At 39.0% G+C, this 553355-nt stretch overlaps 3 protein-coding genes and 1 pseudogene across 18 annotated transcripts; 3 read left to right on the forward strand and 1 right to left on the reverse strand.

Annotated features, from left to right (window-relative positions):
* The first annotated feature begins 98843 nt into the window (after window positions 1-98843).
* Window positions 98844-487274, forward strand: TANC2 (tetratricopeptide repeat, ankyrin repeat and coiled-coil containing 2). Of its 9 annotated transcripts, XM_046676045.1 has the most exons (29): window positions 98844-99412; window positions 110689-110765; window positions 168302-168395; window positions 217194-217265; window positions 260346-260528; window positions 307246-307356; window positions 335927-336075; window positions 342132-342318; window positions 358811-359074; window positions 372983-373108; window positions 398744-399025; window positions 403203-403336; window positions 412874-413105; window positions 416672-416838; window positions 420450-421057; window positions 437500-437608; window positions 448687-448809; window positions 449353-449589; window positions 460826-461011; window positions 463025-463118; window positions 469570-469703; window positions 470635-470758; window positions 474904-475079; window positions 475393-475525; window positions 476089-476118; window positions 476954-477045; window positions 478990-479136; window positions 481577-481677; window positions 483265-487274. In XM_046676045.1, exons 3-29 carry the CDS (start codon window positions 168329-168331, stop codon window positions 485222-485224), a joined length of 6228 nt encoding a protein of 2075 aa, XP_046532001.1. In that variant the 5' UTR covers window positions 98844-99412; window positions 110689-110765; window positions 168302-168328; the 3' UTR covers window positions 485225-487274. The 9 variants fall into 9 exon arrangements, with proteins under 9 accessions (XP_046532001.1, XP_046532000.1, XP_046532007.1 ...); XM_046676044.1 differs by lacking the exon at window positions 110689-110765; XM_046676051.1 differs by lacking the exon at window positions 110689-110765 and having other exon boundaries at window positions 260346-260417.
* A 7041-nt stretch (window positions 487275-494315) lies between these two features.
* Window positions 494316-508464, reverse strand: LOC124246299 (transmembrane ascorbate-dependent reductase CYB561). Of its 5 annotated transcripts, none has more exons than XM_046674287.1 (6): window positions 508439-508464; window positions 498859-499076; window positions 497648-497746; window positions 497275-497378; window positions 496636-496793; window positions 494316-496416 (listed from the first exon to the last, which is right to left on the reverse strand). In XM_046674287.1, the coding sequence occupies exons 1-6, from the start codon at window positions 508447-508449 to the stop codon at window positions 496224-496226; spliced, it is 783 nt and encodes a 260-aa protein (XP_046530243.1). In that variant the 5' UTR covers window positions 508450-508464; the 3' UTR covers window positions 494316-496223. The 5 variants fall into 5 exon arrangements, with proteins under 5 accessions (XP_046530243.1, XP_046530245.1, XP_046530246.1 ...); XM_046674289.1 differs by lacking the exon at window positions 508439-508464 and adding an exon at window positions 507474-507606; XM_046674290.1 differs by lacking the exon at window positions 508439-508464 and adding an exon at window positions 507416-507540.
* A 9969-nt stretch (window positions 508465-518433) lies between these two features.
* LOC124246300 (60S ribosomal protein L21-like) lies at window positions 518434-518906 on the forward strand (annotated as a pseudogene).
* Window positions 518907-528632: 9726 nt separating this feature from the next.
* On the forward strand, window positions 528633-550368 carry LOC124246298 (angiotensin-converting enzyme). Of its 4 annotated transcripts, none has more exons than XM_046674282.1 (25): window positions 528633-529331; window positions 529957-530124; window positions 530739-530832; window positions 531519-531662; window positions 532127-532318; window positions 532896-532993; window positions 533393-533565; window positions 533905-534128; window positions 534474-534618; window positions 534921-535019; window positions 535310-535432; window positions 535797-536008; window positions 536680-536816; window positions 537897-538055; window positions 538334-538421; window positions 540530-540673; window positions 540824-541015; window positions 542730-542827; window positions 543029-543201; window positions 545131-545354; window positions 545666-545810; window positions 546145-546243; window positions 548195-548317; window positions 548672-548859; window positions 549035-550368. In XM_046674282.1, exons 1-25 carry the CDS (start codon window positions 529062-529064, stop codon window positions 549262-549264), a joined length of 3942 nt encoding a protein of 1313 aa, XP_046530238.1. In that variant the 5' UTR covers window positions 528633-529061; the 3' UTR covers window positions 549265-550368. The 4 variants fall into 4 exon arrangements, with proteins under 4 accessions (XP_046530238.1, XP_046530239.1, XP_046530240.1 ...); XM_046674285.1 differs by having other exon boundaries at window positions 528865-529331; window positions 529908-530124; XM_046674283.1 differs by lacking the exon at window positions 546145-546243 and having other exon boundaries at window positions 528634-529331.
* Window positions 550369-553355: the final 2987 nt, after the last annotated feature.

Here is a 553355-nt window from a genome sequence, read left to right on the forward strand (position 1 = left end):
GGCAGGGGCCAACTGCACACACTAATCACCCGGAGGGAGGGTTAAAAATGCCACCACTTGAGGGCCATCCTCAGAGATCCAGAACACAGCTCATCTGGAGTAAAGGCACCCTGATGGTTCCGACATCCAGGTGATGGGGCCTGGTACACAGGCTCGGTTTGAGTCTCCTATTTTTCCCATATCCAGTCTGGTGTGAAGTTATGGCTTAGAGATAGATACTGAAGTTTTTACAGATGGGACAGTTTACGCAGAGTGTTGAATTCCATGCCAAGGAGTTTGGTTTATATTTTGAAGGCAAGGGGCACCTATAGAAGGATTTTAAGAAGTGGTTACAAGATCAGAGTTGTAATTTTGAAAGGTCATTGGGATTTGTCCCAAGAATGTCCTTTGTAGCAAAAGAAAGTCCCGAATCACAGGTTGCATTCTGTTGTCACATCTCTTTAGTCACCTTTAATCTGAAATACTTCCTCAGTGCTTTTATTGCCTTTCATGAACTTGACATTTTTGAAAGTTCTGGCCATTTATTTCGTAGAATATCTCTCGATTTGGGCTTGTCTGATGTTTCCTCATGATTATAGTCAGGCTATGCATTTTGAAAGAAATACTCCAGAAGTAATGCTGTCTCCTTCTTAGTGCATCATATCAGATGATGTCAATAGGTCCCATTAATTGTGGTGCAGATTTAAATTATTTGGTTAAGGTAGTGCCTGTCAAGGAGCTTTATTGGAAAACTACCAATTTTCCCTTTGTAATTTATATCATTATCTCGTGTGGAGAGATTTTGAGACAATTATAAATATGCTCTTACTCAAGTTTTTACCCTCTAGTTTTAGTAAAAATTAATGATTCTTGCTTGAATCAATTATTACTATGACGGTTGCCAAATGGCAATTTTCTACTTCCGTCATTCCTTTCATGTTTATCTGTTGGCTTTCTTCTGTAAGGCAGGAATTTCCCTTCCCCTCCATTTATTTACTTACAGACACACACATATGAACTCATGTATTCTTATTTTATTCAATGAATCCCTTGACTTTTAATCTTTCTGCATCATGTTTTAGGTGTTTCTCTTATAAATGGCATATAGCTAGACTTTTTTCCCCCAGAATGACTTTCTAACCTTTAAACAGTGTGTTTTATTCATTTATATGAAAATGTGAATATAGTATACATAGATTTATTTCTACAAAAAAATTATGCAGATATACATGTACTGATGTAAAAAAATGTCTAAGATGTAGTCTTAAGGAAAAAAACAAATTGCAGAAAAGTATGTATATTAGGAGCCCATCTGTTAGGGGAAAGCATATATGCACATATATTTCCAGTCATAAAAATTTCTGGACGGTTACACAAGAAGCAGGTTAACATTTGTTACTTCTAAGGAGCTGGACTAGGGGTAGGGGTCTACTCTACTTATACAGTCATTAAAAATTATAATATATGTGTACAGCACCAAAATAGTGCCAGCATTAATATTCCATATATTTTTGAAGAATGAGTAGGTGTTAAGTAAGGGAAGAAGGATGGCCAAGAGGGGAAGGCCGTAGTTCAGAGGAATAGCATGTGGTTTACTGGGCCCAACCTTTTGGTGCTGGCCTGGGGGAGTGGAGGGCAACACAGGACAGCTTATGAGAACACTGAATTCCATGCTAAGGACTTTGGTTTGTATTTTGAAGGCAAGGGGCATCTATTGACGGATTTTAAGTAGAAATGGTTAAAAGGTCAGATTTGTAATTTTGAAAGGTCATTGGCAACAGACTAGGGGGAGAGAGGCTAAAAGTGGAATTAGGAAGGCCAATTAGATTGTTACAGTAATCCAGAAGGAAGATGAAGAAGACCTGAACTAAAGTGCTTAGCTATGAAGGTGGGGAAATCATTAAGACCTTCACACCTATTGGATGTGAGAGTCAAGAAGAAGGAAGAAGTCAAAATTTCTTTGTCTTAAGCACTGTGTGTCTGGTGGTGAGTGCACGTAGATAAGTAGAGGAGTAGATCTGGAAGAAAGAAGAGTCCAGCTTTAGGAATGTTGAGTTTAAGGTGTCTTTGGGACATCTAAGTGGTGATTTAGTAAGCCATTGGATATGTGAGGCTTGAACTCAGAAGGAAAATTCTAGGCTGGAATTAAACTTTCCTTTGTTAGTGCAAGAGAGGATGGATGGCCAGAAAGGCAATGATTATTTTGGGTAATGATCAAGCGTGATAGGGTATGGACTTGGTGGATTACTTCGTGTTAAGGTTCTAACTAAAAGGCTAATTAAAAGTTTCAGTGTCAGCAGCTATCAAGGCCTAAGGGAGTAAGACAGGTTTAAGGATGATACCAGGAGACTATTGCTATTAAAATAACCAAATAATTTTGGATGTCTGCAGCAAAAACCTCAGTTGTTTGTGCTTCCAAGGGGAGCTGTCAATGACAACTATTGGAACACATTTGGCAAGAGGTGGACTTTACTTGAAACTGACAATTACATTATTTCTTCTGATTAGAGATCCAAAGATATGGATTGGAGAGTAGTCAATAGAGGTTATTAAATCAGATGAGGATCCTGAGTAAAATATTTGAAAGCACATGTTCAAAACTTTGGATGTGATTCATAGCATCCATGTGAGGAGCATTAGGTAAAATGATCAGAGAAATATTAAAGAAAAATCAAGAATCCAGATTTTTGCCTTCACAGCAGGCATCCTATGTCATGGATGGGGTAACCTAAGGTCAGTGCTGTGGGTTGATGCCTTCCCATGGTGTGTTCCAACCTGGGTCCCTAGGTGAAGGACTTCACACCACAGAGCCCTATAGATTGTTTGCAAAGTATTAGGTAAATATGTGTATGTGTGCATTTTCTGGGAAAAATGGCCCCCAAACCATTACTGCAGCAGCTGATCTTTTTCTTTCTCTGACGTCCCTCTCCTTTCTTTTTCCTTTTTTGTATTTCCAACTTTCTTTTCTTTCTTGTCTATGCCTTTGGCTTAACAGGCCATGGAAGAAATTTTCTTACCCCATTGTCTAGCCCTGTTCATCTCACATGTAGTTAAAATGACTACTGACCCTTGGTCTAGAACAGTGATTCGAAGTCCCCTCCTTCTTTTAAGAAATAAATATATAATAGGCCCTCCACCAATCTTTTTGTTTTACCAAACAAAATCTTGCATGGAGACCAGTTTAGAAAAACTGATTTTAAAAATAAAGAGTATAATATCAAAGTTGAGGAAGCCTGGTTCCCACCCACCAGGCCATCCCATAGACATATATTTTCAAACCACTGGTCTAAGCAGGGCCTTGGGGTGGAGATCAAGAGAGAAACTCCAGTAGCATCCTTACAGGGGAACAGCATTAACCAAAGTGCCAAGCATGGGATAAGTGTATTTCTGATCTGCTAGGCTTAAAAGATTATCCCGATGGGGTGGCTCTTGAGAAGGGAAAGTAAGCAAACTCTGGCTATCTGGTTAGTTTAGTTGTGGAGTGTAATGTGAGTGAAACTGATGTTGCAGGACTGATATCTTCATCAGTTGGATCAGCTCTATTTCATGCCTACAAGGCACACTGTAGGTTGCAGCTAAACTTCTCTCCAGAGTGGGCTATTTGTGAGAGATTTGGAGTGGGAGAGTTGATAGGGCTACATGCAAATCCATCTCGAATGCTCAAGAAAAACCCACTCAAACTGCGAAACAGTGCATATGATTTGTCAATTATGAAAAGAGGACCTTTTTGAATATATGTATCTTTAGATGGCTACTGGATATTTAAGAAATCGTGTCAGATGAAGTCATTAGTCCCTGTTCCATCTCAACCCCTTATTGACTGTCCATAATGAGTACATAGTTATCCTTAGGCTTCTTCATCATCTTGGGCCAAAGGAGGGGCCAACCAGTCTTGAAGGTTTTTAAGTAGTTGTGGTTGCTCCTACCAGCAGTAGAAGTGCCAGATACTTCCGTGGCACCATGAAGCCATGCTGCCCAGCCACTTCCTTCTCTAGCCCTAGATGAGGCCACATCAGCTCTCCACCTCCTAACAGCCAGATTGTTTTGGGTAACCTGGATATTTCTGTTCTCCTGGGCTTTGGTGCCCTGGTTGCAGACCTAGTTCCTGCACTTTCTCATCCACTTTTTGGATGGATTCTTACACACTTGGCCAAGGTTCTCCAACCATCTGGGCTCAATTCTTCTGACACTGCCCTCATTTGATGCCTCTTTCCCCACTAAGAGCTTCACTCCCTCCTCTATCCAGGGATTTGATCACCTGTCTGCACTTGCACTGGGCTTGGTCCACCTAGTTTTCTGCCATGCCTGCTTCCTCCCTGCCACCTTGCTGCTGTCCCTGGGCAGGATGTCTTTATTCCCTTGTAGGAGCATAGATTGCAGAATGAGTCACTTGGAAAGGCCAGGCCTTTCTTCCAGTGATGATGTCATTGCCCAATAATTTATTTGTAACTCTTCTCTTAAAGCCTGTATCACATTATTTTGAATATCTTCAGTGACTATATCTCAGGGGTTGACTTTTTTTCAAATGGCCAGACATTATTTAGGGTCATGCACAATAATGAAGACTGTGATCAAACACGACACCACTATTTGTATCACTAAACTAATAAGATTGATTTTCTTTTGTAACTTGTAATCTGGGCTCCAAAAGAAATTCCGTTAGACTATAAGCAGGGGTCTGGGCTGTTTGCTCTGCTCATCACTTTATGCTCAGCTTGGAAAATTGTAGGTGCTTAATAAATATTTGTTGAATGAATGAGTAGGAGGACTTCCAAGAATGTCTGGAGCAAAAGCAGCAGCATTTGAACAAGCAGATGACCTCTCAAGGTGTCAGCCGTTAGAGGACCCCCACTGGCTTAGCACAGAAATCCTGATATGCGTGTTCCTCTCTCCTCATTCCTTTATGCTCATGTGGAAATATACTGCTGACAAGTTGCATGCCCAGAGCGTTAGTAACAATTAAATCAGGAATGTAAACCTTGGGACCATCTCCATGTTGAAACCATGTGTGCAGATGTTGTTCCCAAGGGAACTGCTGCAGTGGCTGATGGTCAGTACCTCTTGTCTAAGTCTTTCCACTGTAAATTATTCATACCAGAAATGTAAAAAAAATGTTTTCAAGTACAGCTCAGTGCTTTAGATAGATTTGTTTTTCTCTTCATGTGGTAGAATCACATCTGGACATTAGTTAGATATATTTCATCTAAAAATAGCATTTATCCAATTTACTGTCACTTGAGGAGAGAGATGTGTTTTTTTGAGGCAGACTCCACTTATAATTCTCTGCGGTCTTTCATGGCCCACTGCCACTTAATATATAAAAAATAAAAGTATCAGGTTGTGTGTGTGTGTGTGTATGGAAGTACAATCAAATCTTATTTTTACAGACTGAAAAAAATAACTGCCTTGTCATTCTCCTGTTCTCCATTTTTCCTTTAAAGTCGTTGCTGATCTTCCTGGTCATGTTAAGCCCTAAACTCAGCATCAGAATGACCTCCATCAGACTCTCCTTAGTAATTACTTCAGGCCACAGTACATGAATTTGGGGATTTTTGTTGGTCTTCTTTCAGACTGTCGTCTTTTTTGCTGTCATTGATTATTGTGTCCTCTCATCTATCATTTGGGGTGTAGAAAGAAAGGAGGAGAGAAATGGAAACTCAAGAATAAGAGATAAAGGAGAGAGGGCAGCAGGATTAGAGCACCAGGCTCATGAAACCCTCTAGAGCAGTCTGCACACATTTAAAGGCAGAAACTGGAATTAAATCTGACTAAAGAGAAACCAGCATGCCGCTCCTCCTACCTAAGGCGCTGACAGTAATTTAAGTAAATCAGAGCTGGCTCTGGAAGGGACTGATTGTAAATAAGGAAGCTCTTACTAGTCAATCCCAATTTCCCATTTGTCAGGGTCCTTGGTAGTTCTGGAAATACTCATCTTCAGGGACAGGACTTGGACCTTTCTTGCTTGTGACCCTTGTACTGTCTCCCTAAAGAGAACTCTGGCTTTTGCCCTTTTTCTCTGAAGCCACATCCCCCATACCCCCTAGCAATGGGATCATAATTGTCAGCAGTGTGATGTGGATAATTTCTGTTTTCCTTTTCTACACACCTTCCAACCAGAGTTGATGGGTCTGACCTGTCATTGCTATAATGCGTTGTCCCTCGCATGTCAAAATGCCTTCCCTGGCTCTCAGTTAGTAGAGCTTATGGAGTTCCTTTCCATGCTGTGGGGCATAGTTTGCCTGACTCCACCCACATCCTCTACCCTTCTCATTTGTGACCTTCCATGGGGTGTGCAAAATGTGAAATGGCAGAGAAGTGTGAGGGCTACAGCCTGAGCTCTGGAATTGAGCAATACTGGCTGAGCTATATGGCCATTCAATCCAGGGCCTTGGTATCATCAGGACTGTGCTTTAAGCAAGTGTGCTAATGTCTGATCTGCCCATTGGGATGAGCTTAAACACATCTGCTCAGAAGAGTCTTCCAATCCATTAACACAGGGGCCTTCCAATTCCTAAGCATATCCAGCCTGTCAAAACATTTGCAACATCAACCCTGAGATTGGACCTATTGAACCCTTTTCATTTTGTGACATATTTTTATAGATTTTCCTTCGGATACATCTTGGTATAAATGAAACAACAGACTTAACATTATAAGAGGAGACTCTCATTTGACTTCAGTTATTTGCTATCTTCCCTTCTCAAGGATAAAAATTTAACAGATATGTATCATGGGTGGAATGAAATTAATTTTTACCACCCACAATAGTTCATTAGTGAAATAAGGAAAGTATTTAATGGATTTGTCCTTGGTGTGCCTAAAATTATTTCACCATAATGAAAGGTCTTGAAAGACTAAGGAAAAGTGTGATGACAATTAAATTGCCTATCTGAACAGTATTACTGTATGGAAGGAAAACAGTCTTAAAATAGCTCAGTGTAGAACTGAAAAAGATGGAGAAATCCACAAAGGAAGCACAAAGGTGTTGCAAATGGAAGGAAAATCTTTTTTAAAATACCAACACAGTACTTGTTCTTTGCTTGCAGAGTCCCAGATTTTCATGACCTTGCTTCCATTTCACTTTTGTGGAGGTGCGACTTCCTTCAGTTAGACTCCTAAGCAAGCTCTATTTCTTTGCTCTAAAAGGTAAACTTTCATTCTTCCCAAATGTACAGTAAAGCTTTGTCTTCTTCATGTTTTGAAACCTACTAATTAAGAAGTTGACACTCTCTATGAAAAAAGGCCACCTGGCAGAAAGACAGCAGGAGAGAATGTTTAACAAACAAACTTTGCCCCAGGCCTTGACTAGCGCCCATCCTGTGTCATGTCAGAGGTAGAAGGGTTCTTAGCGGCCGTCTAGTCCCACACCCTCTTCTACAAATGAAGACAATGAAGCAGAGAGAGTGTAAGTGATTTGCTCCAGAGCACACAGCCAGTTAGTGGCCAAATAAAAAGAGAATGCAGTCTAGTGCCTTCCCTCACTATGGCACCTGAACACCAGTGATCGCCCATTGACTTGAGAAAGGCTTGCCAGGCCTTCAGCATGAATCCATTTTTATAGCTATTAGTCTTTATTAATGTATCTAATTGAAGGAAGGAAAATTCCTTTGAAAAGTCCTCTAATGGAGACATTTCACAGATAAGTTATTTCAGTACTCCGTCCTTTGCTCTCCCTCCTGAGCCCAGGTTAGTGCGATTTGAAGACATGCTCCTTCAGATCCTGCAACAAGCCTGGGGGTAACCAGCAGCCCTTGGTTTGTTAGGTCAAGGAATGGTGACCCTCCTCAGAGTGCAGAGGTTCTCGAATCCTCTTGGTCTTATGAGGCCTATTTGTCTAAGTCTTACCTGCCTCTGCTCCTTTTGACTCTGAAAGGCAAAAGCGAGGAATGAAACCCAAATTTCCTTTTCATCATCCGGTAACACTGTGCCAAAACAACTGTTTTACTTTGCTGGTTTCCCAGCTGTGTTTTTATTGTCTGAACTTTAAAAAGTTATTTTAATGATAAGTAGTGTCTTCTGCAAGGTCAAGAGAAGGGTGAGTGTGAAATCTAGAATCTGGTGTGTGTCCTACCGTTTCGTTCTAACAATTCAGTGCTTAACTCTGCACTGGGCATTTGTTGTGTGGAGGCTGAGATTAAAAAAACAACAAAAAAACCCCAGAGGGTCCCCAGACTCAAAATTATGAGTCTGGGGAAACAAAACAAACACAACAAAAACAACTAGAAATTATAGGTGGTGACAGATAATAAAATTATCCATCCGTCCATCAAACCACTATGGCTGGCTCTAGGTAACTTTGTAAAATGGGTGGCATTTAGTCTCTTCTCTCTGCCTGTCTGTGGCAGTCCCTTCTTCGTTCATCTTGCAGCTCACCCAGATGTAGAGAGGTGCTAACAGGGCTGGGACCAGCATGAAATGAGACACTTGCTTTGGGCACACAATTTAAGGGGCCACCAAAAATTCAGCAATCAAGATTAATATTTTAATGCACTATTTTAAAAATCCAAATTAATGCAACAAATTCATGATGAACAAAATATCCATATTTTAAATAAAAGAGGACCAGTATTACTGATTTTTTCCTTTTGCCTCAGCCTCTAATATGGCTCAGCATGGCATTCAGAGTTAATATCCAGAAATAAAACAGAATAAGAGTGTGTGTGTGTGTAAGAGAGAGAGAGATGAATCATAAAGCTGGAAGAAATCTTAGGCCCAAATGTTTAGTCCAATCAATTTTACAGGTGAGGAAACTGAGAAGTTAAATGTTTTGCCTCAAGTCAATCACAGATATCTTTAAAAATACTAAAGCTCAGGTCTCTTGACTACCAGGCCTGTGGCTACTTACACAATAGTGGCTTCCAAGGCAGAGGAGACTCGCATCCCCCAAAAGGATGCAAGCTCCAATGAATTGGTCAAATCAGGACATTTTAATGGGCTACAGACATAGAGCTTTTGAAATAGGTAAAGGTCCCAAAGCACATGCATAGTCTGTTTAGATACTGTGCCTGTAAGGTTTCCAGGAAAATAAAGCACAGTAAAGCATAATAAAGACCCAGGCACTCTCTCTTTTTGGATGCCAGTGCTTCCAGAGGGTTGTGGGCTGGGAGGGGTCTGTGATGTCTGGCTTAACAGGTATTCCCCGACGCCCTGGCCAGGAGATGCACCTGGCTTTGGTCATTGGGCTGAATACTCTCTTGCGCGTGTGTCTCATCCTTTTTCTTCAGCCCTGCTCATTGGTGGCTTTCCTGGCTTGGCTGTTCCTCCCGTTGGAGTGGTTTGACCTGAGGTTCGGATTTGTGCTTTGGTTCTGAGTCAGCCAGAGCGAGCCCTTTCAGTGACCTAGGCCAGGTCACTGGAGTTTGACGATAGGGCTTGGGGCCAAAGCACCAGCTAGAAAAACTGTCCCTTTGCCTGACTTTGTCCTCAGGGAGTATAGATTCCCTCACGACCTTGCAGGAAGGAGTGGATGATGGAAGGAAGGTTTCGATGTTCCAGGTCCCTGGCCCAATTCTGTACTAGTCATACATTTCTCAACCTACAAATAACTATCAACATTCCATTTTGGAAGGGACTTAGAATACTGTCCAGGCATGTGGGGATGACAATCCCTGTTCCTCCTCTCTCCTTCCCTTGCCAAGTCTAGGAGGACGAAGACTACCCTATGTCTACGAGGGTTCTGAACAGAGTGAGAGTCCTAAACAAGGCAAAGAACAGCGGGGCCTCGGTTGTTCCAGATCCAGCTCTTTCTTTGTCCTTCCACCATGGATTTTGGCTGAGTTGTACATCGTGTGGATGCTGAGGAGCTGGTCTAAGAGGACAAGGATCAGTTCTGGTTAAAGTGATCAACTCATCCCGGATTGCTTGGGACTTCCCCGGTTTTAGCATTGAACATCCCAAGTCCCAGGAGACCTCTCAGTCCCAGGCAAAGTGTCACAGTTGGTCAGCCTTGCTCCAGTGACCAGCAGCCAGTGGTCACTAGGCCACACAGTGATCTCTAGAGTCATTATGGAGGCGGAGTGTTTGGCCTTTTCTCAAGAATAAGATGGAACCCCATGTTTGCAGAGTAAAGGGGCAGATGAACTTGCTTTTCAAGTTTGGGCATAGAAACTCCAGCAAAACCTGTCCTTCAGCCTCTGATAAGAATCAGACGCTTTTGGCCAGGGTCTGTGCTGAAGGCTGCACTTACAAAGCAGTAAGAGTTTATTACTACCCCCACGGCACTTGGGCTGCCGGCCAGAGGTGTCTCATGAGGACCCTTGGGTAATAGGCAAGCACTCATATTGGCAACAGGCAGACTGGAAAATCCTGGGCATTTGATCCCTACCACCACTGTAATCAAGGCTGAGGGAATGAAGGCAGGAGCTGTCACACCCAAACCTCTAGGGACAGCTTTCCAGAAGGATAAACTGACCCGTAAGGCCAACCACAGAGTATCTTCAGTCACCAGGCCAAACTTGTCCTTAGTGCTCAGCCTCCCTCCAAGGACAGGGCTGATGGAGATGTGTGAGCCCATCAATACCTGTGTGGTGTGTGGCATTCTCTCACCTGGATTTTGAGAGGCAGCTGTGGACAGAAAGGCAAGAGAAGGAATGAGGGTTGGTAAGACCAGCAGAGTTAACCTTTTCCCTCTGGTATACACACACACACACACACATGCTTTCTCTCTCTCCCCATCCCCCTCTCTCCAGGCTGATAAAAGCATGGAGAACTCATATGAGAGAACTAAAAGTGTGAAGTTCCAAATGAGTCCAGAAATGAGAGCAGAATAAGTGTCTGAGTGGTGAAAGGGGTCCTGGTGCCCAGCAGCTCAGGCAAATTTTCACAGTGTTCAGGGTCTCCCTGAGAGACTTTCACCAAGCCGGTCAACTCAGGGCATCTTAAAGGCACCACTTAGCCTCCTGTAATAACTTCCATCATATTGGAATAAACAAAGCCTGCAGAGGTTCCAAAGAGATCACATGCTATGCAAGGATCTGCCAAGACTGTATGGTTAGGGAATGAGTAGCATGAAAGGATGGGTAGGATTTAGATAGAAAGAGATTGGGGTGGGGGTGGGGGCAGCCCCATTGCGTAATGGTTAAGCTTGGCACATTCTGCTTTGGTGGTCCAGGTTTGTGGGTTCAGATCCTGGGCATGGACCTAAACTACTCATCAGGCACATTGTGGCAGCGACCCACATATAAAGTAGAAGAGGATTGGCACAGATGTCAGCTCAGGGCTAATCTTCCTCAGCAAAAAAAAAAAAAAAAAAAAAGAGAGAGAGAGAGAGAGAGAGATTAGGGGGAGGTAGAACACATGAGGGTTAGCCAAAGGCTCCAACCAGAGAGCTGGGAGAGGTTTAAAGACGACCTGCATTGAAGCAGATAATAGTCACTGTTGCCTTATAGTTACTGGTATGTATGTCTAATTGTGTCTGAATTCCCCTTCCACTCACTTCCTCCACTTTCAGATTACAAGATCCATAAAGACAGGGCTATGTCTCTTCAACTCTATCCATATAAGTGTTTAGCACAGTGCTTTTAACATCATACGTATTCAGGAAACATTTCTGATAAAAATTGAAATGGAACGTAAGTACTGACTTATAAAAGTTTAAGGTATATATCTTGGGATAAAGAATGGCCACCATATGTGTGAAAATAAACCTGGAGAAGCAAACTGAAGCCCACGTCAGTTGTGGCAGGAAACATCAGAGCGCCCAAAATACAATCGTGGATTATTTCTATTATACATATAAGTCAAGTTATTAAAGCTTTAAAACTCAAGTATAAAAAGTACATGGACTTCACCAAGATCATGCACATCCTTTCAATTAATACAACTTTATCTCCTTAAAAATCGTCCGTAAAATCAGACCATAAGTCACGTAAATGAGAATGACCAACTAGGGTAAACTGGAAGGGCTTTGTACGTGTGACCTCTCAGGTCACGCAGGCTTGCTCTACATCAGGGAGGCCAAACTCCAGTGCCGGTGAGCTGCTGACTGCTGGCTGAGGTGTCTGTTAGCTGACATTTCATCACTCCTCAGCTTATGCCTATCTTCCTTTTCTCTTTGCTTCCTATTGTTTTACTTCTTACTCCACCTTCTACTCCTCTTTATGTTCCTTTTCGTCTTCCTATATATTAAAGAGACTAATTGCCTGAATGCCCACTCCCTTCTCGGGGCATCTGTCCCTGCACACAGCTCCGCCTGCCCTTTCTCTACCACCTCACTCCCCTACTGCAACTGCTGCTGGTTCCTTCGCTTCCTGAGTCCTGATTGCTCAGCTTTTCATTTGGGTCCATGAGATCTTACAACCATCCCTCTCTTACTTGAGCTTGTCTAAGTCAATTTCTGTTCCTGCAACTAAGTGTCTCAAGCCCCTCTCCCCTCCCCCTTCCCTCCTCTGTTGTAGGTAAACCTGCCAGTGGCACCCAGAGGAATTGTTCAGCCTCCATGGTGTCACCCAGGACATAAAAGGGATATGGCCCAATCTGCATGCTATGAAGCGTCCGAATGCTTGGAAATGGGTAGACAGTTGGTTGAAGTTTCTAATTTTTATTGGAGCATTTCAGCATCTTGTGGACAAGGCTCTGAAATGGTCATGGGTGCAGATCCTGGGTGCTGACCTACACGACTCATCAGCCATGCTCTGGCAGAGACCCACATATAAAGTGGAGGAAGATTAGCACTGATGTTAGCTCAAGGCTAATCTTCCTCAAGCAAAAAAAGAGGAGGGCCTCTATACCTAAGCTGCATTTAAGCACCTTGTTGAGACCATTAAATGAATCTTGTTGTGCAAAACAAGGAAGATTTGCACTGATATTGCCACTAAGCCCTGCCCACGTGGGAGGTTTAGCTGGATATAGGTGGTCAGAGATTTCTTTCTTTTTTTTTTAAGAATGACAAACATTTAAAATTGGGAAATAAAGTGGACTTTATCTCCCTAAAAGGAATGGTTGTAGAACAGCAAAATCTTTTTCTATCTCCAGAAGGGAATTGTGGTAAGAGAATACAAGACTTATGGGGAATTACTGGTATTATCAGAGGCTTTTCAAAATAGACTTGAAATGAATAGCTGTGTGCTGGTTTTATTGCTGCTTTGTAAGTTTACACTTTGTTTTCGTATGGCATTTTTCTCCCCTCTATGAGATGGTGGCTAGGGCTTGAGAGCAAATAACCTTTATTGTGTTGAATTTGGGACTGAGCATAATGATCTTATAATTTGGGTTCATAGTGCCATTTTTGACAGTTATATTATGAGCTTTTTGAGGCAAATTGAGCCCACATGCTGTAAGCTGCTTCCTATTCAGTTGCCCTTCAAGTTACGATGTCTCTGCCCCCACACCCCCATTCCTCTGGGCTTGGTCAGCCTCAGAACCAGATGTTCCTAGAGGCAAACCAGATGATCCAGTATGGGCACTGCAAAGCTCCAGCATTGCCTCCTCTAAAAAGACCCTTGTCCCAAGTCAGCATGTTTTTCCAGATGCCTCCATGGACGTGAGTCTCAAGGGATGCTGTAACAGTTATCACTACAGGCACGCTGCATTTTTCCTAACAGAGGAAAGTCAGGAGTAAACAGAAGTTTTGCAAATCGAGTCAATGTTTCTAGTAACCTCCATGACCATTTCAGAGATGCTGCATCTTCATTTCTGACTGGTCTTCAGTTGGCAGCACTTCTTACCTAATCTATCCCACAGCATTTCTGTAAAGGAAGGGAGTGAGCTATAAATAAACTCTTAAATGCACCATGGGAGCACATTGCTTACAGAAATCCTTGTTTTAAATGACAATAATTTTCTCTGTTCCTTCCTATTGCCCTAGCAGAAGTGGGTTCCCCCAGAAGCAGACCTTGAGATAGGGGTTTAAAGTACAAATGCTTTATTAGGGACATAATGCCAGGAAACACCAGAAGGGGAGTGGGAAGTGATGCAGAGAAGGAAAGGAAGTCAATAAAAGATATGTCATGGAGCAGGTTAGTACTGTAGGCAGGTGGGGCTCAGTCCTACAGGGGATCTCTGGGAGACAGTGTCGAAGATGCTCAGATTTGGACCACCTGAGGGTGAGGTGTAGTCATTGGTTGAAGGCTGCTTCCAGGGACAGGGTGGAGGTTAATGTCTCAGCACCTCTACCTTCTACATGGGCAGGGACTACCGAAATCCCAGAAAACTCTTGGATTGTAAGTGCTGGAGGTTGGAAGCCAAGGCAAATGTAAATGGATGAAATGTAAATGCTTATGGGCAGGACACCAGCATGTCTGCCACGTTTAGCTTCTTGGAATATATGTAAGGAAGTAGAATCTCCATTGCTCCTGAGAGTCACTAAACAACCACTCTTTATTGGTAAGTGTCTCCTGTATGCATTTTCTACAAATCAAAAAAAGGTTTTTAGAGACTTATTAGAAAAGTGAAATATTTCCTTAAATATTTTCTTTATGCAGAATACTAGGAAAAGGTACCAGTGGCTTCGAACAATAGATTAATATCAAGCCTTTTCAAAATGCTCTCACCCAGGGGCCAGCCCCATGGTGTAGTGGCTGGGTTTGTCATGCTCTGCTTTGGTGGCCTGGGCTCATGAGTTCAGATCCTGGGTGCAGACCTACACCACTCATCAGACATGCTGTGGTGGTGACCCACATATAAAGTAGAGGAAGACTGGCACAGATGTTAGCTCGGGGCTAATCTTCCTCAGCAAAAAACAAAACAAAACAAAACAAAAAATGCTCTCATCCATCATTTTCAGTGGATGGAGAATATAGAAGTAAATATATACAGGCTTTATTCTCAAGCTGGTCTTTAATCCACCAACAGTGGACTTCCAAAATTAGCATATGCTTGCCTTTTAGATGTTTTTCAAAAGTGCTTGCGTATCCCTGGGTACCTTGCAGACCGTGGTGTGGCAGGCAGACTATCTATAACTTGCCCAAGTGGGTAGGGGCCAAACAAAGATATGTGACACTGTTTTTTATTCCTAGGTACCAGCTCCAAACACTGACAACCAAAAAGCATGATTAAACCCAGTCCTCTTAATTCCCACAACATCTTGTGGGTGTCCTGAACCCTCTTGTCCCCAGTGAGTCCTGCTGCACTCTTTATCCCTAATGACTCTTTGGCAGCTGAACCAATCACCTCCCAGTTGATTTCCTATTGTTTTGAGGGTCTATGTGTCTAAATTCCTAACATAGTGTCATAGAGGGATGTTGGTGACGAGGAGAATTAAGCTCGTGGAGTCCATTGTCATAGATGCCACAAAACAGTGGAGCCGAACTTGCCTTGAGAGGCACATTGATGGACTGGCCTCTCAGCAAAACAGAATCCAGAACACTTCTATATCAAGTCTGCCTAAGTGGCAGCCCATTCCTGTATCAGATCTATCGACCACGTCTACTTTGACTCCTAATTCTAGTCCCTGATATGTAATTCATGAAACTTTAGAGCTAGAAAAGACTTTAAAGATCATCTAGTCAACCTGTCTATTTTACTGATAAGGACACCGAATTCCAGTGTGGTTAAGTAATTTACCCAGAGTCTAACAGCTAGTGAAGAGCTGGGCCAAGGGGAGGGAGCTGGTCTCTTCTCACTTGGCTATGAAGCTAATAAGTTAAAATAGCAGAATTTTTCATTGGATTCAGTGGAAGTAAATGTTTAGTTCCACAATTTTTTAAATTCCTGCTCAAGGTAGTACAAGGCACTGTGGGGATTTGAAGAACAAGACAGAGTACCCTCATGGCTGTTAGAAATGCAAATGTGAACACAGTCTAGCAGAAGAATTGATAAACTGAGGCACTTACCCTGGACCTCCTGTTCTGATGAGCCTACTGCTGCCAGCAAGGAATCCAGCCTTCCAAATCTGTGCTAGGATGTGGGGTTCTAGGGGGTGGCGGAAGAGACAGGAACTGACATCCATGGACATTAGGATAAGGGAGGAAACTCCCCACCCCTTAGCTCCCTTCCGTCTTGACCAAGATTACTGAGGGTTGGGACTGGTTGCCTAGCAAGAAGATGCCCTGCTTCCAACTACCTACAGTCACTTCCTGACTGTACAGCCTTGGGCAGGTACTTCATCCTCCTAAGATCCAATTTCTTTATTTCTGAAATGCTATCAACAGCAGCACTCAATAACTCTTTACTGTTATTGTCATTGTTATTTTCCCCAGTCGCTGCCTTCTGTCCCAGCCCCATAATACCTCCCCATTTCTCTATCTCTTCTGTAGAGTTTTCCGACCATCACTTTTTCCCCCAACTCGCCTCTCACTAACACTTTATCCTCTGTTCTCTTGCACTGTCTGCTTAAGCTCTTTGCTCCTTGCTTCCAGCTCTCTGCCCCTCCTATTTCCTCTCCCCTCTCCCTGGTCTTTATTCCTTCTGACACTTCCAATTCATGCCCCATCCTCCACCCTATTTTCTCTATTTTCTTACAATTTATGCTCTTCATTCCAACTCCCCAATTCCTTTCACCTACCCTATCCCTGTTCCTACTCTACCAGGTTCTCTTTCCCTTCATTGTTACTATTTTTCTCCTCCTATTTATCTATCATCTCCTCTTCTCCCTTCAGCTTCCCCGGCTGCCCCTTCACAGGCCCACTTGCTCTCCCCTCTCTCATCTCCTATGCCCAGTTAGGAGCTCCATCCCCACACCAATCTCTCTCACTCACAGTTTGGATCCTGGAAGCATACTTGGTTATTGTGGTAGGCAGCGTCTGAGAGGGCTACCAATGGTCCCTACCTCCTGATATCATGCGCTCATGGAATTTCCTCCCTTTCCATGTGGGCTGGACCTAGTAACTCGATTCTAATGAATAAGTTATGACAAAAATGATGGGAAATCATTTCTGAGCTTAGGTTAATAAAGACTGTGGCTTCCATCTCAGGCACTTTTTGGCTGTGAGGAAGCCAGCTGCCATGTTGTAAACTGCCCTATTGAGAGGCCCCTGTAGCAAGGAACTGAAGGCTCCAGCCAACAGCCAGTGAGGACCTGAGGTCTGCCGACAGCCACAGGAGTGATCCTTCCCTACCTGAGCCTCGAGACAACTGCAGCCCATGAGAGATCCCAGGTCTGAGGCACCCAGCTAAGATGCTTCTGTATTCCTGACCCACAGAACCTGTAAGTGTTTATTGTTTTAAGCTGCTAAATTTGGGGGTAATTTGTTATGCAGCAATATTAAAAATGCAGAGTTGTCCTTTACAGGCCACCATTCAGAAATGTTTGTCTTCTATAACCTTGAGCAAATCACTGCCACTCTTTGGGCCTCAGTCTCCTCATCTGTGACCCTAGGGGGTTAGAGACTAGTGTCCTATTCACCTGTCCCTGAGGATGTAGTCTATGAGGTTATAACAAGGCCTATCTGTCCTACCGTTTAGCCTGGAAAGCCCAGTTAAACCTGCTCATCTCTGTATGTTAAGCTCCACATCTTTATATTTGCCTCACATTTTTCACTCCTATTATCTGAAGTCTGTTTCTAATTTCTGATAGAATTGCAGTGGCCTATTGTGTGCTTTGCTCTGCATGACATGCCAATTTCATTTTGGAGTCACGGCTATTGTCTTTTTCTCTGCTAATCTCTCTTGTTTTGCAAAATTCCAATAGAACGTGTGAACATAGAGAGTTGCCCTTGTGCCTGATCTTGGCGCTGTGTGGCCCCCCAACAGGGGTGGATGATAGACAGACAGACAGACAGCCTGTCTGCCACCCGAGGCATCTTTTCTTGCTTAAAAATTTGCTTTCCAGATTGCAGACTCCCTTCCAACTTGAGCAAAGACTGGAACATATTAAATAAAGGCAGAGCTGAAATTAGATGGAATGTCTCAGCCACTTAGATTCAGACCTCTCTTTCGGGGGAACACGTGAGAAGGGGGCCGGGATGTGCCTGCATGGATAACGTAGGGGAAGACGGCTTCCATACCTTTCTCATACCATTCAAGCCTTAAGCAGGGGCAACATATTTTTTCTTAAGCAGGGCCTGTAACCCAGGATCCATCACTTCTGTATGGTGTCCATGGCAACCAGGCAATGGTATGGGATCCCTTCTCACTGGGGAATTCCTTTTATGGCTCATTTCCGAAACCAGCATGGCCAGTACAGGAGTCTGCAGTTTCCCAGTTGCTTAGCAACCAGCTCCTATGCTCTAGTCACTAGGAAAAGCAGACAGTTGGGTTTTTTTTAAGTGTTTGTCGTCAGAATCATATGTTACATTCTCTCTACTTTGTCTCTTTAGAATAAAATAATTAATGTGTGATAAGGATGCGGGAAAGGGCAACCACTCCCCGTTGTTAATGCCTCCACTGCTCCAGGCAGGCTGTTGCAGGCAGGGAGAGGGAGGAAAATGTTAGCATGCTTTCGGCTGGTAATTAAGCAGCACAAGCCATCTGCACATTGAAAGCTCTACATTTTTCACATCTCGTGGGGGTATCAAGTAAGTACAGGGCTCGCAATCTGTATGCTGCGTTCCCACCCCCAAACCAGAAAAGCCAGACTCCACCCACAGGTGTCACCGGACTGCCTCTCCTTGGCTTACATTTGGCGGGGGGCGAGGGGGAGTGATTTGGTTTGTTGGGGTTTTGGTAGAAAGGCAAGGAGACCATGCAGTGGTTCTCAACTCGGGCTGATTTTGCCCCCAGGTGACATTTGGCAAGGTCTGCAGACATTTTTGGTTGTCATAACTGGTGAAGGAGAGGGATGCTATGGATATCTAGTGAGTAGAGACCAGGGATGTTGCTAAACGTCCAACAATGCAAAGGACAGCCCCCAAAAACAAAGAAGTATCCTGCCCACAATGTCAATATGCTGAGGTTGAGAAACCCTGAGTTAGAGGAATCAGAATATCCAGCTGTCTTGTTAGTAGCTGACTAGGAAAAATGTTGACAAAGTAAAGGGTGGGACTGATAAAAATACCTTCAACAGACACAATTCCAGTGAGACTTTCTGTATGGCATGGAAGTCCTCCGCTCCTGCCAGAAGTGGACTGAGCAGAGGTGTAGAGCAGACAGCCCTCTGGAGTTGGTGGCCGTGGAGGTAACCCCTGAGGTTGTCTTCCTATAAGGAAAGAGGACAGAGACGGAATGTCTCTCCCCCTTCCAGGCAGGCAGCTTTGGCGTTAGATTTGGTGTCACTGCTGGGTCTACTGCCCGTGCGCTGTGGACTCTTAGGCACTTTACATAATTGCTCTGAGACGCCATCTTCTCAGCTCAAAAATGGAAATTAAAATGGGTGTCATGAGAATTCCATGGGACAGCATGTAAAATGCCTGACCCCTCTTAGGCCTCCCAGTCCTCTCTTGTCTCAGCCCCAGGACCCTAATTGTCCCCTCTCTCCGGCTGCGTACTTTGAACTTTAGAGGAATATGAATAAATGCACTCAATGGTCCTACGATGACGGAGGTCATTTTTTTAAGCAATGAGCAAAGGACAAAAGCACCATTTTTGGAATTTTGGCTGGTAGTCTTAGACTAAATTTAGGTATGAAGGACAGAAAAACAAACAGGTGAGATGAGAAGCAGTATTGCCATTAAGAATACACCTGGGCTTTAGGTCCCAGCTCCTCCGTTTACTGGCTGTGTGACCTTGAATAGTTACTTAAACTATCTGAGCAGCTTCTCATCCATGAAATGGGGATAATTATTATTCTTGTGGTATTATTGTAAGAATTAAGGATAATGTATGTAAAAGTACCTAGCCAGGTGCCTAATAATAGGTAGGCACCTAATAATATGACAATATACACATTCGTATAGGCAATCTTCCCTTTTTTTTTTTTAAGTAAGATTGGCACGTGTAGTCTAAGCCATGATCTTTTCCACTGAGGCTATAAGGCTGTGTGTTAGGAAGATGCAGTCGGCCTCCCTGTTATCTGCAACAATCAGATTTCCCTCAGTAACCTATAATAGTTCCAGCGACCACGCATTATGTAAGCAGTTTTGAAGCTATTTCTATTTTCAGCCTAGGCTACCTCTTGGAGGGTAATGAGTTCCATACATTTAGCAACCATTTTTCACTTGCTTGAAATTTTGAGACTATCTCAGGATACCTCCTACTTCTAATAAGTGAGTTTCAGTCGGGTCAATGTTCACATTATTTGTACCTTTCCTAATTTTCTAGACTGTAGCATATCCCGTCAGCTTCCAGCCTCCGCTCTGGCCTCGTACAGAAGCACCTCCAGTCCCTTGATCACTTGAAATTTCTTTCTGGTAATACATCAACCAGAACAGCACATTCCTTATAAACAGTAAGGTAATATTTTCTTTGTATTTTTGTTCCTTATTCTTCCTAACGATTTCTAAAAATTGGTAGGTCTTTGGGGGCCTGTCTTTGCTGCACACTCTTGCAATGAATCCCAAGTCCTTTTTCTGGGTCACAAGAGCTGATTCATAATGGCGGCATCTCATCTTCCGTAGTTTGTACTTTTCCTCCCTGTCATCCTCTTATTCCCACAAAGTTTATCTGCCAAGGCTTTGCCCACTCACCTAGCCTCATTTAATCTCACCACAGTTCGCTTCCTGTTGAACACCCAACAGGGGCCAGTGATCTCTAAAAACTTAAGAGATTTCACTCCCTCTTCTAGATTGTTCTGTGATCCCACCTAATTTTGCCCAATCAACTGAAGCTTCTTGGAAGTGCAGCTCTAAACATGTCACTGCTAAGATTTTCCCCCTCCACAGGGGATAATTAAATGATGTTAAATTTAGAGGCTGCTTGCTCATCCCTCCCAAGCAGAATTATGGAATCTCACCTGGAAGCCACTACAAGTGTTCCCACTTGAGGCAGAAGCATGTAGAAGCCCAGCTCCCCAAAACGCAGCACACAGGTGCCTCATCTCTGAGCAACTGGCAGGAGCCAGAGCCACAGTCACAGTCCCCCCAGAGCTGTGAGCAGCTGGGGACAGGACATCTCGAGATTTACCAGGAGGACCAGAAGCACTCAAAGTATGTGGAGGTCAGAGCAGTGGCAAAGAAAGAGTCCAGGAGGTCTGGAGAGGGGTCAAGGGGCATCAGGCAGCCGAGGGCAAGGCAGGCAGCACGTCTGGGATCCGGGATGACAGATGGGAGATTCAAAACAGGACTCCATTTGAGCCCTGAAACAAGGCAAATTTTTATCAGGGCGGGAACTGAGCTCCAGGAAAGAGAGCAGTGCAACTGGGCCTGGCTGAAAAAGCTCGGCAGATCCTTATAATAATAAAGCGGAGGGGGAAACAGAGAGGGAAGGGGGCTCATGCCTTCTTTGGGGCAAATAATTTTCTCCCTATTCCTGCAACAATAGTGCAGGTTCCTAGAAGATCAGCCGGTCGGTCTATTAGCAGGTAATGTTAAGTGTGTCCCCTGTGGGTATTGCCCCTCTCTATGGCTTTCATAAAGCTCCTGCAGAATGCCAATCTCATGAGAAGCTCCAAGAAAAACATGTTTATGATCATGAAGTTTGGGGTTTTTGCAAACTACAGGTCCCTCGTGGAAATTCAGTGTACATTAGCATTTTCAAAGCTCTGAAAACTGTGATATAGAAATCTTTGTTTTTAATTCAATGTTTCTCCAGCATAGTTGATGAGATCCCTTGTTACGTAAAAACTATGAACATCCTGTGGACACACCTTGAGACATTGTTCTAGAACATTCCTAATCTGGTGTTCCCAGGCCCTTCACAACCTGGACCTGCCCTTGTTTCCCAACTTTCCTTCCTTTATTTTCCTACATTCCAGCCACACTGACTCCTCCCTTCTACATGCCTCTGTTTCACATTTCCTTTTTCTTTTACAGCAGGTGATTCATCTGCCCAAAAATGGAGAAAAAGCTGAGCCTTCCTCACTTCACCCCCACTCTCCATTTCTACCTATCCTTTAAGACCCATCTCAAAAAGGACCTTTGATCCATCTCAGCCCCAGCCTTCCTGTTACTACAGATCCCTTCTCTCCTCTGATCCCATATGTCACACTATCTATTACTTTTAGGGCACTTAACACTTTTTTTTAAAAATTCTTTCTTTATTGCAGTAACAGTAGTTTATAACGTTATATAAATTTCAAATGTACATCATTATAAATTTCAATTTCTGTGCAGATTACAACATATTCACCACCCAAAGACTAATTACCATCCATTACCACACACGTGTGCCGTGCCTAAACACCCCTTTCACCCTTCTCCCTCCCTCCTTCCCCTCTGGTAACCACCAATCCAATCTCTACTTCTATGTGTTTGTTTGTCATTATTTTTATCTTCTACTTATGAGTGATTTCATACAGTATTTGACTTTCTCTCTCTGACTTATTTCACTTAGCATAATACCCTCAAGTTCCATCCATGTTGTCACAAATGGCCGGATTTCATCATTTCTTATGGCTGAGTAGTAATCCATTGTGTATACACCACATCTTCTTTATCCATTCATCCCTTGATGGGCATCTAGGTTGCGTCCAAGTCTTGGCTATTGTGAATAATGCTGCGATGAACTTGGGGGTGCATGTATCTTTATGCATGTGTGTATTCATGTTCTTTGGATAAATACCCAGCAGTGGAATAGCTGGATCATATGGTAGATCTATTCTTAATTTTTTGAGGAATCTCCATACTATTTTCCATAGTGGCTATACCAGTTCACTTAGCACTTTTTAATTTGTGTATGGCCATTTATGCCTTTCTTATTAGGAGACAGAATCCATGTCAGATTCATTTTCATATTCCTGCCCCAGAACACAGTATGTCTGTAGGATTGTCAGAGGGAGCAGAAAGTATGATGCTATGACCTCCAAGGCTCAAGGAAGTTTCTCAAAATTCAGGCCGCAGATGGCAAATATCTGGCTGCCAACCCACACTCTCTCACTGGTGGCAAACGGGCACATCAATCACAATGTGATCCCCCTGGGACCCAGATGACCCCCCCCCCCCCCCCGAATGCTTCTCAACTCAGAGCTCCAACAGTTATAATCAATGGGTTAGGGTTGGCACAATGGAGGACATCTAATTGTCATTCCTGATTTGGACTTTTCCACGAAATGAAAGTTAAGAAAATTTAGCAAGCTGAATATTGGAGCTGTTAATACTTCAGATCAGGGACTGTCCGTAACAGAAAAGAACACTTAGCAAAACTATTCATTATAATTTCATGTTCATGTCTAGTCTCAAGGCTAATTATTTGTATAATTAACATGTTACAAAATGCAAATAATTGATGAGCCTGACTTCTTGCAATGAAACATGAGTCTTGTGAAATGTAAATAGCTGTAAATTACTAACAGCTTTTCTTTACTTAGGCTTTCTAATAGGGCACCACCTGTAACTTAAAGAAACGATGTAAGTATAATCCCGCTTATGTGAAAAAAAATAACACCAACAAAATAAGACAATATGAAGTGTATTTAAATGCATAGAAAAAGCACGTTTTAATTCTCACTCAATCACTTTCTACTTGTGTGACCCTGGGCAAATTACTTAATCTCAATTTACTCATGTTATTTATAAATCTTGGTTTCTGCATTTATAAAATGGGTATAACAGCAGCCCCTAGGTTACAGGGTTGTTATGAAAATTAAATGAGTGTTAAGTCATTTGTAAAGAGTACACAATAAATGTTAGCCATTGTTTTCATTATTGCACTTTTATACTGCTTGGATTTTTTTTACAGTGAGTATGTAAGAAACATTAGAGGGAAAAGGAACGTATACAGATGTCTCTGTTATAACACCATCTCCGTGTTCCTGAAAAGCTCCCATGGTTTACAAAATAGTCCACAGAAAGTAACTGCACTGCTGGGGAGAAAAATAGGTGTGGGGCAGACCACTCAATCTATGCAACTTTATAACATTGTTTTGCACTAACCAAAACAACATCAAAATTAACAAAATATTAGCCCTACTAAATCTCAACTTGCACAAACATTTGCATGCTGCATCCCAGCCTTGAACCCTGGGGCTCCTGGTGCTTCTTTTGAGAGAAAAATCTGCGTGGCATTTCTTCCTAATAGGGACCAGTTTCATTCAAAATTAAATATTTAAGGAGTAGTGTTCTTCACTAATCTGTCCTTCTTGTTTTCTTTTGTTTTTTTAAAAGATTGACACCTGAGCTAACATCTGTTGCCAATCTTCTTTTTTTTTTCTCCTCCCCAAAGTCCCCCAGTACATAGTTGTATATTCTACTTGTAGGTCCTTCTGGTTGTGCTATGTGGGATGCCACCTCAGCATGGCCTGATGAGTGGTGCCATTACTGTGCCCAGGATCCAAACCGGCAAAACCCTGGGCCACTGAAGCAGAGCACGTGAACTTAACTACTCAGCCATGGGGCCAGCCCTGTCCTTCTCATTTAATGGGAAATCGTCTTTGCATCTTCTTCATCACCCTGAGTTTCTCCAGAAAGCTTGACATGAGGATAACACAGTGATTCTTCAAATCACTAAATCAGTCACTTTCTGCAGCTAAACAAGGCAGCTCTGTGTATTCTCAGCTTTTCCTTAAGGCTTTCATAGAGTGCTCTTATTAAAGAGGTAGTTACTGTGAGAAGGCTTGCCTCTGGTTGCTTCAAAATATTAACGTGCTAGAAAAAAATTGCATAGGAACCAACGTGACTTCCATGTTACACCAATTCCCCTTTTGCCAATGGCATGCGAGGTCATTCACATTTAAGCAAAACAGTTGTATGAATATCTCTTACCAGTTGCTGTAGTAGGAGGTAAATATAAACCATGTGACTTAATCTGCACATTTATCTAATGTGATAGGTATTCTTATCTGTGAGGCTCAGGAACATTGACTAACTTGCCTAAGATCACAAGTTTTTAAGTAGCAAAGCCAGGATTCCTAGCTAGAGTCAAAATGACTCTCAAACTCCTGTCTTTAAGACCACACTACCAACTTAAGAGTGGATGGAGGCAGGAAAGAAGACAGACATCTCTGGCTGTGTTGATGAGTGAAAGCCCAGGTACTAACATTTTATCCTCACAACAATCCTGTTACTTCGGTAATCTTACCACCACTTTATTGATGAGGAAACTGAAGCTCAGAGGAGTATAACTGGCTGGTAGTGGAGCCAGGATTCAAACCCAGGCCTACCCGGTTCCTAAACTGAGGTGTTTCTCCCACATCCTATTTATGTTTAAAGACACCATTCCCTGAACTCCTTGGTGAGTCTGCCTGCTAGTTTTCAAAAAAGCTAAGTGAGCTGGACACCCACATTCTCATATTATCTCATGTGGCAAATTTCACTGTGCATGTGTGCACACACACAACTGGCAATCCTTATAGGTGCAGGTTATCAAGCATATTTCATAGCACAGTCATAAAGTAATAGCCTTTTCTTTCTTTCAGTGTTTTTGAATTTTTTCTTTTTACAATTTAAATATCCCAGAAGAGAATTTGTAGTTAGGAAAATATTACCTACTTAGGGTCCATGAAGAGGAATTTATTAGGTAGAATATCATTTATTGACTCTGTTAATATATTTTTGACTGTAATTATTTAACAAATACTAAAAAGGGAATATTAGTTTATTTTTAAAGAACTGACAGTGTATTTGATCATTACCAAACTATAATTATAAAATTTATTTGCCATGATAATGCTTTTCTTCATATGGAAATAGGATATCAATCTACTGATTAGAGAACTAAATGAAATTAGGAAAACAATGCACAAACAAAACGAAAAATTCAAAGAAATAGAAACCATCAAAAAAAAATCCCAAAGCTGAAAAATACAATGACTGAGCAATTCAACAAAGAACTTCAAAAACAGACTTGACCATGCAGAAGAAAGAATCAGTGACCTAGAAGACGGGGCATTTGAAATTATGCAGTCAGGGCAGCAAAAGAAAAAAGAGTGAAGAGTGAAGAAAGCCTATGGGACTTAGGGAACACAATCAAAAGAAACAATATCCACATTATAAGAATTCCAGAAAGAGAAGAGAAAGGAATAGAAAGTATATTTAAAGCAGTAATGGCTGAAAACTTACCATACCTATGGACAAAAATGGACACCTAGAGCCATGAGGCCCAAAGGACCCCAAATAGGTTGAGCCTCAATAGGGTTACACTGAGACACATTATAATTAAATTGTCAAAAGTCAAAGACAAACAATTTTGAAATTAGCAAGAGAAAAGAGAGAAGTTACATGCAAGGGTTCTTTCATAAGTCTATGGGCAGACTTCTCAACAGAGACTTTTTAGACCAGCAGAGAGTGGGATGTTATATTCAAAATAATGAAAGAAAAAAATTGTCAACCAAGAATTCTATACCCAGCAAAGTTGTCCTTCAGAAATGAAGAGATAAAGACTTTCCTGAACAAACAAAAGCTGAGGGAGTTCATCACCACTAGATCAGCCTTACAAAAATGCTGAAGGAAGTTCTTTGGGTGGAAGTAAAAGGATGCTAATTTACATCATGAAAACATAAGAAGGTAGTGTAAAATTCACTGGTAATGATAAATATATAGTTAAAGTTAGATTCTGTAATATGGTAATCATGATGTGTAATTTACTTACAACTCTAGTTTAAAAGTTAAAACAAATGTAGTAAAAATAACCATAACTACAATAACCTGTTACTGGTTGCACAATATAAAAAATATGTAAACTGTAACATCCATAACAATATAACTGTAACAATAAAATGTGAGGGGGAGAAGTAAAAGTGTAAAACTTAGGAATGCTATTGAAGTTATCTTTTTTTTGGGGGGGGGGAAGATTAGCCCTGAGTAACATCCGCTGCCAATCTTCCTCTTTTTGCTGAGGAAGACAGGCCCTGAGCTAACATCCATGCCCATCTTCCTCTACTTTATATGTGGGATGCCTGCCACAGCATGGCTTGCCAAGCAGTGCCAAGTCTGCACCTGGGATCTGAACTGGTGGACCCCGGGCCACCAAAGTGGAACGTGCACATTTAACCACTGTGCCACCAGGCTGGCCCAAAAATTATCATTTTAAAATAGGGTATTGTAATTTTAAGATATTTTATGTAAGCCTCACAGTAACAAGGGGAAAATCTGTACTAATTACACAAAAGAACATAAGTCAAAGCATACTGACACCAAGACATCAAAACACAAAAAAGACAACAGGATAAGAAACAAGGAACAATGGATCTACAAAAGCCAGAAAATAATTAACAAAACGGCAATAATAAGTCCTGACCCATTAATGATTACTTTAAATGTAAACAGATGAAATTCTCCAATCAAAAGACATAGAATGGCTGAGTAGATTAAAAAAACAAGATACAATAATATGCTGCGTACGAGGGACTCACTTTAACCTTAAAGACAAACAGACTGAGAATGAAGGGATGGAAAAAAAGATATTTCAAGTTAATGGTAACCAAAAAAAAGGGCAAGGGTAGCTACACTTAGACAAAATAGACTTTAAAAATGGTAAAAAGAGACAAAGAAGGTCATTATATAATGATATAGAGATCAGTCCATCAAGAAGATATGACAGTTGTAAATATTTATGCACCCAACATCGAAGCACCTACATATATAAAGCAAAAATTAACAGAGCTAAAAGGAGAAATAAACAGCAATATAATAATAGTTGGGGACTTTCAAACCCCACTCTCAATAATAGCTAAGATCGTCTACACAGAGAATCAATAAGGAAACAACGGATTTGAACAACACTGTAGACCAAAGGACCTAACAGACATATACAGAACACTCTGACAACAGCAGAATACACATTCGTCTCAAGCACACATGGAACATTTTCTATGATAGAGCATATATTAGGCCACAAACCAAGTCTTAAATTCAAGATGATTGAAATCATACCAAGTATCTTCTCCAACAATAATGATATAAAACTAGAAATTGAATGACAGGAGGAAAACTGAAAAACTCACAAATACATGGAAACTAAACAACACTCTCCTGAACAATCAATAGATCAAAGAAGAAATTAAAAGGAAAATAAAGTATCTTGAGAAAACAAAAAATGGAAACACAATATACCAAAACTTATGGGAGGTAGCAAAAGCAGTGCTAAGAGGAACGTTCTTAGCAATAAACACCTACATTAAGAAAGATCTCAAATAAACAACCTAACTCTACACCTTAGTGAACTAGAAAAAGAACAAACTGAGCCCAAAGTTAGTAGAAGGAAGGCAATAATAAAGATTAGAGCATAAATAAATGAAATAGAGAACAGGAAAACAATAGAAAATATTAACAAAACTCAGAATTGGTTCTTTGAAAGATAAAATTGACAAACTTTTAGCTAGACTAAGCAAAGGAAAAAAAGAGGACCCAAATCAACAAAATTATAATTGAAAAAGGATATATTACAATTGATACCACAGAAATACAAAGGATCATAGGAGGCTACTATGAACAAGTATATACCTACAAACCGGACAACCTAGAAGAAATTGAAAACTTCTTAGAATCATACCACCTACCAAGACTGAATCAGGAAGAAATAGAAAATCTGAACAAACTAATTACTATTAAGGAGATTGAATCAGTAATCAAAAGTCTCCCAATAAAGAAAAGTCAACGACCGGATGGCTTCACTGGTGAATTTTACCAAACATTTAAGGGAGAATTAATGCCAATCTTTCTCAAACTCAGCCAAAAATTGAAGAAGAGGGAATACTCCCAAACTTACTTTATGAGGCCAGCCTTACCCTGATACCAAAGCCAGAAAAGGACACTACAAGAAATGAAAATGACAGGTCAAAATCCCTGATGAATATAAATACAAAAATTCTCGATAAAATACTAGCAAGTCAAATTCAGTAGCGTATTAAAGGGATCATTTACCATGATCAAGTGGGATTCATCTCTGGGATGCAAGGATGGTTCAACATATACAAATCAATCAATGTGATATATCACATTAGAATGAAAGAGAAAAATATTATCATCTCAATAGATGCTGAAAAAAATATTTGATAAAATTCAATATTCATTCATGATAAAAACCTTTAACAAATGAGATATAGAAGGAATTTACCTCAACATAATAAAGGCCATATAGGACAAGCCTACAGCTAACATCATACTCAGTGATGAAAAGTTGAAAGCTTTTCCTCTAAAATCAGGAACAAGACAAGGGTGCCTACTCTCACCACTCCTATTCAACATGGTACTGGAAGTCTTAGCCAGAGCAGTTAGCCAGGAAAAATAAATAAATAAATAAAAAGAAAAAAGGAGAAAAAATCTGAATTGGAAAGGAAGAAGTAAAATTGTTTTTATTTACAGATGAAATGATTTTATACAGAAAGTCCTAAAAACTCCACCCAAAAACTGTTAGATCTAAAATACATAGGAATAAATTTAATTAAGGAGGTAAAAGATTTCTACATTGAAAAACTGCAAGACATTGGTGAAAGAAATTAAAGAAGACACAAATAAGTAAAAAGGTATCCCTGTTCATGGATTGGAAGAATATTGTTAAAATGTCCATACTACCCAAAACTGTCTATAGGTTAAATGCAATCCCTGTTAAGAATCCAGTAGCATTTTTTTTTTACAGAAGTTAGAAAAAAGGAATCCTAAAATTTATATGGGACCACAAAAGACCCTGAATAGTTAAGGCAATCTGGAGAAAGAACAACAAAGCAGGAGGCATCACACTGCCTGATTTCAAGCTATATTATAAAGCTGTAGTAATCAAACAGTATGGTACTGGCATAGAAACAGACACATAGACCAATGGAACAGAATTGAGAGCCCAGGAATAAACCCATGCATATATGGTCAACTAATATTTGACAGAGCCAAGAATACTCAATGGAGAAATAACAATCTCTTCAATAAATGATGCAGGGAAAATTGGATGTTCACATGTAAAAGAATGAAACTAGACCCCTATCTTAGACTACTCACAAATATCAACTCGAAATGCATTAATGACTTAAATGTAAGACCAAAACCCATAAAACTCCTAGAAGAAAACTTAGGAAAAAAACTACTTGACATGGGTCTTGGCAATAATTTCTTGGATGACACCTAAAGCACAATCAACAAAATCAAAGATAAACAAATGTGTCTATTTCAAACCAAAAACTTTCTGCAGAGCAGAAGAAACTGTCAACAGGGGCCAGCCCCGTGACCGAGTGGTTAAGTTTGTGCACTCCGCTTCAGTGGCCCAGGGTTTTGCCAGTTCAGAGCCTGGGCACGGACATGGCACCGCTCATTAGGCCATGCTGAGGTGGCTTCCCACATGCTACAACTAGAAGGACCCGCAACTAAAATATACAACTATGTACTAGGGGGAATTGGGGAGAAAAAGCAGAAAAAAATAAAATAAAATAAAGAAACCATCAACAAAGTGAAAAGATAACCTATGGAATGGGAAAAAATTATTTGCAAAACATTTATGTGATAAGGGGTTAATATCCAAAATATATAAAGAACTCATACATCTCAATAGCAAGAAAACAAATAATCCAATTAAAGAATAGACATTTTTCCAAAGAAGATATATGAATGGCCAACAGATCCATGAAAAGGTGCTCAACATCACTAATCATAAGATATCACCTCATGCCTGTTAGAATGCCTATCCTCAAAAAGACAAGAGATAACAAATGCTGGTGAGGATGTGGAGAAAAGGGAATCCTTGTGCACTGTTGGTGCAATTGTAAATTGGTACGGCTACTATGGAAAACAGTATGGAGTTTCCTTAAGTTAAAAATAGAACTACCATATGGTCTAGCAATTCTGGTTCTGAGAATACACATGAAGAAAATGAAAACACTATGTCAAAAAGATATCTGCACCCCCATGTTCACAGCAGCATTATTTACAATAGCCAAGACATGGGAACAACCTAAGTGTCCATCAATGGGTGAGAGGATAAAGAAGATGTGGTATAGATCGATCAATCTATCTATATATACACAATGGAATATTATTTGGTCATAAAAAAAGAAAGAAACCTACCATTTGCAACAACATGGATGGACCTTGAGGGCATTATGCTAAGTGAAATAAGTCAGACAGAGAAAGACAAATACTGTATGATCTCACTTATATGTGTAATATATATATATATAATATATATATAAGTTTCCAACTTATTCTCAAGTTGCTCAGAAAATGCGCGTATGCACACGTGTGCGCACACACACACATAGAGAGAGAGAGACTGATAAAGCAAATGGGGTGAAATGTATTTGGCAAAAACAGGAGTATAAACTAGTTCCTTGCATTATTCTTGCAACTTTTTTGTAGGTTTGAAATTGTATCAAAATAAAAAGTAACCAAAAAATATCGGGAAAGGTGCTGGGAGACAGTTCTCCATGGGTCCCCTATGTTTCTACCTGTCTTGTGAACAGAGGCACTGATAGCTTTTGTCCTAGACTATCTTTTCAAGGATATTTGTACAGTTGTAGACCCTTAGAATAGAGGAATTAGATCCCCTTCTGGAACAAAGGACAGGTTTGTTTACTGTCAGGTATAATAATATAATGTTTCCCTCCAGGGCAAAGTTTGGGCAGGTTTGCTTGTAGTCCACTATAAAAGATTCAGATTCCCTAAACTCAAGGTTCCTCAGCTTTGAAGCAAAGCTACTGTGTGCACAGCATCCACCAGGACACCTCCGTGTCACTTTTTGGGACTTAGGGGCAAGAGGAACCAATGCAATCATGAAGCTCGTGCTGCTTGATGTGCTGTGAGTCATAAAGTCTTTTTCTCTCTAACCCAGGAGTCTTATGTCTTCTGCCAGCATCCATGAAACTGTCACAGGCTACCTTCTTAACTCGCAAGTAGGGGGAAATCTCAGACCCTTCACAGTTCTTGGCAAAAGGAAATACAAAAACAAGCACTGTCAACCAATTTGACAAATGTTGACATGTGTTGTTCTATATTAGCAGACACCTAATGGAAGGCTTGGGAGCTATATATGTTTGAGGAAAGTGTGGCTAGAGGAGTCTGGAAGAAGTAGAGGGAACTGATGTCAAAGAACAGGGAAATGAGGAGGGAACAAAGGGGCAGGACAATCGCGGGAGCAATGACTGAGATGAGAATTCTGAGATATGCATAATAGAAGCAAGTGTACCACATCAATAACACAAGTGGAAAATTTATTTTAGGGGGGACTTGGGATTGTTTAGTTCTCATCACTCACATACACATAAAAGCGACACCCAAGAGAAATTCTTCATTTGGGTCTTTAAGCTAACTGGAGTCAGAGAGTGTGATTTATGTTTCTTTATTTTGCCCCTAGTAGCACATAACTCAGTGGTTGGCCCAATAAATGCCTTTTAGTTGATTGATTCTACATGAAGTCACCCTATTTTTTGTGCTGGTAGTAGAAGTAGAAAGAAAACAAGTTTTCATGAATCCCCCTCATAGTATTTCAAAAAGCTTTTTAATCCTCATTATAAAAGTTTATTGTAATAAACATAGAAAACTATAAACAAACAAATCTAGATCACCCTCATTCCACTATCCAGAAAAAAAATCACTGTTAATATTGTAGCTTATTTTTACTTTGTAGAATATTGAAATTCAATTGTATATAATTTTATATCTTATCTTTTTAACCTAATGTTATGTTGAAATATTTTACATCATTACACATTACACACGAAGAAATTAACTTTTCTTTGAAAGCATGACTTTAATGACTCCATAATATTATTTAATGAATCTACCACTTTTTTTGGTTTTGGTAATTTGTATTATTTCCAATTTTTTGCTTTTATGTGATAAACTCTGATTATTTGTTTAGGATTAATTTCCATGGTTGGGATTACTGGATGAAGTCATTGTCAATGAGTTTTCTAGAAAAGTTCTGCCACTTTGCCATTTCATATATAAACATACTGGTATGCATGTATTGTCTGGCAAAATCTTAACTAAATTTAAGTTAAAAATGTGTTTTAATTTGTGATTATCAATTATTTTTTAAATTTTAAATTTTTTTAATTGCAGTAACACTGGATTATAACAATATATAGCTTTCAGATGTACATCATAATATATTTCGAATTCTGTGTAGATTACATCATGTTCACCACCCAAAAACTAGTTATAGTCCATCCCCTCACATGTGAGCCTAATCACCCCTTTTGCCCTACCCCCTCCTTCCTCTATGGTAACCACCAATCCAATCTTCTTTGCTATGTGTTTGTCATTGTTTTTATCTTCTACTTATGAGTGAGATCATACAGTATTTGACTTTCTCCCTCTGATTAATTTCACTCAGCATAATACCCTCAAGGTCCATCCATGTTGTCGCAAATGGCCGGATTTCATCATTTCTTATGGCTGCATAGTATTCCATTGTGTATATATATCACATCTTCTTTATCCATTCGTCCCTTGATGGGCATCTAGGTTGCTTCCAAGACTTGGCTACTGTATATAATGCTGCAGTGAACATAGGGGTGTGTGTATCTTTATGCCTTTGTGTTTTCAAGTTCTTTGGATAAATACCCAGCAGTGGGATAGCTGGATCATATGGTAGATCTATTCTTAATTTTCTGAGGAAACTCCATACTGCTTTCCATAGTGGCTGCACCAGTTTGCACTCCCACCAGCAGTGTACGAGGGTTCCCTTCTCTCCACATCCTCTCCAACATTTGTTGTTTCCTGTCTTGTTAATTATAGCCATTCTGACCAGAGTGAGGTGATACCTCATTGTAGTTTTGATTTGCATTTCCCTGATAGCTAATGATGTTGAGCATCTTTTCCTATGCCTGTTGGCCATCCGTATATCTTCTTTGGAGAAATCTCTGTTCACATCTTTTGCCCATTTTTTTTTTTAAAGATTTTATTTTTCCTTTTTCTCCCCAAAGCCCCCCGGTACGTAGTTGTGCATTTTTTTAGTTGTGGGTCCTTCCAGTTGTGGCATGTGGGACGCCGCCTCAGCATGGCCTGATGAGCAGTGCCATGTCCGTGCCCAGGATCCGAACCAGCAAAACCCTGGGCTGTTGAAGCAGAGCAGGAGAACTTAACCACTCAGCCAGGGGGCTGGCCCCTTTTGCCCATTTTTTAATTGGGTCCTTGTTTTTTTTGTTGTTGAGATGTATTAGTTCTTCGTATATTTTGGATATTAACCCCTTATCTGATATATGGTTTGCAAATATCTTCTCCCAATTGTTAGGTTGTCTTTTTGTTTTGTTGATGGTTTCCTTTGCTGTGCAGAAGCTTTTTAGTTTGATGTAGTCCCATTTGTTCATTTTTTCTTTTGTTTCCTTTGCCCGATCAGACATGGGACTTAAAAATATGCTGCTCAGACTGATGTCAAAGAGCATACTGCCTATGTTTTCTTCTAGAAGTTTCATGGTTTCAGGGTTTACATTCAAGTCTTTAATCCATTTTGAGTTGATTTTTGTGCATGGTGTAAGGGAATGGTCTACTTTCATTCTTTTGCATGTGGCTGTCCAGTTTTCCCAACACCATTTATTGAAGAGACTCTCCTTTCTCCAAAGTATGCTCTTGGCTCCCTTGTCAAATATTAGCTGTCCATAAATGTGTGGGTTTATTTCTGGGCTCTCGATTCTGTTCCATTGATCTGTGTGTCTGTTTTTGTGCCAGTATGTGATTATCAATTATTAATGAGGTTTATATTTTAAAATAAGATGATTAATCAAAACAATAGGGTATTGGCATAAAAACAGACACATAGATCAACGGAACAGAATCGAGAGCCCAGAAATAAACCCATGGATATATGGTCAATTAATTTACAACAAAGAAACCAAGAATACACAGTGGAGAAAGAACAGTATCGTCAATAAATGGTGTTGGGAAAACTGGACAGCCACAAATTAAAGAATGAAACTGGACCACTATCTTACACTATACACAAAAATTCAAAATGGACTAAAGACTTAAACGTAAGACCTGAAACCATAAAACTCTTAGAAGAAAACAGGCAGTAAGCTCCTTGACATCGGTCTTGGTGATGGATTTTGGATTTGACACCAAAAGAAAAGGAAGGAAAAGCAAAATCAACAAGTGAGACTACATCAAAATAAAAAGCTTCTGCACAGCAAAGGAAACCATCAACAAAATGAAAAGGCAACTTACCGAAAGAGAGAAAATATTATATATCTGGTCATATATGTGATAAGGGGTTAATATTCAAATATTAATGTGTAAAGGACTCACAGTGCTATAGTAGAAGTATAACACCCTGGTGCTATAGTTAATACTGTATTGCATATTTGAAAATTGTTAAGAGAATAGATGTTACAAGTTTTCATCACAAGAAGAAAATAATTTTTTGTAACTGTATGGCAATAGATGTTAACTAGATTTATTGTGATCATTTTGCAATGTATACAAATATCAAATTATTATGTTATACACCTGAAATTAATATAATGTTATATGTCAATTATAGCTCATAAATATTTAAATATAACATAGTAAAGAATACAATTCACATTGAGTATTTTTCTTTGAAAAGTAATTTCTAAGGGAAATATGACATCCTTCTCCCTAATCTTTGTTGTCAAAGCTTACATTAACTTACTTAAGTTTACTCTAACCTTGTTCTTATTTTTAAAAATTATGATTATCGGCATTTGTGTTTGTTCACGACTTATCTGTTCATGTCCTCTGCCCAGTTTTTTTACTGAGACATTAGCGATCATGTCATTGACAGGTAAGAATGTTTTAAATATTGAGGTTGTTAAACTTTTCTCTGTCATAATCATCACAAACTGTTCTATGTAATTTCTCATTGCCTTTTAAAGGTTTTTTGTGTTTTTTTAAAGATTTTCTATTTTTTTCCTTTTTCTCCCCAAGACCCCCAGTACATAGTTGTATATTCTAGTTGTGAGTGCCTCTGGTTGTGCTATGTGGGACACCACATCAGCATGGCCTGATGAGCAGTGCCATGTCCACACCCAGGATTTGAACCGGGGAACACGGGGCCACCACAGCAAAGCGCACGAACTCACTCGGCCACCGGGCCGGCCCCTTTTTTGTGTTTTTTTTTAATATATAGAAGTTTAAATTTTTATGTAATCAAATTTATCTTTTCTGTAGTGTGTTTTTATATTATTTTAAAACCTTCTGGGATGTATGTGGTACATATTCTGATGGGAAGCTCTAACATACATTTTTTTCCCAAAATAATTACTCGTTTCCCTCATTATGGATTGTTGAATATTCTAGACTTTGTTCCATTAATTTGAAATAGACTTTCAATCATATACTAAATTCTTATATATTCTGGGGAAGTGGTTCTTAGTATTTTTTCTATCTCCACAAAATTCAAACTCACAACACTGCAATGATTTACAACTGGAGTTTTGTAAAGGGAGGCATACTACACTTTCCAGGGGATGGCATGCACAGTTTGAAAAAGCCCCTCTTTTTGAAAATCACTATATTAGGAGCCATAAAATCTATTTTGTTGCTCTAGTTATAAATTCTAGTGTTTCATTTATTGTAGCTTTATAGCATGCTTTCATTTCTGATATAGTTAGCCTCCCTTCATTTATCTTTTTTCTTTCAAAATTTTATTGATTTGCTTGTTTATTCTTTTATATGAGCTTTAAAATTTCTTTTCCAAGCTCCTCCTTACTAGGACAGTAATTCAATTACATGGCATTAATTTGTAAAGCAGTGACATTTCCTCCATATTTAGACATCATCTTTTTATGTCTCCCAGTAAAATTGTATGTTTTTCTCCATTTAGGTTATTACTTGAAATTTTATCCTGTTGGATATTAGTTTATTTTTGTCATAATTCAACTTTCACTTACTTTTGCCTTTCATTCGCTCTCCGTTCTTGCCAGGTTCAGTCAATTTTCTTAATTTAATGTGAGGCAGCATCGTACAGACCAGTGGTTCTTAAACTTTAGTGTGCATCAAAATCACCTGAAGAGCTTGTTAAAACACAGATCTTCTGATTTAGTTCCAGGATTGAGCCCAAGAATTTGCATTTCTAAAGTCCTCAAGTGATGCTGACGCTGCTGGTCCAGACTCAAACTTTAATGTACATGCAGATTTCGCAAGCATCTTGTTAAATGCAGATTCTGACTTAGCAGATCTTCACCAGAGCCTGAGACTCTGCACTTGGAGTAAGACCCCAGGTAACTCTGCTGCTGGTTCACACACCACATTTTGAGTAACAAGAGGATAGAATGAAGAGTGTAGGCTTTGAAGTCTGGCAGGACTGAGTTTGAATCCCTGTCTACACTTGCTAATTGGTGACCTTGAACAAAGAAGTTATATACTCTTTCTTAGCCCCCATTTCTTATTAATAAAATGCTTTATAGTAAATCAAGAATAATAAAACCTATTTTAAGAAGTAATATTCGGCTGGCCCTGTGGCATAATGGTTGAGTTCCACATGCTCTGCCTTGGCAGCCCAGGTTTGCAGGTTTGGATCCCTGGCACAGACCTACACCACTCATTAGCCATGCTGTGGTGGCGTCCCACATACAAAATAGAGGAAGATTGGCACAGATGTTAGCTCAGGGTGAATCTTCCTCAATAACAATAACAACAAGAAATAATACTGCCTGGCACATAGCAAGTACTTATATATTTGTTCTCTGCCTCGTAACTCAGAATTATATCTGCCCTACAGAATACTGACTCAGTACCAGGGTCAAGCCAAAGCTCTAGAGCTTTTGTTTACAGTCTAATTGCAGACATCTTAACTTGAATCTCTAAGGTAGCACTTCTGAAACTATGTTCCATAGAGATGTTCTTTATATTCTGTGATAAAATAAGCTTGGGAAACAGTTCCATAGTTCATTTCCCTGTTAGAGAATCATAATGCACATGAACATATTTTAAAACTCTGAATTAAAGAAATCTGTGTAATTTTCTTTAAGATAATATATTTTTCAGTTCTAGAATTTCCTTTTTTTTTTTCTTCAGGAAGATTAGCCCTGAGCTAACATCCACTACCAATCCTCCTCTTTTTGCTGAGGAAGATTGGCTCTGAGCTAACATCCATGTCCATCTTCCTCTACTTTATATGTGAGACGCCTGCCACAGCATGGCTTGATAAGTGGTGCATAGGCCTGCATCCAGGATCTGAACCGGTGAACCCCAGGCCGCCAAAGCAGAGCATGTGAACTTAACTGCAATGCCACTGGGCTGGCCCCTAGAATTTCCATTTTTATAGTGTCTGTTTTTCTCTGAGATTTCATCTTTTCATTCATTGTGAGCGTATTTTCTTTTATATCATTGAGCATATTATAATGGCTACTTTAAAATTCTTGTCTCCTAATTCCATTGTCTGAGTCATCTAGGGGTTGGTCTCTGTTAGATTATCTGCTCTTGAGTAGGAGTCACACCTTCCTCTCTCTTTGTATTTTGAGTAACTTTGGATTGCATCCTTGACATTGTAAATGATATGTTGTAGAAACTCTAAATTCTATTATGTTCCTTTTAAAGAGTTTTCCGTTTTCATTTTGGCAGAAAGTTAATATGGCCAAGCTCAAACTGCAAACTCTATCTTCCCTGAAAGGGCATCAACTAAAATCTCAGGTTATTTCTCTTTTGTGTGTGTGTGAGGAAGATTAACCCTGATCTAACATCCATGCCAATCTTCCTCCATTTTTTGTATGTGGAATGCCTCCACAGCATGGCTGACAAGTGAAGCAGGTCTGTGCCTGGGATGTGAACCTGTGAACCTGGGCACCGAAGCAGAGCAGACAGAACTTTAACTACTCGGCCGCAGGGCTGGCCCCTCAGACTTTTTCTTTTAGTGTTAGGTGGGCTACTTGGAGTCTTCCCTTGCGTGTGTGGTTCAGATATCAGACAGAGATTTGGGCAGAGTTTATACATAAAATGTGGGCCTCCCTCTTTCTGGTTCTCTCCTTTCTGAAACATTTTCGAGCTGCTGTGGTCACCCATAATTGTGTCTGCTAGTCTTAAAGTCTTGAGTTTCTTTTTGCATTCTAGCCATTCTGCCTGGCACAGCTCTCCATAGAGGCCTGCTCTACAAAAACGTCAAAAGCTGTAAAAGTGGGAAGTTCATCTAATGCCATTCCCTTCTTCATAGTATTGGCTCACATTCAGTATCTGCCTGCTTTTGATCATTCTCCAGTGATTTCAAATAGTTGTTTAGATTTTTCAACAATTATATTTTCTCAAGAATTTAGTTTTTATCTGCAGAAGGGTTGGTCTAATATGAGCTACCATGCCATTACCAGAAGTGCAACCTGTGTAATTTTCTTTCTTTCTTTTTTTTTTTTGTTAGGAAGATTGGCCCTGAGCTAACTTCTGTTGCTAATCTACCTCTTTTTTTTTTTTGCTTGAGGAAGACTGTTGCTGAGTTAATATCTGTGCCAGTCTTCCTCTATTTATGTGGGATGCTGCCACAGCATGGCTTGACAAGTGGTACTAGGTCTGCGCCCAGGATCTGAACCTGTAAATCCTGGGCTGCTGAAGCAGAGTGTACAAACTTAACCACTACACCACCATGCTGGACCCTGTGTGTCATTTTCTTTAATCTAATATTCCCTAAAGGGATTCTTCATTTGGTAGAACCTTATTAGTTCAGTCATGTGTCACTTAACTGTGGGGATACATTGTGAGAAATGCATTGTTAGGTGATTGTCACTGTGCCAACATCATAGCATATACTTACACAAACCTAGATGGTATAGTCTACTGTACACTTAGGCTGTGTGGTATTAATCTTATTGGACCACTGTCATATATGTGGTCCATTGTTGACTGAAGCATCATTATGTGGCACTTAGCTATATATCACAGACCTTAGTATTTCATAGAATTCATTTTGGGAAATGCTATTCTAAGATTTTCATCCTGGGAGACTTAAAAAATGGTGATAAAATTAACAGATCAGAGAGTTAAAAAGCAAAAAGAGTTTTGAGAGAAAGATGATGGAAATAAACTTGAGAAATGCATTAAAAATGCAATCGTTCTCTTAACACTCTTCAAGCAACATTCTATGGGGAAGACTAATGGTCTTCCATGACATTGCTCTCAGAAAGTAGGGATGTACCTCCAAATTCCTTAATTCCTTTTAATCTTAGGAATTAAAATTAGGAATCTTTCTAATTAGGCAGCTGAGATCCACAAATTTTTATGAACCCTTCTTGATCCTGTTTATATTGTCAACTATTATTTAAGTTCACAGTTAAATAGAAAACAAAATGTTTGTTTGGGAGAATTAAGGCCCATAATTTTGTTTCCCTTAAAGTCCTCAGGCCAAAAGATTGAGAACAGGCTATAATGGGTCCAGACAAGGAAGTAAATAATACCAAATACTATACAGAATCCACAGAACTAAAAGCCTCAAATAATGAGTTTTTTCTGCTCTCTCATTTTATTATAAAAGGCAATGAAATAAATAATTTGATATTAGAATATGATATAAGCTCAGTATAGATTTAGCCTAACCTACACCTGTTTTATTTCTAACTACAATGGATGTAAAAGTAATAAGATAAAACTGAGCCATGATAGTTGTTGTTTAGAAAGATAAAACTTGAGGTAAATTGCCTTTTTGATCACAATAGATGATTGAATTATTTTCATTATGGTTTTACTGTCAAGTAAATTTTACTGTATTCTCTTTCTCTGAAAATTGGCAAAGTGTGTGCCGTAACGGAATACAGAGGGAGGTGCTCAAGCTTAGGAGCCAGACACCTTGGGGTTTAATAATTCTTCAGTGTTTTGAAGATTAAATTAGACAACATTTGTGAAATATACACTGTCTTTAAAGTACCTAGCATAATGTCTGACACTCAGTAAATGTTGGTTTTCTTCTCCTATCTGATTTTCTGGGACTGTAAAAATTCTTTGATAGCAAACACGGATGGGAACATTTTACTATTATCTTTTAGCTTCAGACAGGCAAAAGAATGAAAGAAATGTGCCTTTCTGTTGACAGACTGACTGCCCAGATCCCAACTAAACCAGAATTTAGGTGAACCTGATTTTGTAACATTTTTAATCCCATTTTCTACATGCTTCATAAGAATTGTTTTTCAGTTACTTATACCTTTATTGTCAAACTGTCAAAATAGCAACTTCCTACTTAGGTTATATTTATACAAGCATATAAAGAGCTTTTTATTACATTTACTTTTGGTTGAATTAGATGGGATCTTTTAGAGGAAATAAATCGTTCTTATAACAGTGAAAAAGTTGACCTTATGGGCACCTTCCAGAGAATAATGTTTCATTAGTGCTGGATCAGCTTTTGGTAGCTGCAAGACGATCTGAAGTCTGGAGACTCCAAGCAGTATCTCTCATATCCACACTCATCAGGCTTTCTGCCTGGGTCCTAACTCACCTCAACAGTGAGTTCATTCTTTGTCTCTGTTATATAGACCAGTGCATTTGAGACAAAACCAATAAGAAGGCAGGAGCCAGGAGCTGTCTCCAATCTAAGCATCCCACATAGGTCAAGCCTTTAAAGATGGAAATGAAAACGAAGCTGTCCACTGTGGTCCATTGTGAAAGAGGTCATTTGGCACTCATCTCACAAATGGAGCAGAATAAAAAATGGGAGGAGTGGAGTGAGATGGGGGAGGGGGATGCTGATATGCAGAAATTACTAGGCAAGAGGTTAGGTCCTTGGTTTCTCAGCCCACAAATCCTGGCTATGATTAGATTTGAGCCCCACGAATTTTCCAAAGATTGCTGGAGAAGAAATCACCTGCTGGCTGCATTCTGCTGGTTGGATATGAAAGGAATAGGCTTTACCCAAGACCTCATTTTTTATTGCAGTTACATGTGCCAGCACCAGAGGAAATTGATGGTAACCAATTGTCTATGGGCTTTTGTTAGCACCTCTTTTCTGCTGTGCTGGCGACACAATTACAGGAGCCCTTGAGAATGCTTATTGTCAATGGGAGTAATTTCACATCCCATCCAGTTAGTGAAAAGATGTGAAAATTGATCTTGGCTCTTCCAGTAAGACTGGAACCAGAGTGCAGGTTACAAATGCCTTGGAAATAAATACGTGCCCATTATTTTCATTAGGTGTTGCTGTAGCCCAGCCTCTAGGGAAATGAATTCTAGTCCAGCTGTCTTTCTGTAGAAGTTCAGATGTGTTCCCAATCTGGTGAAGTAGACTGTCAGTTTCATTTATTGTTAAATTTTTGTAGTGGTTGTAAGTAAGGGGTTGGCAGCCTGGAAGGGCACGATTCTCTGTTTTATCCACAGACAGGGGACAATGTAACTTGACACTTACTGCCAAGGAGGAACTCGTCCTTCCAATTCAGCTTATTGTCTTCTTTTTTCCTTATGGGCTTTTTTTTTTTTTATGGTTTCAAAAGTCTCTTCAAAAAAGGCAGCAAAATTAGTCTTAAATAGTATTTCTCAGATTGCTTTTCAATGGCAATAAGGCCAAAGCTTCTAGTCTTAATAGAAATGGTTTCTTTACAACTTGTTTTTATCTTGCCAGAATAAGCAAGAAACTTAAAAACGTATTTTTGTTATGGCTAAAGACCATGTTTTAGCTGATATCTCCTCCAAGTAGAGAACAATCTGCACACTTGTTTATTATGTCTGTCTTTAGCTTTCTGCTCCAAGGCAAAAAGTAGATCTGTTTGTTTGTTTGTTTGTTTGTATTTTATAGAGGACTTCTGGTTCAATTAGCACATTTACCATATCAACAAGAATTTGTATTGCCATAAGTCCTGCATTTCATTGCAATGAATCAGACTTTTAAAATGAGTTCATTTACCAAGAGCTGTAATCAAGATGGAAATCTTTATCTTAAAAATTAACCTTGGAAATAGAAGCCTAAGTAAAAGCATAATGCAAACTATTTTCTAAGTCCTTTTCCCTTGCAGGTGACATTAGCCCGACTTTGATCTACAGACATGATATCATCTACAGGGCGTGCCCAGTGCCAAAATGCAACATTCTTTTGACCAAAACAGTGGTTTTGCGCAGCCTTACAGATGAAGGCTAAATAGTTCAGAATTGGCCTGTGTCTTCGCAGACAAACAGGTCAGAGCAGATTTGAATTACACAACTCCGGCAGACAGAGCCTCTTCCCCATGGCCAGCTGGAGAGCTTACATTTGTCAATTACTTCCTTCAAGGCCTGGCTCAAGATTCATTTCCTCCACGACTCCCCCTTTCAAGAACTCACCTCACTCAGCCATTCCCTCTACCACATCTGCCTATTACTCATCTAATTCTCTTTGTTCTGCTCTGCCACGCACTCAGTTTTTGTCTCATGATCATTCTCTAAATTTTTACTTTATCCTTCAGCTAAATTAAAATTGCCTTGAAAGTAGGGCCTGTCTACTACTTCTTTTGTGTGCCCCTGTAGCGCTTAAATAGAGTGCCACACGTACAATAGTTTCCTAATAAGAGAGGAATGTTTTGTGGTTGTTGTGTTGGGGTTGGGGTCCTGCCTCTCCCTTCTGTTCCTGAAAACCAGACTCACTGCTTCAACATCAAGGGGTTTTTCCAGTCTGCTCTGACGATTGCATGCTACCCTGGCATATTCCTCTCTTCTCTGACCACAGAAATCTGTCACGACTTTCTCTCCTAACCTCTCCTGGATTTGATTTTTCAAAGGTTAGATTGTCTGCCGTCAGGAAGGTAGGGGTGGGGAGGCAAGCAAGAGTGATGTCTGTGCACAGAGTGAGATTAAGTGGATAGCAGAGGATCCAAGGAGGCACGGGAGCAAACTGTAAGTGCTAGAGGGGACAAGTAGCTGGGGATATGACACAGCAAAGGGCTTAAACTCTTCACAGGTGGCTTAGGTGGGGGAGGGGCTGAGGAAATCTAGAGTAATAGTGTTCAGAATCAATGGGGATTTGAAGAAGTCAGAAGTACAGTTAAAGCATCTCTGAAATAAAGATATAAGGCCTCACACATTCCTAAGGGATACATGACAATGTCCTGGGAAGTATGAAGCCACAGGATAAACAAAGCACTTTTTCTGGAATGTCTATTTTACTAAATAGTTTAGGAATCTTTCAATTGCAAACACACTAGCTTAAGCAAACCCACCCCTTTTTTTTGGAGGGGCTCACTTGACTGGGAAGCCCATGAAGCATCAGGTATGGCTGGATACAGGTGCTCCAATGATGTCAGAACTCTAGTTCTCTTTCCATCTTTCTGCTCTGCTTGGCCTCATTCTGTGTGCAGGCTTTCTCCAAGTTGCAGTTAAGATGATTACTGGCAACTCCAGATCTTTATTTACCTTACTTAGCCATCCACAAGAAGAAAATGAACTTCTTTCCCCTCATATCTTTACACCTATTTAAAAAAGACACTGCAGCTGGGCCTTGCTTGAGATACATGTCACTGGAGTGCCATGATTGGCCTATCCCATGTCAGCAGCCCAGCCTGTGACCAGGGATCAGAACCATTATGGAAAGGATGCAGTGGAAGGACTGATTTCCACCAAAGGAAAGGATGCTGGCAGACAAAAACATCATGTCCATACTACTCAATGTTAAATAATTTAAAACACTTATATTATCCAAATAAACCCACTTTGGGCTACCAGCAGGGTTGGGGTACATGGTTTACTTTTTTCTGCTGATATTGGAACTTTGATGAAAAAAATTTGAGGAGCACCAATCAATATACACAGCTCTTTAAACCCACAGCTACTGTGTGTTAGGTGTGACTGTACTTATCACACAAGATGGTTGTGTTTTTTTCAGAAGGAAATCTGATACTGTGTTTTCAGATGCTATAAAATTGCAGGGCCTGCATTTCCAATTTCATGGACAGCATCAATCTCCTTGCTCCATGGGCCAGACAAACCTGAATTGTCAGACTTGTAGGCAGCTTCAGTAAGAGCCAGTCATAGGTGTTGTCACCCATCTTCACCCCAGTGGAATGGACACTCTAGAAAGTGATATCAGAGTATGAGAAAGGACTGGAGAAGTCAAGGAAATTGTACTTAAATATAAAAGAAAATTGGCACAGAGGAGCACATTGCTTTGGTCAGCACACATAGTATCACACTACACCAATCTGACCTGCACATGCTTGACCTCCCTAGCACCCAGCCTAACATGGTTTCATGCCCTCCAAATCGAGGTAAAACCACAACAGAGGAGTAGCAGATGCTGTCAATGCCCCACCCATATCTCTTAGCTTTACCACTTTTGGGGCAAGACTACCAAACTTCCAATGACCAGCATCTACATTTCCTTCACTGAGGGTGTTCTCTGGCCACTGCTAGTGTGGCTGGCTGGAAGTGCCTAGATATTTTCCCACTGTGGCAGCCCTTAGCCAGTGACTGACTGGCAGGAGCTGAAGAAATACCCCAGCTCAACACCCCTTAGATGGGATTACTCTGAGGCATGTTCTCCGTTGGCTCTCAGACTTGCCCAGTGAGATTAAGCTCCAGTTGCTCAGAGTAGCTGGCTTGGTAACACATCCCTTATTGTCTGCTTTTCTGTCCTTGTATCACCCGCTCCATACTTACAATGGTTAAATAAACTACTTGCATTTGAATCTTTATCTTAGCATCAACTTGTGGAGGAACCCAAGCCAAGATAGAGCTTTCCGATGAGGTCTCAGGATCTTTCCTCAGACGAGGGAAGACTTTCTGTGGTTTGGGATAGAAATGGTGGGCCCATTACGCAAATATCCACTAACGTCTTTGTAGATTCATTTGGTTACTACCCCTTCCGTTAACACTATTCTGAGGCTATGGAACCACCTGGGGAGCCGATATGATCCCATAACACCTCTACTGGTTAGTTATTGTTGCATAACAATAGTAATCTACCATAATAATAATAATCCCTTATTATTACAGTTCACACATCTAGGGATTGGTTGCGTTTGGCTGATCTAGACGGGGCTCGCTCATGCATGGGCATTCAGCTGGGCTGTCTTGTAGGCTGAGCTTAGCAGGGCAACTCTGCTCCATGTGTTTCCTCCCCTCCTGGGACCAGCCAGCCAGCCTGGGCACATTCTTCTCTTGGCAATGGCAGAGGTGGAAAAGCAGCATATCCAATTGAGCAAGTGCTTTTTTAAGCCTCTATTTGCATCATATATGTGAATATTCCTTTGGCCCAACTAAATCAGATGGTCAAACTCAGAGTCAAAGGGTAGAAAATCTACTTTTCCCTTTGTGGGGAAGATCTGCAGTCCTTTCTCATACCCTGATATCACACGGCAAGGGGCACAGAGAGAGGGCCCTAAACATTTATCACCTAAACATTTATCCTCCTAAGTCTCCACCTTTCTACTTGTCTGTCCCCTGGGAGAGTTCTGCAGGAAACACTTGGCTGTCATCAACTTTTGTAACTTTCGTAAACTACATTCTGACTTGACTCTTTTTCTTAGGAAGGACTTTTATATTTTTTCTCTTATCTAATAAAAAACCTGTTTCTAATATTTAAAATGGATTCAATTAAGGTGCCTATCTGAACTTGCCTTAGTACCAAACAAATGAATTTGAAGTGAAATGTATATTTCAATAGCTGAAGCATGAAGGGAATAACCAATTAGCAACCAGGAGCACTGCTTCAAGACAACATACAAACTTCCAGAAGTGTTTAATTGGAGGATTCCTTTTCATATGATTCAGACAGCCTTACCCAAACGTGACACAGACCATCCTCAGGCCTTCCCCAGACGTGCTGAAATGGCAGTGAAATGGAAACACCTATCATCAGTATTCATGCTAGTCCTTTTTTATATTCTCTGTCCATCAGAGGAGTGTAAAACAAAAAAGGAAGTTGTATGATTCACTGTTTTTTAAGGATGCTGCTTCCTCTGCAATTTTTCAAGTTGTTTTTGGATAAGATTTTCTCCTTGTTTATAGACTACCCACTGAAGTTCTTTTTATATTCCAGGTTTGTATGTTTACATACAAACTTTATAATACTAACACTTTATAATACTAATACTAATGTAATACTAATTTCTGCCCCTCAGCTGTCTTTGGTGCTTTGAAATTGACTTGATATTCAAGAGAGAAAGAAAATGTACCTAGATTCAGCCAGTGCCATTGAAAACAATCATATTGCTTGACCCGTCCCTCTGATGATAACCTTTTATGAGGGTTCTGTTTCCTTAGATCTGCTTTTTGGGATCGCCTTTGGGCCGTTTCTGAAGTGGTAGGTTTCTGGGGCTCTCTAGGGAATTGTCCCATTATCTGTGGGAGCACAGGAAGGAATTTTACAGTAATTCTGCTACAGTGAAACATTTGCCTTGAGGCTGGAATCAAAAATAGCAGCTGGAAGGACATTTGGAAAGGGGGGTGGAGGGGGTTGTGGGAGTGCAAAAGAGGTAGAGAGGGAGAGCTTTTCAAATTTGGACAAAAACACTAGCTACAAGGCAAAACTGAGACAGGGCTGGCATCTTCTCCCCTTGAAACTGTCCCAAACTCAATTCTCCACAGGCTTGGCTCCCAAAGCCAGTGATTTTATTGCCGAGAGTGCTGGCTGGGGTCAGTGCACTGCTCTCAGCAATGAACAGTGAGCACCAAGATTCCTGGATGTCAACCAGCAGCACTGGCCTCTCTTTCATCACACCAAGAGGCGCAGAAAGACTGCTGCTCCTCCCACAATAAGTTAGCATCCAAAATGTAGACCAGTTTCCTGGAGTCACTAGAAACCCAATGCCTACTTTCAGCCCTCTGAAGACTTGGGGAAGAGATGCTCCAATAAGTGTCATTGCAATAAAGGATAGAAATTATAGAAGGTTTGGGCAAGAACTTAAGAGAAATAAACAAAGGAATGTAAACTAGGAATAGAAACATCTGCATAATCATGATATAAGAGATGGTGGCAGCTAGTCTGCAAAGATGGCCCCCAGCAAACCATGCCTCTCAGTACTTGTATTTATGCCCTTGTGAAATTTTCTCCCTTGAATCTGGGCTACCTTGTGACTTACTTGTGCTGCTAGAATATAGTTTAAATGACACTGTCTGACTTGTGAAACTAGGTCACAAGAAGCCTGACAGCTTCTGCCTGGGTCTCATAGACACAGTGAGATACTCCCTTGGCACCTCCCTCTTAGACCCAGCCACCAAGCTATGAAAAGCCGAAGTCACATGGAAAGTCCTTGTGTAGGCACTCTAGTTGACAGCCCAGCTGTGCTCTCCATTGATAGCCAGCATCAACTGTCACTTCAGGTGACTCCAGCTCCAGCTGCCATTTGACTGCAACCACATGAGCTATCCCAAGAATAACTGCCCAATTGAGACCACTGAACACATAGTGCATGAGAGATAATGTTAAGCTGTTGTTTAAGCCATTAACTTCAGTGGTCTGTAATCCAGCAATAGGTAACCAGAACAGAAATTATATATTTACACACATGGACATAACACTTATGGATGGATCCATCAGTTGATGGGATCAGTTGAGAGGCTTTCTATTTATTCATTCGTTTGCTCAACAAATAACTATTGAACATGCATGTGCCAGGCACTGTGCTAGTCTCTAGGATTACACCAGTAAAAAGATTAATTATAGTCCCTGCCTCCAAGGAGCTTACAGTCTAGTGGAGGGAGATGACAGCAAACAAGCAAACACATATATTGTAAAATTATAAATTATGTCAAGTTTTATGACAAAAAAGAACATGGTACCATGCCAGAATAAGAGAGGGAGACCCAAACTAGCCTGGGTGATCAGGAAACGCCCCTCTGAGGTGGTTTTTAAGTGGATATCTGAAATATGAGAAGGAGTCAGCCATGTTAGGGGTGAGGAATACAAAGAGCTTTCTAGAATAGGGAAACAATAAGGACCCTAAAGTAGGAAGGATCTTGCGGTATTGGAAGAACTGAGAGAAAGTCAGCGTGGTTGGACTGGAGGAATTAGGGGGGAGAGGCCAGAAAGGGAGACCTGGGTCACAATGAGCAGGCATGTAGGCCATGGTGAAGAGTTTGGATTTTCTACTAAATGCGATGGGAAACAGTTAAAGGCATTTAAACAGAGGAGTGACAAGATCCAATGTGCATCTTAAAAAGGTCACACATGCACGCAGCCTGGTGGATAACAGATTGGAAGGGGGCAAGAGGGGAATCAGGAAAGCCGTCACCTGGGTGAGATGACAGAGGACTATGACACTCTAGTTCCTGCTTCCCGCTGTGTCACTGGGGCCACTGCTCCTCAAACAGCCCCAGCAGCATTTGTTCTAAGGCAGGTGCTTTATCGAATATACTTCTGATTGATGACAAATGCCACAGGCCCAGAAATTCACATCCAGAGAATCTCTAAATTATTTCAACAATGTAAACACTACCCTTTTCTGGCTTGATAGATGAACAACGCTTAAAGCTAACCCACCCCAGTGAGGGTATGTGTCAAGGAGTGCTCAATGAGCCTGCTCCCCTCACCCACCTCTCTCCAGCATACTCTCTCAGGAACATCACCTCCCTCTACCCCAACCCCTGAGCCAATAGCAAATTCTGCACCTTGGGACACTTGATATCTGAAGTGCCAATCCATCTGGTTGACCAGATTTACTGCCTGGTTGAAGCTGTCTTTCCTGACCAAGTTAGCTGTTATTAACAGCAGATAGTGGGTCCTTGTGCTGTTGTTAAATTAGTTGTGAATAAAAGGGAAACAGAGTAACTAAAGCCTGCAGTCCCCATAGTCTAGAGAAAACCTGTCAATAGTAATTATTCCCTAGGATTGTCATTACAAAGATATTTAGCTCTGCATGTTCAGCTTGCCTCTGACTTTCTCAGGATTTATAGATTGTACTTTCATAGAAGCTGCCAGCCACATTTCTGACAAAGAAATATCTGCATATACGTAGCCCAGTGTGTGTGGTAGGTGTTGAACTGAGCCTTCTGGGGAACAGATCGTGTCACTTATTCCCAACCCTCCTTTCAAATCTGCTTCCTCCAGGTCTCCCACCACCCCCAGCACCATCTACCCACTGCCTGCCATAACTCTGGGAGTCAGCCTTGACCCGCTCCCTCCCTCTTTCTCCCTACTACCACTCACTGAACCTCTTTCCAAACCACTCACTTTTCTCGCTCTGCCCACTCCTACCCTAGTTCAGGATGCCTACAGCAGCAACCTGTCCAGTCTCTGCATCCAGATTTCTCCCATCTACTTTCTGCAGCCTTTTTCTTTACTCCCCAGACTCCTCACTCCCTGCCCCCACCTCATCCTCTATGCAGCAGCCAGTTGATCAGTCCCTCAGATATGCTTTCTCCCAGCTCTGGGCCTTCCCCTATACCAAGGAGTTGGCAAACTAGGATCTGCCGGCCAGTTGCCTGTTTTGTAAATAACGTTCTACTGGAATACATCCACACCCATTCATTTATGTGTTGTCTACAATACATACAACACACGATACTTAACAGCAGAGTTGGGTAGTTACAGCAGAGACTGTATGGCCTGCAAAGCCTCAAATATTTACTATCTGGCCTTTTATAGAAAACATTGCTTCCCCTGCCATAAACTGTTCTTTCTGTCTGGAACTCTCCTCTTCTTTTGTCCTTTCTCCACTTCCACCCCTTCCCTCCCTTCATCTGATTAACACTTACTTATCTTTCAGCTCTTAGCCTGGAAATATCTTCCTCCAGGAAGTCCTCCCTGACCACACCCCAACCCTGTGTGTGTTTCCACAGCACTCTATTGTTGTATCACAATAATTACAATGACCTACTTATTTGTATCCCCTACTAGATTGTAAGATCTTTGAGGACAGAGACTGGTCTATCTTACAGGCCTGCTTCTCCATTTGTGGGCTCTGGGGCAAGAGAATAAGGAAAGCCCCATATATCTTTCATTTCAATATTTAAGCATTATAAACCACATTATAAATTACAAGTTAACAAACAGTTAAATAAAATACCTTTATACTCTTACCCTGACAAGTATTTCTTTGTATGTAGTGAAAAATACGTGTAAAGCTATGATTCTGATGTGATTAAAAGTTGGCAAAATATTAAAGACGATTTAATTGTTATTGTGAATATCTGAGTGTTCTGCTAATAGACCAATGATGTTTAGACAAATAAAGAAAATGACACAGAATATAAGAACTATTGTATATTTTATAAAATTTATTATTCTTGTCTTCATTTTGGCAAAACCACTGTTATTATAATCTAGATTTTTACATAATGTATGTTCAACTGCTCATGATAATCTAAAGGATTAAAATAATATTTTATTAAAGTACACAAAATTTGGATTATTTTCATCAAAAAAGTAAAAATAAGAAAGCAAACATGAATATTTTATGTTATTTTTCTTCTAAATTATTCAAAACCATACTAAAATTAAGGCAAAATAGAAAGTATAATTAAATGTTAACTTAAAATCAAAATTGTTTAAAGCTAAATTTTAAATTTAATTGTGAAAACATAATTAAGCCTTATTAAATATATGCATAAATAAAAGGATTTCAATTCTAGTGTGCAATGTCTATTATTTGACAATGTAAAGAATTGGTATCACTCTTCATGTGTTATATGTAGACCTACATATGCACAGATATAATGTGAATTGTTTAGTATAGCTATCATCATACTATTTCATAAGTACCCTCAGAACTACAAATTGAAAGAATATTAAGAGAAGAAAATGGCTGTCAGCCCCACTGGAAAATCCTACTTCGTTTTGCAACAATCTATTGCATTCGTGCTGAAAGGAAGGATTTGACAACTTATTTGCCTTTTCTCTTACCTAAGCCTTTCCATTGCTCAAAACCTCCCTGCATGCCAAAGCAGCATCTTCCTCCAACATCAGTGGCAGCACAACCCACAAACCTTTGTGGCACTCTGACACAGTCATCTTTACTTCCAGGGACATACTGCCAGGGACACAGAGAAGCATTTTCCTGGGGCCTTAATGGTGTGACCTGCAAGAGTAGTTGTTTAGAGTTTCAGGTCATGCTGTGCCAATGCTGAGCATGAGGGTCCAAGCAACCGAGGCACCACGTGTTCTTTGATTTATTTGTGTATTTGTAGTATGCATAGCCCTCTACAGCCATAGCCCTACAGTGGGGGCCCTTTGTGCTGGAGTGTAAGGGCAATACAGCTCTCCTGTCCATTGGTGCATCCCTGCTTCTTACCAAAGAGTCTGGCACATGGCAGGTGCTCAGTAAATACCAGCTTGGGTAAACTGTGAAGGATTTTTATTCTTTTGGACCAGTGAGGCACTAATACATAAATGACTGGTTTCTGGCCTGACCATCATTAGAAGGCAGCCATCTACTAAAGCAGGGGGCAGCAAACCTTTTCTGGTAAAGGGCTGGATAGTAAAGAGTTTGGGCTTTGTGGGCTATATGGTCTCTGCTGCAAATACTCAACTCTTGCTGTTGTAGTGCAAAAGCAGCCCTAGACAATAAAACAGTGTGATTGTGCTCCAATAAAACTTTATTTAAAAAAATAGGGGGCAAGCCAGATTTGGCCCGTGGGTGGTAGTTTGCGAACCTCCATGCTAGAGCATAGGAGGACAGGGACAATGCTGATGGAGAGGAGGTGGCAGAGTTGAAAAATATTTAGGTGAGATTATCAGAAGCTGATGACTACTAAAGGCACGGCCACCCGACTCTGATCCCCTTAACTACTCAGGCATGCCAGTGGAAGCCTGAGCTGAAACTGTGTCAACAGATGCTAAAACCATCCTCGAGGATGGCATTCCTTCATCTAGGTTGCTCCTCCTTCTTGGCTTCCCTGGTTTGTCATCTGTTTATCTTTCTATAGGTGTCTCCAGTTTTCTGTCTAGCTCAGTGCTTCTCCAGTCTGGCTGTGTATTAGCATCACCCAGGGAGTTTATAAAAAATATCAGTGCCTGGCCTCTCTCCCAGGTGTATTACTCAGCTTGGGCTGCCATAACAAACCACCACAGACAGAGTGGCTTAAACAACAGAAATTTATTTTCTTATAGTTCTGGAGGGTGGAAGTCCCAGATCAAGGTGCTGCCAGGGTTGGTTTCTGGTGCAGCCTCTCTCCTTGGTTTACAAATGGCTACCTTCTTGCTGTGTCCTCACATGGCCTTTTCTCTGTGCAGTCGCGGGAGGTGGGGGGGGGGGGGGGGGGGGCTCTGGTGTTTCTCTTCTTGTAAAGATCCCAGTCCTATCAGATTAGGGCCCCACCCTTATGGCCTCTTTAACCTCCTTAAAGGCCTTATCTCCAAATATAGTCATATCAAGACTTAGGGCTTCAACATAAAAATTTGGGGAGAATACAATTCAGTCCTGTAATATTGTTATTTATAATAAGAAATGTATATTTGGTCTTCATCCACTGTTCCTGGCAGAGAGCTCCTAAAACCCTTGTAATTTCTTATTAAGAGCCATAGGGAATCTTTTGTTATAATATTTAGTTTTATCCTCAGTTCCTGAAATAGCTTCGGAGCATAAAGGTGAAATGAGTGTCTTTTGTTATTCATAACAAGCCTCTTTCAACCACACTGAGTTTATGTTAATGAGGTGACTTTTGGAATGCCCTTAAGGATGGGGGCAGGTTGCCACGGGAACCAACCTGGCACTTTCAGTCCACACCCCCACCCCCCACCTCTGGGGAGGGGAAAGAGTCTGTGAACAAAAATGCATCATGTACTAGGGTGGTGTACCCCAAACTCCACAGGGACATAAACTCCTGTGCTTGTGACCCTTCTGGATCTCACCCTCTCAAGTTCTTCATCTTGCTGTTCATCTGTATTCTTTATTGTCCTTTGTAATAAGCTGGTAATCTAGTAAGTAAACTGGTTTGCTGAGTTCTGTGAGCCACTCTAGTAAATTAATTGAACCCAAAGAGGGGGTCATGGGAACCTCTAATTTACAGCTGGTCTGTCAGAAGCACAAGTAACAACCTGGACTTGCTATAGCGTCTATATGGGAGTGATGTGTTTGGCTTAGTCATGCTGACTTTGAGATGCCTATGAGACAGTCACATGTCATTATCAAAAATAAGTGTGGAATTGAAATGAGAGGGCTTAGGTGGAAATAAAGATTTTAGTCTTCATCAGCAAAATGTTGGGAGCTAAGTGCATGGGAGTGAATGAGTGGGAAAAGAGGGTCAGAAATAGAGACCTAGAGAATTCTAACACTTGAGAGGGGTCAACAAAGAGATTCCAGTGACTAAGACTAGCAAGGAGTCATTTGAGTTAGTTGGAAAACTGGAAGAGGGCATACAAAGGAGAAGAAGTCAACTGTAAAACGAAACCAAGAAACTAAGTCTAAAAAAAATCTCAAGCATCTCCTGGATTTGACATTAGCAGGCACTGGTAAACTTCATGAGATGTGGTGGGGCCTGTGGATACCTTCCTTTGTGCCTGCTCTGAGCCCTAGGATGCTGACCTGCATAGGTAGCATCGGCAGATTTCCTGGCCCTCCGGCTTCAGGCTGGGTTTAGCCAACGGAGAATATTGACAGGAAATCAGAGGGAGGGAGGAGTGTCGAAGTATCTCTTCTCTTCAGCTCCCTTGAGGTGGCTCATCATGGGCTGCTGCATTCCTCGATGAAGGCCACCACTCCTGTTGGGTGGCCCTCTCCACACAGTACTCTCTCAGGCCCTGCTCCTGTAAAGGCTCCTTCCCCTTTCCCTGCAGGCCTAGGATAGTGACGGCTCCCTGCTCTTACCAGCCCCTGGGGGGCTGCACTGTATTTTTGGCTTCCTTGTATCCTGTCAGCATCTTTGTAAATACTTCCTATATTAAACTCTCCTCAAGTTACCCAGTTTGAGTGCACCCTTTGTTTCCTGCTGGGATCCTGACTGATGCAGGACATAATCCAGATGCCGTGGTTGAGAAATGAGTGGGAGATTAGGGAATTTATTATTTTAAGAAGTACCATAGAAAAGTACAGATAATAAAACTGTATCTACTACCAGAATGAAAAAAAGATATTTTATTTTGCTTCATATTTTTAAAAAAAGAAATAGAATAAAGATGAAATTTCTTTTGTTTTCCATCCCAATCCCTATCTCCTCTATCTCTTAATAGAGGCCACTGCTCTCATGAGTTAGGTATGAACCCTTCTATCCCTTTTTTAATACTTTATTATCAGTTTGCGTGTTTTAGAATTTACCTAAATGCTGCCATGCTGTATATATCACCCAGCAGCTCCTGTTCTCAAAAATACATTTTTGAGGACTAACCGTTTTGATATTTATAGAGCTAGGCCATTTGTTTTAACTGCTGCATAGTATTTCTGAAGCTGGGTACCTGAGGGTTACTGTAGATATTCAGTAAATTTTCTCATTTAACATGAGGGGTACTCAGTGGTTGAGAGGTTTTGTGAGCTTATTTTGCAGAAGAGAATGCCTTAGGGAGGTACCAGGCCCCAGCTGCCAATGCCCAGAAGTCAGACTGCCCCAAGGGCTTCTCTGGAGTGCAAGATTACCCCTTTGTTCCTCTGAAACTCCTCCTGCCAAGCCCGTTAGCTCTATGAAACCCCCTTGCTTCCTTCTCTTGTTAAGGCAGATTTGACAGAACCCATGCTCCCACCTTCTGTTTTGATCAATTCAATAAACCTTTCTCCATCTCCAAGCACCACGTCTCAGTGATTGTTTTACTGCTCCTCAGGCACAAGAACTTGAGATTAAGAGATTTGGTAGCTGGGCTGGCCCCATGGCCAGGTGGTTAAGTTCATGCGCTCTGCTTCAGCCCAGGGTTTCACTGGTTCAGATCGAGGGCACGGACACGGCACCGCTCATCAAGGTAGGCTGAGGTGGTATCCCACATGCCACAACTAGAAGGACCCACAACTGAAAATACGCAACTATGTACCGGAGGGCTTTGGGGAGGGGAAAAAAAAAAAAAAGGAGAAATAAAATCTTTAAAAAAATAATTAAAAAATTTTAAAAAAGAAAGATTTAGTAGTATTTCATTTTTTATGTCGATATATTCCCCTATGAATGGAAATTTTTATGATTCCAGTTTTTCTACTATTATAAACAATACTGTAATGAACGTCTTTGTCCTTTTCTCCTGATGTATGAGTGTTTCTCCAGGGTATATACATAGAAGGGGAATTGCTGATGGTCAAGTTTCTGCACTTTTAACTTTATTAGACATTAGCAAAATGACACCTTTCCCAACCTCCTGCAGGTAGTTCTACAAACTCCTGTAAGCAGTGGGTACAAGTTACGTTTCTTCATTTCATGGTCAACATTTTATGTTGTCAGAGTTTGTGATTTTTAAAAATCTGATGATTGTAAAATCAGCACACAAAAAACAGTATACAACTGTTGCTAATAAACATAAATAGTAGTATGTTTTTGGAGTAGATAATACATGCACATGGTATAAAATTCAGAAGAGCATATCCAGTGGAAAGTAAATCTTTCCCCACCCCCTGTCCCTTAGCCACCTAGCTCTCTGCCTTGTTATCTGTTTCTTGTGTGTTCTTCAGATACATTCTATGCAGTTAAATATATGCAGTAAAAGATTAAAATAATTTATTATATCTCACTCCTTTTGTCTCAGTAGATTCTATATGGCTTTATAAATTCAATTGTTTTTATTTTACCATAAACCCTGTTTCTTCAGATCCCGCAAGCAGAGGTTTGGGTGACAACTTAAAGAGCTCCCAATTCCCAGAGTCAGGACCCATCACAACTGCTCTGAGGGGCGTAGGGAACCTCTATATCAAGTTCTATTCTCCTAGGTTTTCCACTGGAGCTTGTGGACTAGGTCCTATTTTCTGTCACGGTACAGTCAGGAAAAGTCAGCACTCAGTATTTCAAACAGGAAGGAGTTTAACACAGGGAATTAGAGGCTTTCACAATGCTAGGAAAGCTGCAGGAGGGACGTTAGTTAGGATGTCTTTCAGGATATCTGGAAATGCAGGGATCACAACGGAGCCACTGCCATTGATCTCTGCTGCCAGTAAAACCAATGAGAAGATTCTCAGAACCCCAAAAGGCAAAATCCCACTCCAGCCATCCCATCTGTGGCTGCCCATACTTCTGCTCATAGTATCTCCCAGAAACAATGGTTTCTCCTCTTCCCCTACCAGATCTGTGCGAGTGCCTTTCATCAGTGGAGTCTAAGCAGAACATGTTCTCCTGTGGAGGAAGACTGAGCACCCAGAAAGGCAGATATGATACAGAGTATCCACAAATGGTACCTGGCAGAGTTCCCAATAAACGCCCCTCCCTCTACACATAGGTAATTTTATTACCCAATTTTGTAATATTATATTCTGTCCCTATTAGAGGCAGACACCGTGAGAATTGGCGGGATAGCTTTAAGTTATGTCATAGATTTTATATAGGTCAACAATAATTAAGCACCTATTTTACCCCCCAAATCACCTAGTACGTGAGAAAGGCTTTGGGAAGCGTAACAGAAAAGGATGGAAAAGACCCATTCCAGTTCTCAAGAAAAGCAAGCGTCATTCATTCAATAAACTTTGACTGAGAACTACTATGTGCTCACATCAGAAACCCTAGGAAAGCAGAACTTGATATGGATTCATACATATGCAATCAAGGGATAAAAATCTGCATAGGAATAATAAAGACAAAATTCGAGATAGAGATTACTTATGGGGAGGGTGGGGACACAGGCAGCTACAAGTGTGCCAGTGATATTTTAAACTGGATAGAATGTACACATTTGTGTATTTTACTTTTACTTCCCTTTTTTCATCTGGCTGAAATATTTCATAATAAAACTTTTATTATTTTTTTAAAAGGAAAACTAGGCAGGGTCTCTGTCCTTGGGGAGCTTCCATTTTAACTGGGGAGGTCACAGACAGACAGATACACACACACACACACACACACACACACACAGGTGAAATGGACTAAGAATGTCCAAAATTGATGTGCAGCTGAGCTGCTCTCTTGGGTAGAAAAGCTTTTTAGGAACCAATCTATGTGGAATTAGCTAGATCAAGAACAGAAATTATATATGACGTCTGGGACAAAAAGTAAATGTAGTGTTGGTATAAACGTTCGTTTTTCATCAAGGTGATCATTAAAATCTTTCTTGCTTTGAGAGGGAAGACAGAATATAGCTAAAGCCACACCTCATGCTGACTCTCTATGATTCTACATCCAACAGAACACTCTATAGACCAAAAACGTAAGTATGAAGGGCCATGAGGTAAGGTGGGGAGCAGGAAGAGGTGGAAGGCAGGTGAGTTTTGAAGCTGGCTTTGGTGGACAGGAAGCTGGAAATAACAAGTAGGGTTTAGCACAGCAAAAACGGGGTAGAAAAGGAGGGAAAAAAGAAGGGAAGCATTCAAAATTCACTTACAGTTAAGACTATGTATTAGGTGCCATAGAAAGTTAAAAAATAGTAAGACATTCCCTGGCCTCAAGCAACTTCAAGCAGCACTTGCCCAAAGGCTTGGACTATCTAGAATGATGCCAGCTGTGCCATGTGCTTTACAAGGATGGTCTCATTTAATTCACACACTAACCCCATGAGGTAAGCACCGCTAAGCTCAATTTCAGGTGAGGAAACTGAGGCACAGAGCAGTTCCATAACTTGCTCCCCTCTAGCATGAAGTGGAGCCAGGAGTTTATGTGAGCACCTTTCTTAACTGATGATGTCTCCTAGAAAAATTTGTCTCTAGAAGGTAGAAGCGTAACTCATTCATTCCTCAGCCCCCTCTAAGTCCCACAGATACATTTTCTGACTCTGTACAATTTTTTAAATCATATTTCCTTCTTCTCCTACTCTCCCTAATCCCCTTTTCTCCATGCTTATCTTCTCCTTCTGTACTGCCCCTCTTTCAAAGCCTACAATACACATATCCCAGATAGTAAGCTATGCTTTTAGTTTTCCAAATTGTCTTCTTGGGTCTATGTTTAGAGGCGATTGAATAGATGACCCATAAAGATCCTCCTCAGACTGTAATTTTTCTCTCTGTCCTGCATCATTCCCATCAGCTTACAAACATAGTTTACTACCCTGTCTTTAAAAAAAAAAAAAAATTGTAACTATTTTTTTAAAACCTTTTCTTGACCCCACATGCTCCCGCAACCCTATTTCTCTATTCCCCATGTACAGTATTGCCTTATAAAAAGTTGTCTGTAGCCACTGTCTTCATTTCTTACCTCTCATTCTCTTTAACCCACTTCATTGGCTCTTGTCCTACTCTCTATGCTGATGTCTCCCAAATTTATATTTCCAGCCCCAACTTTCCTTCTTAACCAGCTGTCTACTTCACATATAATTTGGATGTTTAATTTCCAAATTAAAATGCCCTAAGGCAAACCCTTGTTTCTCTAGCCTGATCTACTCCTCTCCCAGCTTTCCTTATCTGGCAAATACCTCCAATAGGAGCCCAAGCTAGGGGTCTGGGGATCATCCAGTTCCTTAGTCCCCACATTGAATCCACCAACGAGTGCTATTTACTCTACTCTACCTCCAGAATATCCCAAATCTGTCTGCTTCTCTCCATCTTTATCCTTGTCCAAGCTACCAGCATCTCTTACTGGAGTTACTGTCACAGCTACTTTATATAACCTGTTCTGCACATGGTAGCTCTAGTAACATTTTAAAATGCAGATCAGATAATATCACTCCCCTGTTAAAACCCTTCAGTGTCTTTCCATCTCATGCAGCATAAAATCTGGCTTTCAAAGCTCTACATGATCAGGTTTCTTGTCCTCTTTCTAACCAGATCACCCCCTCCCCTGCTCACCAAGCATATTGCTCAACAAATATTTGCTCAACAAATTAGTGCAAGATAAGATCCTTGAAATCTGGAACCATTATGACTCATAAACTTCTACATAACTTTTCCCAACCGCCTAATGACACTGCTACATATCTTATGAGCTCTCAAGCCCCCAGCCATACTTGCTATCTTTCTGTTCCTTGAGCATGTTAAGTTTTGGAGCTTCTGTACTATTTTCTCCCTCTCCCTAGAATATGAATTCCCTTGATCTTCCATCGTTGACTTCTTCCCAGTACTTGATTCTCAATTCAAATGTCACCTTCTCTGACTGGCCTTTGCTTACCACCCAATTTAAGACATTCTCTCATATACTCTCTATTACCCTGTCCTTTTTTATTTGCATATTAGCACTTATTACTACCTGATATCCTATTGCTTTGGAATTATTATAGTCTTTGGAAAAATTACAGTCTGAGGAAGATCTGTAGGGGTCACCTATTCCATCTTCTCCAAACATGGACCCAAAGAAGGCAATTTGGAAAACTAAATGCATAGTGTACTATTTGTTCCATTTGGGTCTATCCACATTAGAATGCAAGTTCTGTGAGAAGAATGCAAGTTCTAGAACCTTGTCTTTCTTGTGTTTTGTTGCCATATGCCCAGCACCTAGTATGGTGCCTAGCACATAGTGGGCACTCAATAAATATTTGCTCAACAAATTAGTGCAAGATAAGATCCTTGAAATCTGGAACCATTATGACTCATAAACTTCTACATAACTTTTCCCAACTGCCTAATGACACTGCTACATATCTTATGAACTCTCAAAATATGATTCATGATGATGAAGCATAGACAACAAGTTTACCTTTAAAATTCTGGCAAGACAAAGGGAAAGAGAAGATCTTACTGCATGCTTTCATTTTAATGAAAACTTCTGATGAAAATCTGTTGTGATAAACCTAACAATTATACCAACGGCAATCTCCTGAATATGGGAACTTTTCCTAGATTTGGGGTCCAAACCTTTGAACCAATAAATGATTTACAGGTACCAAAGCAAAGCATTCCCCAAACCCCTAGTCTGTCACCTTTGTCCTCCTTTTCCCTTCTACTCTGAACTATAGGAGCAATGAGTATTTAATTGTTTTGAGATTTCTTCTCTTCCTTCAAGAAACAGTGTCAGTAATTCCACGCCCTGAAGAATTTTCCAGGGTTTCAGAGTCTATATTATGAAACACTTTTTAAAAGTGGGTTATAGGCACTTTTCTATCTACTCTGTATAACTCTAATAGATTGTGTAATGCCTCATGAAGGGCCTGGATGCTCACCACCCACATCTCCGGTCTAAAACTAGGTTATGAGTAAAACGAAAACTCTGCAAAAAAAAAAAAAAAAGAAAGAAAGAAAGAAAAAAATTCCTCTGCTTCTCATAAAATCCTCAGCTCAATTCATATCTCACAGGCATGGAAATCCAGATCGCGTAAAGAGGCCAAGAACCTAAATAATTATCCAGCTAGTAATGAACAGTAACAGACACTCCCTTTGAAATTATGGAAATTCTCATTTCCACACTAACGCCAAGAGAACACAGCCATGACGTCAGCAGGCAAGGAGACCGAAAGGGTACTTTCCTTATTTACCTGATAGCTCCTGCCCTACTTCATCCTGAACAAAGCAAGCCTGACACACCTAGGGTTCAGGGAACTTTAGGGTGGAGGACGGGGAGGATGGAATGGAGAGGCTTTATCTAGTCGTAACTATGCATAGTCTGGGAAGGCACCCAAGTGAAAACAATTGAATACCAAATCATTTTCCCACAAGGCTGGCAGAGTTCTGTGTGGACTGTGAAGCTTCAACTGCTCTGTAAACTCTATGAAGACATCTTTAAGGCCCTACCTTTCCCCTCCTCCTCTGGGGAAATGTCTCCACTCGGAGAGGTTAGCCTGGAAAGATATCATTATCTTCAAACCACAACAACAAAGCCCCCAGTTCCCCCAGAGTGAAATTCCTGTGCTCCACCCTAATTGAGTTTAGGAAACCGATAAGACAGCTGTGAAAATAGAGTGTAAAACATTCTCTCCCATTCAAATCAGCTGGCACAGTTTGCACTTTTTAAAAAGGGGCCAGGAGGTTATTTTCCATTTTTAAAAAGGGTTATGGACCAAAACACAACAAAGCAAGCACGCTTATATTGCAAAGTGAAGTTGTCCACCCATTAGCTCATATGTAGCTTGTATGTATATATGTATTCATCTAAACCTTTCGATTATCAATATTTTAAAATATCCGCAAAAGTAGAATACAATGAACCCCACGTACTCAATACCCAGCTTCAATAATTATCCATATAAATCAATTCCATTTTAACCTTCTTACAATAAAACACAAAATTTTACTGTGAGACTGCGCCCATGAGTCTTATAGGCTATAACATTTCACTTGTTATGATACACAATAACTTCTTTATAGTTTTTGGGCAAAAGAGTAAAACTTCACAAATCATGACTAATTGGCTACAACTCTGTCCAAGCTATCAAAAAAGTTGCTTTAGGGGCCAGCCTGGTGGCGTAGAGGTTAAGTTCATACACTCCACTTCAGCTTCCTGGGGTTCACAGGTTCAGATCCTGGGCACGGACCTACACACTGCTCATCAAGCCATGTTGTGGTGGCATCCCACATAAAAATAGAGGAAGATTGGCACAGATGTTAGCTCAGGGCCAATCTCCCTCACCAAAAAAAAAAAAGTTGCATCATATAATTTTTTTAAAGGCAGTTTTATCATTTCCAAGTTAAAAATTATCATAAAACCATTGCCAAGGAGAAGTCCTATAAGTTTTGCTTTAATGAACACACACACGAATGGTAGCTGTAAAATTATTAATTATCTTTTCACGCAAATAGGTGCTTCTAAAGTAACAAAAGATGTATTAATCAGCTCAGGCTGCCATAACAAAACACCATAGACTGGGTGGCTTAAACAACAAAAATTAATTTTCCTCACATTTCTGGAGGCTGGAAGGCTGAGATCAGGGTGCCAGCACAGTCAGGTTCTGGAGAGTTCTCTTCCTGGCTTGCAGGCAGCCACCTCTTGCTGTCTCATCACAGAGAGAGTGCAAGCAAGGCTCTGGTTTCTTCTGATAAGAGCACTAATCCCATCATGAAGGCCCCACCATAGTGACCTCATCTAAACCTGATTATCTCCCAAAGGTCCCACCTCCAAATACTATCACCTTGGAGGTTGGGGTTTCAACATATGAAGTTTGGAGAAATACAATTCAGTCCATAATAAAAGACATGTTTTTTTCCTTCAGGTTTAACATCTTCTTCTCTTTACACATTACAACTATGTAAACATTATTTATTTGCCTAGCAAACCCTTTTTATTCAGGGTGCAAATCCAAACTTTAGACCAGTTCACAACAAACATCACAAACTCCATATTAGATAAATTTTATTGAATAGGTTTTACAGCATATGAAATAACTCTCCAGTCAGTACCTGCCAGACTGCAACTCTTCTCTTTGGGGATACATTTTCCCCTAAGCAAACAAAAAAGGGACAAGAAGCAGGTAGGGTAGGGTAGGTAGGCTTTCTGAGTCTGCCCTCGGGCCTGCAGGTGGGGGCAGGGTGGGGAGAGCATAGCTTGCTTTCACAACAAACAGGCTAGTTTAGGATTTGTAGAGTTAATTATCAAAGCTTACCTAATAATACTTAAAATAAATTCTAAGATTTTCTAAAAGTAACCTGGATTTAAACTTTGCTTGTGTTTTTCTAAAGATCAGTAATTTTTTATTAACTGAAATTAGGATGCTTAGGAAGAGACCTCGAAAAAACCCAGGCCTTCAAAATTCCCCTTGAATTTTCAAGTGGGTAATTCATTATTTCGCTCCTGTCCCATGGATGCCCAGCTGTTGGTGGCTGAACTCTTCTGCAAAGGTGAGCCCACTGCAGAAGTGAAGTCGTGATTGCAGAGCGCTGTTGAGAGCTCACCTTGGGATGAAAAAGAGCATCTCTTCTCTTCATAAGGACTCTCTGACTAGAGATGAAAGTGCTTTGGGGACTCAGGGCCAAACCTTCTGAACTAAGAGTGAAAAAAAGGTATTTGTGAAGGGTATTTGAGTTGCCAACACCCTGAGATGTAACTTAAGAATGATCTGTAACTGACCAAAGTGAAATTTTGTCTTGACATTTTCCTGTAAGTTGGAAGTAAATATTGAAAATCAGAATGCTTAGGTTGAGAAGTAGCAGCAAATTAACTGGAATATAGCTCATTAATATATACCTTTATTATACTTAATACACTGTATTATTGCTTATGAGGTTAAGAGTATGGGCTTGGGAGTTCAGGAAGTTCTGAATTCAAATCCTGACTCCAACATTTAGGAGCTATGTGACCTCAGGCTACTTTCTAAGCCTCCTTCTTTTCTTGTCTTTGTTTTTTAAACCTGTAAAATAGAGACAATACTACTCTAAGTGGGTGTAAAGAATAAATAAATTAATATATGTAAATAGCTTGATATAGTATCTGGTATAGAATAAGAGCCAAATAAATGGTGACTACTATTATTAGTTTAGCATGATTGAACTTTAACAATTATAATTAACTACACTTGCAAAATCTGAGTAAAAGATAGCTTTACTTATCTCAGCAACCAAAAACACCTTCTCAAGCGGAGGGAGGTGGATTTTTAAAACTCTTTTCAGTTTTAGTTTGCATATCTTTGGGGTATTTTAAAAGGTGGCAAGCACTTTTTTTAGCACTTATAGTATCCTTCTGGTTGGTAGGATTTGGTAGCTTATTTGCCACTTACGTAAGAAGCTGTGTCTTCTTTAAGTGTCACATTGCAGGAAATAGTGGGAATATTTACCAAGCACTTTTCAGAAATAAGAGGAAGTAAGAAATTCAGTCAAGGTTCTGGGGATACACGTACAGTGCAACAACATAAATAAGAGGTCTCAATGTAATATACAATAGTACTAAAATAGTAGTTTACTTCCCTAGTGACGTAGAAGTTGCCTGAATGGGCTTCTCTGACTGTTGCAATCACAGTGAAAAGACCAGCTTGAGCTGACTGTAGCCCTAGGGTGCATCCAATGAGATAGCCCAGCCAAGATATGCCTCTGTTTCTCACTTATGGTGAGGAAAGCAGTGCTTGTCCCAGAGTGTGAAATTCATCTGCAGATTTCAAGGAGAAAGCTGGAGGCCAAAGATTAAGTGAGAAGACACGAAATCTTTCAGTAAAACATTGTGAAGTGATAATATGAAAATGACGCTCTTGAGTCCTATTTCCTATCAGTGAGGTGCTTGAGAATAGTTGATCTGATTAAGACAGAGAAAAAATATTCACGTGCCAGAAGATGAAAAGTCTAAGTCTTGCTTTATGGTGTCCTTGCTCACTACAAACATTTCCTGCGTATTAAGAGCTATGAAGTGGTGGTGGAAAATTCTGTATTTATGAATAGTATAAATCAAGCTTTACTAATTGAATTCTAAAACAGGGGGGTGATTAGAAAATTGTGGAGTGAAATGCTTCGTCAGTGTGAAGCCTTGCCAGCTGCTACAGTTAGTATCATAATATATCCTGGGGTAGAATTATGGCACACTGGTGCCAGGAGTGCTGTAGTTAATCTGGATTTGATAGAATACTGACAATCACGTGAGCTCAGTGGGCCTGGGACTGTGTGTTACAGGTGATGTGTTCAGACTCCTTCACTCTAAAGGCTTCACAGTGTTTCTCAATCTTGGGTAATATAACGACCCCTTCTCAAGAGGAATGAAAATTCTCCACTGATCCTTACATTTACTTAAATTATCTTCAGTATAATGTTCTCTTAAAATGTACAAAAGTAAAATTAGGTGCAAACTCCTAATATTTATAGTTCTTATAGACCAAAGGCTTTTTTTTTTCAGATTAAGTTTAAACAAAACTATGGAGCCAATGATATTTAAATTGACAATATTAATTTAATGAGATGGATGATGTTATTTTGCTGAAACTATATAACTAATTACAAAGCAAACATGGTACTGATTGCCGCAGGGGAGGTTCTTTTGATTTTGGTGCATTTATAATGCCATTTTTCTTTATTTGAACTATTAGATTACCTTTATTAATACAGTGGTAATGCATCATAGCCATACTAAGGCCAATTCTATTCTTTCCTCGTTTGCCTGGGACAATTGCAGAATGCTAGGTTGTGCCAATTTGAGCACAAACACAAAGTAAACGTGAGCAAAATCATGAGGCAGTACTCAGTTATAAAGTGATCATCTTACTCTTAATGAAAATATTCTACATCTGCACTGCCCAATATGGCAGCCCCTAGCCACATGTGGCTATTGAGCACTTAAAAGGGACTAGTATAACCCAGGAACAACATTTTTAATTAATTTCCATTTAAAAAGTCACATGTGGCCAGCTGCTACTGTGTCGGACAGTACAAAATGCTAGGTCATGCATTTATTATGGTTTTTCAGATTATCATTAAAATGAAGTCACTAGCTGTGTGAGTAGGGCAATGTTTTTAACCTTTCTAAACCTCATTGCCTTCATCTATAAATTGGGGATAATTAGATGTAACGCATTTAATCACTTAGCACAGTGCCTGGAACAGAAACAACACTCAACCCCTAGGGATGTGAATGGGTGATAGGCCCGGAGGTGGGTTTGCCCCTTTTCATCATCTTCATCACTGTCCCCTCAAGGGTACCCCTGGATGTGCTTATTCTTTGAAATATATAATTGACATTTTCTCCATTTTATGTGAAGTGCCAATAAAGGCATTTTTAGACAACATTGCTATTTTTATTAATCTATAACAGGCAAAGTAAATAAAATTAAGTAAAAACAGCCTTACAAATGTAGCTTTGATTAGTCACCGCCTTCCAGTGAGATTTTCTCTCTGAGCCCCTCCTATATTGAAATTCTGGAGCTGCCAGTGATCTTGAATAACTGTTATATATGCATCAAATTGCCAAGGTGTTTAGACCTAATTTTTATTTTTCTGGAAAACAGGAAGCCTAAACCACTTTCAGGTTGTAGTGGAACATTAGGAAACTGCTTATGTCACACTGCTTACTGCCTCTGTGACTGCTCCTTCAGGGGATGCTCTTCCATTCTTCAGGCCCAACTTATACCAGACTTGCACTTGGCAAACATTCAGCATCATTTTCCAGAATCTGCTCAAGCTTCACCTCCTCTTAGAACCTTTCCTGACAATCCCAGGTAAAACTTATCTCCACTGTCCTTGCCCTCAGCCTGTACTTTACACAGACTTCCATCATAGCAACTATACATTTTCACATTTATTCTTACCTTATGTTATGGACTGCATTGTATCTCCTCAAACACATATGTTGAATTCCTAACTCCGAGAACCTCAGAATGTGACCTTATTTGGAAATAGGGTCTTTGCAGATATAATTAGTTAAGTGAAGATGAGGTCATACTGGAGTAGGATGGGCCCTGAATCTATTACGACTGGTGTCCTTATAAGAAGAGAAAAAGAGGCAGAGACACAGACACACATGCCATGTGACAACAGAGGCAGAAATTGAAGAGCTGCAGCTATAAGCCAAGGAATGCCAAGGATTGCAGGCAAACCACCAGAAGCAAGTAATAGGCAAGGAAGGATTCTCTTCCACAGGCTTCAGAGGGATATGGCCCTGCTGACACTTTGATTTCAGACTTCTAGCCTCCAGAATTGTGAGACAATAAATTTCTGGTTTTTTAAGCCACTCAGTTTGTGATACTTTGTTACAGCAGACCTAGAAAAACTAATACACCTTACTAAACCATAAGCTCCTTGAGGACAAAGACCTCGTTTGATTTATTTGTGTGTCCTTGGCAGTTGTCAGAGTCTGAACTGATATGTTGGATGGATAAATGAATGAACACATTACTTATTCCTTTACCTTACTCTGGTCTCAAATTGGAACTGCAGAAAAATCACTTTAAATACATTCGGAGCTGCTGCATATGGCCACACAGGCTACGTACTGCATGATTCCAGAGCTATGTGATGTGGTGACCTTCAATTATTTATTATTGTATAACTTAATCTACAGAAGGAAAGTCAGTAGAATAGTGAATCTCCATGCCATCTGTTAGAGAAACCACTACTATTATGAGATTCAGCTCTTATCCTGCCAAACAGCAGAAACCATAAATAATTATCCCCTAGATCAGGGATTGGTAAACTATAGCCTTGGGCCAAGTCCAACCTGCTGCCTGCTTTTGCAAATAAAGTTTTTACGGGAACACAGCCACACTCATTGATTTACATATTGTCTCTGGCTGCTTTAGTCCTATAATGAGAGAGTTGAGTGGTTGTGATGGACAGTGATTGTGATATAGTCTGCAAAGCCTACAATAGTCACTATCTGGCCCCTTCCAGAAAAAGTTTGTGGAGGCCTGCTCTAGATAATATAAATTGGTAGACATTGCCAGAGTGTTTTATATTAAGTGGTAAAAATCCCACCTTGAAACTGAAACCATTCGTTTTATCATACTTTGGAAGATTCTACACAACTACTATGAATGTTGGCATGCTAGAAAGAAAATTATGTGTAGAAAATAATTTATTTCTTCCTCAAAATGGGAGCCAAAGGTTTAAAAAAAAAAGTGTATGAGCTTATTTATATGTGTATGTGAATTGGGGGTGCAGGTGGAGTAAATTTCAAGCAAATATAACACACGCAACTTACATGGTTAAGTGCTCTATATAGAGAATTTTTTGAATTGTGTCCAGCTCCCCAAATTGGAGAGAAGTGAGAATTGGAGAAATAGATGGAGATCTATTATGAAGTCCAGGGGGAGAAATGCTATTCCAATGTTTATGAGAAAAGTTCTGCCTGCAGTTTTATTCCTTCTGGAAAGTATTGTGGAAAGTCTTAGACCTTTCTGGAAGGTCTCTTATGCATCAAGTACATGCCTGCCATGTGATCCCATCACCCTGGCTTCAGCTGACTGGGCCAAGGCTGGATGCCTGATCCAAAGGTCAAAGGCCTAGGTAATGGTCTGGTATTAGGGCTTTGCCCAATAGGGGTGAATACTGGCCACTCTAACCACATGCTCTCTCTTGAGGAGTTTAGAGACTTATGGAGACAGCAAATCTACATATCAAAATTAGCAAAAACAGAAACAGAGAGTACTTGTCACCACAACAACAGGGAAATTGTTACCTAAGAGATAAGAAGAAAACCTGATCACAAAAGTAACACTGCATCCTAAGTGATGTTGCCATTTCCAGAGGTCTGACTGTGTCACTGGGGCTGTGTCAACCACGGCCCAGGTTGTTCCATTTCTGAGTTACTGTTCAAGGATGGTTTTGCTCCATGGTCTGCTCAGTTTCTGTATTTGATCACTTCATCCACTCTCTTCCCATCCTCTGTTCCCTTAACCTCATTGTCCTTTATCTGCAACTGACTTGCAAACTCTAACCCTCCACCCACCCAATCATGTATGTCTCTACTCCTATACATTGGCAGGTTAGGGCTTACCCAGCCCTAAATACATTACCCAGCCACTGTGATGGTGGCATTATAAGTGCCTGGTTTCCAACCTCAGCTTATCTATTTGGGAGTCCTTTTATGTGTCTATATTTGACTCACTCTTCTATTCCTCACGGCTGATGTTGCAAAGCTTCAACACCTACCAGGCTTCTAGCTCCATTGCTCACCTCGCATCCTACCTTAGAGAAAATAAAGTTTTCCAGCCTCAATTTCCAGACTCTCCCCAACAACTCTTATAAACCTGCATCCTTTCTTTCCTGCTTTCCTGTTCCTAATGAAGAGGTGAAGGTTCTCTAATTAAAGCTAATCCCTCTACCTGTGCTCCAAATACCAAGATCTTCCCTTCTTGATTCTAGCCTTGCTCCTATGCAATTATTTCCTCTCATTCCCGTGTCTGCCATTTCTCCCTTGGCCATGATTTCTTTCCTTGAGCATACGTATATGCTCATGTATCCCCTCTTTAAAAGCCCTTTCCTGACTCTTCATAACCTACTAGCTATCCTCTTATTGAACTCATTCATTTTAAGGCTATTCATCTTAAAATGCATAGGACATTCTGGCTAATATGGAGAACTGAGGTAATTTAAGAGAAACCCATACCCAAGTTTAAGCATACAGAAATGCTGCTTAAAATATAATAAACTATTTTTTTTTCCTAAATAAATGATCTCAAATTGAGTAAAAGTTACCTCCAGGTTCTAGAAATGGAGAAGGGTCTGAAAATAAGAATGATAAAAGGAAACAAAAAGTGAATGGCTGCTGGGATGTTAGAACCTGAAATAATCCTTAATGGATAGGAGTGATGTTCCAAGCGCAGCATGAGTTGTGGAGTGCAGGTTGCAGGACCCATGCTGAGAGGGATTGGGCCTCAGCTACCTGTATCCAGCCCCAAATCACAAAGGTATGCACCATTCGTGAAATGGAAGCTACAAAAATTCCTCTCACCAGCCTCTGGAAGTGTTAGCAATGCTGGATATCTACCCAAGGTAATGTGTGGCCAAGACATTACCCATGATAAAGCAGAACCCAAGGCCTCACCACCTGCGAGTGGAATGTTGGGTTGAACTCACACCTCCCATGTGGTTCTGTGATCCTTGCCAAGGCTTTAACATGAGAATTTGTCCCGATCCAGTGATACTCATAGGGCCTTTGTGGAGGCAAATGTGAAACTGCCCTGTAGGAACATTTCTATAACCCAGGAAATATGAGACTATCCTCACTGAAGTTGAGCTCATAATAAAAATTTATAAACGAGGCAAGAAAACAAATCATCACAAAAGTCAGCAGACATAATTGACAAGAGGATTTGCACTCCTAAAACTAGAAATATTAGGTCAATCTGAAAGAAACTTAATGTTTACAAGTATAAAGGAAGGAATGGAATCCTTAGGCAAAAAAGGGACAGTATAAAAAAAAAAAGCCAGTAGATTTGAAAAAAATTCTAGAAACGAAAAGTGTAGTTTTTAAAAATTGAGGGCCGGCCCTGTGGCCAAGTGGTTAAGTTCATGCACTCTGCTTCGGCGGCCCAGGGTTTTGCAAGTTTGGATCCTGGACGTAGATGTGGCACCACTCATCAAGCCATGCTGAGGTGGCGTCCCACATGCCACAACTAGAAGGACCCACAACTACAAATACACAACTATGTACCAGAGGGCTTTGGGAGAAAAAGGAAAAATAAAACCTTAAAAAAAAAAATTGAAACTCATTGGTTGAGTGAATATTTGTCTAGATATAACTGAAGAGATAATTCATGAATTATCTAAAGAAATGCAGCTCAGAAAGAGATAAAGGGATAATGAGAAAGAGGAGTTAAGAGACATGGAAGATAGAATGAGCAAATCAAACATACATCCAATAGAGTCCCAGAAGGAGAGCATGGTAGTCATTATGGCTGATTTCCAAATATTTTTTGTTTTTCTCCTGGACACATGCAATAATTCCACTTCCCCATTGCCTGGAAGTTAGATGTGGCCATGTGACTTACTTTAGTCAATGCAACATGAGTGGATGTGATACATGTCTTTTCTGGGAAGATGATTTAAGACTTAATACACAATTCATCACACTCTTTTTTTCTCTCTTCTGCCAAGGCAACCAGCAACATTCCAGGTGTTGACTGTTTTATCAATCAGGTCTCAATGGACCACCCGTCAATTCTCAATGGACATGTAGAAGGTATGAGATATAAACTTTGTTGTTTTAAGCTCCAGAGCTATTCCGATTGTTTGTTCTACAGCATAACATAGCCCATCCTGACTGATATTGAGAAAACAGCAAGCAGAGGCAAGAGACATCATTCAAAGAGCTAATTAAAAAGAATTTTCCAGAATTGAAAATAGATGAGTCTTCAAGATAAAACGAGAATATTGTCTCAAGAAAGACAAAAAACAAATCCAAAATCAGACACATATAATGAAACTGCAGAACATAAAAGCATATTTCATCTAGTTGAATCCTCACAGCAATCCTATTACATAGTATCATTATTCCTCTTTTATATGTGAAAGAGCCAAATCTCAATCTTATGTCTACAGAGCAAGTAAGGTACAGAACTGGAATTCAAACACAAATTTATTTTCCAAAGCCCATCCTTTTTCAAACTTCATTTGAAATCTCATTTTCACTTTACAATATTTTCATTTTTCCCACTATGTAGGTAAGAAAACTGAGGCTCATCCATGTGAGATGACTTGTCCAAGCCCAGAAAGCTAGTAAATGGCAGGCTCAGATTTGAACTCAAGTCATGCTGGCTTTAAAGCCTAGAATCTTTTTCCCATATCATACTGCCTCTCATAATTTCTATGAAATTTGTCTTACATATTTTTAATATTAAGTTTTACACACTTTCTCTCCAACCACAGTGGCCTTCCTGCTGCTCCCCGAATACGTCAGGTATGTTCCAGCCTTAGGGTCTTTGCATTTGCTGTTCCTTCTGCCTGGAATGCTCTTTCCCCAGATAGCATAATGACCCTTGTGTTTCAGTTCAAATTCTATATTGGGAGGCCTTCCCTAACCACACTCATCCCTAATGTTCTATCTCCTTACTCTGCTTTATTTTCTTCTCAGTATGACAGTTGTCTGGCATTAGAAATCAACATGTTTGTTGTCTGTCTCCCCCTCTCTAACGAAAGCTCTGTGAGAGTGAGTTCTTTACTTTCTTCTCTCTATTTCCTCAGTGCCTGGCACACACTAGTTGTTCAATAAATATTTGTTGACTGAATGAACAAATGAATCACAGAATGTATATACTTAGCACCATCGAACCTCATAAGAATAACATGAAACAAGTACCCTGGGACACACGGGGGAGCCCATCTCATCACAGAGCAGGGCAGGGTATGAGGCAGCCTAGAGGCAAATGCAAGGCATTCACTACATCCCTGCCTTTGAATTCAAAGAACATCAAATGCTTTTTACTTTCAATTGACCCACACAGGATCATGGGAAGAGTTTGCTCACCCACCTTTGACCACACAGCCTGACACCTTACCCTTGTACCCTAATATTCACTCATTGGGTCAGAAGTGCTTCCTCCTATGAAAGGACAAGTCTACAGAGCCCATCTATCAGTCTCCACAATGTGTGCTCCTTTCTTTTCTTCTTTTCTACTTTTCCATGTGGCAACAACCCGGTGAGGTAGGTATTATGCTTCCCCCACCACTCCACTTCATAGATGAGGAAACCACAGCTCAGAGAGGCTAAGTGACATACTCAAGATCACACAGCTAATAAGTGCGTGAGCTTGGATTTGAACTCAGATAGGATGGATGGTGTTATAGGTTGAACTGTGTCTCCCCAGAAAAAACACGTTGAAGTGCTAACCCCCCAGTACCTTATTTGGAAACAAGGTCATTGCAGATGTAATTAGTTAAGATCAGGTCATACTGAAGTAGAATGGGCCTCTAATCTAATATGACTAGTGTCCTCATAAGAAGAATGCCATGTGAAGAGACACAGGGAGAACTCCATGTGATAATGCAGGACCGAAGTAATGTGTCTACAAGCCAAGGAACACTAAAGATTGCAGACAAACCACCAGAAGCTAGGACTAGGCAAGCAAGGATTCACCAACAGGTTTCAGAGGAAGTATGATTTCAGACTTCTGGCCTCCAGAACTGTGAGACAATAAATTTCTGTTGTTCTAAGCCATGCAGTTGGTGATTCTTTTTTGCAGTAACTAACTAGGGAACTAACGCAGATGGCAAAGTGATCTCTCGTCTCTGCCACACCATCTTAGATATTTAGGGCAGGGTTGGCTTATATGGGATGAGCAGAGAATGTGTGCTTAAATGATCTGGAGTCTTCACTTCATGTGAAATCTCAAAAATAGAACTAGAAAGTATCTAAACCATTTTATTCACATTATGATATCCACGAATGTGAAGACGTCAGTCCCCCAGTTGACCAAACACCACTTAGTTCGCTATGAAGAGTACACCAGGGAAAATTAGATGTTCCCCGGGGCACTGCCTACCTCTTCCCACCCAAATTCATGGCGGTACCTAAGGACCTCCCTAATTATACACAAGATGCTTCCCTCTTCTGTTCTTTTTTCTCCTCCCCACTCCCTACCCCAACAATCCTTTTTTTTTCTTCAGCTTACCCTGGTTTTGCTGTAAATCTGGCAATGGCCTCCAAAAGCATTTCTTTAATCCCTCTGGAATAAAACAGAGTACCAAAATATCTAATCCCTGCCCTACCACTTCAATCCACATGTATCCCTTTGAATAATGTTCTAACTCTCCCTGGTGCTGCTGTCAAGATAGGGAGTTGGGGGTGGGGAAGGCAGAGAGAAACAGGATCTGTGCAGCCAGAGGAGGAATAGAGAGGGTAAAAAGGAACATGAAAGTAAACAGGGAGATGAGTGACTAAGGGTCACCAGCCTTTCTTCCTGGAGTGGATGTTCTGAAGCCTCTTGACTCCTGGGAAATAAGCATTTCCCAATGCTTCCTTGCCTTCTGCTCTGAATCTCCGGTATTCTGATTTTTAGAAGTGAAAAAAATATTTTGATTTAAGCCATATGGCCTTGTTCTCCTTACACTGGGGTTGTAGAAAACTCAGAGGGGCAGGTACAGAAAGCAGTGGCAGCAGAGTGGGTGGGTACATAGGGTCTGTGTGTCTATAGCGTGTGCAGTTCTGTAGCTATGGCAACTGTGTGCAATGCCACCCGCATAGCATCATAACATGGCCCCAGAGTCACCCCTGCTTCTCAACTATTCCTCTTCAGTGCACTATCTGTGCTGCTGTTTCCTAGCTACCATAGCTCGGTTATATTTTTTTGAAGTTGTGCTTAAGTACTGTTTCTATCTGCTGTGCTGATTGTCACTACACTTTAGTTCACCTGATAGCAAAACTAGATAGCAAAAGCAAAAACCCGTTTCTTATAGATATTGTTAATTTTTAATTGTTAATTGTCTGTACTTAAACACATCGAGTTAGAGAGATTCTTGAGGCTGTGGTCTGAACCAGACGACCACTTGAGACTTTTTCTAGTTCTAAAGGTCCATGCTGGATTCTGTTAGAGCTAATTACAGTATCAATTGACTGCCTGCCCAATGAAAATCAATCCTTTTTGCCAGTTGTTACAATTTCCCAACTACAAGAGTAATAAAATTAAAATAAAATTTACAACAATATGTGCAAATATATTACATCCAATGGAGCTTGTACACAAGTAACTTATGCATATATACCCCATAAAAGAAAGCTGCATTGTGTTAATTCTGACAACATATACACAAATGGTTTCTTTTATTTATTGTTAAAAACAACCCCCAATCCTCAGAAATATTTCTGCTGTAATTAAATTTAAATGTTTTTTTTTAAATTCGTGTAAGTTGGCAATTTACTATGTTCACATTTTACTTCCTTATGTTTGGCCATTAATTGCGGTATCATAAACAGCTAAGATTTAAAGCCCTTAACCTTCCCAGGCCCAAGTAGAAGCAAGATGTCAACACCCATAAGTTATGAGCAGTCTCCCAAAGGGACTGTAATACAAAATACACTTATAATTGAATTAACTCAGGAGAGGATTCTGGGAAGATGACAGCATCAGTAGCATAGTTTTTCATTCTCTCTGAATCCTTACATAAACATAGAGAGAATAACTGAATAGCAAAACCTAAAACCTTTGAACAACGTTTATAAGAAAATTAGGTGATACTATTTGCAGATGACATGATTTTATATATAGAAAACATTAAAGAATCCACCAAAAAACTTTTAGAAATGATAAATGAATACGGTAAAGTTGCAGGATACAAAATCAACATACAAGTCAGTTGCATTTCTGCACACTAACAACAAAGTAGCAGAAAGAGAAATTAAGAATACAATCCCATTTACAATTGCAACAAAAAGAATAAAATACCTAGGAATAAATTTAACCAAGAGGTGACAGACCTGTACACTGGAAACTATAAAACATTGTTGAAAGAAATTGAAGAAGATACAAAGAAATGAAAAGATATTTCGTGCTCTGGGATTGAAATAATTAACATAGTTAAAATGTCCATACTTCCTAAAGCAATCTACAGATTCAGTGCAATCCCTATCAAAGTTCCAATGACATTTTTCACAGAAACAGAACAAAGAATCCTAAAATTTATATGAAACAACAAAAGACCCCGAATAGCCAAAGGAATCCTGAGAAAAAAGAACAAAGCTGGAGGTATCACACTCCCTGATTTCAAAATATACTACAAAGCTATAGTAATCAAAATAGCATGGTACTGGCACAAAAACAGACACACAGATCAATGGAACAGAATTGAGAGCCCAGAAACAAAACCACACATCTATGGACAGTTAATCTTCAACAAAGGAGCCAAGAACATAAAACGGAGAAAGGAAAATATCTTCAATAAATGGTGCTGAGAAAACTGGATGGTCACGTGCAAAAGAATGAAAGTAGACCATTGTCTTACATCATACACAGAAATTAACTCAAAAGGGATTGAAGACTTGAATGTAAGACCAGAAACCATAAAACTTCTAGAAGAAAACACAGGCAGTACATTCTTCAACATCAGTCTTAGCAGCATATTTTCAAATACCTTGTCTGACCAGGCAAGGTAAAAATAGGAAAAATAAACAAATGGGACTAGGTCAAACTAAAAAGCTTCTGCACAGCAAAGGAAACCATTAACAAAATGAAGAAACAACCTAATGATTAGGAGAAGATATTTGCAAACCATTTATCTTATAAGGGGTTCATATCCAAAATATATAAAGAACTCATTCATCTAAACAACCAAAAAACTAACAACCCATTTAAAAAATGGGCAAAAGATCTGAACAGACATTTTTCCAATGAAGGCATACAGATGGCCAACAGGCACATGAAAAGATGTTCAACATCACTAATTATTAGGGAAATCTAAGTTGAAAATACAATGAGATGTCACCTCATGCCTGTTAGAATAGCTGTAATTAACAAGACAAGAAATAACAAGTGTTGGAGAGGCTGTGGAGAAAAGGGATCTCTCATACACTGATGGTGGGAATGCAAACTGGTGCAGCCACTATGGAAAACAGTATGGAGACTCCTAAAAAAATTGAGAATAGAACTACCATACAATCCAGCTATTCCACTGCTGGGTATTTACCCAAAGATCATGAAAACATGAATGTGTAAAGATATATGCACGCCTATGTTCAGTGCAGCATTATTCACAATAGCCAAGACTTGGAAACAACCTGAGTGCCCATGAAGGGATGAATAGATAAAGAAGATGTGGTGTGTACACAATGGAATACTACTCAGCCATAAAAAAGATGAAATCTTGCCATTTGCAACAACATAGATAGACCTCAAGGGTATTATGCTAAGCGAAATAAGTCAGAGGGAGAAAGTCAAGTATCGTATGATCTCACTCATAAATAGAAGATAAAAACAAGAAAAACAACAAACAAACATACAGATACAGAGATTAGATTAGTGGTTACCAGAGGGGGAGTGGGGAGGGAGAAAGGGGTGACTAGGCACATGTGCATGGTGATGGATGGTAATTAGTCTTTGGGTGGTGAACATGATGCAGTCTACATGGAAATTGAAATATAATCATATACACCTGAAATTTATATAATGTTATAAACCAATGTTACATCAATTAAAAAAAAGAAAACTAGGTGACAAGATCCTCACAAACTCCAAAATACAAGTGGGAGAGTATAAACCACCAACAGCCACAAGACCTTATTATAGGAGTTGGATCAAGCAGTTATGGAAGCCAAGAAGTTCCATGATCTGCCATCTGCAAGCTGGAGAACAGGAAAGCCAGTGGTATAATTTAGTCCAAGTCTGAAGGCCTGAGAATCAGGAAAACTGATAGTGTAACTCCCAGTCTGAGGCTGGAGGCCTTAGAATGGGGACCCACTGGTGTAAGGCTCAGAGTCTACAGGCCTGAGAACCTGAAGCACCAATGTCCCAGGACAGGAGAAGACGGATGCCCTAGCTCAAGAAGAGAGAGAAAATTCACCCTTCCTCTACCTTTTTATTTTATGTAGGCCCTCAACAAATTGCATGATGCTTGCCCACATTGGTGTTGGCAATCTTTGTTACTCAGTCTACTGATTTAAATGCTAATCTCTTCCAGAAACATCCTCATGGACACCTCTAGAAATAATGTTTTACCAGCTATCTGGGCATCCCCTAGGCCAGTCAAGTTGGCACATAAAATTAACCATCACAGTGTCCACCAAGGAGAAAAGACCCTGATAAACAAACAAGGTATTTAATTAAGAGTCTGGAAAGGGCTATGCCTTAGAATTAGGGAAAGCTAGTCTTACCTAGATAAAAATGTTGTTCCTGAAGTCCATCTCACTGCCTGCTGCAGGGAATAATACCATCATCCAGAGTCTTATAATTTTTCATATAAAAGTCTAGTATTCAATTAAAAAAAAACCCAATAATGCCAGGAAACAGGGCCAAATGACTGAAAATCAAGAGACAAAACAGACCACAGAAACAAACCTACAGGGGACAAACATACTTGTGTTATTTATTTAGTCACAATTAAACAAAAAATAATTGTGGTTATTATGTTTAAGGAATTAGACAAAAAGAGAATTACACCAGAGAATTGGTATTAATAAAAAAGGAGTTCATTGTAAATCCTAAAATTGAAAACTAACTGAAGTTAAAAATCCAACAGATAGATTAAACAGTATTAGACCCAGCAGAGGAGATTAGTAAACTGGAGGACAGGTCAGTAGAAAATATGCAGATTGGAGCACAGAGAAAAAAATATGGAATATAGAGAAAATAATAGAAGAAACATATGGGACATGATGAAATATCTTATTATTATGATTGTCAGCGGAGTCCCAGAAGTAATGGAGGCAAGCAATGTGGAAGGAGCCATATTTGAAGAGACACTAGCCAAGAATTTCCCCAAGCTAAAAAAAGACATTAAGCCATGGAATCAAGAAGCTCTATGAATCTGAAGCATAATAAATACAAGGAAAACCATACCTAGTAAAACCACTGAAAACTAAATGCTAATATAAAAACATTAAAATTAGCCAGAGTGAAACAAGGCACATTGTCTTCAAATGAGTAACAGTAAAACTGACAGCTAACTTTTCCAACAGAAATTATGGAAACCAGAAGACAATGGAACGACATCTTTTAAAGAGTGGAAAAAGAGGCTGGCTGGGTGGCACAGTGATTAAGTTCACACGCTCAGCTTCAGTGGCCTGGGGTTCACTGGTTCACATCCCGGGTGCAGACCTACACACCGCTTGTCAAGCTATGCTGTGGCAGGTGTCCCACATATAAAGCAGAGGAAGATGGGCACAGATGTTAGCTCAGGGCCAGTCTTCTTCAGCAAAAAAAGAGGAGGATTGGCAGCAGATAGCAGCTCAGGGGTATATCTTCCTCCAAAAAAATAAATAAATAAAACATAAAGAGTGGAAAAAAGTTACAGCACACTTAAAATTCTATACCTAGAGAAAATATTCTTCAAAAATTTAGGTTAGGGGCCAGCCCTGTGGCTGACTGGTTAAGTTCGCGCACTCCGCTGTAGGCGGCCCAGTGTTTTGTTGGTTCGAATCCTGGGCACGGACATGGCACCACTCATCGAGCCATGCTGAGGTGGCATCCCACATGCCACAACTAGAAGGACCCACAACTAAGAATATACAACTATGTACCGGGAGCCTTTGGGGAGAAAAAGGAAAAAAATAAAATCTTTAAAAAAAAAAAAGGGGCCAGCTCCGTGGCCGAGTGGTTGAGTTCGCGCGCTCCACTTCAGCGGCCCAGGGTTCGGATCCTGGGCGCAGACATGGCACCACTTGTCAGGCCACGTTGAGGCGGTGTCCCACATCCCACAACTAGAAGGACCTGCAACATGCAACTGTGCACAGGGTGGGGTTGGGGAGATAAAGCAGAAAAAAAAAAAAAAAGATTGGCAACACTTGTTAGCCCAGGTGCCAATCTTTAAGGAAAACAAAAAAGTGTAAAACATGACAGAAACGAGAAAAAAATGCATCATTTAAAAAAAATTTAGGTTAAACAGATATTTTCATAAAAATAAGAACCTACAGAGCTCATTGTCAGCAGACATGCACTAAAAGAAATAATAAAAGGAATTCTTCAAATAGAAGTCAAAAGAATCCTAGCTAGAAGCCTAGAAATGCAGGAAGGAACAAATAGCACCAGAAAGAGGATATCTAAACTAGTATCGATTGTTTAAAACAATAATAATAATGATGTGCCTTGCAGTGTTTAAATGGCTTTTCATGTACCCTTTCATACGGATGGACCAAACACCCATTGTCACTCAAACACAGCATGTCCCTTCTCGTCTTTGTGCCTTTGGTCTCTCCCTTGCCCATCTTTTGAGGCCAAATTTACATCACAACATCTTCAGGAAGAGTTCACGGGCCACTTTCATTGATGTCTCCTCTCCCACCCCTCCTACTCAGTGCCATGTTGTGTGGGTCACTTATTCAGAACTTAAACTGAGACAACTTTTTGTTCTATTTTTTGTTTTTATTTCACCTTACGTTTCTGGATTTCTCAAATAGAATGTAAACTTAATGTCCTTTCAAAGTGTCTACTGTATGTTATCTACATAGTGTGTGCTCAGTAAATGTTTGTTAAGTAATTAAATTTGTTGAAGAATAAATTGGTAACGAGTGGGCTGACCTTATTGTTTTCTAGAACAGAATCTTCCATCCATTAGTTAATAAATTGTTATCCTGAGATTTGACAAAGGCAACTACAGGCAGACCTCATTTTATTGCACTTTGCTTTATTGCACTGCACAGCTACTGTGTTTTTTACAAGACCTTCCACCAGCAAAAAGATTATGACTTGCTAAAGGCTCAGATGATGATTAGCATTTTTTTAGCAATAAAGTATTTTTTAATTAAGGTATTTACATTGTTTTTTTAGACATCATGCTATTGCATACTTAATAGACTACAGTATAGTGTAAACATAATTTTTATGTGCACTGAGAATCCAAAATATTTGTGTGACTCACTTTATTGCGAGATTCACTTTATTGCAGTGGTCTGGAAGTGAACCTGCAATATCTCCAAGGTATGCCTGTACTATGAACATATCCGAGAAAAGTTTTAATAATTGCTTGGATGAAAGATCCATGAGGGACAGAGTGGCTGTCACATTACATCTTTAATCTCTTGAAATTGATTTGATGCCTGTTTAATAAAATCTTTCTTGGTATCACTGTCAAATGTGTAAGGCTGGTTGGAGTGTATCACAGGTACGGCATTTATTTCATTTTAATGTGAGTCCATGTACTATTCCTGGATGCTAAAGAAATAAAAGGCACAGCTCTTGAGCTCTCCACACAATGTAAAATCTAACTGGAAGCTAAACCATACGCACACAAAATAACTTGAGATGAAATCCAAAGAAATATTTTAATAACTGCAAGAAAATATGGTATAGTGCAATAGATAAGGAAACTAAAAATAATAAATGATCACACTCAGGATGTGATTATTAGGGAAGGCGTGTGAAAAGAGGTATGTTCTGATATTGACAAGGAGATCTGATCGGTGGTTACCAGGGAAAAGGGGGGATGGGGGGAGGGCACAAAGGGGGAAGAGGTGTACCCACAACATGACTAACAATAATGTACAACTGAAATCTCAAAAAAAAAGAGAGGTATGTTCTGGTTTTGAATTTTGGATGAAAATGTATGGAAGAGAAAGGGCATACATTTTTCTAAGCAGGAAGAAGAACATGCAAAGCACAGAGGCATAATAGTAAGTCATGTTCAGGCAACTATATACAGACAGGCTTGAGTAATGCAGGGAATACGTGAAGCCAGAGAGAGGCAGAAGGGCAGTTGATAGAAGACATCAAAGATATTTATTTTTGAAATAGTGTAGAATTCTCTTTCTCTTTTCAATAGAAGTAACCTTCACTGTCAACAGCACAGTCAGACCCCTTAGCTGATATAATGACGATCCCAGCTTCCTAGGCTATTATTTGCAATAATTTCTGCCATATGAGTGTAATGGGAAAAACACATTGCAAAGTGAATTACTTTTGAAATGTATTGCATGCTGACATTCGCGAAATTAGATCCTGAACACAATGCATTCTGATTATTTGAGGTACCTTCCCATCATGAAAAGATAAATTCAGCCCAACAATTAAAAAAAAATCTGCATGTTAAGTTAATTTAAAGTTCTGTCCTTTGGCAAGGTTTTTCTCAAAACTGGTCACTATTCAGATGAATGATCATGGACAGGGATTATTGATGCCTGTACAACCTATGTAGGTCTGAGGAGTCCAGAAATGCCCTCATTCAAACATATTTTCGGCTAGCCCCTGGCAGTGACTGCCAGCCTAGCCCCATCTTGTGAAGAATTTTGGTGTTCTATGTACCCACATGTGTCAGTGCTAGAGATGACCAGGTTCAGCTGGCTTCCTTTCCATTTTCTGGGAAAAAACACAGCCACACTCTCTTACGAAGAACTCATGCCTCTTCACTTCTCCATTCTCACTCTGCAAATTCCTCTGGCACCATGGCCCATCTTGTCATGAATATACATTTCCTTTGGCCCTTCCTCCTCCTCCAATAAGTTTTTGTGTTGATGGGCTACCAGGCTGAGCCAAAGAAAGTTCAGCAGTCCTGAATCCAGGAGCACAGATAAAGAATGAGTTTGAGGGGCCAGCCCAGCGGCATAGTGGTTAATTTCACGTGCTCTGCTACAGTGGCGCGGGGTTCACAAGTTCAGATCCAGGGGTGGACCTACATGCTGCTCATCAAGCTATGCTGTAGCAGCATCCCACATATAAAACAGAGGAAGATTGGCAACCGATGTTAGCTCAGGGCCAATCTTTCTCACCAAGAAAAAGTATGAGTTTGAGAAAGGGCCTTCTGAGGGATACCATAAACGTTGCTATTTCAAGGCAAAGCCTCTTGTTTACCAAACATATCCAATTTCTGTGTTGAATAGAAAAATGTGATGAGAGGATAGGAAGATGGACAGAAAGAAAATGGGACCTCACATGAATATGAGAGAGTGAATCTGGAAATTAACTGGGAATGCTAAAGAATAATAAGGATATAAAGGCAATAGTGAAGGGTCAATAATTTCCACATAAATCAGACCACATTGTTATTTTGATCATTAAATTATCTAAGTATGCATATAACCATGGCTTTACATGTAAAACAATAGTTGTTGGTCACGAACTTCTACTTTGAAGTCGGAGAGACCTGGGTTTGAGTCCTGACTTTACTGCTTACTAGATTAATGATCTTGGTTCTATTATTTAATCTCTTTAAGCCTTCATTTCTTTATTTATAAAATGAGAATGCTAATAGTATCTACCTCAATAGGATTATTGTGAAGATAAAAAAAGATAGTACTTATAAAGAGCTTAGCACTTTGCCTAGCATGCAGCAAGCACAAAATAAATGTTAGGTTTTATTATTTTTGAAATTTATCTAAGTTTAATTTTTCTAAGGCAAATTGGTTTATATTCACTGGAGGAATTCCTAATTAAAAGAAGCTTATATTATGTCTTTGTGGGCAACTCTGACTGATCTTTTTGGTGCATCTGTGTTTTCACTGAGTTGGTTTAAATGAAGTTGCACCTGTAAATGTAAATATGCCCTTGATACTACTGAGTAAGTTTTCTTAAAGCTAGGCACACATTTAATAAAACGTTAACAGAGTATGCAATTTCCCCAAAGGAGGTTGGGTGAATACCCCTAATACCCAAATTCTGAGATATATTTATATATATAATTATCAGTCTTCGTTACAATGTTGCTACTTTATAGATCAGGAAACTGCATCAGAGGGAGATTAAAGCTCCATTGCCTGCTGGACACATCCACTTGATCATTTTCCAAGTGTCTTGTGCCTAAGTATTGTACAAAACTAAACATTATTTCAGCCCACAAACTTGCTCTTCTTCTGCTCCTTGTCTCAGTTAATGGCTCTGCCATCCACCCAGTGACCCAAGCCAGAAATCTGTGAGTTATCCCAGACTTCTCCCTCTCCCTCACTTGTCATTACACCGAGTCCCACAGAGTTTTGCTTATCAAATATTTTTTGAACCTGACCTCCTTTTCTCCATTATTACCATCACTGATTTCATTCAACCTTCCACCATTTCTCACTCAAACTACTACGATTGTCTCCTACTGATCTCTCTGATACTAGCCACGCTGCCTTCAAGTCAGTCTTCTACATAGCTGCCAGGATGATATGTCTAAAACACAAAACTGATCATGTTAATCCCTAGCTTAAAAACTTTCAGTAGTTCCCTGCTGCCTCTAGAATGAAGCCCAGCTTTCTTACTATGGACCTCATGATCCCAAAGCACACCTCTATCTTAGTCCTAACCAAGTTCAACTAAAATCAAGTGCATATGTGATAGTCTCCCCTTTTAGACTCTGGGCTCTTTAAAAGTAGAGGCAAAGTCTTCATCTTTATATCTCAGGATCTAGCAGTGTCAGTAAAAAACTGTTAAACTCAAATGAAATGGTGACATCAGGTTTGAAGTCAGGTGGATCAGCTCACACTTTTTATTTACTAATTTATTTATTGCTGAGGAAGATTTGCCCTGAGCTAACATCTACTGCCAATTCTTCTCTATTTTTTTGTATGTGGGACACTTCCACAGTGTGGCTAGTGAGTGGAGTAGGTCTGTGCCCAGGATCCAAACCCATGAACCAGGGTTGCCAAAATGGAGTGTGCAGAACTTTAACCATTTGACCATGGGGCTGGGCCCCAGTTCACACTTTGTAAACTGGTTTTTATACTTTAAAAAAATTGAGGGGCCAGCCCCATGGCCAAGTGGTTAAGTTCACGCATTCTGCTTCGGCGACCCAGGGTTTGGATCCTGGGCGCGGACATGGCCATGTTGAGGTGGTGTCCCACATGCCACAACTAGAAGGACCCACAACTAAAGTATACAACTATGTATGGGGGGGATTTGGGGAGGAAAAAAAGCAGGAAAAGAAAAAGAAGATTGGCAACAGTTGTTAGCTCAGGTGCCAATCTTTAAAAAAAAAAATTGAGATATAATTCATGTACCATAAAATCCACCATTTTAGTACACCCAGTGGATTTTAGTATATTCACAGTTGTACAACCATTGCCACTATCTAATTCCAGGATACTTCTGTCACCTGAAAAAGAAACTCATTACTCATTAACAGTCACTCTGTATTATCCCCTCTTCCTCTATGCTATTGAGAACGTGAGAAGATAATTCACAGAATGGGAGAAAATATTTTCAAACCATATGTCTGGTAAGGGACTACTATCCAGAACATACAAAGAATTCCTACAACTCAACAATAAAAAGACAAGCAACCTGATTAAAGAATGGGCAAGGATTTGAATAGCTATTTCTCCAAAAGAAATATACAAATGACCAATAAACACATGAAAATATGTTCATCATTAGTCATTAGGGAAATGCAAATCAAAATCACAATGAAATATCACTTTAACTCCCAGTGAAATAGCCATAATCAAAAGGACAGAAAATATCTAATGTTGGCAAGGATATGGAGAAATTGAAACCTGCATCATTGCTGGTGAGAACGTAAAATGGTGCTGCTGCTTTGGAAAACAGTTTAGCAGTTTCTCAAAAAGTTAAACATGGAGTTACCATGTGACCCAGCAATTCTACTCCTAGGTACCTTCCCAAGAAAACTGAAAATGTATATCCACATAAAAACAAGTACATGAATGTTCACAGCAGCATTATTCATAATAGCGGAAAGTAGAAACAACTCAAATATCCATAAACTGATGAATGGATAAATAAAATGTGATATAGCCACGCAATGGAATATTATTCAGCCTTAAAAAGAAATGGAGTACTGACACATGCTACAACATGAATGAACCTCAAAAACAGTATGCTAAGTAAAAGAAGCCACACACAAAAGACCATATATTGAATGATTTCATTTGTATGAAATGTCCAGAACAGGCAAATCTATAGAGACAGGAAGTAGATTAGTGGTTGCCTAGGGCTAGAAGAGTTGAGAGGAAATGGGGGGTGATTGTTAATGGGTAAAGAGTTTCTTTTGGGGGTGATAAAATGTTCTAAAATCTACTGTGGTGATGGTTGCACAACTCTATGGATATACTAAAAACCACTGAATTATGTACTTTAAATGATGAATTTGCTGGCATGTGAATTACAACTCAATAAAATATTGTATTAAAAAAGGCCAAAAAAAACCCCAAAAAGAAAGCAACTTAAATACTAAACTGGCCATTTACACCTAAAAAGGAAAAAAAAAAAAAAACATAGTTAGCCTGCCTTTACTGTCTTAAATAGGGCTAAACTGACAATTTGATCAGGTTGGCAGGAATTATCACCAGGATAAATTGCTTGGAACAAGAGAAAAGAGGGAGAATTTAAATATCCTTCAAATAAGAGACAACAGGGGTCAAGGAGGTAAAGGAGGAATTTTATATTTTCAGGTTCACCCCCAAACTCTGGTTTGAATTTGGGCTGCTAAGCTACTCTTGGAAACAGCTATCTAGTCCTGCCTAGTCTGATTAAGTTCTTGAAAGCATAACTGAAAAGTGCTGGCACAGTTTATCCCAGTCCAGGGCCTGACTTCGATGCCAAATTTAGCCTTTGGCATCTTCTTTCTGTTGAGAGTCCCTGGGGACATGTTTGACCTCCTTTTGGAGAGCTGCAAGGGAACTCACTTCTGGACGGTGGCCCCGCAAGCAGGGAGTGGCTCAGCAGGCTGCCTAATCCTCTGTTAAGTTAACGATAAAATGTACCTGGGCACAGTCCACTGGAAGGCCACCTCCCTATATATGGGGTTCATACCAGGAATTTTCCAGATAGCCAAAGGTAATCCCAAGCATTAAACATTATAATCATCTTGAAAGGAAATCTTTCAGTGTATTGTATACATTCCTGCCTTTTTATACTTAGGCTTTTTTCAACTGATAATGAAAGTATCACATGGCCACTATGGAAAACTTGAAAACTGTAATACTATTCTCCTTACCTAGAGTTACATGTCGCTAATAGTTTGGTGTGTGTTCCTTCAGACCATTTTTTATTTGTTTGTAAGCATAGGTACACATGCACACACACACTCTCTCAGACTCATAGCAGATTTTTTTTAACATGAATGGGATGATACTCTGCCCCTTGGTCTATCACTCACTTTTCCATTTAGCAATGTATGTTGGAGAGCTTTCCCAGTCAGTACATAAACATCTACCCTATTCTTCTTTATGCCTGCACATCGTTTCATGGTATGGATATACTATGATTTATTTAACCATTCCCTATTGATGCATATTTCTTATATTTCTAATTTTTCTTTATGATGAAGAATGATGAAATAAGAACTCTTATACACATACAACATCTTTGTGTATATATAGGAGTATTTTTGGGGATTGATTCCAAGAAGTAGAATTATTTAGATTTTTGATACATCTGGAAATTATTTCTAAAACTTTATTTTGAAATAATTTCAAACTTACAGAAAAGTTGCAAGGGTAGCATAATGAACTCCCATATCCTCTTCACCTTGATTCCCCAACTGTTATCATTTCATTACACTTGCTTCATCTCTTGTCTCTCTCCCCCACCCCACACATGTGTTATACACATACAATATTTTTTAGGATCCACTTGAGACATCTGATCCATTGTGGGCATGAAGCCCTTAACTCTAAATACTTCAGTGTATTTACTAAAAATAAAGGCATGCTTCTATATAACCTTAGCATAAGCATCCAAATCAGGACATCGAGATGTAAAGCTTTGAGTTCACACCAATTTCTCCAATCCAACATCAGAGTTCATTTTAGGTTTCTCACTTTCCTATCTGTAACTCTCTTCCCCCACATAGAGAAACCTGCTCTCACCATCCTTCATATAAATCCTCATTTGCCCAATACCCCTATATATAACAGATCTTACTGCCATGCTGGCTGTTTCCTCAGTCCCACACCTGCTGCCTGCTGCCTACTTGGCTCCAGCTATGCTAGTCCCAGCCATGTTGGTCTCCACCATGCTGACTGCTGCCTTTTCAGGCCTTGGCCCTGACCATACCAGTTGCTGGGAAGGGGAAGTTAATTAATTAATTTTTGAATGGTGAGATGTAAGAGATATATCTTTTTTTTTAATTGATAACCAATTGTCCCAACACTTATTCTCAATTATTTGAAATGTTTCCACATGTTTGTCTCAGTAGCTGATGATCTATTCTCTTTCATTAATCTATTTTTCTATTTGTGAGCCATTATCACACTTTAATCACTGTGATTGTATAACGTGTTTTGATATGTGGTAGAAAGAGGCCCTTTTTAAAAAATGTCTAGAGCCAGCCCTGATGGCCTAGTGGTTAAAGTTCAGCACGCTCCACTTTGGCAGTCTGGGTTCGGTTCCTAGGCATGGAACCACCGTGCTGGTCTGTCAGTAGCCATGCTGTGCTGGTGGCTCACATAGAAGAAGTAGAAGGACTTACAACTAGAATATGCAACTATGTACTGGGGATTTGGGAGAAAAAAAAATAGAGGAAGATTGGCAACAGATGTTAGCTCAGAGCAACTCTTTCCCAGGAAAAAAAATTTCTAGCTATTCTTAAGTATGTACTCTTCCAGATGAATTTCAGAATTAGTGTGTCAATTTTGCTAAAAATCCTATTGTAATTTTGATCTGAATTACATTCAATTTGTAAATTATTTGGATAAAATGACATCTTTACAATATTGAGTCTTCCCACCAGGGAACATGGTATGCCTTCTCATTTATGCAGTTTTTTAAATTTCCTTTAGTGAATACTCATAGTTTTCTTTGTGTGGATATTGCACATAGGGTGTTTTCCTAAATTCAAGAGAAATTTTTTTGTAGACATTATTAATGAGACCTTTTCATCTCATCTTCTATGTATTTTGTACATTGTTGAGATTATGCTGTGTATATAATTCTGTATCCTGTTTTTAACTTAATATTATGCCATATAAATTTCCTGACTAATAAAAATATAGTTTTATGGGGTGTTTTTGGTGAGGAGGATTGGCCCTGAGTTAACATCTGTTACCAATCCTCCTCTCTTTGCTTGAGGAAGATTGTTGCTGAGCTAACATCTGTGCCAATCTTCCTCTATTTTGTATGTGGGATGCCACCACAGCATGGCTTTGTGAGCAGTATGTAGGTCCACACCCAGGATCCGAAACTGCCATAGCGGAGCATGTGAACTTAACCACTACACCACTGGGCTGGCACCCCAAAATACAGTTTTTATGGTTGCATAATTGTCCATTAGATATTTGTGTGCCATATTTATTTAACTGTTCTTTAAGGTTGGTAATTAGATTACTTTCAATTTTTAAAATGCTAAATACTACTGTGATGAACATCTTTGTGCATAAATCTTTGTTCAATTTTGGATTATTCCTTAAAATATATTCCTATAAGTGATATTTCTCTATCATATGCATAATAAAGATATTCTCTGCAAGGTCTAGGATAACACAAAATTAGGGTAAGTTGAAATATCTTCACAGTTGTTTAAAGTTTTAATATTTGTATTTTTTTTAATTTATGTACTCTTACAAGCTGGTCCTGCATTCTTCCTATCACTTAGCCATTTTTTGTTTTATTTAATTAATTAATTTTGTTTTTGAGGAAGATTAGCCCTGAGCTAACTGCTGCCAATCCTCTTTTTGCTGAGGAAGACTGGCCCTGAGCTAACATCTGTGCCTATCTTCCTCTACTTTATATGTGGGACGCCTGCCACAGCATGGCTTGCCAAGCAGTGCCATGTCCGCACCTGGGATTGGAACCGGCGAACCCCGGGACCCCGAAGCAGAACGTGTGCGCTTAACTGCTGCACCACCAGGCCAGCCCTTCACTTAACCACTTTTGGACATAATTAGAAAGTAAGAAAATGGGGAATTAACAAATAGCATTGTCATAACACAAGCTGATACAGTGAGAATCTGCATGGGAACAAAAGCCACACAAGACTGACCATGGCGGGCCATTATCTCCTTGTACTTGCAACTTCTGTCCTTGCATACTTACTTTGTGGTGTTCATTTGTACCCTTGACTTCTTTACATTTCTCAATGTGATATAAAATCTCTCAACATCTTCAAAATTTTATTACATGCCTTATGGAACTATTTACACAAAGTTGAGTGATGCATAACTCAGGCGATGTCTTTACACTGAATGTAATTTAATTTTCTTGATTATTCAGGGTTATTATGTAGCCAGTTTTTAACATTTCTTCCCCAAGGCCTACAGAGGTATGTAGGACTGTTTCCGCCTATGTTAAAGGCACTACATTGCTGTGCTTTTTGATCATTAAGTCACTGTTTACGCCTTTTTTCATCTCTACCCTGCTTACAGACTCCCAGCTTTCTTTTCCCACTATGTGATAGTAGATAGCCTGCATGTGATAGTTTCTCCTCTCTCTTCTAGTTTACTGCTTTTAATTTTTTATGAGTTTGGAAACCAGATTGCCAGGTCTTTAAAATCGAATCCAAGTAAAAATTAATAGCCTCTGAGAAACGGCTTCGATGAATCTTTAGGAGTAATGGGCATGATCTTTGAGGCATGGACTTTGGTGATCTCTATTTTGTTTCTGCAGAGGTCTTTTTCCATCTCCTTATTTCCCTGGTTCTTTGCTGTGCTTCCGGTAGATAAGATTGTCAGATAGCCTAGTTCCACATAAATGAAGTTTCATTACAATTATTAGGTTGGTAACATAACATTAAAATGACCCTTTTTCCTCTTCCTCTACTGAATTCTGATTCTTTACTTTCTTTTGTTCCTTTCACTCTGTGTGTCAGGCTGGATTGGCTAAACCTAGAGAAATTGTTAATTGGGCTTCAGATGGGTGAGATAGGGTCCAGATGAAATCTTTGTTTCCCCTACCTTTTCCTCCTCCTGCCTCTTTTTAATATTAAAACCTCTGTACATTTCAGATTAACAAAGCTATAATTCTCTTATATTTTAAAAAATCCATTTCTTGTCTAAAGCCTCTTTCAATTAAAAAGAAATTGTATTCGCACAACTCTACTGTATTCTTACCTTTACTTTTACTCATGGCTAATTGACAAGGACTGTGGTACTAAACCATGATTGTGTGGTCATTCTCTGTAAAAGCCAATCATTCTCCCTTTGCTGCTGATTGCCCCTCCTAATATTTATTAACTATCTTGTAACTACCTAGGTGCTTTGAGTGAGGGGATATGGCAGGTTCAATAAAACCCCTACAATACTGGGGAATCAACTCAAACTTCATGTCTTATTAGTGGTGGGTCAGCATCCTCATAGTACTTACATCAATAAATACCCTTGATGATGACAGTGTTATAATTTCTTTAGCATGTTGTCCTTGAAAAAAAAAGTGTCAACTATGGGTGCAAAATAGGTGGTCATCAATATTTATGATTTCAACTTTAGATGAACTCAAACTTTCTTATTCAATGCCATTCCTCAGTCATTTTTAATACATTGAGTTGTGACATTCATGCATTTGCTTATAAGTGAACATTTTAAGCTCTTACACAGTGGCATAGCCTACCAGTCAAGAATTCATTTTCAGCAGCATCACCATTTTTGGTATTTCTTTATGCAATTATTTAAATACTTTATTACATTTTTTACCACTATTTATAAATACAAGTAGAAAATGGAGAATTGAAAATGCTGATACTAGTAATAAGAAGGATAGGTTTCCTAAACTTAATACAATTGGGCAGAGATGGAGTCATCAGCTATACACAAAGCAGTGACTCTAGCCTCGGTCAGGTAGATATTAATGAGGACAAAATTTAGAATATATAATACGTGCTAGAAATACTTATCAAAGATTGTATCTTAAAGGTGAATTGTAATTAGGAATTGAGTACTATTTTTCAGCTCTCTGGGGAAAAATGCTCTTGTAATATGCAGTGCACTTAATTTTTTTCATAATCAACTTTTGCATATGTTACCAGGAATGTATTAAGAAACTGGGTAGGAAATAAACTAAGGGTCCACTTGTAGGGAGTTCCAAATGGAAATACCTTTCTTTTCCAGTCCCAATGTCTTTTATAGAATTTACATTCAATACTAAATACCTTCAAATTCTGTAGAGACGTGAAGAAGAGGTCTGTGCCTAAAGCAGTACCAGACATACAGATGTGCTTTCTGCCTGTTGCTTCTGTCTCCTTTGCTGACTCCTCCTTTCCCCCAAATAAAGGTGTTTCTCAAGGTTCAGCCCATAAACTAGGATGTCTGATTTTCAGTGGTTAATGAATGTATTTTCACCGTTTCAAGTTGTTCTGAATTGAAAGAGCATGACAATAAGGTGAAGGTTCTTCGAGGGAGGTTGGTTGAAAGGTCAACTTTGTTTAGAGTCTTGTCCTCAGTTTTACAGGTCCACAAATTCTAGCCTGTCCATAACCTAGGCTTGATTGGACTCTGGAAGGATGGTTCACAGTCACTGAAATCTTGAGAAATTATTATATTTTCTGAAAGACCAATTTTTAATCTTACAATGGAAAAGTATACATGGATTAGAATGCTTATGTTGGTATTGAACAATCTTGCCATCCTCTTTTTTACAGATCTATTTGATTATTTAATAAATTCAATTCACATCTAGATGAAATAGATGCTGAATATATATATGCTATATATATCTGCCAGATATATGTGAGAGATATAGCTGTGAACAAGGCAGACATGTTCCCTGTTTTCATGGAGTTTAAGATCTGGTCGATCTAAATTCAGTAGCAGGAATCCAAGTAGGTTGTATGATTTAAATGTTTAATGCCATTAAACTATGTTAGCTAGATATATCCAGCTCTGTAATAGGTATATGCCCACCACGGACTGGGCAGGTTGAGTCCAAAGTCCAGGGCACTCGCAACTCCTCTGGCTAGTGATGCTACTGTTTTACTCTCTGACTCTCATTTTCTATATTTTAGGGTTATCACCCCCCCTTATTTTGATACATAATTCTTAGGATAGGTAGTATGCTTTACAAATTGTAGTGAAAATCTTCGTCTTCATTTTCTATTCAAATATTCTAGATCTGCATTTTAATTCAGACTTTGTCTCTTACTGTGGGACATGGGGCAAATTATTTTGAGCCTCAGTGTTTTCATCTGGTAAAATGGGAATAATAATTTCAATCCTATAAAGTTTTTATGAGGATTAGATTAAATAATATAAAATATGTGAAATGTGTAGGCATAGGCCTATTATATTAAATGATAATAGTCCATAGAGACTTGCTGTGGCCAGGCACTTCCATTTGTACTAACTTAATCCTCACATCAACCCTATAAGGTAGGTATAGTTTCTAATCCCCAATTCACAGATGAGTATCCTGAGATCTAGAAATTTAGAATAACTTGCTTGAGGTCACACATTTGGTAAATAGTTGAATTAGGATTTGAGTGCTTTCTGTCTGGGTCCAGGGTTCTACCTCTTAAGCAACCGTGCTATATTCTCTTTCCTTAAGTATTCATTTTTTTCCCTTTCTCACCTAAATTCTATCTGTCTACTGGCTATTCCCACTTGAATGACTTTCCATTATCTTGAATCAGGAGTTCTTACCTGGAGCTCATGAGTGGGTTTCAATTAATATCTTTAACCTGTGAATTAATCAGGGCTTTCATATATATAAATGGCAGAAATGTGGCTCAAACAAATTTAACCATGGAGGAATTTCAATAAAGATATCTCCTGGAATCCAAGGAGAGGAATGTGATGGATCCATGGTCTCAAATGCCATCAAGACATGGTCTCTCTCTCATTTCTGACTTCTTTTTTCTCTGTCAGACTCTCTCTCTCCTCTCATTCTGCATTTGAGTATTCTCTGTTTCTCAGGCTCATGTGTTAGGAAAGATATCAGCTAATAGTATCCATACCTTTAGCTACCAGGGAAAGATTGACTTGATTCTTTGAATATAAAGTAAAAATATGCAGAAAGGGCTCTGATGGGCCCAGCTTGGGTCAAGAACTCTCTGGCAGTCAATTCCGTAAGTGTCCATTACAAATTGTGTAACATATATAAATCTGAATACTTTTTTTTTTTTTCTGAAGCGAGGATCCTTTGGTTCCATCAGGTTCTCGAAGGAAGTGATTTGTAACTCAGAAGCAGTAAAGAACTACAGACACAAAATATGTCAAAACCGTCTCTTTCCCTCTTCTCTTTCAAACCTGTCTTCTGATTCCCCTGCTTCTGTCACAGGTACCACAGTCTTCTAAACAGTTAGTCTTGTCAGCTTGTTGTATTTTGATTTCTCACTGTTCTTTACCTCCTGCATTCAGTTATTCAGAAAGTTCTGTTAATTCTTCCCATGCAATGGCTGTTGAAAGTATTCCTTTCTATTTCTACTGCCACAATTCCTGATTATCAGCTGTCATCTTCTTTAGCTCATTAAATAGTAATATCTTTCTTTTTTTAAAAAGATTTTATTTTTTCCTTCTCCCCAAAGCCCTCTGGCACATAGCTGTATATTCTTAGTTGTGGGTCCCTCTAAGTGCAGCACGTGGGACGCCGCCTCAGCATGGCCAAACGAGTGGTGCCAGGTCTGTGCCCAGGATCTGAACTGGTGAAACCCTGGGGCCACTGAAGCAGAGCACGCGAACCCACCCACTTGGCCATGGGGCCAGCTCCTAATATCTTCTTAACCAGATCCTTATCACTTGTCCCTTCTTGCTCAAATCCACATTAGACAAATGTTTTAAATGCTGTCACCTGCCATTCTCCTCAAAGATGCTATAGTGTCTCCTTTCCTGGGCAAGACCCTCTGCAGTTTGGTCCTGACCTACCTTCCAAGCTCTTACCAAATTATGTTTTAAAGATTTTTCTTTTCCTTTTTCTCCCCAAAGCCCCCTGGGTACATAGTTGTATAGTCTCAGTTATGGGTCTTTCTAGTTGTGGCATGTGGGATGCCACCTCAGCATGGCTTGATGAGTGGTGCCATGCCTGTGCCTGGGATTCAAACCAGCAAAATCCTGGGCCGCCGCAGCAGAGTGCACGAACTTAACCACTCAGCAACGGGGCCGGCCCCCCAAATTATGTTTTATCTCCTGATTAGTAAATATTCTTCTATTCACTACACTTGTTGCTCATCGGTCTGGTTTTTAGATTTGCAACATGTCTATTTGTAGTTCACACCAATGCTTGTCTTTGTTGAGAAAGCAACTCACTTCCAAAAGGTGTTCATTCTTTGACCTAAGAGTTGTTATACTCATTCCCTGCTCTTAAGGCTTTTTTGATTCTCTAGGGCCCTCTCTGGAATAGTCCTTCCTTCTCTCCATCTACATATTTTTCCTATTCTTCTTTCCTCAAGAAGCGGTCCCATACCATCCCAGTCAAACTTCTGTCTCTCCCGCTTAGGAATTATTACTACAGAACTTACTGTTTTACTCACGTTGACACTTAATTCTGTAATATGCTGTATTGATATTTAAATGTTTTAAGCATTTTGTTTCCCAAATATATTATGAGGTTCTAGTAGGCAAGACTTCTATCAAATTAGTTAAATATGCCCTGTGGTACTTAACCACGGTTATATACATACAGTAGGCACAAATATTTGTCAAGCATTTATAAATGTCAATGTAAAAATATACAGAGTTTTGCCTATTCACATTATACAAAAAATTATCAGTTTCCAAAAAAAAGCAGATTTATTAGAAACTTCTTTTAAGTAGAAGCTCCACTATATGGAGATGCTTTTAAGTATTAGTCTAGAAATTATTAAATATTCATCAAAAGGCTGAGGTGAGAGTTGGTAGGGAAAATGTTGGAGCTATTAAGTTAGAGGTCATCAATTGCAGACAAAAGTAAATGAGATTATGAAAAATAATGAATGAGAAATATCTCTTTTACCTCAACTTTTCAGAAATACTTTCAGGGGCCAGCCTGGTGGCTCAGTGGTTAAGTTCACACAGTCGCTTTGCTAGCCCAGGGTTCGCTAGTTTGGATCCCAGGTGTGGGCCTATGCACTACTTATCAAGCCATGCTGTAGCAGGCATCCCACATTATAAAACAGAGGAAGATGGGCACAAATGTTAGCTCAGAGCCAATCTTCCTCAGCAAAAAGAGGAGGATTGGCAGTAGATGTTAGCTCAGGGCTATCTTCCTCAAAAAAAAAAAAAAAAGGAAATACTTTCATTGTGTAACATGGTTCACATTTTTATAAAGATGTATTCTGTGTTCTCATTTATATCTTATACAGCATTATTCTGAAGGTAACTGATAGAGGATAAACTTTATGTTTTGGTTTAGATTGTGGCTCTGCTTGCCATTCAACATGACCTTGACCTGGTCATTTAACCTCTCAGAGCCTCTTTTTTTCTCCCCTCATCTAGAAAATTGTAATAATAATACTTACCTGATAGGATGTTGTGAGAATTAAATGAGGTAGTATATATAAGGCATTTAGTAGAGTATTTGCAGCCAGTAGGCAATCAATCAATGGTGGATGCTATTACACTTTATTCAACAGGGAGAGAGTTGAGGGAAAAGAGTAGAAAAAGATGGGCCCGGTGGTTTACTCAGGAGACTTAGAGGTGCCAGGGGAAAACATATGCAGAGGTGAGTGATTGTGGAGAGTTGATAGACCAAAAATGGGCATTTTGAATGGTACAGACGGCACAGAAAAGTTGGGTAAGGTAAGGTCAGGCTACTTTATGGACAGTTATTTTCATGTTTCTCTTACATGTCATGTGTAATGTTTCCAAGTTTAAGTTAGAGACTAAATTATCATCTTAACTAGCGTGGATTTTTAGTAGGTAAAAAAGTTAGCATTCTCAGGATTTCAGGTGTTAGTGGCAGAAAAGGAAATCAGGGAGAGGAGTTGAGAACAAAGGTGGCTTCTCTCTACAATGTTGCCCTCCATCCCTGCTGAATCCCACCCTTCCTCTATCAGGGACAGACTTTCCTCCATGAAGTTAGAGTGTGGCAGCAAACTGCAAGACTTAACAGCAGAAGTATGTGGAAGGGAACTGGCTGAGTAGAATCATGCTGGATGATCAAAACAGCGAAGCAATGAGTTCATTCCAGTGGGCACTGGCACTGCCCAGTGTGAACATGGGATTTGGGAAAGGTCCGCCGAAAGAAATGGAGACTGATCTTTGGAAGTATGATGAAAACAGCAAGTCGGAGCTACTCACTTCATCAGAGCGAGAGACCCTGTGGGTCATGGCTATTAGAGCTTACTGTGGGAAAATCCAACAAAGAGCTCAGCTGCTAAAATTGAACAATTACAGTGTTTTTCTAATTTCCAGGAAAAATGGATTTAAAGGTTTTCATTTTGTGAATTGTTATTAAACTTGCAGTGCTTTCTACCTTCTGAAAAGTTGCAAACAAATTTTAAAGGAAAAACAGACATATTATTTCTTAAAAATACATTATTTTTTTAATATGTGGGAGAGCTGCATAAACATAATATAGCCATATTTACTGCTAGTAAAATTGTATCAAGTCCATATGGCAGAATTAAATCTATCAGTATTTCATGGTGTTCCACAATGAGGACTATAATTTCTAAGTGCAGCCACTTGAACTAGTTTGAAAACTAACACATTACACCCCTGACCGCCTCTTGTTATTTCTTGGGGGAAGGAATGTTATTAGCTTCAGCGAAACTCAGAGGCAAAGGCTTAGATACAAAGTAATCTTTAAAATAAATTAAAAAGACCAAAGGAGAATTAAATAGGGTAAATTTGAGAGCAAGAAGAATAACATAATAACTACTGTTTCCTGAGCACTTGTTATATAGTAGGCTCTAAGAATTTTTCAAATATAATTTCATTTAATCCTTACAACCATCCCTGTGAGGTATCACGACCCACATTAGACAGATGAAGAAGACTCAGAGACTTGTTCAAGGTCATATAGATGGTAAGTGATGGGTGACGCTGAGATGCAAACCCAGGTTTCCCTGCTCCAATCATGACAACATTGTAATTCTTCTTTGTATGCAGCAATTTTTAAAAACTTTAAAATTGAGATACAGTAAAGCACACACATTTTTGCACATATATTAACCCTTGTAATCATTAATTAGATCAAGATATTGAACATTTCCAGCAACCTAGAAGGCTCCCTCCTGCCCCCTCTCAGTCAATTCTGCCATAAGTAATCACTACTCAGTCTCTATCATCATCATAGAGAGGTTTTAGTTAGAGTAATGTGACTTTTTGGAATTATCACCAAAAGATTCCATACACCAATTCCTCACTTTGCCATTTTAGCTGTAGTATTCAAAGCTGCTCTAGCTCTAATTTTTCAAGCACTCACCGTGGAAACTAGCTGTTGGAAATGGCTTCATATTTCAATTTCTTGTATTATCTTGAAATTAATACTAATTTTTAAAAAAACAAAGAAACTCCTGGATGAAGTAGATTGAAAGGATTGTTATCAAACAGACCTCTCTTAGAAACACCACAGACAGAGGTTCCTTGACTGAAGTAATTTGGTGCATCTATTTCCAATCATTAGGAATGAATGACCACAAAAGGTCGTCTCAGTTTATGGAAGGGAAGACGAGCCAGGCAGAGCATGTAATAGTGATTGTTTTGCATCATCTTATGGCACACGAAAACATTTACGTCCAGATCGACTTCCACAGTTGTCTAGCTGTTGTACGATGCAAGGGAAAGGAGAGTAAAGGAGAAGAAGATCTAAGTGGAGGGAGTGGGGGAAATAGGACCTTCAAGGAGCCTTTAATGAGGTGGCTTTCCGTGCCTTGCAGACTAGGTCTTAAAAACTAGCACATTACTTCTGGCAGCGACAGAAGCAGTATCACAACTTCACCTCAGGCTCTCAAGCCGTAGTTGGTGGATTTTCAGCTATTATTCTACAGAACATAGTCTCCCTTCTCTCTCCCCCCTCCCCACTATTCGTCCCCACCCCTCATCCACCCATTGCTGGTTTTGCACCTCCTTCTGATTCCCACCACAGCCAACTGTGGCATTCTGAAGCAGTCTACAGATTACAATTGAGCATCAGGGGAATATAATAATTGACATTCGTACGGTCTGAGGACTTGAGGAGTGATACGTGCGTAAGGTGACTCAAGGTGGGGAAATCTAGACTAACATTCCGGCCATCAAAGCGGGAGGACAGGCCCAGAAGTGGGCGCACGTGACAGCAGCAGCACCTCGAGAGTGACATCACCTCTGGGGGCGGAGCCTAACTATCCAGGGCCTTGTTGGCTATAGAGCTCCCTCCCCCCTTCCCCACTAAATGCCACCGACCCCACCAGGCAAAGCCCCCTGAGGAAACGAGAAATGCCCAGACCTCACGGAGCGGCAGACCCTGCGCCCAACCTCTGTGCGCAGAGAAGCATTCATTCTTCCCTCTCTCTCCCGGCCCCTCCCCACCCCCAAACTGTGGAGGGGGCGGGGGCGCGCGCGCCCCACCACGCACGCGCCCCCACGCACGCGCTCTCCCTCCGCGCTCGCGCTCCTCCCAACCCCGGCCCGAGGGGGCGGGGCTGCGGGCGGCCTCGCAGGGTGCGACGCCCCCGGCGCGGCGGCGGCGCTAGCGAGCGGCCGGCCGGGCGCGGGTTGCTGGGCGCGCTGCTCCGGCGGGGCCCGCTCGCTGGCACAGCCGCCCTGCGCTAGCCGCCCGCCCGGCGGGGCAAGCTGTGAGCGCTCCGAGCGCCGGGCCCCGGGCCTCCGGCGCTGCCCTGCCTTCGCCGCCGCCGCCGCCGCCGCCGCCGCCCTCCGCGCCTCCTCCGGGCGGTCCCGCCCCCGTTCCCATCCCCCTCACGCTCACCTCCCGGCTGTGCCGCGCGCTAGGCGGAGCGAGGCGCCCGCCGCCGCCGCCGTCGCCGCCGTCGCCGCCGCCGCCGCCGCAGCGCTGAGGGGCGAGAGCCTGCACCCGCGTCGCCGCTGACAGGAGGACCGCCGCGGGCTGCGCTCCCCGGCCGCGAGGCCCCGCTGCTCCTTTCCCGGGCGCAGACCCACCGCAGGCATCGGAGCGCGGCGAGGTCTGTGGAGATCGCGGGCGGCGCCGGCGGGCGGCGCGGTCCTCACAGGAGACCCCGGGGACTGGGGCTAGACCCCGAGGTGCAGCGAGCCCCTCGGAGCGGCAGGTAAGAGCCCGGGGGAGCCAGGGAGGAAGGGTCGCTCCAGTGACAGAGGCTTTCGTCTCCAACGCCTCGGCTCCAGGGAGAGGGGCGGGGGCGAGCGGGGGGACAGCGAAATGGGCAGCGAAGTGCCTCCGCTGGCCAAGGCGTGGGGAAGGTTGGCTCCAAATGGGCGCTCACGGTGGCTTCAGATGGGTCTGGGGTCGGTCACTTGGGTGTCACCGAAGGTGTCATGGAATTTGGTCCCGAGAGAGTCTCCGGATGACGGGGACCAGGATGAGATGTGAGGCAGATTGCTAAACGTGGCAGGGAATGTGGTGCAGAACGAGTTGCAGAATGTGCCCCCAGAATGCAGCATAAAAGTAGTTGTGAAATGTGCCAGGTAAGGCTCAGGGTGGGTTGGCCTATGTGGTATTGAAATTCATGGTGGAAGTGTTATTAGTGATGCTAATAATTCTTCTGGGAAAGGAGGTGTAGTATAAGAAAAGGTTAATAAGGCTCATTGCTAGATATTTTATCACAGGAAATCGAGAGGAGCTATGATATGCTATTTTTGAGACAGAGGGAGTACCCACGTGAAAGAAAAAAATTGTGTCTTGTTGGGAGAGGGGAAAGAATAAATAGGGCTAAAATAATTCCAGGTTTTGCTGTCGTGTAGGGCACTGATACAGTTGTATCCTGTCTTCTGTTCCAGGTGTGGAATGTTTAAAATGGTTTTCATAAAACGTAAACAATGATAATTAACATTAGGAAGAAGATTTGGTGTTAGGGTGTCTTTCACTCTCTTATTTTGCTCCTCTCCAGGAAAAGAAAAAAAACCCCAAACCCACATCTTGACCATAATTCTGAGTTCAAGATAATTAGGCAAAGGGAATTTTTTTTTTGTATATGCCCCTTTCTTTATTCTTACACAGGTGAAAATATCTGGAATGAGGAAAGCAAAACAATATGGTGAACAAAAGGGATAAATTTTCAGGCATTTTGAGGGGTTGGAGCCAAAAGCTATTGCAATGGTTACTTACAATGAGTGACAGTAGTGATCTATTCTTGCACGTTCTTGGTGTTGGGGTGGCAAAATAGGGGGGAAAACTGAGTACAGTAAATGTGGCATAAAAAGCAACAACGTGGATACTGTCAGTGGAGTGCTTCTTGCAGCATCTCCCAGGTTGGTCATCTTAGGAATGTGAGCAAGATAAAATGTTAAATATTCCCTTTCTCTCTGTCTCTATGAAATTACTCACATCCTGCAAAACACAGAAGAAGAACATCTGTATTTTGAGAGGATTGTCAGAACATAGCTGGAATTTCAGAAGTAACAAAAGAAAGCTCGATGAGCTATTTAATGTAACTTAGATGTATACATTCAATGAGTGTCTGTACTATGAAACAAGCAGAAATATCTGGATGTGTTCATTAGGATATAGTTAATTATTGCTGAGATTTTAGTGTTTTTTGTTCTAATTCTTGTAGAGAAATTGAATTACTTACCTGAATGTTGTTCTTATAATAAGAACAGTAAGTAATTTGCCAGATAATCTGAAAATACATACTGATTGGCTTCCCCCTGGATCCAAACTCAGCCACTGAGGGGTCATTTGCTTCAAAGACAAAGCTGAGTTTTCCTTGGTGATTAATTTTGGGTTTTAGTCTTTTCTATAGATATGTCCCTCACCTTGAGGCTATGTTGGGGCTAAAGCAGAGAGGAGAGGGCAGAGGAGAATAAAGAGCAGTGCTGTTGAGTCTTCCTGTTTTGTTCTGACTGTAAGCCATATGTACTGCCACCCCCTACTGTCTGTAGGAAGAGGTGTTGCAGAGCCCCATTCTTTTCTTGTTATCACTGCCCCCTTGTGTAAGGGAAGAAATTGATAGCTGCACATCGGTTAGCCACTCTTCTCAGATTATTCTTGATAGAGTGGTTATGTAGATTTATTAATCCCCTATTCTCTTCAGAGTTGCAGGGCTTTAAACTTACTGTTAGTCAGGCTTCAGGTATAATATCTATTTTTTAATAGTATCTAATTTTAATCAATAATTCAAATAGCTAAGAATGTTTTCAGTATGTTTGGGAAGATGGAGTAGTACTATTACTAGTAATAATACTAGTAGTACTTGCTCACCTTTATAGAGTGTCTACTCTGTGCCAGTCCTGTTATACATGTTTTAATCAGTTTCAGCACCCCAGGAGGTACGTTCTGGTATATCCATTTTACAGATGAGAAATTGAAACACAGAGATGTTAGATAACTTGCCCAAGATAATTTAGCCAGCAAGTGGAAGAGCTGAGTTTCAATTCAGGAACTCTGGCTCCACGTTCTGTGCTCTTCACCAGTATGCTGTATTGCCTTCTCAATCAAATTTGTGTTAACACACATCATTAAAATGCAGGTGCCCATCATAAAGCAAATACTATAGACGTGAATAGTGGATACTATGGATACTTACTACTAAGTAAGTAGTAAGACACACAAATGTCAAGCCTATAAATACACCAAAAATACAGTTACTTACAGTATGAACATGATATTAGTATCACTTTTAAAGCACCAGTAAACCTTTACTGCAAATTTTTTCTAGGAAGATTAAGGAGAAATGATCTATTTTTCCTACCTACTTACATTTTTATGATCTCTATTTTATTTATTTTAAAAAGTAATTAATAAAAATGGATTGGATGCATATGTACATTTTACCTTTTCCATCAACAATTGTTTGCTTGGATTTTTCCCACACTTAAACATTGTTTTATAGATATTGATTGCATCTGAAATAATATGTAAAAGTGTGTAAAAGTATGGAGAATAACAATGCAGCCAACACTCATATACCTACAGTTTAGGAAATGGAATATTACCTCCTATACTTATAAGAATTATTTTCTTCTCTTAGCCAAACTTTCTGCCATTTTGTGAAACACATATCTCATATAATCAAACACTTCCTTCATTTTTATACACATTTGTTGATAAGGGAATTCAGTATAATGTGATTATGGCTAAGGCTTATTCAGGATGTATGTTTATATAATTTAGTATAATGAATTGTCATAGACTCAGATCATGCTCTCTAGTTATATTGGTTGATAGTTCATTTTAGCATACTTCACTCATAAAAGCTAATTTGGTGTTTGTGTCTTTATTGTAAAGTTTTACTAAGATCGTTAAACATTAATAGATTATTTCCATCTTCCATTATTGATTCTTGACTGTCCACTGCTAGCTCTCTAGCTTTTTCCTCCTAGTCCCCATAAATGCCATTGCTCTTGTAGTGTTTTCTGAATGACTCTGTGTGCATTATTTTGCATGGAGAAGGAAATAGGCCTAGAAAAAATATATATACGAAACCAGTAATTCCAAAAGGAGAATATTAGGGTAGTTGATATTGGTTAGATAGAATATAGAACAAGTGTATATAAAAGAAATGCATCAACATTCTCTCCTTTTTATATTTCTTCCTCTTACAATAGAATTAAAATTGAATTTCTCAGACACACTGATTGGGCGTAGTGGTTGAATTGTATTGGATTATGCTTAAGAGAATCACCAGTGTTAGCTGGAATATTTTTATCGATGGTACTCAGATTTTATTTCAAGGAGCTACAACAAGCTGTTGCAGATGGCTACTTACTTTTGCACTAGTCTGATCAAGGTAACAAATATTATAAAATAGTTTGGAATCTTGTTTAATTATATGGACTTTTTTTTTTCCTATGTGAGTGAATTGAAACTCAGCATTTTCATATCTATTGAATGCCTGTAGTCATCAAATACTATTATTGTTTGGAGAGAAGGCACTGTATAAATAAATAGTTTGGTCTTTCTTATAATAATTCTGTGAAAACCATCACTTGGTTTATTTGAATAGCGTCTTTTGCAGTAACTTGTATTAGATGAAGATTGTTAACAATTAAAAAAACGGTGAGTTGAGGAGATGTGTATATGGTGATGGAGAGTACATACCCTGATGAATCTCTTTAAAACTCCATGGAGAGATAGGTTAAAAGACTTACAGCTATAGTTTCCCACCCAATGGTCCTTTTTCCTTCTTTTAGAGGATATTTTACCTTAGTATTTAAGATTCAAGGTAATAGTAAATGGAGAACAAAAAATCTGGGCCTGAGTTTTAGAAGGCTAAAGCAGGTTGAGGATGCGATAAGTGAAAAAAGTTTCCGGTAGGGATCTTTCTTATTCCAGAAAGCTCTAAGTAAGTAATTATAATACCATAATTTTTTTCTGGAAACAAATTTCTTTTATTAGGTCAGTTTATTTTATTTAAAATATTCTTTGTAAATCATTTGAAAACTGTGTTTGTGGGTGTTATTATCAGATAAGTTGCTTTTTGTGTGTGTGTGTGAACATGATTGGCCCTGAGCTAACATCTCTGGCCAATCTTCCTCTTTTTGCTTGAGGAGGATTGCTGCTGAGCTAATGTCTGTGCCAATCTTCCTCGATTTTTTGGATGTGGGCTACCGCCACAGTGTGGCTTGACGAGCGGTGCTAGGTCTGCACCAGGGAGCTGAACCTGCGAATCCTGGGCCACTGGAAGTGGAGCGCACCAACCCAACCACTACGCCACCAGGACAGCCCCCAAGTTGCTTTTTAATGGGCCACACATTGCAAAAATATCTTATGTTCAGCTTCTGTTTGTTCTTGAGTAGTTGAAGGTAAATATGACTAAGTTTCAGAGGCAAAAGAATTAAGTTGGCATTAGTCTTTTTAAATTTAATTTAATTTTTAAAAAATTTTAAATTTTTTACTCTTTTGAGGAAGATTAGCCCTGAGCTAACATCTGCTGCCACTCCTCCTTTTTGCTGAGGAAAACTGGCCCTGAGCTAACATCCATGCCCATTTTCCTCTACTTTATTTTTTTTTTTAAAGATTTTATTTTTCCTTTTTCTCCCCAAAGCCCCCCGGTACATAGTTGTATATTCCTCGTTGTGGGTCCTTCTAGTTGTGGCATGTGGGATGCTGCCTCAGCGTGGCCCGATGAGCAGTGCCATGTCCGCGCCCAGGATTCGAACCAACGAAACACTGGGCTGTCTGCAGCGGAGCGCGCGAACTTAACCACTCGGCCACGGGGCCAGCCCCCCATTTTCCTCTACTTTAGATGTGGGATGCCTGCCACAGTGTGGCTTGCCAAGCAGTGTGTAGGTCTGCACCCAGGATCCGAACCAGTGAACCCTGGGCCACTGAAGCAGAACATGCGAACTTAACCACTGTGCCACTGGGCTGGCCCCAAGTTGATGTTAGTCTTAATCACGCCCCTTCTTTACTTTTTTCTTCTCCATAGAATCAATTTCTGCCTTTGTTTATACATGGTATATATCCTGCCTCTCAAACTCCTTTCATTTGGTCAGAACGTGAGAGATTCTGATGTCAGTCATTTGAACTGAGTAGTGCATTAGTAAATAATCTCACTGGTGTGCTTTTTAAAAATCCAGTTGCCCAGCAGACAGACATCTTTACCATTTACGTGAAATTTATGTACCTTACTTTCATAGGTACTTTGCTGCCATAGTGATCTTTCTAGCATGGTCATCTGATCATGTCACTCTTTTCTTCAGAGTCTTGCTGTGTCTCCTCATTGTTTAATGGATAAAATGGAAACTTCGTAGAAAACCATGTAAGGTTCTTCATGATCTGATTCCTGCTTGCTCTTTAGACTCATTGCCTGCCACATTCTTCTTCAGAGTTATGTTTCAGCAATACTGAACCACTTGTGGTCCCTTCAATATGTAATATTCTTGTACCTTTCTGTGCCTTTATGTATGAAATTCTCTCTGTATGGACAACTACTCTCCTCTCTTTGATTCTCTGGGCATACTGCTCCTCAGCCTTCATGTTTTGGCTGACCCGAATAGTATCTTCTGGGTGAAGATTATTTTCCTTACTCTCCTGAGTGGCCTTGAGCATGCCATTTTCTATCTATTCTTCCATTGCATCTGTGAAATATGAACATTATGGTGGTTATTACATCATCTTTTAATTAATTATATGTCTGTCTTATCACTCCTCTGTGAGGTTCTTGAGAGTGGGCACTATGAGTTTTCATCTTTTATTCTCAGCATCAGCTTAGTTAGTACATAGTGGGTGCTCACTATCTTCTTATTGAATAAAGATTGTTGATAGTTATCTGAGTTATGCCTTTGAAACCTCATTTCTTATTGTGGAGTTGGAGGAAATTCTGGGCATCAGGAGGTATGTGTAGAGAAATATACATACATACTCACACCATCTAGGATATGATTCAGAGTAACTCCTGGAATCTAGTTAAAACTAACTCTAAAGATAAACAAAATTTGATTTTTTAAAAATATTTTCTAGGGTGGAGGGAGGAAGATTAGAAGATCCTCTGTGTGAATTTTAGCTGAATTATTTTCTTTGTATATTACAGAGATTGGCAAACTACAGCCCATGGGCCAAATGCAGCCCAACATCTGTTTTTGTATGGTCTGCAAGCTAAGAATGGTTTTATATTTTTAAGTGGTTGAAAAAATATATAAAGAAGAGTAATGCTTTGTGACATGTGAAAAGTATGGGCAGTTTAAATTTCAGTGGCCATAAAGAAAGTTTTATTGGAATATAGCCATACTCATTCATTTACACATTAGCGATGGCTGTTTTCTGAGTAGAACAGCAGAGATGGGTAGTTGCGAGAGAGACCATGTGGCTCACAAAGCCTAAATATTTACTCTCTAGCCCTTTGCAGATGAAGTTTACCAGTCCTTGATCTATTTTATAGTTTATGCCCATTAAATGTTCATTGAATGTCATGAGTTGGAGGTACACCAAGCATGTCTGTTGAAGGTCTCTGCGGGGCATAATTGCTTTTGTCTATATACTAAGAAAAGATTGGCCACTCTGCCTTGGTACTGATTTATCTGACAGGCTTCTATTGTACCTCCTTATGACGCCTGTATTATGTCTAGCTCTAAAGAAGGTTCCGACAAAGTGTATTATTTGATTCTATTCCATTTTCTTAGAAGAGGTATCCCAAGTGGAGAGGTTTGGGGCATAGCATATAAAAGAACATTTTTCTTTGTTTGCTTCGGTCCCAGTTTCTTATATACATATTTTGAATAAAAAAAGATTATTGTTATATGAAAAAAACCCTTGATTTTGTATATGTTTGCTATACACCCATTGTCTTTAAGGTATGTGAGTAGAGTTAGATTAGTTATGTTGGAAAAATTGGGGGATTTTTATGCAGTGTATTAACACATTAAATCATTCACCTAAATATTTATTGACTATCTGCTATGTATAAGTAGTCCTTTTATTACTGTAGTCCTTCAGTTGAAGGTGGAAATTTCATATTCTTCCTTAATTAGAAGCTAAAATTATAATTCAGAATTCTGTGTCCTAGATATTTATTCTACCTCTGGGAAGAATATAGTTTTTTAAAAAATAATGTATTAATGTTTGTCACTTCGCTAAAGTTTCAGTGGCCAATGTTGATAAGTTTTACTGTTTTCTTTAGGTGGCAAAGGTATTATGAAAAGGAAAACAGTGGTTTATATATTCCTTTTTAAACATATCAGCAAGTATTGCAGACATAAAATTCACAAAAAGTATACAGTATAAGCAATAATAGTGGAAAACTTTTGTTATTCCAATCACATATCTTTGGGCCAGGTAGCTGTGCTTATTTCCTTGTCTGTAATACTCTGTTTGCATTATTGTATCTGATTATATCACATGATTTGTCTGATTGCTATAGAGACTGACAACCTGAAGAAATATGGCACCAGTTTTCTACTGCTGTGAAAACCCTCTTTTCCTACTTATGGATCCAGCCTTATAAGTAGATTAGTTTGTTATTAAACTTAGAGGTGAGGGTGGGTATGTAGGTATTGTAATTTAATCATTTTAGGCATGGAGAATCTGCCTCAGATTTCAGTAAACTCCCTCTGCCTAAGTGAAGGAAGTCTCTTTTCGCTTTTTGTTCCTAATCTTGTGTTCTGGGGTCCCACAATTTCTAGCTCTAGTTGCTGAAATTTGATAAGGCAAAGCTAGTCAGGCTATGGATGGGTATTTGTTGATGTCTATTGATGGGTATTTGTTGTAGTCTAGAATTCTATTTCTGTTCAAATTCCATGGAATCCCGTATGGTTCTGTAGGATTGTGAAATGGGTGAAAAAAGGTAATTTGCTTTAGTAGACATGTGGGATGGAGACTCACTGTGTACCCAAATGCTGCATCAGAGAATCTTAGCTCTTTTTTTTAGGACTTTGAAGAGGAAGAGAGACTTCCTTTGGAAGGTGTTATTCAGATATTCCTGTATTATAGGATGACAATATGTTGTTCAGTTGTGAGAATCTTTTGAAATTCTGTAATCATGAGAGCCATATTATAGTAGGAAGAACATGAATATGTGAGTTTTTGAGTCATGAAAACAGGTTCAAATTATTGCTCTGTCAGTTACTAGCTGTATGAGGGGTTAAAACTGCCTTGCAGGGTTTTGATGATGATGAAATGAAATAATGTTAGTCAAAACCTTAGGACAATATCTAGTACTTAATCAATGGTAATTTTTGTTAGGCTTTGGAAGGTGTCCTGGATTTCTCTTTTTTGATATGTGCTTCACACAGCTCAGCCCCACAGTTTTTTACTAGCATCGTCAGCACAGCTTTTCTTGTTATCTTGTCTTGCTCTCCTGTCAGCCTTGTAAGGCATTTAAAAAACCCATGGTAATTCAGCTACTGGTTTATTTTATTTGTGTCGGGAAATTTTCTTTTATGAAGGATTTGATGAGAGCTAAGAAAAAGTTCTTGAATAACTGTAAACTTAAAAATAAGAACTCTTAGGAGAGAGATTCAGTTCAGCAGACTCCTAGTATGCATTTCTTTTTGGGCTGTTTCCCTTTAAGCACCACAAACTTGACAAAAAAATTAATTTTTAATCTCCTCTATAAAATAGCAAACCATAGCCTTTCTTGAGACAGTGAACCCGTTGACAAGTTTTTTTTTTTCAGTTTGATCATATAAATGTTTTCAGCTTTTACAAACATTTCTCACTTTTGTGAATAACTGGAGCTTTATGTATGATAACTTTATTTGCCTCCCCAAGCCCCCCATCTCCCCAGCTCAATGTTGATAGTTTTTTGGAATTTTTCTTTTTTAAACATTTGTATGTGACAGTCGGTCAAGGTGGTTGGTTTTCTTTTGTGATCTACTTAATAAAAAGGACTTCTCTATTTACAGTATAAAATAATCACTAGAACAAGTGATTGCCCCTCTTTCTTTAGTATAGATAACAAGGTAACTATTCAAGATGTTTTTTCCCCAAGCTTCAATTATTTCTGTAACATTTTGCCCATTTCTGCTAATTTGTGTATCATCTGTACAATTATTCATTAAATATTTTTCTTTAAATGGATCTGATTCACTTTCTTTAGTTTTATCTTTAGTTGTCATAATATCCGTGAACTGACAAGATTGTGCTGGTTACAAGGTAAAAACTAGTTCATCCTGAAGACATCTTGCTTAATGCACTTGGGAAAGACTGCTTACGTGCAACTTTGGTTTCAGATTGGATTTTTGTTTTTTTTGTTTTCTTGTGAGGAAGATTGTCGCTGAGCTGACATCCGTGCCAGTCTTCCTCTATTTTATGTGGGATGCTGCCTGGGATCTGAACCTGCGAACCCCAGGCCGCTGAAGCTGAGCGTGCAAACTTAACCACTATACCACCAGGCCAGCTCCTGTTTTGTATTTTTAAATAAATAAACTTCATAATGATTCCTCTCCTTGCTTTAGATAATTTAATTCTTTTTTTATCTTTGTGTTAAAGGTAGCCATTTATGGTCAACAAATGTAAACTATCTTATAATGTTACTTATAATAGATAACTGCTGTCTCTCGGTGGCCCGCACCCCCCCAGCTTTTTAAAAAAGTTACAAAAGTAATACTCTGCTTGCAACTACTAAAATAAACAAACCAGCGGTGAATAAAGAAAAAGTTAGTATTTTCCTCTTCCCTCAGATCTCTCCTTTCTCCACTTTTACTCCTTAGGATGGTCAACATTAACCAACACTTTTGAGTGTTTTTCAACATCTTTCTTTTTGCTCAAAAACATTTAAGCATAAATACACAGGCTTTTTGTAACTTCCTTTATTTTGCTCAAAAACATTAAGCATATATACAGGCTCTTTATAATTTGTTTTATTCATTTAAGAATATATCATGGCTATGTCTCCAGTGTAGTAAATGGAACTCTAATTAATTTTAAAAAGCTGAATAACATTCCATTGTATCTACAATGTAATTTATTTGGTTGTTCCCTTGCTAATGATCATTAAGATTGTTTTCTTTTTTTTTTTTTTTTTTTTGCTATTATAAACATTAGTCTACTCTTACTCATGACTAGGGAAGCAAACATTCTAAATAAAATATTAGCAAAATAAATTCAGCAGTGTATTTAAAAGACAATACATCATGATCAAGTGGAGTTTATTCCAGGAAGGCAGGGATGGTTAATATTAACATAATTTATTAACAAATTACAAGATAAAAACCATATGATTCTCTTCCTCTTTGGGGGTGAGTAGGGGACTTTGTGTTGCTTTTACACAAAATAGCATAGGAAGATGCCTGCCCATGGGGACTGTAGTCCAAGTTTTGTACAATTCTTTGATCGTTAAAGTTGATAGACAAAAGCCTTTTTTTCTGAAATCTTTGGGGGAGACTTTGTGGGGTCTGGGACTTGGCTTTGACCTTGGCCTCACTACTGGCTTTGGTTGCCAAAGCCTGGTACCCTTGGCAGTATGGAAATAAGTATACTTCCAGAGGCTAGGGGGATGATATGGGTGAGCCTGTCCAGTTTAGGGCTGGCACCTTTTAAAATCTTGTATTTGATTACTTTGGGCTTAATGGGCACCTACTTGGCCTCTGCACAGGTGCTCATTGCCTTGGAAACATTGGCCTGAATCTTTTTGAGGCCTTTCTTGTGCTTGTTGGCAAAATATGCGTTCCTTAGGATTTAAGTTTCTTGAAGCCATTTCTGCGATTGGTCATATATGATATTGTTCTTGGCTTGGCCATATCTGTAGTGCCAGCTGCAGCTCTAGGAGTGGTAGAGACTGGAAAGAAGAGACCCATAACTATCTTAATAGATACCAGAAAAGCATTTGATAAACTATTGAAGTAATTTCCGTAGAGTATATGTGGCATAATTTCTGAATTTGTATTTGAATGAAGATGCCTTTCTTCTATCTTGATCAATGAATGATAACGTGGCCCGATATAGTGTTCTTGGATCATAATCCCTTTTTTTTTTTTCCCTGTATAGCACATATACCTTATACCCCTATCTTCAAGCTTCTGTGCAAAAGATAAGCCTGATGCCAGTCTGATTCTCCTTCCTTTGTAAGTAACTGGTTCTTTATCTCCTACACAAACCTTGCCACCCTTAAGTACCCTGAGATTATCAGGTCTAATCTCATTATGTACTCTTATCCCTTTTAGAAGCCCAATACTGCCAGTTTGTCTCTGATTTCCTGTACTCTGATTTCTCTCCATGTAGTTCTGTCTTTCCCAATTTCTGATCCCAGTTTTTCTTTTCTTTTTCTTGTTCTTTAATGTTTAGATTTACTAGTAATGGTAAAATCATTTTGGCCATTCTGAGTTGATATTCTCAGGTACACGTTGTGCTCTTTCAGAATGTAATTTCAAATATTTTTTTATTTCAGGAAAGTTTCTTTGAATTATTGTTTTTACTATTTGTTCTGTTTTTTTTTTAAATTAAGATTTTTTTTAAAGATTTTATTTTATTTTATTTTTCCCCTTTTTCTCCCCAAAGCTCCCCAGTACATAGTTGTATATTCTTCGTTGTGGGTCCTTCTAGTTGTGGCATGTGGGACGCTGCCTCAGTGTGGTTTGATGAGCAGTGCCATGTCTGCGCCCAGGATTCAAACCAACGAAACACTGGGCCGCCTGCAGTGGAGTGTGCGAACTTAACCACTCGGCCACGGGGCCAGCCCCTTGTTCTGTTTCTTGCTTTGATTTTCTTCTTCAGGGGTTCCTATCATCTGTATGGTCAATCTTCTTTGCCTATCTTCAATATTTGTCACTTTCTCTCAAATCCTTTTTATCTATCTCTTTTAGATTTTTAAAATTTTCCTTTTTTTTTAAACTTCTATTTTTCTTAAGGGATTATCTGTTTTTATTCACTCTTGTCTTCATTTCTGGAATGATCCTTTCCTTTTATTTTTAATTCTTTCCTGAATTATGTCATCTCGTTTTGAGTTTTTATCATTCTTTTATCTGTTTTTCTTTCATGTCTTGTGTCATTTTCGTAAGGTCTTTTAGCTCATTTTGAAATAGCATGTTACAGTTTTGATCTGTTATGTGGGCATGTCTTTCTGGCATGCTTTCATTATCTGTAGGGATCTTATTCTTCTTAGTCTCTCTTTTTTAATAATAACTTTTATATTGGATTGACCTTGATACTTTTCTGTGACTCATTTTTATTTGAAATTAATTTTAAAAACTCTTTTAGAATGTACCTGGGTTCAGGAAAACTTTTTCTAACTTCACAGAGCTTTTTCTTCTGTTGCTTTTGTGTAGTGTTTAAAAATATGGCAGCTTGCTTTCTGGGATTTCCTGGCCTTATTCTCTGCCGTTAGTTTTGTCTGGACCATCTCTTTCCTTCATCACTCTTGCTTCATCCCAATTTTCATCCCTTTATGATCATGAAACCCTCCTTGTGCCTTATGGAGCTTACTGACAGTCATCTGCAAAACTCCCTTTATCCATAACCTCTTCTCTAAACATTACTACCTTCTTGTTCTAACTGAAATTTAGCTTTACCCTGAGGGCACTGCTTCCCCTGAGGAGTTCTTAAATGGTGGCTCCTCCTAGTGAGGTGGGTTAAATGTTCTTTTTGATTTCTCATAGCTGCTTCTGGATTTCTTCTGGGCTCACTGCTACTCTCCTACTAATCCACTTGTAATTATTGGTGATTTCAGTATCTGTACAGGTGATCCTTTGGGTATTCTGGCCTCTTAACTTCCTCTCCGTTACTGATCTTGTCGTCTACCTCAGCCACTCACTTCTATGGCATATACTATGCAGATGTTTTTAAATCCTCAGTGCATCCATATTAACTGGAGAGCTTTGAAAAACCATAGATGCTAGGACTCACTCCTAGAGATTCTGATTGGTTAGTCCGAGGTGTGGCTTGGGATGTTATTTTTAACAATTTTCCAAGGTGACTTTAATGTGCAGCCAGAATTGAGAGTCAGTGCCCTAGAACTTGTTATTACCCATAACTGCAACTTTCTATAGTATAATTTCTGGCATTTTATTCTCCAACTACCACCTCCAATTTTTCTGGCTCACTTCTTCTAGGACCCAACAACCTTAATTCTTTGACTTACTGGGACCTTTTAATTTACCACCTTTTCACTGTTACTGAATGCATTCATGTCCTCATTTCCTTTTCTAGCTAGAGGCATCATTACAGTCACTCTCCTGCATCTACCCTCAATCCGCTTGACTTCTCTCCCTTGTTTGTTCTTGCCTGGCAAAACCCTACTCTGGTTAAAACCAAGTGTACCTATTTTACACCTGTACACTTGTAGTTGAATATGGCTGGTGCAGAGCAACTATGTTGACTTTAAATTCTTGGCTAGTACCCAGTGACTTTAAATTTATTGCTGAGTGCTGCCAAGCTATCCTACTGTATTATTCTAGTTCTTCCACACTCCCATTTGCTTAGATGTTTATATCTTTCCCTTGCACTCAGATCTTCAACATTTCCCTTTCCATCCTCTGTTTCAGCTGGTGACCTTGCTAAGAAAATAGAAACAATCTTCCCACCACCTGCATCTATACCAGTTATTGTGAATTAACTCTCTTTTCCTCTGTTGAAGGCCATTCCCACCAATTGTCCATTAGAGCCCACCCTTCTCGCTTTCTCAAGGATATTCTTCCTGGAATTCTTCTTGTTGCTCCTTTTCTGGATTGCTCTCAACAGCATAAAAACATAATTTCTTTCATCTTACACCCTATCTTGACCTTACTTCTCCTTCCAGCTACCACCCATTTCTTTTCTCATTTATACCAGACTCGGCAAAACAGTTATCTTTACCTTATCCAGCTCTCTCTTTTTTCAGCTTTATTGAGGTATAATTTACATATCACATAATTCACCATTGTAAGAGTACAATTTAATGATTATTGGTGAATTTATAGAGTTGTATAGTCATCACCACAATCCAGTTTTACAATATTTCTATCACCTCAAGAAATTCCCTTGAGCTTATTTGCATTCAGTCTCCATTCCCAACCCCAGCCCTAGGCAACCACTGGTCTGCTTTCTGTTTCTATAAATTGGCCTTTCAACACCTATATAAATGGAATCATATAATATATAGTGTTGTTTTGCTTTATAATATGCAGTCTTTTGCTTCTGTCTTCTTTCACTTAGTTAGTATTTTTGAGGTTGACCTGTGTTGAGTGTCTATCAGTATTTCATTCCTTTTTATTGTTGACTATTATTCCATTGTGTTCCTATGCCACATTTTGCTTATCCATTCACCAGATAATGGACATTTGAATTGTTTCTAGTTTTTGGCTTTTATGAATAATGCTGCTAGAAACATTCATGTACAAGCCTTGGTGTGAATATATGTTTTAATTTCTTTTGGATATCTTCCTAGGAGTGGAATTGCTGGGTTTGTGATCCATTTCCAGTTAATTTTTATATAAGGTGTGAGGTAAGGATCTAAGTTTCTTTTTCTGCATATGGATATCCAGTTGCCTCAATACCACTTGTTGAACAGATTATCCTTACTTCCGTTGAATTGTCTTGGTGCAATAAAAAATCAATACCTGGAGTATGAGGAGGGATTATCAATCTCCTATGACTGTCTCACCACCTGGAACTTCCTTTTAAATCCTGAGATAGTCCATTAGTATATTGCTTACAACCTCTATAGGACTACAACCTCAGGCTAGTGGAGATGCTGGTCCTCACTGTTCACTTGCCCACTGAGATGGCTACTTTAATTGGTAGTGCTACAAATTGAGTCCTGTTCGGCGGTGACAGCAGAACCACTGGTTTTCATGGCCTGCCCCACTATGGTTGAACTACTGCTTGTTGGGAGCAGGACTGGGGAGAATGAGAGTAGCCCCTGGGAAACTTACCACAGACTTGTGTCCTTCTTACCCAAAGTTAAGTAGTTTGCTTGAATAAACACCTCTTAGTTTGTTGTATGCCTTTAGTTGATTTCCTGAGTCCTGATAAGTCAGATCTCTATTCTCTTTTGAACTCATTCCAACCGGTCTTCCTCTCCCACCATTTCACCAAAACTGCTTTTTGTAATTATTAGTGGCTTTCACATTGCTCAATCCAGTGGTTGTTTCTTAGTCTCTGTTTTACTTGACCTACCAGCACCATTTGATACAATTGATTACTGTCTTCTCCTTGAAGTCTTTGGCTTCCAAGATACCACTGTCTGTTGATTGTTCTGTCACTGGATGCTCCATTTTAGTGAATTTCTTTCACTGATTCATCCTCATCTTCACAACCTATAAAATTTGTAATGCCCTAGGAATTTTCTCTCTCCTGTGGATATTACTTCCTCTTCTGCCCTCTCAAGTGATGCTCCCTCCCTTTTTCCTTCCCATAACCCTCATACCACTGGACCTGGAGATAGAGTAGATATCCTCTTTGTTCCCCTTTTCTGCGTTCAAATTGCTTTCCTCCTCTCTTACCTAAAATTCTCTAGCTTTGAATATCATGTCATCAGATTCTATTTACTACAACCCCTTATTATTATTGTTGACTGTATCTCCTGGTTCATTGCCTACAATGACTTTTGATGCTTACTACATGGAGTTAGGCCAAATTTCACAAGTTAAGGGCACAGTCCTCCACAAGACTACTCTCACTTCAAACTCCAACTGCAAGCTTGGGGGTTCCTAGAGTCACCCTCACTTCTGACCAACTGGCTACAAATTTAGGGGTTCCCACTACTCCCTCAGGTTTGATAATTCACTAGAACTTCTCATAGAATTCAGGAAAGTGCTATACTTAACAATTACAATTTTATTGTAGCAAAAAGGATACAAAACAGAACTAGCTAAAAGAAGGAGAACGTAGTACAAGGTCTAGGAGGCTCTCAGATGGGAAGCTTCTGGTGTCCTCTCCCTCAAGAATCAAGACATGTCACCCTCCTGGTATATAATTGTGTAGTAGTACATAGAGTATTGCCAACAAGGAAGCACGCCTAAACTTTGGTGTCCAGAGCTTTTATTGGGGTTACATTATGTAAGTGTAATTGATTGAATCATTGGCTGCTGATTAAGCTTGATCTCCAGTTCCTCTCTTCTCCCTGAGGTCAGGCCGATATTATGGTGGCTCAAAGCCCCAACCCTCTAATCACATGATTGGTCTTTTTGGGTGTAGCCAGCCCCCATCATGAGTCATTTCATTAGCACAGACTATTTAGAGGCCCATCATGAGTCACCTTGGCAGCATAAAATATCAGGGCCCACCATGAATAACAAAGACACTCCTGTCACTCAGAAAATTACCAGGATTTAGAGTTTACATCCCAGGAAGTGGGAACGAAAGCCAACCAAATTCTTTATTACACGAGATTCTTCCTTCTTTCCCCCCTTTTTTAAAGTTCTTCCTCTCTCTCACCAATACTATTTCTGATCTTAATTCTTTGTAATTTTAGTCTTGTAGATATTTTTTCAACATTAAGATCTTTCAGTTCTTTGAATTTGTTCTTTGAATCTCCTTCAGTGATCTTGTCTCCTATCCTACCTAAGTCATTCATTACCGAAGTCATAATCTAGATCTTGACGACTAATTGCAATTTCTCCATAATTTCAATTTCATGATCCCACTTCCGGCCACCAGTTACTGTCTTTACATCTTTCTCCCTCTAGTACCCTGACTCCAATGATCCTTTATCCCCACTAGGACCTCTGATCCATTGATTCTACCACTATTTCTCTCTCACCCTCTTGATATACTTTTTTCCTTCCTTACTCAGCTTAAATCAGTCATAATCATAATTCTTCCTTCACATAGCTTTGACACCGTTTTCTCTTTCTCGATTCATTGTTTGCTGTGCCCAAACCACATTTTTTAGTTAAATCCAACCTCCTGCCTATTCCATACCTGTGCCCATGAAGCTGAATGTAGTTGGTGAAAACCACACAACCTTACTGACTGATTTCACTTTAAATTTGTGACTACAAATTTAAAAATTTCAAATGGAACCCTAATGTTTCCAGGTAAACATGCTATATATCCTTAGTCTAGGAGTTGGGAGAATGAATGGATGATTATTTCACAATTTTTCTTCTCATCTCACACATCTAATACTTCTTTCCATTTGTTTTCTCAGCTAATGATGTTTCTTCCTACTTTATTGAAAAAGTTGAAAACTTTCATAGAATCCCATAGTCACATCTACTCGTCTACCAACATTTGCATCCACTAGAATCCAACTGTATTCTGACAGTTACCATAGAACTGTGCATACATCTGTCTAACGGCAATTCTTCCATCTGTGCACTAGTTCGTATCCATTCTTGCCTACTCAAGAACATTGCTTCAATGATTCTTTCCTCTTTTATTTTTTTCTTCTCTGATTTATTCCCAGCAGCGTTCAAAGATGTTATTTCTTCCATATTAAAAAAAAAATTTCTTGACCTCACTTTCCCCTTCATCTTCTACCTAATTTCTCTGCTCCATTTTGTAGCAAACCCTTCAAGTTGTGTCTCCAGTTTTCCTCCTCTTATTCTTTTTATTTTGAAATGGAAACATACAGGAAAGTTGGAAGAATGATACAAAAAATTTCCTTCATGTAGATTAACCAGTCATTAACATGTGCATTATTATTCTGCCTATGTACTTATATATTTTTTCTGAATAATTTGAGTGTAGGTTGCAGTCATCATGTGTTTACATCTTAATATTACAGTGTTTGTTTCCTAAGAACAAGGACATTCTCATATGTCTCATATAATGATCAAAGTCAGAAAATTTAACATTAGTATAATACTAATATCTATTCCACGGTCCATGTTCAAATTTTGTCTTTTTTCCCAATATATCCTTATAGCACTCCTTCCACCTCCCCCAGGATTCATTCCAGTATCATGCATTGCTTTTTTTTTTTTTTTTAGGAAGATTGGCCCTGAGCTACATCTGTGCCCATCTTTCTCTATTTTATTTGTGGGACACCTGCCACAGCATGGTTTGATAAGCAGTGCCTAGGTCTGTGCCTGGGATTCAAACTGGTGAACCCCGGGCCACCAAAGTAGAGTGCACGAACTTAACCACTGCACCACTGGGCTGGCCCCCATGCATTGCATTTTGTTGTGGATTTAGTCTTTAATCTGGAGCAGTTCCTCAGCCTCTCTTGTGTTTTCTTGGCATTGACACTTTTGAAGAGTACAGCCAGTTATTTTGTAGAGTATACCTTATCTTGGTTTGTCTGTTTCCTTAGGTTATACATTTTTTGGGCAGGAATGCTAAGTAAGTGATGTATGTCTTTTTCAGTGCATCCTATCAGGTGGCACATAATTCTGATTTTACCCATTATAGGTACTGTTAACTTTGATCACTTAGTTAAGGTGATGTCTACTGTGTTTCTCCACTATAAAGTTACTATTTTCTTTTTGTAGTATATAAGTAATTTCTTGGAATATATTTTGAAATATATGTAAATCTCTTGTTGCTCATCAAACTTTTACCCACCAGTTTTAGCATCGTTAATTTTCATTGGAGTTAATTATTACTAGGATGGTTGCAAAATGATGATTCTCTAACTCAGCCATTTTTTCTCTACTTGTTAGTCGATATTCTACTATGGAAGAGCCAGCTAAACCTCCCTGCCTCCATTCCTTAATTAACAATATGAATGCATGGGTTCCTACTTTGTTTAGTGGGTTATGATCTATTTCTACCATTTATTTTGATGCTCAAATTGTTCCTGGTTTCCTCAGTGGGAGCATCTTCAGGCTGGCTTCTTGTTACATGCCCTGATCATTATTTTGAGTACTTCATTACTTTTTGGAATAACATAATATTCCAGGCTCGTATTTTGCTTTCCTACCCCAGCAGTAGAGTCAGACATTTCTCCATGGAGCTGTGGATTCCTCTTTTTTTTTCCTCCCCTCTTAATTGAGGTATGATTTATACAGAATCAAATCAAAGGTATTTTTCAGTTTAATGAGTTTTGACAGTTGTATACATCTGTGTAAGTATTACCACAAACAAGATATAGAACATTTCTATCATCTAAGAAAATTTACTCATGCCTCTTTCTATCCAGTCCTCCTCCTTCCCCCCAACCAAGAGGCAACTCTTTTTTAAACTTCTACTACCATAAATTAGTTTTGCTTGTTCTACTTTATATACATAGAATCAGACATTAAGTATTTTTTGGCTTAACTTCTATATCAGTCTGAATCCAATCATGAGAGGGAAACTATGTAGTAATTTGAACAGCAAACATTTAATATAATTATTAACTATAAGAGGGAAATGGAGTAATGGGGGATTGGCTACTAAGAAGTAGTTCTATATCATATAATAGATATATGGAGAAGCCATTATTCCTAGACTGACATAGAATGTCCAAGAAAGAGTGCTCTCCCCAGCCCCCAGCTGACATTCAGACTTTCTTGGAAAGAGCATGTCTATGACTCACCAAATGGCAGAGAAATTGCTGTGATGCCATACTGGCAGAACTTTCTGGAAATCTGCCCTCCAGAACTTGTTGGAAATCCACCCTTCCAAGGAAATCTGTGCAAGGGGAAGTGTCTCACCAAAGGTACTCCACTATAAAACCACCAGAGGAAGGATGCAGGGGGAAGGTGCTAGCTGCTGGATACTCCTGGGCACCATGCAGTCCAGGAGCAGGACACTGAAGAAGCTGTACATGCTGTAGTAGCTTGATGCTGGGGAAGCTGCCTGTGCTGCAGGAACCAGGTGCTGGAGAAACCGTGCACACTGTAGGAGCCTGCTGAACAAGCACACTGGAATCCAGAAACAAAAACTCTTTCCTCCTGCAAAGTCTCTCCACTGACTTCTACTGACAAAGCTTAACATTGTGCCAGCTAGCAAAGGAACAAATATTTAAAGGGTTCAGATCCATTTTCACAGAGCAGGCAAAAAGGGATGAATTTGGAGCTCAGAGGCAAAAAGTTGATTATTAGTGCAGGTCACATTTTCTTACTTCTTTGGAATCTCCTAATTTTTGATCATATGCTAGGCATTCTGTATAAAAGAACAGTAGAGACTGAGGTAAATACTGTTTACCTCCAGAGAAGGGCATACTGCTTCTTCTATCTAGTAACTAGAGTGGGAGGCTGAGTCAATCTGATTTATCTTTGACCTGTGACTGGCCTTTGTTGTTGTGTAGTTCATTTCAGTTCACCATTGGCTTCAAAAGTATTGAGGGTGGTGTCAAGAGGGCTTGGTATCTTAGCACTGGCAAGTTTTCAGAGATCTCATTGTGTTTTACAGCTTGAGCCTTCAGCTTTCTGAGATGAGAAAGATTTCTCTCTACTTTACAGCCTGGCTGCCAAATGTTTTTGAATTGTCCTTTCCGTGTTTATTCTTCTTAAAAATTAGCATATACATGCATATTTTCTTATTTCCTCTTTTTTACAGAAAAGATAGCATACTATAATACTCTTTGACATTTTGCTTTTTTTACTTAACATATCATGAAAATAATTTTATATTGGTTTATAGAGATCTTTATCCTTTTTTTTTTTTTTTTTTACAGTTGTATATAGTACTCCATGGTTTATTTAGTCAATCTCCTGTGTTTGAACATTTATGTGGTTTCCCGTCTCTTGCAATAAAAAATAATAGTGTGAGGCTGGCCCCATGGGCTATTGGTTAAGTTCAACGTGCTCCACTTTGGTGGCCTGAGTTTGGTTCCTGGACATGGGCCTTCACCTCTCATCAACAGCCATGCTGTGGCTGCGACCCACATGAAAAATAGAGGAAGATTGGCACAGCTGTTTGCTCAGGATGAATAGTCCTCAAGCAAAAAGTGGGAGATTGGCAACAGATGTCAGCTCAGGGCAAATCTTTCTCAGCAAAATAGTACTACCACTACTACTACTAGTACTGTAATGAATAATCTTTTGTGTATGTATTTTCGTATCATTGGAGTACATTCTCTCTCGAACCTTTTCCAAACAGAATTTTGCCTTCACTATTCCAGTGAAACTGCTCCTATCAAGGACTTTAGTTACCTCCATGTTGCTGTACCAGTTCTGAGTCCTCATCTCATATGGACTCAGTGTGAACTCACTTCCTTGATAGTCTCATTAAGTTTTATCTCTTTATTTACTGTCTGTGTGTTGATAACTCCTAGATGTATGTATCCAATCCAGATGTCTTTCCCAAATTTCAGACTCATATATTCAGCAGCTTACTTGACATTTCTACTTGGATATCTAATAGACATCTCAAGCATATTTGCCCACAATTGAACTTCTCACTATTCCTTTCCCCTCTCCCCTCATCTATTCTACCTGCAGTTTTTTCCATCTGGTTGATGGCAGTCCATCCTTCCACTTGTTCAGAATGTTAGAGTCATCCTTGGTTTCTCTCTTTCACTCCGCATGTCCAATCTATCAAGAGATCTGTTGGCTGTACCTTCATAGCATACCTAGAATCTGACCACGTCCAACCAGGTCTGAGCTACTAATGTTACTTACCTGGATTACTGGATTGGCAGCCTCCAAACTGATTTGCCTCTACAGTTTCTTTTCAACTCAACAGCCACAGTGATCTTTTTAAAATATGTCATTCCTCTTCTTAATATCTGCCCCATGACTTCCCATCTTACTCAGAATAAAAGCTAAAATACTTACAAGAGCTAATAAGGCCCTACACATTGTGGCTCATGTCTCTGATTTCATCTACTTCCCTAACCCCTCTCTTCTGCCCCCGATCCACTGTGCTCTAGCTACACAGACCTTCTTGCTGTTCTTCAAACGAGCTGAGTGTGCTTCTGTCTTATGATCTTTGCATTTATTGTTTGCTCTCCCTGGAATTTTCTTTCCCCAGGTATCTGCATAGCTTACTTTATCATCTTTTTTAGGTTTTTGTTTATCCTGTTTACCGTTGCAACTCTCTAACCTCCCTTTCCCTCAACCCCCAATATTCCTGTCTCCCTTCCCTGCTTTTTTTTTCCCGTGTAGAGTTTATCACTTTCTGACATTCTTACTTATTTATATAAATATGTCTTTAGACTCTAAGCTCACTACAGGCAGGGATTGTTGACTGGTTTCTTGCTGTATTCTCAGTACCTAAAATAGTGTTTGGCACATAGTAAATAATCAATAATTACTTGTTGAGTGAGTTGAATGAATTAATTAGTCCAATCTGGAACTCAGAGCTCTTTAATAAAATCTATTTTTTTCCCCTGAGGAAGATTTGCCCTGAGCTAACATCTGCTGCCAATCTTCCTCTTTTTGTATGTGAGCCGCTGCCACAACATGGCCACTGACAAATGAGTGATGCAGGTGTGTGCCTGGGAACCGAACCCAGGCCGCTGAAGTGGAGCACACTGAACTTAACCACTAGGCCACCAGGGTTGGCCCAGAGCTCTTTAAATCTTAAGGCTTAAATCTTTTTTTCAGTTTAGGTTCTCAAACTTCAGCATGCCTCATAATCAGAAAAAGGAAAATCTAAAATTTCTTTTACAGTAGAAGTACATCTAGAACAGTTGTTTAAATATTATGAATACATGTGAAGATGATCAGAAAAATCAGTAGAAAAAAATAGGATTTTAATCTTGTGGGATTCACAAGGAGAAGAAAAGGGATAATATTAAGGAGGAGGACTGGGGTAATTTATAGAGGAAAAGATTTAAAGGTGATAATAAGTTTGCTTAGGTGGCAGGAAGGGATCTGTCAGGGTGTAGGTGAGTGGGCTTTAAAGTTGTAAGTGGGTTAACTTCAACTTTGTCCTTAAAGCTTTATCTCTTTTTTTATGCTTACTTTTATTTTCTGACTCTGTCTTGGTCTATCCTCACCCTTTCTCTGCCCCTTTCTCTCATTATTGTATTACCTATCTATTATGATGACTTTGCTTCATATTACCCTCTATACTCTTCTGTATTCTGATTCAGAAAATTAGCTTGGTTGTATTCTGTTTTGACTGTGATTTTGTAATTTATTTCATTATTATTATTGTTATTTTTAAAGATTGGCCGTGAGCTAACATCTGTTGCCAATCTTTTTTTTTTCTTTCTTCTCCCCAAAGCCTCCCAGTACATAGTTGTATATTCTAGTTGTAGGTCCTTCTAGTTCTTCTATGTAGTATCCTATAGTGTAGGATGCTGCCTCAGCATGGCCTAGTGAGTGGTGCTGGGTTCACGCCCAGGATCCAAACCGGTGAAACCCTGGGCTGCTGAAGTGGAGTGTGCAAACTTAACCACTCGGCCACAGGGCCAGCCCTGTTTCATTATTTTAAGGTAAGAGTTTGACTCTTGTTTAAAAAGACAACTGAACTTTTCCTTTTCTTTATCTGTCATTAACTCCCTACTTAAAGTTTTATTTTATCCAAAATAGAATCCTTAGTTCTAGTTGTGTTTACTTCCCACTCCCTCCCTCTTACTTGGACCTTTATTTTCCATATAATTTCTAATAGTTGTCTCAAATTCATATAGTTCATTCTATAGCATATAGGACTTGCACATTGTTGTGTGAGTTTGCCTTAAATATTACTGAATAAACTTATAAGCTATAATAGAATTTTCACCCAATTGCATTTTTTTTTCCTTTCTACCTCATCAAGGAGACCTTTTTTGATTAAAGCTATGCATTCTTTGATCCTCTACTGGTAGAATTTTTATCTTAATAAATACATTTTAATACCCCATTTTTAAATAACTGGCTTGGGTGTGTGTTATTGTGTGACATGCCACTGTTTCATTGCTTTACTGATGAATAATTTAACACTACTTTGCTGATGAATAATTTAACACATTCTGTTAAATGAGAAGTTTTGTGGAATAATTGCCTTTACTGATCTTCTGGGTGTTAGATTCTTTTTCTCAGTGCTTTTACATACTGTGTTAGGATTGTGTTCAGCTGCATGTAACAGAAACTCAAGTACAGCAGCTTAATCAAATAGGATTTTTTTCTTCAGGTAACAGGAAATATGGATATAGGCAGTCCAGGGTTTATGGCAGTTTCACAATGCCATCAGGGACACAGACTCCTTCTATGTTTCTTCTCTGCTATCCTTGAAGGGTGGCTTTTGCCTTATGAATTGTAAGATTGCTGTTTCCTCCTCAGACGTCTTAGCCTTTTATCAACTAAACAGTGGTTTTCCTTCAATCCTTGTTCGTAAGTCTATGCTTTCATCTCGTTGGTTACAACTGGGTCACATGGCTACCATAGGATGCAAAGGAGTCTGGGAAGTTGGCATTTTCGGCACATTACTGCCTTATCCAAAATTAGTGTTCTGTTAGTGAGGAAGAGAATAAGAATTTGGGGTAGGCAACGTTAGCAGTTGGTAGCTGATGTGCAGTCATACATCTCTTTTCCTTAAAACAATCTTGCAAGCTTGATGGTGTCATATTTGTTGCAGGGGAGAAACTGTAGGTCAGAGAGGTTAAGTAACTTGTACAGAGTCATACAGATAGTAATTATTAGAGCCAGGATGTGAACACAGGTAAATCTCTGTCCAAAGACCATACTCTTTCTTATATTACACGATCCCTTTCTATTGTCCACTTAGCAGTCTGATCTAAGTAAAGATTTTGTATGAATAGCATTTAAGATATTTTCATGAAATGTGATGCTCCTTTGGGCTAGTTTCTTGGTATTTAAAAAATTATAGTAAGTGCTAGGGGTTCCCGATGCTTGATCTTTTGGATATGTAAACATGATGAGACTCTTATAGTATCAGAATCAAGATAAACTGTGAATGCTGTGAATAACTTTGTTGAGAGATGTTCAGATAGAGGATTATCACAAGCATCTTATAGGGACTGTGGCTGACTCTTCAAATTAAACTAGGTATAATAATGTTTAATAACCTGGGGATTGTCAGAAAGCAGATCATTTCAGGTTTCTTTTACTGAGTTCACTATTATTCTGTGATTTATAATCATCACATGTCTAAATACTAATATTCATCCACATGTCTGACCAAAAAACCTAATGTGTCAAATCATAAAGTGTCACCAATCTGATATTTTGATAAACATATTTTGCTAAATGTTTTTAAGAATAAATTTATCCTCAAATTGGCAAAATAGTCCTCATTTTGCTTTATCTCCTTTTAATATTTTATTTGCAATAGTACTTCATATACTAGTACTTCATATGCTTGTTTTGGCCACATTTTTTTCTTTGTAGTCTTACTGATAACCATTGAAACGTGTTTGTATAGCTTACTTATAAGCATATCAAAGATCTTATAATAAGATATGTATAGGTGAGGATATTATAACAAGTAGGAATTATTGTTTACATTGGGCCGAATCCTAAGTTCTCTTCTCCTTCTCCTCCTCCTTTTTCCACTGCTAGGGTTCAAGTCATGTGGATCCCAGTGATCACAGTTTGGTTGGGGAAGAAGGTTGGCGTGAAGGAATAGTCGGAATTCCCTCATCTCTCCTGGTGGGGGACTTTGAATGCGTAATAATTAAACTAAACTTATCATCCTTTCAGAAAATATTTATTGAATTTATACATGCCAGATAATGAGCTACATGCTAAAGATATAAAGATGAATTTAAAGAAGAAGATTATCTCATAGTATATAGGGAGGAAGTAATTACAAGCATTGGTTTTAGAGTCTGACAGATCACATTCTGACTTCTTTTGTTTGCTGGCTGTGTGATTTGTGGCAACTTATTTAACCCCGTGAAGCCTCAGTTTTCTCATCTGTAAAAGACTCATTTCATAGGATTTTTAGGTTAAATGAGTGAATGCACCTAAAGTGCTCGCATAGTTTCTGGCATATAGTAAGCATTTCAATAACTATCTGCTACTGTGATGATGATGAAGATACAGTAGGGAGGTAAATACAGTGCACAATCTAGTGGAAAGAAAGTGAGTTTTTGGTGAAGGGGGCAGGAGACTTAAAGGTAGAAATAAGAGAAGTAACACGATATAAAAAGCATGTTAGGAAGATTGATATCCTCCATAGTCAATATAGTAAGTCCCTATTAAACACAATCTTTTGATTCACCTGTGATTTTTGCTTGGTGAGAGCATTAATTTTTCTTGCAAGATAAGGGACAAGTATCTGGGAAATCAGATTACTTTGTTCTCAGGATATCTCAGACTGGATCTGCTTTCTTGCTCTAATTACTTTTTTGTAGATATTCTGCTAATTGCTTACAAAATTATGATGAGTTTATTGACAGTTTTTGTTTGGTTTTAGGTTATTGCAGTGTCTGAGACTATCCAGTCATTGCTTTCTAAGAATGTCATTAGAAAACAGTAAATTATTTTCCATCCTCAACACTTGAAGAATTGAAATTTGAATATTTTCTCTCTTTTTTGTATTTTGGTGGACGTAAGCACTTATATAGTCGTTTCTGCTATCCTGCTTGTTTTGAAAATATGAATTTATTCTAATGCGTACGCATGGTTTGCTCTGTGAGAAACACTAGGTAAATGCAGAAAACTCCACCCACTGGAACAGGTTGCATAGCAATACACAAAACGCACACACCTCAAACATCTACCAGCTCCCTCAGTTCACCACGTGTTAGGAGTTATGCTCATCCACATTTGGTGTTACAACTTTCTGTGTGGCCTCTGATAACCTTCTTTCCACTGCTTCACAACAGCTCACAAGTTAAAACCTTTCTGACACTCCCTTCCACAAGCAAATCTCTTTCAAGATAAAGTGCTGTAATTCTGTAGTGTTTATTTCTTAGCCATTTAATATGTGTAAAATTATGCTACCTTTTTTTTTAAGGTTCTTACCAGTTTTTGTTTTTTAATGGATTACTGATGTAGATTTGAGTGTTGTGCTCCTACTCCTATTTTTTCATAAGCCCTCTGGTTTTTATTATGTGATTTTGCATAGAATTTTAGGATGGGTTTTTCTATTCTGCAAGTCTACTATTTTTATAACTTACGTTTTCAATATTTTATGTCTATATTTTTAATAAATCTAGAATTTATTTTTGTGTATGTAAAAGTAGGAATCCATTTACATGGAATACATTTACATTAAACTGGCAGAATAATTTTATTTTAATTCACTAGGATTATTTTCACCGACTATCTAAAGGTGAGTAGATAAGCATGTGTAGTTTTCTTGTACTATCTGGCATTTTTTGTGAATACCTCTGTCACCCAATTTTACAAATTTTATAAATTTCTCATTTGTAAGGTCTCTAAGTTTCTTGAGGGTAGGACAATATTGCTCTCTTTAGTATCCAGCATGCTGGGTGCATATAGACACTTAAGAAATGTTTGTTTACTTAGACCTGTAAGTAATCTCTCCCATTGGTAAACTCCCATTACATTTTGTGTTTTTCTTGTGGTACCTAGTACTTACTTTTTTTTTGAGGAAGATTAGCCCTGAGCTAACATCTGCTGCCAATGCTCCTCTTTTTGCTGAGGAAGACTGGCTCTGAGCTAACATCCATGTCCATCTTCCTCTACTTTATATGTGGGATGCCTGCCATAGCATGGCTTGATAAGCAGTGCCACGTCCGCACCCTGGATCTGAACCGGCGAACCCTGGGCCGCCAAAGTGGAACGTGCACACTTAACCGCTGCGCCACCACGCCAGCCCCATAGTACTTTCTATCTTGAATTGTTCTTGGGTTCACTTTTCCTTAACTCATTACCAGACTGGATGTTTCTTTTAGGGAGGAAATGTTATTAACCTTTTAAAAATTTCCTCTAGTACCTGCTCAAGGCCTTATACTTAGTTCGTTCATAATAAACATTGAATAAACAGAACATCAGAAGACGTTTTATTTTTATTTTTTATTATTTTACTAAGGTCATAGTAGTTTATAACATTGTGAAATTTTAGTTGTACATTATTATTTGTTAGTCACATATATATGTGCCCCTTTACCCCTTATGCCCACTGTCCTAGTGCCCTTCCCCTCTGGTAACCACTAATCTGTTTTCTTTGTCCATGTGTTTATCTTCCACATATGAGTGAAATAATGGGGTTTTTGTCTTTTTCTGTCTGCCTTATTTCACTTAACAGAATACCCTCAAGATCCATCCATGTTGTTGCCAATTGGATGATTTTGTCTTTTTTTATGGCTGAGTAGTATTCCATTGTGTGTGTGTGTGTATGTATATATATATATCTTTTGTTTTGGTAACTATAGCCATTCTAACAGGTGTAAGGTGATACCTCATTGTAGTTTTGATTTACATTTCCCTGATGATTAGTGATGTTGAACATCTTTTCATGTGCCTGTTAGCCATCTCTCTATATTTTTTGGGAAACTGTCTGTTCATATCCTCTGCCCGTTTTTTGATCAGGTTGTTTTTTTGTTGTTGAGTTGTGTGAGTTCTTTATATATTTTGGAGATTAACCCTTTGTTGGATATATGTTTGCAAATATTTTCTGCAGTAGGTGGGTTGTCTTTTTGTTTTGTTCCTAGTTTCCTTTGCCTTGGAGAAGTTCTCAGTTTGATGAAGTCCCACTTGTTTAGTTTTTCTTTGGTTTCTCTTACCTGAGGAGACATGATATTCGAAAAGATCCTTCTAAGACTGTTGTCAAAGAGTGTACTGCCTATGTTTTCTTCTAGGAGTTTTATGGTTTCAGGTCTTACCTTCAAATCTTTCATCCGTTTTGAGTTAATTTTTCTGTATGGCATAAGATAATGGTCTGCTTTCATTGTTTTGCATGTGGCTGTCCAGTTTTCCTAACACCATTTATTGAAAGGATTTTTCCTTTCTTGATTGTATGTTCTTGGCTCTTTTGTCTAAGATTAGCTGTCCATAGATGGGTGGTTTTTTTTTTTTCCGGTTTCTTTTTTTTCCATTGCGTTGATAGGTAACAATCTTGTGTGATTTCAGTTGTACATTAATATTTGCCATTTGTGTTGTAGGTGCACGACTTCACCCTTTGTGCCCACCCCCCACCCCACCTTTCCCCTGGTAGCCACTAATCTGTTCTCTTTGTCCACATTTTTAAATTCCTCATATGAGTGGAGTCATAGAGAGATTATCCTTCTCTAACTGGCTTGTTTCACTTAACGTAATTCCCTCAAGGTCCATCCATGTTGTTGCAAATGGAATGATTTTGTTCTGTTTTGCACCTGAGTAGTATTCCATTGTATATATATACCACAACTTCTTTATCTATTCATCTGTTGATGAGCACTTAGGTTGCTTCCATGTCTTGGCTATTGTAAATAATGCTGCAATGAACATTGGGGTGCATAGGACTTTTGGAATTGCTGACTTCACGCTCTTTGGATAGATACCCAGTAGTGGAATGGCTGGATCGTATGGTAGTTCTATTTTTAATTTTTTGAGGAATCTCCATACTGTTTTCCATAGTGGCTGCACCAGTTTGCATTCCCACCAGCAGTGTATGAGGGTTCCATTCTCTCCACAACCTCTCCAACATTTGTTGCTATTAGATTTAGATATTTTTGTCATTCTAATGGGTGTAAGGTGATATCTTAGTGTAGTTTTGATTTGCATTTCCCTGATGATCAGTGATGATGAGCATCTTTTCATGTGCCTATTGGCCATCCGTATATCTTCTTTGGAGAAATGTGTGTTCATGTCTCCAGCCCATTTTTTGATTGGGTTGTTTGATTTTTTGATTGGGTTGTTTGATTTTTTGTTGTTGAGTTGCGAGAGTTCTTTATATATTATGGATATTAAGCCTTTGTCAGATGTATGACTTGCAAATATTTTTTCCCAGTTAGTGGGTTGTTTTTTTGTTTCAATCCTGTTTTCATTTGCCTTGAAGAAGCTCTTTAGTCTGATGAAGTCCCATTTGTTTATTCTTTCTATTGTTTCCCTTCTCTGAGAAGACATGGTGTCCGAAAAGGTCCTTTTAATACTGATGTGAAAGAGTGTACTGCCTACGTTTTCTTCTAGAAGCCTTATGGTTTCAGGTCTCACCTTTAGGTCTTTGATCCATTTTGAGTTTATTTTGGTGGATGGTGAAAAAGAATGGTCAATTTTCATTCTTTTACATGTGGCTTTCCAGTTTTCCCAGCACCATTTGTTGAAAAGACTTTCTTTTCTCCATTGTATGCTCTCAGCTCCTTTGTTGAAGATAAGCTGTCCATAGATGTGTGGTTTTATTTCTGGGCTTTCAATTCTGTTCCATTGATCTGTGCACCTGTTTTTGTACCAGTACCATGCTGTTTTGATTACTGTAGCTTTGTAGTAAGTTTTGAAGTCAGGGATTGTGATGCCTCCCGTTTTGTTCTTTTTTCTCAGGATTCCTTTAGCAATTCAGGGTCTTTTGTTGTCCCATATAAATTTTAGGATTCTTTGTTCTAATTCTATAAAGAATGTCATTGGGATTCTGATTGGAATAGCGTTGAATCTGTAGATTGCTTTAGGTATAACGGACATTTTAACTATGTTTATTTTTCCAATCCATGTACATGGAATGTCTTTCCATCTCCTTATGTTGTCATCCAATTCTCTCAGAAAGGCCTTGTAATTTTCATTATATAGGTCCTTCACTTCCTTACTTAAATTTACCCCAAGGTATTTTATTCTTTTTGTTGCGATTGTGAATGGTATTGTGTTCTTGAGTTGTTTTTCTGTTAGTTCGTTATTAGAATATAGAAATGCTACTGATTTATGCAAATTGATTTTACACCCTGCAACTTTGCTGTAGTTGTTGATTACTTCTAAGAGTTTTCCAATGGATTCTTTGGGGTTTTCTATATATAAGATCATGTCGTCTGCAAACAGCGAGAGTTTCACTTCTTCCCTCCCTATTTGTATTCCTTTTATTCCTTTTTCTTGCCTGATTGCTCTGGCCAGGACCTCCAGTACTATGTTAAATAAGAGAAGTGATAGAGGGCATTCTTGTCTTGTTCCTGTTTTCAGGGGGATGGTGCTCAGTTTTTTGCCCATTGAGTATGATGTTGGCTATGGGTTTGTCATATATGGCCTTTATTATGTTGAGGTAGTTCCCTTCTATGCCCATTTCGTTCAGAGTTTTTATCATAAATGACTGTTGGATCTTGTCAAATGCTTTCTCTGCATCTATTGAGATGATCCTGTGGTTTTTATTCCTCAGTTTGTTGATGTGGTGTATCACGTTGATTGATTTGCAGATGTTGAACCATCCCTGTGTCCCTGGTATGAATCCCACCTGATCATGATGTATGATCCTTTTGATGAATTGCTGAATTGTGGTGGCCAAAATTTTGTTTAGAAATTTTGCATCTATGTTCATCAGTGATATTGGCCTGTAGTTCTCTTTTTTCATGGTGTCCTTGTCAGGCTTTGGTCTCAGTGTGATGTTGGCTTCATAGAATGTGTTAGGAAGTGTTCCATCCTCCCTAATTTTTCGGAATAGCTTGAAAAGGATAGGTATTAAATCCTCTCTGAAAGTTTGGTAGAATTCCCCATGGAAGCCATCTGGTCCTGGGGTTTTATTCTTTGGGATGTTTTTGATTGCTGTTTCAATCTCTTTCCTTGTGATTGCTCTGTTAAAATTGTCTGCTTCTTCTGGAGTGAGCTTTGGGAGATTGTAGGAGTCCAAGAATTTATCCATTTCCTCTAGGTTATCCATTCTGTTAGCATAGAGTTTTTCGTATTATTCTCTTATAATCCGTTGTATTTCTGCAGAGTCTGTTGTTATTTCTCCTCTGTCATTTCTGATTTTGTTTATTTGAGCTCTCTCCCTTTTTTTCTTTGTAAATCTGGCTAGGGGTTTGTCAATTTTATTTATCTTCTCAAAGAACCAGCTCTTTGTTTCATTGATCCTTTCTACCGCCTTTTTCATTTCAATAGTATTTATTCCTGCTCTGATTTTTATTATTTCTCTCCTTCTGCTGACTTTGGGCTTTATTTGTTCTTCTTTCTCTAGTTCAGTTAGGTGTAGTTTAAGATTGCTTATTTGGGATTTTTCTTGTTTGTTAAGATGTGCCTGTATTGTGATGAATTTTCCTCTTAATACAGCTTTTGCTGTATCCCATATGAGTTGTTATGGCATGTTATCATTTTCATTTGTTTCCAGGTATTTTTTGATTTCTTCTTTAATTTCTTCAATGATCCATTGCTTGTTCAGTAATGTATTGTTTAGTCTCCATATCTTTGTGCCTTTCTCAGCTTTTTTCTTGTAATTAAATTCTAGCCTTATAGCATTATGATCAATGAAGATACTTGTTATTATTTCAATTTTTTTAAATTTGTAGAGGCTTGCCTTGTTTCCCAACATATGGTCTGTCCTTGAGAATGTTCCATGTGCACTTGAGAAGAATATGTATTCTGCTTTTTTAGGATGAAGTGATCTATATATGTCTATTAAGTCCAATTGCTTTAGTTTTTCGTTTAGCTCCACTATTTCTTTGTTGATTTTCTGTCTGGATGATCTGTCCATTGATGTGAGTGGGGTGTTGAGGTCCCCTACTATTATTGTGTTGTTTTTAGCATCTTCCTTTAGGTCTGTTAATAGTTGCTTTATGAACCTTGGTGCTCCTATGTTGGGTGCATAGATATTTATAAGTGTTATTTCTTCTTGATGAAGTGTCCCTTTGATCATTATATATTGTCCCTCTGTGTCTCTCTTTACCTGTCTTATTTTGAAATCCACTTTGTCTGATATAAGAATTGCAACACCTGCTTTTTTTCCCTTGCTATTAGCTTGAAGTATTGTCCTCCACCCCTTCACTCTGAGCCTGTGTTTGTCCTTGGGGCTGAGGTGTGTTTCCTGGAGGCAACAAATTGTTAGATCTTGTTCTTTAATCCATTTTGCCACTCTGCTTTTTATTGGAGAGTTCAGTCTGTTTACATTGAGAGTGATTATTGATGGATGTGGACTTAAACCTGTCAATCTGTTGCTCGTTATCTGGCTTTCCTGCTTTTCTCTTCCTGTGTGCTTTATGCTACCCATTTGATACTGCAATTTCTTATGCTGGGTTTCTTAGATTTTTCCTTATTTATCTTTTGTGGCTCTGTTCTACTTTTTAGTTTAGTGGCTACTCTGAAGTTTGTATTTAGAATCTCGTGTATAATATAATCTATTCTCTGGTGGTCTCTTACTTACTTGGCCTAGACTAATTTAGTCCCTTTGCTCTTCCCCTCCTAAATTATTATTTTCATCTCTTGTTCCAACTTGTGTTATGAGTTTGTAGTTAGAGTGATAAGATTTTCTTTGCTTTGGTAGTTTCCTTACCTTTATCCTAATGCTATAGTTGAATATTTGCTATCCTATTCTGGTTCTATTTATCTGTCTCCCTACTCTGTGGTTTGGGACCCCTTTCTCCCTTTTTTTTTTTTTTTTCAGGTATGAGAACCTTCTTGAGGATTTCTTGTAGTGGAGGACTTTTGGTTACAAATTCCCTTAACTTTTGTTTGTCTGGAAAAGATTTAATTTCTCTCTCATATCTGAAGGATATTCTTGCTGTATAGAGTATTCTTGGCTGAAGATTTTTATCTTTTAAAGCTTTGAATATGTCACTCCATTCTCTCCTAGCTTGTCAGGTTTCTGCAGAGAAATTCGCTGAAAGTCTGATAGGAGCTCCTTTGTAGATTATTCTCTTTTGTCTTGCAGCCCTGAGTATTCTTTCTTTGTCATTCATTTTTGCCATTTGTACTACTATATGCCTTGCAGTAGGTCTTTTTACATTGACAAATCTAGGAGATCTGAAAGCTTCCTCTACACACATTTCTCCGTCAATCCCTAGATTTGGGAAGTTCTCTTCTATAATTTCATTAAGCACACTTTCTGCTCCATTTTCCTTTTCCATGTTCTTGGGAATTCCTATGATCCTTAAATTCTTTCTCCTCATTGAATCTGCTAGCTCTCTAATACTTTCCTCATTCCTTTTAATCCTTAGTTCTCTTTCTTCCTCTCTCTGGAGCCATTCAGCCTGTCTATCTTCGATTATGCTAATCTGTTCTTCTATGGAGTCTACCCAGGCATTCAGGGAATCCGTGTTCTGTTTTATCTGGTCCATTGTGTTTTTCATCTCTAGTAATTCTGTTTGATTCTTCTTTATAATTTCAATCTCTTTGTGAAGTAACTCCAGAACTCGGCTTGTTTCTCTATCTTTCTCTCTACCTCATTGAGTTTTTTGATTATAGCTGCTCTGAACTCATTTTCACTTAGTTTTCCTAATGCCAAGTCCTCAGGACTTAATTTTATGTTTTTATTGTTTTCCTTCTGGTCTGGGGCTTTTATAATTTTCTGGATGGTAGAGGAGCGGTTTTTTCACATGGTGGTAGAATTCGGTTGCAGTTACAGCCTGTCGCCACTAGATGGGGGTCGAGTGTTGCGTGTTCTGAGCTCTCCGCCTTTGGGCAAGATGGCGGCGCCCAGTGCGCTTTGCCAGGGCGGGAGTGGTTTCTCTCGCACACCGATCTGGATTCGATCAGTTCTGTTCTCTGGTCTCCCGTGGCCCTGGGTTTATGGGGTCCCTGCGCACGGAAGCTTTCCCCTGTCAGTGGGTTTCCACTGTACCAGTGGTGGGAGTCCTAGATGATCACCTGGTCACGTGTTCCCTCCCCCGCTCCTTCCCGGACCCACGTGGCAATCCTAGTTTCTAGGGGAGGGAGCGATGTTCTCTCCTACCCTGTTCCAGCTCCTCCGAGGTGGGCAGCAGGGGCTCCGTCCTCTGTGTTTTGATACTGTAGGTCTCTGAGTCCTGGCATTAGGTTCATTAGCTGAAATTCAGGGTTTTTTTCCAGTCCTTTGTTGTACTTTGGAGGGGAGAGAGTCCTGGGTCAGCTCACCCCGCCGTTTTCCTCTGCCTCCTTCCCAGATCTTATATAGATGTGTGGTTGTATTTCTGGGCCTTCAGTTCTGTTCCATTGATCTGTGTGCCTGTTTTTGTACCAGTACCATGCTGTTTTGGTTACTGTAGCTTTGTAGTATATTTTGAAGTCAAGGATTGTGATGCCTCCAGCTTTGTTCCTTTTTCTTGGGATTACTTTAGATATTTGGGGTCTTTTGTTGCCCCATATGAATTTTAGGATCCTTTGTCCTATTTCCCTGAAGAATGTCATGGGGTTCTCTGATTGGGATTACGCTGAATCTGTAGATTGCTTTAGGTAGTATGGACATTTTTAGTATGTTCATTCTTCCAATCCATGTGCGTGGAATATCATTCCATTTCTTTATGTCATCATTGATTTTGTTCAATAATATCCTATAGTTTTCATTGTATAGGTCCTTCACCTCCTTGGTTGAATTTATTCCTAGATATTTTATTCTTTTTGTTGTGATTGTAAGTGGAATTGTACCCTTGAGTTCTCTTTCTGTTAGTTTGTTATTAGAGTGTAGAAATGGAACTGATTTTTGTAAATTGATTTTGTACCCTGCCACTTTGCTGTAGTTGTTGATTATTTCTAATAGTCTTCTGATGGATTCTTTAGGGTTTTCTATATGTAGAATCATGTCCTCTGCAAACAGAGTTTCACTTCTTCCTTACCAATTTGGATACCTTTTATTTATTCTTTTTCTTGCCTCATTGCTCTGGCCAAACCCCCAGTACTATGTTGAATAAGAGTGGTGAGACTGGGCACCCTTGTCTTCTTCCTGTTCTCAGAGGGATGGCTTTTAATTTTTGCCCATTGCATATGATCTTGTCTGTGGGTTTGTCATATATGGCCTTTGTTATGTTGAGGTGCTTTCCTTCTATACTGATGTTATTGAGCATTTTTATCATAACTGGATGTTGGATCTTCTCAAATGCTTTCTCTGCATCTATTTAGATGATTTTGTGATGTTTATTCTTCATTTTGTTAATGTGATGTATCACGTTGATTGATTTGCAGGTGTTGAACCATCCCTGCATCCATGGTATAAATCCCACACAATCACAGTGTATGATCCTTTTAATGTATTGCTGTATTCACTTTGCCAATATTTTGTTGAGGATTTTTGCATCTATGTTCATTAGCAATTTTGTAATTTTCCTGCTTTGTGTTGTCCTTGTCTGGTTTTGTTATTAGGGTGATGTAGGCCTCATAGAATGAGTTAGAAAGCATTCCATCATCTTCACTTTGTTTTTCTTTTTCTCCCCAAAGCCCCTGGTACATAGTTGTATATTTTACTTGTGGGTCCTTCTATTTGTGGCATGTGGGATGCTGTCTCAACGTGGCTTGACGAGCGGTGGCATGTCTATGCCCAGGATCCAAACTGGTGAAACCCTGGGCTGCCAAAGCAGAGTGCATGAGCTTAACTACTTGGCCACAGGGCTGGCCCCCATCATCTTCACTTTTTTGAAATAGTTTGAGAAGTCTAGGTATTAAATTTTCTTTGAACGTTTGGTGGAATTCTCCAGAGAAGCCATCTGGTCCTGGACTTTTATTTCTGGGCAGGTTTTTGATTAATGTTTCAATCTCTTTACTTGTGACTGGTTTATTCAGATTCTCTGTTTCTTCTTGACTCAGTTTTGGGAGGTTGTATGAGTCTAAGAATTTATCCACTTAGAAGACATTTTATTTTTAAAATTTATTTGTAGGTTAATACTAGAGAAAGATTTGAGGCAGCCTTGCCATCTCTATTGTATGTATTTTAGAAGTAGAGAAGCATTCTGTAGCCCAAGAATATAATTTGTAAAGAATTTTAGCTAATATATGTTACTAAAATAAAGTTTTTGTGTGTGTATGTGTTTTGGTTGTTAATGTTACTTATAAGAATGCTTAGTGCCTGAACTTAGTCTTCTAAAATAGCAGTTTAATTTTAACTTCACAGGCATGCTGGACTGGTTCATTATATGGTTTGGAGAAACCAAGGGAAAGCAAATGATGCAGGAAGTGGTAGTGGTAGTTCTGTAAATACTCCTCTTTTTGTTTGACCTTTCACTGAACTGGTCACAAAACAGTTCTATAATGTAACTTTAAAATATTTTATTAGAAAATGGATATATTGAAAAGGATCTAAACTTTCAAACTTTTTTTTTCATGATTTTGGATTTTTTTGATGTATTTGCCACTGGGTGTGCCTTGAGACATTGTAGGTTGGTGGAATAATTCTTTGAAGAGGCAGTCAACTTGAAAGGCAAAGATTTTCTAGAGTGCTCTCTCATCCTTCACCCTTTGAGAGCTTACTTGCTTTGTGGGGATTCACAGAAAATTTATACTGAGTTAGTGAATAATTAAAAAATTTATACTGACATCAATAATGAATAAATTTAGAGTGATAAAAATGTTTTGGAACTAGACAGAGATGGTGAGTGTACTACATGCAACACTGAATTTTATTTACTATTAGTTTTTTAAAAATTATAAATGTATATTTAATAAAAATGTCACCTTTATCTCCCTTTCAGTGCTGTACTCATCTCCTGTGGGAACCGTGTAAAGTTTGTGTGCATTCTGCTACAAGTTTTATTCCACAGTTCTAAATATATCTGTAATACAAGTCAATAAACACATAGTTTTTAAAATTATAATAAGACCATACTGTGCATATTGTTCTATGACATCCTTTTTTTTCATTTAAGGGTAAAGCTTGGAGAATTTTTCATCTTAGAATAGATATACTGCATACGGTTTAAATCGTACGTAGTATTCCATAGTTCATAGTATTTCATATACCAAAAACTTAATAATTTCCCTATTAATGAGTCCTCCGTTCTTTTTTCCTTCCCTCCCTCCTTCTCTTCCTTCTTTCCTTCTATTTTTAAAGAAATTAATAAGCTTTATTTTTTAGAGCAGTTTTAGACTCATAGCAAAATTGAACAGAAAGCCACAAAGAGTTCCCATGTGCCCCCTGTCCCCACACACATAAAGCCTTCCCCATGATCAGCATCCCACACTACAGTGGTACATTTGTTAAAATCGATGAACCTACATTGATACATCATTATCACCCAAAGTCCATGGTTTACATTAGGGTTCACTCTTGATGGTATACATGCTATGGGTTTTGACAAATATGTAATGGTGTGTATCTACCATCGTAGTATCATATGGAATAGTTTCACTGCTCTAAAAATCCTCTGCTCTGCCTGTTCATTCCTCCCTCCCCACTAACCCCTAGCTACCACTAATCTTTTTTACTATTGCTAGAGTTTTGCCTTTTCCAGAATGTCATATAGCTGGAATCATATAGTATGTCTTTTCAAATTGGTTTCTTTCACTTAATAATATACATTTAAGTTTCCTCTATGTCTTTTCATGGCTTGATAGCTCATTTCTTTTTAGTGTTGAATAATATTCCATTGTCTGGATACTACAGTTTATCTATCTACTCACCTCCTGAAGGACATCTTGGTTGCTTCCAAGTTTTGGCGATTATGAATAAAGCTGCTGTAAACATCTGTGCCTGCCTTCATTTTTCATGAATGAGCATCTTGCTACTACTACTACTAGAATGAACATCCTTGAGCAGGCATTACGGTGAGATGATTGAGAGTAAAGACTGTCTGGAATTTACTGGGACCACAATCCCTAGATTTACTGGGTCTGACGTTTATCCAAACTGTGGCCTACTAACAGGACTATTGTGAGTTTTAAATAAATTAATATATGTAAAGTCCTTAACAGTGTTGGACACACAGTAAGTACACATACACACACACCTTTGTGTAGCCATTTGAATGTAGATTTCAAAAGTGAAGTTTGGGCTGGCCTGGTGGCCTGGTGGTTAAGTTTGCATTTGGCAGCCCAGGGTTCATGCTTTCGGATCCCAGGTGCGGACCTACACACCACCCATCAAGGCATGCTGTAGCAGTATCCCATATACAAAATAGAGGAAGATTGGCATAGATGTTAGCTCAGGGACAATCTTCCTCAAGTAAAAAGAGGAAGATTGGCAACAGATGTTAGCTTGGGGCCAACCTTCCACACCCCCCCCACCCCCCCAAAATGGGGGAAATAAAATAACTCTATTTAAAAGTGAAATTGCTGGATTGAAAGTATATATATTCCACATTTTTATAGATATTGTCAAATTTCCTACCAAAAGGTTTTCCTAACTTATGTTGTCTCCAATATTATGAGAGCACCCATTTCCCTGGAACTGTGCTATCACTTGGTATTTTTAATCTTAAAATTTTGCCTACTTTGTGGGTGTATAAGAGTCTTGTTCTTTTAGTCTTCGTCTTCCGGATTACCATCCTTCAAAAATATTGTGGACCATTTATATTTCTCCAGTGGATTATCTGTTTATATAATTTGGCCTGAAACAATACTCCAACTTCCTGGAGTTATAAGTAGGAAGTGCTGCTTACTTAAGGCAGCGAGAAGTGGCAGAGCCACTGGCATCATTCTGAGAAGATCATGGTCAGACATAGAGTCAGTAATTTCACCATCCGTGTGGGGGACTGGTGGAGAAATATACAGAGATAAATAGAAAATATGAAAGAGAAATTCAGACAGAAGACAGATTGAGAAACTCCAACGTATATCCATGGGGAATTGAGAAGGTGAGAATAGAGACCACATACACACAAATTCACAAAACACAGGAAAATAAACTGCCGTGAGTTAAGAATAATCAGAAACAACAAAACCAGACCTACAAAACCTTCAGATAGTGGTATTAATGCAAACAATATAAAAAAGTTACATTGATAAAGTCTATGATCCTTATATATTTATTCATATTCATATATATAATATTAAAATGTTTAATGAGAAAATCGAAAGGGAAAAGAGGAAGAAACTATAAAAAATGATCAAGTGAACTTGAAAAATACCAAATAGAACTCCTAGAAGTGAAAAACGTAATTAGGATTTGGAACATGAGAAATATGCTAACATCATTCAGAAAAATAATATACTTCAAAATGATACATGGTAAAGAGAATGGAATAATACATGGAATATTTGTATTATGAAAGATGCAATAATTTGTTAGCTGTTATAACATCTGTTTTCTTGTAGCATCATATGCAATACAGCGTACAAGGGGGGAAATACTCAATGGAGGAGTTAAATTAGCAAAATAGGAATGGCTGAAGGGAGAATTAGTGATTTGAAGATGATAGATTTTTAATGCAGATAGATAAAAAGATGGAAAATATGAAAGAGTGATTAAGAGAGAAGGGCCTTCCCATTCTCTAGTAAACACTGTTGGTTCCTGCCCATATTCCTTTAAGCCCATTTTAATATTTAGATGAAATAGATGGCTTAAAAAATATTTTACAAAAATTGACTCAAGAAATAGAAAACCTGAATAGACCAATAACCATTAAACAACTTGAATCAGTAGAGATGGATGGGTAGACATAGGTGAGAAGACTCAGTCCTATTATTCTCTTCTAATTGAATCTTATGACTTTAAAAAAAAAATTTTTTTTTTTTAAAGATTAGCACCTGAGCTAACAACTATTGCCAATTTTTTTTTTCCTGCTTTTATCTCCCCAAATCCCCCCAGTACATAGTTGTATATTTTTTTAGTTGTGGATCCTTCTAGTTGTGGTATGTGGGATGCTGCCTCAGTGTGGCCTGATGAGCGGTGCCATGTCCATGCCCAGGATCTGAACCAGCGAAAACCCGGGCCGCCGAAGCAGAGCACTCGAACTTAACTGCTTAGCCACGGAGGCTGGCCCTTGTGACTTCTTATAAAAGGGAATACTTGTCCTTCCTCCTTTACTCAGTAGAGTGTGTGCCCCACAGGCACTACTCTGTGACATTGTCATCCACATAGAAAGTGCCCTTTCTGGACACCGTTAATTCATGATAGTCCAGAATTTTGGTTGGATTCCCTGGTCCAGAGGAAGTGTTGCCTTTCTGCTACTGAACTGAGATTTCTCCCCATCCTTTACCCATCCTTCTGCAGTTCTGATCCCATTCTCATATTCTTTCCCTAGATATATCACAGGCACAATCCACAGTCTGAGGCTTGTACGTTAAAGTCTGTGGAAGGGAAGTCATTGCGTTCATGTGTGGTACTGGGAGATGTCTTACTTTTCTTTGAGAAGTAACTGAGGACCCTGAGGCATTGTGTATTCCTTCCCTCTCCTTATGATCACTGTGTCCTGGTCACTCATGGAATGGTGATATGTATTAAACGTGGTCAGTGAATGAGGCTCTTATCCGCTTTCACTTGGATCACCACTGGGTAATCTATGTTTATTAGTGTCAGTTGGCAGGGATGGCTCCCCTCCCTTCTTCTCCCTGCCAGTTCTGGTCCTGGTTTGGTTGTACTATATAAGCTGTCAAGTATCTATTTGCATCATTGGACAGTACTTCTGAAATAGTATACAGCTGTTTCCAAAACCCATTTACTGGAGCATTGTAGTACCGTATAGGATATCCCATTAATTAGTGATCAGTTCTGCCGTTCCTGGAATACAAAACATTATTACCTTTAGTTTCTCCTATCAGAAGGGTTCACTGTTCACTTTCTCCCCTTTACTGCTGTAAGACGCTATAGATCTTCCCACTTTATAACAATAGCCACTCTCATTTGGGAGCAATGGCTGAGGTTTTAAGGTTATGTAAATCAAATCTGCTCCAGATACATATACAGAAACCAGATGACCTGCTTCCTCTTAGATATTGCCTCAGTGGTTTAGGGGTGGAGGCTGTTGATTATGCACTGCCAGTAATGAATACTGAGATTGTAGTTTAAGGGTTACTATTGCTGCCCTGTGATACTCAATTTAATGGCTGGTAGGGACATGTATAAGATTTTTATCAATCTTTATTTGTAAGGGTACCTCTATACGTACTCCTTACATTTTTGGATAGTAATTTACCTCAGTGGGATAAAACTCAAATTTATTAATAGTATATTAGTCTTCCTGTTGGATGGTTTCTGAATTGGGAATGCAACATATTTTCTCTGAGTCATCTTGATACAGCATTGCCCTGTAAATCATCCAAGGTGGATATATAAAAGGTTATTGTGCAAAGGCTTGTTGGGCTCGTAAAAAGTCATTACAGGGGCATTGACTTATCCACTATTGTTAAAAATTGCTACTTGCAGGCCTTCCCCATCTCTCCCCAAAACTAGTCCATAGATTAAGTACCTGCCTCTCAAGTACACACAGTTGCCCCTACTATTTTCTTGCTGATATGAGATGCTAAGGCCTGCCAGGTTCTCTCTGGTTAAGTTGGCAAGGGGCTTAGTGAGATCCATGAAATCTTTCTGTAATATCTGCTTAACTTCTCAAATATCGTTTCTGTAGAGTTGGTGCAATAAGGCCCTTGAATGAGGCAAAATGTTCTGTCTATTCCTTGTTTGAGAAATTATGTGTCTGTCTCATAGCTTCTTTTACTGAGTCATGGTAGAACTGAGACTCATCCAAGTGATGGTTTTAACTTTCTCCTTTAGGCAATATAGCACTGTGGTGGACATTTCTTGCTTGTCTCCTCAGCTTACATTCTCCTTTCCCTTTGATTAAGAGCCTCAATTTTAGTATGAGATGCCATTCCTCGATACTCCATTCACCTACCCTGAGTAGGCCACATCCCCATCCCTAGAGGTTGAGGACATGACGTAGGCCTTATTCAATCAGTATGTTACATTGCTTTGGTTCAGTGGTACGTACTGACCTAAACCATCAAATCAGAGTGACTCTCAGAACAAAAGACCCTTGTTCTCTTCTGCTGGACTGGGTATGCTGATAATGTGAGTTTGAAGTTGTTGGGGACCACAGTGCAGAGGCTGGCAATAGATCCAATGTAGGTAAAGCAAAGCCAGGAGTTGGATCCTGGTGGTATCATTGAGCCTTGGTTGCAGCAGAGCTCAGCTTTATCTTTGGATTATTCTCTAAAATGAACAATAAATTCTCTATTTTCTTTAAGCCAATGAGCACTGAGTTTGTTTCCTTTTTACAGAGAGTCTTTAACTGATGGGAGTACTTTAAAGAATTGCTTCTCCTATTCTCTGTAGGTCCTTCCAGACAGTTATGTCTCCACTAGATGTTTGGATGTTTGTATAGACTACAAGACTTGTTTGTCGTGCCAGCTTTTAATAGAAACTTATTATGGTCCCTTAAATAATTGACTTGTGACAGAGCTATCTTTTGAAAATGTGCTCTAAAATTCCTGGGAGTTCTGTAACTCTAACTACTGTTGTCTTTTTACACAAAATATGTTTCCATTCATGGAAGTGGGAGTGGGAATACATTACTCCTGTCTCATAGCTGCTGCTTTAATCCCCTTCCCCCTTTTTATTTTGGAAAGTTGCTGAAATAAAAACTGTGTATTACCATCCTTTGGAAATTGCCAGCTAAGATATATAGGTGGTGGTCCCCTGGGTCCTCATAGCTTCTGATTGCTTAAAATTAGTATACACAGCATATATTGAGAAGTTGGCCAGATATTGCACCCCATTCAGTAACCAACAATATGGGGCTAATACCTGAAAGAAATTGCAGTTGGTCAGTCCAATGTGTGTTTTTTCCAATACTATCAAGCAGTTAACTTGATTCTTACACTGTCTGCCTGGAAGCAGCATCAGATCCCACAAGTGAAGGGCTCAGTGCTAGAAGACTGCGTTCCTCCCCACAGCCCCTTCTGATGCCAATTGCAAGTGCAGTTGTCAAATGTGCTTCTGAGCTACTGGCTTTAGATCAGAGGTTCCCAAGACCCCCTCCTTGGATTTGATTAATTTGCTAGAGTGGCTCACAGAATTCAGAGAAAGATTTTACCATGTGATTACTGATTTATTATAAAAAGGTGTAACTCAGGAACAGCCAGATGGAAGAGATGCGTAGGGCAAGATACGTGGAAAGGGGCACAGAGCTTCCATGCCCTCTAGGTGCACCACTCTCCCCAAACCAACCTTGTGGAAATTCTCTAAACCCCATCCTTTTGGGTTTTTATGGAGGTTTCATTACATAGGCATGGTTGATTAAATCATTGGCCATTGGTGATTGGTTCAACTTCCAGCTCTTTCCTTTCTCCCTGGAGGTCAGGGAGGTGAGACTGAAACTTCCAATCTTCTAATCAGGTGATTGATACCCTTGGCAACCAGCCCCCATCCTTAGGTTACCTAGGGACTTTCCAGAAGTCATTTCATTAATGTAAAAAAGATACCTTTATAGCTCTCTTAGGAAATTCCAAAGGTTTTAGGAGCTATGTGCCAGGAACAGTATTTGAAGACCAAATATATATTTATTATAAAATCACAGTATCACAGTTGGTATCAAATAGTACATCAGTGGTGGTCAGTCTTGGAGGGTCTGAGCATACTGTTGAAGTGGTGACTTCTACTTCCTTAACCCTAAATTTCTTTTAGAGATTCCAGGCTTTCTGCTATGTAGCTCGCTAGAGCCCTAGTCTGTTCAGATTGTGTGTGTGTGTGTGTGTGTGTGTGTGTGTGTGTGTGTGGAGTGTCTGAGAGCCAGGTGCCGCAAATAGACCAATTGAAAAATGGTTGTGGCTTGAGTATCATAATGAATTAGATGTTGTTCTTGTTCTCATTGAAACCTTCACTTACTGACCCACCAGCCTCAGGGAAGGTAGGAGATACTTGAAGCAGCACTATGGGGTTGAGTCTAAGGTAGTAAGTATGGAGTCTGAGTAGTTCCAGTTTGGGCTTCAAAAGTTCTTTCTTTCTTTTTTTTTTGAGCAAGATTAGCCCTGAGCTAACATCCATGCCCACCTTCTCTACTTTATATGTGGGATGCCTGCTACAGCATGGCTTGATGAGCCGTGCCTAGGTCTGCACCTGGAATCCAAATCAGTTAACCTGGGCCCCAAAGCAGAGTGCATGAACTTAACCGCTACACCCCCTCAAAGGTTATTTCTTGATCTGTTCCTTTTCCAACAAATGGGAGGGATTCTTGGGATGGGTATAATCTGTCAGGACATGCTGTATTAGACAGCAGGGTAACAGAAACTAGGATACCTTTACCAAGGAGGCCTCCTGAATGCTTCCCACCTTCCAGAAGCTGAGACTTAAAAAGTCACTTTTCACTGTATTTATTATGATTGTCAACACAGTAATGTGTCTCTCTGAAGCCACTTCTGTCTCTCCCACTAAAAAGGGTGTTTTTGTCAAGGGGTCCTTGAAGTCCTGCAAGTAGCTAGTTCAGTCTCAGAATGATATATTAACAAGATAAACCAATCTTTATCTTGCTAATATCAATTGCCTTCTCACTCTGGTAAATTATTAAACTGATAGTCTCTATATGCTGGCTTTGTATGGATCAGGATCTTGGTGTGATGTGACGTGTGTGTGTGTGTGTGTGTGTGTGTGTGTGTGTATTGGTAATTGCTTGGGAGGGGATGGACTGGGGAGAGATGTTGTCTTTGCAACTTATTCCCCCTGTTAATACAGTTACTTCTGTATCGGTTTATGTCTTCATTTTGCAATTATTTTTTGAGCGCCTTTTATGTGTTAGAGACAAAAGGTACAAAGATAGTTTAGTTCTTTCCTTCATAGAGCTGATAGGCTAGTAGAAGAGACAGTTAAGAAAGCAATTATGATAGAATATCACAAGTCTTTTGTAAGGGAAGGACAAAGGAGGGGCAGGTAACTAGAACTTGGCAGGGAGTGGTCATGGGAGTCTTCTGGGAAGATGTCTGAGCTGAAAATTGAAGGATGAGTAGGAGTTAAAGGTGAGACAGAAGGATATTTGTCTGATTTCCATAAATCTCTTCATTTTGTTAGATCTCAATAATAAAATAATTATACAACATAAGGGTTTGAAGCCTCCTAAAATAATCATGACCAATAGTTAATAGACTTACTGTAAAAAATAATATATAACAGGCTTTTTTTATAAGCCAGGCACTATGCTAAGTTTTTACATGAATTATCCAATTTCACAGCCATCTGTAAACTATAGAGTTTAAGTGACTTGCCCAATATAACATAACTAGGAAGTGGTAGGGCAGTGATTTTATACTTTTAATCACTGTGGTACACTGCTTTTTCATCGGGTTCCTCTAGTATGGTTCTTCCCTTCTTATGCTTGAATACCTTTTATCATACTCCTGCCTATAAACAAAGAATATACATTTAAAAAGCAATAAAACTTTTATGAAAACTAAGCATCTACTAGGCCACAAAGAAAATCTCATTTTCCAAAGCAGAAATCAAAGAAGCACATTCTCTGACCACTAAATAATAAAAGTAGATCCTGACTGCAAAAGGAAAAGCGAAAGCAGAACAAAAACATCTAAACACTTGGGAAATTTTAAAACTCTGTGTTAAAATTACCACTGGGTTAAAAGAAAATCAGAAGTGAAAAGATAGATTATATAGAAATGATCATCTGCGAGGACCCATGGGAAATATCAAAGTGGTATTTGAAGAAAACTTTGCAGTTTTAAAATGAATGTTATTAAAGACCACAACGTATAAATGAATTAAACTCTGAACCCAAGAAACTGGATAAAAGCAACAAAATGAACAAAAAAGCAAAAGAGAGGAATTTAAAAACCTGAAAGCAAAAGTCAATGAAAGAGAACATTGAAGACAGGCTTCAAAAATACACCCCAAATCTGGTTCTTTGAAAAGAACAATAAAATAGGTAAATCCCTGACCAAGAAAAAGGAGAAAATATTTATAAACATCAATAATCTCTTTGCCTCATGCCTCACACCCACAGTATCAGCAAATCCTAACTTCTACCTTTAAAATAGGTAGTTCTGACCAGTTCTGAGCAGTTAGCATGTCATTTCTGTCATCTTAGAGGTAGTTCTTATCATTTCTTACTTGGGCTACTCCAGAAACTTCCTAATTGGTCTTCCTGCAGTCTATTCTTCACAGAGCAGCCTTTCATCAAAATTCTCTAGTGGTTTGCCATCATTCTGAGAATCAAATTCAAAGTCTTTATCAGAATTTATAATACCCTTTATAATCTGAATTCTGGCTGCCTTTGTGACCTTGTCTGCCATTCCTTCTTACTCTTCTCTAGCCACATTGGCTGCCTTGTTGTTCCTTGAACATTCCAAGTTCATTTCTGTCTCAATATTTTTGCAATTGCCTTTTTCTCTGGCTTGGATCTTCAAACACATTCTGAAAGATTGCCTCCTCCCTTCATTCAAATCTTTGCAAATGTCATCCCCTCAAACAAACCTTCCCTGATCTTATTTGTGTAAAATAGCACCCTATCTCACTCTCCAATCATCACCCTCCTTTATTTTTCTTCATAGCATTTTTCACTACTTGAAATTAGATCATGTATACATTCGTTTACTTATTTATTGTCTTTTTCCCTTCTAAATTGGGGAGCAAAAATCTTGTCTGGCGTTTTTTTTTAAAGCTTTATATCTCCAACACCTAGAATATTGCCTCATTTATAGCAGAAAATGATAACTCTTAGCTGAAGCAGGAGAGAAAGAGAGATCCAACCACAGATATAGTGGAGATTAAGAATAGTAGAATATTGCATGTAGGTTTTGGCTAAAAGATTGAAAAATTAGATAAAATGACTTTTCCAAGAAAAATGTAAACTACAACATTTTGAAATAAGTGGAAATCTATTTTTATGAAATATCCAGAATAGATAAATCCGTAGGAACAGAAAGCAGATTACTGTTTACCAAGGGCTAGTTTCTGAATTCTGGGAAATTATATCAAGCTTTCCTCCTGCACTGTGAATTGATTAATTTTTCACAGTATCAGCTCTTCATATATCTCAACTGTGGGTTTTAATTGTGCATGTGTATGTGTGTGTGTTAGCTTTTAGGTAAACCTTCCTTATGTTGCTTAAAGTCTTTTAATTTCAGTTTTTTAAAAAAAATGATTATTTTCTGTCCCTATTTTTTAGAGGCCATATCTTATTGTATTGTCTTTTGGATTTGAATTAGCTCCTTTTAAAGGGCATCCCTTTCCTTTGATTAGCTAGATTATAAACTCCATAAGGGAAGGGACAACTGTTTTGTTCATTACTCTATTATTAGCACCTAGGACAGTGCCTGGTGCATGGTAGCACCCAAGTAAATGTTTGCTGAATAAATGAATGGATATGTGCTCCCTTTATCCTGTAGTATTTTTAGAAGATATGCCTCATATTGATTTATGATATTTCTCTATGTTTATCACCAGATATACTGTTCAGCTTGGCCTTGGCTTTGCCATTCATTATTTATTTATTGACCCTCTAGTGTGTGCCAGTCAGTGTGCAGGTACAAGGATGGCAATGAACGTGACAGACATGGTCCATTGCCTCATGGAGTTTACGTATGTTTATTTTGGAAGTCAAACATTGTAATTTATTACTGTTATAAAAGGTCAAGAACAAGGTGTCTAATTACTGGCAGTTATAATTGCTGGAACTAATCCAGCCTGGGGCTTGAGTAAAGGTATATGCTGTCTGGTTAGAAAAGTTAGGTGAGTGAGAAAGAATAAAGGATGATTGAACAACTTAGTGACAATTACCAATTTACGGGACTAGAAAATACTAGCTAGAAAATACTAGAGGAGAGTTGTTCAGAAAAGAGGCCTGGAGTGATATTTGATTATCCGGATAATAAGTTACAGAGTAACGGCAATGGATGAACTAGAGAGGGAGGGCATTGAGAGAGAATTTTTATTTTTTAAAGATGAGAGGATCTTGAGCATAGTGAAATACTTATGGAAAGAGGCATTAAACGAAGTTCAAAGTACAGAAGTCAAAATATAAAAGGTCCCAGGAAGAATGGCAGTGGGTAGGATACAGAACAAAGGTAGAGAATTTGACAGGAATACATTTATTTTAATAGGTAGAATGGGCTTAAGTTTATGGGTGTGTTGGTAGGTAGTTGAAGGAGTTCTTTCTGATAATTTTGATGGCCTATATTTTTCTTGGTGTTATAGTAGCCAAAAGCATTGGCTGAGAGTTATGGGGAGAAATGTGAGGTCAAAGAATGTTCAGAGAGAGTTGACTAGAGAAAAACAGTAGATTTCTGAACAGTGAACAGGGTCAGTTGAAATTTGCAACCATAAATTTCTAGTGTATCAGTAATTAACAATGTGACTTTTTCCAGTATAGCTTAGCAGCCTTGGTATAGTTGGAATCAGCTTGAATTTTGATTTTGTGTGGTTTGTGGAACCAGAGAACAAAAGGGCAAGGGATTTTGGTATTTTGGTGGGAGAGTGACTGAAATGATAGATCAAGAATTCTTATTTGGAGAGGGAGGAAACTAAAGACCAGAGGAGACTGATATCTGGGACTCTAAAGCCTTAATTTTTGTGGCCACATTTGTTGAAACTACTTCCGAAAATGCTTTTTTTTTAGGTTTTCTGTATAGGGAATTATGCTATCTTTTAGATATTTTAAAAATATGCATTTTAAGAATCAAGGATATGTATTTAACTGCTTAGCATCTCTTTCATTAAAACCATGTATTATAAAATGATATTGCCACCTTTTTCAAACATTTCCCATCATATCAGCATTGTTAATCAATGTATCCTTACCTGTAATGTTTAAAAGTTTCTTTGAGATGTTTAGTAAATGTGTGTGTCTGTGTTTTGTTCCTTTGCAAAAATTCTAATAGGAAGCTCTAGGTTTATACATGCTCAAAAATGGATAGCTTTTACTTTAAAGATATGTAGTTTACTTTCTGTAGTTACGCCAACAGGTTTGTTTTCAAGGAGACTATGAAGCCAGTATTCAAATTAATATTGTGGAGAGAATCATAGCAGGAGATTTTTTTGGTTGCCTTGGTAAAGAAAGATAATAATTAATCTTTTGGATCAGTATACATTCTTGTTTTATAATTAGAGTTCTACAGACAATATCTTAGTTAATTACTTTTCCTTATTTTTTATTTTCTTACTATTTGAAACATTTTCTTCAGACCCTATAGGACTTTAAAAGTACTTTAATGGTATAATTTATCCATTGGGCATAGTTCTACTGTCAAGAAACTTGTTTCTAGAATTGGAAAACAAAGAAAAAATAAGCCAATCAACCACAAAACCAAAAATGAGAATAAAAAATAATACCAAACCACTCAAAATGGAAATGGATATAGAAAAAGAGATTTTTTTTTTAAAAAAAGCTGACTAATAAAATGGAAAATGTCCTCTGTGGAAAAGTTAAGGGAAAACTGAGATTATTTAGTCTGAATAGTGCAGAAGTGCTTAATAGTTAATTTTATCACATTGTTATAAACATTTTTTTATGAAGGGAGGATATTGTGCTGCTTTTTTGAATAACAGGGTAAGAAAAGAGCTTTAAATATGCAGGAAGATGAACATTGAACATGAAAATTGATTGCCCACTAATAAAATAGCGCAAGAAGATACTGAGATAAGATATTGAATCTGCAGCCTTGGTGGACTGTTAAGAGGAGAGGAGTCAGTCCTTTTCCTGAATGGTTTAGACCAGCTGTCACAAACATAAATGCTTAGGGGCCACGTAGATAACATAGTGTTCAAATCAGTTAAGTGTAAGACAATTAGAAATGATTGGGGACCTGTGAATGGCTTGTTTGTTATCCTCCTGCAGGAGATTCACTTGCCAGGAATTTAGTTGATGATTTCTCCTGAGAGAGTAACATTTTAAAATTTGGAAAAATAGGATGAAATTTAGCCATATATTGCTGTCATAAATCCAATTAGATCAAACTGCCGTTTCCCACTTAGCTTCAATTTTGTGGTGTTTCTGTGTTAATATTTTATTGCCGTACATTGTCTAGTGGTGTGTTAACTTGAATAAGAAAGTCATTTTATTAAAATGTAACTGAAATGGATAATTAGCTTTAAATAAGTATTTTATGTTTCATTTCCTTCTTTATACATTTCAGTCAATGTTTATAAAATGGTTTAGGATTAGCAAAGAAAAAAATTGTATACTTCAGAAAGTGATCATCATCATAATCAATTTATCTCATCTATCATCATTTTTTAATTAAGTTAACTTTAAAATGTTATTTTGGTTTACTTTTTGATGTGAGATTTTTATTCTCTTTTGACTCCTAGTCTTAGTAAATTTTAAATAATTTGTCATTCTTCTAATAAGAATCTGTGCTTACACATCTTTTTCCTTTTGAAACTTTGAAGAACTGTACATATATATTAGTAAGGTCTGAGTTAGGCAAAAGTTCTAAGTTTGACTAGAATTTTCGTGGTTTTTCATCAGATAAAAATTTGAACTTGCCTAAAATTTCTATGCCTTTCCCTGACTATACCTGGTGCACTGTCACCTTAGTTAGTCCCTGTTGTTCTAGTTAATTCATAACCTGTTCTTGTCTATTGAAACTAACTTATATTGTGGCCACTTACCTCTTTATCAGGTTAATAATCTGATGAATAAGTCTTTGCTCAATTATTCATTTATTTATTTACTCTTTCAAGAAGTGTTGTTGAGAGCTTACCGTGAGCTAGACATTGAGGATAAAAAGAGTAAGATGGAGTTTCTCTACAAGGGATTTGATTTGGACAGTGATATACAGACTGAAGAAATACAATTGGTTAATTCAATGAATATTTATTTGGCACCTACTGTTTACCAGACATTACTCTCCAGTTACGGGCTTGCAGCAGTGAATAAAACAAGCAACTTCCATGCCCTTGTGGGGCTTATGTTCTAGTGGAAGAACTGACAATAAACAGACAAGTGTAAAATATGTCATTTAGAGATAAGTGTCTGAAGAAAGATACAGCATAGGAAGAACTGGGTGAGGGCTTTGGAGCATAAATCATACCACGAAAGTTGTCTCCCCTTGAGTTAAAGGAGTTGGTACTTAGGAGTCTTGGTGGTGGCTCTAGGCAGCCTAGAGCAGTTCTCTGGAGAAGGAAGCAGTTCAGAACCTTTAACACCTGGGGGATGGGTGCACTGATCCTGTAATGGGGATCTGGGTGGGACATCGTAGTGTCCACTAAAGCAGGATATCTTTTTCTCCCCCCTCTCCCTACAATGACTTTTGTCATAATTTTTTTGGGTGCTTTTGCAAAGACTAATGCCACCTTATAATAGCACTTCTTTTTTTAACTCACTAGATCAAGATAAAATGAGTTAAAGTATGTGATAGGGCCACAAAAAAGAAAAAGCATCATACATATTTTAAAAACAAGAACCAGATGGAATAATACTTCTGAAATTTTTAATTTGGATCACTAAGATTTAGAAACTTCGTAGTTTCAGTTCATGTTTTAAATAGATTTATTAAGTGTTTGCCATTTAAGAATAGGCACTGAGGAGGAGGACAAAGAGCATTGGTTCAGGTACGGCCTTAAGCATTTATTAGCTGGCAACTGGCCATGCTGTTTCACTTTTCTTTACTTCAGCTTCATCATCTTTAAAATGAAGTGAATATCACCTATCTTAAGGGGGTTTTGATGAGGACTAAGTGAGATCATATGTGTAGAATATTTTACATATATGCATTTTTCTCGCTTGTATACACACAGAGAATCTAATACATAAGAAAATAGTTGTTGATTCTCTTCTAAGAAAATACAAATTGAAGAGTTATAAGATTTACTGTTTAAATTTCATGGTATATTTTAAAACATGAAGTATATTTCTTCTACATCCTTACATATAACATAATTTTTTCAAATCTTTCAAATATTAGTGAAGTAAGTACTTGTCAAACTTGGAATTTCTACTCAGTCTCTTAAAAATAAGACTGGGGCGGGGCTGGCCCCGTGGCCAAGTGGGTGGGTTCGTCATGCTCTCTGCTTTGGTGGCCCAGGGTTTCGGTTGTTTGGATCCTGGGCGCAGACATGGCACCCCTCATCAGGCCGTACTGAGGTGGCGTCCCACATAGCACAACCAGAGGCACTCACAACTAGAATGTACAACTGTATACTGGGGGGCTTTGGGGAGAAAAAGAAGAAGAAGAAAAAAGGAGATTGGCAACAGATATTAGCTGAGGTGCCAATCTTAAAAAAAAAAAAAAGACTAGGGGGAGAAAAACTTACGAACAGCTCTCAAGATGATTAATGATTATATATAAGGCATATTTCATAAATACTTGAAATATTCTTTTTAGTATTTGTCACTATATCTCCGCTGATAAAAAAGATAAGTTATTTTTTGGTGTTTACCTTATGTCTTTATGTTTTGCATTGTATCTAATGACCTTGCTAAATTCACTTATTCTAATAGTTTATAAATTCTTGTAAGTTTTCAGAGTAAATAATCATATTGTCTTTGAAAGTGACATTTTTATTTCTTTCTTCCCGTTCTTTATGCTTTCTATGTCATGTTCTTACCTTTTTGTACTAGCTAAGACCTCCCGGACCACGTGGAGTGCGAGTGGTGATGAGAGGTCACATTCTTCAAGAGGAATATTTTCAGTCATTCACTGTTAAATATGATGTTTACTTTCGGTTTTTTAAAAGATACACTTTTATAATATTAAGGAACTTCTCCTGTATGTCTAGTTTTTTACAAGTTTTTAAAAAAATCGTGAATGAGTGTTAAATTCAATCAATTGCTTTTGCTTCATCTGATGATTTATTTCTCTTGTTAATGTGGTATATTATATTGATTTTTGTGTGTTAAATCATTTTCACATTTCTGGATTAAACCCCCACTTGGTCCTGATTTATATATTGGTAGATTTGATTTTGCCAATATTTTGTTTAGAATTTTCGTATCTATGTCAAAAGAGAAGTCTGTAATATTTCTTTCTTGTAACAACCTTGTTGACTTTTTTTATCAAGCTTATGCTGTCTTTAGAAAACCAAGATTAGAAATGTTTCCTATTTTTTTCTGGAACAGTTTGTGTAAGATTGGTATTATTTCCTTAAATGCTGGTAGAATGCATTGTTGGTCATCTGGGCCTGGAGTTTCCTTTGTGGGAGTATATTTTTTACCTTATCTAAAAATTTTCAAACATATAGAAAATTTAACATAATTTTTTGTTAACACTTGTATATCCACTACTTAGAATCTACTGTTAACACTTTGCCATAATTGCTTTGTTACATATCTGCCTTCCTAGCCCTCTATCCATCCTTCATTTTATCTTTTTAAGTAGGTACTTCTTTGCTCGTTTTTTAAAGATTGGTGCCTGAGCTGACAACTGTTGCCCATCTTCTTTTATTTTTTTCTGTATACTTATCCCCACACCCCCCCAGTACATCATTGTAGATTCTAGTTGTGAGTGTCTGTGCTATGTGGGATGCCGCCTCAGCATGGTCTGATGAGTGGTGCCATGTCCGCGCCCAGGATCTGAACTGGTGAAACCCTGGTCCGCCCAAGCGGAGCACGCAAACTTAACCACTCGGCCACGGTGCTGGCCCTTGTCTTATTTATTTATTTTTTTTTTATTAATGTTATGATAGATTACAACCTTGTGAGATTTCAGTTGTACATTTTTGTTAGTCATGTTGTGGGTACACCACTTCCCCCTCTGTGCCCTCCCCCCACCCCCCTTTTCCCTGGTAACCACCGATCAGATCTCCTTATCAATATACTAAATTCCACCTATGAGTGGAGTCATATAGAGTTCGTCTTTCTCTGACTGGCTTATTTCGCTTAACATAATACCCTCGAGGTCCATCCACGTTGTTGTGAATGTGCCAATTTTGTCTTTTTTTATGGCTGAGTAGTATTCCATTGTGTATATATACCACATCTTCTTTATCCAATCATCAGTTTCTGGGCATGTAGGCTGGTTCCACGTCTTGGCTATTGTAAATAATGCTGCGATGAACATAGGGGTGCAACGGACTCTTGAGATTTCTGATATCAGGTTCTTAGGATAGATACCCAGTAATGGGATGGCTGGGTCATAGGGTATTTCTATTTTTAACTTTTTGAGAAATCTCCATACTGTTTTCCATAGTGGCTGTACCAGTTTGCATTCCCACCAACAGTGTATGAGGGTTCCTTTTTCTCCACAACCTCTCCAACATTTGTCACTCTTGGTTTTGGATGTTTTTGCCAATCTAACGGGTGTAAGGTGATATCTTAGTGTAGTTTTGATTTGCATTTCCCTGATGATTAGCGATGATGAACATCTTTTCATGTGTCTATTGGCCATATTCATATCTTCTTTTGAGAAATGTCTGTTCATGTCCTCTGCCCATTTTTTGATCGGGTTGTTTGTTTTTTTGTTGTTAAGCCGTGTGAGTTCTTTGTATATTATGGAGATTAACCCTTTGTCGGATAAGTGGCTTGTGAATATTTTTTCCCAATTAGTGAGCTGTTTTTTTGTTTCAATCCTGTTTTCCCTTGCCTTGAAGAAGCTCTTTAGTCTGATGAAGTCCCATTTGTTTATTCTTTCTATTGTTTCCCTCAACTGAGGAGTTACAGTGTCCGAAAAGATTCTTTTGAAACTGATGTCAAAGAGTGTACTGCCTATATTCTCTTCCAAAAGACTTATTGTCTCAGGCCTAATCTTTAGGTCTTTGATCCATTTTGAGTTTATTTTGGTGTGTGGTGAAAAAGACTGGTCAATTTTCAATCTTTTGCATGTGGCTGTCCAGTTTACCCAGCACCATTTGTTGAAGAGACTTTCTTTTCTCCATTGTAGGCCCTCTGCTCCTTTGTCGAAGATTAGCTGTCCTTAGATGTGTGGTTTTATCTCTGGGCTTTCAATTCTGTTCCATTGATCTGTGGACCTGTTTTTGTACCAGTACCATGCTGTTTTGATCACTGTAGCTTTGTAGTATGTTTTGAAATCGGGGATTGTGATTCCGCCGGCTTTGTTTTTCTTGCTCAGGATTGCTTTAGCAATTCGCGGTCTTTTGTTGTCCCATATGAATTTTAGAATTGTTTGTTCAATATCTGTGAAGAATGTTCTTGGGATTCTGATTGGGATAGCATTGAATCTGTATATTGCTTTAGGTAGTATGGACATTTTAACGATGTTTATTCTTCCAATCCATGTGCAAGGAATGTCTTTCCATCTCTTTATGTCATCGTCAATTTCTTTCAAGAAAGTCTTGTAGTTTTCATTGTATAGATCCTTCACTTCCTTGGTTAAATTTATCCCAAGGTATTTTATTCTTTTCGTTGTGATTGTGAATGGGATTGAGTTCTTGAGTTCTTTTTCTGTTAGTTCATTGTTAGAGTATAGAAATGCTACTGATTTATGCACGTTAATTTTATACCCTGCTACTTTGCTGTAGTTGTTGATTATTTCTAATAGTTTTTCTGTGGATTCTTTGGGGTTTTCTATATGTAAGATCATGTCGTCTACAAACAACGAGAGTTTTACTTCTTCGTTACCTATTTGGATTCCTTTTATTTCTTTTTCCTGCCGAATTGCTCTGGCCAGCACCTCCAGTACTATGTTGAATAGGAGTGGTGAAAGTGGGCACCCTTGTCTTGTTCCTGTCCTCAGAGGGATGGCTTTCAGTTTTTGTCCATTGAGTATGATGTTGGCTGTGGGTCTATCATATATGGCCTTTATTATGTTGAGGTACTTTCCTTCTATACCCATTTTACTGAGGGTTTTTATCATAAATGGGTGTTGGATCTTGTCGAATGCTTTCTCTGCATCTATTGAGATGATCATGTGGTTTTTGTTTTTCATTTTGTTGATGTAGTGTATCACGTTGATTGACTTGCGGATGTTGAACCATCCCTGTGTCCCTGGTATAAATCCCACTTGATCATGGTGTATAATCTTTTTGATGTATTGCTGTAATCGGTTTGCCAAAATTTTGTTGAGGATTTTTGCATCTATGTTCATCAGTGATATCGGCCTGTAGTTCTCCTTCTTTGTGTTGTCCTTGTCAGGTTTGGGGATCAGGGTGATGTTGGCTTCATAGAATGTGTTAGGGAGTTCTCCATCTTTCTCAATTTTCTGGAACAGTTTGAGGAGAATAGGTATTAAGTCTTCTTTGAATGTTTGGTAGAATTCTCCAGAGAAGCCGTCTGGTCCTGGACTCTTGTATTTGGGGAGGTTTTTGATTACCGTTTCTATTTCCTTACTTGTGATTGGCCTATTCAGATTCTCCATTTCTTCCTGATTCAGTTTGGGGAGATTGTAGGAGTCTAGGAATTTGTCCATTTCTTCCAGGTTGTTCAATTTGTTGGCATATAGTTTTTCATAGTATTCTCTTATGATCTCTTGTATTTCATTGGTATCTGTTGTGATTTCTCCTCTGTCATTCCTAATTTTATTAATTTGCGATTTCTCTCTTCTTTTCTTGGTGAGTCTGGCTAGGGGTTTGTCAATTTTGTTAATTCTTTCGAAGAACCAACTCTTTGTTTCATTGATCCTTTCTATTGTCTTTTTTGTTTCAATATCGTTTATTTCTGCTCTTATTTTTATTATTTCCCTCCTTCTACTGACTCTGGGCTTTGTTTGTTCTTCTTTTTCTAGTTCTGTTAGGTGTCGTTTGAGGTTGCTTATGTGAGCTTTTTCTTGTTTAGTGAGGTGGGCCTGTATTGCGATGAATTTCCCTCTTAGGACTGCTTTTGCTGCATCCCAAATGTTTTGGTATGTCGTGTTCTCATTTTCATTAGTCTCCAGATAAAATATGATTTCTTCTTTAATTTCTTCAATGATCCATTGTTTGTTGAGAAGCGTGTTGTTTAGTCTCCAGATTTTTGCACCTTTCTCTGCTTTTTTCTTGTAGTTGATTTCTAGTTTAATAGCATTATGATCAGAAAAGATGCTTGATATTATTTCAACTCTCTTGTATTTATTGATGTTTGCTTTGGTTCCCAAAATATGGTCAATCCTTGAGAATGTTCCATGTGCACTTGAGAAGAATGTGTAACCTGCTGTTTTTGGATGAAGTGTTCTATATATATCTATTAAGTCCATCTGGTCTAATTTTTCATTTAATTCTATTATTTCCTTGTTGATTTTCTGTCTGGATGATCTGTCCATTGGTGTTAATGGTGTGTTGAGGTCCCCTACTATTATTGTATTGTTGTTGATGTCTTCTTTTAGTTCTATTAAGAGTTGCTTTACAAATTTTGGTGCTCCTGTGTTTGGTGCATATATATTTATAAGTGTTATGTCTTCTTGGTGGAGAGTCCCTTTTATTATTATATACTGTCCCTCTTTATCTTTCTTTATCTGTTTTGCTTTGAAATCTACCTTGTCTGATATTAGTATAGCGACACCTGCTTTCTTTTGTTCATTATTAGCTTGGAGTATTGTTCTCCATCCCTTCACTCTGAGTCTGTGTTTGTCTTTGGGGCTGAGGCGTGTTTCCTGGAGGCAGCATATTGTTGGATCTTGTTCTTTGATCCATCCTGCCACTCTGTGTCTTTTGATTGGGGAGTTCAATCCATTTACATTTAGAGTGATTATTGAGATGTGGGGGCCTACCACTACCATTTTGTGTCTTGTTTTCCGGTTTTCTTCAGTTTCCTTTGTTTCTCGTCCCATGGTTTAATCTGTTCTGATGTAGAGCTGCTACTCTCTGTTGTTGTCCTTCTACTTATCTCCTCTGCTCTTGGTTTTGTAGCCCCTTTCCTTTTTTGGATTTTTCAGGAATGAGGGTTTTCCTGAGGATTTCCTGAAGAGGAGGTTTTGTGGCAATGAACTCCCTTAATTTTTGTCTATCTGCGAAAGTTTTTATTTCTCCATCGTATTTGAAGGATATTTTCACTGGGTAGAGAATTCTCGGCTGTAGATTTTTGTCCTTCAGATATTTGAATATATCATTCCACTCTCTTCTAGCCTGTAAAGTTTCTGCTGAGAAATCTGCTGATAGCCTGATGGGGGTTCCTTTGTAGGTTAGTTTCTTTTGCCTGGCTGTCCTTAGTATTTTCTCCTTGTCGTTGACTTTTGCTAGCTTCACTACTATATGCTGTGGAGTTGGTCTTCTTGCATTGATAAAGTTTGGAGATCTATTGGCTTCTGTCACCTGAAGATCCATCTCCCTCACCAGATTTGGGAAGTTCTCAGCCATTATTTCTTTGAATAGGCTTTCTGCCCCTTTCTCCTTCTCTTCTCCCTCTAGTATACCTATAATCCTTATGTTGCGTCTCCTAATTGTATCTGATAATTCTCGGAGAGTTTCTTCATTTCTTTTTAGTCTTGCTTCTCTCTCCTCCTCTGCCTGCAGCAATTCTATATTGCCATCTTCCAAATTGCTAATTCTTTCCTCCATATTATCGGCCCTACTGTTCAGAGCATCTAGATTTTTCTTAATCTCCTCTATTGTGTTCTTCATTTCCAATATTTCTGTTTGGTTCTTCTTTATCGTATCAAACTCTTTTGTGACATAGCTCCTGAACTCGTTGAGTTGTTGGTCAGAACTCTCTCTTAACTCATTGAGAATTTTAATGATGGCTGTTTTGAAGTCATCATCATTTAGGTTATATATCTCATTTCTTTGGGATTGTTTTCTGTGTATTTGTTGCTTTCTTTCTGTTCTGGAGATTTAATGTATTTTTTCATATTGCTTGATGTTGTTGATTTGTGCCTCCGCATGGAGATAGAGTTTAGTTGCTCCTTTCACTTGTTTCAGCTGCTGCGGTGGGGGAGCAGCTGTTTATACTGCACCAACCAGGAACCCTGTCCGCAGTTGCTAACTGGGCCTGGGCCCCTCCTCGTAGCCACAGTGGCCTTTTGGATTCCCTCCTCTGCTGTGGGGGCCGTCACAGGGGGGCTTCAGGCTGCTGGTGCCTACTGTTGCAGCCCACCTAGATGTGCTGTCTCCGTGGGGTCTGCAATGGTGTTATGGGCTTTTCCAGCGGCCAGGGGTGGGATCACTTATATTTGTCGCTCCGTTGCTGTCGGCACCCACAAAATCTCACTTGTCCTCTATGGGTCGCAGGAGAGCTATTGGCATCTTCTACAGTCTGTGGTTAGTTCACCTAGCTATGCTGCTTTTGCCCTGGGGTCTTCCAGCCTTGTGGCTGGTGGCTGGGTGCCTTCTACTGGTGCTGTGCAGAGGCTTTCCCTAAGGCTGCTGTGAGCCTGTAGGGTTTCCCCCAGGCTACGAAGCTGGGTCTCTGGAACTCCCCCCAGCCCCAGTCCTCTCCGAGATCTCCGGCTATCCCTAGTCCCACGGGGCGGGCAACGGCAGCTGCGGGTCGCCCCGCCCTCTGGGATTCTCTCCGGGCCTCTCCCGGAGCCGTGAATGCTCGGCGTGGCCCCTCTGCTAATGGCAGACAGTTTTGGCTGCTGCCCGGGCGGAACTCCCGCTCTTCCCCTCCGGGTCGCAGAACCGGCCTTTGAAAGTTCCCCCAGCCCTGGTCCTCTCTGAGATCTCCGGCAATCCCTAGTCCCACGGGGCGGGCAACGGCAGCTGGGAGACCTCCGTACCCTCAGCGACTCTCTCTGGGTCCCTCCGGGCACCGCGAACACCAGGCGGGGTCTCCCCGCTGATGGCGGGGAGAGACTCTCCCTGCGGGCTCAGGTGTGCAACTCCAAAGTTTCCCTCTGCGTTTAGGAGTAATTGCGGGGGGTTTAGGTAGGGTTCTGGTCACCTGTTTCCACCATCGCTCCTCTGTTGTGTGCTCGCTCCTGCCCTAGATGTGTGTAGATCCTCTGGGGGCGTCCGTTGGAAGAAAGCCGCTTGCGGGTACTAGGCTGCTCGTCGGGGTCGGAGAGTTTTCACCTATTTCCACATCCTCCCGGAGGAAAGTCCGTCCGCCTTCCGATGTATAGTCGCGTGGGTCTCTCAGACGTCCTGAGATGCTGTCTGGATATCCTTTGTCAAGCGATAAGTGTCCAAATAATTGTAGACTCGAAGGGGGAGAGACAAAGAGGACTACTCACGGCACCATCTTGGATCTTCTCCCCCCTTGTCTTATTTTTTAATGCATTTCAAAGTAATTGGAGACATCAGTATGCTTTCCTCTAAATATTTAAGCATGAATATCATTAAGTAGAGTTCAATATTTATGTACATTTTTTCTTTTGAGGTAAAATTTCTGTGTATATGATGCATAAATCTGATGTGAACATTTGCTGAGGTTTGATAAATGTATACATCTGTATAGCCCAAGCTCCCTCAAGATACAGAGTATTACCATCATCCTGTAAAGTTTCCTCATGCTTTTTTTCAATAAATCCTCATATCTACCCCTAAGAGACAACCATTATTCTGATTTTTTTCTACCATAGATGACTGCATACACTTTTAGGTAAGATTCTTTCACTCAGCATATTATATTTTGAGATTTATCTATGTTGTTATTCTATGAATATATGAATAGTTTATACCTTTTTATTGCTGAGTAGTATTCCACTGTATGAAAATCCCACAGTTTATCCATTTTCCTAGTGATGGATACCTGGGCTAGTTTTTGACTGTTATGAATAAAGCTGCTATAAAAATTGTAGTAGTCTTTGTATGCACATATGTTTTAATTTCTCCTATGTAAATATGTAAGAGGTGGAGTCATACATTAGGTATTTGCTTAGGCTTTTTTTCTTTTCGAGGAAGATTAGCCCTGAGCTAACATCTGCTGCCAGTCCTCCTCTTTTTGCTGAGGAAGACTGGCCTTGAGCTAACATACATGCCTATCTTCCTCTACTTTATATGTGGGACACTTACCACAGCATGGCTTGACAGGTGGTGCCATGTCCGCACCCGGGATCCAAACTGGCAAACCCTGGGCTGCTGAAGCGGAACATGTGAACTTAACTGGGCTGGCCCTACGCTTAGTTTTATAATAAACTTCTAGACTACTCTCCAAAGCATTGTACCGTTATACTCCTAAAACAATGTATTGCTCTTTCTTTCCTTCTTCTTTCTTTAGATTTGATTTGTTGTTTGATTTTGAACTTTTTCAGATAGAAGCTTAGATATTGACTTTCAGCCTTCTCTTCTAATACATGCATTTAAAGGTATACATTTATTTAAATATATTGCTTTAGATCCATCCTTTATGTTTCTATAAGTCATATTTTCATTATGATTCATCGAAAATATTTAAAATTTCCATTGTGATTTATTTACTCTTTTGACCCATGGGTTATTTAGAAGTGCTTCAGTTAATTTCTGAGTAATAGGAGATTTTCTTGATTTTTAAAAATGATTCACTTCTAGTTTAATTGCATTATAGTCAGAGAATATGCTATTGAAGATTTCAGTCCTTTGAAATTTGTTGAGACTTGCTTTATGACCCAGCATATGGTCCGTTTGGTGTGTGTTTTGTGTATAGTTTGTACATTGTTTTTATTTGGACCTGTGTACTATGTATATTTATTAAGTCTAGTTGGTTAATCACATAGTTCAAATCTTCTATATCTTAGTAAATTTTGTCTGCTTGATCTTGTAGCTATTGACAAAGGTGTGTTAATCTCCAATGTGATTATGTATTTGTCCGTATCATCTATTAGTCTTGTATATTTTTGCTTTATATATTATTAAGTTTTCTTATTGGGTCCATTCAGATTTAGAATTACAATAAATTCTCTTTGGTATGACTTTCTAATTGTTAAGAAATGTCTTTCTTTATCTTTAGTAGTGCTTATTGCCTTAAGTCTACTTTGTCTGATATTGGCATAGCTATACCAGCTTCCTTTTTATTGGTTTTTTGGATGGTATATCTTTTCCCATCATTTTATTTTCAGTCTTTCTATGTCCATAAATAGTCTTTTAGTAGAGTGAGTATTTAACATAATAACAGATATAATTTGAGTTTAAAGCTACCATCTTACTATTTGTTTTATATTTTACCCACATGTAGTATGCTTTTTCTCTTCTTACGTCTTACCTTCTTTGGTTCAATCAAATATTTTAATTATTCTTTTTCTCACCTCAATTTTAATGGCTGTCCTAGAAATTAGTATATGAATTTTGAGTTATTGCAGTGTAATGTAAATTTTTACTTCTGCCACTTCCTGTACAATGCAGATATCTTAGAAAATTTACCTTCCCCTTTTAGTATTTCTTTTACTGATAAGTTCTTTGTTTTTGTTTTCCTAAAATCACCTTTATTTCATTTTTTGAACATTTTGACTGTGAATAGGTTTCTTGGTTGGCACTTATTGTCTTTCAGAATTTTTAAGAAGTCATTCTATTGTCTTCTGCCATTCATCCTTTCTCTTGAAAGTCCTCTTTCAGTATTGATTGTTGCTTCTTTAAATATGTTTGTTTTTTCCTCTAGCTGTTTAAAGATGTGGCTTTATGTCTCGTTAGTGTTAGAAAATTCTTGGTTGTTATCACTTCAGATATTGCTTCTTTCTTGTTTTCTCTGTCCTTTCTTCTAGGATTTCAATGTATGTATGTTAGAACCTTTCAGTAGATTCCATATGCCTCTTACACTCTTTTCTATATTTTTCGACCTTTATCTCTCTGTGCTTTCGTTTGGATATTTTCTGTTAACTTCTGTTCTAGTTCATGGTTGCTCTGCTGGAGGCAGCAAGTACAGACAACACTTTTGGGAAATTTTGCTGTGAAGAGCAAGGATATAGAAGCAGTAATTGAACCATGTGGGAATAAAGAGAGGGTTTTGCTTATTTGCTTTTGGTTGGGACATACTAATATGTTTACATTATGATTTGAATGATTAAGTCTGTGTGAAAGAGAAAAAGATGATGATTTTTGGATAAAAGTCCTTGAGAAGGTAAGACAAAACATAATCTAAAACACAATAGGAAGGATTTTGCTTTGATACAAGTGAGACATAAAGAGGATAGGCACTGATTTATGTATATCAATGGTCTTGTGTGATGGAATTCTGGCTTGACCAATGGAAAATATGCAGCTGCTTTAAGTTTCTAGACTCTTAAATTTTAGGTATATGTGTTGGGCATATGGGAAATTTGTCCAAGAAATGGAGAGTCATGTGAAAGGGTAGACCGTTGTTACAGGTAACTAATTCTGTTTTCTATTTCAGTGTATCCTCAGTGATAATCTACCTTTATCTTTATCTCTCAGGGTACTCCAAGTATTATAGTATACATTTAAGGAAATATTTAATTAATTCATTAATTAAATTTTTTGTCATATAGTTAATATTTCTGTGCTACATAGTTATAGTTAATTTCTTATAGTGCATTTAAAATTAATTCTCTTTTTAAAAATTATTTTGTTGAAGTCATATTCGTTTACAACATTGTGTAATTTCAGGTGTACATTATTATATATCAGTTTCTCTATAGACTACATCGTGCTCACCACCAATAGTCCAATTTTTATCCATCACCATACATATGTGCCCCTTTACCCCTTTTTCCCACGCCCCCGACCCCCTTCATCTCTGGTAACCACTAATCTGTTCTCTTTATCCCTGTGTTTGTTTATCATCCACATATGAGTGAAATCATATGGTGTTTGTCTTTCTCTGTCTGGCTTATTTTGCTTAACATTGTACCCTCAAGATCTATCCATGTTGTTGCAAATGGGACAATTTTGTCTTTTTTTTATGGCTGAATAGTATTCTATTGTATTTGTATATACCACATCTTCTTTATCTATTCATCAGTTGATGGACACTTGGGTTGCTTCCATGTCTTGGCTATTGTGAATAATGCTGCACTGAACATAGGGATACATAATTCTCTTTGAATTGTTGATTTCATGTTCTTTGGGTAAAAATCAAGTAGTGGGATAGCTGGATCATATGGTATTTCTATTTTTAATTTTTTGAGAACTCTCCATTACTGTTTTCCATAGTGGCTGCACCAGTTTGCATTCCCACCAGCAGTCTTTGAGAATTCTCTTTTCTCCACAACCTCTCCAACATTTGCTATTTTTTGTCTTGGTAACTATAGCCATTCTAACAGGTTAAGATGATATCTTGTTGTAATTTTAATTTGCATTTCCCTAATAATTAGTGATGCTGAACATCTTTTCATGTGCCTGTTGGCCATCTGTATATCTTCTTTGGAAAAATGACTGTTCATATCCTCTGCCCCCCCCTTTTTTTTTTTAAGAAAGATTAGCCCTGAACTAGCATCTGCTGCCAATGCTCCTCTTTTTTGCTGAGGAAGACTGGCCCTGAGCTAACATCCGTGCCCATCTTCCTCTACTTTATACGTGGGACACCTACCATAGCATGGCTTGACAAGTGGTGCTGCATAGGTCTGCACTCAGGATCTGAATTGGCGAACCCTGTACCCCCAAGTTGGAGTGTGTGAACTTAACCTCTGCACCACCAGGCCAGCCCCTCCTCTGCCTGTTTTTTGATCTTTTGTTTATTTTTTGTTGAATTGTGTAAGTTCTTTATATATTTTGGAAATTAACCCCTTGTTGGATATATGATGTAGGTTTTCTTTTCATTTTGTTCATGGTTTCCTTTGCCTTGCAGAAGCTTTTTAGTCTGATGTAGTCCCATTTGTTTATTTTTTCTTTTGTTTCTCTTGCCTGAGTAGACATGGTATTTGAAAAGATCCTTCTAAGACTGATGGCAAAGAGTGTACTACCTATATTTTCTTCTAGGATTTTATGGTTTCAGGTCTTATATTCAAGTCTTTAACCCATTTTGGGTTAATTTTTGTGTATGGTATAAGATAATGGTCTACTTTCATTCTTTTGCATGTGGGTATCCAGTTTTTCCAACACCATTTATTAAAGAGACTTTCCTTTCTCCATTGTATGTTCTTCACTCCTTTGTCAAAGATTAACTGCCCATAGATGTGTGGGTTTATTTCTGGGCTCTCGATTCTGTTCCATTGATGTGTGTTTGTTTTTGTGCCAGTACCATGCTGTTTTGATTACTATAGTTTTGTAGTATATTGTGATGCCTCCAGCTTTGTTCTTTCTTTTCAGGGTTGCTTTAGCTATTTGGGGTCTTATGCTATTCCATATAAATTTTAGGATTCTTTGTTCTATTTCTGTGAAGAATGTCATTGGGCTTCTGATTGGGATTGCGTTGAATCTGCAGATTGCTTTTGGTAATATGGACATTTTAACTATGTTTGTTCTTCAGTCCCTCGGCATGGAATATCTTTCCAGTTCTTTATGTCTTCTTCAGTTTCTTTCAATAATGTCTTAAAGTTTTCAGTGTATAGGTCTTTCACCTCCTTGGTTTAATTTGTTCCTAGATATTTTCTTCTTTCTGTTGTGATTGCAAATGGGATTGTATTCTTGACTGTCTTTGTGTTAATTCTTTATTAGTGTGTAGAAATGCAACTAATTTTTTTTTCCTGCACAAGATTCGCCCTGAGCCAAGATCCATTGCCAATCTTCCTTTTTGTCCTTGAGGAAGATTTGCCCTGAGCTAACATCTGTGCCAGTCTTTCTCTATTTTGTATGTGGGTTGCCGCCACAGCACGGCCACTGCCAAGTGGTATGAGTCAGTGACTGGGAACAGAAGTCAGGCCAGTGAAGCAGAGCATATTGAACTTAACCACTAGGCCATGGGGCTAGCCCAAATTTTGTAAGTTGATTTTGTACCTTGCCACTTTGCTGTAGTTGTTGATTATTTCTAATAGTTTTCTAGTGGATTCTTTAGGGTTTTCTATAGATAGAATCATGTCATCTGCAAATAGAGTTTCACTTCTTCCATTCCAATTTGGATACTTTTTATTTCTTTTTCTTGCCTAATTGCTCTGGCCAAAACCTCCAGTAGGATGTTGAATAAGAGTGGCAAGGCGCCGGCACCATGGCCGAGTGGTTAAGTTTGCATGCTCCACTTTGGCGGCCCAGGGTTTGCCTGTTTGGATTCTGGATGTGGACCTACGCACTGCTGATCAAACCATAATGCAGGGGCATCCTACATAGAACTAGAATGACTTGCAACTAGGATACACAGTGATGTACTGGGGCTTTGAGGAGGGGAAAAAAAAAAAAGAGGAAATTGGCAACAGATGTTAGCTCAGAGCCAATCTTGTAAAAAAAAAACAAAAAACAAAAAAGAGAGTGGTGAGGGTGGGCATGCTTGTCTTGTTCCTGTTCTCAGAGGGATGGCTTTTAGTTTTTCAACGTTAAGTATGATGTTGGCTGTGGGTTTGTCATATATGGCCTTTATTATGTTGAGGTACTTCCTCTGTACCCATTTTATTGAGAGTTCTCATAAATGAATGTTGGATCTTGTGAAATGCTTTCTCTGCATCTCTTTAGATGATCTTGCGATTTTTATTCTTCATTTTCTTAATGTGATGTATCACATTGATTGATTTGCAGGTGTTGAACCATCCCTGCATCCCTGGTATAAATCCCACATGATCATAGTGTATGATCCTTTTAATGTATTGCTGTATTCAATTTGCCAATATTTTGTTGAGGATTTTTGCATCTATGTTCATTAGTGATATTGGCCTGTAATTTTCCTTCTTTGTGTTGTCCTTATCTGGTTTTGGTATTGGGGTGATGTTGACCTCATAGAATGCATTAGAAAGCATTCCATCCTCTTCACTATTTTGGAATAGTTTGAGAAGTCTAGGTATTAAATCTTCTTTGAATGTTTCGTGGAATTCTCCAGAGAAGCCATCTGGTCCTGGACTTTTGGTTTTTGGGCAATTTTTGATTACTGTTTCAATATCCTTACTTGTGATTGGTCTATTCAGATTTTCTGTTTGTTCTTGGTTCAGTTTTGGGAGGTTGTATGAGTCCAAGAATTTATCCATTTCTTCTAGGTTATCCAATTTGTGGGCATATAGTTTTTCATACTATCCTTTGTATTTCTGTGGTTTCCATTGTATTTTCTCCTCTTTCATTTCTAATTTTATTTATTTGGGCTTTCTCTCTTTTTTTCTTAGTGAGTCTGGCTAAGGGTTTGTCAGTTTTGTTTGTCTTCTTGAAGAACCAGCTCTTAGTTCATTGATCTTTTCTACTGTTTTTTTTTTTTTAGTCTTTATTTCATTTTATTTCTGCTCTGGTTTTTAGTATTTCCCTCCTTCTGCTGACCTTGAGCTTTGTTCTTTTTCTACTTCTGTTAGGTTTGGTTAAGATTCCTTATTTGAAATTTTTCTTATTTGTTGAGGTGGGCCTGTATTGCTATGAATTTCTCTTAGGACCACTTTTGCTGCATCCCATAAGAGTTACTATGTTATATTTTCATTTTTATTTGTCTCCAGGTATTTTTTAATTTCCCCTTTGATTTCTTCATTGATCCAATGGTTGTTCAGTAGCATGTTGTTTAGTCTCCGCATATTTGTGACTTTCCCAGCGTTTTTCTTGTAGTTGATTTCTACTTTTATAACATTGTGGTTGAAGAAGATGCTTGATGTGATTTCAGTCTTCTTAAATTTGTTGAGACTTGCTTTTTTTCCCAACATGAAGTCTGTCTTTGAGAATATTCCATGTACGCTTGAGAAGAATGTGTATTCTGCTTATTTTGAATTGAGTGTTCTCTATATATCTATTAAGTCCATCTGGTCTAGTGTTTCATTTGTTTCCTTGTTGTTCACTGTTTCCTTGTTGTTCACTGTTTCCTTGTTGACTTTCTGTCTGGATGATCTATCCATTTATGTAAGAGGTATATTGAGGTTCCATGTTATTATTGGGTTGCTGGAAATTTCTCCATTTAGGTCTGTTAGTACTTGCTTTATATGTTTTGGTGCTCTTGCAGGCTGGGCTACAACTCTCAATGAGTTTGCACAGGCTGCGCTGTCCTTGCCTCCTCTTATAGTCACGTCAGTTGTTGTTTGAATATCTGTGACCTGGCTCACTGCTGCAGGGGAGAGGATGGGTACATTCACCTAGTTCCACTGCCTCCCAGAGATCCAGTCCATCCCTCTTCAGATACACAGTTGCATGGGTCTCTCAGATGTCCTGTTGTGCTGTGCAAGGAATCCTCTGCTTGTTAGTGAATGTCCATTTAGTGTAACTTAAGGGGAAGAGACAAAGGGAACAACTCACTCCACCTTGATGCTGACATCACTCTGTCTAAAATTAATTTTTAATAATATTTTGATGGGGCTGGCCCCGTGGCCAAGTGCTTAAGCTCGCACGCTCTGCTTTGGCACCCCAGGGTTTTGCTGGTTCGGATCCTGGGTGCAGACATGGCATTGCTCGTCAGGCCATGCTGAGATGGTGTCCCACATGCCACAGCTAGAAGGACCCACAACCAAAAATACACAGCTCTGTACTGGGGGCTTTGAGGGAAAAAAGGAAAGGTAAAATCTTAAAAAATACATATAATATTTTGAATAGAAAATCAACTTTTCTAACATATTTTCTTTTACAGTTTTGTGAGTACTTGAATAACACAACCATGTTTCGGAATAGTCTCAAGATGCTTCTTACTGGAGGGAAATCAAGTCGTAAAAACAGAGCAAGTGGTAAGTGACTGTGCTACATTTATTCTGTGTGACGTTTTGGAAAAGGATGTTCTTTTAGGGATCTAAATTAATGCTACAATACTTTATATATTTATTTATTAAATGGTTTATTTAATTTGGGAAAAAAAAGTTTACATTCCTGTAGAGTGTCATACTCTTTAGTAAGAGGTGGGAGCACTTGAATACTTATCAGGAACAGTCAGGTAAAGTTTGTGAAGGAAAAATATTTATTTCTAATATATGAGAGAGTAATGCTTCTGTCCACTATTATTAAAAACCTTCTAGACCTAAATTTACTTTTTGACTTATCATGCAGTTATTTCAGTCTTAACTACTCTTTGGGGAATGAGACTGTAAAAATAGGTTCCTATTTTCTATAACCTCAAAGGGTTACGGAAAGTAAAATATAAATTGAAGATTTTTACAGTCATTAACATAAATCTTATAAAGATTTTTTTTTAAGAACAAGGGGATAATTCTTAGGCTTTTAAGGTAAAAACAAACCAAAACTATGCATACGTTTTTGGGAGAAATTTTGAAGAGAAATCTACTAAATGTTTGTTTTCTTTTATGGTTTGTAGATATTTATTATATTCTTTTAATCTTTTCAATTTTCTCCTTTTTCTACATTTTACAAGTTTACGTTGGTAATGTATTCATTATCATTCCCTTCAAAATGTTTTTTAACTCCAGTTGTGATTTCTGCTTGACCCATAGATATTTAAAGTATAATTGTTAATTTCCAAACAGTTGATTTCCTGGTTATCTTTTTATTAACTTACCTTAATTGTGCTGTTATCAGAGAACCTATCCTGTATTATTCTTTTGATATTTATTGAGATTTGCGTTACAGCTTAGCATATGATCAATTTTGGTAAATGTTATGAATGCCACCTGAAAATAATGTGGCTTCTTGAGTTATTGGGTGTATCATAGGTCAGTTTTGTTAATGGTGGTCCTTAAATATTTTTTATCTTTACTTATTTAAAAAAAATTATTTATTGATATGATAAATGTGTGATTAAATTTCACACTATGATTGTGGAATTGTCTATTTCTCCTTCTATTTCCTGACAGTTTTTGTCTTGGAGTCTTATATATTTGGAACCTGTCTTATTAGTTACATTGAAATTTAGAATTGCTATATCTTCCTGGTGAATTGACTGTTTTAACGTAATGAAATGTCCCTCTTTATTTCTAATAATGCCTTTTGTTTGAAAATTGACTTTGTCTAATATTAGTATATCTATCCCAGCTTTCTTTTGAGTAGTGTTTGCAAGGTGTGCTTTGTTCCACTCTTTTACTTTCAGCATTGCTATATTGTTATACTGTTGGTAACATATAGTTGTTTTCTTTTTTATTCATGCAGACCAGTTTTTTCTCTCATGGGGAACATTGGTTTGTCTACATGAATTCAATTGGTGATACATTTGGGGTTAAATATAGCGTATTACTATGTGCTTTCTACTTGTCCTGCCTGTTCTATGCTTTTTCTCTCTCCTTTCTTGCTTTATTTTGAATTGATCAAAAGATTTTTTATTATTTTATATCTCCCCCCCCTTGACTTGGCAATTATGTGCTTTTATAATTCTTTCAGTGGTTGCCTTGGAGATTAAAACATCAAAGTTGTATTTCAGTTGGTACTTTTACGCTCTTCTTGGACAATGCAAGAGCCTTAGATTCTTTTTACCCATATGTATTTTAACCTTCATAAGACATTGTTATCGTTGTTTTGTGTAGTCAGAGTTATGTATTTTTACCCACATGTTTGACCTTTTCATTGATTTTCATTTCTTCCTGCATCCCTCACTTTCTAGATGGGATCACCTTTCTTTTTGTCTTGAGAAGACCTTTATAATTTCCTTTAGTTGGGATCTTCATATGGCAAGTTTACTTTGCTTTTGTTTATCTGAAAATATCTTTTTTTGCCTTTGTATTTTGCAGGATATTTTTGCTGGGAGTAGAATTCTATGTTGGCAGTTATTTTATTTCAGCACTTTCAAATGTTGTCCATTGTCTTCTGGCTTCTTGAATTACTTCTGATGAGAAATCAACTCTCAGTCTAATTGCTGCTTCTTTAAAGATGACCTTTTTTCTCTTTATTTTTAGTTTTATAGATTTACATTATTGTGCCCAGGAGTGTTTTTATTTTTATCTATGTGTGTTTATTTTCTATTTATTTATGTATATAGGGTTTCGTGAATGTGTGGCTTGATGTGTTTCATCAGTAGGGGAAAGCTATTACCTGTTATCTTTTCAAATTTTAATTTTTTTTTTTGCCATTTTCTCTCTCTCTGTTCTTTCTAGGGCTCTAGTTATGCATTTGGTAGACCACAGGCATATCATCTATATCTCTTCCATTCTCTATCTATCCTTTCGTCTCTATATGCCTTATGCTGGATATTTTCTTTTGATCTTACAGTTCAGTAATTCACTCTTCATTGGTATATAATCTACTCTTAACTGTATTCAGTTCTTAATTTTAGTTTTTGTATATTTCGTTTCTACAACTTCCATTTGCTGTATTTTTTTTTTAATTTGGAAATAATTTTAAGCTTACTGAAAGGTTGCAACAATAGTACTAAGAACTTCCCATACTCTTCCACAGATTCGCAAATTAACTTTTTTCTGTATTTTTGCTTTATCATTCTCTTTATATACATACATACGCTCTGTCTCCCTCTCTCCCCAACTCTACCCTCTCTCTCTTAATCACGTTTTTTTAAAGTCACTTGAGGCTAAGTTAAATACATCATGCCCCTTTACTCCTAAATTTTTCAGTGTGTATGCCTTTTTTTTTAACTTTTTATTAAGATTATGATAGTTTATAATCCTGTGAAATTTCAGTTGTTCATTATTGTTAGTCATGTTGTAGGTGCACCACTTCATCCTTTGTGCCCTCCCCTCACCCCCTCAGTGTGTATTTCTTAAGCACAAGGAGATTCTTTTACATAACCACAGTACTGTTATCATCCTCGGGCAATTTAACATTGATACAATACTTTTATTGAATCTACTGTGTATTTTCCAAATTTTGTCAAGTTACCCAGTAATTTTCTTCGTAGAATTTCCCCTCTTCCTTTCCAAGATTCAGTCCAAGATAACGTATTGCATTACTTGTCATGTCTTTTTACTCTCATTTAATTTGAAACAGTTTCTCAGCCTTTCTTAACGTTTTTGGAGAATAAAAGCTTGCTTTCTTTTTAAAAAACTAGAGCACTTCTATTTTTTTTTTTATTGTTAGAATCGGGTTATGTCTCTGTGGTCTGAATGTTGCATAAAATATCACACCTGAATGTACACAATATCCATCTGTCACTCATAAGTGATTTTGATGACCAAATCAAAGTGCCCTCTAGTTTCTCTGCTATATGGATACTAATTTTCCCCTTTCAACTTAAAAACAATCTGCAGGTAGACACCATTTGTCTCTTTTTATTGTTTTCAGTTCTTTGCCAATATTCTCAATCTTGTCTCTTACCTCCCTGAACATAGTAAGTCTATATATCTATATTTATTTACCTTAAAAATCTCTGTCTGATAACTTTAAAAGTGTCTGTTTCTATTGTCTGTTTCTTTTGGTTTTTACTAATGTTATTTTATTTCCTCTTGTGCCTAGTTATTTTTTTAAAATAAGCTTTTCATTTTGGATTAATGTTAGATTTATAGGAAAGTTACAAAGATGGTACAGAGAACTCCTATATATGCCTTACCCAGTTTCCCCATTGTTACATCTTATATTACCATGGTGCATTTGTCAAAACTAAGAAACCAGCATTGGTACATTACTATTAACTAACCTCCAGACTTTTATTTGGATTTCATTAGTTTTTCCATTAATGTCCTCATTCTGTTCCAGAATCCAATCCGGAGAACTATGTTGCATTTAATTATTGTGTCTCCCCAACATTGATTGGGTTTGGCAGAAGACAGATTTTAATTTTCATCACCCACTACTCACTCTTTGATTTTATATTTACACACACACACATCCCACTGGTCACTCTTTGATTCTATGTTTATCCCCCCCGCCTCGAGATCCAAGCTGCCTCCAGATTTGATGTTTAAAAAAATGATTTATTCAAAATTTGCTTTCTGGCCTAGAATCATGATTTTCTTAGCCGCCTTCAGTTGTTCCCTGTTGACAGCAGCGCTAGCATTTTCTATCACTTCACAACAATTGCTTCATACAAGATAAATAGTAGAAAACAATAAAGCCACATTAAGATGCAGATGCTGGATAGTCTCTTTGACCTGAAGCTGGAAGTGACTCATTTCCACATGCTATCCTTATTAGAGGTAGGCATCGAATTTGTGCTTTAACAAAATTACAAATTATTGTATCATAGACTTTTGAGTAACTACTGCTTTAGTAGAGATGATACTAATAAATCCATACATGTCAAGGTTCTACTGTAGTATTCAAGCTAATTTCTTTGATTTACTACGTGTTTAATTTGTGAGTAATGATTTTGGGGGGTCTTATTCTAGTATTTATTCTTCTTGGTGGTTTTTCATGTAAAAGTTTTATAATTTAGAGTAGTTATAAGTTAGAGTAGTTATAAGAATAGTGACTTGCATTCTGTATGGAAGGAACTCTTTTTGTAGAGAAGCAGTACATTTTTTTCAAATGTACTCCAAAGCAAGAATAAATTTTATATCAAAAGAAAAAGTATATTTGTGGAATGACATTAGGTTTTTCATCATTGCAGTTTTTTCTTTAATTGTTAATGAATAATTGGGTAGCTACTTTATTCTTTACATTAACTTTGGTTCATGGCTTATTTTTAAGATTAATAAGGTAAGTTTTCTCATAGGCATAATCATTTGTATTGTTTTAGGAACCCAACTTAGTATTTACTTTAAAAAGGATTTGTAATAAAAGGAAATTGCCTGTTCTAATTTGTCTTTTAAATAGTTGATCTGAACTTTTCTGAAGGACTAGATAAATATTTCACAGAAATAGATTTATATCAAGTAATAACAATGAATTTTCTCAGGCAAAATTTTCCCCCTAAGGACATGTGAATATCAGCTTTGAATTTTTAAACTTCATTCAGATTTATGAAGTAAAAATTGTTTCTGATGCATGTGGAACTAGGTATTCCTAAGTTTTGTGAAAAGACAACTGTGTGGCTCCTTTGAATTATGAGTTATAACAAAAATATTTATATTTCTGTTTTCTAAAAGTTAAATGTTTATATATATTTTCTTAACTTCTGTCTTAACTTTATTATTTAAAATCCTGCTAGTAATTAATAAAAATTCAAGTATACTTCTTTCATGTAAGTAATGCCATTGTTAGGTATCATTGTGTCATTGTTTTGGTAAATCATCATTCAAGCATGACGGGGAAAAATACTGTCAATTTCAGATACTCAAGAACTCCGAAAATATAGTATTCTAAGTATAACACAGCCATTGGGAGAAATAAAATTGCTCGAGGCTATCTCCCAGCCAAATAAAAAATAAATGTGAGGAAGGGTGGAGATGCCGAAAGAAAAGCAAGCAAAGTAAGTAAAACTTATAGTTAAATATAAATAATTGCTGATAATGTACTACAACAAGTAGAATTTATTCCAGAAATGCAAAGATACTTCTGTATCAGAAAATCAACAGAAGTTTTTAACTTAAAAAAAATTAAAAGCCACATTATTTTATCATTATATTTTGAAAAAGCATTTTAGAAAACTGAGCAGCCATTAAAAATGTCATTAAAAGAGAAAAAAGATACTTTAAATATAATAAAGACTATTTACCAAAGCCAACAGCTAAACATCATACTAAACAAAGAAATGTAGCGGCCATTTCCATTAAAACAGAAACGTGATAGAGATTTCTCTTATTACCACTCTTTCAAAATTGTTTGGGAGGTTCTAGTGTACAGTAAAGACAAGAAAATAAAATTACTAGTATAAATATTGGAAAAGAAAAGACAGTGTTTTTCAATGAGGTGAAAACCCCAGAGAATCCATTAAATATTTCCTGGAAATATTAATATAATTTGGCAAGGTGGTTGGCAGTCTTAGCTCTACCAGTATTTACTGCTTAGAAATGTAAATGAGAAAAAATTTACATTCTCAATGATAATAATTGCCAAATTCTCAGGAATAGATTTAACAAGAAACTTTATTGAGGTATGTAAGACTTGGACAAATGGAAAGACATATCATGTTTCTGGATTTACACATAAATTTATTGCAGTTCCGTTTAGGAAAACAGCAGGTTCATTTTCAATTTAGTAAAATAACTTTAAAGTTCTGTTGAAGAATAAATGAGAATAACCAAGGATGAAAAAATAATAATTGATTTTAGTGGGGTATAAAGGTATTAAAATTAAATACATACTTACATAGTTAGACAAATATGCTAGATATGTCTAGGACAGAGAGCAAGGAAAACCATGATATTAATGAGGCAAGAGCATACTTCGTTTTGTGGAACTGTCCAGCGTATTGTAGGACACACTGCCGTTATGACCAAAAGATGCTTTCTAAATTTTCAAACAATCATAGTCTGCCCTTGATTGAGATCTTAGCTAGAGCTAAATGGAGGTGTTAGATGTTATTATTATTTTGTCATTATATTACCTTCAATTCTTGGGGCTCTGATTCTTCTGTTATATTTTATGACTTGTTCATGATGGATCATTTCCTCTTGTGTTTTCTAAGGTTTGTTTATAAGCTCACCTTAGTTAGGAATTGTTTTCTGTGGGGATCCCGTGCTGTTGACTGTCGAAATGCCTCTTCTGCTAGGCACTGCTCGGGTATCATAGGCGAGTTTTTAAAGTTTTTTATTGTGATAAAATATATTAAACATAAAGTTTGCCATTTTAATCATTTTTAATTGTACAATTTCGTGGCATTAAATACATTCACAGTGTTGTGCAACCATCACCACTATCTATTCTCCAAAATTTTTCATCACCCCGAACCATACTTTGTACCCATTAATCAGTAACTCCCCATTTACCCCACTCCCTCCAGCCCCTCATAACCTCTAATGAATTTGCCTTTTCTAGATATTTCACATAAGTGCAATCATACTATTTTGTCCTTTTGTGTCTAGCTTATTTCACCTGACATAATGTTTTCAGGGTTCATTTCTGTTGTAGCATGTATCAGAACTTCATTCTTTTTTATGATTGAATAATATTCCTTTGTATGTGTATGCCACATTTTGTTTATCCATTCATCCATTAATAGACACTTGGGTTATTTCTATTTTTTAACTCTTGTGAATAATGCTGCTATGAACATTGTTACACAAGTATCTGTTTGAGTTTCTGTTTTCGGTCCCTTTGGGATTATATCTAGGGATGGAATTGCTGGTCATATAGGGAAATGTACAAAGTTTCCTGTGAACCTATGTTTTCATTTCTTTGGGTTAAATGTCCAGGAATGCAATTGCCAGGAGGTATTTTAGTTGCAAAAGTGCCAACTCTTTTCCAGAGTGGCTATACCATTTTACATTCTTACCAGTAATGTGTAAGTGATCCAGTTTCTCCTCATCTTTGCCAGCATTTGGTATTGTTGTTTTTATTTTAGCTATTTTGATAGGTGTGTACTGGTATCTCATAGTGGCTTTAATTTGTGTTTTCCTAGTTGCTAATGATACTGAGCCTCTTTTTGTATGCTTATTTGCCATCTGTGTGTCGTCTTTGGTGAGATATCTTTCAATGTCTTTTGACTATCTTCTAATTGGATTGTTTGTTTTGGTGTGTGTTGAGTTTTGAGAGTTCTTTATGTAGTCTATCCTTTGTCAGATAGATACGTGGTTTGCAAATATTTTTCCCAGTCTATTGTCATTTTGTCCGAACAGGATCTTTGTGGAACAAAAGTTTTTAATATTGATGAAGTCCAGTTTATCAAGTTTTACTTTTATAGATCATGATTTTGGTTTCTGTTAACAGGTGTTATTCATTAGTCTCTAAGTACTAGGTAGAGTACTGGTTGCTTGGTATTTGAGTTTGAGTTAAATTCTCTTATCCTCTGAGCAAAAATCAGTTCATCTATGAAAATAGGACACTTTGTTAGAAGCATTTGTTGCTGGTGGTGGTGTTTTTTGTCCATTGGGGATTGAAATTAATTAAAATTTTTATTGGTCTCTAAATAATAAGTGTTCATAATAAAACTATAAAGGAATATGTACAGTAGTATTTAATGCAAATACATTTTTACTGTAAAAATATCTTTTTCCTTCTAGGGACAGTAAGATTTTTTTCACTAATAAATCATCAAATTACAACATAAGCTTTTCAAGGGTTTTTACCTTTTCTGTAACCTGTTCTAACACATTAGAAAATGCTCTCCTCTTTAATGTGGGGAAAGGATTTTGCTTATTTAGTGATAGAGCTGCAAAATCTTTTGTAATAAAACCCAAACCTGTCATATTTTTATTGACTGCTGTTTCCTTTTCTGTTTCTCTGCCCATCAATTTGCCCAATTTGTGGTTGGCTGTTGAAATATTTACTCCTTTAGAAATTCATTTGTCCTTGCCAGTTAAGATAGACTGTCATGGAACTTAAAGTGAAAAGTTATTAGAGGAAGTAACAGAATGTGGCTGTATAAAAGAGAATAAGAATCCTTATTTGGTGTTAAAGGACAGTGGGCTGTAAAAGTAAATGTGACTGGAGAGTGAAAAAAGTGGCAAGAACCTTGAAGTTGCATTTTGAAACAAATCTGTTTTGACTGGTTTGGTTATATTTCAGATATTTGTAACAGTTCAGCAATTAAACTAATAGCACTTCTCATCAGATAGACATATACACTTACACTCACATTTTCACATTTATTTCCATCTTATTTTTTCAGAGTTGTTTTAGAGTTATGCTACCTTCACAAGATGAATTATCATGAATTTTGTCTTTTACTGTGCTTTATGTATCATATAATTTTTTTTTTGAGGGGGATTAGCCCTGAGCTAACATCTGCTGCTAATCCTCCTCTTTTTTTTGCTGAGGAAGACTGGCTCTGAGCTAACATCTGTGCCCATATTCATCTACTTTATATGTGGGATGCCTGCCACAGCATGGTTTGACAAGTAGTGTGTAGGTCTGCACCTGGGATCCGAACCAGTGAACCCTGGGCCGCTGAAGCAGAATGTGCGAACTTAACTGCTGAGCCACTGGGCTGGCCCATCATATAAATTATTTATTCCTTGAAAATTTAGTACTACTCAGACATAAAAATGACTGGCCTGGACTTGTTGGGGCTTTTTGGGGTAGTTTTTGACGGTATTTTCTATTTTATTGTTGTTGATCTAATTAGGTTTCCTTTAGGCAATTTGGAATAATTTATTATTTTCTTAGAAAATTGGCCATTTAATTTAGATTTTAAAATTTATTTGCATGTAGTTATACATATTGTATTCACGTTTAATTCGGTTTTGCCTAATACTGAATATTTTTATATTTCCTGTTTCTTAGCTTTGTCTGAAGCTTATCTGTTTTATTAGCTTTTTCAGAAGATCCAACTCTTGAATTTACTAATTTTATTTTCTTCTCATTTACACTATGAATTTTTCTATGATATAGCTTTTGCTGTATTCTATAAATTTTAATATGTAATAGTCTCATTATTAACTTTTTAAATAGTCTGTAATTGCAGTTGACTTTCTTTTTGACCTGAGTAATTTAATCAGCTTAAAATTTTCCAAGGGGTTGATTTTCTTTTTGGTTAACCCTTTGTTATAATTTTATAATTTAATGCACTGTGGTTATAAAATGTGGCTTGTTTATTTGCTTCTCTTTAAAGGAGTGATTGGTGAACTACCTTCTTTAGGCAAGCCACCTGTATTTGTAAATAAAGTTTTATTGGAACATAGCCACAAGCCTTTGTGATAGAGACTGTATGGCCCACAATCCTGAAATATTTATGATTTGGCTCTGTAAGAAAAAGTTTGCTAACCCTTTCTTTGAAGTAGTGAGATTTAATTTTCTTGGCTGGGTTTTGATCAGATTTTATACTATCTAATGGTTGCAGGAAAACAAAACATTTTCTATTGATGGGACAAAGTTTACTGTACTGACTGAGTAAATGTTACTAATTTTTTAGCTCCTGCATGTTAATTGTTCGCTTAGTGGAGCTTCCAATACTTTTGCCTTTAATCTGTCTGTATTTTCTATTTAAGTTGTATCTCTTGTATATATCATGTAATTTTGTCTTGTTATTGTTAAATCCAATCTGATTTTCTAATTTCAAATGGTATATTTAGTTCATTTACATTGACTGTATAACTGTTGATATGATTTGGTTTAAATCTCTCATCTTGCTCTTTGTTTCTTTTTTTTTTCATTCCATATGTTTCTTGTTCCTCTTTTTTTCCCCCTGCTCCCTGTCTTCTTTAGGATTTATCAAATATTTTTAATTCATTTTCTTGTCTTTTAGCTATACCAAGTCTTGGAATTTATTTTAAAGAGATTATGCAAGGGAATGTAATATGCGTCTTTAACTTTTTATAGTTTAACTTGATTTTCATTTTAGTGTTTTATGAGCACTGTAAAGACCTTATGATATTTAATTCTATTTATGTCCTATTCTTTGTTGTCTTATATTTTACTTCCACTAAGTATATCCATACATACAATGCATTGTATTACTGTTGCTTTAAGTAGTCAGTAGTCTGGAAGATGTTTTTTAAATGTCTTTTTACCCATATGTTTCTCCCTTCTAGTATTCTTTATTCCTTCTTGCAAAATGGCGTTTTACCTGGGATAATTCTTTTCTTGAAGCATGTGTCTGCTGGCAATGAATTATCTCAGCCTTTGTCTTCCCATGTTTTCATTTTGTCTTCATTTTTAAAGGATATTTTCTCTAGGTATAAAATCCTAGATTTGCAGTTCTTTTCTTTCAATACTTTGAAGATGCTATTCTGTTATCTTTTGACTCATATTGTTTCTGATGGAAAGTCAGCCATCATTCTCATTGTTTTTTCCTTGGAATGTAGTGTGACCTATTATTTATTTAATTTGGTCTGGGTGCTTTAAATTTTTTTTCTTTATCTTGGCTTTTCGCATTTGGCTCTGATATGCTTAGGTGTATGATTTTCTTTGTATTATCTTGTTTGGATTTTGGTGAGCTTCTTGAGTCTATGTGTTTATGTCTTTCATCAATTGTGGAAAACCTTAGCCATTATTTCTTAAAGTAGTTCTTCTATCCTATTTTTCAGTTATTTTTTTCCCTTTAGTTAATTTATGTTGGCCTGTCTTCAGGTTTATTGATACTTTGTTCTGTTGTGTCCAGTCAGCTTTTAAGCCCAGTCACTTAATTCTTAATTTAGATAGTGTTTTTCAGTTGTAGAATATTCATTTGGTTCTTTTAAAGATATTCCATTTCTCTGTTGAAATTTTCAATCTTTTCATCCATTTTTTTCTCTCTTTTTTCTTAACTTATATATAATAGCTAAAAATAATAGTTTAATAGCTGATGTGTCTGCTGAGTCTAACATTGAAGTCATATGTACATCTGCTTCTATTAATTATTGTGCCACTTGATTACGGATCATATTTTCCTGCTTCTTCACACATCTCAACATTTTTCTCTTGTTTACCAGACATTGTGTTTAAAAGAACTGTGGAGGCTGGAATAAATAATATTTTTCGCTAGAGAGGGAAAGCCTTTTCTTATGTAAGACAGCTATGATGAGATTTGGTGTCTTGGATTTGATAGAGTGTTGAAGTGGATAAGGCCTAGGTTGCAGTTTAGATTGTTTAGTTCACATGTATTTCAGTTGTCTAGGGTGAGGTCTGTTCTGTGCCTGTGCCTGTATGTCAGACTTTTCCCTTTAGGAAGATTCATCTGATTATGAAATCTTGCTCAACTTTATTGTCAAGCTTCCAGTCCCCCAGATTGTTGCCACCATGAACTTGGTAGAAGTACTGTGTAGACAATCAGTGGGCAGGGAGATCTAGCTTTGAATTTGGGGTTCTTTCACCTTGTCTGCCAGGAGTTGGCAAACTGTGGCCTGCAGGCTAAATCTGGCCTACCACCTGTTTTTTTAATATAAAATTTTATTGAGACATAGCCATACTCATTTGTTTATGTATTGTCTATGTCTTATTTTGTGCTACAAGAGCAGGAGTCTATAGTTGGGACAAAGAAAATATTTACTGTCTGGCCCATTACAGAAAAATTTCGTGACCCCTATTCTATACTGTCAAGCCTAGACTTGTTCACAAAGTTGTTAAAAATTTTGTTGATTTCTCTTTATCTCAGTGGATTCTTTGCCTATGGCAGACCAATCTTCCTCCTACTATCCATGCTTTGACTTAGTAAATCACCATAGTGATCTTAAATAAACTTCGTCAGATCATATCAATCTTAATGTTAGAACTCTATAAAAGATTTTTAAAATAGAGTTCAAAGTCTTTCACTGAGCTTACAGAGCCCATGATAATATAAACACTGCCTGCCTTCCCAACCTTCTTCTTCTTCTTATTTTTTAATAGGCTATTTTTTTAGAATACTTTTAGGTTCATGGCAAAATTAAGGGGAAGGTACAGAGATTTCCCATGTACCCTCTGCCCTCAAACGTGTATAAAACCTTCTTTTTTTTTTTTTTTAACACTCACTGGCCTTTCTTCTCAATCTCCTCACTGATTTTCCTTCTCAGCTCCCACCATATTCAAACTCCATCCAATTATACCTTTCCTATCCTTATAGTACATATATCACTCTTTGAGATATTTTCCTTGTTTACTTGGTTTGTGTTATTGTTTGCCTTCCCCAGTAAATGTAAGCCCTACGAGTTCAGTGACTGTCTTATTCCCAGCATCTAGAATAGTGCCTGGATATTAATAGATCAATAAATATTTGTTGAATAAATATACTGTTTTCTCTGACTCACCATCATCTGCTTTCACTCTCATCCTGCTGCTGTGTTAGTTTTCCTAAGGTATTAATTAGAAAATTCTTAGCTTGATAGGACCTGACCTCACCTGACTTCTCTAGCCTTATTCCTTGCAACTCTTATTCAGAAACTTTCCACTTTATTCAAGCCAGTCTTCTTAATGCTTTATATTTTCTGTACTCCTTTGATCATGACATTCACCTTGTCTGGAATAAACTTGCTATTTAAACTTGAGTCACCTCTTTATCTCCTACTCAGTCAATCATTAAAGTCCAGCTTCTGTCTCATTCTGGCTCACAGTGATCACTTGTTTGCCTCACATATTGTAGTGCTTATTGCCTGTATTCCTAATGTGAAACTTAATAATGTAATGCTTTGTATTGCTTATAAACTTTCTAGAAATGCTTCCCCAATATAGTTTAACATCCTAAGGGTAAGGAGTGTACACTTCCTTTTATCCCTCCGTCAGTTCATCCTGTCGCTATATTTACATTTGTATATCTACATTTCATTGAAAGAGAACGTAAGAGGTTGTGTAAACTTCTTGTCTTTGATGAAGCATGTGTTGAGTAACAGTTACCTTACATTTGCATGTGTCTATATTTCACAAAGGAAAAGGACTTTAACATGTACTGTCTCATTTAATCTGTATAGCAAATGCCACTCCATTTTATAGATAAGAGATGAAAAGATTTGCCCAAGGTAAAAAGACTTTTCCAAGTGTCTACAGTTAGTCAACAGCCATTGGAATAGAAACTATTGAATTCTCACTCTTCATTTGTTGCTGTCACTGAATAAATGAGACTTTGTATTGGAATTATGTCTCAACTGAGATCTGAAAACTATATGTTTTTTCTTTGAAGTAACAAGTCAGATGTTAAGAGATCTTAAATTGCTAAGGATTATATCAAAACAACAGGTAGCCAAGAGTTTAGTAGCTTCTTGTGGTAGTTGAGAAAGATTTTATTTTTATTTTTTTTTGGTTGTGTGCATTTTTGCTCTGTGATGTTTTCCCCCTTGTTTTTCATGGAAATGTTACATATGGGTGCCGTTTATACATTGTGAGTGGATTTGTCAGTTTCTTCTATGTTTATTTGAAAAATCACCTTAAATGCAAACTAATTAACATTAGCATCTCTCCATGGCTTTCTCAATTATTAGATTTATGTGAGTACAGTTGATGTTAATTTTTTTGAAAATTTGCATGCAGTAGAACATTGGTCTCAGTCATTTTTCCGTCCATAAATTTCTACAGTATTTCTGAAAATATTAGGGATTCTCAACTAGAGGGGCAAATAGAAACATTAGAATTGGAGAAATTAAGTTAGATAATGCCTCTCTTTTGGTTGTAGATGTCTTCTCCTCCATTCTTACTGGCTTAACGCAGAGTATTTGGGGATGGGCAAGTGGGGAAGGAGGGTTGGCAGGCAAAATGGAATGACAAGTAGTGAAGGCCATAGTGAGAAATTTCAGCAATGAAGTGCTCAGTACTATTTTAGAGACTGCCGTAAGTTGATTAGAAGCCTGTGTCCTTCCATGAGTCTGTAACATCTGTTCCTGATTACCTTTGCCTTCATTTCCTATAACTGTACCTCTTGTTCTTGCTCACTTCTTTTTAGCTACATTAGCTTTCTCCCGCTTTCGAAGTGTTATGCTTGTTGTTCCCTTTGCCTGGAACGTTAGCTCCCTTACTTCACTGGGGACTTGGTTTAGAAGTCGCCTTCTCATTGAAGTCTTTCCTGGCTACCAGATTTAAGACTAACCTCTTCATGTCCCCTTTTTTATTTTGTCCAACATTTTATGTTTTGTTTCTGTTGAAATTATCACTATTTTTCTTATTATATATCTTATTTTTCTATTTTATCTGTCTTTCCTACTGGAATACAGGTTTCATGACAACTTCATTCTCCTTTCCACCGCTGTGTCCTTAACACCGGCCTGGCACGTAGTAAGCATTCAGTAATATTTGTTTTATGAATCAATAACATTTTAAGCAAGATAACCCTTAAAGATGAATAACTTTGAGGAAGATAAAATATACATTTTATTCGGTATATAAAATGGACTGCAGTGAGGAGATATTAGTTATGATGAAAGGCTAATGAAGTGAGAGTAGAAATAAACAGACAGGATACACAAAGAAGACATTTGTGAGGTAAAATAGAAAGGATTTGCTTACTAGGGTAGCTGGGAAAGGAAAAAAATGGGAGGAAATCATTTGTTCTGAAATTTCTTGCTAGAGATACTGACTAACTGGTGACATCACTTTATTCCAAGCCCTTAGTAGGTACACAATAATTGTATTTTGAATGAATAACTGCAGAGATAAATTGTTACCTTTTGCACTAAATTTTGCTTTTGAATTTAATTTATTTCACTCCATGGTTTGTTTCCATTCTTCTGGGTTCCCTTCTAATTTACCCTTATTTGAGCTTTGGGAATATGTTTCCCCTGGACTTTAGGACAATTTAATGTTACATCCATGATTGTCTGCTTTCATAGTTCAGTGCTCTCATAGTTTACTGTTTCCATTATTGTTGCTGAAGAAGGAAGCCAGAGAAAGCTATGTGGGATTTATGCTGTCACTACAAGCCCTTTTGTGACTAATTCTTTCCAATTTTAAAAGAAGTAAATTTTCATTCTTTTATTTAGTTTTCTACCTATCCGCAATTTGAACAAGATGCTTGAAATTTAAAATAGTGTTTTCTTAGTATTGATGGAAGTTCCCCTGATAAAAATGTCTTCGATTATTAACCCAAGCTTATCATATTTTAAACAACAAATTTTTTAAAAAGATTAAACTCGTTTACTTTGGACCATTGTTCTACAGATCAATTACTTTTAAAATCCAAATATATATCAGATGTGCCACTTATAATTCTGTATTCATAAATCTGAGAGTGTGCCCTGAAGACAAATATCTAGGAAATAGATTCTAATTTTTAATTTAAAAAGAATTTAAATAGTTAAAATATATAATTTTTAGTGCCTTATTTTTCATACAGCATATTTAGAAATATAGTAATGCTTTCACCAAGTTAAATTAAGTTATTTTAACAATGTCAAATTTTTCATTGGAATATATATAGTTTTTTGTTTTCTTTGTTTTTTTTTTTGAGGACGATTAACCCTAAGATAAAATCCACTGGCAATCTTCCTCGTTTTGCTGAAGAAGATGGGCCTTGAGCTAACATCCGTGCCCATCTTTCTCTACTTTATACGTGGGACACCTGCCACAGTATGGCTTAATAAGCGATGTGCAAGTCTATACCCAGGATCCGAACCAGCGAACCCTGGGCTGCTGAAGCGGAGTGCGCGAACTTGACCACTACGCCACAGGGCCAGCCCCAGTTTTTTATTTTCTTACAAAATTTAAATATTTCAAATAAAGAAAACTCTAGGCTATAGATTTGTGCTTTTGCAAATTTGTAGTATTCTATACCATCCCATCATCTCCTCCTATATTATATAATCATGCTTACTTCTGTTTTCTTATGACAGATGAGAATTTTAATAAAAATATGTACATGTACTCATGATAGTAAAGGTTAACTATAGAGCCGAGAAATGAGTGAGATGCTAAAAGGAGATTATCTTTTGAAAATTGCTATGGTGCAGCATTCATAGACTTGTTCTCAAGGATCTCTAGAATACATTTCTATAAATGGGAAGCATCTTCAGTACAGGTATAAGTTATATGTCATTCCTTAAAGAAACTTAATAACCAAAAATTTAACCTTAAAAACAAGCTTTGGCCCCCCCCCCCAACTCCATTTTCATAGATTTCTTGTATTCAGATTTTATTTGACTTCGTGGAGAAAATAGATTAACTTTTTTTTTTTTCAGATTTAGAGTGTTCTGACCTGGAGTCATGATTTTTCTTTCTTTTGTTCCTAAGTATCTTGCCATCAAAAATCCTGGTTCTGAGCTAGCCCTGATGGTCTACTGGTTAAAGCTCGGCACTCTCACTGCTTTGGTAGCCCAGGTTCGTTTCCCACTCGTGGAACCACACTATCCGTTTTGTCTGTCAGTTACCTGCTGTGGAGGCACATAGAGCTCACATAGAAGAATTAGAAGGACTTACAGCTAGGATATACAACCATGCACTCGGGCTTTGGAGAGGGGGAAAAAAAGGAGGAAGATTGGCAACAGATGTTAGCTCAGGACAAGTCTTTCCCTGCAGAAAAAGAAAAAAAGTAATCCTGGTTCTTTAAGAGGCGCTCCAAAGAGATCTTTAATGCCTTACCAAGATATAAAGTAAACTAGTCGTGTTTCTAAACGAAGGGTGAAGCAGCTAGGTTTTGTTTTGTTTTGTTTTTTCCTAAGCCACCATTAATCTTTTACTTTTAGAAAATTGGAAGGAGCAAGTAACATTGAAAATGTCATCTTTACTATTAGAATGAGACTGAAAGTCTTGCATGGTAACTCCATAGTTGAACAATTTTCAAATGAAATGTCTTTGGTAAAATTATTTCATGTAATCAATAGGATATATCAGTGAAGTACTATTAATAAAAAGATATATGATACAGATATAACTATGACACTAATTCTCTTTCTATAACACAAGATATTGAAATATCCTTTTTGTATGTATATAAAGATATAAAACTTGGAAAAATGTATTGTTCATCTCTGCATACAGTTGATTCAGATTCAGCATCTATCTATTGAATATTTATTATGTGCCTTGCACTATATTAAGTAATTTAACCAAAATTATACTCATATATTACTTAGTCTACATTAACTTGAAATATGTATAAAATTTGAAAATTGTGGGATAATTTCTTTTTTGCTCACTAAAGATTTTATTTTAGGGAGTCTATAGTTTTGATTAGGAAAGAACTTGGTAAATATCATTTATGGTTATTGTAAAACGTTTAGCTCTTTGCTCAGATGAAGAATGTTATTGAGAACAGAGGCATCTTTTATCCATTTAGTATCCTTGGTCCCTGTTTCTTAAGAAATATTTGTCACGTGGCATGAATTTTCTGAAAAAGTCATACCATTATTTTGTCTTTTGTTTTGTTTTTAAAACAGATAAAACTAGTTTTGAATCATTTTAAGATAACTTAGTCATCCTATAAAATAGTGCTGTTCAATAGAATTTCTGTGATGATGGATATAGTTTATAAACCTGCATCATCTAATCCTTTAATGGAAAGAACTTATGACTGTCCCCAAATGTGGTTCATTAAATCACTCCACAAAGATTTTTTAGCGCTTACTGTGTATCAAGCATTGTGATACATGCTGGGGATAGTTCCTATTCTCAGGGAGCTCAAAGTCTAGTTAGAGGAGAGAGATTCCTAAACCAACAGTGACAATACAGCTGGAGGATAGGGAGGGAGGAGAGGAGAATGCAAGTTGAGCTTCGAAGGATAAATATGTGTTAGGGGTCCGCATAGAAAAAGTGGCATTTGCCGGTAGATGAAGATAGGAGACTATATGGTGCATTCTGGCAACTGCAAGATTTCTCTATTCCTGGAACCTAAGGTGAGGTAAAAAGTTGCTAAAAAGAATGGACAGTTAATCACTCGTCAATTAACAAAGTGTTTTGTATGCCGTGCTAAAGAGTTTGGATTATATCCTTAAAGCCACAAGGGAGCCATTGCAGGGTTATAAACTGGTGAGTAAAAAAGATATTAACATTTGAACTCAATATCCTTGCCCACAGATTTATTGGATTTGAAATTTCTAGAGGAAATAAGAATTTTATGTTAAAATTTAAATTTGATTAGATCCTATATAGTCTTTTCCCTGGTTGGGTTTATGTGCTGTTTGTAGCAGTTAGAATGGTTAGAATTATACCAAAGATCTAATTTAAAATGATTGAGATATGAAGGAAATTTATAAGTTGACATAATAAAGAATTTTGGAGGTATGGTGATTACAAATAAGTTAATTCTGAAGTTCAGCAGCATAATCATGGACTCAATTTCTTTCCATCTTTCTGTTCTGCTGTTTTCAGTGTATTGGTTATTTTTCTGAGGCTTGTCCTTACATAACTGCAAGAGGACTGCGATATCTTCAGCTTTTATATCTGCACACAGTATTGTTCAAAGACTGGTAGAACAACTGGCCCTTTCTTATGTTCATTTTTAGATTAAAGAAGACTTTCCTGAAAGCCATCTCTCTCCTTCCCCCATTAGCTTCACATCCCGTTGGTCAAATCATAGAACACAACCTTTCTTAAACCAATTAATGGAATTGCAATGGTTGTTATTAAGATTATTTGCTAGTTAAGGTTTGCCTCCTGAGGCTAAGGAGAGAACCAATCTCCCTTGAAGCAAATACCTAAAATAAAATCAGAGTTCTGTTAGTGTGAAAGAAGGGATTAGGTAGGCAATCAGTGGAGTCTGCCACTTGTTTTACTAGCCTAGCAATGGGGTTTGTTTGTTTATTTTTAAAATTAGTGGTCTTTCCCATCCCAAGAGTTAGAAGGAGAAGCCCATATTTGTCCCCAGATAGTTTGCTGGTGATATAGAGCTATTATGGTATGAATCAATCTCTTTGAGTCTTATCCACTTTGAAAATCTTGGTTTCTGACCTGCAAAGCTGAAGACTGGGCCCTGAACCACAGGGTTTTACTGTATAAGAGGCCTTGCCTGGGAAACAAACCAACCCCTCATCCCAGAAGATATATTTCTATGATTGTTCTTGACCAGGGGAATTCTTTTGTAGTCTGGAGGAAGAATGAATGGGAGATTTGCTCTTACTTAATTTGTTTCCTGAATATTTTTTTTAATGATATGAATCCTTTCTGTGTCTGTAAGGGGCCAGGTTTTTCAAACTCAAATATTCAGAAATGATCTGTCTGCATTTTGCTGTCACCTCACATCCTAACCACAAAAGACTTGGCTGCTTGAAAAGGGGATGCTTGTGGCAGAAAGACAATATTGAAGAAAAAAATTAATTTTTTCAAAATAATGCCTGGCTGTACTTTTTTGCTCTAAAAATTTACCTCATGTCTTATTCCATCACCTCTGATGTTATTCATATACTGGTTGGTTAGTGTAGACATTTCTTTAGTCAGAATATTGTGTTACTTTGCCGTTCTTCTTTCTTCTCATCTTGAAGATGCATGGCCAGACTACTAGTAAATCTCCTTTCTGTTAATCTTCCAATCATTTCATACTCTGAAGCTAAAGTACTATTAGATACTATTTAGATAATTCTTATCTCCTTCTGTCTCTGTGTTTTGTCTTTTCGTCCCTGATTATATAGTGAGCATGTACTATGGGCTGGGTAGAGTACTGAGGGATACAGTTTAATTAGAGGTATAAGACAAGGCCCCTACCAGATTATACTCTTGGGTATAAGTGTTACAATACTATTAAAATGTAGTTTGAGAAGTATTATGATAAAGTTGTGCACAGGATACTATATTGGCGTACAGAAGAACAACTCCATCTCAGACTGGAGGGAAATGGAACAATTCTTGGAGGAGGTAGTGACTATCATGGAATCTAAATAGTAGTTTAGCAAATTTGAGAAATGGGGAAAAATAAATTTCAGGCAGAGGATACAGCAAGTATAAAGGCATGATGTTATGAGAGAGCTTGACACATTTAGTGAACTACATACAGGTTGCTTGATACTTTGGTTCCCATTTCTTATATCTGCTTCTTTCTGCACGTCTCATTCATTCTTTTCTAACCTTAAGCATTAGTTTCCTCTGCTCTTCAGTTCAGATAGTGGAACATAGCTACCAACAACACTTGACTTTTACATCTTACAATTCAGGCACCCAGAGGAGTATACTGAATGAATTATTTTGTTTTTAAGTCCATATGCCCATGGGGAGGTTAACTCTAACTTAGGTCTGGTACCCACGCCTGGAGAAATCAGTTATACTTTGGACTAGGATTTGGGTAGGGTTTGTGATCATCTCAGCTTGGCTTAGGTACCTTACCCCGGTGGAAATCAACTGTGGAAGAAGGATGGAGTAAATTAGTAGATGGAGTAAGGGTGGTAAAGTGAAGTTCCCAGAAAGGGGTATGAGATGGTGGGCGGGCAAAACAACAGGTCATCTTTAGGAGTGATTGCAGCAGCATCCTGATGAGAGATAATGAGAACCTGAAATAAGAGGGTGGCAATGGGGATGGAGAGATGTCAAGAAAGAATCAACCGAACTTCATTGATTGGATGTGGGTCAAATGAAGGAGGAGCTCTAGTCCTATGTATTTGTTTGTTCATTCAATCAACAAAAATATTTACTGAGTGCTTGCTATGTGCCAGATACAGTTAGAGTTTCTGGAGGTGCAAGAGTGCTATAGATCAAGTTACTGTGTTAGTTATGTAGTAACTCAAAAAACTTTTTCAAAATGACACCCACAGTTCTGGCTTTGATGACTGGTTGATTGGTGGGTGCCATTCATATGAGGTTTGAGGGGAAATGTAATGAATTCATTTTTGGCGTTATTAAGTTTGAGATAAGGATGGGATATCCAGGGTAAGTTAGATGTATGGGTTAGGGATCCAGAGGAGAGAGCAGAATGTATAGTTGGAAGTCGTGACCACACAGTAGTTGTTGAAGTTATAAAAATTTATTATAAGGTAAAATTTATTGTGTGTGTGTGTGTGTGTGTGTACAGTTCAGTGAATTTTCTCATACATATTGATGTGTGTAGCTGCCACCACATTTAGTATACATGATGTTACAGGTTACATCATGATACCCCTTTCTAGTTACATCCCTCCCTCACCCCTGATCTTGGAAACCAAAGAGCTGTTTATTTTCTATCTCTGTGGTGGTGGTGGTTTTTTTTTTTTCAAATGGAAAATGGAATAGTGTAGCCTTTTAAGACTGTCTTCTTTCATTTGGCGTAAGGCCTTTGAGATTCATTGAAGTTGTTGTGTCCAGCAATAGTTCCTTTTTATTGCTGAGCGGTATGCCATCGTATGGCTATATCACAGTTTGTTTATTCACTCACCTGCTGAAGAACATTTGGGTTGTTTCCAGTTTTTGGCAATTATGAATAGAGTTACTATAAACCTTTATGTGCAGGTTTTTGTGTGAACATAAGTTTTCATTTCTCTAGGGTCAATCTTTAGGAGTGGGATTGTTGCATTATATGGTAGGTGTATGTTTAACTTTATGAGAAGCTGCCAAACTGTTTTCCAGGGTACCCATGCCATTTTCATTCCCACCAGCAATGTATGAATTCTCATTGTTCCACTTCCTTGCTTGACTTGATATTGTTAATATATATTTTATTTTGGCCATCCTATTAAATGTGTAGTGGAATCTCATTGTAGTTTTAATTTGCATTTCTCTAATGGCTAATGATGTTAAACATCTTTTCATGTGCTTATTTGCCTTTCATATATCCTCTGTGGTGAAATGTCTGTTCAGATCTTTTGCCCATTTTTTAATTAGGTTGTTTGTTTTCTTCTTTTGAGTTTTGAGAGTTCATTGTATTTTCTAGATACAGGACCTTTGTTGGATATGTGGTTTGCTTGTTTTGTTTATTCTTATAACAGTGATTTTTGAGGAGCAAAAGTTTTAAATTTTGGTGAAGTCCAATTTATCTTTTTTTAAATGGATCATGCTTTTGGTATCATATCTAAAAGCTCTGCCTAACCTGGGTCATAAAGATATCTTCTATTTTTTTTCCTAAAAGTTTTATAGTTTTATATTTAGATTTAAGATCCATTTTGAGTGATTTTTTATATAACATGTGAGGTTAAGGTTGATGTGTGTGTTTTTTGCATATGTATGTGCATTTGTTCCAACACTGTTGAAAAGACTGTCCTTTCTCCTTTGTATTGCTTTTGCACCATTGTAAAAAATCAGTTGGCCATATTCATTTGAGTCTATTTCTGTACCACCTATTCTGTTCCACTGATCTGTTTCTATTTACCAATACCACACTGTCTTGATTACTGTAGCTTTAGAGTAAGTCTTAAAACAGGGTAGTGTGATTCCTGCAACTTTGCTGTTCTTTTTCAAACTTGTTTTCAGTATTTTAGATCATTTGCCTTCCCTTGTACATTTTAGAATCTGTATCTATGACAAAAATCCTTCTGGGATATTGGTTGAAATTGCATTAAATCTATAGATCATTTGGAGTAGAATTGAAATCTTTACTATGTGCAGTCTTCCAGTCCGTGAACATGATATGTTTTTCCGTTTATTGGGCTTAGTTAATGTCTTTCATCAGCATTTTGTAGTTTCTAGAATATAGATCCTGTATTTGTTTTGTTAGATTTATACCTAAGTATTTTTCTTTTTTCTTTTTTTAGCTATTGTTAGTGGTATTGTTTTTAAAAATTCAGTTTCTAATTGTACATTGTTAATATATAAAAGTATATATAAATATTCATGTATATATGATTGATTTTTGTTTTTTGACTTTGTAGTGTGACCTTGCTAAACTCACTTCTTAGTTCTAAGAGGTACTTTTTGTTTGTTTGTTTTTGGTAGATTCCTTTGAATTTTTTAAGTGAGCAATGTCGTCTTCTGAGAATAGGGACAGCTTTTTTTTTCCTTCCTTTCCAGTCTGTATGCACTGACTGGTACTTCTAGTATGATGGTGGCTGAGTGGTAAGAATGGCTGTTCTTGCACTGTTTCTGATCTTAGGGGGGAAGCATTCAGTCTTTGACCATTGAGCATGATGTTGGCTGTAGGTTTTTTGTAGATACTCTTTATCAAGTTGAGGAAATTCCCCCTCTATTCCTAGTTTTCTAGTTTTTATGATTGGATGTTATTAAATGCTTTATCTGCATCAAGTGATATGATTTTTCCTCTGTGAATCATTAATATGCTGGATTACATTGAGTGATTTCCACATATTAAACTAACCTAGCATTCCCGGTCTTGGTCATAGTGTTGTTATTTTTTAATACATTACTAGATTTGATTTGCTAATATTTTGTTGAGGATTTTTGTTTCTATGGTCATGAGGGATATTAGTCTATAGTTTTCTCTCTTTTGTTTAATGTTTTTATTTGCTTTGATAGTAGAGTAATTTTGTCCTCAAAAAATGGGTTGAAGGGCCGGCCTGGTGGTGTACTGGTTAAGTTCACATAGTCGGCTTTGCTGGCTTGGGGTTCGCTGGTTCAGATCCTGGGTGCAGACCTACATATGCTTACCAAGCCATGCTGTGGCAGGCGTCCCACATATAAAATGGAGGAGGACAGGCACAGATGTTAGCTTAGGGCTGATCTTCCTCAGCAAAAAGAGGAAGATTGGCAGCGAATGTTAGCTCAGGACCAATCTTCCTCCAAAAAAAAGAGTTGAGTGTTTCCTTGTCTTCTGTTTTCTGGAAGAGATTGTATAGAATTCGTGTTATTTCTTTAAATCTTTGGTAGAATTCACCTGTGAAACCATCTGGGCCTGGAGATTTCTTTTTTGTAAAGGTCTTTTTAACCACAAACTTGATTTAATAGTTACAGGAGTATTCAGGTTACTGTTTAATCTTGGGTGAGTTTCAGTAGTTATTAATTATTTGTTAAAAGATGTGTTTAGAAGACCAAGTTTCTACTTACAGGCTGTGTGACCTTTGGAAAGGTACTTTAGCCTTAACTTCTCTGGTCCTTAATTTGTTCATCCAAAAAATTAAAGAGTTAGAAATATTTGTCTTCTTTAAGATTTCTCCCAGTTTTAAAATTCTGTAATCCTGATAGGATAAGAGTGTATGTGTTTGAAGTTTATGTGAAAGGATTGTGAGCCTCTGTTTCTTGTTTCATCTGTGAGTTTTTGAACATTGGTTTATTTAGATTCACTTTGCCTTTAACAGGTAAGTTCTGTATTTTCTTTTTATCAATGGATTATTTGTTGATGAAAAGGTATGTTAGAGGCAGATGTCTTTATGCATTTATACATGATATACTTATGTGAAAAATAACTTTCGTAAGCTATTTGTGTAAGAAGATGTAAGACACATCATATGTTAGTTTTTAATGTTATACTTTCTTGAAAAATGTAAATTATCAGTTTAAAATTTATGAAATGTTAGAAATGCATTTCTCTTTTGGTGATTATCCTTCTGATTTAAAAAGTCGCTCATTTTTGGCTACTTAATAGAGACAATGTCTATATAAGTATTTTATATAGAATTCATTTTTAAAAGGTGCACAGTGTTGTGCATGCTGTCCATTTATTGGGTTAAAGCAAAGTGAAAGTAGAATACAGATCTGCTGCTGAAGGAAACATTAAGTTGCAGGCTGCAGCTGGAGGATTTTACGTAGGCACCTGTGGGTTTGAGTGCGTTCAATATACAGACTGCAGTAGGAGGCTGGCACTGCCTCTGCTGACTCCAGTACACTGCTTCACTGCTGTTTTGCTGATTTCTCCACTGTCCAGAAGACAAACAAAATGGTGCAGCACGTAGAGGGCGTGGGAAATAAATAACCGTCAGTATGATCCAAAGGTGGGTTTGCTACACTGAACAGCAGAGAAAATTGTTTAACAAGATTAAAAGCTTGGATATAGTTCAGTATGTTGATATCCTTAGCTGTCTTAATATTTAACTATGGCCATTTAAGAATGAAAATGTATAGGTCTGAAATCTGCATGCCCTCTTATATATAGAGGTTTCAGGTATATTGCATGTGTAACATCAGTAAATGCATGAATAGTAACTTATGAATGGATTTATGTTTGTACTAAATATGTGTAATGTGTGTATACACACACGCACACACACACACACACACATATACGTGAAGGGTTTTTTTCCTATCAATATTATGTTTTTTAAAAAGTAAGCACTTAGAGGTTTTATATTTTCTCTATTGCACATTTGTCGCAGCTCCTACCAATGTCTCTTTCCTTATATTGTTCATTTTATAATAGTAGAGAGCATTAGTAGAGCATTCTCTGGTGAGATGGAAAATAAGTAAAAGGAAACTGGAGTTGGCACTTCATATTTTATTGATGACTGTAATGCAGTGTGAGTTCGCATTGCACATAGTCATGATTTAAATGATTACTTCTTTTATGAAAGCAAAATGTTTGTAAGAACGGCCATGTTGTAGACAGAGAGTATAAAATAAGGAGAGAAGTAGGGCAAGTGAAATTGCTCTGTCCTTGGTTTCTTGAGCAATGCTCAGCAGTGTCATTTTAGAAGTACAGTATAGAAACAATTGAACATCAAGCATAGAAAAAAACATGGAGGTTTAGTTTCCCACCCACTCCCGGAAGCACTTTACTTATGTACTCATGTATTTTGGGTTTTGGTGGCTACATGTTACTGGGGAGCTGTCCAGTTGAGACAAGATATATTTACTTAAGCCACACCCAACAGATTCAGCTTTTTTGTGCATTTGGGCACTATTTTAATCCTGTGCTGATTTGTAACTATCATATGTGGGATGCCTTTGAGTTGTAAAAAGAAAGAAAATACCAGATTCACAGGTTCCAGCTTAATGTGTTCTTGGATATCTGAGTTGTTATATTAATAGCACAGAAGAGCAGTGTTTAAGTTATGCAGCATTATCTCTAGCTGAGAGAGAGAGAGAGAGAGAATATTTGTATGAGAGAGAGAGAGAATATTTGTATGGTTCTAGTACAAGTATACTGCAAGTATTCTGATCGTATAGGTAACAGTGCTGCTGGTATACTATTTTTTGTTAGTATTGTGGATGTTATATTGGGGTATGACATTTAGAGTTCACATTTTCTTGTTTGAGAAAATATTTGTCTAGGCATTTTAAATACTTAGTTTTTCTATGCTTTCAATAGTGCAAAAGATTAAGTCTGAGTGTAAAATCTACTTATAATATTTTATACTAACGACATTTTGTATGTGATAAGAATTAACAATTGTATGGCTGTTTGCCACTGTATTGGATTACCTCACCGACTTTACCATAGACAGAAATAAGAATCAGCGTTAATCTTAGTACTCTGAAGAGTGTTCATTTTCTGTATTTTCAAAAACTGTTTCTTTTAGACAAATTCACTGTCTTCTCCCCAGAAAGAAAAAAAACCACTCTCATCTGTACTGTATATCCCTTTGATTTTATTGAATAAAACAGAATAATAATATGGGATTTTTGTGTGTCAAATTTAGTGACAGTATACAGCTAGCTATAGATTGAAATATACTATATTATTCGAATGTTTCATGTATCTAAAATTGTTATATAACCCTGATGGAATGTTGCAGATGAAACAAAGAAATCTGATTGGTTCCTCACAAGACACCCCAGCCTTGAAATGCATTCTAACTGGAGGCTTCTACAGCAGCCTGGATGATTGGTTAGCGTCAGAGTAAAAACATAAAAATGCCTTGGAGACGGGGAGGGGTTCGGAAGAGAAAATGAAGTTGTTAAAGTACTTCAGTAATCCTTATTTTTAAGCATTTTAATTTCCTTGCAGGTTTTTTTCCCCTTCAGCCTCCTTTTTTTTGCTTTGCTTATTGTTACTTCAAGGGAGCGTATTCTATTAAATAGTTAGCAAACTTTCTAAATATTATTTAATGAACTAGAAGAGTCTGAAAAAGAGTTTTACGTTGTGAAAGGGTTAATGAATAATATAATTTCAGAACATTTATTAAATATGGATGAGTGGGACTTGTTGGGGGAAGGGGGTGGTTGTGGTGGAAAAGAGTTCTGAAGAATAGGACACTAATAGGAACTCTTTGGCCCTACCCTTCCCTGTCATATTAAAATTGCATTAGGTAATTTGTCATCTAAGGCTTCAGTGATGCTTCTTGAGGACACATTGTTATTGACATTCAAGCAGCAGGCTATTGCAAGTCAAAACAGGTGGAGAATTGTTTGCTGTCTGCTGGCTATTAGAAATACCCTTGAGATGTGAGAACAGTATATGTTGTTGGCTTTTATGTATTTATTATTCTTGGCCAGTTGGTCTGCTGGAATATAGTTGTAAATTACAGTACCAAATAATTCAACCCTTTTATCCTTTTACAGAAAATATTTAAAATACACTTGTAGCTTTTCTATTAAAATTTGAAAATTCCTACATTTAAACAATAATAGATCAACCTCATTTATGGGATCTGGGGAGGGAAAAATTACTGTGAGCAAGAATGAGCATTTAAATTAAGAAAATAAATTATATTGAATGGAAGCAGGGAAGCATCGTAAAATAAGCATGTTTAAAGAGTAACATCTAATGTATAGATATATTCTGATAAAAACTATGTCTTTTAGGTTCCATTTCTGTGCTTATTTTCTAAATTATCCAATATGCTAATAAAGTTAGGCTAAAGGCAGCTGACTGCTAGTGTTACAAGCTGAAAACAAAATGGCTGGCAAGGATTAGTACTGTAAATTTGCGATAGAGAGCTGGATGCAATTAAAATATCTTTTGTTGAAGGAGAATGTTACAAAGTAAGTTGATGAGGGAATGACTATTGTACCAGATGCTTTTAACAATAAAGAAACATTGTTTTATTAAAGAAAATGTACGAATACTCTATTACAGCATAAAAACAAAAGATTTTACGCTATAAATAGAGAGTAATTCATTTTCAACTAAGCAATAAAAAACTCTTGTTAATATTCACTTAACCATCATTGTCTTTGTAATTCTAAGATCCAGGTGGTTTCTAAGGGTATTATTTATGAATTTTTCTGATTAACAGTGTGATTAAGGGTAAAAGAAATTAAGAAATGAATACATTCTTAGAGAATTATGGGAGTATATTTATGAATTTTTAAGATTAGCATTAGATTTATTTACTGATGAATCTTTTAGTTTAGAATCTTTTAGGATAGAAGAAATAGAATAATGAGAAAATTTAAAGATTGAAAATATAGGTTAGAAAATGGCAACATCCATAGATGTGTATATTAGGAAATATTTTTCTCTGTATAACTGTAACTTTTCCATTGCTTTTTAGCATTTGTTGAAAGATTAAATGACATTAAAAGTGTTGATAGGCTTGGATAGATTGAGAAATAGCTTCAGGGATTGTTAATTACTTAGGTTGAAGACAGCACATTAACTCACATGTCTGTCTCTCACAATGTAATGGCTATGTACTGTAAGCAGGCAAACAATGTAAATTTGTCATCTCCACTTCTCCAGCACATAGTGCAATGCCTCCAGTACTTAGTGAATGCCTAGTAATTGATGAATGAATAATAATAGCAAACACTTCTGTGTGTGCATACATAGATGCACATACATACGTAAATACATACATAATTTTACTCACTTAATTTTCACAACCGTATAGGATAAATTCTATTATTTTACTTTACTCATTTAACAAATGAAGAAACAGGGAGAGAAAAAGAAGTTAAGTGACTTGACCAAAGTCATACAGTAAGTGTTGTAGTCAGGATTTGTACTTTTGTGGTCCGGAAGGCTTTCATCGTCTCTTCCTCCAGTAACTGAAGACTGAGATGTGTTAGTATTCAACAGTATCCTTAGCCCTCAGGAGCCTACACTGTGTATGTAGTCTGACAGAAACTGCAGAGCAGAGAAAACCTTTCTGCTACATTGCTTTCAAAATTACTTTAACTGATACTTTGTTTTCTAAAATCCTTTTTCTATCACTTAGCTATAGCTGATGGTGCATTATTATCATCAGCTAATGTAGATGTCCCTTCTAAAAGCTATTTAAAAGCCCATAGCAAGTAAAACATAAACATACAGGAAGCAGTTGGAAAATACGTGAAGCTTCTTACACTCCCCAAAATGGCTGCCATCGTCTAATCACTCAAGTCCAGTTGATTAAAACTTCTGAATGTTTCTCACCTTTGTCTTTTCTTTTCCTTTTCCATTCTCACATCCTTATTTAGGATTTCCTCTTTTCTCACTTAAATCACTATGTTTCCAGTCTCAGTACCCTTTATTCCATTCTCTGTTTTGCTGTAAAAATGAATTTTGATAAATGTAGATCCTCATAACTTTCAAAGGAAAATATGGCATGGCTTTTCACTAGTTCTCATTGCTATAACCACATCCTAAAACAGATACACATAGACATAGATAATACACAAACTTAGATTTAGAATTTAAAAAAAAATGGTATTTGAATCTCCTTTATCAGAAATGAAAAATCCCAATATAAACTATCCGTGAAGAATTTTTAGTTTAGTATTGTGTGTGTGTTTTAAAATTTACTAAATGGTATCATTCTTGCTGTATTGTTCTACCTCTTGCTTATTTTGCTCTTGTTGGTGTATATGGACTTGTTTTATTTCTTTTATGTATTGTATAGTATTCAGGTTTTTTTTAAAACTTTTTATTAAGATTATGATAGTTTACAACCTTGTGAAATTTCAATTGTACATTATTGTTAGTCATGTTGTAGGTGCACCACTTCGCCCTTTGTGCCCTCCCCCTACCCCCCGTTTCCCCTGGTAACCACCAATCAGTTCTCTTTGTCTATATGTTTAAATTCCACCTATGAGTGGAGTCATACAGAGTTCGTCTTTCTCTATCTGGTTTATTTCACTTAACCTAATACCCTCAAGGCCCATCCATGTTGTTGTGAAGGGGACGATTTTATCCTTTTTTATGGTTGAGTAGTATTCCATTGTATATATAGACCATATCTTCTTTATCCAATTATCAGTTAATGGGCACTTAGGTTACTTCCACATCTTGGCTATTGTAAATAATGCTGCAATGAACATAGGGGTGCATGGGACTTTTGGAATTGCGGATTTCAAGTTCTTTTGATAGATACCCAGTAGTGGGATGGCTGGGTCATAAGGTATTTCTATTTCTAATTTTTTGAGAAATCTCCATACTGTTTTCCATAGTGGCTGCACCAGTTTGCACTCCCACCAACAGTGTATGAGGGTTCCTTTTTTTCCACAACCTCTCCAACATTTGTCACTTTTTATAGTATTCAGTTTTATGAGCACATTTCTTTTATCCATTTCTCTCCTAATAGATATTTGAGTTTATTTCATTGTTTATTTTGTGTTATTACAAATAATGCTGCAGTGAATACCCTTACACAAGTCTGAGTTTTTCTAAGGGCTATACCTGGAAGTGGAATTGCCAGAATGTACGTTATTTGCATTTTCATTTTTAGTAGATAATTTCTCTCCTATGTCACTGTACCAGTTTACACTCTTCTCAGAAGTGTTTAAGACTTTCTGTTTTGCCATATCCTTGCCAACATTCATAAGGTCAGACTTCTTCATTTTACTCAATCTGATAGGTGAAAGTAATATCCTACTGATTTAATTTCTCTTTCCCTAATTTCTAGTAAGGCCGAATATCCTTTCATTTGTTTATTGGTCTTTCAAGTTTCCTCTTTTGTTAATAGCCTCCTCATATCCTTTATTCATTTTCCTCTTGGATTCTTTATCTTTTTCATATTGATTTATGGGTATTCTAGACAGAGTTCAGCAAATGATAGTCCAGATGTCAAATCCAGCCCACCACCTGTTTTTGTGTGGCCTATGAGCAAAGGATAGTTTTCACATTTATTTTAGATGATCCAGAAAAAGAAGTTGAAGAAAAAAAGTCATAACGTGAAAATTATATGAAATTCAAATTTCAGTGTGTGTAAATAAAGTTTTGTTGGAATACAGCCACACTCATGTATTTACTGTCTGTGGCTGCTTTTGCGCTACAATGGTGCAATTTAGTAGCGGCAACAGAGAGCGTATGGTCTGCAAAGCCTAAAATATTTATTCTCTTTACAGAAGTTTGTAGACCCCTGTTCTAGATTGATCCTTAGTCTGTGACATTTGTTGTAGATATCTTCTCTCAGTCTCTGTCCTGTTTTAAAACCTTGCTTTTCATTATAAAACTGGTACTAAACTTGTTGAACAGAAGTTTAGATTTTTAATTTATTCTTTTTTTCCTCATATTGTTTCAGAAATCTTTTCTTAGAGATCATGAATATATTCTCCTATATTTTCTTAAAAGGGTTAAAGTTTTGTTTTTCATGTTCAGATTTTTAGTACATTTTGATGTGTCTTTAAAAATTCCCCCCCCCCCCCTTAATTTCTTGGTGCTGGGACTATGATGTGAGAAGGGGATCTAATTGCTTTTTCTCATATAGAGAAAGGCAATTTTCTCACTTTATTTGTTGTTGAATAGCCTTTTCTTTGTCTGATGTTTCATAATGTTACTTTCTCATGTATGAAGTTCCTTTGTTTATGTACAAGTCTGTTTTCTGGGTTCTTTATTCAGTTGTTTCCTTATTCTTTGATTAAATATTTCTATTTGATCCTAATAATTCCTATTATTCAACCATTGTTGTTTTCACGTTTCTTAGTTCCTTAGGAGAAAAATACAAAATGGTAGTACTCTAGTAAGAACCTTACTAATGACAAGTTTAGGGAAAGGAATATTGTTTTTGAATTTGGTATATTACATTTACCAAGGTCATGTTGTTAGCTTTAATAGTGTTTTTTCCTTAAAACATTTTGCTTTCAGATTTCTATTTTCATTGCCATCATTATAACAATCAAGTAATACAGTAAAGATTAGTACCACAGTACCTGGTATTATGCTAAATACTTTAACAAACATATTTGTTTATAAATATAAACCAGTAACAACGAAGTATTATTTAGGCATATAGGATAAAGTATAACGTATTTGAAAAAAATTTGAAGCATATGTAGATAATACGTGATTTTTTTGATTTTTTTATCTTGGTTTTTCAATGAGTGTCAGTACATTTAAACATACTTATTAGTCAAAAGAGAAAGATGTGCTTTTTCTTGGGAGTGAAGTGTGGAGGAGGAGATTTGATTTTTTTGTTTTATTGAGGTCATAGTAGTTTATAACATTGTGAAATTTCAGTTGTACATTATTATTTGTCAGTCACCATATAAATGTGCCCCTTCACCTGTTGTGTCTATCCCCCAGCCCCCACCTCCCTTCCCCCTGGTAACCACTAAACATTTCTCTTTGTCCTTGTGTTTGTTTATCTTCTATGTATGAGTGAAATCATACGGAGTTTGTCTCTCTCTCTCTGGCTTATTTTGCTTAACATAATACCCTCAAGGTCCATCCATGTTGTTGTGAATGGAACAATTTTGTCTTTTTTTAATGGCTGAGTAGTATTCCATTGTGTGTGTGTGTGTGTGTGTGTGTGTGTGTGTGTATAGACACCACATCTTCTCTATCCAGTCATCAGTCAGTGGGACTTGGGTTGCTTCCACATCTTGGTTATAGTGAATAATGCTGCACTGAACATAGGGGTGCATAAGTCTCTTTAAATAGGTGACTTCAAGTTCTTTGGATAAATACCCGGTAGTGGGATAGCTGGGTCAGATAGTATTTTTATTTTAATTTTTTGAGAAATCTTCGTACTGTTTTCCACAGTGGCTGCATTAGTTTGCGTTCCCCCCTGCAGTATATAAGGGTTCCCTTTTCTCCACACCCTCCCCCGCTTTATCTCCCCAAATCCCCCCTGGTACATAGTTGTATATCTTAGTTGCAGGTTCTTCTAGTTGTGGCATGTGGGACGCCACCTCAACGTGGCCTGATGAGCGGTGCCATGTCCACGCCCAGGATCCAAACCAGTGAAACCCTGGGCCACCTCAGCAGAGTGTGCGAACTTAACCACTCAGCCACGGGGCCAGCCTCTAACCAGCTCTTAGTTTCAGTGATCTTTTCTACTGTCATTTGTTTTAATTTCATTTATTTCTGCTCTGATTTTTATTATTTCCCTCCTTCTGCTGACTTTGGGCTTCGTTTGGTCCTTTCCTAATTCTGTTAGGTTTGGTTGAAGACTGCTTATTTTAGATTTTTCTTGTTTGTTGTGGTGGGCTTTGAATTTCCTTCTTAGGACCACTTTTGCTGCATCCCATGAGTTGGTATGGTGTATTTTCATTTTCATTTGTCTCCAGAAATTTTTTGATTTCTCCTTTAATTTCTTCAATGATTCATTGGTTGCTCAGTAGCATGTTGTAAAATGTTTCCACATCTGTGTCCCTTTCCTAGCTTTTTTCTTGTAGTTGATTTCTAGTTTCATAGCATTATGATTGAAAAAAAGATGCTTGATGTGATTTCAGTCTTCTGAAATTTATTGAGGCTTGCCTTGTTTCCCAGCATAGGGTCTATCCTTGAGAATGTTCCATGTGCGCTTGAGAAGAATGTGTATTCTGCTGTTTTGGATGGAGTGTTCTATATATATCTATCAAGTCCATCTAGTCTAGTTTTTCGTTTAAGTCTAATATTTCCTTGTTAACTTTCTGTCTGGATGTTCTATCTCTTGGTGTAAGTAGAGTATTAAGGTCCCTTGCTATTATTGTGTTGTTGTTAATATGTCCTTTTAGGTTTGTTAATAGTTGCTTTATGTACTTTGGTGCTCCTTTGTTGGCTGCATATATATTTATGTGTTATGTCTTCTTGGTGGAGTGTCCCTTTTGTCATTATATATTGCCCCCCTTTGTCTCTCATTACCTGTTTTATCTTGAATTCTACTTTGTCTGATAAAGTATGGCAACACCTGCTTTCTTTTGTTTGCCATTATTTTGGAGTATTGTCTTCCATCCATTCTCTCTGTGCCTGTGTTTGTGTTTGGAGCTGAGATGTGTTTCCTGGAGGTAGCATGTTATTGGGTCTTGTGTTTTAATCCATCCCATCTTTTGATTGGAGAATTCAATCCATTTATATTTAGAGTGATTATTGATATATGAGGGCTTAATGCTGCTATTTTATCACTGGTTTTCTAGTTCTTTTGAATTTCCTTTGTTTCTTGTCCTGTGTATTTTGGATGGCCAATTCAGTTAGATTCTTTTCTATGATGGTTTTCTTAGTTTTCTCTTTACTTATCATTTGTGTCTCTGTTCTGATCAGTTAGGCTCTTTTCTATGATGGTTTTCTTAGTTTTCTCTTTATTTATCATTTGTGTCTCTCTTCTGATTATTTGTTTAGTGGTTACCATGAGGTTTGTATAAAAAATCTCATAGATAAGATAGTCCGTTTTCTGATAGCCTCTTATTTCCTTAAACTAAACCAATTCCATCCCCTGCCTCTTCCTCTTCTAAGTTATTATTGTCCCACCTGTTTCCATCTTGTGTTGTGAGTTTGTGGTTAAAATGATGAGATTATATTTACTTTTGTTGTTTTCCTTCCTTTTATCTTTAATGTTATAATTAAGTGTTAGCTAACCTGTTCTGATAGAAAGCTGCAGTTTTCTGATTTTGTTTACCTATGTATCTCCTTGCTCAAGGCTTTGTAGCCCCCCATCTTTTTTTGGGGGGGGAGTTATGAGGGACTTCTTGAGCATATCTTATAGGGAGATGTCTTGTGGTGATGAACTCCCTTAGCTTTTGTTTATATGGGAAAGTTTTTATTTCTACATCGTATCTAAAGGGTATTTTCACTGGATAGAGTATTCTTGGCTGAAAGTTTTTGTGTTTCAGAATTTTGAATATATCATTCCACTCTCTCCTATCCTGTAAGGTTTCTGCTGAGGAATCTGTTGAAAGCCTGGTAAGGGTTCCTTTGTATGTTATTTTTTTCTGCCTTGCTGTCCTTAATGTTTTTTCTTTGTCATTGACTTTTTCCAGCTTTACTACTATATGCCTTGGAGAAAGTCTTTTTACACTGATATAGTTAGGAGATCTATTGGCTTCTTTCCCTTGTATTTCCAGCTCCTTCCCCAGGTTTGGGGAGTTCTCAGCTGTTATTTCTTTGAACAAGTTTTCTGTTCCATTATCCTCTTCTCCCTCTTGAATACCTATAATTCTTATGTTGCATCTCCTAATGAAGTCACATATTTCTCAGAGAATTTCTTCATTTATTTTTAGTCTTAGTTCTCTCTCCTCCATCTGAAGCATTTCTATTATATTATATTATATTTTTGTCTTCTAGACTGCTGATTCATTCTTCCATAATATCAGCTCTGTTATTTAGAGATTCAGATTCTTCATCTCATGCATTGTGTTTTTAATCTCCAACATTTCTGATTTGTTCTTCTTTACAGTTTTAGTCTCTTTTGTGAAGAAGTTCCTGATTTCTTTGAACTGTCTGTATTTTCTTGTAACTGGAGTTTTTTTATGATAGGTATTTTGAATTCTCTGTCATTTAGTTGATAAATTTCTGTGCCTTCAGGATTGATTTCTCAGTGCTTGTCATTTTCCTTCTGTTCTAGAGAATTAATATATTTTTTCATACTGTTTCTGTGGATTTGTGCCTCCACATAGTGATAGTATCTGGTCACAGCTTCCACCTGCCACCAATGGGTGATGGTCAAGAGCTATGTATTCTGAGCCCACTGTGATCTGTGGGTTTCTCGCTCCAGCCACTGGCTGCTTTTCTATCTGTGCAGTGCTCTGGCCCACTGGCTGAGCTGGATTGCTGGGTGGGGGGAGGGGCACTTTTTTTTGCCTGCATGACCACGGGGGTGTTCTCACTCTGCCCTCACTATCTGCTTTTCCGAGGTGCTAGTGTGATGAAGACACCCCTGCAATAGCTTAGTCACCTCTGTGTGGGGCTTGCCCATGGACTGTGAAAGAACTTGGAGAGTGATGGTATTCCTGTGGAGGGCTGCCCTCCCTCCCCCCTACCCCCTGAGCCACATGGTCCAGAGCCCAGAGTCACTGCCACTGGAGGAAGGACAGAAGCTCCCCTTGCTTTCTTCCACTTACTCTGGGGGGTCCAGCACCTCCACCTTCAGCCGTCTGGCTTCGTGGGTCTCTCAGACGTCTTTTGTGTTGTGTGAATGTCTTCTCTTGCTTTATGAATGTCCTTTTTGTTGTATTTTAGGGAGGAGAGTCTGATGGGAGAGCTCACTCTGCTATGATGCTGATGTCACTCCAAGATTTGATTTTTAGTTTATCAGTAGCTATCATTCTATCTTTTTAGGGAGTAAGAGGAATGAATATAGGGGTTAATTTTATTGTGAACTATGTGGCATAAAACAGAAATTCTCTGTTACTGGTGTCTTTGAAACTTACTTATCTTCATATATGAAAGCAAGAATTTTGGATGAAAACCATTTTATCCTGATTGCCCAGGTACATAGTAGTTGTTTCTCAGGTTTCTGCTCTAGATATCCTGAGGGTAGAGATCAGAAACTGAAAGAAAGGCAATGTTAGGGAAACAAAGGGAGATCTAATTAGAAGCTAGAGAAGTAGAACCTTAGAGACCATGTTAAGAATTTTTATCTATTCTGATGGGAGATCATTTAAACATTTTAGTGTATGTGCTGTGGAAGTGAGCACTGTTTAAACATTTTGAACATTAAATGGGATAATGATTAGATTTGTATTTCTCAGTCATTACTCGGCTACTTTGTGGATAAGTGTTTAGAAGAGAATGGTTATAGGAACGGATGCAGGTTGAAGATGGAGACAGGTGGATGGATTCAAGAGACACTTAGGAAGGAAAATCAACAATATTTGGTGATGAATTCATTGAGATGGGAGCTCTGATAGAGTACCAGGTTTGAAGGCATGAGAGGAAGATTAGAATGTAATATTTGGATATTTAGAGTGTGAGGTATATTTGAGACATTCAAATAGAGATTTCAAAAAGTCAGTTGTTAAATATGTTCCTTTCCAGTTTTCACACAAATAGATGAATAAGGAGCTCCCTAGTAGAATAATGGATTTAAATGTAAAACATAAATGTTTGAGTTGAGAGTGGAGAATCATTACAGAACTCTTGTTTGAGAATGACTCACTTGGTTTTCAAAAAAAATCAAGGGATTAAATAATTTCACTTCTAGCTGTTCGTGTTTCCCTCCATCTAGTTCTAGATCTAGAATTGATGACCATCTAATTCTAGATCTAAAATTGATGAGGTGCAAAGTACAGGTAAAGATTACATCAAATTTTAAGTCAAATGCTCGGTTAAAGTGGCTTATTATTTCTCCTTCCCATCACCTGTCTTCTGTTCTCTGTCTTGGTTAATGACATTATAATCATTCCAATGAAATTCCCAAATCAAGAATTCTGACATTCAGAATTCCCTTTCACTCATTTCACTTATGCAAATTAATTAATTCAACAGCTATTGTTTGAGCACCTACTATGTATCAGATACTGTTCTAGGCTCGGGGGATAGAACAGTGGATATGAAATTATTTGCCTCTATGGAACTTACATTCTATTGGGAAGGATGGCCAAAATTAAAATAAATAAGTAAAATATAGAATACGTTAATGATAACTACCAAGGAGAAAAATGAAGCAGTGAAGGGAGAAAAAAGTATGCCCGTGTAATTGTGCTGCATGTGGGAGCATGATTTTAGGTAGGGTGGTAAGGGAAGGCATTGTTGAGGAGACATTTAAGTACATACTTGAAGGAGGGGAAGAAACAATCCATACTGATATCTGAGAGAAAAGTATTTCAGGCAGAGGCTTTGATATGGTTACATTCTTGGAATCTTTAAAGTGTGAGGGTAATCAATATGCTTCAGTGAAGTCAGAGAGATAAGAGTAGTAGATGAAGTCAGAGAGGTAATGGGGGCCAGGTTATGTAGCATCTTGATCTAAGCACTTTGACTTTTACTCTTATTAAGATGGGAAATCTTTGAAGTGTTTTGAGGAGAGGAGTATCATGATTGATTTGTGTTTTAACAGAACAATTGTGATTGCTGTGTTGAGAATAGATGGAAGCCAGGCTGCAGCAGATGCAGAGAAACCAGGTTATAGAAGAAGGTGGCTTGGACTAGGGTGGAAGTAGCAAAGGGTGAAAAGTAGTTTGGATATATTACGAAGGTCCAGCTGACAGGATTTACTGTTGGATTGTGTGTGTAGTGTGAGAGAAATAGAGGGGTTAAGGATGACTCCAAGGTTTTTGACTTGAGCAGCTAAATGAATGGAGTTGCTATGTACAGAGATGAGGAAGATTGTGAGAGGAACAGGTTTATGGGGGAATATTAGGACATGTTAAATTTTGAGATGCCTGTTTGATATTCAAAGTAGAGATGTAGGGTAGGCAGCTTCATGAGTATTGAGTTCATGGATGAGATCCAGGCTAGAGGAATCATCAACATATAGATGAAACATAAAACCATGAATCTGTTTTGGATAACCAAGGGAATGTACTTGGCAAAGAGTATAGACTAGAAAAGTGAGCCCTGGGGCACTAACATTAAAAGATTGAGGGTGTCGGCCCTGTGGCCAAGTGGTTAAGTTTGTGCGCTCTGCTTTGGCAGCCCGGGGTTTCGCTGATTCTTATCCTGGGCACAGACCTAGCACCACTCATCAAGCCATGCTGAGGCAGCGTCCCACATAGCAGAGCCAGGAGGACCTACAACTAGAATACATAACTATGTACTGGGGAGCTTTGGAGAGAAAAAGAAGAAGAAGAAGAAAAAAAGATTGGCAACAGATGTTAGCTCAGGTGCCAGTCTTTAAAAAAAAAAAAGAGATTGGGGCGATGTGAAAGAACAAACCAGGGAGACTGAGAAGAAGATGGAGCCACAGAGGTAGTAAACTGTATTATATTGGAAGTTAAGTGAAGAGAAAGCTTTTAGGAAAAGAGAATGATTAACTGTATTAAATGTTGTTGATAAATCAAAAAAATAAGAAAAGTGAAAACTGACCATTGGATTTAACAATGGACTTTATAGGAGATCTTGGTAAGTGTGAATTTTCTGGAGTGGTGTGGGCAAAAGCCTGATGGGAATATATTCAGTGAAGAAAGGGAAAAGAAAATTGTAGATAGTGATTAGACACAATTCTTTTAAATGGCTACAAAGTCTTTGCAATTCTCCATCCCACATATTCCATGAACCTACTCTTTCCTCTTTATTCTCAATGTTAGTGCATTTATTCAGGCTTTCCTTTCCTCTGGGCTCATTGCAGTGATCTTGCCTTTAGTCTATGACCTCATAGTGCCAACTTATATACACTTGCCAAATTTGTCTTTCGAGAACACTAGTCAGATCATGCTACTCCCTGCTTAATGCCTTTCATTTTCTTCTGCACGCTTACAGAATAAAGTTCAAATTGATCATCATGAATAATTATGCCTCTTGTGATTATATGTCTGCCAACTTTTCTACTTTGTATCCTGCTTCTTCCTCATCCTTTCTGTGCTCCAGCCATACCAAACTCTTTAATTTCCCTAAGTGCACCATAGTCTTTTATTCCTATCTGTCTTTGCAAATAAAATCTGGTACTGTTCCCGAACATCCCTTCTCTTACTTAGAAGTTATAGCTTTCCTGAGATCCAGGTTAATGTGAAGAAGCAGAGGCTATTCTCATTTTTAGGAAACTTTACATCTAGATGACATCATCATCTTGGTAGTATAACTTCTCAAGCCCAGCTCAAAGGAGTAAATTTAGACTAGTTAACTATAGGTTAAGCCCTTTTCCACATTACACAGTGTTATCCCAGTTTAGTCTACAAACCCTCAAAGTCACCAAAATAAAGAATGATTAGTAATAAACAGAAAAAAAGAGATCAGAGAGAGAACCTATGAATGTAATCTTTGCCCTCAATTTGTCATATTCATCTGTGCAATTAGTATCTTTTACCTCTAGCATCTGTCTGATAGCACTAGAAAATTTCAAATGGGTCCAGTTCATCACTATATCACAGCACCACACTTAATCTCTACTAGCATTTCTCAGCTTTGGCTGCACATTGTAATCATCCAGGGAGTTTTAAAGAAATATTTGTGCCTAGATCTAACTCTCAGAGATTCTTACTTAATTGATCTGTGGGGTAGCTTGAACGTAAGGATTTGTAAAAATCCCTGGATTCCTAGATCAGTCTAACGTGCAGCCAAGATTGAGACTCATATTTATCCTCTTCAGCATCCAGTTTCAACAGAGAACACCAAAAATTAAGTATGTTTGTATTTTACACTTCTTGTTGACATTCACTTATATTTTTAACTGTTATAAGTTTCTATGCTGGACTTCTTTTCAAAACTCCAGTTTCACAGAACATTTAAAAAGTATACATTAACAAAAACAAAGAAACGCAAAATTCCTTCTATCTCTATCATTCTTTGAATCTAAGAAGTGCTTATATCTAGAGATATCTATGCTTACTAAGAAACTCCATGTAGAGAAAACTGTTAAATTAAGCTCAAGCATTTAAGTGAGTTATACTGAGTACCCAGTTGGAAGGGAAAAAGTTTGAAATCAGAGATTATTTCAAATTTACCTTGGAATTTTTCATCTTTTTGTGGTCTCCTACAACTGTACTGTTAGAGCTCCCTAACATGTCATGAGATATGAAAATAAACTATATTCCCTTTTGCAAGGAGGTGACATAGAATGGTGGAGAAGAGAACAGGCTTTAGAATCAGGCCTAGTTTCAAATCCTGGATCCTGCACTTACTCTGTAACTATGGTCAAGTTTGCTTAAAGTCTCAACTCCTGTTTCCTCATCTATTAAAAAGAAAATATTTATTTCATAAGGTTTTATTGAAAGTTGAATGAAATAAATTTGTAAAACTTAGCATAGTGCCTGGTACATAGTAAAGACCAAATAGCTAATGGCTATTTTCATTAACATTGGCACAGTCTAAGAAGCTAGAGCTTCACTTTTCAGTTATGTAGCATATGTATGTATACATATTCATATACTTAGTTTCATTCTATTGGTGGTATGTACAGTCATGTGTTACTTAACAATGGGGATATATTCTGAGAGATGCATCATTAGTTGATTTTGTCATTGTGCAAATATCATAGAGTGCACTTACACAAACCTAGATGGTATAGTTTACTACACACCTAGGTTATATGGTACTAACCTTATGGGACCACCATCATGTATGCAGTCCATTGTTGACCGAAACGTCATTATGAGGCACATGACTATACTCTTGAAATGATATGATGAGAATGGCAATTTGCCTCTGTGGTCTTCCTCCTGAAAACCTATAACCCCAGTCTAATCATGAGAAAAACATCAGACAAACCCCAAATGAGATTCTACAAAATTCCTGACCAGTACTCCTCAAAACTGTCAAGGTCACCAAAAACAAAGAAAGTCTGAAAAACTGCCACAGTCTAAGGAGCCCAAGGAGACAGCATGACTAAATGTAATGTGGCATCATAGAATGGAAAAAAGGCATTAGATAAAAACTAAGGAGGGGCTGGCCTGGTGGCCGAGTGGTTAAGTTTGCGTGCTCCACTTCGGCAGCCCTGGGTTTTGCTGGTTTGGATCCTGGGCACGGACACGGCACCACTTGCCAGGCCGCGCTGAGGCAGCATCCCACATGCCACAACTAGAAGGACCCACAACTAAAATATACAAATATATGTACTGGGGGTACTTGGGGAGAAAAAGCAGAAAAAAAAAAAAGAAGATTGGCAACAATTGTTAGCTCAGGAAATCTAAGTAAAGTGTGGACTTTAGGTAATAATAATATATCAATATTGATTCATTAGTTTTGACAAATGACTACACTATTCTAAGATGGAAAGCCAGGTGTAGAGTTTATGGGATGCCCCTGTACTACCTTAGCAACTTTTCTGTAAATCTAAAACTATTGTAAAATAAAAAGCTTATTTAAAAGAAAACAAGCGAAAAAAAAATACATTGTAAGACACCTTTATTTTTAACAGAGTTACTCTGTTAATTTAATTCAGTGTTGGGCTTGACATTTTGTATATTTATTGTGCACCTTGAAAGCACAGTCATCAACTTTTAGAATACTGGCATTATTGCTGGTGATTTCTCCACTTACAATTAGCTAGTCTGCTTTGTTTCCCTGTTATTAGTCATCATCATTGATGCATAGCTACATCGTGAGAATCAAAACATTCTGTGTTTAGCAGAACTTTTCTTGAGCTTGAATAGACTTTCTTGGACATTTTATATGCCTTAGGCAAATATAGATTAATAACTTCATAGGAAAAGTTATTTTTCTTTTTTAAATTTAGAGTATACAACCTAGGTCTGTGAAAACCTGTGAACTTGCCACTTTTATATTCTGCCAAGCTTTGAAAATATTTTGTAGTGTACTTTTGAAAAATATTAGCTATAGTATCAATGGCATTATGTTAATCAGTGTATTTTAGTTAGTGTAGAATGCTTTCTTTTTAGAGGAAGAGACACAGTAGATGTTTTCTTAAGAACCAAATCACTTTTAGGTAGGTCTGGGCTTACCTATGAAAATTCTTATTGGTAAATGAAGATCATCGAGATTGATATGGAAATAAGGTCAGAGTGCTTTGGAATACTGTTGCTCATCTTTTCTTTTTATATTTATAGTTTAGATAAGAAAAGGAAAACACTAAACTCAAACTGTATCTCAAACTATATCAATACCACATATTGTTTTTTTTCTTGAACTTGATTTTATATACATTAATTTTAGAGCTGGCCTTTGACAAAATTAGTTCCACAATTTGTTTTGTTAAGAAAACCCACTCCATACCAGACTCCAAGTTGGTGCTGAAAATAGCAACATGAAAAAGTCTTTCAGAGGCACACTTTGAACATTTTACAGTCCAGAGATAGTCATATGAATAATTAACTATTATACAGTGTATCTGTATAATGTGCTATGGAAGCACGGAAGAGGGAACACTTAATTCCTCCTGGTAGGCATTCAGAAAGTCTTTATAGAGAAGATAGGAAATGACATTTAAGCCATCTTTTGGTAAAAGGACGATGTTGTTGATCTTGATAATGATAGATAAAGATTCCAGTTATCATTTAATAAGTGTTTACTTAGTGCCAGACGGCCTGATGTATTTTATGTACATTACTACATTTGTTTCTCACCACAACTCTGTAGGAGATTACTATATCAACTTCACAGATAAGGAAACTGAGATTCAGAGAATTTAATTAATTTTCGTAAGGTCATATAAATAATAGTAGTTCGAAGGTTGAATCCAACTCAGCTCTGCTAGATGCAAGGCACCATTAATTCATGTTGAATACAATTTCATTATATGGTCAAGTAGAGGTAACTGCATTTTAGGCAGAGGAAACAGTATGAATAAATTGATGGAGACCTTGTAATGCATTTCCTCTTTGAATATCATCAAGTAGTTTGGTGCTGCCAAAGTATAGAGAAGTGGGTTATTTAGGATTTTATGGTGGCAAGTAGCAGAAAGTTTGACTCAGAATTGCTTATAGCAGGAATTAGCAAACTTTTTTCTGTGAAGGGACAATAGTAAATATTTTAGGCTTTGCAGGCCATATAGTTGCTGTTGCAGCTACTGAACTCTGTCATTGTAGTGCAAAAGCAGCCATAGACTGTATGTAAATGAGTGATCTTGAGTGTGTGCTAATGAAACTTTATTTGTAGACACTGAAACTTGAATTTCATGTAATTTTTGTGTGTCACAAAATAATTATTCTTTTAACTTTTTTCCTATCATTTAAAAATGTAAAAACCATTCTTAGCCCACTAGCAGTCCAAAAATAGGTGGCAGGCCTGATTAGATTTGTGGGCTAGTTTACTGACCTCTGGTTTATAAAATGAAGGGAATTTATTGGATTATAAATTATCCAGAGATATTATAATTGGATTATAAAACTACCCAGAGATAGTGTAGTTTTCTTCAGTAAGTCAGTGTCCAAAAAGGACTTTGGTGTCTTCCATCTCCCTACACTAATTTTTGTAGAGTTAACTTTATCCTATGGTTTATTCCCCTTGTGTTTACAAGATGGCAGCCAGAATATACAGATTCTCCATGGGGCATCTTCTATGTCTAGGGAGAGATGAGATCTCTTCCAGGAACTCTTTCTCTTTCTTGGACTTAATCCCATCAGGTTTCACCCCACCCACTCCATAGGAACCATGCTAAATCATCTACATTGACTAAATTTAATGATCAATTCTTAGTCTTCATATTACTTGACCTATCTACATTTGATCTTGTCCCTTCCATAAAACCCTTTCTTTACTTGACTTCTGTTCTTTTCTAGTTTTGTTCCTATTCTCTGGCCACTACTTCTTATTGTCTGCTGGTTTCTCCTCCTATCCCCAGCCTGCCCATGTTGGTTTCAGTCCCAAGGCTTAGTCCTCTGATCTTTTCTGTCTCTCTGTCTCATCTATACCCCCTTCCTTGAGGATGTCATACAGTTTAAATATGTACTGATGGCATATGTATATCCATCTCTCCTTACTTATCCGATAGGCATCTCAAACTTCGTATATCTAAAACTGAGCTCCAAATACTTGTCTCATCACCAAACCTATTCTCATAGACTTTTCTATCTCAGTAAATTGCAGAGCTGTTGTTTGGACCAAAAATATTGGAATTACTCTTGACTTCTTTTTTCATCTTTCTCTTCTGACAGCGGATTCTCTCCTCTGCACCTTCAGAGTATATCCAGAATCTGACCTCTTCTCACCTTGGGCTACTCACTTAGTCCAAGTGTTCATCGTTCTTCTGGATTTTTGCAGTAACTTCTTCACTGGTCTTTGTCTGCTTCTGCTCTCCTTTCCCCTCAGTACCCCTCTGACCACCAGCTTAATGATTTCTTTGTTATAGTAGAGGGCAGTGGAGAGTCTTGAAAAAACACAGATTTTGAAGCCAGATAATTTTAATTTTAAGATTGCTACTTACTAGCAATGTGATTTTGGGAAAATCACTTTACTTCTCTGAATCTCAATCTTACATTTAAAATGAGTGTAATACTTGTTTCATAGAATTATTATTATTATTAAATGAGATAATATTGTAAAGACCCTACTGGCACTGTTGCCAGGAGAACAGATACTGAACAAGTTCTGATTCCTTTTCTCTTTTCTACCGCAAACAGATGAGCTGCTTTTCATCTCTATGGTTGTCAGAGTGCTTATGTTGCCAGGGAACATCTTATGTATGTACCTCTTTGTAAGTGACCTTTGGCTAATAAATAAATCTGGTTTGTGTTCCTGATCCTTCCTTTTGCATTCCTTTAAATTTCACTCGTGCCCTCCAATTCATGTCTTCCCCTGTTGGCATTAAGTGTATACAATTCTTGCAGATTCATAGCTGGATAGTAAAAGGGACCAGAGATCATACCTGAATAGTAAGATTGTAATCTATATGTATTGTATTCCATCCAGTTTTAATACCATCCACCTCTTCTTTTAGGGTCATATATTTAAGTTTCTAAAGGAGAATTAAAGATAACCAATTTCAAAATTATAATTCATAAAATCTAATCTAATATTTATTCTAGCACATTATTTGGCTGAGAACACTAAAGATGAGCTTGAGTACCAAATTCAAAATCACTTGTTTATCTTTCAACTGTAACATTTTGATCCTGGATTGAGAAGAATAATCATTTAAAGTATCCTCTTCTTGCAGGAAAGAAAATATTTTTCTTGAAATTGTTCACACGCTTTTTTATTAGACTTTCTCTAACTTAAATCCCTTCATAGGAAATCACTGAATACTGAATATCCCTACAGAGATAGTTGGTATTTCTTTACTAGGACTAGTTTAGTGCTTTAATACACCTGAGTTGAAAACTGTCTACCCTCTGAGGTAAATTCTCCTTATGACATTTTCAACTTTGAAGTAATGGGAATAGGAAATCTATTAACAATGTTTCTCATTATTTAAGGTAATTTGTTTTATATTACTTGCTGGGTTTAACTCATTATGCTGATAAAAAACAAATGTTCTCTGATGATTATTTCAAATCCAGGAAATCTAAGCTCTGATTTTAAAAGCTAGCACTTGAATTGGAGGGCTAGGTCTTTTCTTTTTTATTTCTGTACCTGTTACATTGGTGGGTTCTCCTCTGAAAAGTTCATAGTATATTTGAAGTAAGTCTTTAACTCAAGTTAGGTGAGTAAATTCTAACTTCACAGACACGGCCCTGTCCTACCTTCTACACTACAGGGTGAGGTAATCAGTATTATGCAAATAACTTGACTGAAGGTCTTCTGTTTTGTCCATAAATGTAGATGTAAGTATTATGTGTGGGAGGTCTTATCTGTACTGAAGAAATTGTGTGTTAAGCAAAGCAAAAACATTCAAGTACTGTGTATCATTGCAGTCTTGCTATTTTGGATAATAGTTTCATTGGTTCCATAAGCATACCGTAACAAACACTTTTAAAGAGTTTGAAAGTTTTTTATACACCATCTTGGGGCAGTGGTGAGTTTATTATTTCAAAAACAATCTTTAACTATTTACCTTTACCTGAGAAGTAATCTCAACTTTTATGATTAGTCTCCACTGGGGTAAGATATGGTTAAGGCTTCAGTGTTAGAGGAGTGAATTGTTGAAGTTTACTGCAATGTATTTCTGTTTTAATTTGTAAAATTCAGGCAGTTAAGACATTTTAGATTATGCTGGTGTCAAAATTGGTGACTTTTTGTCTTGTCATTGGCTTGCTGACTGAAAACTATTTCTTAAACCATTTCTTGCCTACATTTTTCCTGTGAGTTGTTTTATTGCTACCCTTACACTGCAGATGCTGCAAATTTAATACTATTTGAAGTTTATTTTTGGTTATTTTTCTCCTATTATTGTTTAGGAAGACAGTGCTGGTGAGGGGAGATGTTTACGTTTTATTCATATTACTTCTCATACTTCAAGGATATGTTTTGATGTTAAAACAGAGAATGTGATGCATATATTTAATTTTATCCATATAGAAAAATCAGAAAAATGAAAATTTAAGACATAGCTGAATATGAGTGTTGCTCATTGTAACTGATTCCCAAGTAAAGGAGAAGAAGGATACTTGCATGACAAAATTAAGTGATCACTAAGAAGGAAAATAGACTAGAACTATATTTACACATCCTATTACCTGACATAAGATGCCATAGATTTCTGGGTATAGTTTTCTGTCTTTCTTTTTTTTTTTTTTTTTTTTTTTGGTGAGAAAGATTGTCCCTGAGCTAACATCTGTTGCCAATCTTCCTCTTTTTGCTTGGGGGAGATTGTCACTGAGCTAATATCTGTGCCAGTCTTCCTCTGTTTTGTCTGTGGGATGCTGCCACATCATGGCTTGATGAGCGGCTTGTAGGTCCATGCCCTGGATCTGAACCTGCAAACCCTGGGCCACTGATCAGAGCACGTGAACTTAATCACTATGCCACCTGGCTGGCCCTTGGGTATAGTTTTCTATTTTGATAAAGTGAATCTTTATTCCATGATAGTTTAACTCTTCATAATACCTTTTTTTCTTTATCTGTTGAAAGACCTGCATTGTTTGACCTTTAGAATTTCTCACAGTCTGAATTTCATTGATTGTATGCTTGGGAACACTTTAACATTTTCTTCAGTCCTTTGATTTCCCTGAAAACAAGTAGATTCAGAGGTTTGCCCAGACTCAAGTTTGACTGCTTTGGCAAAACTGTGGTTGTTGTGTTCCTTTCATGAAAGGGCATATTATGTTTGGTTTTTACTCTTTTTCGATGTTATTAGCCATAGATGCTGGTACCTGTAGAGCTATTAATTCATTGCAAGTTGTAAAATGGTGATATTCTATCTTTTGTTTCTCATTTATTATCTGGAATAATTTTATAAGGAGATCTCTCTTACATACTCTTTGGCTACTAGTAGTTTATGTAGGAAATATAGGATGAATTGCTTAATTCTTTAACAAATTTCCTTTTTACCTTCTATTTCTTTTAAGATCTTGTGTTATGGTTTTTTGTGCTTGCACTTCTTAATCTTTATTACTGAAATTATTTTTATTTCTAATTTTTTCTTGGTTTCTGTCTCCTCATCTCTGAGTTTTTCTGATTCTGATTTACATTCTTCTTTCCTCTATTATATAATTTCCTTATATCTCAAAAATATGTAAATATGATTTTTATTATGATAAAACATACAGCCCCAGGGATTATTTGATGTACCTTAGATAAAAAAGTGGCTGTAATTAATTTAGACATTGCTTTGAATCAAGGCTTCTAAACTGGAATTCTGTGAATAATGAGGCAGAAGAGAGTGTATATGCGGGTAGGGAAAGAACACTTTCACTTTCTTTAGATCTTCAGAGGGGAGTATAAAACAACTCCACAAAATAAGGGTAAGAACTTTGGTTTATGTAGGAAAAATCCTCAAATATTTTAATGATTGAGATTATAAGAAACAAAAACAAATGATAGATTTAGTAGTTTTAAGATGTAGATGGCACCAGAGAAGACATTACATCAGTTTCATTGTCTATTTGCTTATGCTCTTTCTGATTTTATGCAGATGGAGGGAGCGAGGAGCCACCGGATCGAAGACAGTCGAGTGTAGACTCTCGCCAGAGCCGCTCTGGGCAAGGTAAATTTTCATTAAATTTATTATTAAATTTAAAAGAAAAGGTGTCAGCCATTCCTTTCTAGTACTTAATCTAAAGACTAGAGTTTCTGCTGGGTCTAGTTTATATATTCTAATTTCTCATTTAGGGCTTTAAATGTTACAGTCTAAAAGGTCTGGGGCTGGCCCTGTGGCCGGCTGGTTAAAGTTCCACATGCTCCACTTTGGCAGCCCGGGTTCGCAGTTTGGGATCCCAGGCATAGACCTACTTCACTCGTCACCTGTGCTGTGGAGGCATCCCATATACAAAGTAGAGGAAGATTGGCACCAATGTTAGCTCAGGGCTAATCTTCCTCAAGCAAAAAAAAAAGGAAGATTGGCAACAGATGTTAGCTCAGAGTGAATCTTCCTCACCAAAAAAACAAAGAAAACCAAAAAAGATAAAATAAAATTTCTATATGATATCATTTATTCAAGATAAAAGAAAATGAAAAATGGTCTCATGTCATTTTAAAAAGATATTAAGCCTTTAAGTAATTTTGGAGCATTGTGGTATATGGCTGGATGTCACTTGTGGAATATAACCAAAAGTAAATTTTTAGCAGTAACATTTGTTGGAGTATTATCACACTGGCTTTTGAAAATTTTATCGGTGCAATATTTGTTGCCTTAGCTCTGTCAGAACAAATGGTTTTTGTTTGTAATTGCTGTGTTAAACTAGAGTCTTCTTATTTTCCTTTTCTGTTTAAAACTTATCATAGGCTTTTTACTGTTTTTTTTGGTTAAGATTTTTTTATATTTTTCCTTTTTCTTCCCAAAGTCCCCCGGTACATAATTGCATATTTTTAGTTATGGGTCCTTCTAGTTGTGGCATGTGGGATGCTGCCTCAGCATGGCCTGATGAGCGGTGCCATGTCTGCACCCAGGATCCGAACCGGTGAAACCCTGGGCCGCCTCAGCAGAGCGTGCAACGGGCCCACCCCTTTACTGGTTTTTTGAAGTGACAACTTCCAAACTGAGTAAAAATATTCTGTATCAGTGAAATCTTCACATAGGTGTTTCCTAACTAACTTGTTTAAAATTGCCTGACTAGCCCCTCCACATTCCTTTTTCTTCATTGTACTTATCATCTTTTTATTTATTTTCTTTTCTCTGTCCAAACTAGTATGAATGTTCCATGATTGCAGAGATTTTTATCTGTTTTAGTCATTGCTGTATCCCCAGTGCCAAGAACAAATACCCAGTATATAGTAATTACTGAATACATATTGTTGAATGAATGAAGTGATCTCAGAGAGAATGAGAATGGAGAACCTGAACTGTTAAATATATTACAAAATTTCAGGCAGTCATTGCTGAGTTTGGTTTTTAGAGAATCTTTACTTAAAAATAAAATAATGCTTAGATTTACATATGTGCTGTATTTTAATCCTGTAAAAGCTCCTGGTTCATTTACTCCATAATTGTTCCCTTTTTTCTTCAACTTTGCTTTTTCCAAATGTTAGAGTTGTACTATTTTTATAAAATTATTTGTTGCAGAATAAAAAGAGGAATAATGTATACAGGCAGATTTGGAAATTTTAACTTATACTAGTACTTAATTGTTCTTAAATGATATGCATGTATTATAAATGTGTCAAGAATTTGATTTTTCACTTTTTTCCCCTTTAGATATATTTTGATATAAAAAAGAAATTAAGAAAGAAAATGAATTGTAATATATAAGTATATCAAATCGACACATTGTACATGTGTTGTACAACATAATTAAACTTACAGAATGTTATATGTCAATAAACCTGGGCGAGAAAAAAAGAAAATGAACTCATGTATGTAAAACTCTAGAAAGGAAATTAGTACAAATTAATAGAAAGAAATTATACTAATTTTTATTAAATGTCTTAATTTTTATTAAATGTCACAGATATAGATGTGGGAGATTATTAATTTATCTTATGCCCTCTGAGCTGTGTCAGTTAAAATATTTTTCAAATCAATGTGTGTAATCGGATTTTAATAACAAAAACTGAACTTAATAACAACAAAACCAGTGCTTTCCATGATCTTGGGCATGACTACCTGATCTCAATAGAAGTCACCAGAAATTGTATCGTTATCAGAGTTAACTGATAGTAAAAGCATGTTTCTTACCTTCTTGGAGATTTTGTTTATAATATCACTTTATTCAAAAGAAAGAAAAAATACAAAGGTATCTATAATGAGTTGAAATGACTGAGAATCCATATTAGCAGGAGTAAAGAGATGGAATGAACACACACTTTGACTTTTGCTCCTTCCGGAAACCCACTAAAAGATCAGTAAAGGGGGATTGGAGAAGAGCCAATGTGAGCACAGTTTTAGAAACTGGAAACTAGATGAATAATTGAAAACTGAACTCTAAACTCAGTAGCAGAGAAAATCAAGAAAACAACCTGACTTACCCTCCAGATGCCTCAAAAAACTCAAGAGTGTCAGCATGGCAAAGTGGGGTTGAAAGGAGGATTGGTTGAAAGGCAGTTGAAGAGGCACTTGGTTTCTGGGACCTCCTCCTCAAAATTAACTAACCAGTCAGTTGGGCAAGTTCCTCACTCCCGATCCCTAACCTTGGCAAAGTCCCGAAATTTATTCTGTGGAGAGGGGAAAAATAGAGACTCTATAAACTGGGAGACGCCAGGTGTAGTTGAGGGCAGGAGTCCTATACTGAAAATAGGGGAATTGGACGCCAGCTGTCTTTATCTTGTGGGCTACCAGGATGCTGGCAGTTAGGCCTTCACATTCCAGGCTGGAGGTTGGAAGAGTCTTTTCTGACCATACACAATGTAGTCATCAGAGATTCCTTAAATAAACAGCCCAGCTAGATCACTCTATGTGTCAAAGCTTTCAATCAGCCTTATGGTCCTTTTCTCTGAAACATGAGCAGCTAACCAAGGATTACCAGATATTTTAGGAAACCCTCTAATGTGTGAAAGATAGAGTATAAAACAGAATAAAGCAACTTGGAGAAAACAAATTTCGCACAGGAAAAATTTAATAGAACCATTATTAAGATCCTCAGGGAAATAAGAGAAAATAATATAGTCTTGAAACAAGAACGAGATACTATAAAAGGGTAATATTCTGATTTTTAAAAGAGGCTCTTAGATGTTAAAATTCTGATAGCAGAAATCAGAAGCCTTGTAGAAGTATTAGAAAATTAATGTTGAAAAAAAAATCTCTGAAAAAGTTGAGCAAAAGGAGCAAAAAAAAGCAAAAAGTTGAGCAAAGTATAATCAAAAAGATTATAGAAAAGAAGTGAGGAGTGTTAAGAAACTTACAGGACTGGTTCAGGAATTTCAGTACATTCAGGTGTCACTTAATGACAGGGATATATGTTCTAAGAATTGCGTCAGGTGATATTGTTGTGTGCACATCATAGAGTGCACTTACACAAACCTATCTGTTATAGCCTACTACACACCTAGGCTATATACTAATCTTTTTTTTTTTAAATTGACATCACATTGGTTTACAACATTATATAAATTTCAGGTGTACATCATTATATTTTGACTTCTGTGTAGATTTCATTATCTTCATCACCAAAAGTCCAGTTTCTATCCATCACCATCCACACGTGCCCCTTTATCCCCTTCACCCTTCCCCCACCTTCTTCCCCTCTTATAACCATCAATCTGTTCTCCGTATCTACGTATTTGTTTATCTTCCACATATGAGTGAAGTCATGTGACTTATTTTGCTTAGTGTAATACCCTCAAGGTCCATCCAGCTTGTCCCAAATGGCACTATTTCATCTTTTTCTATGGTTGAGTAGTATTCCATTTGTATGTATATACCACATCTTCTTCATCCATTTATCCATTGATAGGCAATTACATTGCTTCTAAGTCTTGGCTATTGTGAATAATGATGCAGTAAACATAGGGATGCATGTATCTTTTCAAATTACTGTTTTCACGTGCTTTAGATAAATACCCAGAAGTGGAATAGTTGGATCCTATGGTGTTTCTATTTTTAATTTTTTGAGACATCTTCATACTGTTTTACATAATGTCTACATCAATTTACATTCCCACTAGCAGTGTATGAGGATTCTTTTTTCTCTATATCTTCTTAACACTTGCTATTTCTTGTCTTTTTCATAGTAGTCATTCTGATGGATGTGAGCTGTTACCTCACTGTAGTTTTGATTTGCATTTCCCTAGTAATTAGTGATGTTGAACGTCTTTTCATCTGTGTGTTGGCCATCTATATATCTTCTTTGGAAAAATATCTGTTCATATCCTCTGCCCATTTTTTGATTGGGTTCATTTTTTTCTTGGATTATATGAGTTCTTTGTATATTTTGGATATTACCCAAATGATTTGTACTATTTGTAATGATTTGTAAATATTTTCTCCGCGTTGGTGGGTCATCTTTTCTTTGCTGTGCAGAGGCTTTTTAGTTTGATGTAGTCTCATTTGTTTATTTTTTCTTCATGAGATTCAAAAAGGTATTGCTAAGACCGATGTCAAAGAGTATACTGCCTGTGTTTTCCTCTAGGAGTTTTATGATTTCAGGTCTTAACATGCAAGTCTTTAATCCCTTTTGAGTTAATTTTTGTGTATGGTGTAAGATAATGGTGTACTTTCATTCTTTTGCATTTGGCTGTCCAGTTTTCCCAGCTCCATTTGTTGATGAGACTTTCCTTTCTCCGTTGTATATCCTTGGCTCCTGTGTCGAAAATTAGTTATTCATAGACATGTGGTTTTATTTCTGGGCTCTCATTTCTGTTCCATTGATCTATGTGTCTGTTTTTGTGACAGCAACATGCTGTTTTGATTACTATTGCTTTGTAGTGTGTTTTGAAATCAGGGAGTGTGATACCTCCAGCTTTGTTCTTTTCTCTTAGGATTGCTTTGGCTATTCAGGGTCTTTTGTCCTTCCATATAAATTTTAGGATTCTTTGTTCTATTTCCATGAAAAATATCATTGGGATTCTGATTGGGATTGCATTGAATCTGTAGATTGCTTTAGATAATATGGACATTTTAACTATGTTAATTCTGCCAATCTGTGAGCACAGAATATCTTTTTATTTCTTTATGTTGTCTTCAGTTTTTTTTTTTAACTTTTTATTTAGATTATGATAGTTTACAACCTTGTGAAATTTCAGTTGTATGTTATTGTTTGTCAGTTGTGTTGTAAGCACACCACTTCACTCTTTGTGCCCACCTCCCACCCCCTGTTTCCCCTGGTAGCCACTAATCTGTTCTCTTTGTCTACATGTTTAACTTCCACCTATGAGTGGAGTCATACAGAGATTGTCTTTCTCTGTCTGGCTTATTTCACTTAACATAATACCCTCTAGGTCCATCAATGTTGTTGCAAATGGGGTGATTTTGTCTATTTTATGGCTGAGTAGTATTCCGTTGTGTGTGTGTATATATATATATATATATATATATATATATATATATATACACACCATATCTTCTTTATCAAATCATCAGTTGTTGGGCACTTAGGTTGCTTCCATGTCTTGGCTATTGTAAATAATATTGCAGTGTACATAGGGGTGCAGGGACTTTTGGAATTGCTGATTTCAAGTTCTTTGGATAGATACCCAGTAGTGGGATGGCTGGGTCATGTGGTATTTCTATTTTTAATTTTTTGAGAAATCTCCATACTGTTTTCCATAGTGGCTGCACCAGTTTGCATTCCCACCAGCAGTGTATGAGGGTTCCTTTTTCTCCACAACCTCTCCAACATTTGTTACTTTTTGTTTTAGTTATTTTTGCCATTCTAATGAGTGTAAGGTGATAGTGTAGTTTTGATTTGCATTTTCCTGATGATCAGTGATGAGCATCTTTTCATGTGCCTATTGGCCATCTGTATATCTTCTTTGGAGAAATGTCTGTTCATGTCCCCTGCCAATTTTTTTTTTTTAAGGTTTTATTTCTTCCTTTTTCTCCCCAAAGCCCCCTGGTACATAGTTGTATATTCTTCATTGTGGGTCCTTCTAGTTGTGGCATGTGGGACGCTGCCTCAGCATGGTTTGATGAGCAGTGCCATGTTCGCGCCCAGGATTCGAACCAACGAAACACTGGGCCGCCTGCAGCGGAGTGTGTGAACTTAACCACTCAGCCATGGGGCCAGACCCCCTGCCCATTTTTTTATCGGGTTGTTTGGATTTTTGTTGTTGAGTTGTGTGAGTTCTTTATATATCATGGAGATTAACCCTTTGTCGGATATATGACTTGCAAATATTTTTTCCCAATTGGTGAGTTGTTTTTTTGTTTCAATCCTGTTTTCCCTTGCCTTGAAGAAGCTGTTTAGTCTTATGAAGTCCCGTTTGTTTATTCTTTCTACTGTTTCCCTTGTCTGAGAAGACATGGTGTCCGAAAAGGTCCTTTGAGTACTGATGTCAAAGAGTGTCCTGCCTATATTTTCTTCTAGAAGCTTTATGGTTTCAGGTCTTTGATCCATTTTGAGTGTATTTCTGTGAATGGTGAAAAAGAATGGTCAATTTTCATTCTTTTACATGTGACTGTCCAGTTTTCCCAGCACCATTTGTTGAAGAGACTTTCTTTTCTCCATTGTATGCCCTTAGCTCCTTTGTCGAAGATTAGCTGTCTATAGATGTGTGGTTTTATTTCTGGGCTTTCAATTCTGTTCCATTGATCTGTACACTTGTTTTTGTACCAGTAGCATGCTGTTTTGATTACCGTAGCTTTGGTAGTATGTTTTAAAGTCAGGGATTGTGATGCCTCTAGCTTTGGTCTTTTTTCTCAGGATTGCTTTAGCAATTCGGGGTCTTTTGCCCCATGTGAATTTTAGGATTCTTTGTTCTATTTCTGTAAAGAATGTCATTGGGATTCTGATTCAGATTGCACTGAATCTGTAGATTGCTTTAGGTAGAACGGACATTTTAACTATGTTTATTCTTCCAATCCATGTACATGGAATGTCTTTCCATCTCTTTATGTCATCATCAGTTTCTTTCAGGAAAGTCTTGTAGTTTTCATTGTATAGGTCTTTCACTTCCTTAGTTAAATTCACCCTGTGGTATTTTATTCTTTTGTTGAGATTGTGAATGGTATTGTATTCTTGAGTTGTTTTTCTGTTAGTTTGTTATTAGAGTATAGAAATGCTACGGATTTATTTAAGTTGATTTTATACCCTGCAACTTTGCTGTAGTTGTTGATTATTTCTAATAGTTTCCCAGTGGATTCTTTGGAGTTTTCTATATATAAGATCATGTCGTCTGCAAACAGTGAGAGTTTCACTTCTTCACTCCCTATTTGGACTCCTTTTATTTCTTTTTCTTGTCTAATTGCTCTGGCCAAAACCTCCAGTACTGTGTTGAATAAGAGTGGTGATAGAGGGCATCCTTGTCTCGTTCCTGTTCTCAGGGGGATGGTGCTCAGTTTTTGCCCATTGAGTATGATGTTGGCTGTGGGTTTGTCATATATGGCCTTTATTATGTTGAGGTAATTTCCTTCTATCCCCATTCTGTTAAGAGTTTTTATCATAAATGGCTGTTGGATCTTTTCAAATGCTTTCTCTGCATCTGTTAAGATGATCATGTGGTTTTTATTCCTCAATTTGTTGATGTGATCTATCATGTTGATTGATTTGCAGATGTTGAGCCATCCCTGTGTCCCTGCTATGAATCCCACTTGATCGTGATGTATGATCCTTTTGATGTATTGCTGAATTCAGGTTGCCAAAATTTTGTTGAGAATTTTTGCATCTATGTTCATCAGCGATATTGGCCTGTAGTTCTCCTTTTTTGTGCTGTCCTTGTCAGGCTTTGGTATCAGAGTGATGTTGGCCTCGTAGAATGTGTTAGGAAGTGTTCCATCCTCCCTAATTTTTTGGAATAGCTTGAAAAGAATAGGTATTAAATCCTCTCTGGAAGTTTAGTAGAATTCCCCAGGAAAGCCATCTGGTCCTGGGGTTTTATTCTTTGGGATGCTTTTGATTGCTGTTTCAATCTCTTTCCTTGTGATTGGTCTGTTCAGATTGTTTCTTCTTGACTTAGCTTTGGGAGGTTGTAAGAGTCAAAGAATTTATCTGTTTCCTCTAGGTTATCCATTTTGTTGGCATATAGTTTTTCATAGTATTCTCTTATAATCTGTTGTATTTCTTTGGAGTCTGTTGATATTTCTCCTCTTCCATTTCTGATTTTATTTATTTGAGCCTTCTCTCTTTTTTTCTTTGTAAATTTGGCTAGGGCTTTGTCAATTTTATTTATCTTCTCAAAGAACTAGCTCTTTGTTTCATTGATCCTTTCTACTGCCTTTTTTTTGTTTCAATAGCATTTGTTTCTGCTCTGATTTTTATTATTATTTCTCCACCTGCTGACTTTGGGCTTTCTATGTTCTTTTTCTAATTCAGTTAAATGTTATTTAAGATTGCTTATTTGGGATTTTTCTTGTTTAAGTGTGCCTGTATTGCGATGAATTTCCCTCTTAATACAGCGTTTGCTGTATCCCATATGAATTGGTATGGCATGTTATCATTTTCGTTTGTCTCCAGGTATTTTTTTATTTCTTCTTTGATTTCTTCAATGATCCATTGTTGTTCAATAGCATATTGTTTAGTCTCCACGTCTTTGTCCCTTTCTCAGCTTTTTTCTTGTAATTAATTTCTAGCTTTATAGCATTATGATCGGAAAAGATACTCGTTGTTATTTCAATTTTTTTTAATTTATAGAGGCTTGCCGTGTTTCCCAACATATGGTCTGTCCTTGAGAATGTTCCATGCGTGCTTGAGAAGAATGTGTATTCTGCTTTTTTTGGATGGAGTGTTCTGTATATGTCTATTAAGTCCAACTGTTTTAGCTTTTCATTTAACTCCACTGTTTCCTTGTTGCTTTTCTCTCTGGATGATCTGCCCCATGATGTGAGTGGGGTGTTGAGGTCCCCTACTATTATTGTGTTATTTTTGATATCTTCATTTAGGTTTGTTGATAGTTGCCTTATGAACTTTGGTGCTCCTGTGCTAGGTGCATAGATATTTATAAGCGTTCTTTCTTCTTGATGTAGTCTCCCTTTGATCATTATATATTGCCCCTCTTTGTCTTTCTTTACCTGCCTTATCTTGAAATATACTTTGTCTGATATAAGTATTGTGACACCTGCTTTCTTTTGTTTGCCGTTAGCTTGGAGTATCGTCTTCTACTCCTTCTCTCTGAGCCTGTATTTATCTTTGGAGCTGAGATGTGTTTCCTGGAGGCAACAAATTGTTGGATCTTATTCTTTAATCTATCTTGCCACTCTGTGTATTTTTATTGCAGAGTTCAATCCATTTACATTGAGGGTGATTAGTGATGTATGAGGTCTTAATGCTGTCATTCTGTCATTTGTTTTCCGGTTTTCCTCCATTTCCTTTGTTTCTCATCCTGTGTGTTTTGGTCTACCCATTGACTTTGCAGTTTCTTATGCTGTGTTTCTTAGTTTTTTCCTTATTTATGTTTTGTGTCTCTGTTCTGCTTTTTAGTTTAGTGGCTACCCTGAAGTTTGTATTCAGAATCTCGTCCATAACATCGTCCATTTTCTGATGGCCTCTTATTTCCTTAGTCTAAACTGATTCAGTCCCTTTCCTCCTCCCCTTCTAAGTTATTATTCTATATTTTATACCAACTTGTGAGTTTGTGGTTAAAGTGACAAGATTGTCTTTCTTTTTGGTGTTTTCCTTCCATTTATACTAAGGTTACAGTTAAATATTTGCTATCCTATTCTGAGTCTATCTGTCTCTTTACTCTGTGTTTTGTGACCTCTTTCTCCCTTTTTTTCTTTTTTCAGGTATGAGAGCTTTCTTGAGGATTTCTTGGGGGGGGGGGGTGTCTTGTGGTTATGAACTCCCTTGGCTTTTGTTTGGGAAAGGTTTAATTTCTCCCTCATATCTGAAGGATATTTTTGCTGGATAGAGTATTCTGAAAATTTTTGTCTTTCAAAGATTTGAATATGTCATTCCATTCTCTCCTAGCTTGTAAGGTTTCTGCAGAGAAATCTGCTGAAAGCCTGATAGGGCTTCCTTTGTAGGTTATTTTCTTCTGCCTTGCTGCTCTGAGTATTCTTTCTTTGTCATTCATTTTTGCCGGTTTTATTACTATATGCCTTGCAGTAGGTCTTTTTACATTGACAAATCTAGGAGATCTGAAAGCTTCCTCCACACACATTTCCCTCTCATTCCCTAGATTTGGCAAGTTCTCTGCTTTTATTGCTTTGAACACACTTTCTGCTCCATTCTCCTTCTCTTCACCTTCTTGGATACCTATAATTCTTATGTTGCATTTCCTCATTGAGTTGGATATTTCTTGGAGACTTTTCTTCATTTCTTTTTAGTCTCAGTTCTCTCTCCTCCTCTGTCTGGAGCATTTCAACATGTCTATCTTCGATTATGCTGATTCACTCCTTTATGGTGTCCACACGAGCATTCAGGGAATCCGTATTTTGTTTTATCTGTTCCATGGTGTCTTTCATCTCTAGTATTTCTGATTGATTCTTCTTTATAGTTTCCATCTCTTTTGTGAAGTAGCTCTTGAACTCGTTGAATTGTTTCTCTATATTCTCTTTTACCTCATTGAGTTTTTTGGCAATAGCTATTCTGAATTCCTTGTCATTTAGTTTGCTTATTTCTGAGTCCTAAGGACATAACTCTGGGTATTTATTGTTTTCCCTCTGGTCTGGAGTTTTGATGAATTGCCTGATGCTGGAACTATGGGGTTTTCCCATTGTGATATTATTCGGTTGCAGCTACAGCCTATCGCCACCGGGTGGGGGTCTAGAGCCACGTATTCTGAGCCCTCCACCTTCAGCCAAGATGGCGTGGCCCAGTGCAGGTGGCGGGGGGTGGTTTTCTCTAGTGCACAGTCCCCAGTTTCCTGATGGGCTCTCACTATCTGGTTTCCTGGGGTCTTGACTTGATGAGGTCAACCCACAGGAAAGCTTTTGCCCCGTTAGAGGGCTTCCCTCTAGGCTGCAAGGCCGCTAGGGAGTCCTGTGTGATCCTGTGGCCACGTGACCCCTCCCCCACTCCTTCCCTCACAGAGCCTCCTGCAGCAGTGATCCCAGTCTTTAGGGGAGGAGGCGAAGTCCTCTCTTACCCCATTCCAGCTCCTCTGAGGGGGACGCCATCCTCTCCACCCTCTATCATGTGGCTGCTGTGACTCTCCGCGGATTCCTGTGCTATTAGGATATTTTCTGTTGGAATATGGTTATTCCTTTTTGTTGTGTGTTGGAGGGGAGAGAGTCCCAGGCAAGCTCACTCTGCCATGACGGTGACATCATTCCTTCTTCGTTTTTTTTTTATAGTATGTCTTATAGTTTTCAGTGTATAGATAGGTCTGTCACCTCTTGGTTAAATTTACTCGTGGGTATTTTGTTCTTTTTGTTGCACTTGTAAATGGGATTCTATTCTTTATTATTAATATCTTCTTTTAGGTTTGTTAATAGTTCCTTTATGAACTTTGGTGCTCCTGTGTTGGGTGCATAGATATTTGTAAGTGTTATTTCTTCTTGATGTAGTGTCCCTTTGATCATTATATACTGCCCCTCTGTGTCTCCCTTTGTCTGTCTTATCTTGAGGTCTACTTTGTCTGATAGAAGTGTTGTGACACCTGCTTTCTTTTGTTTGCCATTAGCTTGGAGTATTGTCTTTGATCCCTTCACTCTGAGCCTGTATTTCTCGTTGGAGCTGAGATGTGTTTCCTGGAGGCAGCATATTTTTGGTCTTCTTCTTTAATCTATCTCACCACTCTGTGTCTTTTTTTGGAGAATTCAGTCCATTTACTTTTAAGGTGATCATTGATATGTGAGGGCTTAATGTTGTCATTTTATCACTCATTTTCTGGTTCTCCCACATTTCCTTTGTTTCTTGTCCTGTGTTTGGTCTACCCATTGAGGTGTGTAGTTTTAATGATGTGTTTCTTTGTTTTCTCCTTGTTTATTATTTATGTCTCTCTTCTCCTTTTTTGTTTAGTGGTTACTATGAGGTTTGTATCCAGAATCTTGTGTATAAGATAATCCATTGATTTCCTTAGTCTAAAACGATTCAGTCCATTTCCTCCTCCCCTCCTAAGTTTTCTCGGGTATGAGGGCCTTCTTGAGGGTTTCTTGTATGGGGGGAAGTGGTGTCTCATGGCTGCAAACTCCCTTAGCTTTTGTTTGTCTGGGAAAGTTTTTATTTCTCCATCATATCTGAAGGATATTTTTGCTGGATAGAGTATTCTTGGCAGAGAAATATGCTGAAAGCCTGATAGGGGTTCCTTTGTAGGTTATTTTCTTCTGCCTTACTGCCCTGAGTATTCTTTCTTTGTCGTTCGTTTTTGCCAGTTTTACTAATATATGGCTTGCAGGAGGTCTTTTTACACTGACATATCTAAGAGATCTGGAAGCCTCTTCCACAGGGATTTCCATCTCTTTCCCTACGTTTGGGAAGTTCTCTGCTGTTATTTCTTTGAACACACTTTCTGGTCCATTCTCCTTTTCTCCTTCTTGAATACCTATAATTCTTTTTGTTTTGTTTTGTTTTTTCTCCCCAAATACCCCCAGTACATAGTTGTATACTTTAGTTGTGGGTGCTTCTAGTTGTGGCATGTGGGACGCCGCCTCAGCATGGCCTAACAAGTGGTGCCATGTCCACGCCCAGGATCTGAACCGGCAAAACCCTGGGCTGCCAAAGTGGAGGGTGCGAACTTAACCACTCGTCCACGGGGCTGGCCCATGGATTACCTGTAATTCTTATGTTGCATTTCCTCATTGAGTCAGATATTTCTCAGAGACTTTCTTCATTTCTTTTTAGTCACAGTTGTCTCTCCTCTTTTGTCTGGAGCATTTCAACATGTCGATCTTCTATTAGCTGATACACTCCTCTGTGATGATGTCCACTCAAGTGTTCAGGAAATCCGTATTTTTTTTGTCTCTTCCATTGTGACTTTCATTTCTAATATTTCTGATTGATTCTTCTTTATAGTATCAATCTCTTTTGTGAAGTAGCTCCTGAACTCAGTGAATTGTTTCTCTACATTCTCTTTTACCTCATTGAGTTTTCTGATAGCTATTTTGAATTCTTTGTCATTTAGATTGTATATTTCTGTTTCCTCAGGACTGAATTCTGGTACTTGTCATTTTCTCTCTGGTCTGGAGATTTGATATAATATTTGATATTGCTAGAGGGGTGGCTCTGGTCTTAGACATCCTGATTATTTGGTTTCAGTCACCGCCTGTCACCACTGGGTGGGGGTCATAGGCCATGTATTCTGAGCCTTCTGCCTTCAACTGAGATCCCCAGCAGTGGAGTCGCACTAGGTGGGTAGGGGGATGGGCACTTTTCTTGTGTGCTCTTGGGACTTTCTCGCTCTGCTCTCACTATCTGCTCTCCTGGGGTGTTGGCTTGATGAGGTCACCCCCCGTGAAGGCTCCCACTCTGGTAGAGGTCATTGCTCTAGGCTGCACGGGCCCTTGGGAGTCCTTGTTCCCTCTGTTCCTTTCCTCTTGGATGCCTCCTTTGGTCACGGATCACAGTATATTAGGGCAGGGAGTGAAGTTTTCTCTTACCCCATTCCACCTCTTCCAAGGGGTGCTCCAGCCTCTCCACCCTCCATCGTATGGCTGTGTGTGTCTCTCCAACATTTTTGTGTTGTGTTAGGATGTCCTCTATTGGGGTATGAATGTCCGTATTTGTTGTATGTTGGAGGGGAGAGAATCCTGGGCAAGTTCACTTTGCCATGATGCTGACGTCACTCTGGGATTGTATTCTTGATTTCTCTTTTTGCTAGTTTGTTGTTAATGTATACAAATGTGACAGACTCTTGTATGTTGATTTCATACCCTGCAACTTTACTGTATTCATTATTTCTAATTTTTTTTTGTGAGTTCTTTAGGATTTTCTATGTATAGAATCATGTCATCTGCAAATAGTGATAGTTTTACTTCTTCTTTTCCAATTTGGATACATTTTCTTTCTTTTTCTTATCTAATTGCTCTGGCTAGGACTTCCAATACTCTGTTAAATAAGAGTGACAAGAGTGGGCATCCTTGTCTTGTTCCTGTTCTTAGAGGAATAGCTTTCACTTTTTCACTGCTGAGGATGATATTGGCTGTGGGTTTGTCATATATGGCCTTTATTATGTTGAGGTACTTTCCTTCTATAACCATTTCATTGAGAGTTTTTGTTACAAATGGATGCTGTATCTCGTCAAATGCTTTCTCTGCATGTATTGAGATGATTATGTGATTTTTAGTCTTCATTTTGTTAACGTGGTGTATCACATTGATTAATTTGTGGATATTGAACCATCCCTGTGTCCCTGGAATAAATCCCACTTGACTGTGGTGTATGATCCTTTTAATGTATTGTTATATTCGACTTGCTAATATTTTGTTGAGAATTTTTGCATCTGTGTTTATCAGCAATATTGGCCTGTAAGTTTCCTTTTTTGTGTTGTCCTTGTGTGATTTTGGTATCAAGGTAATGTTGGCTTTGTAAAATGAATTAGGAGGCATCCCATCCTTTTCAATTTCTTGGAAGAGTTTGAGAAGGGTAAGTATTAAATCATCTTTGAATGTTTGGTAAAATTCACGAGAGAAGCAATCTGGTCTTGCACTTTTGTTTTTTTGGGAGGTTTTTGATTACTGTTTCAGTCTCTTTACTTGTGATTAGTCTATTCAGATTCTCTGTTTCTCAGTTCAGTTTTGGGGGTTGTATGATTCCAAGAATTTATCCGTTTCTTCTAGGTTATCTAATTTGTTGGTGTATAGCTTTTCATAGTATTGTCTTATAATCCTTCATATTTCTGTGTTATCCATTGTAATTTCTCCTCTCATTTCTGATTTTATTTATTTGAGCCTTCTCTCTTTTTTCTTAGTGGGTCTAGCTAAGGGTTTGTCAATCTTGTTTGTCTTTTCAAAGTAGCTCTTACTTTCATTGACCCCTTCTATTGTCTTTTTCGTTTCTATTTCATTTACTTCCTCTTTGATTTTTATTATGTCCTTCTTTCTACTGACTTTGGGCTTCGTTCTTCTTTTTCTAGTTCTTTTAGGTATAGTGTTAGAATGTTTCTTTGAGATTTTTCTTGTTTCTTGAGGTAGGCCTGTTATCATATACTTCTCTCTTTGTACCACTTTTACTGCATCCCCTAAGTTTGGTATGTTGTGTTTTCATCTTCATTTGTATCCAGGTATTTTGTAATTTCTTCATTGATCCAGTAGTTGTTCAGTAGCATATTGTTTAGTCTCTACATATTTGTGACTTTTCCAGCTTTCTTCTTGTAGTTGATTTCTAGTTTCATGCCATTGTGGTTAGGAAAGATGCTTGATATGATATCCTTCTTCTTAAATTTATTGAGGCTTGTTTTGTTTCCTAATATACGGTCTATCTTTGAGAATGCTCTGTGTGCACTTGGGAAGAAGATGTATTCTGTTGCTTTTGGATGGAATGTTCTATATATCTATTAAGTCCATCTGGCCTAGTGTTTCATTTAAGGCCAATGTTTCCTTGTTGACTTTCTGTCTGGATGATCTTTCCATTGATATAAGTGGGATGTTAAAGTCCCCTACTCTTATTGTGTCACTGTCGATTTCTCCCTTCATGTCTGTTAATAGTTGCTTTATGTACTTTGGTGCTCCTGTGTTAGGTTCATATATATTAATAAGTGTTAAGTCTTCTTGGTGAAATGTCCCTTTTATGATTATATAATGTCCATCTTTGTCATTTATCTTTTGTGTCTTGAAATTATTTTGTGTGAGATAAATATGACCACACTCACCGTCTTTTGGTTGCCATTTTCTTGTAGTATCATCTTCCGTCCTTTCACTCTGAGCCTGTTTGTCTTTTTTTTTTTTTTTTTTAAAGTACAATTTTAAAGATTTTATTTTTTCCTTTTTCTCCCCAAAGCCCCCCGGTACATAGTTGTGTATTCTTCGTTGTGGGTTCTTCTGGTTGTGGCATGTGGGACGCTGCCTCAGCGTGGTCTGATGAGCAGTGCCAGGTCCGCGCCCAGGATTTGAACTAACGAAACACTGGGCCGCCTGCAGCGGAGCGCGCGAACTTAACCACTCGGCCACGGGGCCAGCCCCTGAGCCTGTTTGTCTTTAGAGATGAAATGTGTCTCTTGTAGGCAGCATATTGTTTGGTCTTGTTTTTTAATCCATCTAGCGATTCTATGTCTTTTGATTGGTAAATTCAGTCCGTTTACATTTAGAGTGATTATTGATGTTTGAGGGCTTAATACTTCCAGTTTGTCTTTTCTTTTCTGGTTGTTCTATGTTTCCATTGTTTCTTTTTCCTTGTATTTCTGTCTGCCATTTCAACTTGGTGATTTTTGTGATGTGTTTCTCAGTTTCCTCTTCTTTTTATGTTTTCTGACTCTGCCCTGGTTTTCTATTTTGTGGGTCCCATGAGGTTTGTATCAAAGATCTCATAGATGAGATAGTCCTTTTTCTGCCAATAGCATCTTATGTCCATTAGCTTATGCAGGATCCATCCTTTTCCTCTTCCCCTCCTGTTGTCACAGATTATCCTTTTTTGTATTGGGAATTTGCTACCAAATTGAAGTGGCTATGTTTATTTTTGATGGTTTCTTTCCCTTTAGCCTTTATGTTATAATCTTGTGTTTACTAACTTCCTCTGATACAGAGTTGCAGTTTTTTAATTTTGTCTATTTATCGCCTTGCCCAAAACTTTGTATTTCTGTCTTTGAGCTTGCTAACCATCTTCCTTGTGGTCTGCTCTATTTCCAATGCTTTCTATTTTATTTTTCATCTCATTAATTGTGTTCTTCAACTCCAGAATTTCTGTTTGGTTTTTTTTTAGAGTTTCAATCTCTGATGAGTATTCCTGTGCATTAGTTTTATTCCTGAGCACATTGAGCTGGGTTTTTTCTGAGTTTTCTTATAACTCATTGAGTTTCTTCATAATGTCTATTTTGAATTCTCTATCAGTTAGATTGCAATCTTCTGTGACTTCAAGTTTGGTTTCTAGAGAGTTGTCATTTTCTTTCTGTGCTGCTGTGTTACTGTAGTTCTTCATGATGCTTGATGAGTTGTTCCTATGCTGGTGCATTTGTGGTACATAAACACTTCTTTTATTTGGGTAAGGCTTTGGTTACTTTGATTCTGAACTGCTTCTGGTTTTATTTGAAAGCCTGTACTCGTGCCTTTCAAACATGCCTTTGCCAGAGGCATCATCAGTGACCACCTTGTGCTACTTGAGCCTCTGAGGTTGCTGGTACCTTGCTGCTTATGATGTTGCTGCAGTTGTGGGTGTTGCCACTGGGGTCACCAGGCTGCGAGCTTGGTATTTCGCCTGGGTGTTGTGTTCCCCCACTGGCTGTCTTCAGTCTCACCACAGGCTTGGGTGCTGCTGCCATGTGCACCACCTATGCTACTGCTCCCAGGTATCGGGGGTTGCTGGCAGCACCACTCCTAGGGGTGCTGGGTTCATGGGTGTCGCTGCCACTGCCAGGGGCCCAGGGTCTTGTATTCAGCCCCTGTTGCTGGTAGGGCCAGTGTTTGGGGTACTGCCACTCAGGGCTGGGTTACAGGTACTGCTGTGTTTCCTGAAGCCTCAGGTCACTGGCACCCTCTGCCACTGCTGGGGGAAGGGTAGGGACTGAGACATGAGGGTCACTGCTGCTCCTGCTCCCTCTTGTCTCTGGCTCCAGTGCACTTTTTGAAACCTCAGGTCAATGCAACCACCACCTCTGCTGGGAGTATCTGCGTTTTGGATACAGCCCTCACTCCTGGGAGTACCAGGGTCAGAGTCATGCTGCTGGGGGAGGGGCTGGGGGCTGGGTGACCAGCACTGCTGGGTTTCCTGAAACATCAGGTCGAGGTCACCACCCACAACTGCTGGGAGAGGGGCAGGGGCTTTACCTTGAGTGCCACTGATGTTCCTGCAGCCTCTGGTCTCCAGTGCAGGTGCACTTTTTGAAACCTCAGGTTAGGGCACCACCTCCACTGCCAAGGGTGCCTGTGTTTTGGAGCACCACTGCCAGGGGAGGAGAAGGGGGCCGATCCCCTAGTTCCACCACCTCCCAGAGATCCAGTCCACCCACCTTCAGATGTATAGATGTATGGCTCTTTCAGGTGTTGTGGTGTGCTTTGCAAGGAGTCCTTTGTTTGTTAATGAATGTCTTACTGGTTGTAACTTAGAAGGGAGAGACAAAGAGAACAACTCACTCCGCCATGATGCTGATGTCACTCTATATGGTACTAATCTTATGGCACCACCATCATATATGAGGTCCATCATTGACCAAAATGTTATGTGACATGTGGCTATTCAAATAATAGCAGTTCTCAAAAGAGAAAGAAAATGAGAAAGAAATCATCAACAAAATGATTCAAGAGAATTTTCTTGAACTAAAGAACATGAAGTTCCTGTTTGAAAAGGCTTACTAAAAGCAATCAGTGTAATGGAAGCATACAAACCCAAGCTTAAGACACGTTGTGGTGAAATTTCAGGTCACTGGACCAAGCAGATCTGTCCTGCTTCCAGAGAGGAAAAAACTGGTAATATACAAAGTAACAAGAATCATTTACCTTTGGACTTCTCACTGGTAGCATTGGAAACTGAATGAGAAATGGAGCATCACCTTCAAAATAATTTCAGCCTTTGTTTTCCATATGCATTGAAACTATTAATCAGATATAAGAATAAAAGTAAGATGTTTTAAGACATGTACTTTTTTTTTTTTTTGCCTGCCTTATACCCTTTCTTAGGACTCTGTTGGAGATTGTGATTCATCAAAATGAGAAAGTCTGCCAAATAAAAGAAAGAAATGGGTTACAGGAAATAGGGAATTCAACAAGGGAGAAAGGTAAAGAAATCTTCAGGATGGCAGTGAAAAGACAGGGATGGAGAGCAACCAGACCAAATTTGAGTAATTTAGAAGCCTCCAGGAGAGTTCTCTTCAGGAAAATGAGATTGATAGAAACGTGTTGCATTTAATTATCTTTTGGACAGTTGACAAAAGGCTCAGGGTTGAATTTATGATACATACATAAAATAAGTGGAAAAAGTTCTAAACTTAAGAGAAAACAAATAATGTGTAGGAAAGGAGCTATTAGAATGAGTCTTCAGTCCTTGAGGCAGGGTGTGAGATAGCTGAGGTCCATAACAGTCACCTCCAGGTAAACTTTATCAGTTTTCTCCAGTGTGGTACAAATATTTTCATTATTTAATTTGGACCATTATGATTGGGAAGCTGTGCTCTAAAGTAGGGTGAGCAAAACTGGCCTGGGTGGCCTATTTTTGTCAAGTGAGAGATTTGATTTGACTTGCTAAGAATATTTTAATTACATTTGCATCTATGTTCATATGGGATATTAACTTTTAGTTTTCTTGTCTTATAATGTCTTTATTTGATTTTGGTATCAGGGTAATGCTGTCCATCTAGAATAAGTTGAAAGTTGAGAAGCATTTCCCTCTCTTCAATTTCCTGAAATATTTTGCATAGAATTGGTATTATTTTATTCTTAAATGTTTGATAGACTTTCCCAGGGAAGCCAACTGGGCCTGGAGTTTTCTTTATGGGAAAGTTTTAGAATACAAACTAAATTTCTTTAATAAATGTAGTATGATTCAAATTATTTATTTCTTCCTGATTAAACTTTAAAAATCTGTAGGATCTGTAGTGATTTCACCTCTCTCATTCCTGATAGTGGTAATTTGGGTATTCTTTTTCTTTGTCTGGATTCTTCTGGATAGAGATATCTCAATTTTATGACCCAAGGAATCAATTTCAGTTTTTATTCATTATCTGTATTGCTTTCCTATTTTCAATCACTGATTTCTGCTTTGTTTTTTCTTGTTTCCTTCTGCCTGCTTTGGGTTTAATTTTCTCTTATTTTTCTAGTTTCTTAAGGTAGAAGCTGAGCTTATTGATATTGGAACTTTCTTTTCTAATAATAGGAATTTTAGTGCTATAAATTTCCCTCTATGTACTGCTTTAGCTGCATTTCACAGACTTTGATGAGTAGTGTTTTCATTTTCACTTAGTTCAAAATACTGTCTAATTTCTCTTTTGATTCTTTTCTTTAACTTACATGTTATTTAGAAAGATGTGGGGGCCAGCCTGGTCATGCAGTGGTTAAGTTTGCAAATTCCGCTTCAGTGGCCTGGGGTTCGCCGGTTTGGATCCTCAGTGCAGACCTACGCACTGCTTGTTGAGCCATGCTGTGGCAGGCATCCCTCATAAAATAGAGGAGGATAGGCATGGATGTTAGCTCAGGGCCAATCTTCCTCAGCAAAAAGAGAAGGATTGGCAGCAGATTAGCTCAGAGCTAATCTTCCTCAAACAAACAAACAAACAAACAAACAAACAAACAAAAGATGTGGATGTAGTTTCCAAACATTTGAGAATTTTCTGAATTTGTTTCTCTTATTGATTCCTAATTTAACTTCACTGTGGTGAAAGAGCACACTTTCTATGAGTTGAATCACATGTTATTGAGATTTGTTTTATGGTCTAGGAAATGATCTATTTTAAATGTTCTGTAGCATTTTAAAAGAAAGTGTATTTTTCTCCTTTGGGATGGAAGATTCTATAAATGTCAGTCTGGTCAAGCTGATTGATAATGTTCAAGTCTTCTGTATCCTTGCTGATTTTCTGTATGCTTGTTCTGTCAGTTATTAGGAGGGGAATATTGAAATCTCAGACAATAAGTGTAGATTTATTTATTTCTCCTGGAAGTTCTGTCATACTCCTCATACCACTGGTCCTCTGGTTAGAAGGGATTCCCCTACCTCAGAAATTTATGTAGCCCCTTGGCTACAGCTGTGGTTAGTGAAATAGCCTTGCCTGGGGGCAGAGTTTGAAGAGAAAGGTAAAAGAGAAAAAAGCCAGGGGATTTACCCTACTAGCTCAGTCCCATATAGTGCCTGCCTCTTCCTATTTGTTTTCTTTAAGCAGAAAGAGAAGATTTCTCTTGTATCTTTCTGTTTATCCTTACTGTGCTGTATCAGGATTTGGATTTCCATTGAGTTCAGTCTGGGAGTTTGGGGAGAGAAAAAACAACAGGAAATGCACCACTGAGTTGGTTGTCCTTTGAATTCTGGTTTCCTTCCACAATTTGCCTGCTACTTTCCAAGTCCTCAGATTGCTGCTCCATCATTCTTTCCAGGGTTTTCAGTTACATTCAGGGGTTTTAGTTACATTCAGTTAAGGTAGAGTGTAGTTACTCCAACTTAACCCGGAACCAGAGCCCTTCCATTTTGTTAAGTTTTGTGCTTGCCTGTCTGGAGGGATGATAGTCAAAATATTTAATAATTAGTATGCCATAAGTATCAACCAACCAGAGCAGATGCCAGGCTATTCAGAACAAACACTAACTTTAAATAACTAATAAGCTTATATAGGTGCATAATGCCTGATAATCTGCCCTGCCTGATTGTGGATATGGTTTCTATTTAATATCTCTTCTCCAGCGATACTAGCAGACATGTAAGGTAAGGTGTCTGGTGAAGTGTCTTATCCCTTGGGCATGAGGGCTCTCTCCTGTGTCTCCTCAGGCATACCCACACTCACTGTTCCAGTTTAGGGGCAGAGACCTCTGAAGTCTTTTGCTTATCACATGTAGGAGATGAGAGATGGCCTGACTATTTGCAGTGACTCAGATCCCACCATACTCACTCAGATTGCTGCCCTGGGCACTTTGTGCTCCTTGCATCTCTTGCTTCTGTTCTTAAAAAAGACCTGACAATGCTCTCATTTTTCACTTATCCTCCTACACATGCTGTGGGTAATAATTTCCTCAATCCAATTGTATGTAGTTTCTGTCTTCCTTGGATTTCTAACATTTCTCCTCCATTATTGGCTTTTTGTTTTGTTTAATAATTTGTTCTCTTTAAAATACATTTTCTATCATTTCCACACCACCTGTATTGTTGCCGTTTTAGTCTGAATTACCATCATTTCTTTCCTTTACTACTATAATAGTGTCCTAACATTATTTCCATTCTTGCTGACATATAGTCGATTGTCCATTTGATAGCTAAGTCCTCTTATTAAAACAAATCATGTATTTCCCCAAACTTGAAAAAGTTCTTCAATGGCTTCTTATCACACTCAGAATAAACTCCATAGTCCCTGTCATTCCCCACATGACCCTGCCTGTGTTTCGCTTTTCCTACGTCTCTAATTCTGTGTCCTGCCACTCCCTCCATTATGTACATTGTTCCTTCTATGCTGGCTATTTTTCTTAAACATGTTATGAGTGTTTTCTTTGCAAGGCTGGTACTCTTGCTCTTTCTTGACTAAAGGGCTATTAGATTTCTGCTTATGTCAAAGAGGCCTTCTCTAATCATCCTACCTAAACACCCAGCCCTAACCTTCAAAGTACTTATCATTACCTAAAATTAATCATTTTTTAATTTACTTGTTTATTGTCTCAACTACTAGAAAATAGGTTTAATTTGAGCAGAGACTTTGTCTTGTTCACCACTCTAGCCCTTAGAACACTTGCATATAGAAATTTGTCAGTATTTGTTGAATGAAAGAATGAACAAATATCTAGCAGTTAGTGTCTTTGGGAAAGTATGTGGATGTGCCCAGGCCACATGTTGCTCTGTTAGTCACTTCTATTACTTACCTAACTGAAAAAATAAAGCAGCATGAGAAATTTGTTGAATGTAGGTAGTTTGTCAGAGTATCTGATTTGTAAAACGAGGCTTTTGAAATATGGCTATAAAACTGATTGTGCCAATTTAACCCCAGTATGACCTTCTAAGGTTACTTCTGTTTTCTAATATAGCATATGGTATATAATTGGATTATATTATTTACTATATTTGGTCTTATCTGTTTGTTGGATCTCTATTTTTCCTGGTGAGGTAGGAGTTCATTAATGGTAGGACTTTTGCATCTAGCACAGTGCCAATGTCTTGCTTTTAGGCCATCAAATTGATGGAGGAAGCTTATCAATTCTAGGAATTCTGGTTCTGTATTTCAGGAATCACGGGCTACTTAATCAGAATTGTTTTTTGTTGTACTACCTCCATTTTCTGCATTAAATGGTTTTTCATTACAGGTCATCTATACATAAACTGAACTTATTTGGTTCTAGATATTAATTAAGTTCATGAGCCAATATGATATGGTTGAACCCCAATTTTTATTCACTTTTGCAAAGATAGCACTATGCAGATATTAGGCTCTGATATACAAGGTGTATATTGATATAATAATGATAATCCATAACTGATCTGTAAATGAAAATTTGGGGGAGTTTATTCTGAGCTGAAATCTGAGGACCGTGGCCTGGGGCCTTTCTTCCCAAAGGAAGAAAGGGCACCGAAGAAGTGGGGTACACAGAGTGGTTATATACCTCCAAACAGGGTGTTTCGCATATGATTGAAATGTCCCTCCCACAGTAGTCACAAGATTGCCCTGTTAGCACAGCACTTGATGGACACAGCAGGTAGTGGGTCTGCTATCTTGGTGGGTGTAGCAGGAGGCAAGTCTATTGTCTCGAGCTGGGTGGTCACAGGTGAGTGCAGCAATCAGTTTCTAGCCAAAGGAAAGATGCTTAATCCTTAAGGAGACGCCTTAAGGCGTTGGAGGGGCAGGGAAGTTGCATCTTTACCTCAAGGGCCTTTGTTCTTGCCATAGGGAAAATCTAAAGCAGATATACAATGCGTGCTCAACGGCCTTGGTCAGACCCTTTTGGAAAGACAAGGTCAGGCCGAATTAGGTTTATACCAAATGACTTCCTCATATTCTCCAATATATCCTATTGCTTGCCATTTTTATTTGTCAATGTCCATGACCAGCTTATGCTGGAAGACTGGGAAACTTGTACAGTGTAGAGTGTTTAGCTTTCCATGATTCCTGTTATTTCTAGCCAGTTTTATTTGATTAGTACATGCTGGTGTGTCGCTAGTAGTGTACTAAATTGTCAAATATGCTATCTTCTGATTCTTTTTCTTTCCTTGCAAATATGTAAAATATTTAGTAGAAATGAGATATTTATGCTCTTGAAACATACACAATGTATTCTTCAGTGTGGTAAGTTACAATGATTTGTTTATTAAATCAATAGTGTTTTATTATATAGAATGATAAGGAAAATTATTTCAGTATTCAGTGTATCATTTCTTTATCTCAGTGTAAGAATATATATGGTATAATGACATCACTAATGAACAGGATTATTGTGTTGTTTTAATAGTTTATCATTCTGATAAAATCATTTAGCTTTCAACATAAATTGCTTTAGGAATAGCTTTAGGAATAAAGAAAATAAACTTAACATTTAATAGTACGTATGTGTTAGGCCCTGGGCTAGGTGCTTTCATATAATCCTCGTTTAATTCTCAGAATAATGCTGTGAAGTAGGTATTATTTTCAATAGGAAAATACTTCAGGCTTTATACTTAGCTACAGCAAAAGTTTCAAATCAGTATTGTTGGTAGTATGTGTTTAGAACCTTTCCATTCTGTTGTTTAAAATACACATTTGTTTGTCGGGCATTGGATAAGACTTGGAAGAAAAGATCTGACCTTAAATGATAAATCCCTCTGAATTATCTGTTTCTAGTCCTATATTTCTTCTGAGATTTAACTTCTTATTGATTATTCTTTGTGTAATACTTTTTCCATAAAATTTAACTTGAAATTGGCCCTCCAGCCAACAATTTCTAATTTTCTTGAGGTACTACAGATGTGTCAGAATGTAATTTATATATTTTAGTCATACTTTGTATTTTTTAATGTGAGTTATAATAATTTTATTAATTAAAAAAATTGTTTTTTACCAAACAATGTAGACATTTAAAAAGGATATGTTAGGGCTTCTTCCTCTTCCACTCCCCTAAAGTAACCAATATTAACTACATTCAGTCTGTGTCCTTGGATGTTTTTCCCTGAGCTCATACTGGCATATGCAAGGATGTATATTTATGTATGTGTGTGTGTATTAGTTTGAAGATTTTTAAAAGTAAAATGCAGTTTTAGTTCTCTTCTCCCCCAGGTAACAGTAAAGCATGGCCATCCCTCCCGAAACCTACTTAAATTCTAATTTCTTAATATTTAACTTATTATTAATGAATAATATATTAATGTATTAATATTTTATTATAATTAATTATTAATATTATTTATGTTAATATTAACTTTCCTGCTTAGCATTAGGATGATTTACCTAGTTAACACTAGAAGACTTGTAGAAGCCACTGTTTGCTTATCTATATTTATGAAAGAAAAGGAATAAAAGCATGGCAACAAAAAATGTAGGAAAAGGTATGTTGGACATTTATAAAGATTTTGATTTAAGATATTCTTATTTGAATTTTTCTGGCAAGAGATAACCTCTTTGAGAAACTTTATAAATTTTAATGAAGGGTCTTAAACAGTTGGATAACAAAGGATGAGGAAGGAATCTATTAGTAAAGCCTGGGGTAAAGTCATTACCAAATAAATACATTTTCCGTTTTGTTTTGTTTCATTTGAGGAGCAGATTGGATTTAGTAAGTTTTATTCCTAGTGAGAGGTTGAAGAGCTGGTTCCCACAAGGGGGCAGAGTAAGACAACCTGAAAACCTTTACGCGATAAACAATATATATTTTAAATTCATAGTTGATTTTTAAGAAGGAAAGGGAAATCACCAGAGGCTAGGGATGAATAGAGAGATAACTAACTGGCTGACCATCCTATGAGTGGTACAGTAGGTTGGGGGCATCCACCCACCTCTTCCCCAGTGCATGCATGGTCTGTTGGCAGGTTGGACACTCAGCTGTGGCTATTGTCAGATTGGCCTTGGTGAGTGGAAGTACATATTGCCAAGCCCGTATATAAATTTCATCCCTGCCACCATGGCCTCTTTGTTAATGAGCCCTTGAGCCAGGATAGAGTGGCTGGATAAAGAGACTGGTTGAGTCCCCCAAACAGGTCATCTTATCAACTAGGTTACTAAGTAGCGTCTCTGCACAGTTTGCTCTTTGGTAAGCATTCACAGGGGACATAAATTGCTTCATACCCTGTGCCCTTTCAAAGAGGTCTATCATTATACCTCATCCCCAGATTTCCTTGTCACCAGTTTTCTAAGCATTCTTTCCAAATCCCTGAATATCCAGTCATACCATTCAACACTGTCCATGAGTTAGCATAGAATAGTACTCTGTCATCTCTCTTTCCAGGCAAAATGAACAACTAAGTACTCTGTTCAGATTTCTGCCACTGGAATGGTTTCTCTTCACCACTGTCCTTCAGGACTACCCAAGAGTGAGGCTGTAGTATTCTTGTCACCCGCATGTTATAACACAGAGCTATCAGTAAACAAGCCTGATTTTTTTTTTTCCCCTCAGTGAAAGGTTGTAGAGAATTCTCCATGGGATCAAATATATCCAGATTAAGAGAAAAGAAGCAATATAGCAGTAGCAGGAAGTGTGGGCACCTGGGCCACTTGCTCATGCAAATTATTTATGCCTTCAGGATGTGCTCAAACCTGATCTCATGTGTACCCTTTCCTGTAGATAATTAAGTGTTTCAATACACACCCAACCATATTGCTTTGTTGGTTCAACAATACTTAATTCATGGTGTACTGCTCAGGTCACATGGTAGCCCATGGTCAGGCATTCATTCTAAGGCCCTGTGGTAAGCCAAAAGCTGTTTTTCAAAAAAGGATAATAGTTATTTGCACAGGATGGCATAGCTTTTTTACAAAATACTAGAGGTCTACCTTTGAGATGCATCTAAAGCTCTGTAGTAATCACCATACAAGATCCCAACTGCCATGGATACTTCAGGCAACGTTGGATCTTGGTGGCTGATACACCCCAAGGGGCAAAGCAGCTTTCACAGCAGCCCATGTTTGTTGCAGAGCTTTTTCCTCTTCTGGGCCTCTCTCGCTTCCAGCAATGTTGGTAAATTGTTCATGGTAGCGTACCTAAGTCAAGTATGAGTTTCATCAAAAATCCAAGAAGGTCTACTAGGCATTGTACTTCTTTCTCAGTAGTAAGTGAGAGTAGGTGCAGCAACTTATTCACGTTGGAAGGGATATCTTGAATTGCTTAAGACCATGGGGCTCACAGAAATTTCACCAGTGTGGAAGATCTCTGAGTATTTGTGGGATTTATTTCCCACCCTCTGGCATACTTGTGTTTTACCACAGTATCTAGATCAGTTGCTGTTTCCTGTTCACCAAGTCTGATCAGCATGAAATTATCAGTGTAGTAGAGCAGCATGGTGCCCTATGGATTAGATTATTACCTAGAGCAGGAGAATTAATAGGAGATAGGACAGTGAAAATGTACAGCTGACCCTGACAGCTCAATGTGTAGTGCTTATGATGATCTCATTCTCAGGTCAATAGCTGTAAACCAGGTGCCAGAGATATGTTAATTTGCTTTAGCAGCAAAACCACATTTAAAACAGTAGCAGCAGTGGGAGTCACAACCTGAATAAATTACAAAAATTCACTGTCATTCTCCAAGATTGGTCTGTCTTCTGCAGAGCCCATGTAGACGAGTTGAATAAGGATGTGGTAAGAGTTATCACTGTTGGATCTTTCCAGTGTTTAGTGACTGGATCACTCTTTTTACCATATACTCTAAAGACTGATTGAACTTGATTGTGGATATAGGGCTAGAACTTCACTGTGCAGTACAGTGACCACATATGGCTGTTGAGTACTTAAAATGTGGCTAGTCCAAAGGGATGTGTTGTATATGTAAAATACACAGCAGATTTTGAGACTTTCCATCTTTCTGTTCATTTCAAAAATGTTTGCCTTATTGAAGCGTTGTTGTAATAGTTGCTTTAAGGTCTTTGGTTTTTAATTCTAACATCTGTGTAATCTCAGGAATGACATCAGTTTATTGACTTTTCCTTCTCATGTTGAGATTTTCCTGTTTCTTCATATGCCATATAATTTCGCATTATATCTTGGACTATTATGATGTGAGACCTTGGGTTTTATTTAAATCCTAAGGAAAATGTTGATTTGTTTGTGTCAGTGACCAGTCGACCTGATTATATTCAGGACACAAATTCCTACTTGCTTTCTGGGGGCTGCAGTTCCAATGTCAGTTCAGTTTTCTAAGCATTTGCAGTACTATTTAGATCAGTCCCATGTATGTGACCCAGTGACCGTTCTGGGCCCAGAGGGGTGGTATATCTTGTTGCACTGTTCTCAAAGCATATGGTATGCTGTTTAGGGTTAGATCCATGCACGCAGAGCTCAGAGGTGAGCCCAGAAGTTCATACACAACTTGATGGGATTGTTTTCTTGGTATCTTGCCTCAGCCCAGTTTCACCAACACGTTCCAGCTCCTCAGGCCCCCCTTTCCCAGTACTCTAGCTAAAAAACAAGCACTCTAATTTTCCTGTTTGCTGTTCAATTACTGCAGCTGTATCTGTATCCAGATCAGGTGATAAGAGGACAGAAAAAAAAAAAGCAATGAGGATTTGCCTTACACTCTTGGGTCACAATTCCTGGGGTCAGAGAAAAGGGTTCCCTTCTCCCGGAGTTTAGGTGTCACCCCAGTCGCTACTACCAGCTCTTTGCTGCTATTGCCATAGAATTGCCTGGAGACTGGGATAGAAGAGAAGGGAAAAAAGAGGGATTTCTCCTCATCTCTCAGACCAATAAGGGCACCCTTTCCTGCTCCCCACCAGAAAGGGAGGAATTTTCTTGGAGCCTTTTCTTGCTCAGTGTACGCTTCTCAGTTTTGGGCTGCCTTTGAGTCCAGGCCAGGTGATACCTGAGGAAAAAACATGGTAAACTCACCACCACTTCAGTGGAGCTTCACATTCTGTGCTCCTTTCCCAATCTGCCTGCTACTGTTTATCTTCAGAGTCCTCAGATAGCTACTCTAGGCATTCTTTTCTGGTTTGTTTCTTGTGTTTTATAGTTAAATTTTTTAAAAATAGATTTTACATTTTAGAGTAGTTTTAGGTTCACAGCCAAATTAAGTGGAAAGTATCAAGAGTTCTTATATACCTCTTGTACCCATACACCCACAGCCTCCCCTACTTATTAACATCTCACACCAGAGTGGTACATTTGTCACAGTGGATGAACCTATATTGACACGTCATTATCACCCAAAGTCCATAGTTTATATTAGGGTTCACTTTTGGTATTGTACCTTTTATGGGGTTTGACAAATGTGTAATGACATGTATCCATCATTATGGCATCATAATGAATAGTTTCACTGCCCTAAAAATCCCCTATACTCTGAGTGTTCTTCTCTCCCTCTCCCCAATCCCTGGAAACCACTGATCTTTTTACTGTTTCCATAGTTTTGCCTTTTCCAGAATATCATACAGTTGGAATCAACTGGCTTCTTTCACTAAGTAATATGCATTTAAGTTTCCTCCATGTCTTCTATGGCTTGATAGCTCATTTCTTTTTAGTGCTGAATAATATTCCATTGTCTAGATGTACCAGTTTATTGATTCACCTACTAAAGGGAATCTTGGTTGCTTTCAAGTTTAGACAATTTTGAATAAAATTACTATAAACATCCACATGCAGGTTTTTGTGTGGATATAAGTATCTTGGATAAGTGTCAAGGAGCATGATTACTGAACTGTAAGGTAAGAGTATGTTTAGTTTTGTAAGAAACTGCCACTGTCTTCCAAAGTGGTTGTATCAGTTTGCATTCTCACCAGCAGTGAATGAGAATTCCTGTTGCTCCATATCCTTGCCAGCATTTGCTTGTCAGTGTTTTGGATTTTGGCCATTCTAATAGGTGTGTAGTGGTATCTCCTTGTTGCTTTAATTTGCAAATCTCTAAGGACATACGATGTGAACATCTTTTCATATGCTTGTTTGCCATCTGTATATATTCTTTAGTGAGGTGTCCAGATCTTTTGCCCATTTTCAAAATTATTATATAAGTTTCAGATGTACAACATTATAATTCGACTTCTTTATACACTACAAAGTGATCACCCGCAGAAGTCTCCTTGCCATCCCTTGCACTACAGTTGATCACCTCTACTCCTTTCACCTACCTTCCAACACCCTTCCTCTATGATAATCACTTATCTGTTCTCTGTATCTATGAGTTTATTTTTGTCTTGTTGGTTTTTTTTTTTAAAGATTCCACGTGATTGAAATCATACAGTATTTGTCTTTTTCCTTCTGACTTATTTCACTTAGCATAATACCATCAGGATCCATTCATGTTGTTGCAAGTGGCAAGATTTCATTCTTTTTATGGCTGAGTAGTATTCCATTGTGTGTATGTATATATATGTATATGTGTGTGTGTATACATATACACACATACCCCACATCTTCTTTATCCATTCATCCATCAATGGACACTTAGGTTGTTTCCATTTCTTGGCTGCTGTAAATTTAGCTGCATAGTTGCTGCACCAATTTACAATCTCACCAGTGTACAAGGGTTCCCTCTTCTCCACATCCTCTCTAACACTTGTTTTGCCTATGTTTTAATCATGTTTTTCATTTTCTTGTTACTGAGTTTGTGTATTTTGTATAACAGCCCTTTCTCAGATGTGTCTTTTGCATATGTTTTCTCTCAGTCTGAGGCTTGTCTTCTCATTCTCTTGACAGCATCTTTCACAGAGCAGAAGCTTTAAACTTTAATCAAGTCTAGCTTTTATTCTTTCTTTCATGGATGATGCCTTTGGGTTGTATGTAAAAAGTCACTGTCAGAGGCTGGCCCCATGGCTGAGTGGTTAAGTTCACAGGCTCTGCTTTGGCGGTCCAGGGTTTGCCAGTTCGGATTCTGGGCCTGGACCTACACACTGCTCTTCAGGCCGTGCTGTGGCAGCATCCCACATAGAAGAACTAGAGAGACTTACAACTAGGATATACAACTAGGTATTGGGGCTTTAGGGAGGAAAAAAAAAGAGAAGATTGACAACAGATGTTAGCTCAGGGCAAATCTTCCTCACCAAAAAATAAATAAATAAATAAGCTTCATATTTAAAAAAAAAGTCATTGTCACACCCAAGGTCATCTAGATTATCTTCTAGGAGTTTTATAGTTTTGCATATTACATTTGGGTGTATGATCCATGTTGAGTTATTTTTTTGTGAAGAGTATATGGTCTGTCTAGATTTATTTTTTTGAATGTGGATGTGTAGTTGTCCCAGCACATTTGTTGAAAAGACTATCTTCTCTCCAATGTATTGCCTTTGCTCTTTGTCAAAAGATCAGTTGACTGTATTTATGTGGATCTGTTTCTGGGCTTTCTCTTCTGTTCCATTGATCTACTTGTCTTATTCTTTCACTAGTATCACACTGCCTTGATTACTGTAGCTTTATAGTAAGTCTTGAAGTTCGATAGTGTCAGGCCTCCATCTTTGTTCTTCCATCTTAAATATTGAATTGGCTATTCTGGGTCTTTTGCTTCTCCATATAAACTTCAGAATCAGTTGGTCAATATCAACAAAATAACTTCCTGGGATTTGATTGAGATTGCATTGGATTTAGTAGATCAATTTGGGAAGAACTGACATTTTGACAATATTGATCCTTTTTGTGAACATGGAATTTCTCTCTGTCAATTTAGATCTTTGATTTCTTTAATCAGAGTTTTGTAGTTTTCCTCATATAGATCTTGTACATATTTTGTTAGAATTATACCTAGATATTTCATTTTTTAAATTCAGTCTGATAAGTCCAACCTCCCTGCCATATCTGGGTCTGGTTCTGATGCATGTTCTGTCTCTTCAAAATGTTTTTTGCCTTTTAGTATGCTTTGTAAGTTTCTGCTGAAAGGTGGACATGATGTACTGGGTAAAATGAACTATGGTGAGTAATGATAAGGTGTTGAGGAAGTGAAGCTTTCTATAGTCCTATGATTAGATCTCAGACTTTTGGTAAGTCTGTGCCCCTGGGCTGTGAACTTCACCAGTGCTTCTCAGTTTTCTTTTATTTTTTTCCTTCCCTATTAGGAAACTGGAGGTGAGCTCTGTGCATCCTTTCAAGGGTTCATAGTTGCATTCAAGGGGAGAGTCAAAGTGGAGTATGCTTATTTCATCTTTCCTGAAACTGGAACCTAATCCTGTTTTTCAAATATATATCCTTACTGATATTTGTAAAACACTTATATGATTTGTTTCTTTGTATTAATTCTCTTACATAGAACAAGGGAATATTTTGGGCTGAAGTCTTTCCCACGTGGTATATATTCATAGGGTTTCTCTCTAGTATGAATTCTCATATGTCTGTGAAGACAACAGGGATCATTGAAACCTTTCCCAAATTCATTACACATAGAAGGTTTCTCTTCTGTGTATGTGCTTACATTTTTCCCATGGGATGAGTGACTTCCGAAAACTTTCCCACAGTCATTGCATTCATAGACTTTTTTCTCAGGATGTACTCATATGTGTTCAGTAAGGTTAAAGTTCCAGTTGAAAACTTTTATGAATTCATTATAGTCACAGTGTTTCTCCCCTGTGTGTATTCATATAGGCGTAGTGAGCTAAATGTTCCTAGTGAAGGCTTTTTCTCAGTCATTGCATTTGTAGAGTTTTTCCCCAGTGTGGATGCTTTGGTAAGAAGTAAAATGAGTTATCCTGCTGAAGGCTTTCCTGACGTCTTTTTGTTCATAGAATTTCTGCCCAGTGTATTTGCTATTGCGTACCACAAGACTAGAGATATTTCTAAAGAATTTTCCACACTGATTACATTAATAAAGTTTGTTTCCTCTCTGCGATCTCATGTATATTTTGGGGGTGACTATAGACCAAATACTCTCCTACTCTGAAATTATTTGAAGCGTTTCTCTTCGTTTTGCATTCTCCCATCTCTGAAGGGAAAAATGGTTACTGAAGACTTTCCTAGAATCCTTGCATTCATGATTTGTCTCTCCTCTATGATTCCTCTCCTGTGTAATAAGATTAGTGCTCCTTCTGAAGCCTTTTCCAAACGGATTACATTCATAGAATTTATCTCACTAAGGTTCCCTTGTTTTTGCATCTCATTCATGCGTAGAGTATAGTGAAAAGCTGAACGTTTTCCCTCCCTGATGCCCGCTGTCACTACTTTTCTTCAACTGTGTCTGGAGATTCTACCCAATGTATTAAAGCCTCTGTAAGGAAAGATGTTCTTTCTGTGCTGAGACTGGGATTGTGAGAAGAAAACACCAGCAGGAAACCCTAGGGCAGAGCATCCCAGTCAGATGGAAGGGCCAAAGTTAGGCTCCCACAGAACACTGGAGGCCTAGTCAACTGTGCCACCCCTGCCCCACCAGAGGCTACCAAATCTTCCCAGGTCTTAATCAGGCCGAGGGGCATGAACAATAAACAAGGCAGAGAAAATCCCTACTGTTATGATGCTTTTATTCTAGAGGAGTGAGATAAATAAAAAAACCAGGTAACTTCAGGTCATGATAAATACTATCAAGAAAATAAAATAAGGTTATGTAATAGCGAATAAGAGGTGGGGAAAAGAGTAGATGGTAACTTGAGATTAGTCCTGATAGGCCTTTCTGAGGAGGTGACATTTGAGCTAGGACCTTTTAAAGACAAAGGAGAGCCAGCTTTGCAAAGATACTGGGACTAAGTGTTTTAGGCAGAAAAAAGAGGCAAAGTCCATAAGTTGAGAACAAATTTGCCCAGATGAAAGAACTGAAAGGCTGGTATGACTGAAGTTTGTGAATTGAGGGGGAAAGTGGGAAATGATGAAGTCAGACAAGTTCAGAGGTGTGATGAGGTCAGAGAATTAATTAGGCTGGGCCAGATTGTGTAGGGACTCATAGACTATGGTAAGGATTTTGGGTTCTAACTGTCTTCTGCTGCTAATTGACTATGTGATCCTGTATTAGTTATTAAACTTTCTCATCTCATTTTTGATTAATACATGAACTTGTGAGAATATTGCAGACTCAGTGGTATAAACCTTGCCTTGAAAGGACATTGGGAATAATTCAGGCCAAATCCCTCTGTTTCAGAAGTATGAGGGGCTGGCCCCATGGCCAAGTGGTTAAGTTCTTGTACTCTGCTTCGGTGGGTCAGTGTTTTGCTGGTTCGGATCCTGGGTGCGGAACTAGCACCGCTCATCAAGCAATGCTGAGGCAGCATCCCACATAGCGGAACTAGAAGAATCTGCAACTAGAATATACAACTATGTACTGGGGGGCTTTGGAGAGAAGAAGAAAAAAAGTATGAAAACCCTTTGACAAATTATGCATTGTTATTACGTGTATTATGTTTGACGTGCCCTACATTTGTTTTAGGGGCCACTTTATCACCTGTGCTATTATTTTTTTCTGTGTATTTTTGTTTTTTAAAGATTTTATTTTTTTCCTTTTTCTCCCCAAAGCCCCGCGGTACATAGTTGTATATTCTTCGTTGCGGGTCGTTCTAGTTGTGGCATGTGGGACGCTGCCTCAGCGTGGTTTGATGAGCAGTGCCATGTCCGTGCCCAGGATCCGAACCAACGAAACACTGGGCCACCTGCAGCAGAGCATGTGAACTTAACCACTCGGCCACGGGGCCAGCCCCTTCTGTGTATTTTTTGAAAGTAGACTTTCATCGAAATAAAACACGCAATCAGAAAAGTTTGCAAATCATAAGAGTACAGTTAAAATATTGTCACAAAGAACTGTAGGGTTTTTTAAAAGCCCAGGTTTATTGAAGTTTAATTTATATACAGTAAAACCTGCCACTCTTAAGTATGTAGTACTATGAAGTTTTACAAACACATATGGTCATGTGATTACCACTAAAATCAGGTATGCTTACTTCCATCATCATATAAAGTTACATCATGCCCTTTTGTAGTCAATCTTTCTCTCTCGTCCCTAATCTTTGGCAAGTACTGATCTGTTTTCTGTTCTAATTTACTGTTTTCTGTTGTGTATTTTTCAGAATATTCTTTACGTGAAACCATACAGTATGTAGCCTTTTCACTCTGGCTTCTTGTGCCGTAATGCTTTTGAGATTCATCCATCTTTTGGATTTTTTTCTTACATATATCCGTAGTTTATTCTGTTTTATTGCTGAATAATATTCCATTGTATGTATATCCCACAATTTGTTTATCCATTCACCAGTTGATTCACATTTGGGTAGTTTCCAGTTTTTAGAGATTATGAATGTCTGCTATTTGAATGTGTTGGCGGGGGGGACGTGTGTCTTCGTTTCCTTTGGGTAAATGTCTGGGTATTGAATTTCTGGGTCATATGGTAAGTTTATATTTAAACTGCCAAACAGTATCCCAAAGTTGTATACCATTTTGTATTCTTACCAACAATATGTAAGAGTTCTACTTCAATCTTCTCAGCACTTGGTTTTGTCAGCATTTTGTTTTTTAATTTTAGACATTTCACTCAGTTTGTAGTAACATCTCCTAATTTGCATTTCCCTAATGATTAATGATGTTGAACATCTTTTCATGTGCTTATCTGATTTCCATATTTCTTAGTTGGTGAATGTGTCTGTTCAGATCTTTTGCCTATTTTTAAAATTGGGGTAATTTTTTGTTGTTGAGTTTAAAGAGTTCTTATATTCTAAAACCAATTGTTTATCAGATATGTGTTTTGCAAATATATTCTCTCAATCAGTACCGATTTTTCATTTTTTAACAGTATCTTTGAAAGAGTAGAAATTTTTCTTTTTTATGACTTCCAAATTATCAGTTTTTCTTATGTGGTTTATCTGTTTTGGGCTCATTGTAAAAAACCTTTCCTGACACGAGGTCACACAGATTTTCTTCTACATTTTCTTCTAGAAGTTTTTTAGTTTTAGTTTTACCTTAAGGTGTATGATCCATTTCAATTTGATTTTAATAGGTCAAAGTTTATATTTTTGCATATGGATGTCCAGTTGTTTCAGATATGTTTTTTGAAAAAGATTAACCTTTCAATTTTGAATTGCCCTTGTACCTTAGTCAAAAATTAGTTGACTATATTTGTTGGGGTCTTTTTTTGGACTCTTGTAGTCTGTTCCATTGATTTTGTGTCCATTCTTTTGCAAATACCACATACTCGCTGGATTACTGTAACTTTACATGTAGTCTTGAAATTAGGTACTGTGGCACTCCAAACTTTGTTTTTCCTTGTTCAAAATTATTTAGTCTATCCTAGTTCCTTTGTTTTTACATATAGAGTTTACAATCAGCTGGTTGATTTCTACGAAAAAACTAGCTGCTGGATTTTCATTAGAATTGGTTTAAACTCATAGATCTCTTTGAGAATTGACATCATAATGATAGGGAATCTTCAGATCCACAAACATAGTATCTCTCTCCATTTAGGCCTTTGATTTCTTTCATCAGTGTTTTGTAGTTTTCAGCATACAAATATTGTGCTATTGTACATATTTTATTAGGTTTATTCCTATTTATTTAATGTTTTTAGTGGTGCTATTTTAATGTGACTGTTTTTTAAATTTTTTATTTTCCAGGTGTTCATTGCTGGTATATAGAAGGACATTTGATTCTTGCATGTTGACTCTGTAACCTTTGGTTTGCCTAACTCATTTTTTCTAGCAGCTTTTTTTGTAGATTCCTTATGATTTTCTACATAGACAGTCATGCTGTCTGACTACATGATCCTGCACTAGTTATTACACTTATCTTGACCTGTTTTCTGCCTAATGTATGGACTTGTCATGAGAATATTACAGAGTCACAGAATGATATAAGCCTTGCATTAAAAGAATGTTTGGAATAATTTAGACAAAACCTCTTTGTTTCTGAAATATGTAAAAGCACTTTGACTTTAGGGGCTAGTTTATCACCATGTTATGTTTTGTTTTTCTGTGTACTTTTTAGAAATAAACTTTTAATAGCATGTAAAATGAAATAGTCACAAATTATGTGTACAGGTCAATGAATTATCATGCTGGAGGTTTTTTTGTTTTCATTTTTGTTTTGGTGAGGAAAATTGGCCCTGAGTTAACATCTGTTGCCAATCCTCCTCTTTTTGCTTGAGGAAGATTGTCACTGAGCTAACACCTGTGCCCATCTTCCTCTATGTTATATATGGGACGCCGCCACAGCATGGCTTGATGAGCGGTGTGTAGGTCTGCACCCGGGATCCAAACCCACAAATCCTGAGCTGCCAAAGTGGAGTGCACACTTAACTATTATGCCACTGGACCAGCTCCAGGTTTTTAACTTATGTAACTTAAAAATTGAGAAGACGGTTCTCTAGAATAGATGTTGCCTTAAGCTAGGAAATTTCTTTATTAACTTGAACTTTTATATCTAGTAATCATTTGTATTAAATATAAGATTTAGTGATGACTGAAATTTTTATTGAATCATAATTACTTCTAACATTTATTTAGTGTCCATATGCTTGATATCTCTGTGCTTTCTTAGTTCAGTTTTTGAATGTCTCATTAGCAGGTTTCCAGCATAACTGATTTTTTTCTGTCAGATTAGCAGTTTATTTTATTCTGCTGTATCTCCATCACATTATTTCAGTAACTTTGCTTTGGTTGATCAAAGCAGGAAAAGCGGTAGGAGGGAAAGAAGGTACAAAAGGAAGATTGAGTAATTTGGAATATTTGTAAATATTGTCTTACATGCTTGGTAAATTGGATTCCCAATTTTTCACTTCCTTCCTGTTACAGTATTTTACATCCACTCCTTTTGCTGTGTATCTTTTCAGTAGTTCCCACTGAAGTGGGCCAAGTGGAACTTTAGTGAATAGTGGTCTTAAATATGCTCCTCTGATTTGACTTGGCCTCTTGCACCCCTGTGATCTACCATGAGAAGAGCGTGCCCCACATATTCAGTGCCCTTCCAGTGACTGGGTCCAATATCAAAGACACGTTGGAGTGGTTCTGAGCCCAGTAGCCCAACCTAGATCAGCTGACCCACAGTCAATCTGCAGACTCCTGAGCATAAAAGAAAATGTTGTTATAGACTACTGAGATTTTGTGGTTGCTAGTTACCCAAGAAAAACTAACTAATACAGTTAAATTCTGTGAATGCCTACCAGTACTTTTCTTTACATGAAACATGTATTTTTAGTTTTTTTCTCTATAGCTACAATGAGTTCAAGCACAATTTATGGGACAGGGAAGATGGAGGAAAATATTTTTTAAGCAGAAAAGTAAACTAGGACATCCAGACTGGACTAATTGCAGTATTACTCCTTAAGGAGTATTATTAGATTCTAAAATTATCTGCTAAGTTTTAACACTGGAACATTTCAAGTGAAAAGAGGTGCTTCACTAAATCAAATGCATTCTTCTAGATACGTTGCTTTAAAAAAATCTAATGCTGATTGTTCTCAATAAAAGGATTCTTCAGTTAGGGAATTACACTAATGGCATGGCTCTCTGTTTATAAGCCTGTAAAATACTATAATTCCATGTTAATAAGTCTCAAGTCTATTCATGAAAGCCCAGAAATTAGAAATCTATGAGAGAAGGAGACTTGAAAAATAGGTCTAAGAGATACAATATCCTTCTGATAGTAGTCCCAGAGAGTGATAAAACAACAATTGGAAGAGAAGAATTAGTCAACAAAGTAAAAGAAAGGATACAGAGACTAGTGAGAAGAAAAAAGTTAAGATGTATCCTGGTAAAATTTCTAAAATCCCAGGAGAAGGAATAAATCCTAGATTTCTACCAACAGAAGTTTGAGGGAAAGATAATTGTGATCTGGACCTTAGCAGTGGTTGGAGAAATGGAGAGAACATGGCAGATTTGTAATCTATTTTAGGTTGAATTTGCAAAACTGCTAATGCATTTGTTGTAAAGGGGTGTGTCAGGAAGAAATTAATGATTACTAGGCTTCTGGTTTTATGAAATATGTGAGTAGATGGTAAATTTCTACATAAATTTTTTTGTTGAGGTAAAATTCACCATTTTAACCATTTTAAGGTATACAATTCAGTGGCTTTTAGTACATTTACAGTGTTGTGCAACAATCACTGATCCATCACCCCAAAAGGAAACCCTGTACCTATTAAGCAATCATTCCCCATTCCTCCCTCCTGGTTGGTAGTCTCTGGAAGCCACTATTCTATTTTCTCTCTGGATTTGCCTGTTCTGAACAATGGAATCTTTCTTACAACATGTGGCCTTTTGTGTCTGGCTTCTTTATGTAGCATAATGTTTTCAAAGTTTACCAATATTTTAGCAAGAATCAGGCCTTCATTCTTTTTATTACTAAATAATATTCCATTGTATAGATATATTACATTTTGTTTATCCCTTCACCAGTTAATGGCATTTGAATTCTTCCCACTTTTGGCTGTTATGAATAATTCTTCACATCCTCACCAACACTTTTTTGTTGTCCATTTTTTGTTTTGTTTTGTTTTAATAGCCATCCTACTGGGTATGAAGTAGTATCTCATTTTAGCTTTGACTTGCATTTTTGTAATGACTGATGATATGGAATATCTTTTCGTGTGCTTATTGTCCATTTGTATATCTTCTTTGGAGAAGTGTCTATTCAGGCCTTTGCCTATTTTAAATTCTGTTGTTTGTCTTTTTATTGTTGAGTTGTAGGAGCTTTTTATATATTCTGGATTCTAGACTCTTATCAGATACATGATTTGCAAATATTTTCTCCCATTCTCAGGGTTGTCTTTTCACTCTTGATAAAATGTTTTAGCTTCCAGTTTACTAATTCTCTCTTCATCTGTGTCTAATCTATTTTTCAATCCATCTCTTGAGTTTTTATTTTGTAATTTTAATTCATTGCTGAAATTCTAAACTTTTATTTTCTTCAAGTATTAAGCATGCTGCTTCTTTTTTCTTTTTTTGCATACAACATGACACAGGCTTTTAATACAGCATTTGGTCAGTATTTCTCAATAGAAACTCTCAGCACTTTTGACCCAGTGATTCTATATCTAGGATCTACGGAAATGCTGCAGAAAGAACTGCATAAGTGGCCATTAACAAGAGACTGGTTAAATTGTAATACATGACATACTACAGCAGTTTTTTAAATGAATTAGAATTACATATGGTGAAATTACAACTGTAAGACCATTGGAAACCTTAAGTGAGATGCTTGATTTAATCTTACTTCTCAGTTCAGACCACATTATCGTCACTTCATGTAGGATTATGTGCTTATTTTTTTTAATTTCTGGCTCTTCCCCAGCTTTATTGAGATATGATTGACAAATACAAATTATATTTATTTAAGGTATACAATATGATGTTTTGATAAATGTATACATTGTGAAATGATTTCCACAATCAACCTAATTAAGAGAGCCATTGCTTCACACAGTTCCCTTTTTTTTTAAAGTGAGAACACTTGAGATCTACTCTCTTAGCAGATTTCAAGTATACAATATATTATTAGCTGTAGTCACAATGCTGTACATTAGGTCCCTAGAACTTGTTCATCTAATAACTGAAAGTTTGTACCCTTTGACCAACATCTCCCTTTTTCCCCCATCTCCAGTCTCCAACCCCTGGAAACCACTATTCTCCTCTGTTACTATGAGTTCAACCTTACTTTTTAGATTCCACAAAGAAGTGAGATTATGTAGTATTTGTCTTTCTGTGTCTGGCTTATTTCACTTAGCATAATGTCCTTCAGGCTCATCCATGTTGTTGCAAGTAGCAAGATTTCCTTCTTTGTTAAGGCTGAATAACATTCCTGTGTGTGTGTATGTGTGTGTGTCTGTATAAAATCACATTTTCTTTATCCATCTGTTGGCAGACACTGATGTTGTTTCCATATCTTGGCTACTGTGAATAGTGCTGCAATGAACATTTGAGATAGTAATTTTATTTCCTTTTGATACATACTTAGAGTTAGGATTGCTGGATCATATGGTAGTTCTAATTTTAACTTTTTGAAGAAGCACCATACTGTTTTCCATAATGGCTGTACCAATTTACATTCGCATCAACAATGTACAAAGGTTTCCTTTTCTCCACATCATCGCCAACACTTGTTATCTTTTGACTTTTTGATAATAGCTGTCTTAAATAGGTGTGACATGATATCTCATTGTGGTTTTGATTTGCATTTCCGTAATGATTGGTGATGTTGAACATCTTTTCACGTACCTTTTGGCCATTTGTATGTCTTCTTTGGAAAAATGTTTGTTCAGGTCCTTCACTCATTTTTTAATTACGTTGTTTTTGTTTGTTTTGCTATTGAGTATGTGTCTTTATATATTTTGGATTTTGACCTCTTATCTAACAAATAGTCTGCAGATATTTTCTCCCATTCCGTAGTTGCGTTTTCATTTTGTTGATGACTTCCTTTGCTGTGCAGAAACTTTTTAGTTTGATGTACTCTCATTTATTTTTGCTTTTTTTGCTTGTGGTTTTGATGTCAAATCCAAAACAGCATCACCAAGACCAATTTCAAGCAGCTTTTCCCCTATGTTTTCTTCTAGGAGTTTTATGGTTTCAGATCTTATGTTTAAGTCTTTAAGCCATTTTCAGTTGATTTTTATATATGATATAAGATAAGGACCCAATTCCATTTTTTTTACATATGGCTATCCAGTTTTCCCATCACTGTTTGTTGAATCAACTATCCTTTTCTCATTGTGTATTCTTGGTGCCCTTGTTGAAGATAAGTTGGCCAGATATGTGTGGCTTTATTTCTAGGCTCTCTATTCTCTTCCATTGGTCTATGTGTCTACTTTTTATACTTGTACCAAATTGTTTTCATTTCTATAGCTTTGTAATATAACTTGAAATCTGGAAGTGTGATGCCTCCAGCTTTGTTCTTCTTGCTCAAGGTTACTTCATTACTTTAGGTATTCAGGGTCTTTTGTGGTTCCACACAAATTCTAGGATTGTTTTTCTATTTCTGTGAAAACTACCATTGGAATTTTGGTAGGGATTTCTGTTGAGTCTGCGCATCACTTTGGTTAGTATGGACATTTTGACAATATTAATTCTTTCAGTCCCTAAATATGGGATATCTTTGCATTTATTTGTGTTGTCTGTAATTTCTTTCATCAGTGTCTTATAGTGTTCAGTGTATAGATCTTTTACCTCTTTGGTTAAATTTATTCCTAAGTATTTTAATCTTTTAATGTTAAGCAAGCTACTTAAATTCTGTGCCTCGATATTCCATAATCTGTATCCCCTGTGAAACTATTTCTTCTGCCTGATCTTTCTGATTTACTTTTTTTAGGTTATCTTATCTCTTTGTTATTGTTAAAGACAAGATATTGTGTATCAAAAATTGTGGAAATAATTTGAGACCTATGATGATGTTATCTTCCTCAGAGAAGATTTATGTTTGTTTTTGGCAGGCACTAGCAATCCAATTAATTAATTAAATTTTGTGGTAGACTTTTGGAACTGAGCTTCAGTCCTGTAAAGGCCAGTCTAGTTTCGCTTCATATTTACTGCTAGAGTGTAGCCCTTTGTGCTTCCAAACAAAAGTGTTGCAGTTTTACCAGCTCCCCCTTCACAACTTGGTTCTCCCAGCATTCCAGTATTTGTCTTCCCAGCTCTGTTAACTGTCAGTAGCTCCTTAATCTCTCAGATGCCACTAAGTAAAAAGTAGCCCCAAATGCCAGGCTTCAGTCTTTTCCTTACAATTCTTCATAATGCTATTAACTCTCCAGTGCCTTCAGGAAGATTTTAAAGATATATATAATTCTAATTTGTTTTAGGGAAACGTTGGTCTGAAGTGTGTAATCTGCCATTACCAGAAGTAGAAGTCAACAGTATATAAGTGGAAGCAAACAGCATATAATTTACTCTTTTTAAAATGTTAGTACAGATTCAAAGATCACTATATAATGTCAGTCGTGCTCACTTGTATTTTCACGTACTTTCTTGGAGAAGGCAGGTAAGAAATAGAGTTACAAGATCCTACTAGCAATTGCACATACTGGATTGTCAAGCAGGTGAATATCTTCTTTCATGTTTGTTTTATCAGGGGAAGAAAAGTTGCAGACCGTTGTTCTAACTGTAACACTTACTGCATTGTACTATAATTATTTTTTTTAATATGACTGCATCATTCATGAGATAGTGAGCCCCTTACAAGGAGGAACCCTTTTTACCCATTTCAGATTTTCTAGGGCTAGACCTGGAGTTAAGTACTCAGTAAGTATAGAAATGATTATATGTGTGGAAAATACCTCATTTGACTTTTCACAGTGAAAACCAATATCACTATATGCTATTCTGAATCATCCTAAAAGATAAATTTTAATAGAGAAGAAAGAATCTTTTCTTACCCTCTTTTTTGTTCTGTCTTCTTCTTCTAACAGGTGGCGTCTCCACAGAAAGCGACTGTGCTTTTGAGCCAGACTACGCCGTCCCACCACTTCCAGTGAGTGAAGGTATGCAGCACATTCGGATTATGGAGGGCATGTCTCGCTCTCTTCCATCCTCCCCCTTACTCACACATCAGTCTATCAGTGTTCGGCTCCAACCTGTGAAGAAGTTAACTGGTAAGGACTTTACCTAAATTTAGTATGTTTAACAGGAAACCTAACAGTATGACACTTTAGGTCATATCAGATATGTTTATGTGCATCTTTAGGTTTTTCCTTTTTGGCTTTCCTAATGTCACAGACTCTTAGAAAGTGGAGCTTCTACTGATTTTAATTTGGGGAATTAGGATAGTACTCGGTTTGACAGATTGATGTATTTATTTTCTAAATGATCCATCTGTTGGGGACATGTTTTTCTAGGCTTTCAGGAAATTTATAGTTTTGCCAGAATACACTGTTGTTCTGATTTCATTTATCAGCTTGTCCATGTCAGATTAACAGATGGAGATATTGTAATTTTAGGATAATAAGAGCTTCATAGTTCAGCAAAGGTACATCAGTCATATTTCTGTTTGAAATCCTGATTCGCATATTTCATATCTATTTATTATTATTGTTATTATTATTATCGTTGTTATTTTTGGTGAGGAAGATTGGCCCTGAGCTAAATTCTGTTGCCAATCTTCCTCTTTTTGCTTGAGGAACATTGTCCCTGAGCTAACATCTGTGCCAGTCTACCTCTATTTTGTATGTGGGATGTCACCACAGCATGACTTGATGAGCAGTATGTAGGTCCATGCCTGGGATCTGAATCCACAAACCTCAGGCTGCCAAAGCAGAGCGTGCAAACTTAACCACTATGCCACTAGGCCAGCCCCTCATATCTATTTTTAAAAGCTGATTTAGATATTTTTCTCCCCATTGTATGTTCTTCCAACTTCTTGGAACATTTACTGTAGTTCATAAGTTGTGGATTGCCTCAACTTTAGTATGATTTCACAAGATGTATTGCCCATTCAGAGCAAGTTCTTAGGTGCGAAACTGTGTGTTTATTAAATGTCTTTTGTCCTTTTAAGCTTTTTCAAGGAAGAAATTTTAATAGTTGATTGATATTTATCAATACTTGTGTGAAAATTTGTAAGACTGGGTCACTTTGTTAGGTTTCTTTTAACATTATCAGTGTATATCTGATGTCAGTAAGTTGACTGGTATTTATATGTTATATGCGTGGAGGCAAGAAATTAAGTCATTCCCAAAGAATATATTGTCTACTTCCTGTGTGTCTGGCATTGAGCTGGACAGTAGGGAGGTTTGATTATCATACGACAATTCAAAAGAAAATAAGAGAGAGGGTAAAGTGGAATTTTTAGACTCTTCAATCTATTTTGAATGAAACTTTTACAGTGTTTATAATTTTCATTAAAATAATAGTATTTCTTTATTCTGTAGTTCCACAAAGCATAAGTCATGCCTCTTATATTGTTTATTGATTTTTTGGCATCTTCAAATAATTGAGTCACATTGTACTTTGATTCTTGGGTCATTAGATAAAAATCAGTAAAATAGGTTAGTGGCATTTTACTAAAATACTTATTCCCTTCTGATATCTAAAAATAGGATAAATTTTATGTGACTGGGCTTGAATAAAGTTTCAGTGCCCCATTTTCTTGCAATTTAAGGTATTATGGATTACTGAAAATACAAACAACCAAATCTGATGGCTGTCAAGTGATGTGCTTCATTTTACCACACACATTGGAAGAAATAGCAAGAAAAATTCACTTTCCTTGTAGAAGAGAGATCATTTTCCTGTCCCATTTGGCTATCCCAGTTTGAACTTCAATTTCTATAGGCAACCTTTATTAAAAGATTAATACATTTAATAACAAAATCAATAACATTCCTAATATCACAGAGGTGAAATGGGGAAGCAGAAATAAGAGGTATACTTGGTTAATTACATGTATGAACTATTCAGTTTTAATTTAACAGTGTTTGAAGTATATGTATCCTCTCGAATAGTTTTATTTGCTGAAGAGATTATGAAGGGCTGTAGGATAGTGGAGAATTTAAAGATTGAAAATGCATTAATTTTCTGAATGAAAGAAATCTGTTTCCTGAAAGAGGATACCATGAAAGTTTTCCTGTGGCCAATTTTCTGCCAAGTGAAGCAGATAAGAATTTTCTGGTTTAACCTGGAGTGAAATTACTTGAAAATTTAAATTAAAAATCTTAGTAAATTATTCAGCAGTTATTGTTCCTTTCCTAATTATATTTTGTTATAAATAAGTAAAAACAAAGTTGAATGGAGAAAGATTAGCTGACCATAAGGAAATGTCCTCCAGAGAATGGTTCTTAACAAAATGCATTAATTGAATCTGGCCATTAGGGCTACACTTGCTAATTCTTCCATTTCCGTGCATTTAACCTTCCAAGTGCCTTATATTCCTGTATCCATATCACCAATAAAACTGAATAAGTAAGGCCAGAATAGTCATCTTATTCTGTTTTCCTTCTGACTTTCTAATATTTAGTCCCCTGTTTCTGCTCTAGTCAAGATAGTTTGCTTATTATTCTTCTGTGCTTTTTACTCAATCACTCAACATGTATTTGTTTAGGGTCTACAGTATGCCAGGCACTGCTCTAAGACACACTTAATAGAGTAGTGAAATAGGTAATTAAGGCCCCTGCCTTCCAGGTATTTATATTCCAGTTGGAAGGGAGACTGATAATAACCATATAACCAATAAATAAATACTTTAATTGTAGATGATAACAAGTACTATGATGATAATAAAATAGGATATGGGATAGAGAGAGACTGGGATAGAGGTAGGGTTTCTCTCTGTGGAGTGCTCAGGGAGAATGAGAGGAGGAGATGTTTGAATTGAGGTCTGAATAACAAAAAGAAGCCAACCATGAGAAGATTTGGGATCACAGCATTCCAGGCAGAGAACACAGCCAGAACAAAAATCCTAAAGCAGAAAGCAGCATTGATGTGTTCAAGGAATAAAGAAGGCAAGTGTGGCTTCAGCAGAATAAATCAGAGGGGAGGGTAGCAGAAAACAGTTGAAGAGGTAGGCAGAGACAGTTTTTAGGGTCATGGTGAGGAGCCTACTCTGTAGGATTTTAAGCAGAGCTGGAATTGGAAGTAGTATGATCTGATTTACCTTTCACTTGAATTTTGGTGGTAAGTGTGTAAAGAACAAAGTATGAGGGACTAGAATATGCCATGTTCGTTAACCTTATATTTAACCTTGATCTTTAAATAGTCATTGTCTCGGCTTCTAACAAGTTAATGGAGTGGTGAAAAAAAGTCTTTTTTTTGTTTTATCTTATAAGATATAATGAAAGAGTGACCTTTTGTATCATTGTTATTATATAACCTTTGTATTCTTAACATACTTAGCTTAGTCTTTCACACAGGTGTGTATGAAGACCCATTTGCAGAAATTGGCATTCTATTTCCAAATACTTTCGCTTATCTTTAGTCTTCAGGGAGTGAGAATGGGGAAAGACCTGCTCAAGAATAAAGACATATAATTTGGAGCTTGAAAACTAATTTTTAAACATATCTGTATGTATATGTGTATACACCTTATTTATTCAGTACCAAAACAAGTTAAATACAGTAAAAGTAGTTGAGAGAGAAACAGGCTCTGTGGTCATACTGTTTGTTTATATTCCAGCTCTGAGAAAGTCACTTCACTACTGTGTGCTTCTGTTTCTTTGTCTGTAAAAGAAGAAAATCAATACGTCCTACCTCATGGGTAGTCATGCCTACCCATGAATGGTGATCACCTTGCTTAATACTTGCCTAAAACTGTGTTTGGTAAATATTAAGTGCTTTAGAATGTGTTAGCTGTTATTGTTAACATATTTTTTTTTCAATTTGGTGAGAAGTTTTTAAAAATTGATTTTAACATTAGATACCAATTTGAAACTTTAAAACTTTGCATGTTTTAAAAGTCATACTTTTTAATGAGTAATAATAATAATGATAGTTCTCATTTAAATGCCTACTGTGTGACATATATGTATTGGTTCATAAATTCTTCACATGTATCTCCATTTTAGAAATGAATAAATTAAGTGTTACAGAGGTAAAATGTCCTGCTCAAAGTAATACAGCTAGGAAACTTTCAGAGCCAAGATTGATATCCAGGCCCTCAAACTCCAAAATTTGTCTCGTTATACCAATGAAAAAAAATGAGGTTTAGGGAAGTTAACTGACTCACCCAAGGCATCTAGTATATCATTTAAGGCTTTTTTATTTCAAGTAACAGAAGATATAGCCAAATGGTTTAAGCAATAAAGGGAAGCTAGAAGACCTAGAGGTTGGGCAAGCCGGTTTAGTTGGATATTGCTATGCATTGAGGAAAGTATGGAAGCAAGTGTCCAGACACACTGTTGGCCCCAATTATCTGTGGTAAGGGAATTGTCACAGTTCTCTAGATTTTTATTCAGTGCTCTTTTCAAGATGTTTTTGTTCATAATATCATAAAGCCCCTCAGTATACTCCTTAAAGTATAGATAATTAGGAGTACCAATAGTTCACTTATTCAACACTTACTAAATTTATACTGTTTGCCTATTATGTACACTGTAAATTTAGTAAAAGTTGAATTTTGAGTATTCACACTATTGGTAGGGGTGTAAATTGGTACAACCTTTTTGAGGGGAGTTTGACAATATGTATCACAATTGTAATGTGCATAGTCCTTGACACAGCAATTTTATTGCTAAGAATTTATTTTACAAATAAATTTGAATAAGTTTGAAATGTATACGTATGTGTGTGTGTATATATATATGTAGTATGGCTTATATAGTAAAAATAAAATTCTAAATATCAGTAATAGTAATCCAGTTTGATTTTAAATTATAAATACAAACATACACACATGCATGCATTTGGTGGTAATGTGGAGATACAATAACACTAACTCAAAAATGGGAGAGGGATGACATAAATTTTGTTATATACCCTTCTATAGAGTTTGTATTTTTTACCATGTGCAAATTCCAAAATGTCACGAGGCATTCTAACAAAATGGACTATGATTGTCATTTCCTAACTGTGTAAACTTGAACAAATTTGCTAAAAGTCTCTGTACTTTAGTTTCTTTGTTTCTAAAATAGGGATAATAATAGTATCTACCTCGTAGGACTATTAAGAGAATTGGATGAGTTGGTAGGTGTAATTCTCATAAGATAGTGTTTGACATAGAGTAAGCGGTCAGTAAATGTTAGCAACAATTATTATAATTTTAAAAGAGATTTGAATGACTTTCTGCCAGCTATATCAAATAAGAGTTTCGAGCCTTTGGAAGGTGACTTTCAGGTAATTTATTTAATTGCCGTGTCAGTCCCTCTGCTTTTTTGAGGAGTAATCTTTATACTCTGATGTCAAATGGATTATTATCCAATCTCTGGGAAGAAATTTTTTGGCTTGATTTTACAAGTATTTGCTACCAATAGATTGGAATGACTGTGTGGCAGTCCACTTTAGATGGGAAATAAGTCACAATAAACAATCTAATCATGCTGCAACCTGGTTATTTTAGATGTCAGCCATGGCCAAAATATTTTTTTCATCATGGATCAAATGAAATCATTGACTTATTTCTGAGACATCTTGGAAAATCGTTTAAAGCTATTTTGACATTAAAAAAGAGCCTATACGTAATGTTAATCTAGGTAGTCTGATATATTTTAGTATACTTATTTTCTTCACATAAGAATAATTTTTGGAATTATTCTTGGAATTCTCACCAGAATTCAAGATGTGCTTTAGTGAATTTTATTATTAGAAAAAGTATGGTGTTGTGTGAAGATTAAATGAGATTTCTTAAACATACAAATTAGCATATAATAAACATTGAATAAGTGTCACTTCTCATTTTTATCTTGGATAAAATGGAAATATAGTCTTGAGAAAATTATTGAAAAGCCAATTTGAAAATTTAAAGGATGTAGAAATTATGTTAGTCCATAGTCTGATTTATTTCAGCATACTCATGATACTGTAGTATGAGTAAATATCTTGCAATTTAGGAAAAAAATTAGAATTCAATGTGTATTATAGTGAATTTTATTAGGTTACAAATATAGTAGACGTGCAGTAGTCTAAGCTCCGTCAGTGCTAATGTTATATATTTCTATTTTAATTTCCATATGGATAAAGTATCTTACCAAAGATTTTTTTAAGGTTAAATGAGAAAATGTATACGAAGACTTCAAAGGTCTTTGGAATAATAATACTAATTAAACTAGGTCTGGACCTCATTCAAGTACTGTCTCTAATTCCGACTTCTACTCTTGTGGGTTAAAGATTATACTGTTGTAAACTCAAGGTTTATTCAGTGATAGGATTGGAGAAAAGTGGGTTCTTACTCCCATTCTTGTTTAGTCTTAGAAGACTAAACCAAAAGTAGAGAATGTTAGGGGTTTATTACTTAATTCAATTTAGATAATTTCAGTATCGTGAGTCAGAAAATCAGAGCTTGACAGTAGTTAAAGTGGTAAAAAAGAGATTTAAAGAACTTAGTATAGAACTAGGCTCAATTCTGAATACATTAAAAACCGCTAAGGATTTATAACCATGGAGCCACATGGGGAGGGTGGCTGTGGATGGAAAATTACTAAGAGGAGACATCAAGGGTAGAGAGATTCTTGCTAAAACCAATTTAATAGGATTCTTGCTGAAGACGAGGTGATCAGGTATCAGGGGTGAGGGGATCCTCGCTAAACTGACTTAGCAGCATTCTTGCTGCAACTGGGCTAGGCTTCAGGTTTGAGGATAAGGCCCAAGGATGGGGTGTAGTAGAAAAGAGGTCCCAGAGAAGCCTGATAAAGTTTAGTCAAGGAAAGAGTCTTTGTCAGTATGTATATTTTGAGCACCTAAATGTCAACATATATTATCAAATGAATCCTTTTGTGATGTTTGTACACACTGGATTTGCAAATAATTAAATCTGTTCTTTTTAGATTTTATAAGAAGATAACCAGGAGTTTGTATACAAGAAAATGATTTTTTAGTCTATCAATTTTTTTCATATTTGAATGGAAGTCACTCATACAGAGTGGAAATATTATTTATAGTATTGTGATATTTATTTACAGCAGAATTGTAGCACCTTTAGTATTGCCATGTATATTCCATTAAAATATAGAGGTCTTGTCTTCCTACCTTTTATTCAACCACTACTACGGAAAGTTTGCAAAAATAGCAACATGTCCCTTAATGGAGAAAGGGCCAAAATAGTAAATCATTTATATTTTTCTTATGAATGGTTTCATTTCTGTCCTAGATGGGACTTTCTCACACACACAAAAATTATGCCTTATTATACAAAAAGCAAATGATTTTCACACTTGGAAGAGAAGTATATTAGTACGTTTGGCTTCAACTAACAAAATGCACAAACAAAATGGCTTTTTGTAGGATTGAGACAAAGATGAAGAACCCAAAGTCCCACCTGTGAGCCTCCTCATCCATTTCTCAAGTGTGAGAACCAAAAGTATAGCGGAAATAAATGGGCTTTGCTGTTAAACGAGGTTGAATCCCAACATTGCCTCTTACTGTTGTGTTATATGAAGCAAGTTAGTTAAAGTTAATTTCTGCTTTCTTTAGTTTCCTCCAATACAAAGAAATGGTAATAACTTACCTTCACACAATTGCTATGAAAATTAAGTGAGATGCCTACATACACAGCCTGGCACACAGACATTGAATAATTGATACTTTTCTTTGAATTTTATACACTCTCTCCAAAACATACACACACACACGAAAAAGAAAAAAGGGGGAGATCAAATTTGTGACTTTTACTATAGTAAAAATCTTCACCTATGTAAAATGCTCATGGACAGTGTTTTTCACTGTGTCTTCTCTAGACCACTTGCGTTAGAAATGCCAGGAATACTTCTTTAAAAATGCAAATTCCTGAGTATCCAGATTTACCTAATCAATCCCACTTCAGAGATTCTGTCTCATTAAATGTGGAGCCTAAGAATCTATACTTTTAGCAATCTGTTTTGCTCATTAAAGTTTGAGAATCACTGCTCTGAAGAGTTACTTTAGGTAAATTGTTTTACTCTACTATTAAGCATTTGTCTCTTTAAATAATTTAAAAAAACACTGTGAAAGAGCATGTTTTAAAAATGTGTCTATTTACTTCTATGCTGAACTTAATCTAACCTTTTCTTGATGATTTAGAGTTGTTATTGTGAACATGAAAAACTGAACGAGACTATAATATATCTTAGGTGACCTAATCAAGATATGGCAGTTTGCTCCTACACTTAGCGTGCCCAAACCATTACAGTTTTTCTCTTTTCTCCTTTAATCACAGACTCTCATGTGTCAGTTTTCACTACCCTGTTTTTACCCGTCTATTACAGTTCTTCATCCTCTTCTATTTTGGACTTGATGTGGATTTAGAAATCACATCACTAACCTGTCAACCTGGTTGTGGAATTTACCAGGATGTTCTTTTTATATGCTGCTCTGGTGAGGATCAGCAGTGTAAAGGAATTTCTGGACTCAGATACTCACGTTTTAGCGTCTAATTTGACTTAGCTCAGTATATGCAAGATTTTAAGAAACAACGATAGTACTTTTCAGTAGAACTGTGCTTTGTCGCTACTGACTTACAAGAAGTCTTTGTAAACTTGTGCTCAGTTTCCCATCTCATTGTATCTCTAAATGGTCATTAGTACCTACAATGTATTCTTCTTCATTTGAGGACTAATATCATCTAGAGGAAAGTAGAGTCTTCGTAGGAAAATTATAGCATATGCTACAAATGAAGATAATTCCCAGGAAGACATTTCTATAATTTTCTTGTAAAGCTGTTGTTATTATTAGGCTTCATCTGTGGGAAAAAAAAGATTCCTAGTATGTGTTCTTTTTGATGTACAATTTAAGTGGTAAGCTAATAAGCTGACACACTAGTTGCTTTTTCTTAGTAGTTGTTTGGTTAGGATCTCAATCGTAGAAAACAGAGTTGTCCAGCTAGTCTAAACAGAGACATTTAGTAAAGGGTTATGATAGCTTTCAGAATCTCCAGGAGGGCCTGAACAATGCAGCCGGAAACTCCTACCACCCTACAATCCTAGAGGAACACTGCTCCCTCTGTCACAGCTGTCCCAGAGGAACCACATGCCTCCATCTTAGTGTTTGCCACAAGATCTGATCTCCCCACATATGGCATTCTCTCACTTCCTCGTTGAAGTCGTGGGAGGGTACATCTGATTAGTAAAAACTTAGGTCTCACGTGTGTACCTTAACTCAGGGAATCTGAAAAATATAGATTTTTGGTTTTCCAGTCCAGTGTTATAGGAGTGGAAGTTAGAAGAGGTTGAGAAAAGAGCTTTATAGTGTTTGCCACAGTAGTCTTCACATAGCTCTTGGGCTTAATATATTGTTTCATACTTTCTACTCTGATAATAACACATTCAATCAGAGTGATAGTCAGAAAAAAAGACTTAACTTAGTGAATATTTGTGAGCTGTGTAAATACATCAGTGGTGACTTAGTCTATTTACATAGCAAGTCTTCTAATATTTCCTATAGGCCTTCTCAGTAATGTCAGTAATGTTAACTAATAACTGACAATATATTCTTTTATATTATTCTTTTTGTGCTTTTTACTGCTACTTTGGTGCTTGGGGATTAATAACTGGCCTATTGGTGATTTGAAGTATTTCGTAATTTAAAAGTTGATGCAATTTTTACAACTCTAATTAGCACAAATATTATTATAGTTTTGTAGGTGATTTTTACTTTATAATTCACATAACTTTGACATAAACTACTTATCACAGTATAAGATCTTTTTAGCCATTATGTTATAATGACTTGTTCGGAAAGTGGTAAAGTAAGTGTTGAAATGAATTCCTTCAAAAGTAACCCTTTTAGTAACTTGAAATCACCCCAGTTCCTAAAGGTAATGTTAACATTTTTCTACTTCTACATTTGCCTTAGTTCATCAATTGCAGGTACATTTTATTTTTTCTATTAAATATTTTATAATATTTTTATATTGATACTATAGTTCTATCAATACCAGTATAACATTAATGGCAATTACTTCATATTGTTTTTAATTATCAGAATGTTCTAATTATTATAGTTGAAATAAAACATAGCTTATATCTTCAGGAGATTTTACGCATATGTATAATTGATTTATTCCTTTTTCCAGTGTGCATATATATATGTTGTATGTATGTTTGAATGCTTTTATCAGAAAACAAATACTGAATGTAAATTTACTAATCTTTTAACTCAAGGAGATGGAAGAACAAGTAAGCATAAAAGATGTGATCAATAAAATTAAAAGAAGAAATGAGTAAAACTAAAAAAAAAGAATTCTTGATCAATGAAACCATAAACAAGTTTGTTGAAAATGCTAAGAGAATAGAAAAATCTTTGACAGGAAAATGAAAAAGTGAGGAGAAAGAAAAGATATATAGTATATGCAACACATAGAACAAGAAATGAAATAACCACTGATAATGTTTTTTATTATAAGAGAATATAGTATGCAGTTTTATAGCAAAAAAAAACATAAAAAACTAGATGAAATGGAAGAAAACCAACTGTAAAATTGACTCAAGTAAACGTAAAAATATGATGAACCCAGTGACCATAGAAATCAAAATCCCTAAGATTCAGCAGGCTCAGATGATTTTACAGGCAACTCTTACTAAATTTTTAAGTAATGATAATACTACTAATAAATAATTTTTATTGAACTGTTTCTATGTTCCAAACAGTATTAAATGCTTTACGTATGTGGGAAAATTTAATTTTCCCAGCAATGTAAGTGGATAGTCAATGGCTTCTTTGTGAAAACTTTCAATAATGGCAAGCTTTCTGCTTTATAACATAGACTAGTCCTTTCTGGAATGGTTTTAAGCATCAGTTTTCTAATTTACATTAAGTAGAAATCTCCTCTATTGCTCCCACCTGTTAGTCCCAGTTCTGCCTTTTAGAGCTATGTGACATAAATGAACCTCCTCTTTCACATGTCAATCCTTTTTATCCTGGAAAGCCACCATCATGTCTACTTTTCTCTAGCTTAAGAGACTTCATTTAAGACCTGTCCAATATCAGGAGGATACTATATCTGTGTTATTTCCCTTATCTTCTAGTCTAGTAACCGTATCAAAATGGACGTGAGATTATTTTGGAATTACTTTTCTTTGTGACCCTTTATTGACTCTTAGTGAGTGTTTTTCCTTTTGTAAAGATTTTATGTAAACTATTTGATATCCATATTTTGCCAGCCTCTAATCTTATAGCCCTCCTAATTTCCCACATGGTTTTGCAAAGACTGCTATTAGTAGCTTCATGTTCCTGTCTTCATGTTCTCTTGGAACTCAGATGTAAATTGTGTGGGCCCGGATTTTGAGTCTGTTTTTAACTCATAACTTAGACTTCAGCGACTTCTTAACAGCGTTTATTCTACCCTTTTTAGTTTAAATGTAATTTTCCTTAATGGAGAAGATTAAAGGAAAATAAGGGTTGAGTAATTGTTTTATTTCTCTTGCTTGGAGGCAGGATGTTGTTAAGCATGGCAAACTTTGGAGTCGATTATACTTGGGTTCAAGCCCTGACTCTGCCATTTATTAGCTGTATGACCTTGATCAAGTCACTCAAAAACTCTAAGCATTCTTGTCTGTATTATAATATTATCATTGTTGTTATTTCTGCCTCATAGGGCATTGTATGGATTAAATCAGATATTGTGTATGTCTAGAAGTTAGTACAGAGTTTAGCTCATAGCTCGTAAATGGAAGCTTATAACAAAATCGTTACTTTTATTATCTTTCCCATGCACTGGATCCATCTTTTTATTCTAAAAATATCCCAGCAATCCTTTTTGCTATCTTAAAAACATAGCTCTTCTCATCTGGGGCTCTCTTCTTTCTTGACAATATAATTAGAGGATTTTCCACTCTTTATCTTTGATTGTGTCCTTCTTTCTTTGTATATTTCCTTTTTGGACGCAAATCCATCTCCATCAGAAAATTCCTGGTGTGGCCATATTTATTTCTTTATAGTCTTTCATACATTTGTGATTGTATAAATTACTTTTTAATGTTTAATCTATGCTTTCAAGTATAGATTCCTTGAGAGTATAGGAATCTCTGTATTCCTTTTAGAATTACTGACTTTGGCTCATATCGTCTTTATTCTGCATTTTTTTTTTTTAGAAATCTGCTTGCCTAAAATTTGAAGTGTAGATTTTACTTTATCCAGCATTCCTGTTAGAGTGGTGGCCCAATGAAAGGTCAAACCTGGGACTCCTAGCATCTGAGGTGGAGAAGGCAATTTAATAAGATACAATCTAGTACCAATTATTAAGTGGAGGCCTAAACAGACCCTAAACATTAGGGTGATCAGCCATAGGTAATTGTTGTGTGTCACAGGAAGTGGGTGAAACCTGTTAATCCAAGGGAATCTAGGAGCAGACAGCAGGCAGAGTTCCATGGAGGCAAGTGGTCAACATCAAGAAAAATGTTTGGCAGTGAGAACACATCCAGTTAAATGACTTACCCAGGGTTATGTCTAGTAAGGAACTCAGCCATTATTACAACTATAATCAGAAGACTAGTCAAGTGCATGTCCTTCCTACTACATTGCAGTGCTTTTTATTCATATTTTACTGAGGTTATCATCATTTATGGAGATTAATACATCATAACTCCATAACTGACATATATAATTATACCAGAATTATTATTACAGTGTCGGTGCTGCCTACATAGGACAATGTAATAAATAAATTTACCTCATTATTTTGTTTTACTTTGTATCTGAACATTTCATTAAATATGTGGTAATAGGAAAGAAGCATGCATTGATGTGATATAGAACAATTTTGTATAGAATTGCCCTATCTAAATAGATTAATAGTACCAGTGGACCATGCATCAAAAGCCTAATGAAAGGTCTTTTTCTGTACAAGTCAGTTCGGAGCCATGTCTAGAATACTGCAGAGAGAGTACCATTACCACTGCTAAATCCATGCATTCACACTTTCCCTAGCTCTCCTTTCTCCCATGATTCTTTTTTGAAGCTATCCTGTTGTCCACTGGAGGGGAAGGGACTCTTCTGGATTCTTGGAAGGTAAGGAGAAACTATGACAAGATTCTCCAGACCCGGTAGGGACAGGCTTCAGACGCATAGGATGGAACAGTAACCCTGTCTCACCAGTGATTGACACAAGGAATTTCCTTGATCATGAGTGAAGGCTATGAGTATTTTCAGAGGAGTTAGTGTCTTTTGAACCTTTCTATATCGAGAAGGAATACAGGAGGTAGTATGCCTCTCTTTGAAATTGATATCATTGCTACTGTTTTAGTCAGTCAGTTGATGGTTCTGCAGTTTTGGTGTATCTGATGCTACCACCTGAATGAAAGGCATTTATTCAGGTTTTTAATATCTCTAAGTATTTCAAAACAAATTTTCTGCTATCTCATGTTCTGGATAGTTCCTGACTTATCACTATGTAATTTTACCAGTTAACCAAATAAATTATCAAGATACCGTAGGTACAATAGTATTAGTTTGCTAAAGTATTATTAATCTTTCTAGTTACCTCAACATGCAGTTTTTTCTTAGTGTCTACTTAGTTACTGTATTTTGCAGTATTCACACAGCTCAGATTTAGGAGTCCAAAAGAGTAAAATCTGAGGAGGAGTAAGCAAGAGAGAAGTTTATAGCTTTAAGGCATGAGCAGCTTACAGCTTTTTAATATAAATTGTTCCCAGAATCCATGTCACAGCTCCTTATATGGCGCTGCTTTTTTGCTCTCCGTTGCTATGACGACAGCAGCACTGCACCATTCATCAGCTCTGGACCTGGGCTGCATTGCTAGCCTTCTGTGTTACTCCTGAATGTTAAGAACATCCGTGAATCATTCACTATGTTAACTCTGCACCATTAGAAACCTAAGAACAACTTCTTCCATCAATTTGCTCTAACAGACAGGTGAACTAAACTGCGCCAGAGAGAAAAATTGTATGAAAATATTTTTTTCCTAAGGGAATCATACAATCCGTATTTGCTGCAGTGTTCTGAAAGGATAAGCTTATGCCAAGCAATCTAATGAAAAGAACTCGTCTTTGTAATCTTTCTTGAAATCATTAGCTGTTCAAAACAAATACCATATTGCATCTCTGGATACAAAAAGCAGCAGGTGATGTTGTTAGGGATTCTGAACTCCTTTGGGAGCATCACTTGTGCTTTGGGATCAAAATCAGCATCTGCTAATAAGAAATATCACCTGTAACTCGCAGTAAGTTCTGGACAGTGTGAAGAGCTGGCTGGAGAAGATTAAAGTGTGGATCGTTACTGACGTGTCAGATCTGATAACAACATGACCAGAGAATAAGAAGCCTTTCAGGTTTTCAGGAGAAAAGACTATATAGTATTGACTAATGAGGAAGAAAAACTAAAGCCTGTGAGTATGATGGGTGGAGTATTTGTGTGTTACATGGATTTCTGAGCTATAAGGCCGACTTGGAGCTTTGTAGAAAAAGATTTGACACTTAGTTTTCAGGGTAGCCATTAAGAAATGTCATTAGGCACATTAATTTTTAATTGTATGTTCTTTTACTTTGTGTGTGTGTCTGTATGAATCTTTTTAAATAGTTTCATATTTTAAAAATTAATATTTCATTGTGAAGAAAGCTGTTAACTCAATTTTTTAATGTAAATGTCAAATTGCTTTTTTTTGTTTTGTGATTCCAGAGTAGATTTCTACTTCCTACTGCAATATCCTTCTAAGTAAAATACTTAAAAAATATAATAACAGTCTGGAAACATAGAATTTTGTAAGCATGCTTCCTGAATACATCACATCTTTCTTATTTCATTAACTGGAGTGCTTACAAATAGATGTTCTTGCATAGTTTAAGGATTTTTTTTAACTTGACATCATTTGCTAGTTATGTTAATTTATAGTGTTTATTTTCCCAGCTGAGAAAGGTGAAATAGAGATTTGCCATTCTCACTTGTATTTTTAGACCATTTGGTAATTAACAATTTAAGATAAATTGAATTTGTAGATTGAATTTTCTCAAAAGACTCTGTCCATTTTCTGACTTTTGATTATTTTCTCTTTTTAGTTCTTCAGCTAACCATGGTAACTTAGAAATATACTAAAAGTAGGAACTTAGTTTTTCAAAATTGGAATATTTAGATGGATCTTCAGCCACTTAACAAAAGAAAAAGGCATTTCATCTGGGCTTATTCTTTCAGTTATTTGTCTTCCTAAATTGCTCTTCTTAAATGCATGTTGTTCAGAGGAGCTATACTTTAGGGACATAACTAGGTTCCTTTAATTTACATAATTAGGAGAAAAAAAGATTTTGTTATTTTGTCATTACTACATTTTGATTTATATTTCTTCTTCCATTTTTGAGATTTTTACCTAGATCTATATGTATGACTTTGCCCAATGTTTAAGAAACCTTTAAATAGGGAGAATTAATATATTAAAGGATAATGAAAGTATTATTCACTTATACTTACCATCGTATCTGTCATTAGTAAAAAGATTCTACTTTTATTTGAAAGCCTGTAACTAATAGATTAAATAAACTGAATATTCGCGTTGTAACTGTTGCCATGGGAGAAAATAAGAATTTTAAAATTTATGTATATTTAATAACTGTGTATCTTGTAAGTAAATACTCCTTATGATTAATTTATCCTCACAAATGTATCTATACAAAGAATTTTATATCCCATTATCTCTCAAACCATGATTCTTATTAATAGTAACAAAGATTGATTTGGGCACTTTTTAATAAGGATAGTATTTTTAATAACAGATTTATTAATTTTAAAGCAATCTTCCTTGGAACATCCTGTGATTTTTTTTTTATGTTTGAGGCCTTGCCCCCAATGGATATATTCCTGAAGGGTTGTATATATGCATATTTGTTGGTTTGGGTCTAAATTGTCTAATTTAAAATCTAGTGAAGCTCCCTATTTTGAGAAATTCTGTAGTAAGTTGATTTGGTGAATCTATATATCTTAAACTAAGTTTTCTTAAAGTAGAGCCATCTGGTTTATTTCAGTATATAAAGATTCAAGTTGCAGATTTAACTGGGCATTCTGTGAAAAAATTAACCCTTATAATTTAACCCCTCAACTGCAAAATAGTTTGACATCTCCAGGTTTTCTTGCTGAAATCCTTTGAAGTCTTTTCAATATTTTTCATGTAACAGATAGCTGGGTAAAATTTTAGTTGATAGTAGGCATTGCTGTTATTTGGGAGGAAATGTGCTAGTGAATAAATAATATGTAAAATTTCTAAATATAAAAGGCTTAATTTTCTTCCCTAGTTTCCACTAACTAAAGCTTAAACATGTCATCCTAATAACACTTCTGAATATCTGGAAATTCGTTGGTACCACTAATAAGCCTTAACTAGGAAATAGAACACCTCATTTCTGTCAAGATCTACAGTAAGACTGAAAGTCTCACATTGCCGATAAATTTTGAAAGAGTGACTCCTAGTTATTTTTTTTCTCATGGGAATCATTCATATTTCTATAATAAATGTGTCTTTTTTTTATCACTCCAACATTTTACAGTAGAACATTTTAACTACTTGTAAGCTTTGAAGCTTAGGATATGTTAACCTCTCTGAAGTTTCTCTTCTTTAAAATTAGTGAAATAATACCTTTTTGTAGTGTCATTATAGGCATTAATAAAGATAATATATGTAAAGGATCTAGTATAGTACTTAGCACAAAGGAAACACTCTCTAGGTAATAATTCTCTACCCTTTCTCTGCATTGGCCTACTTCATGGTTCTTGACTTTTCCTTGGGATTACCTTTAGGACGGAGGAATTTGAATGCATACCAGAGGAGTGTGGGATGTAGCCTAGAAAGTTATCCAAAAGCAAACCTGGAAACTTCTTGAAAGTGTCATATTTTTTCTTTTAAAATAGTCTACATTCTACATGTTTTTAATCATAAAAATATTTTCCAAAAAATTCTTTAAGTAAAACTCACTCTGCACGTATATGTCACATTTTCTCCCATAAATTTGTCTACCCCAATATATTACTACCTATCTGTATGAATTCCAAAGTTCTGGGTACCATTTTTACTAAATAAAGATCCTGAAATAAAAGAAGCATGTATTTCTCTGGAGAAATAGATTGAGAATCAAGAGGCAGGGATGAAAATTGAATCTGATTAAAGCTGGAAAGCTTACTTAGTTCAAAAGAGTGAGTAGTGGTATAGAGCTGGGTGAAGCTGTAGTGAGATGAGAAAGGAATACTAACAGTTTAGGATTTTTAAAGCTGTAAGAAGTACTGCAGTAAAGGAACCTACTTAACTGTTTAATCTAGCATCTCTAAAACTTATTTGACAACAGGCCCTTTTCTTTCTGTTACACAACTCTTACAAAATCATCTACAACAAGTAAGTGTTCCTACGAACACACTTAGGGAAATAAGTGACTAAAGGAAGTTATGTCATTTAGAAGGAAAGAAAATGGATAACTCTGCAGGACAAAGTATGACAGCAGTTATTTTGGCACTCCAGAAGATTGTGGAAAAATTACATTTTACTCAAATTCTCCAGATAAATTGTGCTTTACTATTTTGAAGAATAGTATGTTTTTTTTTTAAATGGGATAAAAGATTATATTTATCATGTGGATTAGAAAGTGAAATGATTGAGTAAAAACTTCAAGCAGTAGTGTACAGGATGCATTAAAATGGTAAATACATCAGTTTGTCTGGAACAGAGGTTTCATAAAGGATGCTACGGAAGAGAAAACCGGAACTGGATTGTGGAGGCCTTTGGGGCAATGGTAAACTAAGATGGTAGCAGTAGAAAAGGTACAAAGAGAAAAAGATTTTGAGGAATAAGCAGATTGATGACTGATCAGTTGTGGAATCCGGGAATATGGAAGATCTGTCAAAAATGATTCTGAGAGGGGCTGGCCCCGTGGCCGAGCGGTTAAGTTCGCGCGCTCCGCTGCAGGCGGCCCAGTGTTTCGTTGGTTCGAATCCTGGGCGCGGACATGACACTGCTCATCAAATCACGCTGAGGCAGCGTCCCACATGCCACAACTAGAAGGACCCACATTGAAGAATATACAACTATGTACCGGGGGGCTTTGGGGAGAAAAAGGAAAAAATAAAATCTTTAAAAAAAAAAAAATGATTCTGAGACTTTAAGAATGGGAATTGCTGGCCTCATTAATAGGAACGGAGAGATTAGGACAGCTGGTTTGAGAGAATGAGGCACAGCGTGTTCAAGGTGATAGCAGGATATTAGAATAGAAATGTGGTTTTAACACTTTAAAAAGAAGTGAGATTTTAAGATATAAATTTAGAAGTTATACCCATAGAGAGTAGTTAAAACTTTGAGTAGGTAAAGATATCTTAAGAATGAGAATGGAACAAATAAACAGAAAAGATGAGAAATGAGTATTTCATGAGCATTTACCAAGCATTTTTACTTTAACTCATTTGATCTTTTCAGTGGCAATTTGAAAAGTTGATCTTATAGATGAAGAAAACAAGACCTGATCAGATTAACCATTACACAATTTAGGCATAAGAGATCAGGATTCCAACTTAGGTCTTTCTCAACTTCAGTACCTACTCTCATGGGTCAAGAAGTAAACCTTAAGGAATATCCACTTAAGGGACCAAAAGAGCAAAACTAATGTTAAAAGACAGATGAAATAAATAAGGAGCAGTCTGAAAGATATTGGGAGAACCAAGGTGGTATAAGTCTTGGGAAAGCTGAGGTTTGAGGGGGTTTCAGGGAATATTTTATCGCTATTTTCAAGTTCACATAGAGGTCAAGAATACAAATTCATATGGGACCATGAATCTGTTGTTTTTATGTGATTCTGGTTTTTGTTTTTTTGAACCGTAGTCCAAACTCTGAGTTGCGGTGGTCTGCGTTAGGCAAATAATTGTATTCTTTTTCTTTAAAGAGGAGAAAGGGAGAGAGACTACATAAAATAGGTAGGAATGGAGATGGAAGAAGGAAGCATCTAATGAGAAATTCACAGCCAAATATGCTTTGTAGAGTTCTAGTTGGGTTTTTTGGGTGTCTATAATATACAGTTACATACAGAACTCAAGACTTTTGAAGATAAAATGTTTCTCTCCATTTAACATCATCACCCCAATAAATTGCCCATTTTTATTTTAATATAGTTGAAGCTATCCCTAAAGCAAGATGACTGCTTTACATTATGCCTGTGATATGGTATAGTAGTTCAGATTCTGCTACTTACTAGCTTTGTGATATTGGATATGTTATACAAACTCTCTGTGTTTCAGTTTCCTCATCTATGAAATAGGTGTAATAAGTCCCATGGGGTTTGTAAGGATTAAATGAATTTTTACAGGTAAAATGCTTACAACAACCTCTAGAACAAGTTAAGTACTCAATAATAATCATTGATGATGATGTCGTTTGTTCACAATTGCTAGACCCTGTTTATCTTTTTCTGTACTTTCTTTTCCAATTTTTCTTCTGGTGAGAAAGGAAATTGTTTTTGCTTTTACTCTGATCAGAAGGTTTAAAGCATGCTTGGATTTTAGAAACATCTTATTGTCAACAGCAATGGTACTGGTGTGGACTTCTCTTTGTAAGACTAGTACAGCAATCATTAATGTTCAGAGTATTTCAATATGAATTTATTGTACTTCCAGCAGAAACTGGTTTCATATTCAAACTAAAACAATTAATAAATTTATAATTTCACCTCGTTTGAAAGAACTCCCTTTTGAAAGAAGTGTGAATAAATAGGTATATTGTCATTATGATATGATGAGAAGCTTAGAATTATGGTAAAGTTATACATTTAGTGCGCAATGGCCTTTTCCATTTAAATATAAGTTTTAAATTATTTAGCAATATAGCATACAGGCCATATGACATAGTTTGTGGACTCTAGAGCCAGACTACTTGGATTGGGATCCTGACTGACATGCGCTAATTCTGTGTCCTTGGGTAAGTAATTTAACTGCTCTGTACCTCAGTTTCCTCATCTATGAAAAGCAGGTAATAATAGTATCTACTTCATAAGAGTTGTGAAGATTAAATGAGTAAAATACTTTGAACAGTTTCAGATCATAATTGCTCAATCCTTGTTAACTTTCATTATTATTTTGTATGTGCGTAACTTATGTCTTGTCTCCTTCAAGGCAGAAACAGTATTTATCCTCTGTATTATTATATCCTCGGTCTTTAGCACAATGCCTGGCATATAGTAGATAATTGTAGTAGATGTTCAATAAACATTTGTTGAATAAATCAATAAAACACTAGGGCTTCAATAATATTCTTAACTTGACTGCCTTCAGCTAAGCAGGCCAAGACAGATAACCCTCATATAATGTTAGGAGCCTTTGCTCACTAAGGTTTTTTTTTTTAAGTGAAATCTCGCAAATTCCTGACTCTCTATTTTATTTATTGATCAGACTCGTGGTGGTTAAACATTTTTAAACTGAGGCTAGTAGGTATAACAAATGAGTCAGGTTCCTCCTCCCCTCACTGATTCCTAGGATTCTCAGAAGATATTGTGGTGCCTAGAAAAGGAAGAAATAGCTTTCTGCATGCCAATTTTGACCTGATGTAAGAACTTCTTACTGAAAAATTGCTGTGATGTATGAGGTCAGCTTACCTGAAGCCGAGGCTGGGGACATACCTCAGTTATGACTAAGTTTCTCATTTTTAAATACCAAAAAAGGTCATATTTAGTTTGGCAAAACTGAAAAATTTGTAAGAATTAAAACAGCAAAACTTAAAATTTGTAGGGCCGGCCCTGTAGCCCAGTGGTTAAGTTCCCACGCTCCGCTTTGGCGGCCCAGGGTTTCACCCGTTCGAATCGTGGGCGCAGACATGGCACCACTCATCAAGCCATGCTGAGGTGGCGTCCCACATGCCACAACTAGAAGGAACCACAACTGAAAAAAAATACACAACTATGTACTGAGGGACTTTGGGAGAAAAAGGAAAAATAAAATTAAAAAAAAAAAAACTTAAAATTTGCTGTTATTTTCTTGTTGTCACCACTAGATCGTCTCTATTGTGTTGTGAAATTCTCTTCATATCTGTATACCAAATGTCTAATATTTTCTACCTTCCCCTGTTCTGGGGAAAAATAACTGTTTTAATGAGCATTTTTTATAGATATGTTAATATCCAGTCTATTTAGTTTAGATTATTTTAAACAATATTTCATTTGTCTATGCAATATGTCATTGAACTATGAGCTACCTCTTCTACTTCTAACTTAATTCTAATTATATAATTTTTCCTAGATGGTCTTGGATTTTCAAACGCATTTTTTATCAATGTTTATCTGTCTGAAATGGTTTTGTTTTATGTTTCTAGCATTGCTTTTGACACTTTACTTCTCAAATAGTTTATTGTTGAGAAAATAGTATAATGTCACAAAAATAGTATGGTTTTAGAGAATGAAGTGTGACACAGTGTAAATAACTCCCTCTTATGGAAGTCTCTTCATGCTTTAATTTCCCATTCCGTCACTGTTTAGGTAATCACTGTCCTTGTAAGTATGGACATTGGCTCTCATCTGTCACTATAGGGGATTGGCAGGATTTTATACTCTGTGTTTTATTTCCAAATGTAAATTTTGATAGTTTGTGCCTTACAGGCATAGTAACATCTGAAGATGTGCAGTTAGGCTTCTGAGTTCAATCTTTTGCTCTCTGGACAAGGTGGATATTAGAGGCCAGTTGGCTACTTTCTTATATACCCAGGTACTTCTGTTGTCTGTGTGGTGGCATGTGCTTACTGAGTTAAATTAATGCCCATTTTACTTATTATGGTAATATAATTAAATTATATAAATATTAACTAATTAAATATGAATGCAAGAAAGAGAGCATTTATAAAAGTTATTGTTTCTAGGAAAACTATGGTAAAAGCTTTGGAAAAAATCATTTAAAATAATTTGCTGAAAAAAGTATATAATGAATTAGAGTGAAAACATTATGGGGGAGATAAGATTGATGGTGTTTAAGGGTACAAGCTTGGAACAAGTAGTTAATAAGCTGTAGAGAACTAATGTACAGTATAACGAATATAAACAATAATATTTTACTATAATTATGTAATATAAGTATTTCTACATTGGCAATCATATTACAATGTATAAATGTATCAAAGTAACATGCTGTACACCTTAAACTTGTACAATGTTACATGTCAAATTTATTCAATTAAAAAAACACTTAAAAATCCATTTATACGTAAGTCGTCTAGATTTTTCTTTTATTTTAAAGAAAATGAGTAGACTATATATTTTAGTGCAGTTTATGACAGACATAAAGAAAAACTGGAACTCATATTCAAACAAAAAGGCCTTTGACTTATATCAAAGGTTTGGTAAGTAAACGTACATTTGTATTTTAAGTTAAAAGAGTTTCATACATATATCATATTTGTCTTCCTCCCTTCTTCTAGCATTTTTGATAAACTGATCAACTACTAGTCCCTGTAAGTGTAGGATAAAAGGACTTCTAGTATATATTACCATCATATTTTTTGATAGCCCTTAGCGAGTTTGGGAGAATCATGAGAAGAACTATAGGTTAGTATGGACTAGATCTGTGAATTCTGGTCTTATCTGTGTATGACTTAGGTCCAGGCCCCTTAACTGTGAGTGGAGATTTGTGTTTAGTAACATGGCACCTCCTATCCATTGAGTCTAAATGCCCTCTATCAAACTAGGGAGCTGTGTATAAAGAATCTGCTGATCCTTTGGCTGTAAATGCATTCTTTAAGACAGTTTACAGAAGTAGTTAAGTTCCTAGACTTTCTAGTCAGACATGAAAAGTTCAGGTTCCAGCATTGCCACTTACGAGTTGTATGACTTTTGCAAGTTATTCGTACTCTCCCAGTTTCAATTTCCTCATTTATAAGATGTGTGTAATAAGAGTAGCTGCCTCGTAAGAAGTTATGAGGATAAGCAAACCATGTATGACAAGTGCTTAGCAGTGCATGGCATATAGTGAGCCTTGAAGGTTACCTGTGCCTATACCACTAGTATATGCTCACAGTAGACATATAAAACTTTTAAGTCATCTTTATTACTAACAGTGTAAATAATTGTGAAAGCTCATATAGAATTTGTGATAGAGCTGGTAAATCTAAAATACACCTGTGCACAGAAACACACAACAACTAAGAACAAGAGAGTTAACATTGTATCTACAATACTCTACCTGTTGTTATGAGTCCAGTTAAAGTGAAAAAATAAATTATAGTCACCACTTTCTACACAATTATAAAATAGGAAATAAAATTGGGAAAACTATTTTATATTTCTCCTTCAGTATTTAATTGTTTCTCTCATCTTAACCAATTTTTTTTTCTCCTTTAGGTAGCACAGTAAAAGATTTACAGTCTTTTGTTTGTTGCTTATTAATTTCTTTCTTAAAAGAGTCAGTGTTGACAATAACTTTATGAATCTCTTAATTTACTGTCTGTTTACATTTCAGAGGACGTGGTCTGATCTAACATATTATAATGAAATCTATACAATAATAAAATATTTTATTATGGATATTATTTCCAAACAATTCTTCATATCCTTTGTTAATGGCAAAATAGTTTCTTCTGCTTTGAGACTCTCCTAAGAATGTAAAGCTCTGATTTACTACAGTTGGAATCGTGTATAAAACACCAAATTCAGAAATATTTGTAATATACATACCTCACTGCAGCTTACATTGATATGTAAAAACTCCACTAAAATGAGTAATTAATAATCAGCTTATTTTTCAGGAATCTAAAAACAAAACGTATTAACTTTTTATTCCTTCAAAGTTGGGAAAATGAATTTAGCAAAGTTTGCAAGAGTCAGACAGCATCAATAAAGAGTAAGCTTCAGGGAGTTGAAATTGAGAAACATGGAGCAGATCAGAAGATCCAAAATAGTGACTAGAATTTAAAAACCCAGGAAAGGTTTTTCAAGAACTGTGACTAAACAGAATTTACTTTAGAGAAAATAGCTCTAACCAAATTGCTGTGGAAAATGTTATATTATAACAGTAGGAATATAAGACTGATTCTCCACTATGTTTTTTTAAGCTCATAGAACAGTTTGGTAAAGTAAAATGTGTAAAAGCAAGAAGAATGCAGTTACTGCTCTATCAATGTGTTGACTGAAATAAAACTGATCATAGTAGAAATCTAGACTAAAAAATTTGCCGTGTAGAAGGTCCATGGCTATAATGGCTGAAGATAGATAAAATAAAAGCTGTCTGGGAAAAGGAAAAGGTCAGGATCATTTGCTGATTGGTTATATGTTTTGGTTTTTCTTTCTGAACAATCCCTTTCCCACCCCATGAAAAAAGGGAAAGAGAAGATAAATATGTATCTCTTACCAAATATCTCATCATTATTACTTTAAAAAAAATTTCGTTTTGTTTTTTTCTATTTTACACCAATTTCTTGGGGTTTTATGTGAATTTGATTTCATCACAGGACTGTTAAAATATCGAGCATTAGTGGATGTTCAAATAAAATGTAAACAACTTACTTTCGAGACTTTTTTAATAGTATTATTTTATAGCTTTCAAATTTTAAAGGAACTTTGGAGATCTTTTAGATTGGTGACTGTTAAAATGTGGTCCACAGACCAGCACCAACAGCATCAGTATCACCTGGAAGCTTTTTGGAGTGCAAACTCTTGGACCCCACACCAGAACTACTGTATCAGAAACTCTTGAGAGTGAAGCCCACCAAACTGTGTTTTAACAAGCCTGATAAGTGATTCTGATGCATGCCAGAATTTGAGATTCACTTATCTAGACAACACAACCTCTCAGGAAGGTATGTTTCATCATAGTGCTTCAAGTAGAATTATACACTATGTACTTTACTTTGAGGTCAATTGGAAAGGGATGTTTTCTTCCCACGCAGTAGATACCTTTGTATTGTATCTAGAACAAAATGGCTGTCCTGTGTGTGTTAGGCTGCCTGGCTGTTCTCTCTGTAGTTGAACAGACTGGATATAAAGTTTTTGGGACATCAAACAAATTAGTCTTTGGCCAGGGTTGCATATCAGCTTGGCTATAAGATAGACTTGCCTTGTAGGGAAAAACTGCAAAGCTGTTAATTGCTTAAGCCTGCTTTACTAAAGAATTGGTGGGGAATAGCTGGGTTGCCCAGACTTCCCATAGAAAAGAAACAAAGAGAGATATCAGTATTCACATGGCAGTAATGGAGACTTAGATAACATTACCACCACCATTTATTAGACTCTAATAAGCCTCCTGAAGCTGAAAGTTTGGCAGTTCTTGGTGAATGCCTCATGATAGCTTCTTATCAGTGTAGCTGATTTTATTCTTTCTTGTGTGAACAAAGGGAAGAGAACTAAATATTAGAAGCTAAAAAAAAGTTGACTTTGTTGAAAGTAACATGTTTGTTTTTCCATCTTTTTCATTTTCTCTGTACCATAAACATTTTTTCAGTTATCCAGAGATTAATATAACTTTTTAAGTGAATATGTATTCCATTTTAGTACATCTAGTAATACAGATTGTGTGATGAAAATGTTACTATAACTTGCTATATAAAGGTTCTGCTACTTGAATAAATGAGAATAAGATAAAATTGACTTTCTGGTAATGCTTACTATTAATAGTCATACTCAAACTAGATTGACTGTTTATGACAGAGATCAGCAAACTTTTTCATAAAGGAACAGAGAGTAAATAGTTTATGCTTTGCCTACTAACAGGCACAGTCAAAGATATTATCTAGGTATTTATATAACCAGTTAAAATGTAACTGAAAATGTGAAGGCCAATCTTAGCTCACAGGTCATAAAAGACAGGGAGATGGTCAAATTTGACCCACACGCCATGTTTACCAACCCTTGGTTTATGATATATAGAGGATTCTTAGATATTTACCCTTCAAAATATGAAGGGTGTAAATCAATGATTATATTATATATTAATTATGTATTTTCACATAATGTTGACACAATAAATTTGATTAATGAATTATTTTTCTCTAGACTATTTCAAAAATATGAACGTTACTCTCTCTTCAAATAAATTACTAAACATTCTAAATTATAGAGTTTAATTTCATGATATTTTACATTAATGAGAAATCAGGAACATGGATTCTTGGAGGCTCTTCAAGATAACTTTTGAATACTTCAAAAGCATGATAGACACAAATGAAAATTTACATCAATTCACGAATAAGAAACTTGAGAAATTTGCTAGTGAGAGAAGAGGAAAAAAAGGAAATTCATGATATCAAGAGAAACTAGTTGTGTCTTATGAATATTTTAAAAATTCAGAAGAGTTTGGAATCATAGACTATTCAGAATTTCAAAGCTGAAACTACAATATCTTATTGCATAGGAGGAGAGAGATTTGGGGTACTATTCCTTATATTTTGGAAAAATAACCCAGCATGATCCATGTACTATAGCAGACAGGATAGGGACAAAATATGCATGGATAGGAAGCTGGGACTAGACCTAACCATAAGTTGTTAACGGAAGTCAGGTGACTTGAGAAGAAAGTGGTACTGGAAGATCTCTGTGTCTGCCTGTTCTGTCTTCTAGGTGATCTACTACATTTCCGTGACTTCAAAATATCATCCATATGCTGATAGCAAGAACTCAGAACTCTCTTATGAGCTCCCAACTATTACTAATAAATCCAGCTTTGTCGACAGCTCTGTATAGATCATGTAAAGGACTAGATATTGAGGAAAAGAAAAAGCAGATTTTGGTGCCTATCATAGTGTCTTGCATGTTATGGTTACCCGATAAATACTTACTGGTTTCAGAATTTTCAGTTCCCTAATAGTTTTGTGTGTATTTGTTTTAATGAAGGTATATATACACATGACTTTTTAAAAAGTGCAATTGTACACAAGGGCTTGAAGTGAAAAGCAGTAGACCCCAGCCCCATCCTTACTCGTTCCTAATTCTGCTCCCCTGGGGGACAGTCACTTAAATGCTTTTGCCTTTTTCTTCTGGTAGTTTCCTCCATATCTCTAAATTATTATGTTTCTGCTCAAATTTCTTGACCAATCAGTTTTAAATATGTCTAATGAAACATTAAGCTTATTTGCACTGCTCCCACCTTTCCTCCTGACATAATTATGTTTTATTGGTTATAGCCATAAATACTTTATTTTTTATTTCTATATTTCTTGTTCCATCAGGTGTAAGACACTATTCTTGATTTCCGCTTTGTGAGAAGATGATGTGAGCACCCCTGCCCTTCCATTTCTGATGTTAGACATTAGATGTCATTCAAATTCTTGGCCCTTGTATGTAATAAGCTGTTTTTCTCTGGCTGCTTTCACGATTTTCTCCTTTTCTTTGGTTTTCAGCATTTGGGTTATGACAAGCCTAATGTGGTTACGTTCATATTTATCCTGCATAGGGTTTCTGGACTTCTTGATTATGAAAATCTGTCTTTTGTAGATTTGTGATGTTTAACCTGTATTTCTTCAAATATTTTTTCTGCTCCATTTTCTCTACTTCTGAGACTCTAATTATATGGATGTTAGACCTTTGGATATCATCTCACAGGTCCTGAGGTCTTTTGTTTTCTTTTTTTTAAAACTTTGTTCTCTGTAGTCTTCAGGTTGAATAATTTCCATTTACTATCTTCAAAGTCACTGACTCTTCTGTCATTTTAAACTATTTTTGATTTACTATATGCTATATAGGTGTATGTACATACATATATACGTAAACATATACACACACTATATAGTGTCATTTAAATTGTCGTGTTTTAAACATTTAAATATTCTCTTAAAGCCATTCAGTGACTTTTTATTTCAGCTATTATGTTTTTTTCGGTTCTAGAATTTCCATTTGGTTGTTTTTAATAGTTTCTATTTCTCTGCTGAGATTTCTTCTCTTTTTTTAAGAGAATATATTCTTTTACCTTGCTGAAAACAGTTGTAGTAGCTGCTTTAAATTCCACATCTGCTAATTACAATATCTGGAATGTTTCAAGGTTGGTCTCCATCTTTTCTCTTGGTAATTGATCATATTTTCATGGTTAATCATGTATTGAGTAATTTTATATTATATTCTGGACATTTTATTTAGTGGATACTCTAGATTTTGGAATATTCCTTCAAAGACTGTTAATATTTTTCTTTTAGCAGGCAATTAACTTGGTTTGACTCAATAGAAAACTCTATCTCTTGGGCATCAGTTCACTTCAGTTCAGTTGTTTTATCCTTAGCCAGTCTGCCCCATGCATGCCTGGTTCAGGAATCAGCCAGAGTTTTGAGCAGAGTTTATACACACAGAATCTAGGCTCTGCCTCCTGTGGCTCTCACTCTCTCTTTTCTGGAAATCCTCTTCCCCTCACTTTTCAGTGACTGTTGTTGCCACAAACTCTGTCTTTTGATACTTCAGACTAGAAAAACTATAGGTTTTCTGTTGGATTTTTAATGGCCCCATGCAGTGGTGACTGTGGTCTGCTTACAGGCCAAAAGTCAAAAAAATGAGAAATTCATCCCAATCTGGTCTTTTTTTTTTTTTTTTTTTTTGCAATTGACAGCTGTCCTCCAGAATCCATCTGTTGTGTTCAATCTCCAGGGCCTTGAGGTAGTTGTTTTTTGTATTTGTCCAGATTTTTTAGTTGTTAGCTGTGAGAGGGTCCACCTGGTAGAGAAGCTTATTTGGTTATACAGAAGCAGAACCTCCCCAATAGCATTTGAGATTTTTTGTCTTTCATAAATACTGATACTTTCTAAAGTTATTTATTTGTAACCATAGGAATATTAATGCATTGAGGAGCTGACATTTACCTTTAGTGCCAAATTTGATAGAAACTTTCATTTTAGTGTTTTTCCTTACCATTTGTTGTTCCATACTTAATGTGTTTTCTCTTTTCCGTACATCCAGTGAGGTACATTATTAAAATGACAGAAATCATAAGAAAAATTTATAAACTTTAATTTGAGATTTACTTTTTGGCTTCCATTCCTGTTTACTGTATTATGTAACCCTGCTTCTACCTCTATCCTACTATCGGGATATTTTTCAAATTTAAGGAAAGTAATATGGCGAATAGAATAATACATTTTATTAGTTTAAAAAGCAGGAGTGGAAGGAAACTGATGAAAACCCTAAGAAAGACCTCTAAGCTAAATCAGTGTCTATTTTTGCATATTTATAGACCATCCTTCTTACTAACATACAACCAAGAAGAATAAAACAAACAGTATTTCATGCCCTTGTTTATTTTAAGGGAAGCCAGAATAAAAATCCCTGTTTCTTCTACTAAATCCAGGCCTTGCGTGGTAGGACAATAGTTCTGTGCCTCCAGTTAACCCTCTTTAAGATTTCATGGTTTACCTTCTGTCAGAGTAGGCAGTTCATCTTTCCATACTGTGTTCTTCTCAGGAATTAATCATCACCTTATTTTCTTCCCTATTTCTTCTTAGTCAGATGATCCCAAGGTTTCAGGGAGATTTAAAGCAACTTGTATTGTTACAAAGACTAGGAATTCTGACAGATATTCTAAGGTTAGAGAAATGTTCTTTACTGACAGTGGGTAGTGACGTGTTCTCTGTTGTGCATTCCTTACTATAAAATTAGTAGCAACTGCACGTTTCCAAAACAAGCCAGAAATTGGTCCTCACGCTATCTTTGAAAATGTCTTCATAGTCATTTTTGTCCATGGGACAAAGACTTAATTTGTTGTTATCTATCCTTGCAGAATTTTATTACAGTCTGGCTCAGTGTTTATGTTTATGCAGATAGCAGCAGTTTTCTGCCTCCCACATTGACTCCCTAGGATCTTCTTCAGTTTACTTTCCTGAAGTTTTGAAAAAGAAAAAAAATGGTTTAATTTCCTTTCCTAATTGTAAACTTTTTGCTTTCTTTGTTAAACCTAGACCCTTTGGAGAAATCAATTTGGAGTTGTCGGTAGATGACACCTGATCATTATTTACATGCTAACTATCCAAGTCTATTTCTCTCTCAGTTCTTAAGTATTTATAAAACTATTTTTTTCAAAGAATTTTATGTTACTGTAGTTGATCAGCATATTTTCACCCATTATTGGTAGCTGTTGCAAAATGGAAAACAGCAGTGTGATGGCATTACATGTCATTCTCAAAACACTATTCTGAGATTATTATTCTACAGTCTCTGGCTTCAATGAGTTTATAATCTGGTGGGGTTTGACAATTCAAACACAAATAATAGAGGGGAGATGGAATGTATACTTCAAATTTATAATACCGGAATTCTGGATCCAATGTCATATGACAACATACTTTTAAATCGTAGTTTATAAAACATTCAAAAAGAAGCTAGCTACTGTTTTCTTATAAACACCTCTTCTTCAACATACTGTCCTTTCCCCATCATATGTACAAGAGGACTTGTACGAGTACTCTTTTTATAATATGTATTCCACTAAAGAGAGTAAGTTCATCCATTAAATAACAGCTATCCTTTTGGTTGCAGGGAGATAGGGAGACAGAACTGAGACAAGAAGATTAGACAAGTAGATTCATACTTGCAGTTTGACATCATAAATCATCCCTTCTAGATGCCAAACATTCTGATCAGCATCTTAAAATTTGCTTTGTACATCTCCATGTTCCTCCATTACCTATCACCACATCATCATCATCATATACTAATAACAACATCATCTAGTATTGAGCACATTCTATGCATAAGACAGTATACTAATTGCTTTACAAAGATGAGTTCATTTAAATCTTTACAATAACCTTGAAAGGTAAGTGGCATATTATTATGATGATTGCATAGGCCACTTAGTTTAGAGATGTACAGAGCATCTATTGTGTGCATTGTGGTTGATCCAGGAATCCCGGATCTATGTTTTAGTTTCTCTTCCAGCAGTAGCTCAGTCTGTGGCCCTGAGTAGCACATTATGCTTCAGCTGCATATTTCCACAGAATAATAAATATTAATATCTTCTTTTTTAGCCTTGTCTACACCTTACTCTTTAAATTTAATCCTCATAACAACTCTGAGGGAGAGATTATGGCTCACATTTTAAAGATATGGAATTCAAGGTTGGAAAAATTAAGTAATTTGTTGAAGACCATATTATATAGGCCATATTAGAGAAGTTTCACTTTAAAGTCCTTTCTTTTAATCACTCTGTTCTTCTCTCTCTCCTACTATTTCTTTCCCCTTACTTTCTCATAGATGTATAATGAGAAGATATGGATTATAGATACCGTATTTCTGTCTTAAAAGGTGCTGGAGAAGATATATTGTTTCCTCTAATTTGGGAGAAATGGAGACATATTAACTAATTTTTAGAATATTTACAGGTACATCTAGCCTCATGCCTTACAGTCATACCACATGTCTGCTGTGTATCATTGCATAAATTACATATATAAGTGTGTCATGTATTTATAAGTTACATATATAAAATTTGAGACATTTTATATTGTGAGGAAAGAGTCATTTAACGAGGAAAAACTTGTGACTAATATTCGCATTCTAATATTAGTGATGCATTCTTCTCAGGCATCATGCTGTTTTACTTCATGTAAAATGTTGCTCCGTGACTTCACTTGCTACTTTTAGGATCTAAGTATTTCTTTCAAAAATCGTATATTAAAAAGAGAAGTCATCAGTCATTTTTAAGTGCTTTTGTTGGCATTAATATTTTATGTAAAATAATAGGAAAGACCATATGCTCTGAAACTAGCAGAGGTAGGATTCTGATAATTTTTAGTTGCATTATTTTTACTTCTTTTGTTTCTAATTTTCCTATGATGAAACATGTTTATGTACTATTTTAATTTTTGTGTGTGAGTGAGGAAGATCAGTCCTGAGCTAACGTCTGTTGCCAATCTTCCTCTTTTTTGCTTGAGGAAAATTATTGCTGAGCTAACATCTGTGTCAGTCTTTCTCTATTTTATGTGGGATACCACCACAGCATGGCCTGACAAGTGGTGCTAGGTCTGTGCCCAGAATCCAAACTTGCGAACCCTAGACTGCTGAGGCAGAGCACATAAACTTAACCACTACACCACTGTGCCCGCTCCTGTACTATTTTAAATTTTAAAGTAGTTGTATAACATAGCTACTTTAAAACTCAGAAGTTGGCCTGACAAATATATAGAATTGCTTATATCAGTAAACCACTAATCACACATAAGCCAACATATCCAAAATTTTGAAATTTGGAGCTCCTTCTCATATAATCAAAAACCTAGCGCTTCTTCAGATGTAGGAAAATGAAACCTAATACTGTTTAACTAATTAATATTTGAATATTGTGTTAGCATATTTAAAACACTTTTCTGAACTCAAATTTATTAATTTGTATATGCAAAGATATTGAAATAATAATCGAAATCTGCACTGCCTTATTTTATCTCATACACCCTGAGTTTTGCCATTCTCTGCTGTAAAGAGAGGATGTTTATGACAATGAGTTGTAGGCTACATAGTTTGCCTTTTCCTTTGTAATAATATGTATGGTAAACAAAGATTAAAATCCTAATTTCATCTTGAAATGAGAATTCACAATTCCATTGAAGTAGTGTCTTGTAGGAAGTACTTAAAAGTTATTGTGATCATTTTTGGAGTAACTTTCTTTGGAGCACCATGTTTATTGTATTGTATTTATCCATATTTATTGCTTGTGTGGTCTATCTATATATCAGTGTGTCTAGTATATTCTTTTGTGTAGCACAGCATAATTGCATGAAAATAGAACTTGTGTGGGAGGAACAGAGTTACTCTTGAGTTACCTTGGATATAACTTAGAATCAAATTTTCTTAGGCCTTAATCAGAAAATGGGTGAAGGACATAAACGGATCATTTATACCTCGAAAAATATATAGATAAACATAAATAGTTAATTAATTCACTTAACAAATAATACTGCTTGCTCTGTGCCCCACACTATTATAAGCATTACTAAGACTACAGCAGTATATAAGACAGACAAAGGTTCTGCCTTTTTTCAGCCATATTGTGAGTAATAAACATCTGGAAAATGCAAATTAAAATACCATGAGAGACTTCTTCCCATTGTGGTGGAGTAATCAGTACTGGACTTATCTTCCCACTAGGAACAGCTGTTTTCCGACACTGGACAATTGACAGCATGGTAATGTGATCCCTGAGAGAAAGCATGGGGAAGGAAACTAGGTGAACCCTGGCTTTTTGCCCAAAGGTATTCTCGTGATGATGGAGAACTCAAACAGAGCATGACAGTCTTGCTGAACTGAGGAAGCAGAGATCAGAAATTGGGGAAGCCAAGGCCTCTAGAATTTACAGAGTACTGAAGAATAGTGAGCTAAGCAGAAACAGAACTACGTAGGGGTTTTTCAGTCTTTAACTTAAAAAGGAGTTGCACTTGGAGGGAGAGCAATGAGACTCTGTGAAGCTGGAGAAAGAGTAAATACCAGGGAGCTATAAACTGCACACTTCTTAGAATTCCCCCAAGAATGGGAGATTTTTTTCATTCTGACCAGCCAGAGTGTAGAGATTTTGTTAAAAACAGGGAGCATTCAGTAGAGATCTAAGAAAGGACACACTTTGGTAGTAGGGCTAAATTAGCCTTAAAGTAAAAAGGTACTCCAGACCTGCCTAAACAAAGCTTTAAATAAAAGGCTCAAATGGATCAGACTGATCCACTAGCACTTATATGCTTTGAAGGGTCAGAAAGAAGCTGCTTAGCTTTCCTGGTGAAAGTCAAGAATAAAGAGGATGTTGACTTCCTTTGTTAATGCATCCTTCAAATATCCCTGGATGTGAAAGAGCTTAGACACAGCCAAAGTGTCTTTTCTTGTTTTTCTCTTTTAACTCAAATATGTTCTTAGCATATTTTGGAGATATATATTATAATATATTATATATTTTGTATGTGTGTGTGTGAGGAAGATTAGCTCTGAGCTAACATCTGTTGCCAATCTTCCTCTTTTTCCCCGCCCCCCCACAGCCCCGGTATATAGTTGTGTATCCTAGTTGTAAGTCATTCTAATTCTTCTATGTGGGATGCCACCACAGCATGGCTTGATGAGCAGTGTGTAGGTTTGCGCCCAGGATCTGAACCAGCAAACCCCGAGCTGCCAAAGCAGAGCATGGGAACTTAACCACTTGGCCACGGGGCCAGTTCTGTTGGATATTTTTTATGGAAAATAATCCAGTCATTAAAGCTAGAAATTAAATGGTTGTAGCCTAATTATTATGATGATGATTTATACAATGTTTGTTTTATGAAAGTCTGAGTCTCTTGGTGAGATGATTTATTGTGTGATTAAAGTTTATATTATCCATGAGTGCTTTTAAAACATTTGCCGTATTAAAACTCTTATTTGTAATGCCTGTCTTTGCTTTGATTTTCTTCTTTATACTATTTATTTGGCGAATAATTATTAACCAACTACCATATGCCAGACACTATTCTAGGCACCATAATCTAACGCATTATATTTGAATGAAAAAAAATGTATAGATTTAGGCTGATCCTAATTTTTGATGATGTATGTTCAGCCCACTTAAAAGAAAGAGGGCTAACTTTATACAGAATTTGCTGCTTTGTTCATTAGTTCTGCATCTAACTTTTGTGAATTTCTAAGCTATTATGTAGAATATAGCAAAGAATACTATGTGTTCAAATAACAGAGATTGGATTGGTGGTTACCAGAGGGGAAGAGAGGAGGGAAGAGGGAGAAAGGGAGGACTAGGCACATGTGTGTGGTGTGATGGATTGTAATTAGTCTTTGGGTGGTGAACATGATGTAATCTACACAGAAAACAAAATATATAAAGAGGTACACCTGAAATTTATATAATGTTATAAACTGTTACCACAATAAAAAAGAAAGAATGCTATGTGTTCACTAAAATCTATTCCCTTTTTCCACCTGGGCACACAGGTAAACTATATATCCCAGCCTTCCTTACAGATAAATGTGACTGCAGATTCATGTGACTGAAGTTTGAATAATATGAGTGGAAATAATGTATGCCAATTCCAGACTGTGCTATAAAACTTTTATATATATTCAGATCTTCGCTTTTCCCCCCTCGTCTTTAGCTTGATGAAGAGAATCCACCAGGGAACTCTGAGGCTCTAAGATAAGGAGCTTCCTACTGAACACCTGTATTGAGAACTCTGTTCTGTTGTCTTAAGTGTCTGAGATTTTAGGGTTATTTGTTTTAGCTCTTGGCCTATCCTAATACAAGGAGGAAACATGATTATACTGTAACTGGTGATATGTCTATGGGAGAGGACCATAATTTTTGCAAATACATAAGTCTAAAAGTGAGCTTAAGAGACTTCAGTCTTTTTCACCCGGTTTGTATGTACACCAGTTCCTTAAGATGAAAACACTGCTGTCTTCCTTTTGGCTCTGGTGCTAGCTCTTGTTCTGCTTGAAGTATCTATGTACTCCCACATCCTGTCCCTGGCTCCCTGTTAATCTGTATCCTTCCGTCCATCTCCCTGAAAGGAAATACTTTCTCTTCTTCTCCATCTTATCTATCTTTCCCCTTCTCTTTCTTGATGACTAGAGGCTAATTTTCCAAAGGTTTTTCCTTCTGTGCCAAGTTTGGTGAGTGAGCAGTTGAGATCCTTCACATATTTTCAAGTGTGGTAGCGCAATTTAGAAACTATGAGTATTAGAACCCACTAATCACCAATTCACATCTAAGAACGACCTCCTGATTTACTCTCAATTTAACAAAATAACTAAAGCTTTTCTATACTGACATACCACCCATGTCTAAGGATGCCACATTATAACCCTGTTTGTAGGTTCTTCAAGATTGTGTGCTGTATGTACAACTGATTCACTCTTTGCTTCCTCTTCCCCCACTTTTGACCTCTGACTGTGCCATCAGTGACTATTATAAGTATGTAGAACTGGATTGGCCTTTCCAAAAAGATGCAAAAATATTTTAATAGGAGATTGCTCTCATTACCTAATCAAATGACTAGATTGCTCAAATGACCTATTCATATGAAATAGGTCATATGAATAGATTGTTCAAATGGTCTATTCATATGAAAGTCTTTTTTTTAAAACTTACTAATTTATTTTCTCCATTTTCACCTGTTATCTCCTGATTTTCTTATTATGTTTAATGCCTATCCAATATCCCAATCATGACTATAATAGATTATTCTTATTATCTAAAAATATTTATCAGTTCTATCCCTTCATACTGGATACAAATTTAGATGCAGTTGCTTAAATATTTTGCCCACAACTGAAGACAGAAAGGACAGAAAATAGAGAATTAAATCAAGAGCTAACCTATCAAGATACAGTTTGGTACAGGCATTGTTTCTGAAGTTTTATTCATTTGCATAGCATCTTCATGATTTTTGTCATACTTCTTATAACCATACCTTTTTTTACCTGATATTTTCTTTGAATTTCATGTTTTTATTTAAATAAATTTACTTTAAAAGAAACTTTATATTACTAGTCAAACTGAAAAATCAGTATCACATGCTATAACTATAAGATTGACTAGATATTAATTCTGACTAAATACCTTCAAATGGCTCTGAAGCGAAACTCTTCTCCCTCTTTGTTAAAAAGGATTAGCTAGTATTAGCACCACATTAAAATTTTCTTCTTGACATATTCAGAAGGATTGAAAGATAGCTGAAAAGGGAATAACATTGTAGCTATTTCATTAGTCAGAATAGGCTAGATTATGCTATCATAACAACCAACCTTAAAAATCTCAGTGGTTTAACACAACAAAGGTCTTTTTCTAGTTTAACCAGCAAGCCTGGGCAACTCTCCAGGACAGCTGTCCATTAAGCAGTAACACAGCAACCCAGGCTGCTTCAATCTTGGTCTCCACTATCCCAACATGAGACCTTCTCGGTGATTTTTGTGCCAGAGAAAGAGACAGACCGTAGAATCACGCAGGAGCTGTGTCACCTCTGCTCGTATTTCATAAGGCAGAATTAGTCACATGGATCCTTCCTGAACTTCATAGGAGCTGGCAATTGTAGTTACCCCTGTGCCTAAAAAAGAGTGGAGGCCAAGATATTGGTAGGCACCAATAAAGTCTACCATACTATGTAATTCAGTGCTATTTACTGCCATTTTTATAGGTCGTCTAAAATCCTCTCTTCCTAAAATGAGTCCCACACCTTGAAGAACAGTATTATAAATGAAACAGTTTAATATTCTAAATCAAAAGACCTGTATATGAGTCTGTAATCTGCCACTTAAATACTGTAATCTTGGGCAAGAGATCTTGTGATTCTGTTTTCCCATCTGCAAAGCAGAGTTAATATGTTCCTCATAGAAAATTATGAAGGTCGAATGAATTTAGGTAAAAACATAAATATGTGTAAAATAAACTGTTACTCAAATGTTAGCTGTTAAATTTAATTGATTGTTGCATAGCTTTTTTGAAAGTGAGATATTTGTTTTTACAGCGATTGTGTACCTAGTATTAGAATTGGGCTCTAGCAAGAAGTTAGTTTCACAAACTAACAAAAGAGGCTGTACAAGTCCCAGACAGAATTACCCCTTCCTACTGATCTAAAACAAAGTTTAAGCATATTTCTTGACTATTGAAATGCTCTTTTTACAAGATCTTCTTATATTTCATTCTGCTTTGAATTACCAAATAAGAGAAAAATTATAATATTTTTATAAAGCTTTATAAGAAAACTATCATCAATAGATGTAATGTTGGAACAAGCTTAGTTTAGAAACTTTTATTTGATGAAACTTAAATGGTATCATATTAACTAATTTTTAAAGCAAGGCAAAGTGTGATGATATTTATTTAAATGATTAAACTAAATAAGAATAAACTAAATTCATAAATAAATATCACTACAGATTTCTTACAGACTATTAATATAAAATCTAGCTACATGTACCTAATGTAACCTGTTTTTCTAGGTCACTTGCTCCTGTCCGAACTTCATCTCTAATTTTCTGCTATTTCTTCTTTAAGTAGTGGATAGAATTCACCAGTTAAGACTGGGCTTTTCTTTTGGGAAAGATGTTTAGTTACTAATTCAATTTCCTTTTATGTTAGAGATCTATTCAGATTTTCCATTTCTTAGTGAATCACTTTTGATTATTTGTATCTTTTTAGGAATTTGTCCATTTCATCTAAGCTGTCTAATTTGTTGGCATAAAGTTGTTCATAACATTCCCTTATAATATTTTTCATTTCTGTAGAGTTGACAGTGATGTCCCCTCTTTCATTTGTAATTTTGGTAATTTGTGTCTGTGCTGTTTTTCTTAGTCAGTCTAGTTTAAGACTTTTCAATTTTGTTCATCTTTTCAAAGAATTAAATTCTGGATTTCATTGTCATCCTCAATTTTTTATTTACTGTTTTATTGCTTTCTGCTCTAATCTTTATTTTTTCCCTTTTCTGCTTGATTTTAGGTTTAGTTTACTCTTTTTCACCTTTTTAAAAGCATAAGCTGAGCAAATTTTTTCTAGTAACTTTTCGACTGTTGTAACCATAATATTCTTAGTCGAACCTTTAAAAAAAGGTAAAATAGCAAGATTAGTAATTAATTCTCTTAAAACTATCTTATTAAAATTTTGTAATTTTGATTTTAATATGAAATTAATTAACATTTATTAAACTTTGTACTGAGTTGGGAGGCATTCTGAAGTACGTTTTTCTCTTCTTTAAACGTTATAGCCCCTGTTTTGTACCTTTCTCATGGCACTTAGGTTTCTCAGCTTTGTATCATAGCTGTTCTTGTTCTGTCTTATCCCCATCATTGAGTTCCTTCAGGTCAGAGACTGCCTTAATCATGTTTTAATCCCCCAAAGGATCTAGTACCGCGCTCTGCTCATGGTAGGAATGCAATAGCATTTATTGAGTTGAATGGAAGAGCTCTCATGCATTTTATGGAATTGGTTTTCAAAGGTTATATGCAGTTTTCTAACCAAATAATTCTCAATTTAAAGATATTAGTCTTTATGTGTGAAAATTTCATTTGGCGTTAAATTTATATTTTGAGTAAATATGAATTTTCATATTAGTGAAGTATCCTAATACTGTCAAATGATTATGATAATCCCTAAACTGTATCCTGTTGCCTTTATTTTTGTTTTTAAATATTAGCATCTCTAGTGGAAGGGCATCCTTTCTTATATTGTGTTTTTTCACAGGATTATTTAAATAAGGGGATACTTTAAAGATGAAAAATTAAATAGGAATAAGTTAGAGTCATAATTATATTAGAGTTTTCAGCAATATGTGTCTGTATATAAATTTATACCTCACAACTATAACTTCTGAAGAAGAAAGTACAGTGTTTAGCCCTGATATTGCAACCTCTTTATTTTGGTCAGTAGACAACTTGATGAATATATTTATGATAACCTATTGCCTTAAAGTTTTTACTTGCAAATCAACAAGTATGCCTGTATACCTTCTGAAATTCCTTTTTTCTTGTTATTTGTCTGTAGCAGTTTGCTGTGTCAATGTTAGTGAACAGTTCCATCCTTTATTAAATTATTTATGAATTTAAAATTACTAATGGCATTTCAGTTATTTAGGTTTTGTTACTTTAGAGTATTTTGTTTTCATTGCTAGGAAGTTAGTATTAAAGTCTTTAAGTAGTAGGTGCTTTCTTTAAAAGAACTTACTTTGATATTCAAATCGCTATTTTCAATAGACTGAAAGAGAGAATATTTTCTCTACGCTTGGATAACTTCTGTATTCTTTTGCATTATGTTCAAGTGAGCCCCTTCTTTTCAGTGGGACTATAGTGCCATAAGTTGATGCTGATCAGCTACCTTTCGATTTTTTTTAAAAAATGGATATAGTTGCTGTTAGTCTTGGAAATGGTAAAACTATGTAATCTTGCTTCTTTTGCTCAGATAAAACAAATTCTGATTTCCTCCTTTGTAAAACTATTCACTGTGATAAAGATAGGGAAGGTTCATGTGAGAGCCCGTCATGGATAACCAGTGGCTGCACGCGAACTGATGTTTGTAGTATTGGTGAACATAGTTGACTTGACTTTACCACACTCTACACATTTTATATTTTACTTATATTTGTATAGGTTTCAAAGAAATAAGACCTCTAATAGTCTGTTGTCAAGAATATATGTGCATACTGTATTTCTAGCTATACTAATGTATCTTTATTCAGATTTAAAATAAACATGTTCCAATTATTTGATACTTCACAGCATAATATGGGTGTAAAACAACATACAACAACAGTTAAGAGTTGGGAGAGTGGGGAGACTAAGGAAGATAACACATGGTATTTGGGGAAGATGCAGGGAAAAGGGAAGTTTATAAGACATATACTTCATTTTTCACACTTTCATAGAAGAATCAGAAGAAAGAACTGGAAAGATTCTTTGCAGCTATATATTAATTTTGTAATTCATTTTAGAGCAGTAAAGTTTTATTTTTCATTATAATATGTCAGAAACTATTTCTACAGTAGACTAGCCTTTATTTGATAAAGATTGTCATATCGAATTTTGATTTCTTCTTTCTGCATTGTATCTGAGGTGTTTGTTTTATATGTTTCTTCTTTTCCAAAGATAGATACTTTCTCCTTGCAAAAAAACAAGGAACTACTTCTCCCTTATATCTATCCTATGTCAAATTGTCAAATTCTTTTGGTTTTTCTTTCTCTCTTTCTTTTTTTAACTTTGTTTTTGATCTCTCTGCTTTGAGAGAGGTACATAACTAAAAAGGAAAAGCTCCTTGGCATTCCTTCTTTCTTCAAGGTGTGGTTTATGTCACCATTAAGCACAGTCACAAGAAGGAATTAATCAGAACATTGGATAGATTGGAAGCATGCTGTTCTCACCTATTTCCAGATTTTGAATCCACCAGATTCAATTTTGAAACTTTTGAATTTTGAATTTTGAGTTGGGGGTTAAGAAGGAGGAAATACAGTGTCACAAATAATCTCTCTCCTTCTACGCTTCTTTCCCACCCCCATTCCAGGAAATTCATGGTACCCAAAGGTTTATTTTCTAATAAATGTTTAGGAACTAAAATGTTGCAAATATTTTAAGATTCTGCCTGTGAAAGGTTTGTTAAAACTTTTAAAAATATAGTTTTCTCTTTCCAGGTAATTTTTTTGCTGTTTCTCTCTACTTCCTTGACATTTCTATAGTTCAAATCTTTTTTCCTATGTTTTCTTCTAAGAGTTTTATAACTTTAACTCTTACATTTAGGTCTTTGATCCATTTTGAATTCATTTTTGTATATGGTGTAAAATGAGTTCAACTTCATTCTTTTGCGTGTAGATATCCAATTTTCCCAACACCATTTATTGAAAAGACTATCCTTTCTCCATTAAATGATCTTGGTACATTTGTCCAATCATTTGGCCATAGGATTTTTTTCTGGAATCTTTATTCTATTTTATTGGTCTGTATGTCTGTCATTATGCCAGTACCACACTGTTTTGTTTACTGTAGCTTTATAGTAAGTTTTGAAATTGTGAAGTGTAAGACTGCCAACTTTGTTCTTTTTTTTTGTTTTTTTTTTTTAAAGATTTTTATTTTTTTCCTTTTTCTCCCCAAAGCCCCCCGGTACATAGTTGTATATTCTTTGTTGTGGGTCCTTCTAGTTGTGGCATGTGGGACGCTGCCTCAGCGTGGTTTGATGAGCAGTGCCATGTCTGTGCCCAGGATTCGAACCAACGAAACACTGGGCCGCCTGCAGCGGAGCACGCGAACTTAACCACTTGGCCACGGGGCCAGCCCCCCAACTTTGTTCTTTTTAAGGTTGTCTTGGCTATTCAGGATTCCTCGAGATTCCATATGAATTTTAGGATGAATTTTTCTATTTTTGCAAAAAAAAATATTATTTGGATTTTGATAAGAATTGCATTGAATCTATAGATCCTTTGAATGTTATTGCCATTTGAAAAATACTGTCTTCCAACTGGTGAACAAGGGATTGTCTTTCCATTTATTTCTGTTTTTTAAAATTTCTTTCAGGAACATTTTGTAGTTTTCAGTGTTCAAGTCTTTAACCTCCTTGATTAAGTTTATTCCTAAGTATTCTTTTTCTTGCTGTTTTAAATTGAATTGTTTTCTTAATTTCTTTTTGGGATTGTTCATTGTTAGTGTATTTTTGTGTACTGATTTTATATCCTGCAACTTTGCTGAACTCATTTATTAGTTCTGACAGTTTTCTGATGGACTCTTTAAGATTTTCTGCATTTAAGATTATGTCGTCTGTGAACAGAGATAATTTTACTTCTTCCTTTCTAATTTGAATGCCTTGTATTTCCTTTCCTTGCCTATAGCTAAAATGTTTTTATCCTCCTTTCACATTTGACAGTTTGTCTTTAGGTTAACCTTACTGAATATGCTTTTTATCTCAAAGCCAACTTTGTGAAAGTACTTTCTTGGTGCTTTATGTTGTTCTGCTCATCTTTCTATTTATCCTTCAGTTCTCATTTTCCTGATCTTTGCTTTATTTGATCTGCCTTCATACCATTCTCCCATGATTATCGAGTCTTGTGCTGGTTTCCTTCTAAAAATTCCCCTCTGCTATAACCTTTATCAAAGACAAAAATACTTCAGCAGTCATTAGAAATTTGTGTTTTAATGCCTGTGTATTTGCTTGGAATAGGTATAATTCAACATCATCTACAGCATCCCAGTTTACAAAGGAGCCTCTGTAGGTGGATTATCTCTTTCACTGTTAACATTCCTGTGTGATATATCTGGTGCTCTTATTTCTCATCCCCCTTCCAGTGATCTTGGGAAGAATTAGTGAGTATAGACTTTATTGGTCTCTCTTTGAAATAGGTCCCAAATGATGGATACTTTATAACTTGGGACTCTTTTTTTAAAAACCTAACACAAGAGTTATGTTGCTTAAAAGAATGACTCAAAAGAAGTCCTAACTTTTACCATAGACATTAATACTCTCAGAGATAAGGCCTTGATTTGTATTTTATTACAGCTTTTTTCTTAGGAAAGTCCTCTTAGTGATCTGCTATGCACGTGGTATTTATAGAAGTCTTTCTCTAAGAGTATTCACAAACTTTAGCATGCATCAGAATCACTTGAAGGGCTTGTGAAACACAGATTGCTGGGCCCCCACCCTTCAGAGTTTTTGATTAAGCTGATCTGAGGTAGGGCCTGATCATTTGCATTTTTTAACAAATTCCCAGGTGATGCTATGCTGCTGGTCCAGACACCCTATTTTAAGAACCAACACTCTAAATCATGCTGGTTAACTTTCTTTCTGTACCACATTTTTCTTATCGTCTAACCTAGACCATTTTGGTTTGAGTATTCTACCACCTTCATAGTCATAACATGTTTTCTTTGACATTTTTTCCTTCTCAGTTTTTTTTTTTCCTTGAGGAAAATTCACCCTGAGCTAACTTAATGTCCATGCCAATCTTCCTCTATTTTTTAGTATGTGGGCTGCCAGCACAGTGTGGCCACTAACAGAGTGGTGTAGTTCCATGTCTGGGAACCAAACCCAGGCCACCAAAGTAGAGTTTGCTGAATTTGACCAGTAGACCACTGGGGCTGGCCCCTCCTCCTCAATTTTTAAAAAATTACTGGTGATATCACTGTTCTTGTCATCCACCATGGCATCTTAGATTTCTTTGTTTTACCCCTGCCCTCTGCCCTAGCATACAATTCAGACTTTCCAAATCATGCTGAATCTGTTGATAATGTCAACAACAACAAAAATACTAACAGCTACCATTTACAGAGGATTTATGCTGTGCTAGGTACTGTTCTGAGCATTTTATTTGAATTAATTAGTGTAATCTTCACACCTCCCCCATATGTATAGGTGCTGTTATTAACCTCAAATAACCAGTGAGGAAGCTTAGGCACAGAAAGGTTCTCACAGCTAGGAAGAAGTGGAAAAAGTAGGAATCTGACTTAGACTTTCTGATTTCAGAGCCCAGACCCTTAATCCCTATGCTATCCAACCCCTCACTACTATGCTACCGTGTTATACTGCCTCTCCATACACTGTCTTGAAACCACTTGCTTACTTTATTTTCCATGGCCATAGCTCTCCCTGCTCTATGTCTTAATATACTCATAGATGAGCTATATCACCATATCTAAGCACTGTGCTAAGTACTTTACATGCTTGGAATTAGTTAAGCCTTGTAACAATCCTATGACTTTGTGAGAAAACTGAGGCTTAGTAAGGCTAAGTAACTTGCCAAGTTTCTTCGTACTAATAAATACTAGAGCTAAGACCTAAATCTTTGAAATGTGTAAGCCTATGTACTCTTAACCAATCTGCATCCTTCCTCTCAACCTCTGCCAGATTCCCAAACTCAAGTTTCTTACAGCATAAGAATCACGTTCCCAGTGTTGGTGTAGATCACTTCTTAGAGCAGTGGTTTCCTGTTACCTCTTTCATCACAATAAAATACCTGGTTTGGTTTTAGAGTCCTTCTACCCATCTCATTTCAACCACTTTTCTGTGTTTTTTACTATGTGGTAAACCCTTTCGACATAGAATTCTCTTATCCATCTGAATCATCTTATATACCATTTTCTTACAATGAAGTATATTAAAACTCTAGGCTTCCAAGCAAAATATCGTGTTCCATCTTCCAAGTTGACTTTGTGTGTTCTCCACCAAGCAGTATTAAGACTATTGGACAAACTGTCATACCTGTGATTGTACCTCCCCTGTTTGATTGACTTAGAGATAACACTAGTTTTCTGTTACTTGGATGAGAGCAATATTATAATCTACCTTAAAAAATAATTCCAATTCATTATTAGACATTTGCAGTATCCCATGGATGAGGGAGAAATGAAGGTAGAAAAAAGAATTAAATGTCCTCTATGAGCTATAAGGATAACCTTAGTTGGAATTCCCTGAGAAGGGAAAATAGAGAAGTCTGTATGACATTGACCTTCACAGATCTTTAGGATCCTGATTTTTCCCCTTGACTTTATCTCATAATTCTTGTACATTCCTCAGTTCTCCCTCAATTCTCCTGCTATCCTTCAGTTCCTTCCTTACATATCTACCCTAAGTTGCTGGTTTCCATCCGTCTAATAACTCAAATTTCATCATAAAAATTGTTATTAAGATTTTTTAGATATCTGGAGTCCCTTGAGTGGGGACCAGTGCTGTCTTTGTCAGAACTCAGCAGGTAAAATAGATATTCTGTTGCCATGACAATGTATTAATAAAATTCTAGTGAAGGACCTAAGAGCTTTCAGAATTAAATTATAATAATTTCTCCTATACTAAGCAATATTGGATAAATGTTTCATTATTTTTTAATTGATTGGTGGGATTATAATGAAAGAGATTCTAATATTGGCTATTAGTAGCCAGCAGATAGGCATATAAATCACTTGAAATCTTCATTTCTGATAGTGATTTTAAAAAACAGACTCAAATATTACACTTTTAGCAGAGGTAAGAGTTCTCCTATTCCGCAGCTTACTTTTGACGGAAAGCCATTCTGTTAACACCCTTAAGCCTTTGTTGCCATGGAGGTAGTAATGGGCTTTATTTCGTTTTTTTAATACACATTTAAAATATAAATATACACCCTAAAATTTAAATTGTGATTTAGCTGTCCTTAGGTTTTGACTCTTGGCGCATTTCAAACATATTTTCTGTATTTTTCAAATACTTTGCTATTTTTATCCTCCAAAGAAAGTAGAGGAGAATTCTGGTCATTATAATGGCAAAGTTTTATATTATGTTTTACAAGCTCTTTTAGGAATAACTTAGAATTCCTTGTGATTCAGTAATAGATGGGGATTTTGAAGAACATGCAGAAACTTTTGAAAAAAGTACTGTGATTTAAGTACTCACATGTCTTGGACACATATGGTTATGACACAATGTATAGTGTATACAAATCAATTTCAGACTCAGCTGCTACTTTGATGCTATGCTAAGCATTTTAACTCTATTATAGTTTATTTAATAGAACTTAGTTTGAAAGTACCAAAGCAGTCTTCATAATTTTAACTTTTAATATATTTAATCGATTATTTAAATGTATTTCAATAGTGTTCCTTAACTTTCCCCTAAAAATCAGTGAATAAAATTTATATGAGCTTTCAATAAGTAAAACTTTCAATTTGTGAATTATACTTTATATTTCAGTCCTTACAAGAATGAATGGATTCCATGGCATGGAATATTACTATTCCATAGACCTCATGATTATATTTGTAACTAAATCACACATCTGTTTAGCATCCAGTGTCAAACTGGCATGACCTAGTTAATATCTTAGTCCAGCAGCAGTTTTGACTTCTTACCTCAATAGCTGAACAGTCAAGTGATTGATTCCTTTGTTAAGCTAGGTAGATTAATCCTAGTTATGGTATTTAATCACAACTGAGTGTTATGGTTTGTTTCTGGATAAAGAAAACCTTTGACTACAATAATTATAAACAAAATCTTAAGACTTAGTTCTATACTTTCCTCAGTTAATACCTGCATTTAATGGCAAAGGAAGACAAAATAAGACAGCTCTTCGTTTTATAAAGAGAGAGAAAATAGCTATAGGTAATAGACAATTGCAACTTATGCTCATAGTTTTGAATATTAGATTTTAACTTTTCCAGTTTGCAGTGACTTTTTAACAAGGCCCATCTCCTCTATGAAGAATGCAGTTTATTTTTTTTCTGGCGCAAAAAATAGGGTAACCTGATCTGAGTCTGACAGAGTGTGTCGTTCATTTAAGTGCTTCCATCTGTTGCCTGCTGTTCCCCTTACTCATGACCCCTCTGTGTTTCTCTCTTTCCCTTTCCCCTTCTCCTTCCCTCTGTTTTTCTTTCCTTTTTCTTTCTTTTCTATTTTCTCTCTCTTTTATTTCCCCCCTCTCCCTCTCTCTGCCTCTTTTTTTGTCCTTAGCCCCTCTGAGGAAGGCAAAGTTTGTTGAGAGCCCACGAATTCCAGAATCCGAGCTTGGCTCACCAACCCTCACTTCAGCTCAGAAACTGGACGTGGATGAATACTGCCCTGGTAAGCATGCATGCAAAGTGTGTGCTTTGAAAGAGGGAGATTTGGATGAGGTCCGTCCAGCAGAGCAGTATTTTGCATGTATACTATTCATAAAAACATATCCGTTACCTCTTTTGCAATTGATCACATATTTTTCCTTATTAGAACATAATTTTTACTGAACATCCTATTTGACTCGCTATAATAATGAGAGTAAGTATTGAAAACAGTTTCAAAGATAATTTTCAAAAGAGTTAAAATAGTTTTGGTAGATAAATAGATTTCAGGGTGATTTTCATGATTTGAGATACTTGAAGAAATTTTGCTTTCGCCATGTGCAAACAGGAATGTTAAAGATATGAATAAAAATGTTAATTCAATACTAGCCTTAACACGTGACCTATTTTGCTTAATGCCTATTGGATTTCTGGACAGTTATAGAAAATTGTTGTGATGTTGGAAACATCAAACTTGAATTTGAAAAAAATCATTATAGGTTCCTGATTTGGACTCCTGGACACTCACTTTTAGAAATACCTCTTCTCATGAATGGCCTGTAAGGCACATGTGGGAGTTTGCTAAAACCCTTCTTGTGTGGGAGCCAGACTGACAGAGACTCATTATCAATGCTTAGATTCTTCCAAACTTAGATGAGTTGCCTGGCAACATCCTTTACACTTACTCTACAGTGAGTCTATAGAACTGTGTCAGAAATGTTCACAGCTCTAGTTGAATATACAGGTCAGAGGTTTAGTAAAGGGCCTTAGAAGACTTGGTTTTAGGACTTTTGTTTATTTCTGCTCATTAAAATTGATGTTAAACCACAGCAAATGCAACCGCTACGTATTTACATCATTAGGGGTCAGCAGAATAAAATGATTTTTAGTTCTAGGGAAGATATCAATAGCTCTAATCTGAACTATCAGGATAATATATCTCTGAAGCTAGCTAAGACATGTTTAAAAAAAATCAAAACCATAGACAAAAACTTCGGCCAAATCTAATCAGAGACATTTGATTTTATGAATGAGTTTTGAATATTGAAAGACCTGGAGGATTTCACTTTCAGGGTGCAGAACCCTGGGCTTCATCTGCTGTTGTAGATGACTGTTCATTTTTAAGACAATCACAGTTACGTATTAGGAACCAGCTTTTCTATTTCTAAAAGGAACTAAATAGCTCTTTAAATGCCACTGAAGCACATTGTTCGAAGAATCTTTTTCATGTTTTGAGGTATTGTCACACTTCTTGAGCAATGGAATAGTGTGCTTTGCGTTTCTTCATGCAAATTTTCTAGTAATAAAGTAAAATAAATAAATGCACTAATTCCCTATTCCTGCATTGAGTTTTGAAAGAGAAACCCTATCAGAGGCCTTTATGTTTTCTTCCAGATTTGTAAATCAGAATGAATGTGGGAAGACTAATCTTTCACTTCCTGTTTGCCCATCTAACGACCTTGATCTAATCTAGCTATTGTAATTGTCAAGAAGCAAGGTAGCTGCTGTTTATTGGAATGCCATTGCTGAATCACTATGAAAAATCTTATCCATGTTATTATTTACATATATTTTCCACAAACATGAATTCTTTGCTGGATTGGAATTGAACAAAACTAAACCTCAGTTAAGATTTTCAGAAAACCAGGAAGAAACTAAAACATGTTGCCAAAACGTTAATTCCCGTACTCTGCAGTCTCTCCTTTTCTTTTCTGAAACAGGTTTAAAGCACAGTGATTTGCTCTTTTATAATGAAGTTATTAAACTCTGAAAATAAATTTCTACTGAGATGAGAGTAGTGACCTGAGGGATGAAGCTATTTTCTTCTACATAGTACCAAAAATTAACGGTAACCAAATGTATTCAGTAAACTCATAAAGCAAACGAATAACAGTCCGTTCTTTTTTAAGTTCTCTTACATAGGCTATAGTAACAGAACAATGATCATATTTTCTTGTATACTCATATGTTCTGTTGCAGTTAAAGCTAGTGTTCTGATATCTTGTCCACCTGCTTTATTATCATATGAAAATTTAGGAAAATAGTATATCTCACAGAGGCAATAATCATAAGCTAAAGGTTAATGCAGTGATTCTCAAATTTTAGCATGCTTTAGGATTACCTAGAGGACTTGTTCAAATGCAGATTGCTGGGCTCACCCTACAATTTCTGATTCATTAAGCCAGTTTTTCTAACAAATTCCTAGGTAATCCTGAAGCTGCTGGTTGAAGTTAGAGAACCAACTGGATTACAAGGCTGCTGCAGGCTGCTTATAAGTAGTCCAATAAACAATGCTGGAAATCTATAGGATTCATTTTTGCTGTTGACTTCTGAGGAGTAATTGAGGATGTTGTTTCTGTATTATCTAAACTTAAACCCTTTGATGCCTATATTTTAGGTTGGAAGAATAAAGCTTTTGTGTCTCAGAAGTGGACTTATATTTTTCTTGGTTTGTCTTTTTGTACCTGGTATCTGTGTACCCATGTCTAGTTTTCAATGTTGTCCTACATGTAAAAGGAAATCATGGATCAAACCAGAGCAAGTCATTGATATTTGGTCTGCAAAGTCTAGAGAAAGCTATTCTGGGGTATAGCCGTTGATCCAAAATATTTGTCTAATAAATTGAGAGATTGAGTCTACATAGAATTCGATTCCAGAGTACCTAATTTAGGTTTTACTATTCCTCAAATAGGATTTGTTGTTTGCAGAAAATGTGATAAAAATACAAGTAAATAGTATGTTTTGGTTCTGCAACTAAAACCATGGAGTTGATTGATACATAACTTGTTACTTAACTGAACTACCAGAGTAGGGAAAATAAAGTGAATTGTGTTTGATAATTGTCTTACAGTGGGGAAATCCACACCCAGAGAATTTAAGTGATTTGTTTAGGGTCAAGAGCAGGATTTATTATTGAACTCTTGAAGGGGACACAATGTAGTCCAGAAATAGATTCCTTTAATTCTATTACTGTGTAAAGTCCATAAATACCCCTTGAGTACCCTTAAATTAAAAAGCAGAAAATTCAGTTTTTAAGTATTACACAGGGCTATATTCTACTTTTAGGGTAACCAGCTGATATTGGTGATTTCAATAAAACAATTCCAAAAATAAGAGAACAGATTCATCCTACACTCTAACTTTTCTTCCTACATCATTACTTACTAGCTATGTGATTTTAGGCAAGTCACTTAACCTTTCTTAAGCCTCAATTTCCTCATCTGTAAAAATGGGGATGATAATCTTAAATCAGATTAATAAAGATAAAGCACTTAGCAGACTGCTTGGTTCATAGTAAATGTTCACAAATGTTACCTAGTTTTGTTATTATTACAGTGATGATCCCAAGGTATAGCATAGGATTTTAAAGTGTTTTCTAAATAATCAGGAAAAAAAAGATATAAAGGTTTAGGGTCATTTTTAGTTAAATGTGTCTTACTGTGTTTCAATTCTGATTTTCCCCTTATTAGTCTTGTCATCTTGAACATGTCTTATATATCTGTGCCTCAGTTTCCTGTCACTGCAGCATTATATATAACATGACATTATTTCCATACTTTGGCAAATTAAATATGTATTTGTATAGATACATGAATACACATTCACAGGTGAAAATGTCTGGAAGAATATACCAAACTAACATTGGTTGCCTAAAGAGGGAGAGAAGTGGGGTTCTTGGGAAGTCAGTGGAGAGAGTGGGATTGGTGGGATACTGCTCATGTTAGCAGTGGTTGTATCTGGTTGGTGGGATTACAGATGGTTTTAATTTTCTTTCTTGGGCAGCATGTATTAGTGAATGAGAGCTCAGGTTCTGGAGTTAGATCTAGGTTTAATTTCTGAATCTGTCACCTACTAGCTGTGCGACTACATGTAACTTTCATAGCCTTAAATTCTTTGTCTGTAAAATTGTGATAAAAATAAAGTCTTTTTTTTTAACAATAGATCTGTCTCATAGGGTTATTAAGATTAAATAAAATAATGTATAGCCAAATGCTTAGATCAGGCAAAATAAACAGTAAGAGGTTTTAGCATTCTTCCTGTTATTGTTCATCATTATCATTATACTTCCTTTTGTAAAATTTCTGCAATGAATTTGTATTGAAATTTTTCAGTAATCAGATGGCACTAAAGGATGGTGATACTCTTCATTTATATCTTAGTTTCTTAAGTTTTTATGTTGCACATTATAATAATACATAATTTCAAGTGTGTAGAACCTTGACACAGATGGCAGGCCAAGTTGACAGTTTTATAGGACTTGTGACTACATGTGCAAGGTTAAGGGCCAAAGTCCAGACCAGTGTTCTGAAAATAGGCAGGCTTTTATCCACACCAAATATTTTCAGAGAAATTTGAGATTAATCTTTTTATAATAGATCCTTTTAAATCTCTTTAAAAATGGCACTGCCCTTCAAAGGACAATGTTATTTAAGGTGACAACAAAATTAGGATGTATTTGAAACTCAAGAATGGGAGAGAATTTTATGATAGTTATTTGGCACATATTCATATTTATATTTTTTTGAATTTGTAAAGGACTTTTCATTTGGATTTCTTATCAGCATTGTACTTAACAGCTCAAGAACAAGCCACCGTAGATAAAAAATGTTTTATATAAAGTGAGTAGTTCCTTGAACCCTCTTTCCCAACTGCTATATAGTTGTAGTCATTCCATTTAAAAGAAAAGGATGATTTTGTTTTCTCATTTTCTTCCATTTTTTTTTTCCTGAAAACATTATCAAATCTTATCTTTATTCCAAATAGTTAGGCTTTCTTCATATCTTTTGCTATGAATTTTGTACTTATGAATAAAACCCTCTATATGATTTTTGATTGACGTATGGGTACCAGGAGACTTTTTCTTGTAATTCACCTCTTCTGTTATGTTGTGTTTGTATTCCTTATTCCTCATGTCTTGTATTGTCTATATTGTAAACACTTTAAATGTAAAGCAGGATTTTTAACCTGGGTTAAACTGGTGAGCTTCAGGGGGCTCTAAACTCCTAAAATTATGTGCAAACACTGTTCTCCATATTACATATGTTCTTCTTTCTTTAACACATTCTCAAAGCAGTCTGTGACACATACTTTCTCCACCCAAAAAAAGGAAAAAATAAATATTGTTGTAAAGGTTGAAATGAAACAAAGGTTGTGAATGGTACAAATATTAGAATGAAAAACATTGCTGAAAGTTGGATAGTACACAGACTTGTAAGTCGAATAAAGGGAATATTTGAACTGCAGTGCTGCCCCAATCAGGATATGAAAGTCAGTATAGAAAGTAGAGATCAAAAACAGAGAGCTAAACAGAAATAATTTCAGTATATTTTAAGTTTGAGAGATACTGCCTGATTACTGGCATTGAAAATAAGTATAACATCAAGGAACTAGAATATGGAGAGGATAGCTTTTCTTCCCCACATATCCTTATCTACCAATAAGTTCTTAACATGTTAGAAAGTTATTTTAGTGGACAGATACTTTGTTGAATAAAACTTTTCACTTGGAACGTTTTTAGTTGTTTTCCTGATTTATATTTTATTGTTGTTTAAAAGATAGTCTCATCACACTAACTTTTAGGTTAACTTCTCAAGGTGTTCTGTGTCACAAATTCTAAAGACTTGGCCTATGAATGTGATACTTAGATCCATAATTTAGTTAGATTTCCAAATGGATGGTTTTCCCATTAACTCTGAAAACCATTTTAACTTTTGGTTTTTGAGGCAGAAAAATGTTGAGAGTAAATGCATTAGTTTAGGCTACAGACAGTGGAGCTAGACTGCCTGTGTTCAAATATTACTCTGCCACTTAATAGTTGTGTCACCTTGGGCAAATTACTTAAACATAAGAATGATTAATTTCCTTATCTGTAAAATAGGGATTATAATATTACCTATACCATAGGAATGCTGTGAAGATGTAATAAATTAAAATATGTAAGATAATAAAAACAATGATGTGGTCCATAATTAGTGCTATGTAAATCTTATCTACAGTTGTTATGTTTTACAGCCTTTATTGCCTTTTATCTAAGAATACTGTGGGTAAAGGTATCATATCTTTTTTGTGAGTGCTTCTCAAAGAGGATAAAATTACACCTATAACCTGTAGTCATTGGCCTGTTTTCACAAACAGTCTGTGTATAGATACGAAGTTGTGTGGGGTTTGGTTATTTTTTTAATGGAGGCCGTTTTTCATAGTGGTAAATAGCTCAAGGTCTAGGATCAGACAAGCTTGGATTTAATTCTAGCTGTTGCACTTATTGGCTATGTAACTTTTATTACCTAATCTTTCTAATCCTCTGCTTCCTCATCTGTAAAATGAAGATAGTAATATTGCTTACTCCATAGGGTGTTTTTAATGATTAAATAAGATAATACACATAATTTACTCAGCACAATGTTTAGAGCATCAGTTATTATGACTAATAACATCTCTCACATATATACATTATTGCAAATTTATTTCTGGAAAAAAATGAAGTTTTCTGTTATTCTTTTCCTAAGCAGTACATATGTTCCTCCAGCTCAGTGTTCATCAAAAATTCTCAATGTTCATTCCCAAAAATGGGAACAGGAAGGGACAGAAAGGTATTCTTGACTTCTGTTTTAATACCCAAGAACCTAGAGATTTATGAATTCTGTATCTGATGTTGCCACTATCATTCTTGATCTCTAAGTCACTTAAAATCCTCTTTTTGTTTTTCCTTATCTAGAAGTTATTTGTTACAACATATAAATTTATAAGACTTGTGGGGAGTGTTGGTTAACTTCTATTCATTATTATTGAGTACCCTTGTGAATAGGTCCTTGTAGTAATCATCTATTGCTATATAACAAATTACCATAAAACTTAATAGCTTAAAACAGCATTTGTTATCTCTCAGTTTCTGTGGGTCAGAAATCTAGATGCAACTTAGCTGCACTCTGTGGCTCAAGGTCTCTCACAGGGTGCAATCAAGATAACGGCCTGGGCTGTAGTCATCTCAAGGCTCCACTGGGGAGGGATCCTCTTTCAAGTTTATACACTTGGTTATTGGAAGGATTCAGTTCCTTATGGGCTGTTAAATTGAGGGTCTCAGTTCCTCATGAGCTTTTGGCTAGAGGCCACCCTCAATTCCTTGCCGTGTGGGTCTCTCCATAAGGCACCTCACAATGTGGCAACTTGCTTTGTGAGAGCAAGCAAGCAAGAGGCAGAGAGTGTAAGCAAGATGAAAGTGGCAGTCTTTTATAACATAGTCTCAAAAGTGACAGCCTATCACTTTTTACCATATTCTGTTTGTTAGAAGCAAATCACCAGGTCCAACCCACAGTCAAGGGAGTAAGAAAGTTGTTTCAATGGAACAATGAATTTTCCTTGTTTTTCCTACATATTTGATATGTGTCATTCCATGGCCTGGAAGCATAAATCCTTCTTATCCTTGCCTTTCAATAAAAAAGTTCCAGGGCCAGCACCGGTGGCCTAGTGGTTAAGTTCAGTGCCCTCCACTTTGGCAGCCTGGGTTCAGTTCCCAGGCGTGTACCTACATTGCTCTGTTAGTTGTTATGCTGTGCTGGGCAGCCCACATACTGAAAAGTAGAGGAAGATTGGCACGGATGTTAGCTCACAGCAAATCTTCCTCAGCAAAAAAATAAATAAAATCCATAGTATTCCAGGTATCCCACCCTTTTTATATTCAAAACTTCCCTGCTGCTGTACCTTCTTATAACTATCTGTAGGTCTTTCCTCTTGCTTAATCTGTACAGATTATTTACAGATTACAAATTTTTAGATTAATCTCTGCTGACTATTAAGCAATTTGTAATCACTGCTATTATATACTCAGTGTTACTGTGCCTTTAAATTTACTTTTATGGGCTTTGACTTATATAAAAATGTATATTCACTGAAAATAAGTAATGTAATTTATACCACTTTCATGAGGCTTGGAAAAATCTGTCCCATGGTGCCATATTTAAGGCTCTGGTGTTGCAATTAACATTTGCTGATTTATCTTTTAGTACTTATTTTTTTTTCTTGATCAACATGGAAGGGAAGAATAAAGAAAAAAATAACTTACCCCGACTTTGTACTGTACCTTTGTCTCATACCACTATTCAAAAAAATTTTTTTCAAAGTATAACATTGTTTCCCCTTAATAATATGTGATCAATCTTTAAACAGTCATGCTGAAAAAAAATACATGAACCATATACATTATAGGAAATTACTATATCCAGTTACCACCTTAGACTATATTTACCACATTAGAACAGATAGCCTTACTTAGAATAGGATTTCCTAAATTGTGATCCATGGAACTGAGATGTTAGTATATGCTAAATGAACTATGCTGAACTATTCTAAACTATAAGATCTATAAACATGGAACTTGTTCAACTTTTTAATCTCCGTATCCCTAGTCCTCAGACCAGTGTCTGCTATATAGTGGTCAACAAATACTAAATGAATAAATGCTCTCAATTGTGAAATAATAGCAGCTACTAAAAATTGAAACATTTTTCAAACAACAAAAATATCAGAATAAAAGGATGAAGTAAATGTTAGATATATTTAATAGTAGATATTAAGGATAGAAAAATGAATCAGGAGTATATGAAACACTCAAATTCTCATAAAAGCTGACCCAGGAAAGTCAATTCTGGACCATTCTCCTACTTTCTTCCCTAACATTTCAGCTTTAAATCTCACATCATCAAACTGTACCAATCACTACCCTTCCTTATTGCAGTTTCTCAGGACTCTGAGGTCATACCGCTTACTCTTTGAAGATCTTAGCTCCTGGTTCGCCAGAATTCCTGGTCCCACCTTTTTTAAAACTCCCCAGCTACCCTTATAACTGTAGGTCGTTTCCCCTGCCTAGTCTGCACTGACTAGTACAATACAGTGAAATACTTCTTCCTAGAATGATGTTTTTCTCTTTAAGCCTGGGTAATTATATCACATTATTTAAGCGTACAGTTTCTAGAATAAATCCCAGGTTTGGAAGCCAACAGAGAATAAATTTGCTATTTAGACAAACACGACTTCTGAGGATAATACTTTTCTTACTGTGACCAGTATACAAATGCCTTGCTTTCCGCATTAGGATAAATTGTGCTATGGGTGAGGAAGTCCAGACCAATAAGGGAATAATACAGAAATACTATATTGCAGAAGTAGTGCATCTTTACCATATTTTGTATCTCAAACGTATATCTACTCAAAGCAGATGTTAGAAACCTCAGTTTAAGACCCAAAGGAACATTGTGAGAATCATCAGTCTTAGAGATTTCAGTGAAGCATTTAAGGTTCTTGAGCTTGTCAAATATTGCTTTTCATTTCAGTCAAATAGTCATCATCATACATCAATGTGCACGTGTTACTTCTGGTACATTGAGGGCAATTATGTAGGTAGGGAAACACTAGTGTAAGTGTTACCAAGCAATGAGTACTTTCTCTCTATATATTCTGTCTCTGCAGTGATTCCCACTTCCAATGGGAGAGAAACAAAATAGTGGGAAGTTGTAATGGAAGATTATAAGCATTTAAAAGTCTGTTCTCTTAGCTAAGTGCCAAACTAATAGGTTTTAAAAAATACTGAGAATCCCTAATCTTATAAAAGCAAAAGGGAGAACCACTGTGTGTGTATGTGTGTGTGTTTGGAGGACGTTTTCTCCAGTTATTTGTGTATGTCTCAGTTATTAGTTAAAAGAGTATAGAATTATTTGAATAAGTAGATAAATTTACTTATTGTTTTTTAGACAGCATAATTTTTTCCAGCTTTATTGAGATATAATTGACATATAACGTTGTGTAAGTTTAAGGTGTACAACATGATGATTTGATATATGTATTCCAAAATGATTACTGATGAAATTTATGGGCACCCTCTCCAGAAAATTGTGCCTACATTCAAAATTGTGCATATTGTCTGGGTTTTCAAAAAAATTAATAAAACATTTAGATTTATTTGCCCTGCGTAATAGTTTTATCTGAAAACTAATCTGAACAAACCAAAATTACTAAGACTCAAAGACGAGAATGTTTGAACGAAGTTGTGTTATTGCTATACTCCCATTTCATACCCTAAAGTTAGGCATCTAAGTACTCCCCTTTGCAACTAGAGAGATTCCCTATAAGTTGATTCTTTGGCTTAGGTCCTGGGGGAGTTAATTTAAAGAAGGCGGTAATTTAGTAAGGAAGGAGGGAAAAAGAAGGGTGAGTAGGAGAGATTGAAACACTTTCACTTTCAAGAGAAGGGGATCCTATGATTAAAGGTTCCTTAGATTTTTGTGCACCTGCCCAAAACTTAGGCAGTTTTTCTCCATCTCAGTTGAGAATTGACAGTGGCCGGTGTCATTGAGAGCCGAACCTGGATCTAGTTTTCCTAACTACCTCCAGGAACCATTCTTCCCTTCTTTTCTGCCCTCTGGACCCTTCCATATTGAGAGGTGGTTCTTGGAACTATGGAAAACATCTCAGACCACCATCTTAACCTCCAGCTTATATTTAACTTTAAAACAGTAGACAAGTTTTTCTAGAGACAGTATCAAAAAACTTTTTAGCGAGCACATTTTAAAAAATTAGAATTAGAATGCCTTCTGGCTGGCTGATACTCTGTAATTCAACATACACTTAATCATTTCCTACTACCATTATCCCTAGCCATGCCAGATATGTTAAAACTGCTTGTATCCGGAAGGTATTTGAGTTTGCTACCCCTGCTATGGGTTACTGGGAGTGGTTAATTTTTTTAGGAGGTGGCAAAGAAGAACTGGAAGATGGAAGAATGAACATTTCCCTTACTCTCTCCCTATTAAAACAAAGTTTCAGGGGATGTACAGACTTCCAAAAAAGCATGTATCAGAGGACCTCAGATCAAGAGTTCCTGATTTAGATCCTCCATTAGTTTACATATGCTACTGTTTAGAATATGATTTGTTGTTAGCTGCTATGGTTTAGCTACACCAGGAGGAAGTATTATGCATGACTGAACAATTGAAATATGAAGTTACTTTGAAAAGAAAAGAACTAAGGGAGAATTTCCTCAACCAATAACCTCTACTGGTGTTAGGGAAATACCGTCTTCAACACTATTGTAATCGTCAAATGACTCTTAGTCTTGTAACTCTTCCCCTGCTCTCTCCTTCCTCCATTTCCACCACTCATCTTCCCAGAGACTCTAGCTCTTTTCTACCACATTTTTACAACATCAAGAATTATCTTAAGAGATTAATTACAGTACTCCAACCCCATCACCTTTACAACTTTTCTTTTGCCTATTATTTCTGCTAATTCTCTTGTCTTTTATACACCTAATTATTTTTTTTGTGCTGTATTTAATATTTGAAAAGATTCATAAAAGTAATCTGAAGGTAAGATGATTTTTTTTTTTCTCTAGAGAGAATTTTCATTTGCTTCTGCCTCTGGGACCAATTCAATCCAAGTTCAGGGTTTGAGGTTTTTCAGGCTAATAAGGTAACACAAATGAGGACTGCAAGACCTGCTTTACTTCTGGTTCATCTTTACTCCTAGAGTGTAACTCTTAAAGGTTTCAAGCCCAAAGTGTGGAGTGTTTTACTAGAGTTCCCACTCTTGGTGGATCCTAGACACTAGTTTTGTTCCCCTGACCTTTTGAGACAGCCAAAAGCACAGCTCAGCTTCTCAGTCATTTCCCCATTAGATGCCCCCAGTGCTAAAGTAGCCCTCCATGCTGGGCAAGATCTCCATTCTGGATTTCCATCTTCTCCCTGTTCTTGTCTTGATTTACCACTATCTTGGTAGGTCTTTAATGTTTTTTAAAAGATTTTTCAAATATGTTTTGCCCAGTTTTTGTTAGTTGTCATCAGCTGGAAGGTCTCCAATTACTGAAGGTCCCTGCCGCCATTATTTCCTTTGGGGGGAAAAATTATAGCATTTATATTTTTAGATTGCATACACATCCTAAAGTGTATAAAAGGAATGTCTTTATTTTTCCATTCTCTGCTCCCCATGAAGCTACATGGGAACAGACTATACACTAAAACAGTCTTAGAGAACACTGCCTTTTTGGACAAACCAGTTCCCTTAAATTCTGGGAGCTATATAATAAGAAATTGAAAATGGTATTATTAGCCAGTTGATTACTTGAAATATAAGGAAGTTCTCTTTTCAGACAGACTTTTGGAGTTGGTTCATGGTCCATCTCTTTGAGCAAGTTGTCTCCTATTTGGACATAGAAGCCAAATCTCAAAGAAATTAGTATTTTACATAAAAATGTTGACAAATTTTGCCCATTGTGGTTATGATATTACACATGATACTGAATTGTTGAAAAACTTGCTTTTCTGCTCCTGATCTCCATCTGGCGTTATTTGACCTGTTACTATTAGATTGGGGAGGAAAATGTCTGCTTCATCCAGCTACAAATCCCAAATGTATTTCATAGATCATTGAGGTAAGTTCAGCATTTATGTTTTCTGCTTATCTTACTTTCTACAATAGCCATAATAGTTAAGTTATAATTGTGAGTAGATAAAGCTGATGTTTATATTGCTGCCAGAGAAAACAAATTTAAAAGGAGAGTAGGAGTCAACATCCAAAATGATTGGAGAATTTCTTTTAATGTTTGCAGAGGATAATGAGACACAAGCTTACTATAGTTTGGCTTTCTATTGCTTGGCTCTGTTGCAAACCAATTTTAAGAGGAATGTTCTTATCTGCTGATTAATGTTTTATTAAAACATTGAGTATCAAAAGCCACATAATACTTTTTTTTTTTTTTACATTTTTGTATTTACCACAAAATGCCTAAACTTACTCTTCTATTAAACACTTACTCTTCTGTTAATCCATGTAAATCATCTTTGGTACTGTAGAACAGAAGGCTACCCTTAGTATCTAAAGGTATTATTTATTTTATATAAATAATTTTTTTATTTGTAAGTCTTAAAGTGAGAGAACACTGGTTAGAATTCATTTGTGTACAAGTAAAACTTCCATTACAGTCAAGGGCATAAAATATGGATGCTATTTTCTGGTACCTCATCAGAGCAATGATGCTTATTTTCTCAGTTAAAATTTATTTTATACAACAAATTCTCTAGTACAACAAATGCCTTATCTGGTCCCTAACCAAGTAACATTTTTTATAAAGACTTGGATGATATGCTCTTTGCCCTAGAGAGAAGAAAGAAAGAATTAAACTATAGCTGAATCATCACAGCGTTTTTCTAATGAAAACACTTTTGAATAACACTTTCTTTTGAATAACACTTATCCCTCAATCACTTCTTCTCAAATATCCAAACAACGAGAAAATAAACGCTAAAATTATCAAAAAACACCCATCTGGACAATTTGCTTATGCTTACCACTATATCCACAGTGCTCAGTATAGTGACTAATACATAGTAGATGTTCATTGTGTGTGTGTTGAATGAAATGAATCCAAAAAGTCGGAGGAAGGCAAAATAAAAAAATTTAGTATGTTATAAACATATGTAAATGACATAGTTTTCTCTCTACTAAGAATATGTCTTTTGACTTTCTGATTTACTACAAAGGGGCTTGTAAGCTTGAACAGCTGGAACCATGATTTCTTAATCTGTGTTTATAATGTGATTTTACTATGGTATTGGGAAAGGGGGAGTGGTATTTCTTTAGTGGTTTTTGATTTGTTGTATCTTATTTGTTTTAAATTCTTACTAAACTTTCTCCTTCCATGGGATGAAGGGTATACACAGGGCCAATGTGACTAGCATGGGAAGGGGCATAAAGCTTCACAGGATCAGAATTCTGCCACGGCAGCCAACTGAGATCAGTCAGCTATGAGCGAATTGTAGTACATGTAGAGAACATAATCAATAAGTATGAAACCAAGAATGAAGATTTTAGGAAAATAGTATCTGCTAGCCAAATGTGACACATTTATCCTCAATGATAGGAAAAAGAAATATGTGAATAAACCTAACACTATCGTTTGAAAAACTGAATATATATACAATAGCCAGACCATATATCAAAATAGAACTCTGACCCCAATCTGCAGTGACCAGCCCAGGAGCCAACCTACTATCTACAAGTCAGACCTGTAAGAAGTCAGACTACTGTCTCTGGCAACCAGTCCAGGAAGGCAAGAATAACTCCTATAACACTCGGAGCAAAATGATGGGCGCTTGATTATTAACTGACAGCTTCTCTAGTTTTTGCCCTCACTTTTAACTTAGGACCAACCAGAGAGAGTTAAGTATGCACACCCAACCAATCACATAGGATGCATCTGCTTCTAGTTAGCCTGCTTCAGCTTCTCCATGCCAAGTACCTCCAGTCAGGGCATATCTGAAACCTTTCCCTTTATTCCCCACTGTAAAGGTTTCCCACTCCTCTGCCTGCCTTTGAGTCTCTGCCAAGTGCAAGTGATGGTGGCTGACTCCCTTGCTATATCAAGCTCTGAATAAATAGCCTTTGCTTATTCTTATTTGAGTGGTTTTCATTTATTTCCATACCTTTTTTCACATAACATAATTACAGTAGTCTAACATAGAACATATATGACTTCCATGCTTCAACGTAAACAAACATACATACAAAAGAAATGCTTTTTTGATAGGACTCAGACGTATGCACATAGAATGTAAAGTTTTGGAACTGGATTCCTTACACTTCATGAGGACAATTGCATACCACTTGTGGTTGCAAAATGACAAGAACACTGTTTCACCTGGAACAACATAGTTGCTATAATCCCCTTCTGTGAGTTATTTGTTTTCCTGGCCTGGGCGGGTTACACCTTTACCTTATCATCCTCTGCAGCCACTTGTACCATTCTCTCTTATCTGCACTTTGTGACCTTCATGACAGCTGCCAGGCTGTCACACCCAATGACAAAGGTAGATCTGGACATGACTTTGGCATTATTAATGCCTTGGTGATATATCACTTTCCACGTTAATTGATGTCTACTTAGTCATCTCATGGCACTAAAGCTGTGCTGGGTGACGGAAATCCCTTTTCCCGTATACCAGTATTACAGCTCTTCTCAGACTTCTAAATTAGAATTAACTTGCCCTTTTGGTTCTTTACAGTACCCCTAGTTTTACAGCTCTTTTAATAGTCTCATTTTCTTATAACCTTACAGTACCTCCACTCTCCCTGCCTTTATCCCCAGCTAGAATAACTCAGAATCAGATTCCTGGAGTTAAGTTTGAAAACATTATAAGTGACATCTCAGTGTCCCACACCAAATTGTTGCCCCTAGGAACACTAAAGAAAGTTTCTATATATATATTTAGGGACATGCCTGAGGAATTCAGGAGGTAGTCTTTGTCCATCTCCCTTTCCTGTTTAAGAATCCTAACGCCAGATCTGGTTAATTCCAGGGTGTCTCATCATTGTTTCTTCCAAATTTGGTGTAAAGAAGCCCCTGATAACCTGCTTTGATATGTCAGTGTTCCACATTGAATGCGGAGATTACCCTCCCCAACTCTTAATTACCTTTATATTATGTAAAATGTTTATATATTAGCAGAACAATACACAAACATAAGCCAATACTTGCAACGTTTCCAATTACATTTATATAAATGTGTTTATGTAAGTTGAAAAAAGGAGGACAGCAAGGTCCTTATATAAAAATCAGTAGTATTTCTAAATTCTAGCAAAGAACAATTAGAAATTAAATCTAAAAGCAATATCATTTACAATAGCATCCAAAATCATGAAATATTTAGGGATAAATTTAACAAAACACGTACACTAAAAATTATAAATAAAACATTGCTGAGACAAATTAAAGATCCAGATAAATGCTCTGTGTCATATTTATGGATTAGAAGATTCAGTATTGTTAAAATAGTAATTTTCCTCAAATTGATGCAACACAAACCCAAGAAAAAAATGTTTGTAGAGATTTACATGATTCTAAATTAGAAGTTTACGTGATTCTAAATTTATATGGAAATGCAAATGACCTAGAATGGCCTAAGCAGTTTTTCAAAGAATTACAAAGTTAAAGGACTTCCATTATTCTTCAGTAAAGGTCCCAGGGAAATTCAATGGAGAAATAAACATTGACCCTTACCTCATACCATGCGTAAAAGTTAAAATGTAGACTTAAATGTAAGAGCTAGAAGCAAATCTTTATAACTTTGGGTAGGCAAAGATTTCTTGGATAGGACATAACTATGAGCTATAAAAGAAAAAAATTTAAAAGTTGAACTTATCTATCTAAACTTAAAAACCTTTGCTCTTCAAAAAACACTGTTAAGAAAAGGGAAAGGCAAACCATAGAATGGGATAAAATACTAGCATACATACGTCTGACAGATATCCAAAATAAAGAACTCTTACAACTAATTAACAAGAAGAGAACCTAATTTTTTAAATGGTACAAAAGATTTGAAGAGACATTCACAAAAGAAGATATAAAATGGCCAATAAACACATGAAAAGATGCTCAACATCATTAGTCATTAAAGAAATGCAAATTAAAACCATGTGATACCACTGTGCACTCATTAGTATGGCTAAAATCAGAACAGCTCATAGTACCACATATTGAAGATACTAGAACTCTTATACACTGCTTGTGATAGTGTAAACTGAACAATCTCTTTGGAAACTGGCAATTTCTTATAAAGTCAAATTTTTACATTTTTAAACTTTATAACCTGGCCATTACACACCTATGTATTTGTCCAAGAGAAATTAAAATATATGTCCACATAAAAACTTTTACATAGCACCTTTATATGTGATAGCCAAAAACTGGAAACAATCCAGTGTCCATCAACAGAAAACAAGTAAAATATGGTGCATCCAGACAAAGGAATACTACTCAGCTATAAAAAAGAACAAACTATTGAAAGACTCAGCAACATGTATGGACTTCAAGAACATTATGCTGAATGAAAGAAGCCAGACAAAAAAGAATAAATACTGTTTAATTCTATTTATATAAAATTATAGAATATACGAACTAATCTAAGATAGCAGAAAACAGGTCAGTGGTTGCCTGTGGCTAAGGGTTGAGGGAGGGTTTGACTTCAAAGCCACACAGGGAAGGTTCTGGGGATGATAGAAATGTTCTGTATCCTGATTTTGGTGGTTGTTTCACAGATGTCTATATCTGTCAAATTTTATAGAATTGTATCCTTTGTAGGAATATAATTTATTGTATATATATTATATCTTTAAAAAGAGAAGATCAATAGATGAGTAAGAAATAGAATAGAATCTGGACTAAGGTGGCAACTAGAAGTAAGTGGATATGAAAGTAAGTGCTTATATTGAACAGAAAATAATACATGGTAGGAAAAACCACCAGAAATTCATTATGATCTGCTAATTAAGTTATGGTTGTATTTTAGTCAAATTAGATATCTAAAAATTAAATGTTCACAATAATCCTATGTAACAAACCATCCTAAAACTTCTTGCCACCAAAAATAAGCAATTTTTTTCTTACTCAAGGATTTGCAAGTATTGTTTGGAATGGCTCTGTTTCAGGCTGCACCTTGGCTGAGGCAGCTCTAAAGTTCGAGCTGGGCTCAGGTCTTTGTGTATCCATTCTGGAGCCCAGGCTGAATGGGCATCAGCTGGAGAGAAGTTGTTCTCCTGCTGGATCACCAGAGCACAAGAACAGAAGCCCAACTGCACAGGCACATTTCAATTCTCTGTTCATAACATTCCAAGGTCCAAATAAAGTCACGTGGCCAAGCCAAAAAAACTTTTATGTAAAGTTTTAAAAATATTCAAAAATCCTTCCATGTACCCATCCCACAGTTTCGACAGTTGTTTCATCTGTTTCCTCCCGTCTTCTTGAAATATGCCCCAGGGAACTAAGTGTCGCAAATGCTTTAAAGTGAGCCACTATGAGTGGAGATGAGCTATTGGTGGTTGCTTTGATTCTTGATTGCTGGTAGGCAGTGATTCTCACATTCGGGAGCTCAGTTTTGGGAGGTTGTGGAAGAGCTCCCATGCCGGCTTCAGCAGTTACTGTGACAAATAGCAGCCCCTGCTTTTAGCAGTCAAACATTTTCCAATATTCATCAGAAAAGGAAAAATTTAGGTAGTCATTTAAGAACTAAGAAATGAAAGTATAACCAGGTTTGCTTTGGCAATTGGGCCAAGCTAATGATAGGTTTTGTGACTCTGTTGGAGAGGAAACGTGGGTTTCTGTATTTGATTAAATGTGGTACAAATTTCTGAGTCTTGAAATAGATGAAAACAAGCAGTTTATAATTAACAGATCATAAAGGAAAATGTAAACAGCCCGATGTGAAAATGCTAAGAGAATGCTGAGAATTAAGAGTTTCTGGAACTAGACTATGTGTAACCTGCCGTGTTAGGAATACAGATTAGGGATTTGGATACATTAGCTTTTAGACGTTCATTTCTTGGCACAGTTTTAAACATTGTTTAATCCCTCTGCAGTTTGGCTGCTTTAAGTAGAAGGCACTTTTGCAAATTTTGTAAGGCATAAACCATCTCTGAAAGGAGAATTGATGTCATCAAATAAATACCAAAATGGTCTGAAATATTCAGCACTTGCTTTTTTACAACATCCTATTTCTTGCCTGCATTATATTTCTCACAAATTTTAATTTACTATGAGTTAATTAAATTATTTATTTTCTATTTTCCCCCATTAGACTATAAGCTCCTTAAGGATAGGGACTATGCCCATTGTTCTTAAATGAATATCTTAACACCTAACACAGTACTGAACACACAGAAAGTACTCAGTAAATATTTATTGAATTAATGAATGCTTTCCTATATTGTCTATCATCAGATAATCCTGCTGGATGTTGTTAAAGGTAAAAATAAATAGCCATATAAACAGTTTATACTCAATAATCACATATTTCCTGGCAAAATAATAAAGTGGTTAAGAACACAGGCTCAGGAGCCAGACAGCCTGGACTTCAATATTGACTCTGTCACTTACCTAATTCTGTAACCATGGGCAAGCAAGAACTTAATCTTTGTGTGCCTCATTTCTACTGTCTATAAGGTTCGGAATGTTGTGAAGATTCGATGATTTAATACATGTAAAGCACTTAGAAAGGTACCAAACAGTAATATCTCAATGAGTATTAGTTATTATTATTACTACTAGCACTACTATCAATATTATTACTCCAGAAATAAACTTAAAACACTTTTAAAACAACATTAAATAGGCGCCAGCCCAGTGGCCTCGTGGTTAAGTTCGCACACTCCACTTCTGCGGCCTGGGGTTCGCAGGTTCAGATCCCGGGCACAGACCTAGCACCCCTTGTCAAGCCATGCTGTGCTGGTATCCCCATAAAATAGAGGAAACTAGGCACAGATGGCAGCTCAGTGACGGTCTTCCTCAAGCAAGCAAAACGAGGAAGATTGGCAACAATTGTTAGCTCAGGGCCAATCTTCCTCACACACAAACATTAAATATGCTACATTTAATCAGTTTTGATCTTAAGAGTTCTGTGTTTCACTTGAACTGATAAGTCATACAGAATTTGAATCTGAAAATTGTTCTCTCTGTTCTTCTTCCCTAATTCTACTGTTGAAAAATCAAACTCAACCATTACAAGAATTTTTAGTATGGCCTCCTCCAAGAGCCTTCTTCCCTCTTTTTCCTCCCTCCACCCTTCCAAGACAAGTTTGTTTCTTTCTCTGCACTTTCTAGCACTTTCTTTAACTTAGAAAATATTTCTTATATACATTAGCTTCTCTCTATCTTTATGTCATTGCTCCATTTTAAGTTGTTAACTGGTACAAGAGGAGTGGTCAAGTAATTTTTTATTTTATACTAAATTTTTAAATAATATAGCACTATTTCTTTTTTCATAACTCTAGACTTCTTTCTTGGAGGGAAAAAAACCCCAGGTATTGTGAATATTTTTGCATTCTCAAACCCAGTGTCCTGTGTCCTTACTATGTTTTCTGTAGTTTTTTAAAATTAAAATATAAATACAGAAAGGTACACAAATCATAATTATGCAGCTGTATGAAATTTCATAAATTGGACACATCTATATAATCACTACCTAAATCAAGCTATAGAGCATTACCAGCACTTCAAAAGCTTTGCTCATGCTTCTGCATCGCTGTCCACTCCCTACAAGCATAACCACTGTTCTGACTGTCATTATCAATTATTTCTTTTACCAATTTTCAAACGTTGTATAAATGAAATCATTTAGTATGTACTCTTTTGAGTCTCTCTCCTTTTGGTCAGTAATGTGTTTGTAAGATTCTCTTTTATTACTGTCATATTTCGTTGTAAGTCTGCTGTTGATGGACAATTTCAATTTTGGTTATTATGAATAATTCTTCTATGAATGTTTGTTACATATATTTTGATGCACCTATGCGTGTTTTTTCTTTTGGCATATACCTAGTAGTGTACTTGCTGGGTCATAGGGTTTCAGGATGTTCAGCCTAAAAATTCTTCGAAATTTAATGCTACCAATTTACATTCCCACCAGTACAGTTTAAGTGTTCTTTACCCCATATTGTCAGATGTTTTGTTTGTTTTCTGTGCTATTCTGCACTGCACTTATGTAGGGTATCTCATTGTGGTTTTTATTTGCATTTCCCAGTAATGTTGAACAGCTTTTCATATGCTTATTGATTATTTGAATATCCTCTTTTGTAAATTCCTGTGTAGATTTTTTGTCCATCTTTTATTTGGATTGTCTTTATTTTTCTTATTGATTTGTGAGGGTTCTTTATATATTCTGGATACAAGTCCTTTGTTAGATCATATGAACTACAGATATCTTTCCCCACTCTACAGCTTGCCTTTTTACCCTCTTAGTGATGTCTTTGGTGAACAGAAGTTTTTCCTATTAATAAACTTCACTTTATCCATTTTTTCTTTTTTGGTTAGTCCCTTTTGTATGCTGTTCAAGAAATCTTTGCGTAGTCCTAGGTCATGAAGATATTCTATTAGGTAATCTTCTAGAAACTTTATTGTTTTACCTTTCACATTTGGGTCTATAGTGCATCTGGAATTGGTTTTTGTATATGATATGAGGTAGGGACAGGATTCATTTTTATTCATATCATATTAATCCATCACCAATATTGAAACTACCATCCTGTTACTAAAATATTGCAGTGGTGCCTTTGTCCTAAATAAAATGATTATATATGTATAGATATGCTTCTGGATTCTGGATTCTGTTTCATTGGTCTTTTTATCTATGTTTCTGTCAACCGTACCCTGTCTTAATTACTTTAGCATTATATTAAGTCTTGATATTAATAGAAGTCATTCTTCTTTAAGTTTTCTTTACTGTTCTTGAACCTTTCCATTTTCATGTAAATTTTAGTTTTTATGGTGCTGTATTCTTCATTCAGTATTCTGGGAGCAAAGCCTATTGCATAAGCACACTTTTCCCAAATAGCCAAAGTGAAACCAAGAGCTATAAATTTAAATAATTTTAATCAGCATAAAGTGTGAATGCTGTATGATTTATTTTGTGTATAATAGTGTCACAGTGATTATTTTCCAACAACCTACCAGCCATCATTTTTGTTTATCATACTCCAAATTCATGATTATTAAAGAAGTCACAGTAGAATTCCACTCAAGGAAAGTACTATCATTGTTTAGGGACATACTTCAACTGAGTGTGTTTGGTTATGAAGATGACACCCTCTTCACATCACCTGGTTAGTTATGGATGAGACAAAAAGATAGGTAAAATATTTAGTATGAGGATTTAAGAGGAATTTTGAGAGTTTTGAGCAAATACCTGGGCAGAAGGGAGGCAAGAAGTGATGCCCAGCAACATGGTAAGAGACTGGAATTGGGGATGGCAGTAAGTTTCAGGTTTAAGAGCTTGAGTTTTAGATCCAGATTGCCTGGTTTAGCCACTTACTAGCCACGTGAATTTGGGTAAGTTACTTATCCCTTCTGTGCTTCACTTTCTTTATTCATAAAATGAGGATAACAGTGTCTACCTCACAGGGCCGTTGTGGTAATTAAATGAGTTAATTTATGTAAAATACTTAGAAACAGTACTTGGCATATAGTTAATCCCCATATATGCTTGCTGTTATTATAATTAATAATAGATAATCTGTGAAAAATATGAGATATATCATATTTTTAATTTTAAGTTGTTCTGTGCCTTGGTATAATCCCCTACCCTTGACACACACAGTGTAACCCCCGTAAAGTCCTGCCTATTCATCACCATAAGACTAAGGTCCGTTGAAGACTGAAAAGATTATAGCAGAATCCAGTACTGCAGAAAACATACCTCACACTCAGAATGGAAACAGCCCAGAGACTAAAAACTCACCGTAAGCCAGAAATTGAAGTAACTCTAAGAATACTCAGAAATAACAGGTTGGAGACTTGTCTGCGTACTGACTGTGTATTGAGAGTTCATCCAGTTTGACAAATTTTAAAGGATAACATCATTCTAGCTGTTTTACGGTTTCCCAACCTCAATACTATTGACTTTTGGGGCTAGATAATCCTTCATTATGAGAACTCTCTTGTGTATTGTAGGATGTTTAGTAGAATTTCTGGCCTCTACCTACCAGGTGCCAGTAGTAACACCTCTCCCCCAAGTTGTGACATCCAGAAATATCTCCAGACATTGCCAAATGTTCCCTGGAGGCAAAATTGTCCCCAGTTGAGAACCGCTGAGTTATTCAAAAGAAACTTCTTTGCCTAGTTTTTTCCCCCAAATTCCAAATATTCATAGAAGTAGAAAATAGAATAATGAACTACTATGTACTCATTTCCCAGCTTCAATAATTTTGACCACTTTGTTTTAGCTATATCTTCCCCATTTTTTTCTGTAGTAATTTCAGCAAAACTCAATCATTATATCATTTCTCTCATAAATACTTCAATGTATATAAAATATGTGAACTTGTGGACTTCTTAAAGATAATAAATATTAGTTTCTTTTCGACCTCTATCAGGGCCATAGAAGAAAAGCAGGTAAGAGAATAGAGTGATACAGTAATAATAAGAGTGACATGAGGATAAGAACCTAGAAGAAAAAGGAAGAGTTTGGTTTGTTTTCCTCTACTCTCTTTCTTAATTGAGTAACGTGGACTTTTGTGAACAATGCATGAAATTATAATGTGATATATGCTGTGATAATAAAGCACAGGAAAGGCCTTTTCCATTTCCTTCAAATCATCTCACTCTCTCTCACCCCACTTCCCTTGTTTTCTTGATTTACCACTCCTTCATTTTCCCATATAGCTTCTTGCCTGCCATTTGTGTGTAGTGTAATAAGTGTTGTGAAATCTAAAAAGGTCAGGGACTTTTAAATTTTATTATAGATATCTTCAGAATAACATTTAGAATTTTAATCAGAAACTGTTGCCATTTGCAACAACATGGTTCTTGCCATTTGCAGCAACGTGGACATGGATGGACCTTGAGGGCATTATGCTAAGTGAAATAAGTCAGACTGAGATAGACAAATATTGGATGATCTCACTTATATGTGGAATCTAAAAATAGCCAAGCTCATAGATACAGAGAACAGATTAGTTTATACCATGTATAACACAGCTTTTTCCTGAGATTTTATGTTAGAGTACCTTAGTTAGGCAGAGGTAGGGAAATGAGGAACTGTTGGATATTATAGAGCCCCTTAGAGTTGTCTGTTGGTGGTGCCACCAGCATCGCACACATTCTATGCTATGATTAAAGATAAAATTTTATTATGAGGAAACACATAAAACTTTTTGGTTAATATAGAAGACCTAATTTATTTATTCAGTCAGTAAAGATTTATTTGTGTATTATATGCCAGGTAGTACACTATATACTATGGCTAAAACAGTGAAAGGGACAAACAGGATCCGTCTGTTTGTTGAGCTTATATTCTAGTTGGGCAAACAGGCAATAAAACGAGTCAACTAATAAATGAGATGATTGTAGATCATGGTAAGTGCTGTAAAGAAATTAGCTGGATTATATAAAGATTAAACAAAGCTCTAAAGGATGAGAAGGAAGACAGGAAAACAAATGCAAAGTTCTAGAAACATTATACGTGCATATGTGCGTGTGTATATATATATATATATATATATAAAGAATATTTACAGGATTACAAAAACATCCAGCAGCACCCAAGTGAAAAATGCATAATGCCTGGCATCCAATCAAAAAAGTTACCAGGCATGCAAAGAAGCTGGAAAACACTTCCTATAAGGAGGAGTAAATTCAGTCAGTCAAAGTCAACCTCCGAATTAGCCAGGCGATAGAATTAGTAGACAGAAGCAATAAGACAGTTGTAACTTTATTCTGTATTTTCACAAAGAGAGGAAATAGTATGTTAGAAATGTGAAAACATAAAAATGACCTAATATGAACTTCTAGAGATAAAAATTACCATATTAGAGATTTAAATGAAAAATACAATAGGTGGAGTTAACACCCAATTAGATATTGCAGAAGAAAAGATGAGTGAACTTGAAGACATAACAATAGAAACTATTGAAAGTGAAACACTTAAGGAAAAAAGACTGAAAAAGTGGACTGTGGGACCACTTCAAGAAGCCTAATAAGGGCCAGCCCTGGTGGCCTAGTGGTTAAGTTAGCGTGCTCCACTTTGGCACCCCGGGTTTGGTTCATAGGCACAGACCTACACTGCTCTATTAGTGGCCATGCTGTGCTGGCAGCCCACACACTGAAAAATAGAGGAAAATTGGCACAGATGTTAGCTCAGGGTAAATCTTCCTCGGCAAAAAAAAAAAAAAGCAGCCTAATAAGTGTGTAATCAGAGTCCCAGAAGGATGAGAGGAGAGGAGGGAGAGCATAACCAAACTATATATATATATATATATAATATATTATGCTATAACACATAACATATTTATAATATATAAATATAATAGAACATATAATATATAATAAATAGATTATATATATATTTGAAGGAAAAATAGCCAGAAGTTTTCTAAATTTCATGAAAACTCTAAATCCACAGATCTAAGAAGCTCGGTAAATCCCAAGCACAAGAACCTGAAGATTATACTGAGAAACAACATTATAAAACTGCTTAAAACTAATAATAAACAGAACACTCAAAGTTAGTCAGAGAAAGCACACAAAATTACATACAGAGAAAGAAAGACAAGGATAACAACCCACTTCTTGGAAAAACATTCAAGCTAGAAGACAGTAGAACAAAATCTTTAAAGTTCTGACACTGTATATATATCAAACTAGAATTCTATAACCTGAAAAGATATCTTTCAATAATAATGGCAAAATAAAGACTTCTTTCAACACATTAAAACACAGAATTTATCACCAGCTGACCCATACTACAAGAATTCCTCAAGATGTCATAGTACCTAGTGTTAACATGCACTTTAGAAAATATTTGGTGATTATCAGGATGACTTTCTAGAAGAAAGTGAAATGGAGCCCAAGAACATCTAGAGGTCAGGAATATATGCCGAGAAGAATTTGGAAAAACTTAACTAGTTTAATGTATAGAAGAGAAAGGGTAATTTATGAATTTGAGTATGGCACATACCTTTTTCTTTTATCAAGGAGTAGGAAGCTTTCAATTATTCTTTGGGAGAAAATACTAAATCTAAATATTTGTAATGTAAAAATAATCCTACTGATTTTCTTTCTTCTGTTCTGTGGTAAAGAAATCTATTTATGTTGCCTTTTGGAGGGAAAGTAGGGAAGGGAAAATAGAACCTGTTTTTCTATGCTGACTAAATTCAGTAAGAGTTCTATATCAATTTTCCCCACAGGTGGAATGCTTGAATGCAAGCAATAATAGCATACAGAAATACACATACAGTTTTTTCCTCTGACCCCCTGCTGCGGCTTTAGCACAGAAGTTTAGATAAATGTTAGACTGAATAATAATATAAATCTCACTTTCTCGCCATTTGGATTGGTTTAGTGCAATACTGAATAGCCTAAAAAATTAAGAAGCTATTGTATTTTTGGTGTCAAACCATATGATACTATAGCTAATGCTTGCTATGCTAAAAGGACATATCTGACTAAAAAGAAAAGATTTTTATAATGTCCTATAGGATCTATGCTATTGTGGATTGTTATGAGGTTAGACTAAATGCGTCTGAATGTAAAACAAAACCTGAAAAAAATGTTTACAATGAATCAAGTTAATGTAAATAGATATTCAGTTTAGGTAAATTATTTCTGCATCATGTTTAGAATAGATCATTTTGAGTTCCTGGCTTCTTTTTATGTGACTTCTATAAATTCTCTATTTGGAAATTTATCTGGACAGTGAGTCTGAGGAAGAACCTCATGTTGACTTTGTTTAGCATCCCTTAGTGAAAAGATTTGAAAAAGAATAATTCCTATGGTTGGTAACCACAGAAAAATAGCCTAAATAGAAAGAGAACCTAAAAAGCTAGTTATGTGGAAAGAATGTAACAGTTTGGAAGCAGAAGATTAAAATGAATGCCAGAGATCAGGAATTTTAGGGTCTAAATTTCAGGGCAAAAATGAACTTGAATGGGCTTTCTTTTTGGAGTGATGGAAATGTTCTAGAATTAGAGAGTGGTGATGGTTGCATAACCTTATGAATATTTAAAAGACACTGAATTGTACATTTTAAGGGGATAAAGTTTATGGCATGCGAATTATATATCAATTTTTTTAAATGATGCTGACTGTGGGGGAAGTAGTAGCTGAGGCCTAGCCAGCATGAGGTAGGAACCCAGCCAGGATGAGGAGAGCATCTGTGTGCAGGGTGGCAATGAGCAGTAGTGAAATTTGCTACGTGTAGGGGGAATAGATTAAATAAGTAAGGATAATGAGAGCCAGGTTTCTCACTATTGGAGAACAAAGTTACAACTTTGGAAAAGAAAAAAACTAGAATTTATCCTATGGTACTGAATTGGAATTAGAGGCATCACTGTGAGCTTCTGGAGTGTGTGTTTGTATATGGATTTACAAATAAAAATGAATGTAAATATTTCAGTGAGTTCATACAAATGGATGGATGGATGGGGAAAAGAAATTAACCTGTAGAAAAAGTAATGGATTTTTAAAAAATCACTATTTGGCAATCATGATAGTAATCAAGAAATATTAAGGATACTGAAAGTAGTGGGCAAAAGTTTGTTGTGGAGAGATTCAGACTGATACTTGTACACCAGTGTTCGTACTATCATTATTCATAATACCCAAAAGGTGGAAACAACCCAAGTGTCCAGCATCAGATGAATGGATAAACTAAATGTGATATATACATACAATGGAATATTATTCAGTCATAAAAAGGAATGAAATTCTGATACATGCTACAACATGGAAAACATTATGCAAACTAAGATAAGGTAGACATAAAAGGACAATATTGTATGTTCTACTAATATGAGGTACCTAGAATAAACAAATTCATAGAGACAAAAGTAGAATGGAGGTTACTAGGGGCTAGAAAGAGTGGGGAATGGCAAGTTATCATTTAATGGGCACAGAGTTTCTTTTGGAGATGAAAAAGTTCTGGACATGTGTAGTGGCAGTGGTTACACCACATTGTGACTGTACTTAATGTCACTGAATTGTTCACTTAAAAATGGTTAGGATGGCAAATTTTGTTATATATATTTTACCACAAAAATATTTTTTAAAGTTTAAAAGTTTGTTGAAGAATGGGATATTTACATGGTCTCAAAGTATGCCCCCCACAAAATACTTATTAATTACAAAGATAAAAAGTATAATTTTAGAGTGGAAATATCTGGCAGACACTACCATAACCAAGTGATCAAAGTTAACACAGCATTACTTTTATGATATTCCTGCCAAAAATGCATAACCTAAATCAAATCATGAAATAACATGAGATAAATTAAAATTGAAAGACATCATGCAAAACAACTGGCCTATAACTTCAAAAGTGTCAAGGTCATGAAAGTTAAGAAAAGGCTGAAGAACTGTTCCAGTTTAAAGGGAGAAAAGAAAACTGTGAACTAAATGCATTGCATAATCCTGAATTGGATTGTTTCTCTAGAAAGGACATTACTGGGACAAATGTGAAAACTTAAATGGGACCTGTGAAGAAGATTGTCATAATATACAATGTTGTTTTCCCGATTTCTGTGCTGGTACTGTGGTTATGTGAAAGAATGCCTTCGTTTATAGGAAATACATACTATCTAGGGATGATGGTTCATTATGTCTGTACTTTCAAATGGTTAAGGAAAAAATATTCTTTGTACTATTTTTGAAATTTTTTTGTATATTTGAATTGATTTCAAAATAATAAAAGAATATTTACACAAACAGTAGGGAAAAAAAGGATAAAAGAACCTGAATGAAGGTGGTGATTGTGGCTGGAAACTAGATCCCAAGACTAGGACTGTATTTTGAAAGGCTAACTGTCAAAGAAGTGGGAAACTTTTTCTGTTCAGTAAATTACAAAAACATTCTCTCAAACTCAAGTGTTCAAAAGATGAGTTGAGGATAATCCAAGTAGACTATATATCAATTATATTATGTAAAAGTAGGAAAATCAACTTCTAGAAAAGGACCTTGTAATTTTGGATTTAGAATATGAGAACAAAGGAAATGACCCAACTAAATGGAAGAACAGTGCAGAACTAGCCCATTTTATTTTGAAAGATTCATGTGTTTCAATGTCTTCCTGTTACAGGTGATGCTGAACAGGAGCTTGGCCCCCCTCCATCTGTAGATGAGGCAGCAAACACACTCATGACTCGTCTGGGTTTCCTCCTTGGAGAGAAAGTCACAGAAGTTCAGCCAGGTGACCAATACAACATGGAAGTACAGGACGAAAATCAGGTAAACTGCTTGCTGTCAACTTTGTGATACATGGGACGAATCAGCCTGTTATACTAGGAAAGGAGCAATGTTGCAGGGGAATGTGTATGTGTCTGTTCTGAGAAGAATAATCCCAATTGTTGAAGGCCTTTTGAGGCCTGGGGATACAACTTAATTTTCCCTAATCACTGTATTTTTTCAGTTTATGAAACATCTTTTAGTTTCATTCTTAGGTTTAAAAAGCCACCTTAAGGTTTTAATTCATTTATTGAATGAATGAGGAAATAAGTAAATAAGTCAACAAAATTGACATATATATGAACACTGCACCCAGAAATTGCAGAATACACATTGTTTTCAGGAGCATATGGATTATTTACCAGATGATGATATGGTGATACATAGAGCAGATCTCAGGAGATTTCAAAAGATTCGAATTACTGTGACCAAAGTAGAATTAATCAATTACAAAATGATAACTTAGAAAATGATGGCTAAAAGTTAGCTTAGAAAATCCCCCAAATGTTTGACTAATATTAGACTTCTAAATAGCCTTTGAGTCAAAGAAGAAATTAGAAAATATTTTAAACTGAAATAATAAAAACAAACTATAACCAAACTTGTAGTATATAGTTAAAGATATGTATAAAAATAAACTTTAGTTTTGAATACATATATTACAATAGTAGAAAATCTGAAAAATGAATGATCTAAATATTCATCTCAGAAATTTTAAAATGTCAGCAGTTTGAAAAAAATTATTTCATAGATTTTTTTCTTTTGGCTATTTCCATTCTTTTCTGTTTAAATGTATCAAAGGAAGTACTAGATTCAGATTCATTTGTGTGGTCTTAATCTTTAAAATGATTGTCTTGCAGTGAATCATTTTATTCAGAAGATGACAAATCAATTTCAAATTGCATATCCTTTATAAATATTGATAAAGATTCTATGTCCTATGTTAGTGTTGTCATAAAATAATAAAGTAATAAAAGATTATTTGAATATACTGGTAGATGATGTTCAGGTGTTCCAGAGCCCTCTCCTCAGACTTCTTTAGTATTTATATTGTCCCTCCTTGGGTCATTGGTTTTGCTGGCTGCACATTATAATCACCTGGGCAGTTTTTATAAAGTTCAGATGCCCAGAGATTCTAATCATAATGAAACTCCCCCATTCTTATTTGTTTAAATGCTATCTTAACTCCTGAATTATCTCAAGCCCTGCCTTTCCCCTTCACTCTAGATCTGTATACCTAGCTGCCTACTACCTTTTCTACCTGTATGTCCAAGATACATCTCAAACTTAGGTTAGGAACTGAACCCTTGCATTTTTTCCCAGCTCTGTCTGCAGTGTTTCCTATCTGAGTAGGTGCTATCACCTATATACGTAGGCCAAAAACATTGGAACCATTGTTGATTTTTCTCTGTCATATTCCACAGTCACTCTTTGTGCAAATCATGTAGACTTTGTCTTCAAAATGTATGCTAAATCTAATCCCTTCTCATTACTGCCACTGCTACATCTAAGTCCACGTCACTGTCATCTCTTGTCATAGCTACTGTGATAGCTGCTAGAATGTAAGGCTAGAAGGCCTGAAACTTTTGCCTGTTCTATTTACTGCCATATCTTCTGCACCTCGAACAGTGTCTGCCATTAGTAGGTGCTCAATAAATGTTTACTGTATGAATAAAAGCCTCCTAATAGATCTCTGTTTCCAATCTTGCCTCTCTATAGTCTGTTCACACAATAGTCAGAGTGATCCTTGTAAAATGTGAATCTGATCCTTTAACTTCTCTGCTCTAAATCTTCTACTGTATTCCCATCACAGTTAGAATTAAACCTAAAATATTTACCATGGCCAGACAAGCACTTCCTGATCTTACCCCTTGCTACCTCCCGTGCATCATCTCCTACTCCTCTCCCTTTCACCTGCAGCTCCCCAGCAACACTGGCCTTCTTCTCATTCCTCAAACACATAAAACATTTGTTTATTCTGGAATGCTCTTCCCACTTAACTCGCTTCATTCAGTGCTCTGTTCAAATGTCACCTCCTCATAGAGGCCTCCCTTAATTATTTTATCTATTAGCACCTGCCCATCACTATATCCCCTTATCCTGCTACTTTATTTTCTTCATAGTTCTTATCATTAATTCATTCCATTACATGTTTAGTTGTGGGAATTTTTTGTCTGTATCTCATACAAGAATGTAAGCTTCCTGCTGGCAGGAATGATGATTGTTTTTTATCAGTTTACATTGAAATAACCATGTCAGTATGCTCTGCTCTATGCATAAAAAGTGGGAATAATATATATTTAGGGCTTTCTTAATATTGGTATAAACAAAACACCTATTTTACTTTTTATTTCTTTATATTCATTGCAAGTTAAAATGTGACTGTTCTAATAATAACCAAGTAACATGATGTTATAGTCTGAGTATTTGCAAAGGATCCTGTTGTTTCTAAAAAACTATATTTCTTCAGGTGCTAAAATTTATACTTGATTGTTTTTGAGATGCTTCATGTCACAGTATGGCACAGTGATTTCTGAATAAAGTCACCAGTCCGTGGAGTATGCCTTGTGCATTCACTGAATAAAATAGTCCTAAAATAAGTAAATAAGTAGGATCATTGATTAAATGTAATTAAAGTGATATAGTGTAATAGAAAAGTCGCTGAACCAAGAGGTAAGAAATTTGTGTTCTGGTTCCACCTCTACCACTTACCATTTTTTAAATTTGGACATGTCACTTAACTTCTCTGAGCTTTAGGTGTTTCATGTGTAGTAATAACTGACATTTCTTAAATGCTTATTGTGTACCAACCATTGTACTAATTGCTTTATTTGCCCTATTTTATTTAAACTTCCTTACAACCTAATGTGGTAGGATCCATTTATATTCCAATTTTCAGATAAAAAAATGGAAATACTCTGCCAGAAAGTTATGGAATAGTATTCAAATTCAGACAGTCTGCTGTTACAACCTGTTCTTAACAGCTACACTCTACTGTTCCAGCATAATATAGAATAATAACACCTGTCAGGATTGTTGTGAGAATCAAGTTAAGTCATGAATATGAAAACACTTTTTAAGCTATAAAATGCCATGTTAATAAAAGGTATAAAATAATATTCAATATAATTAGTATATAAATATATGCAGGAGCTGTATGATTTGGGGAAATTACTTCATTGCTTTCGTACTTAAAGCAGTTTCATTTTCACTTCTCTTAAGTGGGAGAAATAATATTCATTATGCCTCAAACTTGGTTGATATTGAATAAATGAAATAATATATTAAATTTTTTTACACTGTAAACCATTAAACAGATATAAAATATTAATAATGAGACTAAATGATAGCCTTCTTGGAATATAATATACCATGAAATTACCTTGGAACCACAGAAGAAAGTGGGTAAATTGATCATTGAAATATCTAGTCTTAGGAAGATTATTAAGAACTAGGAGGTCATGTTCATTTGGTGACGTTCTTCTGAGCAAAACAGCATACTAACAAAGATAGATTGCTTTGTTTAGGAAGACCGTATGGTAATGGTGTCCTCAAAATAGTACTAGTAGTGACAGAATCCAGCACAGGCAAGTCAGCATATACCATTTTTCTGCAAAAGACAAAGTATTGGAATTGATATTAAACTGACCACTATATTTTCTTCTCTCAGTGGTTTCTGGGGTATTCCCTAGAACATATTCCCTTATGAATTCCATCATTAGGTTCTTATCTTGAGTATTTGTAGAACCTTTAAGAGATCCAGATTGGGCATTTTGGATCCTTCTGAAGAGCACTAAGGATAATGGGAAAACCACTGAAAGGTTTTGGAAGTGGAGTGGCTTGATTAGATGTCCATTTTAGCCTACAGCATGAAGAGTAGATGATGTTATCTTTCTGTGCCTAGAAGAGATTTCTGTATCTCATTAACGAGCCTCCTTAAATAAACACAAAAGCCCACCTTTTAATTCATAAGCCATAAGCAATTTTCTACTTTCTAAACAGCTTGATCTTTAAGCTTTGTTTTTACAGTTAAAGCTTTTAAATCATACATTCTTTGATATGTGCTTTATTTTGCAGAAAATAACTTACAGTAAAAATAAGTGTCATTTAGGGGCTTAACCTCCATAATGGCTATCTTATGCATATAATACAGTTTCCTGTCTCAAGGAACAGACTGAGAATCTTGTCTAAAAACGGAAATGAGTTGCTGTAGAAGTAATAGATCCATACGAAATTGAAACTTTTTCAATATGGGATGAGTACAGATGTATCTAATGTAGAACACCCGAAAAAAGTTCATTTCATCTACCCACATATTTCTTAAACTGACAATGAGGAGGTTAAAAATTGCAATGCCAGATTCTAACTAGGGAGGATTCTAATTCAGTAAGTCTGGAGTAGGGCTCAGTATCTGCCAGTTTTGTAGGGGAGTTTGTTTTATACGTTCCACAGGTGATTCTACTGCATCCCTAGTTAAAAATCATTGCTCCATTTTTATTTGTTTATTTTATACATTATCATTTTATAAAAATAGGGGAGATTACAAAGAAATTGAAACTCCTTCCTCCTCTGGAGAAAAATGATATAGTAGAAGAGAAATGGCATAGATTTGAGGGCTTATTTTGTTATTAAGAAAAATCAGTTCCTGAGGCTGGCCCAGTAGTGTAGTGGTTAAGTTCACACACTCCACTTCAGTGGCCCCTGGGTTCATGTGTGCGGATCCCAGGCGTGGACCCACACACTGCTCATCAAGTCGTGCTGTAGCAGCATCTCACATATAAAAAATAGAGGAAGATTGGCACAGATGTTAATTCAGGGCCAATCTTCCTCACCCCCTCCCTCCCAAAAAAAGCAAGAGAAAAATTACTTTCTAATATTATTGATAGGATTGAAAAGATTTACTTGGTTGCAGGGTTCTGAGAATATCACTTGTGCTTGGTTGAGTGTAATGTGTCTTTTATGACCTGGTTGTAGCATTTAAATTAAAATTAAAACCTGGATTCAACACGGATAATTAAATACAAGGGATTGCATCTGAAAATAATTTTAGGATGAGTCAAAGACCCATAATATTTCATATCTAGTGATGAACACATTTGTCAGTCAAGTTATTAAATATAAATATTCAGTTTTAGCAGAGAGAATATAAAGACTCTATATGTGAAGAAGTTGAAAGACTTCTTTTAAAGTAAACATTTAAAGATGTCAAATTTATCATTAGTGCTCCTTCAAGTAATTTTGTCACTGATCACTTACCATTTTGAAAAGGATAAAATTTCTTTAGTATTTGAAAAAATACTTTTATTCATTATTTCAGTAATGTATTTGGGTTGAAAGAGCTAAAGAAAAGTGAATTATCAGTAAATTAGGTAAACCAGAATGTATTAGCACCAGTCTTTTTGGTGATTATTCATTCCTTCCTGTCCAAAACTTAAAAAAGAGTTAACTTCAGGTGTAAGAATCATTCAGGATACAAAGTGATTCAGTCTATAATCAGTTTCTACAGAGAAATTCTGTAGTTTTGTGTTACATTAATATTGTTTAGTCTGTTTTGTTAGGCTTTTAGAATAAGCCATTTTGTCTGCATTCATTTATTGTCTCTAGGCAGCCACCTATGTATCAAAAGAACACTTATTTGCGTTAAGAGCCTTATTTTTATTTCTTCTCAGCTACAGAAATATTGATTTTTTTCTATCCAAAGAAAATTATTAACAAAGTTCCAAGCCTTCAGAAAAGTTTTATTGATTGGAAATAGCAAGGGCTACTTGTGCTTAATAAAAAATTCCTCTATTAATTCATGTCAGTAATAGAGAATACTTGTCACTGCACATTTCCTAGGAAGAAAAACTGGACACAGTCTCTGCTCATGTTAAATTGATCAAGTTTGACATTAATTGTAGAATGCAGAATCTCTTATCCTGGAAATAGAATCTAATAGATACAAAAGCTGTGCATGTAGATTTCCTTCTTTTTCTCATCCAAAGCATATGTTTTACCATAAGATACATTTTACTTTAACAACTGATCGGTTTAAATTATTTTTCATTCCAACTTTTCAGACCTCAGCAATCACCCAGCGGATAAGTCCCTGTTCCACCTTGACTAGCAGCACTGCCTCTCCACCAGCCAGTAGCCCCTGCTCCACCCTCCCTCCAGTCAGTACAAATGCAACTGCCAAGGATTGCAGCTATGGGGCTGTCACTAGTCCAACTTCCACCCTTGAAAGCAGAGATAGTGGTATCATTGGTGAGTTAAAGTTTTTATATTAATCATTTTGTGTCCTTTTTTTCTTTTTAAAATAATTAAACAAGCTTAAGGTTTTCAAAAATTCTGCTTTTGTGTTGTTGAGATGTATATATAAAATGTATCCTTCTCTTTTTAATGATGCTGGAGAGAGAAATAAAGGTAAACGAAATGAAATGTATCCCTCCCTGCTTAACTACTCCTTTAAAGATATTACCTGATAAAAGAAGGGGTGGATAGAAAAAGTCCTTTCTACTTATTCCTGTAAATTCACATACTTCATCCATCTACCAACAGAAGTGGTTCAGAAAAAGTTTATTCCTCACTGAACTAGTAGAGTTTCATGGAGGTTCTCAGTTCTTCATATACTTATTGCCTATTATATACTTATTAAGGGAAGTTAGTTAAATGGAAATGAATGAAGTTTTGGGAAATAAAGAATCTGAACAAAAGAAATGCAAAGAGAAGAAAACAGGACTGAGCACAGAATCCTAGGGCACATTGAAATTGAGCAGGGAATTGAACGTGGGAGAATGAGCCGGTGGATACCAAAACAGGAGCACTCGGACAAATATCAAAATTGGGACAGTGTAATGTTACTGAAGCCAAGGAATATAAAAGTTTTAAGGAAGGAGTGAGGAGAAGCTGGTCAACAAATGACAAAAGTTGAAGAGGCCAGAAAATGGGAACAGTTAAGGAATAAAGGAAATAAAATATTTCTTTCTCATTTGGCTTCCTTCTAAAGGTTATCAAATCAATATATTTATTTGTTTAGATGTAATGGCAGATATTAATGTTATGGCAACTAAGTATATCTCCACTACTTAAATGAATATATGTCAGTATATGAATTTATTCATTTTAACTAAATATTGAGTAGATAAAAAGAATATTTTTATGGCAGTGTTACAGTATACAAAATCACCACACAAAAACACATTGTATTTCTATACCCTAACAATGAACAATCCAAAAAGAAAATTAAGAAGACACTTCCATTACAGTAGCATCAAAAAGAATAAAACACTCAGGAAGAAATTTAACCAAGCAGGCAAAAGACTTGTACACTAAACACTATAAAACATTGCTGAAGTAATTTAAAAAGACTTTTAAAAAATGTAAGTTGGAGGACTTACATTTCCTGATTTCAAAACTTATTACAAATCTTCTCAAAGGCAGAATTTATAATTTTTATATACCCTCATAATTTAGCATAATAAATTTCTAATTTGTGATTTACTTATATGAGAAGTCTTTATGAAGACATAATCATTAAATAAGTATTTTAACTAAATAAGTGAAGGGAAGGAAGAAGATACCCCATGCAAATGGTAATGAAAAGAAAGCTGGGGTAGCAATACTTATGTCTCACGAAATAGGCTTTAAAACAAAAACTGTAACAAGAGACAAAGGTACTACATAATGATAAAGGGAACACTCCAACAAGAGGATATAACACTTCTAAATATCTATGCACTCAACATAAAAGCACCTAAATATATAAAGCAATTATTAACAGACATAAAAGGAGAAATAGACAGCAACACAATAATAGTAGGGGACTTTAACTTTCCACTTACATAAATGGATAAATCATCCAAACAGAAGATCAATAAGGAAACATTGTCCTTAAATGACACCTTAGACCAGATGGACTTAGTAGATATATACAGAACATTCCATCCAAAAACTGTGGAATACAGATACTTTTCAAGTGCACATGGAACATTCTGCAGGATAGATCACATATTAAACCACAAAACAAGTCTCAATAAATTTAAGAAGATTGAAATAGTACTAAGCATCTTTTCTGACCACAATGGTGTGAAACTAGAAATCAATTATAGGAGGAAAATCAGAAAAGCCACAGATATGTGGAGATTAGACAAAATGCTACTGAACAACAGTTGAGTCAATGGAGAAATCAAAGGAGAAATCAAAAAATACCTTGAGACAAATAAAAGTGAAAATACGACATGCCGAAATCTATGGGATACAGCAAAAGTGGTCCTAAGAGAGACGTTTATAGCAATATAGGCCTACCTCAATAAGCAAGAAAAATCTCAAGTAAACAGTCTAACAGTGCCCCTAAAGGAACTAGGAAAAGAAGAACAAAGCCCAAAATCAGTAGAAGGAATGAAATAACAAAAATCAGAGCAGAAATAAATGAAACAGAGACTAAAAAGTAATAGAAAAAGATCAATGAAACTAAGAGCTGGTTCTTTGAAAAGATAAACAAAATTGACAAACCTTTAGCTAGACTCACCAAGAAAAAAGAAAAGGCTCAAATAAATAAAATCAGAAATGAAAGAAGAGAAATTACAATGGACACCTCAGAAATACAAAAGATTATAAGAGAATACTACAAAAAGCTATATACCAACAAATTGGATAATCTAGAATGGATAAATTCTTCTAATCATATGACCTTCCAAAACTGAATCAAGAATAAATAGAGAATTTGAATAGACCAATCACCAGTAAGGAGATCAAAATGGTAATCAAAGACCTCCCAAAAAATAAAAGTTCAGGACCAAGTGGCTTCCCTGGTGAATTCTATCAAACATTCAAAGAAGACTTAATACCTATACTTCTCAAAATCTTCCAAAAATTGGAGAGGAAGGGGAGCTCCTAACTGATTCTATGAAGCCAACATTCACCTAATACCAAAACCAGACAAGGACAACACAAAAAAGGAAAATTACAGGTCAGTATCACTGATGAACATTGATGCAAAAATCCTCAACAAAATACTAGCAAATCGAATACAACAATACATTAAAAGCATCATCTACCATGATCAAGTGGGATTTATTCCAGGGATGCAGCGATGGTTCAACATCTGCAAGTCAATCAATGTGATATACCACAATAACAAAGTGAAGAATAAAAATCACATGATCATCTCAATAGATGCAGAGAAAGCATTTGACAAGATACAGCGTCCATTTATGATAAAAACTCTGAATAAAATGGGTATAGAAGAAAAGTACCTCAACACAGTAAAGGTATGACAACCCCACAGCTAATATCATACTCAGTGGAGAAAAACTGAAAGCTGTCCCTCTAAGAACAGGAACCAAAGATGCCCCCTTTCACCACTCTTATTTAACGTAGTGTTCATAGTCCTAGCCAGAGCAATCAGGCAAGAAAAAGAAATAAGAGGGATCCAAATTGGAAAGGAAGAAGTGAAACTGTCATTATTTGCAGGTGACATGATTTTACATATAGAAAACCCTAAAGAATCCATCAGAAAATGTTTAGAAATAATAAATGAATACAGTAAAGTTGCAGGATACAAAATCAACATACAGTTGTGTTTCTATACACTAACAAAGTACCAGAAAGAGAAATCAAGAATATAATCCCATTTATAATTGCAAGAAAAAGCATAAAATACCTAGGAATAAATTTAACTAAAGAGGTAAAAGACCTGTACACTGAAAATTATAAAACATTGTTGAAAGAAATTGAAGAAGACACAAAGAAATGGAAAGATATTCCATGCTGCTGGATTGGAAGAATTAATGTAGTTAAAATGTCTATACTTCCTAAAGCAATCTACAGATTCAATGCAATCCGTGTTAAAGTTCCAGCAACATTTTTCGCAAACAGAACAAATAATCCTAAAGTTTAATGAAACAACAAAAGACCCAAAATAGCCAAAGCAATACTAAGAAAAAAAAAAATAAAAGCTGGAGGCATCACAATCTCTGACTTCAAAATATACGACAAAGCTATAGTAATCAAAACAGCATGGTAGTGGCACAAAAACAGACACAGACCAATGGAACAAAATTGAAAGCCCAGAAATAAAACCACACATCTGTGAACAGTTAATCTTCGACAAAAGAGCCAAGAATGTACAATAGAGAAAGGAAAGTCTTCAATAAAGGGCGTTGGGAAAACTGGACAGCCACATGGGAAAAAATGAAAGTAGACCATTATCTTGCACCATACACAAAAATTAACTCAAAATGGATTAAAGACTTGAATGTAAGATGTGAACCCATGAAACTTCTAGAAGAAATCATAGACAGTACGCTCTTCAGCATCAGTCTTAGCAGCATATTTTTAAGTACCGTGTCTGACTGGGCAAGGGAAACAATAGAAAAAATAAACAGGGCTGCATCACACTGAAAAGCTTCTGCACAGCAAAGGAAACCATTAACAAAATAAAAAGGCAACCTAACAACTTGGAGAAGATATTTGCAAACCATATATTTGATAAGGGGTTAATTTCCAAAATATATAAAGAACTCATACATCTCAACAATAAAAAAACTAACAACTCAATTAAAAAATGGGAAAAGATCTGAACAGACATTTTTCCAAAGAAGATATACAGATGGCTAACAGGCACATGAAAAGATGGTCAACATCACTAATTATTAGGGAAATGCAGCTCAAAACTACAGTGAGCTGTTACCTCATGCCTGTCAGAATGGCTATAATTAAGACAAGAAATAACAAGTGTTGGAGAGGATGTGGAGAAAAGGGAACTCTCGTACAGTGCTGGTGGGAGTGCAAACTAGTGCAACCACTATGGAAAACAGTATGGAGAGTCCTCAGAAAATTGAGATAGAACTACCATATGATCCAGCTATTCCACTTCTGGGTATTTATCCAAAGAACATGAAAATACTAAAGATATATATACCGCTATGTTCAGTGTGGTGTTATTCACAATAGCCAAGACTTGGAAGCAACCTAGGTGCCCATCAAGGGAAGAATGGATAAAGAAGATGTGGTATATATGCACAATGGAATACTACTCAGCCATAAGAAAGGATGAAATCTTGCCAATTGTAACAACATGGGTGGACCTTGAGAGTATTATGCTAAGCGAAATAAGTCAGAGAGAAAAAGTCAAATAGTGTGTGATCTCACTCATAAATAGAAGATAAAAACAATAACAAACAAACACAAAAAGACAGAGAGGGGATTAGTGTTTACTAGAGGGGAAGTGGGGAGGAATGAGGGCGAAAGATTTTTAAACTACCATTTCAATGTATTTAGTGCTATTGGACTTTTTTTCTCTTTCTTTTTGAATTAGTTTTTCTTAGTTATGCTTTTTATCTTTTTCAAATTGATTGGCATAAAGTTGTCCAAAATATTCTCTTATAGTGACATCACTACTTACCCAGGAACCCAACTTAGAAAACCGAGAGGAGTTCTTGCCACCTACCTGCTCCTTCTATTTCTCATCCCTACATTTTATTTTCATTTTTCCTAGTATTGCCTTGATAGTCCTCTTTATCTTATACAAATCTAACTGTTCTCTGTGCTTTTCCTCATGTTCTTTCTGTTCTCTTTTTCACACAGCCACCAAAGTGAATTAACTGAAAATCAGTTACTCCTTTGATTCTTTTGCCTATAAGATGAAGTGAACTACCTGCAAATCAAATCTGATCATATTACTCCTTTGGTTCCCGTTTAGCTATAGATAAAGCCCAGGCCCTCCTGATCTGACAATGGCCCATTTCTCCAGCCTTCTCTCCCACTACTTCTATATTTGTATATATTGTTCTGGCAACATTAGCCTTTCTTGTTACCTGACACATTCCAGTTTCATCATCTCTATGCTTTTGCTCATATTGATCCTTCTGCCTATAATTTCCTCTCTCACTCTTATATTTGACTAAACCCCTCATATTTTTTAAGATTCAACTTCTGTCACCCACTACTACCACCACCTCTCTTCAGTTCTTTATCCCAATACATATTATTACTCCATGTTCCCAGTAATGCCTGTACATATCTGTGTCATGCATTTAACACATGGTATTATAATTACTTTTTGAGCAGCTTTTCCACCATTAGACTAAGTTCCAGTTAGCAGAAACTGTGCCTCATTCATCTGTATCTGTAGCACATAGTCCAATGACTGGCATGTGATAACAGTAGGTGCTCAGTAAATGTTTATAAAAGAAAAGAAAGCCTAAGAGTGGAAGGGGAGGGGACGAAGGACTGACCTGGAACTTCCAGTTAGTTTTTTAACAGTGCTTAGAGTGACCGTTGGGTACCACATGGAACTTTCTTAGATGTTTTTTAAGATTTTTTTTTTTATTTTTTTGGTGAGGAAGACTGGTCTTGAGCTAACATCTGTTGCCAATCTTCCTCTTTTTGCTTGAGGAAGATTGTCCCTGAGCTAACATCTGTACCAGTCTTCCTTTATTTTGTATGTGGGACGCCACCACAGCATCGCTTGAGGTGCAGTGTGTAGGTCCAAGCCCTGGATCCAAACCCATGAACCGTGGGCCCCTGAAATGAAACACATGAACTTAACCACTATGCCACTGGGCCAGCCCCCATATTAGATTTTGAATAAATAGTAGAGATTAGAATTTTCATTGACTAATTTTATTCTCAAGTTTTCTTTTTTAATTTTGGCAAAAGGACTTTTAGAATGCCTAGTCAAGCCTCTTCCTTGGTTCTTCTCTTGATATTCTTAGAGTTCTATAACTGCATATGATCTGGATTGCCATACAGAAAAAATAGTTTTGGAAATATATTCATCCAAGCAGAAGGGATAGTGCTGACTAATCAGACAAAATCTGTTTACAAGTACTTACCTTTCAGAGGGGAAGCTTAACATGTCAGTGAGTGGTCAGAGTAAGTGTTCATATGTTGTGAAAATTAAAAATGGGATCCTAGGGTCTGGCCCCATGGCGGAGTGGTTAAGTTCACACACTCTGCTTCGGTGGCCCAGGGTTTCGCTGGTTCGGTTCCTAGGTGCGGACATGGTACCGCTCATCAGGCCATGCTTGGCGGAGTCCCACATAGCACAACCAGAAGGATTTGCAGCTATAATATACAGCTATGTACTGGGGGGCTTTTGGGGAGAAGAAGAAAAAAAAGAAGATTGGCAACAGATGTTAGCTCAGGTGCCCATCTTAAAAAAAAAAAAAAGAAGAAGAAATGGGATCCTGATTTGACTTATAGCAGACAACATTCCTCTTTTTTTCCTGATTAATTTCCAAAACTGTGTTCCTTGTAAAAATGAGTGCCTTTGTGCATGATAGATCTAATTTGAAAAATGATGAACTTCCATTCTTTAATGTGTATAAATACTGAAACAGATTTGCTTGCAAAACTATGTGAGGGAAAAGAGAATAATATCTGGTCATAAAATTACTTCGACTGTAGAATAGTTTCCAAATTATATATAAGCAGTTATCTCAAGAAATGAATTGTTTCTCTTTTGGTTTTATTTTTTTTTTAAATGCAATTTGAGCTGTAAGAAACTTGTATATGGTGTAAGTAATAATAGTCAAAGATATTGTTATTACCTTGGAAATCTCAAGGCTGGCCTACCTTAACTGTTAAATATGCTTTGTTTAAGTATTTTCCCCTCTAATTATAAAAACATCTGCTTTTCCAAATTACATATTGCTTACATTATTTCAAACAAAAACTTCTAAGATGGTCTATTGTTTATTAGCACTCCATATTTAAATTCTACCCCATCAGCAAAAAGCACAGAAGTTATTAAATATATTCATTTAAATTATCTGTTTTAAATCCCTTTATAGTCAGTCAGTTTAGTGTGATCCCTTTTGATGCATTCCATTTTGCAAATAGCTGTCAGAATTTTAGCCATTTATGTCCCTGACTGTATCACTTCTAAAGCAAGCCAAAGTATGTAGAATGCTAGTTATGAGAATCAGGATACTAGAAATGCAGACTTCCTGAATTTTTAAGTATTCTAAATGTAAGAAGTTCCTCTCTAAAAGGTTTTAAATGACTGTTCTTTGATTCTACATGGTCTGGATTCACTCCTGATGTGATTTAATTTCTACCACAGAAAGCTTTCTCTGCTCCAATTATAGCTTCCCTGTCCTCAAATGCACAACCTTTCTTAAATATGTGGTGAAATATCACCGACATAGTTGTCAGGTATTTGCAAGGTAATTTTATATTTGTGACTCTTTTATTTTATTGGTATAACTTTATTAGTATAATGGTCTTATATATATGCCTAGTTAGATACCACTAACTGCATATAATCTATCAGGTTATATATATTGCTTCAAGCAAAAATCTTGATAATTGTAACCTCTGAGGCATACATCATTTTTCTGTCCTATTCCTTTTTCATGTTAAGTTTTAATAATGATTCTTTTTGGTATGGTTGTATAGCAAAGTGAATTTAAGCATGGATCCATTTTGTTTCTGACTTTTATTTATCTGGAGATCACAGTGCCTTCCAGAAGAGTATAATTCTTGAATTCCATCTTTTAATCAAATCTCAGGGGTTTTTTTTCTTTATTGCTAAATTTGATCTTATATCCTATAGCCTTCTATCACTTAACACCTACAAAAAGGAGGTGTCTGTGGCAATGCCCGTTGTTCAGTGATTATAGTTTTCCTAATGTTTTACATTAGCTACTATAAAACAAAATCAGAAGCTCCTAATCAAAGTCCCTTGTTCCTTTAGTAATATATATTCCAGCAGGGTGTTATGTGTTCTTTCTTTGATCCAAATTGTCACATTTAAAATGTCACCCCTCTGGGTCATAAACTGAACATTAGATAATTTATTTTTTCATGTTTTCTCCAACCTGTTTTCAGAAATGCACAGGTTTATCTTCACCACTTTTTCCAGTTATTGTGCTAGTGACTCTGTCATCCTTCCCATCTCTTTAATTGCTGAGCACTAAGCAAAGTCTTGGTAGTTATAGGGTTGTATTTATATTGCATGGCGTGTTTGTTAAAGAAGTCTGGACACTTAAAGTCTGCCCATTAAAATGATCAAGGTAATCAAACAGAGCATTTCTCTTGCGTAATTGACCTAATATAATAACAATAACCACCATTTTTTGAGTACAACCTATGGGCCAGGTACCATTATTTAATCTTTATAATCATCTTATAAGAAGATAGTTGTAAACATTTCACAGGATCAGATAATTGAAAGGATGTGTAAGACTCCACAGAGCATACTTAGAGAAAGCTTTTAGTAAAGATACAGTACAGCAAGCAAAAGAGAATAGAGGCAAGCACCAAGGACCCAAGACACTTCCAGGTGCCACTCTCCAGGTCCTTTCTTAATCAGATAGGATGTGCTCTGTTTCCAAAATATAAACCGCCAAGATTTGTACAAGGAATCTTGATTTCAAGGGAACTCCCCAAAAGTTTACAGTGAAGATTTTTATGCCCTTCTGGTCACGTAGCCAAGCCAGACTAAGTCCTCCAGGTGTAAGCTGTTAATAAACAACTAATTCTGGATGCTGCCAGGGGAGTTTCAAACTTTAAACAGCGAATTATAAATCATTAGTTATCCCAGTTGACCTTAGCTTGGCTAAGAGTCAGTACCAGACTTCCAGGCATCCCCAGAGATAAGCATAGGGCCGGCCCAGCCTACCTGTAAAATAATTCTATCTTACATAATAGTATAATCTTTCTTAGACTTAGAAAACTGAGATTCAAAAATAATTGGTCCCAGGTCGCGTAGATAATAAGAGGCAAAGCTGAGATTCAAGTTCAGGTCTGTAGGACTTCAAAACCCATGGTCCTAATTATTACAAAACAGTGCATAGTTCTAAAATAACTCTGTCTCAGGATGGATGACCTAAGATTATTATCTGGCATTAAAAATTTAGTCTTTATCAACAAAATTAGAGTAGTGAATCACTATAAAAATTATTACTGTCAGCTTTAAAATATAGAAGACAAACAAACCAATTTTTAAGTGTGCAAAAGATTTGAGTAGACATTTCACCAAACAGGATATATGACTGCCTAATAAGCACACAAAAAGATGCCAATGTCATCAGTCATTAGAGAAGTGCACATTAAAACCACAATGAGATACTACTACACAGCCAATAGAATGGTTGTTACAAAAGAAAAAATAGTACCAAGTGTTGGCAAAGACATAGAAAAACTAGAACCATCAACATTACCAGTAGGAATTTAAAATGGTACAGCCACTTTGGAAAACAATTTGGCATTTTCTTACAAAGTAAACATAAACTTACCATACAACCTGGTGATTCTACTCTTAGGAATCAATCCAAGAGAAATGAAAATCTAAGTCCAAAGAAAGAAACATTGTTCATAAAAGCCAAAAACTGGAAACAATTCAAATAGCCATCAACTGGTAGATGGATATACAAAATGTGGAATGTCCGTACAGTAGAATACTATTCAGCAATAAAAAGGAAGAAACTATTAATAAAGGCTGTAGAATGAATTGACCTCAGAAACATTGTTAAGTGAAAGGAGCCAGACATAAAAACTACATATTGGATGATTCTGTTTATATTCAATTCCAGAAATGGCAAATTTATAGAGATAGAAGAAAATCAGCAGTTGCCTAGGACTAGGATGAGAACAGAGATTAACTGCAAACAGGCACTACGGAGCTTTTTGGGGTTATGGGAACGTTCTAAAACTGAATTGTAGTGATGATTACACCGATCTATAAATTTCCTAAAAATCATTGAATTGTACATTTATAACGGGTGCGTTTTATGGTGGGTAAATTATAGTACCTCAATAAAACTGTTTTAAAATACGTGGAGTTAATTTTATTCACAATAAGCCTGTTTGTAAGCCTGTAATTCCTACTTCCTCACACTGTCTCCTCCTGGCTTATGTGGCAATATAAACAGACGTCATGTAAGCAGTTTTCAATACTGAGGTAGCAATTTTTTTCTATATCAAGGAAGGAAAATGGAAAAAATGTCAGAAAAATCTCTTTAATTACTTGAAATTCATTATTTCCCCACTATTCTTTGTTCCACCTGGGAATGATTAGGTCTAGAGAAATAGAAATAGAGATAGATTAGGTGTAGTGGAAAACGAATATGTATATTTTTCAATGAGGAGCCGTGTCTTCCTCTTCAACTCCATTCATAGAAACTTTGCAAATATGAGTGTTTAATTCCTGTAGGCCAGCTTATTTGGCATATAGACTGCATAGGTTTTGGACTTTTGAAACTTTTAGTAACTACATGAATCAAATATCAGTGTATGCTCTGATACTTCAGTCACCTTGCTGACCTTAAATTATGTCGTAAGGTCTCACCATAGAGGAATGGTTGAGTAAAATAGGATACGTCCATAAAAATGGTTAGTATGCAGAAATTAGCATGTTGTTATTAAAAATAGCATTCCATTTTGTGATTCTTCATTTTTTCTATGTCTGGCCTCTTTTCCCACAGAATTGTTCTTCTTCTGGGATTAAAGACTTAGGAATTATCTTGTTCACCACTGTATCCTGACACATACTAGTTGCTCAATAAAAATTTATTGGCTAGCTAGGTGAACAGAATTAACTAAAAGTCACCAAGTTCTGTGAAAAGCATCAATGGAGCAAAAATGCACAAAATTCCTAAATGAGAATGTTTACCCAGAGAATTTTACTTCTAGTATTTTATGTGAGTTGTCTGTTTACACTCCTTCTGTGCCCCAGAAAGATTCTGGACTGTTGAGCATTCAATAAAACTAATTTATTCATTCTTTCAACAGATATTTATTGAGCATATACTATGTGCCAGGGACTAGGTACATTTCTCTCTAGTAAAGAAGGGCAAAGAATACTCTGGGCTTCATTTTTTAAAAACAAGTGAACTGTGTAATAACACATTTGGTTTATGCAAATAGTACAATAGTAGTGCAAAATGACGTCTGCTCTTCTCACATTGGGAAAACTAGATGTCTTCTTTATCATTGCTTTTAAATACCATGACCATAAAAGCTCTTCCTCATTAAAAAATTTGGCATTTAAATAATAAAACAGCACCCACAGGCCACTGAATAATTGTCTTTGTGCCACAAAATAACTCAAAGTTTCTCACAGTTTTCCACCACCAATCAAGACTTTCATAATTTTTGTTGATAGATCCCATATTTTTGAAAAAAATCTTCAGCATCACTCTATTCATTATTCAGTAGTTTCTCATTTTTAATTTATCAAACATTTCTGCCAAAACCTCTAATCAAAGTGAGATTACTTATGTTCTCCCCCTTCAGGTAATTCTAGCTAAGTTTACAGAAACTTGCTGTTTTAGTTAACTAGTCACCAGTAAACATATTATTTATCAGTTATTTGAAATATTGTAGATAGTGAAACCCATTACCACCTTCTCAGACCTTTAAAGGTGTAGTGTTCCAGTCTTTGAAGCCTACTGATTGTGCTCATGGTTTATCTGGAGAAAAGGGATATATTTCTAGTATATACACCAGGTAAAATCACACAGACACAAGTACATCTTAGCCAACTCTAATTTGGGACCTAATGATAAAAACTTTTGTTGGGACACAACACAAAAACCCCCAAAGGGCAAGGGGTTAAATAACAGACATTTTACAGGTGGACAAGTCCTCTGAGAAACGGGAGTCCTCATTCCCTAGCTTTCAGTATACTGATCCTAGCAGCTATGTGAACTCCAAGCATCTAGCTAAGAATTATAAAGCCAGCTGAATCATCACATCTTTATACCAAGTGAAATTACATTTCAAATTTTACTGAAAGAAAAGTGTTTAAATATATTTTAAAGTAATGAGACAGTTTCTAGAAATTAGGATAAGAAGCATATATGTTTAAAAACAACAAACACAGACATATACACACATAAGACAAATATATACCTATATACTATCACTAAACACATTTAGAACTTATAATTATAAAATATGCTGTGGAATCCATAAAAATCTCACTGGAGAGGCTGCACTATTGTGTTTGGTGGCAAAAAGGTTAGGAACCATTGAGCTATTTATGACTGAAAGACTGAATATATTAAATGAATTTTCAAATTAAAGTGCATAGTTTTGACCACATACCAAAATGATATAATAACTTAATATGACTTGAACGTTTGAATTAGCTTTAAGAATATCTAGCCCATGGTTCCCAACATTTTTACCAGCAGTACTGCCTTAGCCCAGGTTCCTTAGAAAATAGAGCCTGAGAGACAAAAGGTTATATGCTAACATTTTATTAAGGGAGTACAATTCAGGGAAGCAAGAGTCAAGGAAAGGAGGTGTGAGACAGGAAAGGAAGGAGAGCAAATATAAGGAATGACAGAGCTGGCAGAGGTGATTGTTTGGTCCTGCTGAAAGCCTTCAGAGAGACCATATATTTCTGAACTGTGGAAGGAGTAATTAGAAGGGGATTTTTCTGCTAGTTCCTTTCTCACATTGGTGTGTTAGCCCTAATAAGATGTTATTTCCCCCACTCTTCCTGTTGCACAAATCCAGTAGCCCTACTGCTTCTCATGTCTCAGTGGCGAGAAGGAAATCCAAAGATAGAGGAGAGAGGCTATACAGCAACATGCAGGGCATTGGTTGACTTGTACCTATGTCAACACAAAGGACTAGGAGCAGCCACTGTAGCCAATCTCTCAGTCTGGAGCAGGGGTGTTAATAACAGGACCCAGCTCCAACCCATGGGAATAGTTCACACCACTGCGTGGGCAACTATAACCACACAACAGGCAGGTGAGTATATCTAGGGTGGCAAATCAAATACAGTCCAACTCTTGGCACTATGTAGATCCAATAGTACTCTCTTTTGGCATCTGGTCTCACCTGGGAACATGATGATATGATATACTCAATTCTTTTCTGAGGGGAGAGGTCCAAATCCAATCCTTCAAAGAGGGGTAGCCAGTTGCAGTCTCCCAAAAAGACATAGAAAGGATTAGTAAATGAAAATTAAGTCCCTGCTTGTTCCTACTAGTCCTGGAACCCATAATGTATGCTCATCATCTCCCTCCTCCACCCATTTCGGAATGAAGAATATCAAAATAGATTTCAGAACAAAGAATGATAACATATAAAGGAAGCTCATTTCATAATGATAAATGAGTCATTTCATCAAGAGGAAATAACAATCCTGAATGTTTATGCACCTAATATTAGAGCTTAAAAATGGAAGAAATCCACAAACATAGTTAGAGATTTCAGCACTTATCTCTCAGTAGTTGATATAGAATGAGTAGGAAATCAATTAGCATATAGAAGACCTGAACAATTCTATCAACCAACTTGACCTAATTGTTATTTATAGGACAGTCTACCCGACAAGAACAGAGTACATATTATTTTTAGATGCACACAGAAGATTCACCAAGATAAACCATATTCTAGTCCATAAAACAAGTCTCAATAAATTTAAATGGACTCAAACCATCAAAATGTGTTCTCTGACCACAATGTGATTAAATTAGAAACCAATAATAGAAAAATAGGAAATTTCACAAATACTTATAGAAATCCATTTCTAAATAACAGAAGCACAAGGGAAATTATAAAATATTTTTAATTGGATGATACTGAAAACAAAAGATCAAAATCTGTGGAACACAGCTAAAGAAGTCCTTATAAGGAAATTTATCGCATTACATGCTTATTTTAGAAAAGAAGAAAGTTATTGTATCAGGAACTGTATTTTCACTTGAAGAAATTCAAACCAAAGTAAACAGAAAGTAAACAAAAACAATAAAGAGCAGAAATAAATGAAATAGAAAATGGTAGAGAAAATCAGTGAAACTGAAGGCTGGTTCTTTGAGAAAATCAATAACATTGATAAACCTCTAGCCATATTAATCATGAAGAAAAGAAGATAGAAATTACCAATATCAGGAATGAGAAAGGGACATCACTACAGACCCCACAGACATTAAAAGGATGATAAAGGAATGTCATGAACAACTTTATGCCAATACATTTGACAAGTTAGATGAAGTGGACAAATTCCTCAAAATAACAAACTACCAAAGCTCATTTGAAAACAAAGAGATAACCTGAACATCTTTCTTTTTTTTAATTTTTTTTTTTTAAGATTGGCACCTGAGTTAACATCTCTTGCCAATCTTCTTTTTTTTCTTCTTCTCCTCCCCCACAAAGCCCCCCAGTACATAGTTGTATATTCTAGTTGTGGATCCTTTTGGTTGTGCTATGTGGGATGCCACCTCAGCATGGCCTGATGAGTGGTGCCATGTCCGTGCCCAGGATCCAAACAAGTGAAACCCTGGACCACCAAAGCAGAGCACGCAACTTAACCACTTGGCCACAAGGCCAGCCCCTACCTGAAGATCCTTACAGCTGTGAAATATAAATTGAATTTGTTGTTTAAAACCTTACCACAAGGAAAACTTAGTCCAGATGCCTTGATAGGTAAATTCTACCAAACATTGAAGGAAGTAATAATACTATTTCTGCACAAACTGCTCCAGAAAGTTGAAGTGAAAGGAACACTTCATGAGGCCGACATCACCCTAAGACCAAACCAGACAGAGACATTACATGAAAAGTAAACTACAGACCAGTGTCTCTCATGAACATAGACATAAAAGTCCTTAACAAAATTCTAACAAATTGAATCCAGCAATATATAAAAAGGATAGCTCATCGCTAAGTGGGAGTGGAGAGCACTGGCATCTTTGAGAAGCCTAATGCTGCCTGCGCTCTCTGATGAAGTTGTTGGCAACAACAGGGAGATGATGCCATGGAACTGGGCTCCCTAATATCAGTGAGGATACAGAAACCAGTTGGCAGCACTTAATTCTCAGATGCAAGGAGCACATTTTATAGTAAAGACCAGCAAGGCTGGAAGGCAACCAGGATGTCTTTCTTTGTAATTCATCATCTTCCCTTGTTACTACAAAGTCCAGAACACCATTTAAATTTCCAAAGAGAAAACCTCACTAAAAAGAATCATGGAAATTACTTCATGAACTTAGGTCTCTTCTTTTTTAACAGTAGGTACATTTAAAATGTAAGGAGAATATGAACTAACATAAAAACTCTTCCGGCATGATATCTTTTGTTCTTGTTTTATAATTATTGCAAAGATTTTTATAATCTAGATTTTAATGTTTTTAGTCCTTCCGTTTCTAGGGTTGGTGAAAATTTTCCTGTTTAAAATTAGTCGTAAGACTGGATAAAATTCTAATGCCTTTTCAGTTTTTGTTTGATTTCATTAAGAGATTCAACGTATATAGGGTTAGAGCTACAAAGGGTAGCTGTACAAGATGGCCCTGTATTGTGTCCTTATGTGGATAGATTCTTTCTCCTGTAGTACCTTCTGCTTAGGGACTGTTTATTTTTGCTAATTCTTTGTTATATATAAAGGGCCAGGGAATAAATTTAAATGAGGGAAAATACAGGATAAAAAGAGTATATAGATCTTTTTGAGACCTCTGGAGCTCTCCAGCAATCCATGAAAATTATATAAATTCCCTTTTGATGAAATTCTGAAATTTTTAGCATTGATCGGCCTCAGTTGTAGGTACTTTAGCAACGATGTATGAATTTGTTTAGTTCATTTAAATAAAGTTGTTAAAGTAAATATGTGAGAGAGAGGTATTTTTTGGTTTCAATTATTTAAACTTTATGGTGGAGATGAAATTATCATCAAGTAATTTTTTTTAAATAATGTTTCTAATATTCTAATCTAGTCACAAATTTGTACAGTAGTAAACAGATTAGTCAACAGGTTTTTTGTGTTTTTTAAAATTCTTTTCACTCTTTTTTTCAGCTACGTTGACAAGCTATTCTGAAAACGTGGAACGCACAAAATATGTTGGGGAAAGCAGTAAAGAATTAGGATCTGGAGGAAACCTAAAGCCTTGGCAGTCTCAAAAATCCAGCATGGATTCCTGTTTGTATCGAGTAGATGAAAACATGACGGCTTCCACCTATAGTCTGAATAAGATCCCAGACAGGAATTTGGAAACAGTTTTATCTCAATCGGTACAGTCTATTCCTCTGTATCTTATGCCACGGCCAAATTCAGTAGCAGGTAAGGTTTCTCAAAGAATGATCATTTTACCAGCATATACATTGAAATGAAAATAAATTCTACTCTAATAGTATTTAAATTTTCCATTCATTTCCTTTGACTAAGCTACTCTTTTGTGTTTGGGTGTTATACATGGGCATATCTTTTTAACCTAGGGGAAGGCTCGAGTTCCTCAAGTGATCGTTTAGTTCTGCTCCCCAAAAATATAAAAGCACACATAAAATCAGAAACAGAAGCTATAAAGCATATTGTCAAGCTGCTAAAAAAGTCTTTTTTTCTCACATCAGAAGTCTTTGAAAGGATTTCACTTGGAGATTTTAGTTTTTAAAAACTTTAGTTTTAAAAAACATTATTAAATTGAAGCATTATTTCAGTAGAATTTGTATTAGCAGAAATCATCATCCATAGTTTGAAGGAGTGGCAGGCAGGCAACAATTCAACGTCCCTATTCCAAGAGCTCAATATTTTCACAGTATCCTGGCTATCTTATCGTAGAAGGATCACCAGGTCCCTACACTGCTAAAGAACAACTCAGACAACCTCTAGCAGTTTTAGTCATAAAGAAATGATACAGAAAGTTAAGTGGCTGGAGGATGGAGCCATTATTCTTTAGCAGCTGTTCAGAATTGATGTCAAGGGATATTTTTTATACAGCTAAGTTGCTATTTAATAATTCAGACCAGGAGCTTTGGGAGAATAGTTGAGCATTCTCACATTTTCAAAATGTATCATCATCTGGACTTCATCCATACTACAAAATCAAAGTTATGTTTGTCTTTCTTACTTGCCTGGTGAATAGTTTTGTTCATGCATAGGTTTATCTCACTGATGCAAGATAAGAAAGTTCTTATTGTAGTCAAGAGCACTTATTTCCCAGATGTAACTATTTATGTTATGCAGATAATAGTGTGATGCTTCTTGCCTTTCCCATTTTCCTTTTGTACCTTTTCTAAACCATTAATCTTTTTCTGTCTTCTGGGAGATCATCAGCATCTGTCATCAGATGTGATTATGGAGAGAATGGCTCATCTGGAAGATCAGTAACTGCATAAGATTTTAGTATTAATTTTTCAAGATTATTCACTTTCATAGAGTGACAGAAAATTTTCTCTCCTAGTTTCTGTTAAATATGTTGATCCCTAACCATGATGTCATATTTGAATCCTAGAATGCTATAACTTATGAGAAAGTGCTAGGCAAATTCAGTCTTTCCAGAAGAGAAGCATTTAAATCCTTGCCTATATAAAAATGGGGAAATATAGCTACCAGCTTTAATGGTACATCCCAATTTACTTGCTAACTGAGCTGCAGTGATTTCTAAGAAAATTCTGGCTCTATTATTTGAAAAGGGAGGTGAGCACTTAGTAGGAGATAGAGGTATGAGGTTCTCTTGTCTTTTTGCTGAGGAGATTATAAAATACTGTGCCGTTCTTGAGCATAAATGTCTATAGGGATTTATTATTTTACACTATGCAAATACTAACCTTAGGGTTTACAAAGAGTTCTCCAGGACTAATTAGCCAGATATGATTCTTCCCTCACTGTCTCTAAAGCTTTCTAACACTATTGTTTTCCAGAAATTGGTATAAGGCCAATTCTGAAAGTATCAATGTCATCAATTATTTCTCTAACCAATATATATTGAATAAATTGTGTAATTCTACTGCAGAGAATAGAACGCAGGTTTCTATGTCAGGTATTTTAATCACCAGATAAAAATATCATTGGAAATATGTTAAAAAACAATTTTACTAAGCAAGCAACATTTTATCAGGTGAAGAGTACATTCTTCCATTACATGGATTGTAAGATTTCAGTTTATTTAGAATTCTATCTTGTAAGAGCTGATATTCTAGTTATTTAATAACATCTTTTAAATTGTAATCAACTTTCAGGGAATTGTCATCCAGTTTGTGAATTTTTTGAGCTTCTAAACTACCTCTCATGGTGTCTTTTTTGCTAACTGCCATTTAACAACTTTACTACTTATAGGCATCAACATAATTGTGGCTACAGTTGTACCTCAGTAAGTTTTTGCATATCAATTGGAACAGTCACTGAAGCAAATATTAAGATAAGAATTTTATCTAGAATTACAAGAGGGAATTTTAATTGACATCCATTGTTGTTTTTGTAACATACTCAGCTACGATGTGGTAAATGCTATAATACAGTAATTTATAAATTTCCATAGGAACACAGAATAGGAAGCATCTGAGTGCAAAGGGTGAGAGTAGAGAGGAATAAAAGACATCATAGAGAAGGATGAATAAGAATTCACCAGAAGGACTAATAGAAAAAAGAGGAAGGAGGCACCAAGAAGTTAAAGAACTTGGCACATTATTGGTATTTCTGCATGACTAGAACCTGGGGTACAAGAAAGGAATGGTAGAAAATGATGTTGAAAGGTGATACCAAGGACCTTATGTACTCTGATGATGAGTGTTGGGTTTATTTTGTGGATAGAAAGCAGAATAAGCAGGAGCCACATTATCAAATTTTCAGTTTAGAAAAATGACTGTAGAGGCCAGCCCGGTGGGGTAGTGGTTAAGTTTGTGTGCTCACTTTGGTGGCCCGGCGTTCGCAGGTTCAGATCCCAGGCACAGACCTAGCAGCATTCACTGAGCCACCCTATGGTGGCATCCCACATAAAGTAGAGGAAAATTGGCACAGATGTTAGCTCAGCGACAATCTTCCTCCCCAAAAAAAGAAGAAAAGAGAAGAAAAATGACTGATGTGTATTCATAGGGGATAGACTGAAGGAGGAAAGGCTGGAGTTAGAGAAAATAGTTAAAAGCTTCTGGTATTGTGCAAAATTATAGGGGATGAATTGCCAGGTCAAAGGCTGTATTAATAGAGTTGAAAGAGTGGCTTAAGAGACTTTTCTTGTTTTTACCTTAAAAAATAACTTTTATCAGTTTTTTTTAAATACAGGGAGATACAAAGAAGAAAACAAACGAAAAGAATGAGCTATAATCTCCTTGCCCAGCAATTCCTGCTGACATATTCTAGAAATTAAAGATTGATATATATTACATAATATATAAAGCAAATAAAAATTCAAATTCAAACAAAAAATACAAAAACAAAAGGAAAAGCCGCTCTCCCCTCTCTGCCTAATGCCTATCTCCAGAGGTTAATATTACTTATGATTTTTTTAAATAGATCTATTATACATATAATATCCATATTATATGTGTAATATATAATATACGTTATATGACTATAATGTATGTTAGAAACATGTAAGGTCAAAAATCGATAGGATTTATACAAGAGAAATGAAAACATGTTCTTGGAGCAGTTAAGTTCGCACGCTCTGCTTCGGCGGCCCAGGGTTTCCCCGGTTCGGATCCTGGGCATGGACATGGCACTGCTCATCAAGCCATGCTGAGGCGGCATCCCACGTGCCATAACTAGAAGGACCCACAACTAAAAATATGCAGCTATGTATCGGGGGGCTTTGGGGAGAAAAAGGAAAAATAAAATCTTTAAAAATACGTATGTTCTTACAAAGATGTGCACGAATCATCATAGCAGCTTTATTTGTAATAGCCAAAAATTGTGAACATCCCAAATGCCCATCAACAGGTGAGTGGATAAACAAATGATAGTCTGTCCTTACAATGGATACTACCCAGCGATAAAAAGAAATGAACTGTTGGTACTGCAACAACATATATGAATCTCAGGATAGTTATGCTGAGTGAAAGAAGCCAGATAAAAAAAGAGTACATACTATATGATTCCATTTATATAAAATCCTAGAAATGCAAACTAATCTATCGGCAGAGTGCCTCTCTTGTAATGCAGCCATCTCCATGTGCAGGTATCACCAACCCTTTTTGTATTGCCCTATGGGAGTTGGGGCTCAGAGAACTGGCACAAATGTTGATACTCTGGCTACTGCTATTCCTCTGAGAAATAAACTGTCTTTCATCTCTGACCTAGATGTCTAATTTCTTCTTCCAGCATCCAGGCGTGTTAGCTTAGAAGTAGGATAAAATATTGGATCCTTGACAGTTCTTGACAATGAGATACTACTATACCCATACCCACAAATAAAAGTTAAAATGGGAATTCTGAGTATTAGTGAGGATGTGATGCAGTTGAAATTGTCATATGGTGCCGATGGGTGTATATTAATAAATTGGTACTATCACTTTGTAAAGCTGCTTGTTGAGATCTATTAAAGGTGTATAAAGCTGTATGCATGTTACCTACAAAACCAAGCAATTAGACTCCTGTGTAGGACGACCTTCAAAAGTAAGTCCTTATGTTCATTAAAAGAGAAATATAAGAATGTTCATATGAGTTTTATTCATAATACCTGAAAGCTGAAAATCATCCAAATACCCATCAACAGTAGAGTCAGATAAATAAATTGTATACAACGATGAAAAAATTGTCTGTACTACTCTTACACCATGGAGAGTACATATCGTATGAAGTATGTATATTTATATAAAGCTCAGAAAAAACAGACAAAACTATGGCACTTCTATGGTGATAGAACTGAAGTAGTGGTTACCTTTGGCAGGAATATCACTTAAGGAAGCCTACTGTATCTTGATCTGAATGGTGGTTGTCTGGGTATATACATATATAAAAATTTATTGAGCTATACACTTAAGATTTATATACTTTATGTAGGTAAATCACACCTCACTTTAAAAAAATGTATAAGCTCCTGTCTTTCTAGAAGGATTTTTCCTTGTTTTTGATTTAGAAATAGCAGTCCTAAGCAACGTAACTAGATCTTTGAAGAAATACCTGTTTTTAGTGTAGATTAAAAATAACCTAATAACTTCAACAAATAGATAATTTACTTAAAGTGTTCCATTTATTGAGAGCATAAACCTAGGGTAAGTACCCAAAATGGCCAGAAATGATTCTAATTGCCACCTTAGTTTAGTGGTAGCCTAGATAAAGTCCCAAAGCAAAAGTTTTTGTGTATTTTCTTGATCCTTTTTTTTAAAACCAGTATATTGAGTCATATTTTACATGTCATAAAATTCACCCAAGTAACTCACCCAATTCAGTAATCTTTAGTATATTTACCAAGTTATGCAACCTTCAGCATAAATCAGTTTTAGAAAATTTTCATCATCCCCGTAAGATTCCTCATGTCAATTTAATGTTAATTTCATTCCCACCCCAGCCCAGGCAACCACTAATCATACTTTCTATCTCTATAGATTTACCTTTTCTGGACATTTCATATAAATGGAGTCATACAATATGTGGTCTCTCATGTCTGGCTTCTTTGCTTAGCATGTATCTGAAATTTGTTCCTTTTTATTACAAATAGTGTTCTGTTGTGTGGCTGTACCACACTTTATCTATCCGTTCACCAGTTGATGGACATTTAGGTTTTCTCCAATTTTTGGCTATTGTGAATAGTGCTGCTATGAACATTCCTGTGCAAGTCTTTGGGTGGGCATACGTTTTCATTTCTCTTGAATAGATATCTGGGAGTGGAATTACTAGATCATAGGGTAAATTTATGTTTAACTTTTTAAGAAATTCCCAAACTGTTTTCCAAAATGGCTACACCATTTAACCTTCCCACCTGCAATGTATGGAGATTCCTGTTTCTCCACATCCTCTCTACCATTTGTCTTATCTCTTATTATAGTTATTTTAGCAGGTGTGAAATGTTATCTTGTTGTGGCTTTAATTTGCATTCTCCTAATGACTAATGATATTGACCTTATTTTGTGTGCTTATTAGCTATTCATATCTTCTTTGGTGAAATATCTGTTCAAACCTTTTGCACATTTTTTTATTGGGTTGTTTGTCTTCTTATTGAGTTGTAAGACTTTGTTGTATATTCAGGATACAAACCTTGTTGTCAGAGATGTGTTTGCAAAATATTTTCTCCCAGTGTGTTGCTTATCTTTTACTTTTCTTATTAATATATTTTGAAGCACAAAATTTTTGATGACATCAATTTATCAAATTTTTCTTTTATGGACCATGCTTTTTCTTATCTTTTTGATAGAAAATATGCTGTTTATGTCAAGTATTATAAAACAGTGGTTTTTCTTTGTTACTGGAGTTTGTTCTAATTCAAGTATTGGAAAATATTTCCTGTACACACTTTAATACTTTCTCCCCTCTTCTTTTCCCTCTCCTGCCCCTCCCCCATGTTAAAAAATATAAAAGAGATAATATTAGCCTAAATTGTTGTACCTGTAGACGTTAATTGTTGATTATTTTTTCACGTATCACAGTGGTCATCTCCTAACACTGGCGTTTCTGGCTAAAAGAGATTTTCAGATTCTTAAGCAGTCCTGATCATGCTTCCTCAAAGGAAGGGTAAAAGGTAAATGCATAGTCAGAAGCCAGATAGATTTGTGCTGGAGAATAGGATTTTGTCAGTCATAGGTCAGAGAATAGTTTGTATTGGGTTGTTTTCTGTATCTGGAAACCATGGTTTCAGTATCCTCACAAAAAGGCAGGAAAGTGAGCTATAAACCAAATGACTCAATTGTTTTCAAAATTTAATAGATTATAGGTTGAAAATGTTTCCAGGATGTAGAGAAATAAAATTACTCTTCACAGAGAATTACCCTGCTAACTGTATAATGTGTGTAAACATTTGATCAGATCACAGCCTCTGGTAGCTTTATAATTAGAAATCTAAATCATTTTTTAAAATAAATTTTCTTAGCTCAGGAGGGTCCTCTCTTCTCATTTTAGCTGTAGATGTACGTATTTTCCTTTACTTTCTAAGGTGTACATAGAAGTGGTTCCCCAAACTTGGGGAAGATCAAATACTCAGATCTCCTTGGTGAACAGGAATTGAGAATTTCAAATATGAGATGAGCTTGAAATAGGGGGGAAAAAATCCAGTATATTTATATTTATTAAATTGTTCTAGGCATATAAACACTTGGGGGGATGATGAATGCCAATAATAAAAGGCCTCCTCAAATAGGTTTTAAATTTCTCTTTTTTAACTTTAGCTCAGTATGAGTAACGTAAGTATTTATTTTAGAGACTAAATAATGTTGAATAATGATGTGAAAGTACCATTTGCATCACTTAAAAAAAAAAACCTGTGAGAATAATTGTTTAAATGGTCCTTGCTGTGTTATAGACTTCTCCCCACTTGGAAAAGAGAAGTGCCCTCTTTCACCCAAGCTCATTGGCATCTTTATAGGGCCACATCTAGCAGGACCAGGAAATTATCAAGGAATTATTTAAAATCCTTGAGGCTGCTGCTGGATTGAATAAAACTGTTTATGTTATTCCATAAAACCCTTGATTTTAAAAAGAATGGAAAGGACACATGGCTTTTGTAACATTTTTACTTGTAGGGAATGAAGTCAGCACATATGCAGAGGCTTATGGTCGTTTATTTTATAAAAAATTTTTCTGTGCTTTTAACTCAGGCACAACATAAATGGAAGAAATATATGTAATGAAATTTTTGAAACATGCTTTTTATTAACTATTAAAATAGAAGTCTGATTAATTTAAGTGTCAATATATTGGTCAATTAGATTTAGCTGTATACTTTTAAAAACATAAAGACTCAAACAAGTCAAGTCTGTAGTTAGATGTACCAGTTAAAAGCTCCATATTCCACATACAAAGATAGTTCTATTTACTGAAAACATAAAAACTTCTAACTCAAGTAATGAAGTGATTAAAGGTGAGTTTTGACAGTCTGTAGCATCAAGGCTTGGGTTTTCCTGGAGTAGCTCATTTTTCTGAATAGAAATTTAGATGTTTATACACCTTTAAAGTTCTAAAATATGAAAAAATAAGAGCTATGTCTTTTATTGTTTTCAAAAGGTAAATCACTGTTGCATATTTATTTTTGAAGTTATTGTGTTGGAAGGAAGTAGAGAACCCTTGTGGACTTGCAGTTGCATGGCAGAAATTACCAGAGTAGGCTGTCTATGGTCACCCTTGATGTCTTAAAATGAGATTGGCAATGAATTGAAGGGAAGTGGGAAGCAGGAAATGTTCGCTTGCAACAGCTGTCCTCAGTGCTTTGTGTGAAAATGAAGAGTCTGTCAGGGAAACATACAAACAACACAAGTCAGAATGTAAACTCTCATCATCTACTTGTTAATGTTTGGAGCTGCACATTTTCCTAAGACAAGGATCTTAAGAAACAGGTAAATGCGAAATGGGAATCTTGGGGGATTTAAACGAATCCAAACAGAATGAGAATTTTACAGAAAATCAAAACTGGGCTGTTCACCAGGCAGAATCTTGGCTTTATGAATCAAGGGTGTTTAAGGACAACAGAGTGGCTTCTTGCCCAGGCTGTAGCAAACATGAAGTGTCGTTCCAGGCTCCCTGCTCAGGTCAGCCAGAATGACAATTGTGCTACTAAACTCTGTTTGCATTAGTGACAACTGATAGAAGAAGAAACAACTCAAACTGGTTCCAAACTCAATATAGAATTGCCTCTGGAATGTTTTGTACCAAATGTTGTCTGCTGGATTTTTTTCTGCTCACTTGTGTATTAAGTTATTTTGACTTTAAAAAGGTATGTCAGTTAAATGTTCTATACGTGAGTCAGCTGTTCCAATCTGATGAGATGTCAAAAAATAGATACTCCCTTCTCCACTTCCTTCATTCTCTGAAAACAAGACTTTTTAATGACACAGATTTTATGGGTTTCCTTTTTAAAACATTTTCTTTTCACATAAAATTTTTTATATATGTTTCTCCTATTTCTTCAATTCAGTTCAACTTACCTAATAATCTCTTATACTTGTATCCGGAACATATTCATTAAATATTATAGTATTAATTTAACTTGATGGACTTATCTCAAAAAAATTGCCAGTACAGTTTCACAGTAAAAGTAGCAATATGAGGTAGGAATATGTCTGTCCCTATAGATTTATCATTGGTGTTTTATGGGATGATGATATATAAGGCATTGTTGCTATAGCCACCTCCTTTATCCTTAGCTTTCAAATAACCCAGTAAGACAAACCTAATTTATTATTCATTGATTGTTTAAATATAGCCAAACGCAAAGTGTATGTTAAATATAATTATTCAGTCATTAGACAAGCATTTATTGAGCATGTGCTATATACGCCAGGCATTGTTCAAAACACTTAAGAATTATCAGTAAATAAAACAAAGATTCCCACCCTCATGGAGCTTACATTCTAGCTAGAGAAAGTAAAATAAATGTGATAAATAAGTAATGTGTATGCTATGATAGAAAGTGATATGAGTGATATGTGTTATAGAAAAAAGTAATATAGGGATCAGCAGCAGCTGAAGGAAGATTATGTGAACATCATTGGAGCCAAGCGTATTTCCATAGTGATGTCTGTTAAGCATTCAGCAGAGCGGTGAGGAGGGTTAGGACAGAGCCAGATGTCTAAGTAGGACTAGTCTGGAGTTCAATTCCATATTGGGCATTATGTGCAGGGCAGTCTGATTTACTCTAAAGGAATCAGGTTATCAAAGATAAATCAGACATTGTTTCTTGCCCTCAAGAACCTACTGTAATCTAGAAAGGGACGACAGACGTGTGAACAACTAGCTGAATAACACAAATTCTAATTAGCAATATATGTATGTGGTTGCTGAAAGGGAGAAACAATTAATTCTGACTGGGGGATCAGTCAGGGAAGCAGAGAAAGTGCAGCCTGAGCAAATTTTGACGGAGTGAGATGTTTCACCAAGTATGACAAAGACTTTTTCTCAGAAAGTGGTTTCCAAATGGAAAAGATGCAAGTGACTATGAGGAGAGTACAATTACATACAATTAGTAGAACAAACAGAATTTTAGGTCCCTGACTGATCTTTCCAATATTTGTCTCATATGCCTTTAAATAACGTACTTGAAGGGACAAAAATTTTGAAAATGATGAAGCAGAGGGAAACTGAAAATAGGATTAAGGAAAATAATGATTTAATAAGGAACAAAGGCAGTAAAAAATTATTTTGAATTATTTGATAAATAATGATAGATTCAGAGATATTAATTGCTAAAATAAGAAAAAGAATGAATGTTTTAGTAGACTTAGGTAACACTAACCATAATTTAATTGCAGTCTGTGTTAAAGCAATAGTTCCCCATTGGCTGATTTCAGATCTGTCTAAGCCCTGAATCAGGACTTCAGAGCTACTGCAATTGATACTGAATATCACTGCTTTTCCTTAGTTCAGTTTGCCTGTAAGTATTTGGATTTGTGAAGGAATGAACTATTCATTTAGCTCAGTGATCACAGTATTTGTCTTCTCTTCTAATGTCTTCTGTCCAAAATTGAGAAATGAGCTCATTCCAAAATATATTTGCTGTATTTCTCAGTTTTGTGAAATAAGGCAATAGAACAATTGTTCATTTTCCTGGGAATTACTGTGGTAAATTCGGTTTAGTAAAATTTAAAGTTCACACTGAACATTTATGTTTTACGAAAGCTGCCAACAGCTCTTCATCGAATATAAGAAGTTGAACATGTGAGACTAAGGTTGTGGCTGTGCCAGAGATTTTTTAATACAAAGAAATTAAAATAGGTTATATAACTGCTACTTAATTTAAATCTGTACTCAAATTATAGATCTCCCTTAGTTTAATCTTTAAAAGATTCATGGATGGATATAATGTATAAAAAAAGAAAGACTCTAGGCTATTTTTCTCTTTTCCTTCTTCAAAACAGCTTTTTGCTTCACTCCATGTTGTATATTTCTATACTATTCTGCCTATTAATGAAATATACATTCTCCTTTTATTAAAACATATCAAACCATTTTAGTGTTGGCACATAGAACCATTATAATTTAAAAAACTCTGCTAGAACCTTGCTTTAAAATTATATAATTGTGCCATTAGTATTGTCATAATGGTAACCAAAAATGTCTATCACTCATCCAGCTGTTAAACTTTCATTCAAATTTTGTTTTAATGTAAATAAAACATTCTCATTGCCATTGATCTTCTTTTCATATTACTCTTCAGTTTATCCGCTTAAAAAGTACCTCATGAGTATTTTTCTTATTAAAAAAATTAGAAATTTGAGGCTTTTGTTTGTTCTTTTCTTTTGTTTCTTACTGTGGAAAATATTTGAAGTGCAGAGATGTATTAGTCTATGACATTCAGGGCACCTATACTTTGCATTAGCATGGGCTCTATCGCCCAAGTTTGATTACTGCTCTTTGAAGCTATAAAAAACAGAGAATTGTGGGAAAGTGATAAAGATGAACAAGACATGGAAAAATAAGCCTTTTAAGAAGGAATTAAATCTTTTTAGCTTTAAAAGGGAAAGAAGGAGGGGCTGGCCCCATGGCTGAGTGGTTAAGTTCATTCACCCCACTTCTGCGGCCCAGGGTTTCGCCTGGTTTGGATCCTGGGTGCAGACCTGGCACCACTCATCAAGCCATGCTGAGGCAGTGTCCCACATAGCAGAACTAGAAGGACCTACAACTAGAATATACAACTATATCCTGGGGGGGGCTTTGGGGAGATGAAGAAGAAAAAACAGAAAAGTTCATTTACAAAAATAGGCAGCAAGGGGCTGGACCAGTGGCGTAATGGTTAAGTTCGTGCTCTCTGCTTTCGCGGCCTGGGGTTCGTAGGTTCACATCCTGGGCCCAGACCTAGCACTGCTCATCAAGCCATGCTGTGGTGGCATCCCACATAAAGTAGAGGAAGATTGGCACAGATGTTAGCTCAGCAACAATCCTCCTCAAGCAAAAAGAGGAGGATTGGCAACAGATGTTAGCTCAGGGCCAATCTTCCTCACACACACACATACAAAAATATCTATCTATTAAAAAAAAAAAACTAGGCAGCAAGCCGCATTTCATCCTCAGGCCTTAGTTTGCTGACCTTTGGACTAGATGACCTTTAAGATTCCTTTCACATCTGCATTCTGTAATATTGCTTTATTATCAATGTCACCTATTGAAGGAGATTGTTGTTCAGTTGTTTTCTATCCTCTTATCAGTCAGGGGCTAACCAAGAGAGAGAAACCAAAGTTATTTTAACAGAAAATTTGATATATTAAGAATCGTTAACTAGGTTTTAAAGGACTGAAAAGGTAAAAAGAGAACACTGAGGTATCGTGGACTTCACAACTGTAGGAAGCAACTACCACCTCTGAGCCTGTGGGACAAAGAGAAGAGGTTGCAATTATTAAGCCGTCGAAGGTTGGAGGAAAAGCTGAAACTCAGATCTCTGTGAAGGGGCTGTGCTCAGCCGATACTAATATTTCTAAGCTCCAAGGAGGGCTATATGGGGACGGGACCTCTGGTGGATCCTTCTTTTGTTTGGTAGTTACACACATATGGATAAAGAACCAAACAGTAGAAAATAGACTTTGGTTAGAGCAGGAGAGATTATATTAAACATAAGAAAGAACTAATTCACAGAACTACATTAGAATACCAGTGGAAATGGTGTAAGAGTCATTGTCCCACTGTTTTTAAATAAAAGATTAGATAGTTATCTGTTCTGGATAGTTTAATTTCAGAATGTGGAAATCAAGATTATTTTTTATTCCTCTGATATTCTCTTCCTCTCTCTGGTTTGTAATGTGGCACTTGACTTCCTTTTCTTGGTTTAAGCTTCCTAGACTAGCTTTCAAAGACTTTTATTTCCTTATAGAAACTGTATCTATAATTTGGATGAATTTCTTTTGTCTGGGTTTCCAATAGACCCAAGTAACTAAGACAGTTGCAATAATTGGAGGATATGGGGAACATAGATCTCTTGTACTTCTTTTCTCTTATTCTCTCTTCCTCTCTCTCTCTCTCTCCTGTGTTCTCCATCTTTTCTCCCTCTTTTTCAGCTCCTAGAGCACTTCATGACATTGTTTGTGCCACTTAGCATAATCCCCCTTATTTTATTGTTGCTTGTATCTTATCTTGACTGGGGATATGGCCAGTGCTTCATTGGAGCTCAGCAGTCGAGAAACAGTGATCTCACTTTACTTCCTCTCATCCACTCAAAACAGTCACCAGAGGGAAAAGGCAACTAAGCCAGGGAGGGCACCAAGAGCAGTGCCCAGCACATAGTTGGCTCTCATAGTAACTGTCATTGAATGATGGAACTAACCCCCAGCACAGGATCTTACATAGTTGGCAACAAATTGAATTAATTGTTTAATTAATAATTTATAAGCTCTAGGTAACCATTTTCTGACAGAAGTTTGGGATTTTTTTTTCTTTTTTGTTAAAAACTATTTTGTCTTCAGTACTTCCTGATTCTTGATTTCTTCACTTTTTGGTTCGTTGTTGAGTGGACACAACAGCTTTCAATATACAGCAGAGTCAGTACCCATTTTCCCCCCCATCTTCTGCCATTTTCTCTCTCCCCTTTGTGCTTGGGTTAGGGGTTAAAGGATTTCTAGATGCAGTGGGAGGCTGTTATTACTTAATTATCTTCAGAGAGCAACAAAATGTTCTTTGGAATTCATGGACTTTGGCAGTTCCCTAAATGGTGTTTGTCAGTTCCCAGGTGCCCACCTTTCCAATATATACATATACACACACAAAAAATTGTTTTCGGATTTCATTTTTTACCACAAAGGGAAGTGCTTTATGTTCTTCTTACAGCTCAGTATAATTTGAGACAGATTTCTCTACTAATGATGTTTATATCTTGTTCTACAAATGGATTTGCGACCCAAAAGAAGCAAAAACTAATAATCTTTGTTGTCAGGTACTAATGTGTTTGCCAACTTGTTGCTATACTCTCCGTAAGCTCAGGTAGTTGTTAGTGATGAAGGAGCTGAAGATAACTCTCGACATGTTTCCCTAGCATATGTTCTAGACATGGATGATGACTTTGAGTTCAACAGACTCTTGGTAAATATATCTGCTGGAGTAACCTGTGATTCCAAAGTTTGAGAGATACAGACTAACTGAAAGCTTTCTAAACTTGCATATTGTGACTAAACTCTTCTGTCTTGTCAGCCACAAGCTCTGCCCACTTGGAGGACCTTGCTTACCTGGATGAGCAGAGACATACACCTCTGAGAACTTCTCTTCGAATGCCAAGACAGAGCATGGGTGGTGCTCGCGCGCAACAGGATTTAAGAGGTTAGAACCACAGGAGGGCTCCTGGGAATGCCCAAGGGCAAATGGAAATGAGCAATAGGCAAAAAGTTCCTTTGTTTCCAATTTCCACACTTATTTAAGCCTCCTTAAAAGTGAGCATGGGGGCCGGCCCGGTGACGCAGTAATGAAGTTCGCATGTTCCGCTTCAGTGGCCCGGGCACCGGTTTGCATCCTGGGTGCAGACATGGCACAGCATGGCAAGCCTGGTAGGCGTCCCACATATAAAGAAGAGGAAGATGGGCATGAATGAAGATGGCTCAGGGCCAGTCTTCCTCAGCAAGAAGAGGAGGATTGGCAGCAGATGTTAGCTCAGGGCTAATCTTCCTCAAAAAAAAAAAAAAGAAGTGAGCATGTAACCATAGAAGAGACAGATAAACACAAATACATTGTACTCATCATAGAAAGACATTGTAGTTACCAACAGTTGGAGGCACTGATTCCTTGAAATCTGAAAGAAAACAAATATAAAATGTTGGTTGATGTGATGGGGGAAATAGCCTTTTTAAGGTCTTGGATTTCAGAAGTGATTTTTGACCAACTTTAGCCCTGGTCATATTGCAGGTGAAATTGGTGCTGATAATCATGTGTTTTGCTAAAGAATTTATTTCATTTTCATTCCAGTAGCCATTTCTAGTGACATGCAGTACTCTAATTTTCTTGGAGTTTTAGACAGTGCTTCTAGTCCTATCCTGGCAACTTATCCTTTATCCTTTTCCCACTCAGGTACCTGTTTCTTTACACTCTTTGTGCATGCTACATGCTTCTACAATCAGGAACCTGATCTTTACAAAGATTGTCATTTTGTTGTAACCCAGTCTAGTTGAGAGACCAGTTATTGGTATCTCTGCTTGTGCCTCTTATTTACTCAAGATGAACCAAACTCTCTGATAGCCTTAACAAGTAGTCTGCTTTCTCTAGTATCTAGTAACCATAGCTCCACTTCATCAAGTGCATTTTTTATTTTATCTTATAGATAATTTTCATCTTTCCTTTGCTCTCCTCCTCACCCCTTGTCCTGTGTCCTCCTCTAATCTGTGTAGTGCCACATGTATAACTCACACAAGAAGGGATTCATACATTCCTGCTGTCAATTCTGAAAGTCATTATGCTGACAGTTTTTTCAATGGTGGCTAGGCAACTAGGAGCATAAAATAATTGATTGTGTTGCTACAATTACCATACCTCTCATCAACAATAGTGACTGGATGGTCTCAGTCATAGTTTTAGTTCCCAATCCTATCCATCCTACTTGCTGTTTCTTCAGTTAGCCATATACTAGTTGCTTAGTATATGCAGTCATGTATTTCTAGCCCAGAAAGTGGAAATATACCAAGCAATACTTTAGTGCTGGTAGATTGATTATATCCAAAGCCCGAATAAATTTAGTCAAAAGACCAAATAAATGATTTGTGCTGAGACCAGAATGCATAGCCATAATGAGGAAGATTGGACACAGCTATTGATCTACATAGACCTTCAGATTTGGTTGAAAATCTGCCACATTGGCATCACCTTGCATCTCATTACTGAAAAACATACTGACATTGTTGATTTTATTTTCTGCATTGCTAGTCATTGAATAATGAATTTTATTCTGCATACAAAAGAAAATTAATTGACAGATTTCAGCTGTGTGTTTTTGAGAACTCCACTTTGGGTTCTGTTGGTACTGGATGGCACATGTCTGCTTCTAGTATCTAAAGATTTGGTAAGATCTTCAACAAATGCATTCTGGTGAGCTTGATGTTTACATACATGTATCAGTTGTATCTAGAATACAACAAAAATCTTTTCCATTGCATTGAACTTCAGCTTAAACAGTCAGTAAAACCAAAGTACATCCAAAGATCTTTCTGAAGCATACCTAAATCTTCAGGAAACTCTCTGCCTGAATAATGCATTCCTAACAAAACTAATTTCATATCCCTTGCAGATAGTGTCTCAACTTATTGTTTACATTAATATTTAAAGATAGAGTTTTTCCATGGATAAAGGTGGTATGATATTAGTGCTTCCATTCCTTAAAGTTATCTTTTCTTTCAAGAGCTTTTCTTTTAGCAGTCTAAATGGTTAGAACATGCCATCCAGATGAGTGCATTAATCCATAAGGGACTGAGTGTTTACTAAGCAGTATGTTGCCTTCTAAAATTAGCATACTTTAATTTAGAACTTTGAGGCCCTGGACAATAATCTTCCCTCAAAAAGTAACGTGTTATCTTGATTACTGTTTACAAATGAACTCTATGGCTTATGATATGACTTAAAACACATTAATAAGAAAGGAAAGCAAACTTGGACAGATTTTCCTTCTGTTTCTATAAACCTGCTTGTCAAGCATTTATGATTTGTATATTATATCTAAAACATTGCCGTTTGTTGTAGAAATAGAATCATATTGTTTTCTTGGCATAATTTTTAAAAAACATGTCACATCGTGCTTCCTAATTTTATTTAAAGGAACATACAAATTGCAGTCATATTTCAGTTTTATATCATTTTCTTCTTCTGGTTATAGTTGAAGTAAAATAATTTTACCTAAAAAAGTAATAAAGTAATTGAAAACCTTTTTTAGTATACATTAGAGATATCTTTCTACATTAGAGGTATATCTTTCTATATTTTAAAATATTACTCAAACAAGTCCTATGAAATAGTTTTTTGTTTTTGGGAGTTTTTTTGGCTGAGGAAGATTCTCCCTGAGCTAACTTCTGTTGCCAGTCTTCCTCTTTTTTGTCTGTGAGCCGCTGCCACAGCATGGCCACTGACAAGTGGTGTAAATCCACACCCAGGAAGTGAACTCGGGCAGCTGAAGCAGAGCACACCAAACTTAACCACTAGGCCACCAGGGCTGGCCCTGAAATAGTTTTTTAATAACAATTTGGTTTTAAATGATCCTGGATCTTCAGAGAAGGTAGTTAATGGTCATGTACTCTGTAGTCTATCCAGTGTATCTAAATTTATGGACTGATTCCAAGTATAGAGATTGTCTGAAATAATATCCCTTGAATATATGTCTAAAGAGTTGGCAAGCGTTTATTGGGTACTACATACAGACAGTCTTGCACTATTCTGTTTAGAGCAGTGGTTCTCAAACTTTTTTGTCCCAAGACCCCTTTATACACTTAAATAATTATTGAGGACCCTGAAAACCTTGTATTTATATGAGTTATAGTTATTGTAACTTTTTACCATATTAGAAATTAAAACTGAGAAATTGTTAAAATATCTGTTCATTTTTTTAAAAATATAGTAGATCCATTATGTATTAACATCATGTAAGCTCTGAAAAATTCCACTTTATACTTGTGAGAGAATGAGAGTGGAAAAAGACAAATAACCTCTTAGTATTAGGAAAACAGTTTTCACTTTGTGGACCCCCTGAAAGTGTCTTGAGAACCCCGAGGGCTCCCCAAATCACATTTTAAGAACCACTGGTTTAGAGGATACTGTTGTAATTGAAGTTAAGTTTTATGCCATTACAGTCTGCTTCCCAAAATGCAAAAAAAGTATAGTTTGAGAATTGGTTATAAGTTGTTCTTGAACATGGTTTAAGAGTACAGGCATAGTTCTTTTAACAGTTACCACCTTAATAGTAACTTCAGTTGTTTGATCATAATGGTAGTCTTATGACTACTGAAGCCAAAGTTGCTGGGGTGATATCTGAGCTAGAATTTGGATCTTCAAGTGGGATATTAACATTAACATTTGCTTCCTTAGTAAAAAGCTTTTTTTTTTACTTTTCAAGACAGCTGTTTTGAACAGCTGTTATACCAAAATTGATGTTTCCAGAGACCCAGCCCAACAATGGGTAGGTCACATAAGTGCACTGACCAGGATCCCATTGCAGCAAGTTAGTAGATTCCTAGCTATCAACCATCCAAGAGCTTGAGCTCTAATGATGAAATAGTTAGAGAATATTGTGTACTAGTGCAGAACATAGAGCTGGCTAACCTACCACAAGTGCCTTGTCTAGTCCCAAAGCCTTATGTCCTTGACAGATATTAATTTGAAACCTTATTAAAGTTTTTAACTCAAGTTTTTAAAATTATTTTGGGATCCATTTTTTAAAATTTAATAACCATTATGTTAATGTGGAGTTTTGCTAGAAATTATCCACCTGAAACCTCTCACTCTTTCTGACTGTCTCAATGGAATCTCTTATCCCACAGAGACAGAAACTAAGTTTGCTGCCTAGCAAAAGGAAAGAAGAAGTTGTTGATTTTTATGAATAAATGTAATAAATCTTAGGATGGAATCCATAAAGAGAACCAGGGGGAGCTAAAATACACAAAGAAAACTGTAGCATAATGACTTCAAATAGTAGCTACTTGGGGTAAATTAACAACAAATTATTAGTGATAAGACTAACTTGCCTGATGTCAAATCGTAATCACACGGTTCTGCTTAAAGAGATTACACATTCCTAATTAGAACTTATTTCTCAAGGGCCAGCCCTCATGGCCCGGTGGTTAAAGTTTGGAACCCTCCGCTTCTGTGGCCCGGGTTCAGTTCCTGGGTGTGAAACCACACCACTCATCTGTCAGTAGCCATGTTGTGGTGGCAGCTCACATAAAAAGAGGAAGATTGGCAACAGATGTTAGCTCAGGGCAAATCTTTCCCAGAAAAAAGAAACAAACTTATTTCTCAATATATGCTGATTTCCTTAGGACTTTTACTAAATCCCGTTACATAGATGGCCAGTCACAGGCATTGGGTTTAGTTAATAGCTGCTTTAATAGATAGTAGGTTGGAGGATGTATGTGCAAATGATAGTTTGACTCATTGGCAGAATTTACATGAAATTGACCCTGCCACAGTTAACTTGGCTTTGTCAAAGCATAGAATTGAATTTTTATCAAATAAAATAAGTGCTTTACACCATTTGTGAGTCCCTTACTTTTCCAAAACAATAAATCCTTTATGAAGATGACTAAGATGCATGTCATGAAGCTAATACTCTTTCATTAGCCCACTGAGTCACACATCCCTGAGGTTGCTTAGTCATCTTGATCTTTGCCTGGCTGGCTCTCACATTTACGAGGGAATATTTCCATTGTTCTCTTCTATCTCATTGTTTTTCGTTTTATTTTTACAAGATTAAATTTCTTTCTTTTTAGGTAAATTCAAAATCCAGACTTAAGGTTGCATGCACATAACTGCCTAGATAAACATATTAGACGGGAGATTGTAGGCTTTAGTTGTATGAGGTTGAGCTGCTCGCCCTCAGCCAGCTCTTTTGCAGAGTACCCTAATATTTGAAATGTGGTGCTCAAACTGGATGTCTTTGAATGTGTGCTGGAAGCTAGTTTATGCTTTTTGGAGTGGTCTGGCTGTGACTTTTTTAAGCAGTTCACTACTTATTAAAGTGGCTTCAGGTAGGTGCACAGATCTAGTTTTTATATAAGCAGATTTATTTGGTAAATTCCATCTTAAAGTTTGAAAACCCAAACAATAGCTAATATACAACAAAGTTCCCACCATAAGACCTGCAAGGGAGAAATAACCTTTGAGAAAAGAAAGAGTCTATAAACCACATAATCTTCTAACAGGCACATACTGACCTCTTACATTAAATAACACACTAGGCTGTGGAGTAACATGGAGTAACATGAAAGAAGTTCTAATCATAATAGCTAATTCTGCAAGAATAAATCACTGAAAATATTTTTAAATGGCTTAAGTGCAATAAAGAAAAACAGCTAACCATTAAGCCATTTTGATGTTTTGATCTAAATTAGAATTAAAGAATCAGCTTCCCAGTTAATCTTTCTATCGTTTTCTCCAAAAATGAATAATCTTATTAAAATAAGAATAATGCCAATAAATTTACTTAGGTAACACCTGGCAAACTTTTTTTGATTCAGCAAAATGATCTAAGCTTTCCAATTTTGTAGTATAAAAGAGATTTTTTTTTATGGAATAACTTCCACAGATACTGATAAAATACAGAACTGGAGAATTTCCTTTGTAAGGCTATAGCTGTTTCATCACTGAGAGTTCACTTAAAAATGTTTAATCTTAAATTTCAAGTAATTAGCCAGTTTTGTTGCTCCAGTAAAAATAAATCTTATGTCTCATCTTCAAGGTCACCAATCTAATAGCACATAACTATGTTGACATAGTTATATAATTTTATCAAGTGCTTCACATTTTAAAAGTTTTACTGTTTTTATATTTTCCTACATTTTGAGGTATTAAATGCAAGGAAACATAAAAAGTGGCAACATTTGAGATAGTTGGGTTTTCACTATTTCTTTTACTGTTTTCTGAAGATCATTGTGCCCTTCCTGAAAAATTCACTCAGCAGTGACTCCAGACTTTTCTCAACAAATGTTTTCCTGTAAGACCAATGTTAGAAAGCTGAAATTCAATATACAAGTTATTCAAAGACTCAAAAGTATTATTTTCCAGAGTAAAATAAGTCTTGTCTCCTTTTTTATCCCCCCATTAATAGAATACAATCAACTTCTTAAAACACTAAGACAAATGGTGAGAATGGCACACTTTTTAATAGATATAAAAATGATAGCTTACATTTACTGGAGTTTTTATTCTTTATAGACACAGTGCTCAGAGCTTTAAACATGTTCATATTTAAGCCTCACAACTCTTTGATGTAAGTAGTGGTAGTAAGGAAACTGGGACTTCAAGAGGTAAATAATTTACTTAAGGTTACATATCTACTAAGGCAGTGCCAGGATTCATTTCATATTTGGCGGACTCCAGAACCTGTGCTCTTAACCACCATGCTATAGTATGTCATAGACAATATAATATAAAAAATGATACATAATATAATAATAGCAATACAAAGACTTATTGTAGCTATTCAGTACTCTAGAGTGTTAGAGATGGGAAATAGAGTGGCGTATGGATACTATTTGCCATATGGCTGTCCTTTCTAGGGTGGCCTATCATCAGAGAAGGCACCACCATGATTCATTAGCCACACCGGCTCCTACTTCCTTATTTCTATTAATAGTGCCTCAATTTTCCTCTCACTCAGGGTTTAAATCCCAAGGCAACTTTGAATCACCATTTTCAGTATCTCCTATATCCAGTCAGTTATAACGCTCTGAGGGTTCTACTTTCACAGAGTTTCTCACATTCTTCTCATGTTCTCCGTTCTCAATACAGCTAATTAGCTTGTCTCCCTCCTCTGGTCTTTCCATATTCTAATCAAGCTAATGCCTGGTTGCCAAATTAATCTTTCTAAAATGCAGCTCAGATAATGTCATTTCCCTGTCTTATAGTTATCATTGCTATCATCCCTGTCTAGTACAGAAACTAGAAAAATTAAAAAGCAGTTTTGGAGAAGACAAGTTTATGGTTTGTTATTACCTTTAAAATTAACTCTCTTGAGGAGCCAGCCCCATGTCCTAGTGGTTAAGTTCGCACCCTCCACTTCAGCAGCCCAAGGTCTCACCAGTTCAGATCCTGGGTGCGGACATGGCACTGCTCATCAAGCCATGCTGAGGTGGTCTCCCACATAGCACAACCAGAGGCACTCACAGCTAGAATATACAACTGTGTACTGGGGGGCTTTGGGGAGAAGAAGAAGGAAAAAAAAAATAACTCTGTTGATACTTAAAAAAAGCTAAAGAATTGTTTTTTCAATTGGACAAGGCCAGACGGACCGTGAAATAGAATGTGTGACAGACAAAGAGTAAAGGAGCAAATATGCTGAGATAATATATGAGAAAATACTTAATGAATTTTATTAATTCATTCAGAAACAGAGACTAAAATCACTTCTATGCCAGTTGAGAATTAACCCAATAAAATGTATAGTAAGACCCTTTTCCATATGGAGTCACTGGCAGTAACTAACTGTTTTTAGTTGTGTTGACTGAACCATAACAGGAGAGACAAGTAGAATAATTAAGAAAGAATAAATAGAGAAATAAACGTATTTTAAATCACATTCAAGATAAGGGAGAAAAGTTGAATTCTAATGTGAAACATATCTAGAACCCATAAGTAAAGGAATTATAATTCAAAGAAATTACTTTGGCATCTGTATTTTAAAGTGCTTAAAAAGGCAGCCTGCAGAATGAGAGAAAATATTTACAGACCATGTAACTAATAAGGGGTTAATATCCAAAATATATAAGGAACTCCTGAATCGCAATAGCAAAAAAAACAAATAACCTGATATAAAAATGGGCAAAGGACTTGAATACACATTTCTCCAAAGAAAACATACAAATGGCCAACAGGTCTATGAAAAGATGTTCAACATCACTAATCATCAGAGAAATGCAAATGAAAACTACAATGAGATGTCACCTCACGCATGTTAGAATGGCCATTATCAAAAGAACAGAAAATAGCAAGTGTTGATGAGGATATGGAGAAATTGGAACACTGTTGTTAGGAATGTAAATTGGTGCAACTGCTATGGAAAACAGTGTGGTGCTTCCTTTAAAAATTAAAAATAAAGCTACTGTATGATTCAGCAATCCAACTTCTAAGTATTTATCCAAAATAATTGAAATCAGGGTCAGCACTCCCGTGTTCACTGCAGCATAATTCACAGTAGTGAAGAGATGGAAACAACCTAAATGTCCATCAGTGGATGAATGGATAAAGAAAATGTGGCATATACATACACTGGAATATTATTCAGCCATAAAAAAGAAGGAAATACAGGCCTACCCTGTGGCTTGGTGGTGAAGTTCACGCACTCCACTTTGGTGGCCCAGGGATTGTGGGTTTGGATCCCAGGTGCAGACCTAGCACCGCTCATCAAGTCACACAAAACAGAGAAAGATCTGGCACAGATGTGCTCAGCAACAGTCTTCCCCAAGCAAAAAGAGGAAGATTGGCAACAGATGTTAGCTCAGAGCCAATCTTCCTCAAAAAATAAATAAATAAAAATAAAGGAGGAAATAATGTCATATGCTACAACATGGATGAACCTTGAGGACATTATCCTAAATGAAATAAGCCAATCACAGGACAAATACTGCACAATTCCACTTATGTAAGGTATCTAAAGTAGTCACACTCATCAAAGCACAAAGTAGAATGGTGGTTGCCAGGGTCCATGGGGAAGGAAAACAGGGAGTTACTATTCAGTGGCTGTAAAGTTTCAGTCATAAAAGATGAAAAAGTTTTAGATATCTGCTTTATAACGTTGTGTTTATCATTGATCATTTTACATTCTTATGTGCCATCAAATATCTTCTTCGGTGAAGTGTGTATTCACATATTTTGTCCACTTTTTTATTGGGTTGTTTCTTTTCTTGTTACTGAGTTTTCATAGTTCGTTATATAGTTTGGATACAAGCCCTTTATCAGATATGTACTTTAGAAAAATTTTTTCCCAGTTTATGGCTTGTTTTTTCATTCTCTTAATGGTGTCTTTTGAAGAACAGACGTTTTTAGAAGTCCAATTTATGAATAATTCTTTGATCATTCTTTTGGTGGTGTATATAAGATTTCTTTGACTAATCAAAGGTCACAAATATTTTCTCCTATATTTTCATCTAGAAATTTTACAGTTTTAGGTTTTACGTTTAGGTCTATGATTGATTTTGAGTTAATTTTGTATATGGTGCATAATATATATCAAAGTGGGGGGTTGGGGACATACAAATATACAATTGTTCCAACACCATTTGTTGTAAAGACTATTCTTCCTCCACTGAATTCCTTTTGCACCTTTGTCAAAAGTCAGTCATCTGTACACGTATGGATCTGTTTCTGTTCCGTCCTGTTTGTCCATCTTGCTGCTAATCCACGCCTTTTTAATTACTTTAGTTTTATAATAAATCTTGAAATCAGGTATTGTTAACCTTCCAATGTTCTTGTTCAAGAGTTGTTTTGGCTATTCTAAGTTCTTTGCCTTTCCATATGAAACCTTGTAAAATTCTATGAAAAGCCTGCTGGAATTTTGATGGGAATTGCATTGGATCTATCAATTAATTTGGGGAAAGTTGACTTCTTCCAATCTCAATATTGAATCTTCCAGTACATAAACTTAATACATCTCTCCATTCATTTAGATCTTCCTTAATTTCTCTCAGCACTGTTTTGTAGTTTTCAATGTACAGATGTTGAAAATATTTTGGCATATTTATCCTTCAGTATTTCATATCTCTTATACTATTATAAATAGTATTGTTTTCATCTTAATTTCTAGTTGTCCATTACTAGTATATAGAAGTACAATTGATTTTTGTATTTAGACCATTTGCATTTATTTGATTTTTTATTTGGGTAGGTTTAAATCTGTCATTATGGTAGATCTATCATTATTTGCTTTCTATTTCTCCTATCTATTCCTTTTTCTCTTTTCCCCCTTTTTCCTATTTTTCTCCCATTTTTTGGATTGAGTATTTTATGAGTCTACATTATGTCCTTAGTTAATTAGCTATACTCTTGGTTTTTTGTGGGGGTACTTTATTATTTTTAGTATATATGTTTAATTTATTACAGTGTACCCTCAAGTGGTATGATACCATTTCATGTATACTTTACAATTCTTGTGTCAGGAGTGCCCCCCAGGTTCAGTGATTCACTAGGAGGATTCACAGTACTCAGCATTAGTCATTCCTGTAGCTGTGCTTTGTTCCAATGAAAGGATACAAAACAAAATCAGCAAAAGGAAAAGGCACATGGGACAAAGTTCGTAGGAAACCAGACACAAGCTTTCGAGTGTCCTCTCTCAGTGAAGTCACACAGAATGCACGTAATTCCTCCAGCAATGAGTGGTGATCACAGGTGTGAAATGTTGTCTGCTAGGAAAGCTCTTTAGAGATTCACTGTCCAAGATTTTTACTAGGGTCTGGTCACATAGACCTCCTTGCCTAAAACATGCCAAAATTTCAGACTCCCAGAAGAAAAGCCGGTGTTCAGTTTAAACCATATTGTTTATAGAAACAATTTAGGCACAGTGAGCCACTCTTAATTCCAGAAATGGTGGGAATTCTCTCAAAATCTGTGTTCTCAGACTTCAGGTAAGGGCCAGTCTTGCAACCAGGCTTTCTAAGGGGAGCAGTCTCAGGGCTATTATGTTAACTGTTTTCTGCATAATAGTCTATTTCCATTTCTCTCCTTTCAGCCTTTTTGTTATTGTTGTCAGACATTTTACTTATATAAATGTTATAAACCCCACCATATAAAAGTCAGTTATCTTTTAAAGAGTTTTAGAAATTAAGAAAAAATCTTATATATGAATCTATATAGTTACCATTTCTGTTGCTCTTCATTTCTTTGTATTAATCCATATTTCTATCTGATGCCATTTTTCTTCTGCCTGACGGACTTCTTTTAACATTTCTTGTATTTCTGCTGGTGATTCAATTTTTTCAGCTTTTGTATGTCTGAAAAAGTCTTTATTTTACCATTATTTTTGAAAGATATTTTCACTGGGTGCAGAATTCTAGGTCGACAGGGTTGTTTTTTATTTTATCGTTTTAACCAAATTTGATTATGATGTGCCTTAGTGTCATTTTCTTCATATTTTTTGTGCTTGGAACTCATTGAGCTTCTTGGATCAGTGACTTTATAGTTTTCTTCACATTTGGAAATTTTGTAGCCATTATTTCTTTAAATATATCTTCTCTCGCCCTCTTTCAGGGACTCTAATTACACCTATATTTGGCCACTTGGAGTTGTCCCACAGTTCACTGATGCTGTTTTTCTTTTAGAGGATTCTTTTTTCTCTGTGTGTTTCATTTTGGATAGTTTTTATTACTATGTATTCAAGGTCACTCATATTTTCTTCTGTAATGTCAAATCTGTCACTAATTCCATCTAGTGTGTTTTTTCATTTCTGATGTTGTAGATTTTTTTTTTAGAAGTTCTATTTGGGTCTTTTATATTTTCCACGTCCCTACCTTTTGAACATAGAGAATATAGTTATAATAACTATTTAATATCTTTCTCTTCTAATTCTAACATCTGTCGGTGCTGGGTCAGTTTCAATTGATTGATTTTTCTCCTAATTATGGTTCATATTTTCCTGCTTCTTTGCATGCCTGATAATCTTAGTTTGGATGCCAGACGTTGTGAAGTTTACCTTATTGGGTGTTGGACATTTTTGTATTCTTATAAATATTCAACTTTTTTCTGAAATGTGATTAAATTATTTGGAAACAGTATGATCAATTTTGAGTCATACCTTTAAGATTTGTCGGGCAGGACCAGAAGAATATTTATTACACTCATTATTCTATACTACTGAGACAAGACTTTTCTGAATAGTCTACCCAATTGTGAGGTTTTCCATTCTGGCCAATAGGAATAGGCACTATTCCTGACCTTGTGTAAGCAGCAGGCACTTTTCTCTCTAATTCTCTGATGGGTCTTTCCCCAGTCTTGGGTACTTTCCTCAAATACATGTGCCAATCAGTACTCTGCTGACTGCTCAAGGGTTACTCCCCACAGATCTCCAGGATTATTTCTATACGGCTCTCTCCTTCCCAGTACTCTGTCCTTTGAGCAGTCACTGTCTTGGTCTCTCTGGATTCTCACCTCCATCTACTCAACTAACAGAGTCTGCCAGAATCTGATTGGCCTCTCCCTCCCTACATCATGGCCTGAAAATTCTCTCAACTCAGTAGGTGGACATAGGGTTTTCCTCATTTGTTTTCCATCTCTCAGGGATCACAATTTTTCATTGCCTATGTCTAGTGTCTTGAAAATCATTGCTTCATATATTTTGTCTAGAGGTTTGTTTGTTTTGGGGGTTTTTTTTAGGGAGGGTAAATCTAGTCTTTGTTACTCTATCTTGGCCAGAAGTGAAAATTCATGTTAAATTTTTAAAAAGAAAGTTAAAGATGAAGAGGACCAGAGCATAAACCCATCTCATCAGAAAGTGACTTGCTTGGTAGTTAGAATTGGGTTCTCTGTAAACTTAAAATACATATTTTACCTATAATACAGAAGAATTAAGTATAGTCATTATTTGCACAATAAATCTCACGTGTAGCATTAGCAAGACCTTAGTTTCTAGATGGATGTGTGTGGATCCAGCCTTCTCAGTAACTTTTTTAAAATAAAGGAAAAATAGTCTTTGAAAAAATGTATCCTGTCCTCTTTGGACACTAACTCTAAGGCACATTTTCTCCCTTCCCCCAGCTTCCTGTAGGAATGTTATTCTTTGATTGTCAGTATCTTGGCCAACATCCAGACTTTGCCTGTGATATGCACAGAGCTTGGAAAATAAAAGTTTTTCTTCCCTGCCTTGTTATTTAATGGCCCTCTTGTTTATGACAGTAGCATTTAAACAGAAATGTATCCCTGAAAGTGGCAAACAAATGTTTCATTTCTTTTTATTATTATGGTACAGAGCTGTGATTTTCAAGGACCTGGGTTTGCAACCTCTAACTGTCTTCCTCTAGCCTTCCTGTTCTACCAAAACTGAGTCTATGCGCATTTCCCTGCAGTTGAGAATGGAAAATTCATATTCACAGTTTTCATTCTTGAATTCATTTATTAAATGTTATTGAATATACATACCCTATGACAAGAATTTTACTATTAATAAGGACTTAGTAGGTTGGGTGATTGTGGTAGGGTAAGTTAATGAGATACGAGGGTAAAAGTTTAGGGGTTCACATGATCATGTCAGATATATTTGGTGGCTATATTCAGAAGGGATGTGTAGGATGCAAGGTTTCATTAAAAGCTCGTTTAAGTACATAGTTAAAAGCAAAACATGTTGAGAACCTCAACTATATGCTTATCGTTCATTGAGGATTAACTAGGTTCTGAGGTAAGAACTTTATGTACATTTTCTCATTTAACCTTTCAAGGTAGATGTTCTTATTCTCATTTTGTAGGTGACAAGACTGAGGTTTAGCATGATCCAGCAACTCCTTCAAGTTTATATCACTATAAGTAGCAGAGGAATGGGAAAAGAAACAAGGAATTATATCTGAGAGGTATTTCTCAAGAGTAATTGATAGGACCTGTGGCAAATTAGATGTAAAGATTAAGGAAGAAAAAATCCTGGTGAGTCCCAAGTTTCTATCTTGGAAAACCAGGCAGATGGTGATATTTCATTAACTGAGATAACAAATGGAAGAGAAAGAATAGGTTACGGTGAGTGAGAAAATAAGTTTAGTTTTACACATCTTAAGTTTGAGATTTCTGTGGGAATCCAAATAGATAGCTCTTGTAAGTTGTTGGAAATGTTGTACAGGAATTTAGGAATGAGGTCTGGAATAGAAATATAAACCATCACCACTTGTGAAAGCCATTAGTCTCTTCCTTTGAGATTACCCAGGGAGCTCACGAAGAAGAAAAAACAATAAAACTTAAATACCTAGGATTGGCAATATTTTAAGGATGGGCAGAAGAGGAGGAATCATTAAAGATATATCAGGAAGAGAGGGCAAAAAAACAAGAACTAGAAGAAAGTGTTGTCATGGTAAACCCAAGAAGGGAATGTATTTCAAAAAGTGGGGTTTAGGGGCTTGCCCGGTGGCGCAACAGTTAAGTTTGCACATTCCGCTTTGGTGGCCTGGGGGTTCACCGATTCGGATCCCGAGTGCAGCCATGGCCCTGCTTGGCAAGCCATGCTGTGGTAGGCGTCCCACATATAAAGTAGAGGAAGATGGGCACAGATGTTAGCTCAGGGCCAGTCTTCCTCAGCAAAAAGAGGAGGATTGACAGCAGTTTAGCTCAGGGCTAATCTTCCTCAAAAAAAAAAGTCGGGTTTAGGTAAAAGTGTTAAATACTGAGGAGTGGTTAAGAAGCATAAAGACTTAACTAACAGTTAAGTCTAACTTAACAATTAGAAAGTCTGTAGTGATCGTAACCAAAACAATATCAGCAGAGTAATATGGGAGGAAGCCAGGCTAGCGTGGGTTATTGCTATGGAAGGGAAGATAGCAAGCATGGCTATTTCAAAATGTCGGGTAGTGAGAGGAAGAAGGAAGCTAAGTCAGAAAACTCAAAAGGGAAGAGGGCTCAAAGCGAGTCAGTATTCTCAATTTCCTTTTTTGTTAGGTTTTGACGTAAGTAAATGTGTGGTGGAGGGAGGTGATTATGGTTACACTGGATGTTGTTTTTGGCTTGATGATGTGTGGATAGTGGTAGCACCTAACACAGTTAACAACCAGACACCATCCTAGGCACATTACGTGTATTAACTCATTTAATCCTCACAGTATCATTGTTATCCCTCTTTTAAAGATGAGGAGAACAAACATATCAAGAGCATAAGTAACTATCCTAATGTCGCACAGCTAGTAACTAATAGAGACAAGATACAAACAGAGGCATCTGGCTCTGAGTCCACAGTTTTACCTACTCTGCTGTATGTTTCCCTGCTGACCCAAAAAGTGATTCTGCTTTATTTAATCCTTTTTTTTTTAAAGAGAAGTTACCTGGAATGAACATTTCTCAGACTGTTATCTTTAGATTGTCATTTAGGACCTGCTTCAAATTGCTTTACATTCTCCAAAAACTCATTTCCTGGCATACGATTAGCTGCCCACTGAAGTCCTTTTCCCGGGCACCAAGAATTAAACAACAGACCTTAAACAGATTTGACTCTTGTATATCATAAAGTGAGTCTTCTAGGAACTCAGTAGACAAATGAGCCCCTACCTTGGTTTAATAAGTGTTTCTTGAGAAAAAATGTGGTTTTTTTGACTTATGTTTGGTGCTAATATGATACCAGGTTTTGTCTGAAGCACATGTGTTTTTCCTTTGCTCTGTGTAGAGAATAACATGCATGGCATGAACCCTAAGAATAAGCCTGAAATCTTTTGTTCTGAGGAACAGAGGTGCTTCCAGGCTAGACTTTACAGTCATTATGAAAGAATGTGAGGAAATACAGCTCTGCTCCTGTTTGCACGAGCCCTTGGCTATGTTACACACACCCTTTCTTCTGCCAGTCCTGTGACTGACTTCTTTTAAGATGATTCATGGTTGTTTTCAATGAGTAAATATGTTTTAGTTTAAATCCAGTTAGAGCATTTTTGCCTCCATTTCCCCTTCCCCTTGTCCCCTTGCTGCAGCTGTTTGTATTTGCATTTGGGCAAGCTAATCTGTTAGCCTTAATGCACTTTCATTTGTTTTTTAAATATTTACTCTTTGCCTTAGTTAAAGAAAGGTTAGTTTTCTCTATAAGCCAAGATATGTAATTATATTTATTGATGGTCTCACAGAGACTGTTTCCTAGAGAGAATTCATTTGTCTGCCTCAAAACTAATTTGCGTTGAAGAGATGCACACACTGATCTGAATCTGGAGTGGTTATTAAGTCCCTTTAAAAAACTGCTTTCTATAGCTTGTCTCATTTGTGTGCCCTATTGCAATGTTTTTCCTTTGTGTTTTTTCCTTCAACATTTTATTAAGAAAATTTTCATATATACAAAAAAATGAATTTTACAATAAACACTCATATAACCGACCACCTTGATTATATGACTAACATTTTACTATCTTATTTTATCACATATCCATCAATCTACCCATCTTTTTATCCACAAATCGTTTGTTATGAATTTTGAAGTAAATTACAGATATCAGTATACTTTATTGGAATGTTTTGAGAAGAATAGGATGGTCTTCCTGCTCTGTTGCCACCCTGGGACTGCCACCTGTTGGGTTCAGAGGGTAAGAAAGCCACATCTGTTACTAAATGGTATTGCTTAGCTCATCTTTTTCCCTTAGCTCAGCTATGGTTGCATTGGTAATTTTTCACTGGATTATTTCAGTGGTTTCTGCCTTATTAAAATGTCTTGAAAGCCAGCTAATATCTCAGACAAGGAAACGTTTATTTAGGAATATGAACTCCACAAAGAATATTCATTACTTCCATGTCCCACAGTGCAAGCCAAAGTGCTTTCTTGTTTATATGCCCTAAATTTATTATCAGTATGTCGGAAGTGTGGCTTTCTATTATCATATTGATCTGACAAAAGCCTTAGATTCTGAGTTACAGAAATTGTTTCTAGGCTGTTCTTGGTGTCTACAGTTGTTTTACCATATGGCACCGGGCTAATTTTGTCTGTTCTTCCCTTGAGGCTTTTGTGAATTGATTACATTTTTAGAAAAATTTTTAAATAACTTTTGAAAATGTCAAAGCTTTCTCAGTAGAATAAAATATGATGAGAGATTACATCAACATTAGAACAAGTTATCTTAATAGAATTTTTCTCAAAAACTTAAGTATTTAAATTGTCTATACTTATTCCATATTACAAATTAGCATTGGTCGTATTCATGAAAGCTGCTTTTGATACAAAATGTAAAGTAATCTTGGACCTGAAGGGAAAAATCTGTTAGTTTAGAGAGCTACTGAGAGAGATACTGAGTATCTCAGTAGCTCTTCTCTCTCTGGAAAGGTCATCCCTGGCCAAGCACACAATTCCTAACAGGAAGAACAGGAGAGGTAAAGGAGAAAGAAAATAGCCTGGCCAGTCAGCTAAGCCTAATCATTTCTTGTCATCAGTAGGATAACTCGTGTCACTTTCAGATTTAACAGTGACATCCAAAGAGCAGTTACAACATAATACAATAAAAGAAACCTGGATTTTGGAGTCAGAATTAGGTTTTTATTCTAGTTCTGAAAACAGCTGTGTGACCTTAGGTTTTTCCAGGCCTAATTAGACTCACTTAAGTCAACTGATCTTCTCTTTTCTGCTTCCTCCCTGGGAGTCCTGTCACTGCTCAGCCAGAGCTCAGCATGTTGTCTTGAGTGTCTGCCCACCAAGGATACTCAGATACTCAAGAAAGCCCCTACATGGTTAGCAGTCCCCTATTATCAAGTGACATCATGGAAAATGGTGGAGTAAGGAGCTCCAAGAATCAGTCCCTCTGCTGAAGCAACCATTAAGCTGGCAAGTCTGACAGAATCAACTTTTTCAGAACTCTGGAATCTAGTAAAAAACTTAAAGCATCCAGGGGAGTACTTAATGATGAAAGAGACTGCTAAATTTCAGCATTTAATGAAATCTCTGTCAGATGAAAGGCTGACTGCTGAGATGACAGAGACTTGAGTGACCACACACAACAAGGAATAGAGTCTTTGTAAAGATAGTTCAGAAAAGTCCCTAAACAAAGGGACAACTGCAGCCCTCAGCAAACAACAAGAGCCAACCCTGGGGGATGGGGAGAATCTGATTTACAGAGTTCCCATATTATAGTATTCAAAATGTACAACTTTAACAAATTACAAGGCATACAAAGAAAACAAGAAAGTATGGCCTATTCAGCTAAAATAACTAAATTGACAGACACCATCCCTGAGGAAGCCAAGACATTGGACTTAATAGACAAAGACTTTAAATTAGCTGTCTTTTTTATTTTTTTAAAGATTGGCACCCGAGCTAACAACTGTTACCAATCTTTTTTTTTTCTTCTTCTCCCCAAAGTACCCCAGTAAGTTGTATATTCTAGTTGTGAGTGCTTCTGGTTGTGCTGTGTGGGACACCACTTCAGCATGGCCTGATGAGCAGTGCCATGTTCATTCCCAGGATCCAAACCGGCGAAACCCTGAGCTGCTGAAGTGGAGCACACAAAGTTGACCACTCAGCCCCAGAGCAGACCCCTCAATTAGCTGTCTTAAATTTGCTCAAATGGCTAAAGGAAACCATGGGCAAAAAACTAAAGGATACCAAGAGAACAATATATGCATGAATAGAGTATACCAACAAAGAGAGAAATTATAAAAAGGAACCAAATAGAAATTCTGGAGCTGAAAAGTACAATAGCTAAAATAAAAACTTCACCAGAGGAGTTAATACCATATTTGAGCAAGCAGAAGAAATAATCAGTAAATTTGAAGATAGGACTGTTAAAATTATCCAATCTGAGAAGGAGAAAGAAAAAAGAATATAGGAAAATTAACAGAGCCTAAAAGACCTGTGGAACATCATTAAGTTTACCAACACACACAGTATACAAGTGCCAGAGGAGAAGAAAAAGAGAGAGAACAAATTCAGCAAAGTTGCAGAGTATGATATTAGCCCCCCAAAATCAGTTGTATTGCTGTACACCATCTATATTATTGCTGAATATTGTTAAGATGTCAATACTACCCAAAGCATTCTCTAGGTTCAGCACAATCCCAGTCAAAATTCCAGCAGCCTTTTTAGCAGAAATGGAAAAGCCAATTCTTAAATTCATATAGAATTACAAGGGGTCCTGAATAACCAAAACAATCTTGAAAAAGAAGAAAATATTGGAAGATTCACACTTCCTGATTTCAAAACTTACCACAAAGCTACAGTAATCAGAGCACTGTGATACTAGCATAAGAATATACATATAGACTAATATAATACAATTGAGAGTTCGGAAATAAACCCATACATCTATGGCTCTTTGCTTTCAACAAGAGCGCCAAGTCAATTCAGTGGAGAAAGAATAGTCTTTTCAACAAATGATACTGGGAGAACTGGATATCTACATGCAAAAGAATAAAGTTGAACCCCTACCTCACACTATATACAAAACTTAACTCAAAATGGATCACTACCTAACCTAAATATAAGAGCTAAAAGTGTAAGACTCTTTGAAGAAAACATAGAAATCCTCATGACCTTGGATTGGACAAGGGATCTTAGATATGATACCAAAAGCTACAAGCAATACCAACAATTAAATTAGGTAATTTGGACTTAATCAAAATTAAAAACTTTTGTGCATCAAAGTACATTATCAAGAAAGTGAAAAAACATCTACAGAATGAAAGAAAATTTGCAAATATGCGTATCTAGTGAGAGTCTAGTATCCAGAACATATAAAGAACTACAACTCAACAACAAAAAGACAACCCAATTAAAAAATGAGTGAAGGACTTGAACAGGCATTTTTCCAAAGAAGATGGACAAATGGCCAACAAGCACATGAAAATATATTCAACATCATTAGTCATTAGGGAATGCAAATTAAAACCACAATGAGATACCATTTCACAACCATTAGGATGGCTATAATAAAAACAAAAACAAAAAATAGCAAGTGTTGGTGAGGATGTAGAGAAATAGGAACTTTTGTGTATTGCTCATGGGAATGTAAAATGGTGCAGCAACTATGGAAAACAGTTTAGTGCTTCCTTAAAAGGTTAAACATAGGGGCCAGCCCTGTGGCCGAGTGGTTAAGTTCACGTGCTCCGCTGCAGTGGCCCAGGGTTTTGCTGGTTTGGAGCCAGGGTGCAGACATGGCACCACTCGTCAGGCCACACTGAGGCAGCGTCCCACATGCCACAACTACAAGGACCCACAACTAAAATATACAACTATGTCCTGGGGGGATTTGGGGAGAAAAAAGCAGAAAGGAAGAAAAAAAGAAGAAGATTGGCAACAGTTGTTAGCTCAGGTGCCAATCTTTAAAAAAAAGAAAAAAAGTTAAACATAGAATTGCTGTATGACATAGAAATTCCATTCCTAAGTGTATACCCAAAAGGATTGAAAGCAAGTCCTCAAATACTTGTACACAAATACTTGTAGCAGCACCATTCAGAATAGCCAAAATGTGGAAACAACCCAAATGTCTATCAATGGATGAATGGATAAGCAAATTGTGATATATACATGCAGTGTGTGTTATTCAGCCATAAAAAGGAATGAAGTACTGATACAAGCTACAACATCGACTAACCTTGAAATATGCTAGGGAAGAGAAGTCAGATACAAAATGCCACATATTGTATGTGAAATATTCAAATAAGTAAATCTATAGAGACAGAAAGCAGATTGTTGTTTGTCAGGGATTGGGGGAGAGAGGAGTGGCGAATGACTTGATTAGTGAGTATAGAGTTTTCTTTTTTTTTTTTTTAAAGATTTTATTTTTCCTTTTTCTCCCCAAAGCCCCCGGCTACATAGTTGTGTATTTTTAGTTGTGGGTGCTTCTAGTTGTGGCATGTGGGATGCCACCTCAGCATAGCCTGGTGAGTGGTGCCATGTCCTCCCCCAGGATCCAAACCGGCGGAACCCTGGGCCGCTAAAGTGGAGCTGGGGAACTTAACCACTCAGCCACGGGGCCAGCCCCTAGAGTTTTCTTTTGAAGTCATGAAAATGTTTTGGAACTAGATAGAGATGGTGGTTGCACAACAGTGTGAGTGTACTAAATGCCACTAAATTGTACACTTTAAAATGCTTAATTTTATGTTGTGTGAATTTCACCTCAATAAAAACAAAGAATTTTTGTGAGAATTTCTATAAAAACCTACACCATGCCAGAAACATAGAAGGTACTCAATAATATGATTTTCCTTCTTTCTCACCCCTAGCCTATGCTTTAAAATGTGGTAGACATTATCCTTCCCTTCAAAGAATTTATGATCTGGTTGAAAAAATAAGATTTAAAATGTTAATGAACAGTATAAATCAGCATATAACTAAGCACTAAATTGTACAGTATGAACTTAGTTTTGGAACAGGAAAATGAATGAGGACTCAATTAGGGAGGATATTGTAGAGAATATGAAAATTAACCTGGATCATGACGCGTAGACGGGGTTTGAATAGAAGAAAAGAGGCATTTCAGGTAAGAAGGACAACCTGCCCTAAGGCACAAGGAATAGAGGAGAGTTTATCAAGGTTCTCTGAGGAGACTGACTAGTCTACCTCAGATGGCATTCCAAGGTGAGTTGTGAGGAACGGAGATGATAGAGTTGAATTATGTTACAGAGAACCTTGAAAATCTGCTGAGCAACTCAGATCTGAAACAGCAGAAAACTTGGCCGTTGGAGATTTTAAAAGGGAAACGACATGATGCAATCTTAGTAATAAAGAATTGGTCTGATAAAATATGTTAAATGGAGGATCTGAGGCAGGAGGTGAAGTTAGGGAAGCAAGATAGGAAGTCAGAAGGATAACAGAAGAAGCCTGCGCTAGGATGGAAGCATTTGGGAGTCAGCAAAGGCCACTGATCAGAGATCTTTCTAAGAACAAAATTCACAAGACTTGGAGACAGACTGGGATTGCTAAGGCAGGTAATTTTTGACTAAATAGCAGGAACTTTCATTTTAATTATAATCTTGAGATGTATGTGGGCTCTGATAAAATGACAAAACACTTCTTTCACTTTTCCCCTCTCCTAAATCATAAAAGTTCTTTTAATAAAACTCTTATTTCCTTCCATAATAGTCATTCATTCAACAAGTATTTATTGAGCCTTTCCTATCCCAGACGGTATGCTGGTGATACAGTGATGGTTTCTGCCTTCATAGAGTTCTAGTTAAGGAGACAAGAATAAACAAGAAAAAAAAAAGAATAAATAACGTTGTGCCAGAATGTGCTGTGTGAGAAGAAAATAAATACAGGAATTACTATTTTTGATAAATTCTCTGAGAGAAACAAATAGCCCACTAAAAAGAAATAATGGGGGATAAGGAAACCAACTTTAAAAGATCAGGGAAGTCTCTCTGAGAAAATAATATTTAAGCTGAAACCTAATAATGAGAAAGAGACTCCCATGTGAACAGGCAAGGAAAGAGCATCACAATTAGTCAAAATAGCAGGTGGGGGGCCAGCCCCGTGGCTGAGTGGTTGAGTTGGCACACTCAGCTTTGGCAGCCCAGGGTTTCACTGGATCAGATCCTGGGCACAGACATGGCACCGCTCATCAAGCCATGCTGAGGCGGCATCCCACATGCCACAACTAGAAGGACCCACAACTAAAAATATGCAACTATGTACCAGGGGGCTTTGAGGAGAAAAAGGCAAAATAAAATCTTTAAAAAAAAAATAGCAGTTGGGAAAGAAATGAAAAGACCAGCATAGCTGGGGCATAGAGTGACAGGGAAGTGATACAAGATGAGGAAGCAGTGGTAATCAGGGACCAGATCATCCAGAGCCTAGAGGGCCGTGGACAGCAGTTTTGATTTTATTTTAATACAGTGGGGAACTACTGGAGGGTTATTTTTTTTTTTTTTTTTGAGCCCTCAGCTAACATCTGCTGCCAAATCTCCTCTTTTTGCTGAGGAAGACTGGCCCTGAGCTAACATCTGTGCCCATCTTCCTCTCCTTTATATGTGGGACACCTACCACAGCATGGCTTGGCAAGTGGTGTCATGTCCACACCTGGGATGCAAACCGGCGAACCCCAGGCCGCCGAAGTGGAACATGCACACTTAACCGCTGAGCCACCTGGCTGGCCCTGGAGAATTTGTTGTAAAGGTGTGTTACAGTGGCCCTTTCTGTCATCAGACAGACAGGCACTGGTCATTCCATTCTAAGCGAGGGCTACCATAGGAATAGTAGGTGAAAAGATAGGTCCCTTTCTTTTTTACTACCTCTGCTTTGTTAGTGCTTATCTTGTGAGCTCCTTACTCCTCTCAGGTGACTGCCCTTTCCTGTGTGAGGATGTGCTTAGAGAAACTCGTATAAGTTTCTTTGTTCTTTATCTAATGTAAAAATAATTATCAGCCAACTTGTCTAGGACATTCAGACATCTATTCTACACATATTCCTCATCTCAGTTGCCTACATAAAACATAGGAAACAGGAGATTTCTGTCCAGTTTTGATGCTCTATAGAATTCAAAGCCGGAGTTGAGGCCTTGAATGAGTATAGAACAGTCGCTTTCCTGATCTGGAGAAAATTAAATCGTTCATATGATCACAGGAGAATATTGGTATGGCTCTTTGACTTTTGTATAGAAATTAACTGAGTGGATCATTTTGTTTGCCTCAGTTGAAATTTAAGTTTGAGCATACCTCTGATGTATCCAAAAATTTAATCCTTTGCCTCCAGATGTTGGGGCTTTGTCCCTAATTCCTATTTGGGGGGAAGCCTACAGAAAGAAAGCAGGAAAACTGTTTCTGTCCAACAGTAAATCTCTTCTTGATGTATTGAGATTTCATTGCTCCTCAGCTCCTTAATACCTTAGACTTGAAACTTTGGAAAAATCTTGGACTCCTTCCTGTCGCTATCCCACCACATCTAATCTTTTGACAGGTCTCGTACATACCTCCACTCTTTCCGTTCTCCCTGGTTCAGGCTTTCATCACATCTTGCCAGCACCGTTGCGGTGAGGAGTCTCCTAGGTGTCACCAGTCTGACTCTTCCTTCTCCAGTGATCCTACACTAGCATTAGATCCACTGAAATGGGTCAGCAAAGGAAGTGCAAACCACCTGCTCAGCCTGGCATTCAGACTGTCCTGACAGAAGTAGCCTATTTCATATATGTTTTATATATTTTTTCAATCATTCTATGATAGCTAAAATAATTTAAATTCTAAACTAAATATACTTTTCTTTATTTTTAAAAAATGTATGCACAATAATTGTGGGGAAAAAAATACTGAGAATATAGATGTTTGTTTCAGTTAACTGATGTAGTTTAGTTAATTGTTGGGTTGGACAGTGATTATTCCATGAGAGAAGAATCAGTGATCTTGATGAAATATTTTCTTCTTTTGTCTTTGGGTAAAATAAACAATTTATTTTTAAGTTTTTTGATATAGCTAAAATTCATATTGAAAAATCCTTTTAAATGATTGTAATTAAAAATATCACCAATCATGTCATCTCTTCACTTTTATTTTTGCATATTACCTTCTATATGCATATACTTTAAGTTGTAATCATAATATACATTCTGTTTTGTGTCTTATTTTGTTAAATTTAATATCATAAATATTTCCGTATTTCCATGATTCTGCAAAATCTTCAATATTTTGTATTTTAATGGCCATAAAATCTTTGGTAGGTGTGCCTTAGTATATTAAATCATCCTCACTAACACTATACATGCTGCAAATAACTTTGTGTGTGTATGTATGTTTGTTTCTTTTGAATTATTTCCTTAGAATAAATTCTCAGAAGTGAGATTTTGAAGTAAAAGTGGCATTGCTAAATTTTACTGTTTATTTCCCTAAAAGTTGGGCATATATGTATAAGCCAAATATCTTTGTTTTGTTTGATTTTACAAGCAGTACAGGTACAAAGACATTAGGTGAAAGTTTGGTTTCTGCTTCCTTGGCTGCTTAACATGTTGAAGACCCTTTAAACCATCAGAGCTCGTAGAGGCTTTACTTCCCCTAATAATATACCTACTAGATAAGAGAAAAATACCATCATGAACTTAAAGAAATTACTGTTTTCATTGATATTGTCAAACAGACAAGTCCTCTTTGCTTTCTAAAGGACTGCTTTTCAACTGATATGTACTAGTATGGCCATGTTGGTTGTTAAATGTTGAAGTACATCCTTAATGGTTGGTAAAGAGCTCATGCTGTAAGCAATCTGGATACCCCACCACAGCCTGGTCTCTCTCCCAGGAACTCTAACCCTACATCTCCCCACAATCCAACAGTTAAAAAGTGATCCCCAGGCATGGAAGGAGGCTTTAAAGACCTTATTTCTTTACTACTTTCCATTCATCCTGATTACTGGTGCCCAGGCCATGCCCGTTGTTTAATAACTTTGACTATCACCCTGACTTTCTGACTGTTCCATAAATCATTACTATTTTAACAGTGTTTGTGTCCTGCCAACTAGAGTATCAAATGACTCTAGCTCACCTGCCATTGTTTATCTGTGTAGAACCAAAATTTAGAGGTTTGTTATTTTCTGAATAACCCAGAATACCATCATACTGTAACTCTAATAGTCTCCTAAACCACACTGCTTTTTTTCTTTGTTTCTCTCGATGTTGATGGTTTGGTCTAAGCTCTGTGTTCTCTCATTATTCCTTCCAGTTCGCTTTGCGCCTTACAGGCCTCCAGATATCTCCCTGAAGCCTCTGCTCTTTGAAGTGCCCAGCATCACTACAGAGTCAGTGTTTGTTGGCCGGGATTGGGTTTTCCACGAAATAGATGCTCAACTTCAAAGTTCCAATGCCAGCGTGAACCAAGGAGTAGTGATTGTGGGAAACATTGGGTTCGGCAAAACTGCCATCATCTCCAGACTGGTGGCCCTCAGCTGCCATGGTACCCGGATGAGACAGATTGCCTCAGACAGCCCCCATGCCTCCCCAAAACGTACGTATTCCTTTTTGAAGAACTCCCTGCTTCGTTGCTCTGAAATTTCTTCTGTTGTATTTATGTTAAGTTTCATGTCCTTTTATTTCCTTATCTACAAAACTTGACTTGCATGTGAGGACCATTAATTCAGAGTTGAGGGAAAGAATGTAATACTCTGTTTATATTTAACGCACATATCCAACAATCACGTAAGTGTAACTGAAAAAACCTTTCTCTCAGAATAAATTTATTCCTCTTTCCTACTGGCTGACTGTCTAGTCTGTCTTTTGGATAATGACTACTACAGTTGCTTATAAAAGCTGTTTGCATCCATCACTGTTAGCTTTTGCTCAGTCTGTACCCATGTCTTCTTGTTACATGCCATCACAGTCTGTTTGCGGCCTTCATTTCCTTGCTATTGATGTCAGTATTGTACTGCTTAGGCTTGAACTTCATTGTGTCCTTGAAGGGTTTCTCCTGATTCCTTGTAAAAAAGATCCTGAGATTTCATATATATTCGTGCTTCTTTCATCACTGGCAGGGCACAGCTTAATGATCACCACCAGGACCTTGTTTATATATTTTTAAAATACTCATGGTCCTTAGTACCAGGCAATCTCTAAAAGCTTAGCAAACATTAATTTATCCAATCCTCTTGTCAACTCAGTGAGGTAGTTCCCTTTATCTTCATTTCACAAATAAGTGATCTGAGGCCCAGAAAGGTTAAGTAAGCCCCCCAAGTTTCATAGTCAGTAAAGGGTGAAACTTGAATTTGAGCCTACGCAGTCTGGCTTTAGAGGCCATTCTCTTATCCATTGTGCTATACTGCCTCTCCTTATTGGAAAAACTCACTTGAGTAAAGAGATAAAAGGAACTGTATAGATGTTCTTCCTATGTGCACTATGTATAAAACCAGTCTACCTGGCTTGTGTTAGTTATAAGAAAACAAAAAAACAGAAACTATTGCTCTGCTAGTCCAAATAAGTAATCCAGCTCACCACACATTTTCAGATAGCACCCACTAGAAATGAGTTGTTTGAGATCATAGTAGTTACAGAGTTCAGCACAGTGCTAGAAACTCAACAGAAACTCAGTGAACACCCTGGCTTCTTGTTGAAATTAATTGGTAATCTCATGTCATTAGGTAGGCAGACTGCTTCTGGTAAACGTATGCATATATAACATGTAGAAGAAGAATTAGTATCTAGAAAGAAAATTGGTTGAATCAAGAGTCCCTGTTTATCAGGATATGGTAAGAATTGGTATGAAAGAATTCTTTTCTTAAGAGCAGTATCATGCTTAGTTTCTACATGAAGCTTTTCAGAAGTATATTGGCATAGTGTTATGGGAGTCGAGAGCCCAGAGTTTGAGCCCCAACACTCAAACTAACTATACTTTGTAACCTTGAGAATTTTACATTGTCTTTAAACCTCTTTTCTCATCTGTAAAATGAGGAAGTGGGACTAGATGATCTTTAAAATTTGTTTCTGTGCTTAAAATTCTATGATTCTAAGAACACCTTCATGGTTGAAAGTAATTTTCTACACCTATTCCAGTATTTTCCTTTGAGTGCTTATATATCACACCAAACTACTTCTTATCTGAGTAATCCAAGAGGTTAACTATTTGAGTGTGTCAGAAAGAAAACCAGATAGCTATTAGTCTCTCTGGCTTGTCTGTATATCACTGTTGCAGACAACAGAATGGTAGAATCATGCATGACAGAGGATAAATCCCAAGGGTAAGAAGAACTGCTTTCTCAGAAAGCAAAGGTACCTAGAGGCCCCCCCTCTGAGCCTGGGAGAACAACAGTTAATAGAAAACAGCCCATGTGCTCTCCAAAGCACAGGGTTTTTTGAAGGTATTTCATTAAGTTATTCTCTAACATACATTGCCTTTTATCTCCAGAGAAACTCTGAAAATACCTAGATACTCTCATTCGTGAGGTAAACGTCCATATGTTGAGACTGTAGATTTGGCCTGATAGTTAACTTTCAAAACTTGAAAAGGTGTCAGAGGAGCTAGAGTGTGTAGTTATGCACTTATCAGAATTACAGAGAACCAGCAGTTGCCTTGGACAAAATAACGTTTTGTTGTAATCTGTTGAGGTCCAAATTACAGTCTACCTCTGCCATCTTTACCAAACCACTAGTCCTTAAAAAGGGTCAAGAATAAGTGACTGATATAGTGCAAGTTATTTTTCAGCATAGCTCTGTCACTATATGAGCCAGCACTGGAAATGTTACTAGCAGTAGCAGGATTTTTTTCATTAATGAGTAAGAATGATGTCTGTATAGAGAATTGGCTTAATTTTTTACAGAATTTAGTTTACGTTAAGCTTGAATAGGTTTATTTAGAATTTCACTGGCTTTCCTAACCCTGAGTCAGTGATACCAAGGATGTAGTTGTAGTAATAATGAAAACAAGTGGAAAATTATTAGAGCTCCCAATTTCCATGTCTGTATCACGTGTCGTTCTTTCTCCTGCCCCTGCCTCCTCCCTGCTGAGCAGCACTGCTGTGGAAGATGTGAGCAGTTTAGCCTGCAGTACTGCATTGCCTGGTTCTGTCCTTCCTCCACAGACATTCAGCCCCCAGTCCGCCCCCTCCTTGTCATTTCCCAGGGAAAGTGCAGAAGAGCTGTCAAGGCAGGCACTAGTCTGTCATCCTGCTTTCCACCTAAACCCTTCCCAAACCTGACTCCCACGTCAGTCTCCACCACCACCATCGTCACCCACCCCGCGACACACACACACACAAAGAACAAAAACATTTTGTGAAAATAGACCTGTTGTGTAATTCAGGCATTATTACATTAACTATAAGTGTACTCAGTGCGGTAGTTAGGGAAGCTCTGTTTAGTAGAAGACTATATTTTCCTATCACTAAAAGTCTCAGTGTAGTTATTATTTGAATTTGACATTTGCCAACAGCTGCCAAACCCTTAAACAGCTGTTAAGTAAGTAACCCCTACCCTACTCGTTTCGGAAGTCTGTTTTGCCAGTTTGCTATGCACACTGACTGCTGCCTGCCTATTAACTTTTATTTCTCCTGTTCTCTGAATGCCAAACAGAAAGTAAAGATATCCAAACAAAAAAGAAGGCATCTCTAAAAGAAAATGGCTAGAACACAGAGGGAAATCAGACAATAATTACCCACAAAATCAAATACCAGATAAAGGGGAATGGAGTGGGGAGAAGGAGTGAACAACAGAAATGAAACGGTGACACACAGTGACTGAACTTTACTGCAACTCACACATTTCTTCAGGTTTTTTCACTGCCATAGCCTGCACTTACTCTCCTACAATTATTCAGAACTCTATCCAGTGACCAGGGAATTTACTCTACCAGTTGGATGGAAGAAGTCTCAGTTCAGTCCTACTGATAGAGAGTTAAGTGGGGGCCACCTTCCCCTATTCCCCCACCCCTTTAATAGCTATTGTCCATCAAACAACAGTCTGTTTATTTTGGTACCCATTTTTAAAGTATGGTCTGTGTTCATAAATATAGTCTATAATTTCTAGTAGTAGGAAAGACATTTTCTAAATTACAAGAAAAAATGGAACTTTTTAAAAACTGCTTTAAACTACAATTCACATTCCATAAACTTCACTCATTTAAATTTTCAATTCAGTGTTTTTTAGTATATTTACAATTGTGCAGCAGTCACCATAATCAAATATTAGAACATTTTCGTTCCCCCTAAAAGAAATCCCATGCCCATTAGCAGTCAATCTCTGTTCTCCTCCTAATTCCCTACTTCCACCTGTAGGTAACCACTAATTTACCTTTTGTCCCTAAGGATTTTCCTATTTGGGGCATTTCATATAAACAGAATCATAGGTGGCTTCTTTGGGTGAGTCTAATATTCTCAAGGGTTATTTATATTATAGCATATATTGACATCTCATTTCTTTCTTTTGTCGAGTAGTATTTCATTGTATGGGTATACCACATTTTGTCCATTCATCAGTTGATGGTCATTTGGGTTGTTTCTGCTTTTTGGTTATTATGAATTTTGCTTCTCTGAACATTTGTGTACAAGTTTTTGTATAGATATATGTTTTTATTTCTCTTGGGTACATACCTAGGAGTAGAATTGCTGGATCGTAGAACAAATGAAATGTAACCAATCTTTCTTTGATTCAGAGTTTTACGATTATTTGACGCAAACTGTCTCATCTTTTTAATCCAGATGTGGATGCCAACAGAGAGCTGCCACTCACACAGCCACCTTCAGCCCACTCATCCATCACCAGTGGAAGCTGCCCAGGAACTCCAGAAATGCGCAGGCGGCAGGAGGAGGCTATGCGGAGACTAGCCTCTCAGGTACAATAGGATTCTCAGGTTGCAGGCATGCTAGTTCCATTTTAACATCAAGGGGGCAAAGGTAGGGAGACCCCTGGCAAAGTGAACAAAAATGTGTACAGATATACCATGAGAACCTGGAGAAAAGTTTCTTTCTTTGCTGTTCCTAGAAAAATACTTTATTATTATGGCATCTGAACCTTATTGTTGGAAAGGCCCTTAGAAATAACCAGAGTCCCATAATAAATAGATAAGGAAGTTGAGACTCAAAGAAGTTATACAGTTTACCCAAGATCACAGTATAAGTAATCAACAGTTTTTTGTTTTCATTCTTAGCTCAAAACTCTTCCTGTTATATTACACTGTGATTTTTTTTTTTATCTGTTTGGGTTTTAAATCTCTGTTTTTATCAAAGTAACATATGCATATAGTTTAGAAAATGAAATAATGCTCAAAGACTTATAATAAAAACCAGCAATTCGCTTGCTCTCCTCAACCCACTCTCTTCCCAAAGGCAGTCACTTCAACTCTTAGGGCTGTTTCTCTGATTTTTACCTCCATGTTCCTAAACAATACTCATATACTGCTATAACTTTTCTCATCTGTTTTACACATTATCTATTGCTTCTTATTATGGATGGTGAGAATTTTAGCTCTTCATCTTCCTTCCTTCCTCTAATATCTCAGTACAGTTATATCATGATTTTTGTCTGAATCTATATTGTAGTATTTTCAGCATTGATACTATATGCAAACACTGCAGAACCAAGGATAGCATTTCCTTCTTGAGCAATTTTGTTTTCCCTGGGGTTATGAAATGCCTCATTTTAAAATTTGCTCATTTTTCTTCACACCTATGGCTGTCATTCCATAACTCTTAATAGCCTTGTAAAATTCTTCTCAGTACAATTTTCCATCAGTTACATTGTTCCCCCCGGAGACATTCATCCTAGTACCCTCCATTGAGCTCAGTCTGGACCTAGGATGCTCTCTCAAGGCTTGCCACCTGGTTGTTATCCAGGAAACCCGTGTTCTCTTCTGTGTTTGATCCCATGTCATCTTCTTTCTTGATTTTATTCCTCATTTTGGTGAAGCACATCCTTCACTAGCTTCCTAAGAAATAGTACATAGGAGATAAGTTTTTCGAGACCTAGTGTTTCTAGAAGCATCTTTATTCTATTCTCATAGGTTACCATTTGTTCAACATAATATAATTCTAGGTTAAAAATTATTTTCCCTCAGACTTTTGAAGGCATTGCTCCATTGTCTTGAGCTTTCAATATTGCTATTAAATAATGTGGTACTATTCTTATTCCTAATTATTTATATATATCTTTTTTCTCTCCGGAAGCTTTTAGAATCTTCTTCCTTCCTTTCTTTCTTTCTTTCTTTCTTTTTTTTTTTGGTGAGGAAGATTGTCCCTGAGCTAAGATCTGTTGCCAGTCTTCCTCTTTTTTTTTTGTTTGGCTTGAGGAAGATTGTCCCTAAGCTAACATCTGTGCCAATCTTCCTCCATTTTGTATGTGGGACATTGCCACAGTATGGCTTGATGAGCAGTGTATAGGTCTGTGCCCGGGATCCAAATCTGTGAACCCCGGCTGCCAAAGGGGAGCACCTGAATTTAACCACTATGCCCTTGGGCCAACCCCTAGGATCTTCTTTTTATCACTATTGTTTTGGGGTCTTTTTTCATTTATTCTGTTGGTACCTAGCAAGCCCTGGAGATGTTCTTTGATTCTGGGAAATGCTTTTGTATTGTTTATTGATAATTCCCTCACCACTATTTCCTCTCTTCTCTTCTTCTACAACTTCTTTTAATCAAAAATTAGGTTTGCTGTACTGACACTCTAGTTTTCTTAACTTTTCTCTCCTGTTTTCTTTACTTTTGTTTGTCTATTTTGGTTTTTAATCCACCCTTAAGAATTTCCTTAATATTACTTCCCAGTCCTTTCACAAAAAAATTTTTGTGCCTGTCATAGTCTTAATTTCTAATAGCTGTTTCTTTTCCCCAGTTGTCCCCTTCTTTTCTGTAGCATCCTGTTCAATATGGATGCAGTATATTCTCTTATCTCTTACTTCATAGTTAGGTACTGAAAAACTCATGGGAAGCTTGTGTGTATAGAGAGCTTAACTATAGAGCATTAAGACAACCCACCATCTTTGTTGGAAATAGTCAAAAGTCAGGGTCCATAAGGTTTTTTTCTTGTGCTCTTCATCTTCTCTAGCAAAGAATCCACCAATCTCCTCCCTGGAGGGTCTCTGTTCTGGGTACCAGCATTCTGGAGCTAGGCAGGAGAAAGGGGCAGTTTCCACCGTTCACTATGCAGACTTTGACTTAAGTCCCTTGTTTCAGTCCTGCATCTGATCCCTACCTACTCTGTGTCTGGTGTCCCTAAGTCTAGATTCTCTCTAGTTTACTTTGTCTAGTGAATATAATTATTTTTCCTGTGGGTGCTGGGGAAGGTAGTCACCTGGCTGGGCAGGGTGGAGATAGATATCTAGGGATCTAACTACTCCTTATATAAACTTTGAATAATTTCTGTGTTGTCAGCTCTCTTCCTCACCCCCACCCTCCACAGAGCCTGGTGCTTCTAACTCCTACACTTCTCTGAGGTTTTACAGATGATTTGGCTTCTCCTGCTTTGTTACTACCTCCAGCAGGTGTTTGTTTCACCTTCTTCTGTTAAGTCATTTATGAATCCTACATTCACCTCCCATCTTTATATATTATAATCGGAGATTATAGCTAGATATCCTTATAGATGGATTTTGAATTCCTGTTTCTTTTTCTCCTTTTATTTTTGAGGATTTTCCAGAGAAGAATAGAGTGTAAAATGTCTGTCTCCAGTATTTAAAGAAGTCTCTTGTCATGGTTAATTAGTATTGAGAAACAGGGAGTCATCTAAAATATTATCAGCTTCTAATTTCTTTATCAAAATTGAGTTCAGCTCAGAGCCAGAAGCAGCATATTTCCCCGAACTACGTTTTTGATTGTCCCCACTCATTGGTGCACACTCATTTATCAGTGGGCTTCTGAAAACAGTCTGAGATTCCCCTCGTCTTCTTTGCTCAGTGCAACTTTAAAAGACGTCTCTGTTTTTTCCTAAATAATCCTCTGTAAACTGGCTGCATCCTCCTCCTTAGATAGAACAATCAGAATATATTACCTTAGAAATACACAAATGCTGAAGAGCTTGCATCATCACAGTCATTCATTTAAAACATATGTTTGGAATGCCTGGAGTACAAGACTGCAGTTAAAGCAGTGAACAAAACAGACACAACCCCTGCTGTTATGTAGCCATGTTCTCATGGTGGGAGAAGGCCAGTAAACAAATTATATAACATGTCACGCGGTAATGAATGCTGAAAAGAGCTTAGAGAATTAAGTCTCCCCGCATTGTCACTTCTCAGTCTGTCTCTTATTGAGAGAAAAAGTCCCAAGATGTTTATGTTTAATATTTTAAAAGTATTTCATATGTTGTTAGTAGGAAATTAGTGACTACACTTATATTTTAAATTCCATGATTGTATCTTCCTTAGGCAAAATATAAATATTTTTTGTACCTAGACATTGGATATTTTTAAGTTTGTATTAAACATTGTATAAGAAATGGCCCTTTAGATTAAAATTGATGTGTATGTTCAATATTTGGAAAAATGTTAAATACTGGAAGTAGGAAATTAGTGATTATTTACACTTAAGGAACATATTTTAAATTTTATGATTATTTCTTCCTTAAGTAAAGTATAATTAACATCTGTTTGCATCTAGAGATGGGATATTTTTAAATTGGTACTAAACATTGTATAAGAAATGATGTTCTTAGATTAAAATTGAATATTATCCAAGTAATCGTGCCACATATTGCAGTTTAGGTATACAGTTTGTGCTGTAGAAGCATAGAGCAGCAGCAGCCAGCAATCTTGTTTCTCATCTATAACAAATCAGTAAGCAGAAATTCTCTTCTCAGTAAGGTTTTCAAATCAGTACTTTGATGAAGTAAGCTAATACATGAGAATTAAAAGTGTCCTTGAAAAACCTCTTAATCTGATAGACAAAGTTCTTAGTGTCAATTCTTATATAACAGTGATTATCATTGGTATTTCATAGTATTCCTGCTGCTTCCTGTGCTGCTACTTAGTTGAGAACACTGAAGAGTTTTTGTCACCGCTTTAGAACAATTTTAGTTATTCAAGAAACACTTTCCACTTGAAGTAACAGATTTTGCTAGGTTGGCGTCCCTTACATATATTCCCAGTTAATATTACATATTTCTTCTGAAGTATAATCACAGGAGAGGGGCACAGAGATCTCATTAAGGGCCTTTCCTAGATACGTGAGTTTAACTCTAGCTTTTCCAGGCTTCGAATCTGTTACTACCAAGTGGTTATACATGCAGAATTCACCAGACAAGAAGAAGCCAGCTTCCATTTACTGAGGGCTTAATGTGTGTTGATTTCAGCACTATTTATATTTATTGTTTCGTTTCTTCATTCTTACCTTAACCCTGTGAGGTGGTCATTATTATCCCCATTTTACAGATAAGTAAACTGCTTCAATGATTAGTTTTTTCAGGGTCACGCTATTAGTAAATGGCAGATCTAGGATTCAGAGCTGGTATTCACCCCTCTGAGGTGAGTCCTGTTATTTTCCCCATTTTACAGATAAGAAAACAGAGGCTCTGAGGTGAAATAACTTGCTGAGATAAATAGTACATAAACAAACTGAGATTTAAACTGAGTCAGGCAGGTTCCAGAGCCCATGCTTTTAATCACTATACTATGCTGCCCCTCTAGTGTGACGGGAAGGATTTTTGTTTAGTATTCTTTTGGAAAATCTATCAATAATTGAATGTGGCTTTAAAGCAAGAAAATTATAATAAAGGAGCACCTTTCAGTCATTCTTTTTCAGAAAAGGGCTTCATGCAGCTAGAAGCTCCTGTCGCATTAGATAAGTTTTCACTGGCTTAGTCCTTAGACTAAGAAGCTAATATATCTGAAATAAGCTAATTAGAGAAACCAGCTAATTTTAACAAGTGACACAGAGATACAAAAAGCAAAGTTTTTTTTTCTCTAAGGAAATCTATGTAAGAAAAAGAAATGTCATCCTTGCCAAGAGACTAGTTCTGTACTAAATCAGGGGGATGTCAAATGATCATGGTTCCTGAAATTATTGCTGCTGCTGTTAAACCTGTCAGCCCCAAAGTAACCATTTCAGCAATCCTGTAATAGGAGCGCATTGAGCATGATATGGAGCCTTAAGAGACCCACACCCGCACATATACACAGAGGAAAAAAACAAAAAAACAACAGCAATGAAGTCTAAGATTTGATTTATGCTGCACTTGGCTATTTTTGAAAATATTTACATTTTAGGAGAAATGGGATCCTAACTAAATAACAACGTGTAGATGATGTTTTATAAAATTTGTGTAGGACATTTTTCCTCTAAAAATTAATACTGAAATTTTATAGTCAGACTCAAATTTCATCTACATTCAGGATGCTGAATATGGGAAACAACCTTGTTTGTTTGTCAATTTCAGTGTTTTTTTAATCTGTCTCTTCCACGAAAATGGGTCAGTGTTTAAATTGTTGTTCACCATTGTATCCCTCACTCTTAGCACAATGCCTGGTACATAAGTATTTGTTAAATGAATGAATAAACTGTAGTCTATTCTTTATACTGAAGCGTGAGTAATCTTTCTAAATCATATATTATTTTTTGCTACTTAAAACCTGTAAATGCTCCTCATTCTCTTGAATGAAATTCAAACTCCCTTCTTAGAACATCACATAAACTGTAATAAAAAGGCCTTTACTTTTTAAATCTAGCCCAGGGTTTCTCAGCCTCAGCACTATTGACATTTTGAGCCAGATAATTCTTTGTTTGTGTGGCTGTCCTGTTTATTGTAGGATGTTTAGAAGCATCCTTGGTCTCTACTCACTACCCAGTAGCACTCCTCCAACCCATAGTTGTGATGACCAAAAATGCCTCCAGACATTGCCACATGTCCCCTGGGGATCAAAGCCACCCCCAGTTGAAAACCACTGTTCTGTCTTAGCTCCCACCATTCTCCACTCACTCACACTCTAGCCACAGTAAAATTAATTTCAATTCCTTGAAAGCGTAAAGCTGTATCTTGCCTGAGGGCCTTTGTATGCACTGTTTTCCTCTGCCTGGAACACTACCATCCTCAGTTCACTCCTCCTCAACCTTCAGATCTCAGCTTAAATATTACTTCTTCTAAGAAGCCTTCTCTGGCTCTCCTAAGTTACTTACTTAGATGACCCATCTGTAGGTTGTCCCAGCACCTTATATTTCCTCCCTCATAGTGCTTTTTTTCCAGTTTCATTGAGACGTAGTTGACATATAACATTATATTAAAGATGTACAATGTAATGGCTTGGTATGTGTATATATTGTGAAATGATTACCACAGTAAGTTTAGTTAACATACATCACCTCACGTAGTTAGGAAATTTTTTCTTATGATGAGAACTTCTAAGATCTACTTAGCCACTTTCAAATATACAATAGTTTGTTGTTAACTATAGACACTGTGACATTACATCCCCAGAACTTATCTTATAACTGGCAGTTTCTACCTTTGGGCCACCTTCACCCATTTCTTCCACCCTTCAACCCCCTCAACTTTGACAACCACCAATCTTTTCTTTGATTCTATGAGTTCAGTTTCTTTAGATTCCAGATATAAGTAAGGTCATACAGTATTTGTCTTTCTCTATCTGACTTATTTCATTTAGCATAATGCCCTCAAGGTCCATCCATGCTGTCACAAATGGCAAGATTTCCTTCTATTTATGGCTGAATAGTATTCCATTGTGTATATGTACCACATTTTCTTTATCCATTCATCCATTGATGGACACATTGGAATTTAACTGATACAAATGCCAGTCATTATGTAAATTAAATTTTTGTGTCCAAATGAATTTCAGATATTCAAAGCTGCCCTTTTTTTTTGTGACATTAGCTTAATCCTGTCACAGACTATTCATTTGAGGTAGAAAATGATCTTTGGAGAGTGCAGGCCTTAGACTTTTAATACAAGCCTGACAGATTTGCTGCCAGCCAGTCATTTGATTAGGGCCTTTGATGAGAATTATCCTTAGTTTTATCATTTCTTGTGTACAGCATTAATTCAAAAGCTTTTTATACCCAAGGCTATACTGACCTCTACTCTTCTTTTGTCGGTATAGCCTACAAACCTGCTCTTTTCACAGAAGTAATCTGAAATTTACTCACTGTCTTCTTCAAAGAATTAATACAGTTCTGATCACATCAAACATATTTTGGATAAAATTGTTTTAATAAAGAGTTTAAGCATTTAACGTAAGAAAAACTTGAGATGGAAAAAAATTACTAATATAAGAAAGACATAGCTGAAAATGAAATTTCAGCAAGTCATTTTGAGAGACAAGCATTCACCAAGGATAAAGGTTTTATCTGCTGATTTATTGGGGGTGGACTAATTCTGAACCATTTCCAAGAAGTTGGAATAATAATGACTAAGTATGGGTGGCCATGATGACTTCCTCAGAGCTGTAGAGAGTGATCTAATATCTATCACTGAACACTGGTACATTGAGAGACTCGAAGAAAAAGCTACATTCCCAGGCTTAGTTCCTATTTTTATACATAGGGAAAGTTGTAGATAATGTCAACAGACACTTTGAGGAAAGTACAAAATGTTTTTGACAGATTGTATGTAATATACATTTATAACTTCTATATAACACATATATTATATAAGTACTTTGAAATGTCTAGTAAATACCTCTTATGAGCCACAGTGCTAATGTCATGAAGAAGTTGAATGGTCTTTCTGCCTAATTTCTGTAAAAGAATTGAGACTTTATTTTGAAATACCAAAGAAATACCTAAAAGAAAGAAAGGCAGCTACAGAAGGGGCAACTTTAGCATTGACCTTTGTTAGATAAAACCTCATTCAGCCAAGAGCACAAATGATTTTTAATGAAATCAGTGAAAGAACCTTCTTTCTAAATTTCAGAATATTTATCTTCAAACTTATATCCCATTACTTTAGATAAAGGGTAAGCTATAGCTGATTTATTCAGCAGTGCTTCGCCTCGATATGTGAAATCGATTGAGGTAAAATATGAAAATTCACATTGATTCAGAGGTTTGCTGTTTGCTCTTTTTAAATTGGAGATTTATATCCATGTGGACATAACCACTGACATTCACTGTTCATTGAGAGGACAGATCAATTGCTGCCAAGTTTTCTCTTTGGGTTCCTTACACTGTGCTTAAGATAGGTAATAAAGCAATGACCAATCTATCTAAAGAAAAGAATGGAGATTTTTTAAACACAGTTTCTCATTTCCAGTTCCATATTATACTCTGACACCATTGCTTCACTCACAAGCAACGTGAGTTACATGTGTACTATCCTCAGCTTTGTATGTATACTAACATTTCCTGTATCATTCAATTTTTTTTATGTTTAATGAGAAAGATTTCAGGTGTTTAAAAAAAAGTGACATTTCCAGCATTTGTTAAAGAGCTAGGATGACCATACCTGTAGAGTAGGAGTCTTTTCAAAAGGGTATTCAGAAAATAATTAATGATAATTCTTAAATCTGAATTATTTCATTTTTTATCGTGCTGCTTATAAAACAATTATAATTTAAAAAGTGATGACTTGGAACCAGTCCTATACCCCAGTGGTTAAGGTTCTGTACACTCTACTTCAGCAGCCCAGGTTTCAGGGTTCAGATCCTGGGCGCGGACCTCCTCTACTCATTAGCCATGCTGTGGAGGCATCACATATACAAACAATAGAGGGAGATTGGCACAGATATTAGCTCAGGGCAAATCTTCCTCACCAAAAAAAAGTGATGACTTGAGGCCAGCATGTTGGTGTAGTGGTCTGCTTGGGCGTCCTGGGGTTTGTGGTATCAGATCCCAAGCGTGAACCTACACACCACTCATCAAGCCATGCTGTGGCAGCATCCCACATGCAAAATAGAGGAAGATTAGCACAGATGTTGGCTCAGGGACAATCTTTCTCAGGCAAAAAAGAGGAAGATTGGCAATAGATGTTAGCTCAGGACCAATCTTCCTCACCAAAAAAAGGAGGGGGATGACTTATAAAAAGCATATGTGTTTGTTGTGACTAACATGTTTTTTCTCTGATTATTTTATTCCTAATGCTTTGTTATAAGATCAGACTTTCTATACTGCTCCATGCTGAATAAATATTAGAGAGATTAATGTAAATCTTTATTCTCAGACTTGCTTCCTATTTTTTATAATCCAGAGAGAAAACTCAATTTGTATTTATAAATTTTAACTGTGAATTTTGATATGGTATGTATATAATAGAAATATTGTATCAAATTTCTGATCTTAGTTCGGGCAGTTTCTGAGTTAGCACCTTTTATTTTTGCTTGAAAAAGTTGAGGAATGGGGAGACAGAAGACAATGTTAGAGAATGATTATATAATAACATGGCTATTGTTCTTGCTACTGATAAACCTGTCTGCATTCTCATCTTTCTTTTGAAGGTGGTTGCCTATCACTATTGCCAAGCGGATAATGCCTACACCTGCCTGGTACCAGAATTTGTCCACAACGTTGCTGCCCTGCTCTGCCGCTCGCCTCAGCTGGCAGCCTATCGGGAGCAGCTTCTTCGGGAGCCTCACCTACAAAGCATGCTGAGCCTTCGGTCCTGTGTTCAAGACCCCATGGCCTCCTTCCGGAGGGGAGTCCTGGAGCCCCTGGAGAATCTCCACAAAGGTACAGATGAGGTGCAAAGAAAGTGAAAGGTGGAGGCTTTGGAGCCCAGGTTCACCTGGGGCATGCTATAGAAATGATTATTTTTATCACATTGCCGAAACTAAATGTTCCATAGCTGATGTCCTACAGGATACAGTAACAGATAAAAGATTTTACTTGAAAAATAAAAATTTCAGCAGGAATAGCCACTTCCTCCTTTTATTATAAAAATTCTCACTCTCATTTCCAGATATAATGCATTTTTCTTGTACTGAAGATAGTAGAGCTTCCAGTCCTTTCTGTAGAGTTCGAATAAATCAGTAAAACCATAGCTCTAACTCAGTGTTGTGTAGTTTCTATGTGTAGAATCAGTCTTTGTGTTTGATTTTTTTTTCTGCTTTTTCTCCCCAAATCCCCGCAGTATATATAGTTGTATTTTTTTTAGTTGTGGGTCCTTCCAGTTGTGGCATGTGGGACGCCGCCTCAACATGGCCTGATGAGCGGTGCCATGTCCGCGCCCAGGATCCGAACCATACGTTTGATATTTTTTATTACTCCACAGTTTAGGTAAAATGAAACGGCATCTGTAGTTGTACAACTCTGTGTATATACTAAAAATCATTTAATTGTCCACTAAAAGGTATTTAAAAGGTATAAAGATATTTTTTTTAAGTGGGGAAAAAGTGAAATTGAATCCACCTCCCTCTCATGCTCATACCTTTTCTCCCTTTTTTCCTCTGGAACTCTGGTGTTGGCTGTGCCCTCAGTACAACCGTCTCCTCCTTCACCCATCTCTGCCCCATCCTTTTAGTAATGTTTTGTCAATGCTGGAAGCCAAAGAAAAGGATTTGAGTAAGCGTGAGATTCCTGAGCAACCCTGTTTATTCCTGAGAGACTTATATACCTTTCTCAAGGGTTTCAGAGGTACTCATAAGAAAAGATGATTATAATTTCTATTCTCCTGGCCACCGTCTTCTGTTATTTCAAGCTCCGTGCTAGTTAATTGGATGTCAAAGTTTCTCTTCTCAACTCTGATGACCTCTGTCTATACCTCTCCCACATATTAGCTTTACCTTACCCTAGACTTTTTTAAACCTTGGAATTTCTCCACACCTCATATATCACTTATATTAATAGATGACTTCTAAGTAATTCCTTCAAAGGAAAAGAATCTCAAAAACAAAGCCAAGATTTAGAACAATATAATTATCTTGATTAAGTGGGGCAAATATTCCTTTTTTTAATAAAAAAGAAATATATTGTCTACTCATGGGATGAATAGTATAATCTACTGGGAATTTATGCAAATGAAAATTTAATTTTATTAGCAAATGAATTATTCATTAAAGTGTCTAGATCATAACTTAAAGGATGTTCTTCATCTTTAGTTTTGAGAATGTTTTTCCCAAAGAAAATCTCAACAGATGCATTATCATCAGCCTTTTCTCCACTTGAAAATCTCACTTTATTATGAAGGAGCCTGGGTGAAGTTAAAGGAGGTACAACTGAAATGCTGGAGACAGTGGTGTGCTGGTACATTTTTAACAGCCAGCTGGGGGAGGAGGGCTGATTTGTAATATTTGCAGGTTTCCGTTGTGTGAATAAATATTCCCACCTTGGCCAAGTTCAAGCTGCCAGTTGCTTAACAACCAACCAGCTCTTGAAAATATTGTGCTGGGCTCTCCTGAACCAGTACAGGACAGCTCCAGCACACCACTGGGTGAGGCTAGGTAATGGTACTTAGTAGCAACAGATAGGTCTATTATATCTGCCAAGCAGAGTGCAATTAGAAGATTTCTCTAGGGAGGGGCTGGCCCCGTGGCACATCGGTTAAGTGCACACGTTCTGCTTCAGTGGCCTGGGGTTCACCGGTTGGGATCCCGGCTGCGGACATGGCACGGCTTGTCGAGCCATGCTGTGGTGGGTATCCCACATATAATATAGAGGAAGATGGGCACAGATGTTAGCTCAGGGCCAGTCTTCCTCAGCAAAAAGAAGAGGATTGGTAGCAGATGTTAGCTCAGGGCTAATCTTCCTCAAAAATAAATAAATAAATAAAGTAAAAAAAAAAAAGGAAAAAATTTCTCTAGGGAAATTAAAGACACTATTAAGCTTAAAGGAGCCAGGGTCCTCAAAATCAAGAACAGAAGAGCTCCAAGATGTTTGCATAAATCCCAGTTAGTTCCAAGCAACTCCTCTCGCTTCCTTTATTCTTTGACTCCCTGAAGAAATAATGTGTTTTCTTAGTGCTACATCATCTAGAATGCCATTTCATTAATAATCATTGTTAATAGTTAGAGCTGTAATCCATAATTCCTTTCTATTCCTAAATAGTCGCCAGATGAAAACAACAGTTAAAACTCTTCATAATATGAGAACTGACTTAGAGTACTTAGAATTGAAATTAAATTCCTTTATATAAAGCTTGAACTTTAGGGGAAGAATAGAAAGGCTTATTAATCATGCAAAAATATCTGTGTATTTTCACATGTGAAACTAAAATAGGTAGAGTTTCAGTTGCTCTTGATTCTTTTAAAGACTAAAAAAGCTAATCTCTTGCTGAAGTCCACAGACTTTTCCTTCTGTCCCCAGCTGCATCTTCTTTTTCCTCCTCAGATATAATCTATTTCCCACTTCAGGCACTCATAACTTCTTGGCCTCTTCCCCCTGCTTTCTTTCAGAACCTATAAAATCCTAGTAACTTCTACTTGTTACTCACAATTCATTTATACTACAATGTTCATTCAACCTGAGGATTTTTAAATTTCTGATTGTTCGATGTACTCAAGAATCAATAAGCATTTAATGAGAGTGAAAGCCTGAAATCTCACCAAGCCTGCTTCTTCAGCCTAGCCCTAAAGATAAACTGGTTTTGTCAATTTAGGATAGTGTAGAGTCCAGGAGGAAAGTAAACACAAAAGTAGCAGATATTTGTCCTTCTCACATGGCTCCTTCTCCCCTGGGAAGATTACATAAGTGTCTGGTCTGATTGAAGCTGCTTTAGGAATAATCTAGGAGGCTTCTACTTCTGTAAGATCTTGTGATCCAGGCTGCCTGGTTCAGAGCTGTCTGTTGGCTGGGATTCCTTTTCTCTTTTCCTCCAACCCTTCTTTCCCACTACACATTCACTTGTAGTCCCACATAATGCTCTTGACTTCAAATTAAACCTTTTTCTGTAAATTCCCAAAGGAACATGTGATACTGTTCTCTTTACTGCTATCAGATAGAAGAAAACAGAACACAGTTCTTTCAAATATGAGAGAAAAATGAATTTCCATGTGCAAATTCTCGTAACTGCAATGCTCAGGCTGTCTCACAACTGATAACATGGGGGAAACGATGATGATACATACACTCCATATATTATATATGTGACAAAAGCTTTCACACCTGCTGAGAAACAAAATGAATTCACTACATGAATTATTTTGTCTTTTTAATAAATTATATATACCCTGAGCATTCGGTAAACACACAAGAGACCTTTTCTAATATTTTTTTTCCAAACAGATACATAATCAAAGACCCCAAAAGAACTCACTTATCCATTTGGTAATTATTAAGTAATTTGTTTCTTTCTATCTCAGAGAGAAAAATCCCAGATGAAGATTTCATCATCTTAATTGATGGATTAAATGAAGCAGAATTTCACAAACCGGATTATGGGGATACAATTGTATCATTTCTGAGTAAAATGATTGGAAAATTTCCTTCCTGGCTCAAACTAATTGTAACAGTTAGGACCAGTTTACAGGTATGTGTTTGCTTGCTTTTGGACTGTAAATTATTTCCCTTGGAGAGTGCTTAAACTGAAAAAGTTCTAGGTCTGTGTTCCCTTAGTGATAACTCTTTCTAAACCTCTACCATGTCCTACAGCACTAGCAAGAGTAGTTCCCAAAGAGCCTGTTTTGAGAGTAAGAAATATGTCCTAGAGAGAATGTTCTCCGTACGTGGCCCTCTTAGCTCAGATTCCCATTCCCATTGCTGTGGACAAGTTTTGATAAAGTGTCCCTCAAAATAGCATGAAAAGAAGTCCATTTTTCTAGACTTTGTCCTGAGGACAGCAACGCAAATAGAGTCCCTAACACTAATTTACTGTTTGGCTTTTGTTTTACATTTTTTATCGTTTAATGTCGTGCAGAATTCAGTTCAATCTACAGTCAAGAGTCCAATTTTCTAGTTCTTCCCTCTGGTTCTGCTTGAACAACTTTTCTATAGCATGAAGGTGGACTTTCTTCTGTGTATGCCTTCCTCTAAGAATATTGGCAATGTTAGGGATTTAGAATAAATTTACTAAACCTGTGAGATAAGATTTTTTTTTTAATTACCTTCTCTGCTCACTCATTGATCACTTAGTGACCTGGAAGAAGAAGCAGGAATGTGGAACTGAGCCTGTAAAGATATATGGGCTACTTAGCCCATAAAGGACATAGCCCATAAAGGACAAATGACTTTACCTCCTCTACCATTTTCATTTTAGCTGAATTGATATCTCCCGTTCTTTACATAGTCACACTTGGTTTGGAACAGGGTTCCTCAACCCTTTTTTCCCTAAACCATCACCTCTTTTGATGAACATTAATATCTCACACATTATATACCCATACCACTATTTTGATGCAGCCCCCTCATAACAATTGCTAATATACAGGAAATAGTCTTAGCTCCCTCCTTTTCCACTCTCCCAGGTACTTAGTATCATTCCTATGTATTGAGCAATTAGCTTTACTGCCTTCTTTGATCAGAAACTGTATTTCTGATCCTGGTCACCACTTTGCAGATGTTTGTTATTATCTCAAAGTAATTTGAGTTAAAGAGTGTGACTGAATTAACATAAATGCATCTTTACAACTAAAAATTATATGATCTACCATTATTAGTCAGTAGCTTGATTGTTAAAGATGAAGGATAAAGAGAAGGAACTTCTAAGAACACAATCTCTGACTAGTTTTACTAAATGCATGTTTAGGAGACATTCTCATTCATATTTTCACATAATGCCATGTACAATCTCAAAAGATTTTTTTTCTGCTTTTTCTCCCCAAATCCCACCAGTACATAGTTGCATATTTTAGTTGTGGGTCCTTCTAGTTGTGCCATGTGGGACGCCGCCTCAACATGGCCCAGTGAGCGGTACCATGTCCGCGCCCAGGATCCGAACCTGCGAAACCCTGTGCCGCTGAAGCGGAGCACACGGACTTAACCACTCAGCCATGGGGCCGGCCCCTCAAAAGATATTTTAAGTATGACTTGGTAGAGCAAATGACTAATTTTTCAGTTATGCCAAAAAAACAGGAAAAGTACTATACATATTAATCTACAAAGTCCAAATTTCAGTGTCTTCATAAATCAAGACCTGCAATAAACTCTCAGATACTTCACTTACTTTGACCAAGAATTTTTGAATGTTATTTTCATTCAGCTTTGACAATTAAATAACTCATAGGTCTTAAAAAATGAACCCTCATATTTGATCATTCATTATTTCCACAAACATTTCTTAAGTCCTTAAGTGTGTCACGTACTTTCTAGGAGCTTGAGGATATGGCAATGAATAAGACAGACAATTTCCCTTCACTCATAAAGCATATAGTCTAGTGAGGAACATAAAGTGTAAGTAAGTAAAAAATTAAACATATTAAAATTTTAGGTAGTGTTAGTGCTATGAGGACATAAAGTAGGTTAAAGGAATAAATGGGGATAATAGTTACTTTAGACAGGGTGGATAGGAAAGTCCTCTCCAAGGAGGCTTGTAAAGTGTTGAGATCTGATTTACCTTTTTAAAAGATTTCTTTGGCTGATGGCTGTGTAGGGAATCGATCAAAGAAGCAAAAGTACAGGTGAAAGATAATGGTGGCTTAGACTAGAGTGTTAAACGTGGAGACCCTGTGAAGTGGTCACACTTGGACTGTATTTTGAAGGAGAGTCAAAAGGACTTGGTGATGGGCTGAATGTGGGTGTGAGCGAGAAAGAAAATGCAAGAATGAATCATAAGATTTTGGTGAGCAGTTGGGTAAATGCTGGTTTGAGGAAAAGATAGTTCATACGATTTGGTGGTAGGGTCAATGGTAATGCCATTTATTGACATGGGAAGGTTTTTTGGTAGGCAGAATTCAGTAGTTCTGATTTGGTCACATTAAGTTTGTCTATGAAACATCCAAGTGTAAATGTTGAGTAGACAGATATAAGATGAGAGCTCAGGGAGATGACTAAGCTGGAAACATAAAGTTAAGCATCATCTGCATATATACATAATATTTAGAACCATGGGACCAAAGAAGCTGTTCTAGGGAATGAGAGTGGCTAGATAAGAGAAAAGAATGGAGACCTGAGCTGCAGATGCCTGAGAAATGAAAAAGGAGCAGCAAAAAAGGCTGGGTAGGAGTGGCCAGTGTGCTAAGCAGAAAATCTGGGAAGCATGCTATGGAACAAGCTTCAGAAAGTGACTCGGAAAGAAAGGTGTGATCAACTTTGTCAAATACTGCTGAGAGGTTGAGGAAGATGAGAACTGAAATTTGATTATTGAGTTTGGCAAGGTGAAGATTACTGATAACCTTGACAAAAACCATTTCAGTGAAGTGGTGGAGTTGAATCCTGATTGCAAAAGTGGAGGAGAGAATGAGAAGGGAGGAATTAGAGATAGTAAGTAGAGAAAACCTTTCTGTGAAGTTTTGCAAAAAATAGGAACAGGGATATAGCATGGGACGAAAATGGGGTCGTTCATATGATCCAGTAGAGAAGAAGAAATTAATACAGGAGAGAGGGTGGATAATTACAGGAGCAAAGTCTGTATGCAGATAAGAAAAGATGGAATCCAGAGCTTGAGTCACCACAAAGTCCTATCACCTTCCCCCAATATAATTTTCAAGCAGATCACCAAGGTACCAAGCTTCCCATTCTTAGAAGTAGTTTTTTGGGCTAAGGCATCTCCAAAACGCCTACATTAAATGCAGTCATTTTATTAGGAGGGTTAGAGAACAACATTTTTATATGGCATTCTTTGAGTCCTTATACATTTCTCTTAGTGAATTGTATTTTGATATTGTGCCATGGTTTATATTGAGAAAAATTTTGTGGCATTCCATTTTAGGAGTGTTATTTGGCATATTGACTATTAAGTCAGTCCTAAAGTACCCTTTATGAAGACCCATAAAAATTATTTTGTCTCAATATTAGGAAAAGTTGTGTCCCTCCTATGCAACTAATATATTTTAATCTATGGACACTAATATTTGATCATATTTCCCTCTTTTCTTTGGCCACTCAGAAGTTCAGAATAAATTTGTAGACCTCATAGCTTATCATAAGAGTTAGGGGAAACTGAAGGTCTTTCTGTCTCTCTCTCTCTCTCTCCATCTGTTTTAGGAAATTACCAAGCTGCTGCCTTTCCATAGGATATTTTTGGATCGACTAGAAGAGAATGAAGCCATAGACCAGGACCTGCAGGCTTACATCCTGCACCGGATACACAGCAGCTCAGAGATCCAGAATAACATTTCACTTAATGGCAAAATGGACAATACTACATTTGGCAAACTCAGTTCTCATCTCAAGACCCTCAGTCAAGGGTCCTATCTATACCTGAAACTCACATTTGACCTCATAGAGAAAGGCTATCTAGTGTTAAAGAGCTCTAGCTACAAAGTAGTTCCTGTTTCGCTCTCTGAGGTTTATTTACTCCAGTGCAATATGAAGTTCCCCACCCAGTCTTCCTTTGACCGGGTGATGCCTCTCCTGAATGTGGCAGTGGCCTCTCTCCACCCACTGACTGATGAACATATCTTCCAGGCCATCAATGCTGGTAGCATTGAAGGCACACTAGAATGGGAGGATTTTCAGCAGAGAATGGAGAACCTCTCCATGTTCCTAATCAAGCGCAGAGACATGACTCGTATGTTTGTACATCCTTCTTTTCGAGAATGGCTTATCTGGAGAGAAGAAGGAGAGAAAACCAAATTTCTCTGTGATCCCAGGTAAGCCATAGACCTGTAATAAGCAATTATGAGTCTATTTTGTATTTATTGCATGGAGCATGGGTATTGAAAGCAGTGAGAAGTGTTCTTCATTGAACATTTCACATAAACAAAACATCATCTCTATTTCTTCTCAAGACAAGGCTATAATGAAGGTAACTAACTTATTTTCTCACAATGTTATTTCCTTAAGACTCAAAATCTGCATATTTAAAATGCATCCCTACATTCCTGTATTTTCCTAAGTAATTTTCTCTGATCCCCCTAGGGATCCCAGGCTATAATTAATTTAGCCATTTAACAGGCTTCCTGTGTTCTTCACATATGAAGAAAGAGTTGATATACTGTTCACCTCTTTGACTGAAAACAGAATCATTTAAAAATTGTCATTGCCCTTTTAAAAGCCATACCATTGTTAAAGTCACCATGACTAACCCCATTAAGCCCAGCTGATGCTAAAATTTACACTGGAAAATGGTATCTTAAACCTCAAAGCTGAAAAAGACTTGAAGAGATCAGCTGGTATAGCCACTCTACCTTTAGATAAATAAGGTGTCATTATTCCCATTTTACTATAAAGGCCTTAAGATGCTGAATCACTTGCCCTAAGTCATAAAGTTAATAGGCGGGAGAAAGGAGGAGGGATAGAATAGGGATGGCAGATATATGGTATGTACCACCACTCCCGCACCCTGCACCCATGACAGACATCACTGATTTACCCCAGCACTCTTTCCTGATGAGCTTGACCCTGACTTAAGAATCTTTCTCAGCTCAACAAACCAGACTAGATATGAAACTTTCCCATTCTCCTGGGTAGAACCTACATCTGTAGCATCCCTGTGGGGTGTGCTTTCCACTCCTCCACACCACATTTTTAAAATAATTATTCCTTTAATAAAGTTGGTGTTTTCAGAAGCAGGTATATTCCTGATTTCCTGGAAACAGAGAAGACACCAACAACATAGCTGGCAAATGTAGAGCTTATTCTGCCTCAGAAAGAAGATAGGCTAATTTTGCCTATGTCTCCCACTGTGACTCATCAGAGAGACTAAACCTCTCTGACCAAGCTGGGGTTTTCTTACTCTTGTGGCCTGTTCTTCACCAGGCCTTATTAGAGACAACTGTGCTTGTGGGCATGCTGCTCAGCCTGCTTCATGCCAATGCATTACAAAATTAGTTCCAGATTCTGATGATGATGTTAAGCCAGGCAGTAGATTTTGTGGTTATTTTCTCCGAGAGGGAAACTTTTTTTAAAAGAAACATGCTGTAGTGGAAAGAACATGAACTTTTGAGTCAGATTACCTGCATATAAATCCTACCTTTTCTAAGAATTGTGACCTTCTAAAGTTACATAATGTTTCTGAGACAATTTTCTTATCTACATAAAAGGAGTAATAATTCCTAGAGTTTTTGAGAATTAAGTGAGATAATGCCTAGAATAGTACAGAGTACAAAGAAAGTGTTGGGGTATGTTCTTTTTCCTCGCCTCTCTTTGCAGTAATAGACCCTTCAGGTGTTATACCTTAACTACGTCCTGTGGCTAGTTGAATAGGCAGCAACAGTCTTCTGCTGTTAGCATTTTGGGGCACAAGATTTAAAAAAAACAAAACAAAACCAAGTCTGAGTCTCTCCTATGAATTGTATGGCATTCCCAAAAGGATTTTATTATAAACCCCACTAGTACCCACTGCTGATGCTTAATGCATAGAATTGGCAACCACGTATTTAAGAAAAAGACCAATCTAGAATTACTTAATAGACACTTTGAAATCAGTTTCCAAAGAAACTTTGCTAGCTGATCTGCTCTCTCATCTTGGAACATCTCAGAGGATTGAAAGCTGAGGTCCAAGGCAGCCACACTACTACTGAATTAACAGTATCCTTAGAATGGATGAAACCCTCAGGGGCTCCCAAAGGAGAAAATAGGTATTTATGCAGCCATAGTGTGGCTCTACAGGTTTACCCGTCTCAACATTGTTTATTTACTGGGAGTATTTCGGCAACAGGCTGATGCACTGGGACAAGAAGAGCAAACACTTCTAACTTCAAATGCTGTGTAGGCTGTTCCCTAGTGATTGAATAACATTCAGGGCTGCTCAGGGATCATCATATATCGCCTAATGGCAATGAGTAAAGTAGTAAACAGGACGAGGAGTTCTCAAAAAAGCTTCCTAACATTTCATTTTAGCTTGAATTTAGCCTTCTACTCAGCACTGTCTGGCACCAGCTTTGTTACTAAAGTATTGATCTCAGAGCTTGAGGCCCCCTGGGTCAATGAGATGGAAATTCACTAAGAGTTTAATGATATTGGCAAAGCCCAAGCTGGCCTTTCAAAGAAACCTGCTGTAATTGCTTTCCATTTCAGGCAAGTCTGATTAGCAGGACTCTCTCCAGGCAGGGTTTGTCTTTGTGGCCTTTAACCTCTACTTCCTGTACATTGTTTCCCACTCTGTTCTCCACATTTTCTCCAGCTTCTCTCTAGAGCATGTAACATATTTCACTAGACCAGGGGAGACCAACTCAATGCCTCCAAAATCACAGTAGGTAGGCCAGTACCTGACATGCATATCTCTGTATAAGGTGGGCTCTCAGAAGCGGCAGAACTGGTCTGTCTCTTCTAGTCCATTTTCCTGGGCTTTCAACACTCAGTTGTTCATCCTGAACTTGTTGACCTTATTAGGGAATTAGACACAGATGAAAATATTCTACTGAAGCCAAAAAGTAGTTGATCTTCATCAGAAGTAGGCCACCCAGAGAGATAGCATCTGCTAAGATGAAGAGAGTCAGTAATCTGAGGATGGTGCTGGAAAGAGGAAATAGCAGAGCCAGAGGTGATTGCTACAGCTAAAATAGAGTTTTCTTTATTTTAAATATCAGACTGCCTGTTGTCCCAGAATCAGGGCAGAGAATTGACATCCCAGAGAGAATGACCTAATGTTGCATAGACATATAACTGTCATAGAAAGAAAGGAGTTATAGATGTCTTTTCTTGGCTTAGTAACCAAGGGGGGAAGAGGGGGTGTCAAACTAAGTGAAATATCACTGAAAAATCTATCACATCAAAAATTCTAAGATTTTAGATTTACGTTCTAAATAAAAGCATGCCTCTTGAAGCACTCACAAACCTTAGACCTCACCACCTTATTCTGCTTTATATTTCCCATTATTCATCACTGTCATACTTTTGTCGTACTCAGAAATTAATCTGTCCTATATTTTATTCCCTCGGGCAGTGAGAAATCAGATTAGCTCACTAATCTAATAAACTAATCTCTGCTATTATGCTAATAAGATGGAGGTAGAAAACCCATTGGAAGCAACTTGTGCATTTAAAGTAAGGCGCTTGAGAGAAGTCACCAGCCTTTGTTATCCAATCTATTAATGACTTTGATAGTTGAAATTTGAGGCTGATAGAGTAGACAGTTGGGGGCTGCCAACCTTATAGTGCTGCTCAATTACTGCTTAATATTTCCACACAGCTTTAAGTTAGCCTTGAATAAATCCCCACTCTTTTCTGTTTCCTTTCCTCATTATCTCTCTTTTCATGGTATCTGGCCTCTCCTTCCCTAGAAACAGCTCACGGATCAACATTTTGACATATGCATATGCCGCATTTTAATATAGAGATTAGAAGACTCAGCTGCCTTATTTTTAACTGTTTGAATAAAATACAGGAAGCTTGTTGTGAACTTTATTTAATGAGTATGGAGCTGATACAACCAAATGAGGTTGTGATTTGGAAGCCTAATTTGGGTTGATGTAGAAGCAAACTTTATGGCAGGTAGGAAAGAGAGAAGGCTATACAAGTCGTGCATATACCTGTGGGGATGGTTGAGTGCTTACTTGATTCTTTGTGACCAAAGTAATTGCTTATAATAAATGGTCGGTTGAGATTTTTCCTAATTATTTGTCCATGTTAGTCAGTGAATTACACATTGGAGACCTGATGTTCCAAAACTCATGCCACAAAGCAGAGTGTCAGAGAAGAACCAGTTTGTCCAAGGGAAAAAAGAGGGCATTTTCCCTGTAAAGGAAAACTAACTCCGTGCCAGGGACCTGTACAGCCTGGCCTCTTATAGAATACATGGGTCTAAAATGGCCACACACTAGTGATTTGCAGGGTTGTGGTGATTTTGTTTATTTGGTTTCTTAATCCAAACATGAGCCTCCAGGCAAGATGGCATTTAACCTTGCCCTCACTGAAGCGCAAACTCGAGGTTACTGCTCCTGATAGCCATTGCAGGCTCCCACAACAAATCCTTAAATTGGGGGGTGGGTTCTGCTTTCTAAAAACATTAGGAAAGAGTTCAGCACAGTCATGGATCATGGGAGAAAAAAGGGCTCCTGGAACTCAATCAGCCTTTAGGAGGTTTGGAAGAATTAAAGAGGGGCCAGCCCCGTGGCTGAGTGGTTAAGTTCGCGTGCCCCGCTTCGGTGGCCCAGGGTTTCGGCAGTTCGGATCCTGGGCACGGATATGGAGGCGGCATCCTTCATGTCCACATGCCACAACTAGAAGGACCCACAACTGAAATATGTAATTATGTTCTGGGGGAATTGAGGGAGAAAAAGCAGGGGGAAAAAAAGAAGATTGGCAACAGTTGTTAGCTCAGGTGCCAATGTTTAAAAAATAACAATTTAAAAAGAGAATTAAAGAGAAGGGAGGAGTAGCGAACATCTTTTACTAGCAGTTGACTATTAGTAGATGATCTTACCTGCCTGGAAATATTAGCTCTCTAATCTCTGTTCTGTATCTAAATCTGCTTCCCTTCTAAATCTTTTCTACCACTAAGAGGAAGTCAGTCTTCTGATTTCATGATTTGCATTTGTAATTTCCAGGGAAAGATTTCATTGATCTATAATATTATTGGAGATTTGTCTAATTTGCCAATAAATAGTTTTTCCTTATTATCCAATCCAGTTTCCGACTCCCTATTGGCATCAAGAATAAATTTGAGACTCAAATTGGCAATATTACCTTAGTGACCCAGGATCATGGCCTTAGGGTATAATTCAAGGGAGAAATTATGTGAAATCTAAGGTATATCTTGAAGTATGTCTGGTTTGCCAATGCGCGAATGTCTTTCAACCTTATAAACTTGTTTTTTTCAGCACAAATAGTGGGACTCACATCTATCAGTCAAATAGGCAAGCTGTTCCCATCTTTAAAACTTTCAAAGATGAGCAGCAATAACATTTTTTTTTTCCTTTTCTAAATACAAAATTAAGTTTGGAAAAATCTGGTAATCGGAATTCTTCTCCAAACCCATTTAAAATTGATGACTGTTTATTCTTACTGTCATAAAAACTCATGCGAAGTTTGCTAAATAAGTTTACAGAGAAATAGCTCTGCTTATGATAAAATGGGGAAAGAGCATCATTTTATGACTTGGCAGACATGCAGAAGAGTTGACTAATGAAAACAAAAGACTTGTGCTCTCCTATATTGTTTAATTTTGCTACAAGAAATTAATATTTCTTTATGTGTTTAAAAACACATGTATAGCTTTTTTTTTAGGTGGGTATGACTGGTATAGCAAATACTGGTTAAAACAACTTCACCTAAAAATCTGAAGTGGGGAGGAAGTAGAGCAGATGACTCAGGGAAATTTTTGGTACTGAAAGTAGCATAGGAAATTTGTCCATTAATGAGTCTCTGAAGCAACACTGGCTGAATGAAAAACTGGAAATCCCACAGGCTTTCCTGGGTTGTCAAACCAAGATTAATGGCACAGCAGTCAGAAGGAGTTATCGCCAGCTTAGTGGGATATGACAGCACATTTTCTTTTTTCGAAGTAGAGCAATTTACCCAGCTGTCTCTAGAGACTTTCTTTTTTTTTTTTCTTATTTATTTTTTTTTATTGCAGTAACATTGGTTTATAACATTATATAAATTTCAGGTATACATCATTATATATTTCGTTTTCTATGTAGATTACATCATGTTCACAACCCAAAGACTAATTACAATCCATCACTAATTACCCCTTTCTCCCTCCTCCCTCCCCCCTTCCCCTCTGGTAACCACCAATCCAATCTCTGCTTTCTGTGTCTGTTTGTCATTGTCTTTATCTTCTGCTTATGAGTGAGATCATATGGTGTTTGACTTTCTCCCTCTGACTTATTTCACTTTGCATAATACCCTCAAGGTCCATCCATCTTGTCACAAATGACCAGATTTCATCATTTCTTACGGCTGAGTAGTAGTCCAATGTGTACATACCACATCTTTATCCATTTGTCCCTTTATGGACACCTAGATTGCTTCCAAGTCTTGGCTATTGTGAATAATGCTGCAGTGAACAGAGGGGTGCATGTATCTTTATGCATTCTTGTTTTCATGTTCTTTGGATAAATACCTAGCAGTGGAATAGCTGGATCATATGGTAGATCTATTTTTAATTTTTTAAGGAATCTCTGTAATGTTTTCCATAGTGGCTGCACCAGATTACACTCCCACCAGCAGTGTATGAGGGTTCCCTTCTCTCCACATCCTCTCCAACACTTATTGTTTCCTGTCTTATTAATTATAGCCATTCTGATGGGATTGAGGAGATATCTCATTGTAGTTTTGATTTGCATTTCCCTGATAGTTAATAATGTTGAACATCTTTTCATGTGCCTGTTGCCCACCTGTATATCTTCTTTAGAGAAATATCTGTTCAGATCTTTTGCCCATTTTTTAATTGGGTGGTTAGTTTTTTTCTTGTTGAGATGTATGCGTTATTTGTATATTTTGGATATTAACCCCTTATCAGATATATGGTTTGCAAATATCTTCTCCAAATTGTTAGGTTGTCTTTTCATTTTGTTGATGGTTCCCTTTGCTTTGCAGAAGCTTTAGTTTGATAGAGTCCCATTTATTTTTTCTACTGTTTCCCTCGCCCAGTCAGAATGGTACTTGAAAATATGCTACTAAGACCAATATCGAAGAGAATACTGCCAGTGTTTTCTTCTAGAAGTTTCATGGTTCCGAGTCTCACATTCAAGTCTTTAATCCATTTTGAGTTAATTTTTGTATGTGGTGTAAGATAATGGTCTACTTTCATTCTTTTGCATGTGGCTGTCCATTTTTCCCAACACCATTTATTGAAGAGACTTTCCTTTCTCCATTGTATCTTCTTGGCTCACTTGTCAAAAATTAGCTGTCCATAGATGTGTGGGTTAGAGACTTTCAAAAGCAGATAGATCTCCACATTTGGTAAAATCAACACTAACAGCCTTCTATCCTCTCAATCATAAGAACCCACAGCTGTGAGACACGTATTTACAGTACCCATCAGCATACCCAGTTGGTTCTACTACGGAAATTTTACATGTAAGTATCCACTTATTTCCATTTCTGCTGACTACACCCTAGGCTCTCATGTGGACTACATTAGCCTCCTATTTGGTCTCCTCTTCAATCCCTTCTCCATCAGCAACCAAAGTGATTTTTAAAAAACGCAAATCAGGCCATGTAACCTCCTCCTGAAAATCCTTCAGTGGCTTCTTATTGTGGTTAGAATAAAATCAAAGCCAGATTCTTCAAAGCCCTGTATTACAAAGATAGCTTCTGCCTGCCTCTCTTAAGTTGAGCTCATTCATTCTCCCTCTTATTCACAATTTTCTGGTCATAATAAGTCATCTACCAGTTCCTAGAACTTGCTAAGCTCTTTCCCACCTCTGGGCCTTTACACTTAATAATTCCCTCCATCTGAATCTCACTTTTCCTCGCTCCTCTTTCAGATCTTAGCTTAAGCCACCTCCTCAGAGAGACTTCAACTTGTCACCTTATCTAAGTCAGTCCCTCTTGGTTTTCTTTATCATGGCAACCTTTATACTTTCTAACACTTATCACAATTTATTATTAATTTGTTGTATGTGAATACTTGTTTCTTGTCCACTTTCCCCTCTAGAATGTGAGTGAGCTCAATGAAGACAGGAACCTTTTCTATCATGCTCACCTTGGTCCTCCTAATGATTAATAGAGAGCCTGGCGTGCAGTAAATACTCAGTAAATATTTTCTTAAATGATGAATTAATGAGTGAACAGAAGAATGACAAGGGGTGCTAATTTTAAGCTTACAACTGAAAATAAGTGAGAAACTCTTCTCACAGTTCAATAGACAGTGTCCTTTGTTCATCTTTTACCATGCATCAGGAGTAAGCGAAGATACGCATTTCAGCAAGCATTCAATGAACATTTATTAAGTAATATATTCAAGGCTCTGTGTTAAGCACTGCAGGGGATACAAATGTAAGTAAGATAGATCTGTCTACCAGGACTTAGAGGTTAGTGGTTTTAACAGACACATTTATAACTAGCTATAATTCAAAGCAGAGTGCTGTACTAGAGGTATAAACAAAGAGCTGAGGAACACAGAGGAGGAAGAGAGAAGTGATAAATCTTCTGTGCCTACTGTTGATGTTTCAAACTGTGACAATTCAATGGAGTCATAGCTCTTCTGCCTCAGGAAGCCCTGCCAACTGCCTGAAGACTTCATCATCAGGGGAGAGAGGTGGCCATTTTCCTAGGGCCAGTGATGCTTTAACAGAACAGAAGGGCAGTAGGAAACTGTGAGGCAAAGAAGGAGAAATCAGAAAATTCCTATCCAAAGTCTGTATTTAAAAAGAAATAATGCTGCTCCACCCATTTCTGCGAAGGTACATCTTGGGCATACTTTACGTATGGTCTGCTACTTATAGTTTACTTTCGTCAGGCTGTTTCTTTTCCGTATGGAATATGAAACCGTAAGACAGGCTGACTAGAAGTATATTTTATATTCAGGTTCCATTAGAAAGCCATGAAAAGAACATGCCAAAGCAGTTACTGACTGATAAGCTAAAGATGGAGGAAAGAATTTTTGCAAGGATGTGTGGGCGTCATTTGCTGAGAATTGATAGCAACAAGCAGACTGTAAGGCAGCAGCCATCAAAGTTTAACTGCAGGCAGAATTTTTAAGATGAGAGGTGAAAAAAATAAGGATTGTCAATCTATTCTCAATATTTGAGTCATAGTCACAGTCATTTCACAGTCAAACAGTGGCAACAGAGATGCCTGCAAATGCAAGGCTAGGGTGGTGAATTGCAAAGTGGATCTGGAAGTCCTTGTGTTGCTCTTCCTTGAACTCATCTACCTAGCATTTATTTTTTCATGAAACATTTATTGAACTTCTACTCCACACCACGCACTGTGCTATAGACTGGAGAAACTTAGGTGAATAAGACACCCCCTGGCACTATAGCCGTTACCCTCTAAAGTGAAGTCAGACACAGAGCAACCAACAAAAGTGCCATAGTGCAAAGTTCCATCAGAACCTAGACAAAGAGGAAATACTTTGCAGAAGAGGTGACATTCAAGTTCAGTCTTGAAGGATGAGTTGATTCCATTATGCAGCACTGGAGTGGGAGAGCACTGTAGGCAGGCAAGAAAAGGCGGGAGCAGAAGTAAATGGCAATGTGAAGATATGAAGTCCCTTTGGGGAACTGTGAGAAAGTGTGAATAGAGAATAAGATATATGTTCACAAAGAGTGATAAGAAGTGTCACTCAGAAAAAAACCTTGAATGCTATGTTTAAGACTTTACAATTTATTCTGTAGATAACAAGGAGTCTCTATAACTTTTTGAGAAAGAAGAGAAACAATGATCGGATAACTGATGATGTAAAAAGTAGCTCTGGCAAGTGGTGTAGGGAAGATGGGTTGATGAAGAGGAGAGACTGAAGGTAGGGATACTAGTTGTGATGTTTATAGCAATAGTCTAGGTGAGAAATGCCAAGACCTAAATTGTGACAATAGAGAGCAAGGTATATGTGGGAAAGGCATTTTGAAGATACTCTGAAGCACTTGTTTTTTTGTGTGTGGAAGGTAAGGGTGGAGGGATAAAAATTGACTCGAAACTTATCTGGCATGTTGGAGGATAGTGAAGGTACTGCCCAACATAGAACATTCTGAATAGAGGAGGAGTTCTAGCATGAGCAAAGGTAGGAGGAAGAACAGGCTTATAGGGAGAAGGTGAGTCCTATTTTGGACATGTTTATAATGAATTGCCTCCAAGGGAAGATGCACAAATATATTTAGAAACGTAACTTTGGAAAATATGAAAAGAGAAAGCTCAAGGCACAGGGTTATGGATTTGGGGAGTTATCAATGAATAACTGACAGTAGAAGCCATAGGGACTAAACAAGATCACCTAAGAGTATAAAACAGGAAGTTTAGAAGATTGAGGACAGAATTGTTACGTGTAAATGCTAGAAGAAAATGATGAGCCGTGAGCCAAATAATAATTACAAGGGTAATATTAGAGTTAGAAGGAGAAAGAAGAGAAAGTAAGGTTGTGGAAGTCAAAGGAGAAGATTCTTTTGGGCCAGGTCTGAAGTGATGAATACAATTTCTGCCTATATTCCATTAGCCAGAACTCAGTCACATGATTACATTTGAATGTGAATGCAAGGTCCCTAGCAAAGGAGCCACTTCCCAACAACAGCTTTTTACTGTGGAAGGGAGCACAAATCTTTTGTAGGCAGCTATCAATCTCTGCCACATAATTCTAATCCGAGTAGGTCTCCCTAAATAATTCCCCATATTTACCTAAATAATATAAAGACATTCCACAGCGGCACACAGTATTTCAGCCCAAATTATAAAATAGGCTTTAGATTGTAAACAATTCCTTCACAGCTAGTTCTGACTGTACCCCTTTATCACATCCGAGCACCACACAGGAGAATATCAAACCACCTAGGTGTTGTTTCTCTGAAACACTGAAATGTTGTATATTGTTTGTCATCACAAGAGCTAATGAAATCTGTGTGACTACACGTTAGTGACTATGACAAGGACAATGGAGAAAACGTCCATGCTAGAATTATGAGTCCATTTGTTACCATGTTTCAGTACTACAGATAGAAACTTTAAGATTAGCTATCTCCCTGAGGTGCTAAATGAAAATCTATTAGAAAAACAAACATAGTGTCATTGTATATTTTGTGTAAAACAGCTGTTATCCAACTTCCAAACTGTTAAATGGGTGGAGGGAAGGAAGGGTGATTCTTGCTTTAGAAAGTGTTTTTTCTCTAAAAGACTCCGTAGTTCTGAACTCCTGAGTTATAGGGCAACAGTGTAAGGGTAGGGTAGCTCCTCACTGCTTTATAATCCATAGTTGGCCAAGGGTGAGTATCACTTGTCTCCAATAATCCATTATCGAGGGGCTGCTGATGCCTGCAAACGAGAATGGAGGTAGAATTAACCCTCTACTATTCTGAATACTGCCTTCTCTGCATTTCGTCAGAGCACATATATCCAGGATAGGGGTGAGGGAACAGTGCTGGGGAAGGAATCTTCAACACTGACCTGTGATTGATTCTCTCTTAAAATATGTAATATCAAATATACCTTGAATGTAGGGCTTAATATCCTCCTGAAAACCTCTGATCTACATGGGAAATTTATATTGCTCCTGTTAACTTTTACCTTATTTCTTAGGGACCAGTGAGCTCTGTTCTTATTCCCTCTCTCTGCCTGAAGTTACGTTACCAAGTTTTCCTGCAGTGACTAACAGTGAATGACATCCATACCCAATGATTTTTCCCTGATCCTTGAATTTGCCTTTTGGCTGTAAAGGTAGTGGGGCAAAGTGTGGAGAGGTAAGGATTGGGGTGACAATAGGGTATCACATTTCACCCTACTGCACACCTTAAAGATTAAAGTTCTATTAACTTTAACACTCATTCTCCAATATGTTTAAAAGTCGTTTCTGGTTAATGTTCATTCCTTTAGTATAGCACTATGTTAGTTACTATGGAGGATACAAAAGAAATATAAAATACATTTCACTTAATATATCTCACTTAATTCCCACCGCAGTCCTGAGAGATAGGTACTACTGTCACTGTCTTACAGAGAAGTTAAACAGCTCGTCCTAGCTTGTAAAGTTTGTAAGTGACAGAACTAGGATTTGAGCCAGAGGTCTATTTGATTTTGTTTCAGAGATGAAGAGGCAGCAGTGTGAATGCAGGCAGGGAAATCTGCAGGATTACTTTGAATCACAAAGTGATCTCATTATATAAGCTATGTGGAAATAATAATTCTGCCCCTCACCATTGGTCTTTATAACCACATGTGAACCCACATTAAAGTTGATTTTGATTACCATCATCTTTAATTATAGAGGGAGAACATAGTTGTGTTCAGTCATGCCTAAAACAAGTCACACTGACTAGGGCTGTGTCTTTCTTAAATCCTCTCTCCCAAAATGCCAATCAAAAAATATCAAAATTAATAGTTGCTGATTTTAATTATGTTAAGAATTCAGAGTTTATGCTCTGCAAATAAATATATTGTTCTTTACATCGGTCCTTTTTCACACAAATCTGCCCAAAAATAAGAACCAAGTTGCACATCTTGTCACTGTGGTAATGGAACTAGGTTTCAGTGGAACTAGGTTTCCGAAGACCATAGGTTCTCATCCCGTCTCTTTTACATCCTAGTCCTGTGAGCTGGGGTCTGTCCTTCAGTCTTGCTAAGTCTCAGTCAATCTTCCACCATAATATTAGGAGTAATGTTTACTCCTATGCCTATAGTATAGGTGTTTGTGAGGATCTAAAATAATGTTAAAGTATTTTGAAAACCATAAGGTAGTGTTCAAATGTAAGTTATTAATAGTTATTCATTCATTCTGCAAATATGTACTCTTATTACCTAGAAGTACATATGTGAAAAAACATAGGTTCTATCCTCAATACAGTCTAGTGGGAAGACTGACATGTAAACACAGTGTGCTGCAGTAGGTGCTGTAATGGAGATGTGTACCACATGCAACTAGAACCTAAAGGAAACCCCCCGACTCCATCTGGGGAGCCAGGGAAGGCTTCACAGAGGAGATGGTGTGAACTGAGGCTTGAAGAATGAGCAATAGTTTGCCTAGTGAAATAAACGGGGAAGAGAATTCCAGGAAGAAGGAAAGCATGTTTGCAACCCTGAAATAATTTACTCTGTCTCAAATTAGAAGTACAAGGTAAGGAGGTAAAGACAGACAAATAGACAAGGGGAAAATTATGGAGAACCTTTGAATACAATGCTATGGAGTTTAGATTATGTATAGGAGGAAATATAAAGCCATTGAAGAATTTTGAGCAGAATTTGATCAGGTTTCTGCAGAGTATTGGCATGAGCCCAGGTGCAGGCAGTGGAGAGAATGAGGCTCTTGTAATTATCCAAGAGAGAAAGTGTAAAGGGAGGAGAAAAACAACTGCTGGTTCTTATGCCTGAGCTACTGGCAATATTTTTAAAAATAAAGAACTCTTAGGGAATTTGGTTTTGAGGGAAAGCTTCAACTTTAAACAGTGTCATATGACAGGTCATTTGAATTGTTGTTTGAAGGTAGAGGGCTCCAACAGGCAGAGAAGCAAAAACAATATCTGAGTACAAGAGATGTCACCATGGGAGCCATTCACATTGAGGTGAGAGTTGAAGCCAGGAGACTAGAGGAGAGCTACCTGAGAAAGAAGAATAAATCACCTACATAAATCACCCTTACATCGCTAAAGGAAATGGGAGAGAAAGTACCAGGGTAGTGTCACAGATGTCAAGAAAAGAGAGTTACAAGGGAGATAGTCAGTAGGGCCTAATGCAGGAAGGAGAAAACAAAAAGAAAATAAATCAAAGGCTAAAAGAGAACTGATTAAGAGGCTACTGGTGATCTTAGAGAACAGTGAGGCTAGGAGTCAAAAGGAGTAAGGTTCAGGAGTGAGCAAATGACAAGAAAAATAGAAATAAATATAGACAAGTATCATATAACACATTCAGACCACAGGTTAGCCAGGGGCACCATATTTTATTGGAACAGTAAGGTACAAATGGAAATGACAGCATGTAATGTAAATTGCTGTTACCCTTTGTGTCCTGAACGCCATAAGCTTTGAGTCCATTGAACTCATCAGAATCATTCTTTTATGAATAATGTGATATGCTTGTATCCAAAAGGAAATGAACTATAGTTGTCACCTTCATCTTTTCATTGACCTGTATTGCTTGCTGTTTCTCCTCAGTGCCTAATCAACAACAAAAAAGCAAGCACTATCATTTATAGCTAGCTGAAGTGCATGCTACAAAAATGCAAACATTTTACCAGGATTTCTTAGTTATGGTAGTAAAATGAAAGCATTAGGGAAAAGTCAATCCTGTGTCTAACTGAAAATTCGTTTCCTTCTCAGACATGCACTTTTTACCTTAATCCTGATAGGCATGGATTCTCATTAATGGTCTGAAGCATAGGTAGTGGCTCAGAGGTCTGTATTCAGGAGTTCTAGTCACTGTGTACAGCCATGGATGAGTCACTTAAAGTAGTAATTCTTACACCAGGGAGGCTACAATCATTTCACTGTTAATAACTGGATAAGATTTTGAGAACTTGAAAGGGCACTTTATAAATGCTTCTCATTTTCTTCTAACTTATCTATGCTTTCTTAAAATAGCCTACCAACTAAATTAGGCTTTCAAGGGATAAATAAGTGTTCAGTAGCAATTTCCAGATTTTGTGAGTGTGAAACAACCCTAGCCTCATACCTTCAGATGATACTGATGATTCCATGCAGGCTACACTTGTCTGAGACAGTCTCTCGATTAAATAACTTCCTTTCCATTATGGCTAATCTTATCCAATCAAATAAGGTGGCATGGTATCCACTAGAATTAAGAAGTTCTGTGAAGCTCAAGGTTAGAAAATGGTAGAATTTCTTTTTAATGTCTTATTGGAATGAAACTTCTCTAAGATGATTCCTATGTAGGATGGGAGCTGTCCTGTTCCCTATTCTCCAGCTTCTTTATTCAACTTTAAAAAAAAAAAGAAAGAACATGTTTGTTTTTCAGACTTCAGTGTGAAGTATCTTCAAATGTTAAACCTGGCAGAGTAGCCAATGTTCAGTATGAGAGAAAATCATCCAGTAGGCATTTGGGCCTCCTTTCAGGGACGTGTTACCAATGAAAATTCCATTGCTACTTTCCTTCTGTTTGATTTATTCATTAGACTTGAAACTGAGATAATGGTTTCATTTCCCTCTTCCATGACACTCCACGTAAAAGGAGCAGGAGGGTTGTGTTACCAGTGGCTTACAGAACTCTGCTGACCACTAACCTAGTGGGGAGTAGAGAGACAGTTCTAAGTGTCCACAGTTCCTACAGCCTAGAGCACATGTGGAAAGAAGCACATCTCGAAGGTGATCCAGTGTCCTTTCTTTAATGCCCAGTTTTCTCTTGCCTCTGAAAAATTTCATTGAGAATTCTTATATGCAATACTCTGTTAGGCACTCTGGAGAATATAAACTCAGAAGGTAAATAAAAATACACAAAACCGTATTATACACACATATCTTACATACATACACACATATACATACATACATTCACACTTAAAGGAGTATATCATTAGGATGCTTTTAGCTGGAAGAAAAAACTCCAACTCAAATGGGTTAAATAATAAAGAAACTTATTATTTCATGTAACAGTAAGTCTAAAATTAGGGCAGCCTCTGATGCTGTAGAGTCAGAGTTCAGGCTCTAATTTTCTGCACTTCTCTTAGCTTAGCCCTCCTGTTGGCTCTGTCTTCAGACCAGCTGACCACATGGTTACAGCAGGGCTGCGGCAGCTCTGGGCATCATGGACGGATAAAACAACATCCAGAGACAGAAAAAAGCGTTTTCTTTCATAAGAGATCAGGGATCTGTTAGCAAGGAGATGGGGGGAATGGATGCCATCAGAAAACCTACAGTCTAGTAGAGGAGAGAGCATGTAATAGTGTGGTAGATACTGTACTAGAGGTATATACAATCTATAATGGTAGTACAAAAGAGAAAGTACTCCCCTTTCTCGACTGCAGGGAAAGGTAGAGGCTGATCAGAGAAGACTTCACTTGGGGAAGAGATAGTTAATCTGGTTTGGGACATGTTGAGTTTGAGGTACTATGGAACTGCCAGGTGGAGAGATCCAATACATAGTTGGATGTTTATTGGTCTAAGGCTGAGAAGTCTAGATAGAGAAAAGATACAGGATATAGGTGGTGGTGAAGGCTCTGAGGATGGATGAGCTGATGGAGAGAGAGGACAGACTAGGACCAAAAATGAGATCCTGAGGAACAGTGACATTTAAAGCATGGGTGAAATAAGAGGAGTTAACAAAGACAGAAAATAAAAGTGAAAATCTTTTCATGCCATCTGTGTGTGGGTGGTTGTAAGCCAACTAGAAATGACATTTTGTGATATTCACACATGTGATTTGGGTAAAGGACTGGTAAAAGCTAGGAACATTGCAATACCCGTTATTTACTCAGTGGCAGGTGCCCTTCCCTAAGAAACTGGTTGAATGAGACAGTTTTGCTGGAGGTATGGCTAAACCTGAACAGTCCCCCACCCAAAGCAGAATTGGGGCATTAAAATTTCTAAAATCAGTCTCTTTTTCTTTGCAGGAGTGGACACACATTACTTGCCTTCTGGTTTTCCCGCCAAGAGGGAAAACTAAACCGACAGCAGACTATTGAACTGGGACATCACATCCTCAAAGCACACATTTTTAAGGTAATTAGAGAAGTTGAAAGCTTTTTTCTTTTCACCTCCATCAGTCTTTCCTTAATACTGTGTGTATGAAGCTACTGTTACCTCAGTGTAGTCTCTGCTTTCTAAAATTATTTTGTTGCAGAGTTGGTCTGTCTCCTAAAATTTATAGCCAGTTCCTCCTTAGGGCTTTGGAAAGAGAACCACATTTGTCACCTCCCAGTTTAGCAAATTGCTAGGCTTTCCAGGAAATGTACGTGTATAATCATTTAGGTAAGAAGCATATACATATATACATGTGTACTCCGTATGTGACCTACCATCTCCTGATGTAGTAGTCATGTTGTAGTAGTCAGTTGCAGGTTTTCACAATGTCAAAAAAAATCACTTACAGCAGTTACTCTTTCAATGTTCTTATTATTGCTTTACAAAGATTTTAATATTCCTGGTGATATGATTTTCAAGCTATTTATCTGGAACCAACTGTAACCTTCCTTTGAGCCACTTTCCTCATTCTCTGTTCAAATTATGATCCCAGTTTTTCTCCCAGTAGTTTCAAAACTTTTAAGAACTCTACAGCATCATCTTCCCTCTCTCAACATTCCCATGGCGAGAATGAAGGAGCCAGAGGAGGGCACATAATCCATCTGTTTGTGCATGTATGCATTCATATTGTTTATTCACTGCTTACTGAGGCATTGTACTAGGGATACAAAAACAAAAAAGATACAGTCCCTAATCTCAAGGAATTTATAGTCTAGATAACAGTTTTGGGGTAAAGCATAAACATCGAGGAAGAAATTTGTTCTTCTGGTTTTTCTAGCCCACAGTTTGCTATTGCGTCTGCTACCTACAATCCCTACCATCTCTTCAGAGTGCTTTGAAATCCTGCCTCAGGATTGAGAAATACAGGTATTCTTCCCCCAAGGGATGCTATTAGAGATAAAACCGTTTTCTTCAGAGAGAAAGATGGCATTAAGGGCACCTCCAAGAAACTAGCAAATTCTTCCCAGTATATAAGCACACAGCCAGAGAAGCCTGTCATCAGACAGAAGTAAAACCCACAGTCCTTTATCTGAATCATAATTGTCTTATCTAACAAATCACTGTACCAAAAATGACCTTACCCAGTGACCTTAATGGGAGCAGAGTGCGACTAAAATAACAGCAAAGTGTCTCATTCCAATTTCAAGTGGACCGAAAAGTATCTGCTACTTCTACAAACTCTAAGATCATTATCCTTCAGTTAGATAGGAATGTAACTTAAGTATTAAGCATCACTGCTTCAAACACTTAGGCTTTTAGCATTGCTGTCTGCCTAGGATCAGACGCAAAGAAGTTGATGCCTGTCTTTTCTGCACCATAAACTAAACACCACTTTAACAGATAAATGATATGAAGTTTCAAGTTTCATTTGACTCAGTATGACTTTATCCAATACATGGAAACCTACATTTAAGCCATACATTCCTGTCATTGACGCACTTTTGTCTTAGGTTGCTGCAGACAACATGGTTGCCTGAGATAAGACTGGCTCCCTGTGTGATTCAGGCCATAAATACTTGGGTGTATAGCATATGGTGATGACACGATTGAGAACTGAAGAATGTAGACTTGGACTATGGTTTTCCTGATGGTGCACTTTTCGGGATCCTTTAACTGTGAAGTGCTCCCTGTTGCTAGGCTTTAGCTTCTCCCAGACTGCTGGAATTCTCAGTCCCCATCAGCTGAGGGTTGTGAAAAGGCAAAAACAGACTCTATGGTAATAAACAGTACAACTTACAACTTCCAGTCAGCAGTTACATATAGTCAAATTTATATTTCTTTTCACTTATTTTTCCCTTATTTTATCTATGTTCATGAAAAAATTGCATATAATGTCATTACTCACCTTTAAAATATGAGATCGAGGGTCTATAATTCTGGATATTTAGCTGGCTGTGGAACCCTTTTCGTTCTTTTTGTTTTTAACAGCTATATTAAGGTACAAATTTATATACCATAAAATTCACCCCTTTTAAGTGTTTGAGTCAATGACTTTTAGTATATTTACAGAGTTGTGGAATTATCACCACTGATAGTACATTTTCATCACCCTAAAAATAAACCTGGTTCCCATTTGAAATCACTCCCCATTCTTCCCCCAATCCCTGGCAACCACTAATCTATTTTCCGTCTCTATAGATTTGACTTTTCTGGACATTTCATGTAAATGAAATCATACCATGTGTGGTCTTCAGTGTCTGGTTTCTTTCACTTAGCATAATGTTTTCAGGGTTCATCCATGTTGTAGCATGTATCAGTACTTGATTCCTTTTTATTGCCAAATAATATTCTATTTTGTAGATATATCACATTTTGTTTATCCAGTCGCCAGTTGGACATTTGGGTTATTTCCACTTTCTGGCTCTTGTTAATAATACTGCTATGAACATTAGCATACAGATTTTTCCCTTTTTTAATTTTTAAGAATAAAATTAGACATTTTAAAGTGAACAGCTCAGTAGCATGTAGTCCATTCATAGTGTTAGTGTTCAGGTTTTATGTGGACATGTCTTCAGTTCTCTTGGTTATATACCTTAGAGTGGAATTACTAGGACCTGTAGTAACTCTGCTTAACATTTTGAGGAATTGCCAATCTCTTTTTCAAAGTGGCTGCACCATTTTACAGTCCCACCAGCAATGTATGAGGGTTCCAGTTTTTTCAAACCCTTGCCAATACTTGTTAGGCATTGTCTGTCTTTCTTATTTTAGTGGGTGTGAAGTCATATCTCATTGTGGTTTTAATTTGCATTTCCCTAATGAGCAATGATATTGAGCACCTATAATTCTTTTGTAATCCTCTAATTGCCATTTAGATTTCTTTTTAATCTACGGAAAGAAACAGGATATTTGTGAATTGTGACCAAACATATTTCAATCTAGTTTATAATGCAGGGTATTTCATTGGATTGAGTCTAGTTACTGGAAGGATTTCAGAGTGCTCTTGTGATCAGCTCCTTAAATGCTGCCATCTTAAATGTTTCTTTGATTGGTCAATCCTGTAACATTTCTTACCAGAACAGAACTATTGGCCAGGGGAAAAAAGTGCTGTAAGTAGGCATCTGGAGGTAGAAGAAAGAAGCAAGATCCTTTTGGTCAATCAAAAGGCATGATTTCAAGTACAGACTCTGCCATTTAAGTAGTTTCAATTTTCTCATCTTTAAATTGTAACAATATTTAACTCTCAGGATTGTTATAAGGATCATAGATATGATATATAGAAAAAGGTACATTTACAAAATGTAAAGTACTAGTCATACATCTAATAGACGGTTTTGTGACCAAAATTATTAGTAATAATCTCTTTCCTGATAAGTAAGACTTAATAACAAGCATAAATTCCAGATAGTAGTATCACTCTTTCACTTCAGAGGTTACCTAACATCCTCTACAGCAGTGATTGGTAAATATGGCTTTGCAGTCCATATAGTCTCTTTTGAAACCACCTATCCATTGTAGCTCAGAAGCAGCCAGAGACAATACAGAAGTGAATGGGTATGACCGTATTCCAGTAAAACAGGATTTATAAAAACTGGTGGAGGGGCCAGCCCAGTGGCACAGCAGTTAAGTTCACGTGTTCTGCTTCTCGGCAGCCTGGGGTTTGCTGGTTTGGATCCTGGGTGTGGACATGGCACCACTTGGCAAAAGCTATGCTGTGGTAGGTGTCCCATGTATAAAGTAGAGCAAGATGGGCATGGATGTTAGCTCAGGGGCAGTCTTCCTCAGCAAAAAATGGAGGATTGGCAGTAGTTAGCTCAGGGCTAATCTTCCTTAAAAAAAAAAAAAAAACTGGTGGAAGAGCCGGCCCGGTGGAGTGGTGGTTAAGTTCACACGCTCCACTTCAGTGACCCGGGATTCGCAGGTTTAGATCCTGAGCATGGACCTGTACACTGCTCATCAAGCGATGCTGTGGTGGCGTCCCACATACAAAGTAGAGGAAGATTGGCATGCATGTTAGCTCAGGGCCAATCTTCCTCACCAAAAACAAATGAACAAAAAAACTGATAGAAGGCTGGATTTGGCCTTGGACCATTGTTTACCAGCTCCTTCTCCACAGTGAAAAGCACCATTGCCTTTATTTACCAGTATCCTTTTATTATAACCAAACTTGGCCATGTGGATAATCAGATAAGAACAGTAGTAATTCATTTGAGACTCTTGGATATCTACCAGTGGATTGCTGATGATATATCTGTAAATAATTTACCTTAAAGAAATTTATTGGTTGGGGCTGGCCCAGTGGCACAGTGGTTAAGTGCCCATGTTCCACTTTGGTGACCCAGGGTTCACCTGTTCAGATCCCGGGTACAGACATGGCACCGCTTGGCAAGCCATGCTGTGGTAGGCGTCCCACATATAAAGTAGAGGAAGATGGGCATGGATGTTAGCTCAGGGCCAGTCTTCCTGAGCAAAAAGAGGAGGATTAGCAGCAGATGTTAGCTCAGGGCTAATCTTCCTCAAAAAAAAGAAAAGAAAAGAAACTTATTGGGTAAGTCCTAGGGTTAGTTTTTGCCATGATCTTAAGATCCTGAGCCATAGCTAAGATCCTTTAGATGAGATTCCTCTTCCTGCTTTTCCTTTTTTCTTGAAATATTCAAAAATACTGAGCAAGCTTTCTACAGGCTGGTAAGCAGTGTTATAAATTTCAGTTCTAACAAATATTTAAGGAAGGACTTCATCACCATTTATCTCTGACAAGAAGAGATCCCTTCTTGCCTAAGCAATAGTTCCAGATACTGAAGAGACACTTTTTCTAGTTCTCTGAACCTAAAGTTCTCACCATCGGCTCAGAATTTCACTATGGATTATTTTTGGCTCCATCCTGCCTGGCAGTGGGATCCTACCTGTCACCTTTGTTGAGCTGAGTGTATCTAAACTGAAACTCTTTCCTCTCATACTTCATAGGAACAAAGGTTCAACCCCACCAAGCAGAAGAAATCAGTAGAGTAAGTCCATGGTACAAGTAAAGTTAATACTCCAAATCCTAGAGTCTAGCTCTATATTTCAGGCTTTTATTTCCTGTGTATTTACTTCAACCTCACTTGGACTCTCAGTGCTGCTTCGTGGTCCATTTACTGGACTATTTAATTGAAGTTCATTTACCAAAGTCTATTCTTACTCAGCTCCTTTTCTCATTTCTTTTTCCTCTAACTCTTAACCAACTCAACTCACTCATCAAACAGCCTGACTTGTGAGTCACTGAAAAAATCAAAGCCATTGACTGTGACTTCCCTTAACTACTCTTCTCCTCTCACCTATAAATCACTCTCTATTATCATCAGTTCTTACATCTCTTTTTCTTACCTCAGAGGAAGAGCTGTCCCTATTCCTTTTTTTACAATTTTATTATGAAATATTTCAACCAAGTAGGAAAACACAGATAACTAAAGAATTAAATATTGTCTACCAGATTTAACAGATGTTAAAGAGTTTTTCAAGTTTGCTTCGAATCTTTTTCTGTTTTTTAAGAAATGAAAATGTAACACATACAGTAGAAACGCCCTTTGCATCCCTCTCTTGCCCAATTTCTCTCCCTTCTTGAGATAATTTCTACCCTAAAGTAAGCATGTGTTCTTCTCATCCAGATTTTTTACTTTTCCAACATAGGTCTGTATTCATAAACAATATACAGAATTATTTTATGTTTTTTAAACGACACAAATAGTATCATACTCTTCATATAATTATATAACTGTTTTCACTCAACTTTGCATATTTGAGATTTATCTATAGCTCTGGATCAGTGGTTTTCAACTTTGGCTATATATTGGATTCTCCTGAGGAGCTTTGGAAAACACACACACATATTTCTGAGCCTTACTCCCAGAGATTATCATTCATTGTTCTGGAGTAGAACCCAAGCTTTTTTTTTTTTAACTAATAGACTTTATTTCTTAGAGAAATTTTAGGTTTATAGAAAATACAGAGAGTTTCCATGTACTCACTCCTCCCACCACAGTTTCCCCTATTATTAACGTCTTGCGCTGGTGTGGTAAATTTGCTGTAATTGATGAACCTATATTGATACATTGTTATTAACTGAAGTCCATAGTTTACATTAGGGTTCATTGTGTTGGACAGTTCTGTGAATTTTGCCAAATGCATAGTGTCCTATATCCACCAGTACAGTATCATACAGAATAGTTTCACTGCCCTAAAAATACCGAATCTATCGAAAGTACTCCTCACTGGGGCCAGCCCAGGGGTGCAGCAGTTAAGTTTGCACGTTCCACTTCAGCGGCCCAGCATTCATCCAGTTCAGATCCCAGGTGCAGACCTATGCACTGCTTGTCAAGGCATGCTGTGGCAGGCATCCCCCATATAAAGTAGAGGAAGATGGGCACAGATGTTAGCTCAGGGCCAGTCTTCCTCAGCAAAAAGAGGAGGATTGGCTGCAGATGTTAGCTCAGGGTTAATCTTCCCAAAAAAAAAAAAAGTGCTCCTAGCTAACTCTTCAGAATTGGCAAACACACCCTGGGGGAAAGCAGCTCTATAAACTGCTCTCCTGGGCCCCATCCTATCCCAGATCCTGGCCCAGTAATTCTTTTCCAACTTGTTAGTCCTCCCATGTCTTCGGGGAGGATGTTTTTTAAATTTTGTTCAGCTTTTCCTAGTTGTCCTTAGCAGGAATGTTTGTCCAAACTAGATCCACTATTACCAGAAATGTAAGTCCTCCCAAGTCTCCTTGAGCAAAAATTATGGCTCGACATTCTGGGAACATCCAGCCTTTCTCTATAAGCATCTTAGGCTTTCTCATCTAAGATTACTTTGGTACCCCTGAATGACTGAAACTGTCCTGGGTATCACCCAGGAAAAAGAGGCAATTTACATTCAAGAAAACTAAATCTAAACTTGTAGGGCCTGAGCAGAGGAATGAGTTGCTACATCTTTCAGAGAAGCTAAATACATCATTTTTGAATTCCCTGTGATGCCAGAGACTTTGAGCAAAAGGAGAATTGCCATGTGACTTTAATAAAGACTGATCCTGCATTATTCTTCTGTAAGATATAATATTCATAATAATTCTTGGGATTAAGTGAACATATCCAAGAAATCCCACTTAAGTCAATGCTTAAGAGAAAGTTGACTATTGCAGGTCATAGTAATAGTTGTACTTTAAATTTCGTAGTTGAAAAAGAAGCAAATAATGCTTAGTTGAAATCATAAGAGTAAAGCCATAGGAGTAGATCAGATTGTCTGGGATAAAAAAGGACAATTTTGGGGGCCAGTCCAGTGGCATAGTGGTTAAGTTCATATGCTCTGCTTCGGTGGCCCAGGGTTCACAGGTTCAGATCCCAGGTGCAGAGCTATGCACCACTCATCAAGCCATGCAGTGGTGGCATCCCACATACGAAATAGAGGAAGATTGGCACAGATGTTAGCCCAGGGACAATCTTCCTCACCAAAAAAAAGGGGGGACAATTTCAGAGAAGAGGCCCAAGGATGGAGAATGGTTTGGATTAAAAAGTAAAGGGAGGGGGCTGGCCCGGTGGCCGAGTGGTTAAGTTCGCGCGCTCCGCTGCAGGCGGCCCAGTGTTTCGTTAGTTCGAATCCTGGGCGCGGACATGGCACTGCTCATCAGACCACGCTGAGGCAGCGTCCCACATGCCACAACTAGAAGAACCCACAACGAAGAATACACAACTATGTACCGGGGGGCTTTGGGGAGAAAAAGGAAAAAATAAAAAATCTTATAAAAAAAAAAAAAAGTAAAGGGAGAAGCCAGGAATCAGCTGCTTTGCCTATTCTAGTTGCTACTTTTCCAGCTAAGAATTCAGAATTGATGTCCCAACTCAGGTACATCTGCTTTTTTTAACTTGGTATAATGAAAAGAACATGAACTTTAGAGTAAAAAAAGACTTGGCTTCTAATTCCAGCTCTATTTTTTTTCTTTAAATGAGTTTATTTATTTACTTTTTGGTGGGGAAGAGTGCCCCTGAGCTAACATCTGTTGCCAATCTTCCTCTTTTTGCTTGAGGAAGATTGTCCCTGAGCTAACATCTGTGCCAATCTTCCTCCATTTTGTATGTGGGACGCCACCACAGCATGGCTTGATGAGCAGTATGTAAGTCTGCACTCAGCATCTGAACTTTTGAACCCTGGGCTGCAGAAGTGGAGCATGCAAACTTAATCACTACTCCACCAAGCCAGCTCCCTCCAGCTCTACTTTTTAATAGCTGTGTGACTTAGGAAAAATTACTTAACCCTCTCTAGTTGGTTCCTCCTATATAAAAATAGTGATAAATTCTACTGCATAGTACTGTCATGGAGATTAGATTAAATTAAAGGAGTGAACATATGAAAAGGCCCCAGTACAGAATCTGACACACAGAGGATACTGAATAAATGTTAGATTTCCTTCCTTTTTTTCCTTCAATCATAATATATAAAGCATGTCTTCCGTTGCTGAAAGTTCTCTATTGGACTATGGATATTAGTTTCTTTCTAGTGGTTTTTCTGTCTAAGTGGTTAATATAGTTTTTCATTGCTCAAATGGTCTTGATGAGGCCCACACATAATCTAAATTAGGAGACTGAGGCCCAAATGGGGAGTTGGAGATAAGTTTCCTGGTTTTCCAGGATCTACGGTGGAGGTGAGCTCTAGAACCTAACTTGTCTAGACTCCAACCCTGAGGGAGTAGCACCTGGAATTCTTCCAAAAAGAACTGGAAATATTCAATCTCATGTGTCAGAATAAACAATCATAACTGTTTAACAATGAATTTACTTCAGTTTTTGTATTTGTTTGCATATGAGTTGATTAGCCAAATGAGAGAGTTTACGATCCATGTCCCTGTTATTAGCACAAAGAAAAAGAAGTTCTGAAGTAATAATGAGCAATCAGAAAATGTGGTGTGTTATTCTGATTCTTATCAGTGCACCCAGCTCTTGATGCCTAGATGGATACTCTAACAGACAGTCACAGCAGAGCTCAGCCTCCTTAAGGCCAGAGAAAATAAGGATAATGTAGAAGTGTAGTAGCCATTTTCAATCATAGAGCAGGATAAAAGTAGGAATAATCTCCTTGGACTGTAAGGGACTAAAACCAGATTTTGTTTCAACCTCCCAGCATGGGATTGTGTTCTGGTAACCCAGAGATCTGCTGCATCAGGACTTGGCCCAGTCTTTTTGGCTCACCTCGTGTCCATCATTTATAAGTGGGATAGGAAGGAACGAGAGGAAGAGTAGACATAATTAGCATCATGCTTCCTCATTTTGTCAAGTTTGCATGTTGTCAAGGATTGCATGTTGGGAATGTTTAGACACAGGCAGCCACACTGACAAAGCCATGTCAAAATGGCACAAAATACAAAAGCATCCACTTCTAGAGACATATCCTATGGGTATACTTGCACAAGTGTAAAAAGGTATATGTACAAGGATGACTATGGAAACGTAGTTATAATAATGAGAAAAAACAACAGAACTACCTAAATAGCCAACTCTGGGGACCTGACTTAATTAAATTCTGATTTGGAGGCATCCACATAATGGACTACTACATCTCTCTTGAAATAGAATGAGACAAAAATATGTGTACAAGTATGGAATATGTCCACAATATTTTGTCTAAAAAATTAATAGAAGAATATCTACTTTTCCTTTACATTCATAAAGTGTTTTTAAACCAATTATAGTATATGAACCTTATGTGGATCCCAATTCAAACCAAAAAAATTATTTCTTTTTTTGATAAAATCAAGGAAATTCGAACACTGTCTAGGTATTTGATATTATAGAATCCTTGTTAATTATATGTATGATAATGATGTTGGACTGTGTTTTTAAACCAGCCATTATCTTTTAGAGACACTTACTGAAATAGTTACATGTTATCTGATAAAATGTCTGGGATTTGCTTCAAAATAATCCAGTCATGGGGGAAGAACACTGTGGGCAGGAGTGTAATAAAACAAGGTTGGCCATGTTGCTGGTTTGGACGAAAGGATGTATTCTAGGCAAGAATGACCTTCATTTCAGGGAACAAGACAAACAGAAGTAACTTAAGTTTTTAAAAAGAATACCTCCCCAGATCCGCTTATTATGTCCCAGATTTCATTGTTAAATCTTCCTGCCCTCAGGATTTCCTGCTTTAACTCACTTGACCCAAATATAGGCAGAATAGTATGAGGATTGCCAGAGAGTCTTGCCCTAACAGCAGGAAATTTAAAAAACAAATTATTCTAACTTCCTTTTAGAGAAGCCCAAGTGAAAGGGGCAAACGTTAGTAGATGCAGTGGGACCTCTTCCAGTCATACTGGAGAAAATTTGTTGCTGATCGTGATCAAACCTATGGTGTTGTTTTCCTGAGGATGAACAGACTTGAGATCATTTTAGGGATGTTAGTCAGGGTGAGAAATGCCAGCTGCTATAACAAACCTGCAAAATCTCAATGACTTAATAAAGGTTTATTTCTCACTTACTTTGCAATCCAGTACAGATCATTGGGCAGGCTTGCTCCATGTAGTAGTTCTGAAATCGCCTAGGGCCTCAGAATCCTCCACTGGATCCTCTGCATCTGGCCTGCCATCAAGTGAAACAATAGGAAGTGTGGAGAAATGCACAGGGGGTTTGGGGCCAAGCCTGGACATGACATATGACTTCTGCCCAAAATTTAGTCACATGGCCCACTTAACTGTAAAGGAGGGTAGGAAATATAATTTTCCCAAATGCCCAGGAAGAAAATGAGATGGAGATCAATGATCACATTGCTTTATCTCTATCACAGTGTATATTTTAGTAACTTGAATTCAAGAGATTGATTCAAGAAGGCTAATTGAAACGATGTGGGAGGAAAATTACATCCAGGTAAAGCATAAAAGAGAGATATTAAGTAGATTTGTTGCCAGAAACTGCTGAGATAGAGACAATTTAAGTTAACTTGTTCCTACAGGACTAATCTTTGTCCCTATTTTTGGATTGGTTTTGCTGGGCATGGATGTTGTTAGGGCAAGACACCACTCTCATTTGTTAGTACCATAAACCTGGAGGTCACTAACTTACTACTGATGGTACTTTTTAACTGGGCTAATAATTGACATGTTTATATTTCTTTTTCAGGGTTTGAGTAAAAAAGTTGGTGTATCATCCTCAATCCTCCAAGGTCTCTGGATCTCCTATAGCACAGAAGGTCTTTCCATGGCGTTGGCATCTTTACGAAATCTCTACACTCCAAATATAAAGGTAAATGCATATAAATTACAGACAGATTAAAGAATTAACTGAAAAATGAAATTAGAAGGACATTTAAGTGGCTATTTAATTGATTTTTTCTTACCTTAGACTGTCTCCTATTAGTTAGCCTTTTATTGATAATTTAATGTATTTTGTTACAATTTATTCTGTGAATTGAAGACCAAACCTACTGACCTTCTGTAAGCTGACTCTCGTTTATAGGGTCAGTCCTGTTGCGTCCTGAGTACATGGACCTCAGATAGCCTTGTTTTGGTCCGAGCTTTTCTGACTATCAGGCCAGCGTTCAGCATTACAGTAGGGCTGGCTTTTGTTACGGTTTCTGAGCAGTTTATATAAGGGAGACATTGTGCATTCCTTTCCAAAGACAAAGTACTGAAAAAGGAACAAATAAAGATTATAAAATAAATCAGTTACTAAATGTTCCTAGATACTATTGTGGGGTCCTTAATAAAGGTACTTAATAAAGGCTGATTAATAGGATGTGACTGATATTTGTCTGAATATTACTTCTATTTATTTACTTATTTCTAGGTCAGCCGACTGCTGATTTTGGGAGGTGCCAACATTAATTACCGGACAGAGGTTTTAAATAATGCTCCAATTCTATGTGTACAGTCTCATCTTGGTTACACAGAAATGGTGGCCCTGCTGTTGGAGTTTGGGGCCAATGTGGACGCATCTTCTGAAAGCGGTCTGACTCCTCTGGGCTATGCCGCAGCGGCAGGCTACCTGAGCATCGTTGTGCTGTTGTGCAAGAAACGAGCCAAGGTAGTGGCTGCCTGACTGCCGGTTTTTTCTTCCCTTTTTCTCTCTTCTGCTGTAGTCTTCCTTATCTGCTGTGTCACCCCACGCGTCTAGGTATTATGGAACAGATCAAAGGGAGTGCTAGCTCTGCATACATCCCAGTGTTTGCCCACTTGCCATTGCCAGTTCCACGCTGCATCTGGACACAGTCCTAAACCTTTGACAGGCACTTAGGAAGCTTCATTTATCAGAAGCCACGAGAAGTCCCTACCTAACAACCAAGAAATCCTCTACTGAGCTCAGAGTGAGGAAGGAGAAGTGGAGGAATAGGGAGACTGTAGTGGGAAGTCTGAACTGAATGGTGCCTGCAGACACAAAGCCTTTCATGTGTAGAGAAGAAAGGTTAGCCATGGAGACAAGAACAGAGCCCAGACTCCCTCATCCTATCCTTGAAGACTCCACCACAGAGGTTGGGGAGAAGATGATTCTCCTTATTTATACTCAGACTGACCAGAGGCAATCAGAAGTGTTTCTGTTAGTATATTTTAAATCTCTGAAAACATTTCTAAAAACTGTGTTTGCTTTATAATATCTCAAGAGCCACTGATATAAAAGAACTCAATTTCAAAATATTGGTGAAAAGAAAAATGCTGGTTTCGGGCCGGCCCCGTGGCACAGTGGTTAAGTTCACACATTCCACTTCTCGGCAGCCTGGGGTTCGCTGGTTCAGATCCCAAGTGTGGACGTGGCACCACTTGGCACGCCATGCTGTGGTAGGCATCCCACGTATAAAGTAGAGGAAGATGGACACGGATGTTAGCTCAGGGCCAGGCTTCCTCAGCAAAAAGAGGAGGACTGGCAGTAGTTAGCTCAAGGCTAATCTTCCTCAAAAAAAAAAAAAAAATGCTGGTCTCAAAAATATAGACCTCTGGGAAAAATTGTAGTTTCCTGGTATTTTGTTTCAGTCCTGAAAACAAACTGTGGATTTTGGTGGTTTTGCAGTAAAATATCAGTAAAATGTATGACCTCACTCTGAGGTGTTTGATTTTTTTACCAGTGAGGAAAGTAGGACTCCTGAGATTTTTTTTGGAAACTGGAGCTGAAACTCTCAGTGAAATCCCAAAGCCTTAAATGTTTACTTTGACACAATCATGGTCCGCCTATAATGTCCCAGTCGTTTGAATGAACACCTCTAGAAACAGAATGACAACTGGACCTTATTACTGTTGCTGTAAATTCATATTCTAATTTCCACCGGTCTTTTCTGCTGCTCAGTTATCATTTTATTCATTTCTCATTTTCCCCAGAGCAGATATGTAAATCATTTGTACTCTTCTCAAGAACCTATCAATCCTGTTTTGCCCTCCTACATTACTGAGATTGAGTTCATCTCAATGTACCTTTATGTCAGAATTCTCTTAATCTTTTCTACACTCATCTTTACTTCTGCCTCAAAGAAGGAAGTGTTTACCTTCCTTTCCACAGTAATTGCCTCCACTTATATTTTTATCTCAGTTATGTTGCTCATTCTCTCACTTTTCATTTCATTCTTTTCCTAAATTCACACTACCTTTTTTCTCGATTTCTACAAACCTATGAATCTCTTCTGACCTGAAAGAGAAACTTCCCTCTCTGCCTGCTAACCAGAAGCTATCATCCATCCCCTCTCTTCCCTTCAGAGTCCACCAGATCTGTCCTAAGAGTCATCTCTGCTTCCTTACCTTGCTTCCTTACTCCTCCCTAACCACTTGTAGTCTGATTCCCATGAGAGAAAGAGGAGGCAAGTCATTAAAATCATAAACTTCGGAATCAAACTAAACTTTTTCAAAGCCCACACTCACACTTACTCTTTATAAGGGCTTGCACAAATCAATTAACCTCTCTGTCTCACTTTCTTCCATCTATAAAAAGGATTATTAGGGTCAGTGTGAGAATTAACAGTGATAAAGCTTTTTTATTTATTTATTTTGTTTTTGGTGAAGAAGATTTGCTCTGAGCTAGCATCTGTGGCCAGTCTTCCTCTTTTTTTGCTTGAGGGAGATTCTCTCTGAGCTAACATTTTTTGCCAATATTCCTCTTTTTTTACTTGAGGAAGATGGTTGCTGGGCTAACATCTGTGCCAGTCTTCCTCTGTTTTATGTGGAATGCTCCACAGCATGGCTTGACAAGCAGTGCTAGGTCCATGCCCAGGATGCGAACCTGTGAACCTGGGCTGCCGAAGCAGAGCACGCTGGACTTAATCACTATGCCACAGGGCCAGCCCCCAATAAAGCCTTTTTTAAAAGGCTTTGTAATTAAGAATTATGTTTTAGGGAGATGTTTGAAACTAGGCAGATATCTTGTTTCTCATGTTTTTGTCCACTAATTTTAGGATTCATCAATGATTCCTGCTGCAATAATTATTGTTATGGTGTTTGCCTAATGGTGATAGCTATTTCTCTCATTCTTTCAACATTTATTAATTATATTCCTAATGTAAGGAAGAGCTGTCCCTTCTCCTCCATGTATTTATTTATTCAATTATTTATTTATAACACCATTTATTTATGGATTCCTAGATATTTATTTTATACTACGATCTATAACCCATTGCAATTATTATTTATTTCGTTGCTCACATTGTCCCAGATTTGGCCACTGGGAGCTCCATCAAGTTGATTCCTGTGTCCTTTCAACTTCCTCTCATTATTTTATGAGCACTTCTCTACTGTCTGGCACTGAAAGATGTTCCAGACTCATCTTTTACTGTTACTCCCCCAGCCCTGGGATCCACCACTTCACCAAGGAGCCAAGATTCCTTTTATTCATCCCCTTAGTTTTTTTTTTCCCCCAGTAATTTTATTGAGATCATAATTGTTTATTTATAACGTTGTGTAATTTGGGGTGTACCTTATTATTTATCAATTTCAGAATAGACTTCTTTGTGCTTACCACCAGTAGTCTAATTTTTGTCCGTCACCATACATGTGTGCCCCTTTACCCCTTTCACCCACCTCCCAACCCCCATCCCCTCTGGTAACCACTAATCTGTTCTCTTTATCCATGTTTTTGTTATCTTCCACATATGAGTAAAATCATGCAATATTTCTCTTTCTCTGTCTGGCTTATTTCACTTAACATCATACCCTCAAGGTCCATCCATGTTGTTGCAAATGGGGCGATTTTGTCTTTTTTATGGCTGAGTAGTATTCCATTGTATATATTTATATACAACATCTTCTTTATTCATTCATCCATAGGAGGGCACATGGGTTGCTTCTACATCTTGGCTATTGTGAATAATGTTGCAGAGGACATAGAGGTGCATAAATCTCTTTGGATCATTGATTTCAAGTTCTTTGGATAAATAGCCAGTAATAGGATAGCTGGATCATATGATATTTCTAGTTGTAATTTTTTGAGAACTCTCCATACTGTTTTCCATAGTGGCTGCACCAGTTTGCATTTCCATTAGCACTGTATGAGCCTTCCCTTTTCTCCACATCCTCTCCAACATTTGTTGTTTTTGGACTTGGTAATTATAGCCATTCTGACCAGTGTAAGGTGATATCTCATTGTAGTTTTGATTTGCATTTCCCCAATAATTAGTGATGTTGAACATCGTTTCATGTATTTGTTGTCCCTCTGTGTATCTCCTTTGGAATAATGTCTGTTCATATCCTCTGCCCATCTTTTGTTTGGGTTGTGTTTTTGTTGTTGAGTTGTATGAGATCTTTATATATTTTGCAGATCAACCCTTTGTCAGATAAATGATTTGCAAATATTTTCTCCCAGTTGGTGGGTTGTCTTTTCATTTTGTTCATGGTTTCCTATGCTGTGAAGAAGCTTTTTAGTCTGGTGTAGTCCCATTTGTTAACTTTTTCTTTCATTTCCCTTGCCCAAGGAGACATGGTATTTGAAAAGATGCTGCTAAGTACCAGTGTCAAATAGTGTACTGCCTATGTTTTCTTCTAGGAGTTTCATGGTTTCAGGTCTTACATTCAAGTCTTTAATCCATTTTGAGTTAATTTTTGTGTATGATGCAAGATAATGGTCTACTTTTATTTTTTCCCATGTGGCTGTCCAGGTTTCCCCACACCATTTTTTTTTTTTAAAAAAAAAAGATTAGCCGTGAGCTAACATCTGCTGCCAATCCTCCTCTTTTTGCTGAGGAAGACTGGCCCTGAGCTAACATCCGTGCCTATATTCCTCTACTTTATATGTGGGATGCCGGCCACAGCATGGCTTGCTGAGCATTGCCATGTCCACACCAGGATCCAAACTGGCAAACCCCAGGCCGCTAAAGCGGAATATGTGCACTTAACTGCTGTGCCACTGGGCCAGCCCCCCACACCATTTATTGAAGAGACTTTCCTTTCTCCATTGTATGTTCTTGGCTCCTTCATCGAAGATTAACTGTCCATAGATGTGTGGTTTTATTCCTGGATTGCCGATTCTGTTCCATTGATCTGTGTGTCTGTTTTTGTGCCAATACCATGCTGTTTTGATTACTATGGCTTTGTAGTTTATTTTGAAGTCAGGGATTGTGATGCCTCCAGCGTTTTTGTGTTTTTTTCACTCAGGATTGCTTTGGCTATTTGGAGTCTTTTGTTGTTCCATGTAAATTTTAGGATTCTTTGTTCTATTTCCATGAAGAATGTCATTGGGATTCTAATTGGGATTGCATTGAATCTGTAAATTGCTTTTGGTAGTATGGACAATTTAACTATATTTATTCTTCCTACCCATGAGCATGGAATATCTTTCCACTTATTTATGTCTTCTTCAATTTCTTTCAATAATGTCTTATAGTTTTCAGTGTACAGGTCTTTCACCTCTTTGGTTAAGTTTATTTCTAAATATTTTATTCTTTTTGTTGCGATTATACATGGGATTTTATTCTTGATTTCTCTTTCTGCTAGTTTGTTGTTAGTGTGTAGAAATGTAACTGATTGTTTTTCATTGATTTTTGTACCCTGCAATTTTGCTGTAGTTGTTGATTATTTCTAATAGTTTTCCGATGGATTCTTTGGGGTTTTCTATATACAGAATCATGTCTTCTGCAAACAGCGAGAGTTTCACTTCTTCTTTTGCAATTTGGATTCCTTTTATTTCTTTTTCTTGCCTAATTGCTCTGGCCAAAACCTTCAGTACTGTGTTGAATAGGAGTGACGAGAGTGGGCACCCTTGTCTTGTTCCTGTTCTCAGAGGGATGACTCAGTTTTTCACCATTAAATATGATGTTGACTGTGGGTTTGTCATATATGGCTTTTATTATGTTGAGGTACTTTCCTTCTATACCCATTTTATTGAAAGTTTTTATCATAAATGGATATTAGTTCTTGTCAAATGCTTTCTCTGCACCTCTTGAGGTGATTGTGTGATTCTCATTCCTCATTTTGTTAATGTAGTGTATCACATTGATTGATTTGCGGATGTTGAACCATCCCTGCATCCCTGGTATAAATCCCACTTGATCATGGTGTGTGATCCTTTTAATGTATTGATGTATTTGGTTTGCCAATATTTTGTTGAGGATTTTTGCATCTATGTTGATCAGCGATATTGGCCTGTAACTTTCCTTCTTAGTGTTGTCCTTGTCTGGCTTTGGTATCAGGGTAATGTTGGCCTTGTAGAATAAGTTAGGAAGTGTTCCCTCTTCTTCAATTTTTTGGAATATTTTGAGAAGGATAGGTATTAAATCTTTGTTTGGTAGAATTCTCCAGAGAAACCGTCTTGTCCTGGACTTTTGTTTCTCAGGAGGTTTTTGATTACTCTTTCAATCTCTTTACCTGTGATTGGTCTATTCACATTCTCTATTTCTTCTTGATTCAGTTTTGGGAGGTTGTATGAGTCTGAGAATTTGTCTGTTTCTTCTAGGTTATCTGATTTGTGGGCATATAGTTTTTCATAGTATGCTTTTATAATCCTTTGTATTTCTGCAGTGTCTGTTGTAATTTCTTCTCTTTCATTTCTGATTTTATTTATTTGAGGCTTCTCTCTTTTTTTCTTGGTCAGTCTGGCTAAGGGTTTGTCAATTTTGTTTGTCTTCTAAAAGAACCAGCTCTTGTTTTCGCTAATCCTTTCTACTGTTTATTTTTAGTCTCTATTTCATTTATTTCTGCATTATTTCCCTCCTTCTGCTGACTTTGGGCTTTGTTCTTCTTATTCTAGTTCTCTTCGATGCAGTTTAAGGTTACTTATTTGAGATTTTTCTTGTTTGTTGAGGTGGACCTATACTGCTGTGAATTTCCCTCGTATTATCACTTTTGCTGCATCCCATAAGAGTTGGTATGTTGTATTTTCATTTTCATTTGTCTCTAGGTATTTTTAAATTTCCCCTTTGATTTCTTCATTGATCCAATGGTTGTTCAGTAGCATGTTGTTTAGTCTCCACATGTTTCTGACTTTCCCAGTTTTTTTCTTGTAGTTGATTTCTAGTTTCATAGCATTGTGGTCAGAAAAGATGGTTGAGATTATTTCAGTCTTCTTAAATTTATTGCAGCTTGCCTTGTTTCCCAAGATATGGTCTATCTTTGAGAGTGATCTATGTGCACTTGAGAAGAATGTGTATTCTGCTGTTTTTAGATGGAATGTTCTCTACATATCTATTAAGTCCATCTGATCAAGTGTTTCATTTAAATATACTTGTTGACTTTTTGTCTTGATGATCTGTCCATTGATGTAAGTGGGTTATTGAGGTCTCCTACTATTATTGTTTTGCTATTAATTTCTCCCTTTAGGTCTGTTAATAATTGTTTTATGTACTTTGGTGCCCCTCTGTTGGGTGCATAGATATTAAGAAGTGTTATGTCCTCTTTATGGTATGTCCCTTTTACCATTGTATACTGCCCATCTTTGTCTCTCATTGTCTTTTGCAACTTGAAGTCTGCTTTGTCTAAGTAGGCAACACCTGCCTTCTTTTGTTTTCCATTATCTTGGAGTATTGTCTTCCATCCCTTCACCATGAGCCTATGTTTCTCTTTAGAGCTGAGATGTGTTTCCTGGAGGCAACATATTTTTGGGCCTTATTTTTTAATCCATCCAGCTACTCTGTCTTTTTATTAGAGAATTCAATCCATTTACATTTAGAGTGATTATTGATATGAGGGCTTAATACTGCTATTTTATCTCTTGTTTTCTGGTTGTTTGGTTGTTATGTCTAATTATATATGGTTATTATGTTTCCATTGTTTCTCTTCCTTTCTATTTCTGACTGCCATTTCATTTTCTTGGTTTTCTGAGGAGGTTTTCTCAGTTTTCTCTCTTTTTGTGAATTGTGGCTCTGCTCTGATTTTTTGTTTAGTGGTTACCATGAGGTTTGTATAAAAGATCTTGTAGATGAAATAGTCCATTTTCTCATAGCCTCTTATCTCCATCCCTATCTTCTTCCCCTTCTGAGTTATTGCTGTTGCAAATTTTTCTGTTTTTAGTGTTGTGAGTTTGTAACTAAGTTGAAGTGTTTATACTTACTTTTGATGCTCTCTTTCCCTTTATCTTTTAAGTTATAATTGAGTATTTGCCTCCGTGTTCTGATAGCTGCAGTTTTCTGATTTTGTCTATCTCTTTGCTCAAAGTTTTGTAGACCTTTGCCTTTTTGTTTCTAGTGGGAGGGCATCTTTAATTATTTCTTGTAGGCGAGGTCTAGTGCCAATGAACTCCCTCAGCTTCTGCTTATCTGGGAAAGCTTTTATTTCTCCATCATATCTGAAGGAAAGTTTCACTGGATAGAGTATTCTGGGCTAAAAGTTTTTGTCTTTCAATATTTTGACTATATCATCCATTCTCTCCTAGCCTGTAGGGTTTCTGCCAAGAAATCCACTGAAAGCCTAACAAGGTTTCCCTTGTAGGTTATTTTCTTCTGCCTTGCTGCCCTTAATATTTTTTCTTTGTCATTGATTTTTGCCAGTTTTACTATTATATGCCTAGCTTTGATATAATTACACTTTCTATTAGCTTCATGTATTTGTCTGTGTTTTTGTTTGTTTGTTTGTTTTTCAAAGGAAGAACTTAATTTTGTGGGTGTGAAGATTTGCCCTGAGCTAGCTAATATCTGTTGCCAATGCTCCTCTTTTTTTTTTTTTTTTTTTTTTTTTTTGCTTGAGGAAAATTAGCCCTGAGCAACATCTGTGCCCATCTTCCTGTACTTTGTATGTGGGATGCCTCCACAGCATGGCTGATGAGTAGAGTAGGTCTGCATATGGGATATGAACCCATGAACCCCGGGCTGCCAAAGCAGAGTGTGCAGAACTTTGACAACTTGCCCATGGGGCCAGCCCCAGCTTCATATATTTGTAAATCCCTTTCCTTCCACAGGTTTGGGAAGTTCTCAACTATTATTTCTTTGAACAAGCTCTCTGCTTCTTTCTCCCTCTATTCTCCCTCTGGAATACCTGTAATCCTTACGTTGTTTTTCCTAATTGAGTCAAATATTTCTTGAAGAATTCCTTCTTTTCTTTTTTTTCTAAAGATTTTATTTTTCCCTTTTCTCCCAAAGCCCCCTGGTACGTAGTTGTGTATTTTTAGTTGTGGGTCCTTCTAGTTGTAGCATGTGGGATGCCACCTCAGCCTGGCCTGATGAGCAGTGCCATGTCCACGCCCAGGATTCAAACTGGTGAAACCCTGGGCCACCGCAGCAGAGCACACGAACTTAACCACTCAGCCACAGGGCCGGCCCCTCCTTCATTTTTTAAAAATCTTAGTTCTGTCTCCACCTGTAGAATTTCTTTATTTTTATCCTCTAAATTACTAGTTCTTTCCTCCATAACATTAGCTCTATTTTTTAATAATTCTAAATTATTTTTTATTTCATTAATTGTGTTTTTCATATCCAGAATTTCTGCTTGATTTTTTTAATAGTTTCAGTCTCTTCAGTGAAGAGATTCATTTTATTCCTGAGCTCACTGAACTGCCTTTCTGTGTTCTTTTGTAAATCATTGAGTTTCTTTATGACAGCTATTTTGAATTCTCTGTCATTTAGATTGTAAATGTCTGTGCCTTCAGGATTGGTTTCTGGAGAATGGTCACTTTCCTTCTAGTCTGGTTTGTTGCTGCAGTTGCTCATGGTGTTTGATGAACTGATCTTTTGTCAGGGCCTTTGTGGTAGTATTAGATCACAGATTCCACCTGCTACCACTAGAGGGAAGCAGAAGAGTTTCTGGTCCCACCCCGTCTGCTGGAAGCTGTGGGAGTATTATAGGTGCTTGCACCAGCCTGGGGAGCATTCAGGTGCTTGTGTGGACTGCTTGCTGGTGGGGAGCTTCCTCACCTGGAGGAGCTAGGGCCACTCCTTGGGTCTGCAGGGGCATGGTGGGCTCCCCCACCCCCCGCCCCACAGGGAAAGCCATCACCAGTGGACTAAGGGCTGCCACTGCCTCTTCCTACATTTGCCCTGGCGCATGTTCCCACTTTTGAGGGGTTTGTGCCAGGCTCAAAAGCATCTGTGCAGATGCATGGGGCTACCAGAGGAGGGCAGGGAGTGCTCACCTATCTCCACCACTTCCCAGAGGGTCAGTCAATCCACCCTCAGATCTATAGCTGCATAGTCTCTCAGGTGTCCTGTTGTGCTGTATGGGCTTCCTCCATTGGTTAGTGAATGTCCATTTAGTTGCAGTTCAGAAGGGGGAGAGAGAAAAGGACAGCTCACTCTGCCGTGTTGCTAACATCACCTCATCCTCTTAGTTTTTGAAAATACAGTTCTGATCTTGAAAATTCTCAATGACTCTCCATTACCTACTGATTAAAATTTAGACCACTTAGCCTGGCATTCAAAAATATCTATGCTCTGGTCTCAAAAGACTCTCTCAACTTTGTAATTTAAACTTCCCGTTCATGTACCCCCGACCCTGACAAAAACTAGAATTAATCATTTCCTATCTCAGTCAGTTGAGATAGACCTTTTCTTAGTCCATTTGGGCTGCTATAACAAAATACCATAGACTGAATGGCTTATAAACACCATTTATTTCTCACAGTTCTGGAGGATAAGTCCCAAGATCATGACTCCAGCAGATTCGGTGTCTGGTGATAGCTTCCTGGTTCACAGACTGCACCTTCTCCCTTTGTCCTCACATGGTGGAAGGGAGCAAGCAAGGTCTCTGGAGCCTCTACATAAGGACACTAATCCTATTCATGAGGGCAGAGCCCTTATCACTTCCCAAAGGCTCCACCTCATAATACCATCATCTTGGAGGTTAGAATTCCAACATGTAATTTTGGGGGGACATAAACATTCACACTGTAGCAACTTTCCTTCTGAATCCATTCCTGATTCTAGCTGGGAATTCTCTGAAATTTTATTACACTTTTACTTTCTTTATGACATTTATTACATATTCCTTTTTGTTGGACAGATTTTTGTCATATTGGTCACATCTCCCCTACCTTGTTGGAAAATCTTTGAGAGCAGAATCCGTATTTTACTATCTTATTCACCTTTTTATCCTATGTGGTACCTTGCACATAGCAGACATTCAGTAAACATTTGTTGTATGGATGGCTGGGTGGAAATAAAGCTGAAGAGAACAAGATACAGAACTCACATTTCAAGTACTCTAACTACCACTGGAAGGGAACCTGCCTACTTGCCAGAAAAAAACTGCTCATCTATTGAGACTTGTAGCTAGGGACCTCATGGTTGGTTGATCTTAATTAGGCTCTTCTTTTGAACTATACTTGTACCCAAGACTGCAGTTGTAAAAACTGCTGTTGAAACTTAGTCTAGCATTAAGCTCCGAGTACCTCTAGCCGTTTGGGCCAGATCTTTGAGATTCTGCCCTCCCATTGGAAGAAAGAAGTGGCCTCTGCCTAAGCTTCCTGGTCAAATGTGTGATTCATGATATGAGATATTTTGCTTCTTTGGAAAACCAAAAAATTGGAGCCTCAAAATGTTTTTCTTCCCTTTCATGATCTCAAAAGACAGTTTTTTGTGCCAACAGAGCCTGCAAGTCTTTCAAATCTTTGTCCGAAAAGAACTATTTGAGGACAAAGGAGAATTACCTCAGAAAAGCAAAGCTGGAGCTGGGAGTTTTGTTTTTTTGCTTATTTTGATATGAAAACAAAAGCCTGACCTTATGAAAAGAGGGGCATCTACCAGAGTTATAGCTCAATGATGATCTAGCCTGAGTAGGAGAATATCTTCTAAATTTTCTCAGAGATGGTTCAAGGAATGGGAAAGGATGAATTTTAGTAGTCCAGACATGTGCAATGGGCTGATGCGACTAGATTGGGAGTACAGCCACAAGTCTTTGTTCACACAGATTTCTCTGTCCCCTCCGCTTAGGTGGATCACTTAGATAAGAATGGGCAGTGTGCTTTGGTCCATGCTGCGCTCCGAGGTCATCTGGAAGTTGTCAAGTTTTTGATTCAGTGTGACTGGACAATGGCTGGTCAGCAGCAAGGAGTGTTTAAGAAGAGTCACGCCATCCAACAGGCCCTCATTGCTGCAGCCTCCATGGGTTACACCGAGGTAAGAAAGCAGGTGATAAGATTTGGGGGTCTTTTTTTCAAGCTATGTGTTGAAGGCCCTAGGAAACTGGGAGAAAAGGGTTGCATTATTGCAAAATTGCCAGCCTAATTAATATGAACTAGCTTTTTGATCCTTGCTCTCAGGAATAGGGAGATTAGACTCACCAAAGCACTTGAATTCTCAAATGCCAAGGTACCTAGAGTTGTGGGCATAGAACATGAGACTTGGAAAGGATCTTGGAAATTATCTAATCCAGTTCCTCCCCACTTTCCACCACTACTTAACAGACAATGACACTAGGCTCAGAGTTATTATTTGTTGACCTGCGTTCACATGGCATGTAGAATGGGAAGAGCACAACATCTGGAATCTTAGAAGGACCAGATTTGAATCCCAGCTTTGCTACTCAGTAGCTATGGACCTTGGGGAATTTACCCAATCTCTCAGAACCTTAGTTTCTCGTCAGTAAAGTAAGGCTAATAAATTCTTTTTTACAAGACTGGTATGAAACGTGCTTTGTAAACTGTTAAACACTATACAAATGGTATTTTTGCTAATTTATTTACTAATGATAGTAATAATATAGTGGCAAAATACATGGATTGGTAGTGTACTAGGAAATGTTTAACAATCAGCTCTTGGGAAGGGAGTGGAGTAGAGCAGGAATGTATGTGTGTTTGTGTGTGTGTGTGTGTGTGTACCTACATACTTAAATGTATTATAAATTTTACTTTAAGATAATTTTTTTTAGTTGTAAAGAACATGTAGCACACAGTTTACAAATAGTAATGAAATATACAATACTCTTAATTGAATGCTTTTGTTGATTTTTGCTAAATTTGTATCCATAGCCAACCTATGATTACAACTCAACCATGATTTGATAAATGGAGTTGCACCCCAATTTGCCCTTTTCCCAATAATTTTGTCATTAAATCTGATGTGTGATCTACTATTAAACTATTTCTCACCTTCATACAAATTATATTCATTAAACTGGAACCTCTTTCAGCTTTAGTACTAAATGAAATTCTGAATTGTAATGTTTGCCAGTTTCCAAGGTGTAAACAGTCTCACCATGGCTGATTTCAAGCTACCAGTGTGACATCACTGAACACAAAGCTGGGAAGAGATGCACACACTAGCACACCATTATGTAGTATTTCCACCATACAGAGACAATAAATATAAAAAACTTAAAGAGCACAAATAATAGTAAAATGTAGTTAAATAACTAGGAAGTTATGAGATTTCATGTTTTTAGCCTTCGTTTTTAACATAACTTATTTGTTATTTAATTTTTAATAAACATCTTTAACAACCGACTTTCAAAATTCCTTAAAACTTATCAATCCGCTTTCATGGGCTGGTACAAGTCAGCTCATCACTGCATTGGATGCCTCAGTGATAGGACTGCACTGTCAACCTACCTGATATGTCACCAAGGGAATAGTTAGTAAAATCGGAATTTTTATTATCTGTGGGAGGCTTTTTAGCTCTCTCTATAGTCAAATTCCTGGAAACAGAGCTGTTACTTTCCTTTGTTGTTAGCAGCTATTCTCCCTTTACTATCCCCAAAACAGTCCTTGTACTTCTGAGAGGAAAAAAGAAGATAATTGCTCTACTCTGAAGAAATACAGGCCCTCAGTTTTCTCCATATTTATTTTTTGGTTTCTGTTTATTGATTTTGTTTTCTCTTTATTTATTGGTAATTTTATCAGGAGGATGAGGGATTGTTTCTTGAACTTAAATATGAGAAATATGTAATTTTAAAAAAATCACATGCTATATAAGTGAATTGTGTTCAAGAGAAACATGTAAACTGTACCTAATAGAACAGATGCTCATCATGGCAACTTTGGGTTTCTTTGCTAGGACAGTCAGTTCTGATTCCTTTTGTGTGCAAGAGATTTCATGACACTGATCATCTAAGTATCTTCCAGACCTCATAGGCTGGTGTCAGTAGCATAGTTTTCTACCTGAAGTTTGAGCTGACACAATTTCTTGTTTCAGATTGTCTCCTATCTACTTGATCTTCCAGAAAAAGATGAGGAGGAAGTGGAGAGAGCACAGATCAACAGCTTTGACAGTCTTTGGGGAGAGACAGGTACTTCTCACAGACATTACTCTCTTCTCTCTTGAATGTGTGGAGACACTCTGCATCTCCCACCCTGACTTTTTCTCTGGCGTACCTTTGGCAGTCTCTGCCTTATGGCTTTTGTATTAAAGTCTGATTCAGCCAAAATAAAAAGTCAAGCAATTTCCTTCTTTCAATCCTATTGCCCTTTGGATTCTCCAAACCATTAGTACTGGAGTCTCCTTTCAAACAAAACTTTCCCCTGCTCTTGTTTCCAAATATTTTTAAAAGACTGAAAGTTTCCTTACAATGTGCCAAACCAGAGCAGAAAATAGTTGTGGACTTTCTCTTTATGTGATCCTTGTAGCTGTTAGGAATAAATATTTCTCCCATCAAAAGAACTCTTTCCACCTGTAGTTGTGAACCAGGAGGTTAAATTTTTAGCCACACCTCTGGCTTAACCAAGTGTTATTATGGCAGAGTGGTATCTGACGTGGTTAAACTGATTCATTATGAGGAAAGTTGCCATCTGAAATGCAAAATGAAGGTACCACCCTGTAAGGCACAGCCCTGTGCAAGCCCTCTTGGTGTGTAGCAAAATGATTTCTATATTCCTTGGGACTTACTATACAAACAGAGGCTCTTCTTGTGGCCTTTGCAGGAAATTATTATTGTCTTTCCCCTATGTCTAAACTGGAACATCTGGAGAAACATTAGTAACCTTTTATGTATTTTTATGAAACCAGGGCAATGAAAACTATAGAGTCACCACAGATATGTGTCATATTTGCCAGGAGAATTAGACCAAGATTGAGTTGGCCAATTTAGGGAGACTGTTTTACTAAGTTAAAAGGGTATATGTTTTGGTTTAGGGTCAAAGGGTTATTAAAAATAAGAGAAGACACTTGAATTCATTTAAAATTTGTAATTACCTGTTCAATTGTGATGTTTCTACCCATGGCAAAAATCTTAGATAGTTTTCATAGCTTCTTTAACATCACGAAGAATGGTCCCAAGCTCAGGAATTTACTTCTCAAACAATCCGTCCCTCTGTAAGAGCCAAAGGGAGCAGATGCCAGGCAGCTGCAGCTTAAGAGTCCATGAGAGATTAAAAGAAAATGTGCAGCTGGAGACAGCTGCTGTCTCTGGGACCCCACCCTGAGGGAAACCAGAGGACAGACTGAGGGAAAGGGACTGACCAGGACATTACAAGTTCTGGAGTATGCATACTGTGAACTGGAGCTACAGAAGGGACATGTTGCTTCACTGCTCCTATCAGCACAGCCTTCCCCAGCACAGTGTTGCTCTACCTCCCAACAGACTCCTGTCCGCCAGGTCGTGCACATGTAACCACTGGAGAGGGCAAAAAAAAGTAGTGGCCCAGTGGTGATAACGGATAGGAATTACAGGACTAATAGTCATAGTGATGAATATCAAACACATCTAGTGCTGTACTTGAAAGAATTCCTTAAAAATGTTCAAGAAGGTTGTGGACTAAGTGGAAGACTTATTTTTATTGATATGAATTTCTTATTAGAATAAAACTTTATGGCCTCAGGACTTTTAAAATATTTCATGCTTTAAAGTGTGCAATAAAGTTTGTTACGTTAATTCTCTTATATATGTATCATATCTCAAGATTGTAAAAAATCAAAGTTTCATGTCAGTTTGTTTGCAATCAGAATTGTGTTGTGTTTAACTTGATATTTATATGAAATAATTTCAGCATTATAAACTTGAAATGCTATTTAATTATGAGTTAGAATAAAATTCATTCATAGTATAATTTATTGATCTATAAAAAGTTATTTGACTGGGGCTGGCCCCGTGGCCGAGTGGTTAAGTTCACGCGCTCCGCTGCAGGCGTCCCAGTGTTTCGTTGGTTCGAATCCTGGGCGCCGCCATGGCACTGCTCGTCAGACCACGCTGAGGCAGCGTCCCACAAACCACAACTAGAAGAACCCACAACGAGAAATATACAACTATGTACTGGGGGGCTTTGGGGAGAAAAAGGAAAAAATAAAATCTAAAAAAAAAAAAGTTATTTGACTTCAGAAAAACTGGAAAATAATGTCTTTGCTATGTAAAAATGTCCCTACAACTCACCACTAGTATAAAATAGACTATGGGTTGCTTTTCTATTTATAATGGTGGATTTACTAAGTATACATGTTTCTTTCTAACTTATAGCACATAATCATTTAAAATTTATAATGACTCATTGAACTGTCATGTTTCCTCCAATGACAAAATCTTATATATGTTTCCCTTATATAGTGAATGAAGGTCTATGACTTGCAGGTGGTTAGGGTCTCATAGCTACAACCCTGGCCTAAATTTTTACCTATGGAAAATATGATGGTCATGATGTTTTCAATAATCTGCATCACTTACTATATCAAATCTAAGATACCACTAACTATACGAAACTATATAACCATTATTTTATGTGCCACTACAAAAAAATCCTCTGCCTATTAAACTGACACAATTCTTTATTATCACATCAATTGTAAGATGCATCCTGATTTCAGAGGTGTTAAAATGTGAAGGAAAAAAGTGTGTCTTAGAATCAATGAAATATCTCTTAGCATATAGTGAAATATGAATTGAGATGTAATTTTTCTCTATCAGATTTTCTAAAAGCAGATCACTAGAATGTCCTAGTTGCCTTTGTCCTCCTTTTGCAGCCTCTTTATCCTTCCAGATAACATCTTCCTACATCCAGCTTTCACCATCTGACTGACCCCTCCTGTCCCACAGGGTTTTCACAGACTTCTTATAGAACAACTCAGAAGAAAAGCAATTAAGGTGACAAGATTGTTCACCACTCCCTCCTCTCCTTTGTCTTATGGGCACAGACCAGGACCAGCATTAAAAGCTTCTATCAGCTCTTACCTGAGCCATTCCATGACCCCAAAGAAGCGAGAGCTCACAAAATAAGCAAGATACCCTTAATTCATGCCCTCATCATCTTTTACCTAAATTATTGCAACTACCTCCCAGCTGATCTTGTCTCTAACCTCACTCTTTTGTGATTCATCTCCCAGACTTCAGCCAAAGTGATTTTTCTGAACCACAATCTGTTCATGTTGCTTTCCTGCTTCATTGACCACCTGTAGCATGAAGTTATTTAATGTATCATAAAAAGACCAGTCCTGATCTCCAGCCTCATCTGTTGCCTGTCGTCTCCAGTAACTCTATAGCAATAAACATGCTGTTTCCCACCTCACTGCCTTTATACATGCTCTTCCTAACTAGCATGCCTCCCCCATGTCCTTACATGCCTGTAAGTCTCCTGTTTTTCCTTCCGCACCTAGCTCAGATTGTCATCTCTTCCTGGAGACCTTCTCAGGCACTTATTCCTCTGTGAAACCCCATACAACTTCCATGGACTTATCGCTGTTATGCTCATCACACTATATAGTATTGTGTTTCTTTATTTGTCTGTTATCCTTACTCAACCATGAGTTCTTGAGAGCAAAGACAGTGTCTGACAAATAGCTCAATAAATGTTTACCTAATTAATGTTGTTTTGGATAGCAGTGCTCAGTTTATGTCTCCCCAACCACCTCCCTCCCATTGGTCTTACGTGACCTGTCTGTACTGTACTCTTTCAAGGTTGAAAATAGATAAGCAAAAGGACCATTTGCTTCGCTGCGTTCTCTTTAGTGTCTGCATTCCATCCAAGCAGACTTTGGCTATTTCCCTAACTCTGAGCTGCATCCTGTCTGCCTCTTCAAACTCTTTAGATGTTTCCCTTTGAAAAAGGACCGTTGATGTCAGATAATCTCATCAGATGCGGACAAGCTAGGGAACAAATTCTGTCACTGGTCTCTCAGGAAGAGATTGGGCTCCAAACTGCTGTGTTTGCTCTAAAAATCAGTTTGTTGTTTTACAGAACTGGCTTTACCTTAATCTTCTTTCTTTCAAAAGGTTTTAACAGTTTTTGATAAGACATACAAGATCCAGCCAAAGCAACTCCTTGCTCTTGGATTTTGGAAAGTACAGATCCCATTTTACATAGTTCTGTAGTTCTAAGATGAAATTGGCCAGCTGTGTTAATGACCATGTCCAGCTATCAGCTGGAGCTTCCTGCCAAATTACGTCATAACCTAAGCAACAGAGATGATAGAAACAAAGAAAAAGGCCAAATGGAACATTCTCTCTCATATAAATGTGTTATCCAGTGGGTTGGAATGGGCCAGCCAGAGCAATACAACTCCAGGTTAGAGTAGACAGTATAAGTTTAACTTTCAAGATCAGCACTGGTTGAGAATTTTCAGCTGTGTGCAATGAACTGGAATCATGGGTTAGAGGCTTGATTCTGAAATACTGTGTGTGTTTTCCAGGGTGCTATAAATTCTTTTGTGAAAAAGAATGTATTTACGCCCCCCTCCCCCTCATACATAGGACATTATCACCTTATCACCTAACAGCTACTTTAAATGGGATCGGAACATGGGAGTTAGATCCAAATCATTTGTTTTATGTATCAACAAGATGATTCTTATGGTTCCTACTGAGCGTCTAACCCAGTCAAATTCTTTTTTTTCCCCAGCTTTACTGAGATATAATTGACATATAACATTGTGTAAGTTCAAGGTGTACAGTGTGATGATTTCCAGCCAAGTTCTTAAGCTACTCTTGTGTTCTGACCCAAGAACTAAAGGGTTTTTTTTTTCTGAAATTTTAGAAATATGAACTTGAAAAAGAGGAAAGATAACTTTGATTGAAAGAACAAGAGACAAAGCTTCTTTGTCAAGTAAATAATCATACCCGTCAATACCTGTACTCATCCATTCAGGGCTTGGAAATGACCCTCATCTCAGATAGGACCAAGCCTCTGCACTTCTGTAAGGAATAGGAGAGAAATGCCATTGTTAAGAGTTCAGGGGCTGGCCTGGTGGTATAGTGGTTAGATTTGCGTGCTGTGCTTCAGTGGCCCAGGGTTTGCAGGTTCAGATCCCCCACACGGACCTAGCACCACTCGTCAAGCCACACTGTGGCAGCATCCTGCATAAAATGGAGGGAGATTGGCAACAGATGTTAGCTCAGAGCTAATCTTCTTCACACACACACAAACACACAAAAGGTCAAAAATATAACTGAAAATACACATAAGACAAGGCGTAGATACGTCTAGTTTAAGAGTGAATATATCTTCTAAAATTGTCACATTCTCCTTCATAAGCCCTTCTTATCCTTGAGGAAGGAAAAGATTAGTTGAAAGTTTATCTTAGTGGAAATTACAGGTAGTTTTGGTTTTGCATATGAGTCAGTTGTGGATAAATTTGACTAAGCCTGCAGACAAAATGTCATAATTTGCACCTACATGAAAAAAATTACAAGTGACCATTTGATTGGAATTTCAATTGCTTCCCTGACTAGATACCAACATTTGCAAACTGAAATATCTGCATCTACCAAATATCCTTTTCTGATGTGCCATTGGAGTAGGTGGCCATAATAAAGGAAGGACTTGCTAACTGCCACATCAAGTTTCCAAGTCTGTTCGGAAAAAAAGTTTATCCTCTTTCTTTGAAAACATACTCCTGCCATCTTCTAACAGTGTTTACCATCCTCCCTACCTTCATCCATTTTTAAAACACACCCTATGCGTTTGAGATCCCCTGGTTAAATGAGACAAATACATATTTGTTCACATACAGACTTAGTAGAAAGTATATCTCTAAATTCTTCTTACTACTATTGAAATGATACTCAGAGGATGAAATTGGCACTCACAGACTCTCCACTGCAGCAAAGCTCGTAAACAGTGGACAGTAGAGCAAAAAGAAGAATGTTTTAACTATAGCTGTTTTTTATCTATGACTCCATTATTTTATATTCAGAAGAAAAGAACCTTTGTCACTCCTCTTCTCCCATCTTTAAGACTAACCTTGAACAATTCTGACTGTAGTATAAAAATAGTTGCAAATGTACTAGAAACTTCTGTCTAGAAACTAATGAAGAAAAGGAATGAAAACTGGCCCCAAGGCCCTTAGACTGTGATTCCTGATTCTTGGAATTTAAGGTCTTGGGAGTGGAGGTTGGCCAGAGGTGTTTCCTAGTTCATTCTAAAAAGAGCTTACCCTGCAAAGGCCTTTCTTTCTGCATTCCACCCATGCAGAGACCAGTAAAAGGTTGGTAGCTAGGAAGAGGTACCAAAAAAGAGGTTGGTGAAAAGCAGACAAGTCAGTCTGGGTAGGAAAAATGAAACCAAGTGAGTTCAATCAAAGGTGATTTTTCAATAAATTTGTTATTATAATTGTCTCTATATATTGTAAGCTCATTTAAATGTGACTTTATTCATTATTTTTCTTTAAAAATTTCCTTCATGGCAAAAGTAGATAAAATCATTATTCTTGGAGATAAAGTAGCAGTTATATTAATCAAACACAGACATAGTGCTGTGCTTAACATGAGGGCTGGAGAGGGCAAGAACCACCTGTCCTCAGTCTGTGTTCTCTGCCCTTAGCCCTGACAGCTGCAGCCGGAAGGGGCAAACTGGAGGTGTGTCGTCTGCTCTTGGAACAAGGGGCAGCAGTGGCCCAGCCAAACCGCCGAGGGGCAGTGCCCCTATTCAGCACTGTTCGCCAGGGCCACTGGCAGGTAAGCAGGGTACCTATTTCCAGTCCCTCAGGCAGGGGTGAGTTCTAAGTGGGAACTTCTGAAGCAGAGAGCAAAAAAAATTCACAAAGTTTGGGTTACCCAGCAGTCATCAGGTGTGAGGACTTGGCCTTTGTTATTAATATTCTGGTTAATTGAGAATATGTCAGAAAGTTAACATTCAAAATCATCATCATCATCTATATTTTATAGAAAGATTAGCTACTTTTGGCCTGATCATGAAGTAACCTCTTTATCACATTTCATAGTATCCGCAGGTTCTCTGGAAGGTTCATATCTCAACAGATCTAACCACTTACTTGCAGGTCTCTCAGACTTGGTAACAGAAAATGTGGTGTATGTAAATTCAAGTTATGTGACCTTTCCAGATATTTGGATTCTGAATAAATGCTAATTTATACACTTATGGTGGAATGGAAAGCATATCAGTAATAATCTTTGGAAGTATTTGAGTAGAAGAAAGGCTCTAGAAGCCAAACCGTGCTAAAGAGTTATGAGAGCACTTGATTATATTCAGTTCTATCGTAAATATTCACTGCAGGCACATTTGCAACTCCTAGAGATTAATAAAATGACACTGACATAGGTATTGACTTCTGTTGGGGCTTTCATTATGGGATTGTTTAGTCTACATCTTGGCCTTTGTTATCTTAAATTCTTTTTTACTTAGTGGCTACGTAAAACATTCAGAGTTGAATTCTTCTCATTTGGCTGTCCCTAAGAGAATCAAGAGATCAAATCACATGGTACTAGGACTGTGCAGGCACTAGAAGGGGTTCTTGCAGTGGAAAGTCACATGTAGAGGGGACTCACCTGTACAGCAGTGGGCATTCACACAGTGTAGGGACAGCATGCATGTGTCTACTTAGCAGCTCTTCCTGGCTAATTGATACCTGTTTCTCTGCACTTACAGATTGTTGATCTTTTACTCACCCATGGAGCTGATGTCAACATGGCGGACAAGCAGGGCCGTACTCCCCTGATGATGGCTGCTTCCGAAGGCCATCTAGGAACTGTGGACTTTCTGCTTGCACAAGGTCAGTCCTGGGATGCCAGAACTGAATGGTCAGTGCCCATAATAACCCAAGAAACTCATGATTTCCAGTGATGGATTCCAAGAGGTGTTAAGGATAGATATTATTAATCTAGTTGGTTAGGAAATGAAAGTCCATCTCCTCTCCTCTCATATACAGGGGACCCTTCTAACTCTGACATTCTCTATTTCTTTATGGCTTAAGGGGTTTTTGGTATCCTTATCAAATTAACATATTCTGAACTCTTTAATTCAAATAGGTAATCTCCAAACTGATTTTTTAATGTACACTCAATAAATGTTCATCTTCCAGGGACTTTATTTTGACTTTAACTTCATCAATTCTTTTGTAAGCCTGCGCAACTAATATTTTTCTTGTATCCTAAGGAGGCAAACGAAGGTTAAGAAAGTTGTTAACAATGGGACCCTATTTGAGGAATCAGGATATTATTATCCTCCTGTTGTAATAAATCCCTTTTGACATTTACCAACATTCACATATTCCCTCTAAATGGGAAATAAATTAAAGGAGATCGTTGTCATACCGCCATCAAAAGCATTTCAGGCTCCTTTTGATTACTGTGACCTCAATCATCTATGCAAAACAGTGGTAAGTGATGGTGGGCCTCTACAATAGAAAAGCTCAAATCACTGGTGGCTCTGCAGTACCATCTAGTGGAGCTTGAGCGTTTACATGAAGCAGGAGATAGTGTGGCCAGCCTTGATCACTCCATTCCAAATAGCCATCCCTGTTAGTAAACTGGACCTAAACATCTATGCACGCATACCTCAGATATATTGCAGGTTCAGTGCCAGACCACTGCAATAAAGGGAAATAAAGGGAGTCACACAAATGTTTTGGTTTCCCAGTGCATACGAAAGTTATATTCAGGGGGCTGGCCCAGTGGCATAGAGGTTAAGTTCACACGCTCCACTTCAGCAGCCTGGGGTTCACTGGTTTAGATCCCAGGCGCAGACCTATGCATCACTTATCAAGCCACGCATGGCAGGCATCCCACATATAAAATAGAGGAAGATGGGCGCAGATGTTAGCTCAGGGATAATCTTCCTCAGCAAAAAGAGGAGGATTGGTGGCAGATGTTAGCTCAGGGCTAATCTTTCTAAAAGAAAAAAAAAAAGCTCTGTTTACACTATACTGTAGTCTGTTGTGTGCAATAGCATTAAGTCTAAAAATCTATATACATACTTTAATTTTAAAATATTTTATTGAGGGGCTGGCCCCGTGGCCAAGTGGTTAAGTTTGCGCGCTCTGCTGCAGGCGGCCCAGTGTTTTGTTGGTTCGAATCCTGGGCGCAGACATGGCACTGCTCATCAAGCCACGCTGAGGCAGCGTTCTACATGCCACAATTAGAAGGACCCACAATGAAGAATATACAACTATGTGCTGGGGGGCTTTGGGGAGAAAAAGGAAAAAATAAAATCTTTTAAAAAAAATATTTTGTTGATGGGGCAAGCCCAGCGGTGTAGTGGTTAAATTCTCACACTCCGCTTCGTCAACCTGGCCTTCACCAGTTCGAATCCCTGGTGCAGACCTACACACTGCTTATCAAGCCATGCTGTGGTAGGCATCCCACATATAAAATAGAGGACGATGGGCACAGATGTTAGCGCAGGGCTAATCTTCCTCAGCAAAAAGAGGAGGATTGACAGTGGATGTTAGCTCAGGGCTAATCTTCCTCAAAAAATATGTATATATATTTTATTGCTTAAAAAATGCTAACCATCATCTGAGCCTTCAGCAAGTCATAATCTTTTTGCTGGTGAAGGATCTTGTAAAACAACTTAGTACCTGTGAAGCACAATAAAGCAAAGCAAAATAAGGTGTGTCTGTAATTATATCCACAAGCACATACACTTCAAGGAAACCAGCCTCCTGAAGAATCATGCCCAGGCCAGAGTAGCTAAGAGTAATTGAGTTAGGAAGAAGATGAGGTTTCTTCTGAGATTTCAAACTGCAGGTTAGAGACTTACTGGATCTTTAGCCATATCCTCCAAAGAAGATTTGTTTCCACAACTCATAAGATTTGTATCAGACTCAGAAGGGTGGGTCGGAATCAGAGACCTGCTCTCCTGGTGTGCAGAGTGGTTCTTGCTTCCCCAATACGAGCCACCAAACGAGTCTAGTTTCATGATATCTATTCTCATGTCTGCTAGAAGGGGGTTGGGGGAGAAAAGAGGTTGTGCCTAGATTCTTGAGATAAGATATGGCAGGGGTTAAATGTCCCAGAACAACTGGAGTCCCTGGAAAAGGCAGGACCTCTTCAGCCACTGATAACCTTTAGATAGCTGCAGAGTGTCTGCCACATGCCAGTAGAAGCTCATCAGGCACAGAGGCCAGAATTTTGTTCTCCCTTACCACTGCAGACATTCTGGTCTTTGTATTATTTCATTTTTTTCACAATTAAATCGCTAAGTCAACAAATTCTACAGGCATTTACTTAGCCTACATTATTTTCAGAACTCTATGCTAGGAACTGGGAGTAATTTCTTTTTTAAATGAAACGCTATAATCTGTGCCCTTAAAGGGTCTATAATCTGACAGGGAAGGGATGAAACAAAGGTAAATAACTACCTTAAAAAGCAGAGAATCCTAAGTGCTCTGATAAAGGTTTTTGAGTTAGAATAGGACATACTTTGAAATTTGAATAAGAGAAATGTTCTATATTTAGGGAGGGAAAATAATGTAAATGAAAGGTCAAGGAGGAGGAACAGTACACAACAGGTTTGGAGAAATATGTGAGTTGTCTAGTGAAGTATACGTGAGGACTGCTGGGAAATAAAGTTGGAAATGTATGTAGAAAAAAGTTGAAATGGAACAGATTAAAAGAGTTTAAATTCTGAAGGTAATGGGAGTCTTTCAACATTTTTAAAAAGAGAATTGATGCCAGAGTTGTGCTTTAGAAGAAAAAATCACTCTGGCGGTAGTGTGAATAGTAGATTTGATGAAGGAATTATAGAGGACCAGGAGGATCAATTAGAAGCCATTGCAGGAGAATAAATGAGAAGTAATAGGCCCCAATCCAGGTGCAGTAGCTGTAAACTCCACTCTCCTTTGTGGCCTGGGCTCAGTCTCTTCCCATGAGTCCTTTTCCCTCACATTCTAGGGAGGGAGAAAGTGGCCTGGTACTATAATCAATGATAAACATGTGCTGAGCTCCTATTTTATAAGAATCTCTCAAGGAATTTATACTATTATAAATGGAAGACTTTCACTGAGTTCAGAAAACATTCATTGAGAGTTTATTACATGCAAGTAAGATTCATACAAAAGATTAATAACAGAATAAGGTGACACATGTTAAGCAGATTGAAGATGAACTAGTAGTGAACCGGGAGAAGCTTCGTGGAGACCAGGGGAATTTGAGATAGTTTTAGAGAATGGGTAGAAATGAGGCAAGTCGTGGGGAAAGAAAAGGTATTCCACACATGGAAACAACACAACCAAAAATGGGGATACGGGAATATTTATGGGAGCTTCTGGAGGCAATGAGCACATCCATTTGGCCAAAGTAGAGGATTCTCATAGTGGAGTAATGAAACTTAAAGATAGAGAGTAAGCTTGGGGATAGATTGTGCATGACCTGGAATACCCAGTAAAACAACTGGACTCTCTTCTAGTGATAGCTTGTAGGATCCATTTTTTTAGCAGTTTTTTTGAAACATAACTCACATACCAGAGACAAAAGCTGTGCTTCAGCAGAGTGTCCACCTTAAGTACCAGCCTTCCTTCCTGTTGTGAATTTTCATGGTTTTTTTTTTAATGCTTAATACAATTCTGACGTGCTTTTTTTTCCCAAAGATTTTTTAGCCTCTTTAAAGATGTGCTTTTTTGGTGAGGAAGATTGACCCTGAGCTAACATCTGTTGCCAATCTTCCTCTTTTTTTTTTCTCCCCAAAGCCCCAGTACATAGTTGTATATCCTAGTTGTAAGTCATTCTAGTTCCTCTATGTGGAATGCCGCCACAGCATAGCTTGATGAGCAGTGTGTAGGTCTGCGCCCAGGATCCAAACTGATGAACCCTGGGCCGCCAAAGCAGAGTGCACAAACTTAACCACTTGGCCAGGGGCCAGCCCCAATTTTCCTGGTTTTCATGTTTCCTCAGCCCTGTGTTATACTTGCTCTTCTAGGTGCCTCCATTGCTCTAATGGACAAAGAAGGATTGACAGCCCTCAGCTGGGCTTGTTTGAAGGGTCATCTTTCAGTAGTTCGTTCTCTAGTGGATAACGGAGCTGCCACAGACCATGCCGACAAGAATGGCCGCACCCCACTGGATCTGGCAGCTTTCTATGGTGATGCTGAGGTGGTGAGTGCCTTTAAACCAACCCTCATGGTAGGGATAGGGAAGGTTCTCCATCCGTAATGTTCTCTGGGATTGAGGGTTGAATAACATGTTGATTATTCATGATATAAAGTTCTCGGATCTATACTTGCTAAAGGCAGGAATATTCAAAACACTATTGAAGACCAAAAATATAGACATGGCCTGAAATACCATGGCTACGCAGCCTGGTTCAGACCAGCAGTTGAATAAAGGTCAGGCAGCAGCCAGAGCCCTCAGTGGAGAAGTGCTGGGCCATTGTACTTGTGTTAACTGCTCTGCTTGATGTATGTCCTAGGTCCAGTTCCTGGTGGATCATGGGGCCATGATTGAGCATGTTGACTACAGTGGAATGCGCCCTTTGGATAGGGCAGTGGGGTGCCGGAACACTTCTGTTGTTGTCACTCTTCTGAAGAAAGGAGCCAAGATAGGTAGGAGAAAGGAAAAAGGTGCTGGCCATCTGTGCCCAGGGGCCAGACTGGTCCAGTGGTCTGACTGCCTGGGGTGTTTGGTGTGTGTGTATATAGTTTCCCCTCTGCCCTGGCCCAGTTATTGTCCAAGTAAACAGAAAGGCTCTTGGCCCAGAGAAAGTACCATCTGAGCCACGGTCTACAATACCTTGTGTCCAAAATCACATAGTTAGCTGCCATGCCCCAGTAGCCTTAGCCAGGAGGCTGCTGTGACCTTAAGTACATCTTAGTGCTAATGCCTCTGTACCAGGCCCACCCTATGAGCATCCTGGATCCCTGCACTGCCATGAGCCTTTGCTTTCCCTTGCTCTGTATGTGCTTCAGACTCTCAAGCCCCTGCTGCTGCTGTCCCATCTGCTCCCCCATCCCACAGACCGGTAGACAAGGGTTGGCTGATATGCTGGCTTTTTGCTGCCTGCCTCTCACTGCTGCTTTTTCCTTCTTTTTTTTTTTTTTTTTTTTTTCACCTTCATCCATTTTTTTTTTCCTCTCCTACAACTTTTTGTTTTCTCCTTTCTTTGAAGGTTGTCAGACGTTACCGAGTCGCCCACGAGGTATATTTCACCGCTGTCAGCATCAGGCGTGGTCTGATAGCTTGGTCAGCTTTGCCTTCTCCTCTTTGATTTAGCCTGCATGAGTTCCCTACACCTCTAATCTTTTAATTTACTTCACCTTAAAAGAAGATTTGTTTTAACGACTGTTGTAGAGAATAACTTGAACTTTTGATAACTAACCCTGAAAAGCTTAGTTGGTAAATAATTCAGGCATCTGTAAACTAATCAATTTAACCTTTTCTTTCTCTTTGTGGGTAAAGTAGTCCTCAATGATGTTGGCTTGTTTCACGTCTGTTTGTCATTGGAACTGTGCTCCTGGTTCAAAGCAAATCCCAGGGAGTCCTATTCGATACTTAGAAATTAAAGGAGCCTTTGGAGTCTTTAATGATTTCCCTTCTGCAAAGTACATATTTAAAAATTAAGAGACTAAACAGCTGTGCGTTTTCAGTCCCAAATTCTAAAATAAATTACCCTTTTTAGATTTTTTTAAATCGTATGGTGACATTTAATGTAAACCATTTCTCCCAATTTCCTTATTTAAAATAACTCCAAACTAAGCCATTGCCTGCCAAAATACAACATGCAGACTTTGCTGCCCTTCTGTGTGCAAGCTCAGACAGTTCAGATATTCTTATTTTAAGGTGAATACAAATCCAATGCAGCTTCTTGGCAGTGGGAGTCCTTAAGATACTCCCAGGTCTAAAAGATGAGGAAATTGTTGTGGAGCAAGTTGTTCTCTCAGCAGAAATTCCCCCAGGATGTTTTTTTCACCTAGCTTCCTACCACCCTTACATTGTATGAGTTTTTTACCCATCATGCATCCTGTACACTACAGGTCCAGCCACATGGGCGATGGCCACCTCCAAACCAGACATCATGATCATCCTCTTGAGCAAGCTGATGGAAGAGGGGGACATGTTTTACAAGGTGAGAGGAGAGGAGAACAAAGTTCCTAAAAATAGCCACTGACTGTTTTCTACATGTAGAGTCTACCAAGTCTTGACGTTCTCATCCTTGGTTCTAGAGGCCCTTTAAAAAGAGAGAATGCCATCCCTCAATGATGGATGCATAAATGAATCCTGGGTTTTTGCCTTCTCAACAAGGGAGAAAGAGTAGCCTACTCATGTGTACAGCTGATCAACCTAAAGACCTAGTTTTACCTGATCATTAATAGGCAGTTACATAGATTCTACTTGGAATCTGCTAGGTGAGAAATTCATGGGACAAGTAAAAGTAAAATTATGTGGTACAGATAGGGATTCCAGTAGATGCAAAAGAGGCCTTGATCTTAGCTTTCTTATTTAATATATACACAAATCAAAAAGTCTGTAGTAATAATAGTTTATCAGCGTCTCTGAGTAAGATAAGGAAACCGAGACAAATAACAATTATAAGATTTGCTTGAAGTCATTCAGTGAATGACAGCAACCTGAAAAAGTATGGAGTTTTTTTTGTACTCACAGTTCAAGCTGGAGGCTCCATACCCTAACACAAACTCCCATGACCTATGGGAAGTCCCTTAAGAACATTCCATGTCAGTTACCCTCTAAGATTAGCTGAATCTTCTTCTCCTAAAACTAAATACAAATCCAACACAGCTTTTGGCAGTGGGTGTCACTGAGACATCCCCAGGCCCAAAGATGAGGAAATGTTTGTGAATCACATTATTCCCCCCTTCTGTAAGGAGTATACAGAGTTCCTAGGAGCAGAGTTGTATTTCCTGAGAACTCTGAGCGAGAGTTGTGATAATCTAGGACTCTTAGGCTTCTAGGAAGCTTGAGTGCTGACCTAACCACGATTTCACATGACTTCAAAGAAGGGCCTCGTGACTCTAGCTGTCATATATATGAACTTGAGAATAGCATTGCTCTCAAGAATCTAAGCCCTGATTATAACATAATTTCTGATATTCCAAGACAGGGAGTCCTACCTCCTAATGAGAATAAGCAGAGCTACTCCTCTTCCCACCCAGAATTCTACCTTGGAAGACTCCAAATCTCTCCTTAATGAAAGATGCTAAAGAGAAAATAAAGATGGGGCTCCTTAGTGGAGTTGCCGCTCTACAGAAGGTATGGAGAGGATACAGATCAGCTAAAGGAATGAGAGATACTACCTTCTGCATCATTCTGAGCTCAGCTTATAGATTTTCAGATAGAAAGTGTAAGAAAAGTTCAAGGTCCCTGTGACCAGGTCCCTAGGTTGGTCATAGATTTACTTCATCTTGGGAAATCCCTCCTACATAGTCAGATGGAATCACAAATTCTAAACTTCACTCCTCTGCTACCACCCTACCCCAGGCCTTTTCCAAAAACAGGAAGAAAACTGATTGATTTTACTTTATGCCATGAGATTAGGGAAGCAATAGGTAGATTGTTTTAGCACTCACATTTTTTTGTGGGAAAGAAAATGGCCTCTTCTAGAAGACTGACAAGGTGGAATGTCAAACAGGAAGAGTTTTCCAGACAAGCCAAAATTAAGGCCGTAGCAATAACTTTGGAGTGTTTGGGGCTAGGAAATACTACGTGTGCCAGGGAAATCAGGTCTGGAAAAAGCTCCTTTGAAATCAGCAAGGTCAGTCCTTCGGGAATCCAGTTGGGACACTGGCGTCCTGGGCCTTTCACATGCCAAGGCTTTGTTTCTCTGGGTTGTATCTTGGGTATCCCCTGCAACATTGCCTTCCTGCCCGGTGAGGTTCCTGTGGAAAAGACTGGACCCTTCTGCTCTCACCGTCAGAGCCAGACCTACTCCTTAGGCTGGTGTTTGGGAGAGCTAGCCCTTAGTAGTAACTGAGAGGAGGAAGGGAGTGGGAACAGACTTCCTCAGCTGCTCAGCAGACCAACTGTGTGTTTTGCCATCTTGTACTCCCATCAGAAAGGTAAAGTAAAGGAAGCGGCCCAGCGCTACCAGTATGCTCTGAAGAAATTCCCTAGAGAAGGGTTTGGTGAGGACTTGAAAACCTTCCGGGAGCTAAAGGTGTCTCTTCTCCTCAACCTCTCACGGTGCCGCAGGAAAATGAACGTAAGTCCCTCTCATCCCAACTCCTTTCTGCAATCCTAGAAGTTGACAGTTCATGTCACTCACTAGCTTTCACCAGGCCCCTGAAATCCTCCTCTGCCCCATTTGGAACTTGGTTGTCCTTCACAGAGCACTGACATTTGCAATTTGAAAGAAATCAAGTCTAAGTACAATCCTTGTCTCAAACTGTAAAAAAAGTTAATGCTGTGGGTACTTTGTAGCTTTCTGAATTTTCATGATTCCCACTGAAAGTGATTGGAATGCCATTATCATCCTCCCCTACCCCGAAGTCAGTTTTCTGGTCTTCGGGGAAATGTGAGAGCAGTTGTCATTAGAATTCCAGCTGCAATTAGATATGAATTTTAGTTATTCCCTTCCTTTCTGGTAGACCCCCTAGTCCTTTAAGGAAGGGCTGGAAAGAGGGCTCAGGACCATGGACTTCAAGGTATAATTTCTAAGGCTAATCTTGAACTTTTCACTTCTTTCCTCATCTTTTTGTTAAAGCATGCCATGTCTCTTCTTGTCGCAGAGGGAATCTTAGAATTCTTCCTGGTCCTTTTGTATCTCCCAAGTAGTCCTTGGTCCTTCTTGCCTGCCTTGCAGATTCAGTCTCTGATGCCCTCAGCAACCTTGACATGCAGACACTCCTGGGCCAAGGACTCTTATCTCAGATACTGGGAATAGCTAAGATCATTTCAGGAATCTCTGACATCCACCGGCCTGAGGTCTCACAGTTCCTCAGGAGATAGATATAATCCAAGCCAAAAAGGAATGAGATCAATAAAGAACTCAGCTGTACAGAAGTGAGATTTCTGCCTCAGTGGCACGAGATCTGCTGTCAATTCCAGAAAGATTATTTGTGTATATGACCTTCATATCATCCATCTAAAACCTGACAATGAAAAGAGCCCTGATGTAGACTTAGGTACCTTGGAGGACACAGTTATGGCCCTAAGAGGCAGAGTTACTGCGGGTGTTAAGGAGAGTGAGGGTGTGGTAGAGTTTCCCATGAGAAGGGAATGCCTTAGGGGAAGGCAGTGAGGTGCTTACTTGAAACAGAATAAACAGCACCACAGGCCTCCTTTAACACCAGCTAGTGAGAATAAGACAAAAAGTTCAGGAGCTGCTGTCAACCTGCTGGCTTCTTTTTTGCCTAGCAAATAATCCACTTCTTAAAAATATTCTAAACTTCCCAGAAATAATGATTATCCCAAAAGAAAAAATTAAAGGGTAAGGTTGGAAACCCAGTAGAGATAGAAGATGAGCCTATAGGATAGACTGCTTTCTCTCTAGCTCCACATTTGTTCAGAAACAGTTCATCACCTCCTTTGAAGTACTAAGCACTTGAAGTCTGTCTTCTTCAGGAGAAAATTGCCCATTAATTTTTTTTTTCATTTATACCTGTGCTCCAAGACCTTTGTTCTGCCTAAGGCCTCTTTTCTGCCTTAGGAATCACAAGTGTAACCAGAGGCTGCTGTGCTGTACTATGACTTCGTGTGGCATTAAAGGATCAGAAAACCCTTCCTTTTTAGTTTAGTATGTAAGGGTGTCTTAAAAACTATGGCTTTGTTCTCCTGATCCCTGTTCCCAGGGGTTCTCAGAATGGGGACAGATGAGACCATGTTCCTCCAGGGAGCCTCAGTGATCAAGAGATGAGGTGACAGCACAGACCCCAGTCACAGCCAGGGTTCTCTCTTGTTTTATTTATTTATTTTTATTTTAAATGTTTCCTAAGTAAGGAACCAGTTAAGAGAAGGAACAGGCCAGAGAAGCCTCTGTGAAATAGGAAGGAAACTACCGTTTATTGAGTATCTACTATGTGCCAGGAACTGTGTATGGGGCTTTCAGATGCTTTATTGCTCTCTTGATCCTACCTGTGAAGTAGGTATGGATGAGAAAACATAGAACACGCCCCTGAGTGATTATGAAGCAGACCCTAGAGTTGAACCCATGTCTGTCTGACGTCCCTACTCCATCTGTCTCCAGAGTCAGTCAGTTCTCCTTTACACAAACCCCATCCTCATGGATTTCATTCATTCCTTAGAAAGCCAAGGAATAATGGGTACAGCAGATGTGTGTGTTTGCCTCATACACATGTGTGTAACAGGAGTTCAGGTTTCCAACTTCAAGAGCTTCATTGCGTTAACATTTGGCTTCTGGGCTAGAAATAACTTTGTTAGACAGGCAGAAAGAGGGAAAATCAAAAGTATTTTAATACTTCTGGGCAGATAAATTCCCATGAATGGTTGTAGGGCCACACAGGGCAAAGGCAGAAGGAACTTTCTGTCTGGGCCACATGGCTAGAGCCATGCCAGGCATGTCAAGAATCCCAAGGGTTCCATCCATAAATGTCAAAGAAATGTACATATATCTGTTTTATTCCCAAGTTGTCTATTTTTCATATCTCTTCAATGACTCATTTGCACACCTATTGTAATGACAGGATTTTGGAATGGCGGAGGAATTTGCTACTAAGGCCCTGGAGCTGAAACCGAAATCTTATGAAGCTTACTATGCAAGAGCAAGGGCAAAACGCAGCAGCAGGTGAGGAGAGAGAGAGAGAGGGTGAAAAGCAAGAGGTCTCTTTTCTGAAAATCTGGCCAAGGCAATGTAGGCCATCCTGGGGCATTTGTACCCAAATATGTCTATCCCTAAGGACTCTTAGGGCCAAGCTTTGGGGATGGTTTGCATAGCACAGTACTCAGCTTAAGATCGGCAAATCTGCGGGGCAATGGAGATCTAGACAATTTGACTTTGTGAGAAAACTGTCTTTTCATTGTTGGAGAATGGCACCTTCTTCCAAGAAACTTCTGCCATATCTCAGTCACTTTTTAACCCCCAAAGTAGGTAACATAAAGAGACACCAGTGGCTTAAGAGGAGGTCACTTAACAAAACATCCTCCCGACCCTTTTAGAGGGAATAGTAGGATGGGTCACTTACATCACGGGCTCCTCTTTTCCTATACGCCTTTGGGGGAATCCCTGGATTATTTAGTCTTCCTTCTAGGGTCTCCTCCAATCTGGTGGCATCAAACCTCCTTCTCACCTAAACTTCCTCCCAACACCATACCACACCCTCATGGAAACAGGAGGTGCTGCTGCCAGGATTGAGCGGGCCCAGGAGAAACTCCATCCCTCCTGCCCATCTGCTGTGGTTTGGCCAATGGGCAGGAGACGCTCCAGAAAGACCTAGAACCTGCCACCAGTGATCTTTGGATAACTTGCCACTGTCCTTGATGCCTCCTGCCCAGCACCCCACCCTTCTCCCAAGCTCTGCATGGGAAAGAACTGCTTCAGGTTCACTCCTGTGACCAGGGGGCATATGGTCCTGAAAATCAAACCAAGATTGAGTCTAGTGATGATGGGGTTAGTCGTATTAGTCTGAACTAGCTGGGGTACCAAAGTTCTTATAGAAGCTTGACTATCAAGTTCTCTTTACCCCTGGATTATTCCTTCCCTACAAGGCCAAGTGCCCCTTTTCTGGGCAACATTAATAGAGAGAATGGGAATACCTCTGACAGTTCATGTCTTCATTTGTAAATTAGAATCTGAGATGCCTAGTCAGCAAGCCTACTACCTGCTGAGCTTTGATGTAGTGGAATGGAGGAGCAACAGGGCTGTGGGGCGAGGGGTAGAGAGGGCAGAGGACAGGGCTCTTGCCTAGGATGGAACAGGCCTGAAAATTGGAGCCAAAATATCAAGAATATAAAGAAAAAATTCTGCTGGATCAGCAAGATTTTTAAATATTGTAGTTACAGTTTTGTTCTTAAGCTAATTGACAGTGACCCTGTAAATGACAACCCCACCCAACCTCATACTGCCTGGTGTGCATTTGGGCACTAAGAGAATCTTCCTGAAGGGCCTGGCTGGACTGACAAAATGGAGACATTTCTCCACTAATCCCAGAGAGGCCAGAAGGAAGATGGAGGCTGAATGGGCTAGGGAATCATTCTAGACTCTTCTAGAATGACAGCCTACCTATTTCCTTCCTTACAAATCAAATGAAACCAAAACCCCCCAGACTCCCACAGATGCTGCCACAGTTCTCTGAAATAGTGCCCATGTTCTCAACTCTTGGTGATTCCTGTTGATTCAGAATAATTCCAGTTCCTGTGTTTACATTTTGTCAAGCAGACAGTTTGCAGCAGCCTTAGAGGACCTGAACGAGGCCATCAAGCTATGTCCAAACAACCGTGAGATCCAGAGACTTCTGATGAGAGTGGAGGAAGAGTGTAGACAGATGCAGCAGCAGCAGCAGCAGCCACCACAGCAGCAGCCTCAGGAGCAATTACCAGAAGAAACAGAACCTGAACCTCAGCATGAAGATATATACTCTGTTCAAGATATATTTGAGGAGGAGTACCTGGAACAGGATGTTGAAAATGTTTCCGTTGGCCTCCAGACGGAGGCTCGGCCCAGTCAGGGGCTCCCAATAATCCAGAGCCCACCCTCTTCTCCAGCCCATCGTGACTCAGCCTACATCTCTAGCTCACCTCTAGGCTCTCATCAAGTTTTTGACTTCCGGTCCAGTAGTTCTGTAGGTTCTCCCACTAGACAGGGCTATCAGTCCACCTCACCTGCTCTTTCTCCAACTCACCAGAACTCTCATTACAGACCTAGCCCACCACACACTTCCCCCGCTCATCAGGGTGGATCTTACCGCTTCAGCCCCCCTCCTGTGGGAGGGCAGGGCAAAGAGTACCCAAGCCCTCCCCCTTCCCCTCTCCGTAGAGGCCCTCAGTATCGGGCCAGCCCTCCAGCTGAAAGCATGAATGTCTACAGATCCCAATCTGGTTCACCTGTACGCTATCAGCAAGAAACAAATGTTAGTCAGCTTCCTGGCAGACCAAAATCTCCATTATCCAAAATGGCCCAGCGACCCTACCAGATGCCTCAGCTTCCTGTGGCAGTTCCCCAGCAAGGGCTCAGGCTGCAGCCTGCCAAGGCGCAGATTGTGAGAAGCAACCAGCCCAGCTCAGCAGTTCATTCAAGCACTGTCATCTCCACAGGGGCCTATGGCCAAGTAGCCCATTCAATGGCTAGTAAATACCAGTCTTCACAAGGGGACATAGGAGTGACTCAGAGCCGGTTGGTTTATCAAGGGTCAATTGGGGGGATTGTAGGGGATGGCAGACCTGTGCAGCATGTCCAGGCCAGCCTAAGTGCAGGTGCCATCTGTCAGCATGGAGGGTTGACCAAAGAAGACCTTCCACAGCGACCTTCGTCAGCCTATCGAGGTGGTGTAAGATACAGCCAGACACCACAGATTGGACGTAGCCAGTCCGCATCCTATTACCCAGTCTGTCACTCAAAACTAGATCTGGAGCGTTCCTCTAGCCAGCTAGGTTCCCCTGATGTGTCACATTTAATCAGAAGACCTATTAGTGTCAACCCTAATGAAATCAAACCTCACCCACCAACTCCCAGGCCACTGCTGCACTCCCAAAGCGTAGGCCTTCGCTTCTCTCCATCTAGCAATAGTATCTCATCTGCCTCCAACCTAACTCCTACCTTCCGGCCATCTTCCTCGATTCAGCAAATGGAGATCCCACTAAAACCTGCTTATGATAGGTCATGTGATGAGCTGTCACCAGTGTCTCCCACTCAGGGAGGTTACCCCAGTGAGCCCACCCGATCCAGGACCACACCATTCATGGGGATCATAGATAAAACAGCCCGGACTCAACAGTACCCCCACCTTCACCAGCAAAATCGGACCTGGGCAGTGTCATCAGTGGATACCGTTCTCAGTCCCACATCTCCAGGCAACCTGCCTCAGCCTGAGTCCTTCAGTCCACCATCATCCATCAGCAACATTGCCTTTTATAACAAAACCAACAATGCACAGAATGGCCATTTGCTGGAGGACGATTATTACAGCCCACATGGGATGCTGGCTAATGGGTCCCGTGGAGACCTCTTGGAGAGAGTCAGCCAGGCCTCCTCATATCCCGACGTGAAGGTGGCTCGGACCCTCCCTGTGGCTCAGGCATACCAGGACAATCTGTACAGGCAGTTGTCCCGGGACTCTCGACAAGGGCAGACATCCCCTATCAAACCAAAGAGACCATTTGTGGAGTCTAATGTTTAAAAGACGTTTGTTGGAGTGAGACCCAAATGTTTTCACTGCACATTTTCAGGCTTGGTTTCCACATTTGAGGTAGTTCTCTGGCTTAATTTCTCATGTAGTTTCTGTGTGGTGTTCAGAGGTGGCAGCCCACATGCTGAAATCCTTTGCATGCAGCCGACTGGGAAGCTGGCCTCCAGTGAGCCAGGACTTCAGTTTTCTTGTCTGTGCCCCAGCCACATGCTCTCTCCCTCCTTCAGATGCCAACGAGGAGATTGTTGTGCCATGTGCTTTAACCCAGGGAGATCAGACACACTGGTCAGCTTTTTCCAGGAGACAATCGCTTTCACTGATGTTCTTGTTGTGTAAATGTCTCTCCTTTTTTACAAAAGTAAGATGTTCTTGTTCGTTTTCTTCTAGGAACTTTAGAAAGAGTATAACGCCCCTTTGCCTTTGCATTCTTAACGAGTGTTATCCAAATAGCCAGCCCCCAGTGCATTCTTGTGCCATGGTCTCCTCCCCTGGACCGCCAGCTCCCTGCAGTCATCAGGTCTAGAATGTTCATTTAAATTATTGCTGGTCTTCCTGTGATGGTAAAAGGATCAAGGAGGAAGAGAAGAAATAAGTCTGTTAAATTGGAAGGAAAAAAACAATATAATTATTTGAAATATTACTACATTGATTTCCCAAAAGGCATTTTAGGAACATTTAGAAAACAAGCAGCCCTTTAAATATTTCAGTCAGCCAAGGAAATTGGATGAGAATCATGGATATTTTTAAATAATTCACTGAGAGTTATTCTTTAGATTTTTAACCAAATTAATCATTAAAAGCTACTGATTTTCCATGGCTGGGTGGGAAATAAATATATAGAAAGAGAGAGAGAGAAAGAAAAACTGTTGTGGATTCTCAGTGAAAGGCTGTAAAAAGTCTGTCTTGGAAGAATCTACTTTTTAGGTCCTGATACGTCACTGAGCATCGTGTTCCACCAAAAGCAAACTCTTCCTGAAGGTTGACTGATGCAATAATCCTGTTAGTTAGATCTTTGCCTAAAAGCCAGATTTTGTTCTACTGGCCCTCTTTTTTTAAATCAGGGTGGTATAGTGAAGAAACTGGTTCTTTGAGAAGCAAACTGAATTCTCATGGAACTGTAAGACTTATTCCCAGGGTTTGCACCCAGGGCCATTGCATTCCGTGCCAGGTGTTGTCTATTCCATTTCGAGATCTATAGTTTCATTATCTATTATTACAAGAATTGTTTCTTCTTTTATCTTTCTAGGTAGGAGTGTTTGTGGAGTGATATTTGAAAACCAGACACAACAAAATATTTCAGGGTAAAAAAGACCTCTTCAGCCGTGGGTGGGGGCACATGAGATAGACAGCAAGTGTTCTGATCCGGTCACCCTCCACACATCTATGTCCTGAGGTCATTTGCTAACCTGTCCTTTGAGTGACTGAGGCCAGCATGAGATGGACAGCAAGAACACGGAAACCAAAGCCTTAGCACAGGCCTGGTACTGACCACATCAGCTCTCAAAATTTAACAAACTAAACAACTAAAACTAAACAAAAGAGAATTAGTTATTTGTTATTAGGAATCATTCTGCTCTTGTTAGTAAAGGACTTACAGGAAGGGCACTTTCCTGAATAAAAATCCATATGTGACCAGACCTGCTTATAATAGTATCTTCTGAAAGTATATTTACAACAATGGGGAGCATGAAACTAAGATCAGAAACATTACTAATTTAGATCTTGCCAAATAGAGGGACCCCAAGCCTGAAATGGGCCAGGATCTGTCTCTCTGTGCTAGAAGCAAACAGCTGTGCTAACTCAAGACCCAGACTCTTGCCACTCTCTCTGATGCTTAAGGACTATCTCCTACTCAACTAGACCAGGGTGGACATTGGTGTCTCTTCTCTTCTTTCCTCTCTCTTTGTCTCAACAGGAAGATGGAATGTACAGCTCTAGCATCAGCCTACAGCCAGGAGCCCAGCAGCCTCTCAGCTCTTTCTGTCCAGGTCTCAGCCCTGTTGAGCTCTTTGTATCTTATCCCCTTTTTTTTCTTTTCCTTTTTTTTGGTGAGGAAGATTGACCCTGAGCTAACATCTGTTGCCAATCTTCCTCTTTTTGTTTTTCTCCCCAAAGCCCCAGGACATAGCAGTATATCCTAGTTGTAAGTCATTCGAGTTCCTCTATGTGGGACGCCGCCACAGCATGGCTTGATGAGCAGTGCTAGGTCTGCGCCCAGGATCCGAACCAGCGAACCCTGGGCCACAGAAGTGGAGCACGCGAACTTAACCACTCAGCCGCGGGGCTGGCCCCCATCTTATCCCCTCTTAACCACCTCTCACTGAGGAGCTGCTGCTACATTTTGAAAAATTTCTCAGTGTCTATTAGAAAAGTGCTCCTGCTTATTTGGAACACCACACATACCACCTGTGCTCACTTATGTAGGTGGCTGAGCAGGTTCTGTAGTTTTACAAATAGCCACTAATGCCACTTTTCCCCAGGGTTTCTTTCAGTTTTCCAGGACAAACAGGAGATTTAGAGTCTATGCCTTATTGGGCAAAACACCTAAATGTCAACAGTCAAAACGCAGTTCTTTTTTAGCCATTGTAAGAGGGAGTGAATATCACTACTGGGCGCCAGTTGCTTTTGACTAGAAAATGCCAACTGAACCTTACTGGGGCAGGAGACAGAGCTCTTCCTTGTCAGTGGACTGCCTGAGCCCTGTTTTGCTACTTCACTGCCATGGGATGATCTTAGTACTGTATCTTAGAGACACCCCGTCCCCAGCAGCACTTGCTGAGTCGATGTCTGGCTTCAGGTGGGGGAAATTTTTCAAATGAAACTGGTAAGTTCCACCCACCCAATTCACATCACCCTGAAATGGAGACAGTGGTGACAAACTTCAGCTTACAGGTTTCTCACCAAATTGTACGTTCCGTTTGCCCAGAATTCTTGCACTAATGGATTTCCATCACATCATGTCTATAAATGGGTGCACTTTACTGTTTGAATTTGTAACTCTGATAAATACTGGATATTTAAGTGTGAGTAATGTCTTCATTAGAAAATAGCAAAACCGCTCTTGTCTTTTAGTGTATTTTTCAAGAAAAAAAAGGAAAGAAATCAAGCAGTGGATCACAACATTTATAGCACAAAAAAATAACTGTTGTATATAAGCATCAAAAAGATTAAGAATTTTTAAATACAAAAAATATTTGCAGTGATTTTAAAGTGCTTTTCCAGCAATTTTCTTAGGGACTCCTGAGACATGGTTACTTTATTTACTGGATCAGTAAGGCACACAATTAACAATTAAAAATTAATGTTTATTTACAAAGTAAAGGGAAAACCTGTGTAACATGAGAATTTGGCATGGACAAAATGGAGACCATTTTGTATCTGCTGTTGTATCTTGTCCGGGCTGCAGATGTGCACTATTAAAGTCCCCAGTTAATAGAGCACAACCCTTCTTGTTCCCCTCCCATGTGCCCCTCTTTTTAGATGTGTTGAACTTAAACTTGAAGGCTCAGGAAAATTCCACTAATTAGAATCATGTACAGTACCCCAGGCCATTGTCCAGAGATACAAGTTTGCTAATTTAGTTAAGCCTGGATTACTAAACACTTTTCCTAAATTATTGTAAACAGAACAGCTTAGAGAAAGGTATTCTCAGTCCTTATATTGTATAGTAGTTTATGAACCCCTCTCTAAATATTGGTATTTTTATATTCCAGAGATGTACCCAATAGAAAAAATCAATCAGTATCTAAGTTAATATCCATAAGTATTTTCCTTAGATTTTAGTCACGTAAGTGGGTTATGTGGATGTCACCTTGCTTCACCATGCTTTACCACGAGGTGTCACTGTGGCTCTGCACCAGGCGTGTCTGGTAGCAAAGAATGGCAGCATCTGCCCTGGAGGAGCCACTTGCAGCGCAGCAGGCAGGCCCATGGGCTCAGAGGGCTCAGGAAGGAGGGAACAAAGGCCGGAAAGGGGGCTTCACACGCACGTCCAAGCTGTGGCAAGATAAGCTCTTTGAACACTACGTGCTTTGGACCTTCAGCCAGGTGGAGGCTGGGAGAAGGTTGCCTAGAACTCCCTTCTCCAGTGGATGGATGGGTATGTAGAGGATCCCTTTCTTCCCCGTGAGCACCCCTCTCAGTTCCTCTTGGCCTCCAACTTTTATAACTCCAGATGTGTCACAGTTGGATGGTTTGATTCAAAGATAGTTCTTTTTCTACTGCAGAAATGCCTTGGACAAAACCAGTTGCTCCCTGAATCTTTGCCACAAAATGGAACAGGCTCCCCCAGAGGGTAGGATGTGCCCACCCTTGTCCCTGCCTCGCCTGCCCTGCCTGTCGTTGGGCTGCCCACTACTCAAGAAGCTAACCTGCAAAGGCAGCCTGCTGCTGTTTCCACACGGAGGCCTCTGCTGCCCTGTTGTATGAGCACTGGGAGGTGTGGCCTTTTCTCCTTTTCCTCCAGGAATTCCAGAGTGACCATCTACCATGACTAACAACAATGAACACAAAGGGCTTAGGGGTAAGAGCTACCTACAAAGACGTGTCATGGAAACCTTCACCATGCAATGCCTTGAACTCAGCTCTGGCTGCTCCCGAGAAAAGGTGGCTGGCTGGGGGTCTGGACACAAGCACAATGGGGCTGGTGGAGCCACTGTGCAGAGCTACTTGAATAATCACTGGGTCTTCATCAACTCCTTTTGTAACACAGACCACTCAAGGGCTGAAGTGTTGGTAACCTGCATTTCGGTGTCCAATGCCTCACAGCAGCTGAACCACCCTGAGATGCTTGTGGCCATGTAGTGGCCACAGTCAGAGCTTTGAAAGTCAGTACCAAATGAATGCATAATTGGACACCAAAAATCAAGTGTTACTTTCATGTTTCCTCACCCATATCATCTCATTTCTTCCTGCTGACTCTGTGATATCTCCATTAAGCTGACCTGTCAGGTTTTAGCTGGAAGCATGTAGACGCAGGCCAGCATCGCTGTCGTTTTTCAGACAAACGTACTCTGTGGAAAGGAAGGAGCCTAGCTGCTTTGTTTTTGTAGCTCTTGCTGGCTGGATTTTTCTCTCACCTAATCACTAACCAGAACATCTGGTTAGGGGGACTCAAGTCATCTCTTCAGTCCCCAGGACCAGACAGAGGGTTAATTCTGGAAAATTCAGTACTTGAATGTACCTGCCTTATTGTGTACCAACTTACTGGAAAAAAAGGGTTAGAAATGCCGGCTCCAGATCTCTACTTCATTCACAGGTTATTTTGGAAATCTTGTAAGTTAACACTTCCTGTTCTGGTCTGTTTTTTGTTTTTTTTTTTTTTTTCCTTTGGCTGATTCCTGCTGAGTGGGGCCAGTTCCTTGTCAGGCTCAGGGCAGGTGCCATTCTCAGGCATGGCCTCCTTTCCATCTAGCACAGCATCTTTGTCTCTGTTCTGTCTCCTCCAAACCCAAGATGATTTTAATCAGTATAGACATGTACAGTCTACAATTAAAGAGTGATTTGTACTAATATGATTTCGATTCTTCCTCCTCTTTGCTGTCCTTTCAAGACACTTGCTGGAAAAAGCTTTAATGCACTTAGTTTTCCTTTAGGTTTTCTATAACTCAGATGTAAAGGACTTTCTCTGTACAGTATATTATCCAACGCATGTTTGTTCTCTATCCTGATATATTGAACACCACACAGTTGTGAACTCGTGCAGTGGGGATGTCCCACACTCAGAGGCATCTAGCCCCCTGTGTATAAGGAAAGACATTTTCCTTTGCTGTACTTGCTTGAGCAGTTTTATTGTCTGTACATGTGAGCTGTGTGAGATAGATGTGAAAAGTTAAATGAATGCATTTTCCTGCCCATGTATACAGATCGCCATCTGTACAATGAACTGTATGTATGAAAGCAAATGTACTTATTTATAAATGAGTAACACTTGGAAACCATGGCATTGTGGTGCTTTCTCCTTCCGTCCCAACACCTCTCCAGGGAGTTGACTCTCAGGCTCGCCCTCACTGAGGCCCGTGCGGCTGGGGAAGCCACCCCCAAGGACAGCTTTGACAGGTTAAGGTGAAGACCACATTCCTGATGATTTGCTTGGTCTCTTGTGGAACATTCAGAGTGACCCCTTCAGGCTTTTATTCACTCAGTGCAGATATTGAGCACCTGCTCGGAGTCGGACATTGTGGTAGGCACTCAAGAGAACCGTGGAGAAGAAAAGATGTTCTAAGGGCCTATCAGCAAAGGCTCGCTGCATTCGTTGAGAAAGGGAGGCTTTTTCTTCAGCGTCAGAGGTTTTCTCCAGCCGTAGCAAGGGAGCACAGAGCCCTGCTCCTTGTTTCATTTTAACAGTTGTGGCCACACCCCAATCCAGCTCCATACCAAAAGCCCAGGCTGACGGGGGCTGCCAGTTAGAGCTCTTCCGTTCAGAGACGGCATGCCGGAGGATGAGGGGACAGCCCTAGCTCTAGTTCCCAAGGCTAACTTGGTGAAAGCTTGAAGCCCACTGCTTCCAGTGACTTTGTTTTTCTTCAGAATTCTGGCTAGAAGTTTGAATCTTGGCCATATAGAGACCTAGGCAGCTGCATTGTGAATGGAGAGGTTGCAGATTTCCCGAAACTGGCGAGAGACTCGATACCTTTTTCTAAAAGTGGCCGGCACTGAGTCCGGCAGCCTTTCCTGCCTAGCTGCTACTTCCGTCTACTTGAGGGACAGGCAAGGAAGGAGACCACTTCCTCTAGACACCAGATTGTGTTGAACAAACATCCCTGCTGTGTAACTACATCAGTTTCCCCCAAACAACCCAAGATGAGGAAGCAGGAAAACTCGAGGCATGCACCAGCACCCCGGCCTGGACACCAGAATTGCCTTTGAAGAGGAGAGGAGAGGACTCTGTAAGGAACCACCTGTTCAATCTGAAAACCATTCCTGGGCTGTTCCAGTTATTTCATTAAAAATCAAAAGTGGTGGGGCCGGCCCCATGGCCGAGTGGTTAAGTTCGTGCGCTCTGCTTCAGCGGCTCAGGGTTTCCCGGGTTCCAATCCTGGGCGCAGATATGGCACAGCTCATCAGGCCACGCTGAGGCGGCGTCCCACATGCCACAAGTAGAAGGACCCACAACTAGAATATACAACTATGTACTAGGGGGACATGGGGAGAAAAAGCAGGAAAAAAAAAAAAAGATTGGCAACAGTTCTTAGCTCAGGTGCCGATCTAAAAAAAACCAAAAAATCAAAAGTGGGTAAGTGGTTAGTTTCAGCTTTTTAAGGATTCCTGGGGCATTGGAAGAAAGGTGAAAGGTAGTGATTCCTAAAAAGCTAATTCTTAAAAGGAATTTGCCCTTAACCTGACTAAAAAGCCACTCAGAGCAGCAGCAAACAGTGAACCTATCAAGTTCTTTGTAGATTCTCAGAAGTCCGGAATCAAACTGCCTTCCCGTTGCTATTCTCAGGCCCTAACAGGCGCCCTTCAGCAGCTCTTTATAGCTTGATGCACCATGGTGCGCACGTGCACATGGTAAACTGGACCCCCCCCTTCAGTAGGCCAGGATGGGTAGGCAGAGATGGGGAGGGGAACACAGTGTCACCCTCTTTCAGCTTTAAAACGGAAGCTGGAGGAGCTTGGAGAAACTTGGAAACTGAGTCCTCCCATTCTCAGGAATAAAGATAGCACGTTCATAAGGGTGTCATGTCTGGAAGGCCCTATGGCAAAAAGAGAGGTAGTGCAGAGTCCATTGTAATGGGCCATTCTCTTGAGGTGCCCGTTATGTCCCAGATACTGTGATAGGGACTTTACATGTGTTCTCTATTCCTCACACAGCCTCTGACAGACAACAGTGCTGTCTCCAAAACATAAGTGAGGAAGCAGATCCTGAGAGTTTAAATTGCTCAAGGAACTTGGAATCGGGTCTGCCCGGAAGCTTTTTCCTCTCTACCGTGCTGCCCCCTTCCTCAGGCAATCTAAGAAAACAAAGCAATCTGAATGACACCAGAAGCACAGGCAGCGGGTCAAGAAGGAAGCTTGGAGAAAGCTACTTTGTACTCCTTTGGAGAAAAAACTTTACGCCAAGGTCAAAAGGAATAACTTTGGGACTTCTAGGAGTTCCAAACCCAGTAAGAGGGTGAGGTCCCTCCTGAGGAGGTAAAGGAGTAACGCTCTGGAGGGAGAGGCATCATTTTCCTGGCTGGAACCATTTGAATATTCACAAGCACAGAGACCCTTCAAGTCCAGAAGCTAGCACAAAAACCGGAAGTGAGATGGCACATTAATGGGGTCAAAAGGCCTCTGCTCACCCAAGAGCTGGCCCTGATCTTGACTGAGCGATCAGCTTGTGCCATGTCTCAAGCCATGTGCTTTGCATGCTTTTAAGCAAATTAAGGTTCACATAGAAGGCTTGATGTAGGAGACACTACAGATGATGCATAAAGCAGAGACCTCTTGAGCTCTGGCTCACACACATTAGAAACCAGATACAACACGGAAAATAAAATAAATGTTACGAAGTAAGAATTCATGTTACCGAAGGATTTTTACCTTTGCAGAGGATTCGCTGTAGGGTCCCTTTAAATAGTGAGCCCCCTCAGTAAGTTCTGAAGTTGTTTTCAGTGATGGTGCTTTTCAGGACACACAGTACGTCCCAGGGGAGCCCCCACCCAACTTCACTATAACACATCTCTAGCCTGAGCCTTAGGAATCGATCTAAAGTGGAATCTCAGCTTGTTCTCAAAGCTTTGCTCCTCTTCTTATGGAACGAAGAGACACTTTTTAAAAGGAAAAAATTGAATACTGAGGGGATTTTCTTGCCAAGGCCCTTATCAGGCTCTCACAGCTCCACTCTCCAGGCCACTCTGGGTTGAGAAAAGGGTTTCTCTAACCACGCGGAAGAGCCTCCCCCTGGGTCCAGAGACTGGACAGCCACTGGGCCATTTCAGAGCCTGCGCCATGATAAATATCATTAATCACTTTCCCTTGTGTGCCCAGCCTGGAAAGTTCACTTTCTCTCAACCCTAATAGAACTAACTTTATCTGACTCTGCTGGAAGCACTGGCTCCTTTTACTGCCACAGTAAATGAAGACAACAGGCGAGAGATCTGCTGTAGACATTTATTGAATCATCTGTTGCACCAACACTACATTGTACTTCACAGAAGACTGGCCACAGGCAAAACAAAATAAACTGCCATTGGTCAGCTTTCAGGGGGCTTTTTGGATCCTTAGTCATCCAACATACACTTTGGCAAACAGAAGAGTTTACAGACTTTTATTGTAAATCTAAGGTTCCATTTCTGTACATGGCATTCTGGCAAGAGAGAGACACAATTGTCCTGTGGGAGTTGGTCTAAGGTGGAGTTTTCCCACATGTAAACATTTGACTATACAAGTGTGTGCCAGGTGATGAAAGAATTGATGGAGCCCCTGCCCTTGCAGAGCATACAGTCTAAATGGGGGGCGGGGCAGTGGGGGGACCCTGCAGCCCTGATGGGGAAGGCTCGCCAGGAGCCTGGCCTGCTGGGGAGGGCGCTGGGCCAGAGCCCCCTACTCTGAGAAGTGGTACCACATGAGGCAGGACCCAAGGCGAAAGCTGAGCATTAGGAATCTGAGCAGTAATGGAAACTAGCCACTTTCTCCTAGGCAGCAGTTAGGTGTGAAAAAGGCAACCGTTAAAAGAACAGTAGTCTGATTTGGAAATTTTATTAATTTCTCCATTTAAGTAAACTGCATCCATCTCAAACAATGTCATGCTCCTCAAAGCCCAGAAAACAAGGAGAGAGCATTTGCCAAGTCCAGGAAACACAAGATCCATGCTCTAATCACATTATTCCTAGACCAAAGCCCAACAGTGACTCATCCAACAGCATAATGCAGTTAGGGGGTTGGGGGAATTAATCAGATTCTGACTCAGTCCCAATTTCCTGCAAAGATGGGCCCCAGGTAAGAGAGGATGGGACTTTCCTCCCGAACAGAAGCAAGCAGCCTCTGCCTTCCCCATCAAAAGGGAAAGGGGGCAACAGCAGCAGCTTTTCATTTAAAAAAAAAAGGCTTGTGCCCTCGGCCTCCGGTCAGAGCAGTGTCTGAGCTAGCTCATGAGGGTGGGGACAATGGGAGCTCGCTGGCGGAGGCGCAGGCCACTGTGGGGGGTGGAGCCCCTACAGGAGTGAGCTGCAAGATAACCCACCACCCACAACAGCCTATGCAGGGGGCCATCTCCTTCCTTTTTCGACTGCTGTCAGCTGCCAATGGCAGGTTTGTCTGAAGTCCTGTGCCCCATCTCCTCTTCTAGCAAAGCCATCCTGGGGCTAAGGGTTAAAGAAAGGGAAGCCTCAAGACTCAGCTGGGCCAAAGCCACATCTCCAGAACTTCCCAGGGGCCAGTCCCTCCCGTCTCCTGGGGAGCCTTGCTCTGAACACCAACATATTTTACACATAATATCACTTGCTCCACTGCCAAAGACTGGGCCCATTCATACCACGTGTTATTCAGGCTAGCAAGACTCCTGGTTTGAATTCAGTGTTACACAAAGCAGGTCTTGGCTTTGCCAGCCCTGTCGCTGAGGCCCCGCAGTTTCTCCCACAGCCTTTTGCTCTCTGTAGCCACTGGACTCGGCCCAGCATCCGCTGCCTCGAGCGGGGAGCTGCTCTCCATCTCCTTCAGGGATCTGAGCTTCTGCGACCAGGACTAACCACCCAAAAGCCTACCCAAAGCTTCTCCATTTGAGGGGCTGACAGGGAAAACAAGGGCAGGGGGCTGTGTGTGACTAACAGGATGCTAAAGCAGCAGCAAGGAGGGGAAGCACAGGAGGCCAAGCCCTGAACCCCAGAAATCAGCGCCCAAAGAGGCACTCTGCCCATACTCCCCACCCACTAGGCCGAGCCCCTCCCGGGAGCCACTGATTCTGAAGACAGCCTCAGCGGGGCGTGGGAAAGACACCTAGGGGAACCCCCAGACCTGAGGAGGCCGGCCACAGCCAGGCCCCTCCCCGCAGGACAAGAGCAGGCTGTCACTGGGAGCTGGGGCTGTCACCCTCTGTCAGCGTCTTGAAGTCCATGGAGAGAGCTTGTTCCTCCGCCTGGGGTGGCCGCTTCCAGTCACCGCGAGTCAGAATGTAGAGCACAGCCACGCCGAAGCTGGCCAGCAGCAAGCCCAAAACATTGGCCAGCACCCCCTCTGGCTCAAACGTGCTGTACTTGGTCCTGCAGAGTTAAGGTGGAAGGGAGACACCACCCAAGGGGTCACTGTTACTCCAAATGCCATTCGCACCTGGGCCAGAAAGATGCCATGTCCGTGCCCCACCCAGAGAGAAAAACCACTGCTTGGCTAACTCCACCAAAAGCTGGCTCAGAAGGCAGATGTCCAGGGGAGCAGAGGACAGGGGTCATTCTCTGTAGGCAATCGTGGCACAGGACACTCACCCAAGTTTAAACAGCAGCGCCTCCTTCAGGCCCAGCAGGGCTGTGCCTAGAGACAGGAGGAAGATGGTGGCGCCAAAGAAGATGTGCTGGGGGCGGTAGCGGCTCCGCAGAGAAAACGAAGCTCCAGGGAACAGGAAGAAGCTAAAGCCCACGAGCCACTAGAAGGAAAGGCAAGGCGGGCCAGAGACTGAGCTGGCCATCAGCCTAACCAACCCGAGGTGTCCCAAGCAGTCTGCTTCCACACAAGGACTGCGAACCCCTCCATCCGCCCATTTGGTTTCTTCCATCTTAAGAGTAGTGAGGGGAGCACTAAGCACTTATGGGAAAGGTCCAGGCCTCTGACTCTTGAGACCTGGTCTTGGTTCCTCACACTTTACACTTAGAAGATGGGGCCTATGGCCAAACACATGTACCACGTCAGCTGGAAGGGTGCCTGGATCTAGGCACCCTCACCTGTAAAATCCTGGCTTTGTACCCATGTCAGAATCTGAAAGCAGCATCCAGTTGGACTAAAGCAACTCTTCCACCTTTGGGCACACACCCTGGAAAATGGAGCCTTGTATGGCACACACACTGCTTTAGGCCTGGTTCCCCTCCTTGCGCCCCCTCCCCCATGGCTGTGGGGCTGAAAGGACTCACCTGCACAAAGTAGAGGACAAAGACCAGGATGCCACACCAGCTGTGTAGGCTATACAGGTCAGCATAGCCATTCTTCCTGTGGTAATCGAACACGGCCACCAGGCCTGGACCAAAGACAGGGGGTCATGTGAGGACAGGCGACGGGGAAGGGAGGGGTGAGGTGACCCAAGGGAAACTCGAGTAACCGGGACTTCTGGGCTCTAATCCCAGCTCAATGGCTGCCAGCACCCAATGTCCCTGCCTGGGATGCTTAGAAGGAGGAGGAGGGAGGGGGGTGGACCATAACAGAACTGGAGTGGGAACTAGACACACAAAGCAGCTACTCCCCCAAGTCAGAAGATGGGAGGGAGGGAAGCTGTGCCCAGGAACTCACCCACCAGGGCGATGATGAAGGCGAAGACGTGGAGCAGCCCGTGCAAGACTTTGGTTGTACGTTTGGCCTCGTTCCTGAAGACCCGGTAAACCAGCAGGGCTTCCAGGAATGAGATAGGGGAAGTCAGCACACTGACCAGAGCTCAAGGCCTCCTGCCCCGGGCAGCAAGGAGCTACACCTTGGCTGGAGAGGTTATCTGAGTGAAGGGCTTGTTGAGGTACCCCAGCACAGGAAATGGAAGAGAAAACAAGGCTCAATGGGGCCCAGCAGGGACCCTCGGACAGGGCACCCTCAGGCTGCTCTGCCCTAACCCCCACCTCCTCCGGCCCACACTCCCCCCTCCCCCCACCCCACCACCTTCTTCTCAAGTGCCCTATATATTCCAGGCTGTTGTTTTAGGCTCATGGTGCAGTCACACCAAGGCGTCACCAAGCTTCTGAGTTCACCTTTTTAGCTATGATGATCCTCAAACAGTCCAATACTGAAGCCTGGTCAGATATTCACTACTTTTAGCAAGCAGGCTCCCCTGTTGGGAAACCTCTGGTTCCCAAAGCAGAAGCTGGTGATCCCAAGCCAATCCCCCCTCACCAGGCTGAGGCGGGCAGGGCCAGGCAGGGAATGCTTCCTAGGTTCTGCTGCTGAGGGAGTGGCTGTCACCAGGACCACCTCTAGGAAGACTGGGTCAAGCAGATATAGATCTGGCTTTCTTGTTACCAGAAGGAGAAGGCCACGGACCCCTGACCTCAAGGCAGAGTGGGGGCCAAGCACTACCTGGCTCCTACCCCGGAGAGAAGAGCTCTGGCACTGCCAAATCCAGCATCTACCCCCCGCCACACACACACACACACACACACACACAGAAGTGTGCGTGCACACACTCAGATTTGTCCCCCAACTTCAAACTGCACCTGCAGAAGCCAGCCTCAGCTCATGGCCCAGCCCTGGACCTCCACTCTATGAAGCACACGCATGCTTGCTGAAGCAGGAGGTGAAGGACCTGGGACAAGTGGGAAAGGAGTCGCCACCCACCAACCTCAGGGCCTTTGAGTTGGATTCCCAGTGTCCCCAGGCTGTAAGCCAGCTTCCTTCTCTGACTGTCTTTCCGGGAATCTAAGATTTGTCAAGCTGTGAGAGCCCTCGGGGGTTACAGAGTCCCTGCAAACTGCCTGTCTCAGGAAGAGTGGCTCAGGGGAGCACTGGGCGAGACTCACCGTCTCCCTGCAGGAAGACCAGGCCTATGACCATGCAGAGGGGATGCACATTAAACTGCAGGGCACTCTCCCAGGCGATGCCACCTCGGTAGAGACCCAGCCAAGCACCAGTCGTGGCTACCACAGTCAGGCCCAGCAGCTGGGAGAAAGCCACGTAGTAAGGCAGTGCTCTGGGGGCGGGTGCCATGCTGGCACGGCTCTCCATGCTGAGGCAGGCACTGCAGGAAAGATGGCAGAGCTCAGAGGAGCAACCACAACCTCCAGAAGATTCATTCCAGCCCCCCAATGCCAACCCCCTGCCACCTTCCTCTCTGCCCCACTCCCCAGGCCGCTGTGCTAAAGCAGCACTCACCGTGCCCTCTCCAAGACCCTCTACGCCCCCCATCCCAGGGCTCAGAAGCAGCTCGGCAGGAGGGGCACAGCCAGCCCCACCCCAGACCCAACATCGGGCTGTGAGCTGCCAGGAGTTCCACAGGCAACGGGGGCGCAAGTAGAGGGCCTCCAAATGCTGGCAAGAGCAGGAGGGCCCACACCTGTGCTTTACTTGCTGGTCATGAGGCCCTGAGGTTCTTCAAGTGGGGTTCACAGTAGAAGACAGAGAAGTGAGCAAGTTCCTCGAAGGGAGAGGATTAGTCACATGTTTCCCTCCAGATGGATCATAAAGTACATGTGGGGTGAGAAATAGAGAGCCTACCTGCCCCATGCCCGGTTTTTAAGCTGAGAAGGAGTCCTGCCCACCCCTGGGCCCGGGCCCAGCCCCCAGGGCAGGCCTCCACCAGGCTTGTGAAGAAACCTGCGCTGACTTGCTTTGCCTGACAGGACGTGGGGCATAGCAGCAGCCCTGTAGCCTGTTTCCCTTCCTGCCTCTCCTTCGTCCTCCACGACCAGGCGGGGTTGGACCTGCACTCCTCCCTCAGGCAAGCTTTCCAAAACCGCAGGCCCCAGAAATGAGACCTACAAGGTGAGCCTCACCTTTCGGAGCTCATGGGGCATTTCATACACAAACTTAACTCACAACCATCCCGTGAAAGGACAGTAAAGCAGGTATGTTACTGTACCCAGTCTAGAGGTAAGAAAAGGACGGCTTGAGGAGGTTTAGGAAAGCCTTGCTCAGGGGGCTGCACGGCGAGCGCATTTCCTGGCGAGCAGTGTTTCCATAGCCTCACCCAGGATGACCTTCATGCCAGCTCTTCACCCTGAGTTGGTGTTCTCCAGACCCCGGGGCCCAGCCCTGGCCCACACACCAGGTGGGAGAGGCAGCCGGGGAATGGGAGGAGAGGAGGCGGACGATGAACAGCATGGCCTCCACTTGTTTGCCTTGTTGCTGTCAGCAGCCTGTGCCCAGAGAAGGGCACTGCCACTGCTCACAGAGGGCAGAGCACTCAATATCCCGCCCCCTCAATGGCTGTCAACTCACCGCTTCCCCACCGTCCCGGCCTCTCCCAGCAGCAGTGGGAACTCCTGCTTCTCCTTTGCTGTCAGCAGAGAATGACAGCTCAGCAGACATGTTCAACAGACTGACTTTGGGTCACCCTCTAACACCCAGCACATGCCTGCTACCCTGTAAGTGCTCAAGAATTAGTTTCCAGGCTGCCTGGCCTTGTCCCCCTGGCGACCAGGCTATCTTTACCCCCCAGTGCTCTCTGCCACATTTGACAAGTATTGGCAACTCTACCATTAAAAAAAAAAAGCAGAGGGGGTGGTGTTAATACACTCTCCCTCCAATAAAATACAGATAAGCCAAAAGAAAGAAATTACACATGATCAACATTTCATTTATGTCCTTACATGCTTTTCTTCCAGAAACATACATTCTTTTATAGAAACAGGATCATACCAATTTCTAACCTGCTTTAATTTAATGGTAGACCATTCATATCTTTCCAAGTCAATGAATATACATCTGTGTCATGATTTTAATAACCTCACAGTAATGCATTGTGTGGCTGTTCCATGCTTTACCCAATCCCGTTGTTAAGCATTTAGCTAGCTTTCAGTTTTTCACTAAATAAACGATACTATGTGATCATCTTTACACACTTGTCTAATTAATTCCTAAATGGAGAAATGGAATCCTACAGCAAGAACCATGTTCTTTTTTTAGGTTTTTGACACATTCTGTGAATTCGCCTTTCAGAAACACTCCCATGGCAGGTGGGAACACCTGTTTCCAGAAGCCCTGGGCACAGTGAACACTTATTTCGGGAACTCTTGCCTCTCTCCCTATCGGTCACTTCTATACCAGTGATTCCTAAATCTAGCAGTAGTTCTGTCCTCTTTCCCAAATATAAACCCCATTTCTGACTGTCCACAAACATGTCTACCTGGACATCCCTCACACACTTCCAACTGAGCACAGCCAAGTCAAAATCATCTCCCCATCGTCATAACCAGGTCCTCTCCTGACCTCACAGGTAGCTACCATGGCTGCCCTTCTCCTAGTCCCAGCACTGGTGCCTCCAGACAGGCCACCAAATCCTAGGAGCCCTCCCCCAGGGCTCTTGCCATCTTCACTGCCACCACCCAAGCCAGCATGGAGCTTCCGTGCCGTCTCTCTACTCTTCAATCTGCCTGACCCGCTAGGAATAGCGACAAAGCCAGCACCCCAAGTCATGTCACTCCACCCAGCACAAAGGGCTGCCCACTGCCTGCCAGGGAAATGCCAACTCTGTAACATGATCCTAACTCCTTTTCCATCTGGAGCCCCGCACTGTTTTCTTACCAAGTCCACTCAGAGGAGACCCTCCCTGTTCACTGGCTCTAACACAACCCGCTGTCACTCCCTCCACCTCACTCCCCGGAGCCACTCCCTGCTCTCTGCAACAGCTGCCGCCTCTACTTCCCCACTCACCCTCTGCCCCTATCGATTTGCTCCAGAGCCCGAAATGGGCATTTTGTTCATCACTCTGTCCCCCTCCTCCGCATCCCCGAGGCTGGCCCGGGGTGTACTCACCCGCCTTGGTGTTCTGCCTCACGTCCAGCTCCTGTGTGCCTCTCTGCTAAAGAACCCTGTGAGCTCCTTGAAGGCAGGGAGTGCGTGCTACTCTTCCTGGGGGATCTAATCCCTTGCCCAACTCTAACACGAAAGATTTACTGAACAGAGAAATGCAGCCCTCCCCTCCTTTATTAGATTCATCCCCAGAGAGCCCAGGGCACGGTCAGAATCTGATTAGCTCTGAATTAGGAAGAACAGAAGGAACATGCTCTGCCGTGGGTTGACCTGCCATAACTTCTTTCTGCCAAGGAGAATACAAAGGAGAGAGGTGGGAGCTCAGGGCAGCAAAGGAATTGTCACTCCACAATCTTGGAGCTACTGGGTGGTGAGGCTAGCCAGAGCTTGCTTTTTTCCCTCCCAACCAACCTCCTAATGAGACGGGCAGAAATCAGAGTGAGGTTCTCTTCATAGCTGTGATACCATGATTTATAATAAGTATATGGGAAGGAGCTCCTAAAACCATGGAATTTCCCTAGTGAAGAAAGTGATAAGGTGTCATTTGTTAAGTTATGTTAATGAAAGCCCCTAGGTAACCTAAGGATGGACCAGTTGCCAAAGGAACCGACCTTGTGATGAAGGTTGGAACTTTCGGTCGCACCCCTCGACCTCTGGGGATGGGAGAGGGGCTGGAGATTGAGTCCCATCTCCAGTGCCAATTTCATCAAGCATGCCTGTGTCATGAAGCCTCCATAAAAACCCAAAAAGGATGGCATTCGGAGAGCTTCTGGGGCAAGACGGCACACCCCAGTTCCCTGGGAACAGATGCTCCCGCATTTGGGACCCTTCTGGACCTTGCCCTATGTACCTCTTCCATCTGGATGTCCTGAGTTATATCCTTTTATAATAAACCAGTAATCTAGTAAATAAAATGTTTCTGTGAGTTCTGTGAGCTGCTCTAGCAAATTAGTGTAACTTGAAGAGGGGGCCGCGGAAACCTCTTAACTACAGCCTGTTGTTAGAAGCACAACGGACAACCTGGATTTGGGATTGGCATCTGAAGAGTGGGGGTGGGCAGTCTTGTGGGACCGTACCCTTAACCTGTGGGATCTGATGCTATCTCCAGGTAGATAGTGTCATAATGGTGTTAAATTACAGGATACCCAGTCAGTGTCTGCTGAGAGGTGGAGAAGTACTTAGTGGTGTTGAAAAGAAAACACACATTGGAAAGCACAATGGCAATGACTAAACGTGTGGCTTTAATGTTCTACACTGTAAATTCACATCCTGAGTTCCCTCAGAAGTCATAACCCTAATGCTGTTTGCACCCCACAGTGGAGGAGTGGAGACACGTGCCTGTGTGCATGGGAGGACAGGGGACCTCAGGGCTGGCTGGCGAGCCCCTACTCTGTACCCAGCACTTCCCAAATTCTCCCATTTAATCTTTGCAATAACCGTACAATAGGAGTATTATCCCAATTTGACAGATGAAGAAATTGAGGCCCAAAGAGGATAAATGACTTCCCCAAAATTATCAGCAGCAAACAGCTGCTCCACTCAGTTGTTCATTGAGTTCCCACTCTACGCTGGCCACACTTCTGGATGCTGGAGCTCTACAGAGAAGACACTGCATCTGTGTAATGAAGGTCCCTGCCTTCAAGGGGCTTGCAGACAAGTTGCAGAGCAGATGCAGATTTTTAAGTAAAGGGTAGTAAGAATTCAAGCCACGAGTTAAACTCAGGCCTCCAAGAACACCTTCCACTATACACACTGAAGGCAGTTTCCCCCCTCCTGCACACTGAAGTGGCACACTGAGCAGCTGGTTGTCTGTTGTTGGTATGGCTTTGCCCAGTAACTAGGGTAGAGCTGTCATGCTTTCCAAATATTGACGCCACTCAAGGATCTGAATAGCACTTGCCAAGGAAGCTGACTTGAAGCAGGCTCTCTCGCCCTCCAGTGCCAGTCCTCCTCACCCTTCGGGAGCCATGCTCCTAAGGCAGTTTAAACCCAGCAGAGCATGGAGCACTGACGTCCCCTGTGGGCTCTCCTGGGAGACAAGGCAGCAAGATGGGGCAGGTGGTTAAGAGAGAAGGGGTGACAAGAGGGCGAAGTAGCTCCAAGATCTTTAAGTCAGTTGCTCCAAAGGCAGCTCTCCTGGTCCATACGGCCTCAGTACCTAGGCATCCAGGAGGAAGCCAGAGATAGAGAATGGCCTTTGGAATTATGGAGGCCCAAGCTGTCTCCTCCATGCCCCCTTCCAATCTGAATGTGATTCTAAGTCCAGGTATGAAGGATGACAGGGAAACTCACACCAAGCAAGACTATCCTCCCTCGGGCAGGCCTGTGCCTTGTCTACAGACGACATCTAAGTGTGAAAAATCCAGATTTACCAAAAAGACAAAGTAGTGAGTGGTTTTGTGCTTTACAGAAAACTGAAAGATTCCGTCAGCAACAGCATCCCCCCATTGCTTACTTGGTTCAACATAAGTGACAACCTATCTTTGTGTAAGGAGGGGCTGCTTCCGCTACTGAGGAGAGGACACATTTCCACGACTCTGGCTGGAGTGACCTACCCACAAACACATTTATATCTTCAGACCTCGAAATCAGTGGAGATTCACTCCCTAGCAAGCACATGCCTTTGAATTACGCTCCCTCATTTCCCCATCTGGACATCGAGAACACTCTCGCCCTTCCTTCCTAACTGGGTTGGCCCCCCCAGAATGCCAGCTGTGCTGGGGCCTCCTGGGGTCCCAGGGCAGAAGTGTGGGCAGCAGTGTCAAGGGCCTGGAAGCAGCCACTCTACACCCCAAAGGTTTCCTCGCCTAGGAGACCAGAGTCTTGGAACCAGAGGGGGCTAATGGGGCCCCTTATACAGCCGCCCACCTCCTTCTGTCAGAGCACAGAATAGGGTTGACAGCTCTGGCAGCTTCTGGAACCTAGGGCTGAGACAGTTACCCCTTCCCTCCCACACACACTGGCAGTCAGACTCCACTTAATGCAATCAAACAGGGACAGGAGCTACCCGCAAGGCTCGAACGTGCTAAGCACCACTCTCCCTCCCATGCCCACTGTTTCATTAAAAGGCCACTAGGCCTAATCTCATTATAGGGACCAGACTCTGCACATGTCCTACAGCCTGGAGGCAGGGAGCCTGGCCTGGCCACAGCCCTCCTTATCCACAACAAGGTTTTAATTGGGTTAGAGAAGATTGTGTTGGGGGTGGGGGCTAGATCTTTTCTTGATGCATGAGGGAAGAAACGGCTCAATTGTCCTAGAATGTCCTAGAATGTGATGAAAGAGAAGGCAAAATGAGGGCTGAGCTGTCAAGCAGGGCACTCAAGTAGCTCCCAAGTAGAGCTTGAAGCCAGGCACTGAGCCCAGTTCTCCATTAGGTACAAGGGCTCGGTGCCATGGTCCCCAGTACTTGTGGGACCCACAATAAAATGTTACTATTTCTGCTAAAATCAGAAGAAAAAACAAACTTTTACGGTTGAAGAAAATATTTTAATTTTTAATCCAGCCTGGATTATATTTGTCTTTATAGCAACACAGTTGTAAAATATAATTTTCATTCTTTTTTTATGGAGAAAGGGGCCCACCAAGGCAAAAAGTGCCTAGGGCCCATGAAAGTCACCATGCAGCCCTGGTCAGAGAAGTGATTTTACAGCCAGTCCACTGTTGATGACTGTGTGCCCTTGGGCAAACCAAGTCCCCTCTCTGAGTCTGCTTCCTCATCCACAAGGCAGAGAGATACTGAGACCCACCTTACTGGCCTATAGCAAAGATTAAGTGAGATAAATATGTACCGGTGCCCAGCACAGTGCCTGCCATACTGTAGGCATTCAATCAAATAGCAATGTAACAAAAACTAAATCTGGTCCTAATAGCACCTTAGGAAGTCACACATCAGAAGCTGTTGACATAGGTTTGGGGCCACAGAGAGCCAGATGGCATCAGATAGCACGAACCCTTCTAATAAATCCATACTCCCCTTTGTCCACCACCACATCCCCCACTGGGCAGAAACCCCTGGATCTGGGGTGGACTCCTCCACCAAGACCTTCTAGTGCTGTGGAACCACTTCCAATTAGCAGAAGCCCAAGCTCTGCTGCAAGGGAAGGTGGCGAGGGCAGGGAAGCAGTGGGACAAGCAGAGTGGTTCCACTGCGGGTGCAGGAGGCTGCCAGGCTGTAGCAGCCCTTTCTCTGTACGGGGCTCACCTTGGCATTTACAAATTTCCACCTCAAGCCAATTTCACAAAAGAAATCAAGGTAGGGGCCAGCCAGGTGGCGCAGCGGTTAAGTGCGCACGTTCTGCTTCGGTGGCCCAGGGTTCGCCGGTTCGGATCCCAGATGCAGACATGGCACCGAATGGCAAGCCATCCTGTGGCAGGTGTCCCACATATAAAGTAGAGGAAAATGGACATGGATGTTAGCTCAGGGCCAGTCTTCCTCAGCAAAAAGAGGAGGATTGGCAGCAGATGTTAGCTCAGAGCTAATCTTCCTCAAAAAAAAAAAAAAAAAGAAATCAAGGTATCTACGAGAAGGTGGCAAAGCTTTAGGTTTTTTCCATTTGCTATGAAAATGAAGGAACAGAATCCAGTTGTCCTAAGACGGAGCTTCATTTAGTAAGTCTTAGAAAATCCTCAAAGACTGCCAAGGTAGAGTGAATGAGAGGAGAGGTTCCATGAGAAGGAGAAAGACTCAGGAGGGGCGCCAGCCTCTGAAGATGTGTCTGGAATTCCAGGGTCCCTGGGGGGAAGGGCAGGGAAAGAGAGGAGGTGGCCCTGCCACTACCCAGGTCTCAAAGGCAGCAGCAGATCCCTTCCTCAGCTCAGTTCTGCACCCACAGTTCAGGGCCCACCAAAGCCAACTCAATGAGTAGGGATTTCCCAAACGAGAAAGTCCTACTCTCACAGGGAGAGGCTGGGGAAGTACGAGGAGAAGAAGGAAGGGATCCCAGCTAGACAGGTCAACCCAAGAGGAAAGAGGCAGGCGGAGTCTTGGTTTCAGGTTTCAAAAGAAGAGTCGTGGCAAATGTTGATTGATCCACTTCTACCCTACCTTGTTTCTAGAACATGGCAAAATACTAGCCGTGGGCCCAAGATAAAGTTGGGGTCACCTGCCCCTCCATTCTAACTTCTGCAGAGCCGGCACAGAGGCCCAGCTGGGGCCCAAGGCTGACCGCTCCAGGAAGGAGCAGGACACACTCTGTAACCTCGGGCCTTGCTCGAGGGCCCAGAGCCTGGGGAAGCAGGTGAGGTGAGAGCCAGGGGTGGCGGCGGCCGAGGGAAGGAGAAACAGTCGCGGCGGCTCCGGGAGCCCAGCCTGTTCCGGCGCGGGTGCGGTGCCACCCAGTCCCGGCGCTGGGCCCACTGCCCTCACCCCACCCCCGTGACACACGCACCTGTGCCCGCCGTCCCCCACACACACCCCTGGGTGCTCCCCACACACACACACGCACCTGGGCCTGCAGTCCCCACACACCCACACGCGCACCCGGGCCCGCCGTCCCCCTCCCCCACGCCTCTGGGCCCGCCGTCCCCCTCCCCCTCCCCCACGCAGCTGGGGGCCCGCCGTCCCCCTCCCCCACGCACCTGGGCCCGCCGTCCCCCAACACACACCTAGGCCCCCTTCCCGGCTCCGGGGCTCGGCTTGCAACGCCCGGCCCCGGTCGCCTACCTGGCCAGGCGCCGGGCCCGGAGCTCGAGCCCACAGCGCAGCGCCACCGACCGGCCCGCCAGCTCCCGGCGCCGCGCCCCGGCTGCCCGGCCGGTTCCGCGAGCCGCGCCGGTCACTGCGCGGCGGCGTCGTCATGGCGACCGGGCGGTGGCGGGTTGGCGGCGAGGCGGGCGGGGGCCCGGAAGTGGCCCGGCGTGCCCCCGCTCTGGGGACAAGGCCTGGCCCCCGGTGGCCCCCGGGCTTCGGGACTGGGCCCCGCCAGAGCCCGGACCCGCACTGGACGCCGGCCTGGCGGGGGCTGCGGCGCAGGGCGCTGTGCGGCGAGAACCGCCGCCGCCGTTCACCTGGCCTTCCGGACCCGAGCTCGGGTAACCTTTGAAAGCCGGGCCTGGGGGCGTGGCTGCGGGGGGGCCCCGGGGGGGGGGGGGGGGGGGGGGGGGGGGGGCCCGCGGGTCTGCGTGGGTGAGGGTCCCTCCCGCCCCAGGCCTGACTCCGAGGCCGCGGGCGGGGCTGGGGGGATGGGCTGCGGGCTCGCCGGGGCTGGGGGAGGCCGGCCTGAGAACCCCCGCGCTGCCAGGGCCGAGTCTCTGCTTCCTGATCTCCTCCCTCCACGCCCCACCTTTCTTCCCTCCAACCTTCTTTCCTCCACTCCCCAGGCCCCGCCCTGGGCTCAGGTGGCCACTAGGTGTCAGATGCAGCCCGGGCCTTGGCCTAAGCTGTAGCTCCTGCAGCCCTGGGGGATGCGCTCCTCCCTCCCAGCCCCGAGGGAGGAGGTGTCACTACAGGAAGGCTGGACTTATCGCTTCCCCAATTCCACCGTCACGCGCGCGCGCACACACACACACTCACTCACTCACTCTAGGTGACGTTTTTGCCCCCTTTAACCAAGCCAGGGGGCAAAGCCCGAGACTGACTACCCACCTCCCCGCAAGCAAACCAGCCTAAGGATAAATACCAGTTCTCACCAGCCTCTCATGAAGGCCTCGACCTTGCTGTTGGCAACCTCCCCTGCTCCAACCACTAAGACAGGAGAGTGCCAAGGCTGAGGCTGGGGGCCAGCCTCTACTGCAGCCAGGTCCAGGCCCCCTATCCAGGAAATGCTGTGGGTACATAACAAGTCCAGCTCAGACTTCCTACAAGCTCAGAACAAAAGGTTCTTTCCCGTCAGATGCCTGGCAAGATTCACCAATGGCCTGGAGATAGGAGGGTTTCCGCCCCTGGGGACATAAATGAGCTTTAGCAGAGGGACGTCCCTCCCCCACCTGCCCCCCAGCACTGTGGGCTTCCCATGGCCTTGGGGACCCTGTACCCCATTACTAAGAGAACATACTCTCAAGGGCATAGCAAGGCACCCAAGGGTGCCCACTGCCCTGAGCACACCTTCCAACAGGACAAACCCAGCTGGGCCCACCCCGTCAGACTGACCAAACTTAAACCCTCCAGGAACATAAATTCTGTTGGGGTAGCTCTCCACTTGGAGGGAGTTAATGGACATTTTAAATTAAGAAACCTCCCTAGCGTGCCAACAGGCAAACAGCAGGCAACAAATGCCTTGTGAGTTGAATGTGGAACTGAGCCATTTCCCATTGTTTGGCCTGTATATTTGGGCTTGAAGGAGGAGGACTGGGGTGGGCAGTGCATCACAGAGGAGCAGAGCCTTGCTGGGAACCCGCTGTGCATGCTGAGCTTCCTGATGCAGGGCTATCGGCCCTTCCAAAGCCAGGAGAGAGACTCCTGCAGAGGAGCTACGGGACCCTTGAGGTCCTCCCCACCATGGCCCTGCAGCCCTTGGCTGCAGCATTTTCCCCTTAGGAGGGAGAGCCCATCCCACCAGCGGTTCTCTCAGGGTCTGCTTAGAGGGGATGCAGGTGGCCTTCTGAGTGAGGTAGGGTGACTCCATGGGGACCAGCCTCCTGGGGACTTAGCTTTAAGGGCTCATGGCTCCACCAAACCATTTTAAAGAGCAAGTGATCCCGCCAAGCTGCAGTCCAGCACCAGGGCACCATGGCCCCTGCTGCCAGAATCCCCAACCCAGGATGGGCGGACCCTCACACTCCCTTCCTCCCCCTCCCTGCTGCTGAGACTCCTGCCTTGGAAGCCAAAGAAGTATCCACCCTACAGGTGGGGCCCGGTGAGGGGGGGGGGGGGGGGGCAGGAAAAGAGAGCAGCCTTAAGGCCTTTTCTTGGGGACAGAGAATGTGACTCAGGGCGTTTTCCATGCAAACCTTTCTCTTCCCATGCTCACAAAGCTACATTAGCCTTCATGGTCCTTAGACCCGCCAAGCTCACTCCCACCTCCTTCTTTGGAATGTTCTTCCCCATCATCACTTGGCTCATTCAAATCTCAACCTGAACACCTGTCTTCAGAAAGGCCTTCCCTGACCATCCCGTCCAGTGGCTGGGGTTGGGGTGGAGATGTAAGGAGATAACCTGGATTAAGTGTGCTGGTGACAGCTCTGGGAAACCACGCCTTGTGCTCATCCTGTTTTTTGGCCAAAAACATTTAAAGAGCAGGAAGATCAAAGACAGTGAGCAGAATGTACCTCATAAACAGGACCTCAGATCCCCTGATCACCTGGCTGATCACATCTGTTCTTACTAGGGTTACAAGATTTAGGAAAGGGGCGGGGGAGGCCCTGTTTTTTTTTTATTTTAAATTCAAAACTTCCCGTTAAATTTAAATTTAATATTTTTTAGCATAAGAATGTCTCACATCCTACGTGTAATATACTAAAAATGTATTCTTTGTTTATCTGAAATTCACATCTAACTGGGTGTCCTGTATTTTATCTAGCAATCCTACCCTTGCTAGGAGAGGGGTGTCCTAGCCATTCTGACCCCTCCCAGCAAAGCTGCCCCACCCCCAGCTGGCTGAACACACACTTAACTCCTGTTCAGCACCTACTTCAGGCGGAAGCTGGGGCGGCAGAGGTGCTGAGGCACAGGAGGTCCCCCTGTCCTAACACACTGTAAGATGCAAACACACAAAGTTCATGAACTCTTCACAACAGTTTTTACCAAAGAGAGTCCCTTCGATGTGCCAGGTGCTGGGGACATTGGAGACACAATGAACACGACAGGCACAACCCTGTTCTCTCAGGTCTTAATGCATAGAAAAGGCACTTCACCCACATGTGAGGCTCAGGGAAGGCTTCTCTGGTGTGTGACATAGACTCATAGAGCTACAGGATGAGCAGGGGTTAACCTGGCAAAAGGACGGCAGGGAGCGGGCAGGAGTGTTCCTGCGGAAGAAAGAGCCAAAGGAGCAAGAGCACTGTGCCAGAAGGTGGAGGAGGTCTAACCAGGACACCGTGGGGCTCCTGGGCCACTGTCGGAATCCGCATGCCTGAACCAAAGCCTGCGCCAGCCTGGGAGGAAAGCCTTGCCTTGGAATGGCATTTACACAATGGGAAGACACACGCCCTGACCAGCATACAGAGGGTGAGAGCAGCCTTCAGCTCAGGGTGGCATCCTTAGGCCCACTCCCTGAGGAACATGTTCCAACTTCCTTGAAAAGAAAACTAGTCTGAATCTGAAAGCACATGGCTACTTTGGTGAGCTTAAAATGGAGCTATAATCACTCAGGGAGATAAACCTGTTTTCTAGCTTCAGGGACAGCAGAGGTGGCCAGAAAAGCAGCAGCCCCAGCGGGAGCAGCCAGAGCATCCAGCAGAGCAGCAGCGATGGTGGCAGGAGTGGCAGCAAGGCATGGGAATGGCCGAAAAGCTTCTGCAGCCACCGATGGAGACAGTGAGTCACCTGGGACCTCCAAAATGTTAAGGGATTGGGCTGAGGGACATCACAGGCTGTGGGACCCAGGCTGACCCCAAGGCTGGTCCAGTCTGGGAAAACAAGACTGAGACAAACAAGAGTAACCTGCCCACAAGCCAAGATAACACCGCAGGATGGATGGAGAAGCGATGAGAATCAGGACAGTCAGGCCAGCTTTTACCTCTTCTGGGCCCCAAGGGAACAGGACGTGGGCTGGAAAAGCAGTGGTGGGAACCAGCCTCGTGCAGAAGGTGTGGGAACAAGCATTGTGCAGGAGGTGCCGTAAGTGATGAGGATCAAGGCTGCCCCAGGGGGAAAAGCCCAAGGCGTCCTGGCCTACACACTGACCTACATCATCCTCTGGGAAGCATAGGACGTCCTGACCTGATCCAATTTGATTCTTATCTAAAGTTATAGGACCACCCAATAACCAGACCTCAGCTGCACTGATACCATTTTAACAACGTTTTTACATAATCTTTCCTTTGTCTTGTAAAGAGATAACTCACACACTTATGCCTTATAAATTTAGCCCCACCTTCAACCCATGTTTGCAGCTCATCACTGCCCGTGGGTCCTGTCTCCATGCTATTCTCTGAATAAAGGAGCACTACTACCAGACCTTGAGAGTCCGAGAAATCTTTCTTTTGACTCCTCGGCTCACTGAGCCTGCATCAATAGCACTAGGCACCCAAGGTGGGAGGCAACGAAAGGGGTAGGCTTTCCCAACCTCCCAGTGCATTTCTTTGCAGCCCTCTGGGGAGGCGGCCGTCAGGAGGAAGTCCGTTTTCTCTTCTTCCTCCCTCTCTGCCTGCCTGCCTGTCTTCCTGCCTTCCTTCCTTTTTTTTTTTTTTTTTTGAGGAAGATCAGCTCTGAGCTAACATCTGCCAATCCTCCTCTTTTTGCTGAGGAAGACTGGCCCTGGCCCTGAGCTAACATCCGTGCCCATCTTCCTCTACTTTATATGTGGGACACCTGCCACAGCATGGCTTGCCAAGTGGTGCCATGTCTGCACCCGGGATCCGAACCGGCGAACCCCGGGCCACGGAAGTGGAATGTGTGCACTTAACTGCTGGGCCAACAGGCCAGCCCCCCTTCCTTCCTTTCTTTTAACAAAGACTTATTGGTGTCAATATGAATAATCCATAACCAATCTATAAATCAAAATTGGGGTGAGTTTATTATGAGCCAGCTCTGAGGACTAGCCCAGAGCCTTTCTTCCCCAAGGAAGAAAGGGTACCAAAGAAGTGGGGTGTATGGAATGGTTATATACAGTCTTGGAACGAAGAGCATATATCACATATGTCAGGAATGTCCCTTTTACAAGAGTCACAAGACTGCCCTGTCAGCACAGCGATTGATGGACACAGCAGGTAGCAGGTCTGTTGTCTTGAGCTGGATGATCATAAGGTGAGCGCAGCAATCAATTCCCAGCCTAGGGAGAGAGGCTTATCCTTAAGGAAATGCCAATGCGGGGGAAGTTACATCTTCATCTTAAGGGCATTTGTCCTTCCCTTTGGGACAAGCAAATGCTTAAAGCAGATATACAATGCATGCTCAACGGCCACGTCAGCCCCTTTTGGAAAAACAACACCAAATGTCTTCCTCATATACTCCAGTATATCCTATTGCTTGCCATTTATTTATCATTGGGCACCTACTTGGTTCAGGCACTGTTCTCGGCCCTGGAGAGAGAGAAATTGGTAAGGCAAAATCCCTGTTTTCCTGTAACTTATGTGAAGTGGGGGAGACGGATCATTAAAAAGTAAACTAACAAACACACAACATATAGACACACATACGTACGTATGTACACACACGTACACACACACAAACCTAATTGCCTGCAGCAGCCAGTGCTATGAAGAACACAAGCAGGGGAAGGGGTGGGGTGGTTGGGGGGCTGGTGAGGACTGTGCTAGTGCCAGGGAAGGCTCTCCAAAGAGGGGCTGAGGGGTGCAGGTCGCGAGAAGATCTAGGGACGGTAATTCCAGGAGTGAAGAGGAGGGAAGGGCAGAGGCCTGGAGGCAGGAATGTGCGTGGCCGCCTCCGTTCCGCCGTGCCCTCTGGCATTCCTCTGCCCCCAACAGAGGAGAAATTAGCTGTGTGTGCAGAGAAGAGAGCAGCAGTGTAAACAGGTCATTAGAGAGGGCAGAGGTTGAAGATAAAAGGTCTGTAGCAAGGACCCCCCCAGTGATTCTTGCGGCGTCTAAGAAGTATCTGTAGGCCCGTGGTTGAAGTTGCATCTGGCCACTGACCACATCCATCACACACTTGAGAATCTGGACATTGGGCCAAGTCAGTAGGGCACTGCCAAGCTCCTCTCATCCAGCCCAGAAGATTTGCCCTGTGGCTGATGGCATGGCCTGAGCAGGAGGCATCAGAACCCAGCCCCAGCATCTCATTTGCCTGGACCACTTTCTCTTTCAGGAAGGAAAGCATGAGGAGGCTTGCATCCCAGTCATGTCCTCAATCCCCACCTCCCTGCCCTGAGTCATCCAGTCAGTCAGTCAGTCAGTCAACAAACATCGAGGACCTGCTATGTAAGTGCTAGGGGCATTATGGAGAGCAAGGAAGACCCAGGGGAGCAAGAGAGTGAGGCCTGGGGTGCAGGGGTGGCCAGAACCTTGGGTGGTGTCCGTAGAGGCATGGAGGGCAGGAGGAGGAGCTGCTGATAATGATAGCCATCTACTCGCCTCCACAAACCCCCGTAAACTGCAGGACTGGGACTCCTGTACTTTGTTCAAAGCCTGTGACAGCTGAGTTCTCATCTTGGCTCCTAAAGTTATTCCAACTCTGGCTCCACGTCCCCTGGTTCTTGGCCAAGCTGCTCATGCCAGGAGTGCGGCAAGGATGTGGTGGCCGCTCTGAGCCAAAAGTGCAGGGTGGCTAAGCCATGACCCAGAGAATGCCCTGAGTGGGAGATGGGCAAAGGCACAGGCTGCGTTCATCAGGTATAGCTTTATGGCAACCCTCTCCCAGAGTGGGACCTCAGCTGCACCTGGAAAAGCAGAAAGAAGGGGGTGGTCTTGGGAGGCACTGTCTCCTATGAGGGCACTAAGCCTGGGTGACTCTTCCAAGGTCACAGCAAGTCAGCAGCACACTTGTCCTGAGTCAGAGGTTTCACTAAGCCCTGCTCCACCCCTCCCCTACCTCCATCCTTTATACTTCTCTTGACCTTGGCCATCTCCTCCTGCCTCCAGTGTGCCTGTCAGGCCAGCTGGTCCTTGTTGAGAGCAGAGGAGATTTGAAGGCACCTTGACCTTAGCTCAGAAACTCCTTCACCCAAGAAGCCACCCTCCTCTGATCCCCCCTGGCCAGTGGGAGATCATAAGAGGTAGGCTGGTGCCAGAGAGAATCATGCCCCTCAGCTGACCGCCACATTTGGGATCATCCTTAGTCTCTTGTCTCGTTGCCCGCTCCAGGGCAGTCATGCCTCCTGCTCTTGCACGGATCCAAGGGGCCAGTTCCTGGAGCAGAGCCAGTGCTGGGCCCTCCTGCTCTTACAGCAACAGGTAGCTCAGGTCTTCTGAGTAGGCTTAGTTCAGGCCTCACTGCAAAGCTCCAGGGCCCAACAATTTTCCCCAAGGGGTGGCTTGTAGGTTCCAGCGCCTGAGGCTGTTGGAATGCAAGGATCCTACTTGGAGGCTGTAATAAGTCGTTATTCATCCCGACATCTCAACTGTCCCATTTTCCATCGTGAAGTGAGTAGCCCTTCACACCTTCAGGGGTAACGTCAAGTTCAAAGAGTATGACTGAGTGCTCTATCTTGAGGAGTTTGTCTCCCCTTCCCTGGGCCTCTCTTCATCTGATAAAGCCAAGCACCCCGCCCCCACCCCCAGGGCTTATTTTGGCCCAAGGCTCAGTCCTGACTCCTTCACTTCACCACGGAGCCAGGACCCAGCTGCACTTGCTTGCCTGGGCAGCTGCACACCAGCAAATGCCATGGCCGCATACCAGGGAGCCCAGCTCCTAAGCTCTATAGTGTCCCAGTGCTCTGTTTGATGGCCCCCAGGACATCCCCACAGTGCCCAGGCAGCCAGCTCAGCATCAGCCACATGCAGCCACCAGCACTAGCCCTCCCCTAGTCAACTGGGCGCGCTGCAGAGGCCGGCCCTATCTAGATTCCTCCATGGAGAGGTCTCTGCCCAGAATTCCCAGTGCCTTTCTTGCCAACTGACCATCAGAGAAGGTCTGCTAAGATGGAAGGTGTCATCTCAGATTCTTTCCTCCTCCTGTGCACTCTGGTTGACCCACCCACCCTGCTCTCAAGGGGGGTGACATGAGGTGGCAAGGGCCCTTGGGGAGGGGTAGGGAGGCCAGCCAAGGGGCAGGATGCTACCAGGGCTGACAATGGGGCTGGAGGCCCCCCAGGAGTCCTGGGCATTCAGAGGGCCTTGCCAGGGCCCTAGACATTTAGAGGTAAGGGGTGGGAAGGATGCATTTGCCTCCCATGCTCTAGGTCCCACAATAGAGACTATTTTAGAGGCCAACAGGAGGTGCCTCTCCCCCAGCCCAGTGGGAGGCTGGCCAGACCCCCAACTCCAGGCTCCTTACTAACCTAAACCGGACCCCCGCTAAGCAGGCTCCTTACTTTGTGCCTTGATTTCCTCCTCTGTAAAATGGGGGCCAAAGAGTACCTGACTCCTAGGGTTGCTAAGAGGTTTAAATTGAGTAAGATATGTAAGGCACTTAAATGCCTGGCTCAATAGACGTTGCATGTATGGTGTTATACATTGTCCTACCCAGCACACGTAGCACCCAGAGCACAGGAGGGACCGTTAATGCTGGTGAAATGGAGGAAGGAGGCACAATCAGGGCAAATCCCACGAAGGGCCCGGGCTCTGAGCCCACCTTCCCGGGTCTTGGGTGGTATTTCGAGTGCTCCTTGATCGTCTTCAGGCAGTTCTCACCTGCCACGCCCACTCCCACACTCTCCCTGTGGAGATTGAGATGGAAAACTTGGTGAGCTTCTGAATAGGCTGGGCTTGGGGAGTTAAGGGGGGTCTCGACACCTCCTGAAGGTTCTCTGGGGTGGATGCACAGTCCATCAGCATCATCCCCAGAGGGAGGAGGCAGGCAGACAAAAGGGACAAAGGGTCTTGTGGCTGCAGGATGCGGAATGCACCAGAGGACCCCCAGCGGTGGCGGGAATGAGAAAAGCTGGCTCCTCAGTCACCTACCTCCTCACAGCGAAGGACCAGCACCCTCCAAAGCTGAGTCTTCATCTCTTTGCCCTCCCACCACTCAAACTTGCTTCTAGAATGTTCCCCTTCTAGGAACATGTCTTTCAAGTCATCGTCATCCCCTCAACACCCTCCATCCAATCAGGGGCTGCCTCCTCTGGTCCCACCTCCCTCTGCACAGCCCGGAATCAACCACTCCCCTCAGTCTCTAGGAGAGCCCTTGGCCACTGTCTTCTCCCGCAGACTCTGGGCCTTCTGAGTTTGCTAATCTCTTATCTTCACTGATCCCTCTGAAATACAAATGCAGTCATGGCACTGCCCAGCCTAAAACCTTACTTAGGAGGAAGTCTGACCGCCCACCTTGGCTTTGGCAGCCTCAGCCGGCTTTCCCAGCTTCCACTCACATCCTAGTGCCGACCAGCGGAAATTTCATTGTTTTCTCTGCTTGAAAAGTGAGTTTTCCAATGACTGGCCGTATCAACTCCTACCCCTCCTTTCAGGGCTCAGCGCAAGTGACACCCCTAGCCTGGGCTCAGGGCCCATCACCTCTTTGGGAATTTCTTGTTAAACATCCGGGGAATCTGTGGTGGTGAGACCATCTCCAGCACAAGCACCATTGTCTCAGGAGAAATGTGCAGAGGAATGAGGAGAGAAGGAAAAGGAGGGGGACCTTTCTAATGAAGACCAGGCAAGATTAGGCAATAGGACACAGAACAGATATAAGCAAAGATTACTCAGACGTTCCTGGCCTGGGACACGGAGATGGATCAGCCCCGTCCGCAGCCGTGGCAAAGCTGGGCCTCACCTCACTCTGGGCCTGGAGTGAGGACATGCACCTTCCCCTGGGCCCTGCTTCCTGGGAGTTGGGGACCTGACACCCCAAAGGCAGAGCACGATAGATACAGGGTCCAAGAATGTTTAGTAGCCACAGGGCATTGTCCTTGTCAACGTTTTTTAAAAAACAGAATCTTTCTTATTAATTTATCTTTGACTGAAGCTGGGGGGGGAGCTAAAAGGACACATGAAAGTTAAGGAAACTTTCTCAAAAGATAGGAGCGCTGAATCAAAGCAGTAAGATGAGCTCTGTAGATACTCTGCCTTTAGAGGGGAAATGAGACACCCAGAAACAAACCGGTGAGGTTTCACATGAAAAAGATCTGAGGGTTTTCATCAACTCCCTGGTTCAGTATGAGCCACAGGGCTGAGGAGGCTGCTGGAACAGCCACGACCCTCTTTGGCTGCACCAGTGGGTTCACATTAACTGGATCAGGGCTCCCTCTGCACGGGTTAGACCACCCCTTGGGCTTTCCTCAAACATGGGTGTGCAGTTTGGAGGGATATGGAGAATCTGCAGTTTATTCACAAGAGAATGACCAGGTGCAGAGGATCTGGAAACTCTCTCTCCCCAGAAATCACTGAAGGTGATGTGTTTCTCCTGGAGAGAGGGAGACATGGATAGACGTGGATGCCACCTCTCATGTTGGAGGGTGGTCGTGTCAGACAAAAGACTCGCTAAGTGTTTCTTTAGAGAGCAGAGCAAAGGACAATAAGCATAAATGATGAGGCAGGATCTCATCTCTCTGCCTCTCTCAGTTAGCACAGGAAAGCAGTTTCTAACAACTAGAGCGGTCCAGCCCACCAAGACAGTGAGCTTGCTGTCCCTGGAAATGTTCAGATGGAGGCAGAGTGATGTCAAGGATGTCGTAGACATCACTGGCCAATGAGCAGTGTTTCCTAACCCTTTTTCCCCTTCCAAACATCCCATTGTGAAGGAATCTCATGTTTGAAATATTGTATCTCTTTGACAAATGGCACATAGTCAAAGTAAAAATTATCCCATTTTAATAGTTAAAAACTTGTGTATTATCAGTCGTCTGATGCTTAGCCAGGCCTGGGGCCCACTGAACAGAGAAAGAAGTGACTCAGCCTGGGGTCTGGAAATGCTTCGAAGAAAAGGAAGTTGTGCCTTTCAGCCAGGATCTCCATCTTCCAGTAACACCAAAATGACCAACACGAAGGGAAAGATGAGAGGCACCTGCTTTGTGTTCTCTAGTCCTTTTTGAAAACGTGGAATTGTTCCTTTGACCAAATACATGGAAATCTATAAGAAAGGTGATATTGTCGACATCAAGGGAATGGGCACTGTTCAAAAAGGAATGTCCCACAAATGTTCCCTGTAAGAGTCTACAGTGTTCTCCAGCGTGCTGTTGGCATTGTTGTAAACAAACAAGTTCAAGGCAAGATTCTTGCCAAGAGAATTAATGTTCACAGTGAGCACATTAAGCATGCCGAGAGCCAAGATAGCTTCCCGAAACATGTGAAGGACAATGATCAGAAAAAGAAAGAAGCCAAAGAGAAAGGTAGTTGGGTTTGACTGAAGTGCCAGCCTGCTCCATCCAGAGAAGCATACTTTGTGAGAACCAGTGGGTAGGAGCCTGAAGTACTGGAACCCATTCCCTATGAATTCATGGCTTAATGGGTGTAAAAACAATTAAAGACCTCTAGACTGTTAAAAAAAGAGAGCAAGAGAGAGAGAAGAAAGAGAAGGAGAAGAGCTGGGATTTGAAGAATGATCTGGAGTTCTATGAGCAGACAGATGGGGGTTTTTGTAGCAGGGAAGGACTTGGGTAAGAACATAAGCTCCAGAATAAACTACTGAATATACACGTGGGACTGAGATGAGGCTGGAGGCAGGAGGGTGCAGATTCAAAAGGGCTGTCCATGCTCTGCTCTGGAGCTTGTCAGTTCAATAGGGGCCAGGCAGGGCTCTGACCAGGAAAATAGCATGATCTGCAAGGAGGAAAAAGGAGCTAGCCAAAAAAGGAAAGAATAGATAAAATCCAACTACTTTAAAGGAAGACCTTCTGTTATCAAGAAATACCCCAAGAAAATTCAGACATGTCGCGTACTGGGAATGATGGCTGCAACACAGTTAAATGACAAGGGATTAACATCCAGAATATATAAAGAACTGTCATGAATCAATAAGAAAAAGAAAAAAATAGGCAAAGGAAACAAACAGGAATAGCACAGAAGAGGAAGCACAAATGCCCCATAAATATATGAAAAAATGTTCGGCCTCATTAGCAACAAAGGAATGAAAATATGTCGTACCCCCAAAATTGGCACAAATTTTAAAATTGGACAATGCTAAGTGTTGGTGAAGATGTCGAGCAGAGTGGGAACTCTTATCCCCTGCTGGCAGGAATGCAAATCAATACAACTATTTTAGAAAGCAGCTTGACATTTGGACACCCTTGAACTTCCGCATACCTTTGAACAACTGCATACCCTTGACCCAGCAATTTTACTCTCAGTGTATTCTCTAGTGCAATATTTCTCAAACTGTGATAAGGGTCAGTTTTGTTTTTGTCTTAATTTTCAATCTGTTGTGGGAATAATAATTTTGTAAAATATAATAAAAACGAATTCCTAAAAAATGAAGTGAAAAAAGACATACAGTGTACAAGCCCTGATATTTTTCTACAAGATTCAACAGACATAAAGTTACTTATGTATGCCAAGGAGACACGGACAAGAATGCTACTGGCAAACTGTTTTGTAACAGTGAGAAACAAGAAGTAACTCACATGTCCAGTGACAGGATTGGCCATTGGAGAAATAAACTGTGGTGTGATCACACGATAGATTATGGACTGTTATGGAGTTGTGAAAATAAATGAACTCAGCTCTGTGCAACAACACCCATAAAGTCTCAGAAACATAATTGTCAGAGAAAAAACAAGGCTCCAAAGACTATAATAGGATGCCTTTTTTTAAAAAGCTTCATCAAAGTATAATGTACATTTCCATATTGTAGCATATTCCACCCATTTTAAGTGTACAATTCAATGATTATTAGATCATTTAGAGAATTGTGCAACTATCACACTACCTAATTTCAGTACATTTCCGCCACCTCCCCCCCCAAAAATAACCCTCATGTCCATTTTCAGTCACTCCACATCCCCACCCCCAGCCCCAGGCAACCTCTCATCTATATTCTGTCTCTATAGATTTGACTTTTCTGGACATTTCATATAAATGGAATTATACAATATGTAGTCTTTTGTGTCTGGTTTCTTTCACTTAGCATAACGTTTTGGGAGTTCATGTTGTAACATGAATCAGTGCTTCATTCCTTTTTTATTGCCAAATAGTATTCCCTTGTGCGGCTATCCCACATTTTGTTTACCTGCTCACCTGTTGATGGACATTTGGGTTGCTTGCACTTTTCGGCTACTTAAATAACACTGTTCTGCATGCAAGTCTTTGCACAGACATGTGTTTTCATTTCTCTTAAGTACATACCAAGGTGACACTGTTTTTATAAAGCTCTTAAACAAGCAGAACTAAACAGTGTGATGTTTAGAGGTATATACAAAGTATGGAGACTATTCTTTAAAAGAGAAAAGAATGATAAACAGCATTCAGGGGAGCTGGTCGGTCAGGGTACATGTAGGGGCAGGAAATGGAAAAGGGAAGGACAGGACTAAGCTAGACAAGAGTAATGCTGGGTATTGGGTTTATGGGAGTTCATTTTATTACGTTTCATAACTTACATATACATTAGATATCATATATACATACATATTTATATTATATGTATCACATAATAAGAAGACATTTAAAAAGATGAAAGCCTGTCTCTGGGATGGTACTAACAATTCCACTGGGTTTTCATCTCAGGATAACCAGGTCCCTATTCCAGCAACAAGACTAAACATGCTTTGGGCACATGTCTGTACTCCTCGCTTACCCTGTTCCTGGCTCCCTCTGCTCCAGCCACAGTGGCCCCCGGGCTGTTTCTCAAAGGCAGGGAGCAGCTCCTGCAGGTGCTGGTGCCCCCACTGAAAAACCCCTCCCGGGATGTCCATAGGCTGCTCCCTGGCTCCCTTCAGAGCCGCTCTTCCCTAACTGCCCGAGATAGAATAGCACATCCCTTCACTCTAACCGCCTCGGCCTCATTTACTTTTTGACACAGGGTTATCGTCCTCCTGACACATATTTATTTGTTGTGTCTGTTGCTACTCACAGACACGCATGCAGAACGTCAGCTCCATGGGAGCTGGGCTCTGTTTAGCTCACTGCCAAGTCCCCAGCACGTAAAAGTACCTGGCAGTAATGGGGGATCAGTAAAAACTTGTTAAGTAAGCAGCCAAGCTTGGGGTCAGGTGGAGAGTACTGGTGTCATCCAACTGAGCTGCTCTCCTGTCAACCGAAACCACAAAGTAGGATGCTGTGGGTAACTATGCAGCTCGTCTCAGGGAAATGTATGATTTCTCTTAGATGGGTTGAGGTATTGAAAATGGTTATCAGACCCCTGCGATCACCTTCAAGGACACCTCAGGCTCCAGGATCCCAATTGGAAGCTACTGGGCTCGGCGAGCCTTACAGTACTTTGCAAAGCTAGGATTCCACATTTCCATGGTGGGGTGGCCTCTGGGGTAAAGAGGTCTTGTCATCAGGACCATGGTGATCCATACCCCAGACGGATACTTCCAGAAGGCAGTTGGCCATGAACCTAGAGCCCAAGGATGTCTGGACAGGGGATGTGGAGTTGTCCCCAGCTCCAGTCGTGCAATCTGCCCACATAATCTTAACTCCCGAGCTGTGCTGACCAACACAGAAACTACTGGCTATGTGCGTCTATTGAACATCTGAAACGTGGCCAGTGCAACTGGATTTTAATTATAATTAATTTTAATTAATTTAAAAATAGAAACAGCATAAGATATTTTTCCATTAAATACAACTTTATCGCTTTGGTAGGACTGCATTTCACTCTGTTGAAAATTTAGCATCCAAATTGAGATGTTAAAACACATACCAGATTTTAAGATTTAGCACACAAAAAACATAAAATATAATAATTATATTGGTTACACGTTGAAATACTATTTTGGATATATTGGTTTAAATAAAATGTTATTAAAATGAATGTCCCCGGGGGCTGGCCCCGTGGCCGAGTGGTTAAGCTTGCGCGCTCCGCTGCAGCCGGTCCAGTGTTTCATTGGTTCGAATCCTGGGCGCGGACATGACACTGCTCATCAAACTACGCTGAGGCAGCGTCCCACATGCCACAACTAGAAGGACCCACAACGAAGAATATACAACTATGTACCGGGGGGCTTTGAGGAGAAAAAGGAAAAAATAAAATCTTAAAAATAAATAAAATGAATGTTCCCTCTTTTTATTTTTTTAAATGTAGCTACTAGAAAACATAAAATTATATATGTGGCTCTCATCATATTTCTGTTGGACAGACATTTCCACCATCACAAGAATATTCCATTGGCTAGTGCTGGTCTAGAGTCTAAACAGACTGTCCTCACCTTGGCCTCCAAGCATCCTTGTCATTCCCACTTCCACGCCTGGCTCAGCTTTCTGCCTGGGGGGCCTGACCTTCTCTGATTCTCTGAGGCTAAACCCTGCCTTCCTCCAGCTGAAGCTGTCTTGCCTAATCCCTCCAGTCTGCAGGAGCCATCTTCCTCCCAACTCCTTAGCATCCACTATTTTACCAGCCTTAACCACTTAGCTTCGGAGAGCTAATTTTCTCCACCCAATTTTTATGTTAAAGGCAATAATGTTGTATTTCTCTCTTGGCCCAGTGCCTTGCATATAAGGAATGTTAGCCAATGATTTTGATAATATTAATAACATCTTGTTTTTGTGTGACAAGTGACAAAGGATCTGTCTTCATTTTCCCACAACTCTGAGGAGGAGGATGGGTAAAAATGTTTGCAGCCATTTTACACATGAGGAAACAGAGGCTCAAAGAAGTTATTTTGCTCAGGTCATAAGGCTTGTAAGTGTGGCCCAGATTTTTCTGACTCCTGATCCAGCGCTATTTCTCCTGCACCTTGCTTTTGGCGCCCACGTGAGTTAATCCTGAATAAATAGAGAAAAGAGAGATTCGCATGGGTTGAGGAAGCTAGAGCTGTTTATGTTAGAGGCAGGACTTGAGCTGGGCTTTGAGAGATGGGTAGGTTTGGCTAAGAAAAGAGAGTACTCAGTGAGAGAACCACAGCTCCTCTGAAAACCAATCAATAATCAGGAGATTCTTTGATCAATGTAGAATGATGGAAGTAAACATTTGCGCATATTTTTAATAGTTTTATTGAGATTTAATTCATACTATAAAATTCCCCCCTTTTTTTAAACAATGTTTTATTTTTTCTGCTTTTTCTCCCCAAATCCCTCGGTACATAGTTGTATATTTTAGTTGTGGGTCCTTCCAGTTGTGGCATGTGGGATGCCACCTCAGCATGGCCTGATGAACGGCGCCATGTCCGCGCCCAGGATCCGAACTATTGAATCCCCAGGCGGCGGAAGTGGAGGGTGCAAACATAACCACTTGGCCATGGGGCCGACCCCCATAAAATTCCCCCTTTTAAAGTATGAAATTCAGTGGTTTCTAGAGTTGTCCAATCATCACGAACAATTTCGTCAACCTATACAGAAACTTCATACCATTGGCAATCACTCCCATTCCCCCTCCCCCTGCCCCTGTCAACCACTGATCTACTTTCTGTCTCTTTGAATTTGCCTACTCTAGACATTTTGTATAAATGGATTTATACAGTACGTGGCTTTTTGTGACTGGCTTCTTTCACGTAGCGTAATGTTTTTAAGGTTCAGCCATGTTGTAACATATAATCACTACTTCATTTCTTTTTGTGGCTGAATAATATTCCCTTGTATGGATATACCACATTTTGCTTATTCATTCATCAGTTGATGGACATTTGGGTTGTTTCCAATTGGGGGCTATTATGAATAATATTCTGTTGCTTTGAACATTTGTGTAAAAGTTTTTGTGTGGACATGTTTTCAGTTCTCTTGGATGTATACCTAGGAATGGAGTTGCAAGATTACATAGTAACTCTATGTTTAACCTTTTGAGGAATGGAATTGCAAGATTACATAGTAACTCTGTGTTTAAACTGCCAATCTGTTTTCCAAAGCGGCTATACTATTGTACAATCCCACCGGCAAGGTATAAGGGTTCCAATTTCTCCATATCTTTGACAGCATTTGTTATTGTCTGTCTTTTTTATTTTAGGCATCTTGATGTGTGTTAAGTGGTTTGATTTATATTTCCCTGATGAATAATGAAGTTGATCATCTTATCATGTGCTTATCGGTCATTTGTGTGTTTCTTTGGAGAATGTCTATTCAAATCCTCTGCCCGTTTTTTAATTGAGTTATTTGTCTTTTTATTGTTGACTCGTAAAAGTTCTTCATATATTTGGGACACAAGTCCCTTATCACACACATGCTGTGCAAATATTTTCTCCTGTTCCACAGGTTCTCCTTTCATTTTCTTGATGGTCTCCTTTGAAGCACTAAAGATTTTGATTTCAATGAAGACCAATTTATCTAATTTTCCTTTTATCACTTGTGCTTTTGGTGTCACATCTAAGAAACCATTGCCTAATCCAAGGTCACAAAGATTTATACCTATGTTTCTTCTAAGATTTTTATGGCTTTAGCTCTTACATTAAGCCTATGAACTATTTTGGGTTAATTTTTGTAAATGGTATGAGATAGGGATCCAACTTTATTCTTTTGCATGTGGAAATCCAGTTGTCCCAGCACCGGTTGTTAAAAAGACTTTCTTCCCTTTCCCCTACCCCATTTAATTGTCCTAGGACCCTTGTCAAAAATCAATTGGAAATAATTGTAGATGTTTATTTCTGGACTCTCAATTCTACTCCATTGTTGGGCATATTTTCTAAGGGATATTTTTCTCAAACTGTGGTACCTGGTGAGCCGTCCTTCCTTGGAAGAGAGATGGAGAGATGGAGCGATCTCCCAAGCAGACTGCACTTCCTCAGGTGGGTCAGGCCTCAAGGGCTCTTTGCACTGGCTCATGGTAATTACATCCTCCTGCAAGATTCAGAACCCCCTCCATTGTTTGGATGGCAGCTGGGAGGTAGCTGAACGAACAAAGGACCTTAACTCTCTCCTATCTCTCAAGGTTATTGTAAAGAACAAATTAGGGGCAGGCCCAGTTGCACAGTGGGTAAATGCGCACATTCCACTTCGGCGGCCCGGGGTTCACTGGTTCGGATCCCGGGTGCGGACATGGCACCACTTGGCATGCCATGCTGTGGTAGGCGTCCGCATATAAAGTAGAGGAAGATGGGCATGGATGTTAGCTCAGGGCCAGCCTTCCTCAGCAAAAAGGGGAGGATTGGCAGCAGGTAGTTCAGAGCTATTCTTCCTCAAAAAAAGATAACAAATTAGATAATTTACACGAAAGAATTTATGAAGGTCTAAAGTGCTATCCAAATGTAAGGTGTATTCTTATTATTATCCCTCTCCCTTATGAATAAGACCTAAAAATAGAGAGAAATTTTCTTTTTTTTTTTTTGAGCAAAACCAGCCCTGAGCTAACATCTGCTGCCAATCCTCCTCTTTTTGCTGAGGAAGGCTGGCCCCAAGCTAACATCTATGCCCATCTTCCTCTACTCTATCTGTGAGATGCCTACGACAGCATGGTTAGCCAAGCGGTGCCACGTCAGCACCCGGGATCTGAACCGGTGAACCCCAGGCCGCCGAAGCGGAATGTGCGCACTTAACTGCTGTGCCACTGGCCAGCCCTGAGAAGTTTTCTTAAACTTTTACTCATTGGGTTCAAGGTTGCAGTGTCTGCATTATTGCAAAGTCCAAGTTAGTGAGGTTTGGCTCTTCACATTATCCTTGCAGGAGGCTGTGAACTTAACACGGGGAGAGTGAATATGAATGCTCGTCATTCCTTGCGTCCACATGCCCTTCCTTGAATGAGGGCCTACTTTGGGCCAGGCACTGTGCTAAGCTCTGGGAAAACCAGGGAATAAGGTAGATACAGTCTTGGCCCTCCTGGAACTCACGGTTTAGAGGGGAAGCTGTATAATTCAACCAGCCATTATAGTAAAATATGACTGTGAGGGCGCTGCAGGATGACGCCTCCAACCAGCCTTGGTATCAGTTTGCTCCATGTAAACCAGAGGGATTAGACTATCTTCCAACCCCATTTAGCCTTTGCTTCTATGATTTTTCAATGAGGCAGAGGCTGTTCTATGCTGAACTGAGCCCCTAACCCAGGTGTTCTAGAGACTTTGTCACAATGCCACACAGTTAGACCTGAGAATGGACCAGCAGAGTGGACGCCTGCTCTGCCTCCTCCTAGGCACACATCTCAGGAGCTCTTCAGAGGGGAGGCCCAGCTGAAACCTGCCTCCATCCTGCTGTCCATGCGGTTTCTTTCCTGATAGGAGAGAAGGGCTCCCTGGTTACAAGCAAAGAGTCAGGCTTTTCTTCTCTACCCATCCTCCTCCACCAGGACCGCTCCTTCAGGGCCTGAAGGGGTGTCACTCTCAAAATCCCACGCCCCCTCCAAGCCTCCACCAGTGGAGAGACTGCTCCCTCCCAGAAGACAGCAGCTCACTTGCTCAAGGCCCATTGTTCTCAAAGCCTGGAAAACCAAGCTGATGGGACTACCTAAGAGCCGGGTGGCTCTGAGGAGGAGAGCCCAGGCCCACCGCATCAGCCTCAGCCTGGCCCCTTGCCCTCGCTAGGGCTGCTCTGGTCACAGGCATCCAGCTAGGCAGCCCTGCAGTGCACCGGTGTCCCTTGGTGTGAGGGAAAGCCACAGGGCCCCTACCTCTCCTCTCACCTCCCTCCTCTCCCCCCTCCACCATGCTTTTTTTTTTTTTTTTATTGAGTTAATGATAGGTTACAATCTTGTGAAATTTCAGTTGTACATTAATGTTTGTCATTCGTGTTGTAGGTGCACCACTTCACCCTTTGTGCCCACCCCCCACCCCACCTTTCCCCTGGTATCCACTAAACTGTTCTTAGTCCATAATTTTAAATTCCTCATATGAGTGGAGTCATACACAGATTATCCTTCTCTAACTGGCTTATTTCACTTAACATAATTCCCTCAAGGTCCATCCATGTTATTGCAAATGGAATGATTTTGTTCTGTTTCACAGCTGAGTAGTATTCCATTGTATATATATATATCACATCTTCTTTATCCATTCGTCTGTTGATGGGCACTTAGGTTGCTTCCATGTCTTGGCTACTGTAAATAATGCTGCAATGAACATTCCCCCTCCACCATGCTTAATGACAATACTGACAATGCCCGGCCTCCCCCTGCTCCTAGGGCTGAGGCAGCCACCTTTGTCCCCACCTCTACCCCCATCCTCCTCCACACTGCTCCCTGGCAGCATGTCATCTGACAACTCAGCACAATCACTGGGGTACTAAGCTCACACAGCCTCCTGCACACACTCCATACAGCAGGTGAGCCTGTGTGTCTCTCAGCCGCAGGCACCATCCCATGCACAGATACCCAAGAGTCCACTTGATTCCCAACTGGCCCCAAGCAGCTGAATGTGGGGGGGACTCCCTAGCAACTGTCACTGGCTCCTGCCCTGCTTCTTCTGCCCAGCTTCTTCCATCTGCTTCCTCCACTTCTTCCATTGTCCCCTTCCATACCCTTGTCAGGGTGTCTGCTAGGGTGTAGGGTTCTCCCACCTCTGGGGACAGACACCATGGTGCTGAGGAGTTATGGGAGGACCCTCAGCCTCCACAACTACCTCAAGAGGATGCCACTGTCCTCCCTCCCCCGTGCTTGTCATTTGGAGGGACACATGAATGAGACAGGAAAAGACTGATGGAGAGTGTGGAGTCCTGCGGTGACTTGGGGCAAGCCTGTCTGAGTCTTTAATTTCATCTGTCAAATGAGGGGGCTGTTCTCCTCTCTAGGCTCATCTTTGTAGCTTTCAAAGGCTGCAAACCCGTGTGGTTGTTTCTGCATGAGCGACTGACAGTTTGTGTCCCCAGTGGGAAGAGGGCAGGTGTGCCAGCGCTCCAGTGCCTCTATGCTCGCCCTCAACAGCCCCTCCATTCTTTCCCCCTTTCCTGGTAGCCCCCTACCCAGTCCTGAGGTGAGCCGAGGGCTCTGAGCATCTCTGCAGCACCTCCCCTGGGCGCCTGCCTGCCGAAGCCTAAACTCTGCCCCAACCCGCTGCCCCATCCCGCGCAGGCCACACTCCTCCCCCAAGGCCTAGTGAAGAAGCGGGACGGGTGACTGATCATTAACCCTATCCCAGCTGCACCAGCGGTGCTGTGGACAGCTCCCCACCTTGCCGCTCAGGAGTCAAGAGAGGCCTGGGGCGGTGAGGCCGGAAGACTGAGCGTCTGAGACTGCTGGGCTTCCAGATCCCTGCGCCGAGGCCGTGTGACAGCGAGGAGAGGGCACGATGGGCAGGCGTGGGTGTTCCAGAAAACTGTTGGGTCCCTCAGCTTCGGAGGTGGGTGTGTGTGTGTGGGGGGGGGTCCCCCTTTCTAGCTTCCTCTGTGAGAGCCTGACCTAAGCCCCATCCGCCACCCCTGGGCTGCATGTCGCAGGGGGACACCTCAGCTCCTCCCCGGGCGGGCCGGGAAGCGTCGGTCCCCGCCCCGCTCCGTTAGGCCCGCGCTGCCGGGGGACTTTGCAGCCGAGAAGGAAGCGCGGCGGGGCGGGGAGGTGGGGGTGTGTCGGAAGGCGGCGGCGGCCGCCGGGTTTTATAATCCGCAGGGCGGACGCGGCGCGGGAGAAGGGGCAGCACCGCGCGCCGCGCACCGCGCCATGGGGGCCGCGTCGGGCCGCCGGGGGCCGGAGCCACCGCCGCCACCGCTGCCGCCGCTGCTGCTGCTGCTGCCGCTGCTGCTGCCGCCGCCGCCGCCCACCCTGGCACTCGACCCCGCGCTGCAGCCCGGAAACTTTACCGCGGACGAGGCCGGGGCGCAGCTCTTCGCGCAGAGCTTCAACTCGAGCGCCGAGCAGGTGCTGTTCCAGAGCTCGGCCGCCAGCTGGGCGTACGTCACCAACATCACCCAGGAGAACGCGCGGCGCCAGGTGGGCGCGCGGGCCCGGGGCAGGGGCAGGGGCGGGGGCGGGGCCCGGGCGCCCAATCACAGGCCCGTGGCCGGGTGCTGGGGGGCGGGTAATCACCGCTGGCCGCACGCCCCGGGCCCCTGAGCCGTGGGGACCCGGTGGAGCCAACGGGACTCCCCCCATCCCGCCCCATCAGACCGGCAGTAGGTGCCTTAGCACGGTGCTGGGCTCATGGTCTGTGCCCAATATAGGAACCGAAGGGATGAGGCTGGCTCCTCTGACACCGAGTGCCCCCAGGTGGCAGCGCCCAGGGATGACATCGGGCTGGGTCAGCGGCAGCCTTCGCTGAGGGTGCCCGGTCTGCTTTGGGCCCTCGTCCTCTCTGGCCGCTACCTACCCCTCTCTCACTGTTCCGGTCACCATTCATCACTATCTTTCCACTCTCTCCTCCCCCTGCCTCTTCTGGCTGCAGTTTCTGCTCCACCGCCCCCTGAGACAGATTCCCCCAGTTCCTGACCCCCAGGTCCCAGGAGGAGGGAGCAATTCTCCCACAATCCCCAGTTTTCAGGAGCCCTTGGCCTTTCTCCTCTCCCCCAGCGTCGTGACCCCCCCTACACACCCTCCCCTGCCCTCCTGGTGCCCACAGGAGGACGCAGCCTTGCTCAACCAGGAGTTTGCCGAGGTCTGGGGCCAGAAGTGCAAGGAGCTGTACGACCCAATCTGGCAGAACTTCACCGACCCGATATTGCGGAGGGTCATCAGTGGTGTGCGCATCCTGGGCCCTGCCAACCTGCCCCTGAAGAAGCGGCAGCAGGTGGGCCCGGTAGACCTGAGGGATGGAGGCAGAAGTGGCCGGGGTGCCTCCTAGTACCCCACTGTGATGACGGTGGAGCCTGCCAGGGAGGGACCCTGGGATCTGTAGGGGTCCTGACTGTTGGGCAGGCATAGAATGGCTTCCTGAGCATTGATTTTGCTTGGAGATGGGGTGGGATGTTACTTTATATTAAAGCAGGTGTTAAGGAGTACAAAGAAAATTCAAGTAAACGGTAAAAGATGAAACAGGGGTTTTCAAAATTTCTCCATAGGCCAGTTTTGTTTGTGGGCTTCCTTAGAAAAATTGAGAAGGACTGAGAAGCCATCAAGGCCAGGGAATAAGAGGGATTTACCCTCACTGCCAGGTGGTGGCTGGGCTCAGACTTGAACCCTCATCCCTGACTCTCAGGACACTTGTTTCCATCTCCACCGGCTGCCTCCATCAGAGTGGAATCAGTGCATTAGTGATCAGAAGTGCTCTGAGTGCCACTGAGTGGCCTTGTCCAAGCCACATCCTCTCTCCTGGCCTCATTTTCCGCTCAGCAAAAAGAGGAAGGGTGGCCAGATTCCCTCTGGGGGTTCATTGCTAACATTTTCTCGACTGTAACTCCCCAGTACAACTCTCTGCTAAGCAACATGAACAGGATCTACTCCACTGCCAAGGTCTGCTACCCCAACAAGACTGCCACCTGCTGGTCCCTGGACCCAGGTACTGCCCTGTCGCTACTGTCTGCTGGGGCTTCCTACCCTTCCCCATCGTGTTGCTGCACCCAGGAGGATGACATGTTTATCAGGAGGGACTGTGGAGGCAGTGGCAAGGCACTGACCTCCCACTGGGGCTGGACTATCAGATGCCCCCACGGCCCTGCTTCTCCTGGCAAACTGATTTCCAGAATCTCCAGCCCCTAGCCTCAGCCCCATGTGTGCTTTGACCTCTCCCCTCACCACTAGCCTTTCTCCTGGCTGCTTAGTCCTCTGTTTCATGGGTCCTCATTCTCCCCAAGAGGCCTCCACAGGCCTTAGACCCCTCGTGGCTTCCCTTATACTTTCTTCCTCTCCCCCCACATCCCAAGCCCCATTTACCAGGCAGCCTTGAGGTCAGGCACTCCATCCAATGAGCCATGAAGGGTCTGTCTGGGTTTTGGTCTCTGGATGTCTTGTGTCGACCACCTTAGATCATCAGTCTCCTGGGGACAAGGACCCTGCCTGGGTGCTGGCTTTATATAGCTCTCCCAGCCCATCCTACCCAGCTTAAAGGTTGCCCTTGACTTTGGGGGTATCATGATGTTGAAGAAGCAGGTGGAGATGGTGAGGACCAGTGTGGGAGCTCTGGTGAAGGCTGTTATAACTTCAACAGAGAAGTCTCCTAACTGACCTTGCTCACCCATGTCTCAGAGCTCACCAACATCCTGGCTGTCTCTCGAAGCTATGCCTTGCTGCTCTATGCCTGGGAAGGCTGGCACAACACTGTGGGCATCCCGCTGAAACCCCTGTACCAGGACTTCACTGCCCTCAGCAATGAGGCCTACAAGCTGGATGGTGAGCATGCCCTGCTCCTTCCCTTGTCTGGGTGCCACCCTCACCAGCTACCAAGATGCTCTCCCATCCACTGTCTCCCCTGAGCCCCAACCCCTGAGGCTGACAGGGCAGCTGTTATGATGATCTCATACACTGGCCCAACGTCGCACAGTAGTGGATGGTGGAACTGGGCTTGAGCCCGTCTGCCTTCCACCAGGCTACTGTCTTGCCCTCATACTGCCCCTCGTGGCACTCCTCCCAGCCCTAGCACTCATCTTTGCCTCTCGTGCTCTCCAGGATCTATTTAGCTGGAGATGGAGCAACCCTTAGTTAGAAAACTGTAGAGTGACAACCCCCAAGCCATCCTTTCCAGCTAGCTGGCATATCCACACACACCGAGCCAGGAGAATGGCAAAGTAGCAGCCGGTAGGCGGAGGTGCCAGCGCCTTGGGCCTGAGCTGCACCCCAACACCACCCCCTGCTAGGCTTCTCAGACACAGGGGCCTACTGGCGTTCCTGGTATGAGTCGCCCACCTTCATGGAGGATCTGGAGCACCTCTACCATCAATTAGAGCCCCTCTACCTCAACCTGCATGCCTACGTCCGCCGCGCACTGCACCGCCGGTACGGGGACAGATACATCAACCTCAGGGGACCCATCCCTGCTCACTTGCTGGGTAAGGACATGGCCTTGCCTCTGCATGTTTCCCAGGGATTGTCCTCACCATGTCGCACATTTCAGAGCCCTGCACTGTTCGCTTCCACACACATGAGCCCATGTAGCTCATCCACCACCACCATAAAACAGGCGATCCATCTCATCGTCATTGTTCCTATTCTTCAGATGGGTACCCTAAGGCTTAGGGAGTGGAATTGACTTGACAGAGAGCAAAGAACTAGTAAAAGGCGGAGCTAGAAGTCACGCTGAAGGACACATTGGAGGAGGAGTAATAATCCTCTCTTATGCCCCCAGGAAGCAAGCCCTGTCACCCAGCCTCAGGGTTGAGAGGCAGGGACCCCAGCACCATCCGAAAGGAGCTCTTGGGCTCACACTGGCCTCTGCCAGCCCTCGGGAACACAGAGCACTCAAGGGTGTGGATGGGACTGATGTGTGAGATTCCTGGTATCAGCCAGCCCAGCAGGCTGCTGCCCTAGAGTGCCTTGGGGCCCAAGGTGCTGTTCAGTGACAGGCATGGGGAACCAGGTGCTGGCTGGGCAGGGAGCCAAGCTGTCTGGCTCCCCTCCTCTGTCTAGGGGACATGTGGGCTCAGAGCTGGGACAACATCTACGACATGGTGGTGCCTTTCCCTGACAAGCCCAATCTCGACGTTACCAGTGCTATGGTGCAGAAGGTAAGCTCAGGATCAGGCCAAGGTGGGAGCAACAGGAGGGAATCAGGCACGGGAGACGGGTGGGAAGAAGTCACGTAAGGGAGATGTGTCGGGTAGGGATCTCGGTCCCTCCCATTCTATAGAGCAGCAGCCTGGAGTGCGTGTACAAGCAGTGAGCTGGGGTCTGAGTCCTTGGTGAGGTGTCAACCCCTCTCTTTAGGACCCCCTGGTGGGATGTGAGCAGCAGTCCACTTCTGTGGTCAGTAGGGGCCCTACCTCTGGAAAGGGAGGCCACAGAGCAGAGATGCCCTTCACAGGCAGGGAGCTAACCTGGGTGGGGGACCCCAAACCTGCCCCCAGGGCAGCCACAGTGAGCTCCCAGCAGCTGGTCCCTGACCTGTACTCTCACCCCACCACCAGGGCTGGAATGCTACGCACATGTTCTGGGTGGCCGAGGAATTCTTCACTTCCCTGGGGCTCTTGCCCATGCCTCCTGAGTTTTGGGCAGAATCTATGCTGGAGAAACCAAGCGACGGGCGTGAAGTGGTTTGCCACGCTTCTGCCTGGGACTTCTACAACAGAAAAGACTTCAGGTCTAGACACGGGAGGAGGAGGGTTCTGAGGCTCTGGGAAGAGTGGGCAGCCAGAGAGGCCAGTTCCCAGGCCTACCTCTACCCCAGCCCCGACACTGGCTGGGGGGCTGGGTCTATGCCAGGCCTGCCATTAGGTTGCCTTCCCTCGGGAACTTTGACAGGTAGTCAACTCCACCCGGGGAATGGAGGGGAAAGGCCTGAGTGTGGGCTGGGGCAGGGTAAAGGATTTATATGTTTCTTCCAGCTCCTTGCCCCTTTCCCTCAGGCACCAGCCTCCCCATGCTCTGGTCCCTGGCCTGCCTGTCCTTTACTCTCACCCTCACCCTCTACCCACCCCAGGATCAAGCAGTGCACACGGGTCACTCTAGAGCAGCTGTCCACGGTGCACCACGAGATGGGCCACGTGCAGTACTACTTGCAGTACAAGGACCAGCCCGTCTCCCTGCGCCAAGGCGCCAATCCTGGCTTCCACGAGGCCATCGGAGATGTGCTAGCACTGTCTGTCTCCACCCCTACACATCTGTACAAAATTGGCTTGCTGGACCGTGTCACCAATGACACGGGTATGGGATGTGGAGAGGACCCAGCCCAGTACCACCCAAACCCCACTCGATCCCACAGCAGGACTCCACTTACCTCTACTCCAATCTGCCTTTCTTGTTTCTGCCTCACTGCCCCAGGTCAGGCAGACTTGGGGACCCACCCGGAGCCCAACAGCCCACCCTGAGTCCCAACTCAGCACTGCCCAAGGGCCCTGTTCCAAGCAGGGCCCCATGGTCTCGAAGGCCAGCCTTCCCTTCTCTGCATCTGCCCAGCCTCACCTCCTGCTGGATCCTCCCCAGGCCCACCCTATCCTAGCTGGACTCCCTTCTCCTTCTGACCTCTCTTCTCATCTCGTCTCCTGACAGAAAGCGACATCAATTACTTGTTAAAGATGGCACTGGAAAAAATTGCCTTCCTGCCGTTTGGCTACTTGGTGGACCAATGGCGTTGGGGGGTCTTTAGTGGGCGTACCCCCCCTTCCCGCTACAACTTTGACTGGTGGTATCTTCGGTGAGCAAAGAGGGATCAGGAAGGACCTAACCCCAATGGCCCTCCCACCCTCCTGGGCAACCAGGAGCCTCCTGCCTCAGTCAGTCCCAGTCCCCTCCTCCTTAATAATGCCTCCATCCTTTTACCCATCACATTCTTCTTTCTTTCCTAAAACTCCCTCCTCCAGGAAGTCTTCCCCAATTCACCAGCATGGAAAAGGGATGGCTGGGTGGGAATGCCTGCTTAGCAGCTTTTTCTGCAAAAGCTAAATCAGCCTGTGTGCAACCCTTAGGTCCTAAGACAATTTAACCATCCTCTTCTAGAACCAAATATCAGGGGATCTGTCCTCCAGTTCTCCGAAACGAAACCCACTTTGATGCTGGAGCAAAGTTTCATGTCCCAAATGTGACACCGTACATCAGGTACTATTGCTGCCTTCCTGCCCCTCAGTTCTGTCACAGCTTTAGTCCCCTGCACCCTACTCTGATTGTGGTCCTCCCATTCCCAGGGCTTGTCTCCATACTCTTCTGGACGCCCCACCCCCCACCCACCCAGGGCCTGGAATTCCAGCGGGCCTCTCTCCTGAGCCAGGCTTGGTTCTCCCTTCTCTGCCGAGGCAGCCCCTGGTTGGGCTTCTGTCCCATGGGAAGCTGCATGGTGCCTGGGCAAGGGACCCCCACTATCCCCTCTAATGTCTGCTCTGTGCCTGCAGGTACTTTGTGAGTTTTATCCTGCAGTTCCAGTTCCATCAAGCCCTGTGCAAGGAGGCAGGCCACCAGGGCCCACTGCACCAGTGTGACATCTACCAGTCCACCCAGGCGGGGGCCAAGCTCCGGTGTGTGGGGGGAAGGGAGGGCAAGTGGAGGGTGAGGGGAAAGGCTGGAGAAGGCCATGTCTGGAAGACACCTGGCTGCTCCAGTGGGAGCACATGGGGCCAGATGGGGGAGAGTGATTTTCTTCCCTCCCGCCCTTTCTTTCTCTCATCAAATATTTATGGAATGGGACTTCTGGCTGTCATGGGGCAAGACAAATGTCCCCTGGCCCCTTCACAGGGATCCTAGGCCCCAGAGTCTTAATGCTGCTGCTCTTGCGTCCAGTGGGGGGAAGAAATGGCTGGAGGTAGGGCAAGTGGGCCAGGGGGCCAGTAGTGAACCCCAGCCTGAGACTCCTGTGCCCACAGTGACCACTCTGCCTGACAGGGAGTTGCTGCAGGCAGGCTCCTCACGGCCCTGGCAAGAGGTGCTGAAGGATATGATTGGCTCAGATGCCCTGGACGCTCAGCCACTGCTCAACTACTTCCGGCCGGTCAGCCAGTGGCTACAGGAGCAGAACCAGCAGAATGACGAGGTCCTAGGCTGGCCAGAGTATCAGTGGTACCCACCGATGCCCAACAATTACCCAGAGAGCATTGGTAAAGCCCTGAGGGAGGGTGGGTTGGGGCACTAAGGCGAGTTCTCAATTCTGGGCTCTGGACCCAGGTTCCCCATCAGCTCCTCCCAGCTGGGCCCTGGTACCCTGCCCTGGAGGGCCAGGCAGCCCTCTGAGCTCATCAGCAGGGCCCTGGGGGAGAGATGGGAATGTCTTTTCCCCAGAATCCTAGAGAGGGTATGCCCAGATCTGAGGCCCGCAGGGACAGGCTGTCTGGCCACACTGCTTTATGAGGTCACACTGCAGGCTCCTCTTTTATTGGCCAGGGAGTGGTGGCTGCAGGGCTCTGCTCTCCTGCGGCCATGGGCAAACGTCGGGCTGCTCCAGGACTGCCCAGCCTCCTCTTCCTCGTGCTTTGCTGTGGGTACCCACTACTGGTCCCCAGCCAGGAGGCCACCAGCCAGGTGACGATCAACCAGGGAACAACCAGCCAGGCAACAATCAGCAGCCAGACAACAACCCATCAGACAACCACCAGCCAGGGAACAGCCAGTCGCCAGACAACCCAGAGCCCAAGTGGGACCAGCAGGGGCACGGCAGGGGGGACCAGCAGGGGCACGGCAGGTGGGGAGGCAGGGGTGGCAGTGGGATTCGGGCCAAACCACAGGAGGGAGCAAGGGGGACCTGTCTGTTTCCCTCCTCTCTGTCCCACAGAGCTGGTGAGTGATGAGGCTGAGGCCAGCAAGTTTGTGGAGGAATATGACCGGAGATCCCAAGTGGTGTGGAACGAATATGCCGAGGCCAACTGGAACTACAATGTTAACATCACCACAGAGGCCAGCAAGATCCTGGTAGGGGCCCTCTCTGTACTCCACACCCGTGCACATGCACAAGCACACACCCAGCTCACACACGTGCTCCGCCCAGCAACCAATCCTCCAAAACCCGAGGCAGAGCAGGCTGCCCCCCTCTTTCCCTCCTTCCCTTGGGGTTACCTCCGTGGGGGGAGGCTGTCGGAATTTGTGAAAAATCCAAATGGAATACTTAAAACAATATCTATTTCAGATTTGAGTGGGCATATACTCAATGCCTGAACAAGTTGTCTTTCATTAATAATCAATCTATTGTTAATAACGGAATAAATGGTACATAAATAAGTGATGCAGGGGTCGGCTCAAGGGTGCAGCAGTTGAGTGCGCACGTTCCGCTTCAGTGGCCCAGGGTTCACTGGTTCGGATCCCAGGTGCGGACATAGCACTGCTTGGCACGCCATGCTGTGGTAGGCGTCCCACATATAAAGTAGAGGAAGATCGGCACAGATGTTAGCTCAGGGCCAGTCTTCCTCAAAAAAAAAAAAAAGGGGGGGATGCTAAAGTTGGTTTTGAAAAGGTTGAAAGCCCCCATGTGCCACCATAGCGAGAGTATACTTCCCCTTCAGCCCCATTCCCCACCTGTGAGTGCAGATTATATCAAGAGGAGCCACAGAGAACTAACATTTCTTAAAGAGCACTGTGTGCTGGCCCCTGTTCCTTGGCCCTTTACATCTGTTGCCTCATTTATTCCTCAACAGCCTTGCAAAACTGGTGGTCTTACTCTCATTTACAGAGTGGACCATGAGGCTCAAAGAGGCACAGAGCTAATACCAAGATGCCTCCACCCTAACAGCCTTTAAGATACGGGATGGGCTTCCTGCTCTCTGTCCCTGGATATGACTTACTCTGCTGTGGGCATCTGTTGAGGGCCCTGTACTGCATTCAGAACATTACAGACATTTCAGGTTGAACAGGGTCTTTACAGGCAAAGACGGCAACTTGATAAATCTGCCCCCTGCACCACCACCCCTAGTCCCCTCAGCTCCCCATGGCACCTCCTCCTCAGAGGCCTCTCCAAAGCTCCTGGGCCTCATGACATGGTTTCCCCTGTGCCTTCAGCTGCAGCAGAACATACAGATGGCAAACCACACTGTCAAGTATGGCACCTGGGCCAGGCAGTTTGATGTGACCAACTTCCAGAATACCACCATGAAGCGGATGATAAAGAAGATTCAGGACCTAGAGCGGGCAGCACTGCCTGTCAAGGAGCTGCAGGAGGTGTGTGGTTTGAGGGGAAGAGGGAGTGGAGGATCCAAAATCAGGACCAGGTCCTAGCTCGAGTGAGCCCCGTATAGGGTCCAGCCTTCATGCTGCTTCCTCTTCCTCAATTTGTCAAGTCATGACATCTGCCATGCTGATATACACCTCCAGAATTACTGAGAAGGCAGCAGCTTTGGGAACATGCTCCCCCAAATCCACAGCCCTGCTCTGCAATGGTGCCTGGGTAGCAGGTGGCAAAGGGGTGCAGCCTGCTGCCTCTCTTCTTCCTCCTGCAGTACAACAAGATCCTGCTGGACATGGAAACTACTTACAGCGTGGCCTCTGTGTGCCTCGCCAATGGCACTTGTCTACAGCTAGAGCCTGGTGAGCGCACGAGGGCAATGAGAGGAGGGGCTGGGGTTGCCCAGCGTCAGGGGGGCTGGCCCATGCAAGGGGAGTCAGGCGGTCTTCACTCGTTCGGTCGGCATGCCCAGGAAACTCACTTCCCTGTTTTCCACCAGTGGGGCTTCTCTGCCACCACTTAGAAGCAGCCCCTGCTTCGTCTCTGCCCTAATCCACTGCCCCTCCTTTGGACCCGCCCATCTGCTCCCTCTCCGTGGCCTCTAGGCTCTCCCCTTCTCTTTTCCTCCCTGTGCCATACCCTGCAGAGCAGCAGGTATCTCAAATTTGTCTCTCAGATTTGTCTTTCAAGGGCTTGGAGTCCCAAATAAAGCTAGTAACTCTAGGCACCTCCCTTCCATGCTCCCTCCAATCCTGTCTTTCCCACCTTCTCTGGCCCCTTCATACCCCACCATAAATTGAAGCCACAGCCTACAGAAGCCACATCCATGCCATTCAGCTTCACTCCCTCCACCACCACTTCCTGCTGGAAGGAGGGACTGGCTCCTGCTTGTCCTCTCTCTCCCCACTGGCTGGGCCTTCTTACCTTCTCCCCTTTGAGAGAGCTCACCCTTGACACTCAAGTCCCTGCACACAGATACAGCCCCTCCTCCCTCCTGACCTGCCCTTCCCAGGCTTGGAGAGCCAGAGGCATAAACATTCTCCCTGAGGGATCTCTATCCAGAAACAGTCTCTTCCTGGCCCTGCGCCCAACTCCCACATTAGGACAATGACAAATAGAAGGGAAATGGAAAATAAACAGGAGAGAGAAAGTTTTCCTGGGACAGGGTTTGGCCTACGGGTTGTGGATGTGGGTAGGCACGCAAAGTGTTGGGGGGGCATTTGCTTGTATATGTGTGTGTGTATGTGTGTGTGTCTGCATGTGTGTGCCTGTGTGCAAGTGGTGTGCACATGCATGTGTGTGCGAATGTGTGTTAATGGATTAAGAGCATTAAAGGGAGTGTGGCTTTCAGCGCCCCTCAGTCAGTCCCTTAATCCAGGGCTGGGCCATCAGGTCACTTCCATTAGTGAAAATAAGAAGCACCCAGAAAAACAGAACACTCACATCAGCAAAGGACAGATGCGAAATTCTCAAAATACATTGTTTTCTAAACAAAATTAATTTGAATGTACTTTCTCTATGAAAAGTAGATATTACGTGGCATGTTCCGAAATAAGGAGAGTGAGCACAGGTCACTGAGGTGTGCAGGGCCCAAAGCCATCAACAGTCTTCCTTCTCAGGCCGGGGCCAGACAGGAAGGGACGCCACCATTGGTCTGTGTGGAGCTTCAGAATCAAAACACGAGCTCACATCATCCTTATCCCAGCTCTGTGAGGTGGATGTCAGCTCCATACAGTCCATAATCAAGGAGGCCACTCACGTAGGCAGTGGCTCCGACAGGACGCAGACCCGGGCTTGCTGGCTCCCTGGCAATGCGTGGATGGTTCTCTGTACTTGGTTTTCACAGCTATTGTTTTATTCAGTCGGTTTGGTTGCAGGTTGTGAAAGATGCCCTGGGCCCTGTGGGAACACAGAGATGAACAAGGCACACTCCCTGCTCAGGCGCTTCATGCTCCTGTTCAATCTTCACCCCACTGTGAGGGTGGCATTATCCCATTTTATAGACAGGGAAAGAGAAGTCCATGACTTGCAAGGTGATTTTGGTGTCAGTGGGAGACTAGAACAGGAACTCAGATCTTTTGCACTTCAGGCCCTTTCTCCCAGGGACGGGGCGAGGAGGGAATGAGTAGGGAGCAGCAGCTTTGGGGTCTGGCCTTTGGTTTGTGATCCAGTTCAGCCACTTCGTGGGGGACCCAGCCATGTCACCAAACTGCTCACAGGGAAACAATCACATCCCTCACAGGGCTGTTAAAATCCCATGATCGCCTGAGGGCACGTGCGTGCAGTGCTGAGCCCCCACCTGGCCTCCGGGAGCCCCTGTAGAAAGGGTCCCACCCTTTCTCCTATTTCAGCAGACTTGCTGCCTGTACTGTCCCTTTTACGTGATCTCACCAGTTTTATTCCATCTCTGAAGGAGGTGGGAGGTGAGCCAAGGGCTGGCGGCTTAAGCCATTCAACCTCTGCCCCCCAGATCTGACGAATCTGATGGCCACATCCCGGAAATATGAAGAACTGTTGTGGGCATGGCAGGGCTGGCGAGACAATGTGGGGAGGTCCATCCTCCCTTTTTTTCCAAAATACGTGGAGCTCTTCAACAAGGCTGCCCGGCTCAATGGTGAGTCCCTCGGCTGGCATCACTGGCTCTGTGGTCCTAGCCCCACTGGGGCCCTCAGAGAGGTCCTTAGAGACCCTAAGCCTGGTGAGAGGGAGGTCCCTGAAGGAGGCAGAGGGTGTTCAGAGAGCCTGGCTGTGTCCCCCTCTGCAGGCTACGTAGACGCAGGGGACTCGTGGAGATCTATGTACGAGATGCCGTCCCTGGAGCAAGACCTGGAGCAGCTCTACCAGGAGCTGCAGCCGCTCTACCTGAACCTGCACGCCTACGTGCGCCGGGCCCTGCACCGCCACTACGGGCCACAACACGTCAACCTGGAGGGCCCCATTCCAGCTCATCTCCTGGGTGAGGACAAGTGCTGGGCCTTGAGGAAGGGATGAAGGCAGACCCCAATATGAGGAGGATGGGGCCAGGGCTGGCCAGAGGGTGGAGAACAGGCTGGGAAGGGTCTGCGGATGGCACTTCCAGCTGGAATGCTGAGAAGACTTGAGCCTGGAGAGAATGTTGCCAAAGCTGGAGTGGGGTGGGGGCTGGATGCTGGGAGACGAGCCTCCTGTTTGCATCTGGTGCCTCTTTTGCTACAGATCCACATTGTGCAAGTCATCATGGCTGGGGCAATGTGGGGGAAGTTCATAATCTTGTCACAGGGAGACCACATCATTCATCACAGCTCAAGGCAGCATGGTATAGGAGCGTGAGGAAGGGGCTGTGCATAGGAGGTGAGGCCTCCCCAAGAGGTGGCATGTAATCAGAGCCTTGAAAGATGAGAGGTTCTGACAGATGGAAAAAGTAGTGGCAGGGAAGCAGGGAATGGCAGACAGAATGTTCAGGCTATGGGAGTTAGGAGAACAGAGAATAGTCCTGAGAGTGTAGATGCATCTCACCTTTTGGACCCTCGCTTTGCAGAGATTGTGAACTCTGGTGCCTTGAATACATGGAGTGGGCAGTGGAAGACAATAAGGGATGTAGGGGCTGGAGCAAAGTAGAGGCTACCAGGTCTCTGTCCCTGTCAGGCCATTGGGAACATATTCCTGGGGGGCTTGTCACTGTGAGCCGAGAGCCCAGATGGGGCCACAGAGCATTTACAAATCACTAGGGAGACCCCAGAAGCTGGTGCAGATTTGGGTCTAGTTCTCACACAGCCTGGAGGGTCTTTGCAGCCCAATTGACGAACCATCCTTGCTCCCTCTCTGGTGAGACTAAAGAACATCAGAGTGGCATCAGCTTGATGACTGAGAAACACAGACCCCAGGAGGGGAAGCAATGTGCCCCGGTGGCCCTGGAGCTGGGCCAGAGCTCGGCCTTAGAACTCAGCTGCTGGCGATGGGTGTGGCCAGGCACTGGCTCACTCATGCTTTCTTGCTCATTCATTCTTAACTCTCACTGGTTTCTACTTTAGACTGCACCTGATGTCAGCTCAAACTTAATCTCCTTTGGCTATAAAAGACTCTCTACTCCAAATCTATTTCTAGACTTTTCCACTCACTCAGAATATCTTCTTTTTCTCCACTCCTGGGGAACTGGGCTCTCTTCTCTTACCCTAAATGGAGAAGCATCAACCTCTCCTGAAGGAGGGTAGTTCTTGTCAGGTGACCACATAAACCACTCTCAGGGATGTGGAGGGGACACAGCGGTAGCTGGTCAGGAGTGCAGCCTGCCTGCCTGCATTCAAACAACAGCCTCCTCGCTTAGGAGCCGTGGGCCCCCAGGTGGGTTACTTAATTCTCAATAAGTTGTGGCCATGTGTGCATAGATGTTCCAGGGACCTGAGGCTTACACAGATGTGAATCATTTCAGTCTTCAATGCTCATGGACAGTGAGGACCACCTTGACTCCCTGATGGCCAGCAAAGTTCTCACCTGTGAGTCAGGACAGTAATGACCTTGTGGGCTGGATGTGCAGACTGATGACAGTGTATGTCAAATGCCCAGCACAATTTGCAAACAGTAGGTGCTCAAAAGACGCCATTGTGATTAGCAAGACTGGGATCTGGTTCCCTCACCCTGTGTTGTGGTGCTGAGCCTAAGTAGTAACATCTGTCTCTTCTACCCACCTCCAGGGAACATGTGGGCGCAGACCTGGTCCAACATCTATGACTTGGTGGTGCCTTTCCCTTCAGCCCCCAAGATGGATGCCACAGAAGCCATGATAAAGCAGGTCCGTACCAGCCTCCTTGAACTCCTGCTCCTCCAGAGCGGCCCCAGGGCACAGGGGAGGAGAGGCCCCCGCCCTGGTGGCAGAGGGCCCTCTGATTCAGGAGTCCCTTCTAGCTTGGCCCTCTCCCAGTACTCTCCCCAGCTGTGCCGCACAATCTGTCCCCATAGTCCTCAGTTTTGGCAGACCTCCCTCTGCTTGCAGGGCTGGACACCCAGAAGGATGTTTGAGGAAGCGGACAATTTCTTCACCTCCCTGGGACTGCTGCCTGTGCCCCCTGAGTTCTGGAACAAGTCCATGCTAGAGAAGCCAACTGATGGGCGGGAGGTGGTATGCCATGCCTCTGCCTGGGACTTCTACAATGGCAAAGACTTCAGGTGTGTCCAGACTACAGCTAGGGGGTCTTATCCTGAGCCCAGTGGACAAGGATATGAGCCAAGTAGAGGCTCCACTGCCATCCCCTCAGCCAGAGCAAGCAGAAACAGGTGCAGGGGCCAGAGCTTGGGATGGAAGATCAAGAATGTTGGGCCTGGTCTCAGCTTGCCCATTGGATTCTCGCAGGGGAACTCCATCCACTAGGTGAGGGTTTCCTCGAGTGCTGACCAGCTCTGCCAGCTTGGTCAGTTGGTCAGCGCCCAAGGTCCCAGTCCTGGGTATGAGCTGCCCAGCCTTCCCTCACTCCAGGGTGCCTCCTGCATACAGCTGGTCCTCTCCCCACGTGCATGTGCCTTGACATAGGGAGGCATATGAGCATGTGGCGGGGGGTGCTTCACACAGATCCACCCTCACCAGTAACAGAGGCTCAGAAGCTGTCTTCATTGGAGGACTGTGTCAGTTATCTATTGCTGCATGACAAACCAGCCCCAAACTTAATGGTATAGAACAACCATTGATTATGCTCATGAGTGTGGGGGTCAGGAATTCAGGAATTACAGTGGAAAAGGCTTGTTCCTGCTCTGCATGTTGGAGACCTGAGCTGGGGTAGCTCTCCTGGCTGGAGATGGCTGAAATGGCTCAATGGGGCCATCCATCCGGGGCCTTGGTTCTAGCAACTGGTTGGGTTCTTCAGTTTTTCTCCATGTGGCATGCTGGGGCGGGAATGTTCAAGTTGACTTCTTCACTCACATGTTGGCTCCCTGGGCTGGGATGGCTGGAGCAGCTGGGGGTTGGTAGGACATCTCTTTCTCCAGGCTAGCTTGGGCTTCCTCACAGTATGGCAGTCAAGCAGTCAGATTTCTTACCTGGAAGTTGGCATCCCCCCTGGTGAAAGCAGAAGCAGCCAGTCTCTTAAAGGCTAAGTCTAAAACTGGCACAGAGTCACTTCTGCCACATTTTATTGGCTGAAGCAGGTCACGAGGCCAAGCTAGATTCAAGAGAAGGGAAAGGACACCCCAGCTCTTGGGAGAAGTGGCAAAGATGATCTGCCACAGCTGAGGAAATGTCTTTTTTGAGAAGAGTAGACACAGAAAGCCTGGAACAAATCAGACAGGGTTCACTGGATCACCTGGCCTTGGGCCCTTCCTTCAAAGGCATGGGACTGACTGCAGCTGTAGGGCTGGGCATTGACAGAATCCAAGGGTGAGAGCTCTTGTGGGCATCCTCCTTTGTATGTGGAGTCATAGGAGAAGGTGAACAGACCCCAATCTCATTGTAACCAGGATGCTGGGCCGCTCTTCCCCCTCCTAATAGAATGACAGAAAAATGAGGTCAACTGGATCTGGTTAGATCCAAGGGAGAATTTCACTGGCTCACAAAAGAGAATGAGGAAATATGGAGAGGGAGGTAGACCCTCTGGCTTGGACAGCTCTGCAGATGTCATTTCAGTCCTGACCCTAAGAAATCCTGCAGTGAATATGCATGCTGGTGGTGGGCACATTGGATGCAGAATAGCTCAGTTGTTTCCTTCAGGAGGCCTAAGTTTGGGGAGAAACAAAATGTGTACACAAGAAACCATAGGACTCACGTCCTAGAAAGTTCTGCGCTGACCAAAAGTGAGTATCCCAATGCCTCGAGAGCAAGTACTTTGCAGTCAGAAAGCAACATGGCAGTGTGGGCTGGAGTTATTTAGGGAAGTTGGAGGCAGAAGAATGGCCTGAATGACCATACTTTAGGGGCTTCCAACCCCCAGATTCCCTCTTTCTCAGGCTCACTCCATTTCTCCTTTTGGGTTTCTTCCCATAATGCTGTGTTCCCTGCATATAGCAGTGATGGGGGTCTGCTCTTTATGCAGTAAGGACAGCAGTTCCCTTTGCCCAGGGCTGCTCACTGCCCTCTTCAACACCCTCTCCCTACCCCCATGTTCCCAGGATCAAGCAGTGCACTGCTGTGAACATGGAGGACCTGGTGGTGGCTCACCACGAAATAGGCCACATACAGTATTTCATGCAGTACAAGGACTTGCCTGTGACCTTCCGGGAGGGTGCCAACCCTGGCTTTCATGAGGCCATTGGGGACGTGCTGGCGCTCTCAGTGTCTACCCCCAAGCACCTATACAACATCAACCTGCTGAGTAGCGAGGGTGGTGGCTACGGTGAGAGAAGAACGGGAGATCCTGCTGGGTGGAGGGATCAAGAAGGGGCAGTGATCTTGGGAGATGGGGAGAGGGGTCTTAATGGTGACCGGCAGAGGCTGGTACAGAGCAATGGTGAATAATGGGGCCACCAGCAGGGTGAGCTGGGAGGATGGAACCCACAGACCATCCTGAGAGGCAGGTCACAGGACCCAAAGGGGTTGAGCCCACTCCTCCCTTCCCCACCCTTCACACACCCATCATGGCCGAGCTGCTAGGACATGGCAGGAGGCAGGTGTAGATCTGACAACTGGGCTCCTTTCCCTTGACAGAGCAAGATATCAACTTTCTGATGAAGATGGCACTCGACAAGATTGCCTTTATCCCGTTCAGCTACCTTGTTGACCAGTGGCGCTGGAGGGTGTTTGACAAAAGCATTACTAAGGAGAATTACAACCAGGAATGGTGGAGCCTCAGGTTCTAGAATGCCCCTGTGGGGTTGTGGGTGGGGGAGTCTCTGAGGGTGTCTGTGTGAGTGTGCAGGTGCCTGTGTCTTTGTGCACGTGGTAGGTGTGTCTGTGTATATGGCATCTAAATGTGTGTGTGTGTACATGCACATGGGTCTTAATGTGTGTGCATGTAAGTGACAGAGTATGTAGGGGGTGACTGTGCACAGAGGCACAGCACGCAGGGATCTGGAGTACCCAGTGTAGCCCCAGATGCAGGGACCATCCTTCAAGTCAAAAACACCAACTCTTCTTGGCTTGATTCTCCCCAAACCCTCCCTCCAATGTATCTTCCCCCTTGACAGGCTGAAGTACCAGGGCCTCTGCCCTCCAGTAGCCAGGTCTCAAGGTGACTTTGACCCAGGGGCCAAATTCCACATTCCTTCAAGTGTGCCTTATATCAGGTAACAACGGGAAAGGGAGGAGGATGCACCATGAGGGGCAGTGCCTGCTACTTAGTGTTCAAACTGCCATCGCTGTCCTGTCGGGAGTTCCCCATCAGGGCGACCTGCAGGGCCCAGCTGCATGGCGCACTGTGCCTGGGCCAGTTGCCTGCAACCAAGGCTGACCATTGCTTCACTCTTTTGACATGACAAGAGCCTCCACCCTCCAGACAATTGAAAACAAAAACTCCACTATAATTGGCCAATGGTTACAAGGCTAATGGTTTGTTAACATTAACCATGTCCATGGCTAGGTCATGACCTGAGCACTGTTTGGTTTGGTTTTGTTTTTTAAACAAGGTTGTGATTCCTGTACTACATATTGAACATATTGCCTGTGCTATAATTTGAGTTGTACCTGGAAGACCTTCTATACATCAAAACTAGGATTAGAGACCCAGTTGGACAGGGAGGCTGTGTTGTCAGGGGCATGAGGTCACAGGCTTGGGGTCACAGAGAACTGGGCTCAAATCTGATCTCCACCACTTTGTTTCCTTGAGCAAATTCTTCAGTGTCTGTGAGCCTCAGTTTCCTCACCTGTGAAATCCCGTTTCACAGGATTGTTGCAAGAGTTTACTTCTTAGCGTAGTTAGAGTACATAGTGTGCTTGGGAAATGGTGGCCATAACCCACCATTACTAAATTACTCTCTTAAATGGAATGCGTAAACACACTGGTGCTGTGAGTCATGCAGCCATAGCATGAATGTACCCAGCCCAGTCCCTTTCCTTCTGTGTGCTGCAGGAGAGCACTTGCTGAGGGCTAGGAAGGGTAACTGTAGGATCTGGAGCCCTCCTAGGAGGTATGGGTCGGGGGAGACCTCAGGGTGGGGTTCCCATTGCTCCCAGGCTACAAATAGCCCAGGCCCTCTGTGATGAAGGCACAGAGGGCAGTGAGGGCTGCTCCAAGAGCTCGGTGGCCACCTCTAGCCCTTGTCTCGTGTGGTCCCTGGAAGCTCAGTGAGGGAGGGCTCATGCCCACCGTGGCCACCTTTCCACCCAGGCACCTGGCACAATGTCAGCACCTGGTCAAAATCTAATTAATAAGTGTGAGGTGGGTGAACTCTGTCCCCTAGAGTCCAGGAAGAGAGAGAAAGCCGGCTCAGATGCTCCAGAAAGCAGTAGTGGGCAGGGGACCAAGGAGACTCAAAGGCACCTTGGAACAGACCTGATTGGACAGTGCGCCAAGATGACCTGTAGGAAGGGCCTCCACCTGCCTTCTCGACTGGTTTCTGGGCTTCCAAGCTGACACTCACTTTCACACAGAAGCCAGGCCCATGTGATGGTTAGCTTCCAAGCTTAGCATAGATAATTCCCCAGGAAGGTGGGCAAAGGAGATGCATTCCAAATTCTGACCAGCAGCCTTGGCAAAGCACTTTTAGGAAAAGCCAGGAAAGTCAGTGGCACTTGGCTTGTGCCCAACATTCAAAGTGGGACGCCTGTGCTGCTGGTTTGGGACATTCAAAATTTTCCAGACTTGGAGAGATTGCTTTGGGCTTGACTGCCAGATTTCTACCAGAGAACTCCTGCTGCTTTGGGATGAAGGAGATCGTTTGGGCTGGCTTCCTTGCCCAGATCACCCTGCCACATACATGTGACTTTTTGGGCCTCTACTTGCATATACCCCAGGGACAGAGACCTCACTGCCTCCAAAGCAGCCTGCCAAATCTTTGAAGGGCTCTGCCCTGACCCTCCTCACCCATGAGTGACCCCCAGAGCTCCTCAGAGCAGGCCCTTCCAAGATGTGGAGGCAGCCTCGCAAGTGGGAGGCGTGGAAGGGACCTTGATGACTCTGAGGGCCAAGGGGGGCTCACCTTGACCTCCTGACTGTGGTAGGAGTTGAGGGGTGGCTGGGGCTCATTGGTATGGGCCCTCCAACCACCCCACTCATGCCACACCTTCCCACCACTGCAGGTACTTTGTCAGCTTTGTCATCCAGTTCCAGTTCCACGAGGCACTGTGTCAGGCAGCTGGCCACAAGGGCCCCCTACACAAGTGTGACATCTACCAGTCCAAGGAGGCAGGGAAGCGCCTGGCGTGAGTCTTCTCTGGCCTTCCTTTGACTGTTTTCCACGCTCTGACCTACTCCCCTTAGCCTTGAGGAGCCCAATGGGTCTCTTCTGGGAACACCTGCCATTTGGGCGCTTAGGCTGGGAACTCCCAGGTGGAGCTTATGCTGCACCTTGATGTGCCATCTCCAGTGGGGAACTAGAGCCCTCTGGACCTGGGTCATCCCTCCCCCACCCCCACCCCCAGACCCTTCCAATCCCAAAGGGAAGTTCAGGCTGGGAGATGGGGTGTGGAGGGTGGGTATTAGGTTGGGGCAGCAGAGACAGTAAGCTTCCTCGCCTGTCCTTCTGACTTGGTTTCCCTTCTCTGGTGCTCCCCCAGGGACGCCATGAAGCTGGGCTTCAGTAAGCCATGGCCCGAAGCCATGAAGCTAATCACGGGCCAGCCCAACATGTCAGCCTCAGCCATGATGAACTACTTCAAGCCGCTGCTGGACTGGCTCCTCACTGAGAACGGGCGGCACGGGGAGAAGCTGGGATGGCCACAGTACAACTGGACACCAAACTCTGGTACCATCACCCATCCCACCTCAGCCCCAGGCTGGTCCCCAGAGCCCACTCCCTCCCCAGTTCAGGCATGTTCAAGTCTGACCTCAGAGCAAGGAGAGGGAAGCTGGTCTAAATGACCCCCAGCCCTGCCCACCGCCCTGCCCACCACCCTGCTCTCCTTGCTTCCCCTGCCCAGCTCGCTCGGAAGCCTCCTTCCTGGGCACCGGCCGTGTCAACTTCCTGGGCTTGAACCTGGAGGAGCAGCAGGCCCGCGTGGGCCAGTGGATGCTGCTCTTCCTGGGCGTCGCCCTGCTGGTGGCCACCTTGGGTCTCACCCAGCGGCTCTTCAGCATCCGCCAGTACAGCCTCCGCCAGCCTCACCGTGGGCCCCAGTTCGGCTCCGAGGTGGAGCTGAGACGCTCCTGAGATGACCGGGCTGGGCCAGGCCTGCTGGGAAATGTCCACCACCGAGAGACTGGGATGGGGGCATGAGGTGGGCCGAGAACCCGGTGCTCCTCTCAGCTCACTCCCAGCCCTCCTGCCTCCTCCTCCTGCCCCTCCCCTCCTCCCCACTCCACCTCCAGTCCTGTGCTGCGAGTCCATCCTCCAGACCCTGAGCCATGGCAGCTCCTGCTCACCAGTCCCTGGGCACCAGGCCACCTACTATGGAGCCCCCACCCAGTCTCTCTGTGAATACAATTAAAGGTCCTGTCCTCCCCATCTGAGTCTGTGTCCCTCACGGAGAAGCCAGGGACAGGGACAGGAACACTCTCCCACCTCCTGGCAGTCAAGTGGGTCACTTTACTGGGCATCTTTATCCTCCTTCAAGAAGAGCCTGGGAAAATGCCCCAGAGCTCTGGCCCCAGCACCACCGAGCGCCTGCTCCTGTCTTCCCTCTAGGCCAGGCAGCCCGCCAGTGTCCTGCCACGGCTGGCAACCCCTGCCCAGCCTGGGCACCAACCCAGGAGGATTCTGGGAAGCAAAGTGGGAGTTGACCTTCTGGGCTTCCGGTCTTGCATTTCCATGTGCTTTGGGAGACCTGCCCCATGCTGGCACCCTGCCCCATCTGTTCCCATAAATGGCCGGGTCCCCCAAATGGAAGGCTCCTGGCTGTCCTCTGGTTCCCTGCACAAGAGCACCTTGCAAGTGCCTGACTCACTGAGAGTGCAGAACCCACCCCATGGTCACCTGGGCTCCTGCCTCACCAGCTCCGCGTCCACTTGTGAAAGTGGACAGAGGCACTTGAGTATTGCCCGTGGGGCCCAGGGCCAGGTCCCTTCGCCCTAGCTGAAGAAGGGCCCTAAATGCTGGAGCATGACAGTAGCCAGTGCCCATGCAGGAATTAACTGCCAGAGGCCACCCCGCCCGTCCCTCAGCACACGCCCTCACCCTGAGTCTTCCCTCGGAAGGCCAATATAGGTTCGAGGGAGTATCGTTTTGAGGGACATTTTTATAACTTTTATCTACATGTTTCTTGTAGAAAATTTGTAAAAAACTATAAATAAAATAAAAGTCCTTTATATCAACAACAAGAGATAAGCACTGTTGACATTCTGGTATCTATCTTTCCAGTCTTTTTTTTCTCTGCTCTTATTTCAAATGGGATCACACTGTATTTACAGAGGTGTATCCTTTTTCCAGTTAATATGACTAGATCTATTTTCCAGATATTTAAATGCCAAACCTAGAATCTGGCCAAACAGGAGTCAGTCAGTTTTCCAGGGCCAGAGGCTTCCACTGCCAGCCTGGCCCCCTCTGTCAGGACCCTGAGCCTCTTTCCGGCCTTGCTGGTGTCTTCACCCCAGGCAGGCCCAGCCCCCAATCTGTGTCCCCCAATATCCTTTAGTCCACAGTTTTTGCCCCCCTAATCTCCAGCTGCTATGTGTGTCTGTGTCTCTATGTGTGTGTGCATGTGCCTGTGTCTGTCCATCTGTATGTCTGTGTATTTGTGTCTGTCTGTATCTGTGTGTGTGTGTGTATGCATGCGTGTGTCTGTGTGTATGTCTGTGTGTACGTGTGTTGCACGTAGACTTGGATGTACGGACCTGTTCCATGGGGCAGGATGTGGAGTTGAGGTATTTGAGATATGCAAGAGGGTGGAAGTTTACAATTACTTAGGACAATGGAATTTATAAACATATTGTCTAAATAGTTCCAAGCCTTCTACCACCAAAGACTTTTTTACTTACTCCCTCCACAGCCTGATGTTTTGAAAGCTCTCTGTCTGCCAGACAAAGGTCATTGTCACATCACGCTCTTTCCTAGCCTTGTGAACTGGAAAGGTTCATGCTGCCGGTCAGAGCTTACGGGCAGCATGAGGGCACCAGCATTCAACACCCAGAGGTCAGAGCTGCAGAATGAGGGTGAAGAAACTTCACACTGTGGTCAGCCTGACCAGCCTTATCCAGTAGGCCTTTTGAAATATTAAAATTGTTCAGACTCCTGTTTCTGCCTCATTGGGTGAGCAGGGAGTGGCCTGGTCTACCTGGAAGATAGCAGAGGTAGAGGAGGTGGTGACAGTGGGAAGAGGGGCCATTCCAGCATTTTGTACCAGTGCCCCAAGGTCTGAGCCCTTCCCCAAGCTGTACCTGCCAGGCATCGGCTCCTGGCTGACCAGCTCTTACCTATGTGGGCCAAAGGTGGTTATGGTTGCTGGACAGCTTCTCTGCTGTCTCCACCTCCTCCTAAACACAACCGTTCCTCCAACTGCCCACCCTCCACCCCAGCCCACCCCCTCAAACATGAGTGAATTCAGTGGCTTTGGATTAGGCCTGAGTCACACCCCACCTCTGCACTTACTATCTATGTGACCTCGAGCAATTTGCTTCCATTTTCTGAGCCTCCATTTTCACACCTATGAAATGGTTCTTATAAATCCTCTCATGATTGCTGAGAAGATTAAATGAGATAATATAGAAATTCCTAATAGCTTCCTCTCTTTATAATGAATGCATCATCTCCTGATAAAGATTGTTTTATATCTGTCTCACATTTCAAACATCCCCAGTCACAGACTGTGGGAGCTGGAAGGTCAAGCCGAGATCAGCCCCTCACTAGACAGATAGAGAAAGAGGTCCAGAGCAGTTCACTGAGAGTTGAATTGAACGCTCACCTCTCCTGACGTGCCTTCCAGAAACTTTCTCATGGTTCCTGCACCATCAACTGTTTTCTTCCTAGGAGTGCAATGAAGTTGTTCACCCCAGAGACTCCGCCTTCTCCAGTTCTGGAAACACTCAGCCATCGTCTCCTTGAATGTCACCTTTCTTCATCCTCTCCATCTCCTCTTCAGGGACTCATACAGACTATGCTTGGAGCTTTCTATTTTGTCTTCTGTGTCTCCTAATTCTTGCTCGTATTTCTCATCTCTTTCTGTGCTCTGTGCGCCAGGCAATTTCCCCAGCTGTGTCTTCTCAGGCTCTAATTCTGCCTTTCACCCTACTGCTTAACCCATCCATCGAGATTTTTGTTTTACCAATTTAATAACTGTAATTTTCATTTCCATATCTCAATTTCTTTCAAACCTCCTGTGTTTTCAGAAAAGCCTATTCTTGCTTCACAATTTCTTGTTCCTTCTTTTATCACTCTAAAGACCTGTATTTTTAAAAAATTTTGGATAAAATATACATAACATAAAATGGACTATTTTAACCATTTTAAGTGTACAGTTCAGTGGTATTGAGTACTTTCATATTGCTGTGCAACCATCACCATCATATGTGTTCGAGTCCCTGCTTTCAATTCTTTTGAGTATATGCCCCAAATTGAAATTTCTGGATCACACGGTAATTCTATAGTTTTCTGAGGAACCATCATACTATTTTCCGCAGTGACTGCACCATTTTATATCCCCACCAGCAATGCACAAGGGTTTCAACTTCTCCACGTGTTGGCCAACGCTTGATGTTTTCTGGGTTTTTTTTTTATAATAGTCATCCAGTGGTATCTCATGGTTTTGATTTGCATTTCTCTATTAGTGATATCGAGTATCCTTCAAGTGCTTATTATTCATTTATATAACATCTTTAAAGAGATGTCTATTCAAATCCTTTGCCCATCTTTGAATTGGGTTGTTTTTTTTTTCATTGTTGAGTTTGGGGATTTCTTTATATAGTCTAGATATTAATCACTTATCAGATATATGATTTGCAAATATTTACTCCCATTCTGTGGGTTGACTTTTTACTCTGTTGTTAGCATCCTTTGATGCACAAAAGTTTTTAATTTTGATTAAATCTAATTTGTCTAGTTTTTCTTTTGTTGTCTGTGTTTTTGGTGTCACATCTAAGAAATCATTGCCAAATCCAGTCTTAAAGCTCTTACACTCTGTTTTCTTTGAAGAATTTTATAGTCTTAGCTCTTAGGTTTAGGTCTTTAATGCATTTTGAGTTAATTTTTGTATATGGTATAAAGACCTGTATTTTAAGTCTCTTTCCAATTTCTCTAAGACCGCTCCCTCCTCAGGTGTGGTCTACTCCATTCATTGTGTCTGTAATTAGCACAGGCTCTGGAGCCAAACC

This window comes from Equus quagga, chromosome 11 (assembly GCF_021613505.1).
Source record: "Equus quagga isolate Etosha38 chromosome 11, UCLA_HA_Equagga_1.0, whole genome shotgun sequence".
NCBI classification, from domain to species: Eukaryota; Metazoa; Chordata; class Mammalia; order Perissodactyla; family Equidae; genus Equus; species Equus quagga.

Excerpts from the sequence above, each read along its gene's own strand:
- LOC124246299 (XM_046674287.1), bottom strand. Across the intron at positions 497,747-498,858 it reads GGTCTTCCTGCAGGGAGACG|CCCTGCTGGTTTACCGGGTC; the intron begins GTGAGTCTCGCC and ends CATTCCTGGAAG. Across the intron at positions 496,794-497,274 it reads TTGTCCTCTACTTTGTGCAG|TGGCTCGTGGGCTTTAGCTT; the intron begins GTGAGTCCTTTC and ends CTTTCCTTCTAG.
- LOC124246298 (XM_046674282.1), top strand. The coding sequence starts at position 529,062 with ATGGGGGCCGCGTCGGGCCGCCGGGGGCCGGAGCCACCGCCGCCACCG. Across the intron at positions 532,994-533,392 it reads CCAGTGCTATGGTGCAGAAG|GGCTGGAATGCTACGCACAT; the intron begins GTAAGCTCAGGA and ends CCCCACCACCAG. Across the intron at positions 548,860-549,034 it reads CAACTGGACACCAAACTCTG|CTCGCTCGGAAGCCTCCTTC; the intron begins GTACCATCACCC and ends TCCCCTGCCCAG.
- TANC2 (XM_046676045.1), top strand. The coding sequence starts at position 168,329 with ATGTTTCGGAATAGTCTCAAGATGCTTCTTACTGGAGGGAAATCAAGT. Across the intron at positions 359,075-372,982 it reads ACGGCCAAATTCAGTAGCAG|CCACAAGCTCTGCCCACTTG; the intron begins GTAAGGTTTCTC and ends CTGTCTTGTCAG. Across the intron at positions 413,106-416,671 it reads CCTGGAGAATCTCCACAAAG|AGAGAAAAATCCCAGATGAA; the intron begins GTACAGATGAGG and ends TTTCTATCTCAG.